At 44.8% G+C, this 557,613-nt stretch overlaps 9 protein-coding genes across 15 annotated transcripts; 6 read left to right on the forward strand and 3 right to left on the reverse strand.

Moving 5' to 3' along the window:
• The first annotated feature begins 334 nt into the window (after positions 1 to 334).
• cfd (complement factor D (adipsin)) lies at positions 335 to 3,187 on the forward strand. Its single transcript, XM_076747963.1, has 5 exons — positions 335 to 438; positions 665 to 821; positions 1,218 to 1,359; positions 1,488 to 1,778; positions 2,734 to 3,187. Exons 1-5 carry the CDS (start codon positions 375 to 377, stop codon positions 2,911 to 2,913), a joined length of 834 nt encoding a protein of 277 aa, XP_076604078.1. The 5' UTR covers positions 335 to 374; the 3' UTR covers positions 2,914 to 3,187.
• An 82-nt stretch (positions 3,188 to 3,269) lies between these two features.
• Positions 3,270 to 6,297, reverse strand: LOC143331267 (GTPase IMAP family member 8-like). 2 transcript variants are annotated; one of them, XM_076747960.1, is made up of 3 exons: positions 6,187 to 6,297; positions 5,105 to 5,944; positions 3,270 to 4,633 (listed from the first exon to the last, which is right to left on the reverse strand). In XM_076747960.1, exons 1-3 carry the CDS (start codon positions 6,194 to 6,196, stop codon positions 3,921 to 3,923), a joined length of 1,563 nt encoding a protein of 520 aa, XP_076604075.1. In that variant the 5' UTR covers positions 6,197 to 6,297; the 3' UTR covers positions 3,270 to 3,920. The 2 variants fall into 2 exon arrangements, with proteins under 2 accessions (XP_076604075.1, XP_076604076.1); XM_076747961.1 differs by lacking the exon at positions 6,187 to 6,297 and adding an exon at positions 6,071 to 6,108.
• Positions 6,298 to 7,262: 965 nt separating this feature from the next.
• dnaaf9 (dynein axonemal assembly factor 9) lies at positions 7,263 to 30,377 on the forward strand. 2 transcript variants are annotated; one of them, XM_076749601.1, is made up of 37 exons: positions 7,263 to 7,447; positions 8,155 to 8,234; positions 8,382 to 8,507; positions 8,603 to 8,727; positions 9,277 to 9,373; positions 9,573 to 9,679; positions 9,778 to 9,855; positions 10,184 to 10,285; positions 10,835 to 10,890; positions 10,994 to 11,129; positions 11,569 to 11,650; positions 12,324 to 12,360; positions 12,462 to 12,546; positions 12,639 to 12,715; positions 12,826 to 12,870; positions 13,003 to 13,048; positions 13,145 to 13,256; positions 13,511 to 13,581; positions 13,736 to 13,783; positions 13,884 to 13,974; positions 14,133 to 14,236; positions 14,348 to 14,491; positions 14,853 to 14,938; positions 15,322 to 15,423; positions 16,121 to 16,238; positions 16,400 to 16,488; positions 16,612 to 16,740; positions 17,084 to 17,209; positions 19,720 to 19,757; positions 20,873 to 21,008; positions 21,362 to 21,448; positions 22,185 to 22,291; positions 22,582 to 22,656; positions 23,447 to 23,634; positions 24,421 to 24,486; positions 24,861 to 24,954; positions 25,286 to 30,377. In XM_076749601.1, the coding sequence occupies exons 1-37, from the start codon at positions 7,392 to 7,394 to the stop codon at positions 25,390 to 25,392; spliced, it is 3,453 nt and encodes a 1,150-aa protein (XP_076605716.1). In that variant the 5' UTR covers positions 7,263 to 7,391; the 3' UTR covers positions 25,393 to 30,377. The 2 variants fall into 2 exon arrangements, with proteins under 2 accessions (XP_076605716.1, XP_076605715.1); XM_076749600.1 differs by having other exon boundaries at positions 7,281 to 7,447; positions 13,881 to 13,974.
• A 2,363-nt stretch (positions 30,378 to 32,740) lies between these two features.
• On the reverse strand, positions 32,741 to 37,247 carry ky (kyphoscoliosis peptidase). Its single transcript, XM_076749037.1, has 6 exons — positions 36,669 to 37,247; positions 36,030 to 36,144; positions 35,812 to 35,929; positions 34,578 to 34,769; positions 34,251 to 34,441; positions 32,741 to 34,068 (listed from the first exon to the last, which is right to left on the reverse strand). Exons 1-6 carry the CDS (start codon positions 37,245 to 37,247, stop codon positions 32,741 to 32,743), a joined length of 2,523 nt encoding a protein of 840 aa, XP_076605152.1.
• A 5,127-nt stretch (positions 37,248 to 42,374) lies between these two features.
• Positions 42,375 to 137,300, forward strand: slc4a11 (solute carrier family 4 member 11). 5 transcript variants are annotated; one of them, XM_076748456.1, is made up of 21 exons: positions 42,375 to 42,541; positions 83,147 to 83,197; positions 86,727 to 86,843; positions 96,213 to 96,256; positions 100,519 to 100,747; positions 104,528 to 104,560; positions 108,403 to 108,484; positions 109,426 to 109,549; positions 113,973 to 114,182; positions 117,207 to 117,291; positions 118,243 to 118,368; positions 118,980 to 119,093; positions 121,997 to 122,129; positions 122,733 to 122,806; positions 125,312 to 125,540; positions 125,951 to 126,057; positions 128,313 to 128,478; positions 130,496 to 130,669; positions 131,856 to 132,051; positions 133,628 to 133,797; positions 135,625 to 137,300. In XM_076748456.1, the coding sequence occupies exons 1-21, from the start codon at positions 42,481 to 42,483 to the stop codon at positions 135,689 to 135,691; spliced, it is 2,592 nt and encodes an 863-aa protein (XP_076604571.1). In that variant the 5' UTR covers positions 42,375 to 42,480; the 3' UTR covers positions 135,692 to 137,300. The 5 variants fall into 5 exon arrangements, with proteins under 5 accessions (XP_076604571.1, XP_076604573.1, XP_076604575.1 ...); XM_076748460.1 differs by having other exon boundaries at positions 42,421 to 42,541; positions 86,732 to 86,843; XM_076748457.1 differs by lacking the exon at positions 42,375 to 42,541 and adding an exon at positions 58,893 to 59,066.
• A 2,194-nt stretch (positions 137,301 to 139,494) lies between these two features.
• rpia (ribose 5-phosphate isomerase A (ribose 5-phosphate epimerase)) lies at positions 139,495 to 146,354 on the forward strand. Its single transcript, XM_076748060.1, has 9 exons — positions 139,495 to 139,828; positions 140,641 to 140,701; positions 141,156 to 141,211; positions 141,466 to 141,525; positions 141,794 to 141,858; positions 141,943 to 142,011; positions 142,574 to 142,715; positions 143,841 to 143,940; positions 144,031 to 146,354. The coding sequence occupies exons 1-9, from the start codon at positions 139,643 to 139,645 to the stop codon at positions 144,126 to 144,128; spliced, it is 837 nt and encodes a 278-aa protein (XP_076604175.1). The 5' UTR covers positions 139,495 to 139,642; the 3' UTR covers positions 144,129 to 146,354.
• Positions 146,355 to 147,681: 1,327 nt separating this feature from the next.
• eif2ak3 (eukaryotic translation initiation factor 2-alpha kinase 3) lies at positions 147,682 to 179,521 on the forward strand. Its single transcript, XM_076748059.1, has 18 exons — positions 147,682 to 148,191; positions 158,521 to 158,650; positions 165,921 to 166,115; positions 166,254 to 166,384; positions 167,110 to 167,371; positions 167,536 to 167,701; positions 167,817 to 167,942; positions 168,269 to 168,391; positions 168,499 to 168,728; positions 169,415 to 169,527; positions 171,143 to 171,265; positions 172,073 to 172,222; positions 172,601 to 173,159; positions 173,369 to 173,542; positions 174,552 to 174,725; positions 174,859 to 174,960; positions 175,669 to 175,731; positions 176,564 to 179,521. Exons 1-18 carry the CDS (start codon positions 147,884 to 147,886, stop codon positions 176,750 to 176,752), a joined length of 3,318 nt encoding a protein of 1,105 aa, XP_076604174.1. The 5' UTR covers positions 147,682 to 147,883; the 3' UTR covers positions 176,753 to 179,521.
• Positions 179,522 to 181,502: 1,981 nt separating this feature from the next.
• On the forward strand, positions 181,503 to 296,127 carry atrn (attractin). Its single transcript, XM_076748178.1, has 29 exons — positions 181,503 to 181,990; positions 193,246 to 193,329; positions 195,604 to 195,717; positions 195,886 to 196,014; positions 198,855 to 199,051; positions 201,740 to 201,908; positions 203,392 to 203,482; positions 205,146 to 205,395; positions 206,020 to 206,203; positions 206,460 to 206,614; positions 210,216 to 210,300; positions 214,359 to 214,588; positions 215,852 to 215,973; positions 216,938 to 217,076; positions 217,852 to 218,033; positions 220,142 to 220,361; positions 220,938 to 221,123; positions 223,029 to 223,274; positions 224,503 to 224,640; positions 226,049 to 226,142; positions 227,272 to 227,324; positions 229,697 to 229,791; positions 231,013 to 231,091; positions 231,756 to 231,913; positions 238,659 to 238,720; positions 255,172 to 255,250; positions 280,622 to 280,729; positions 291,424 to 291,538; positions 294,467 to 296,127. Exons 1-29 carry the CDS (start codon positions 181,752 to 181,754, stop codon positions 294,589 to 294,591), a joined length of 4,128 nt encoding a protein of 1,375 aa, XP_076604293.1. The 5' UTR covers positions 181,503 to 181,751; the 3' UTR covers positions 294,592 to 296,127.
• A 14,686-nt stretch (positions 296,128 to 310,813) lies between these two features.
• gfra4a (GDNF family receptor alpha 4a) lies at positions 310,814 to 438,196 on the reverse strand. Its single transcript, XM_076749534.1, has 8 exons — positions 437,721 to 438,196; positions 346,352 to 346,633; positions 344,700 to 344,780; positions 336,945 to 337,284; positions 333,526 to 333,635; positions 331,777 to 331,911; positions 317,843 to 318,012; positions 310,814 to 311,429 (listed from the first exon to the last, which is right to left on the reverse strand). Exons 1-8 carry the CDS (start codon positions 437,776 to 437,778, stop codon positions 311,283 to 311,285), a joined length of 1,323 nt encoding a protein of 440 aa, XP_076605649.1. The 5' UTR covers positions 437,779 to 438,196; the 3' UTR covers positions 310,814 to 311,282.
• Between the last annotated feature and the right edge of the window lie 119,417 nt (positions 438,197 to 557,613).

Genomic DNA, 557,613 nt, shown 5'->3' on the forward strand with positions numbered 1-557,613 from the left:
ATTTCTGTCTGTTTTTTTGTTTTGTTTTGTTTTTTTTTGGAGACTGTGACTATTTGTACTTCTGTTCAGATGCTAAACTGCATCTCATTGTCTCCGTGTTGCACTCTGACGATGATAATAAAGCTGAATCTGATCTAATCTAATCTATAGATGTAACAGAGCTTTCCAAGAAGAAAGCATCTGTCTCAGTAAGAGTTATCAGCGAACATGTTGTTTGCTTTCCTGTTTTTCATTCCAGGAAACAGGGAACAGAAGGATCCTCAGACTCCCACTTGTGTCTTGCACCATATCTGCTTGATTTATGCTTCCTCTCTTTCGACTGGGAGCCTTTAAAACACCACAGTCGCTGGTTTTGGTTCAGTTCAACCGACATCATGGTGTCAGAGAAAGACGTTGTGGTGGCTGCTGCTGTTTTTGTCTTTGCCCTCGTTTCACACAGTGAGTCTTTGATTCATCTGTTTGGTTTTGCTTCATGTCATTCACGTCCATTGGTTTGGATTTTCAGTGTTTTATTGTGTCACCAGTGGCCTTTTTTCTGCAAATCTATACTTGTATTATTCCAAAGATTTTACCTTATGCTTAATTATTTGCTCATTATGCTGACTTTGTACCTCCCCATGAAATGCTATATATTACTCCATTCAATGTGCTTTGGTCGTTTCAGGTGAGGGTATAATCGGTGGAAGGGAGGCAGCGCCACACTCTCGCCCCTACATGGCCTCCATCCAGGTGCCAGAGGGAGAGAGTATGAAGCACGAGTGTGGAGGGTTTGTGATTGCAGATCAGTGGGTGATGACTGCAGTGCACTGCCTGCCAACAGGGTGAGGCAACCTTCTCCTAACCATCAGCAGTGTAGCTTGTTATGTGAGAAACACAAAGTACAAGATAATGAATGATGGAGGATGTTTGGTCCGGAGCAAGTTTTCATAAAATATTTACATCAGCTGAGATTCTCCATGTTTTCTGTGTGAGAGCTGATGTAGCTCAGCTCTTTTCTTTGAGGGTTTTTTGGGGAAATATTATCGTATTTATTTATTTGGTTTTCATGATTTCATTCAGTAACTGAAAATCATTTTCTAAGAGTTTATGTAAGTTTTTGTCATGTATAGTCTGGGAGAAAACATGCAGTTTTATCTTTATTTTCCAGTCTATGTCTGCATTTTGTGATTATAATATTTATTTAATAGAATCTGCTATTACTGCGATTGTTTTCACAGGCCGAATGGGAGGAAAGTGGTGCTGGGCGTTCATTCTCTGAGTGAACCTGAAGAGACAAAGCAGACGTTTGATATTTTGGAACTTTACAACCACCCAGACTTCAGCATGTCAAACTATGATAATGACATCGCTTTAATTAAGGTGAGTGTATATTTTGTTATGTTGCTCTATTTCCGGGAGCAAGTCAACCACAGAATTCTTAGAGACGGAGCTTCATAAAAAGAAAAACAAAATGGATTTTGGAACATTTCTCTGTGTGATTTTTGCAGTTGGATCGTCCGTTTAACGCCTCTGAAGCCATTAAAGCTGTGGAATACCTGCGAGCAGGCGGCACGAACCCCGACACGGACGCAGAGGTTGAAACAGCTGGCTGGGGGTCCCTGGATAACCTGGGGTCCAGACCAGACAAGCTCAAAGAGGTGGTCATGGACGTGATGAGCTCGGCTCGGTGCAGACGCAGCGACTACTTTGGCAGAAAGTTCACCAAGAACATGATATGTGCACATAGAGTGTGTCCGGACCCCTGCGACCAACCATACAAGAAAGAAGACAGCTGTGATGTAAGTTTCACCTCCTTCTCCTCTACTAAACATGGCTGTCGACAAACGGGATAGACCACATGACCATCAGCCAGGTCACGTGTATTTGTCTGAATTAAAAGTACTTCTTAAATTTAGACCATCGTGGTTTTATTTTCACTCTTGAAAACAGATGAGCTCTTCTTTCCTCTGTGAGTGACACTGCACAGACTTTATGGCAAAACAGCTGATGTTGCTCACATAAACTACATGTTCTTTGCCAAAGCTAATGTTATTGTCCAGCTATGAATAAGAACTGAAGCATCACAGTTAGAGTGATCCTTAAACTGAAATTCTGATGTCACATATGATCGATTCCACAGAAGAAACAGAACAACACTTAAAGGACCAGTTCGTCAGATTTAAGGGGATCTGCAGGGAGAATATCAAAGAAATAGCATGTGATGTTCAGAAGTATGTTTTCATCAGTGTATAATCACCTGAAAACTAGAATATTTCTGTTTTCATTACGTTAAAATGAGCTCTTTATATCTACAGAGGAAGTGGGCGCTCTTCCACAGAGTCCGCCGTGTTGCACCACTATAGTGGCCCTGGAGGGACAAACCAAACACTGGCCTTTCATGTGTTTCCCAAGTTTCACAGCCACCATAGGTTCTCGTACATGCTTTGAAAAGGAAGGGTGAAGTTAGAGGAATTCAGTTGGTTGCAGTCTGCAACTTCACCACAAGAGGCCACTAAATTGTGCACACTGGACCTTTAACAGCTAAAAACATGCTGCCTCCCCAAAAGCAGATATCAGACACTCTGCCCAGAGAAACCTGGAGGTGTCAGGCTTACATATGTGAACAGACGTTACATGTTAGCATGTCAGTGCTTCCTGCCAACTGAAGTCAGCACTCACACTGTCAGATGTAGGTTTAAATACTGTAACTTCCTGTTTTAGACCTGTTCTTCTTGTGCGTTTGTCGCCTTTCAGGGTGACTCTGGAGGCCCTCTGCTCTACAATGGCGTTGCAGTGGGCATCACTTCCAACGGAGGAAAGAAGTGTGGCCAAGTTAAAAAGCCTGGAATTTACACTGTCATCTCCCACTACACCGAGTGGATTGACAGCACCATGGGCCTGCAGCCTGCTGCCACTCAGGACCCGAGCAGCTAAAGAAAGGACGGCGAGCGTTACAGTTATTAGTTATCAACCATGTTTCTGCCACAATCATGCTTCTACCGAGTCAATGATTACTCTACTTTGATATTAAGCTAATGTGTTATAATATGCGATATGTTGGACGTTTGTATCTAATGCATGGCTCCAGAGATGGATCTCCAGCATGGTGAACGTACTACCACCACCTGTACAAACAGATTAACCAGAATACATTCCACATCGTTTTATCAAATCGCTTTATGAAGGAATCAATAAAAAAAACTGTGGATCACATTCAGATGTCTTGTGTGTCTTGAGTTGTTTAGTATCTTGTACAAAAGGCAGCAGATGCAGTAATGGTGCAGTGATGGTGTGAGTACAAAAGATCAGCTAACTGCAAATAATAAGATCATTAATGTGTAAAATTACAAGACATCAGAACTGCTATGATTAAATCGGGACATTTGTTTTTATGCAGTTGTATCTGCTGTATCATGTGCAGGATGGTGTTTGAGGATGTAAGTTAGGCAATCAAAATATCAACAGATAAATCTCAGAAACTTGTCAGATAAGGCTTCATATCAATTTCCAAAAGTAAATAAAACCTGCAGCTGTACTTCTTTTCCTCCCCTCTCTGCTTTATACAGATAAGCATGGACATGAATAATTCCTGGCATGTTCTGCTCTGGAAAATCCCCACACCACAAGGAATTTATTTTTATTCACAATGCAAAATTTATTAATCGCTCTGATTTAATGAGACTGATACTTAACTGTCTGTGTGGAGTCTGTGTTTTCTAAAAGCTGAACATATATCTCATCTACATAAGGCCCTTTAACTGCAATGGTCGGAGATTTTGTGAAATTCACCCACATAGAGCGCCCCCAGTGGCAACTCTCTGCAAGAAAATCATTAAAAATATACAATTTAAAAGCAGTGGAATTCAATCCAATGCAAAATCCTGCATGCATGTTGTACTGGATGATCACACAGTACAGGTTACAGGCTCTGAGTACAGACATCAAGCGTCTCTTAATAAGTAGTTGACTTCTAAAGCCCCCTCCTTCCTCTCCTCAATCACTTTCTTCCTCTCCTGCAGCTCCTGCTCAGAGAATCTCCTCACCGCGCAGGAGCGGCCTCCATGTGAAGCCACCAGCTTGTTCATTCCCGAGAGCAGGTCATTCACCTGAGGATAGCTCAGGGCATTGTGGGACGTTGTAACATTCAGCTCATAATAGCGGCTCCCGCACTTCCTGATGAGACCCTGGAGGGCTGCATGGGCTCCAGCCACGTAATCGTTGATCCTCTGAGGCCTGTGCTGGTTGCCATCAGAGCGAATGAAGAGGACGATGGCGTGCTCTGTGAAGTCTCGCCCAAAGATCCTCTGCAGGTGCGCCAGCATCTCGGACTCGCCCTGGGTGAAGCGCCCCATTTGGAGCACCAGCAGGAAGACATGGGGCCCAGGTAAGGACAAAGCCAAGCAGTCCTTGACCAGCTCCACATTTTCCACCTCATCCTCGTCCCACAGCTCGGGGGTGTCCACCAGGATGAGTTGCCTCCCTGCTGCGAAAACTTCTTTTCTCTCACAGGACGAGGTGGGCTGAGGGGGTTCCTGACTCGACCCATGAACTGAGTATCGATTACCTGCTCTCTCCAGAATTAGATTCAGGGCAGAAGACTTCCCGCTGCCGGAGAGACCCAACAGGATGACTGCCAGCTTCTTTGTGTCATCATCTTAAAGCAGAAAAAGAAAAAGAAACTTGCTGTCAGAAAGAAGGAAAAGGTAGAAAGTAAGAATACCGCCGACTTGTAAACCCACAACTGGACATTTCTGAGGCATTTTTATTGAATTCATAACCATTAATGTATCACTCGCTGTGTTGGATGAATATTCTTTCTGAATTTTATTAGATACTCTGTACTGTAGATGGAAAGTGATGAATGGCCCTGATCCATGTGTAACTCTATCACCCCCTAGTGGGCAAAGTTTCTGCATCGAATGTCGGTGGAGCAGTAAGACGTTCTTAAAGGTTTTCTGCTGTTTACTAAATCAAATCTTTTTCTAAATGTTCCCCCATGAAATAAAAATTCATTTAGAAAATCAGATGGTCCTGTTGCAGTAACTGTACTGCATTACTGGAGTACAGGAAATAGACGGATCTGTGCTTTTCTTTATGTTCTGATGTAAAACTCTTGAAGACTTACCATCGGTGGCACTCATCTGGAGCTGCAGCATGGCTCTGTGGCTTGTCACAGCCTCCTCCAGGCTCTCTCTTTTTGTCTCATATTGCCCTTTTTCAGCAGCCTCCTTCTTTCTTTCCTCGGCATGTTTCGCCTTCAGCGCCTCCATCTCTTTCGCTCTCCTCTCCTCCTGTTGTTTAACCAGCTGCTTGAAGGCCTGCTCCTTCTCCTGGGCCTCTTGCACCTTCTGTTTCAGCATCTTCATCGCTGAGTCTTCGCTGCTGCTTTTCTTCGCCTCAGTCAGCATGGTGTCCGTGTAGCCAGTCACACCGTTTTCAGTCAGCATGTAGTGGACCATCTCCAGTAGAGCGCGCAGTTTGTCTCTGGCTGCAGATGATGTCATTCGGCAGTATCTTCCATCACACATGTTGATCAGCTCCAGGAGGGCGTCGTCCAGTGTGTCAGCCACCTCTCCGTCTTCCAAAGAGAGGACAACCAGGTATCTTAAAGCTTCAGCTCCAAAATGCGCCTGCAGTATCTCTATCATTCGTCTCTCCCTCTTTGCATAATGTCCACCTTGGATCAGGAGCAGAAATGTACTGATCCCACCTGTGCAGGACTTAAAGCAGCCATGTATAGCCTGGCTGATGCCCTCCTCTGTCATGTCTTGTTTTAAGTCTGCATAGTGGAAGCTGACCGAGCGACCGTCCACCGTCAAGGCGCAGGTTTGATTTGATCCCACAGAGCTACAGGTTAACTGGAGATGTTTACCCCCAGAGCTGTCCTGCAGCAGGGACTTGAAAGAGGACCATTGCTCCACGGTGGATATGACCACCATCATCGGACTTGTGTTCATTATGCCGTCTGCCAAACAACACAGGAATGACTTGTCAGTGACCTGTAATCACTTTTGATGCACACACCAAGTAATCATATCTCATTTTTAACACTAACTTTCACATTTTTTCTAATAAACTGAGTGAAACCCACTTGCTTGTTGCTTTTTCAGGCCTAGCGATGGTTAACAGCCCCTGTACAGTGAATTAACTTGATTAGTCATTCGTAGCTCTGAATATGTCTGCACATTTTAGAAAAGAAATACTTACTGTGCGACATGTCTCTTGCAGGTGCTCTCACAGGTCTGAGATCCTTGTCAGCTCAAGATAACACCTGAAACTGGATTCTCTGGCTCTGACACAAGCAAGAAGAGGATGCTTCCTCATTACAACATTTCACCCGCACTTTTGTTGTCAAGGAAGTCATTCCACGGCACAACCTGGAGCGACCGAGCTACTGGTCCAGTGCATCTTTTATGCTTCAGGTCACGCTTGAGTTCTATGAAAGATCTCGGTTCCTCCCCACATGAGCATTGTTGAACTCACAAGAAGCAGCACTTCCTGCTAATACCTTTGTGCACTTGTTAAGGTGAACATTTTAAACCGAATCAAATCACTGTGGGAATTTACAAAGCCCTAATCAGTTGGCCTGGTTCAGCTTCCTCTTCCTACCTGACTATCAAGTTGCTGCAGTCTGCACAATGAAGGCAGCCTGGGAGGCATCCTGTCATTGTTTCTTGTTTGCATTAGAGCTGCATCACTCTCACTGCAGACATTCAGCCACAACAGGAGAAGCAGTGCCATGACATGCAGGAGACAATGTGGCCCAACTTCCCTGTGAACATGCTCCTTGACACCGATGACTCAAAGGACATTTCTGATTGACAGAGCTCCTACATTGCTTTCTTTAATTTCTTGATGAAGTCATGAATGTCCTTAAAAATACCTCAAAGGAAAAACATGGAATTATCATTGATAGCAACTACATGTAATGTAATACTGGCACAGAAGTAGCTGTATTATATGGAGGAGTTCCCCTTCATGGGCCACACAACAGCTGAGATTACTAAGGGATTGCACCATCTTCCTGTGCTGCTGCGCGCTGCTGCCTGTCGCTGTCAAACGGCCCAAAACAAGGCAGTACTACAGCGTAAAATGGGGTGACCCATCCAGCAAAGTCAGATACATTCCTATTTGTTAACCGCTTTGTTTGGTTAAAAGGAACTATGCTGCTATATATGTGTGTGTAACGTCTCAGAAATTATAGTAATCAGTGGTATATATTGTCATTATTTTTCCAAAGCATCATAGTTATATTTTCGACGCCCCTCAATATCAAATGGTTCGCTCCGTTGCTACGCTATCTTGTGTAGACATTCTCCAGGGTGATGGAGAAGATGTAGTTGTTCGGCCTGAAAATACACAACGTTATTCGGTTTAAAACGTAAATCACGTGAGCCGTGACAACAATTACAATGGCCGGTATAAGGAGAGTAAACGGAAAACTATCGGGGATCAACCCAGCTGTCAGGTAGCGTTAATACCGAATTGTGTTTATAGACAACAGCGAGCCTGTCAAGCTAACACGGCTAACGTTAGCGCGAGCCGCTGTCCGTTATTTGTCGCCGTTCTAAGAGCAGTTATCGTTAATTAACGGTACCGTTAACAGTAATGCTAATATTAGCGAGGTGTCTGGCCAGTTTTAGGTTACACCGCCAGTGTTAATTCACCGGCCGAGCGACATAATTATATGTCTTATAACGTTAACACCCACTCCAAGAAAGTCCCCGCACCTCAGTCAATATTGTTTTTGTGGCCGTTACTGAAGCTAATGTTAGCTAATGCTTAATGAATAATGAAGGATGTGTGGAAAGTACTGCATTCCCAAAAGCAAACAAAATTAAAATTGCAGCACTACTGAAGGACTGAGATTGAGTTTATACTTATATGCCTAATTATCTTATAATTTACTGACTATCTTGAATTGCTGGTACAATGTCATTGTGTATAATTGCATGTATTATGAGAAAAACTGTGTGGTCGAAACGTGTTGCGGTCATAACATGTTTAGCGTGTTTAGATATCTCATTACTGTGAGTGACCTTTAGGACAATGATCTCAGCTGTCATGTTTTTCTCAGACAGTTTTCTAAATATGTTTTGGTGGATTCACTCCCACTGCTGAACTTTTAAAGATCATGCCTGTGTAGTATGTACTTTTTCTTGTTGGATTTTTCAGTTGCTGTCGCCTGCGTCAGGTTCAGTCTCTGCTCTGTGAGGGTGGTGCTGCCACTCCTGATGGCATCCTGTGCTCTCTTGGTATGTTAAGTTGAAAAGTTTGTTATCTTTAAGCTTTCATTTCATTTTATGGCCTAGTTTACCACACTTCCCTGCACTGTTTACTAAGGCTAAGGGAAGTTATTGAAACAGACAACAGATATTAATGTCATTTTATGCATATTTCAGGAATTGACAGCAGATATAATGAGGGGTGCACCGAGCTGGCGAAATACCTTTTCTATGGACTATATGGACGAAATCAGCTGAATCTGGAACATGTCCTTGAGGAGTTTCCAGAAGAAATGCTGGATGGTGAGTTTGTTGTGTTGTTCACGTGATTTTTAATCATATTTTCATGCGTGCTTTAGTTTTTATCTATTCTGACACACTACTTGTCTGCTTTACAGATGTAATCCTGCTGATCAAGGCGGAGTGTGTTCATCTGTACTGCAACCCGATGAACTACAGCTACCTCTTGCCTTATGTGTCCCACTGGAGGAACCTGCATCTCTACTGCATGACAGAGGCAGAGGTTAAAAAGCTTACTTCCTCCCCCACAGGCCTATCGTTCCCGTTAATTACTGTTCCTGTATGCTTACGATAAACGTAGGAACCTTATCAAGAATCTTTAGACGTATTGACTTTCCACCTGGCTGCAGTTTTCACCCTTGCAGGTAACTGTTAAACACTTTCAGACAAGACAGGTTTATTTGTGTTGCACCTTTCAAAAACAAGGAAATTCAAGTGTAAGTGCTGTACATTAGACAGAAGGTCATTTGTTTGGTAGATAGTGTGTTTAAATGCACCCCGTCTACAGTGGCTGTGCAGTGAAAGCAGCACATTAATTTAAATCAGTGTGTTCTGGTTTTTATCAGCATACCTGCAGTCTGTGCACAGGTGGCTGGGCCTCTTAATAACTGCTAGTTGTCTCACATTGCTTCGAAAACTCAGATATCAAACTGATGATTGGCCGGTTTCGATGCTGAAAATTGTGAATGTGACCCTTTGTGGCTGTGTTTGTAATTGTGATCGTCCTTTTCTAAATTGTTAACCCTTGTTATTTTCCCACCTCCACTCACAGTATGAAGATGAGGAAGCAGCGGAGGAATTCAAAATCTCCAGTTTTGTCACGATGGTGCAGGACTGCTATCGCATCGGAGTACCTTACAGCTCGCAGGGTACGTATCACCACATCTTAATCTCCACATTCGTTCACTACACATGTTAAAGAGATAGAGAAAAGTGTTCACACACTAATACGACGTTCCATCTCAGTAAGCCAGAATAAAATGTACTTTTGCTACTTGACAGCATGTACTTACTGTATAATTACACCAACAACACAAGTAATTATACCTGCAATACTGTTACTTTTAGGACACATCCAGAGGTTTGATATGTTTATGGTGGAAAAGTGGCCCCTAATTCAAGCATTTGCCCTGGAAGGCATCGGTGGAGGAAGCTTTTTTACCATGAAATACAAGGTACCTTTACCCCTCCCCAAAAGAAGAAGAAAGAAGTGAAATACAGTTCTCATAACAGTACGCGTAGCACTACATTGTACTTGTCCATTGTTTTCCAGCTGATGGACATGAGTGAGAAGCTGTGGCAGGTTTACAACAGGCTTGACCCAGTGTCCCTGGATAGTGTCTTCACAGAGGTGAAATACTGAGTTTCTTCTCTGCAAAGCTTACCTGTGACACCTGGACCTTTGTCTAAAATGTCCATGTCCAGAATATGCATAGTACTTATTAAGAATAATCAGTATTTTTTTTTTAATCAAATAAAATCTTGCAATTTTATCACCATTTTTCATAAAAGTTACTTTATCTAAAAATGTCCACGTTTTTAAAGTCATTCAGTTGATGTATACTCAGTTGATTTTGATAATCAGCTGTGTTTTTGGCTCAAAGTCCTATTTAGTATGTGAACATGACCAGTCAGTGCGATTTGTACTCTAACCTTGGCGTTGTTTGTTGGTCCTTTAGGACTTGGTTAACTTTGAGAAACAGTGGAGTGGCTTTTTCTCCAGCATGGACCTGGAGAGCCATCTCTCCATCTTGGAGCTGTCTGAAGCGCAGGCAGGAGAGGTGTGTTTATTCCACATATTCCTCCGAAAAATAAAACAATCTCTGGAGAGCAATTTACTGCCTTTCAACAGAACCTATTGTTTTTCATATTTTCCCTTTTTTAGGTCAAAGTTCTCTATAGATTTTGTCATTTGGTTTAAAACAACAGTGAAAATACAGTGCAGTGTGAGAAGAGTGCAGGACAGGATTGTGTGTAAAGTAGGATCAAGAATAGTATTAAAAGAACTGCGTGATCATGCTTGAATTAGCCTCCTGCTTCCTCTTTCCTCCTGCACTTCAGTTATTAGTCGAGGGGTGTAAGTCAGCATGGATGCGCCATCATTAGAGAGTTTTATCGTCGACTTCCTCTTCCTCCAAATTGAACATGGTCTTGCAAACAGAGATGGAGTGTAGGGGGCAAAGGCAGGAAGGAGATCAAGTCAGCGTCTGTTTAAACGACCACTTGTGCATCTGTGGTGAACTTTATGTAGTTTACAGGAAGTGGAGAGTGTTTTCAGAGGGCGTCTTCAGCTGAGTGTCCTCATGAAGTGTGTTCTCATTAATCCACAGGCCTTCCGCACGTATTACTCTCATGGACTGATCTCAAGCAACATCACAGATAAAAGGTTTTCTTCATATTCAGCAGTGTTTGAATACTGAAATTATCTTAACCTGTAGTCTTGTATGGAAACACATACTATCGCCTGATCGAATGTTTGTTTATTTCAGTAAAAGTCAGCAGCCCTTTGTGCTCTTTGGGAAGCATTCCTCCTCAGAGGATTTGGAGAGTTATTCCTTCAACTTTCCCTCAGAGAGTCATCAGGTCCGCAACACAGGCCCTCGAGGATCTGCAGCCAAACACATGGTGAGAAATCTGACATAAAAATAACAGTGTGATGTGAAAAGAAGACTTAGCTGAACGACTTACAGCACTGTAGGCTCTCTGTGAATGACTGGGACCTACCACTGTGAAAGCTCTGCAGCGTTTCATGTGGCATTAATGTCATTTTTCCATTGTGTGTACTTAATATTTCATAAATCACACTGCCCAAGTTTAAGAGCAGAACAGGCCTGCAGCACCACCTGGTGAAGGAATGCGGTATAACCAGTGATGTGCAGAGCAGCTTTGCCATAAATCATCTTTGACATTTTGTACCAGGAAGCTTGACGGCTGATTCAGTGTCTCCTGTAAATATGAGATTCAGGTCATTTCGCACCACTTTTGTCTGTGTCCTTTGTGAAGTGGGAACACGCCATGAATGCAATTTTCAAAAGAAACACTTTTTTTTTTTTTTGTCCTTTAGATTCTGCAGTGTGTGGCTCCCAAAGGACCTCTAGCCTGCTCTCGAACCTATTTTTTTGGGACCACCCACACTCCATACCTTGGTGAGGTTTTACTCCATCACTTCTGCTTCATATTTATGCAGTTATGAAGGTTTTTAATGTATTTTACCTTATTGTCCTCAGCATCATGTTTCAGTGGAAACCCAGCTGCAGAGCATAGTTTGTTAACCCAGGGGTTAAAGTAGTACTGACTAACCCTCCATCAGAGGTGCTAGTGTGACGTGTTGCTATAAATGGACGGGCCGGGGAGGGATTAGCTGAACTGGGTTTAAGTGTAATATAAGAAGCCCCTATTTGTACTGGGGTTGTGTGGTTTGAAGGTATATACTGGGCGATGGTAGAAATGAGTCCACTGGTGGAGATTTGGCAATACTGTTTCCACCACAGGAGCTTTTCCTTAAGCTGTGTTTACATTCTCAGTGTATGCACTGTTATCCTGTTACATGGCCAACGAGTGGCCATGATGATGACGCTGTAGGGAGCACAGCTGCTTAGGACTCTTTATAGTTTTCTACTCTTTTGATGACATTGCCAATACGTCCAAATACATGTATTATTGATAACGATGCGAAAATTATGCATGAGTCCGTGTTACTGTACCGTGATGTGTGTGTTACACGTGATATAAAATGACGTATCCTGTGATGGAAGATTTTGGCCTTTATTTGTACTGTCAGTGGATGATTTGTTTACACTCGCTGTGTTTCACCCACAGGGAATCAAAACACCGAGCAGAAGAAAACAGAAGTCTTGTAAGTGATTTAATTTTGGATTTCATGATTAATATGTTCCCTCTAAGCTAATGGCTGTTGTTAAATGTTAAAGAATGTCTGTTTTTCTGTTTGTTTTTCAGACTTTTGTCACAGATTTATTCCGCTGCTGTTCAAGCAGTCCTTTCAGGAATTAAATGCTACTCCTGCACCACCAGCGCTACCAAGGCAAGAAGAAAAATAGCACCTATTTTAACATTTATATCGCAGCGTGTACTGTGCATGTATAGGTGGTCATTAATACATGCTTGTTGTTGCAGGCTAAGGATGTGGCAGAGAACACCTTTCTAGTGGCTTTGGACTCAGTGAATTTAAGTCAGTACCGCAGCTCTCTCAGGTACGGATTGATTTTGGTTTTTTTCCACTGTTGTCCACTGAGTCTTTCAGCCAAGCATGAAATGAAATGGATTCTTAGAACTGGGTTGATTCTGTGTTTTCTCTCCTCAGGTCCAAATGTGAATTCAACATCCAGGCAGTAAACAAGCAAGGAAGGTGATCATTAACTCGTCCTAGTTGGTCATTTTCTCCACAGCTCCTTGAAATTTTCATTGTTATTTGAAAAATACACTCAGGTGGTGTTTCCTTAAACCTTTCAGACCTAAAGAGGCTGTTTTTCATTTTCAGGATCATTCCTCTGACTGATGAAGAAAGCCGTTACGTCGTAAAAACAGTACGTCAGAGAAGAATGTTACTTTTTTGATTGACCAAAGGGTGCGATGAAATCTACCTTTTTTTCCATCTTGACTGATTGTGCTTTTTTTCTAAGGCCTCAATGACTGTCCATGATATCCCAGACCTGCAGTGGGACGGAGGAGACCTGGGCTCGGTGGTCTTCTCTGAATCCTTCTTGGAGTCCAGCATCAACATTCAACAGAAAGGTAGAGTATTGATTAGATTAGGTCTAATGAGAATAGATTGCTGATTGATTCCATGAAGGAAATTAGATTTACATAATGATCAGGACAGAGCCACAGGTCACCGTTAACAGAAAAGTAATTCTGAAACAACAGAGCGCTCGTCTCCTCGTTTCCTGCCCTGCCAATCATATTTGTGATTCATCTTGTCGTGTTTGTCTTTCTCTGTCTTACTTGTCATTGCTTCATTTCAAAGAAAGCCTGTTTTTCTCCTGCAGATGGCGCTGTGTCCTCAGACAGCTGCTACACGATCCTGACTACAACTGTGCCTCGCTACGCCTGCTGGCTGGTATGTGCAGGCCTCAAGTTAGTTATTTAGTCTGGATTTCTTTTGCAGTTAAAGTTTAGTAAAACATGAATATTCAGAAAAAAACATCATTTTAAGTTTAAAGACTGAACTGTTATTTTATAAAACAAAGTTTTATGGTCTTGTTGTTTTTTAGATGGAATCTGATGTCAAGCAATCTGAGCAAGCTCAGCTTCTCGCTAAGGTAACTTCAGAGGCTTCATGGATGCACTGCAGTGAATGAATACATGATTATGAATGTGTGAGCATGTGGCCTCATCACTGACAGCGTGTGTCTTCAGCAGAAAGAGGAAGGCACGTGTTTGGGGACTGCTCTGACTGCAGCAGATGCTGCGTATGTGTCCTCCAGCAGCCAGCTCTCCACACATGAAGAAGGTGACACCAATATTAACTTTTCCATCATGCAGTCGATATTCAGTAACTTACAGTTAGTGTGACTGCACTTAGATTTCTGACTTAGCCTACAGCCTAACTTCAACTTCATCTGCTGTATTCGCCATCATTTCTAATATTTCTTCAAATGTTTATCTTAGGGAAAATAATTTTCTTCTCTGAGGGACTCCTGTTCATCCACTCTCAGTATGGAAGCATCACCCTGTCCAAGGATCACATCAGCACCGTCAAGTTCTATGATCCAGTATGTACATGTGATATGACACTATGCTTACTACAGTAAAACAAACGAATCCATGCGCAGTTGAATTTCCAGTACCGACTTGCGTGTGACGTGTCTGTCTGTTTTTCCCAGAACTCCAGCGCTGTGGCGTCTCTCTTTGTGGAGTATGAGAGCAGCCTGCTCCCACACCTTCCGTTCCCTCTCCACAGCCCCGACCAGTGCCTGGTCTTCGCTCTTCAGCCCAGGTCTAAGAGCCACAGGGCCTTCTATTCCAAGGTAAGAGCAGGGCCTGCTGGCAGGGTTTGAGACTGAAGGTTCACGTGGACCCTCTGAGTGTGGCTGATTCACACTATTCACACTCATCATGATTATATAACACAAATCTTAAAGATTTATTTATAGCTGTGTTAAACATAGTTAATAGTATAATGATTATTGCAGCATCATCACTATGTATATTAGTACATATTTAGATATTAGTTAGTACATATTAGTTATTTCCCAAAAATATATCTTGTAGGACTCAATATGTTCGGTTTGGAGGATTTTTGTGTTGGTTCATGGATAAAATGTCTTAAACCTACGTCTTCTTTATCTTATTGAAGATATGCATGAACCTTTTTTCTCTTGGTTTCAGGTTTTGTCAGTGTGGCAAAACTCTGAATCTGGACTCCCTCTGCAGTTGGTGGACCACGAGCACCTGACCTCAAACCAGAAAACCATGTAAGATCACTTCATCTCCTCTACAGACGAAGATCGGCTGTCTCTGTGCAGGATTCAGCTTCGATTTTTTGGCCTTTGAAGTATCAAAGACACTTTCATTGAATGTTTGTGATCTTATTTGATCAAATAAGATCAGTTAAAAGCACGAGAAGCCAAATATGCACAAGAGTTTGATAAATGGGGGCACAATTCTGCCACTTGAGAACTCATTTGAATATGTTTTAGCAGTCCCCTCTCTCACCATGTCCACAGATTTATTATAAGCTATCTGACACATAATACCACCGTTCTTAACGTCGTGTAATTCTGTTAAATAACGCTTCAGTCTTTTAGATGTTATATAAGGTTGGTAATTAAGGTTAGCTCTGACTTTTCCCTCTCAGGCACAGCAGACTCCAGAAGCTGCACGACAGTCAGGAGCCACCAGTGGCCAAACGCAGAGGCAGCCTGAAGACTTCATACTCCCAGCTGCCAGAGCAGGACATGTTAGTACACACTCAGGTCACTCAGAGTGCTGCGTAATTGGACCAAACGAGTAATAAAAACTGATGCTAGGTATTGCTTAATCGTGGTATGACTTCCCAGAATAGCATTTAGGCCTGTGTTTCATGGCAGAGTGTATTCATCAGTGGTGACCATCCACACTTGGACGGTCTTTTCTCCTGAGAGAAAGTCTTTAAGATAATGTAGCTTCAAGATAAACAGTGCACACATGTTTTCTTTCCTGCCATTGTACCTGAAACAGAGAGGAGCACATGCAAGAGTAACTCAGCACCTTTTGGCAGCTTCTTGGTCTTCTCGAATCTGCCCTAAAACTGTCACCTGGTTAGGTGTGATGAGCCTTGTACCCAGATTAAACCATTATACTGTACAGCGCTCATTAAAATGAGTTGCTCTCTTTCGCACAGTTGCAGTATCAGTATCAGTGAAATTTTGTGCTTTTGTATAAATGTCTACTGCAAAAAAATGGAGCAAATGCAAGCAACAACAATTCAAGGTGTAGCTGGTGGAAAGATATTAAACTCTTGGCTATAAAATTGTTGCACCTTGTAAAATTATGGCACTCCTGCACTTTTGTCCATCGCCTTATATTCTTAGTGCCAAAACGCTTTTTTATCTGTCATTCCAGTGAGTTGTGACCACATTTCTGCTTGCTGATTGTTGTGTTCTGGTCTATGCCAGGTTTCTTCAGCACTTTGCTCTGAGCAGTATTGGTCAGGAGCCCATTCTGTATGACCACCTGGGGGTGCTCTTCCCCTCTGCAGAGCTGAGGAATCCAGCCAGCAGTCAGGGAGACAAGGTGAGCGTATTGACCGAAGTGCGGTGGACAGTCCTCCTTTGAAAACTGTAGACAAGAACAAAAAAAATCTGGTTTCTTCAAGGAATTCTGTCATCTCTGTCGTCCTGAAGTAGCTGATACTCTTTTAATCTGATGTGGGCTTTTTTTTAATGTGTCGAAAGGTCGTCATTACCATCATCAGTGGATTACCAGGAAGCCATAAGAAGAGACTCTGCAACTTCCTGGTCCAGTTGAACAAAGAGCGTGAAAGGTGAGAGATTTCATTGTTCTGCAGTTTGTTTTTGTTAGTTTTTTTAATCCTCCACATGCTGCAGTTATTTAATAATAATTATGAACACAGACAAAAATAATACGATTTTTGCTTCATCCGTAGGTGGGTGGTATACAACCCTGACAGCTGTGACGGCTTCTCAGCTTCTCACCTGCAGCTGTATTTGTCCAACTTCCTGGAGAGCCAGAGAGGCCCAGGAGGCAAACCCCGTCTGTTGGTGCTCTCTCCTGGGTAAGACAGCCCACTGATCAGTTCGATGCAGATGGGAACTGAGAAGTCAGGACTGATCCAGCAGAGGAGAGCCGAGCTAAATGGAAGCATTTCATTCCAAAAATACAACGCTGTGAAAATAATGTTATCTGATGTTCATCGTTGGTGCCACGAATGCTAATAATTTCATCGGAGTGCATAAAACAGACCTTGGCCTCTGTGCCTTCACAGCATGATGGTCTATTCAAACCTAACAATAACAGACAGTATTTGAAGAAACCAGAGAAAGAAGAGACTGAATTAATTCACTGTTCTCTTTCAGTATAATGACTTATTCACTTGTAAATGTTCCTTCCTTGTACAGATACACAGATGTTCTGGATGTGGTCCAGGCTGTGCTTTTCCACCCTGACCCAGTTGTCCAAGCGTGTTTCACCATCGGCGCTGTAACCGCTTGTGTGGATCCTCTCGCCTCCTGTATGGAGCACAGGTGATATTTCTTGCTCCAGTAAATCAGCTCTCAGCTCTGCTGCTGTTAAAAGGAAACGAACCAAACAAGCTTTGGCTGCAGTAACGAAATGTACATTAGATCCATTCATGTCCGTAAATACCAATCTACTCCTGAGAGTTGCCCTTGAACAAACCCGGCAGTGTCTCGCTGAAGTAGACTGATCGCATTTCCAAACAGACTAGAAAATATTGTTTTCATACACTAGAAACTCAGAGAAGAGTGACAGATGGAGAGCTAACAAAGACGTCAGCGTGCAGTCCAAGGTGTCTCACACTGTACGTGCAGCAGAAAAGGTTCCAAGATGTGGTTTGCTTGGTTAAAACAAAAGCAGCTAAAATCAAATCACTCTCAAGAGACGTATTCTGAACTTCAGTGTAAGATGATGACAGTATACTCACTGAAAAGATGAGTAATTAGATCCTGTTCTGATCCAAAGACCAATTTAGTGTCTCACCTAAGCAGCACCTGTTGTGCCGGTGTTTTTATCAGATTCCCAGTGACTGGACGTTAGACGCTGTATGTATAAAGTTTGTATTACACGCGTCTGACAGAACACTTCACCAAAAATCTGTCCAATGAGTTGAAAAAACTCAGAAAAGTTTGCAGCTTTCTCCAGAGAGCGGCAGCTCAGTCAACCAGGATTCACAGCAGTTACAATGGATTTGGTGACCCAGTTTCACAACCACAGACTACTCAAATCACTCCTGCAGCACAATCTGCTTTGCTGCTATCTGTCTGCATGCTCAGGATGTTCCAAAAACATACATTTTTACCAAATAGCTTCTGTTTTTTCCGAGCGCAGGTGGCTGCTTTTTTGGTTTGTCTTCATTGTCAATAAATGTAGTCGCATGCAACAAAGGTAAGCAGCTAGCATTAAATGTTAGCTATTGATTTAGCCATATTTAAGTTAAATAAGCTAAAACAAACCAAAGACGTAACCTGAAATTCAAGTTGGGGGTTTCATGCAGTTATATTCTCAAGTAACATATGGACAGACCAGACGATGACAGACGGGGCCGAATGTTGATAAATTGCTGAAGCAGTGGAGGTTTCCAGGACGAGGTCGAGTCAGGGTCCCTTTTACAGAGAGGATCAGTCCTACATTTAATCTCACTCTCCTTTTGTTACAGGCTTTAGATGTAGCTTACGGAGCTTGTCACTGTCGGAGATTGACTGAGCTGCTCCACACAATATGACATACCACTCCGGTTAATAGGCTGTTTTCCACTGCACAGCCGAGCTGGGATGGCCTCTGATTCCTACATACAGATGAAGTCAGTCAAGAGGGTCCAGTTTTTACAACAGCCATTGCTGCCGTCTTTCTTCATCAGAAATTGAGTTGAACTGAATTGAATGATGTTATAACTAATGTCCTGATAACTCACTGAAGTAGAATAATCATAATAATGTGATTCTGCACAGTAAAATTCCAAAATACCGGAGCATATATACAGGATTAGGAAACTCCCACAGTCCTTTAGAAAAGATGAATTGTTTAGTGAGCTGAACTTTGATAATGAATCTTAAATGTGTTTTGGATCCTTTGCTGTTGTGATGACTCTCCAGTAAAACTCTGGCAAGCCCCACTTGGCTCAGCAGTGGAAAAATGTGTAATAAAGAGGTTTAGTTAGCAATGTGGTTAGCACTGACTTTTCCATTTGAGGCATCTCCAACAAGCCCCCTATCACTGTCTGTTGCCATAGATTGTGTGGAGGTCTGTGGAGCTCCACTATGGTGCTAATTGGGTGTGGTTAGCCCAGCTTAGGCCTGACCTGCCTGTCAACCCACTCAGCATAGCCCTCTAATCCCCCAGGTCCACATGGGCGAGCAGCACACCCTCCTCAGTGAAGCTCATCAGTCAGTCATGATCCATTCTTTGTGATGAATGTAGACAGTTCATTACATCAGAACAGGAAAGATAAATGCCTTTCAAATTGCTGATGCCTCGGCCTGCAGGCTCCCTGAGAGCTGTAGGGGAGGGCTCGTGGTGGCTGGAGGGGGACTTGGCTCGGAACAGTTACTCAGAAAGTGGCGGATAACACTGATCGATTTGAAAACTCAGGATAAATTATGTTAAGATTAAATGAGATTACAGAAAGCTTTTACATTGGTCGCTTGCCAGTCATAGTCATGATGTCACCCTATGAAAAAAGCCTCAAGATTGATAACCGGGGTGCTAGCCAAGGGCTGTAACATGGAATTAGCCTGTTTATTGCTGTAGAACTTTGGCAAGCGCCCATTAGTTATAAATAGAGTTATTGTTAGTGATGATATCGTGGAGCAAGACATGGCTTAAAATAAAGAGCACTGTCAACTAAATAGATTAAACCACAGCTCTTGTATTTGTGTCTCTCAGGTACAGACATCCTGTTTTCAGTGTATCTCTCCAAAGTGCAGCAGTGACCCTCTCAGTCAAACTACATTTGCATTTGACTGATGTCTCAGCGTGTTTACTGTAGATTTAACATTTCTCTTGTCTGTTGCTTTAGGTTTGCTTTCCCCAAGCTGTTGGAGCAGTGCAGCCAAGGTAAGTGCTGTCTGTTGCACTGTTCTACCCCCCAGTTTCCCAACAAAATACATCAAGGATAAACTTTCTCTGTGGAATACTGAGAAACACCTTATTGATATTCATTGATATTGATTTTCAGAAGTGGAATGCTGCTTTGGAAGCCGTTCAGCATAGCCATTCTGAGCATATGTCATGCTGTCAGGTTGTACAATACAACCATTAAAGGTCAAAAAATGTATGATGTTTGTCAGAGTAAGTCGGCGGAGAAGTGCGATGCAGTAAAAATAATAGTCATGTTCAGTTCAGCTCATAACAGTCGAGTGAAGTAGTGCTTTTTTGAATCACCCACCAGCAGAACCGTCCTCCATCTTTGAAAACTCAGAACTTATTACCAACAAATTGAACAGTCATTTATGGGACACATTAGGAACATGTGAAAGAACGGCGGGGGAGGATCTTAGCGATCTGGATGGAAGGAAAGTCTCTGATGTAGGGAGCAGCATGGTCACTTAAAGTAAAAGAATCAGTTCGGAAAGGCACAGCGAGCCAGTGCGAGGGAATTACAATATTCAGCTGGTAAGAAAAGTGTGAGGGACTTGAACAGCGTCTTTAAAGCAGCTCCGTTTGTGTTGTTGGAGGTTTTAGATGGAGTCTACAGGGCCAGCCCACGATAGCTTCAGCACCACATCGTTACAAGCATCAGCTCAAGTTGAGAGCGCACAGTTCAAATTCCGTCTTGTATTGTGAAGATTTTATGAGAGTTCACTGCCATCATCCGTGACATCTTTGTTAGTGGAACCAGAAAAATCCCAATCTGGTTAGCGGGGAGGAAGTGTGGCTGGGTGGAGCTGAGATGGAATGAGCAAGGGGCAAGCGCCACAGTTTAATCTGTCACAGAATGACTTTTCATGCCTTTTAAATCTTACCAATCGTTTTGAAGGAATCAGAATGTCAATTTCCACAAAAGCTCAGCCTGCAGGCAGAGCACAGCAGCCGCGATGCCGGTAAATCAAACCCAGTGTAAAATATGGTATTTCTGCAGCGGCCTCACACATGTGCTTTTGTATTTTCAGGAAAGTGAGCCAGTTTTTCCTGGAATTCATATTCCTTTTCTGCGTCTGGTTTTATGTCAGGTATTGTGAGTACAGTGGTGTTCACCGGGCTGACAGCAGAGCAGAAGCACCCTCTCATGCAGCATGTTCAGCAGTTGGTACGCTCTGCCAACCCCACTGCAGCCTTCATACTGGCGGAGAGAGGAGCTGTCACCAGGTAGGCGCCCACAGAATTGTGATCAATGCTGCAAACAGTCATTTAACTGCTTTTATCTTTGCCTAAAATATCCACTCCAGGCTGCATTTTATTCAGCTTTTCGAGTCTGTGTCTGATTCTGGTGGGTCAGAGCGCCGCTCGGTTAGCACAGTGATGTGTCACGAACGTTTCCCAAAGCATTCTGTACTTAAAGCATATTTACATTTTGTAATTAAAAGTTCGTTATGGATAAAGGACATTTTCATCAGTAGTTGTGTGGGTTTTTTCATGTCACATTTGCACGTGTTTAATACGCACATTTATATCATTTAGATGTTACGCATTCATTTTTTTTCTTGCTTTTTATTAATCAGGAATGAGGACGTGAATCTGATATTTTCTGAATGCAGCTTCAATGAGCCACAGATGCTGAGAGCACGTTATATCCTCTACCCCGGATGGTAAGACCCTCATCCTGTGTTTCACTGTTTACTGGATGGGATGTGACCCCCGTGTGTCCTTCTGTGTCCACACTCAACCTTTTGGCCACTGAGTGACAGATTGGCATTGATTCCTGCCTCGGTGTTCCTCTGTCCTGCCTCGCCTCCCTCCCTGCGGTTTAATTGCCACTCGTCTGCAGTGGTGGGGGTATCGGCCGCTGATTGCTGTAAAGCCCCTCAGGCCATCTTGTGTCCTATCACCAGCTGCCTCCTGGCAGCACAGTAACAAGCTGTTGGCCATGCAGTTTCCATGTCCACAGAGGGGTTCTCCTTCCCTTTGGACCGGGTCCAGTCAGCCTTCATGCCACAGTGGTCAGCCTAATATGAACCTCTGCTAAACCCCCCCGTCAGATCATACGCTGGATATCTGGCCAGAGTCTGGCCCTTTTGATTTACTCATCATCAAGCTTTGCTTTGTGTGTGTACGTTAGTGTGTTTGAGATGCTTCTTACACGTCCTTCACTCTTCGACCAAGAGAGGATTCTTTGTCACCTGCTGATAGGAGCGTCTGCATGTACAGATTTATCATCCACTTCCACGGTGCGACCAGCCAATCACAGGCGCTGGCCTCTCTCCGTGGGCAGCTGCTAGAGTAAACAAGTTTCCAGCCAAAGACAAAATGTAGCACAAACATTTGGCTTGCTCTAGACTCAACTTTCTCACCATTTGTGTAATGTGCACGTGTTCTGTTTTTCAGGTGCAAAGGGCGCTTCTTGTCTGGTTCTGGGTCTGTGGTCCTTGCCCAGCACCACGTGGCTTTCAGCCGCCCCCTAGAGAGGCCTCTGTTTGTCACCCGCTGTAAAGGTGAGATGGAAAGGATTTCTCCCCCCTTTTTGACTGTTACACGTGACAGAAGCTCCAGATATGAGCTGGCAGGGGTTGAGGATGATTACATAAGATGCCTTTCCCTCCAAATATGGAGACAACTGAAGTCTCAGAGTAATTGTTTGCTGCTGCTGCTGTGAAATAATCTGTATTCCCACAGGATGACATCCCTCCAACAACGTTGCTTTTCAGGAAAATGTATATTATTGTTAAGTCCTACATTTTGTTTCTCAACGCTAACTGCTAAAACTCTCATCATTTTTCTGTAGCATTCAAGTCATCACTGAGGCCGAGCCCCTGCCGAGGAAACGTGTACAACGTTTGGGGAAAAGTGCGATTTTCTGGTAGGAATTGCACGTTTTATTTTTTTCTTCAGATCAGATTTTGAATTCCAGAGAACTTGCCTTTGTTAAGCATTACTAAACAAATGTGACTTCTTTCCTTGGTAAATATTTGACCTGCATTTGCATTTCCCAGTGTTGGGAATTATTAGAGAAAAGGTTACCCTCAAGGCAGGCAAGAAGCTCCTGACGGTAGGAATACTGCTCGGTTGTTGCTCTGGTGTCTGGTGCTTAGAATTCAGCTCATAGTCCACCGGTTTGGTTTCCTCCACATAGTTTTCTCACTCTTTTTTCATTTGAAGATGGGTGTAGAGTTGTTGCATGAGGAGAGAGTGCAGGTGCCTGTGAGGGAATGTGCAGAGAGCGTGCAGATATTTGTAGAGAGCTGGGAGGATACAGAAGTGTGGAGCGAGTGTGGAGACTGTACTGTATGATCCTTATCCTAAAACTCACTTCCCCCTAGTGTCAAGTGTGTATCTCAGTCACTGTCTTCAGGGCAGTTTATCATTCACATCACTTTATATTTAGTCATTTTATTTATTTGTATTTAGTGTGTATTTTACATCGAGTTAGGATGTATTTGACATGTTTGTCTTGTTTTTACCACACATGAGTGCTGAGAACCAGTGAGTGAGCCATTTTGGGAACAGAGAGGTTGTATGGATGTTAAAACATTAACACCCCACCAACACCATGTGTTGTTACCATATGCAGCCGCTGTAGCAGGTGTTACACAAGGTGTGAACTGTATGTGCGACTTGGGTGTGAGCGCCTTCATCTCTGGAATTTCCAGACTCAGACCAACTGATGGAGGTGAGCTACAACACTGTGAGCGGGAGCCTGAGCATCGTGCCAGACCAGAGCACTGACCCTCTGACCCCGGGCCCCAGAGAGACCAGCACGTCCTGCTTCCTGATCTTCGATGGTGTTGGCCTCACTGAGGATGGACTGAAGGACTGGCTCAGACTGTGCGCCAAGCAGGTAGACATTTAAACATCCCTGCAGCACACCCTGACTCCACTGTTTGAAGGATCTGCAGCACGTGGCGCGTTTAGGGCGTGTCCAGCTCCAATCCTGCTGGTTAAGCAGTGCATAATCTTTGTGCAAAGTGAGGGGCAAGGTGCAAAGGGGTTGTATTTAGCCTCTCAAGTAATCATAGGTTTGTGTTGGGCACAACATGAATTAAACCAATCACTGTCACCTCCCCTTGCCTTAAAAAGCCAGGTGCACATGCACCTGGTGCAATGCTATTTAAATGGAGGATTCAGCAAGTTAAAGAAGTGAAAGAAATTTTTTGCTGAGGAAATGGATCTGCTCGTGTGCTTTCACTTCACGCACGAGCAGATCATCTACAGGAGCAGCAGGAATTCACCAAAGCTCCCTGATGTGAAGCAGGCGTGGGAGGATCTTACTATCTGAATAATGTGTCCTTTAAATAGCAGGAAAATACTGTGCATTGACTTTACACCAGGACGTAATCACTTTCTGCTGCTCCAAGATAACAATGCGCCAACAATGCACCTGACTACGCCTCATTTTAAGGCAGTACGCCCTTGGGTGCACAGAAGGGCGCAAGTACTTTTGCTACTTACACAACATGGGTGCCGGGCACGAAAAGGACGACTGCGTCACTTGCGCTGTGCTGTGCACCACTTTGTGCCGAGTGTACGATGGAGCCCTGAGAGTGAAGTATATCTGCTGCGATGGGTAGCATCAGATAAGAACTACATGAGGAAATAAACTGCTGTTTCTGTTTGGTGTTTACAGAGGCAGACAAAGAAGCCGAGGAAGACTAAAAATACTCTAACATCACAAGAAATCAAACACATACATGTGAGTGTGTTCATCATTATATAAGATGTCATTTTAAATTTACCACTGGTGAAACTTTGTGCTGACAGAAGTGCATTAAAGCTTCTCAGACGTCGACTAGGAGCAGTGTTTTTATGAGCTCGGACCTGCTTTGGTTGTATTGAATTACGAGCATGCACGCAGTGCTCACATGTACTTCCTGGCTGATGGTTTCGTGCTTGATGGCTTTAAGATATTTAGCAGTGACGAAGAAAACCTCGAGCTGATGAAATGATACTGGTTTCAAAATATTTCCTTGCATTGTTCGGCCGCAGGGTTTTATGCTTTGTGACTAACAGTGAATGTGAGCATACCTTAAAACTGATGTCAGCGCGTGATCGTATGTTTCTGTTCAGATCACCAGGCACTTGGATCCACTACCACCAGGCTACTTCTACAACGGTTACCAGTATGTTGACATCTTTGGAGAGAAAAGGAACCTCCATCCCAGTATCCTTTTCATAGTGGTTCCTCTCTATCGCAGAACCTCGACCGTATCTCAGTTTTTTCTCAGGTTTGTAAAGCTGTGCTGAGAGTTTTCATGTTCATATTAAGAAAACAAACTGGGACACTTAAATCAGCTGTTTAACGTAAATGTACCTGCTACATACAGCTGATGTGAGTCAGTTTTAAAGAACTGTATGAGATGATGTGTTGTGTTTAATTCACAGCTGCAGATATGATCTTTTTGACCCGCACAGAGCGGTGGTGCAGCTCTGCTCGCGTCTGTGTTGTCGTGTGGTGATTGTGCTGCTGTTTCCTTACATCGCTGTTCCTGCAGACATGGAGGAGTTTATTAAAGAGTACATCAGCGAGGCCAACAAAGAGATCGAGCTGTTCAACCGTCAGCTGGAGCTGCAGGGACAGCCTGACCTGTTTGATCCGTGATAGAATCTGTACGTCTGCTGCCTCCATCCGTCTTCTTTGACTCTAAGGAAAGCGCTGTGGGAGGGACAGGGAGGGAACAGGGTTTATGTACTGCACACTGCACAATAATGGTCAGTGTGTGTTCACACCACATGCACCTGCAGAAACCGCTGCTATCCGTTTGTTATTTCTGTACTATGTCACTTTGTTTGCTGGTTTGGTGGCGTAAAAAGATGGAGTGCAGGTGAGCATTTGAACAGTGACAGCACCCATCAGAAGCCCGTTATGTCACGGCATGGCTGTCTCCTCACGTCCGCTAACTGTACAGTTAGCACTCGGGCAAGTTAGGTATCATATTGATCGAGTGAAAGTGGCAAACTGATGGGGCCACTCGTGTTAATTCAAATTACCGTAGACGAGAGATGAGATTAGCTCACAACTGCGGACAAATCTGAAACATAACGCAACACAAGACTCCATCTTTAAACCGATGTGATTACGCCGCTAAGCCTGCGAGCTCTGAGACTTTCACAATTGAAGGGAATTTCCAACCACACAGTCCTACAGCTTGTGCGTTTCTGTTTATCACAGTTGGCAAATTAATGCCTCTATTTCTGGACAGGCATGGATAGCCGTGTGATTCTGGTGGGCTCCCTGGTGGGGTTTCTCAAGAATCGCTCCTCCTCTGTTGTCACCCAATCCGTGGCCCACCTGTTATCTTGTCTGCGTGCCACGCTGCAGCAGAGGGAGCGCTTGGCCATAGAGCTGTAAACATTGGACAGCCTGTTGGCTGAAGACAACTGATGAATGATGCCATTAATCACATAGCTAAACGCCTTCCCAGTGCTTTATTTTAAGACTCCTAAAGTGAATCTAATGAAAGTGCAATAAAGCAGACTTCAGTCCCTGCAGCAAAGCATTATAAAACAGCTGAGGCCGTCCAGAACACGTTGAATCACTGAGGTTACGTGTCCACCACAAACGTCCTGGTAACACACTCTCCTGTGTTTATTGTAACGCTGCTAATTAACAGTGAGAGAGCAGGTGGACACAGGAAACGAAGCTCAGCCTCACTGCAGCCAGGTGTGGATCACTCACTGCACCATTTTGGCCAAAGTGTTCATTTGTAGCAGTTGTTTAAGTGTGAACATTCCCACCATTTGTTTTGTTTTTATATATTTATTTTGGGTCAGTGCTTGTGGGTTTGGACAAGGGGGAAGAAATAATCTGGGAAAACCTCAATTCAGTCAAGTGTTTGGTAGGTCTGGGTGCTCACGAGTAGAGCCTTTAGTGAGAGGCTGGAGGCTTCGTGTCGGTGGTGTGATGTTGCAGAGAATCAGACTTTATGTCCTGTTTAAATGGGTAGTTCTGCTACTGTTTGCTCTGCGATCGTGTGTCACACTGATGTTCTATGCATGTCTTCCTCTTATCGGGGTTCCTACACGGCTTTTGAATTTCTCGAACTTAAAAGAAAACGCGTCTGATGAGCTGTGAGTCATTTTTGTGGAAATGACCGTTTTTGCTGTCATTTGTACAGCTGCTTATTTGGGTAGTTTGACACCCACTCATATTATAATCAACCAAACCAGCATTTCAAAGTAAAAGCGTCCTAAATAAGAAGAATTCAGAAGTTGAAATGTGTAGGAACCCCTCCACAATCTCTGGAGATTTAGTGGCTTTCACTCATTATGGGGTCAGCAGTGTACAATGAGGACTAATTAACAGTCTTTGGCTCAAGGTTTGTCTTCAATGAACTGTTTCTGACAAAGGAACATTTAAACGCACATAGAAGTGTGCACATGCTGCTGCTGCAATGGTACGATACATGACATCAGCCTTTGTACAGTGTCCCAAAAACAGAGCCTGTGCTCGAGGAGAAGTGTGAGATTTTTACCATGTCAGATAAGAGAGGCGTTTCTGCTGAGAGCGTCCTTTAAATTCATCGTCTAATTCCTTAGCAGAGGGGGGAAATGCTTGCAATCATTCCCAATTATTCAAACATTCACTGATATCAGATTCAGATATTTTTAGATCAGCGCCATGTCCGTCTGTCCGGGCTGTCAACAGCCAGTTACAATGAAGGAATCAATGATTTTGTCTTCAGCTGGCAGACAAACAGAGAGCGATAACTCCTCGATAGCAAGTTATGTTCCCTCAGATGACCCATGGGTATCTGTGCAGATTCAAATCGAGCTCAGCCTGACACTGCTGGCCCCATCCGTCCACTCAGCAGAGTCCACTTTGATCTGAACAAGCCATACCATCCAATGCTAGATGTGCCACTGTCTTCTAGAAGAATAACACAATGCATAGAATAGCACATAACTTAGCAGTGAAGTATGAACATGTATAACCCTGGCATGTTCACGCGGAGAGGAGGAGCTCGCCCCGAGTTTCTCCTTCCATTAACTCCTCTCTTACAGTCCTTTTTACTCTGTGAAAGAAGTGCAATTGTAGCCTGCCTTGTGTTTTCTATACTCTACTTACAGTACCCTCAAATAGCTCTTTAAGGACGGAGCCGAGGAAACGAACGAGCTGCTAAATTCTCCGTCTCTCACAGCTGATATTCCTGTGCTGTGCTGCATTCTGCCTTTGACACAGCACCATCAAGAGTCTTAAAAACAAGCCAAGGGTTTTGTTACAAAATGAGATGCCACTAAAAAAAAAAGCATTACCGCCACTTAAGATGGCGGATAGAGCGAAATGCAAACAGATTATAGTGGTTTTTTAAAGAGGAACACAATGGTATGTAACATAAATCCTTTGTTGACAAAATGATAACTCTGGTTGGAGCCGGATCCTCCGTTTGGCGTTTCAGAGATGCTCTCTCAAAGCCGTCTGGTTTGAACAACAGTTGCTGTCATTCTCTGGTTACGTAATACTGCAGAGAGTTACCTTGATTGACGGTGGAATAGTCTGAGGCTGATGTACGGGAGGCTGAAGGTGCCACAACTTTGGAACCTGCTGCACATGTCAAAGAGCAGAGGAGCTCAAACCCTAATTGGCCAAGAGATCAGAAGTAGTCCTTAAAGAGCTGAGGGTTATGTAAGATGTTTGTGATATTCAAATCAGATTGCCACTAACACATATACACACACATATATACACGACTACTACTACTAAGTATGTCTACACTAATCTGCATGTGTTGAGATGTCATGTGAATCTGATACCACATATATTGTGACAAAATTGCCTTTCACCAAACTGGTACAACAAAGAGAAAATAACCACATTTATTTTACATATCTGCTAAGAATTTGAATTACCTCGAAACAGCAAATAGTATTTTTGTAAGACAGTGAATTGAACACTCTAGATGCAAGCGAAACGTCTCCTCTCGCACAAGCTACAAAAAAAGCAAAAGCAGATGCAATTTTTTTTTGTAGAAGACAAAACCTGGAAGAGAATCTGATCGGCTGCGAGATGTCAGGTTTCTCTGATCCAGCAGTGCCTTGGCTTCGGCTAAGAAAAGCAGAGATTAAAGCTGCATTCAGAGCTCCATCCCGCTCCCCGTCGCAGGGGGAGGAGGTGTTGTCAGGCGAGGATCTGTCCTTCAACAGTGTTGGTGAAAGGAATCCGTGGAGTCGTTCTTTAAAGCAATGTGTTTTTACCAAGCCAGAGGGTTCAGTAGGCGAGGTCGCACAGGGGTGACCGCTGGAGGGCTCGGGACGATTCAGGTGTTCATGCAAACTAACCAAAAAGATGTCAGAGAACGGGCCGGGCACGGCAGCAGGCAGTGCGGCTCTGATGCTTTCCGTTTGTTTACGCTGTGTCTGGTATGTTATTTATGGTACATTTCTCGCCTTATTTTGACTTATTGCATCAGCAGCAGATCCGATTCAGTTGATTTCCTCAGTGAAAATGTACACACGCTCGGAGGAAAGCTGCATTTTTTCCTTTAAAGTCAATAAGAAAATAAGGGGAAATAGAAATGTTTATTTTTTCACGGCCCGCCCGAGTATGAAGAGAAATAAAAGAGCATTGAGTTTGTGACTAAAGCTGGGTGACCCCTACTTATTGCACACTGGGGGCCCAAAGAGCCCTCCACGAGCCTCTGGCTGTGACTGCTACCAGCTCTCTGGCAGACGAGCACCCCGGTGTCTTCATCCTGTTTGTGCAGGCTAGCCGTTTTGTAGCTGAAGTTATAGGACAAAAACAAAGTTTGGTGTTAATTGGTTTTCTATAAACGGGGGAAACGTGATGCTCTCGCGCCGCAGTGTGACGACGCAGCGTGCGAGGTTTTTGTTCTGTTCTAGTTCTGAAGATTGGCTCCGACGCCGAAAAGGGCCAGCGGTGTGGAACGTGCACACCTGCTGAAGAAGTGGATGTTTGATGGTGTTTTTGTGCTTATTGGAGACAGACGGCTCAGAAATGGATTTTTAACTGTCCAGATATTACTCAGGCCTCAGGGGACTGTTGATGCTAATTGTTTGGGCCGCTCTGTCCTATCGAGGTTAAAAGGGAATCACAGGCTCTTCACCCCGCAGTCCTCACAGACGGCGAGAGGAATTTGCTCAGGTGTGCTTATTATTTCCATACCTGAGATTACATATTTATCCTATCAAACCCGAGTGTTATACAAGAAGATGGGAGTGAAATTGTGGTGACTATCTTCTGTCTGTGGTCACATATCGGCTATTATTCATGTCAAGGAACAGTAGCGATTGAAGTTTGGAGGTTTTTGATGTCACGATGGCAGAATTAGATCCGGGGGGGAGCTAAGGGCTCATTTCTTCTCGCCTGTCTACAGGCCGTCCAAAGCAGAAGGAGAAAAAATAACTTATTGTCTCTATTGTGACGAGAAGCAAAAAAAAAGAAGGAATTTCAGAAGTGCCAAACTGACTTCCACACGTCCCTTTGAGGGTGTTCGCAGCACGTGAGCTAAACTGAACTGCATTTGCACAAAACTACTGTAACTTGTGTTTTTTTCCTGTGACCGATGCTTTTATAATCTAAATGTTGTTTTTATGGCTCCACGTAATCCATTAAATATTTATATGGTTGATCAGTCTTTCTTCTTTTATCACTTAATGCAACATTTAATCTTTTGTAAAGGTGTGCATCCTGTGCTTTGATTGGGCGAAAGCCGTTTTGCTCCGGGATGTCGGCGGCGACACGTTCAGCCGCTTCAGCATAGCGGTGGATTTGTCACTCGCTGAGACGACATGGATTCGCTGTGTGCATCCAAACCCTGCATCAGCACCGACCGAGGCGGTGAGCCCTCTGATATTGGGATTGGGAGAGCCAGACTAAACACAAACTGTCTGCAGAGAGAGTGTGTGTGTGTGTGTGTGTTTTGTGGTATTAACGCACTTCGTTAAAGAGAAATGGCAGCTGAAACAGTGCTGAGAGAATGTGAGGAATCCTGCCCCACATAACACAGTTTTAGCACTCCATTTCCTCACGCTGTGTGTGTGCGTGTGTGTGTGTTTCAAAGAAAGGAAGGTAGAGTCTGTGTGTGTGTGTCCTTGTATTGTTGCCAGGCAGATACAGTCCTCCACATGGCTAACCTCTGACATCAGCCTTTCCTCGCCTCTCTCCTGCCACCACTGCGCCGCCGGTTTCTCCCCAGCGACTCAAGGCAAGACATCCCCCCCCCCCCACCCCACACACACACACACACACACACACACACACACACACACACACACACACTCAGCACACTTAAAACACACTCTTACCATATCGCTTCCACCGTTAACCGCCCTTTTTTCTCTTCCCCGCCCCACTATTGTTGTATTTTTACTGAGGCTATTTGTGGCCTATTATGACAGCCACATGTAAACACTCATCACTCTCGCTGGCGTCTGCCAAAGCCTGCTGAGCGGACCCAGGTCGCTGCAGCAACAGTGCGCTGTGCGGTGCTGGGTTTCTTCACTTTTACCAAGATGGATTGTTGGACTTGTTTTCCTTCCAAACAGAGGCTAATAAGCTGATATGCCGCACGTTTTGGTGGGATGGAAGTGAAGGTGCCACCAGCCTTGACCCCAGCTTAAAGTGTCCCCTGGGTCTGATCACTTCCTGCTGCGTCGGACAATGAGCTTGAATTCATGTTGTGAACCACGACACACACTCCGCTGCCAGTTTATTATGTTCACCTAACAGAGAGTGATGCAGCCTAACACCAACAGGCCTGCAATAAACCCAGCATTCACGAAGGTTATCACAGCAGTTTTTATTAGAATTGTTTTAGAGAGGTGTTGATTTAACTACGGCCATTTTAAAGGCTGTAGTTTGTGGTGCTGTTAAATTTTATTGCATTATACTGACAGGTGTTTCAATTATTTTGCTCAGTCCATTTATATCAGCGATGGGAGGCTAACAGAAATACCTCTCTGTATAATGGAATACAGTTCAGCAGCACCACAGGCTCCATCCTCCACAGTCCAAACATTACGTAACCCTCATGATGGTGGAATTTACTGCTGGACTGTTGGACTGCATTACTTGAAATGCCTTTTCAATCAGAGTTTATTTCCAAAGCATTGATCAAATACTAATTATCTTTTAAGATGTTTCCTAATACTGTGCTGCTACACAGTAATACTGGAAAAGTGCTGTGAGTAATAAACACTTTTATCACGTAACACAATGTACAAAGGAAATGGAGGAGCTTCGTATAGCTGCAAGAAGTTATTATTCTATTATTTATTAAACTCATTAAAGTTGTAGACGCTGACGCGACAGCTCCATAAAGATCTCCCTGAACTTAGCATGAAGTGTTAAAAGTTAGCTTTAAGTGGATTACCAACATTTTAGCAATGTCTAAGTTATACTTGGAACCAAGCAGATGTTTAAGGATCACCGATCGGCCTCCATCACATCATAAATGCTATAAGTGTCCAAACTCAAACTGCAGTGTTGTTGCTCATCCGTGACTGAGGAAAAGTCATCCAGATATTTTCACAGTATTTTTATTTCATGCCTTTTGACAACCATCATTTCATAATGCAGATTTACTTCTTATAACATAACAGTAATGCACAAATGCACTCCGGATCAGTATGAGCACCATAGCTGAGCACCATTGTCACTCTTGCATTGAATACTACCTGGATCAAAGAAGAGCTTTCAAAAAATTGCCAGGTAAGTTTCGCATTCCGTCACTTCATTGCTACAGTGTTTACGCATTCACAGCATCATATTTCAAATTCAATTTTATACACCTTATTATGGCTGGCAATAACCCGGCTCCGTCTGTGTTGTGTTGATGCAGTTAAACCTGAAGGATTATGGCTCACAGTTTGAATTGTTTGCAAATATTTTCAACCCCACTCTGATTTGCATCAGTCCATGTCAACGTCATTCGGTAGTTAACAGCTACATTCAGAGAACTATCCATCTAGTCTTCGCCAGCCTTTTGATTTCACGCTTCTCTGTCCAGCTGCTTGATGTCAAAGGTCATCAAAACAGCCATGTCACTGGACTCCCCCGAGGCGGCGGCCAGCTTCAGCTGCTGGAGACCGTTTCCACTGGAAACGTCTCCCTCCCAGACTCTGCTCTTGTTCAGTTTCAGATCAGTCCTCGTCTCTCCCACCACGCTCACCCTCTGGGCCCCGGGGACCCTCACCCTGAAGCGGACCCATGAGAGGGGCTCCAGCAGGCCCACACGAGGCTCAAAGAGCACGCAGCCTTTTCTCCAGGCTGAGTAGACACAGGGGAACGGAGGCCCCGGCTGATCACAGCTGTTCCTCAGAACAAAGTCACACATGGGGTTGAAATCTCCACCGGGGGTGAGCCGAGCGTACAGGCCCAGCCGGTACACCCCAGGGTCAGGGAGGCTGACGCTCACTGTCACCTTGCTGTCTGTGTACGTGCAGAAGAGGTGGCGGGAAAGCGGGATGGCTGCTGTTTTGCTCTCTTCTCTGCTGAGCACAGTGTGAAGCTCCAGGTCCCGCTGGTTGTGGAAGGTGATGTTACACTTGCCTTGCTGGGTACTCACCAGCGCTGCGGTGTGGCTGAATTTGGACAGCCCCGCCTCTGATGTGCGGGTACCTGGCCCGCACACCGAGCCCAGGTTAGGTGGGAAGAGCTCGTCCGGACTGATCACCTTCCCCTTGCAGTGCAACAGGAAGTTTGCAGCATTCTGGAACTTGACTTCTGTTTTCTCATAGTCCCGCACAAACACTGACAGCCGGTAGAATCCATGCAAAGGACACAGGACGTGGCAGGTCAGGACATTCGGTTGAATCTGAGTAGCCAGGCACCGCTTGGCTACAGCAGCTTCAAGCTCAGGGTGCACCAGTTCACACAGCACCATCAGAGGCCTGGACGTCTTCAACGCCAACTCAAAGACGCCTTCCTCCACCTCAGCGACCTCGCTGCCCTGGCTGCTGCCTGCGACGCCCAGAGATCCTGCAACAGGCTGCAGACCCCAAGACAGGAACGGGTTCTCTGGGATCTCCTCCATGGCCCTGGGGGTCGGACACTCGACTGTAAAGGAGCAGACCCAAATCAGAGGTGCTGTGGTTGATTCAGGTCTGGCAAACACCTTCACGTCATATACACCGCTTGCAGGCGGCAGGAGCTGTAGCCTCATGCCACGATGGGAGACCGTTAGGAGGCCATAGGAGGAGTTGCTGGACTCTTTCTGCTCTGAAGCTCCACAATGGAGAAGGTCCTGGTGTTGTGTGATCTCGTAGGTAAAAGTTGTTGGCCTGGAGAAGCCGAGGGACACGTTTGCCTCGCCGTCATCTTAAGAGGAAATCAGAAATTAATTTTTTAAAGAATTTTAAGACGTTTTCTCTTTCTTGGACAAAAATAAATATGCAAATAGTACAATTTCTTAAAAGACTTTTTGAGTGCAAAAAACTGTATAAAACCAGGAGGATCGATATATGAGCACTCCCTTGTGAAAGAGAAGGCCGAGGGCGGACCTGTGACAATGTGTGAGTGATGAGGCTGAATCAGCCTGAGGCCCATGGTGAAGAAGGCTGAGGTCTTGAAGACCCTCCTTCCAAACTCCTCCACAGTGATAGGCGTGTCCAGGAGCTGCCATTTCTCCTCATCAGGGAAGTGTGAATCTATAAACTCCTCTGGGTCCGTTAGGAAATAGAAATCATCAAACCTTGGAGGCAAGAGATGGAGACAGCAGACTGGTTTGAGACTCGACTCGCTGCTGGTGTATGAAAATAAACAACTACATCACCAATGAATGGTGGATGTAGCAGAATCAGTCTTTATTCCCTCTTCCCTTTTCAAACCTTTTGACGAAGCTTTCGTGTTCCATATCTACTCGTCCTGCTCCCCAACAGGCGTCCAATAGGAACCACTGTCCTCCCAGAAGCACAGCGTTCCACAGGTGATCAGATTTCACATTCCTGAGGCTCTGGCCCTGGCGGTACCCAATGCCCTTACTGTGGCCTGGCACTTCTTGGCACTCAATGCCCACCTCTCTGCAAACACAAACAAAACAGAACACGCTCGCCGCTGTTCATTTTACATCCCGTGTCCTCAAACCCAAGTTCAAGGTGGTTGTTTGCGCTGTCGGTCTTGAATTCAGTACACAAGATATATACTCGGAATTTCAAGCTTGAACTGAGGGGTCAAGGGTGCGCAGTGCAGCACAATACTGAATGACTGGATGCAATAATGGAAATGGAAAGGGCACTTGTGTTTGAGTGTATACCGACATCTGAATGAATGAGCAACTGTGCTGCAGTATGGAATCATTTTGTGCGATATGTCTTTATACAGTAGGTTCATGTAATTGTATTTTTAGTCCTTCAACATGTTCTTCTTAATTTTTTTGAAATATGAAAATCTCAATGAGGCATAAGAGGCATAACAGCAGATTCAATTGAGTTTCACTTTTGGAAGCATTGTGAATTTTTTTTTTTTCAGTTGGTTTCAGTTTGTTTTTCTGAGCCATATGAACAATGAGAGCTGCTCTGTTCAGTAGTTTTATGTTAACAATGGATCCAATAGCTATGTGTAATGTAAAAGGGGTCACTCGAAGTGACGAGGGCATAATTATCACCGAGTTGTTTTGGATTTCTTGCCCACAAACTCATCAACCTTATTTCTACCTGCAAGCACCAACCAGTAGACAGACAAAGGAACTTCCTGTGAACATAATGTTGCACTTTACTGGAGCATTCAGCAGCTTTAGAGCCAGATGTTTCCCTCAACAGTTGGTTGGAGATAAAAGTGAACATCACACTTATATTTGTAACTGTTTGTGGCCAGTGGTTCACTTCGTGTCTATCGGATTTATTAAAAAAAAGCTAACACGTTAGCCATCACAACTGAATGAGGTGATGTGTCATTGTTGTCTTTATAGTTTGACCTGCTGCCCTCAAGTGGCCTCAAAACATTCATGCAGCTTTAATTGACGTGAAACATCAATGCAAATTAAAAACATCCTGCTGGTTGAAATATAACAGCCTGGAAGGTAGTAACAGCACAGTTCACTTGGTTTTAGCTGGTGGTGTTTACCTGCACATCTCTGTGCAGAGGTTGGAGTAGCCACAGCACACACCCCGACCGGCCGCTATCACGTCCTCAGGGGAGCTCAGCTTCTCTGAGTGGCCGAGATATCCACTCACATCATACTCTGTGAAGACAGATATCCTAAAATCCATCATGTGATATACTGTATTACAGGATTGCTAGGATTTCTATGCAAGTATGTACAGTTAAAGTAAAATACCCACCGATGTTGTGGCACAGCCAGACCCAGATGGCACGAAGCCTCTCCAGCTCATTTCGGGTTCCTTTTGTGATGCTCTGTACTATTGCCTTTACATCATACACACACTTTTCCTTCAGCTGCACAACACACACACAGAAGATATTCACCATTAGACAAAAGAGGTTTTTATGTAATTTTTTTCTTAGAGAGAATGAGTCATTTTTTTTTCTTCAAGCCAGCATCAAAAACATCCATGTAAACCATTGCCACAGTTAGTTTCTATCCACGGCATCATTCTATTTATCAGCATCTTTCAGTGTCATTCATTGTGTTGAGCAAACCAGGCTACCATCCATGCTCAAGGATGTGAGTGCTGCCTGAGAGCTGTGGTATTTATTAGGGTTTTATTGCAGTAGATGAGGGGATGTTATCATTCTTCAGTGTTCTTCCTTTAGAGCTCAGGAACCCAAAGAGCCATCTCTGCTGTTTTTATTGTTTTTAGTTAGCCTTGGTTCTGTTTGGTCCTCCCTCTGTGTAGCTTAAACAAGGACTAATGTTAGTACTGCTGAGGTCATAAGTTCAGTTTATACCAGTAAACCAGTAAATGTAAAAGCACTTCCTGCGTTGTGTTGTAGTAATAGTGCTGTAGAAGTGTCGTCACCTCTGCTCCCGCCCTGATGACATGTGAATCGACCCTGTGGAAGACATCAGAGTTGGTGAAGAGGTCCTTTCGACGACTCCTCTGCCCTGCCGCCACAGCGCATGGTGACGCCCTCTGCCCCAGGTGTGCTTTCGGTTTCAGGTGCCTCTGTTCCTCAGCCTCCTTCCTCACTGCGCTCCTCTTCACCACAGTGATGGTCCTGGCTGCGCTCTCAGACGACAGCTGTCTCTTCGCTGCGGGACGCTGATCTTCACTTTCAACCGTCAGTTTCTCAGAAATGTTCTGCCGGGGGAGCACAGCACTCTGCGAAGCTTTGGCACAGACCAGGACCTGGGCAGGTGCCACGTCTCCCCCAGGAGGAGGCTTTGGACCTTCCTGGCCCTGGTTCTCATTATGCACCAGAGCTCCTATAACTGCAACAGGGCTCTGTTTGCTTAAGATGGGATTCTCCTGAAGCTCATGAAGCGCCAGGGCCTTCACCTGTATGCATCCCGTCTGGGTCACCTCATCTTGCTGACAAAGGCGTGCGGCACAGGAGAAGGGGAAGGAGAACTTCTGAGTTGCAACTTTAGCTGACATTATGCTGGAAGCATGTCGTCCTAATCAGAAAGAAAGTAGACACTGTTCAAAAGACAGCAGTCATTGTCGTGGATCTATTTGTAGCTCATGTTCCTGTGAATAGGTAGGCCTTCGGTGCCTTGTGACACACCTGGCTATTGTGGGAACCTTCACAGAAGATCTACAACACTGTTGCACATGCTGTACTGTGAAGCTGAAGGTATATTCTATACAGTCCATTCTGTGTGAGACAGTGATGAATTGGCAATTATATCATGTCTATTCATGACCAGAAATTAACACAAAGGTTGGAATCATTAGTCACTGTCACAGCTAACAGCGCTAAGAAAGTCAAAGCCTTCACCAGATGCGTATGACCTTATAACTTCGTATATGTGATGAACCTGCAGATTGATGGTCATATTCAACATGTGTGAACACGTAGGTGAACACATTTTGACTGAAATTTAGAAATCTGTTGCTATTTCTTTCAAAGGGACAGCAGGTTGGCACAGTGGAGACACTGACGTCCTTCAACCAGATGACCCGAGCTGAAGCCCCACGTTGGCAAGTATGTGCCCAGCTCAAGTGTCCTTCAGCAGGCCACTAAGTCCTATCAGCTCTGTGGGCACTGTGCTGCAGCTGACCCTGACCTCTGACCTTCCTGAAGTGCCACTAAAGTGAAGGTCCCAAAGGATATCATGAGGTATCAGCAGTCGTGCTGGAGAAGGTCCGAACCCAATGACATCATGACTTTTTTCAGAATAGTTTCCCCAAACTAATCCTTCAGCATTTCAGTATCCTGATACTTCCTTCAGCGTGCATGATAACTTTTGAAAACGTCAGATTTATGTCAGTCACAAAAGTAGTGGTGCATAAGCCCAGTCTAGGTAAGTTTAACATCCCTAAAAGTCGTGGAGGCTTTTACTCACCCTGAGAGGATTTAAAATGCCTGCTGGATGTTTGCTGGAGTGCCGGGCAGAGATGTTTCCACTGTGTGTTCTCAGTGGTCCCCGGTTGCAGGGGGAGGCTTATATACTCTGCCGGTGGCCTGCCAGGACAGGCCCCAGAATAACAGGCCTAAAAATACTACAAAGCAGTTAAGACCAGCCAATGGAGTAAGCCCCAACTCAGGAGTGTGACGTCTGTGTGTGTGTATCTGTGGGTGTGTGTGTGTGTGCGTGGCTTACAGTTGTATGTTCTGATGTGCTTTTGTGTTCTCCGTACATGCATTTTGCTAATCAGTGCACGCACTCTGCAGCATATCTGACCACACGAGTGAGTGTGAATGTGTGTGTGCGTCACGCTGTGTGTGTCAGCATGTGTGCGTACGGATTGTGAACGTGAGCGCGGCGTTGATGGGCGGGCGGGAAGGTTGGCGTTTGCACGTGTTGGTGCGACGGAGGGGTCGGACCCAACAAAGAGTTGGTCGTTCAAAGAAGGGACAGAAGGCTTCATGAAGGGCCTGGCATACGATAACGACCACACCAACATCAAACACACACGCGGTCACCCTGTTTCTGTCACACACACACGCAGAAGGACACAATTTAATCCCTCTCGGTTGCATTTTGGAAGGCACCAGTTTGAATCTATGCCGATCACGTTTATTAGATTAGAGAGTAATAAAGGAGATTTATGAAATAAGTGGTGGGTTATCCAAACAGAACGTCAAATCCCGCGTGGATTGAAGATTGACAACGGATAAACGAAAGAAACGACAACTTGGGAAACGAGCTGTTCACACAACACGGATATATTATTACTCTATAAAGTTGATACGGTGGAGATATCTGGAGCAATTTTAGCATTAATTTCCAGCCGCCTGGCGGATGTCGTTCTCCTTTTAGCTCAGTTTTGGTCCCTACCACCTTCTGAGCTCTTAAAGGGGAGCTCGTCTGTTCTGTGTCTCCAGAGGAAGATGTCCAAAGTCAGTTGGGCCTGAAGACTGTCAGGGTTGTGGTTCCTCCTCATCTCTACTTGAGGCTAGCGGTTCATGGCTACATTAACTCTCCAATCAAATGGTTGTCACGTTAGTGGCATTGTGGGTAATGTGAGCTTCAGCAGGTTTTGACAAGGAAGAAGAATGTGTGGAGCAAAGAAAGTGATATCTCTGGTTCTGCAGTGAAGATTTGATGTCCACTGTGAGTCTGACAACGTTATCGGAGTGCAATGCTAAATCGGTCGAGTGCTCGTTTAAGCTGCTAATGTTCACCAGCTAGTTGCTAACTTTGAATACTGTGAAGTGCTGTGCAGGTAGTGTGCAGCTGATTTATCAGCACTTCAATCTCTAAAAACAGCAGCCTGCTGCAGTCAAAAACCACACTATGAGACCATGACAGTTAACCACAACAGTAAATTTGGTCAGGAAGGTGAAAACGTTGAGCTGAAACAATACCCAAGAAAAAAAAAACCCTGCAGAAAGAAAAGCAGCCCGGCTTTCGTCAAACTGAACCGCCACGAAAATGAAGAGAAAGAAGGAGAACTTGTCAGGTGAGCGGCGTAACATATCACCCCACAGATAGAGTATTACATAACGCTGCCATATGTCGGTGTTGATGTTGACGCATGGGCACGGCGGAGGGACAGCCACCTCCGTCGGTGGTGGATCCTGAGCCAGCTGACTGTGAAACCGTGGAGTAATAATGCCATCTGGAACAGCTGCCAGCCAAGGAATCTCGCTCTGGCTTATTAGGGAGAGCAGAGGAGCGCCGGTGGGAGGGGGGGATCCTCTCCAACTCAAAGAGAGGTGAAACACATGGAGGGGAGATGTGAAGCATCGATATGGATGAGAAATGAAAAGGAAATCACTGTGGGCTGAAAAAGAGGCCTGTTAATCTGCTTCCAGGCACTTGTGAATTTCTTATAGTGAGAAAATCTGGATTTCAGTCCCATCTGGGTTTGTGAGCTTTAGATGTCCGAATTTTGTTGTTTTTTTCAGAAGTCTCCCCCTGGTTTATCCCAAAATTCAGCAGCTACTCACATTATTTAACCATCAGACAAAGATGATTTACCTGCTCAGGTGGCGTCTATCATTTAAACTAATAGACTGTGTGAGTTTTCAGTACACTTGTCATTACAGACACAACCAAAACTTTGGTCATAGATCAAAAATAGACAGTTTAATTTGAATTAGAAATGGTTTTATACATACTGAGCACACAATATAAAAAACTATGTAATTTATGAGAAATAAACATCACTCAAAGTCCTCTTAATGGTCACATCTTAAGGTCTTCTGCAGCAGAGACAGGAGGTTTGATCTCCACCCTGTAGTCACATGACCAAAGTTCTACAGGTCACATGATGACAGCTGACTCCACCTGCAGAGGAAGACCATGAGATGTGGTTGAAAATACAGAAAAAGCAAGCAAGTGGACCTTGAGGTAAGGTCAGCAATGAACTTCCACACTGAACTTAGCCATTTAGCTTCAAGCTAATTTGAGCCGCAGTCCCAAAGTGGTTTAGAAGAATCAACACAGAAGTAAATCAAATGTAGGTGCAGCAGAGGAAATGAAGGAGAAGTGTGGGAAAATAAGAAATTTGGACCTGAAAGTGGCTGAAGTGGAAGTGCATCATCAGGTGGTCTTGGGCGTCTACAGCACAGTCTCTAAGTGCATCTTTACCATGTTTGCTTACGACTGGAGGCACACTGCACACAGTTTCCTCGAGATCTGAGGGACCAGCGAGGTTTGTATTCCTCAAACATACCAGAAACGTGTTTTGGCCTTCGGCTGTTATGTGATTTAAAGCAGCAGAAGCACTTTGAAATCTACTCTATAACTAACTTGGAGCTGCTGTAATGTGCTCTGTTTTACTCGTTATTGTAGCAGCACCAGTCAAAATTTGCCGCAGCTGTCTTTTCAGGAAGATCAAGAACAAAAGCACATCGCACCCCGCCGGAGATGAAGGCGCGAATCAGCTTCTCTAAGGCTCGCACGGACATGAGACCCCTGAATCTGCTATTTTTACATGATAAAAAGATGATTTTGTCATTACTGTGGCGGTGCTGAGGCGATGCAGCAGCTAACGCTACGATTTGAGTCCATTAAAACAAAGATGTCTAAGCTCAGTTTTTACAGCAAAGGTAAGACAGAACGAGAAAGTTGCAGCATGAGGCACGATCAAAGCTTTGACTCCCACCTACAGACACAAATAAAAGCCTTATAAGATTTCACATGAGCTCTATAGTGCCTGGGATAGAGCCCTTTGCAGCGTTCTGAAGGTGTGCTGTACAAAGCACATCTACCTGAGGGTGCTCGGCATGAAATAATTAACAGCCGAGAACTCCCAGAACTCAGCTGATAGCGGTTCTCCCCCCTTTTAACAGCTGGCGAATGTGGCTAAAAAACAGCAGGATCTGGACAGCTTGCCTCTAAAAATAAAACTGAATAATGAATGGGTTTGTGCATTGTAATTTAGATATTCTAAAAAACACCGATGGTAAACACACCCTGCTGTGATAACACCACAGAAGCTGCAGGCGGCTGCTCGCAGTACAAGCTTCATACAGATACCAGAATTTAATACTTTATATTGAATATATGTATTACTCTTACATTGCATGTTGCCTCTGCAGCGGTTGTTCTCAAACTGGATTGTTAAACTTCTTAATTTATCAGACTTTCTCTGATCTTTTTTTTTTTTTGTCAAACAACTTTCTGATTTTTTTTAATTTATTTATTTTTTTATATTTAAAACATTAGCATGAACAATTTTCCGTAAAGTTTTCTCATATAAATACTGAACCAACTGACTCTCTGATTAAATAACAAAACAGTGACACAGGCTGGAAAAGGTCTGTTTTCCCAGGTGTGCCAGGTGTGCAAACATGATTAAAAAAAACTTTAGCAGCAGAAAACATGAAGTTTCATTCATTATTTTCTTTATTTCGTTTACATTCTCAGCAGATTCAGACCTTTTCTTATGTTTCTCATGTATTTGTATTGGGACCGCAGCTGCCCATCATTAAGCTCCGGGCAGCGCGAGCCCTGTACCTGCCACCCTGACTCTTTGCGGCGGTCTCGTGCGTGCCGCGCGCGGTGGGCGGGGTCGCTGGCTCAGGCACTCTGGCGGGCGCGTGCTGTCATCAGCACCTGGCGATGGCAGTTGATTACTGAGTGATACTTACGGTACTTTTTTATCAAATGTAAAGAAAAGGAAGTGAACACCTGCGTTTCCACTCGTCCGGACCAACAAGGAAAAGGCGGCGGGAGAAGATCATCTCGACGCTTTGCGGGGAAGCGGGGACGTTATGAAAACTGTCAAAGACGATGGAGAGGTGACGGGGGTGTCGGTGAACCGGTTTACCAGAGGTAAGACGCCTTTTAGTCCCCCAACTCCTCTTTTCACGCACGGAATGTGTGTTGTTATAGTGAGAAATGTATTTTTTCCTTAAACTCTGTCGAAAAATTCAGTGTTGTAAAACTACTGTAGAGCTAACTGTCAAAGCTAATGACAGGTAAGTTAGCCAAACTGCATCCTGTGTGTGTGTGTGTGTGTGTGTGTGTGTGTGTGTGTGTGTGTGTGTGAGGAAGAGAGGGAGGTAAGGACAGAGAGAGAGAGAGAGAGAGAGAGAGTCCTTTAATTAAACACAAACTGCAGCAGAGGAGGAGAAATTGGCTGTGTGGAAACGGGACTTCATCCATGACAAACAGCCTCCATGAAGTTCCACTTGATTAGCAGACTTTCATTTTTCTCAGTTGTTACAGTCATTTGGCACAAAGTGCTGCAGGAAAGCTGCAAACTGAGAATCCAGCTTGTTGCAGGAGAGAATGTGCTGCAGTGTGTCAGACAATGAGCGCTCAAAAAGCTAAAAACATGCTCTGATAAGAGAGAGAAAAGGTCTTTACAGCCCACAGTCAGTTCACATGCATCTTAAGAGCATCGACATCTTCACAGATCCGCCATGCGGCGTCGGGGGACGTGAGGAATCCAGCAGAACTCTTACAGGGATCGAGGACACGTTGAACACACAGGCACAGTAAACAGTGACACGGTGCCAAAACACATGTCAACAAGCAGCTTTAAGTCGGACAAACAGTGAAATGTGGCAGCTTGTTTTCCGCCGTTTGCCAGCGTGTGCAGCCTCGCGTCTGCAGCGAAAAGCCTCTAAAAATATATACTGAGATTCACACAAAAACAGTGACCAGAGTTACAGATGAGGTGACCGAAAGGAAGATAGAGTTAAAAAAAGGACATCTATCAATATGTTTATCTGTAAATCTATAAAATACAATGCATTGATTATGTGGCTGACCAACTGATTCTGTGACATCTTATTATAAGTTTAATGTGGAGTAATCTAATAAGCACGCAGGGTAGAAATCAGTGGGGAAATGATTTGTCACTTAATCAATTACTGGCTCACCAGAGAAGTGATCAGCAGCAGTTTTCATAAGCAATTAATGACTCAAATTATTTCCCGAGCAAATGAGCTAAACGTAAATATAACTGAGGTCTCGTAGACGCCATAGAAAATGATATTTGATATATAAAAGAGTCAGAAGGAGTTTTTTTTTCTTCGTTCTGTCGACACGCAGTAAGTTTTTCTTCATGAAAATGAAGTCGAGGTGCTTGTATTTGGGACACTTCACAGAGACACACGATTAGCCTGTAAACCGTCCTTTGCTTTGTCTCACACGCTTAATTGCTTGTAAAACAGAGGCTTTATCGTCCTGAATCCTTGCAAAGTTCAAAGCCCTGTCTGAAAAAAATCCATGTTCCTGTGACCTTGAACAAGCACTTTTTTTTTACACATCATCCACTGTGTATTGTGTAACTGTCTTAACCAGGATTACCTCTTTTTTTTTTTTTTTTTTTATGCCATTTGGCTGGCACTTTCATCCTGAGCTCCTTACGGACTTCAGAGTGCATACATGTCGTTTTGATCCGGTGGGAGCCCGGCTTCTATCTCTGACGTTGTTAACACTGTGTTCGACATGTTGACCTACTCGGGAGAGAAGACCCTTGACCCTCTTAGTACTGTGCAGTACACGTGAAGAAAAAACAGGGTACAGATCAAAGCGTGGGGACTCGTAATGGTTTCAGTTTGACAGATATTACAACATAGCCTGAACATCACGTTCACTTTCCGTTGTTTGTCGCTCTGCTGTTGCACCTGGTGTGCAGATGCTCTGACTTCTAGATGCGGGAAAATTAAAAAAAGGGGGAAATATTTGCATCTTTAACGTCATGAAGATCGTGTAAGACAAAGCGAGTGTGACGGCGGTGATGATGATACAACCTCAGAGTGCACAAAGACATCTGATTTGACAAATGCACACGAGTGCCACACCACGCACCCGCCACCAGTGAAGTGAGTGAATTCATGACTTTCTCTGGGCGGGCGCAGCCTGCAGTATCAAACAAACTGTTGAATTATTGTCTCTCTGCTGTAATACAGCACGTCTTCGCACGTGCAAACATAACATAAGTGTGAGTTCCACCTTGAAAGCTTTGGCGCTTTGGCACAGTAGCTGTCCGCGAGTTCAACCACGCTTGATGGTTTAACCCCTGAGCTTATATAGCAAGTGCATGGAACGCTTTACTGTACAACTTAAAACATGCGTGGATCAGCCCTGATACTGATCGACTTTAATTTAAAGACATCATCTTAGGCAGTGGAAAATAGTGAGATTTGGGACATTTTTCACTACTTTCTGAGGTTTTATTGACCAAACAGTTCGTCTGTTAATCAAGAAAATCATCAGCAAATGAACTGATCTTTAAAATGTTCATTAGCTGCAGCCATGCAGTCAGTATTTAATTATTTCTTTTAACGAATGGACAGTTTGACCCAGTGTGCTGCAGCGTAGCCGAGCTCTTAAACCAGGCATTTTGAACATTTACTCTTTTTGGGTTTTCCAATCTGAGATAATCAAGTTTCACAAAGTGCACCCTGGAATAAAGTATTTTCTATCCGAAAGTATTTATCTGTCCCAAAAATCTAAATTGGACATTAGCCAGTAGCGAACTGAAGGATCTTCAAAGTACTCAGAATTTAATACTGCGTTTGATATAAAGCAGGAGTTCAGCGCACCTCCTCTGCCTCCTCTGTCTGTCTTAAATAACGGTGCCGGTGGTGTGTTCATGGACACGTGGGAATGTGGTTCACGGTGTTAATTGTTTGTTAAGTGTCATTCATTAACTGCTGTCTGGCGGGACTGCAGCAGAACCGAGTAGCTCCTGGTGAGGACATTAATCAATCAGCGACTCACTTAGCGTCCGGCTCCCACAGTCCCACTTAATTCACCAAGTTAAATAAATACCTCATCGCGTCTGTGGTTAAACTGGTCTGAGCTGACGAAAACACAGTGTGTGAAGATGCAAAGGATGTCGATGTCATGGAAAATGGTCCGAGAGGAAGAGAAGTACTTGAAGTAATTGATATATAAAATCTTCAAAATGTCTCAAATCAGAAGCTGGAGCCATGTTTAGCTTTAGCCTTGTTTGTCTGAGCGCTTCTCCAGAATAATGAAGCGCTTCAGTTCAGCTGCAGACAAATCAGAGAAGAGTCACCTGATGACTGCAGGTCCAGGATTCAGTCTCCTTTTAACCCTGTTTTGGTCTCCACCAACAGCTGAGAAAAGATTTGGTTCTGTAGTTTACTAGACAGTCAACTTTCGTGCTAGCACAGTTTTAAATTAGGGACGAATGAGCAGTGTGACTCAACCGCGCAGTCGATGTGCGACTAACGTCTGCACTCTGTCCACGACACGTCCAACGGAGCCGATCGCTGTCGTTCTAGACGATGTTGGGCGCGTTCCGTCTCTCCGTTCTGCTCCGTGGAGAATCTGCACAGAGCAGATGGAGCCAAACAGGAAGTCAGACACAGCAACGGTGTAGAGGATCCAGTGAATTTTCAAAATAAAACACCCTGTGCAGACTTCCAGTCGTACATCACCAATAAACATGATGGTAGAAGCACAAACATCAAGGAAAATCAACAAGTCAACAAAACGAGGCGAAACGCTCTTCTTCTGAAATGGTGCTGCTGCAGCCGCGTGGAGGACGGAGCAGAGACACGTCGCAGATGGTGGAGCCTCTGCACATAGCTGTGGAGTTATTAGTATTAATTATCATTAGTTACTCGAGTCATTAACTCGCTGGGTTCAGTACAGTTTTACATTAAATAGTCATTTGATATCATTCACATTCACGCAGCTTTGATTACTGTTTGTTTGCTGGCAGATTCAAACTTGACATAGTTGTTAGTATCCTGAGCATACCATAAGAACCAGTGCTCAGTGAAATGATCTAAAATTGTTCTTTCAAGCCAGTAAATGTTCAGAATCAGAGCAGCTGATTCCCACAATGCAGTGCGAGTATTAGTATTGGTTGACGTGCTGCTATGTCAGCTCACACAGCGCACGTTGTTGGACTGATAACATACAGAGGAAACACACAGCTGATGGGACACATTGAGCCATTGTCACGTTGACCCAGGAAGCATTGAGTTGGATATTTACAGGTGAAAAGACCCTCAGACATGGAGGTTTAAATCAGGCTGATTTTAGTTAAAAAGCGTCGTGTCCATGTCAGTCTTCAGCCAAATATTTGCTGCTTCCGGCTTCACAAATACGAGGATTTAGTTTAGCACTGTCGCCTCACAGCGAGAAGGTTCTGGGTTCGAACCCGCCGGCCGGCCGAGTTCACACGTTCTCCCCGTTTCTGCGTGGGTTTCCTCCAGGTGCTCCGGCTTCCTCCCGCTGTCCAAAGACGTGCTGGTGAGGTTAATTGGCGAGTCTAAATTGCCTGTGGGTGTGGCGTCCCCGTGTGTCTGCCCCGTGATGAACTGATGACCTGTCCAGGTGTAACCCACCTCTCATCCAGTGTCAGCTGGGCCAGCCTCAGCCCCCCCCCGCAGCACCCCAGAGGATAAGAGGCTATGATAATAACTGATCGACGGGTATTGATTTAGAATACTGGCACGCTGATGAATCATTGGGGCCCAGTTTCAGCGTGCGAGTGGGAGCGTGCGTTGGGTTTGTTCATGTGTGGTTTCATGACAGACGCGTTTTGTTATTCTGCTCGGCAAGCGGCACTCGGCCAGCATCTGAAAACGGACAATGCAAGGCAGGAGCCAGTTAGGAGGAGAGGAAATCCCACCCAGTGTTTGTCCACTAACTGTGTCTTTGCTGTCTTCCTGCTCGGAGCACAATACAACAAGGTGCCCTTTGCAGTTTATTGCAGCGTTTTTAATGCGCTCTGTCGCTGCACAGAATTTTAAAGCTTGCTGCAGAGTGACTTTTTTTTTTTTTTTTCAGAAGCAGTCTCTACAAGCAGAGGGAAGGGCTTCTTTTCAAAATGAGGCAGCTTAATCTATTTTGATAATAGTGACATGCACTCTTGCAAATATATTAATAGCACAAAGTAGGAGCCCGTGTCCCCGGCTGATAAAATGAAACACTTCTGCAGACTGGATCCTGAATGATGAACATCAGGAAATTATAATTTTCTCCAGAAGAGATGGGTAGAGATTTCTAAATTAATTCCTTAACCACTCATCAGATAGAGTAGCAAAATTATTGGACTTACCATGACTATTAATCTACAATAATTATGATATAGTGTTAACGAGAGAGTGAAATATAACCTTCTCTACGACTAATAAATGGCCACAGTGTTTATTACAGAATTCTGTTCAAAATCAACTCAATAAGTGCAGTTTTTGACAAATATTTTGCCTTAAGATCACTCTTCTAAGTATAAATTGAATAATGCTGACCGAGCAGGTCACAGCCATGAGGTGCTCGTGTAGTATTTTGGTCAGGCCCTCTTGTAAGAGCGAGTGATTTACGGCGAGGGCGGCGGAGGCAGGATGGTGCATGTTGCTGATGTGACCGTTTCACTTGAAAGTTAAAAGTGTCTGTGTCAGCATTGCTTCCCCATCAGGGCTTTTGGAAATGTAGAGACAACAAACATTTCCTGTGGAGTGGTGGCTGTGTGTGTGTGTGTGGGGGGGGGGGTCACTCTGAAGAGGGGAAACACGCAGGGGAAGCCGGGGGTCACAGGACACGGCTGCTGTCTTCAGTGCTGCTTCTACACGCAGTCGGCGCATTTCTGGATCTGACCAATCCGAGATGAGACGAGCCTCGTCGAGGCGCGCACTGTTTCTGTAAGCAGTAGGAACAGTAGCCTTTGACTGCGTAAACATAGATGGAGACCGAAGACTTCCACTCATTGTGGACAGATTTTGACAAAGCTACAGTCATGAAGCTGCTCTGAGCCTCTGCAGCCTCCAGCAGAGGGCAGTGTGTATGTGTCTCTGTCTCTCTGGACAGCACAGTTCATCCCGTCGACTGTGCTTGTGATGATGTTCAATATCTTATGCTTAGAAATCCTTAGTCACCGGCTTGATTTGGTCCTCATTTGCATTGCTGTTTGTGGGTTGCTCACATCCTGATGCATAAGTATTTATGTAAACCTCCAGAGCCTCAGACTTACTGCGCTTTGTCTGCACTGGACTGGACTTATTGATCACGTCTGCACATCTGGAGGCTGTGTATCAGCCCGACCAGTGATCCAACTCGAGCAATTAGAGAGAAACCTCACAGTCGCATCAAAGAGACATTCATCCCATAATGCCATTTTTTATTCATCATTTCCTTTTTCTGTGCTGCCCACTTTGTTTCCCCTTGGGGAATAATTAAGTCCATCCTTATCTCGTTCTTATTTGGACATTGTCAGATATACCGATGGGGGCAGTCGGAGCTGAGAGGGTTGAGATGCGTGTTTGTGACCAGACAGTTGCTGTTTCGAATCTGAGAAAGTGAACCAGTAACATGCCCTTGAGCAAGCAGGACTGTTGCATGGGGGTAGCTTTTTGCATGTGAATGAATGAGCGCTGTGAAAAATGAGCGCGCTCAGTCAGCCTTCCCCATTTAGGTGTGGGCTGAAACGTCCCCGCTGCGCTCGCTGCACTGGAATTCTCATTTTCCGTCTCAGGCAGTTATGTGATGCAGGTTTCCAGGACAGCTTACTCTAAGTGAGCAGGTGGGATTTACCGTGTGGCGTCTCGCCCGGGCACGTGGTTGTTACTGGACACACGTGAGGATTGATTCTGTCAAACTCAAGGCCGCCCTGGCATCCGTCATTTTGATGGCAAACAAGAAGTTAACCACGACGAACAGCCTATCAGCCCACCCGCCAGAATACAGTGTTGGTGTTTGACGTTTCTGCAAACCGTGGATATTATTATTATTAAATTGACATGTTTGATATGATTCATATCAGTGTTTCTACACCAGAGTGACGTCGATCAGATCATTATGTTTATATGAGCTGAGCTTTTCTGATCAGGAGGAGGAGGGGACGACCGCCAAGCTGAAGACCACTGTCCAACCGCCAAGCAGAAGACCACTGTCCAACCACCAAGCAGAAGACCACTGTCCAACCACCAAGCAGAAGACCACTGTCCAACCACTAAGCAGAAGACCACTGTCCACCCGCCAAGCTGAAGACCACTGTCCAACCGCCAAGCAGAAGACCACTGTCCACCCGCCAAGCAGAAGACCACTGTCCAACCACTAAGCAGAAGACCACTGTCCACCCGCCAAGCAGAAGACCACTGTCCAACCACTAAGCTGAAGACCACTGTCCACCCGCCAAGCAGAAGACCACTGTCCACCCGCCAAGCTGAAGACCACTGTCCACCCGCCAAGCAGAAGACCACTGTCCAACCACCAAGCAGAAGACCACTGTCCAACCACTAAGCTGAAGACCACTGTCCACCCGCCAAGCTGAAGACCACTGTCCAACCACCAAGCAGAAGACCACTGTTCAAGCCGTGTTTGTGGCTACAAAAACATTTTAACGAGACGTCTGGACGTTTTCCGGCTGTGATTGTGGCGATGAAACCGGGTATTTTACCCCAAAACGTGATCTTTTCTTAACCCTAACCAAGTGGTTCTTGTGCCTGAGTCTAACCAGACTTTAACCGCTGCACTGTCACAACGTGAAGTTGAAAAGAAAGGTAAAATGTGAATGTAAACAACACAAGTGAAGTTTCAACATATCCATGTTTGCAGACACGTATATCGGGTCGAGCCCACAGAAGGTGGATGCAGCATAGGAAGAGTTAAATAATAATCCTGAAATTCTCCTCTGTCTTTCTTTTTTTGTTGAGGATGATGAGGCAGGATATGCAGACGTGAATCAGCTTTCAGACGTGTACATGCCTTCAGAACATGCTTCTCCATCTGTGTTTCTACTGCAGTTTGGACACACGGCCTCTCGCCTGTTTACGGTCACCTCTGTGCGTTGCCAAGCCAACAGTTTGCGAGGCTGGGGTAGAGACATTTCTCATTTTCACGAGCCACGCGAACAGCTTAGCAGGAGTGTTTTTCCGGCATTGTAGCGTTAAGATGGTTGTGTTGTCTGTCTGTCGGGTTGATTTGTGCTTCGCTGCGGCTCAAAGCAGGCTGATGGGAAGTCACCAGTAATGATTCTGTGTTGGACCCAATTGTTTGTAGAAATGAGCTGCTGTGTGAGCATGTTTCCTGTTGTCTCAGTGTGCTGAAGCAGCCGGGTTGTGCCCGCGGTGTGACATTGAGAGCGTATCACCGTGTTGAAATTCACAGTGTAGTATTTTCCCTAAAAGGTCGGAACATCCTCTAAGGTAATTCTTCATGAGGTTCAGATCAAATCCAACAGCCGCTGAAAGAAAATGGCTTTACCTTCCAAAATTCTGCTGCTTTTTTTGTAGTAAATGATTGTGCTGTCAAAGCAAATTTAGGGTGACGACGAACTATGAGAAATTCGTTAAAATCCGTGTATTAGAAACACCGAATGGTCACCATCAAACTGAGCTCCTGATCAAACTCCATGTTCAGACTGATAGTTTTGTTTTGTGAAGAGATTTGTCAGATGTGGAAAAATGGAAAACCATTCATTTCATTGAATTTCAAGTAAATTTTTCGTACGATGTTTCGTGTCATGCTAGTATGCTAATCAAGGATAAAGCTAAGGCTAGCAGGTCTGTAACCCAGTGTGTCTCCCTGTGTGCTGCATTCAATGTGAAAACTTACCTAAACTTCCCTGAGTGGATGCTAGCGCTCATATCTGAGAGGTGTGAGTGGTTCCTGCCGTTCGTGGCGAGATCTCAGCTCCGTCGGTCCGCTCGACCAGCCCGCTCTTGGATGTGGGCGTTCACTTTAAAATCTGTATACATGCAGTTCATGCTGGTATGCGAGACACCGTTTTGTCCTTGACGTGTTGCTTTTGGCATCTTCATGGCGTGTCCCAAAACCAGAGCCACCACCTCCCAGGTGTGATGTCACACGGCCGTGCTACCTGCAGCCTAAACCCCGCCCGCTTAAAAAGAAAAATGCTAAAACTTTATCCCGTTTTGCGTAACAGCACAATTATTAATATTAGAATTTTCAATCAATCCCAGTCGTGCAGTCGATTTGATGTCCGCAGGAAACATGGACAGCCACATGAGCACGAGCGACAGGAGCATGACCGCCCATATGTGCTGCAGAGATATAAAAACAAACGCTCCTCATTCACTTTCCCCCTGGGACAAAAATACCTCGTGGCATCAAGTTGACCTTGAATCTTATCTCCTCCTCATGTGTCAATGAAGCATTTTATCGCTTGTTTTTTCTTGCCAGCGATGGAAGAATGTGACGAATCGTGCTATCATGACACGAGCGTACCTGTACCCGTGTTTGGACGGCGGCGTTTAGACACACGGGACCGCAGAGCCTCTAAAGCTAATGTCAGACAGGTGGACTGGTGTATGAATTTTGGTTCACACCTGGGTGTCATATGGTAATATGTGTTAATATAATCAAATAGGCTGCTTCAATACCCCACATGCACGTATGTTGAGTCGTGTGTGGCTGTGCTGATGTGTGTGTGTGTGTGTGTGTGTGTGTGTGTGTGTGTGTGTGTGTGTGCGTGTGTGTGTGTTCACCTGTGTCATCTCAGTTACATTTCCTGAGTCGTTTTTGCCTGAGAGAACATAATCAAGTTGTTCTTCTCCAAATTAAATCTGTAGCTAGTTTGTGACCTGAAATATGCCCTCATCCCCTTGGCAATACTTACAGCTCCATGCTGAACGCTGCTCCACACACACACACACACACACACACACACACACACACACACACACACCCATACTCATACAGAGGGAATTGCGGGAGGCTATATTCTGATAGCTCCTGCAGTGATGTGTGGGGGCAGCAGAGTAACTAGAACCAGCTGCTCCCCTCATCCTCCTTCTCTTCCTCCTCTTCATCATCTTCGTCCTCCTCCTCCGTTTTCCTTCATCTCCCTTTGCTCCTCTATTCCTCAGCGTTATTATGATTATCACTGTGCCTCTCTCTCTCTTCCTGTGCCAGAGTACAGCATAAACAACAACAACAACAAAGACGATGCTGAAGGAGAAAAAAAAAAAAAAGACTTTTCCTAATGCATGCGCACACACACACACACACACACACACACACACACACACACACACGTGTACACACATGTACACAAGAACTGACTGGCACACAAGCTTATAGACACACACACAAACAGAGAGACAAAACAGGCGCCTACACACAGACAGAAAGACAAGATAGACGCCCACACATGCAGACACCAGGGTGTACTTAAAACACACACACACACACACATACAGTACACACACACACACACACACACACACACAGTCGGCTGCTAATGAAGGTTGTTCCCAGTCAAAAGGAGCGAGCAGGATTCCCTCACTGATTGATGACTCATTGAGGCAAGAGCTGTTGCTGTTTGTGCATCATTACTTGCTATGCTGTATTACCATTAATACTACACAACTGCAGCTACCTAAGGAGCCCCACGGCTTCTCCAAACAGGGTCGGCAGGCTGTTAAACCACCCAGTGAAAAGTCTGGCGCAGAGGCATGTCGGCATCCAAATGGGTTGCGCACCACATCCTGACATCTGGCACAAGGACAAAAGGACACCACATACTGTACGCTGCAGCAGCACGGCCCTGCACAATACTGGACTACAAATCAGTGAAATCACATAATTACCTCAGGCTCACGCACAATATGGCTGCATGCTGCGTATTAGAATAGCCGGCAAAATGGCAACTTGCGGTTCTTTCAGTTGTTTTTTAATTTGACATAGACTGCTGAGGACAATTACGGAGCCTGGGAGGAGGAGGCTGAAAAAAGCCGACTGATTTATGTGCACAACAATAAGAACTCGACTTGTTTAAGATGTGTGAAAGGTTACCTTACCGCTGTCGCAGCGTTATGTACTTAACGTTAGCTAAAGCTAACCCGTATCCATGAAACGATGTCTAATGTAGATAGACGACAAATACCTGCAGCTATTTTGCGAATTGATTAATCACATAAGTAATTTTTCAAGCACAAATACCAAAGATTCGATGGTTCCAGGCTCTCAAATGTTCGAACTTGCTGCCTCTCTTACCTCATAATAAGTTAAATATGTTTGGGTTTTGGACTGTTGGTCAAACAAAACAAAACATCAGATTGCGTTGCTTGGGCTGTAGCTTGCTGTGATTTTCTTTTTTTACTGTTTTCTGTTGTTTTATAGATCAAACGATTGATTGAGAAAATAACCAGCCAGTGAATGAAAATAGTTGCAGCTGTGTTTCATATATATATTTTTGTGTGTCTGTTTCGATTAAATCAATAAAGGAGGAAGGAAATAAATATATAATGATAATATAAAAATAATGTACAGCATGAATCATTCAGTCCTCTTTACTCCAGCCTGCGCTTTATTTGCACTGTGGGACTCGCTGTGAAACCAGGAGACTCTCAGCTTTACCCCTAAATTCCACCGGGCGCGTGAAGTCCACGCTCCGTCCACAAGGCGTATGACGGAGCTGATCGCCGCCATTATAGAGAATGCATGCAATTCCGCCGGGCGTGTAGCTTCAGCGTTTCAGATGCACCCCAGAGGCGGCTCCCCGCTCTGCTACACGGAGAATACCCGCTGAGTCTATTTTTGAGGGATGAAGCAGCAATTTGCACAGAGTAGATCGAGCGAGACAGGAAGTCAGACACAGGGACGGTGTAGAGAATCTGGTAGATTTTCAAAATAAAACACCCTGTGCAGACTCCTGATCGTACATCAACAATAAACACAATAAAAACAGACAAAAAACATTAAACTACAAAGCCTACTCACCCACCGCAGTGGTGCAAACATCCAGGGAAAATGAACAAATCAGCAAAATCTGAGCAAGGCAGGCAAGACGCACCTGGTAGGTTTGCTGCAGAGTGGAGGACGAAGCAAACGGAGACGGTCGGTGGAGTCACGGGGTTAAGCTCCGACTGTTGTTTAGAAAAGGTGTGCGCCACAGGTACGTGGTCCATCTTAGGTTAGAGCTCATCAAGGTGTCTTAAAGTACCAAGAACTTCCCAGGTGAGAACCTGGAGGAATATTTGTACCTTTTCAATGTCTGCTCTTTGCTGTATTTTATCTTCTTGTGGTTAATCTTGTTTAATGTGTTGCCATGTTGTGATTGATGATTGATTAGTTCGGTCTACACGAAACTCAGCTTGTTCTCTTTAAGTTTCATTGAGGCCTGCTTTACTGATGAAAGATGACTTACCTCAGTCTCCTGAACGCAGGATGAACCTTTTATGTGCAGCCCCCCCGTTGTCCTTATGAGTGTCGCGCCCTATCACATATAAACCCTTACTTTATCTTTTTGTGGCTTTTTATCGAAGCAGCAGGAGTGCTGAGACAGAGAGACACATACAGTACGCAGTATAGATGCTTCTGGCAGGATTCAATCCCAAGACTCAATTTGTCGCTTCAAATCTGTTGTTGATGTTCGGCCTTGTTTTTTAAGTCACGTTTCGTAAAAATATGAGATTTCGTCTGTTGGAATCTGCACTGATTTGTTCATAAAACTTAAGTCATTCCCTGCCAAACTCTGCCTCTGATTGGCTGGTACTCGTTGCCTTTGTTGGTTCGGTTGATGAGGTGTAGGCATGAGGAGTGGGATTGGTTTGGGTGAGGGTAAGAATATCACAGTAAGCCAATCAGAGGTAGAGTATTGCAGCTCAAGCCTTCACCATCCAGTGTTATAAACTCAACAACGTTCAAATGGAAATGTTGAGTTCACTGTTCACCAACTGCACGGTCGGTGGGCACGAACACGTGCATGTGCATGAACGGCTGACGGAAATTAGGAAGGAACAGTATCATTTTAAGGGAAATTTAAAAGCAAGTCCAGCTTTCTTGGTTTCTGGAGTTTGCATTTAGATTTTCTCCATTTCCAGTCTGTTGACCTCAGTTATCATGTTAATAAGATTTGACTTGTCTGGCCCCCCTGTAAGTGACAAAGAAGGAAACAAGTGTAAATCCAACCTCAAGGCTTCAACGCATCATTTCAAGCACCTATAGGTGACAGACAGCACGGCCATGTTTTTCTCCAGGTTGTCAACTTACTGGCATTTACCCAGACATAGGTTGTAATGTAGCCACGCTGTTTGGTGTTAAGCTCGAGCGCACCCATCGTGTCACCTGGGCTGCAGGTTCGCGGTGGGTGAGAACACTTGAATTATCCTCCGGGGAGAATGCGCCCTGGCTCACCGAGTGATGCATTTGCCCTCACAGTGTGTAACACTTCTTATGCAAAGCAGACCCACTGGCCATACCACACACAGTGATGTTATATATGCTGGCTTATGCAAATGACTGACCTTTCACAGAGCATTTACATCAGGGTGGGAAATTAACTTTTTGATCCAGTCGCCTGTGTGTCTGGCAGATTTAAACATTCATCCAAACTGCTCATTATTGCATGAAAAAGAGCTGCTCAAGTCAAAGTATGAGCTATGAAAAGGCAAAATGTTGTGAAGTTGAGACATTTTTGAAATAAAAATGCAAATTTGAGGCAATTTCCTGAAGCCACGTTATTGATGAATCATCTGTAACCAAATGAATGATTTAAGTAATTGACGTGGGTCACTTGGGCAGAACAGCTGTACATAGTGTTTAGTTTTAGTCTTATTTGATCATCAGTACATTCCTTGAATAGTGAGCGTGTCAGGTAAAAATGGCTGCTCATGCTTGCCTGTTTTTCTTGTTGTTATTTAACAGATGTTCCTCCAAAATGAAGAAGTTTATGCAGCGTAGTTCTGTGCAGCTCACCAGCTTCATGCTAACCCCTTTCATTCAAGCCTACAGCAGCAGCCGCCTCATGGAGGAAAAATAGCAGATTCAACCTCCTAACAGCAGTGATTTTTATTTTGGATGTTAGCACATCTGCAGCTTTTAAACACTGCATTGCCTGACATTACACTGCATTATACTCGTTGATGTAATGCAAAGCGACACAGAGATAACAGATATTGCCGTAATCATCTGTTCATAAATCCAAAGTAACTGCTCCACTGCTGTCAGTCGGCTTCATCCTCAGCTCCAGAATGATCTTTTATTGAACATCCTCTGCATATTTTGTCAGTGTGATAACAGTTTTGCAGATCAAGCCGTGTGCCAGTTCGCCGAATCCATCACCACGCACAGTTTCAAACTATCTGATGTCCTGGCACATAACTTATGCTCGCTGGGTTGAGCCCTCTTTGCCCTCCTGTTGCGATGGTTTGAGAGATGTTCTTGCAGAAATGTCTGTCAAATGGTGCAAAGCCTGAGCTCCTGCAGCCATCAAGTGACCATGTGCCTAGCTTGCGGCTATCAAAAGCTAACACTGTTGGGCACTTTTTACAGGCAGCAAGCTAACAACATTACTCTCACGCTGTCTGGTAAAAGCTAATTTCTTCCAAAGGTGGCCTTCGACAATGTATTGCTCACAATTTTTAGCCAGCAGCCATCAGTTACGGCCCATTGTTTGGCTGGATGTGAAGTTAGGGGTCAAAGGGTGTGTTAGGCTTGCACAACATGAAAAATCCATGCAGCTGATTAGGCTTGATAATTAGCAGATTTAGGTGTTAAAATTGGTTTCATTTCTGATTTCCCCAGAATTAAAAACAGCTGCGCGCTGAAGTGAAGACTGTGACAGAGCTCAAGAGTTGCAGTTAGGAGGCAAACAAATTGTTTGTTGTTTCACGAGCCAACATGAGTCAGCTGATGTGAAAGCATGTGACATTGCCTCTTTGGTGTTAGCGCATATGATCAGAAGACTTGTTGTTCTGCAGGGTTATGACCATTCATGTCAAGTTAAAGCTAAATTCATCTTTCGATTACCTGATAGGGCTCAAAGGAAAGCTAAAAATGCATACCTGCGTGTATTAGATGGTACGGTAAGTATCTCTTTTTGGCATCACTTCATAGATGATCAGATATTTAGTGCTTTTGCTACCAAGACAAAACTCGGCTCACCACTCACACAGCGCTATCCTCTGCTGGCGGGAGCGACTGGGTGGGTGTGCGGTCGACTTTATAGACCTTCTTCTTCTGTGCGTCTCAAATAAAACGTGAGATTCTGATCGCGTTTGCAGTTCGTGTTCCTCGGTTGATTCGATTTGTGCATCTGGCTCGTGCGAGTTCACAGTGACTGCAATTAAACCAGAACGCTCTCAGCAGCCGCTTGTTTTTTTGGACAGGGTTGAGCTTACCTGTCATCGTGCACGACTGGAGATTTGGCAACTGCATGCGGAGGTGTCAAGACAAATCTGATCCGGGTCCCTGTCACTTCAGCTGGGCATGATGGGCTCGTTTGCGCTCTTTGCCATGAATTACGCTCCTTGGTGTCAGTTAAGAACATGTACGTTTGCTAAAATTAGCTCTGATTGTGGCTTCCTCTTCAATTATTTTGTTCTGCTTTGTTCCTGCACATCAAGCTAAAGCTATAAGTCAGTTTTGATCAGGGAGTACGGAAGCATTCAGGAAACATGCGGCAAGAGAGAGGTATGACATGCAACAAGGCTCGACGTGTCCTCCAGAAGGCCCCACTAACAACTGTTTTAATTAGAGATGTATCTCTCACCTTTTTTTCCATTAATCAACTCTAATTGTTTCTAAAAATGTCTTAAAGTGGTGAAAAATGACAGCTGAAAATGAAATAAAACTGAGAAAAGCAGCTGAGCATTTGAGAAGCTGGAATCAGAGCGAAGTCTGAACAACAGACCAACATCTGTGTATTTTTATGAGAGAGAGATAAAGAAAGAGGGATTTCAGGCTTTTTGAGCTGGGCTGAAAAGGTTAATCGGAATTGGATTAGATTTATCTTGATTGAATTATGATGCACGATATTTTGCAGACAAAGACAAAGCAGCTCCTCTTAAATGGACCCATTAAGACACGTCACGCTCTGGCTCTAGCACGGATCCGTTCGTGGTTTGACGCTGTCCAAACACAAGCCAGTAGCCGGAGTGTACAAGTGCAGACATATGTGAGTGAGATCCTGGAGAGAGATAAGCACACAATCATGGGGAAACTAGTTTGGTCAGTTTAGCACAAAGAAATGGCGACCAGGTGAGCTGATGTGGCTGACAGCAAGATGCCATGTTGCATGTCGGTTTTGCTGTGTTGAGAGAAGTGTGTAGGGGAGGTGTGTCTTGACGTGCGGCTCGCCTCGCTGCATGCCGGCCCGCCATAGGCTGCTGACTGGTGAGCCGGGATCGTGGAGGGAAGGGGGAAGGCGGAAGGCACTAGGACCCAGCGGCGAGGCAGCGAATCGGCAGGCAGAGCGGGGCTGAGTCACTGCATGTGTCTGAGAGGCAGTCAGAAACAGAGCAGAGCAGGGGAGCAGAGGTGATCTCACTCATCAGCACAGGATAACACAACCATGATGGGTTGACTTGGGGGGGAGGCGGTTGGAGAGAGAGGAAGTGTGCATTCGCCACCACTTGCTCAGCTATGGAGACCAACAAAGTTCTTCATTTTGTGCCTTCGGGTAAGTGGATCAAAGCTCTGAGAGCGGCTCCTCAGCTGAGCACGACACGGCGTTCACTGGGAGAACCTTGGGGTTCCCTACCTAGTGAAACCTGAGAACCCCCCTGTGAAAAACATGTGCAGCCCACCTCCACTTCCACTCTGACGGACGACAGATGTTTGGGTGTGCATGTGTTCTGCTGTGCCGCGGTGTTTTTTCTCTTTGCTGCCTCTGTGTACTTGTTCTGCTCTTGTTGTGACAGAAATCAGTTTTTTTCAGGGGAGGTGTGGTTGTTGAAGCCTGTTGTGCTTCACAAATGCAGATGTTTTTTTTTTCACTCATATGCGTTTACTGTTTTTTTTTTTTCCCTTGTTTATTTCTGGTATGCGGCACGAGAGGTTCCTGCTTGGTATTTCTTCAGTTGAGGAACTGAACCTCGAGACGTGTTTGCATTGCAAACCCACCCAGAGGAAAAAACCAGTATACCTGTCGAGCAGGGACAGCTGGAATGCAGAGAAAGCCCGGGCTCATAATGCACTTTCTCATGTGTTGCACTGGCGGGGCTCGTGCGAGGGTGCTCGCTAGACGGAGATGGAGGGGGATCGACTCGGCGCGAGGAGCGTTGTGTGTGTGCGTGTGAACGTGCACATGTATCTGTGTGTACTGTACGTGTTTGCGTTCGTCTGCTTCTGTGCAGAGAAACTGAGAGAGAAAAGATGTGCACGCTCGCATATCAGCGCCTGTGTGTGCGCGTGTGGCTGTTTGAAACGTGCACGTGTGTGTGTGTGTGTGTGTGATAGAGGAAGACAGACTGATTAGTGTTGGTGACAGCCACAGGAGAGCAGCGAGTTCTCCCCTCGCTGAAAGTCCTCCGAGAGACCGGAGCCCATTTGGAGGTGTGATGCGGCTGCCTCCTCACTTTCATTTTGTCTGGGAAGGCAGAGCGGGATACTGCGTCTCAGCGTGTGTGTGTGAGTGTGAGTGTGATGAGGATGTTGTGTGGGATAATACAAGTGCGGGAATATTATCTGAGCGTGCGCGTGTGCAGTGTGTTCATGTGGCTGACGACCCTTTGTGCGCGGCGTCATGTGTGGGAATATATCTGTGTTTGTCAGAGTTCAGTCGTGCTCTCGTGAGATGTGTAAAAGCGTGTGTGCGTGCGTGTGTGTGTTTGTGCGTGAGCGTCATGCGCTGTGCACACTAACTACATCTCAGAGTGTATTTCAGGGCGTGATGGACACTGCTGTGTCTCGTCCTCTGAAGAGTCATTTGCATTCATTTGCTTAGTGCTGATTAGAGGGCAGGTTTGATCCTTGCAGCAGAACAATTTGGCTGTGCGAGCGGAGAGGTATTCAGGAGGTTCGTCACCAATCAGAGGAGAGCTGGAGATGTGAGAAGGGTCTGAAACGTCTGATCCCGTAACGTCTTATCAAATGTCTCACCCATTCACATTACAGTCATTTTCAACTGTCTGTATCATGTGCTTTAACCTTGGCTGTAATGCGCATATTAACGCTCGGCTGCCCAGCAGAACAAAATGATGAAAACGTCTCTGCAGGAATGTGATGGAGTTATTGATCACCGCCGGTGACTCAACAATTACTTTGCCAGAGGATTAGATTTCTTGCTTTCCAAACTCACTTTACTGCTCTCCGGATGTTTGGGTGAAGCCGAGCGAGCTCTCCTGCGCACCGCCTTTCAGCATGCATAACAGGAACATGCTGTCCGTCACAACGTTGAGCCCAAGCTGCCCATACAGATTACACAGAGTGTTGTTGTTGGCGCTGTCATCTATGATGAGCATTAGCGAACCTTATTGCAGCATATTGCGAGCAGTCCTCCAGATCGTGTCATTATCAGTGGCAACCTGCTGACAGGTGAAGGAGCAGCTGGCGCTGTGGGAGGGGGTCAGGAGGGACGGGGTTCACTTTATGGAGCTGTAAATTACCACAGAGCTTCACCGTGCGATTACACAGTGTAGTAATGCTGCAGTGATCGAGCACCGAGGTGTGTTTCATTTGCCTCTCCGAATGGACAACAACCCGTGACTGCAGGTCGTTTCAATGCAGCAGGGGAGCGTGTGACACCATGTCACCGACGACGAGCGGCTCCTTTCCCCTCAGCGTTATCCGTGATTTATCACCAGAATCCAACATGGACGATAATTTGGCCTCACAGTTTCTAGACTTTCAGTAGAGTCATATTTGACCACATTGTTGCACAGAATTCTGTTATTTGTATTGATTAATCACAGTAAACTGTAGTTTGTAAATTGCAGCTCTTGCTGTTCATGTGTCACTAGTTTGGTCTGATGGAAGGCATAAGAGTGGAGCACTGATCTGATCATCATATACAGCCACATAGAAAAACTATTTAATATTTCTATTTAATTAAAATTACATAACGGAAAAAAGCATTTTTGTGTTTCAGATGTGTCGTTGTTTGAGGCCGTGCTGGTGATTGTCATTATTGATCGATCAGCCGGTGATTTTTCCTCATGGATCAGTTAATTGTTCAGTCAATAAAACGTCAGACAGTTATGAAAAATGGCCTCCACGGTCTCCTGAAGCTCAAGGTGACTTAATGACAATTCAGGACAACGCAGAAAATTCTTTCATTTGAGAAGCTGCAATTAGGGAATATTTTTAAAATATTTCAGATGTTTGAAATGTCCATCGACTCCTCCATTAGATCGTTTTTCAAAAACCCATTTTAGGTAGAAAAGATCCAACGCGGTGAAAAATGAAATTAGAATAATTGTAAATCTGGTCTCTCTCGCCAAATCCGCAATTTTTTTTTTTTTTTTTTTTTGCATTTTTGTCTCTTTTGGACATTTTGTGGATGCTGAGAGGAAGACAGGAAATGAGGGCAGGGAGACGAAGGCAGGGGATGGAATCGAACCTGCGATGCCGCCGTCACATGGGTCGCACAGTGACAATTCATCCACCGAGCCGCATCAAATCCACGTTTTTTTAAAGAGTTCTGATTGAACGTCATAATCACAACATAAAGCTGAAGCGTCCCGGCGTCGTGCTGGCAGGGCGTCCGTGCTCAGGTGTGACGGACAGCCTGGTAATCAGCGCTGCAGCCGTGACCCGCGGAGCCACAGACCATCAGCATGGAGGACACATAGTACCTGTGTAAATTAGCAGTTCGACCATGTGGAAGTGGAGGTGTGTGCGAGTGAAGATGGATGACGTGTGCCTGTGTGTGCGCACGCGTGTGTGTGTGTGTGTGTGTGTGTGTGTGTGTGTGTGTGTGTGTGTGTGTGTGTGTGTGTGTCCTGTAGATGTGACAGTGATCTCTGATCAGTATTCACCGCTGGCAACAGATCTCAGAAGCTCCAGCCTCTGAGCACAGCCATCTGGGCAGAGGAGAAACACACATCGACACACACATACAAATGATTATACAGTGCTGCACGCACACACACACACACACACACACACACAAACACAAATACACACCAGCACTGAAATATCACAAAAACACGTCCATGCAAGACACGACAAGACGGCCACACACGCACGATGTATTCACGCAAGCTTTTTCTGATAATTCACACACACGCGCGCACACACACACACACACACACACACACACGCAACTGTGTCTCAGATATTGTCCACACACTCTGCACGTAATTATATACACAATTCATTGTATCTACATAATTTGTTGGTTTACACACACAAAACAATTATGTAGATGTGTCAACACAGACACTCGTCATGCACAGTTCAAGGAACACGGAACCAAGAAGACCACACATTCACTGCAACACACGCACACACACACACACACACACACACACACACACACACATCCTCTTGTTTGTCTTCATACTGTATCCTTTATATCTGTCTTACTCCATTTTCTTTGTTTTTTGTTTTCATTCTTCTTCTCCCACGCACACATTTACATGCATACACACTCCTTTATCTGGGTATTTGAATACATAAAACACACACACACACACACACACACACACACACACACACACACACACACACAGCCGTACCATGGACAGCTGTGTATTTAGGGAGAAATGGTAAAACAGGCCAGAGATGGTGCTTTTGAAGTAAAGCAGAGTTGTTTTTTTACAGGCCTGCAGAGCTGGAAGCGTGATGAGAGCACTTCCTGTCATTTAGGCGGCCAGCGTCGAGTCGGACTGAAGCTGGTCTGTGCGATGTGTTCATCTTCATCGTAATCTGTTTAATCGCCTACTGTGGCAGAACTATGGAGCAGTGAGTGAAGGTGGTTCGTTTCTGACAGTTTACAGGCAGATGTTCTTACATCTGTGTCTGAATGTGAAGACTCTGGTTGGTGCTGCGGATCGTATCACTTAGTATTTCAATGGTAAAGGATTTTCTCACTCTGACATCAATAAGGTGCAATTACCACAACAACCACTGCTGCTACTAATGGTAATGTAAATGATGATAATAGGATTTCACCCGTAACAACATGATTAATTCCTCTGTACTGTTTTCGGTATTGGAAAACCACAGTAACGTCGTCTGCGCTGCTCCTCGAGTGAGACCGTCAGGATGGCAGAAATATCACTGTGGGCTCTGTTCTGAGCAGGTAAACAGCTCAAACTGCAGCTCTGCACGAGCAAAGCTGCGTTTTCTCGAGCTCCTCGCCGTCATGCAGCTGTTTGGTATTGAGGTGTCTCATCGTACGCGGCGCTCTGTCTCCGTCCCTTTAGTAGACGGAGGTCCACTGCTGCGATTCGCAATTTCTTGTCTGCACGTCCTTGATGAGAATTTTAATTTCCCCTTCCAGAAAGGGTGGTCTGGCCTCTGGTCACAACATCGAAATGAACCCATGTAATTGGTCACGATTGACACCGGCTCCCAACACACTCCCATACACTTTATTAGAGCAGATTTTCCCTCGTCTCACCAAGTCTCTAAGTTGCTCCTTGCGCCTCTGGACATGAACGTGCCACATCGATGGTGCCACATGACGCTCTTCAGTCTGCTTCCTGCTGAGAAGTTCAGACTTTCAGTGCATTGTCTCTCACAAACCTGAGATTTATTTCTGTTGACGTCCTGCAGCCCTCTTCCTGTGCAGTTTGTGACGTGGAGTGATGCACACACTGCTAATACAGACAGGGCCGAATCACTGTCGCATAAACGTTTGCTGGTTCCACTTTCATGACATGAAGTTATGATACTTTTCTTGGTCATGCATAATAACAATAATAACAATAATAATAATACTAATGTAGACAAAACAAGACATTGCAAGATGTCACACTCAGCTGTGGGAAATTAAAAGGGTCAATTTTTCACTATTTTCTGACATTTTAGCCCAAAAGTGAATAATACTGTGCAGATAAATCGACCGTGAGAATAGTTTTGCATCTCTGAGTCATGACCGCGGTGTAGCTAAATTTGAGATTGAAGGCTTGAGGTTAAAGTCGTTTCCTCCTCTATGTGTTATTAGAAATAAGTTCCAGGTTCTTGAGTTTTACCACATTTCACAACAAATACTCATATTTTTTTAATGGAGCAGGCTGAAACTGAACCGTTATGTTTCAAAAAGATGCTAATCAGCACAGTTTACATTGAACACAGCTTTAAGTAACAGAGAGTGATAAAAAAAAAAAGTGCTTCTTTGTATCAATAATTTTTATGAATTAAACCCTGAAGACTGTCTGAATCTTTTTTTATAATGCAATAAAAACTGAAATATAAACATAATTATAAGCAACAACTGACTGAATAACTGTGTTGTTTTACTAATTCAAATGACAAGAGTATAGCTGAATTTGTTCGCCTGATGATCTTATCTCAGTTCAAAAGGGAAGTTAAGACCAAGAAGTAATTCCTATTCAAGGACCAGACTAACTTACACCTCAAACTGATGGATTTCTGAATAAATAATCAATGCCAGATGTATTAGCACAAGCTCCATCAAGGTCCAAAGGAAATCAATCTCACACTTTAGCACCGTCAAAAAGGACCCAAACATCAGTTCACCCAGTTTATATGTGACTGCACTGACGTGAAGAAGCCCAGTTTTAAAGTCAGGCACTCAGATGCTGCTGTGAAGCCCAAACTGAAACGTATGAGCAAACCAAATGGTGATTATTGTCAACAGTACGGTCGCATCGCTCCGCGGTACCTCGGCTGTATTTTGGTCTTCACAGTAGGAAGAACATGCATCATGAAGGCTTTGGGCATCGCTAAGATCTGTTCTGAAATTACACCCTAATGTGGAATTTACAAGCTATTTAAGCAGCCCATCCCGATCAGCAGCATGCCCAAAAATGTCCTCCAACGTGGTGTTTAGCGTGTTACTTCTGCAAGCCTTTTAATTCCACATGTCTCCATTGCTTTATAGCAACAGTATAAAAAGCATCTATTATTATGAGGATGAAAGAAAAACTGCTTTGTCCTCTTAATCACCGGCCAAATAAAATGGGGTCTAAATACTAGTGTGCTGCATCCCAGGAGAGCAACCAGTGATCATAAATCAAGTTCCACCAGTTACACCAGTACAGTTATTTTTAACTGTGATTATAAATACAGTGGCTGCCATTGACAATGACTGTGGAGACGCTGGACGTATAGCTCTTTGTTTGCTCTCGTGTGCTTTGTTTTTAGCAGCTGATTGCATGTTGGAGTTTCTGAGTGTTCGGGCGGTTTTCAGTGGGTGAAAGTAGAAGATGAGGAACTGATGTTCGGGGCCCTTCAGTGCAGATCTCATCCCCTTTAATTTGACTGCACAGAGAGGTCACGTCTTAATCTCCCCGCTCGCTTTTAACTCAGAAATAAAGCAGATTGTCAGCTGCCATTGTCTCTGGATTTAAAGCAGAGGATGAGTCGAGCAGAAGCATGAATTAATGCACGCAGACGTGACGCGAACATGCACATAATCTCCTGCATGCGCTCCAAAGAAGTTACGCATAAATGCTGGTGTTTAGAGAAATCAAAAAGCATGCACAGTGTTGGTGGTCCTCTCTCTGGTCATGACAGCTGCTCGGGCTCGCTGACGTGTAATTAGGCCACAGTTTACCACCACCCTCTAGCATGCACACACCCATTCACTGCAGATTAAAGATTACTCTACAGGTTACAGCGCGGAAAGCAGCGCCGTGAGCAGGCGAGGTGTGTGTTTCAGTTCCCGTTTCATATTGCTCTCGTTCGCTCTGCGAAGGCTGCACGGCGTTTCCAGCACAGAACAATTTGTACTGTGCAGAGTACTTTCTCCTTTGCAGTGAATTTAATTTAAAACCAACAAACAGAACACAACAGAGTGGTAGACATGGCGCTCTGCTGCTCCCCTCCTCTCGATATGTACCCCCCCTCCCCATCATCGTAATTATTCCAAGATGTCTGAGGATGCCCGTGTCGATGAATTCCCAAAGCTTGATTGTAAAGCCTCTCTTTCCATGTGACTGAGCAGAAATATCAGTGTGCTAAATAGAGTGTGGCAGCATGTATAGCAGGTATAAAACAGGGTGTTAACACGCACTCTGTATTACAATCTCACGGACACGCGTGCACGAGCACGCACACACACACACACACATTATGTATGACCCACGCAATTCAAAGAAGATGCGTTTTGAACTGCAGAAACAAGTTGCATCATGTCGTACGATGAGTCCTGCGGACATTTTCTCCTTCCCGCTCACACTGAGGTTATTTATACCCGGCTGCTGGTTCCACACAGCTGTTCAGTGCTGGGTTCGCATATATGGCACGTATGTTTTTTGTCCATAAGAAGTGTCCTTTTGTCCTTGTCACTTGTCGTGATGGTGTAATTTACGGTGCAGCATCAAAACTGAACCCAGGTGCCGACATAATTCTAGTATCTGCAGTTAAGGTTTGTCTGCACTGTACGATAAATGTAAAGAAGTGTGACTTTATTGGTGGCTCTGGTGCAGAGAGACATCAGCAGAGCAGCACGGTTCACGCTGAGTGACGTGCAAGGGCAGAAAGACCTCACCTCACACTGTAGAGACAAGGCTGAAGACACAAAATGGACAGATGACTACACAAACCGCTCTGCCCCCACTGTCAGGCGGAGGATTAAACGAGGGAGACACACTGTAGGACGATAAGCTGGAGAGCAGTCGGTAGCCAAGGTTTCTTCACTTAAAGGCTGTCAGGGTGGAGCGGGGGACAGCTAAACTAAGCGAAGGGACAGCTGCTGAGCAGGGCAGGGCACCGACACTGCTGAGGTTAGTGGTTTGATTCTCACTGGGGCCCCGCGTGCTACAAGGTACCAGTACTGTAAACTGTGTATTTCATCTCATCTGTATGCTGCAGCTGAAACATTAGGATCCAAAGCCGCATTTTACCCCGAGTACACGTACAAGGACCTCACATAAGGTGGAAACAGGCAGCCTGACGGATACACAGTCGACTAGACCTCGCCGGCATTTTCTCTCCCGCTGTCTCACATCAATTCAGACGAAACTGTGTGTGTGTGTGTGTGTGTAGTTCTGTGGGGGGACACCACAAATGGAAAGCAGTGAGATATGCCGTCGGATGGCGGGCGGGCTGGAGCGGCGTACAGTAGAGCGCCGTGTGGAGAACAGCAGACTTGAAAGGGAGATGGTGGCCTGGCTTTAATCGAGCCAGAGGAAGAGGGGAATGTGCAAGCAATTAGCAGGAATCCCCGAGCACTGGCTTTTTTTCTACCCCCCCTTCTATGAAAATCGAGGCAGCCAATTTCTTCAGCGAGCGCTTGGCTGATGTGTGTGTGTGTGTGTGTGTGTGTGTGTGTGTGCACACAGTGGAACAACACCCTCAGTCACTCACCCCTCAGCTCACACACACACCAACACACAGCAGAGCATCCCTGCTGCAGCACCTGAGCGTAATCCCGTACCTGTGTGTGACAGATGGAGAGAGGACAGAGAAGCAGGGGAGAAAAGGAAAATTATGCAAAACGGAGAGTGAGACATACAGATAGATGGAGGGAGGACAAACAAGGAAAATGGGGGTGAGAAAATGAAGCGCCGGGGGTGGAGGGCTTTAAATTGGAGCATGCTCCTGCGCTCCCCTCAGTCACGAAGCCTCGTCTCGCCGCGCCGCAGACAGGCCCGGATTCATCTGTGAACTCGCAGTAGCCAGCTCGCTATAACTATCAATCCCTCTCAGGTGAAAGGACCAGAGGATTACTGCAGAGCCTTTCAGTCCACAGACCCGACGCCAAGAGACAAGTCTAACATTGACGAAAAACACGGAGACGCTGCAGGACCGGATTTTAGCACAGATGCACGTCCTCAATTAGAAAATGAATCAAAATGAATCACGTTGAGGGCGAACCCGCGGTGGTCATTGCTGCTCTCTGGCTGACGCCTGTTGCGTCGCCCTGTGTTGCTTTGACCGGCTCGGTCAGGCTTGCCTGTGGCCACGGCCCTGCTGCACCTCAGCCTGAAGCAGCTCTGCATGAACTATCCCTTTAAAACTCTTACAGATAAACTATACACACGGATGTGCGATAGATGGAAACACACTCCCACGCACACACATCAGCAGCATACGGCTGAGTGCACACACTCGCGCTGCTGTCCAGCATCAGCCCAGCCAGAGTCCACCTGCTTGCCAGACAGCTCGCTCGTAGCCAGCCTCGTGGCCAAGGCTGTGACATCATCAACGTCAGACGCCAGCCCGGGGACACAGCTGTCTGCGGCAGAGCCAGCGGCCCGTCAGACACTCGCAGTCATGTTTTCATTTCTTCATTTTGATTTTTCTAACGTTTAGAAAGAAGCTGGAGCAGCGTCTCCTGCGTCACGGATTAAACAGCCAGGGATGAGGTCTAGTGCGAGCAGGATGGTGCTCCCCCAATTTAATGACCATCTATTGACATTAAGTGTTGTAATTAGTGTCAGTGTGAAGTTACAAACTTTGATTTCTCTCCATGTTAACAGCGTCAGCACCGCTGGCTGAAGACTTGCTGGAGAGCTCGCTGCAAACATGCGCTTCATTATACCCTTGAGTTTGAATGAGGATTTCTACCAATCTGCTTCAAGGAGAGGTTTTTTTTTTTCCATCGAAGTGACTCATTGTACTTCAAGGTTCTTCGGATAAAAGCATGCATCAAATAATGTGGTGTTTACCTCGGATGTCTGGCTGGAGGACGGCACAGGCTTGTTTGGCTGAGTGGAATCTTTTAAGGACTTCATTGGCTAAACGTATTGATAACCTGCAGATGACACTGATGAGCACTCAGATACATGTGGCCAGACACCACGTGCAAGACAAAGAGGAAGTGTTTTTGGTGGTTTTTGGTGAAAACCAAAAAATAACTGGCATAATTCAAAAGCTTGTTATTAAATCCCTTGAAAACAGTGTATAATAAGGACTGATGATAATGGTTAGCTTCAGTTCATCCTCTCCACTGATTATTCATTCAACCTGAAAACTGGTCATAAAATACTGGAAAGTGGCCGCCACAGATAACTGAAGCCCAAGGTGAAGTCTTCACATGCCTTTTTTTGACAGTCCAGAATCAGTTTAATATCACGAAAACCAGGGAAATTTACACTGTTCAGCAAATTTGACGAAAAAATTCAAATTAATTGATTCCCTGATTGATTTTCTGTCAATGAACCAATCAACCAATTGTTCAGGAAAGTGTTTTTTTGCCGGTCGCTGTGTTTCACTGTCTGTTTTTCCTTAGTGGTTGTATAACGTCTACTCCGGTTTGAAGTATTGATTAAAAATGCAGCTTCACGTCTACAGTAAATGCGTCACCTCTGGAAAGGTGAGATTTTATTGACTGCCGGCTTCTGAAATCTATATCTCATTTTTTCGCTGCTGTAGTTTAAGATTCAGAGTGAGTTAACATCGCAGGGTATGGATGAGCCGAACTGCGGGAAGGCTGACAAATGAGTGTGAAAGCGTGAGACTGTGAATGTGATGAGAGACCAGCAGAGACCTGTCCAGATGGAGCCGGGACGAACGTGGCCGTGACCTTGTGGCGTTGAGATTCGTTTAAGAATCAAACCAAATCTTGTTTCCTCCTCATATTACATCATGCAAACCTGCTTTGGTTTGAAACTACCCCTCGCTGAAGCTCTGTGGTTACAGTATTGCAGAAACGCGCCGGGGTGGCTTCCCACCTGAGCAATCAGTCCATCCAGTTTTGACTGCTTATCTGGAACACGATGACAGAGGAGTCCCCCCCCCCCCACCAGCTCCTCCAGACGCTTTCCCAGGCCGGCGTGATGTGGATTTGCCCCCACCTGGTGATGGGAAGGATAAGATCTCAAACACAAGCGGTCGCGCTCCTTCATGAGGAGTCCGTGGGTCCCCTCAGAGATAGGATAATGATTGGAGATGTTCGGGAGGAGCTTGGCGGAGAGCAGCTGTCACCCAGGAAGTTAATGTGGATATATCTCTCCTCTTGAGGGTTTAATAAAGGGCTGCAAGTTATGATCTGATCATTTTTCCTTTAGCTGATCTTTGGGTCTTGGTGTGGAGAATATCATCAGTTTTTTTTTCCAAATGGAAGTTGCCATGTCTCTTTCTAATAAACACAGAAGTCGACGAGTAATGACGAGTTTGATCTGCTGTGAGCGTGAACCTGCAGCACGGCGCTGAGTGTTTCCTGCTCGGTTAATCCACGGGACAATAAAAGCTTCGCGTCCTTCTTCACAACCTTTGCTCTTCTTCATATCTTAAGGGTCACATCCAACATCTGTTCTGATTTTCTTTTCATACCTTTCTCTCGTCTTTTCATCTAAACTGGCACAGTAAGAACTTTCCTCCATCTCGCCCGTCGCGGTTTCCACTTCCTGCCCTCCGCCTGAATTTAATGTCACATGACCGCAAACAACCTATTCATGAAAAACAGAAATGCATCAGAGTAAATGTTTTCAGGATGGTTCAGACAAAATGCACAGCCATGCCCTCTCACCTAACTCCAGGCTGTGCCCCCACACCTCTTGGGAAACACCGCGCGAACTGTAAACTGCCATTTACAACGTGTGTGGAATTAGCGTGCCGACTGAAGTTCTTTAAAAATCCTGCAGAGTAAAAAGATGAGTGAAGGCCAAATGTGGGCCTGCTGTTTAAAACGTGTATACGAGCAAACAGAGCAGCTCAGAGCGGAGCGACGGGAGGAATTCCCTCTCCGCCTGGGCTCCCTCAACGACCGCGGCTCCAGAGAGGACGGGTGCCAAGACGGCCTGTGGGCACAATTAGCCAACAAAAGGCCCAGCCCCCTCCTCGGTGCCGGCCCAGCCCTCGTAGATTCCCCTACAAACGCAGCAGGGGCACCTTTTAATCTCTTGCCCTCTTCACTTCTCAGCCTCACTTCTCCCTTAAATTCCAGGGTTTGGCCCTCCTGGGGCTTCTGGCATCTGTTTTGCATGTACCTGCAGCACACTGCCCTGCATAGATCAGCCTGCGAGGGGAGGGAGGTTGGCTCAGAATGGCTGCTTTATAGACGCACCGAGGGTCATATCAGTTGACTTTGTGCTGGCATGGAACATTTAAATGCACATCAAAATGCTATTTTTTAAAGCAGAGTCTGTACTGAGTTGGAGTAATGAGTGAATCTTAGCAATAAAGTCATCCACAACTGCTTGTAGAGTGTATAAGGTCCTTCCCTTTCAGTTGATTAAAATACCTTGAGCCATCAAACGGCAGCCCGAATGTGCATTACATCTGCAGTCTTCAAGAAACACACTGTGTAATTAAATGAAGGTCAAACAGCGTGGGTACCTTCCTTTAGAAATGCACCCTTTTATTGATTTATCTTGGCGATAAGTAGCTCGGTTTTGGCCGTCAGTTTGTGGCTTTTCTCACTGCGTTTGCGATGTAATGTCACTGCTCTGCTCACCAAAATCATTTTTAATCTCAAGCAAACAATGTAGGCAACAGATAGCAGTGATGGAAACACATTTGAGTGTTTTACAAGCTTGTTAGTTGCAGCTTAAGCACACTGATATCTTTGTTTTATAACACTTCAAGAGGAGAGGAATGTATGTCCTGAAATGTAAATTCAACCTACGAAGCTCATTTTTATTCCTCCATTAGTACTTGGTGATGAATATTTGTTTCTTGCTCCTCTCTAAACTCCTAAACCGCCTGCTGCTTTTAACAGGGATTAGAGGTGATGGCCATTATTTAAGCTCCCAACCCCGCTGATACTGTACTTCAGCTAAAAATACATCCATCCTGCTTCTTCTCCATTAAAATTAGGAGAAGGAGTTCCATTCACGAGACTTGTGATTGCACTCGCGCCCAGTTTCAGCAAATTACAGTGTGAAGTGTATGCTTCTAATCTTTCTCTGGTGCCATTGTCTTCTTTTAATGAGTGAAGAGCATTTATGGGCGTTTATGGAGAATCCTCTCTTGGCTTTGTTTGCTGAAACAAGCTGCCTGGAAATAGTTTGGTTGTCTCTGTGAGTGCGTCGGGCCAGGTGGGGAAGGCCTGGGCTTCCTGCAGTGTTTAGCTGTAATGGTGCTCTGCGACTTGATAAGAGAGGTGGTAAATCAGATTAAATGTGGGCACGGCACACTCCACACCGCGTGGGCTTCGTCTCAATCTTTGCCTGGGGCATCCAAATCACTAAAACTATCCCTGAATGCATCGTGCAGATGTGTTTTTTTTTTTCTTAAGGACTGTGGGAAGTCGTGTTGCCTTCACTTTCTTTCTCTTTTGAGAACACGAGGATCAAAAAGGGGATTGGGGAGCAGAGGGAAGGGTCGGCCGGTGTCTGAGTTACAGCCCACAGAGGCATTCGTGGTCCCAGAGACAGAACGTCTCAGGTAACATTTCCTCTGCCGAGCTGCTCCGTCTGTCTTTGTCAAACAGCTGTTGCTTACTTGCTAGTCGTCAAACTGATGCAAAAACCGCAATCGCTGCAAAGGCAACAAGCGGCTGCCTGCCATCTTTTTTGCAGATAACTGGTATCAGACGAAGGTTTGGGTTTATCAGGAAGAAAGGGTTTGTCATGTGGCGTACGCTGACACTGCGTGAAGTGACGAGCAGAGCAGACGCTCTTGCTTGTGGGTTTGTGACATGTAAACTCGGCTGACTGACAGATATTTCCCTCATGTATATGTTGGGCAATGATGAAAGGCCTGACTTTAAGTACGAGACTCACAAACATGCATACGCATCAGCGAAAGTGATGAGACGCCTGTGAGGCTCTGTTCTAACCAGCCCTGACTTCCTGCCTGCGAGTCGACAGCTTCCTCTTTTCTGCAGATGGTTGCATGCGTCTTTTTTTTTGCATGACCTGATCTTCTAAGGCGTCTTCGTGGAGGAGCTGTCTCGCCAGTCACTTCTTTTTAACCGCTGTTTGTCCTTCCTTCATCGCCGTGTGAGCGACGACTCTGTAATTGATTGTGAAGGATAAATAAGCTCAAGTGGCTCTTAATACCTCACAAGTAAATTAAGTGCGACCCAATCTGGAATGTGCAGGCAAACTTTCCTTTCTCATTTGTAGATGTGAGATACTGTGAGGGTGCACTATAATAGCCACGAGGAAGTTAGTTTTGTTCCTCCACGTTATTCTGGTTTGTTCTAAATCCGTTATCGTATTAAAGGAAAAACTCTGTTTGTTAGTCATGATCACAGACCGTGGGCCAGATCTGAGACTCTTTATGGGCTCGTAGCTGTGATCAGGGGTCAGTTAGTCAGGTGAGCACCGGGAGGTGGTGTTTGATTCATGGTGTGGTTTTAATGAATCCTTCTTCCTCACTCTCCCTCTCTTCATCTTCCTGCATCGTCGGTGATGAAGTTGCACCTCCCAGTCTGTGGTTGAGCCTGAGGCAGCTGAAAAGCCCGGCGTGTAACAGTCTGGATTGCTTCTGTTTGGTATTTGGACCGAGTCACACTCACTCGCTGTAAGCGTCCGTTCTGTCACAGTGGCGTCTGTCAGGTCGCAGGATGGTTTTTGTGACGTCCTCGATCCGTCAAAGAGCAGCCCCCAAAAACTCAGAGGACAGCGACTTTGCTCTTAACTCTCCTCTGACAGATGTGCGGTGGTCTGCATGTTCCCCCTCCCATCAGGATGCACCTGAAACGTTCAGCCCACAGCTGCTGTGATAAAGCAGCATCCTCAGCAGGAGGAGCTTTGAAATGCTGGGAGGAGAACTTCACACAGAGCTGGCTGTTGTTTTTAAATCAAGCGACTGGACTTTCCAGCCTGACCGGCTTGTTTGTTAGCATTAGCCACATGTGAGCCTGGTTTATCTGCCGCATGCGGACATGAACGTCAGATCTTGCACCACATTTCGGCACGTTCATCGTTAGCTTCAAGCTGCGTCTTCAAGCCACGTCTCAGAGAAAATTCTCCTCTTCGCATTCAGTGAAATGTTTCTTTGCAGGTGGTTGAAGAGCCTCTTAATGTCCGTTGCTTTGTGGACATCTCATCATCGGTTAGTTCATTTCAGTGACACCGGCTGCCCTCTTCTTCTTTTCCTGTTCACCACGCTGTTTGTTCTGTAACTCAGACCCGATTCAGTTGCACAAAGCAGGTTTTGAAACCAACTGTTACACATCTCTTATTTCCGTACTGCATGCATGTGCACCTAAAGGCAGCATATAGACAGAAATATGCACCTGTACACTGATACAGCCGTCCTCAGTTAGCATAAAGAGATTCAGACTTTACTGTCTGCACATCAGTACCTACACCTGCTCAAACTCTTTCAGTGAAAGTACAGGAAAATTAACTATTTCACAAATTGCGTTGCATCAGCAAGGTTTTCCAACATGGCCATGCATCATTATGCACCCTCCTGCCCTCGGTGTGCATGTCGGTGCACAGCTACGCAGCGAGCTGAACACATTTACAACAGCAGAACACGGCAGTCGGCCTTTGAAGTTCTGACTGGAGGCAAACATGAAACTGAGGACATAGTTCATTAAATGATGTTTAATTTGACAGTAAAAAGGGGCTCCATGAAGGATCTGCGATATCTTCAGTAAATACGTCAAATTAAAAGAAGAAGAAGCATGTGCACGGCGCTGAAGTTTTGGAGACAGCCGGTAGGAATCACATCAGCGCCATCGTCGCGTTGGCTCACTGAGGCTGTGATCTGACGCAGGTGTTGCAGGAGAGTCGAGTCGAGTCAGGGCCGGAGTTTATTCACAGAACGGACGATGCTGAAGCACAGTGCGTTACTTTAATCTGCTGATCCGACTCCTGTTTCTCAAAACGTGGCGTCGCTTCGAAATGCAGCGAGGACAAGATCAGCACGCAAACGCTTTGTTGATGCACATTATTTAATCTGCTGTCTGTCATTGCTTGGTTTCAATGCTGAAATGTTGTTTTATTTATCTACTTTCTTATTGAGCCTTTCAGTATTTAGATGTTTTTTAGGCTTGTTAAACTTACAAATGAAAATAGTTTGAGATACTTTCACATTTTATTCCGCTGCAGAAAAGCACTGAAGCTTGTGAATGTGATTTGGATCTCAGTCTCTGACCTGATAAAGCTTTAACTCTGCATGCACCCTTCAGGTCACCTGCACAGGAGAGCTGCATAAAGCACTGAAGGGAGCTTTCTGAATTCAGACTGTCCCTTTCCCTCGCAGGGCCAGGTGTCCTTGAACCTTTAATGTTCAGTGACTCTTCGGGTTGTCAGTCTGTCTCAATTTAAACAAATCCACGTCTGATTTCACAACAGAATAGCCTTCATGACTGCTAATGAGCCCGTCTCTGAAGGACCATCAGAGCGTGAACTATGTAAAGGTCCTTAATCAGCTCTGTCTGACAATTATCTGCATGTGTGTGCAGGCCTTTACGGCAGACAGAGACGGTGGATTAACTCATAACAGAAACAAATAAGGCCGTCTGAACCACAGCTCATTTCACTTCTCTCTGTCCGAACTGAAGAGGAAAATTCTACCTAATTCAGGAGTTTATGGTCTGCAAAAACATTTTTTTAGTTACTCACCTGCACAAAATAAAAGTTTTATTTATTTGACCTGACTTAATGTTCCTTATTTGGGTGCTTAAATTCAGAACAAAGCTCTTTATTTGATCGTAAAGTGAAGCTTTATATCAGAACAGAGAGTCCGTCTACACTGCAAACACTCAGCTCTCAAACACATGGACAAAAGCAGCAAAAGCACAATAAACACGATTAAAACGTACGAAAAACAAGAAACCATTTAACTACGATGCCTAGTTGTCCGTAATAGAAGCACAAGTATCAAGGAAAAATGACCAAATCAGCAAAATCTGAGCAAGTTAACAAAATCAGGCGATATGACGGAGACGCCCGTCGAACTATTCCCTTAAATCTGTTTGTATTCAACGGGGAAAATTTGGCTTGCAGACACAATTTATGGTGGAAATATTGCTTAGAATAAGCAACCTTATCTGGCAACAGAACAGGAAGTTTGTGTCACTTTGTCTCACTAACAAGTTGTAATATCTTAAGTTCATTGAGGACAGAAGCTCCAACAGAGAACCTGCCTGGGAAGACGATGCATCCGGCAGCGCATGCAGCCCATTTAGCCTTGATTTGAGCGACTTCATGTCACTTTGGCAGCGTACGTCTCTCTCTGCATCTGTCAGGCTGAACAGCTCGATGCGGACGGAGCACATGAATGTTTATGATCACAGCGCCGAGGCTGAGACGCAGTTCAGAGGAGCGCAGCGTCCACAGGAAGCCGCCGTCATGTGCCGCATGAATAAATGAGCAGGCCGATGGACGGCGGAGAGACGGCCGCTTTGTTTCAGACGGCTGCGTGTGCACGACCATCGACTCTCTGAACATTGTTTTATTGATGGGATTATTATTTTGGCCACTTTTTGACAGTCTGGTGTTTTATTTTAACTGTTCCTGGTAAATAGTAATGATAGTTAGTATGAATTATGAAGCCATGGCTGTTTGCCCTTCAGATAAACAGGCCTTTATGCAAATCTGCACAGTACTCAGACATTACAGGATGCTTAGAGAAGTCAATGAATTGATTGATAATTAGTTAATCAGCAGCTATTTGGATAATTCAGACGTTTCCCAGGAAGAAATGCCAAACATTTGATGGCTGCAGCTCCTCACATCTGCAGCCTGTCCTTGTCTTTGCGTTAGTGTAGCTGAACTGTTTTGGACTTCTTGGACGAAACGTGACGTCGCCTTCGAGCTCGAGCAAACTGCAGACAGATTGAAAACAACTGGCAGATTAATTGATAATAAAACAAGTTTCATCTATGATGTTTTGGTGTGGGACAGGAAGCGGCGATGGCTGTTCTCTCAGGCTGCGTCGGGCGTCTCCAGTGACTCTCCCGATAAATGTTTTCACAAACCTCATTATTTATTAGATAGAGAATCCTGTGGCCTACTTTACGACGCCCGAGGAGGCCTGAAGTTGTGACTCTAATTCCTGTTTGCTCACATGCCATCAAGTGTTTCGCTGGATACTTCTAATTTGAAAATATCAACAGGAAGTGCAGGTCTGATCACTTTTAGAGCAGAAGCGAATTGTTTTAACAGAAAATTTTGCATTTTTCAACCAAAAGTATCAAAAAAGTTGCCTCTTCCCTCTCAAATATTCAGATTTGCTATTTCGTTGACAGTATTTTGGCATCTCTTGGACTGAATTAATAGAGAAACTAAAGTCATGAATCAGATGCAGCCCTATTTGTCATTGAGGTTATACATCTTTATTTTTTGTCTACCACTTCCTCCACGCTGCAAGGAGGAAAAGTTTCTGTAAAACTGCCTCGCTCAGTGCTTTGTGGTGTTTTCGACTGACGCCTCAGAGATCATGACTGAGTGATACGGTTATTGCAGGACTCCTAATAAGGCGGAACAGGACGCGCATATAATGTCTCGGCTTATTTAACCTGCAGCCTTTACGTTAGTGTTAAAAGTCGTCTGCTTATTTAGAGGACGTGAAATTGACATTGCATTCACGAAAATGGGTGCATCTCCCTAGTAATCATACTAACAACAATAATAATATTACTACCTTATTATAGCTGAGAGAGGTGTGTGTGTGTGTGTGTGTGTGTGACAAGCACAGGAAAAGGCTTCGAGAGTAAGAAAATAGATTTCGTTGGTGAAAATAACTGAAAATACTGTATATTTGTGTACATCCATGGCGCAGACGGTGTAGCTGAGCACTCTTTAAGGTACATTTGATGCCGTAGCTGCAGGTGAGGCAGACTTCACGACGGCGATGCCATCGACCCGTGCTGCCGATGCAGGAAGGTGAAGGGAAAATGTGTGTTTATGTGACTGACATCACAATCAAACACAGGCGGTAATAAACAAGCAGCAGCGGATGTCGCAGAAACGCTCCCACAGGTTTACGGTAAGAGCGTAACCCAGATGAGGGCAGATGATTTCTGCTGCTTTTGTTCTGAAAACACTGAGAACTGTCGTTGGACTAGCTTCCTCCTGCTGACAGTTTCCATAAATCCAAAAAAAAGCCCTGTTTTCATTGTTAGAATTCCCCATGAAAAGCAGCCTCAGACAGCTCACCTGGCGGCGTTGGCCCCGTGGCTTCAGCGAGGAGCAGTCCTTCTGTAAACCAGCCGTCTCGCAGAAATAATGTCAGCCGAGGTATTTTTCACAGCCAAGTGTCAAAGAGTTACCGGCCAGAATTAAGAAGGTAGGCTCACACAGTAAAGGTCTGTGACATTTAAAACTCTTTTCCATTAGTAACCAGTCAGACAGATGGTCCTGAAGGTCGCTGCATTGGGCCAATAAATCAGTTTGTTCCATTACATCTCATTTGGAGGCAGCGACGAGGCGTTTCTCTCTTCTCAGGAGGACGCTGAGATGAGCCCGACAAGGAACAAAAGTGGAATCAGCAAAGCTTTCCTTTGCTCTTGAATAAAGAGTAAGATCATGTAATTCCATGTAAGAGAATCAGTTGTTTCATTTTCGTTTGCTTCCTTTTCCTTCAAAGAAATACAGCAGTTTGATGTTTTTGGAATTGGGATTATTATCTTTCTTATCAAGAGTCAGGCGAGAAGATGACCACTGTGATACAGGATCCGTCTGTTAAAGATGAAGCTGGAGCGCTAGGCGGTTAGCCTAGCTTAGCATAAAGACTGGAAACTAGCCAGGCTCTGTCCAAAGGTAAAAAAGATCTACAAAGATAAGATAAAGTAAGAAGACTCCATCTCAGAAGAGCCCCACAGGTGTATCTCCGCTCTGCTCCATGGCGAGTTTGACAGACATGGCGTCAATCTGCACAGAGCAGATCGAGCCAGACAGGAAGTCAGACACAGGAACAGTGGAGAGAATCCAGTCAGTTTTCAAAATAAAACACCCTGCGCAGACTTGTACATCAACGATAAACACAATTAAAAAAAGAACAAGTCAACAAAATCAGGCGAAGCGCTCTGCTTCTGAAACACACCCGGTGGGGTTTGCAGCGGCGTGTAGGAGGGAACAAAACCGCCTCGCCGCCATGACGCCGCAGAGACACGCCCGGTGGAACACTCGGGGCGACTCTCTGCGAGAAAGCAAATAAGCATATTTCCCAAAATGTCAAACTGTTAAATGTGTTTGTATTCCACAGAGAAGGTCTGCACACATGATTTAAAAATACATGAAATGAGTCAAAGTGCCAGAGAGGGAAAAAAAAAAACAACATGCAAATATCTATTACAGACCCGAGAGGCCACATGATTACCTGTGCTGATTAAAAAAACTAATTGTTTGGGGGATAAATGAATCCCTGCTTCTTTTACTCCTGAGCTGTTTTTGCTCTCTGCGCTAAATTAAAACTGTGTACTGCGTTTGGATGCTCGTCTGTCACATCAAAGAGTCCTCTCAGGGGGAGAGATGGCGCTCGTCCTGACGTCCCTCCTCTAAATCACACATTCACATGGTTTCAGAGGACAGTGTTTGTCAGCTACCTGAGTGATGGGTGCCTCCCCCCCCCACACCTCTTTGTCTGCGATGGCTTTGATTTTAGCAGTCAGGGAAACACCCCAAGACGTGCTGTTGATCTTTGGTTATAGGATGAATATGTAAACATATTGGCTTAATGCTGAAGAGAAGCCTCACAGAAGTCGCTCTCAGTCCCCCCCCCCCGCCCCCCCAGCCCACAATGCCTCAGTAACCTTCAAAGTCCCCCCCCCCTTCCGTGCCATCCTCATGCTGCATGCGTCCACAGGGCCGCGTGACAAACACTCTGAAATTCCCTCTGTGTGTGTATTGGTGCTGGAGCTCTTCACCAGATTAAGTTTAATTCCAAAATGAGATATCCACCATTTTAAAAACGCTGCGCCCGACCGTTACCAAATGATTTCTTGGCTGGAAGCAAAACTCACTGTGGATTATCGCTGAATGTGCGAGCGAAGTCGAGACCTTTGCTCATGAAAAGAGTGTGTATTGCATATGATCGCCGCCTGTTAACATTTCTTTCACCTAATGAATGTGTGCGGATGAAGCCTTTGCGTTTGGCTGATAAGAATTCCCCCTGAAGGGAATTCTTCTTCTTCTTCACCTCCTGGATGAACTGCAGGCTCGCCCAGCTTGTGCTCACTCTTGCTCAGAGAGTCTTTGACAGCTGCGGCCCCGTCAGGAGGGAAGGTTTCCCCAAACAACACGGGCGAATTTTCACTGTTTACCAGCTTTTTTTTTCTCTGCTGCTGAATTTACACAAATCTGATCAGGCTGAGACGAGTCAGACGGTTTTTCCCTTTTAGGTTGTTTGAACTGTTTTTGCAAAGTTCAAGTCAATCAGAGCAACAGTTTGAACAACGTGCTCAAATGTCTCAGCAGCAGCAAGTTTGGTGCTCCATTAGTCATTTCAATCATGTTTGTTCAGAGGCGTTTAAAATGCACACAGAATTTAGTTTATCACCACATTCAGGGTCAGGGGCAGTAACGCGTTGCTGTAATTAATCTATTGCAGTCACGATCACTGAAATTTAAATGGGCTCGTCACTTTTGTCTTGACGACTGCAGACAAATGCAGCCTCAGGTCAGGTGACCTCATGGTGGCGCAAGACTTCCTCTTCATCGTGGTCGATTTAAGTGTTTCTAATATAAATGGAAGAAACTTCATCAAATCCAATCATTCATTAACCACTGCAGCAAAGTTTGGTCAGTCCAGCATCCTGTGGTTGTTTTCTACCAAATCCAACTGTCCAATCAGGACAGTACAGGTGTGGTTCGCAGGTAGGAACTCAAGTTGTTGCTGCCCTCTGCTGGTCAGGAGTCTTAATAACTCCAGTCACCGCAGTGATAATGTGAACAATGAGAGATAAAATTGTTGTCCCACGCTGAGCCACAGCAACACCACAATAATAGAACTGCATGTACGTTAATGAGAGAGTCGACGTGGACTTTTAAATGAAACTCAGCGGTTACTTTGCCAAGTAAGTAATTACTTTTATATTCAGCAATTGGTAAAATAATTCAGTTACTTTTAGGAGAAGTAACTAGTGAGTCCAAGTATTTACTGATTTTCAGTAACTTGAACAATACCTCCAACTTTACTTAGTGCAGTACCGCTGAACTTACGGTGAGAGGATCAAAAGTGCAGCGTGACCTTTCCCTCACCTCAGCCAAGTCACTCTGTACCCAACGTTAACCAAATGTAAACCACAGGAAATGCTTTGTGATGGTTCTGGAAGGCGGAACAAAAACCAAAAAACCAATGCTGTTGTTTGGAGAAACAGCATTCATCTTAACAACGACTGTGAGATAACCAACTGGCTGCTGTCGTTGCTAACAGCTCGCTATTCAGGACACGGCTATTTGGCAGTTTGGGATCAGGCTATTTCCAGGAACAAAAGCGCTCAATCCAAAAGTTATATCACTGATATTTGAAATGTTACTAAACATCACATTAAGATTTTTTTTTTTTTCACGTTTGCAAGTTCCTGAACAGCACAACCAAACTCATTTCCCCATTTATAAAATGTCACCCCACAAGGTAACAAGGCGTCATGTGGTGTCGCTGTTATGTGACGTCACTGCATCGGTCGCCTCTCTCCAGCTCCTGTTTGTCCCGTCACACGCAGAGTGTCTTTCTCAGAGGCCTTCATTAGAGCTGTTTGTTTGGCTGCGTGCTTGTAGTTGATGCCTTCATGCGGGATCCGCTCACTGTTTGACTGTCTGCTATGATGCCATCTGACGTGCAAACCTTTCACCCTGTCGGTTTGTAGAAATCCAAACCAGTTCCACGGTCGAACTCTTTTTAGGGACCAACTCCCCCGTGTTGACGTCCATGCCGTTAGGTCGGCACATAAAAAGGGGGAAGGGAAGAAACACAAGGCAGGACCTGCTGTTTTCCTTCACTGGTTTATTAGTGTGTCTCTGGGGAAGGCATGAAACAGACCAGCATCCAGGGTGATTCAAGATTTGCTGAAAACAGCCGAACCACAGAGACCTTTTAATCGTTCATGGTCTGAAAGCCTCATTTCGCACACTTCTGCTGGAGTTTAGCCAAACAAAACGGCAAACTTAGAAGACTTTGCTGGAATCTAACATGTCTCTGTCTCATTTGTTCTTGAATGTCCCGTCACGAGGGACCGAGGGCGAGCTGTACCCAGCATGCCGTTCGGCCGTGTGATAAACACACCCTGTACATCCCACTTCATTTTCATATAGAGCAGGTCTGCAACATCCTCTTTAATTTACAAAGATCGGGCAATTCCCTCATGAGCAAACACTTGGCGACGGCGGCGAGGAAGAACTTTTAACAGGCAGAAGGAAACAGACGCCGGCTCTAGGTGGGCGGCCATCTGCCTCAGCTGGGTGGGTTCAGAGAGAGAGACGGAGAGAGATGCACAGCAACAACAATAGAAAATCTCAAGAGCTCCCACTCGACACTTCGCTTCCTCAGGTCCTCAGAAATACACCCACCGAGTGCGAAGTGGATCGGACGAACAGCTGTCCAGACGATGGACAGACAGACAGACAGACTTACGAGTTACTTCCTGAATCGTGACATGTTTGACATTTGAATGCACAGGTCTTTCCCTCCTGAACCTCAGCACTAAATGACCAACGGAGGTCGGATAATGGCTCGTGTCTGAATTTGCAATCATCTCCCATCCCAGCAATTTCTGTGTAAAAATAATAACAGAAAGTCTGATTCCAGGATGAAAAAGGCTCCCTGCAGCCTGTTACTGTTGCCCAGTTTCACCTCAGTGATTACTGTCTTTCTCTGTTTTGCTCTCTTCTGCAGAGGCGCCTCCCTCTGGGATGTCCAAGAATGGATACTTCTTTCAAGAAATGGGTGAGTCTGAGCCTCCACCAGGACGTATGGATGCGCATTACATTTTCAGCTTGAGCCAGTTGTCAGAGATGGAAAACAAAGCAGCCAATAATAAGAGATTGATGAGCTGTGAGTGTGTGATCCTCTCATCATGATGGCAGAAGAAGTAGAGGGATTTTTTTTATTGAATGTTTCAAATAACGTGCGATGTACAGTATGAAAGATGTGAATTAACGGCTGGAGCTGCAGGACAGACACAGGAAGCTCTCCCAGCTCTCACACTTCACTGCATTTGGATATAAATAATGAACTTTGCTCCGGCTGTTATGATAACGGCAGTTTCATTACCTTCAAGCCAAGGAGAGGCGCCCAATTAGTATGTGCAGCACAAGCAGTCGGGACAGAATATGCTTGCATTGGATCTCCCTGCCTCCCGCAGCCAATTATTCCCCTCCTGCAACACACCGATTCACTCAGCAGATTCACAGAGGGCCCCCTGCTGCAGATGAACACAGCCGTGTTTATTAGGCAACCCTTCATCTGGATATAAACGCTATTACATTATTGTTGGCACGTAAGCATTATCCACCACCGTCATCTCAGAGGCTCGTCACTGAAGGGTGGTCTGGAAATCGAACGCTCTTCAAAATCTGGTTGTCCAGGTGCCTTCTTGTGTTCTCCATCAGTAGATAAGTCACCAACATATATCAGCTGGTAGTCTGCTTGGCAAGCAGCTGTGAGTGACTGAATCTGATTATGGCTGCACATTTTTGGGTGAAATCACACAAAAAAAACCACAATGGAAAACATGCAATGTGTGCAGAGCGGGGAAATATTGGATTTCAGGGCTTAATTCAGGGAGGGAATCATTGAGCAGAGGTGGTAAGCCACGCGGACCCTGACCCGTCTTATGGTGGGATCTTTTTAAGTCGTATATAATCAAACAGCCGCGCTCAATATTTGGAAATATGACCTCAGCTCTCAGGATAAAATGATGAAGTGATGACATTTGATATCCAAAAGCTCAAAGGTCAGCTTCACCGTGACATGTGACATAAACACTTTTCAGGCTTTGTTCAGCGCCGTCACTCCGGAGCAGAAGGCAGATTGTGACCATAATTCACATTTGCTCCGATTCTGATACTTGGTGGCTCTAATCTTGGACGATGTGTGTGAAGCGTCCACGTTTGAGACTCTGCAGCTTGTTTGCAGCATCCGTATTTGAAGCGTTGTCGTCCACCGCGAGCTGATTGGTTGAGCTGATGTTGATCTTCGGGGGATTGTCGTGGTATCATGTGATGAATCTCGATCAGTCCTCTCAGAACACAAAGCATGAAAGTTTCAAACGTCTCTAATGATGCAAACATGGCGTGGTGCTTCTGTGCGTCGCAGCTCCGAACACGTCTCCGAGGCTGCTGCAGAAGGCTGCACACCGTTTGAAGGAAACACATCAATCATTCAGTGCTTTCGTATCAAACAGCCCTCGTTCCTTCTGCATGTTGCATGTTTGTATTGACGGGTCACAGATGCTGAGCTTGGCTTCACGTGCAGCTCGTCTCAATGCAAATGCTGCAGAATTGACTCAATTTATTGTCCGATTGACATTGTGAAAAGAATCCAGATTGTGACTTTCAGTACAGCCGGCCCCAGTTCTGAATGGTGAATTGCATATTTGGAGTTTAATAGCAAACATAAACAGATTAACGTCAGTAAGTAATGAGCATTTAAAAACTTTTCCCAGAATTGATAGCGGTGCTTCTTGGCGTAAAGCCGTCGATCTGCTCCTCCTGCTCTGCAGCCGCTGTTCCCTGCCAAGGTGATTTGAAAGTCAGAGCCCAGCCGGTGAGTCTGAGGCACAGAGGGATGCAGGCAAGGCGACGACACAGCGAGGTTCAAATAATGTCAAGTGCTGAGGGATGATCCTGATGCAAGACAAACTGAATGAACTGAAATTGGGGCCCCCTCACAGATAAGGTCAGCAGATAAAGAGCACGAGCACGAGATATTGTTCCCGTCGCATCAAGCCGATCGCTGGGTGATATTTGGGAGCCCACTAGTTACTGTAGGATGGGATTTAAGGGGCTGCTGTGTCAGGGGGAGAGGATGGGATGAGTCATACAAACAGGCTCCAGGCTGGGTCCTGTGATGCTTTCCACCAGACAAAATCCTGTTCATTACACTCCAAGAAAACCTGCAAGAACCTGTCTACCTGCTGATTCATGGAATACGTCATGTCAAAACAACCACTGACCGGCCTGATTCCTGCCATTTTCTTTTAGCCGTTTCACGTTGTAGGTTTTTAGATCTCCTCTGCTCACAGATATCCATGCATTATGCATTATGTGTAGAGATATATACACGCGTTAGCATCTTAAATATACACTAAAAACACGTCTTACAGAATACAGAACACAACATGGTGGATAGTTGTACAGTAAACATCCACCAGTAAATAACACAGTGACAGTGTAAGACACAGCAGCTGTAATCCACAGTAAATAACAGAATGATCAAGCATATCTTTCATTTTGTTTTCTGCAGGCTGCTCCTGTTATTGCGCTCTCTTGCTCTTTTACTGACACATTTAATCGCACGTAGATCTCTGCGAACATGCTTTTATTAGTTTCTGACACTGATACCAGATCAAAATCTGACCTATTATCAGGCATAAAGAGCTGAGAAATGATGAAACCACTCAGCTCTCATATATGTGACGATTTCATGGTTTTCTCCCGTGAAACTGAAGATCTCTGGCTTTTCGACTGCTGGTCAGACAAACAGGCTCTGGTAGCTTGTGATGGGCATTTCTGCTATTTGCTCACCTTTAATAGACCAAATGATTAACTGATGAATTGAGAAGTAAGTAGATCAACAGACCTGGTTTTGACTTTACGTACAATACACTGCTGGTAGGAGAAGGAAGCTGCAGTGAAATCTGAGTCTGTGTTTGACAAGCGAGCCTCCTCGCGACATCCTTCAGGTGACACTAAGACAATATTTGCATTTAATTCTGAGGCTTTTTTGTTTTAAGCACCAGATGTTTGTGACGGTGTCAGGACGGTTCGCCGACTGTCAGATAAGCTGTCACGGAAAAGCATAATTTCTTGTAATAATCTTTTGTGCCTGTCTTAACTTTTGGTAAGCACTGTTCTGACAGGATGTTACTAAAAGTGTCGAGTAAAGGGAGTTTTTATTTCTCTGTTGTCTTTGTGTTTATTTAAGAATACGGTTAAAATCCCCTTCTCATAAAACTTCACTCTTTATTAATTGAATTTTTATTGTTTTGTTGAAAATTACTTTTAGCCACCCAGAAAACACTGAAGTGTACCTACTTTATTTACTTTGACATGTAGAAAAGCATCATTTCGTTGTCTTTTGTCCTAAAAGTCGAGCTGACTGGTAAAAAAACAGACAGTAAGTGAAGTGACCTGTTGAATTCCCGAACTTGCCGGCTGCCACGGCTGATGATGATAATAATAAAAGTGAGTTTGCTGCCCTGCCTGGTAGCCGGTGAGGTCCAGGAGGTGACCCTGTGCTGTTGTGTCCCCAGAGCAGCGGGAGGTGGAGCAGGAGGAGGGCAGCGAGGGCCGAGAGGAGGGACAAGACTCGCCGATCGCCTGCGGAGATGACATCCACCTCTATGACAACCAGATCAGCCCTGGGCCAGGTCAGTACACTGAGAGAGAGAGGGCAGCGGGGTTAGAGTGTGTGGTGGAGATAAAGGAGGAAGAGGAGGAGAACAGCTGGAGAAAGAGACTGAAGACAGGGAGGAGAAGCAAGTGATGAGATAAAGGACGATGATGAAGAGGCTGAGACATGTTATGGTTTCTGTCTGAGTAAACTTGTGACTCAATAAAAGTTAGCACCAACGGGGCCTTGTGTATGTTTAAAGTGGTGTATTCAAAACAGAGTGTTAAGTTGCAGTTTAAGGCGCCTATAATCACTATTTTTATATTCAAAATGGACCAAATAACTCCTTACATGAGAAAATCTACTTCCCAGGAGCTGGTGGAGACCAAAAACAGAGCTGAAAACGCCCAGTAACTCATCAGATTCCAGGTCTTGCTGCGTGAATATCTTGTACCATGTGCTTCCACTCGTTTCTTACCCAGCTCAGTCATCTGTCTCTTAATCAGAGAGAATCAAGCCTGTTCCCGGCGTTTTCCATCCAAACGATTCCTTCATGAGCAGATAAAAAACCACAGCTCCCATTAAAACGCTCAAGCACGGCAGCATGGGTTCTTATTTCACCGTCCGTATCCATAAAATTCACCAAAAGTGCTCCTGTAAAGTCATTTTTTCTAATCTCTCACTCGTAATCTCCGCTGTCTGAAAGCTTGTACGTGCAGACAGACTGTCCTTTTGTGAAGCTTTGATGTTTTATTTGAAATGTTGTCCATTGAAATATTAATTAAACAAAAAACGTCCTTATCTGAAAACATTAAGTGAGCGGCACGGCTTGCTGTTGAGTAAGGTTCAGGTCCACGGCTGGAGCTTTAGTTTTTACCGTTGTTACGATGTCAGTGGGACTCTGAATGAGGTTTTCTTATTTCTGGAGCAGAAGCAGGAAGTTCCAGCTGCACTTCAGCTCTGCAGACAGAAATCCCTCATGTTCATTAGCCAGTATCACGCTGCATGTTGAGGGGTGCGACCTCTGACTGGTTCTCGCTTTAATGGACCAGTGTGTGGGATTCAGTGGGATCTATGGGAAGAAACGGAATACAATATTCATAAGTCTGTTGTCATTAGTGTGTAACACCAGCTCCAAAACAGCTGGGAGGCTGTTTAAAACTTCATGTCTACACACAGCCTTTGGTGTTTTTACGTTGAAGTCGAGGCCACTGTGGCTTCTCCTGCACTCTTTGAAGGGGGTGAGGGGGGTATTCAGCTGGTTGCAGTCTGCTGCCTCACCACTAGATCCCACTAATTCCTTCACACTGGTCCTTCAAGTGGAAATGATGTGTCACAAGATAAAAAAAAAAAAACTGGCTCGCTGCCTCTCTGGGAACACGCTTCTTCCAGTCAATAACCTCATCTGCAACTGTGTGATCAATATCTTTTTTTTTTTTTTTTTTCTTTTTTTTGGACGTTTCACATCATAACATGAGGCAAATTCTTCAAAGGCAGCGTGCATCTCTTCAAGGCTCCTTCAGGAGGAAATCAAAAGAAAAACGTGCAGAAAATCCTCAAACTTTGAAGTCGTTCCTGTGGAATCCAGCGGTCTGGTGGGGTCTGCGTCCATCCACCGCCGGATGGCAGGTGTTGACTTGACAGACAGCTCCTCAGCTGCAGGTGCAGATGATTTTGACCCCATCACCAGGAACCCCACGAGTCAACAGGTTACCGTTGCCACGGTAACAGTCCCAGGTGCACCACGGGGATAGAGGGAAAGGGAGAGAGATGTGACAGGTGACCATGTCGCTCGGGCTGATCCTCCATACATAGTAACACTCAAGGCATCTGACAAGAGGGCTGCAAGCTGGGAACAAGTTAGAGGAAGGACACAGCAGAGAAAAGTCCGTCTCTCGAGTTGGACAGGTGAGCGTCAGGAGAGCGTAAAACACGAGAGTGACACAGTGTAAACCGTCATCGCAGGACAGTCAACTAACTGTGGATTTGTGTAACGGGGATGAGGACACACTCACTGTGTTTGGACTGCACCGTGTTTGAGGTCTTTGGACCAACAATATAGGAATTTAACTCTTTAGTCAAGTTTGTGCGTCCCCTCTCAGGGTTTCCAGACCTGCTGGAGTCCCCGAACTGTTTGGTTACAGCTGAGTTTAATCACTGTACAGACAGACTCGTAATGCTGCTGGATCACAAGATCTAAACTTTTCTAAGATTACTGAACTTTTCTTCAGCTTTGTTTCAAATCATCTCCACCATCGACAAACCAAACATGTTGTCAGAGCTGCAGAGGTGGAGCCTTCCCAACGCGATCATGCACAGTCTTTAGCTTTGGCAGAGGTGTATTGATCTAATCATTGCTTAAAGAAGTAAAACTGATCAACTTTCTCTGGCTTTGGCAATTTGTACTGTCGCTACTACTTCTGTTAGTGCTTGTACTGCTGCTAATGTCACTGCTACTACAACTCCAAGCAGTACTGCTTCTGAGAGAGACGAGTTCAGGCTAATGTTAGTCAGCACAATGCACTTTATTCATTTTTGTTCAGATGTTAATGGACTTCACTGTAATATCACAACATGGAGTGAAATAATTCTCATTCTGGAATAATTAGTCCGACATACTTTTCTTGTCTTGTAGGAGCCCGTGCGCATGTTTATTTTAGTGAATATGCATGCAGTTAAAACATTAAATAGGACAAAATTTGAATCCTGGAAAAGAAGAAACATCGATGCAAAAAAGCATTTAACCACCCAAAAAAACAGCCAGAAATATTAGAAGGGTATTAACTGTTCAGCAAAAACTCTGACGGTAGATGAATTAGATCATCTCGTGCTATATAATCACATATCACTCTCCCCTAATCGTAAGCCACTGATTCACACCCCTGGCGTTAGCTTGAGCCGAGCCCCTAAACCTGGCAGTGTTTTACTCCGCTCGTCTCCCTCTGTGCAGCTGTAATATGTTCAATTCTCACTGCTGTCATCCGGCAGAATTCTCACCCGCAGGTGCAGAGCGTTTGTCATGCCCAGCAGTGTCTGTTCCCAGATTTTCAGTGCATTATTCATTGACAGTGCAGCTGAATGTTGATTAGAGTGGTTTGTTTTTATTCCTGCTTCCTCCCCCTGAGTCCACTTGTCACATACATTTGATCCCGGTGTCGTTAGCTGTTTGCGTGCCTGCTTCTGCTTTTAATTTATGTCACTAATTATTAGGTTATTTTATTATTCCACATCAGCAGGCCGCTGTGGAAGATGTCCTCCATATCAAATCAATGTAAGACTCTGAACAGGACTTTTAATCACATCCTGTCTGGCTACATAAGCAGCAGTTGGAAAAAGCAAATAGCGTAGTGATTACATCAGACCCAGAGACAGCAGCTCCTACCTAAATCTAATTTCAAAAACATCTCTCTGATATAATTAATGAATTTCTCTCCGTATATTTAACAGTGGCTGCTTTCATGAGAAAACGGCCATGCTTTGGATGCTTTTACCATTCTGCTCTATAATACTGTCCCTGGTTTCTGGGACAGTATTCAGTCTTGACCTTTACGATATTGTGCCTGTTGGATATTTGCACCATACTAAAGATATGTTTTATAATGGCTTCCAACCTTTGAGTTATTTAAAGAGCATTTTTTAATTTAATGTCCCAAATATGAGCAAATAAGTGCTGCAGTAATCTTGTTTTTACCACAGCGTCGTCATCATCCGGAGGAAAAATCCATCTTCGAAGCACAGTCCCTCCTTGTGTGCTCCTCTGTCTTAGTTCACATAGATAAAGAGAACATTTTTCACTCATGTCTTCTGTGCAGTCCATGTTAAAAATATTAGTCTATTCCTTGAATCGTCAGAACTTCTAATGATAAAGTGGATCACAGCAGCTACGAGTTTGTCTCTGAGAAACAACGGCAACACACAGAAGATGAGGCGATGTTTGTCACCACTGTCAGAATAAAGGAGAAATGGTGACAGCTTCAATAAGTTAAGACAGAAAATATGATTTGTAACTTCAGTAGTAAATGATCCATTCCCAGTAAAACACTTTGGAGCAGCTATTGGCAACGTGTCATGCATCCCCAGGTTCATTTTGATTGTTTGTTTTTTCTCTGGTTTTGTTTTTTAGTGCAGCTGAAACGCTCAAAAAAATCTCTCTAAAAGTGCTGAATGACAAGTTTTGGTGGCAGGACCATTTAGAAAAAGGTTGTCTCCAGACTGAAACTGTTTGTCTTGCTGACTTTCAGCCATAATTCAAGCAGAGATCCATTATGAACAGGAAAATGTCCAGCAGATCCACAGTAAAGCAGTGGAGCCACAACATGGACATGGGCAATGTTGAGGGCTGGACACTTAATTGAGATCCAAATTTGCAATATGGCCAAGTGCAACGTGAAATATATCACAACACATCCTGAGAACTGCAGCTTTGTGCTGCAGAGATGCTCTGGTCTTACTGGGTAATGATGGATTTTGCTCTTTCTTGACATGCACAGACACCATCGTCATGTGAGGCTGAAGAGCCAGTAACACATTCTGCTCAGACCTGGTGTATATGTGGAATCAGAGATCAAACTAAGTGATTGATGGCAGTTATTCAAACGAGTGCAGAAGATTAGAAACTGAAGAGCTTGCTGGAAATGTTGTCAGCTGGTAAGGAGGTCGTCTTTTTTTGTTTTTTTATCATTGTGACATGATCCCGTCTAATCTTCTCTCCAGAGAACTTTGCTGTAAAGTTGTCAAACGCTCTCCATAAAAAGAATTGATTTCATGATTATATTTCTGTCAGTGCTGGGCTCAGTTCCATTTCTGTTCAGTCATTTTGGCTGAATACTGAAGAGGAAAAGGCATGAGGAAGGTCAGGCGTCTTTCACACTGGAGACATGGGATCAAGGCTTTGACCAAGGTCGTTACTTGACCTTTATGTCCCTACGAAGCGGTCTTCATTAAATACAGTTTACTCAGAGAACTCGAAGTAAAACTAACAATAAAAAAGGTTTTAAAAGTTGTATTTAATTTTTTACCATTGAAGGATTTCATGATTTGAGGTCATGAAATCTGTAGTAAATGAAATATGGAGCTATCAGCATCTCCAGATCCTTCAACCTTGGATTGTTGGGTTTTCTTGGCTGAGAAACCTCTTCAATGGTGCATGGAGGTCAGTGACAGTGCCTGTGGAGTTGCAGGTCATGGATGGTGGTTCCCATTTTTGAGAAGCGGGGACCAGAGTTCATGCTCCATTTACTGGGGTATCACGGTGCTCAGCCTCGTTGGGAATGCCTACCCCAGGGTGCTGGGTGCAGGAAAGGAGGCTGTAATCAGTCGGTGAACCTCAGATTCAGGAGGAGCCAGGCCAATTCCGTGCTGGTCGTAGAACAGTGGTAAAGCTCTTTATTGGAGGTGGTCAGTGAGATTGGCCATCCAGTTTACATGTGTTTGGTGTTCTTGGAAAAAGCTTATGATGGTGCTCCCAGTGAGTCTCGTGGGGTTGTACAGAGGGCTGCTATGAGCCGTTTATAACCAGACGAGGGGGTTCAGTTTGGGGACCTCAACTACTTTGCAGATGATATGATTCTGTTGGCTTCATCAGATTTTCATCATGACAGCTTGACCTTCAGCATGTCAGGATGAGCACCCTCAAGTTGGAAGCCATGGTTCATGGAGTTTGCGAGTGAGTTGTGAGATGAGTGAGATTAAAGTGGAGCATGAGAGTGACAGGTGGTTTGGTTGTGGTGTCAACAGTAAAGCAGGCTTTGTATGCGTCCTTTGTGGTGAAGAGGGAGCTAAGCCAGAAGGTAAAAGGAAAGGACCTCACCTGTGAGGTTTGGGTGATGACCACAAGAATGAGATCATGGATCCAAGCAGCCGAAATGAGTTTCCTCCGGAGGATGGCTGGGCACACCGTAGAGATAAGGTGAAGAGCTGCTGCGTCTTCATGGTGAGAGGATCCAGATGAGGTGGTTCAAGCATCTGATCAGGATACCTCATGGGGGCCTTCCTTTGTTGGTTTTCTGGGCATGTCCAACTGGTAGGAGACACTGGGGCAGGCCCAGAAGACACTGGAGAGATTATAAATCCCATCTGGATGGGGAAATCCTCGGGAGCTGGAAAACACTGCGGGGGAGAGGGACGTCTGGACTGCCTTCCTTTGCCTGCTGCCACCGTGACCCAGCCCCAGACAAGTGCCAGGAAATGGATGGATGGAGTCCTGGAAAAGGGTCGGTGCCTTTGCTTGAGACAACTCTGTATTGGTCTGATCCTAAGGGGTTTATACACCCAGTGATAATTCAGTGTTTCTTAACCACATGAAGGTAAGGTAAGATAATGATAAGCAGATCTGTTGATTTAAAAACAAGGGTAGGCATAGAACATCAAAGTGTATTTTCATACAAAATACTGTGTGGTGGTGATAAACAGCCTGAGAGTAACAGCTGCCCGAGAGGCCGATTTCTAAAATATGAATATATTTGCAAGGACATGTGTTTGCTGAGGACAAGTTTTTTCACCAGGGCTTGTAACAGTGCCTCTGAAATGAATTAGTTTGTACCAGCAAATTTGGAAGACTTATTTTTTTTCCCCCATTCTTTCTTAAATAGACATTGGTCAAATTTTTATTTTAATGATTGTGAGTTTTCATGAGGGCCTGCAGTCAATGTGTTGGTTTTACACTTCATACAGCTCTTCACTGACCTCGACTCTGCCTGGGTGTGATTTAACCTTGATGAGGAATGTTACAGGATAAAAGTACTGTGGAACTGTTGTTCATAGACAGGTGCACTGGCTTATAGGGCTGCATCAATTACAGTATTCTCTCCCAGTACCGATTCTGATACCTCAGCTCACCGATTTTTAATCCGACACCAGTGCACTCTTTTTCCCAAATCTGCAGCATGTACAACGCGCGGTGTAGAACTCCTGATCCCATATTTTAATGCAGGGTAACATGAGGCCACGGATTAATGTGGTGGTGGAGTCGACAGTGCACCATGACAATGACTGTACAGTGACTGAGAGCACAAACATTGACTGTTATGACAATGACAAGAAAATGCATTTAACCCCTCAGTGATCCCACCCAGAGAGGAACAATGGGAATGAATTTATTAACAGACAGTAGAGTCCATCAAAGGTACATGTGCATCTCTAGCAAACGCGAAAATACCTGATACAATAAAACTAAACCTTTCGCCATCTGCAGAGATGTTTGTCCATTAATGTGAAACAAAATTCACGTCTATAATTTAATTTCCTTCCTAAAAACCTTAGATATTCAACATTTTACATACAACATATAAATGAACATGGGCTGGATTCACCTCTGGAAGATGAAATTCCCTTAAAACGGTCAATATCAGCCCAATATCGGCCTGATTGGTGCATCCCTGCTGCTTATGCTGACTGCACCAAATGAAATGACCTGGGAGATAGTTGGTAAATATATTCTTAGTATTCAGATTGGTGTTTTGATACCAATTAAAATGAGCATTTCTTGACACTACGAAACCAATTTCTTTTTATCAAACACATATTTGAAATGCATGTACTGTTTCAAACACACTGCCCAGCCTCGGCCCAAGGACAATGGAGCCTGCTCGCATGCGAGATTTCTCCCATCACACAGTAATTCAGCCATTCTCAGTCACCACCTTGCAGCCCTTAATGACTAAAATAATACAACACTCCACTCTGAAATTACTCAACACTTGTGGCTGGCTGACTATAATCAAAGGTTGTAGTGCCACATTGATCAAATAAGGAACCAAGTAGGGATACAAGCCCGTGTCACATTTTAACACTTCCTCTCCCTAATCCCTAAACCCTGAAATTCTGCTGGATTACTTTAATCCACCCACTATATTGAGACATACAGAGGCCATTAGAAGGAGGTGATCATTGGGGAAGAGGTAATCTTATATGAATATGTGAATATCTCCTTATGGCTGCAGCCTGACAGCAATTAGAGCTGCAGCTCCCTCTTCCCTCTGGGAGCAGATAAGCCCAGCCGTGTGCTTTTTGATTGTGAGGCTTTGATGAACCAAATCCACTGCACACGACACGTGCCCCCCGCCATAGTCTCATCACAGAGGTAGGGGCTGGGGCGCTCTTTCTTCCTCCACTGCCTGCAGGGTTTTATGATGGCAAGGTGTTTGGTGTGGCAATCAAAGCCCCCCTCCCCCCCCTCGTCCTGCAGACTGACACTCAAACACCTTCACTTGTGGCTGGATTATTGATATTATGATATGCTGGCGCTTTCCTGAGGCTTATTGGCTTGTTAACGGGGGGTTTTCTTGCTTTTCCGTTGCTGGAGGGAGGAGTTAAGCACTGATTGATTTCCAGACGGAGCCGACACAGTGCATCACATGGAGCAGAGGAGGAAAGCCCATGGTAACCTAATAACGTCCTCCCCACAGTAAACGGCGATAACTGCGTTATGTAACGCGGTGGCGGACTGTTTTATGAGAGTCAGCAGGGTACTGACAGTCTGCTAGTTAAGGGACTGAAGTGCGTTGAAAACCTCGTTCCCTCGGTTCGTCCCCGTATTGTTTTCTAACATAAAAGGTTTTTCCTCCTTTCCCGACTCTGGGAAAATCCGGACCTTTGTGCTTTATCTGAGCGCTCGCCTCAGCTCCACAGACGTGTGTATTAAAGCCTTATCAGCAGAGAACTTCCAATCCTTGTTCAATGAGAGCATTTAGAGACTTGCCTCTTGACATTTTCATCACTACTAGAAAAAAAGGGTCTCAGGCTTCTTTTCTTTACTGGCTGAGTGGTTGTTACTTGTGATCTTTATTTCAGAATTCAGTAGCGCGTCCTCCGTTGCTTTTACATGCAAATACAGAACATTATAATTTCCGTGTCACTACAGATTTGCATTAAAACATTGAGCATTTTCACTTGTAATATTCCGATTCAACCAAAGCTGAGGACACAGGGAGTCCTTGTGGTGCAGGGTCTCGAGGTGCTGACTGTGAACTGCAAGTCATGTCATTCCCAGCTCACCTGTGTTAACCTCAGCTCACCATTAAAGGCCTGAAACACCTTAAAAATGGTTGTCACACCAAAGCGTACAGGGCTGGACAGTCATTTTTAGATTTGGTTACCAGGATGGCAACCAGGTATTAGACCCATCCGAAAATCAATGCTGTGCACTACTCAATATGTCTACTGTTGTCATTGTACTATTGATGTATATCATGCCAAGCGACGTTACATTTTTGTTGTACTTGTGCTTAAATTGAAGCAGAGACCTTCGAGCTGTGCGGCAACAGTGTTGCCACTGAACCACCGTGCCACCAATGATCTGGGTTCAGTACCTCGTACACTATGTTGTTATGTGACACGACATTGACATGACACATGTTTTATTGTGGTCCACTCTGAATGTCTAATTGTACCTCTTGTTCTTCCTCAGATGCTGACGACTCTGGCTGTGTGTTACTGAACACATCAAGACGGGTAGGCATAAATATTCATTCATTAAATGTAACGCAGTATTAAAGTGAATTCTGGCAGTCAAAGACCTTGGCACATCACTCGATCGTGTCTGCAGACGTCAATACAGTTCAGCTCAATTCACAATCACTCAAAAATGGAAATTCGCTCATTCGTTTCATTCAGCATTTATTTAAATCTTGATCATCAAGGGTTTGCCCGTAATGTTTTAATGTATGTTGTAAAGTCTTCCAAGTTTGCGCAGCACGAAAACTAAAAGCAGATTCGTAAAATTCAGTGTTAGCGTCGGGATTGGAGCTTTAGCCGACCGTTTGAACGGGTCAAATAATGAGCAGTTTAATAAGGAAGTGATGAATGACGGCATGTTACCATTAAGGGCTTTTTAAATCAATAGATTTAGGCTTCAGATACAAAACTCTACATCTCAAATCTGAGAGGATAGATCACACAAAGAGGCTGCAAAAGAAATGTTTTCATCACAGCAGCAAAACAGCTCAAACATTGACTTTCACTCATTTTTACTTTCATTCACCCGACACTAGTTTTCCCACAGATGGCTGCTGCCTTCTTATACGTTTATTGTACGTGAAAACACAGAAATGATTTTTGGTGGAAGTGGAAGTGATTAAGACTAGAAACCGGAAAGATTTTTTTTGTCCTCAGCAGTAGCTTATTCTTAGCTTCATTACATCTCAGGATGTCCTAATCAAGATTGTTCTGTCTGTCTGTGTAATCCCATACCGAGTCCTAGTCTACGACTTCTATTTCCATACATAGTGTAATAGCCCACAGCTGCATGTGCACTGTTGAAGTACACTGATGTTCGTAAAACCAATCCAATTTATGTAAGATATGCTTGACAGCTGAATAGCTCTGCTGTCACAGTGAATATCTGCTGTGAAGCTGCTGTCTGCTGCTGTTCATCTCCTCATGCCGCTTCGCCGTTGGCTCGCTCATTCTGCTCCATGTTACGAGTTGGTTCTCGTGTTTCAGCAGAGGCGTCGTGTTGATACCTATACAACAGCTGGTGCACCCAGACTGTGCTGAGTTAAGGCAGAGCACCGCAATTTGATCAGCCTTAATGAATCTGTTAAAATATGCCTGAAACATGCTGATATGGATCTCACAGAAAGGCTCAGGAACTCCCAGTGGTATCAGTATTGTTTGCTGATGCAGGGCATTTTAGGATAATTTGGCAAAACGTGTCTGATAGCATTGCCTGTCTGATGGTCGTATGGGTTTGTTATCTTAAATCTGTGCGGATGAACACTCTGCATTGTGGGGAAAAAGTCTTGATTCAGATTTGCAGATTTCCATTACAAACAAACATCAAAGCAGCTGAATTCGATTGATTGTCCATCCAGAAGAGGGGCCACTCACGCAACTCGAGCCATCATTTTATGCTTTATTGTATCGCACACACTGAATTACAGACATATAAAGTGATGAAACAATAAAATAAAATGAAATGAAGGTCAAATAAATCCCAAACACGATAAAAGCTACAGAAGAATAATTAAATGGATCACTTAGAGTCAATGTGAATTAACTGTCTGCGACTTCTTAGCTAAAAAGCTATAATTTACAGTTTCATTTAAAACTGTTTGCAGAGCTCCTCACATCCTCTCACTGACTGCCAAAGCAAGAGTCTGAAAGAGGCCGAACATCATCAGAGGAAAATATCAAAGTAACATATCAGACACTCGAGCCTCAATCAGTAAGTTGAGTGATTCAAAAACCAATAGTGGTATTTCTAAAGTCTGATCTCAGTGACAGGACTTCTAAACAGGTGTAACGTCCTCTGCCTCTGGACTTGACCGGCACACCTGCTGCTGCATTTGAGAGCATCTGCATTTCAAGGCTTTCCAGGGCAGATCAGACAAGAGAGAATTACAGTAATCAAGGCTGCGAGTGAAGGAGCGCAGACGTCTGCCTGACAGAGAAACCAATATCGTATTCAAATCCAGAAACTTCAAACTCAAGTCTGCGTCTGTCTGCGGGCGCCGTCTTCTCTCTCAGCCGCAGCACGTCCCGAGGAACCCGTGAGATGACGTGATCCATGCGCTGAACCGATTCATCAATAGGACTAATACGAGTGTGTCACATGGAGCTGCAGCTGTCTATTATCTGCATAGTGTAGCTTTGTAAATCAATGCCGGGGTCCCTGAGTATGTTTCCCGGTGGGAGCATATAAAGGCTGAACAACACGAGTGAGCATGAAAGCCAGACAAGATGAGATGTTGTAGTGTGCAGTTGGAATATAAATCGCCTCGAACGTTACTGCTAAAGGAAATCATTCGCATTTTGAAAAAAATGGCCAGAAAAGCCAAACATGACCAAAGCTCTTAAAAACTCCTGCTTTGATGCCAGCGAGCACTTTGTAGGTTCACGTTTCTAAAAGCAGGGGGAGCATTAACGGACTCCCGTGTGTACGCCGAGCCGTCTCTCGCGCTGGAGATAAATGGATGTTTCTCGACCTCCACAGTTCAAGGAGTTTAAAGCAGCGCCCAGAGGGCATGAGTTCAGACTGGTGGCCAGGGCTGTCAGGAGTTAGACTTCCTCGGTACAGGCCTGTCAGAGATTTCGGTTTGTTGTGCCTCGTCCCTGCCAACAGCTTGCCTGCTTCTTTCCACTAATCTCCCCATTCTGTATTACATTTCTATTTGTTTGCGCTCTCCTTCTGTTTTTTCTTTAAATCAATTTCACATGGTCACATCCTCACTTCCCCTGCCAAGAACTTTGTAGTGCATCTGTTTGTTTGCGCTGGTCCATAAATAGAATTCATTTTGATATGGTTGTGTTTCTGCTTCAGCTGCACACTTTTTTTTTTTTTTATGAACAATTCATCAAATTCAGTTCAAAGGACGAAAACAGATGAATTCGGTTTATTCTTAACCTTTTAATCTCTTAACCCGAGGTGAAAGAAGACCTAAGTCCTGACTTATTCACGCAAACAAAACAAAATCAAAGTTATTTATAGAGGTTTCTACACAAATAACTCCAAAGACTCGAGACGTGGACTTTCTGCTCGGTGCTTGTTTTATTTTGAAAAGAACAGCAGGGAGCCCATTCATCTTCACAATGTCTGTCAATCACATGATCGATGAAATCGAGGACTGGTGGGAGTCTGGGCTCTTAATCGAGCTGTGTTCGTCTTTCGGTCCATTTGTGTGTCTCTCAGGTGATTCTCAGACACCGCTGGTCCAATTTTGATGAACTTTCGAGAGGTGAAGTCTCTGCAGAGTCCTGCTTTTTGAAACACCTCACTGTTGGGCTCAGAGGGGAGGGCGTGGAGCCTTACCTTAAGGTCAAACTCTAGGACGCTTGTGGTGTAGGCCAATCTGTGAGGGGCTCACTTACAAGTGTGAAATCCAAATGCTTTTTTTGGTTCTCATGGATCTAAGATTCACTTCCAATCAACCTACTGAACAACACTAAGGAACCTAAAATCTAGCACTGGTCATTTTGACAGCCTGGTTCCAGACCCCTGACTCTGCAGCCACATCTCCAGTTCCGGTTCAGCAGTTCATGTGGGGCTGGAGTCGTGCCAACTGACACCTGCTCCTTCTGTTTTGAGAAACAATTGAGCCATCACAGCTTTGTAGCCGTGACTGGGAAGGTTGACATCTTCCTGCTTAGCTTGTGACAGAAGCTACACACCTACATCGATACAGTAGAATAGTCATGACAGCGGTGACAAAGGTCTCAGCTGCCAGTTGACTGAGCAGACTGTATGTTTTTATTACTTTACTTATTATTACTTATAGCTACAGCATGTAAAATACCGCTCCAGTTGTATTAACAAGGTCACAGAGTATCAAAGCTCAAACTGCAAGACAACCAACCACAACTTCTGACCTCGAGATGCATCCAGTCGTCTAACAGCCAGATCCTTGACTGAATTAATCAAGTATTGAGATTCCCCTCAAACTACAATCAAATGATCTTTTATCCAGGTCATGGTACCCTCTAAGTGCTTTCCTCAGGCAACCGGACTTGCTTGTGGTTCTAGAAGATGTTTCACCTCTCATCCAGGCGTCTGTAGTTCTAACGGACTGGTGGGAAGTCCAGGGCATTTATCCTTGAAACTACAACCAAGTCCAGCTGCCTTTGGAAAGCACTCAGAAGAAACATATGGAGCCTTTAGGTTCTGCAGAACCGAGGGTAGATGCATTTATTCCAGTCTTTATCACATTGATTGGCCTGATCAACACAAAATGTTCAGTAATATTCAGAAATTTGAAAGGATTCGATATTTTCCACAGTATGTGAAGCTGATGAACTTCGAGGAGGAAGTTCGGGCACACCGGGACCTGGATGGCTTTCTGGCGAGGGCCACTATCCTGCTGGACGAGACGGCTGCCTCCCTGGACGACGTCCTGAAGAGAATGCTGCACCACGTGGGCCAGGACAGCCACTCCTCCGAGCCCCACTGCAACTTCGAGGAGGTGATGAGCATGCTTTTCACAGACGCTGGAGCTCAGGAGGTCAACGGTAAGCGGAGAACCGCCTGTGTGAAAACACAGTCACAAACGCACAAAACACAGTAAGACTGAGGACTCGTACCACCCCAAAACATACGACACCTGACCCAAAAACATCTGTTGTCTGCACATGTCAACACCTACCTGAAAAAGCGCTTCACCCCAGGCTCAGGAGCAGGATTGTCAGATAGACTCGAGAATGGTTCAAGAAGCTTTTAAGACCCAAAGCAAAGTTTGTGATGTTTGACTCGAGTCTGTTCATTTGCCCCACGGCTTTTTTAAGTGGACACAAATAGAGCTCAGCGCGCTGAATCCTGTTGGCAGCCATTTACATGTGCAGACATCAAACGTTTCCCAGGAAAATTGCCAAGTGGTTATCGTACACATTGATGCACAAGCATAAGATGCACATATCCTTTTCATTGACCACAGTCACGGAGAGTAAAATCTGTGTTTCTTCCATTCGTGGTCAAGCAGTAGTTCAGTGTCTTTGAGATGATTGAAAAGGTTTGAGGTTCGTTTTATTTTCACATTTCAGGAGTAAAAAGTGGTCTTGCCAGCACACACACGCACCTGAAAAGCTTGGCTTTATTGTACCCAAAAGTGTAAGATATGCATAAAGTTTTCTGCCCACCTCACTCTCCTCTAATGCATAAATTCATGTCTGAAACGTACCGTAGTTTCCAGGGGTTTGGTGCCCATTTGTCGGCTTACAGATCCCTGTCACATTAGTTCAGTCCCTCCAGCACAGGTCCTTTTGGCTGAGTAGCAAAGCCTCTTGGTTAAGGCGAATCTCCTCAGCCCATTAGAGCAGGAGAAATCCGCCTTCTTACATAACAGTATGTAGCCATTGTTGAAGCCTCACTGTGCTGCGAGCTGCACCGAACACCGCCGTCACAAAAGTAATTATTCAGCAAATCAAACGATGTCACCAAGAATTGAAGAAAAGCTCTATTTTTTTTTTCAGTACATTAATTTCGCCTGGCTGTAAAATGTTTGTGGAAGGATTAATGATGCTGTGAAGACGCAGGACAAACATGAGGGGCTTTCTTCCCACTGTAAGAGCATGTGGAGGTAATGGTAGTGTTAGGGCTGCCTGTCATGTACTCCGTGTCCAGTGTTTTCCCGTCTGGCTGGGCTGGTGTCCGCCGTTGTTGATGGTTAGTCAGAGGTGGGTGGTGTGTGACGCTCACCCTGCACAGCCGCCTCTGACAGATCTGCGAGGTGATAATTGACTTCTGTCATCGATCACTCACTTAGCTTTTCAAATGGCTCTCTGAGACTCTCAAGCTGTGGTGGCTGCTGCTACTTGACTGTGTCTCTCTCAGAATACCCCACAAAGAGGCAAAGGCTGCCATCTTAACAAAAAGGCTTCCTGCGCAGGTCTGAGCTCTCTGAAAATCAATTTGAGCTTTCAGGGGTTTAACAGAAGTTTGAAATTGCATAAAGCAACACAGAAAAATAAGGAAAATATTCAGTGATTATGTAAAAGAATCTACAGCCATAGTTAGAGTTGGTAACAAAACCAATGTCTGCACAAAATACCATGTCGCCTGTGTGCATTTTTCACATAGAAATGTCTTAAATATTAGCATAAATCTGCTGATGTGAAAGCAGTCAGTCAAGTGTGCATTTTTATATTTTTGTTTTGTTCTGAAACACAGGTCATCACTCATGGCTGCAGCGGAGGGAATAAACTAAGGATGATGAGGATTGGCTGATTGCACAGAGGATGATGTAACTGTGTACTGTAGCTATTAGCATACAGAGCTACAGAATGAGCAGAAAACATATGAAGAAACCAGTTCAGACCTTCAAATGTGCATTCAGAGCACGAGAAACGGTCTGTTTTTCCGGCAGTCTGCGCATTTCACTTACCTGTGACTCTTCAATTTCAATTTGGTACTCTTAATTATTTCATAAGAATATGCACCACTTCAAAAGGTCGATTTCTCATTTTGAAATCCTTCTCGTCAGTATCTTGTTTTGCAATGAGTCATAGTTCACTCAGAGTAAGAATCCCCACGTCGCATGTAGGACTGCTAAATTAAAATGACGAACATTCGCGCACGAAACGCTCACGTCGCTGCTGTGGGGGAAAAAATATCTCCGAGGGAGGAACAAAGGCTCTTCCAGGGGGAATACATTCATATTGCACCTAAGTATGTTATCAACGGGACATATCTCTTCAGGTATTAATTTCTGCCATATCTACGTTCAGCGTGCCGCGGCGGGGTGATACGGCTGGCGAGCGGACCAGCTCATTTGGAGTGTAATACTGTACAGCTGTGAGATAAAGAGAACAGGGTGAGATTATAACAGGCACAGAAAGAACAGAGAATTACAGAAATGAAAAAGATGAAAGCCCACAGAGATAATTAGTCCTGCTCCAACTTGTACAGCCGAGTTGATTTTTAGAGGCCAACTTGTGCTGTTGTGTTTTTTTTCTCGCTCGCTTCCCTCTCGGGATTCGGCGATGGAGCACAATGCACAACGAACAGCAGTGCTGATGACGCAACGCATTGATAATTAGATCTCCTCAGCCACGACTCCAAACACCAAACCTGCCTCCGCTGATTAAAAATAACACTTCATCCTTTAAGATTGTCCCTTAATGATTATAGGATGCTGAATGTGACGGCAGCGCTTACAATAGTGATGAGCGCCTGTCTCAGAATGACTAATTGTCAATATTTTGAGTAATGATGTATTGTATAATTGTATTTTCCTCTGCGATGCTGCTCGCAGCCACTGTGCTCGGTGCGCTGTGCGCCGCTGATTGTGTGCCCTATTTGTGATGACTGTACCATCATTTCTCCCTAAATTGCTGTCACCTTTGATCGATCTCGCCGGCTCTCCACTTCGCCTGGATTTGCATAATCCTCCTGTGTCATTCTTTTTATTTTTATTATTTTTTTCATTCGCCAGCTCAAATCAAACCAAGGGAAAAAACGGTCACGTAGTCATGATTTTCGAGCTGCAGAGGTGAAGCTGGGATGCACATGTCGTAAGAAAACATGCACACAGGCTTTTCTGCAGCCCGTGAGTCTCATGAAATCCCCTACAACATGTTCGATGAGTTCAGAAATGCATTAAAGCAGGATAATCATGACTTATATGTGTTTCTACCTCGTGCACATACGTGTTTATTTCCTGCATGCACTGTAAATACTGAAGATAGAATTTCCTCTGCTCAACAGGAAAGGTGCTTTGTATTTTTGAATCAGCCGACTCTGCGTCTGTGTTATAATAATATGTCTCTCCAGGCCGGCGGCGTGACTTTTCACTGTGAAAATCCCTCTAACAGTCTGCAGCAATGATCAGAATACTAAATTGGGACCATTAATTCAAGCTCTTCACATGAAAAATGGTGGCCGCACATGTCATTTTTCTCACCGTGATCTCTTCATTGACGTCTTTGGGTTTCTTTGCACTTGCTGCAGACATAACCGCTATCAGTGATAAAATCCAATTTTTGGTAATAGCCAGTAGACGGTAATCAAGATAAGATCTCTCTGTGCCCAACAAAGAGGAGACATTGAGGGATTTTCTCTGGAAAATGATATTTAATATGCATGAGGTAAAGGAGGGCAGGAAATGAAGCTTCTGTTCAGCAGAGATATTTATGTGCGTGCCTGTTCTCCACAAAGTGTGTCTGTAAGTGTGCGTGCGGAGTGTTATTGTCGGTATGTTGGTGTAAAATCTAAGAAACTGCTCGCCTGTTGATCAGAAAAGGTGACTGAACTGTCTCTCCTCTCGGTTTTTCTCCCTCCTCCTTCTCTCGTTGCAGACAAGTCTCAAAGTTTCGTTTTCTTTGATGACGGTAAGCTATGCTAATTGGATGAAAATGTCAGCATCAGCCGCCACGAGGCTGCAATCAGTGGTTTGCTTCTGTACCAATCACCATCAGTATGCCGTCTGTGTTCCTCTCCACGCTCGGGACTGGGTCGATCCATTGAGTCATCAAATGATTACAGACACCAGCAATCCCTCCCGTGTCACAGTTATCGATGCCTCTTCAGCTGCGCCTCGAATCAACGCCCTCTCCGTCCAGTGGACTCATTGTCCAATAATGTTATTAGTTCTTTTTGTCGAGACCTGTGAAAAAAACATTGATAAATCCATTTGATTGAGACTGAAGGGGTAAAATTCACATAATGTAATCAGCGGTTTTGCCATTGGAGTTATGCCCTTGGTGGGGAAAAAAAAATTATATTCAGGTAATTTGTTTTTCCACCTGATTATATAATTGGAATTTACCTGCTCTGATAGCCAGACTTGACTTTAATGCCGCATCCACGCAGGCCGTGGGATTACTCGCCATTAATGTGATTTGTTTTCATGCGAGCGAGCAGAAGATTAGAATTGACAACCTCTCTGGATAACAAGGTTTCACCATTGACCCAGTCCTAGTGGCCATCTCATCACCACGTGACGTCATAGCATCTGTGTCCTGCATGGTGATTGGCTGTGATGGATACCTGATGTACAGTAATTGTTTCATCTGCCGCCGCTGTATGGAGTCCTCCTGTGTTTTAATCACTTCCTTCAGAGTGCCCTCCACAAGCCACACTTTGAAGGAAACAAATCATTTCCCTGTGTGTGTGTGTGTGTGTGTGTGTGTGTGTGTGTGTGTGTGTGTGTATGTGTGTGTGTGTGTGTTCGCCGGCAGGTCTACCCATGGCTGAGGCCACAGTTAATCTTGAAGGCAGCATAAGATCAGGAGGTTTTATTGAGGTCACCTCTGAGCATAATGTAAAGAGTCTCCTTGCCAAAAGGACTCGTGGCCTTTCACACACGTGCAGAGAAACCGTGAACGTCTGCGCTTTGAAGCTGCGCACTTCCTGCTGCTGATTTCAGAAACATTAGCATCACTGTTTTTTAACCGGTTTGGCATATTTATTGATTCGTCTCTCCCTTGTTTGTGACAGGCTGCATTATCCTCTTGTGATTTACAGAAATTGCAATCTGTTTCTCGCCCCTCCAACCAAACCGTGTGGATAATGCAGTTAAAGAATTCACCAAGAATCCCCAGAGATCAAAGGGGGCAATCCAGCCATCCAGTCTTGCCTTCCTCATATTTTTTCATCACTTTCCATTGAAGTTTGTCACATTTGATATGCTGCGTGTGAGCATCTGTGTGTGGAAACAGTGGTGTTTGCATACCAAAAGCTGATGAAACCCAGCAGAAATCCTCACATAACTGACAAATATCAAAGGTGCATGTCTTAATTAGTCTCCCACTTGATCACATCAGCGACCTTACTCTCACACTTCCTCTCCTCTCACGTCCAAGTCAGGTTTGTTCACCTCAGCAGGCGACGTGCTCCAGTGTCCCACACGTGGTTATTTACGAAGGAGGGTGGTGGAAGCAACCATGTTGGCACATCACTAAAAACTGAGCTCTCCATTAGCTTAAACTTATCTTAAAAATGTGCTCGTCCTCACCAGAGAAAGGGCTGTGCAGTTCGACTGCAAGAAGGTCTTTACAGCCCATATTTACGTTTATTGTTAGGCAACCTCTAGTGGCCGTAGTGATTATGATGGGAGCAAAGGAGGAAGACAGTCTGGATATGGAGGAGGTGGGGTGGACCAAAAAACTCATTGTTCGTGTCCAGTGTGAAACTGAAACTAAGCTTTTGCTAATTGTAACTTACGTACCGTGAAGCTAAATCACGTACGTCGCATTTTAGCTCAAATCAGGATCTTTTCCCAAAGCTAACCAAGAGTAAGCTGGAAGAGTTTCACATGAACAGCATAAAGATGAAGGTCCAGTCGTGGGCCAGTGTTTATTTACAGCCATGATGGGGACACTTGGATCCTCCAGTGCTCATAGACTGATGATGGAGACATGTTGCGTTCGGTCGTTGAGTCAAAATTTGCATATTCATAGCAAAATACTTGAACTTTTTTGTGCATCAGAGGTAATGGAGGAGATTTATGACTAGAAGCTTCTATCTTGTGACCGCTAGTGGTGTTAGCCGTTAGCTTCTCTCGGCTGGTCTGACGCTGACCACCTCCTCTGCTGGCTGGAAGACCACGGGCGTCCCCTCCACTGGCCTCGTCTCCCTCCCTCTTCCTGTCTTCCTCGTCTTCGGCCGGCTCTCCCGTAACCCCTGTCTGCGTCTTTTTCATCCCCTTCCCGTCCTCTCTTTATCTTTTAATCTCTCTTTTGTTCTGTTTGCGTCTCTCCCTCGTCCCGTCTCTCCCCTCTTCTCCTCCCTGACGTCAATGAGAAATTGGATGGTTTTTGATTATTACATGGCTGTCAGGCTTACTGCTATTAATTGAATTGAATCCCAGTCCACCTCCTTCACTCCTGCGTCCCTTCCTCCCTCTCACTCCTCTTTTCATCTCGTCTCACTCTCGTTTTCCTTCTGGTTTGTCACGTTCTTTGCTTTCTCTGTGTGTTTTTTTTCATTCCCTTGGCCCTTCTTTGCCCCTGTTTCTCTTGCCTACATCTTTTCCTCTCTCTGCATGTCTCCTCCTTCTTGCTCTCTCTCCGTGTCTCCCTTGTTTCTCCGCTTCCTCCTGTCTCTCCTCCACCCCACGTGCTGGTGTTTTTTCCTCCCTCCTCGTCGTTCTCTTCCTCTACAGGCTTCTTTTCATCCTTTCTTCCCCTCTTACTCTTTATCTACATGCTCTCTCACTCTCTCTGTCTCTCTTGTCCCCCCCCCCATCCTCCCTTCCTGACTCTCACTCCTTGAGCACTGTGATACTGTTGTCATGGTGACGCCCATCATTTTCTGGCATGAATGGAGGATACTTTATTGATGAGACGGCATGGCGGAGGGAGCGAGAAAGGGAGAGTGATGGAGAGAAAGACAAAGACAGACAGACAGAGAGGGAGAAACCACTGGCAGGGAAAATCAGGATGATATGGAAATGATCGTCCCCGCTGCTCGCGATACAAAACATTTCCACCCTGCGATTTGCACAGTGCTGATGAGTCGAAGAGGACGTTCAAGCCAAAGCACGCTGAATCTTCTTGAGGGGTTTGGGAGAGTCGGGGCTGCTGAAGAATATCCCCCAAAACACTGTTATTCATCACTCTCAGCGTGAGAAGTCGGAGGGAGATTCCTCCTGTTAGGAGGCAGCGAGCTGGTTTCAGCTGTGCCCCCAGTCGCCCGTTTTTAATGATTTGCAGCGTGTAAACAAGGCAGCATAATGAAACCTGTTTTTTCTTCTTTTTTTTTTTATCTGCCAACATGAGCGTTGGTGTTTTCCGGGGTCGGGTGGACATCGTTATTAGCGTGTCGTGGGGTGGTGTTTGCACACAGTGCAGACTGGCATCGCCGCCTAAAGCAGAAGGCGAGCTTGTTAAACACTTCTGATGTAGACATCATATTGAGAGGCTTGGCACAGCAGATGAGGCTCTAGATTTCTATCGAACATTTCAGGCTTTTGGCTGACACCATTAGCCCTGATGAAGAAACGAGAGCCAGGTTTTATTTTTAAATACGTCAGATTGAAACGTTGGAGGCCCTGATGAACGCGCTGATGAGTCCACGTCAGGATGGGGGGGACGACATGCGTTGCAGGCGCTTTTAAGGCCCACGCAGAAAAGACGGCACTGTAGCAGAGAGCAGGAGTGTGTGAGGATCAAACTGGACTCCAGGTCGATCTCGGTTAACTTGTGTTTCACCTCTGGCCTTTCCCCCACAGTCCACCTGCTGTCAGAGACGATCCAGGGGGTGACAGCCACCGCCACCGGGGTCCAGTACCAGCAGTCCTGGCTCTGCATCCTGTAAGCCTCAGTGTGTGTGTGTGTGGGTGGGTGTGTGTGAGGTTTACAGCTGAAACAATTCATCCTAAACCTAAAGGCATCATACTGGATATTTCATAGACTAAACAGTCAATGGATGAATGAAAAAGAATAATCAATTGATTGGTATATAATACATACATGTACTGTCGTGTATGTTGCATTGAAAATAAAGACAAACAACAACAATAATAACGCATAAAATGACAAAATCCTCAATCAAATCATCCCAGTATTGACGAGCAGCATCATCACGAATGCATGTACAACTAAAATGATTTATTGCCACTGTCCTGTTGAAACCACGTATCTCCAGCATCAACTTTTCATGAGCCAGATTTGTGAAGAAACTGATAATCCAGTGTTTTTTATATATGGTAAGTAAGTGTTTTAAGGAGACAAAGCCCTGTAGAGGCAATCAGGCGATGTTGTTAACGAGCAGAAACGAGGTCGAGGTGGATGGATGTGTCACGAAAACACTGGACTTAAACACTGCCACTTGTTTACTGGTTCTTACCAACAGTCATTATTGTGTTTTTTAAAGTGCAACCACAATCGGTGCACATTTATGATTGTAGTCCAGATGACAAAGATCCTCAAACCTCAACCAAGATGTCAACTCATTTTCTTAACCCAGAAAGCAATCAGAAGAACAAATCAGATGCATGGTTTTGACAGCTACAATAGTTTTTCAAGCTAACAAGCTGATGAAACTGCAGGAATTGAAGCATCTCTGCAGCATACGTGTGTTTGAACACATGCATCCACATGTGTGTGGGCGTGTGAGTGTGTGTGACATCTGAATAGCGTCTACCTGTTGCTGCAGAGACAGAGAGAGGTCAATCTATGGAAATGAAGGGCGCTGCCGCTGAGGTGAGGCGCTGACATTTATAAAACCTCCTCCTTCTCCCTCTCTGCTCCAGCTGCAACGTGAAGTATCTCCAGAGGCGTCACGTGTGCATCTCCCGCCTGGAGAGGCCGCAAAACTGGGGGGAGAACTGCTGCGAGGTCCGCTATGTCATCCTGATACTGGCCCCGCTCAAAATGGTAACCGCCGCCCCCAGAGGGAGGAAATGATATGTGGGATTTATCTGACTTTGGTGGATTACTGAGGCGTTTGTAGACCCTCTTGTTTCTGTTTCATTCAATAATGTTATGTTTTCCTCTATTCTTTACATCACTTGCTGTGTTTTTGCTCCCTTGTAGCTGCCTGTTAACTTGCTTCTGTTCTCATTCACTCATTATTTCATTCCTTCAGTCATTCGCTGATAATGTTGCTGTGAAGAGATTCTTCTTGGATCTCCGCTGCCAGTCGTTTTGCTTTTTTGCCACTCATCATGTCTGAAATTAAGTGCTAGCTGTCGGCTTCGATCGCCATATGATCAATGTCAGCATCCTGCTGCTATAGCACAAGTAATTGATCATTTGCATCCCCTCCTGCTCAGCTTTCAGCTACTGTACTTAGAAGGAAATGCATATTCAACAGTTAAAACTTTATTAATTAGTCTGCTCTTTCAAATTCAGTTACAGTCAGCCATCTGTCACAAGGCCAATTAAGCTTGGTTTTCTTAAAAGCCAGCTCAGTTCTGGATGAAACTCTAGATCTTCATAACAGTAATTCATTTCTCACTGTGAGAAGGAACTGAAGAGCACATGTTACAGTAAAATCAAGATCCCAGTGTGTGACGATAGCAGCTCAGAAGCTGTTTTTGCAATTTAAAGTAAAAGGACGAATGAGGAGAAAACACACAAATGAGCTGCTGATTATGTGCATCCATCATTAAAATAATAAGAAATACATAAACAGTTAAACTGCATAATATGAGAGCTGCAAACGGTGGTTTCAAAATGTGATTTCCACTCTGATATTTACATTACTTTTATTATTACATTGAAAGTTCAAAACCAAACCTCCTGGGACTTCGAGTCTTTGAGTTCTTTCCTCACTCTTGGTCTTGAATTTCATTTTCAAGGTCATTTGCTACCAAATTTCCTTGGATTTTGCGTTTTAATTCACTGACATGTTACCGATATAACTGCAAAGCTGCCAAGTGTCTGTTGAACTGAGTTTAATCCGAGGGCCTCTCAGTCTCTCGCGTGGGCCCGAGTGTCCTGTTGGCAGAACCTTTCGGGTCACTGTTGTGTGCCGGATTGCTGTTTTCTTCAGCTCTGAAGAGCTTGCTGTAGCCGATGGAGAGTGCCACATATCCTGTAATACCCTTCCCTCCCATCAAAACATGAACTCTCTCTGCTTCCCATCAAACCACTCAACCCTCGGCTGCTTCATCCCGAGCTTTCTCACACACACACACACACACACACACACACACACGCACACACACGCACACACACGTCTCCTCTCCTGTCTTCAGATGGCTCTGATTGTTGCCTCACTCCAGATGGAAAGCCCCTCAAACCCTCAACCTCTTTTCTGCTGACACAAAAGAGGGATTTCTTCATGCTGGCCCCACTTTTAGCATGGCACCCCCCCCCCCCCAAGCACGCCATGTTCACCGCCCTACCATGAAACTGTGGAACCACCGACCCCGGCAATCAGCGACGCCTCAGCTAGCTGCATCATGTTTTCTGTTTGTTTGTTTGGTTTCTATCTCTTTTCCCATAAACCCTCCTTTGTGTTTGCGCCCTCCGAAACGCTTCCAGCGCCCTCCTTGCCAGTCTTCCAGGCTGCAATCACAACCACTAATGGCATTCTCAGAGACATTTATCTAAGCCCCAAGTAAACATAAAGCACTATTATGTCTCAATTATCCTTGATGCTGACTGCTTCTGCAAGAAAACGTCTTTGGAGGGGCACGATGATGAGGATAATAGGAATTCCTTTGGTTGGCAAATGTATGTAATCTGGCATGTGTAAGGGTGGACCATTTCCATCACCCGCCATTTAGAGAGATTTACAGCATTTGTGGCTTTTTTTTTCTTTACCCAGGGTGAATGTGCTGAACAGACACGACCTTTCTTCAAAAATGCTCTGTTTCTCATTCACTCAGTTAAACACACAACCCGAAAGCGTCTGTCAACACCTTTGTGTGCCGCTGCCCTCAGAGAAGCTCCTCTAGCTCTTTTGCTAGTCAGGCAAGCGGCCATCGGTCTTTGGTGTGGACGGCACGTCGTTACTCACTTTCTACACCCACGTTTTCCCAGTCAGCCTGCTTAATCAAACAGGCGACCTTCAGAACTTAAATGAATCTAACAGCGAGAAGCTGTCCTTTGAGTAGGAGATACTTGAACGGTGCCTCCAAAACGTGGAGGATGGCAGCTGTAGCTCCCTTCACAGCAATGAAAAACATACCTAAACAGCTTCTGCAGCGTAATTCATTCCTCCGATATTTAGTCATATTTCTTTTGAATATTTTCAACATGACTTCTGTGCTATCACCTCCTCATAACACAAAAACTCCAGAGCATGGCTCTATGGATGGATGAAATGCCTCAGTGGGATTCGATGTCGTCATCATTATCATGTTCCTAAGGGTCGCCAGCGGGCCAAACTCCGTGAAATGTCTCAACATTGAATTGATGGATGGACATTAATGGTTCTTAGTGGGTGAATCCTAACGACCCCTGACTTTCCCTCCAGTGCCACTAACACGTTAATATTTGTGCTTTTGAGTGAAATTTTTCAACAAATATTTGATGGATTACCATGAAATTTAGAAAACTCATTTATTTTCCACTCAAGATCAATCATAATTGCTTTGGCTTTTCATCTAGCGCCACCATCAGATGAAAATTCTTATTTTTTCCACACCAGCATGTTAGAATCTGCTTTTTTTGGCCAAGCATGTGTGCACATACAAGGAATTTGACTTTGGTTTAAACATTGCACTCAAGGTACTTGAGCAGGGGAAAAATATATACAGCTCAACAAGGACAAAAAAGACAAAAAAAAAAAGACTGAGCAATAAGTTAAGTGGTACAAAAATCTAAAATAAACAATATATACATAAAATGATGAGGCAGTAAATAATATTCGCAGTGAAGTTTACAATGTGCAGGTATTTATGTTAGCTGTGACAGTGAGTGATGTTAGCATGCTAAAGTTAGCATGTAGCACAGAGGCTGACAGAGCTGCTAGCATGGCTGCAAACTGGTCCTGTTTTGGGTCCTACAAACTGAACAGACGGTGAGATGTGTGACTGAAGGGTATCCTGTGCCTTCAGACCAATCAGGAGCCATTCTCTCTCAGCTCTCTCAGCTCTGGTTGAAACTCACTTACCAGTGTGAAAAAGCTCGAAGGCTTCAGTCATTCTGTTTGAGCAGGGCTGTGGTGGTATCATCACCACCTGGCTAACAAGGCTTCCCTGGCACCGCGCTGTCTCAGAGCCTGCCAGCACATTACTACCATCACTCTGTGACTTGTGACAGCATTATTTCTAACACATGTGGGATTATTGACAAAAGCCCCCCAAAACACCAGCTCCAGACCTGCCACCTACCCAGCCCACCTCTGTGGTCGTCAGGTTTAGACGTACCAGTCCTACACTTACATCTGTCGCACTGTTTGACAGCGACGCATGAGGTTTTGTGTGGACCTTCCTGTAAGATCTTTCAGGTGTCCCACAGGGGCAGATCTCTTGGTCTGTGCTGCACCGCTAACAGCAGAGTATCTGTAAGAAAAAGAATAAAGAAAATGTTAAGAAATTAGCTCACAGCCTAATCCTTTTTATCTGTTGGAGGCAGCTCGTGGTAGCTTATTTAAATGTGCCCCCACACAGCACAACTTATTATTATTATTATTTCATTATCATTATGTCATATTTATGTATTTATTTCTCTCTCTGGGTTGATAATATAGTCAAGATAATTAAAGTAAAAAAGAAGTTTGGTTTTTTTTTAACTGGATGTTTTTTTTTAATTCACATGAAAAATGGAAAAACAAAATTATCTATTTGTTCATCCTGTTAACAAACAAGTTGAACAGACTGTGTGTGTGTGTGTGTGTGTGTGTGTGTGTGTGTGTGTCAGTATATTGTGATATTTTTGACTGAGTGTTTGCTGTAATCAGCATTTCTATATTAACACTGGATGAGATGAGACACACAGAACGTTTTAACTCTGCAGTTCATCGTTTGTGCTCTTCTGCCCCACAACTCTCACTGCTCTCATCAACAGCTTTCCCACCGCAGTAGGAAGCCGTTTCCTCTGAAAACACACCTGCACCAGAGACAAAATTAGAGGTTGACTGGTGAAGAAAGTGGGACATTTAGCAGCTAAACAACAAGATATTACCCTCAGGCTGCACGGAGGGTGGATGTTAATCAGCTGGACACAAACACAGCTCCAGTGAATGCTAATGCTGCTCCGCGTCCGCTCCATGTGTAAAAATGAACTGTTTGCTAACAAGCCGTGAGGCGACAGAACGCTGCACGCACACAGCTTGTTTCCAGTGCTTTAACAGAGGTTCAGCAAAGCAAACCAGTCATAACCGCCTCCATACGCTCCTCCACAGAAAAGCACCAAGACGGCGATGGAGCTGGGCCGGACGTTCGCCACCCTCTTCTCTGACATCTCCTTCAGGCAGAAGCTGCTGGAGACCAAGACGCAGGAGGAGTTTAAGGAGGCGCTGGTGTTCCAGAGGCACCAGCTGACGGCGACCAACCAGCAGCCCACCGCTCTGGGGAAGGAGGAGACCGACCCCCGCAGTCACAAACCCCTCAAGGTGGGAAACGGCATTTGTGTGTGAGCAGCATATCCGGTGTGCGCCACCTGAGGCCATTAGGCACGTTTCCACACATTTTGGAGGATTCATGCCATGGCATAATGAGTCATCCCCGGCACCCCGATGATGAGGCGTGTGATTGGCTAATACTCCTCTGCTTGTCAGAGGCGAGGTTTGCTCCTCATCCCGTCGCCCTCCCTCACTTTCCTCCTACTTTCCGTCCTCTGGCTTCTTTACCGAGCTCTGCAGAGGAATCAAACTCTGCACATTCATTTACACATTTCACATTTTTTATATTTTCGCTCTCTTCCATTTCCGTCCTCCACCCCCCCACCCCCCCCCCCACCTCCTCCTCTTTCTCCTCTTCGCTCGGCTGCCTCGACTCTTCCATCTTTTCTCTCCCCCTAATCAATCAGCATCAACTCCTGCCAGGCCTCCTCAGTGGGTAAATGACCTTACATCTCTCACAGTCCTGTCAGAGCTGCCCACCCTTTAGCTACACATGCATGTACGCACACACACACACATTAACACACACCTCCAGAGGGGCTCTGCTCAATGCCACGGACCAACATCTCCTCCTAATGTTGCGGTTGACAGGCCAGGGCTCCCAGACATTTCCCCTTGTGTTTTTTTTTTTTTATAGCGGAGGATTTTGTTAGGTGTTTATCCCAGGGCTTGAAAGGCTCAGTGCCACTCAGTGAAAGAGGGATATATAGAGAAAGACAGATGGAGAGAAAGGGTGGAAGAAGGGATGGCAGAGGCGGAGGGAGTGCAGGTGAACTCAAGAGGAAACAGAAAATGATGAAATGAGAGAGAAAAGAAGAGAGACCACCCGCCTCCTCCGCCTCCTTCCACATCTGAAATTGACATCGGACCACCCGCGAGAACGCGCCGCGCTCCTATACTCGAAGAAACCAGGCCGGTTTGTTGTTGTGTTTTTATGTTTTTCCTTCCCGTTGCTTCACTCCGCCGAATGGCAAACAGGTGGACAGTAATTCCTCTCTGAGACTTTTGTTTAGAGAACCTCAGCCAAGAGCCGGTGATCAGGCCCCACACACACACGCACACACACTCCTTGTAATAATAAATGATTCCATGATGTATAGGGATTTAATGGATGAGCGGTCCTCGTCGAGCGAGCGTGTGTGGCATCATAAACGCTGATGCTGTTGTTGGTTTTCAGGTTGTTTACGTCGAGGGAAACGGCTTCGTTCTGCCAACGAACGTCACAACTTCTTCGGATGATAAATGAGGCAGGGATGGTTTTCCCAGGGGCTTTTCCTGCTCACCCACCCACCCGTTCCATTTAATTATGTAATGCTATGTTCAACAAGAAAATGAAACATTGGGTAATTGGATAATTTACTTAATAAGCTCAGTCAGGACTGCACATTTGCTCCCTATCTGCTGTAACCTGAGAGCTCATCTTTTTAAGAAGCGCTCCATGGCTCCTCCGGATCACGTGGCTCTTTCCCTTCCGTCCTCTCAGATTCTCTAAAAATACACTAAATCTTCTATCCCTCGCCGTCGCTGTCACTCTTGATCGTTCTGGGGACGCGGGGATCTTTATTAAATCTAAATGCAGCCCCGCTGATCTGCTTACTTTGTTTTGGATTACGCAATTGAAGCTTTTCGAGGACTATCTCGTTAAATTTGATGATTCAGATCAGCTTTCGGAGAGCCTCCTGTGGAATCACCAGTGTCTTAGCTGAATCACCAAATGGGCAATTTTTAATCTAAGTGTGTCATCGTCCGCGGCGCAGTGCAGGATGAGCCACGACGTACGAGTTGGATGCAGCCTCAGGCTTTACGTGCCGTGGCTTTATTGGGAGGACATCATGGATACGACGAGCTGAAACGCCTACGAGCAAAACGTTCAGTTTTCAAAAACATACAGAAATATGAAATACGAAAACTCAAGTTTGCAAAGTGGCTTTCAAAGTTGTTCTGCAAATATCAACCTGCGCCTCCTGCAGGCAAGGAAGGTAACACCAGCAGCTGCAGCCGTAGAGGTGTTGATGTTGCCACCTGCAGGCAAAGACAGTAACGACACCTGCAATTTAACTACCGTTACAACTACTTATTAGTTTTCCAATTTCAGATTAATAATACAAAATATAATCAAGAAATACATTATGATGTATTGTCACACCTTAACACTTTTCACAAGCCATCCAGGAGTATATAATGTAATTAAAATATATCCATCAGTAACTAGGATCCAGTAATCTAATTAGGCCATTCTGCATAATAAGTACTTTCCCTTTTGGTGCTTTAAGTGTGTTTTGATGCTCGTGCTTTTGTACTTGAATGCAGGACTTTTTCTTGTGTTTCTTGTGTTTTAAAAATCCTGCATTCGTCCTCCTCGCTCCTATTGTTTCAGGCCGATTTTCCTCCTGAACTTACTGTCCAGACACCACAGTCCAGACGAGAGACGAGTGCAGTTGATAAAAATGTCAATACACTCTTCTGAGCCTCCTTGAGTTATTACCATGCACTTGAGCAATGAGCTTAACGAGCAGTAGCGAGTTGAGTGTTTGCGGACTTTTCTTGCCCTGGGATTTGCCTGTCAGGCTGCATACCCACCTCACTGGTGAATACCTGCAGTGTCAACATGGAGGTACTATCAGCTTCATGATTGTACAAGTGCTAGAATCACAATCAGCTTTAACGTTCAGATATTCAGACCCAAAGACAGAATTTAGTCAACTCGTCCTTTTATCCTTGGCCTCTGCATGCCAACCCTTCTGCTACTAAGCAGATAAAATCAGTTAAAGACCACCTGGACAGCCTTCAGAGCAAAAACTGTACTTTTCCCCGTATTCAGCAGAATATACTCCAGTGAAAAGAGTCCTTACATTTATCAGGCTCCAACCATAAAATCTAAAATGTCAAACACAAGCAGCATCTATAAGAGAAAAGCTCGCCTGTAGGTGGCGCACTCCGGCACGTCTGCGCCTGCGAGCTGCTGTCAGGCACGTGTCCTCGTTGGAAATCTAACCTCCTCCCTTCTGTCCACAGTGTAAAGACTTCTTCAAAGCCGGCCGGGGGATTTATGAGGACTTGTGCCGCAGGCTGCCTTTCTACCCCTCTGACTTCACAGATGGTAGGCTGGACCTGGACTCGTAGTGAAAGTGAATCATCTTCCTTATTATGCCACACTGGGGTGCCTCTGGCAGCTCCTCATTTGTCTCTCACCTTTTGCCTCAGATACATCTGTGCTGCATCTGTGTCACATCGAGGCCCATCTCAGACGTCTTACCGCTCTCATATGTTCCCGTATGGCCAGTGTTATTGTAATTTCCCGAGCCATCAGCCAGGACATTGCTGTGTACATGCTCCATTGCAGCCTCAGCAGACTTGTGGTTTTATTGGCTCATCAAATCATTCTCTTTGTCCACAAACGTGTGAAAGGGTTTCTGTCCCCGGTCAGAAAATGTCCACATGCTACCTGAGAAAATGTGTTTTAGTTACTGGCAGAGATGCTTTGAATTTCAGGAAATGACTGATTGTTTTAAAGGGAACTGCTCAGTTAAAGCAGATGAAATGACTCAGTTGACCTTGACGGTAAAAAAAAAGACTGAGGACGGTGGAGTGAAGTACATTTGAGGTGAACAGTCTTCATGCTGGCTGCTCTTTCCCAGCACATCCATTGGCCTGTAACAAAATGAAGACATTTCTGTCTTGTGAGTGTCATCAGATAATGATCATCTGATGAAAGTCACAGGACCAAAATCGTTGTGATCACATTAGAGCCCAATTAAAGTGTTTTATTCCAAAATGAGTTATCCATCATTTGGATAAAAGCGATAACTGTTCTTCCAGAGTGATGGATGGCAAGAAACCAAAGCAGATGACGTGTGTTTTGCAGAGGGCAGTAAGCAGCGAAGGCCCTGGTGGAACAGCTTCACTGTACATGCTGGATGGTCCGTACTGTGGAGGCACTGAATGATGAACTCTCTTAATGTTTTTGTCATTTTGAAATTAAAGTGTTGAACCTCCTCCGCTCCATTAGGACTTGAATATGACTCATATGTTTGTGTTTGTCTCCCCTCAGGTATAGTTGGCAGTAATAAAACCCTGCTGAAGTACATGACCACAGCCATCTTCCTCTACATCGCCATCCTCCTCCCCGCCATCGCTTTCGGCTCCCTCAACGACGAGAGCACGCGTGGCGAGATAGGTACGACCCCGAATGTAGACGCGTTAACTCTTTTCTCAGAGATTTAGTGAGTGTTGTAGATGGGATAAACTTGCCTAGCTAACATCCATCAGAAGCAGACACAGGTGAGAAAAACACCTGGCTGTTTAGCCTCAAGAACTCCGAGGTTTTCCATCAGTTAGCCTGTCGCTAACAGAAACATGGTTGATGAGATTACAGAGAATGCTTGTAGGAAAGCTTTCAAAACCAGGACAGAGGGAGATATAAGAGACAGAGAAGTCACTAAAACAAGGAGAAATAAGTGTATAATCCTCAAAATAAGTGATATAAAATCAAGAAAAAGAAAACAAATGGGTTTTAAGATGCTTTTGCAGATGCACTGATTTGTCTTATCTGAGATCAGCGGAAGGAAAAGAAAGAGCAAGTAGTCGAGATGTTTCTAGAAATATTGATGAGTGGAGCTTTAAGGTTGGTGTAAAATAAAAGCGCGTTACATCATATGAACATTGTTTGAAAAATTAATTGGAAATTTACTTCTGCCTCAGTTCAGACCAACCTAGCAGACGTGCACATTAATGAGCACACGTCAGTCCTCCCCCTGAGTTTTCTCTGTGTGCGTCCTCCCTGTCCAGATGTTCGGAAGACCATCATCGGCCAAAGCATCGGCGGGGTCATCTACTCGTTGTTCGCCGGCTCTCCTCTGGTCATCCCTCTAACCACAGCCCCCCTCGCCATCTTCATCAGCGGTAGGTTCCCCCTCTTTCATTCAGCTCAGCTCAGCCAACGTGCACTTATCTTTAGAGTTTCTGCCGACGGCAGATTTGAAAAGGAGGCTGGGGGTGGGTGGAGTGCTAAGAAGATTACGTCAAAAATCAAGAGAAGGAGGCACCCAACCGTGTACAACAGCAGCTAGAAACTCCTGCGTCCTCATCTGCTCTCTCTTTTACCAGAAAACACCACTGTTGGAGTAATTTGGCTGTTTGTTCACACATATGCCCCAGATGAGTGTTCCCGGTGCAGTCAAGCAAAAAGCACATCCCTCCGAAAACTTGTGTTTTTCAGGAATGAAGAAAATAACTTTTTTTCCTGGCTGATGTTACATAATGGTTGGTTTCAGGGGAAACTCGCTCACCGCATACACGAACATGTAAACTTTTATTCAGCTGCGAGAGAAAACAGCGTGTAAACTGTCGTACGGTTCCTCCCATCAGCAGCGTTTTGTTGGTTGGAGTTTAAACGATGGTGACGGCTGGACGCCGCAGAACGGGTCACCGATGAGGAGCAGCAGCAGCTCCGGTGCCAAGATGCAGTTCTAATATCAAAGCTGTTTGTTGGGTGTGTGGCGCGATGATCTTTGAAGTAAATGGGTTAGAACTGTGCTAAGCACATTCTCTTGGGCATAATTATTCAACATTTCCAGCAGCCCGTCTGAGCAGAACAATGGCTTGTTTGTAAAGTTGTAACTCATCTGTGCACAAATCTGCTCGAGATTACAACCGAATTGTTACGGTTTTAACAAACCCGTAACAATTCCTTTGTCCTTTTCATGTTTGAATGGAGTGTGTTCGTTTTTCCCCTTTTGTTTGTGTGTGTGTGTGTGTGTGTGTGTGTGTGTGTGTGTGTGCGTGTGTGTGTGTGCGTGTGTGCGTGTGTGTGTGTAAAATCAGCTCCAGTAAAGCTCTTCCTCAGTTATTCTTTAATATCAGTTGCAAAAATACTGTTATTCTTATTGTTTTTAAAGCATCTGAGTCCAAAAACATGACAACACTGCTGCTCATGAGCCCTTCATAACAAACACTCTAGATCTACACGCCATTCAAAAATGGCTGCAGGGCTGATCGTGAGGCCATCTTGCTATGGCCAAAGTATGTCAATAAAACTACTCTGCGCTCAAGTGAGAGGTCAGTAAATTGTCTGGCCAATCAGAGGCCATCCTGCGGTCTGCATCACATGACTCAGTCTGGAGCAGGTTCCAGGACACCACAGTGGACGTCACCAGTGACACCAGTGGATCCGTTGATACTGTGGTGCGTTTAATGTGTGAAACAACAGAAGCAAATGTACCCAAAACTACAGTTCAGTCACTCTGCAACCAGAAACCATTCCAGAACCATCCAGGAGGCCATAAACAGACTCACTGCAGCCTACAACTCACAGCTGCAGTCTGCAGACATCGCCAATTATAAAGCAGCAGCCCAAGAAGAGCAGTAAGGGAGGCAGAGAGGGAGTGCGAGAAGAAAGTGGAGCTGCAGTTCCAGGAGGGCAATCCCAGAAGCATCTGGTGAAGTCTGAGAGCTATGACAGATTACAAGCCCACCCCCACCCCCTTGTCAAACGCTGATGAGCCTCCAGCAAGTGAGCTAAACAACCTTTGTGTTTGTTCTGAGACCACCAGCAACCAGCAGGACCTGAGCAAGACCAGCCTGTCGCCCAGCAGCACTCACCTCTGATGAAATGCTCAATTAAATTATTCTCAATCACAACAGGTTCATTGGTAATAGGTTACAGTACCATGATTGGTCCTTGACACCTCAGCCGCCCTGAGCTGCGTTTTCAGCCCCTTGCTTTACTCCATGTACACAAACGACTGCGTAGCCGCGTTTGATCCAACTCCATCATCACGTTTGCTGATGACACAGCTGTGTGGGTCCGATCACAGACATTGAAAAGGCCTCCTGAAGGAAGTAGAGGACCTGACCAGCTGCTGTCAGGACAAAACCCTACTTCTGAACATCAGCAAGACTAAGGAGCTCACCGTGGACTTTGGGAGGAAGCAGGGAAGGAACCACGCCCCCTCTTAGTATCAACGGTTCCTTGGTGGAGAAGGCGTCCACATCGCTGACGGACTGACCTGGACGATGCACGCTGACTCTGGTGAGTTAGAATTTCTACTCCTGCACCATCGAGAGCATCCTGACCGGAACATCCCTGCCTGGTGAACAGCACTGAACAGGTGGTTTGTTTGGCTGAACGTTCAGTGAGCAGTGCTCTACCAAAGGACCAAAGGATATTTACACCACGCACTGCAAGAATAAGGCTAATAGAATCATCAGGGATCCCAACCGCATGGATAACAGCCGTTTCTCCCGGCTGCGGCCATGAAGAAGGTACCAGAAACACCAGGACAACACCGAGAGGCTCAGCAGGAGCTTCTGCCCTCAGACCACATGGATCCAAATGAGGTCATTTACAACTCAACAGGAACTAACAGGATTACATCCCACCATGATTGAACCTGATATGATTACATGTGACAAATAAACCTGATTGATCATTTGCTTTTTTTATTTCATTGATCAAATCAGCATCCATCAGTCTCCGTCTATTGGCTCATTTGTTTTTTTGTTTGTTTGTTTGGCACATGTAATTTCTGACGGCCAGCTGATTAAATTTGATAAAACATGAAAAAAATAAGTTATTTCTTTTCCTCGTTTCTGTGCTGTAAAAACACAGTCTGTGCACTTTAAAACCAAGGTGACACAGTGTTCACTCTGCGGGGGGGCGACGTGTTTACCGCTGCCTCGTTTGCATCAGCAAAACAAGCGAAGAATCTGTCAATCATCGAGGTTTGAGCAGTGATTGGAGCATGCTGGTAATAAGGATGGCTAATGTCTCAGATGTTTTCTGATCTTTTCCCGCGACCTCGCAGTGATCCGAGGAATCTGTGACGACTACAACCTGGACTTCCCGGCTTTCTACGCCTGCATCGGTCTGTGGAACTGCCTCTTCCTCATCCTGGGAGGCATCTTCAATGTCAGCCTTCTCATGAAGCTCTTCAAAAGGTATTTCTCACACAGTCACACTTTTCAGCTGAACTCCCTTTAATTGTTTTCATGTCGGTAAAATCCAATTTATTGAAGCAATGCTTACATTTGCTTTTATCTGTCGGTGCGCTCCCTTCTCTGTCGAGCAGAAAAATGTTTTAAATTGGGTGGTCACGCCAGCGTCTGCAGCAAAATCACTGGCACTCAACAGAAAAGTCTGTCTGTTTTGTACAACAGACAGTTTTTATAGAAAGCAGAGTCCATTCTGTGCAACAGCTCCCCTCGCTGAGGTCCAGAGTCTTAGATCTCTCCTTCTGCTTCCCTTTTTAGCCAAAACCAACAGATCTTTAGTTCTCTTTCATCCTCTCTGCCCTCTCCCAAACAAACCAAAAGGCAACAGGAGCAAAAACACCCAATCAGTTTCTAAATTCTTCTGGTTTCTGCCTCTTTTTTTACTCACTTTTCCTTTTTAATCATATAAGTAGTCTTTATGTGCTTTCTGCTTCACTGCTTTACATTATTATTTTTCCATAAGATAAGTTATGTAAGACCTTATTTCTTTATGCACTGCACTACAGCAGCCTTGACTGTGCCTTCTGTCATGTTCCCGTGTTTCTCCAGGTCGACAGAGGAGGTCATCGCCCTCTTCATTTCCATTGCGTTTGTGGTAGACGCGGTGAAAGGCACGGTGAAAAGTGAGTTCCTGACATACGTGGCAGATGCCTCTTCTTCGCATCGCAGTCTCTCATTGCTTTCACTGAGGCCTCTTCCTGCCACTTTGCTGTCATCGTGGCTGTGCGAATCCAGAGCTCGTAGTCGGCTCTGACTAATCAGACGCAATGCTAACGCTAGCGTCACACCTGCTGTCAGATCCACCACCAGTCCTGTCTTTGCACAGTGCCAACCTCAAACTCACGTCTGGTTTTTAAACAGCCAATTACACGCAGACAAGACGTCTTCAAGTCCCCAAAAGAATCTGAATTGACGCTGTATTATTGCTGTGTTTTAGATTATAATTTAAGTGTGCAGCTCACTAATTAATAGGCCGTCCTCCACTGTGGAGTCCTTTGTTGGCTGATTGTCATAAGATCCCTTCAGCTCGTCATTTAGTCCATTAAATTAAAAACTGTCAAATAGTTGTTCCCAGTATTATTGTCCCTCTGCAGATGAATGCAGTCACACAGGAGCATCACTTGAAAACTAGCTTATTAAAGAACAAACCAGATTTTTTAATGTTACTGTGGTAACAGATGGAATTTTCCAGTATTTAGTAACAACTTATATTAAGTTTCCTGGAAAGAAAAAGGCCAAGAGGAAGGAAGAGAGCCTTGAGATAGTTTAGAGGTGGGAAGACAGACAAAAGGGCATTAGCTCTGTCTGTCCCTCTGGTGGGTCAGCAGACTGAGAGGCTGAGCGAGATACCGTGTACTAAATTAATCAGTCCAGATTTCGAGCCCAGCCTGCAGCCATATTACACCACCCCTGCCTTTACCGCACCCCGTCTTAGTATATCATAAATATTCTACACAATTTAATTTCCAAAAAATGAGATGACGATAGCAGAATGTAATTTATTTTGAATGCGATGTTGTCCTGTTTTGGAGATTGCCAGTGCAGTAGTTCAATTTTCAGAAACCATTTGTAAAATACGCTCCGAGCTCATATGCCATTAGCATAACATTAACCTATGCCATTCTGTCGACACTTTTCATCCACAATATTTCGCAGTAACATGAATGAATGCATTTCTGGGAGTGTATCCAGTCTCCTGTACAACTTTGCTTGCTGCATAACTTTGTCCTGGTTTGGTGAGAAGGCCTGCAGAGGGAGCAGCGTCACATTCCTCAGTGAAACTGTTTCTACCCTCAGAGGCGAGGTTGTGTCGTTCTTCTTATTAAAGTAGCTGTAAAAGCATCGCTCTTCAGATATTTACACTCCAGCCTTCAACATGATGCCTGCTAAAGGTGCAGGCACACATCATGAGTGCTGGGTTGCTTCTTCTGTAGATCTGATTCAGGTGTCAAACTCAGTCTGTCTGGTGCTGCCAGTGCAGAGATAAAATCATTCAGCGTGTTGTGTTTAAGGACCTTTGATCCTGACTTGCCCGTCGTTCTCATTAAGTTGATTTTAAAGATGTTTACTGTGTGTGAGCCAAAAATATTAAGCAAACTGGTGCTGTGTACCATGAGTGATTTTTATTTTACGATCCAGTTGATCAGATTTCAGAGGCACAGCTCAGATGAGGTTTCACTTTTATGAGGTTCTCCCTCCTTCAGCTCTCCCTGCAGACTTTACAGTCCTTGTCACCCATGTTTCTTCAACCCATATTTTACCCAAATTTAGCGTTTTATCTGAGTTTGGGTGCTGATTGCAGCATAAACAACACAAACTGTTTTTAGGGCTGTTTGTTTGTGCGTGTTGCAGAGACACATGCAGGATTTTGGGGTTAATCAAACAAGGCCGACTATGGTTCAGTGTGCTGTCGTTTAGTATGTGCCCTTCTGCAAAGAATCAGCTCTAAAATACAAGAAAAAAATAATAAAGTAAAAGCAAATTAAGATAAACAAAATATCTGCCAACAGAAGAGGAAAATCCTACTGACCATCATAAAACAAGTAAAAATATCAAGTCTCACATTACCCACAGTTATCTTTAGAGTTATGCAGCCACACTAAAAAACAAATACAGTCCTCCGGATACAGAGAAATTCAGACTTTGACAAAGCAGATTTGTACTCAGTGTTGACGAACCAGCTTTGTAATTGTGGAAATTCTAGTTTAGAGCATCAAGTTACCCAAAACCAGCAATAAAATCTCAGTAAACAAGTTGTCTTATGGAGATAATTAAGGAAAAAAAGCATGAAACAAGTGAAATGCTTTGAGCTAATTGCTAACATCAGCATGCTAGCATTCTGACAGTGATGATGCTGACATGCTGATGTTTATCAGGTATAATGTTCACTGTTTTACCTTGCCATGTTAGCATGCTAACATTGCTAATTAGCTTGAATGAAAATGATGGATATGTAGGTATTTGGTAACTAGACTGGCCACCAAACTCACTAGGATTCATCCTCTGGGCACCATGAATCTGCAACACTAGAACCAACTGGCTAACATGGCTAACAACCTGCACATGTGTGGGGTCTCTGCTGGTCTCAGTCATCCTCAGGCTAACTAAACACGGCGATGTGATTTCAGTCTTTCACAGGTACTACCACGCCCCGACGATGGCTAACAGCAGCATAGGGGACTTCCCTCGGGGGAGAGACCTGCAGGGGGGGAACAGGAGCGAGGTGGCGGCTGGGTTGGTGCTCAACGCCCTCCCCGAATCCTTAATCCAGTGCACTCGAGAGAGGCCCGTCCTCTGCCTCCTGCTCATGCTCGGGACGTTATGGATGGGCTACACCCTCTACCAGTTCAAACGGAGGTATGTGCAGCACTGCAGCGCTGCAGCACTCTTAAGATAAATCACCGGAGAAGTTGAAATTGTGTTTGGGTGGGAGCACCGCCGGCAGGACGAATACTGCTGAGTTGGCCCTTGACTCTACAGATTGTCAGGAGTGACAGAGCTTGCAGGAACTTTCCAGACGGGCTCTTAGGGAGCTCCCTTTTCTGTCGAAGCTTCTGTTCCAGCCTGTGATTTAATAAGCATTAATATTCTACTTCTGATTGCTCCCAGTAATCAAATCAACCTCAAAGCTGGATTCAATTGTGTAAGCAAAAGGCGGACCAAGGTACTTAAGCAGTGTCAGGATTGCAGCCATTGTCCTTGTCTTGTCCACAGTAATTGTATTCCTTTATTATTTGTCTCTCCTTCTCCCTCTCCCTCTCTTTCAGTCCGTTCCTGCATGCCAAAGTGAGGGAGGTGCTGTCGGACTGCGCTCTGCCGATCTCAGTGTTGTTGTTCTCCTTCATCGGCTCCTACCTTTTCAGTGACATTGAGCGTCAGTATCATTTGTTGCTTCGTGAGATTCTGGAGAGCTCGTTTTTCATGCCATATGAAACTATGCAGTCCAGTCATTGTGTGTCTGTGACCTGAAACAAACGCAGCACGGGGTCTTCTTCTGTTTCCACCGTAGATGGAAATGAATCGAAGAGTCTTCACTCTTAACTGCGACCTAAATGTCAAGGCAGCTAGGTCCTTCGTCATCCTAGAATTACAACAGGCCTCTCTGAAATGTGTTCATAGCTGCTTTTTAGTGCTAAAATAATCTTTAATGAGCAACTTGTGTTTGACCAGAGTTGCACTGAGGTCATTGGTGAACCTGTTCGTGCATTAAGCTTTTATTTGGATATTTCGGATCTGATTTTAATACATTATAAAAGGCTAAAAGCGTAGATATTTTGCCATAATGTAAAAGGTAAAGTAGTGTTTAACATAAACTCAGTAAAATGTTAACAGTGAGAGTGTATCAGACTAAATGACTAATGACTGTCTGCATGACCTTCATATTCCATAGAGTTACAAACCAGGCAGAGATGGGAGGTGCAGATGTGTTCCTCCAACCCTGAATCACCATTTCAGAGTTTTCTTTTTATGATATCCTCAATATTTCAACATAGAAGCACAAGTCTTGAATAATTTAATGATGCTGTAGATTTATGTCATTGACATTAGCTTTAATTATCACTGCTGTTAATGAGAAATCATGTTTTTTCTTTGGTGTGATGGATCTCGTGGAGTTTAGTCAGAGGAGCGAATCAGAGCTCCAGCAAATTAAAAATGCTTTGTTGTCACAGTTTGGAACAAAATGCCACATCATAGTTGACAAATTCACCCCAAACTGAATTGATTAAAGCTGCACTGTAGTACTTGTAGTGTATTCTAACAGCAGATCATCTTTGGAGAGTTTCATGCAAACATTAGAAAAGCTCCAACCCCCCGTCGCCGTCGTTGTTTATGCCTGAACGTACAGAACATTCATTTCAGGAACCCTGGACGCCCGAAACGCCTCCTCCCACATGCTAACTCCACACCACATGCACGGGCATGTTTGTTTCCTCACAGCTTTTTAATGAATGATGAAGTGATTAGCAGTTGTGGCTCCGTGCTGTTAACGAGGGCAAAAGAATAGTTAAAAATTCAAACAGCCTACTTTGAGTCTGACCGCGGCGTTTGTTGGCTGAGGTTTCATAACGTTGCATTAAATATGAAACATGAGGGGACGACATTGTAAAACAGCGGTTAATTGCTGCTCGTCAGATGTCTTTTTGTGACTGTTTGGGGTTTGTTTAGTGTTTTGGACTCTGCTGAAGGGCTCAGACTTATAGCCTGTTTCCCCCTGACTGCGAGGCCTCCCTTATTTGGTGCCTTTATTGTTGTTTTATGTTCCTTAATCAAGACACAGGCCAAAACACATTGGAGAGAGTCCGTTTTTATCCTCTATTGTTTAGCATCATTTTGAATCTCCATTCATTGTTGCCAAGGCAGCAGCTGTTCTCCAGGGGTCGACACAGAAACACAGAGACGAGCGCCAAACCCTCAAGTGAATTTAAATTTAAGTGCCTGGCCAATTTTCTGTTCCTTTACCTCCAGGGACAATAAGTCATAAGATAATAGACCCATTATTGTATTGTCATTTCTTCCTAAATTTAACCAGCTGCACTTAATTCTGCAGCATTTGAGGGGATACAGTCCTAAATGAGATATGGAAAGAAAAAAAAGCAGCCTCTTATAAACAATCGGTGGTGTGAAAACGTGAGTCATCATAACAGTTTGAGAGACAGTTATGTCTGTGAGGATGGAATATGATGAGGCTTTCGAGCACTGATGGTGAATTCTGGAGAGAATTCTTTCCACAGTCGTATCGTTTAGAGTCCATGACGGAGAGGGCTGTTTAGAACTGAGCCGTTACGGAGATGTAAGCAGGTGGGTCGCGTCCCGAGCTCCCGTTATCCAACAAAGGAAGAACGCTGAGTAAAGACAGTAAAACCTCTGTGAAGCTGTTATTTGGGCTGCAGCCGGGGATTGTTTCCACCATCGATTCATCTGCAGGTGCTTTTCTCAACTGATCGATGTATTGCTTTCTCCATGAAATGTCAGAAAATGGCCAAAAAGTGACGTCATCATGTGGCTGTTTTGTCCAGAGACATTAAATTTATTATCAAATAAGACAAAGAGCAAATTTTTCAGAAGCAGGACTTTTTGTAGAAGTTGGTTGAATAATTAATTTAACTTTTCTTCCTCTTCGTCGGACAGTTCCAGTATTCAAAGTTCACGACCGGCCCGTCTTCAACGTGGCTCCGTTTGAGCGGCTGTCGGCCATGAACGTCGTCAGCGCCATGGGCCTCGGCTTCCTCCTGGCCCTCCTCATCTTCATCGACCAGAACATCGTTGTCTCGCTGACCAACGCACCAGAGAACAGGTAGAGTCTGACGAAGCACCCGTCCCATGACTTCCATCTGATACGTGACTCTGAAATAATACCAGTGAGAGTGAAAGCAGGGACGCGTCTGGTGCATTAACCGCCTTAAACTCTCTCTGTGACCCATCCAAAAGCCACGCGGTCCTTTGGGGATCCTCTGACCCCACTTTGGGATCTGCTGAAACCAGATATTTGCCGGTCTGTGAGGGAGGGAAGATTAACTGAGCCAGAAACTTGACATCTGAGTCAAATTGTCACAGTCAGGGAGCTCTGAAGAAGCCTCAGAGCCAGAACACGATGTTGAGCTTTCACCCTGTTCCTCTGAATTTGCATCGGAGCGTCAGCCATCGACCAGCCCTGCAGGGAAAATCTATAATGATGGAATTTCAACCCTTATCATCTGCATTTGTTGGGCAGAAATTAATTGGATCTAAATGTCACTGGAAGGCAAAACCGGCTGCTATAGTGTAAGAAAAGTGACCTGTTCAACTTGGTGTTGTTTCATGGTTTACGCTGTATTTACTTCACACAGACACAGTCTTCACCACGTCCCTCATGTGTCACCAAATAAAAGACAGAAGCAGGAAGACGTCGTTTCTATTTCTGTTCCCGCTTTTCTTTCATCTGATGCTCTCCTTTATTTCCTTCACATCTATTTTTTCTCTATAAAGAAGATGTTTGTTGAACCGTTTGGACTTCTTCTCCACCTGCGCTGGTCTTTTATTGCATCTGTCTTTGTCTTCTGACGTGATTTATTTATTTCTAATATCTGTCCTCGTTATGCAAACGAACACACGCTGAAAGTCTTTAATAATTGACTCTGAGCGTTAGCATCATTTGTAGCTTCATGAGCTTTATAAAACTATACAGTCTGATCTCTGTGCGTCTGTCGACTCTGGAGTTTTTTCTCTTTACTGAACTGTGACCTAAAAGACAGCTGGGTCCTTCACCATCCTACAATTAGAACAGTAAAACCTGAGACGTGTTCACGGCTGCATTTAATGATAAAATCATTTTTAATGAGAAAGATGTTTTGGACCTGAGTCAGTGAGCTTATTAGTGACCCTTTGCTTGCATTTAGCTTTGATTTTGAAATTTTAGATGTGTTCATTTTAAATCTACAGTTTGTTGTAGATATTTAAGTAGTGCTAAACACAAACTCAATAAAATGTCAGTAAGAGTAATGATAAAAGTGTGTCTGCTGACCTGCAGCAGACCGTAATATTGGATCAACATGCAGAACTCTGGAGTCTTCACTCTTTAATTAACTGCGACCTAATAAGACAGTTACATCCTTCACCATCCTAGAATCACAACAGTAAAAACTGCCCTTGTTGAAATGTGTTCATGGCTGCATTTTCATCGTTTTTAAAGATCAAGATGTTGCAGTTATTTTACCTGTAAACCTGTTTGTGCATTAAGATTTGATTTGGATGTTTTAGATTTGTTGATTTTAACACATCATAAAAATCTAATGCATCTTGGCTAAAAGAAAATAAAGCTTGATAACCAGTTAGTTAAACTTAAACTTCATGCGTCCAAGTTCTTATCCAGAGTGACTGACAGTGTGTGGTTTCACTGTCCTGCTCAAGGGCACATCAGCAGGACACACGTCAGGTGATCAGCCTTTACAGAACATTAGCTGTAGACTTCAGTTTTAGGTGAATCTGCCCCAAAAGACACACACACACACACACACACACACACACACACACACACACACACTGAGCCACATGCAGTAAAGACATAATGTGTGTATTCATATTATGAACACACACATGCATGAAGGTACATGTGTTCACTCAGGTTGCGTTGAAGGGCGCCGCTGACCGTAGGAGAGCGATGGCCTTTGTGTTTGTGTGTACGAGTGTGTGGGTCGACTGCTGTCACATGTGCTCACTTCTAAATATTACTGTATGCAGATTTTCTTTGTGCGTCTGTGCGTGTGTGTGTGTGTGTGTGCGTGTGTGTGTGTGTGTTGTTGTCGACTGAGCCTCACAGTCGTGTCGCCCCTCAGGTTGCTGAAGGGCACGGCGTATCACTGGGACCTGATGCTCTCTGGGCTCATTAACATACTGATGTCGGTGCTGGGGTTGCCCTGGATGCACGCCGCCTTCCCCCACTCCACCCTCCATGTGCGCCAGCTGGCTTTCGTGGAGCAGCGCGTGGAGGGGGGGCACCTCTATGAGACGTGAGTTATCCGCCCTCTCCTCGCCGCCGTTAATCAGGCGCTCAATTAAAGGTCGTCTTCAGAGCGTGCGGTGACTGTAATTTTATGTTGCGGCCTACTGTATCCTGCTATCCCCTGATTGCATGATTACTACGTAACTAAGCATTTTCTCTCCGAGAGGAAGAGGTGAGGGGGTTTTTAAGAGATGAGAGGATTAAGTTCATCATTCCGGCCACACAGAAAGTTGTAGTTAGCATATATTCAGGATTTGTTAAGTAGTCAAGTGTGATAAGTGGGGCACGGAGGCCAATCTTCTAAGACTCTAATTGGAGATATTGGTCGCAGAAAAGTACGCAGTTCAGGGCTCTTCAAAGTATGTAAATGTCTGGAAATTAATATTCCAGATTTCCAAACCTGATTGTCTCTGAAATTTAGCTAAAGTGGTTATTTAAAGCAGTGGTTCCCAACCTTTTTTAAAAAGTAAGTAAGAGCAGAGCCTCATAAAGTGCTTCAGACTGAAAGGTAAAAATTCAGAAAGACCCAAAATTCAGATTTTAAGAGGAGTGAAAACACCACACATATGAAGGATTTCAGTGGCAGCTCTCAACAGGTGGATTTTGAGCTGCTTAATGAGGAGGTCCACGGAGTCTGCAGGTCTTAAGTCAAAAGGTTTAGGAGCCTCAACCTCAAAAGTAGTCTGTCCTTCAGTTTTAATCCTGAAAGGAGAAGCAGCGTCTTCAAACATGAACCCTTCGATCAGCTCAGACGCCTCTGTCCACCACAAGAGGCCATTTTAAGGCCAGCCGACGCAGCAAAAGGAGGCTAAAACAGACAAATGCGTGTATTTATTCATGGAAAGTGTATGAATGCAAAGAACAGGAGGAGCCACAACAGTCCACTCTGAGGACGCGAGAGGCGCTTCTCAGTGCGTTCTCTGTGTAGTCAGTGAGGTTAAACCTGTTCAACACTGTTTGTACTAAACTCAGGATGTAACATGACTGAGTTCACCAAGGTTTCCCTCAAACTCTGGAAATTTGCCTGGAAAACTGAGAATTTCTTAAATGGAAAATGTGCAGCAACGCTGATAAGAAAATCCTAGAGAAACTGTTGTCTGTTGCATTGTATGAACCGATTGTGTGCTTTCCAGTCAGCTCTCATTTGTGTGTGTCGCCGTGTGTGCGCGTGCACGCCGTGCGTGTGTCCTCAGTATCGTCCAGGTGAAGGAGACCCGGCTGACGTCTCTGACTGCCAACATCTTCATCGGCGTGTCGGTGCTGCTGCTGCCCCTCCCGCTGCAGTGGATCCCCAAACCCGTCCTGTACGGCCTCTTCCTCTACATCGCCCTCACCTCCATCGACGGAAACCAGATGTGCGACCGCATGGCTCTCCTCCTCAAGGAGCAGGTGAGGGAGTGTGAATGTGTGTGTGTGTGTGTGTGTGTGTGTGTGTGTGTTTGTGTTTGTGTGTGTGAGAGACCATATGTCGATTGCAGGACTCTGCAGATCAAAAGGTTGACTGGGTGCCCGCCGCTGGAGGATCACACCTGAGTCCAGCATATTTGCAAATATAATGACATTATTATCAACATTAACATTAATATTATTATTAAAGGTGCTTTCTACCAGCCATCGTTAATTCAGGTCGCATGTTTGAAGCATCCTTTTCCCAGAAAAACAAATCTACAATCTCTTTTTTTTTGTGTGTCTCCTCTCTGTGTGTCCGATTTAACCTTCCTACTGGAAGCAGGACTTGCCATTTTCCTCCTAACTGTACTTGCTAGTGACACACACTAGCGCCTCCACATGGCAGCGAGAGGTAACTGCTAAGAAAAACAAACATGAGTTTTACCGGTTGTTAAAAAACAGTTGGATGTTTGAGCTTCACTGTGCAGATTGAAGCAGAAAAAGACTGTTTTCACGTGCTGAAGGAGGAAGGTTAGACGTGGTGAGTCAGTCGTGGTCAGAGGAGCAGCTCACGTTCGTCTCATGTCTCTTTTTCAGCGTGTTAGTAAGCATGTTTGAAACTGTCCACGGTTCAAGCTTCAGGTGGTTTATCAGGATGTCCTGTTTCACACAGCTCCACTGTGTCTTCTCACTAAACAGCAGGAGATTCAACACGAAGCTCAACGTCAGTCCAACAAAAGCTGATTCCAAAAACACTGGAACTCAACGTCAATAAAACCAGAATCGATCATTTCCAATCAAACTGTTTACTGACAACAGTTTCCTGAAGTGTTCCTGAGTCCATGTAGTGACAATCATGATGCTCTCACCTGTTACCAGTCAACCTGTTTACCTGTGGAATGTTCCAAACAGGTGTTTTCACATCTTTCTCAGTCTTTAGTTGCTCCTGTTGCTCCCAACATGTTTGAAATGTGTTGCTGCATCAAATTCAGAATAAGCATATTTACAAAAATCAATGAAGCTGATGAGATCAGACATTAAATATATTGACTTTGTGCTGTTTTTAATCAAGTTTATGTCGAAAAGGATTAGCTAATGATCACGTTCTGGTTTATTTAGCGTCCCAGCTTTTTTCGGAATCACAGTTGTATTCTCACATGAGATCACATGATCACAACCTCAGCCTTAAAAAGAGGCTTCCGTTATTTATTAGATTTACATCCAGGTAACTGTAAACACCTGCAGGTAGTGATGAAGATGTGATGTAGTCAGTTATTGTTGGAAAGGTTCGTAGCTGACGCCGGATCAGTCGGGGTCTGTTTTTGTTGCAGCTCCACGTAGACGAGAAAGGCACATTTTCATAGAAACATCTCCGAACACCCTCAACAAGAAAGCATCCAGCTGGAGCTCAAAGTTATTTCTGATGTCGAACCTGCAGTGCTCTTCTCAGAGGCGTGTGGGCCGTCCACCTCCCTGAGTCATTCCTCTAAGACTGCAGGAGACCTGAGGACAGGGAGGAAAAGAACCTCGGGGCAGATTGTATTTTAATCTGTCCTGATCCTCTCACCTCCTGCAGACGTCTTACCCGCCTACCCACTACATCCGCAAAGTGCCCCAGAGAAAGATCCACTACTTCACCTTCCTGCAGATGATGCAGCTGCTGGTGCTGTGTACGTTTGGCATGTACCCGATACCGTACATGAAGATGATCTTCCCTCTGCTCATGATCCTGCTAATTCCAATCAGGTACGGCTGCAGCAGTTTTGTCTCAGAAAATGATTTTCCTCCAGTGCTTTAAACCGCGATGACATTCAGCAGCGCGCAGGTAACGAGAGCTGCGTCTGACCTGAATCTGCCTCAGGGTGGAATCACTGAAGTCTGCGGACGCGTTGTCTTCAAAACCACAAATCTCTCTAAACAGCAACCTGCTGGGGAATAAAGTCGGCAGACCTTAATTACATTTTTAATTCTTTAATGGAATAATATGTTTATCATATAATGTGTTTCAGCTGGAAACGTCTGGCAGGTCAGCTGAGATGCAAACAGGCTGCGGCGCTGACAGCAGATGGCTGCGCTGCTTTATGTGTGATTTTAATAGTTTCCGTGCAGCCTCTCTGCATCAGACTAGTGGAATATCCTCAGTTAAATAATATGATTTACCCCTGAAAACTTTAAATAAAGTAAGCAAACTTTTTGTTTTTCCAAGCGTTAGTATTCTCTTATCCCTGTGACTGCGTGCTTTGACCTCTGCATGTGTATGAGGCACATTTGCATGTTTGTTTTTCAGAGAACCACAACAAAGTTTACTGAGACGAACTGTTTGGGGTTCATTACCATAAGAGAACCGACATTAATGATCCATTACTTTCATTCAGTTGCAGCCATGCCGGCCGCACGCCTCCATTACACACCATGTTTAAATATCACATCCCGCAGAGCACAAACCTGATTAACATCCTGAATTCTAAGACGCACCTGAGAGCTCACCTCAGCTCATCTCCATAACGCCTCACCTTTAACACTCGTTAAAGGGTAATTCCACTATTTTTAAACCTGGGGCCTGTGCTTACATATTTTGGGGTCTAAATGACCAATAGGTAGAAAAGTTTCGGAGCTGGTCCAGCAGATCGCCTCGAGCAGCAGCTGACCTGAACAAGGTGAACTCTCAGTGTTTGTCAGCGGCTTTTAACACAGCAACACGGCAGCTGTTTGTGGATAAACCGAAAGGATTTTACTGTCTCTGAAGACATCTTTTCCATAATGTTGACACTTAGAGTGACAGTCTGAGCCTTTCAGTGGCACAAACAAACACTTTTAGCGGACGTACTTTGACGGGCGCAGTCGCCCCCGAGGATTACGCTGCAGCCTGTTTCCTCACTGCTGGACCGATTCCAAAACTTCATTTAGACGGCTAAACATTTAAAAACAGGGCCCAGGTTTACAAGCTTGGGGCGAACATTGTGCTATTTTTTAAAATTGAAACCAGCATTAATTGATGTTTTTGTGGCACTTGGGGGCAGCCTAAAGATGTCAGCCAGCGTCGGAGGTAAATATCTGGTTCATCGTCTGTGCGTCGGCCTCTGTGCAGTGGTATACCAGGCTTTTCAAAGCATGAACCAAACCAGACGAAAAACCAAAACAACAAGCTGGAGGACGTTAAAACGCTGTGAAGGGAACCACAGAACACCTCTCACATGCACTCATTTCATCTCTGTCAATATAGAAACAGAGCAGCTTTAATGCAGGAGGGTGCAGTTTGATTTCACTGCATTAGAAAGAGAAATCATTTAGTGTCAGCTTTTTGAGTGCAGAGAGAGGTTCTGTTGTTGATGTGCAGCATATGCAGCATTTTCCCACCCAGCTCTCTGGTGCCATTATGCACACTCATACACTCGTACATCAGCCACCACTGTATCACTGATTTGCTCTCTTGTTCACTCGTTCTGCTGAGAAGGAAGTGATAAATCACGTCTGATAAGATCTGACGTTTTGATGGTGGTTTTTTTTCTTCTTCTTATGTTTTCTCTCTCAACAAGTACCAGCTGACATAAATTCTGTCTGCTCTGTGTTCAGGAACAACGTGCTTCCTCATATCATTGAGGCCAAATACTTGGACATAATGGACGCCCAACACATGTAGCTACAGATGGAGACGAGTTCTGGATCCACACAAGAGACGTCTAGAGTTTAAAAAAAAAAAAGAAAGAAATGAGGATTTAAAAAAAAAAAAAAAAAAACAACACCAACATATTTTTCAATGCAAAACTGTACGGAAGCAAAAAAGGAAGGAGGAAATACCGACTGTTTTGATTTTTGTATCCGATGAGAACATTCTTACAGGTGAAGCACTGGAAATGTGGGAAGCGGCGCGAGGAGGAGAGATGAGAGCCAGGAAATGTTTTCCAAACGTGGACCGACAGCATCTCTCTGGGGGAAAAGTTCTACCGGACCGCCCAGAACTCCCTGTTTCACCTCCGTTTGACCCCCTCAGATCAGTCAGTGCCATACGCCTCCATGTCCCCTCTCACACCTCCACACTCTCCCCTCACCGCAGTGTGTCCATCTGTGTGTTAAGCTGTGGGTAAGTGCTTCTAGTACTCACGAATACTGTGTGAGGACTTAAAACGCTGCCAGTGTGCATTGTAGAGTACGTCGAAAGATGTAATGGCACAATGTTAGTATGAACAATATCCTTTTTGACTCTTTGCACTCACATTGTGTTTTTACACTGTCATTGGGGTAACTTTTGCGTACTTACACCGTGTTGATAAGTACTTCAGCGAGTGAATTAACTGAGGCGAACGCTGCGTTTAGGCCACTGTGTTGCTGTCGTCGTGCAGTGATAAAACCTTTACATTCCTGCACCTTTTAGCTGTGATTCCCCCTTTTTCTACGAAGGAGACGTCTGCTCATACATGTTAAGTTTCTGAGTCATTCCAGCAGATCTAAGTGTTCATTAAGGAGAAGAAAAGGGAGCACGTGTGTGTGTGTGCGTGTGTGTGTGTGTGTGTGTGTGTGTCTCATCTGGCCTCCTGACAGCTCTTCAGAAAACCTCACGTTTAAGGTGGAATTTAAGTCCTCAGCCGGATAAAAGCGTACATTCCACAGGTATATATTATATGTAATTATTTAGAACAACAGCACAAACCAAAACATATAGTGAAATCTTTATCAAATTAAGAATATATTAGAATATATTATGGCAATATACAAAAAGTATTTTAGGTTAAAGTCAGAATATTTATTTATCATGATGACAGTTTATGTTTGAAGTAAAAACGGTGAATTCTCTGTTTGATCCTTTACATTCCACAGTTACTGGTTCTTGTATTTTGAGTGTGTCGACTGACGTCAGGCGTCCGCCGCAGTGTTTACATATCAGAGTCCCTCCCAGCTCCATGTCAAAGTCCAACACAGTTCTGGTGCATTGCTCGTCTAGATGGAAGTCAGGCAAAGGTGAAAAATAAAGTAAAAAAAAAAACAGAAACATTCGTGGGCTTTGGATTCGACATAATGCATCCCTGTTTTCTTTTTCTTTTTGTGAACAAGTGTTCAAAGATGAGTTTTAGAATAATCTGGTCTTGTTTTCTATTTAGATGTTATGATTAGATCAATGCTTGCAAACGTTGTCATGTAATAATCCAGACGTCTGGACAGATTATCTTGTTATCTACAGTACAAAAAGAAAAAAAAAAAAAAAGAACATTTCTAGGCACCGGTTTGCGTAAAGCATGACTCATCTGGGTTTTTGATACAATGTGATGCCAATGGTCATGTATCCTACACGAGAAAAAAAAGTAGCAAGTCAAACAGTAACTTCTCAGTAAACCGAATGCAATGCTCAATATTCAGCAATACTGTGTATAAAAACAGCTTCACTGGTCAGATTCGGGTTCCCCGGCGACCCGGCGGTGAAGCCAAGACAGGCCAGCTGCGTTTTTAAGACAGCAACTTTTCAGTCCATCCTCACGGCACAAAGCTGCTCCGTGCTGATTCAATTATTGCGCTCATCAAGGAGATTTTAAAAAAAAAGAAAAAAGCCTGCCTGTCAACGAGGCGTTCACAGTCGGGTTTTATCACGCTTTAGTTGCTTTCCCGATATCCAAATGGCAGCTCCCTCATGCAGTTCTGTTCAACTTTGTCTTACAGATGTGAGAAAGATGTCCAATTTAAGCAGATGTCTCACGCCGAGATAGCAAGGCATGAAAGGAAGGCTCGGAAGCATTTACATAATCCTCGGACTAAAGCTTAAGGCAGCACGAGTGAGCGCAGAGAGAGATCGTGAGGTATGAAGTAATATGTACAGTTTGCAATGCAAAGTTTAGTTTCTATCAACTATCCATTGTAATCCATGGCGAGGTATTAGTTTCTAACTCTGGACCGAGTGCGGAGGTTTAACCATTCTTCTTCTTATGTGACAGTATTGTTGTTGTTCCTTGATATCTTCTCTGTACTGATGATTTTGGAATAGCAGCAAATTTCTCTCAGATGACTTAACATTGGATTCAGAGTGACAGAATAATACTCTGTTTGTGAAACCTTGACTCCCCTCCTCCTAATTGGATTTGTTTGAAATTGCGTACTGTGGTGTTTTTTCCTTTTTCTTTTCTTTTCCTGATTTCATATAGCCTACTTTTTCTAATCATGAATGTAAGATGTGTGGATTTTTATATAGCATACTAATTTAGGTGTCAAACACAATCTGTAATTTTGTCAAAAAGATCAGCTATATTTGTAAGCTGTAATATGTAAAAATGAGAAAAAAATGGTTATCAAACAGAATGTGTTGGTTTATTATAGTATATATATACTGTACACTGAAAAAGAGAGACTATCTCAAGCTGTTTGCCAAATAAAAAGTAGTAGTGATGTAAATATTTGTGTGTTTGTGTTCACTGGACCGCAGAAATATGTGTATTTATGACCTTTGGAGGAGGATTCATCGTGATGTTACTGACCCTCGTCTCACCCCGTCTCACTCTTTGCTACGTCATAAAAAGGTCAGATTAGAAGTGCTAAATGGGCTCATAATCACATGCACATATTTTACAGAGTGATTAACTCCAGAAATAACTGGCACTGCGTATCAAACCTCAAAACACAGCAGAAGCAAAACCTGTCACACACTGAAAGATGTCAGCTCGGATTTCTGATGTTGTTTCTGAAGCTTTTGATCACAAAGAGCCTGATTTGATCCAACTTTGGCTTTTTTTTAAACTGTATTTTTACACACTTCAACAAACTTAACGTTTAACTAAATACATTTACTCATGTACTAAACTTAAGTACAAATTCAAGGTATTTGTTCTTTACTTGTAGTAGTTACACTGTATGCAGCTTTATGCTTGTATTTGACGTCATTTGTCTGACAGCTTTAGTTACCTGTCAGAGTTCATTCTCCTCATGTCCAGTAAAAACTGTGTAGCTCCAGATTTGTTGACTTCTGATTCCTTTACGGGTTTTCCTTCTTCTGACACACTCTGCACTGTTTTACTGAACGAGTACTTTTACCTTTGGTTCTTTAATTAGATGTTTCTGATAATACTTTTGATTAAGAGAACTGTCTGAAATGAACCCTTTTTATATTGTGGCCACTTTCCTCTTGCACCACCCTCAGGTTTGCACACAGGAAATGTCATCATGTGACAGAAGTGTGATGAAAATTACTGAGAACCATCACGTTCCCAAGAGGATGAACCTTTGATTTGATGGAGCGCATGGCTGTTCCTCTGGCGCCACCTGCAGGACAAACGTCAGACCTGCAGCCTCACTGAAGGTGCAAACCCTCGTCGTGTGTCAGGGTGTGCGGTGGATTGTAAAGGACATTTTTCATTCATATTATTAGATATTACACATAAACAATCACTGGAAAAGTTATTTTTAACGCCAGCAATCAATCAGGTGAACCTACGCGCTCTGTGTTGCGCATGCGCAGATAACCGCAGATCTCCAAGTCATATGAGAAGAGACGGGACAGGCGATCAGCTGTCAGGCAGCCTTGTAAAGCGCTGTCTGTCTCTCTGAGGATCCGTTTGTCTCTCCGTGGGTCTGTCTCTGAGTGGGCCGGTCTCTGCGTCTTGTGGGCCGGGTCATGAGAGTCCAGGGGTGGGTCTCCTTCGGTAACCTCGCAGCTGGATTCCTCTCTTCAGCATCCAGGAGTAGGCAGGCTGCTCTGGGTAGACAGAAACACGTGTGTTGGTCCAGTCAGTCCGGAGCGATCATGGCAGAGGAGGCGAAGAAACTGGCCGCTTACGCCGCAGTGGACAACCACGTCCAGGTACTGTGGACTGCTCAGTGTCGCTGTTAGCTGACGTGTTCACATCCTGCTAGCTTGTTGTTTACACCAGCTTGCTTAAAATACAGTTATTTCTCTATTTAGCCACATGCTTAGATGCTACATGCTAGCAAAGTTAGCTAACACCGATAGAAAGTAGTGTAGCCTAGCTTGCTAACTTATTACTGTTATCTAACTTGGACGGTTTTGGAGGGAATTAGCTCAGTGTTATGTATGCTTGTCCTGGGATAGTGGGCTAACTTTGTGCGGTATTAAGGACTAAATATACTAAGCGTTAGTTACAGCATGTGTTAGCTGCTAGCAAGACGCTTTTAACTGACGGACAGGCAGAAATAGACAAGCTAACATGTTATGAATGATGTAAACTAGCAGCCTGGAGCTGAAAGAGCTTCACACTGCTGCAGTTTGTCTGCGGTGAACATGAGACACAGCAGGACTTCAGGTGTTTGAATGAGACATTTAACCTCCCACATCCTCACAGTTCGCCCACAGTTAGCTCATGAAATGTCAGGAACCAGAAGACATGAACATCTTCAAGCATCGACCAGGAAAAAGACCAGACATGCTTCCTTACAGTTCCGTTTTTGCTGAGTGTTTTAATAAATAAATAAATAAATGGTGCATTAAATATTAAAGTGCTTTGTCCTTTCCTGTAGAAGAACGTGAGGACACAAAACACCATAAAAACAACCAATTTAATGGCCATTAACCACAGTTCATGATGTGTCCATCGCTGGTGTTCATGACATTATGTCCATCGATGTCCATCAGTTTGACTTTTCTGTCTCTCGCAGAACAACCAGGTGGTCGGAGTGGGCAGCGGATCGACCATCGTCTATGCTGTGGACAGATTAGGTGAGCGAAGCCAACCAATGATTAATATTGTGGATTGATCTGTCCACTTTTTAGTTGTTTGGTCTTTAAAATGATGAAAATAATTTTTTCCAGTCCAAGACACCCTCAAATATCTTGCTTTATCAGCAGCCCAAATATGTTTAGTTTACTGTCACAGAGAAGTGAATACACCAGAAAATGCTCACATTTAAGAAGCTGCAATCAGAGAATTTCACTTTTTGCCTTAAGAAATGACTCAAACTGATTAATCGATCATTAAAATAGTTGACGATTCATTTGATAGTTGACAGCTGAATGAATCATTGCAGCTCTGAGACATTAAACCCATCGTGCATGTGTTTGTGCTCCGTCATTAGATGTGAAGTGTTTGTTAAACCCAGCAGAGCAGCTTGGTTTAGACGTCCCGTGCCTGAGGCCGCGCTCACTGTCTGTCTCTGTACGTTGTGTCTTCCAGCTGAGAGAGTTCGTCAGGAGAAACTCAACATCGTGTGTGTGCCCACCTCCTTCCAGGTCGGTTTGAGACGTTTCTTCCAGACAAACGTGGCTCCTGGTTGTATCGTCTTGGTGGCTTTAATGCTGCAGACACAGTATTTGGCAACACTGCGGCTTTGAATGCAATCACACACCATCCTGTTCACAATGACGTGCAAGAAAGGATTCGTTCAGCGTTGATAATTGTTGTTGTGTATTCACAAATCTCTGCAGCTTTCCTTCAGCTTTTTGTCTCGTTTCCGCCGCCGTCATGTTTTCTCGTCCTCCCACAGGCTCGTCAGCTGATTCTGCAGCACGGCCTCACGCTGTCGGATCTGGACAGGCACCCAGAGGTATGATGAGCGCTTTGCAAATCGAACTGAAAGCCCTGGAAATGAGGAAGGGCCACAATATGCTGCTGCTCAAACCCTGTCAGCTCGAATTGGAGCGCTGCGAATATTACGGCCGTGCAGCTGCAAAAAAAAAAAAAAGAAAAGAAAAAGAAGAAGAAAAACATGAATGGTGGAGCTGACAGCCATCTTTAAATGGCTGGACCGTCTCATTGGTTGGACCCTTTGTTTTCTGCTCATGTAAGACGTGGCTCCTCTTCCTCCCACACAGCTGGACGTGGCGATTGACGGAGCGGACGAGGTGGACACAGATCTCACACTGATTAAAGGTGGAGGGTGAGTACAGGTGGATGCAGGCAGCAGAAGTCAAACGGTGTCTCCCCTGATGTCTGTCTCACGCTCGTCCTGTTTGTCTCGCAGCGGCTGCCTGACTCAGGAGAAGATCGTAGCCGGCTGTGCTAAACACTTCGTCGTCATCGCCGACTACAGGTTTGTGTTTCCTCAAGAAATACACACGGTTACTCTAAATGAATGTATCAGCTGGTCGAGAGGCTGCTGTTTTCTGATTGGTCGATGGCACAAGAACCTTTAATTGCCTCTTTGTGTTAAACTGCTTTAGCAAAGCACCAAAAAAGCAAGTCCAAGTCCTTTGTGTTTGTGTGTTTTAGCTCTTCAGAAGCAGCAGCTGGCAGTGAAAGTGTCTGTATGATCAGATAGTCAACAGCTGTCCTCAGAGACACAGGAAGTAAACTGGACTTCAGGAGACTTATTCAGTGTTTTAAACTGTTTTCACACAGCTTTAATCAGGAAGTCACAGCCAGTTTGAGACCCAAGTGAAGAGAACTTTTGTCTGAACATGTTTACTGAATTCTGTCGCAGCAGATCAGTCAGACGAGCTCCAATAAAATATCAGCAGTTTGTTCTGCATCTCTGTGCTCTGCAGAAAACCTGGTGTGTGTGTGTGTGTGTGTGTGTGTGTGTGTGTGTGTGTGTCTGTGTCTGTGTCTGTGTCTGTGTCTGGATTTGATTCTCGCTCTGTTCCTCCTCTCAGGAAGGACTCCAAGGCTCTGGGCCAGCAGTGGAAGAAGGGAGTTCCTATTGAGGTGATCCCCATGGCGTACGTCCCCGTCTGCAGGACCATAGCCAGGCGCTTCGGAGGGGAGGCCCACTTACGGATGGCTGTCAGCAAAGCGGTGAGCAGCCGCTTTCACTCCGAGCTTTGCTTCGCGTTGGGGTGCTCGTGGGCGTTCTGATGGATCGCTCAGGTTCTCCCTCCGGGAGCTCGTCGTGGTCCGGAGGTCCAGGTGGAAAGTGATGAGCGGGGAATCCTTTAATGCTGACAAACTCAGAAAGAATCAGAGCAGCAAAACCACTTAGGAACCATTTAGTTTATGAAAACATTCAATAAGCATTACATCATTTTTATGTGCTGTTCATGCACAATCTGACTCATGATATATTTTGCAGGACATTTTCTTTTATGTGGCAATAATGAAGTCAAAGTTGGCACCAAATGTAACTCCATTATTCTGGACCTGTGTGAGCTTTGAAGTAGCCTGTGGAGATTTTGAGGGGGGTTCTTGTTTTATGTGAGTCGTGCACACGCTGGTGGTGACATCATTCGCAGAGGTAAGATGCTGCAGTGCGACAGCGAAGGCTGGGAGGAAGAAGAGTAGACACAAGACATTTGTGAAAAATGGACTTTGAAAATGTTTTCTGAGTTTTGTTTGTTCACAAGAAAACTCCACAGAACGCCTTTAAGGAAAGAGCCGAGACAACAAACCCAGCAAAGTTTACGCTGCAACCAGAGGACGAGAGCGACACCTGCACACGTGCTGCACCTGCTGCTCTTTAACAATCTGTAGAGCTGAACTTTAGCCATTTTCCTCCCACTTTGTTTTCAAATGAACAAGAGACACAGATGTTTGTTTGTTTGCCTTTGAAACAGTTTGTCTGTTAATGAGAGGACAGGAGCTGGTCTGTTAACCCAGAAAGCCTTGATGATCACAGACAGGCTGTCAGTTAACAATTCAGAGATATTCAGTGAATAGCTGCAGAGGTCAGGACGCGCTGAAGACAAGTTTCAGACAGGTTAAACTCAGCAGGTGAGTCCTGATGAGCTGCTGTCGTTGCTCAGTGAAGACAAAGAAAAGTGACTTCAGAAGATAACTAATAACGTCTCCTTTCATTCCACTCATTCATTCTTCTCCTGAGCCTCAGAGCACTGGGAAAAAAGCCTGTGATGTTTGCGTGTCCCTCTTTGGATGAAGAGTGTGAGTGACTTTGGCTGAAGTCTGCGCTGTCCGTCTTCCTCTCAGGGTCCTGTGGTCACCGACAACAGCAACTTCATCCTGGACTGGAAGTTTGAGGGCGCTCACAAGTGGAAGGACGTCAACACGGCCATCAAGATGATTCCAGGTGAGCATCGGAGCGAGCGAGGGAGGGTCTCGCTGATGAAGGCGTGCAGGTCAGGTGTGGTGACGCCGTCTCTGTGTGTGTCCTCCTCAGGTGTGGTGGAGACGGGGCTTTTCGTCGGCATGGCCGAACGAGCTTACTTCGGGATGGAGGACGGAAGCGTGCAGGTTCGGGATCCTCCAATCAACTGAGGAGCTCGCCGCAATCGCCGTCTCTCACCTCCTCTTGAAACGACCTCACCCTCTCCCGCAAGTGCCGTGTTGACGATTCCCGCCGGCCTCAGAGTGCGTGCCGCCTCTCGAACTGGACAAAACCATCGCAGGGAAGTTTTCACTCGTACCAGATACCGCTTGATTTTTCTCATCCTGCGGGTGGTGCTTCTGATTCAGCGAGCTTTAAAGTGCCTGATGAGGAAAATCAAGTGCGTCTCATACACGTACTTTTCTTTTTCCAGTCTGCTTGGCTGTCTGGTCTCACTGGGAATGTTGGCTCGTCCTGTAATTGGCGGCTTTGACTGAATGCATCAAAGGTGTGCCTTGAGATTATATTTTAAATCCTATAAAAAGAAACGCCGCTCTTAAAGTTACATGTAAAACGCTCATAATCATACATGAAATGTTGTTGTCTGCCAGGCTGCTGCTGAAAGGCCGCGAGTGGAGACACTGTGCTGATATGCCTTCAAGTCTTTTTGTTTAATTAGATCACAGAAGGGGGAGTAATCTGAACCGTCTACTACAACATAAGGATTTTTTTTTTGTAAGAAATTAACTTCTCTAATTAATATGCTAATTTAAACCGCAAAAAAAGCTCCAAAAATTAATGAGATCGTTGACAGTTTAGGGGAACCCTGTGGTGCAGGTATGGAGCTGTGATATGAAACTGCAGCACAGAGGCAACCTGAGGAATCTGGTGTGGATCCAGCTGGTGTTTAAACAGACGTGGCAACATGTGCTGTAGTGTCACTGTGCAGAAAAAAGGCTGAGAACCATCAGACCAAAGGACGAGGTGACGTCGTGCACTTCCTCTTCCTGTCGCTGACACGTTCACCTTTTCCCCTGCTGTCACCTCGTGCGTCCTGCAGCAGCTCTTCATCTCCTGTTATCTTGTGTTAACACGGCAATACATCATCTCAACCGTTCAGCCGCTCGTGCCGGCAAATTTACATCCTCTTCAGCAGGAACCACACCTGTTGAGCTGTTCTGGATGACTGCGGGGGGGGGGGGGGGGGGGGGGGGGGTGACTCCATTCTGTCAGGCGAGGGTCCTTAAAGTCACAGTTAGCGGAGCTGGGATACGTAGCTGCGATGTGGAAGATGTAACCTAGTTCTCCCTGCTGGTGAATTTAAACATATCAATTATAGCCACCGTGCTCTGGTTTCCTGCTCCGACTGACGACACTGGAAACGTTTCCTCTCAGCTTCAGCAGCAGCCAGTCAGGAGGGTTAAAGTCCACGTCCTCTCGCCGTTTGACTAAAACAAACTGCTGAATTTGCTCTTTCATGCATGAACCTCGTCTTTTTTTTGTGCCTGTAAGTAACGTGCATGATGGTTTCTTTTTGTCTTACACAAGCCGTGTGCTCACAGGAAGTCTTGTGCCATAAAGTTCATGTTAGACACACCGAAAGAAAGACGAAGAAGAAGAAGTAGTCGGGTAACGGTGAACTGATGCAGCTTGAATCTGAAACAGCAGCACTACAAGCACATTTCTGTGCCTTGGTACGCCAAAGCAGTCGAACACCGTCTTCATTTTAGATGTAGCAAAATTAATTGATTATGTAGCTGCCAGTCAGCATCACTGCTGCAGGTCGAAGGCGTTATAAACGACTTCATGCTCAGCGTGTAGCAGCTTTCACTCAGATAATGTGTCTCAAGTCTGCAGCGAAGTCGAATAATCTACGAATTCTTTAATGATTGAACTTTCTTCATACAAAGAACAAGTGACTTCACTGTCCATCGTAACGGTTCGTCATTGTTTTCTGTGTGACTGATGTTTCCTTTTGGACAGCAGCTTTTCGCTCCGCTCTTGGCTCACGAGGCCTTACACTGTGGTTTTCTTTTTGTACGTTTGTGTTTTTCTATGTTCAACTCAGAGAGACTCAGGAGAACATCATGGCTGGGAAATTTAATACAATCGAGCAAATGCAGCTAACTGACACGTTTGTCTACAAGCCACTGTCGTTAGGTACGGCCAATCAGATTCTCTTCTAATTCTGCTCATAAATCACATGGCGGTGGGATGTATCAGAGGTGTGTAGACAAAGTGAAAGCTGTACATGTGGCCCAGTTTGGGTCCAGTTCGAATCTGTTGGATAATTTTTGCACCAGCATTTCTTTCATACCTTTCTTTACCAGCTGACTGTGATGATGACTTTGCTGTGAAGGTACTTTTCTCAATACAGGACCAAGATGATAACGGTGTGCTTCTGTGTTTGATTTCTGATGATTCTGTGAAATTTTTGCTCTGTCGCAACTCCAAACGAGATCCTCAAGCAGGAACAGCTAATCAATGATTTAATCAGTCGATATTTGTGAACATTTGCTGGTTCTCTTTGACATCTGTGGTAGTAAAGTCAGTATCTTTGAGTTTTGGACTGTTAGACAAAACATGCAATTTGTCAACTTGGGCTCTGGAAAATTGTGATATTTTACTATTTTCCAAGCCATTAATCAACAAAATAATCACCATATTCATTGATAAAGACAATGGTTGTTAGCTGTAGCCCTTGTAGACATCAGTAGAGGTCAAAACATATATGTATTACTTTGTAAATACTGAATATTCTTACGTTTTTCTGTCAAAGACGCCAAGCTGCTTTCCAACCAATAAGACTGAAAGGGAGCCTTGTCGGTGCCATTCTCCTTTATGGCCACTTGGGGGCGCTAGAAATGCAAGCAGTCCGATTCTGCTGCAAGGTGTGTTCGCAGTGACCTTATATAGCACCAAAAAGCACTCTAAAAGCTCCATCCTACAGGCACTGAGCAGCTGTGTATGCCGCTCCAAATGCTTGATGTGATGCGTTTGAAGGGACAGTCAGGTAAAACTCATTTATGAAAACATGAAAGCTTCGTGGCTGGCGTGCAGTTTCACAGCAGCTTCCTTTTTAAAAACTAAAGTCCTGCTAACGCTTTCAGGGCCTGTGACAGCCGTTAAGTCACAGCGCCCTGTTTGTTTACACGAAGATGAGGAAGCATAACTCGTGATCAGGAACAGGAAATGCACCTTTTCTACAGCGAAGCCACGTTGATGCTTCACATCGGCTGTCTTGACAACTACACATGACTGACAGCTGAACTATCGAATCAGTGCGTACTCACAGTGAACGGTGGTAGACATCGACCAATAGCGTTGCTGCTTCTCGGCATTGTCTCTCTTATTGGACGGACGACGACACATACCACCAATCACATGTCCGCCACAGGAAACGCCATCGGGGACTTTTTTGCGTCACCTTTTGCTCCTGTTGTGTCTCAGCCGCCAATGCGCCTGCGTCGTTCTGACAGACCGTGGATAAGCCAATGAGGTGCACTGTTTGGGGGGCTGGAACGTCCTGAGCCCGCCTTCTTGAATGACAGCGAACTGATGCAATCGTATTGTGCGAAGTATGCATGTATGCATGATTGGCAGTGAACGGCGCAATGAAGAGCGGCTACATGTATTTTTGATGAACGTAGGGATTTTACTGTCCAATCCTAGTGTAGAAACAAGGCGGGACGTAGCGTTACCAAGGCAAGTCTTGAGTCAGGTATAAAGGGAATAACATGGTGTCCCAGTGGCTGTTTATGTTTACTTAAAGAACAGATTTGAAAGGGCGTTTTGGAAGACACAACCCGGTTTTCTTTGTAGTTGCCCTGTTTTTCTTATTGCACTTTTTGCAGTTTTTTATGTTAAGATTTACAAGGCCAGTGGCATGTAAATCTCATATTTCACTAATGTGCCAGTCTTACAAATGGAAAGGGGGCTTCACTTTGGAAACGTGAGCATTTCCCTGGTGCTCCTGCTGGTTCTGAAAGCGCTCATCGGATTCGGGACTTCGCAAACTCAGGGCTCCGCCATCGGGAGGGAGCTGCAGTCCGTCGCCCGGGATTCAGGTTCGACCTCGGAGGAAAATGGTGCAGAAGTCACGGAGCGGGGCTTGGAGAACGTAGGCGCCCCGATGATTGTAGCAGACGTTACCGTGGAGGACGACGATAACGGGTCGGCGGGGGAAGCCGACGACTCATATGGAGAAAGTAAAGGAAACGTCCGACCAACAAGGTATTTTTTAGTTAAGTGTAACGGGCAGCTAGCAGCTACACACCCGTTATCGGACACTCTCAGTGTGGCACGTATTTGTAGTACCTGTGAAACGTAGACGACTTCAAATAAACTAAAAGAAAGCTCGAAAAACAAAATGTCTGTTTAATGTAGCTAGCATGTAGGCTAAAACGTCGCTTTCAGCGGCTGTTTAGCCTAACGGACGGTCTCGTGCGGCGAACGCACGTTGAGTATCGCTCCGCCTCGGCGCTGCGCTGGAAACTTGTGGATGTGGTTTCTGGTGTTCCTCGGACTCTTAAACCCTGTTTTAACGGGTATTATCGCAGCTCTTCTCCTTATAATATTAATAAACGGACGTGGAAGAAATGTGAAACGGTACCAGCGAACTGTCAGAGCACAAAACGTGGAAAAACGGTGTCGACGAGCCGGTTTGACTCAATATGATGTCGACTAAAGTTTGGGTGGAAATCGCCCGAAGAGTAGATTTAAGAAAAGCGCTGTTCATAGGCAGATACGGTTTAGTAGACCCCAACGGATTTTTCGTCAGTGTTTGAGGTTATTTTACACACAAGTCACCGTTTGCTGCTTAAGGTGAAAGTTTCCAGTCGCAGGCTGTGGCATGTCCGGGCGTAACGCGCTGCCGTTGATCGACCACAAACTTTGTGAAGGACCGCGGTCAGTGTCCCTCCGCCGGCTGACAGCGGCTGTTTCCTGAGTTTCCACCCTGAGGCTGGGACACGCCAGTGATGGACGTGCCCTGGTTGTTATTTGGGCTTGTTGGAAGTTGTGTTAAAACCGTTTGTGCAGTAGCTCGCTGGAAATGCAGGTAACGTTAGAATCCACATCCACGGTCCTGCAGAGTCCGCAGATCCGAGCAGCTGAAAACTGCAGCTGCTTCAGCTCATGTGTTCAGTCATCAAGTCGGATGGATTTTAACAGCAGTGTGATGAGATGACAGGAGCCCGCTTTGCTCTCCGAGGCTTGCACTGTTGAGTTAATTTGCTTTCCAGTTATAATCATGCAAAAATCACATTGCACGACAGAAAGGCTCCTAATCGCTTGACAGCAGAGACACCAGCCTCTCGTGATCCGCCGCTTGTCTCCTCCCGTCTGCAGATAGGCTGCCTGCTAGCTGAGAAAAGTTGAAAGGAAGTAGGAGTCTGTTTGTTTGAGTAACCACAGTTAAGTGGGAGTTCGGTAGAACAAGCCAGTGATAGTGTTTGCATGTAAAGATGTGATAGAGTGACTCTGCAGCACAGATTGATGGAGGGTCTAAGGTGACCTCACATGTCGAGATCCTGCCTGAGTGCTGGGATCTGGTCTTATAACAAAACAGAAGCTGCAAGTGCTTCAGATGCTTATTATTGTCCTAGTAATGGGATTTATCTTGGACATGAACGGTTTTCAGTTCACATCCCAAAAATACAAATCGAACAAGACAAGTGGATGTTTTTATTTCACATGTTATCGTGCACACACGTGTCCCTCAGCTGAGAATATCCCCAGAAACCTGCCAGGCAAAAGTTTAGGGCTTCACGCCGTCCACAGGTTTAGAGGACCCTGTTAGACCTGCTGCTGCTGCCCAAAGTGAGAGGCAGCTCTTGGCGCAGTGGGTAGGGCATTGATTTTGTCTTCCTTGGTAAACAGTAGGTTTGACGCCCACCTTAGATGTTTGGCGCAGTGTGTTCTTCATGATGCTGCTTCTCCTCTGCCATGTTATTCTTTTTTTTTTTTTTTTATCAAGACCTTCACACACACTTTTGACTGTTATTCAGCTTATGGATTCATTCTTGTTTCAGTGCACGTTCTTTGTGGAAGCATAGGTCCTTCACTAAATTATTCCCTGTGTAGTTTTAGAAATGTGCTGTCTGCTTTTCAGAGGAAAGTTGGATCGAAGTCGGTCATAAAATTGAAAACCTTGTCAGACTCAGAGCTTTTGAAGGCTTTTGGACCTCTTTCTTACCTTAACACTAAAACTTGCTGCTGCTGTATCCGCTTGTTAGTAGAAATGCAGCATGGTTTCCTTACGCCGTCAGCCTTTTTCATTTTGAGGCTCACTTTAAAGCTTTCTGACAACCCCCAAAGCATCCAATATTAGTTCTTGTTATTTGGGATGCCAGCTTTGTCCCAACAGGGTGCTGCTGAGCACACTGTGCAGTCAGCTCCGTGAAGCTCAAGTCGAGAGGAATAGACGTTGTCGTACGTGATATTTTGAAAATTATGTAAGGCAGATAAGGCCAGTGCATGGCGATGGACCCGAAGACGATGAGGCTTGTGTCTCGTCATCTGCGGTACAGTACCAAGAGCAAATGGAAAGTAATTAGAGCGGTTTGCTCTGAAAGAAGCAGGTTATTCCCCTGCCAGGCACCTCAGCTGCTGCAGGAAACTCCTCCGAGTGTCACCGTGCTGCTGGTCACACCCTGCCGCCGCTCGCTCTCACTCCTGCATCTATTCCCATACACTATCCCTGCCTGCGTCTGTCACTCTCTGCTGGTCCTTTATCACTCTGTCCCAGCTCACATCTCGCTTCATGTATTATCTCTCTCGTGATCTTTCTCCCATGTTGACTGTTTGCCACCTCTCATTGGCTTTGAGTCACCTCATATCAGTGGGTAAAATGTTTAGAATACCTCGTCCATAGTATTAAAAGTTTAAGGAATTCCTTCAACGTTTGTTCCCTCATTGTGTATTTGATCTAAGTTTTATTTGTGCCAGCTGTTGATAATGTGCCAGCGAGGGTGTGAATTTACATACTCACAATAACAAACACTGATACGTGGAAGTCAAGAAGATAAAGAATTAACAAAGTAAGTTGTGAGGCAGACACAGCGCGAATGAACAGGTGAATTATTCAGTAAAAAGCCTGTCGGTGAAACAACAGCAACATGTAGAACATGACAGATTTCGCTGATATGAGAAAATAATGAACGAGTGGAAGGTTTTCTGTTTTTCAAGTGTCAGAGCTCAGGATCACACCCTGTCCGTCTCTGTCTCTGTGTCTTTGTTGACGTCCGTCTCCGTCGCATTCGTTCTCTTTGTCTCTCATGTTCTCTCTCTCTCATCTTCCTCTTGCTCCTTCCCCTAATGCTCTCCCTTACCTTCACACGTACACATTGCTTTTTTAATGTCACCCCTTGAGTATATACTCTCTCCACGCTCTGTTTCCATCCATCTGTCAGGAGAATTGCTGCTGAACTTTAGAAATGTCACAAGAAATCAAACCTGATTTAGGTGTGTTTCCCTTCAGATGGGCCAATTAAGCAAAAAGGACAGAAACACAACAGAAGGAAGAATGTTTCAGGAATCAGCTCAGCTCTGTAAACAGAGAGCACAGAATGGTTTGTGTTGATAATAGATTTTCAACGCTGAAAGTAGCGACAGCGAACGTGGACTCGAAATAGATCAGAGAGGAAACTCGGCTGTGAGTAAGTGTGAAACAGTAAAAGTGAACACTTTGGGAAGGAGTCGTCCAGCTTTAATTAGGTCAGCCCTTTGAAAACATATCAGCACTTCCTTCTGTGACCTTTCAAGGCTTCACCTGCTGTTTGTCCAAGTTAAACAGACCAGTGTAGTGATATGTGCCGCCCTGTGTAACACCCTAATAATGCTAACACTAATGCTAACACATTTTGGCCAGAGACAAACTTCACAGACATGTGAATGCAGTCACTGTGTCTTAAAAAAGGAAAAAATCACGACCTTGTTCATGGCACCAAATTCAACCCCATGAACCACTTATTCCACTTTGGGAGGATTGTGGTAGTTTTAGTGCTTTGTTGACAATATTCTACCTCTCCCAGGCTGATCTCTTTGTGCTTTTAAGAGAATGGACCTCCAGTGAAGCCCTTTTATTTTCTTCCAAATTGGATTTTGAAGTGCAGCGCTTCAAACGCAGACTCTTGAAAACATTTCAGGCGGACGGCTTGAAAAACAGTCTCCGCTCAGGTGTCAACATTTTTAAGTTTCTGTCAGTTGCTTCTTTATTCCCGCTCCCTCCTGCGCCTCCGTATCCTGTAATCTATAAATATTCTAGATGTTCGCTTTGATCCGGCCTTCAGCGTGTGACGAGCGCTGCCGTCGTGCCGGCTGACACCTGTCACCTCACCCGTAACGCTGCCATCTATAGGTTACAATCTCCACTCGGGAGACCTGGTGTTTACATCTGTCTCAGTGCATGTACTGTATGCATCTGTGTGCGTGTGTGTGTGTACACTGTGTGTTTGAAGGCTCCTGTGTGTGCGTGTGAATCATGCATGTGACGGCACTGCCAGGTTTGATGCCCCCGCCGGGGCCTCCGGCTCCTCAGGGAGCACTTGGAGGTGAGAGGAGAGAGGACAGCAGCTTTGTTTGAACTTGCTACCCCCACCGACACCCACCCCCCCACCCCGTGTACCCCCCGCCACCCCCACACCCTCAGGGCCCTGTAGCGGCAACAGCTCTTCTGGGCCGCCGCGCTCGCCGGCTGGCTCCCACCAGCCTACTGCTTAGCAACAGCCAATCGGCCAAGCCGGCGACTTGTCGGCCAATTGCGTCGGAGAGACGGGCTAGTGCTCAGAATTTGAGTTGGCCGCATGGGTCTGGCTATAGTTAGGTAAAGGAGGAGGAGGAGGAGAGTTTTTTTTTTTCTTTTTTTGGGAGGGGAGAGTTCATTTCCTTGTTTTTTTTCTCTCGTACTTTGTTTCAGTCGTCTGCTCTCTGTAACCAGGGAGATGTTGTGGGTTTTATTAATAGAAACTGTCCCCAAAATAACAGGTCAAGATGAAGATGATTGAACTCCCTCTGGGAAGTGTTAACCGAGCACTTTAAGCTCTCTTCTCCAAACTCGGCCCGGGTGCAGCGGTTGTTCTACGTTGGAGAGGTCTGGATGTGAAACTCCAGCTGCTAAACTCGGTGTCACTTCAAACGAGCTTATATAATGTCTTTAACCCGTTTCGTCCTCACTGTCTCCTCCTTATGTAACCGTGTTTTTATTCGTCTGGTTCTCCTTCTTATCGAACTGTTTCTATATTTCTGCTCTTTGTGAAAATGTTATCAGAAAGTTATCATTTAGTGTGCAGAAGTTAAAAATTGGCCTGCTGATGTTGGGGTGTGATGACCTTGAGTGTCACTGACTTCCTTACTTCCTCTGCGCTCGGTGAACGGCGTCTGGGTTACAGACGCGTCTGTGATTCATTTTGTCAGGTTGTTTCATAACCGCGTGTAGTGACAGAAATAGTAACCGCTTCTTCATACATGTGATTACTAAACAGCACTAGTTTTAATATGATTATGAAAAGGAGTGGATTTATTAGGTCAGTGGCTATTTTGGTAAGTCGGCAGGACCCATCCTGCAGCACTGCAGTATGGGTGGGGCAGAGGCAAAAAGGTGGGATACTCAGAGAGGGAGGGAGGGAGGGAGGGAGGATGAAAACAAGGAGTTAGCTGGTAGAGTTAGTAAGACCACGCTGTCTTGTTTTCACTCGCGATGGCTCCTCACTGCTTAGCAACAACGAATCAGATCCTCGGATCAGAGCTGCGGGCCAGCCAATCAGCCGGCAGGAGCGTGGCGCCATAGAGTTTGGATTTTACCACGTGTGAGATGATCCGAGTTGGAGAGGGGAGCGCACCCGTGCAGGAGGAGAGAGAGGGTGATGGCAACGCTTTCAGATGGTGTGTGTGTTTTCTGTGCTGGTGCTAGAAGTTTTTTTTAAAACCACACCCTTCGCTCTCTGCTGCGGTGGTCTGCTGCAGAGACCCCGACGGATGCGAGGTCGATTTTTTTTTTTTTTTTTTTTATTTCAGCAGACTGCACATCGCAGGTCTGTCACTGTCAGGCTTCAGCTGCTCTGACAAAGACATGAAAAAGATTGTTTATTTAACAGCTTGAGAGGACAGTTATATAAACCTCCGAGCATTAAGCTGAGTTAAAGTGCTGCTGTTATGTCATCTGTGATCGTTAATGTCTCTTTAAGCTCAGTGACACATTACTTCCATGTCAGTCACCTTTGTGACACCCGACAGGTGGAGTTTTTTCTTTTTCCAGCTTAGACTTTTAAGCCTGTCTTACTGTAAGTGTTTATTTATGTTAGCTGTTGTTAGGCATATTGGAGCATTTTTGTGTTTGCCAAAAAAAAAGAGCAGTCCTGGTTTTGTGTTCACTGCCTGCAGGTCCCTAAACCTTAAAATATCCTGCATTGAATCATGGGATTAAAGATGGAAAGATTTTAAAACTTAGCCTTCGAGCCTGCAGGTATTTACTCTCTCAGTTACTGATACTGTTCTTTTTATTTGTAGAAGATTCATTCAGGTTCTGAATAGATCATCTCAAAAGAAGCGTTTGGACCCTCTTTGGCTCATTTCTCTGTCCAGAGTTTGGAGGAACGCGCTCGAGCCTCGTCTCCTCTGCTGCAGCTGGCGGTGCTGGGTGCGGCCGGCTCAGAGCTGCATCCATAACTTTCTCCCCACGTGCTCCCCATGCTCTCGTATTTTTGTTCTGCCTCTCGGTGGCTGCGCGGCAGCAGAACTCCACGCTCCGGCGTGCGTTCGGGCTGCTCGCTGTTGCATGGTTACAGGCAGCTCTGCCCTGCCATTCGCTCAGAGCCTGCAGAGCCGCCCGCGCATTGGCTGAGCGAGTAGAAAAAAACAGCTTCCATTGGCTGCTGGGAAGTGTGAGGCTGCCGGGATTGGTCCGGCTCGACGGCTCCAGCTCCTTGGAGACTCGGCCTGTGTAAACATCCTGGTTGTTTCTTTCAATGGAGCGTGTTTACCAGCAGCCCTGTTTCGCCGCTGCGTGCAGACTGAGGCTGAGAGTCTCTGAGGAGCAGAGAGTCTGCTGAGAATGAGGCTAATTGGCTCCCTGCTCCACCGTACGCCTCGTGATTGAAGAAGCACTCTGCACTATTATGACACTTTGACAGCATTACAGGCGAGGACACTAACAACCCTCAGTCTGCTGGCAGCCTCAGCGCTCTCCCTCTTTCTCCTCTTCATTCTCAGTTCCAACGTCTTCTTCGGCGTCTCTGCCGCCTGCAGCTGTCACAGCGGCGGCAGCAGCCCCACAGGCTACGTGTTATCCCTTTGGTGAGGAGCAGAGCGGCGGCGTCTCGGGGCTCAGATGTGGAAAATAAATTGCCCCGAGTTGTAAATGATACAGTAGGGCTGTTTGTTTTGTTTGAGTTGTTTTTATTGTTCAGTTTAGCTCTATTTTTGTACCCCACTCCTCCGCTGCTCGTTTCCTCCATCACCATGATACCTAAGTTGTAGAGTTAAGTGCCGCCCCCAACCCGACCCCCCCCTTTACTCCTCTTTTCCTTTATCTGGAGTACAAAGAGTCCACAAAAGCCTTTGATCTCCCTCTCAGAACCAAATTCTTCTATCTCTCGCTCACCCTCTTTCCAGCTGTGAAGTTGAACTCGATGCTCTCAGTGACTTCGTCCTCACTTCTACATTCACAGCATGACTTGGAGGAGGCGGAGCCGGCTGAGCGAAGGCCGCCAAAGCCTCCACCCTCTCACAGAGTCGACTGCTTAGCAACAACCAATCAGCCTAATATTTTTGGCTGAGTTTCGCAGCCAATCGAGAGAGTGAGAGCAGGCTTTAGCGCTCTGTTTTTATTGGTGGCTGAGTGGAAAAACAATGTTTTTCTTAGTACTCTACACTTCAGTGCTAGTGGCGAGGCTGATAATGCTGAGAGCAGATTTGGGGAGATAATCTTGGCTTTGATGGGGCTGAAAGACACATGGCTCATTACTGTTAAGTGATCCTATTTGCATTTTTATGCAAACTTGCAACTCCATTCGAACTGAAACAACGAGCTCTTCCAGAGCTGCACGGCACCTCTCTGTTAATGTGTCCGAGACTACAGTGAAAGTTTCCTCCAATTGATCTGCACCCTCTGAAACAATCCATTTCTTTGTCGTCCTCAGGCTTGAACATGCTCCTTCCCCTTCATGACTGAACAGTGGTCGATAATAAGGGATCACTAAGGGATTATAGCTCCTCAATAGCAATTCACCTGCTCAGTCTAAATGATGGATAGCACAGGTGATGCCCACATTAAATACACACAGCCTCGTCACATGAATAAAGAGACATGTTGACGAGTTCACTTTCTCTGTTTTTCCTCGTTTCTTTCAGTCTGAGCTGGGAAAGTGAACAAGTGTAACACTGTCTCCTCCCTCTACAACTGCTGTCTAGTTGTCCTCGAGGGAGGCACTTAAAACCCCATATGCCCCAGCGGCCAACAGAGGGAAACTGGTTGGGTCCCAGCTGTGTGGATGTGAGGCAGCAGGCGCTCAGAGACGGCATGCGCGCTCAGCCGACCCGCGCTGGTTAAATAAAGCTAAAAGCCCCGCTGACAGCGTCTCCTCTCGACAGATACAAATCAATAGTCAGGAGGTGGCCCCTGCCAGAGCTCGGGACGGGATTGACAAGCAATGCGGCAGAACCCTGAAAGAGCGAGGCGAAGGGTGGGGTTGGATGTCTCGATTAATTCACGTCAGTTAGACCGTTCTTAGCCTGGAGTTGCTGGACCAAACTGTGAACGAGTCTTGCTGCATAGGCACATAAAGAGGAATAAAACTCATTTGGAGAATTTATACTATACTACTAATGGAGGAAAACACTTCACCGGGTTTACTTTTTGGCAGAGCTACTGCAACTTAATTGGGAGGGTGGGGGCAAAAATGTTAAAATCCATCACTACAATGATTTAAAAAAGAATAAATTCTCAGAGGTGAGGCGCTCCGGCGCTGTGAGAAATCTTTCGGCCATACATCATCGGAGGGAAAACACTTTCACCCCCTGCATCTTTTTTCCTCCCGCATCTTTTTTTAGCTGCTCAGTGTGTCTCTGCCAAGAATGCCTCCACATGAAATGTGTGGAAACCCATCCACGATATTTTGCAATAACAGTATTCAGTATTTGCGTATTTTTTCTTTTAGTATCCTGAAAATCAGTTTTTGCAAGTGATGACATCATGACATGTGACAGGCTTCAGACGGACACTCGTCCATGTTGAGCTTAAAATCCCAGAGTTCTGTGAAAGTGAAGTCGTAGCAGCGTCTGAAGGCTTCGCTTGTTGTCTTAACAGCACTGATATGGTGCTTCTCTGAGCTGTCATCGTGGCCATTCAAGCCAGTGTTTGTGAACACTCGTTTTCTGCCAACGTTGGAGAGCCCAGAAGAAAGCTGAGACTAATCAGAAATGTCACTGAGCAAATCCATCGACTGGGAATAAAAGACGCTCTTTGTCGACACGTAAAACATTTATTTGAGGTTTTGCATGTAAATGAAGCTAATTTTATGGCAGTAATAACGGTTTTAAGCCTGAGAAAAGTAACCATGTCAAATCCCCTGTGTACTCTTAACATTAAGTCGCTGCTACCATCTGCTCCAGAGCATCATGTGTGTTCTTCCCGTACCTGACGTGCAGCTGACTCGCATGTGTTTCCTGAGGTAAAGAGGAGAACTCTGTTTAGAAAATGAGGAACTAAGAAGAGCAAATCACTTTCAGGACTCGTAGAGAGGAAATCAATCAGGTCCGCCTGCCAGCTTTGTGTCTTTGTTTTGATTTTGATACTGATTTTAGATCTGGTCCCAGGTGGTTTCAGTGTGCAGACTCTGAGAGAAGTGACTGTAAAAAGGGTTGAAAAACAGCGTGATGTGCTGTCAGTAATGGACTGTAATTTGTTAGTTCAAGTTCGCTCACCTTCATCTGTTCAGCAGAGTTTACAGTCCCTGTCGTCCACCTCTCTTCATCCTGCATTTCAGCCCTTTGATTGTTTTTCACCTGCCTTTGCTGTGCAGGTTATAACATAAATGAACAAGCTGCCTTTTTGAAGGATACCTGTTTTGGTTCATTAACAACGTAGAAGTCATGGTCTCACACAGTCCTATGGCATTTTTTATGGAAATAAGTCGCAATGTGTGAGATGTCTGGTCAGGTTTTAATAATCCTCAGACCCGTCTTTAATCAACACACCACCCAAACGAGCTGACATGATGGGGTTTGTCACGGCACAGGTGTGCTGTTGGCTGCAGTTGAAGGTCACCCTGATTGCTAAACAAGGGTGAGGACGAGAGAGAGGAAGACAACATCTGCACCACCGCTGAACAATTCTTCATCCTTTCGCCTGTGATGGCATTAAACTTAAGATCCCGCTGGGAAAATGGTATTAAAGGACAACACTTGTGTAAACAAAAAAAAAAAAAAAAAAAAAAACCAAGGTCAGGACAGTCTGGTCTACTTTGTGTCCCTGGACTGAAAAGCTTTGGCAGTACGTAAAGCTGCAGTAACCGTCCACAGATCCTCACTGGAGAGTGTGTTGAAGTGTTTGCGTTCTGTCCACAGGTCTCTTGTGATCATCAGCACCCTGGATGGGCGAATCTCAGCTCTGGATCCTCACAACCAGGGCAGGAAGCAGTGGGACCTAGATGTTGGCTCAGGGTGCCTGGTGTCCTCCAGCCTCAGCAAACCTGAGGTAGACCAACACCTGTGTTTATTATTCATTTTAATGGGTGGGGAATGAGGAAAACTGTGTAATATTAAACAGGATTGAAGAATGTTAATGCAACACAAAATTAGATTTATTGATTTATTTTTGTCTACGATAACAAATAAAGATGTCAGCGCATGTATAATAATTGCGATGTACAGTCAGCCACAGCCACTTAAGCAGGTTAAATAGATATTGCTCAGCTAAATAAGATCTACCGGGAGAGATAAAACTCTGTTTCCACAGTCTTGACATGTCAGTGTGAGGTTAAGATGGAGTCTCATCTGAGTCTTTGCCTCAAAACAAACGCCGTCCCTCCTGGCTCTCTTTCTGTAGACCAGTAATTGAACTCAGTGCACTTTGAACAGTCAACCAAGGGTTGATGTTGCTTACATTCATTTCTTGTACACACATACACAACACACACCAGACATACCGTACACCCCCACAGAAATCTGAGAGTAGCTGTTTCGCCTGGAGGATTAGCCTCTTTGTTGACTGCGGTGGTTTACACATACAAGCACAGCAAGACTCTGGTCTGTACATGTATACAGAGGCTTAAACCGCCCACACCGACATGCTGAAAGTGAAGTGTAGCCCAGAGCGAGACCAGAGCGCCGCTCTCTGAGATCCATCCCAGAGACGTGCTCCTGGTTCACTTTGATGTGGACTCGCTCAGTGTCTGAGAGTTTCGCCTCAGGGAAAAAGCCTCTGATACTAACAAGGGTCCGGGTGGCTGCTGAGATCAGTGTAATGTTGGTCTTCTGGTGCTGGTAAGGCATGTTTGAGTGTAATGAACTCTGTGAGTCCTATGAATACACTTCTGCTTTATTAGAGCAATCTAGAACCAGTTCAGTAGATTTAACACCTTTCGACCGGTGGGTTTTTTCCACAAAAAGCTCAGAGGTTGTAATAAGGCTGAACAGCTGATTGAAATATTATGGCATTATGGCCAAGTGCTGTATTGAAATGGCAGAAGCCGCTGCCACAGCGTGCCATTATAATGAAGCACTGTGGTGCTACAGACATGCCCCGACCTACAAATCACATTCTCCACATGTAAGAGAGCATGTTTGTTTGGTGCAGCCCTCAGCAGAAATCACATCATCCTCATTTTCTGTCATACGTGTTCATACATACATACACACACATTCAGTCAGAATGAAACGCAAAAATTTACATTCCCACTGAAATCTGACTCACATCGCGATAAAGGGACAAAATAATCCCAGTGTGTTTGGGTTTTTTTTGTTTTTTTTGCCCCCATATCATTCAGACCAAGGTTGTAATTGATCTTTTGTTTCCCACACAAGTCGATCGATTGATTGGAACCAGTCTGTGCTGATTGACAGGTCACCTCTGAGAAGTACAAATGAGATGAGCAATGAAATTAATATGTGTGTAAAATGAAAGCTCAAAATAAGCTGCTTCAGCCGATCTTCAGTCGTCCAAATATAGAAACTTCAGGATGTTTCTCACCTTACAAGAATCTCGTTGAAGTGTTTAAGTGTTTAACCTCCCATATTAGTGGGTGAAGTGGTTCCCAGTGTGTGCCATTCAGCCCGTGAAGTCTGAACATCAGTGAAACCTGCAATTACGAGGAGGGAGCTAATCACTGAAATCAGCAGCTGAACTGCGGCTCTGGCGTTAAAAAAACCTTCTAACTGGTGTTTCTTGAACTCGCGTGGTTGAGAAGTGCTGTGTTTGAGAAAAGCAGAATTCATTTCTGTTCGAGGGTCCTCGGAGGTTATGATCCCCTAAAGGTTCCTCGAAGCTCCTCAGGTTTAAACAGCGCACAGCCTGTGTCAGTGCACGAGTGCAGCTTCTCCGCTGGATGCATTAGAATAGTAATTTGACCTTGAATATGAAGTTGCACGCTGCCGCACTGGAATAGAAGATCTCACACTGGTTATATGGGAGCTGCAGTTTTGGTGATTTTCATGGCTTCAGCTGAAGGATGACATGATTCTCTGTGGTCTGATGAAAGCTTCAACTTGTTTATGAAGCACTTTAAAAACTCTTTAATAGCCAGAAACTAGTTTCTACTTCTGACTTCTCACAGGTTCAAAGTGTGTTTTCCTATGCTATTATCCTATCCTATTTACCTTATAGCAGACAGTGGTGTCAAATGTCACACTTATCTTTCTGGACGATGAATCCATGAAAAGTGAAAATCAAACCGGATGATGCCACCGAACAAAGTCTTTGTTGTTTTTATGTAAGTGTCCCTAAAAACAAACGTTGTGTCAAAAGTAAAATCATTTTGTACATAATGCAAACAAAGCACTTCTACATTTGCTCAGAAATATTTTCTCTCTAAAATAGAGGTTAAACTTAAACTCACGTGTCAGGAAGAAATGAATTCAAATGATCTGCATCTGTAGATCGTAATGAACGAAAACCTTATGAATGAGAAGCGAAGCAGGCAGAGTGAAAGTAGCAGAACAAGGTAACAAAGTATTTTTATGTCCCTGCTTTTCACCGTGCTCTGTGTGTGTGTGTGTGTGTCTGTCTGTCTGTCTGTCTGTCTGTCTGTCTGAGGACATTTTCATCTCAGTGTGTGAGACTTCACAAGAAGTGTCAGGAAATTCATAGACAGACTGACACACAAGTAACATCCTCCAGCATGTTCATGTTGTGACAGACGATGCTGACCTGTGTGTGTGTGTGTGTGTGTGTGTGTGTGTGTGTGTGTGTGTGTGTGTGTGTGTGTGTGTGTGTGTGTGTTGGACTCCCTCTGTCTGTGTCTTTGTGTCTTTTCACCTGTTGGCTTTCATTTGGCTGACGGAGCGGAACGAGGAGAGATGCCCGTCAGCTCTGAACCCGGTGACTTGCTGTGACGTCATTTATTATGATCCACAGTGAGTGTGTGTGTGCGTGTGTGTGTGTGTGTGTGTGTGTGTGTGTGTGTGTGTGTTTTTATACCCATTATACTTTATGTAAGTTTAAATCTAGCCTTGTCCTCTCTGCCATCAGTAACCTGGGATGCCTTTTCTGCTTTGTGTGTGTGTGTGTGTGTGTGTGTGTGTGTGTGTGTGTGTGTGTGTGTGTGTGTTTTGGTGGTTGTGTGTGGGGGGGGGACTGCCGCTGCCCCCCCCCCACCCCCACCATAACGCCTCCTGAGCGCTTAGCAACGGTTTCATTGGTGCTTGCCGGGTCCCTGAGACACCAGTCTGCTCGGTGATTAGAGGCTGGGGGGGGGTCTGCTGCTGTGCCATTGGCTGGCCTCGACACGCCGGGGAGGAAACAGCCAGTCACCTGCTGCATCCTGTGAAGTGTGTATGTGTGTGTGTGTTTTTTTTGGGTGAAATGAGGGACAGCAGAGCCACAAACAGCATTGTCTGCAGAAAAAGAAGCCATCACTTCAAAAAGCCAGGAGTCGCCCGTGGGTGTTAGAGGGGGTGAAGGGCGGGCATGTGTGGAGTGGGGGGGCTACACGCAGGGAGTGGGTGCCAGCGTGGAGTGAGTCATGCCGGGGGAGGCGGGCTTAAAGTGACGAAGAGGAGGGGGGAGGCAGGACGATCAGGGAGGTGAGGTAATGCCACAGAGCAGAGATGATGTCATCACAGAACAGACAATACACACACTTGCATACCTCTGCCGGCGTGCGGCGTGAATGAATGAGCGATGAGAGAGTTTGATGGATCGCTACACAATGACCAGCGATTGATCGCCTCGCTGTGACTAATGTGACAAGCAGTAATTCTTCCAGCGTGGCGAAGGAAATGAAAACGGCCAGACGGGCGATATTTTTGGCAGAAAGTCGATCTTTCTTCCAGCCGCTCTGATTTTGTTGTGATATTTTTTTTGTGTGTGTGTGTGTTTTGTGTTGTTCTGCTCAGACCAGCAGCACTGCTCGGGCTCATGCCGTCTGCCGCCTGTAAGTGGAGCAGTAGCCTTGTGGGCCAACAGTGGCACATTAGCGGCTGGCGAGAGCTGACTCTGTTTGACAAGATCGCTGGAGCGTTGGCTGCAACACACACACACACACACACACACACACAAACACAAGCACACATTCCCCCACCCCATTCCCACTGAACCTGCACCCCCACCCCCACATTCCCCAAGGGTGGAATACAGTGACATAATTAGTATTATCAAATAGTCATCCAGTGCTCCAGCTCATCTGAAGACAGAATATTTTTGAATCAACTTTAATAAAAATCTGCTCATAAATATGAACAGTTATCGTCACAATGTCGTACACATGTAGCTTTAATTAATCTGTCAAACTACAATCTGACCTCACGAAGTGAAGAGGGACACTGGATGCTCCCTGCAGCCGACAGATGCACGCCTCTTTTTATTCTTCTCTCTTTAAGAAAAATACGGAGGTGAAACTTGAATGAATTCAAAGATTTACAGGAAATTCACAGAAAAAGAGGCACAAGGAGATGGAAGAGGTTTGTGCTGAGAGGTCAGGTTTTTCTCAGGATGTCTTTTAAGTGAAAGGCTCCTTTGACTCATTTTATTACTGTCCAAAAGTTAAAAATGCTAAATGTTTTTGTTTGGACAAAAATATGAAATCTAACAGAAGAAAGACCTTTTCAGAACGAAGACCATTTTATACAAACAGAAAAGACAAAGACGTAAGAAAAGGAGTGGGGGTGGGTTCATCAAAGGATACCTTTAATTTGTGTTGATGGGGGTTTTTCCATAGAGCTGCCGTATCTTAGTATATAAAAATACATCCTCTCCTTCACATCCTGTTTGTTTCTCCAGTGCTATGCAGCCACACATGCTAACATTTGTTTATAGCTGTTCGGAAAGCAGCATTTTTCCATTTTAATGCATTTTCTTAGCAATACTTAGCAAGATTTGTGTAAGCACTGATAGATTTTTTATTTACCTAAAGACGTTTATCAGGATCGAGCAGGAAAGTAATAACATCTCAGTTAATGTTCAGCAGGTCTGCTGCCAGAAGTCATAAAGTCAAGTCAAAGCGATGGAAGACGCAAGATGGAGTTTTCCCTCATCTAAACCACACTTCAACAAAGGGGTTAGCCTTAGATCTGTGTTATGCAACATGAAGTCGATGTAAAACATGTAATTGAGTAGAAGGTCATGTTTTTAAAAAGAGGGTCATTAGGGAACGTCCGCTGAGCTGTAAATAACGTCAGAGGTCATCTCAGGCTCATCCTGTCTCGGCTGTAATCACTAAACATTAGCGTCTTCCTTGATGACTTCCATATAGACAGACTGCTTTGTGATTCAAGAGCTGTCAAAATATGTCAAAGCGAATCATCCGACATGCCACAATAACCTCTATGGCCTCTTTCCAACCGAGCTGTGCTGAGATATTATGCTCGTCGAGGCCCAGTTAACTTGATTGTTAACTGATTAAGAAAATAAAAACGTAACACCCGCTCAGACTGCGGTGAACATTGTTAAATTATTGAACGGTCAGTTAATGTAAACACTTATCTTTTATTATCGGAGCTGAGTGTTGGCATTGTCATCAGGGCTGGAGTGAGCTGGAGTGATTTTTGCTTGCTTTTCCTCAGTTTCACATCTTGCTGATCCAGAGTTTTGTTGGTCGTAGTGGATCAGTCAGTGCAGAAGTCAGTGGAGTGGGACTGTGAGTGTCTCTGTGGAGGACGTGGAGGTGACGAACAGGCTGAGAGGAGCGATCCCGGGTAGCTGGTGCACGAACGCCGGGCCGGATCACAGACGTGGATTAAGGCATCAGGAGCTGGATGACTCATCCTCAGCTCAGAGAAGTCCCCCTCTGCTGTAAAGCTCTCAGCCACAGCAGCACAGTGTGATGTGATGGTCAGATTGTCCACCCCTCCTCCTTTCACTTGCTAAATTTATCCTCGTCTTGTCTCTGACCCCCCCACCCCTCCTCTAAAAAGATGACATCACCTCTGCTCCCGGCTCTGCTCTGTGGTAAATCATTCTGCCACACTTTTCTCCCTCCTGGCATCTTTTAATCCACCACAGAGCGACTGCACCGACAGCGTCTCCAGACCAGGGCGATTGACAGGTCGCAGCCTGGACCCCAGCAGCACCTGATGTGTCCATTAACAAGACCAGGAATCTCTAATTGGCACAGAACTGTTGTTATGTCACTGAGCAGTTTGAGAAGAGTGAGTCACAGCCTGCTGGACGTCCAGATACGCCGTCCATGTCTTTGTGTAACAATGACTGAGGCGCTCGAAGAAAACAGTTTTCCTCACACCCCCCGACGCGCTAAAGCTGTGGAGGTTAAATCAGGATTAGGCTCAGGTTTTTGCAATGATGTCATGCTTGCCGCCCCCCTACAGCGAGCACCTAATAGCACACACACACACACACACACACACACACACACATTATCCATAGCTGCACACTTTTGTAAAGATCCAGGTTAATTACTTAGGCTCTTAGTTGTGTAATGGTCCCGAGCCTGTGGATTGAGTCCAAGTGTGCGGGGGCTGAAGCTGCTGCTGCTGTGTGGGTGGATGTGTGTCGGCCAGTGTTGTCTGTGTGGGCAAGTGTTTTTGTGTTTGAGCGATTGTCTGTCTGAGCTGAAAACCACTTTTCAGACTGGAACAGATATTCCAGGAGGTTTGGTGTGTGTTTAAGCGATTGCATCAGACGGAAGTAATAAAATTTGTTATCGTTTCTTTTGTTTGGTGACACTGGAGCCGAGTGTCATGATGATGTAATGCAGTTTCTTCAGCAATGGCAACAGCACAGGGGGGTCCAGCCGTTTCACAGCGTCGTCTGCATTGCAGTGTTCGGTCCACTAGTTTGCAAATATCTGCGAACATTAATGGACGACAGGCTAAAGGTAAATCAAGATAAACTCAAGCATGACATAACTTTGAACAGCTAAGCTACTGGCAAATCGAGATAAGATACCACGGCACAAAGTTAACAAAACATCAACAACGATAGGAAGGTGTTAGCATGCCAATTAAAGCTGTCAAAATAAGTGTGATAAACATCTCCGCAGTCTGATAACAGTGTTTATGGAGCAGAAGATTCACAGCAACAAGTTATGCTCTTTGTAAAAAGAAGCTTTGCCTCTTCAAATTAGGAAGGATCAAGACTTTTCAAAATCTAAAGAGAGCATCTGTAACTGAGAGCACTGAAACCAAAGTTAGCTGACCTCTACACTGCCACAGTCAGTATGGGTGCAACCGTGGAGGGTCTGTGGGTTGCCCCCTCCGTGCACGTGCCCACGCTGTGGAGTAACCAAGATACAAGGTCTCATTAGCATCAGCTTGTCTCTGACACGTCTGCACCGACCTGTGTGTCTCTGCAGGTGTTTGGCAATAAGATGGTCATCCCTTCGCTGGACGGTGCCTTGTTTCAGTGGAACCGGGACAGGGAGAGTATGGAGGCAGTGCCTTTCAGTGTGGAGTCCCTGCTGGAGTCGTCCTACCGGATCGGAGAGGACACTGTCCTGGTCGGGGGCAAATCCCTGACTACCTATGGCCTGGGGGCCTACAGTGGCAAGGTGAGTGGAATCACTTCAGAGGAAGCTGAAAGAATGAAGTGATATTTTGTTCTCTTTTTTTACCCAGAGGGTGACTTAAAGTAATCATACCAGTAGAATAACCCTGTTTGTGATGTCCGCTCATGTCCTTTGCCCCAGCTGAGATACATCTGCTCGGCGGTGGGCTGCAGTCGCTGGGGGGAGGAAGAGCTGGAGACCGAAGACATGCTCCTGCTGCAGAGGACCCAGAAGACCGTGCGAGCCATCAGGCCCCGATCAGGGATGGAGAAGTAGGTTTTATTGAATCAGTCGATCAGTCTGTCATTGTCAGTCATCGTGAGTCGTGAAGCAGCTCCTGTTTCTTGGCTGATGTTTCAGAAAGCGTCACAAGCGCTCGATTGACTTTCTGTCAGCCCTGATTCTAAAACAGTTGTGATGCTGCGTGAAACACAAATAAAACAGAATGTGATCATTTGCTAATCCTTTTTGACATAAACTCAACTGAAAACAGCACAAAGTCAATAATTTTAATGTCTGAGCTCATCAGCTTCATTGATTTCTGTAAATATCTGCTTATTGTGAATCTGATGCAGCAACACGTTTCAAAGATTGGGAAAGATGTGGAACGCTAATATTTATGTATTTTATTATTTTATTGTATTTTGTATTTATGTATTTTAAACAGCAGCTTTTTGGAGTCAGGGTTGTGAATGAAGTCATTTAACTTTTCAGCCACTAGGAGTCGACATTAATATGTGTTCTGTTTTACCTGCTGCACTCATCACACTGATCAGACTTGCTGCCTGAACATGTTTGTCACTGACCTGCCATCTGTAACTGTATGAAGCAGGCCATGTTAAATAAATATTGCTGTTGTTTACATTGGGACTGAGCATATTTAAAATGCAGTAAGTAATCAATAATTCATTGATTAAACAAAATAATCATGAAGGCTTCAGGTTTAGTTCAGTTTTTCAGGAGTTTTTCAGTCTTGTATTTCCGCTCTTGTTACCAGGTGGAACTTCAGCGTTGGAAACTTTGAGCTGAAGCTCGTTCCTGAGATGCAGCCTGGAATGAACTTCCTGGAGGGGGAAGTGGGCGACGCCTGGAGGGAGAGCCAGCGGGTCATCGCTGATGAACCAAAGGACCGAGAGCAGACACAGAACCAACAAAGTCAGAACCAGAACCTGGACCTCGTCATCAAAGTGTCTGTTCCTGATTGGAAGGTGATGGCCTTCAGTACGGAGCCCGATGGGCAGCTGGTCTGGGAGCGTCAGGTGAGATTTATGAGCAGTAACCTGCTGTCATGTACACTGAGCGTGTTTGCAGTGGTTCGTTTGAACTCTGGCACTTTGCTGCTCGAGCTCAGCTGAGTTCACGACCTTCACTGTGGAGATCAAATCAGTACATCGGCTCATTCTGTGTGGCCTGTGTTGTGTAGTTCTGCACACCCATCGCTTCGGCCTGGCTGGTGGGCGGGGGTAAAGTCACGCCAATCGCCCTGTTTGACGACAACGCCTACAGCAACCAGTCGGAAACTGAAGAGGAGGATGATGACGACGAACCGACGAAGGCCAGGGGAGCCGCAGAGTCCAGCGTTTACCTCGGTGAATTCACACACGCAGAGATCCTCACGCTGCACGCTCGTGTTCAGGTCTAATGTTCAGCTGCAGTGTCTCAGTGAATCCAGGCCATGTGTAACCTCTGTCCTCGGTTCATCAGGGATGTACCAGGGACAGCTCTACCTCCAGTCCTCTGTGAGGATCACTGAAAAGTTCCCTTCCAAAGCTATCGGATCAGAAAAGGACATCATTCCACTGCCCACGGTCAAATGGAAGCCTCTCATCCGTAAGTCCACATCTCGTCAGTTGTGAGGGAAAGCTTTGGGCTGAGCGATGACCAAAGACACAAAGTGATGCTGCATCTTGTTTTCACGAAACACTCCAACATCACACTGAGATTATGTTGACAGATGCTGTAATACGAGTCACTGTTAAAGTGGGAATTATAAATTCATTTTCACTGAAAAAATCTAAAAAGTGTTGATGATGATGATGTGACATTTCTGTACCAAACAAGCAGGCCAGGGCATCCCTGTAGCACCACAGTATGATTTGACAGTTTTCCTTTATCAAACATTTGCAGCTATGAATTGTTTGCCCCGCTTGACACAGATTCCCCATCTCGGACGCCAGCCCTGGTCGGCTCTGACGAGTTCGACAAGTGTCTGAACAATGACAAGTTCTCTCATGAAGAATACAGCAATGGAGCCCTGTCCATCCTTCAGTATCCTTACGGTAAGAAGCCGATTCTGGACATCGGCTGCAATAAAGTGTGCAGACCGCTCAGCAGAGAGAAGTGAATTGGTTGCGAGGGACACATTTGATGCTTTTCCTCTCTGCAGACAACGGCTACTACTTCCCCTTCAACAAGCGCTACAGGGAGAGACGTGACAGCGCCGTCAGCCTGATAAAGGGAAACGGGGCGGGAGGTGAGAGCCGCAGGAGGAAGGACCCCGTGCTGCTGCTGCCCTGGTGGAAGGAGATCCTCGGCACCATCGTCTTCTGCATCGTCGCCACCACCTACGTCGTCCGCAAGTTCTTCCACCCCCCCGCCCCTGTGGCCTATGTGAGGGTAAGACCGCAGACACAGCTGCAAGAATACCACAGAGCCAGTGACTGCTGCTGGTTATTCCTGTCACACAGCGTCAATTTAAACACTGCATGCAACAGCTGCAGGCTGAAAAACAGCTTGATTCTGTTTGGGGTTCAGAATGTATTGATTGTCTCAGCACTTCTTTATCACACAGACATTTATGACCCCGTCAGCAAAGATCTCCTCATGTCCATCTTGTCATTTGGTTATAAAAAGTTAATGTCAAACTAGGGTTTGACTGTAAATTCTGTATTTTTAAAGACATGAAGGTGGTTTTTCCAAATCCTTTTAACATACACAAATCCTTGAAGGTCTTTAAACTTTGGAAAACTTTTATTTTTAACTTTTGTCATCATGAATACGTTTGAATGCAAATTTACTCCTTGAAACATGCTTGATTTTCAGCACAGTCACTCATGTTATCCAAAGACATAGAGTCAAAGTCAGTGTGAGCAGCTGGTAAAATGACATGTGGCTGTGGGTGTAACATTATTCTGTAAACTTTATTTTTCACAATCATTTATTGCAACATTTTAGGATGATAAAGGCTTTGAGAGTTTGGATTTTTTTCCTTTAGGTACCTTGAAAGTGCTTGAATTTCTCTTAAAAAACGTGTTTCTGATTTCCTCAATGTCTCTTCGCTGTCCTCCTCCTGTCCCTCAAAGCAAAGGAAAGAGTCGGAGACGCAGTGCCAGACGGACTCCAAGTTTGACCTTGAGGTTGTGGAGTCCAAAGAGCCGGTTGCCATGGAGACCCGTTCCAGCGAATACGTGTCCAGGTACGTCCTGAACCCGCCGTGTGAGTGACTCCTGCCATGACTCAGGAGGACTTCGCTGCGCTGGGACTCGTTACCGTCAGTCTCACTCTGTCAAGGTGTAGCTACAGATTCGACACTGTTACCATGGTGACCACCGGTCTTCCAGCCTGCCTCGATAGGACAAGGAGGAGACGGGAGATGGGAGTCGTAGCGGTGCATGATTGGTTAGCTCAGCTGTTTTCCGTCAAATGAAAATGACCTCGTCCCCCGCAGACCCCGCCCCGCCCAGCAGCATCTGCCGCGGGGTTGGAGTGTCGCTTTACGTCGCGGTCAGCACGTTGTCGCGAGTTCTTCGTCTTATTTTCAACAACCCAAACATGATCAGTCGGATTCATTTATGGGCTGCCGCTGCCCTCCTGCAGTCTGATGGATGGAGGCTGCATGTTAGCGGTCGTTGCCTGAATAATGCCCCTCTGAATCTGATTAAACTGCACATTCTTTCTCTCCTCTTGTCACCACTTGCACATTCTCCTGTTTGATCCACCCTAAAGTGACAAACACCCCACCCGCCCGTTTCCCTCAAAGCTGCTGCTGCGATCCAAGCGCATTGCTTTAGCCGAAGGAGTTTCCCTAAATAAAGCTGGTGGCTGTCGCAGCAGCTGAGGCGGGCGTGAGTCGGGATCATTAGGAGGGAGGTTGAGATCAGGAGGCAAGGCCTGAGTCACATGTGCCTAATGTGACACTCGCTGAGAGCAGAACAGGTGCTCTTCTTTAATTTCCTCCATTAAATTAGCTTATATTTAAGGCTCACAGGGACCAGCAAACAGTGGGCCCCTCTGACGTGAAGAGAGAAAACACACCCTGCAGGTCTGACTTCACTGACAGGCAGTACTTTCCAAACAGGCAGTTTCTTGTCTTGTTCTCATGCAGCGATGACGGAGCCAGATCACACGTGTGTTGCTGGGAGCGGATCAGACGAGGCTGAATATCCGTCCATTAACCCGTCAGCCGAGCAGCGTTCAGCTCGGAGTCAGTCCTGTCAGACCGTGCTGAGGGCTGAGACGCACCAGCATTTCCTGAGCTCCCTTTGCCATGTCAGAGCTTTCCATCGCTCCACCTGCTTTTGGGAGCCACAGCTGTAGAAGAGATTAAATGGAGGCAAAATAATGATTTGATTTATTTTAATCTATGTAGAATAATAGAGAATTTCCAAATGCTGGTTTATGAAGCTCGACAAGATGGCGGATACCATGTGATACGTGATACGGATACGTGATACCTGACAGATGCTGTGTGATTGAAATACTTGCTCGAGAGCTGTGCTTGAAGTTTTGCCACAAATTAATACTACGTAAGCTTTGAAACAGGCCATGTTCATCCTGAAATCATCTCCCCAGATATGTTAAGTTACAATAAATAAAATGAAAGGTTTTTTCCAGCCTTGACAGATTTGACTCTTCCCCCGATAATCACCTTTCACCACTTTGAAAGCTTCCCTGGCCTCAGCGTGTCGTATGATCCCTGTTCTTTGAAACTGTCAGGCACGCAGGTGATAACACACAGCTCCTCTCCGCCGCTGAGTGTGTGAAGTGTAATTCTTCTTTGCATAATGACAACCAAAGTGTCTTCTCCCCAGGTACCTGACTGACTTTGAGCCAGTGCAGTGCCTCGGCCGCGGGGGGTTCGGCGTTGTGTTTGAAGCCCGCAACAAAGTGGACGACTGCAACTACGCCATCAAAAGAATCCGTCTGCCCAACAGGTAGCGCCTCTCGCTGGTCACACCACACACTTCCTCGCCGGAGGCTATTAGCTCTTCCTTCATCTCTGTTTTCTTTAAAGCTGTTGAACTGAGTTACATAAGCGGCAGCCTACTTGTCTAAACACAGAAAACCACGTAGAGGCATAACTGACATTTTGGCATAAATATCACGCACCAGAGTGGAAAGTAAGAGTTAAGCAGCAGCAGCAGCAGCAGCTCTGCATGCATTATCATTTCAGCCCTGCTGTTGACAAGTGCATCACGCAGTACATAACAAACAAGTCTGTTAATTATTTTCATACCCAGAGTTTTTGTTGAAGCACTTATTGAGCCCTTGGTGTATTAAGACTGGGCCGGTGTGAATGTCATTACAGTCAGTTAGCGTGATGGAAAACAGCCTGATTCCAGATTTTGGTCATGGAGCAGTTACACCTGCACTCAGGCAGCAAGGAAGCGAGTGAACGACCAGGAATACTAAACACAAAAAAGTCAGATAACACTTTATCTTAAGGTACACATGTTCACCATTAACGAGTTGTTTATTAGCATGTGTATTAGCAGATATTGGCTCTTTATTAGTCACTTTAAAGCATTTATTTATGCCCTAGTCTGGACATTAGGGTTACTAAAGGTTTAATATGATATAATGTGTTACTGAAAGGCTAATAAACAGCAAAATCTTCATTGAGATTGTGTCTTTAGATCCTCAACATTTGGGATTCAGCTTCTAGAAAAATAAGAGTCAGAGTGGAAGCGGCTGTCCTGAATGTGGATTCAGCTGTAACGCCCAGTCTTTCCGTCATTCAGAGAGCTGGCCCGTGAGAAGGTGATGCGAGAGGTGAAGGCCCTGGCCAAGCTGGAGCACCCGGGGATAATCCGCTACTTCAACGCCTGGCAGGAGAGCCCCCCCGAGGGCTGGCAGGAGGAGATGGACCAGAGGTGGCTGAAAGACACCAGGTGAGCCGGGGCTTGTAAACCTGTTATCCTGCACAGCTCAGCGGGCCGAGCGTGCCACGGACACCAGCAGGGGTCTGTAGTCAAGAGATGGCATCCGCACAAAGACGTTTAACCCTCCCCTCAGGAGAACGTGTGACCTTTATGTACAGCACAGACCTCAGATCATGTGCCTCACAGATTTTTCAAAGGAAAAGAATAATGCTTTTAGTTAATTTTTGTCCTAACTATTTTATTGCACATTGGCACAGTTCTGTTGAATAATCGCTGGTTAAATTTACACAGTAGCTTTTTGATCGTTTCAAGTTCCATGTCCTTTATTTGTCACATGCACAGCGATTACAGTGAACACGTACAAACAAACCCTCCTTTCTCTTTCAGTACCACCGACTGGCCAATGAGCTTCCTTGACCACATGGAGGCGCTGTCAGTCAAAGTTCCGGTGTCCAGCTCGACGTCCCCCGGCTCTGGGCCTGAGGGAGACGCTCTGGAGGCCTCTGTTGATGCGCGGGCCCTGCTCTCCAGCAGTGCCGGCGGTGCCTCGGGTTTCAGCGTTGACATCGGAGACCTGTCCTTCCACCCGCTGCTGGGCCACGACAGCCTGATGTCTGAGAGGGACAGCCAGGCCGACCCCGACGCCTCAGACACCCCCCACTCCTTCGAGCTCTGTCCTCCGCGTGGTCCCAGCGACTGCACCTCTTCCTCCTTTGACATTGTGTTCGAGGACTCGGGCTGCGACCGGGACGCCGACGCAGACACGGACTCGGCTTCCAGTGCGGCCAGTCCAGGCACGCTGACTGAGAAGAACAGCTCGTCTTCCTCGCACACCAGAAGACAGGAGACCGTCCCCGCTTCGTCTTCCACTCCTCCCCGGCCAACCTCGCTCACCCTGGCTCTCCCCACAACTCCTCCAACCCAGCGAGTCCAGCCGTCTCCCAAGGTCAGTCCATCATTCACTCGACAATCAGCTGTATTAACTGGTGTTCCGGTCTTTTTGTCTTCTTCAGCTCGAGTAAAATGTGTTTTCCAAGTTTAAAGGTACAGTTGATACCAGCTGGTGTGGACGTCTGTTAAAAGCTGCAGATGTTAATGAGAAATAAAGCCAGAGCCATTTCTAGTTTGTATTGAACCTCCTCCTCCTGCCTCCAGGTGTATCTGTACATACAGATGCAGCTCTGTCGGAAAGAGAACCTGAAGGACTGGATGGCTCAGCGCTGCCTCCCGGAGCAGAGGGAGCACAACCAGTGTCTGGACATCTTCCTCCAGATTGCAGAGGCCGTGGATTTCTTGCACAGCAAGGGACTCATGCACAGGGACCTCAAGGTGAGCAGACACGCTGCACACTGTCCACTGCACAGGCAACAGTGGACTGTATGTATTTTAGCAGGAAGCTAAGTTTTCCTTCCTGTTTATTTTCCATTAAGTTTCAAATGTGAAACAAAAGGAGAACCTGATGCTTCTGTTTTGACTGCAGCTCCAGTTGGAGATCTTAACCAGGCTCAGTTCTCTGTAACATCTTCTTTCCATTTCCTGGAATGGAAAATTAGCATTAAAGCTTTAAGACTCGGCAAATGCTCCTCCCTTTTAATCTGAAATCTCTCACTGAGACAACAGAAAGCAAGTGGCTGGTGTAAACAGTCAGCTAAGTCTGCTCTAAAACACATCCAGTCTCCTAAAGAAATATCCCTCCCAAAGTGCGAGTCTGCCTGGTTTTTGTTTGACAGCTGCAAATGTTGTGATTTGTGTTTGTGAAGTGGAATATGAGCTGATGGCATCCACATGTCCATGCGTTAGTAAAGCTCTCCGACTGATAGTGGTTAATGTTTGCGACATGTTACCAGCAGTAGACATGAATGCTCTCATGCAGGTGAACATCAGCTCTCATGCCGGCATGGCTGGTGCAACTGGCAATTCAGGCCCAGCCATGAGCGTATGAAGGAGTTTTAGGAATAAATCAGCACAGATTCCTGTGGAAAAAAAAAAATCTCACATTTTTATGCAAATTGTGCCCGCTGGGAACTTCAACCACATCTGCAACGAATTTGAAACGACACATCGAGTTGAAGCATCTGACCAGTCTTTGGAAATATCTGAGAGTGAATGATGATCACAAGAAATGATGAAGGGGAAGACCACAGGCCCGCAGCCACAGAGCTCCTCACTCAGTCAAACTCACAGCATTTTGGAAAGGAGCTGCCTTCTTTTACCAGCAAGCAGGCAGACTTGTACTTGCAGCGCATTTAAATGCAGCACGTCACATAACCTGTCCCTGTCCTTGTCCCTGTCCCCGTCCCTGTCCCCGTCCCTGTCCCCGTCCCCTTCGGCCCCCCAGCCCTCCAACATCTTCTTCACTATGGACGACGTGGTGAAGGTGGGAGACTTCGGCCTGGTGACGGCCATGGACCAGGAGGAGGACGAGGACGTGCCGAGCGCCCTGACGCCCGCCCCGCTCCTGACCCGGCACACGGGCCAGGTCGGCACCAAGCTCTACATGAGCCCAGAGCAGGTGAGCACGGGCGAGGACGTCTGCACAGATGATTTCCAGCTGAGCAATCAACAGAAACTGAAACCAGAAAAAGAAAGTGACTGAATCAGCCCCTCGTTTCTCACGTTCCATCCTCTCCTTTTTGTCCTGACAGCTCTCCGGAAACTCGTACTCTCACAAAGTGGACATTTACTCTCTGGGTCTGATCCTGTTTGAGCTGCTGTATCCTTTCAGGACCCAGATGGAGAGAGTGAGGGTGAGTCAGCAAACACGTGAGCGCATGATCCGTCTGAAGTTCGCTTCATTTCCCTCTCCTATTATTTCATTCCCAAAAGGATTGTTAAACAGCAACAAATTAGCCTGTGGCTCAGCATTCAGAGCTGCCAAGCACTTTGGTAGTCGTCAGTGTTTGTATTTTCCTGTTTGTAACACACAGTGTTTGCAGGAAGTCAGTCAAAACAAAATCAGTAAAGACAACAGAACATGAAGTAAACACGAAAGCAAGATTACACGAGAGCATTTTGAGAATTATTCATTTTGTTAGCCGTATTTATCGACCCGAACTGCTAAAAAGTCTGAAGCAATTAAAATTTTCAGATCGTTTCCAAAGCCGACGGGTCACCTCTGATTATTAAAATGGAAATGATGTGATCTCATTTTTGGCTTCAGTCTGAATCCCTGCTGCTTAAAGTTATTTAACATGGAGAAGAGAGACGTTGTGATGAGGCCTTTTATCTCTCTGTCTGCCCTTTCATTCACTTACATTTTGTCTGTTTAAAAAACAGTTTTGTGAAACTGTAATGAATAATGGCTGTTGTCATTTGGAGAATCATTATTGTCAGTTTAAACGTGAGATTTTCTTTGCCCTTGTGTGCGATCGACCGACGTCTTTGTCTCGCTAACAAAGGGCCTGATTAGCCATTAGCACAGCTCCACTCACAGGTGTTTACATCCTTTCTTCCAGACACTGACAGAGGTGAGAGCGCTGCGCTTCCCAGAGGTTTTCTCCAAAAACAACGTTCAGGAGGTGAGTGGCCCTCTGCTGCCACCTAGTGGCCGTGAACTCAAACTACGTCTGAACCCAAGAAAACTGTCCTCGTTTATCCTGAGAGCAAAGCGCTGTGAAATGAACACAGTGAGACAGATCCAGAGCTGTGAGAGTTTGTTCTCATTATGTAGTCTGTCACAGATTGAAATGACCCGTCCACACCTAATCCAGTCACACCTGCAGAGCTAATCCAAGTTTAAGGTGGAGTTAAATCAACAGAAAATACAAGTTAAATATGCAAATATCATCACTTTCTGCACTGAAAGGGAAGTTAACGTAGAACAGCAGCATTTATCTCTCAGATAGTAAAAATAACACAGTTTATACTTTTAGAAAATCATTTGCATCCATAATCCCATCAGAATCAAATTATCAATCTGTTCAGATTATCCACAAAATATTGTTCTTGAGTCCCGCAGCAGACACCAGCGTAGTGTTCAGTGTGGGCTTGGTTACGCTCCCTTGTTTACCTGTTTACTTTGTAATGAGATTAGCATAATCCCATAGCATAATCTGTGATTCTCCAACACTGGAAATACCCTCACCCTGTTATCCCACTTTACTACTTGTGTACTGTTCTGCTTTAAGATGTCCTGTCTGTGTGTGTGTGTGTGTGTGTGTGTGTGTGTGTGTGTGTGGCTGAATGTGTTTATGTCGTATTTCATGATATGAGTTGGTTTGTTCAGGCTCTGCTGAGTCACATGAGCGTTCAGAAAAGTTGGGTGAATGGATGCCATCGTTAGCGGAGGAGTTACTGTAGCTCCACGCTGCTCTGACTGACATCGCTGTGCCGTGTTCTGTCTCTGTGCAGCTGAGCATGGTGCACAGCATGCTGTCCTGGAGCCCCAGCGAGCGTCCTGAGGCGGCTGAGATCATAGGAACTCCCCTCTTCCAGGAGCTGGAGCTGGAGCTGCCCTGCCGACTGGCTGTGAGGCAGCGCTCCCGCACCTACAGCGCCTCGTCCATGGGCCGGCCCGCGCGCCAAACATCGACTACCTGAAGATCCTGTGACGCAACACACAACCCCCCACCCCTTCCCCTTTCAGCCCCTGCTGGTCTGCCGCCCAAGAGAAACACCTCAGCCCCACGCCATCACACACTGCCTCAGACGAGAACGAAACGCCAAGCACGACAAACATGCAGGAATTCGTCTCGGTGTCTCAGAGCAGCGAGACCAAGTCCTGCACAGTTACCCTCCTTGGCAAATCCACGTGCCGTTACATATTTGCACTCCATTATGCTGTCCACGTTCCCAATTTCAATCACACTTACAAGTGAAGGAATCTTTTAAGAGCGACAGCCGCTCTGTAATGTTCACGACCAGACTTGGCTCAAGTGCTCCTTGCAAATAATTCTTAGTGGTTATTTCAAATGGCTCCGAGCACCAGATGGGCAGTGTTTACTGCCGCCCGTCAGCTCAGCGCCGACGATGCAGTTATCCACGGAACATTAGCACGAATTGATCCTGAAATGTTTACCTGTGATTGTCTTAAGTGATGAACTCAATCATCTGCTACTCTGAGCTCATTGACAGACTGCTAAGAGCTGTTTGGGACGTGATTTGATCCCGGTCTGGTCACAACACGCTGCTTGCTCCCCACATTCAGCCAGTGTTCACTCACCCTCACCACACCTCAGGTATCAAAACCAAGAGGACACTCCAAAGGGGCCTTTGATGCTTGATCATCCTATCTACTAGTGACCAGTACTGATCACTGGTACGAGCACTAACTGGTGTTCTGACACCTGATATGCCTGATTTGGGAGACCAAAAAATACCATCTTTTTTCCGATGTGTTTTTTTTAATGAGAGAAGGTGATGTATTGCGTAGAGAAGAGTTTATGAATCCAGTTCATCAGATATGGTTTGCCTTTAGAAATGGGCCCGGGGCCCCCTCTGAATGAATGCTGAGCCTCCGGCTGCTGTCGTTTCTGCATGTACCTGATAGGAAAGTGAAGGGGTGAGTGTGAACTTGTTATCTTAAAGCCAGTACTTGGAAGCAGTTTTTCTGTGTGTACATTTACACAATGACTCTGAGGTGCTCAATCATTTTCAAACACCTCCTCTTTGCTCTGTGTACATACCTGACGGGAAAAATCTGTTTATATCTTTTTCTTTACTTCAGAAGATACGTTTGATCAACCCTGTACATATTGTAAGGCGCCATTGCTTGTAAATGGCTTTTTCATAAGGCGACTGTAAGATAGTGTGATATACTGTGGGAGGGGGTACGAAGAGGAGACCATCTCTGCCATTAATGGATAGCTGAATGTTACAGTGTGACCTCCGGAGACAGACGGTGGCGGTCACCTCTTCTAGCTGTTTGAAATGATTCCCAGTGTTTGTTTTCACATGTTTGTACCAAGTGGAAGGGGTTCGCCCTGCTGGGAGCACCAGAAGAGACCCCGCAGGACCAGAGTGCCATTTGAAAGTCAGTCAAAGTGTACTTTCCCGCAACTGATAACTCACCTCACGTTTTTGGAAGTGCTGCCGTGCTCTAACCCCGTCCAGCTGGTGTTTCCCATGAAGCACAAATACTGAGGTCTGCAGCTCTCCCGTGATGCAGGAAACATAGCATTTAGCCGAGAAGATGATGCCGTTTTATCCCCTCTGCAGTGTCTACTGGGGACCTGGACCTGATGTTGGTCATGTGATCCACATTTGCATTGTTTAATGTACATAAGAAGTGCTGGGAGAGTCACATGACCTGTTTGTAACTACACACACACAAACTGCTAATTGTAATGTGCTTTGAATGATTGTACTTTTCTAAGAATCTTCTCTTTTTTTTTTAAGCAAGCGCAGTTTTTTGATTATTCTGCAGGGTTTTTTGATTACTGTTAAGTCTTGACTGTCTGATGCAGGAAGTCAAACTGATGTTCGTTCATCCATCCACTCAGCCCACTGAAGATGAGTCACTCCTGATGTAAAATGATCAATTCTCTCTTCAGAGTTTAAAACAGACTGTCCTCCCACCACGATCAGGGTGGAAACCGCAGAGTTTCGTTCCGTAATGACATCTCCTCGAGTCAGGAGCAAAATGTGAAAACAAATTGAGCATAAGTTGCTTTGTGAACGACAGTATGTAGGCACAGTTACTTCAGATGTAACACGTTTTGTGGATTCGATGTTTGATATTTCAAAGGAAGTCAGTAAGTGAATCCTTCGCTCCCACAAAACTAGCTGAAAGGATTTGGGAACCTTTCAGTCATTTCCTGAGTGAGCTGTGATGTAAAGGCTTGTTTGTGGACGATTAACAGCCAATAAGAAGGAAACTTTCACAACTAAAATCACCCACAGTAGTAAAATAAATAGCTCCTCAGCTTTTACCATTAACACTGAAACAGCATTACTGACGATAGTGTATTATTAAAGGTTCTACAGATTTTCTTCTTTCACTCAAACCGAGAAAATGTGATTGTTCAGTAGGTTTTTCATGCTTCGTTGAATCCTCCACTCTGTCCTGCCGTCCAGGTAGCTTCTCCAGAGCATAGTTCATCTGAAAAATCAGCCCCCACCCCATCCCCCGCCCTCGATCTCTGACGCCTCTGTCTGGAGACGTAGTTGCGTGTTCTTGTGCACAAACCCCATTTCTCTGTCCATGTTGAATTGTAAATATGTTTATTTGCTTTATTTATGTTTTGATGACGTGATCAATCCTTTTTGGGTTGGTGTTATTATGAATGCGCTTCATGTGATGGAGCGCGTTGGAATATGATGACTTCTTACAAGTCTAAATTTAATAAACTGTTCTATACCGTTTGTACAGTTTGGTGTCGTTGGTGTGCAGTCTGTGGGTTGGTGCTGGGCAGTTGGATCATGCTGATATTCATCACCTGAACATTAGAGAAACACCAAAATTAAGACTCATAAAATCACCAGGGTTTGTGCTACTTAAATTTGCTGTATGTCATATAGTTATGTCAACCTGTGTTTGTCCAGCACAAGTACACAGGCCACTGTTTTTGCATATTTCACAAACACCCAAATAACACATTTACAATGCTGACAGTGAAAATGAACTGCAGTAATAAACCTGAGATTAGATTCTAATATCACCATAAAGCTGCTGCAGTAGAGCAGCACCACAAGATCCCAACATCATATTACGTGATAGTACGAACTACTACAAAAATACCACAACCAACGCAGAGGCTTCTACACAGATGAGCAGTTAACATCCAGTCGTGCTCTGTGGCATGTTTAACGATGCTGAGCAGGCTCAGCTGAGTCTGTATTATGATGGAAAGAGGAAAAGGGACTGAAAGAGGGTTCAGCTTCGGTCACAGAGACTGCTCAGCCGGCTCGTGTTTCAGTCGAAACAGTGACTTCTGCATTTAGATCTATGAGAAACACGTCGGTGAATAGATTTGATGACGGTGATGCTCGTGTATGGAGCACCTCCTCCTCAGCTGACTGACAATGTCGATGCAGGAGTTCCACAGAGGGATATTATGACAGGGTTGCAGTGCTTAAACCCCTCATTACCAAGATGAATGCACATTTGAGAGTTCAGTGGTGCACAAACCAGATCCACTGGTCTACAGAGATGTGGGAAAAAGTGATCTGGTCAGATGAGTCATCCTTCACCATATTCTCCATGAGTGCATGAGTGGTGGACGTCAAGAGAACGGCGGTCCGGTGGCTTGTTGCATGGTTTGGATCCACTTGCTCCCTCAGAGTCCCTGTGAATCAACACAATCATAATGTCCCACATCCAGAGGACACGAGGTGTCACTGAATGGTTTGGTGAGTATGAAAGTGATGTGAATCACATGCCGCGGCCTTCACAGTCACCAGATCTCCACCCAGGTAAATACCTGTGTTAATTTGTGGACGAACCTGTTTGACAGCGTTCTCCACCTCCATCATCAAAACACCAAATGAGTCCGAGACACGTGTAGAATCGATGCTAAGGCGCACTGAAACCCCTCTGGTGGTCCATCACCTCAGCAAGACACTTTATATTGGTGTTCCCTTTGTCACCCGTATGTGTGTTTATGGGAATTATGTGAGTTACCACTCTCCATGTTAATCAAGCACACACCTACACAGTCCTGAGAAGAGGTCTAACTACAGAAAATAATGAAAATCATCTGGGTGTTCATCAGCATACAGAGCCTTTGACATGTAAACTATCACAATGTGCGTTTTGGGCCAAAATACTTGCCGTCTCTCTTCATCTTAACATAAAATTTGCTGACAAGCTTAAGCTTTCAAGCACGTCTCATGGTCTTCATGCAGTTTGCACCATTGTCATTAAACTGACATCTTATCCATGAAAGTAGCTCACTTGTTGTGTTGGCTGTTGAAGACCATGAGAAGACGCATTTGAAAGAAAAAGTGTAAGGGGCCATTGAGTTACGATTATTTAGTGAAACTACTAAGTTTAAGATCAAGAAATCATTTTATCTCAGCAGTCATTTTGTTAGCATTAACCAACAGCCTCCCTCCCAAAGCATCATGGGAGATTAGCATTTAAACATGGGAGAGTTTAAATGCTAATATAATAATCATTTTATCTTAAATATAAAATATAGAAAGTCTAGATAGTAGACAGTTATTTTTTCTTTGAGTGGATATAGACACAAACCCCAGTATCATGTTTAGTATTTGTGCAATAACCGACGAAAGTAAAAAATACTGCGTAAAGAAGCTAACATGCTAGCTCACGAAGGGGCGGGGCTTGTTCTCTGTTTTCAAAATAAGAGTTTAAAGCCCTCCCGCTTCGACCCCCTCCGGTTGCGCATTTCCGTTGCCATAACGTCACTTCTGGATGTCAATATGCGGCTTGGTGCGGCGCTGGGAAACGGAATCACAGGAAAGATGTAAACCAAGCGACCAGCGAAGAGCAGCCTAAACGAAGACACTAAACCTTACTCCCAGGGAAAGCGTGACTTAGGCTCGATAAACGGAACCACGCCGACGGGCAGCTCGTTGAGTCCATATCCCCGAAGCAGCGGAGCGTCCGCCACAAGCAGCCATCTTTTGTGAGAGAATGTACGGGGCGACACGGCGGGCCTGCTCGGGCTCCGGCCGGGGCCGTAGCCTGCTCATGCTGACAACCGCGCTCCTGCTCTCGGTTCTCGGGCTGCTCTCCGGGCTGCCCGGCCTCACCGAGGCGAAGGAATGCGACAAACCGTGTATGAACGGCCAGTGCAACACGGCGACGGGCAACTGTGTGTGCTTCCCCGGCTGGGTTGGGGACCAATGCCAGCACTGCGGAGGGCGCTTCAGGTACGGAGAAAACGGCAGAATAAAGCTGCTCCTATCACTGACACAGGCTGTGTGTGGACTGTACGTCTGCTGTGCTTTGGGTCAAATGTTTGCTAATTCAGAGCCTCGACGGCTAATCAAGAGATGCTAAGAGTGCACACCTGAGGCGTTTGAAGCCCGGTCTGCTAACGTTACTACTACTACTACTACTACTACTACTACTGCTGCTGCTAACGTTACCATTAGGACGCAGTTTTCCTGGTTAAAATGCAGTATATGTTTGTAAAGATACTGACTGGTCTGAGTACTTCATTTGGATTATTATGATAAGATGCATGTGGTGGATAATACTGACTCTCAGAGCTTTTAATCCACACTAGTCTCACTGTTTTTGTTATTTAGATCTGTTGCATTGTGACCAAACTAAGTGACATCCCCCCATTTTTGTACACATCACATCACCAGGTGCTGACTGTGCTCACCTGTCAACAAGGGTTACTCTAGGATCTATTGTAATCACAGCCGGGCTGAAACTGTCTCTGCTCTTCTTCTTTCTCATCTTTTAGTCAGTGTTTTGGTGATAAAATGTCAGGAAGTGTGAGGAATGCCCAGCGCAGTTTCCCAGAGGACTAGAAGATGTTGTCTTGTTCTGTCTTGAACCCAAAAGTGTTCAGTTTAAGATGACAGAGAAAGGCAGCTTTGTAAAAGCTGTAACCAGAGGCTGTTTGGTGTCTTTCCACCAAAAAAAAAAAAAAGCTTAACGATGAAATGATTATCACATAGGTCGTAGTAATTGATTAATCGGCTCATCAGTTTGGCATTAATCCACATTCACGCGCTCTATCCTTAAATTTGACTGTCTGTGCTTTCATACAACCGTCGCCAGGTATTTACTTCCAGCTGGCTCGTGGTGACAGTCGTCCCTGTCTTTGTACTTGTGAGGACGATGACTTGGCAGCGTCCCCTCTCGTGAACAGATCTCAGCAGGGAGCGAAGACGAGGGTGCAGTCAAAAACAGGGCTTTTTTTGTTGCTTCACCAGGCCTGTCAGTGAGACTGTTTGTGTTGTCCAGCCTTACTGGACTCTGACATCCAGCAGCTGTCAGGGTGGCTCTGAACCAAAGGGCTGGGTGGTGTTCAGATATCTGTTATCCACTAACAACAGTAACTAGGGGTCAAAGTGTGGGAAATATGCATGCACACATGCTGAAAGCAGCCTGCGTTTTTACAGCTGAGCCTTCTGGGTGAGAGCTGTTGGTCAAACTCGTGGAAACATCTGAGAGGTGGGAGGAAGGTGACCACGCTCGCCCCCTTCCTGAGCGCGTCTCTGTTAGCGCTCTGTGTAGGCTAGTGACACTGAGCGCTGTGTAACGGCAAATGCAGCATGCAGTCGAGAAGTGTCAATCGTCATTTAATGAGAATATCCGGATAATCAGTGCTGCTCGTCTCGCTTTCTGTGCCCATTAAAGTGTCACTTAACATTACGGGAGTTTGTATTCGGGATGTTCTGCTGAGGGGAAAATGGTCCTGCACCTGCAGCACTTGGTGACAGCTTCATTTATTTAAAATGGATGATGATTGAATTGAAATTGCGCAGTTTGTACGATTGTGACCTCCTTCTGCACATCCTGCCAAGATGACATAAGTAAGCATTTAACTAGAAAAAACAAAAAGTCATTTCCTGGGTTGAACTGTAATGTCATACTTCTGCTTGTCCTCTTTTTTGGTTGTTAGTAAGCTGATCTCGTTCCAAAATTGTGATGAGCTAGCATGTCAGTGCAGCTAAAATGTGGCGTCAGGTTGTGCCTCATTGCCAGGCCTTGGCTAAATGCTTGTTTTTAGGAGATCCAGGGCATTTTTCCTCCTTTTTGTAACTTGATAATCTCCGTCGTGCTGTCTCAGCGTAGCGTCGTCCTGCTAGGTCGTAAAGCAGAGCTGGACGCAGGCCTGCAGTGTTATGCATCCTCTGATATTTGGCCGTGGTCAGGGACAGGGAAGCTGGAACTGTACGCACGTTAGCCCAGACGAGAGCATATCTGGACAGGTGAAATGGAGGCTGAATGGCTGCTCAGCTTCTGATGTTTCAGAAGGGATGGGCTGGAATCGCTCGTCTTGGTTGTGGTTAAAACCTGGGAGCCCGTTGGACTCGGGTATTAACTGAAACAGTCTGTCACTGTGGGAAATCCTGACTGGCCACTGGCTGCATGACAGTCTGGGTTGGAGTGGGCAGCTGTCAAGGATCATCTTCATCACTGATTCATTTAAAGATTAGTTTCACCTATCAGTTATTGAGTATATTAATAGTTAGAAAACAAGCACTGTTGCCCCTCACAGGTTCCCAGAGCCCAAGGTGTCATCTTCTAGCTGCTTCTTTAGCCTAAAACGGTTGTAAAACCTGAAGAATAACAGATGAAGAAAAGCTGTAGGTGTCCTCACTGGACAAGCTGGAAAGTGCAGATGTTTGTTATTTTAAACAATCACTGGATTGTTGGTGACGCCTCGCTGTAGCTCTGATGGAGAGCTGGGTGGACTGCAGAGCGGTCCGGCCATTAATCGTAGGGTTGGCGGTTTTATTCTGGCCTCTGCTGTTCGAAGTGTCCTTGAGCAAGAGGCTGAACCGCTGATCTCTGCCACTGTGTGTGTGTGTGAGTGTGTGTGGAGAGAAATCTAAGTAGGTTAGTGCTAAAGTCCACCTATTGACTTCAGTGTACTGTAAAGTGGACAGATGTTGGACAGAACAAACAGAAGAAGCCTGCGAGCTTCTGGATTTGTTGATTGAGAGAAAACATTCAGCGGATTCGATGATGGATTAATAAATGTGAGGATTTGTTGCTTTTATTTCGCTGTAAATTGCTCTGTGTGGACATAAAAATGCCAGTGAAACATGGGAATGGGCACGCTTCACTGTTTTTGGACTTAATTTATTGCTTATTCTAAAAAAAACCCAATCGGTTGATCATGAAAACAGTCGTCAGTCGCAGCCGTCTTTGCGTGGCTCTGCACGCTGCAGTTCCCTGAGCATATGCATATGAGGCATTAATGATACTCCAGCTGTTGCACTCGCTGGCCCTTAAAGCTCCAGTTAGCTCCTGGACGCCGCTGTAACGCTGACCACGGGTCCAGATGCAGAGGCGGAACGTCCCTGTGGAGATTATTAAAGCTGAGTTTTTTTTTTCTGTGGCTGCAAACTTTGTCTTCGCTTCCAAACTTGTTTTAAAAGAAGCACGCCGGCGTTTAATTGTCCGTTTATATTCGAAAGCTGTATTGTGTAGAAAAATGGAGGCCGGTGCCATCAGAGAGGCTGCGGTTTCTGCCCGTCTGCCAGACGAGTGAGTTTGACCCTGGACTTCAATAATAACAGCAGGCCACTGACCTACACTGTAATGTCTGTCAGCTCAAACTTCAGCAGGACGCAGCATTATCACTGATTTTGGAGCTACGTCACCCCTTCAGGCTAATTGTCATTAAGTGGAATGGCAAACCTTCAGCGTGTGATCCGGCACTCAGGAATCAAGGCCGTGCTGTTTTGTTAACGTGGTCAAAGGGCCGATAGTTTTTCGGGGAGAGCCCGCGGTGGTCTGAGGCCGTGTTTAGCATACAGACAATGCTACCATACAAGGCCGGCTTAATGCCGGTAAAAGCAGCTTTCTGTGGCAGGGTCGTGCCAAGATGGAGCCCCGGCTAACCGCGAGGGCCAAAATCAACACGAAGGAGGGGGCACAGAGACAGACGAGTGTGTTTTGTTGTTTTATAGCATCAGAAAGAGGTTTTCTGTTTCATCTGAGGATGTTTTGAACTCGTGGTTCCATGAGATGAGATGGGCTGGACATTATGGTGAAATTAATATTGCAATATTTAAACAAACAGCAGCTTAAGAGATGAATGCAGATGTTTGCTTCTGGTGGTGTTCAGCCTCAGACATGGATGCCCGTGTGTCTGAGATGTATGCCTCCATCCTGGTGGAACTGAGTGGCGCTCACAGCATTGGAAAACAGCAGCGTCTCTCTTTAGAGACGGTGTGTCCGTTACTCTGGACAGTCCAGCTCTTACAGGGACTGTTTCTTTGGTAAAAAGTAGCTCAGAGGCAACAGAGCTGCTGCTGCTGATGATGATTTTTTTCACATGCAGTTGTTCTTTTGTTGTTGTTTCTGCTATTTTTTGGGCTTTTTATGCCTTTTGTTAGAGCGCTGACAGCGGAGAGATGACAGAAGACGAGGACAGAGAGAGAGAGAGAGAGAGAGAGAGAGAGAGAGAGAGAGAGAGAGAGAGAGACGTGGATGTCTCTGGCTGGATTCGAGCAGAGCACATGGCAGCTCGTGGTTGGCGCCTTAGACCCCCAGGCCGCCGGGGATCCCCTCAATATAAACTTTCAATGCTTTGATACTCATAAATGAAAGTTTGTTCACCCCATTAAACTGAGATGGAAGCAGAAACATCAAAGATTTAGTTCCGTCCCATTAGAGGACCTTTTAAAGTCTTATTGGACAGCTGAAGTCCAGCCCCTGCATCAGTCACACCTGCGCTGTGAGGTCGTTAATGGTCCGTCAGTCCGGGGAAAATCATCCGTGTTGTTGTTGATTCAGACTTGTTGGTCGGCTCGCTTTTGTTGTTGATCCTCAGAAGCTAAAAACAGTAAAACAGCATCTGAAAAGCTTCTTTTATCAGGTTCACCGCAGCTTAACCATTAACTGTTGCTCGTAATTTTGACGAATGTCGTGTGAGGGGAAATGAAGTGTTTTTTCCTTATGACCATGTTGTTGATATGATCCTTCTGATGCTCACATGCTTTTAATTTAGAAATAGAAACGCACGTGTCTAACAGTGTTAAAGCTGATGGATGAGTTGAAGAAGGCTTGTTGTGGGTTGTAGCTTGGAGGAGGTTGATGCCTCTGCCTGTCTGCATGTGTTCTGAGCTTGTTCATATCTACAACAATGAGCACACATGTGTCGGGACGGGAATCGAGAACCATCACAACCGTGTGACTCCAAGCTCACTTCCTTTTATCGACGCTGATGTGATTCTGACAGTGTCTTATTGCAGAACAATGAATTCAAAGTCATGCGTCTACGCTGCTGGAGGCTTGCAACAGGGAGTCACGGCGGTCCAAAGAGAGCCGTGCTCGTTATGATGTCTGTAAAATGACGATTTCAAGTCAGGCTGCAAACACTGGCTGCAGTACGATTGTGCACAACACGCGCTGCAGCTCCAGGAAAGCCGTGGATTTGACGCTACGCACGAGTGCCTCCGCTACCCAGCCGAGCATCACGTCCATCAGCGAGGGAGAAATCATACGTGATGATAACATTAGCACCAGGCAAGCAGACGTGGCTGATTTCAGCAGGAGTTTAAGGAGCTATCTCAGAGAGCTGAGGAGAAGCTGCCTCTCCTCAGTCACATCGGCGAATACCGATCATGACGAGTGGACAGGTACGACCCCGATTCCAAAAAAGTCTCAAAAAAAACTTCAGTAATACCAGAATCAGTCATTTCTAATCACACTGTGACAGCAGTTTTCTGAAGTCTTCATGTGTTCACCTAGAGGTGACCCTCGCTCCATCCTCGCTGTGAACGACTGAGCCTTTCCAGGATGCCCCTTTCATACCCAATCATGATCTTCTCACCTGTGACCAGTGAGCCTGTTTACCTGTGGAATGATCCAAACAGGTGTTTTTTGGAGCGTTCCACATCTTCCCCAGTCTGTGAAACGTGTTGTTGCATCAGATTCAGAATAAGCAGATATTTACAAAAATCAATGAAGCTGATGAGCTCAGACATTCAACATATTGACTCTGTGCTGTTTTGAATTAAGTAGATGTCAAAAAGGAAGTTCTCTCACTCTGTTTTATTTATGTTTTACTCAGCGTCCCTTTTTTAGAGTCGGGCTGGAACTGAAATGACTGACTGTATTTTTGGATACGCTCAAACCAAACCAGGGTGCAGACTGACTTTTAGTTTCCGTGACAGTCGCCAAAAAGGCTGAACTGTATCTAACGTTCATGCTGATCAGATTACTGCTACAAAAGCAGCTTTAGTCTTTTTGCCACAAAGAGTCGCAAAGACACGCGACAGCGCTGTTTCTTATCAGTGTGAGATGGAGCTCTTGCTTGGATCAATTTGCTTTTTTAGTCGTCGTGGAGATCTGTGGGACGGGGCGGTGAATGAATGCCTTGTTCACATCAAGCCTCCGTCGCGCCTGTCCTGACACCAACTCTGCCTCCCTTAGTTTCTAATGCAGCTAATGTGCAGCTCTGAACCAGCTCATGAAGTGACAGCATCCGGCCAACGTGGATGTTCTCAGTGCGTTGTTGTATTTCTCAACCTGTCACCGCCTCTGTCATTCAGTGCTGAAGTGTGAAGCGGTGGCTGGATCGTGTTTCGGCGTTTCTGCGGCGCACCTTTAATCCTCTAACTGTTTCAGCCTCAGTTTGAATCTTGAATCTCCATCAGCGACGCCTCATCCACCGGTGCACGGCGGATTCGTTCGTCCCGGCCTGAGAGCGACGTCGGTTTCGGTGTTTTCAGTTTCGCAGTTTCACCGCTCGCTGTGTTGCCGTCTCCTGTTTGGAGGCTGACCTCGCTTCACTGAAGGCCCCGCTGAGCGAGCAGCCTGCCTGCCCTCTGCAGACACTAATGGTCCCCACTGCTGCACTACTGATGTGTTCTTTTCCAGCTTACTGATGCAGAAGCAGAGAAATTTGTCCCACCGCTCTCCACAGCCACCCCACAGTTTAGGAAGCTTTAGAGGATGGAAGTGCGTACGACTGTGCAGAAAGGCCACGGCGGCTGAAAAACTCTGAATGCCAGTGCAGAGCTCCTGAAAGGTGGCATCAGTAAACCTCACTCAGCATGTCTGTGATGCTGGATATCAGCTGCTATCATTTGGTCTGTGCAGACGCACGAGTCTGCAGGCACTTTAAGGCTGGCCAAAGGGTCATTTTGTACATTTAAGAAAAGCTCTCATCAGAGTGCAACTCTAACTCGAGCAAAACACCGAGGTGTGAAAGCACAGGAGCTTGGAAGACAGCCACTGCTAAAAATTTCTCAAATATTTATTACACAATATAACTGCCTTGTAGCTTCATGAGCATGTTTTGGGTACGCAGCCTTTGTGGATTCACGGCTCTCCTCCTCCTCCTCCTCCTCCGCGGCTGCTGCTGAGCGACTTTATATCATCTTCTGTCATCTTATGTATCTCTTAAATGTTTTGGCTCAGCCGCATTAACGAGGGAGGACGGCAGATTTATTGTTGATTACAGCATCTGGTGGTTTTTCAGTGCTTGTTTTGTGTGTTGCTGTAGACCCTAAATCCTGATTGGTGATGCTTCATGGTGTCCCTCAGAAATAGTTTTAAAATTAAGTCTCTTTCTGCGAACATGAGCAAAATCATGTCTGTAATTTTCCCCTAATTGATTTAAAGTCTCACATCAGCAGCTTTTGGACGTCCGCTCGGGCAGTCGGAGCTCTTTACGCCTCCAGTCTGTGCCACCGAACCAGACTGTTGTCGCCTTTTGAACCAGAAATCCTGGTTTCTGCGCTCTCGTGCTGCGCCGCTTCGCCGTTTGCAGACCGTTGGGCGAATGCAAGGCTCTGCTGCGTCTAACGACAGGAAGGACGGGCCGGCTCGTTCTTTGTCCCAGGACGTTTCTGACCTCTTCTCTTTAATGAACATCGTTTCTGCTTTGGATTTCTGTGTCCGTGCTGCGTTTACATGTGTCAGCTCGTTAAGCAGAACTCCACGCTACCGTTGATCCTCCCAACGTGTTCAGAGTTATCGGCCGCCTTCCAGGAAGAATGTGGTTCCCGCTAATTTTACTGTTTTAAAGTTGTTCCGACGGGCCACGCTGGAAGCCGCTCAGCCAGATGGCAGCTTGAATATTCTCTGTGATGAATTAGCTGCCATTTGTTTAACAACAGGTGGAGCGGGAGCTGCAGCAGCAGTTTTGAGTAACACAGTGATTTAATTTTACATGTGATAATGAAGTAAATCATCATCACATTTCATTTGCAATTCAAAAACACATCTGTATATCAGGAAAAAACATGCTTTCTAAACTTGAAGTATTAATAGATAAATTGAAGACGGCATGTTTCTCACCGGACGTGATTCACAAAGTCTGCTCCACATGTGTTAAATGAGTCTGGACAGCCATGTGGTTGGTGGAGGCGAACAACAGAAAGGTGGTAATTCAGGTTTTAACAAGAGTGTTGGTCTAGCTCAGCTCCTGTTTCGGTCCCAGATGTGTTCCTGGCACAGACCGCTGTCCTTTAAGGGCCCTTTATGTGCTCCACCATAATAAACCCATGAAGGGTGAAGTCGACCATGTTTTTGTACTTTCTCGCTCTTGTAAATGACCATAAAACTTCTCCCAGTGGCTTATTATAACACCGTGTCACCAGGTGCTGAGGGCTGTGCTTTTAAAAACTCACTTTATGGAATGTTTTTTCATTAAAAAAAGGTTTATATAAGTCAGCAGCAGCTCGTCTTTTCTCGGGAAATACGTCCACAGACCTCAGACTCACACGTTGTTTCTGGAAAGACAGACATCGCTGAGTCGTTGTTCAGATGTCATGTTTCAACACTTTAAGCACCACAAAGGAAATTCCATTAACCTCCACCGTACTTGGACGGCAGCAAAAGTTTCAGGTGGCGATTTAAACCGTCTGCCCGCTGAGATACGACCAGACGAGGAACGTTTGTCTGAAACTCTGTCCCTGTTTGCATCCACAGCCAGTGTTTGTTTAGCACTAAGTGAATGTAGCTGTTCTGTCAGTGGTCACTCTCTTGTCGTCTCAGAGCTCTGGTTGTAGCAGTGTTGACGGCGGTGCTGTGTTGTGCTGTGTTGGCTTCAGGTGAGTCTGGAGCCTCTGATCCTCTGAGGGAGCTCTGTTTTTCTGCTAGCTGGGAGAGCTGAGAGTCCCCGCAGACCTGTGCTGTATTAGCACTGAGAGATCTGTAATTACATCGTTAGTGTACTCGTTAGCTAACCGCTGAGACCTCACCACGTTAAAAGGCCTGGGTGAAACTGCTCTCTTTAAACACTTAGAGTACAAAGAGAGAGCCAGCAGCGTTCAGCAGAGCGCTGCAGAGAGGGATTCGCTATCTGTTTGGTGGTAAAACACTTCATTGGCTGATACGCTGACTCTAAGTCATCTGAGCTAAAGAACGAGTCCTTCCAGTGCGGAGATAGCAGAGGAGCGTTATTGCAGTATGGAGTCATGTGTTTGGCCTCTGCCGCCGTCATGAAAATCTCAACACCCTTGGCCTTGGACCTTGAGCCGCCCAGCCCACGCAGCTGGGGCTGCTGGCCCGCGCCGCAGCCGCTATGGTTTCAGGCTAAAGTTTGCAATAACAAGAAGTTTTAGGACGCTTGTTGCCTAGATGCAAAGAAGAATACACAGCAGGGATTTCCCCACAAGTTCAGCGTATGATTTCTATCAACATCGAATCATATTTCATCATTAGTGAGCTGAATTGTGAAAGAGCAGCTTCCTGTTTTTGTGGTGGAGTTAGAAACCTAAAAGTGAATTCACATGTCCAGCATTGAGCTCTTATCGACGCGTCTTCAGGCTGGTATTTTCATGGCGGTGCAGGGGAGGAGTGTTTCCTCTGCTGCTCTCTCTGTAGACTTCACTCTGAAACTGTTTTGGAACAGCGCTGTGACTGGGTGTGTTCGCAGAGTCATCGCACCCAGAGACCTACATCAGTAATCATACAATGTCTGACAGCATCTAAGTGTCCCCTGTGTGATTCAGCTCCTCTGTGCTGCTGTGTCATCAAGCTGGAATTGATCAGGCAATTACAGAGGCCGGGCGCCGTACTGTGCCATTACAGCGTTTGCGGCCGCCTGTCGCGGCGTCCGCCTCGGATAATAATTTGCTGCGAGGTTTAATCATTCTCAGCCCTTCAGCTGTCCCGTTCGCTGCTCGCTCAACCGCCAAAGCTGCACCAAACGTAGAAGTGAAGTGGCAGAAGTTAGTGTTTACCTGCGCCGTCTCCGCTCGGCCCGCTGCCTCTTGTGTAACAGTGTTGTGCGTGCGTAATGGTTTCTGTGGCGTCACTGCAGAACGTTAGAAAATGCAACCTGAATATTTGAACATGTGCCGCACAGCCTTTGATTATGACCTGAAGCCTGTTTTTTGGTTTACTGAGCTGACCTTGACCAGTATTCTGGAGCTGATAAGAGATAAATGACACTTAGGGCTGCTGATCGAATTATTCATTAAACCAGCAGGTAGTGCGCGTGCCTCACAGCAAGAAGGTCGCCAGTTCGATCCCCGGGTCGGGCAGGGCCTTTCTGTGTGAGCGTTTGCATGTTCTTCCCGTGCATGCGTGGGTTCTCTCTTCCTCCCACAGACCAAAAACATGCTCATTCGGTTAATTGGTGACTAAATTGTCCTTAGGTGTGAGTGTGACTGGTTGTCTGTCTCTATATGTTGCCCTGCAATCGACTGGCGGTCGAGGGTTCATGGTGTACCCCGCCTCTCGCCTGTTGACAGCTGGGAAAGGCTCCATCCCCCCCGCAACCCCGAAAGGGACAGGCGGTATAGAAGATGGATGGATGGATTAGTTTTGAGTATGAAGTGAGAAATGCTGACGTCACAGTGGCATAAAAACAGCAGGCCTCACATCTGAGACGCTGGAAACAGAGAGCTTTTTGTTTAACGAATAACTGATTCCTATTCTGCCAAATCGATTTCTCAGTTTAATAGTTTGTCAGATAACAAGACTTAAGAGTCCACAGCCATGCTAGCGGCTCTGTGACGCTTCCATTAGGCACAGCGGTGCTTTGAACTAAATGCTAATGCTAACACGAGCGCCTGCGAGCATGACTCAGGAGCTGAAACTTGTGGGGATGTCAGCAGCTTTGCAGGCGTTTGGTATTAAACTATAAGACCTAATGATGCCAATGGAAGAACAATCAGGAATATTCACCCTGAACCAGATTTCACGACAATCAGTTCTGCAGCTGTTCACATATTTCAGCCTGGACCAAAGAGCCCCTGCAGGCGCTCTGCTAATGTGGCTAAAAAATACCAAATATTTGCTTGTTACAGCTTCTAATTCTTCTATTTCATATCACTGAGGTTGAATAACATTGGGGTTTTTTTGCATGGAATCTGCAATTCTCTTGCTGATCTTTGCTGGGATTGTGGGAGATTCAGGTCTCAGTCCATACCTGCCGCATCACGTCGCACCCAGACCGGCAGCAGAGGACGCAGTCTCCAGGATTTCAGCCTGTCTAGACTAAAACTGTCCCGTCCTTTCTGTCTTCCAGGTTGACGGGGCCCTCGGGTTATCTGACTGACGGTCCAGGAAACTATAAGTACAAGACCAAGTGCACCTGGCTGATCGAGGGACAGTAAGTAGAGCGCAGATCCAGCACCGGGGGGGACGTCCCAGATCAGGACAGGACAACATGATCCTGACAACTGCTCACAATGTTGGATTTTCTGTCCAGACGGTTTAAACATGTTGCGATCCAAAAGTAACAGAAATAGATTTTTCAGATGATCTTTCGGGGTGGTTAAACGTCTTTGCTGCGTGTATCATCCTGAGCCAAAAACCCTTCACATCTGCTCTGCTAAGAAGCCAAAACAAAGACCGTAGACACACTACATGGAGGCGATAGGCTTTTATTGGCTCCATGGAGAGAAAAGGCTGAGGACGGATTCCTGAAACCTTGAGACAGTTGATGTGAAAAGCAAGGCTGCGGTGAAATCTTTGCTCATGATGAGGCTCTTCGACGAGAGCCGACCAGCATCGGGAGTTTACAGTACAGATGATGGATGGAAATGAGCGGCTGAGTAACCGTGAGAAAGTCTGTGCTCCTCCTCCGTTGTTTCAGTCAGCATAAACACGCCACAGAGCATCGATTAAGAGCGATGACTCTCCATTTTTTTTGGCCGTCAGCTCATCTGAACCATAAACTCTTTGATTACATTTCCATTTCAGGCATTTCGCCAACGCTCTCGTTCAGGGGGATTAACCGCCGCCGGCTCGGTCGGGGCTCGGCAGGTCACGCTCGCGTTCTCCTCGACAGGACGTGTAGATGTTACGGGGTCTTGAACTCCTGACCTCCTCGTTCCTGGACGGCTGAGACACCCTGTCGTCCAGCGTTTTCGTTACACGCTGATGTCAGGTTTACGTGCTGCCTGGAGCCCATTCTGAGCGACACGTGCGCTGTATGCATCAAAATGACGAGGACGCGTAGGAGGGCTCTCATAAGCCTCGGACACACGGTCACTCCACGCTTCCTCTCCAGCTCAGTGTGTTGAATCCGTCCACGCTGGCCTGGAGTGACTTCACCGACTGAGGAGCAAGATGTGGCCGTGTCATGTGCTCCGGCGCCGCGCTCAGACGTCAGTGACACATCTCTCCAGTCCTCCCTTTTGATTCTCAATTTATTGGTCACATGTCCCCTCTTTTAATTGAACCTCGGGGCTGCTGCCATCCCTCCGTTTACATCTCTGCAAGGGGAGGGAGGAAATATCGGGGATAAATGAAATTGTGAGGAGAAAAATGTGACTATTCATAACATTTTGTGGATATTTTGTGCCCTCGCTGTCAGTGCCCTAAATGGGCCTTTGTGTTCTTTCCTCCCCTTTTGAATGATTTCCTTTCGGGATATTAACTGAATTTGGAGACTTAAGAATCTCATGAACGTCTTCAATGAAGAAATGATTAAATGAGCCTGTTTTTTGTCCTGTTGTGCAGCCTTGGACGCAGCGTATGTTTGTGACATGATGCAATACAATATGCTTTATTGCCCTTAACAGCTGGACTTCATAGCTGGTTACATTTGATTTAAGTTCTTTGGATTTATTAAATTGAATATCAGACTATTAGACTTCTATTAATTTTCCATGATTTGCTCTGTGGTTTCATGCAGAACTGGCACCAGGGGGACGTTTCCAGCACGACGCTGCTGCTCTTGTTTTGCTGCAGGTGGTGAATGTTTCCACCATATCACCTGGTTAATTACTGACCTTTTATTCTGCTCATGTGGGCATTTCGTTCTGCAGTCGCCCTGTTTAGTTAGTGAAACTAACTTTGTGTGCAGCTCAGGTGAGCGTGAACGAGCATGAAGTTGTGTGTTTTTTCTTCAAATATTGACACTTCGTATTTAACAAGTGATGTAAATTAGTTGTTAAGGTGGAATTCAAAGCAGGAAAGTCACCAGATCTCCTCATTTTCACACAGTTAGTGCTCCGTCTTGTAAATACAGTTTATCAGTTTGAAGTTAAGAAGTGGTTCTTGTCTTGGAAAGAATTTAAGGCCAACAAATAGAAAATAAGCTGCTGCATTGTTCGTGTTCCCCGGGCTCGTCTGCTCCTTCAGAGTTGGACCTGCTGTGTTTAAAAAAAACGCACCGCTTGACCACAAACATTAAATAAAAGGTTTTGGGTGGTTGGATCTGTCAAAGCTACAAAAGTCCGCTTGTTGGACCAACATGCAATCAAACCAACTGTGTCACAAGCTCTGTGTTTGCGCTCCTTTAGAAAAACACTGGTTTCGGTGCATCAGTGCATCCAGTTCTTGATTCTTGAGCTTATTCTGATGCAAAGACAGACTTCTAATGGCCGACGCATGCAGAGGTTCCCATAGTTTTCCTGTGCTTGTGCGTGTTTTCCAGGCCGAACACCGTGCTCCGATTACGGTTCAACCACTTTGCCACAGAGTGCAGCTGGGACCACCTTTACGTGTACGACGGAGACTCCATTTACGCCCCCCTCCTCGCTGCTTTCAGGTACGTCGACTGGTGCTTTGACTGGAGAGAAGTGGACCAACAGGATTTACAACAGTTACTAAACCCTCCAATTTTTCTGGCTGCCTAATGCATCTCAACGCTGGAGTGAAATGTGTCTAAATGGTTAAAAAAATTCTGTTGAATGTCACGTTTGTGTTGTTGTTTCAGCGGTCTGATCGTTCCTGAGCGTTATGGGAACGAGACAGTCCCGGAGGTGGTGTCTCAGTCAGGCTACGCCCTCCTGCACTTCTTCAGTGACGCTGCCTACAACCTGACCGGCTTCAACATCTCCTACAGGTGAGAGCAGCACATCCAGAAAAGGATTTCTTCTCCTGCTTTCTTCATTTAGAATATAATCAAGGCTTCTTCTAAAAGACTTGCCGTTAGCTTAAGTTTGTCCTCCAAATCAAAGGAAGTAGAAACTAAATGTGCTCATTTGTCTTAGAAGGTTTTCTCAGGCCTTTCCTGGATTGTGGAATCGTCGCCGGTATGGCGGCTTCCACGTATCAGATGGCTCATAATCCTCTCCAGCTGAGCGCGGCGCTGGCAGGCCTCGGGGTTTGCATCTCTCAGGGTCCAGGCATGCATTCACGATAGTGTCAGTCGGTGGATAAAAGTATCTGCTAAACGACATATACTCCGACGCTGAGCCCCTCAGTACAAATCATCTGTGTTTTACTGGCCGTGGAGCTTTATCTAGGTGAAGGGCCCACTTCGCACCCTTCTTTGGGACGTGATGACGCATACAAAGCTATCACTTTCTGCATGATTCAGCCCGAGCGCTGGCTCGGCTGGTCGACAGCGTTCAGAGGATCACGTCAGGCTGCTCGAGTCCGCTGGCTGCAGTGTGTTTTAGTCGCATCGATACACCGTCGCCTACCTGTCAGGCACAGTGTGGTGTGTGGAGACAAAGAAAGGCCGTAAGAGGGGACCTTATTGAACATTTTCCATTGGGAAACACAATCACTGCTACATCCTTAATGTTGAAATTTACCAATGAACTGAAATATGGATTTTACTTCCCATGTGTTTCCAACATTTGTTTGGGTTGAATTAAACTGTTCAATACTCAATAAAATGTAGTCCAGCTCCTCAAATCCTCATGATCATTTTCACATCTAAACACTAAGTCATGAACACTGGTTGAATTTCACATGACTTATGAAATAGATGATAAAATGTGAATTGTTATGGCCTTTCTTTGCTTCCGTACGTTATAATTACTCAAGCTATGAACGAGTGTTTTTCTGCAGTAGGCATTACAGACATGTTTACATCTGCAGAGGACACAATGGACCCCTGCTCTTTCCCTTTGCTCGTTGCCACTGTCGTCATTGCGATGGGCTTGAAGATGGGCTGAGAAACACAGAGTTGGATGAAAGCGAAGTGCTCCCCTGGTCTTCGGTGCGTCTGGGAGGGGCGGAGGAGCCACAACATCAAACCGCCCGGCTGCCCAAGGAACATGAAAGGACGACGAGGACTCTTTGTGTCGTCTGTCTCGCTCTCTAACGTGTTTGTCTTCAGTCTCTCGCTTTGATGGGCAGCGATGTTCTGGAAACAAAGCACAACTTTTGACACTGACTCGCTCAGGTTGTTCTAAAAAACATCAGGAACATCTTCGAGTCAGTGAACTGATCTACTAACGAGTTTGTCTGAGTGCTGAACGAGTCGCACTGTTGCGTCATTAGCTTCAACGTGGATGCTGTTTATGTATCCTACTACAATGAGCTGCTTCACTAAATGCGCACTAGAGCCCAGATATATCTTAGTCCAGTTGGATCTGTCCATTTACCTGCAGCTGCTTTCATTCTCAGACACTTCAGAGCGCGTGTCTTTGCTGATGGTGCAGCCGGCAGCGAGGTGGACGGCAGCTCCGTCGATAACAACAGTTGGACTCTCATATAAGCAGACGTTATTGTCGGATAAGTGAGGGGACACAGAAATGCCGCCGTTAATGCTGCTATAATGTCTTTGTGTCCGTTCTGTCTTCTCTATGTGAAGCACTCTTGGTGCTTCTGCTTATTGCAGAATCGATTTGTGAAGCACTTTGAGCTGCAGTTCCTGTATGAAAGGTGCTGTGAATGTCACCGTTCTGTGGATTTAACGGCCATGTTGATGGGACGTTCTCTGACCCCATGTTGTGCTGATGGTGCTCTTCTCCGGTTTTAATTTGGCATAATTATATTCTGACTTTTGGCGCCACAGTTCATCATGTTTTGGGTGACGGCAGCAAACAGGCAGGATAAATCCTCCATGGAGGCAGCAGCCGTGTCCCAGTTCCAGGCTACATGCTACGTGTGTACTCCTGTACTATACACTGCTTGTCATCGCATGCTGTTTTTGAATTTAGTATTGAATGAAAAATCAATGAGCTTTTCCCTTTTGCGCTAACAGGAAAGGAGCAGTATGTGTGTCAGTGGCCATCAGGCGCAGATTGACATTGAAAAGCTGCTGTCAGTTAAACGTGACAAAGCTGCTGTGAGTGGAGCTCCACGTGAAGATCGTCTTTTTTAATGGTCCTCAGCAGATTTCTGCACGTTTGTCTGCAGCAGACGTGAGATGTGCTGCCACTGGAAGGAGTGCTGCTCTCATTCCAGCAGCGCTACCTTTATGCATCCTGGTTTGACTGCGGTGGGTCTCCAAGAAGAGGAGCTTCGGCTGCTGGCACAAAAAGTGTCAAGTGGGTGCTAACAGAAGAGCTAAATGTGCAACATAAAGGACCTGTCGAGAGACACGGAGAGCGTCAGTAGTGCTGTTTTACTGCAGATTGGCCGTGTTTACCATCTGCTCTGCTGTGCCTGTTGTGACTTTATGTCTGCTGGTTGCCGCAGCCTCTAGCTCGATGCTGTTCCGGTGCAGGAGGCCCTCCGAGACGAGTGACAAGCCTCCAGGCGGACGCTTGACCGCTTAATGAGGGAGGACGATGCCGACAACAACACCTTATGCTGTGTGAAGGGGAATTGTTGCATATTTTATCTTAAAGCCTGGAGACAGCCGAGGCGTTGCTTGCACCAAAGCAGATGTAACTCAGTTGATGAAAGGTGTTGCTGATGTTTTATTCAGGGTCTATATTTCAGGCAGAATTTGAGTCTTACTCTATACTCTCCCTCTCTGTTTCCTCCCTCCCTCCCTCTCAGGGTGAACACATGTCCCAACAACTGCTCCGGCCGCGGCGAGTGTCGCGTGGGGAACTCCACTGGCTCGGTGTACTGCGAATGCGAGGTCAGCTGGAAGGGGCCGGCCTGTGACGTCCCGTACTGCCTGGGTGACTGTGGCTCCCCCGACAGAGGCCTCTGCAAGGGCAAGACGTGCGTCTGCAAGAGCGGATGGCAAGGTGGGCCGGCACTGCGGCAGCGTCGCTTCGGCTGCCAGCGAGCGCATTGTCTCGTACGCTGAGCTGGTTTGAATTACCACAGTGTCGTCAACAGGCCCACACACGCCAAACCCTCCTCAGTGCCTTCAATAAGCTTTTCACCTGGTCTACGTATTATTAAAGGCTAGTGTCTGGTTTTTAAACCTGGACCCTATTTTTACGTATCTTTAGAGGCAAAATGCTTTGGAATAGGTCTGCTAGAAGTGCTTCCTTTTGCTGCTGACAAATAAAACAGTGTGCCTCCTTCCCGTGTCAGCACTGCTTTATGGATGCAGGTATGGTGCTTTAACTAGTAAACAAAATGACGACTAGATGCAACATCTCCGCTTAAGCCTTGATTCCTGTTTGATGCAGAGCTGTTGGATCACAGGATGAAGCAGATCTGAGAACAGTGGAAGGCTGCAGACCACATGTGACGAGCCTGCCTCCAGACTCCTGCATCGCGCCCACATGTGACTTGTTAATTGATTCGTATCGAATGAAAGAAGAGAAACGAAACGTAAATTCAGTATGATTGTCGTATAACTGAGGTTGTCAAATAGTGTAATTGTGTGCTCGATGGGACGCCCACTTAATGTCTGAAAGTGCAGTGGGACACAGCTCATATAATTAGGTAAAAGACGTGTAACTGAGAGCCAGAAAAACTATGTTTAGGCTTTAATGAAGGAGTGCTGCCTGATGAGCCTCCGGGGGACGGGGACGGTCTCCAAGTCGAAAACAACGTGTTATAGTGGAATCTGTTGAAAAGTCCTTATTTCAGGGCCAGGTTTAATGCCTCTGTGTGAATCCTTCCCTCAGTGTACAAAAAAAAGGAGCTTTAGAGCCATTTTCTTCTAAAACACACCCAAAAACAAATGAAAACAAACCTTCCCAGTAAATATCCAGTGCAGCTGAGCGCTAAGCGGCTCCAGTGAAGCGGGTGGAGGTTTAGCAAAGAGCGTTACTGACTTGATCCGTCCAGATTTTGCCTGTTTATCTGGTGATTCAACCCAGCGCCTCTTCAGCTTTAAGCCTCCACCACTGTTACTGAGGCTCCCGCTGCCCCCACATCATCCATCTGCTGTAACCTGATGGACTTGACGCGAACTTTCTGCGGGATCAGCTTCCTCGTCCTGTTGGTTGACTCATGAATATGGAGTCTTTTTATTCGGAGATGACCTGACACTACGGTATCCTTTCTGAATCGGGCCATATGGGCGTTTTAACCGCTCTATTAGTTCTTAAACGGCTCCACTGTGCCAGTCTGCACAAGCAGAGACAACGGCTTAATTTAACTGCAGTTATATCAGCAGCTCAGTGTGCTCACGATCTAATTACCAAAGCTGAGGGAGTTGAGAAGCAGACTGGCGTTTTCTTTAGCTTTTATTACCCTGTCATGGTGTGTTAGCCGAGGAATAGCACACTTAGTGTACTCTGTGCTGCCAGCTTCCAAATGAACTCATTTTCTGCGCCAACCAGTGCAAAAGCAGAGACAGATGCCTGTTTAGTCAAGCCAGCCTTGCATTTAATCTCTCTTTCACAGATGCGTAGCCTTCAACAAATTACATCTTTGAGGGAGGCTGAGGCCAAGTTTGTCTTATTTATGGAAATGCCACTGAGGTGCAAAGGTGGTTTTGTTTGCCTCGCCATCCTGGAGGCTTATTGAAGAATATTAGCCACCGGGGATTTTTTTTTTCCGCCGCTGAGCAAAACAAAAAAGCAGAATGGGCAAAGTGACCTTGATTGCTGCAGTGAATCACAACACTTCCTGTCCTGTCACGTGGCCACTTCAGCATTGTTTTGATAACGATCAATAAGGAACTCCCCCAGCTGTTAACATCCTGTCTCTGCTGCGAGATGGAGCGATAGCGCTAATCGGTTGGTAAATGTTAGATTCCAGGCAGGCTTTGGTCTCTGTCTTTCGTCAGGTGGGACGGGCAGACTGCAGATGAACCAGATGAACAAACCTGCACCGTTCGACGCGGCGCGGGCCGATCTTTCTATTTCTGACTCTGCAGCTGTTTGCCAAAAAACATCTCCGAATCTTTTCCCTTCATTCAGAGGCGATTCCGGTTTATGCCGCTGTTATTGTTCTCGTCCAGTAACGGGAAGGCAGCTCAGGCCGGGGTCGTCTGTCCTCAAACCGGTCATTCCACCGACATCCATAAGCCCTTAGTTAAATCTCTGCAAACATCAAAAGCAGCTTCCTCGCATCTCAAAAACTACGTCCTCATGCTGAATTACTCCACACCTGCATAATCAGTCTATTATCTGAAGGCTTAAATGCTTCTTTAACCTCTCTGCCCTTTCTTTCACATCTCGCTTTCATAATTCAGGAGATGAAATCAATAATGGATCTTCCTTTTTTCCCCACCTGCACGCTCGGTTCGTGGAAAGCAGACGGCCCCGCTCTTGCACGCTCTGCTGAACTGCAGCACATTAAAGTGAACTGATGAAGCCCGTGAAAGTTTAATCCTCCATTAACGCCAGAACTTTCTCGCCGACCAGAAAGCTAGTTTGTTTTTGCGCTGATTCATTTTGTTTGTGTTTCTGTCTCTCTTAAGGCAGCCTGTGTTTATCATATACAAGTGCAAAATAATAAATGAAGTGAGCCTCGTGCATCACTTAGCCTCCCGTGGAGCCCTGACTCTGGCTTCCTTCCCTCCTCAGGTCCAGACTGCTCCGTCTCAGTGCCTGCCAACTCGTCTTTCTGGAGCCGGGAGGAGTACGCCGAGGCCGGGCTGGCCAGGGCTTCCCACAAGGCCGTGGTGGACCAGGGTATCATGTGGGTCATTGGAGGCTACGTCTTCAACGCCTCCGACTATCACATGGTCAAAGCGTAAGTCCTCTCCCCTGTGAGCATCTACCCTCGGATTGTGAGCGTTCGGCTGCTCTCCTCATCCAAGAGTGCTGCGAGACACGAGTCCTGCTGTTGCCATGCGACTGCAGGGGATGCGCTTTTGAAACACTGCTGCAAAAATTTAAATATTTTTAACTCGCATGCTTGTTATACCGAAAGTAATACTTGGCTGTCAGCGCTGTCAGGAAGAAGCCGCAGGACTTCCTGTCTGTTGGAAATCGGCAAGAAAAAGCACAGCTGGGCACAGACTGAAGGATGTAATTAAAACCAGAAGATTACAGGATAGGCTGACTCTCCTCACCCCGAGCTCCACCCAGGAAGGTCACACTTATTCCCTCGGCTCATATTTTGGATTTATGGGTTTCAGGCAGGCCCTTTTTTATCTGCTCAGGGTATCATATGAGGCTGTAAAGGAGAATTCTGCCAACTTTCTGTGTTTTTCACCTTGACATCGTTTGATTGGACGGTAGCGTAAATCTCCTGTTCAGCTGTTCAGCTCGTTTCAGTTTTACAGCAGTGCTTTCCTTCAGTTTGTCAAACAGAACCATACAGCCAACCTAAACATAAGAAACCCATTTTGGCCCTTTCCCGTCTCTTTCTGAGGAGGTCGGTTGGTTTAGGGTCCAGGTGTTTGAAGTTGTTCGACTTTGGAGCCTTGATAGCGGCACGTGTTGTTTATTGCCATCGCTGCAGTTTATAAATTTCAAGATAAGCGCAACCCATAAAAAATCATTAAAGTTGCACCATCAGGTCCCATGTGTGCAGCTCCAAATGGCAAAAACAACGAAGGAAATAGTTCAGTTTGGAAAATACATTAGATCGATCAGCTGTTAGCTTAGCTTTAGCATTAAGACTAAAATCACTGGGAAAAAGCGAGCTGGATGGGCTCAGGAGTCTCACCTGATGTTTGGACTCCTCCTTTAGATACTCACTCATGTTTTACAGTGTCAGTAAACTAAACACAGCACACGCACGCAGCCTTGTTTTTTTATGCAGAGGTTTTACCAGCCGGAGTGTTTTCTCGCTGCTTTTTAAGAGACGATTTGGATTTTCTGTTTGAAGTTTTATTTTGAATTCCTTAGCAGTGCTTTGAGCTGCTCTGTGCAGACGCTTGTATCCTCAGAGCACAGTAATTCATCCTCCAGGCCACATGTGATGTCTGTTCTGAGGTGGGTTGTTATGCGATTGTTCCTCTGCATCTTACTAACTTTAAAAGGGAGGAAGTTATGAGTCAAGATTTCCATTTCTAGCAATGTTCCCCACAGGCTGCGTCTCTGTCTGGCTGAACTGGGTTCATCTCGTCTCGTCACATTCAAGTGATCCAGAAAGTCTTGACTGAACGGTTTTTAAAATGTAAACCGAATGAGGTGAAAAGCGAAGTCGGGATGTGCTCGCTTGCAAAAAAGAGTTTCTCAAAGCCGTTCTGTCAGGAGCGTCACGCCTTTCTGTTCTCTCTCTGCAGGTACAACCTCAGCAGCAAGAGCTGGCTGACCCTCGACCCCTCCGTCAACACCGTCACGCCGCGATACGGCCACTCACTGGCTCTGCATGAGGTACGTGGAGGGAGGGAGAAATCCATATCTGTTCTGATGTACAGCAGGACGTACGCTAAGACAACAGGATGTGACTCTGCTGTACATCTCACTGTTACTGTAGTACGTTTTACATGCGTTTGCAGTTTCTGGCAAATCAATGTGATATGAAAAGGGGTTCAAAAGAGGCTGAGAACAGACCAGATGACTGAACCAAATGGAAGCACCAGCAGAAATCCTCTAAACTCCTGGTGCTTTTATTTGTGCTCTCAGTTGCGTCTGTGTGTTGTCTGGAGCTAATATATAAATCTATGGGCTTTGATATGCTGCAGTGAAGTGGTGAGGCAGTTTCTCCTCAGCCAGAAAGACTGTTAGGAGCCACTGATGGAATAATAAATGAGAGCGAGGAGGATTCAGAGGAAGACGCAGGCTGTCTGCTCTGTGGTTTGAGAGAACCGAGTTTCGTGCATTACAAACACTCTGCAGCTCAAATTGCATCACGGCGGAGGAATGCGCCTCGCGAGTCGACGCGTGCTTGCAAGACAAATCTGAAATCAAATCAGTTTTGATACGTAACAGATAGAGCTGATGTCTCTCGGAACAGATAATGTGGGGGTTCGGGCTCTCAAGTGCACATCCCCTCAGCGGTTTATAAAGAGCTGAAGCCGAGCCACGACGCCTGGAAATGAATAATCCAAGCGTTTGTGAAACTGAGCCGTTTTCTGTTGCTTTCACAGCTTCAGAAAAAGCTGCTTTCACTCAGATGATATGAAGAAAAGGTCTGAGAAATACAGCGTGTTGCATGATTAGTTTTGTTAGTCTACCTTCACAGAAAACAGAGGCTTGTCCTTGGTGGAGAATCAGCCACACGTGCAAAGAAATGAGGTCCAAAACCAAACAAATCAAATGTGAAGCTCACAAACTGTTCAGAGTAACAACAACACGAGTGTCCAACCTCGAGGAGATCTCCGTCCAATCCTGTCGCAGCTCCTTTTATCGAGAGCACGAGGAACATTTTCCCATTTACTTCAGAGTGAAATCAAGAAAGGGGCTCTTAACATGGAGAGACGTTTCTCTGTGCGGCCTCCGCGCTGTCTTCAGCTCTTTTGGTGGAATGATAATAAACTGGTGTTTTTATCCAGACCTCAAGGACAGATGGAAGGTCGCGAGCGCTCTGATTTTCATTTCTCACAGAACCCTTTGGTTTTGTTTTGTTTTTTGCTGCGTTTAAGTTTCATTTCGCGATTTCGTTGGAGTGATGCTTCATGATCACCTGAGGGGTAACTGCACCGCGCTCTGCTTCGGCGGTAATGAGCCCGAGTGCATCACGGCTCTGGATGAGCCTCCTACATACTGATGGTTAGAGCAGCGTGTGGACAAATCAGCACTTCAGACTTTTAAGCCTGTTTCTATCAGGTTTGGTTGGAACAATGAGTATTTTGCAAAGGAAAGCATTAATATTTTAAATAGTTACTCATGTTTTATGTCTCCTCCAACAGATGATCATCATTATGCACATTCATTTTTTCCACCTTTGCCTGAATGAAATGATCATAAGTCTGAACATTTCATTTAATAAAATACATAACAAAAACCTTTTAATTTTAACTTTCCATGCTATATCCGGACACTTTTTAAAGGGACTTCCTCATTCGTGTCCTCTGCTCGTCTTTGTATCCTCCAGGGGAAGATCTACATGTACGGAGGAAAGATCGACTCCACGGGGAATGTGTCCAGTCAGCTGTGGGTTTTCCACATCCAGAACCAGACCTGGGTCCTCCTGAGTCCGCGGGCCAAGGACCAGTACGCCGTGGTGGGACACTCGGCCCACATCGTTCCCCCCGTCCAGGAGGGGGCCAGTCCCATAATGCTGGTTCTGTTTGGACACTGTCCTCTGTACGGTTACATCAGCCAGGTGCAGGAGTACAACATCGGTGAGTTGTGCTGACGGGGACGAGCAGAAAGCTGCAGCGCCGTGTAGAGACAGACAGACCGTCCCACGTAGCTAATAACCCGGCCTGGGTGTTGGTGCCTGAATATATCAGTTTATAACAACAGGAAATTAACACTGCCCGCTAAGACGACGCTAACGAGTTTCAGACTCGGGTGGTGAGCTCATCAAATCGGCCAACCTCATTGGCAGGCAGCCAGCCTTAATTCAGAGGTCTCATTGTCTCCTAAAAGCCAGCCTGTTTGAGAAAATGGGATGAATTAACCTGCCGCTGTGGCCGATGGACAAGAGTGCATCTGCCATCATCTGGAGAATGACAGTGATTTGGTTAATAACCTTTGCTGAACGATCACCAATAAAATCTGATGCTGCTTTTATACTTGTTTGCATTTTAGGGGCAATAAAACAAAGATCATATTGGCTTATCTCTCCTTCACTGATAAACTGCTCGTGTAAACCGAGTTAAGCAATGCAATTACCTCCACTCCTTCCCCGCTGGGACCGAAGACTGAATCCTCCGTCTCAGCCTGGCTGTGGCGTCCCTTCTCTTTCTCAGTCATATTTCGTTATGTTATGATAACTAAAAGATGTGTTTGTGACCCTCCAGCCAAGAACACATGGAGCATGGTGTCCACGGACGGCGCGCTGGTCCAGGGCGGCTACGGCCACAGCAGTGTTTTCGACCCCGGCACCAGGGCCATCTACATCCACGGAGGCTACAAGGCCTTCAGCGCCAACAAGTACGGCCTGGCTGGAGACCTGTACAAGCTCGACGTGGACAAGAGGAAGTGGTGAGGTTTCCTTTTTGGTGCTGCTGCAGGAATGTTGCACAGTTTTTATGAAGTATGTAAATGTATCAAATGAGGTAAGAAATCACACAGGTGTGTTTCACTGAAATTGATAAGAACCACTTCATCGTTAACAAAAATGAGTTTTGACATCTCTTTATATATCCAGCTACCAGCAGCCTGTGTGGTTTGATGAGGCTCGTCTTTAAGCGGCCTTGTGTGACAGCTGTATAACAGCCGTCGCTGTGTGTTTGTGCAGGACCGTCCTGAGAGACAGCGGCTTCTTCCGGTACCTCCACACCGCCGTGATCGTGAGCGGGACGATGCTGGTGTTTGGAGGAAACACGCACAACGACACGTCCATGAGCCACGGCGCCAAGTGCTTCTCCTCCGACTTCCTGGCCTACAGTCTGGGTCAGTAACAGCAGCCTCGGCAGTCTTCCTCCTGGGCGGCGCTCTGGCTGTTTCTGCTAAGCATGCGTGATCTTTTCGCGTCCCTGCTCCGAGCTGCTCTGCATTCACACAGTCGCACAGACACACACCTGGGAGCTGCTCAGTACAACTGCAGTGTTTTGTTGTTGGACGCTGAGCTGCTCTGCTGGAGCAGGCGAAGGTCAGATGTCGCAACTCGATGTACACGAGCTGCAAACCGCTGCCACTTTTCATACATAATACTCAGAATAATGCTGCCTTAAATTCTCCAGCAGTGCAGTGGTTTTGCATGTTCACACTAATATTTGTGGCATTTCCACACAGAGTGTTTTAAAGCGCGTTGGAAGCTTCTTGTTTTTGTTTCCATGGATTATTCATGCACACATTAATCTTGTACTTTGCTGAAAGGGCCGGTTGCCCTCGTTGTCTGGAGAGCTGAATCCAACTTATTGGACTGGAGTTTGGAATCAAGACGCTTTGCTGTTGAGGGCGATTCTGTCACCCTCACACACACACACACACACACACAGAGCATGGTCAGAAGTATGTGGACACCCCTGTCTGGTCTGGATTAGCTCCCTTCTTAATGCTGCAGCATAGCATGATATTTTAGTCAATAGTTTATTTCCAGCTTCGTGGCAACAGATTGTTTTTGACCCTTTCCCGTCGCCCCCGTTTCAAGCCGGCTCCATAATGAAATGGTTTTCCCTGTTCGGTGCTGAAGGACTTGATTGTTCTGTGCAGAGCGTCAACCTCAACCCCGTCCAACACCTCTTGATTTAAACTGGAACACCACCCGTGAGCCAGGCCTTATTGCCAAACATCAGTAGCCGACCAGACTGATGCTCTCGAGGCTGAATGGGAGCAAACCCCTGCAGCCGGCTTCCAAATATGCTGGAAAGTCTGAAACCAGAGGAGTGGAGGCTTTTCAAACTAGCAGGTTAATGCCCAGGCTCCTGGCATTAGATGCTCAGGTGGTCATATTTTATGTTCATGTTCAGTAGACGGTCTGATTTCTTTTATTAGAGTGCCGGCGTCTGTTTTATTCATATTAGTACTGTAAAGGAAAGTCATGTCTTTAGGTGAAAACTGGCAGATTTTATAGAAAATCCCGTCGAGCTGCAGCTCACACTTGACTTCTTGAGGATCTCTGGGTGAAGGTAAATGCAAAGCAACACAGCTTCATAATGCAGTCGTTTTCTTTGGGACACAAACTCAAGTCTCTAATGTTTATACTTCTGTTTGTTCGTGTGCTCTCCTCTTTTTACTGCTAAGGGGTCCTTAATCAAGATGCTTAACCCTCAGTTTATACAACACAGCTGTTCCGCAGCAGACAGAGTGGCACAGAATGGCTCCTCCATATGAGTCTGCATGAGGAAGGGGCAGAGCCCGGGATAGAAAACTCTTTTTGCCTCTATTTATTACTTAAATATGACGAGCAGTTGATTGATGGCGTTCTTTTTTGCTTTCTAATTATAATCCCATTTAAAGTTCTCTGATGTGTCCTAATGGAAGTTAGTGCAGCTTTGTCAGAAACCATATTGGCATCCTCATTTTGTTAACTGCCTGCAAACGTTGTTGTAAATTGAGCCGGCCTCCTTCCGCAGTGCTGTCATAAGCTGCTCATTAATGGGAGGCTTCAGTCTGTCTGGATGGGAGGCAGAATTCCCCGCAGGCCGCCAGACGGCCCCAGGACGTTCTGTTTTTCTGTGTCATTACGACGATGATTGACAGGAGGCGAAATTACAATCTCAGGGGACACAAGCACCCCCCCCCACCTCTCCCCTCCCCGTTGGGACTGAACCATCCGCAACAAATGTCCCCCTTTAATTTCTGCCCATCGGGCCGGTGTGAGGAGCAGACGATGGCCGCGGCAGCACGTGTGGAGGCATCACATCAGTTTAAATCTCGACATACTGTCCCAGTTATACATCTATGTTTTCACACGTCTGCGCTTGATTGGCATAATGGGACTAACTCATCTCACACTAGTCACCGCTGGAAACAAATTGTTTTCATGATTTCCCCGGAGAGTTCGCATTCGAGCGGAACTTAAGAATTAAAAACTTCAGGTATTTGTTTTCCCCTCCCTCGGCTCTGACCCCTCTCCCTCTCCTTCCTGCCACTCCTCATCCTCTGTATGATTTTGTGATTGGACAGAAAGGACTAGTAGACTATTTTCCTCTCCCCCACCAGACAGCTGCAGGGTCGGTGTCAGCAGCAGCTGCTCTGTAATTGTCTGGTAATTACAGTCGAGATGGGCTGTGCATCGAGGACTAATCGCCCCGCCTTAACAAGCTGAACTCAATTAGAGCGCAGAATTTAAGGGCCGTCCGCTGTCCTGATATTGGTGGATGGTGTCATAATAAATCCCCCACATCGAGGGCCAATGCCCCACAACACCTGCAGTACCGCTGTGTGGCAGCAGAGGGCAGCGTCTACCTGCGAACGTGGCGCTCTCGCAGATGTCAGTCTCTCCTCTGGGAGGCCGTGATGACTTGCACTGCATTGTACTGACTGAAGGTGATGCAGTGCAGACGCTGCTCTGTTTTCCTGCAGCTTTGACTTTCAGGCCGTCGCTCTTTGTTGTTTGTGTTGTTTCAGTGGTTTGCACAGACTCACGATGAGGTCACACACTGCTGGAGCTTCGTTTAAAAACAACCCGAAAGGAATCCAGGACCACATCTGATCATCTCTTTACCCAGTGAGCGTTGACTTGATGGTTTAGATGACAGGAGATCTGGAAATCTGGGTTCAAACTGGGCTATATGTTGTCAAATGAACATTTTCTGACATCTCGCTAACACGTCACGGTTGTTTCAACAGCAGTAGTGATTAAATGAATGTTGAACCAGTCGTCATGTCGTAGACATCCAAACCAGTGGTTCCCAGCCTGGAGGTCAGAGTACAAAACAACACTTTTCTCTTCAAGTATGACACTTAAAGCTTTGTTTCTCCTTTGAAGCGTCACAAAGCAAAGCAGTCGGGCACTGCAGGTCTAAACAACTTAAACCAAGCCTGATTGTACCTACACGTTAAGGTATCATTTGACTTGCAGATCACTACATCAGTGCTTATGATGCACGTACGTACTTCAGCTCAGGGCTGTCTTATACCTGGTGGGTCCATCAGCGTTGGGAGGGAGGTCAGATCAGACACATTTTATCATTTAATCTTCTGATCCAGTACTGAATCTGCTCGTCGACGCATCCTTTGAAATCCCTCATCGAGTCTCATTACGTTTAGTTTTTAACATTTGCGGGTCACCAACGTTAGACATGAAGCTCCAGCAGAGGAGTTTGTCCACGAGCTGCTGGCTCTGAAAACCGGAGGCCTCGTGTGAAACCGTGTTTTATGAGCGTGTTTCCTCTCACATGCCAGAGACACGCATGCCCGGCTGCCTTTCCTCGGTCAAGGACGCTCTCTGGCTGGCCCGATGATTGACACGAGGTTATGAGCTGTTAAAGGTCTCGCTAACCGCCCGTGGCATGTCAGCCGAGGTTCCACCTGCTGAAGACTGTATGATTTAATATGTGAGAGCAGGTCAACAGTTTGACCTCCGTGTGTCTTCTTTTCATTCCAGCGTGCGATGAGTGGACGGTGCTGCCTCGACCGGACCTCTACCACGACGTCAATCGCTTCGGACACTCGGCGGTCTTCAGTGACAGGTGAGCATTTATGCAGCACTTAGCTGGAAGCAGAGTGCTTCACTTCAAGGCCTTATGGGTAATATGGACAATATGGATTTCCTTAAGTGGCTAAAATACTAAACACAATGAAAAACAAATTAAAAAAAAGGATAAGTTTGTAATCTTGTCATGATTTCGACATATTCATAATGTTAAGATAATATAAGGTGACACGTTGTTAATCGCCCGTAGGGGAAATTAGGGTGTGACAGGCGGCAGCAATAGTAGGAGGAATATAAAAGAAGACACAGAAGGGAATAGAAAATACACACAGCACAGAGCGCACAGGGACGCCATAGAGGATCCTGTCGTTTTTCAAAATAAAACACCCCGTGCATACGCGTGATCAGATATCAGCTTTAAAACAGACAAGAAGGAAGCATTTGAACTGCGTAGCCTGCTTACCCGCCGTAGGAGGAAAAGGAAAAATGACCAAATCTGCAAAAAGTTCCACCTCTGAAACGCTTCCCTGCAGAGAACCAGCCAAAATGTGACGGCGTGCCGGTGGAGTCTCTGAAAACGCGCCGCTGTGGGGTGGAGAGTGAATCGGTTTCTGCAGTGCGTGGACACGTGTGCAGGTTTCCTGTCGACAGGCCGCGTATCCGCCGAGGCCCTGGCGTGTTTAATTATGCACCCGTCTTATTTAAAGGCACGTCGAAGCGGAATGTGTTATATAAACAAACGTGCTCACTACGTATCTGCATCAGATGTAAATAAGTTTTACATTAAGGGAGGTTTTCTAGAGGGAAATTACAGTTTCCTTCGTTCCTTTTGGTTCTTTTATTCATGATCACATCTCCGACACGAGCGTACGGTAGGAACAAGCTGCACGCGCTCAGGAGACGCTGTTTGAGGGGGAAAAAGGGAAATATGTATTAAACTACAGTGAGATATCAGCTGTTTGCTGAGAAAATGATTAAAGCTGATCGCTCATTACGGGCTCTGAAGTCATGAATTGAAACCTTGGCTGGAACAGAGGTGTTGAATTTCACACAGAAAGTTCAAGGATCTCAAAATGAACACGTTGCCGACTTCAAATCCTGACTGTTTCCATCTGCATACTGAGATCATGACGATCAATTCGACTGGTCAGGTTTCCAGTGTGCAGGTGGAAAACTGGATATGTGGTCGGACTGAAAATGCCTAATTCTTGATTCTTATTTACTCACAAAAACAAAGTGGGAATTGTTGCACGGTGTGTTTTTTTCCAGTCTTCTAACTCTGAAATCCACACGTGGACTTCACAAAGGAAAATATTGCTTTCAAGCCAACGTACTATAAAGTCTACGGCAGCGTCGGGGAAAAGGCAAACACTTGGAAGCAAGGACAAGTGACAGAGACAGAATCGCTGAAAGAAACCTTGTTACCTCAGAAAATAATCCTCTGTGCGTTCATACATGACATTTCATTATTAGTCTGAGATATGAATAGATTGTGATGGTGCTGGTGCTGCGGCCAGAAGGGATGACTCATCTGTAAGTATTATCTGCACTGCCAGCAGAGCGAGACACAGCCATCCATATTAAATTCTGCATCCTGTTGTAGAGAAACACATCAAATATAAACATGAATCACCGGCCCGGCAGGAGTCGGGCCTCGCCGACGACTCCTGTTCCTCTGGAGCAATTAAGAGTGAAGAGTGCGTCCGTTCACTGGTTCGTCCAGATTCGCACAGCGAAGGCAGAGTTCAGAGCAGAGAGCGTTTATCTGAGCGTTTTTGATGAGGAGAGGTCAAAAACACCTTACAGTACAGCTTTAAAACCACACGATGGAGTAGGGCGAGGAGGAGAGTGCAGTCCGGAGGAAGATGGCCACAGTTCATTTCAAGATGGCGCCGCACGAGTGGCGGCTCGTCACAGCAGCTCCGACCTCTTCTCTTTGTTTCTGTGTGTTTTTCGGCTCTCTGTGTGTTTCTTTGGTCACTGGTGGGTGTGCAGCTGCCTTTTCCTCTAAAACCACAGTCCTCACGTCCAAGTCAGACTCCTCCGCTGTGAAGCCGAGCCGTCCTTCTCCAGGCAGCGTCACCTTGATGCTCTGTTTGTGTACAATGTGCATCTGTATAGTTGATTTTTCCTTTTTTATTGTCCCCATCTCCATTTTTATTTTTGCTTTTGTAACAACAAGATTTCCCCGGTGCAGCATCAGTAAAGTTTTGTCTTATCTTTTCTTATGAACCCTCTGAGCTGCGTTCCAGTGGTTTTTTTTTTTGCTCCTGTTGCGTTTTTGCTGAGCGTGGCCTCGTCCTCGCCTTCACCTCCGTGGAAATGGAACAATCACAGCTAGAAGTGGGGAGAGCTCAGAAATGTCTTTTGTGCCATTTAATGCAGTTAGAATGCCACAAAAGAAGAAAAATCGCATGTTGAATTTCTTTAATAATAATGTTGGAAAGGCAATCTGTACGTCTCTGTGCAACACACGTGCCCGCATGCGTTAACGTTACTGGAAAACACACCTGCGCTTCAGCCCATCTTCACTGAATTCTTTCTTGTTTCGCGCCTCACATGGACGATAAAGTGAAAGTATTCTCAACATTGAACTCTCAGAAATTCTTCCAAGTTAAGTTTCAGTTTGCATGTTTGTTGAAGGGCAAATACTCAAGATGCAAGAGAATACGGAGGAAACCTTCGTCGCTCGCTCATTAATAAGTCAGACAAACAGTGACGTCAGCCACAGCGCTGCAGCCCCCGTTTACAGCCTCTTTGCATTGACCTCCAGTCGAATTTGGAATCGATTTTTAAGGTTTTACTCTACTTTTAAAGCACTCCAAGGTCTGGCTCCAACATACATTTGCGAGCTGTCTTTGCCCACATGTACCTACGCTCGACTTCCAACCTCAGATCTGCTGCAGAGCTCTGCCAGCTATCCCCTGGTGTGGACTTAAAGCTAAAGGAGAGAGCGAGGAGTGCTTTCGCCGTCAAGGCCCCGAACGGTCCGAAACAGGCTTCCTTTAAACTCGTCTTACCTCCTCAGTGACTTCCTGCACATCTCTAAGAGAAACTCCTTTTGAGAAAACTGCATTTCTGCATGCGGGGGTCTTTCTGCGCGTCGCTTTCTGCTTATCTGGATTGTCCCGCTCATGTTTTTATCACGTGTTATCATTTGTGTTAGTCATTTTGTTGTTTGTTTCTGCTTTCTTTGAGGGTTATGGCTTTAATTGACACAGTACATCCTGTCATCCATTCATTCATCAGAATCAGGCTCTTTTTAAGCCTTTTGCAGTCTTAAAGCTTCTGTTCAGACCTCATCAGCAACCGTTTTAGAGCCTTAACGTGTCTCTATTTTCGGGCCACGTTCTCTTAAAGCATTCGGTTCGGTTCCTCATTGTAACAGAAATGGGCCTAAATATCAGCTCGTTCCTGTCTGTTGATTTAAGTCACTCCGAGTCCTGACTGATTTTTTTTTTTTTTGTCTGTGAAAACAAAGATTTCGGTTAAGTTTACATATTTTCTGATTGCATTTAAGTCTTGCAGTTTTGCGCGTTGTCTAGTCGCAGTTAGAGATCAGTGATCAAGTTTTCCTTAACTAAATTAACTCTAATGAGAAAATGTGTTCGGTAATTTGGGTGAGCCGACCCGTCTTCACACATCCTTTCGCTGTCTGGCTCGTCCTTTGCGCCTCTTTCATGTGGTCCCGCGCTCTCCTCCTCCCGATCCGTGAGCTCAGCGGGACGTCCATAACCAACAGTTTGATGTGTGCCCTCCGCCATCCGAAGGGACGAATGATCAGACTGGTGCAAATTACCCATCCGCCTGGCCCAGCTGCCGCCACCAGCGCACACACACGCGCACACACACACTCCCGTCGCACACTAATCCCAGCAGCTGAACAGAGGCCAGCGGAGGAAGATGTTCAGAAGCAGGGGGGTTTAGAAGATGGGTTGAAGCCCACAGAGGAGGAAGAGCGCTCGCACTAAGCTTCTCTGGCTCTTACTGCACACAAAAGGTCGAAGCTGGTGAAGATTGCAGGCTCGCTTCACTTCCTGAACCCCTTCCCACCCTGCAGCCCTCTAACCTGCTCTCTGCTCTGTTGTCTTACAGCGTGATGTACGTGTTCGGCGGCTTCAACAGCCTGCTGCTCAGCGACGTCCTCATGTACACCTCGCCCAGCTGCTCGGCCTTCTCCGGCGCGGCGTCCTGCGTCCAGGCCTGGCCGGGGATCCAGTGCGTCTGGAACAGCACTCAGGGGACCTGCCTGCCCTGGGAGAGCAACGCCGTCGCATCCGAGCAGCAGCAGCCGCAGCTGCCGCCGTCCTGCAGCACACGATCGTGTAGGTGACGCCGCCATCGCTTTGAAATCCCGCACTGGAGCAGGTCGGCCACGTGGAGCCGATCCGAGATGATTTTAGACTCTTGCCGTCTTTTCTTGAGTGTCTGCAGAGCTCATCTGCATTCACCACACTGAGGCCTGATGGCATGCGTAGACGGGTCTGTCGAGGACTGCCAGCGCAGCCATGCAAAGCACAGCCAGAGAGTGTGTGTGTGTGTGTGTGTGTGTGTGTGTGTGTGTGTGTGTGTGTGTGTGTGTGTGTGTGTGTGTGTGCGTGCGTGCGTGCGTGCGTGCGTGCGTGCGTGCGTGCGTGCGTGCGTGCGTGTGTGAGGCTTGCTGTTTTCTGATCATGTTTCTGTGTCGTTCAAGCCAAAATGACAACATATTTGATATCTGAACTGTTGGTCACCATCTTGGCATATTTCAAGATTTTCTGTCGTTCAACAGTAGAAATAAGCAGCAGATGAATCACTGATGAAAACAGTTGCGGCCCTGAAATGAGTCCAAAAAGGCCCCTAAAGAAAACGACCCATTTCCTGTGCTGATGTCATTGATTTATCCGTGTTTGTGTCCAAAAACACGTTCATAATGATCATTGATTGTTAGATGCTGCCTTGCTAAGTGTGTGTGCGTACGTATGTGTGTTTTGGCCTCTAAACACATTTCACAAGTGAGTACTTTTTCTTCAAAATGACAGCGTGTCCCAGTTCTCAGGTTCTACTGCCCTCTGTGTGTGTGTGTGTGTGTGTGTGTGTGTGTGTGTGTGTGTGTGTGGTAATCATCTGGGACAGTTCAGCCAGGTCTTTCCGCTTCCTGCTGAGAATTCTCCTCTGTTTGCTGCCATTTGTCACAAACATTCCTCGCTCTCTCCGTCGCAGCCGGCTCATTTTCCGGTGTCGGCGTCTCCAGAAGCGCCGGCAGATGGAAACTGCGCCCCGGAATATCTTTAAGGCACATTTAATACCAGGGAGGCCTTTGTGCTCTGCTGCTGTCTGGCGGTCGGCCTGCCCCAGTTTCCCCAGAAGAAGCGTCCTGATCAGGAAGTGTTGACTGATCTGTGCGCAGCAGAATCCGAATGACTTAAAACTACCAAAGAAGAAGAAATGAGAAGGAACTCAATAAACTCCCTGTGCCTTCGTAGATTAACACTAAACACTTAAGTTCCAGCTAATGATTTAAAATGGGAACAAGAAATAAGAAGAGGAGAAAGTGGGCGAACTCTCACATCTGTCACACTCACTGTTCTTAACTCCACGCTTCGCAGATGCTGATAACGAGAGGTGTGACCAGTACACAGACTGCTACAGCTGCACTGCCAACACCAACGGCTGCCAGTGGTGCTCAGTCCAGTGTGTGTCTCTGGGAAGCAACTGCACCTCCGCCTCGGTAAGAAAACCGACCGCGCCGCCGACGCTAACCCTGCTAACTCCAACCACAGCTAACTGCGTGTCCACCAGCAGCAGTTTAAGCTTTAGAAGCTGTCCTTCAGCTACCAGCTATAGCACGTAAATCAGTTTGAAGAGGGAGAATTGAACTTACCGCCTGTGTTTAGCAGCTTTCTGGGGAAACCCTGATCGATTGGTTATTTTGAACCTTATCACCTCCTTCATGCTGCAGTGCTTTCAAACCTGACATTAGGATGATCTTGTCCTCGTTTCACCTTCAGATGTTTGGCTCATGGAAAACAGTTCTGTAATAAAAGACACCAGTATATAACTTTATCTTGCCACGCAGGCTGAAATGTCACTTTAAGATTTCTTTATTTATCATGATTGATCAAGATCTTTGAAGAACAGATTGATGACCGCTCGGCTCCCTGTGGGGTCATTACACCTTATGAACTGGGACATGTCAGATTTGAGCAATGATTAGATCACATTAGAAGCACTGACGATGCACACGCGTGATTCGTCCCTCGCTTATTTACAGTCAATACGACACCCAGAGACAGTTCATGTGTCTCCTCCAGGAGTCTTATCTGTGCTTGTTTCTAAAGTATTTGATTAATAAGGGTCAGTCTGTCTGACTGCAGCTATTTGGAAATCTAATTCATGTGATAATCCGGCTTTCTCCTCAAACAGCTGCATTGTAAGACAAAAAAAAAAAAACTCTTTTCATTTTGGACATAATAAGATTCTTTCTCATTATGTCCTCAAAGACTTCCATCTTTTTCAATGAAAGTCTCATGAATCTGGAAAGAGCTGCGTCCTCCTCATGAAATTCTGTTCAGGATGAAATAATGCTTCATTTTTTCTTCATATGAACGGTGTCATTTATGCAGCGTGAAGTGTAAAGAGCTGCTCTGACTCCTGAGAGTTGACGCCTGTTATTTCCCGCTTCCTCCCCCCAGGGGGCCATCGGGGAGTACGAAGTTTGCCCCAAGGACAACCCCTCATACGTGTGCAACAAGAAAACCAGCTGCAAGAGCTGCGCCGTGGACCAGAACTGCCAGTGGGAACTTCGGAACCAGGAGTGCATCTCGCTGCCAGGTACGTGTCACCTGTGCATGCGTTTATTTGGAAAACGAGCTGCATCACATCACCTGCTCGAACCTGGCTGTTATTTCCGTAGATTTGTCCATATATCAGACAGCTCCCGCACCAGCCTCACGTCTGCGATCTCGGGGTGATCTGATGATAAGATCAGATATGTGGCCGAGCGTGTTGCTTGCTCTTGCTCAGTACTAAAAGAATGGCCAAACGTACAAAAAAACCCCTCCTGATTATCCTAAAAATCAGTTTGCAGAGACACAGATGCTCGTTTTTATTCCAGACCTCACAGAACAGCACCGTGTTGCCGGTTAGGCTGTAGGGTGACATTGATATAGTTAACCCTCTTATATTTTACAGTCACACTGAGCCTTCTGGGCAGTGACTCTGAGCCTCTGGGTCTCATATAACAAGAGGCTGGAAGATTAAAGTGGTGATAGAGAAGAGAAAACATTTCAGAATTGTCTCAAATTTCTTGTGAAATACTGGATTGTTTTTCCCCTTCAGACGTTTGAAATCTATGAAATTCAGGGTCGAGGCCTGAGCTGCTCACTCATCACAACTCCTGTGAGACAATGGAAGTAGGCACTGCTTGTTTTAAGGGCTGTGAGTTTAAAGCGCTCGTGGTGATGAAAAAGTATTGACAGATGTGCAGATAATGACGGAGGATAACCAAAAAAGACAGATCTGAGTTCGGCTCATTGACCTGCTGCCAGTTTACGACCTGCAGCGTCTGCAGCACCAACCAGCTCCTCGTCTCTTCCCTCCCTTCCAGAAAACGTCTGCGGCGAGAGCTGGCATCTGGTGGGAAACTCGTGTCTGAAGTTCATCACGGCGAAGGACTCGTACGACAACGCCAAGCTGGCCTGCCGGAGCCACAACGCCGTCCTGGCCTCGCTGACCACGCAGAAGAAGGTGGACTTTGTCCTGAAGGAGCTGCAGATCATGAGCGTGGTGGTAAGAAGGGGGGGGGGGTGTTAATTATCAGATGAGAGAAAGTTGAACGTTCTCTGTGGGGAAATTGGGTCGTCACACCGGCGGCGAATGAGATGTCGATAACAGCTGAGCTGCACAAAGAGTGGTGGAGCTGAACTGGATCATTCCTGCAAGAAGATCACATCAGCATCACCGCAGCTAAATGAGTGACGCTGTGCTGCTCATAGAGGCTCCTCTCCGACACATTTACGATCGTGTTGAAGCAGAGGTTCATGAGTACAGAGCAAAGAGACGAAGAGCTGAGACAAACTGCACACGTGCACAAAGAAAGCATCTTCATTTAAGGCATTATCTCTGATTAATGACCAAACCTTGACTGTGCACCGCTTTCATTGTTGCGCTCTGATGTCTTTGTGGTAGTTTCCCTCCTTTGAAAGCTCTTTTCATCCGCAGGTGAGCTCCGCTTCGACTCTTTTGTCTGTAATTTTTGCATCAGTGACCATGAAACAAATCTTCCATTAACAGGTTATTTCCTCGGAGCTCAGACGTCTCTTAGTCGCTCCGTTAGAGCAAACGTGCAGAAATCTATCCCAGCAATCGACTGACCATCGCAGGTCGCTGCGTATGTCGCCGCACGCTGCTCCCACGGCCGCGCTTACATGTGTGCGATGGGGGCGTGCGGTGCTAGCCTTAATGTCTGCATCAAGTCTGTACACATGCATAACACACAGAGAGAGCAGCTTTGCACAAGTCGACTGGTTGTGAGAGAAGCAGTGCACATGCTTGACTGAAGAAATCCTGAGCGTGCTTGTCTTTGAAGATGTGTGTTTAGCCTTGTAGCTTTGATCCCGCTCCCTTTTTTTTCCTGGCGGCTTGTGATGTTGACAATCAAGAAATCCAGCATAAGCTTCTACATGCAATATATTCACTGTACGCTGGATTGAGTGAGAGTGTTGGTTCGAGGTTTAAGTGAAAACTCTCAGCTGCACTGAGTCGAGCAGCCTGATTAAACTTGATTCGATTTCCAAATGTTAATTCACGATGACGACAAACCAACCGCTTCTTTGACGGGAGGATTATCTGCTTTTCTTTCTAAATCATCGTAAAATGAATATTTGTATTGTTCAGGTTTCAGACCACACCTCACTCTGGCCTCGGCTTTTTTCACCCTAGATGATTAATCAATCAGTTGATTACTCACAAAAAAAGGTGCAGAGTAAACTAGAATAAAAATAATTGCTAATTGCAGCCCTGAAATGTCCAGAAAGGCCTCGACAGAAAGGCCTCTGCTAAAATGGAGCTCAAACTATCACATCTTCTGAATTAATAGGCACTTTTTTTATGGTGAGGGGCTCATTATTGGCCTGATCACAGCTGAATTCGTCCATCCATGCTGATGAAATCATTTAGATTTCCCATGCTGGTCTAAATTCACGTGTTGGTCAGTGTGTGTGTAAAGATGGAGAATTAAACCGAACTTCTCTGGATTAGCGCTGGTGTTCAAGCTGTCCAGTCCGACAGTAAGAGTAGACTCTGAAACACGCTTCGCTGGCCTTATATCGACACTGTTTGTGCTCTTTAGCAGTTCCTACTATTTCCAGACAGGATCCATCAATCCAAGAAAAGCAATTAAATCCCGATGGAACAGTAATTCGACCCACGTCTGAGAGAGATCGAGCTCTCTTTGTTTACTACGACTGCAACAGCGCGGCCATTGATTAGAGATGGGATGGATAACAGAGCCTCCCAAGTCAAGTGAAGTAAAGCAGCTTTTATTGCAGCTCAGTCAGGCCGGGGGATTTATGTCAGCACTCTGAAATATTGCTCCTTTTTGTTGCTCGTGATCAGGCCAAAGTTTTGATTTCTGACTAAAAGAAAAACTTCTAAATCTGTTTTGGATTTTCATCAGATGTCCCATTAGTGAGTAATCAGCACTTAATTTGTAGCTCTCAACCTTTTTTATAAAGCTTTAAAGTGAAAAGATGAGCGAACAAACACTCGATTAGAAAGGTTTTCTTTGTTATGATCAGGGATGGTTGATAGGTCACAGCTTTGAGGAGCGATGAATTTTTAAAGAGGACTGTGTGAAAGCCTCCCCCCGACCTCAGCACGCTGTTGTGTGTTTGCAGTACAAAGCCACAGTGACGCCCTGGGTGGGCCTCAGGAAGATCAACGTGTCGTACTGGTGCTGGGAGGACATGTCGCCCTTCACCAACACCACCCTGCAGTGGCTGCCCGGCGAGCCGAGCGACGCCGGCTTCTGTGGCTACCTGGCCGAGCCGGCGTCCAGCGGACTGAAGGCGCAAACCTGCATCAACCCGGTGAACGGCAGCCTGTGTGAGCGGCCAGGTGAGCTCAAACATCAACATACATTCATATTATATAAACATCTAATGCTGGATTTTGAGACGTTCACTGTCAAATGAGGTAAACTTAAGTTCCTGCCGTGAGTTGGTTGAGACAAATGTCAGACTACGCTTTGAACACTGACCAATCGTAGCTCGCGGCCTTTCATGACATGCTAAGCTAACATGGCAGATGGGGACAAAGACATGAAGGACTGAAAATGGTAAAATGTCAACATCTTGAAGCCAAAAGTTCTGACGCGCTTGTTTTTCTGTCCCGGCCTTGTGAGACAGCGTAGACCCAGAACTGACTGATTTCAGCAGGGACGGATCATCATGTCTGTCTGTGTCACAGCATCAGGCTGAGACTGTGTGCTCTGATCACAGCGTTAGCATTCTACGTTAGCTGCAGCTAACAGATCCAGATTCTGAACGTTTGAGCCACCAGGAAGTATTTGAAGATCGGCTTCACAACCTTGTATTTTTTTTTGCCTCAGTTATGTCCAGTAGAGTTCAGCAGGAGGACATTACCAGAGGAGCTTTGAAACTAAACTAAAACTTGTTGAAAAACGTTCCTCAGCCAACCACAGCGCCAAGCAGTGTCGGACGCCGTGCGCCATGAGGACCACCTGCAGCGAGTGCACCAGCAGCAGCTCCGAGTGCATGTGGTGCAGCAACATGAAGCAGTGCGTGGACTCCAACGCCTACGTGGCCTCCTTCCCCTTCGGACAGTGCATGGAGTGGTACACCATGAACAGCTGTCCACGTAAGGCATCTTTCATATCAACTCACATGCTTAAATTCGACGATCTTTGTGATTCTTTTATTTTGTCAAACCACACCAGAAGTCTGAAAATCATTTCCCGTGATTACATCATGACATGTAATACAGAAAAATGTAATTTATTCCGTTCAGTCTCTTTCATAACAGAGTAAAAACCTCCGAGACATTTATTAGAATGCAGAAGTGATCTCAGAAGAAGTTATTTAAAAACCCTGTGGCGAGACATTGTCCTTCTGCCGTTGCTATTTCGGGCATTGAGTGCATCCGTGTTAGCAGTAGAGGTGTGGGGTGTTCCTTTATAAATGACATGAGGAGTTCAGAGTTTATTGAGGCACTCCAAGCACAAATTACTTATTGTTTATTACAGAGGAGTTTCCTCCTCCGGCGTCTTCTCTTCTTCCTTATGGAACACCAGCAGCGTGCATTGCTAATTACTCATGGTAGAGTTGCATGAGAATAGTTCTTCAGGTGGCCCACATGCAGAAGCGCTGAGGAACCTGCAGGTGAAACGCTCCAGGTTTCAAAGAACTGGTCCAAACAAGCTACGCGTGAACGCAGTCTTAATCAGTGCAGCTGAACTAAAAAAGTGTCTACATGCAGGCACGTCTTCATGTACGGTGGATTGAGTTTCCAGTAATATCTGAATATTTACTTGTTGAATGGAAGCTTTTCTTTTAAGGATGTTCCTGTTTTCCTTGATTAGAACCAAATCGCTCACTGGTTTTCAGGAGCCTTCTCTGGAAATGGAGGATTGATTTCATCGTACCTCAGTGCACAGACCTCTCTGCGGTGTTTGCTTTCGCAGCCTTGGCATTAACCGAGTCGAACCCCATCGATGATAGAAACTGTTTACTTTTAAACATGCACAGATCTCTCCATGCATTTCCAACAAATCGCCATCGCTAGCATGAAAGAAACGCTAGTACACTGCAGCGCGCTATTTAAACCTCCGATTAAGTTGCAGCGCCTGCACGCGTAACCTCCACCCCCCCAGACAGGATTCACGAGCTACAATCTACGAAAGGAAAAAAAAAATAAAAGTAAAGGCGTAAATCTGAAGTCTGCTCACGTAAAGCTCCAGTTGAAGCTAATGTTCTTAACCACTTGAGCATGTGTAGCGATCTTCATCAGACCTCATCAAAAGTCCCTAAAAGGCGACGTGTTCAATACGTGTGGCTCTCTGGAGCAGAGCATCTTTAGACGTTTGTGTTTTTGACCTTCGTTTAGCCCAGCACATTACACTGTGGCCTCTCCTGCAGATGAGCTGGGGATTAATAATCTGCTTTAGTAGTTTGATAACTTGGTCTCCGGCTGGTGCTTTGTTTTTGTGCGGCGCAGCAGAAAACAGTTTCATTTATTTAACCTGGCAGGGCAATTAAGTACCAACTGTTGCTTACAGCCATAGGCAGAGAAACCCCCGGGGGGGCTGAGAGCTAGGAATTCAAATGTAGGCAAATATCTATGGAGAGCAGGTGGAGAGAAGCAGTGGCTGAGCTGAATTAGCTGTTGAGCCTTGTGCAGCAGCAGTTGTGTCGCTAATTAAAACTTTTCAAAAGGCTGGACCCTTAACACCCAATAACAAACCTACTCTTATCCCTTTATTGATGGGGCTGTGCTGCCGCTGCCACCTTAGTTTCAAAGGACTCTAATTGATTGATTAGTAGTTACCTGAGCAAGCGCAACATGGTTTAGCTGTATTATAGAGCCCAACATGTTGAAAACAGGGACTGGGAAGCACAAGTTAGCCGAACAGCCTGACTCTGGAAGCACTGACGGCTCTGTTTTTATGAGCCAGGTGGGTTTTAAAAAGACAAAGTATTGGCTTTCAACAGCAATAATGATATCAGACTTGACAGTAATTAATACCCTGCGTGTTTTTTGCTGCAGCGGAGAACTGCTCCGGGTACAGAACATGTGGCCAGTGTCTGGACCAGCCGGGCTGCGGTTGGTGCACCGACCCCAGCAACACGGGCAAAGGTCAGTGCATCGAGGGCTCGTATCGCGGGCCCTTCCAGACCTCCGTGCCGGCCCCATCTACCCTCCCCGGCCTGCCCGCCAACCCCCAGCCTGCCCTCAACGCCAGCATGTGCCCCGGCGAGGCCAAATACAACTGGTCCTTCATCCACTGCCCAGGTAGGGAAGAATTCATCTGAGATGGTGCTAATTTGAAAATAATGGTTTCTTTTAATATGTCTGTAAATGTATTTAAACTCAAAGACTTTCACCAGTTTTCCACATGGAGGTCCGTGTACGTGCCATGAGAAGAACAGAGGTGATTTTTTTAATAGCTCTGAAGGGGCTTCGCTTCCAAAATAAATGTCATTTTCAAAGAGCAGTTAAGTATTTCACTTTCAGAAAGATCAGAAACTCACAAGAGACACTGGAAAAAGGTCAGAATCGAAGCAGCAGATGGTGGGATATCATGGTTCAAACTCCAGATACACCGAATCCTACACTTCCTGTGACGCGCCCCGATGTCCAGTTTCTCATGTAGGTTTAAAAAAACAAATCCAAAGCCCAGGCTGAGTTAACCCATCAGCGTTGTTTTTTTTAATTTTGAAAGCCTCCTGTCAGAGCCAAAGAAAGCACCGTACAGCTGTTTTCTCAGGCTCAACGGCTCTCCTCATGACGCGCGAACAGATCCTCGTGTGAAATCGTTGAAGTGCCCCCGTAAAGCCGGGCTCAGACTGCAGGAGTTTTAAAATCCTCACCAATTCTGAAGTGGGGTTGCATGAGGAGAAACGTCACCGATGTTCTTCCCTCAAATCTCAAACATGCACACACACAAGATTTGAATAACGGCGCATCGCACTCGACAGGATGTTAAGATTATCAAGCCGCGGGGAGCAGTGCGCCGTGTCAGCTGATCTTTCCCACGTGACCTCATGGAGACGCAGATGTAGGCAAAATGGAGACGGTGGTGCAACAGCTTGCTGTAGTGAAGCTTTGCAGGGAGAGTAAACAGGCAGAAGAGTAAAGGAGAACATGTTGAGGAGACGCCGTCAGCACAGGTTCTCTCTTCTTCACGGTCCTGCTTCATTGTCTAACAGTCTGAAAAGTTTTCCCACTCACAGATTAAACAGGAACAGTTTCCAGCGAGCCGCTGTGGTTCCTCTTACCTCTCTCGGTTTAATAGATCTGTGTAGTAAATCTCGACAGATAACCCCGACAGGCGTAGACCGTATCAGAGTAACGCCGTTTGTCACGAGGACCTCACATGCCGCTCCAGCGGACGGTCCAGACCTCATCCAGATCCCAGACTGCTCGTCACTGCCCGTGCTTGAAAATTAACAAACAGATTCATTAACGTTTGGGCCTGAGGCTGTTTATCCAAGCCTTTTTTCTCTTTGTTCTTTGGCAGCTTGTCAGTGTAACGGTCACAGCCAGTGCGTCAACGAGAGCGTGTGCGAGAAGTGCGAGGACCTGACGACCGGCCGGCACTGCGAGAGCTGCATCTCCGGCTTCTACGGCGATCCGACCAACGGGGGCAGCTGCCAGCGTGAGTACCCGCCGCTAAATCAGCCAGTCAGCCTCTCCATACACGGCTTCATTTAACTTGTCAGTGTTTTACAATTCAGTTTTATGTCGGCCATTTTCCCGATTCCTGGGTGCACAGTAAAGCGGTCCCGTGGGATATTGAAGATTTACTCTGCTCCACAGTCAGTCAATCGGGCAAGAAATCAGGCGTCCATTCCTTCGACAGCTTAATCTAGCAGATATCTTACAGCCACGGTGTATGCTTCGTGATTCCTTTTTCTTTTTTTTGAGCTCTAATTCCTGGTATCCTCCACAATATATGTTTACTTGGTTCTGCATCAGTGACAGCTGATCAATAAAGCAGCCTCTCTGCATATCTTCACCCTGCCAGCGTTATGCATTCGTTGTTTATTTTTCTCTTAAAGCAAAGTCTCCTCAAGAGGCTCGTTTGACTTCACAGCTAATCATGACATTCCTTAGATCAGTTTGACTCTGGAGGAGCTGCCGGCGGAGGCAAAAAGAACAAATAATTAAGGTAAATCACGTGTAGGTACTGATGAAATCATGGAATGGCCTGTTGTCCAAACAGCCGTCCTCAGAATCACCAAACCTAATGGACATTCAGCCTCTGCTCAGGGCCACAGCGCTGACCGCTGGGATGTGGAGTCACCTCTGGCGTGGAAGGAGCTGGAGCTCTTCTTTCACCTCTCTGCACAGAATCGGCTCTGAACTAAACTTCTGGGGATGCTTTTTTTTCCCTTCTTGTCCTTCCCCTGGAGACTGAGACAGCTCCCTCTGTGCAGCTCCACACAGGCTTCACTGCTGTTTGTGCCCGTGTGGCCGACAGCGTTTCAGAGTCTCTGGGTGCCGCTCTGAAAAAGATGGCTCCGGGGGACTCCTGAGGGAACCTGAGCACGCTTTGTCATCGGACTTTGGCTGTGTGTCCCGACCTCGCTGAAGAAAGGAGTGTGATCCGGCGGTGTAGAAAAAACCAGTAAAACCAGATGTTTAGTGAGGATGAACTGGGAACATCTGACTGCATCCTGGCACACAGGGAACATTCAGGGAAGCAGAGCTGCCATCAAACCCGCCGCAACTGTGTCAAAGTGCATTCATTTAGTTTATTTAGTTAAAACTTCTCGACTGTTGTCGTCCTTGGGGTGAATGTTGAACCAGATTTACTCGGTTTACAGCGTAGTAAAATATTTGGTTTATTATTTATGTTTTATGCTCACTGAACTTCACTGAAAACAGCACATTAGCAGTTTGTAGTCGACGATATTCTAGAGCTCACATTCGCGTTACATAACCTGTCAGGCTCGACATAAAACCACACATTCAGCGCTCTGCGGCAGCCATTAAATGTGATGTGAACCTGCTTCGGCGTTTTGATTTTTAACCGTTTCTCATGCTTCTTGTCTTTTGTTCAGCCTGTAAGTGTAACGGCCACGCCAGCATGTGCAACCCCAACAACGGCAAGTGCTTCTGCACCACTAAAGGCATCAAAGGAGATCGCTGCCACCTGTGAGTCTCACCTTTCCTCTCTCCTCCACTTGGTCTGCAATTGTAGGAAACCCTTTAAACTGTCATATCTGAGCGTTAAATTCTGGGTGGGAGGATGTGGTTTAGCCTTTATTTTTGTCCACGTGCCCATCAAATGCAGCGTCTGTGACACCGCATGCTCGGCCTACAGAGGGCCATCCTTCTCCACTGCTGGACTTTTTCCAGGAACGTTTTTTATGAACTCTGAAACCTTAATTCTACATCTGACTTCTGGGAATCTGGGGGTCGGACTATCTGATGGCCCAAGAACATATCAGCTGAGATGTGTGGATGTCAATCACGGGTCTCCAGTAGTATCAGTATTAGGAGTAAAATATGATCATCTTACATATTAAAACACAAGATAATGTGCAAATTTATTTATTTGTTTCATTAGTAGTAGTAGCAGTATTAGTAAGCAGCAGATCATCGCTGCTGTGGAGAAAGTAGCTGTTAGCCCCTGTTCATCATAGACACGTAAAACTTGATGTGAATCTGTATTTGCATGTTTTCAAAAGAACTTTTTTAATGTGCGAAAATCACTTGAAATTCTCTCTCTATATATATATACACACACACACACACACACACACACACACATATATATATATACACACATATTTTTTTAAGAAACATAATTCACAAAAGACCTGCAAGGCCGCATGCTAATATGTTGAGATTGTAAGAGAAGACTTAATACCCTGCGTTTCTTTCTTTTTTTATTGGCACGCTGTAGCTGCAGCTGTTCATTAGCGCTAGCAGCAATAATCTTAACCCTGGCCTTCATTACCATAGAGCTCCCGAAACCCATTAAAAACTGGAGATACAGTTTCAGAAGTGAGTGGTCATCAGTATGAAAATTAGGCTTTTTTTTGTCTTATGAAATAGGAAGTTTTTGTAGTCTGAAGGTGTCTGTTGGTGAGTTTTTCCCTCCTCTGCTGTCTGTCCGTCCGTCCGTCTGTCTGTTAGCTCAAATCAGCTGATTATTTCCCTCCGCTTTGTTTTTTACCAGCATTTAACTCGTCCTAACTCACCCTCTTCCCTCTCTGTCTTCATGTCTCCCCCTCTCGCTGTCTTTTCCCGATGCCTCATTTCCACTCGTCTCCCTCAGGTGTGAAGTCGAGAACCGCTACCAAGGCAACCCCCTCAAAGGAACATGCTACTGTAAGTGGAAATCCAATTAGCAGCTTCAATGGAGGCGTGTGGGTGGGGGGGTGTGGGGGCGGGGGCGTTCACATTAAGGAACCAGCGAGGCCTTCTCACCTGTCCAGGTCAATGCCGAGACAGTTACACTGCTCTTAAATCAAAGTGGATCTCGAGTAGTTCGATGTTTAAAGAAATAACAGCCAGAGGAGAAACAGCTTTTTTAAAAATACAAGCCGCAGGTGGAAGAATGGAAGGCAGATGAAAGTGAATGTCAGAAGAATGTGTTGGAGCCTCTCGAAGGCCGTCGTCCTCTCACACACTGGACCACACTGCACATTCGCCTCTTGTCATTATTATTCTTGCCAGCTGTGATAACTTAGACTATAACCGTGTGGATATGAAATTTGTACATCTGTCAGAGTTTAGCCGACCTTGTCCCCGAGCACTCCTTCCTCATTATTTTCTGATCCGATAAGAAGAAGCACAGAAAGAGCTGTAAACGATGGTGGAGTCGACAGACTGGCTCCATCTTTAAGCTTAACGCAGCTCCCGTCAGCGTGGAACCACACGAGTCCACTCCTGCCGTCCAGCGTGCTTTCGTAGCCTTGCTGAGCAGGTCTTTCTTCTAACGGTGTTAATTAAACGTTGTCAGTGCTGAAACGCTTTGTGAACTGCTCAGTCAAGGGTCAACAAGTCCTGGATTGTTCCAGCAGGTGTGAAGATTTGCTGCGTTCTTCTGTTTAATATTATTGGAAATTGAGCCTTTTGGTGACGTCGCCTTTGGATCTGATCATTTACAAACTAACCAATAATGAAAGCAGTCGTCATTTGCAAGTGACTGATTTAATGGTGTTTGACAGGCTCCCAGAACAGTCTAAAAACAGACAGATAGCCTTCAACGTGCATGAGCGGGTCGAACTGATCCACAGTTGGATTTTAAGCTGTGACAGTGGTTCAACTGCATGCTCATTAGAGGTAGACCTGCATTATATGTGTGAAACGAGTATTATCAACCCAAAGGATTAAATGTTTCCTGCACCCCGTTTACGCCTGCTGTTAAAATGGGATCTGGATAAGTTATCCGGATGACGAGCGCCCCGCTCCGTGCTTTGTTTTTAGACCCGGTGTGTTTAACGCGCTCTCATTATCCTCGCTGACATCAGATCTCTGCTCTCCAGAGCCAAACCTGCGAGTGAGTCATTCGAGGCGGCTGCGGATTGGCTGCAAACCGCCTGAAAAAGTTTTGTTGTGTGAGTCTTCGAGTTAGGGGAAACTCAGTGAAACGCCGTCTACGGCAAATTCATTATCTGCTCTCGCTTGTAAATTTGGCAAATGTTCCTTTCTTTGTCTAAAAAATATGATGTCGGTTTCCCGGTGTGTTGCAGCACCGGCGTGTAGGCTACTCCCTGTCTTGTTAACAGCAGATCAGCTGCACAGATGAGTGCACACTGTTGTAAACGCAGTGATTTCCCACTGCATGTTATTCATTTTCCGCCCGCGTTGCTTTCATTTTTCACACAGGGTCTCTTTTGGCGCTTTCAATGCACAGAATAGACGCTGAATAGAAGTATAATCAGTAATTAGAGGCCTGTCTCTCTCAGCTCGCTCGCTCTCTAAAAACTTTGTTTGCTAAAAACAAATATCTGCATCACTGTTATGTTTGTGTGGATGCCAGCGTATTAGGCAGCGTTTACACCGGCGGTCTGAACACGATGCGAGCCAGGCTTCCAGCAGATGATCACATTAGATCGTGATGCATTTACATCTTTCAGAAACGTTTCTCCTTACCTGGATGACGTGTCCGGATCACGTTTTAAGACCTGGTGTAAATGGGGTTTTCTTTGCACGTGTTATTGTCCCACAATGACTTGAATCAGCGTGAGAAGGGATCACAAAATGTTGGACTTTAGTAGCCAGAAAATTCATTTTTCTGTTCAGGTCGATAAAGTCTGCAGGAGGAGGGAAAGGAAAATGGATTTTAAGAGAAAGGAAAGTGGACAGAAAAGAAGCTTCATGCTGGTTCATGTATGACTCTGATTGTAAACCCAGTGACTTTCTATCCTGTGTTATCATGGCCCAGCGACCTTAATCTCCAGCTGTAGTCTAAGGCGAGCTTGCACAAGGCCATATAACTCAGCCTCTATCATGACCTTCATCACAGACTCAGACAGCTGAAATCTTCAGGCCCATCCGAGAAAGCCACTGGAGTTTTGAAAGCGAGAAAGAAAGGGGATCTGGGTAATATCCCGCCCCGAGCGCTGTGTGCAAACAGGCTCTTGTGTGACTTTCAAACCAGACTGATCGAGCTGTTCCTCTTCTTCGTCTTCTTCTTTTGTAATCCCCACCACGCTCCTCCACACCCACCCCGCCGGCTCGATCGCTTCCAACAGACACGCTCCTCATCGACTACCAGTTCACCTTCAGCCTGTCGCAGGAGGACGACCGCTACTACACCGCCATCAACTTCGTGGCCACACCTGAGGAGGTATGCCTCTGACTGCGAACACCCCGCTGCCACAGCAGCTGTCACTTTTATTAGGATGAAGGCTGTCTGGTCTGCAGCAGACGATGACGATGATGATGATGATTGTTTCCCACCCCCCTCCTCTGTTATTGTCAAAGTTGCTTCCAAAGACACAATTGTGTGTTTCCCGTTTTGCTAATAACAGTGATTTATAAGAAAGTTCGTCAATGAGAACAAATGTGTCGCTGTGCTATGAAAATCATGGATCTCCAAAATGGCAGCTTCTCCAGAAACAGCCTGTTTTCAGCATGGTGACGACGCGTTTACAGCTAACACACAGGGCTTTTTAATGGTTGTTTAGCTTAAAATGAATTTTCCAAACATGCGAAGGAGCATTTCATCCTTCAGTTTATCTGGAAAATTCACCAACTTTGGAGATAAGTGCTTTTCATAGGACGGACACGAGCACAGGCAAACACAGAAACCTCTCTCCATCTTCTCTCAGGGGTCAAAGGCCACTCGCGTTGATTTTCAACATTTTTCTTCTTCTACTCTGTTTATTCCAGCCCAGTATAACGTAGCTTATACCGCCAACTTGTGGTGAAACCACGCTTTGTGCAGCCCAGTTTATTCACTCTGAACCAGTTTATGGAAACGCGCCTCATTTACATTATATACTGCAAAATAGATGAAAAAAGATGGCCGCCCCCCCGACAAAGCTTACACCAATCGGGAACAAATGCAGAACTACGATCTGTTTGTCAGCCGAAGGTGCACGAAAACAAAACTTTGATAATTAATTAAGAAAATATTTCAAATGTTTCTAATTGAGCCTCTTTAAACTATTCATCTCCATTAAAGCTGTTTAAACGATTATTAGCAAACACGGTGAGTAAAGATTAATTAGGCTTCATTTCCATCTACGTGATGCTATCAGGGCTGACGCCACTTCACAGCCGCACTTTCACTATTTTCATACATCTCACCGTCACCATTGACTCCTCAAACATTTATTTAGCTCGTTCAGCTTCCATTAGTTGTGCAAATTTGCTGTAGTCTGCAGCGCAGCGACTGTTTGTACAGCTGCAAACTGGTTTGAGGCGGTGAAAGAAACAAATCTGTGCTCTGCGTTTACAGTAAAGCAGCTCCGGTTCATGTGTCTGTGATGAGTGGGCTTAGAAAGGTGATGATGATGATGATGATGATGGTGATGGTGACTGCGTGTTTTCTCTCCCTCCTCAGCCAAACCGGGATCTAGACATGTTCATAAACGCCTCAAAGAACTTCAACCTGAACATAACCTGGGCCACGAGCTTCACCGGTACGTCTCACAAACACCCGCTGCTGCTGAAGCAGTCAGACGATAACAGATAGTTCTGATCATCGGAGATGATTCATTCAGCAGGACTTCAAAGACGCCCCGGCTCGGCCTCTTGGATGCCTTTTCTTTGTGTTGTGTCACTTTGATTTGAGCATCTTTTAAATTTTCATCGTTACTCAGACAAAAAAAAAAAGCAGTCTGAAGAGACTCTTTTTTGATTTCTATCGACGTTATTGATAATGAAAATAAGCAGTAGTTGCAGCTTCAAGCGTAGTTCAGTGAAACAGAAGGTGGCAGCAGGTGGCAGCTCTCACCTGTCGTCTGTCCTCGGACACCCGGGTGTCTTCACAGGCCTTTGTTAGAGCAGATCCTGTGTTATGTCAAATGTAGGAGGGATGCAACAGGTAACAGCCTGCGAATGTCTCTGCCTTAAGCTGCCGTGTTTGAAACAGAAGCTGATGGTTCCTGTTTTAAGTTTGTCTTCTCTGAGTTTGTGTGGTAAAAAGATAAATCATGCTGTTAATGTTTAAGTGTATAAACAAGTACAGAATTAGTCTGACTTTCTTGTTTTGTCTTTGCATTGTTGCCACACTACATGTCCTCCTTCCTCCGTCTCTCTTCTCCGTCTCTGTCCCTCGTCCCTGCCGTCCTTCCTGTCGTTCAGCAGGCACCCAGACTGGGGAGGAGATCCCAATCGTCTCCCGGAGCAACATCAAGGAGTTCAAGGACAGCTTCTCCAACGAGAACTTCGACTTCCGGAACAGCCCAAACATCACGTTCTTCGTCTATGTCAGCAACTTCACGTGGCCCATTAAGATTCAGGTAAGCTTCAGTCCATTTCAGCACAAATACATGAAGTAAGACGTCGTTTGTGCTGCGGAACAGTTTGACGTTTAGTCAAGCTGCGCTCGGTGTGAGTGGCACATATTGCTGCACTTTAATCAATGATTGCACGCTTCACTGGCGTGTACGCACACTTAACGTGTTGAGGTAAAGGACGGCTGAGAGCGCACACACACTGCAGACCGCTGCAAAGCTTTCAGACCTCATCCTGCTGAAACGAGGATCGTTATCATCTCATTTTCATAATTAACAGTCGAACATTTCAGTTAGCACCTTAAGCTGCGCTGTGGGAAATGTGTTTATTTTAAAATGAAATCACGTTCTCCCTGAGCGGCTCACTCTCGGTCTCTGGCCAAATTCAGTTCTGAGAACGACGCGCTGGTCTGAGGATCAGCATCCGCCGGCTGAGGAGCTGACCAGAGGAAAGAAAGCTGACCGGTTCGATACGAAGCTAGAAATCCATAAATGAGAGACAGCACAGGGGAGCAGAAATGATGATGATGCCTGCTGGTTGAAATGACCGTTTCTGGAACAAAAAGGGAGAAATTTGAGATAAATTATCGTCCGTGTTGCACTCGAACAGACGTGTGTCGCACCATAAGAGGCTGCTGCTGACCCGGTGCAGCCATGTTGCTTTTTCATGAACATCTCAGCTGAACAAGAGCACAGAATATGATAAAGACATGATTTACTGGAGTAGAACAAACTCAAACAGGCCAAGATGTGCTGAATATCCACTGACTGTCGCAGCACTGCTTAAGCTGAAAACGTATTCCTGCACTTTGAACAGAAGCATCTGCTAAACACCGCGTGTCAGCTCTCCTCATGCGCTCTCGTGTGCACAGTCATCCCGTATTCAGCTCGTGTGTTTGTGTGCAAATAAATAAACGCTATGTATTTTGGATTAAAGTGCAGCAAGACTGTGTCAGTTTTCACTGTAACTGCTCAGCTTGTCTGATGAAAAGCCACTTTTCTACTCTGTTAAAGCAGAAAGTTGGCCGGTGAAAACGTGAACGCTGGCAGTCACCGCTTGAACGTGGTCGGTTGGGGGGAGGGAAGCTTCCTGCGTTTGGTGCAGGGGAGCTTTTCTCCAGTGTTGATGTGGCTGCCCGGCAGTCGTCGTGAATGGGGCTCTGTGTCGGTGTGTGTTTATGCCGCCGAGCTACAGCCGCTGCTGCGCTTGGTGAACCGCCGTCATGTGGACACAGAACTGTCCCTCTGTTGTTCGTCAGCGGTGAAGTTGTGTGAACGGCGTGTCGGAGTTTAATGCCTGTGGGAAGAAATAGTAAAAATGTTCTGTGATGTGGCTCTGGACTCACCCTGTTGCCAGTTTATTAGGTACAGGGTTGGATTTATTGCATGGCTGTTGTCTTAGACTGCATTAGTCTGAGGTGAACCTAATAAACCAGCGGCTTTGTGCACGTCGGTGCGTTGCGATCTTCCACAGGGTCAGATTTTACATGCAGCTTTTAAATTGACCACAAACATCCCATGAAATGAAGTATTTTCTTTTGAGACAGGATGCTGTGACAGAGCATCAGACAGGAGGAAATCAATGGCTGCCGCTCTGGAAACAAAAGCAGTTTGATTTGATAGGATGCTTATTTTGGAGGATCCTAAAATAATATTTGATGCTGTTTTAAATGCAGTTCCTCTTCTTGCCAGGGTTTAAACATGATTATACGCTCTGTAGTGCCCTGATACAGACAATGACGGGCTCAGCGGAGGACCTGTGTGTCAGGATAAGGACCACAAGAGATGATAGTGTCCTTTTCAAGCAGGTCTGACTAAAGAAATGTGACTCTAACCAGTGCTTCAGAGGTAGATTAGAATAGAAAATCCACTATATAGTTCATCTATCTACATTCTCACACGTCTGTAGCTGTCATTAAAACCGTTCAGTGGCTGATTTTCTGAAAATTTTTGGACTTTTGATCACACCTCGTCCATGGGGCACGGCTTGGCTGGCGCAGGTTTGGGAGCGCCGGCTGCTCTGGGCCTGGCTTTGTGCTCTCTGAGCAGCCTGCCTGCCTGTTTGCCTCACAAATCAGCTCTGAACGCAATTTAACTGGTTGTTCCGTGCAAGCTCCTTCCCCCTGCCCTCCTCCTGAAGGAGAGATCCTGCCTCCATCCTCCATGTCCTGCCTTGTGAGGGCTTTTAGTTCTCGAGCTCCAGAACTCCAGCCGCTGCCAGCCAGCCTGAGGAGGTCTCCGGTGAGAGCCACCCCCCTCACAGCCCCCTCTGGTCCACCACACCTTCGGTCTTGGTGGGTGGGATCATGTAGAAGATCGCCCCTGTTCTTGAAACTAGCAGCTAGCCTGTCACTTTTCTTCCTCGCGCTCATGGAGCTTTACTTCCGTCAGCGAGGTAAAATTTTCCGCTTGTTCCTCTTTCTTTTTCAGCTGCTGCTCCTAATCTCAAAATCTTTTTTTTTTTTTTTTTTTTACTCTTTCCTCACAATAACAACCCTTCATTTTTCTTTCATGCCTTTTCTTACTCTCCTTGCCTTCAGTGGTCTGCTGCAGTGTGGCATCGGGGTGTGTGTGTGTGCGTAACTGTAGGCGGTTGGTCCTCCAGTGTTGGCAGGCAGAGATCGTCATGTTGGAAAACGGCTCGTAAAGAGCAGCCGAGGAAAGAGAAAGGGCAAAGAGGAATGTTAAGTTGAAACACATGCTGCATTCAGAGCGCGCTGCGTGCACGCTAAGCCCTCTCTCGCAGCTTTAGCATGCAGCCGTACGGAGCGCCGACGCACCACCTCAAGGTTTGCTTTCACGTGGTCGGAGCAAGTTTGTTTTTGTCCATTTGCATCGACTCCACTTGTTGCATTCACGGCCCAGCAGCACACATTGTTTTACCTCCACAACGGAACAGTTCCTGCACCAGTTCTTCACAGATATACGAATACAGAAAACAATTCCCACCTGAAGCTCACTGGATGAAATGCACAAACCTGAAAAGATGTCGCAGCGCAGGAAAAAACATCCCGGCCGCCTGAAAATGACGTCTTTTACAACAGCGAAAGTGAAACCTGTGATGACTTCATCACCGTTGAGCCGCTCGGATCATCAAAGCAAAATCAATTGCGCTGAGATTAGTCAGCAAGGAGTTCTCCCACCCTCTTTTTTCCCCTTTCCTGATGAAGAATAGATCTGAATTTAATGATGTTTGTAATGAAACGCAAATCCCAGACTAATTACATTAAAGAGCTGTGATCTCCTGTTCTGTGCCTTAGTGAACATGTCATGATATGGTGGAGATTAGAACAGCCTCCAATTTAATACCCCGCTGTGGAGCAGCAGCAGCTGTAGCTATCAGCTGGCTGGGCTGCTCTGCGTATCTGTGTGGACTCGTGTCGTGTTTATCTGGGCCATGCATGGCTGCCTGATGGGTGCGTCTTGATACTGATCACAGAGAGGTTAGCAAACATAAACGGAGCTGTTTTGCCAGCTTGCGACTGTGGCGGGTGCGACATAAAATCAGCCAGCTGCTTGCAGTATTATTTAAACAGTGAGCTGAATTTTCTGCAAGCAAATTAAAAAATAGAAATGATACTTTGCATATTAATAAATGTAGACAGTATATAAAGAGATTTACCTTAAACATGTGAAATGCAAAGTAATGAAATTAATATGATCTAAAAAAGATTAAAAATGTAAACAAAAGTCAGCTGTGTTCCACCATGGTGGCGGCATAGTAAACAAAAAGTCAGTCACTGCGTTGAGCTAAATGCTAACATCACTGTGCTAACACGCTCACAGTACCATCAGCTGTAACATGCTGGTGTTTAGAAGTTATGCTCACCTTCTTAGTTAGCATGCTAACATTTGCTAATTAGCCCTAAACGCTGATGGAAGAATCTTTCGCTTTGCAGATTTTTGGTCATAATCTAAAGTACTGGACAAACTGAAAAGAAACGTCTGGCGCACCATGAATGTCTGCACCAAACTTTCATGGTAATCAAATTATTTTTGCACTAAGAAACAAAAATGTGCACCTCATGGTGGCACCAGGAGGATGCGTCATCTGGGAACCATGAATGTCTGTAGTTGTCGTGTGATCAGGCTCTCTGGCACATGACGAACCTCACGCATGGAAGCATCTCACACACGTCTGAAATTCAGCCTCCTCCGTCCCGTCCTCCTCCGTGGCACCTGTTGAGCAGCCCTCCCTCGCACAGATAACGACGCGTTCCTTCAAAACTCCAATATAGTTCAAGCTGCTGTCAGAAGCCATTAAAGGCAGCATATTTCCAGACTTAATGCCTGGCGGCAGGCTGACAGGCCCCGCTGTGAGATCCTTTGCGGCCCCTAAAGAGTCACCCTCTGCTGGGCACATAACGAGAGCGTCACCCGGGCCTCCCGCCGCCGCCATCAGCCTGCCTCTTGGTGACAAAACGCCGCACACGACTGACACTCGAGATTAGCTACACTAACCGTTATCGCACATCTCCTCAGCAAGACGGCCTGCTTGTGCTTCTCAAAACGGAGTTATGCAGCGGTGTCACGACGCCGAAGCCGCTATCATTTCTTCTTTTTCTCGCGTTGAGGAAGTTAGCAGTGTTCTTGAAGGAGGCGATTGTGTCATTAGAAGAGAGCATTATGTGTCTCTGATCAGCCACAGAAGTAAATGGCTTTGTGAAGCTGCTGTCACAAAGCGAACCAGGTTTCAGAACACCAGCCGACGAGGCGTCTTTGATAATTCCAGGCTTTGCTCTTAAAAGAATCCCCGACACTCACAGTTTCATAAAATCTCCACTACTGTTTCTTCAGTCCTTTCATTTTTTTTTGACTTGCCATTCACATTCATGAGCACAGGAAGTAAGATGTTCCCTGCAAATGATTTCTCTTAATGGAAAGTACCTGCTAAGATCACACCTTTTTAATCTCAGCTCTGCCGCTGCCGTGTTTCCTGCGCCCTACAGTTAGGAACAGTGCTAAAGACATGAGTAGATTAATTGATTAGTTTCACTATTTTGATAATCACTGAGTGACTTTCACTAATTTACTGAGCCAAATCGCTGGCGTTTGCTGATTCCAGCCTTGCAAATGTGAGGATTTTCTGCTTTCCTCTTCTTAATATCACTAGAAATTATATATATATATAATTAGAATTATTGGATATAACAAGCAATATTAAGATAACGACTTGGCCTCAGGGAACTTTTATTGGTCATTCTTCATGAAGCTGACAGTTTTTTAACCTTTATTTAACCAGGAAACCCTAATCGAGGTCAGAAACCAGCAATAATAATGAGTTACAGACATGCAGGTGTAAAATCATGAGTAACAGTTCTCGTACAGTCAAGATTTCATCCTAAAAACAACCTAAATGGCACCTTAAAACAACTCAAGAACTGTCAAAACCACACAAATAACTAATAATGTCTTAATATGTACATTATCCATATTAAAACATATTAAAAAATATTGAAATATTTGTATATTTGTGCCCAGCTTGACGTGAAGCTCTGGTGTCGGTGTCGGTTACCTCCAGAGACGAACGCTGCTGACATTTTCTAAAAGTTTTCTCTGGGCGTATTGGCGCCCTGAACTTCTCTTCAGTGCTCAACAGTCTGGAGGAAAATTATCACACTGAGGATTCTGTAATCAACAGCAACACATTAGCGAGCCAGATGGTGCTGACTACACAAGTAAATTAGACCCCGGGCCGCTCACGAAGCGCGCACACACCCCCCTGTCATCTCACCACAGAGGCCGGCGCCGCTGGCCCCGTGTTGTTCTTCTGTAAAGTCACCATAGGTTTATCCACGTTCTCGCCCATCAACTTTTTCTGCGCATGCATTGTAATTCTTGATCACCTATTAAGTATTCATGGACTAATCTGACACGCACACAGCTGGGTTTTCCGGCTTTTGTCTTTTTTTTTTTTTTCTTCCTCCTGCTCCGCTTTTTTCTCCTGCTGGAATTGTATGCAAATCCCTGCTTTGCAGAGGAATAATAAGCAGGGGCGGTGATAAGTTCTGGTCCAAGGTGTCACCTCGGAGAGAAGGTGTGAGGGGAAATCTGCTGCCGGCGGGAGGCGCAGTGCCCCGGTGCTCCCAGAGAGAGGCAGTGTTGGGTTGTTACAGGAGTGCGGTCATTGTCAGGCATTTTTGGTGGCGGGGGGTGGGGTGGGGGGGGGGTGGCTGGTTGGTTAGTTGGTACGACACTGCCAATGTCACCCCTGGCAACCTTGATTAGGACAGGATGCCGATTAGTACGATTGCTCTTGTGATGATTACAAAGTGAACATTTCTGCCCACATGTGCAGGAATGATGTTTCTCGCGCAGGCTGTGGGCGTCTGAGAGGCCCGACTGCTGGCGTGTTGTCGCTTTGACAGGCGTGCAGTCTGGAGCGCAGATAAGCAGACAGACTGGGAACCTCCCAGTAGTGGTGGTGAATAAGGAGTTGGGAGCACCTTAAGGGAGTTAAAGCCCGTATGGTGCTCCCATGGTGCAGTACAGTTGATGCATGTGAAGCCACAGGCTGACGACGTAGTGCCGCAAGCATATATGACAACACATACACATACGCGTGCACTGCCTGCCTCTGTGAGCAGAGGCAGCCTTATCTCTCCTCCTCATTTGTGTGCCTTTTGTCAGATCTACAAGGTCGACTCTAAAGCTTGCATGTTTATGAGTGTATAATGCTGACCTCTTCTTTTCAAATCGCCCTTATTAAAGCAGATTTCTCACCGTGTTGTCCTTTCTCTCCCTCTCATAGATCGCCTTCTCCCAGCACAGTAACTTCATGGACCTGGTGCAGTTCTTCGTCACGTTCTTCAGGTGAGCACTTACTCCAAACCGCAGACATGTTGGTGATAACGTGGCAGCGGTCGCCTTCCGCGTGTGTGTCCTGCAGTGTGAACCACAGTGATGCAGCTCGCTGGCTTACAGGAGCTGGTTAGCGGTCAAATGCATGCACATGAAACTGATTTTATTCGCCCTCATCATGCACACACGAGCACAGATGTGTACTTAATGGCGTCTCTGCGGTCCACAAAGTAAACAGGGAAACCAGAGGTCCACGAATAATCAAACTGCTCTGAAATATGTGTTAATTTAGCTCAGTATCCCTTGGAAATTTAATGCAACAGCACATGATTTATTAACAACCTTTCAGAGGCGAAACGGGAAGCAGCGTGTCCTTTAGGTAGCATGTAGGCATTAGTTTTCTAACCTTGGCCGTGATGTTTTTCACTGAACTTAAAGCTGCATGTTGTTTTCAGCCAGTAGGGAGCTGAAGACTCTGCAACAAGCTGCAAAAACACACTGCGTAAAGCATTATGAGGCTGTCGAGGCTGGTGTTCAGAGCGAAAAGAGCCTAAATTGCACCATAGAAATGTTGACACTGACAGTATTATTGATAATTATCAAATATTAATGTCTGATCTTGAGACTGAACCTGGACTTGAAAATAAAGACAATGCCTGAAACCACAGAATGGACTGAGAGTGCACAGAATGCCAAAAATCAAGGAAAAGACAGCAGTTTAACAGGAGGCAGCGGTGCATAAGCCAAGGCAAACCACAGAAGTTCAGGGCTGCATCAGGATGATGGATGTGGTCGGATGAGGTCAGAAGTGTGTGGGGTCTGTAACTACACCCAGCGCCCTGTGCTACACTCCCGCATCACATCGCATCTCAGGACCAGTGGCTCAGGTTTCCATGGGTGACAGCTTCACGTGTGCTGTATATTCTGTCTGAGCGGTGAGTCAAACCCTCGAACCCGTGACCCCGTGTGATGGAGAGGAGATGGAAATATATTTGTCTTGCGTATTACTTTGCACACATTTCCCCGTGATTCAGCCTGACGCGCAGCTCCCGGTGTCTTTAGAAACCTTCGGATCGTGATGAGAATTTAAAATACATTTCTCAAGGCGTCTCGGCAGAGGGACGGGCTGCTCTGTGCTGATGGAGACACTGGTTCTGCCGGCAGGACAGAAGCCACGTGCCTGCTCGGAGCGGCCATGAATCCCCGGGCCCGCATCACTTCCTCAGGAACCGCTGTAATGCGTTATCGATTTCAAAAATGAGAGGGAGCGAAAATTGGGTGGAATAAGCGCGTTCTGTGCATGCTTGACTGCTCGTGTGTGCTCGCCTCTCCTGTGCGAGTGTGTTTGTGTGCGCTCGTACGACCCAGGGGACAATCGTAGGGCTCTTTCACGTCTGCGTGCCCTCCGCAGTGCCCCGAAAAAATTGCCGACTATTCCACGTCATGCTGCTTTTATTGATCCTGCAGCGGGCGGAGAGACTTGATGGGGCTGATTTGAAAGATTCTCTGTACTTTTCCCTCCGATGCAGTGACGTTCAGTAGCCTCAGTTTGGGCCCGGGCTGGACGAGTCGCCCTCCACGCTCCGGTTTATTTGGACGGTGTTGAAAGCTGCAGGACCACCGGTGTTCACCCTCCCCTTGCATACAGATGCCGAGCCTGCAGTTGCTCGCTCGTGATGCTCGTGTCGTTCATACACATGCGTCAGCGTTTGGCTGTTTGCATGTCAGCATCTGAAGCATGCGACCTCCTCCTCCTCCTCCTGCTGCGTGCAGGGAGCAGGCGTCGCAGCGATCCTCCTCTCTTACCTCCCTGTGTCGCTCGCTCCATCTTTCTCTTCACCTTCTCCCTCTTTTTTATCACCTTCTTTCTTTCCTTTTCTTCCCCTCTCCCTTCTGTTCTCCTTTCCTCTCCCCTGTAATCTCCTCTCCTCTCCTGGTCCTCTTCCCTCTCCCTTTCTCATCCCGATCCCTGCTTCTCCTCCTCTCGTTCTCCTTTTATCTCCCCCTTCTGTTCTGTTTTCCTCCTCTATTTCTCCCTGTGCCTCCTCTCTTCTGTCCCTTGCTTGCCTCCATCTATCTCCCTCTCTCCTCCTCCCTCCCCCCTCTGTTTTCCTTCCTCCCAGCCTCCCACCACTCCCTCTGACTTGCTCTTAATCCCACAGCTCAGTCTTTTTTTTGATGTGTATTCTGCCTGCCACTGATTCAGCACAGATGAGCAGAGACCTAAAGTTAGCGAGCTCACAGCCTCGTCCCTGTTTGCTTCTGCTTCTTTGGGCGCCGCATTGTTTGTGTTGCGGGGGAGGAGAGGGATGCTAATTAACGTGGAAATTGTTTGCTCTTCTCCACTCCGACTCTCTCTGTCTTAATCTCGCTCTCTCTGGCTCCCGGTTCTTTCTCTCTCCCTGTGCCATGTTCCCTCTGGGGACAGATGAAGGTGGTGCCATCCCCGTTATCTGCAGCGCCAGTAAAGATGCCCCCACCCGCGTTCTCCAGCCACAAAACAGAGGCAGTAAACACCAGCTTTAACAACAACGAGATGCAGTCGCACATTCACGTCCAGCAGCGTCTCACCGTCCGCTCGTTAGGATGTTAAAAGTGGATTAACATGATTTTTTTTCTTGGTTTAAAATCAACATTTATGGAAATCTTTTTCATGAATGTTCTACAAATTGAACGTTGTCTCTAGTTGTGCAAGTGTAATGTTCTCTTCCAGGCCTGGAAAAACCCTGGAGAATGTCAAAATTTCCAAAACATTTTTGGAAATGCAATGAAAATGCATTCTTGAGCTTTTTTTTTTTTTTTTATTTCTCCCCCCACTCAAGCTGTCGTGTTTTTAATTTAAAACTTGGCTGCTGCTAAAGCAAACGCCCTTTGAAGTAATAGTGACCTGAATGACAAATTTCTTGGCTACATAAGTCCGAACTGCTGGATGGCGGAAGCTAAAAGAGCTATCATGAAATGCAACTTTTTGAAGAGTGCGCGCCGGGACGTATTTGTCATGGAAATATTACTGCAGTTGTGGTTATTTTTGAAGTCTGACTTAATACATCTTGTAGCCTACATTTCTCTCTCAACCAACCAGATACGAGCTGCTTCAGAATGGAAAAAAAAGTTTGTTTATGTGAATCTGTGATGGAGTCGTTGGTCCTGTTTATGAAGCCAGTGCTCAGCAGCGGTGCATATGAAATTGAACCTACAGAGGTTACGTCTGCGTGCGTCTTGGAGAATTAATGGTACTCGAATATATAATGAACACAGTTGCATGAGAACATTTTAATGTCTTATTCAGCCAAGTGTTCATATTTCAGCGTAGCAGCAGCTTCTGCAGAGTAAACCAGTTTACAGCAGTGTGGGCAAAACAAGAGGGACCTAATGTTTTGATGCAGCTATAATCCTGGACAGAGAACAAGGTCAGGGCGGTGAGATAGAGCTGTCAGGTTTTTCAGATAACATGCAACTTAGTCTAACCTGCAGCGGGATCCCAGTTCTTTGCTGGGGGACCTGTGTTTGGTTTTATTTGTGATGGATACATCAAAGTAAGGGAGGCAGAGGAGTTTCTGAACTGCTGTTCTAGAACACTGACCACCCGTTGGCCCGCCGTGGTGTTTACTTCTTAAAAAACTTGGCTCTAATTGTCAGCGTGGCTCCGATGCCCGATGTCCCAGAAAATTCGGCTTCCCCTGAGAGTGTACCTCCCCTGCACATCGTTTCTGCTCAGCAGCTAATATTAAAATAAATCATGCGTTCCAGACGGCTCCTCCATCCAACGTGAGAGCTTACAGATCATTTTAGTACATGGCTGGTCCCAGCAGGGATTGAAGCCCTGATGCTGGCAGTGCTGTGTGCCTGAAAGTGTCACTAGTCAAAGAGACTTGAGTTTGTTTCTTGGGACACTTAAAGAAAAGCTTCTGTTTCAAGTCTGTTTTCAGACTCATGTGCCATCTGTACGTTGAAAGAGTCGCGGGACGATGCAGTCGTCCCTGAGGGGAGTGACGAAGAAGATCCACAAACATGCACTTTCAGAGTTCACCTGAAACTAATATCAGGCCTCAGTGCACCGATTGACTTTTAATACAGTGCTAATATTATAAAAACAGACTTTATCAGGTGCGGCGAGCTTACCTTTGTGGTGCAGATTAGCAGTGAGTGAGCATATTAACCAGACAGCAGCTGAGGGTTTCATTCCCCTTGTTTCAACAAATCACACTATTACTTGGCTGCAGCCGTAAATTTGCCAACAACAGTCAGAAGCAGTGAATCCACAGCCCTGTTCAGTCATGTTCGTATTTGTTGCGGACTCTGAGATTGCCCTTAACGAATGCAAGATTAGTGGTCTGTGGTGGACCCGGGGAAACCGTTCAATAACAGCTTTCATGCCTCATTAGATTCATATGTCTTATTTGTGGAAAATCTTCCCAATCAGCCAAAGTGTGAGTGCTCCCTTTGTTTAAAACCCCCACTGAAGCATCCATGAGCACCATTAGAGTATCAAGCCAGGTGAGATTCTCCATTATTCTTATTGTCAACCAGAAGCATGAATTAACTGATCCTAAGTGTTCCCTGTGTATCCAAAGCCTCATACGTCTTCTACAAACTATTAAAAACACATCAATGAGCCACACAGCAGTGACAAGTTCATTCATAACAATGAGCATGGATGCAGTTTACTCCCTGAAGCACCGAGTGTGTATTAATACGCAGCTGAAAACGCACAATTTAATTCAGTTTGCTCAAAACTGCAGTGTGCAGGAAAGTACCCAGAGAGCAGTACTGAAAGCATTGAGAGACGGTCAAACACGTTTGTTCATAGCAAGAAAAATCAAAGATAATGTCAGCTTTGTCCGTGACAAGGACGCCGCAAAAGTCTTTTTCTCTGCCGTGACGGCGATGACCGCAGACCCACACGGAGCTCACATGAATCAGCACCAAGAAGCCTCGACACCTCGTTGAAAAATGTCACCCTCGTCGAGATTAATTATTAAAATCTGAAACACATTCAGAAATGATAATTCACCTCACTTTGCAGCATGTTATCACGGTTGTGCGTTTAAAATGATTAGTGATTTATGCTGCGCTGCCTGCTGTTTGAACACTGGGGAGAGGAGGCACTGAAAGAAGGGGGACCAGCAGGCTGCCCGCCCTGGGCCACGTCTGGGCGGGGGTGTGGGCGGCTGGGATTTGATGATATGAATGAATCACCCTGCTGCCATCCAGGAGATTTAAAGTCTTTTATGAGAGACAGACAAGTTTGACTCAAACGTACGTCGGCTCTTTGCGCGTTTGTTACCGTGAGGATCTGAGCGGTATCGTCCAAACCTGCCCAGCGATGGCTCCTCACCGCCACCCCGAGCCTGAGCCCCGCCGTCAGCACGCAGCAGCAGAGAGCAGGCAGCGGCGTCATTCCACTCGCTGACCCCGTTCTGAACCTTTTATCTCGGGAAAGCACAGAGGTGATTAGCGTCGTCACTCACGGGTCTCTTGAGTCAGCGCGCCGGCCATGTCTGTCGCTCTCCTCCGCCCTGCGCCTCCCACCGTCAGCTCGCCCTCCTCTCCTCCTCCCATCCACCCCGGCAGGCCTTTAACCCCTCACGCTGAGGGGGCACAGGTGCTGAAATGATTCTTTTAAAACAGCGCTGTTGCTCTGTTCTTCAAAGCAGATACAAAGAAGTGGAAACTGACCAAATCATGAATACAGAGCAATTAAACATCATTTACATAATCAATGAAAAACTTACCCCAGATCAGTTTCTTAAAGGGATCAGCTTTGATCTGCCTCCATCCTACTAATTACAATGGAGGCAACGCTTTCTATTAAGATACACATATTGACCATTAACTAGCTGCCTATTAGCATGCATGCTGGAAGCCTATTGGCTCCAGTCAGTAACAGATTACTCTCCATGATCCAGAGGCCACGTCCTCTGGTATTTGGGTGAACTGGCCCTTTAAACTGACACCGACTCACAGCACAGAGACGGACTTTGCTGCTTGGTCATTCAAGAACTAAAATCAAGAGAAGGACGGGACTCGAGATAAATTATTTATTGATGACTCGATGATTGGAGGGCTGCACTTGGCTTGATTTTGGCAGCACCCGTTCACACGTAAGACACGGCAGTGTTGATTTATTATTGTATTCATGAAGACACAAAGAAATGAAAGCTTGACCATCCGCTCTCAAAAACAGCCCCCCCAACACACGCACACACACACACACACACACACACACACACACACACACGCACATGCACACACACACACACACGCACATGCACACACACACTGGGGCTCTGTGTTGGTCTCTGGACGTAGTGGCCTCTCATGCATATTTTGGCAGCTGGAAGTCGTCTGCACCAGAACATCAATGATTCTGTTGTTGTGATCATCATCTCAGCTCAGCCTCTCAAACACATCTGCAGGTTTAGACACTGGCACAGAAATCCTGTCAAATGCGCGGCCTCAGTCTTTTGTACACACACACACACACACACACACACACACACACACACACACACACAGGCTCGCACACACACACCCGGACACACATGCATGCACTCGAAAACACTCTTTATTCAAACATAGGAGGCAGCTGGCCACTCAGTGGTGCTGTGTGCCCTCTGAGCTGTGTGATTGTCCTTCACACACGTACACACACGTACACACACACACACACACACACACACACACACACACACAGGCCTTTTCTCTACTGTATCTTTAAAGCTCTGGACTGCAGTCTGCACGAGCGCGCTCGTTGGGGTCGGCTCAATACAGTCAATTCCAAATGTCGATTTAAATTGCGACCTGTTTACCAGCGACAGATCATTCCCAATTATTCCCCCGTGGTATTTGTTCTCAGTGGCTTCATTATCGAGCGGAGAGCTCTTCTGTCTTCAAATTCGGAAAGAGATCCGTCACTGTGATTGATTGAAAGGAAAGCGACGTTGACCCCGGCCGTGACGCGCGGCGCGGAGCGTGCGGACTCGCCGTTTCCTCCCGCACGCGTTTGTGTTTGTACACAAACGTCAGCCCGCATCAGCGTCACCGGCAGCGGTGACAGCGCGAGTGATGGGTGATTGACAGCAGGACGGAGCGCGGAGGACAACATGAACCAGAGCTGCGGTTTCATCCAGCTGTCAAGCGAACGCTGTTCAAACTTTTGAAGCGCTTCGTTCTAGAAACGGATTTTTCGTTTTTTAAAGTTCGTTTGTATCGTTGTTCTTAATTTTCAGCCATCCTTGGCCACGTTTCATACTTAACAAAGACACGTGTTGGTTTTCATTGTCTGCAGCTGCCAATTAGTCAACAGTTATTTGATTGACAGATAGTGAATCAGTCATTTTAATGAAACCATTTCTGGTTTCAGATCCTCCATTTTTTATCCTTGTAAATTTGGAAATTTTGGGGATTTGGACCTCTGTGTTGACGCCGCACGACGCCTCAGGCTCAGTTCAGTTATCCTAAATTTTGACAGATCAAAGATTAAACCGCCATTTCCCAACATGGAGGCCAGGCCGTCTTCAAAGGGTCGCGAGGCGGTTAACAGAGAAAGAAGGAAGAATAGATGTGCATTGTGGGAGGAGGTGGGTTTTATTTGCGTCTCAGCCGGTGAAAATCTCCTCCTTCGCCTGCTCCCTCTTTTCAGGCCACTCGAATGTGAAAGTAGACGTGTGCATGCTGCTTTCTGGCGTGTAACACACACGCTGTTTGCACGGTCTCTTTCAAACACACACCGACACGTGCGCTCTCTCCGTGTGGTGTTTGCCCTCAGCTTGCTCCTTGTGGAGTTGATTGACAGCAGACGCTCTCTCTCTCTTTCCCTCTCTCTCCCCCCCAAGACACCTGAGAAAGAGAGGGAGAAGCGGGGGGGTGGGGGGGTGGGGGGGGGTAAAGACACTCAACATACATTCAAACCCTGCCTGCCAGTCCTAAGGGGCCTCCCCGGGCACTCAGCAGGGGCCGCTGCCGGTGCTGTGCGCTCTCTCTCTATGAGTCTCTGCCTCCTCTTACTCCCTCCATCTTGATCTGAACCTTTGCTGCTGCCTCACCAGCTGTCCGTTTACCTCCCTGCCTTCGTGTGTCTTCTTCTTTTTTTCCTTCTGGCTCTCTTTGCTCCCCTCTTGCTCGCTTTTCCTTCATTCCGCCGTCTGCCTTTCGTATTCCTTCCACATTCCCAACCTTCGCTTCATCTTCCTCCCCTGTCTGCCTTCACACCTTCCCTCCACCTCCTGGCCCATCTCCTTTTTTCTCCTCTTGCATTCTTTAAAACTCTCTCTTTGTATCTGACCTCATTGTCAGGTCATCAGCGAGGAGCCTGAGAGATACAAGTGGAAGATGGAGCAGATAGAGAGAGCGAGAAGCGCCTCGCGGCTAACCCCCCCCCATAGGTCCACGAGGAGCGCAGAGGCGCTCTGCGTCTGATTAATAATAAATGAATCACATCAGTCAGTTTGACTCAGAGCCTCCACTCTCTGCTCCTCCTCCTCCTCTTCCTCACCTGTAATGAGCAGGGAGGAGAGCAACAGGAACGTGGACTGGGCTGTAGAGCACTCCGGGGGAGTCCCGAGAGGGAGTCAAAGTCTTTTCTTCCCATCCCATCAGCCCCGTGTCCGCTCCCTCCCTCCGCGCCTCCTTCCTGCGTGTAAAGAGCCGCAGCGCTCTTGCTGTGGAAATGAGTTTCGGCAGGTTTGCACGCGCAAAAACAGATGAGGAAGAGCGTCGTCTCCGGACTCCTGAGCCCTCATTGCAGGATGGTGTGAGTTATAAATTAGCTCGTGGAAAGCGCTTGTTTTTCCCTCCGTTGTTTTCGGTCTGATCTCTTTACCTGCTCAGAGTCAGAGGTGCACAGATTCGGCTTGCTGAGGATTTTTCCAAGGATTCTGCTTCTTTATTCAACAATCATTTTGTAAATTCTCATTTTATTTCCTCATAACTTCTCGGACCGGCAGCGTACTCCCAGCCTTGAATAGCTTCCTTTAGGTAGATATGAGCACACTCACTGCAGCTCCAGTTGCCAGAGTAGAAAAATGTGTATTAGTGCAAAATTATTCTGTGCTTTTACTGAAATTTCAATTTTGGAAAAGGACACTTTTCAAACCGAAAGAGCTGTAGTTTTAATTAGCTGCAGCCTGTCGTCTTAACAGGTTTTAAGAGGTGAAGCGATAACTGTCTGTGGCAAATTTAATTATCTGTAACTAATTAACATCCACGGTTTGGCACTGGAGGAAGTGAACAAGGCTGTGTTTAAAAAAAAAAATGAACAAGTTCAGCCAGGCAACCTGTGCACACTGCAGCAGCATGCTTCCTTTATGGTCGCAAACCTGCCATATTGGCTTTAAGAACATGCCAAATTCAAATCTGCTTTTTCTCTCACCACCAAACATAAAGGAGAGAATCTAGTCACTTTTCCCGGCTCCCATTGTGCTCGGAGCGAGTAAACAAACAATGCAAACCTGAGGAGATTATACAGAAATTTGTATTCCGCGACACACTGAGCCCTGCTTCTATTTCAGGTGGGTTAGACTTCTTGGAAGTGTCCCACCACCCGCGGTGCTGCAGGGTTTAGTGTGACGACAAGTGCGGGGCAGAATGGGACCTCTGAGCAGGAGCTGGTTAGTGTGTGGTTCAGTAGACTTATCAGCCGCGGTGAAAATGAAATGGCGTTTGGCTGGCGAGCAGGTTTAATTTCCCACCCCGGAGTAAAAACCAGCAGCAGCAGCAGGCGGACGGTCAGGCTGCTGGATTAGTATTCAGCTGGCTGTGGACAACAGAGCCGGTCTGTTGGTGTTTGCCCTGTGGCTGTTGTCTTACTGTCAGGTTAGCCAACGACATGTCAGAGCTCACCTCTCCGGCTCCTGCAGCTCGTGGCTATAATACACTCGCTCTCCGGCCCTCTTTACACACTCCAGTCTCGGCTGAAACGGGCAGCTTTCATCATTTTCTGGCCTGTTTTAGTCAAAGCTTTGCTTGACACACATGCAGTTTTTCCCAGTTTTCTCCTGCCGTCAGTCACAAAGTCACACTTGAGACCTATTTTTCCAGTGCTGACCATCGAACAGCTAAAGAAACTCGAAGTTGAAGATAACAATAGCATCATCCTCTGATTTATGAGACACCACTTTCCTTCCTGTCATCTGTCTTTCATTTCCTCAGACTTGGCATGCAGCTGACAAACATATCAAAGGTGTTCTATCGAATTAAAGAGTGCATACGGGCAGAAAAGCTGCGTGGTTAGCATGGATAGCAAAATACTACTGCAAAGTATGTACTACCTCTGTCGTTAAGTCATGTTATCATGGCGAGAAACCAGATGATGAAAACATTAAAGCTGTTTTTTGACTATTCATCTATGGAGTAAATGAAGTGGCTTCAACATAGCAGGTGAAACTGCCTGTAAGCAAACAGCATTTCAGGACAAAATGTTGATCAGTGCCTGATTTTGAGCTGCAGTTTGTGTTTCTAGGACTTCACTGTTTAGCTCCCAGAGAGAAAACAGTATGTTCTGCGTATTAGTTGTTGCCTGTCTTCTGGAGTCTTTGGCCCTCAGAGTCACCTCAAAGCAAACACTTGATAAGCAGATCCACACACCGCTTGCGTCGTGTGGTCTACCGGCCGACGCGCAGCACGAAGGTGTGGCTGACATTTCTGCAGACTGCAGAGGGAGAAACAGTTGGTGGCAGCAGTGTTGCAATAAAAAGAGCAGAAGACCACCAGCCAACGCTCACACAGCAGGCTTCAAAACGCTCCGCGAAAGGCCTTGGGGATGTAGACAATAGGATGTGGTGAGAAACATCAGATGCAAACAAAACTGATTGTTTACAGTGAAAGCTCTGCAGGACGCCGTCAGTTAAAGAAAATCAGGCTTAGCTCCTTCATGGAGCAGGTAGAAAGTGGCTGTTTTCACAGGTAATACTTTCCATTAAAGAAGAAATCAGTGTGAATAAAGACGGCGTGGCCTCCTAAAGCACTCCTCTCACATTAGGAGCCGTGTGCTGCTTTGTCTCGTCAGTCCTTGGCGCTTGGATATTAGTTCTTGTTTATTTATAGCCGATGCATCAGATCACACAGTCTGACACGCTCCCTTCAACCTTCGCACAGGGCCAAGACTTAAAACCGCTGCATCATAAGCAGGCTGCCTTTGTCTCTTGAAGGCTTTAGGGAGCTGGAACTGAAAAACAAATCACACTGGTTGAATTTACAGCTGCCCGTCGCATAGTTTTACTTCCATGTTGTACAAAAATAAGTGGAGAAGCAGAATTTAATTGCTGCACGAAGACCAGGAAGTCTTATAGGAAAATAAAAAACGTATTCATTTACGATGTTTCAGTCCTCAAAATTCAACAGGATTCAGGAAGTCAGTTTGGTTAAAATGCAAGAAATGAGTTCACTGAAGTCGTTGCAGTAAAGACATTAAGACAAACGTTAGGAGTAAATCCTTAAAGGGTCTGCAGCAAGAAGAGAGAAGCTCTCTTCAGGAGTGCAGTCGGTTGTTTTGAAGTGAGGTGAGATCAGTCTGGACTTCCAGTATTTGTGGATTTTGATTCCGTCACGTTTCATGACGGGTTATCTGACATCTGAGCCGAGGGGGGAAGAAACAGAGCGGACTTCAAAGTGTTTTTTAATTTTCCCCCCTCAGCGTTGGAGCTGTAGATGCTGCCTCACCTGGACGTGCCGTCAGAGTGCTGTCGGTCTAACTCGCTCGGGCAGGTTACAGCAGCATCAAGTGCCACAGTGTGCTCAATTACAAGGCGGTTTAATGGAGACGGAGCTCTTTGCAGTGGGTGTCGGGTGGTGTTGCCCTTCAGGCTGCGCGAAGCTGCTCCTGTGTGGGTATCTGCTCCAGAATCGTTGTTGGACCAGAACGCCACGGTAAATATGGATTTATATTTATCTTCTGAGGCCAGTTTGTCAACCAGCTTGGAAGGATTGAGCTCATGACGTGAGCTCTTTGATGCCTCTGCATGTGTTCAGCACTCATTTCATGTCCATCAGCGGCTCTGTCAGACTCAGCTGCTCTGTCTGTTTAAATCATCGTCCTTCTTCTAACCGCTGCACCTTTAACTCGAGCATCACCTTTAAAACGTGCAGCGGCATCAAACTTGTGGAGTTTTGGCGGCAGTGGCGCTTCGGAGGCGGAGGTGCAGGTGGTTCTGGTGAGGCAGCATCTGCCGGTGGATGCTCATTTGGATTCCCAGTGAGCGTGGGAGCTGGAGGTGTGATGGAGCTGAAGCCTGACTAACTTGGCCAGCTTCCCTTGTGGAAGTGGAGATCAAATGAAGCGCGCGGCTCTGTCTGTTTCCATCTGTGTCTTCCTCCCTTTGTGTCCGTCCCTCCGTTGCTCCCTTCTATACGTTTCTCCTTCAGTCTTTGTCTTTTGGTCTCCGTTTGTGGAAGTGTATCGACGACAGACTACTCGAGAGGGCACAAAACAGATTTGAGCGCAACTCGGTCTGCACTTTGAGAGCAGATTTGTAAGAGCAGAATTAGATTTGTGCGTGAGGGAGGACAGAGTCATGAGCGTAAGAGATGATTTGAGCATGCAAGAGGCGTTTGAGGCGGCAGTCGGGATTCTCGTGCTTGCGATAATCAAAGCTGCTCGCTCTCATTTTTGGCATCCCCAACACAATGAGCGCAAACCATAGAGGTATTATAAGAGCTGGACCCAAAGATGGCACCTATCCAGTCCAATAAGACCTGCTCACCTGGCCCATACGCCCAAAAGATTCACCGCTGTCTGAACCAATCCCAAGACACGACACAAGCAGGCATGTTCACCGTCATTCAGAACAGACGGACTTTTTTTGGGCTTTAAAAAAGTTTTAAACCACCATCACTTAGAAATATGTAATACAAGGAGTCCTAATTCTAATATCTAATTATAATAACTGGAATATATTGTCTGGTCTATGGGGAAAATGGGATTTTCTTATTTCTTTTTCTGGTTTCATGACTAATTTTAAAAGAACATCTATAAGATAAAGACAATAATATGAGGTGTCTGGGTTCACTGTGATCTGATCCAACTAGTTCAGACTACTAATATTATTATAGGTTTTATGGGCTGTGGCTTCATTCACAGTGAGTGTATTTCTGAACAAGCTCAGATCTGAATAAAGGCAGCTACGCTAACAGGATCAGTTGGATCACCAGAACTTGGCTGAAGTTCACTTTTTGGCTTGTGCTGACTTAAACTTTGAAAAACGCCCGGACGTCCACGTGTGTTTTTGTCCTGTTGGAGACGTTTCTGTCTTTTTACCGTCCTCCATTGTTCTAACTTCAGCTGTGTGCGTCTCTTATCCGCCGTCATCTCCCCATCTCTCACCGTTTACTGTCCATTTCCCTCTGTCCCTTTGTCTTTGCTTCTCCTCCTCCTCCTCCCGTCCTTTATCGCTCTCTCCTTTTCCCTCCCACCCCGCTGAGCAGGGAGGCCTTTGATGCGGGGCTGATATCTATTCACGCGGGTCATTCATCAGAGCCGTGTCGCTCTTTAAGCAGCGAGCAGGAAGCCAGATCAATAAGATGGCTGAACGGATGGATCGCTCAAGAGTCCTCTACAGCCTGGAGAGATAAGGGGATTTTTTGAATGGGTGGCACTTTAAAGAGCCACACAGGGTGGGCAGGGGGATGAATTAAGATCTGAATGCATCACAGGCGGCATTAAAACGTGCAAAGGCATTTAGATTGAAAAGGTGCTGAAAGTTTGAGAAAAATCGGCGAGGGACCCGAAGGTCTTTCCACCAGCCTCTGGCTTCTTCTTTTTCCTCCCGCTTTCTTTTCCCTCTGTCTTTTTTTTCTTGTTGCTTTGGTTCATTATTGCTCCGTCAACAGGGAGAGTTTGTTGAGATGTGCAGGAGGTACAGTACACACAGCAGTGAGCAGCCTTCCTCTTCCAAGGCAAAGAATTTCTGAAAGTCATCAGTTTGCAGCCTCGTGTGCTTAAATGCACACAGACGTCAGTCAGAGACCCCGCTGATCAATCCAGGTCATGTTGCGTTAATCACAGCTGCAGCCAGAGAGCCGGCGGACTCTGGAGAGCAGCAAGGTGGAGAAGTGACTCCTCATTCTCATTAAAAATGTCCTCCAGCTTCAATACACCAAAAAATGTGTTGTGCTTTGACTTCTAGCCAATTAGAAGTGCATGACATCGTATCGACTGGTGAGCATTTACATCCAGGAAACATGTTGGAAAATCACAGCGTGTGTGTATAACATGCAGTGCAGCATTCCAGTGAACTGCGGGCTCCCTCATGAGCAGGTCGAAGCAGGAAACACTCAGCTGTAAATATTAAATGCCTCAGCATCATCTGGATTTGCACAGATGTCCTTCCGGAGCGAAGGAAGCGCTGAATGTCAGCTGCACTCGGCTTTCTGCACTGACCTGATTTCTTAAAAATCATGGAAATGTGAAACCGGGCGTCAGAGCGGCAATTGGAGGAATTTTCCAGCTGGATTTCTCTGGAGAAAACTGATTTCTTACCCGTTTATCCAGTTGACAGAGCCTCTAATCAGAATTTTACAAGTAAGCGTGTGCAGTTTTTAGACAGCTGTCAAACAGAACGTGATTAACATCATTTAGACTGTCAGCTGCTTTCTTCTCTTACATTCAGCATGTGAACACATTGCACTGGAAAAAAAAAAGGTTAATGATGGTTAATCGACAGTGATCGCAGACTGTAAACAGAGTTTGTATAATAGACACAAAACACACACAGCACATGTCAACACAGTGAAAGTGTCCTCTGCAGATATTAGATGAGTCTGGACACACGTTTGACTTGGTTGGTTGGTGGAGGCGAACAACCACGAAGCGCTAATTCGAGTTATTACAGTAAACTGTAGCTCATTAGTCTGTGAAACCATAAATAAGCACATCCGAAGCTCAGTGTAAACATTCATTTATTGTGACTTTTAATTCAGTGTTCCTCTGCTCAGTTTTTAGGTTTTGGGAAAGACTTTGTTTTTCGTGCGGATCTCTTATTTTCTAGTGGACTTTTTTTTTTTTTTTTTTCCTGGAGGATGTTTGGATCGCAGGCGTTCAGGCTGTTTGCCATCGTGCTGCTGATACTTCGCTCATCAGCAGTCAGCTGCCAACTCTGACGTGAGCTGAAATATAGGAAGTCCAGGCCAGAGAGCCGCAGGAACGCTGACAGGAAATCAGCGAAAGGCTCGACAGTCAGGAAATGAAGTTCAGATTGTAGATGTTGTCTCTGATGTATTTGTGCCTCACACACACACACACACACACACACACACACACACACACACACACACTCCGTCTTTGTCTTTTTTTTTTTTGGCAGTTTTCTTCCCTCTGCTTCACAGCCTCCTAAGTGCAGGTGTGAAAGCAGCCGGGGGAAGTGGAAGACACACACACACACACACACACACACACACACACACACACACACACACACACACACACACACACAGATGTGACACCCCTGCCTTCATCACCTCGAGGCGATTTTGGTGTAGAGTGCAAAGAACACTCCGGGTTTTTAGTCTGTGTATATTTTATTTGCACAAATGTGGAAAATACTGGAAAATGGAGTCGCGGAAAAAAAAAGTGCTTAAGCAGAAATAAATAAATAATAATAAAAAAAAAATCCCCAAATCCGATTCAGCCAAAGAGGAGATTTCAGAAAAAAACAAAGATGCTTCTTAACGTCAAAACCCAGAGGAGGAGAATCGTCCACAGGACAGTCTCCATGCGAGTGATGATAAACTCACAGCTGAAGTCAGAGTGTGTTGGTGCGTGGAGGTGTGTGTGTGTGTGTGTGTGTGTGTGTGTGTGTGTGTGTGTGTGTGTGTGTGTGTGTGTGTGTGTGTGCACGAACGAGAAGGTGTTGACACGGGAAACGGTCACATGTGTCTGACTGACCCACGATGGCGCCCTGACAAACCTTTCGACAGTCTCATGAAAGCGTAGTCGGCCTTTTTGTCCCTCGCTGCTTCCTCTGTTTGACACCACGAGTGACGCCATCCTCAGGTGTTTCATGTGCTGTAACCTCACCTGGTTGCATTTTGTATGGCGAGCAAGCCGGCGTCCTCATGCACATAAGACCTTCTCTCCTGTAGAAGGAGATTTGGGGAACTTGATCAGTCGCTGATATTTTCTTCTTATAACATGTTGGTGAGAAAACTGCTGTCAGCCCATAACTTTGTTGTCAGGACGGCTCGTCCACAAGCGTCAGACCTGCAGCTCGTTAAAAATAATGCAGATCAATGTGGACTGTAATCGCCGTCAGTCAGACCAAAACACTCATGAATATGCATGAGCTCGGAGGAGAAAATCAGCACTCGATGATTAATTTATGTATGACTGAAACTCGTGCACGTACGCTCATGCAGGCCTCGTTCACTTCTTAACCACAAATAACCTCAAATGTTGCCGAAGCTCCCAGCGTTTGTCGCTTTGCCTCGTCATTAATCGTTTTCCCCTTCCTCTTCCTGTCCGTCCACAGCTGTTTCCTGTCCCTGCTGCTGGTGGCCGCCGTGGTTTGGAAGATCAAACAAAGCTGCTGGGCGTCGCGGCGGCGAGAGGTAAGACTGACTGATTTTTGGGTAAATTAGCAGCCACCAAAACTGTGTCCAGTGTGCTCATTTTGGGCGCGATGACGCTGCTGCAGAAGGATGAAGGTTTGGTGAAAGTTGCTTGAAAAAAAAAAAAAAGGAAAAGTTTGGGCTGTAAACGGTAAAAGGATCACAGAGCGCTGAAACGTGCGTGTCTGCAGTACAAGCTGCACTGTGGAGTTACACGTGGTGCTACAAGCTGAATGACTTTGATGGGTTTTGCTCTCCAGAGTTGAATTGAAACATATGAGCTTAAATTACCACGGCCTCTTATCAGAGAACATTTTTTATTGAGGAGAACAGGAAAAGTCTGTCTCGGCTCTGCTCTGTCAAATAGGATTTTTTTTACTTTCTTCAATCTCAAGATGCCCTGTTTTTTCTTTTTTTTTCTTTTTTCTTTGAACTTCTACCTTTCAAACTTCCGTGAATCGCTTTTCTTTCTCAGGAAACAACAAGTACGCCGTAAGCTCCAATCACTCGTTTGCACCACAACACCTGTTCTGTTTAGTTTTGTGTTCAGTCAAGAGATGAGTGCATGGAATTACTGTTATGATATGAGCAACTGTGTTATTTCCTGAAAATAATAATCCAAGCTGCTGCATCAGGAAATTGTGTCAGTGTATTTTCTGGCTGCAGCTGTGCAAAAATTAGCTAAAAAGTAAACTCATCTGTTCTGCCCGGATAGTGTGAAGCCTGCAGGGCGCGCCAACGCTACGGCTATTCAGACAATACTACGGCTTCAAGTACTGTCACAGCTTATTATCACTTCTTCATGAAGCCGATTCAGAGTACTTTTTATTTTTTTGCGACTGGATGCTACCTTGTTAATTTCCTGCTAAATTCTTAGCAGCGCTTGCTCGTCTGTTAGCACGTTAGCTAGCTAGCTAGTGACCCGGCTGGAACGGACGAGGTCCGACTGGCGTGAAGTCCAGATCATATTCATAATCTGCTTACGTGCATCTTCTCTTCCGGTGCTGACAAGTGACACATACCAGCTAAAAAATGTCGTCCTATTGAAAATCTCACTTTGGAGCAAAATCAATGAAAAACTGCACTTATTTTGAAAGCTTTGACCTGCTGTACTTTAGAAATGTGTTGTAAATAGCCTGTGAATACACACTGATGAATTCCAGCTGTAAGCTCTTGTTTGCCCCTGTTTCCAGTCTTTATGCTAAGCTAAGCTAACCGGCTGCCGGCTGTAGCCTTACTCTGGGCGCTCAGTGTGAGATTGGTTCCATACTTCTTGTCTAATTACTATCTGTGTTGATTTCTGAATCAATATCTATCTATCAGCTCATATTGATCAGTAGCTCAGTACAGCAGTTGCATGAGTTTGTGGTTGTTGCACAAATATAAAAAACGAAACACTGCAGCAAAGACGAGTTTAGAATCAAACATCAAGCCTCAATCTGTTTACGTTTGTCCTTTATGGCTTCATTTCAAGTATAGACAGTTTTCGGACCAGCTGGTGTAAGAGCCTAATAGCTGCTTTCAGCAGGCTTGGTGGCTGTGATGTTTTTGCAAGACTGCCCAAAGAAAACCTTTTATTGTATGACACAGATCATTAAACACACAGCAGTACGAATTCTGACCAGGACAGAAGCTCACATTCACCCCGTTTAAAGTCCCCTTATTGTCTGTCTAATCATAATCTAATCTAGTCAAGAATTTGGTGTTGGCTTTGCTGCATCGTTCAGTTTTGCACCTTAATGCACAAGTTAGACGTCTGCAGGTGTCACATTTAAATAAAACAAGATGTAATGATAAATATCCTAACTATCCACAGAGGCATAAGTGATATGTAAATGAAGGGAAAAGCTGCAGATGTGTGCGTTCTCCAAAGTTCACGAACATCTATGAAACCACGGGGTTTCTAACACATATTCAGAATTTCATTTCAGAGAAAAGAGCATTTGATTTGAAGCTGTCAGTCCCTGAAAGTACATTACTGAAGTGCAGTGACCATAATTAATTGGTCCTATGGCACAGCTGAAAAACCTCACAAGTCAATAATGTTTTGAAAGGACTGAACAGAGAATGCCAAAGCAATCTGCCAAACGCAGAGGAGCTCTTCAGGGTCCACAAAGGATTGAAAATGACAGACAATTTTCAGCTCTTTCAACAATGCTGCAAAGTCAAAATCAGTTCAAAAATATTAATTCATCCACCGATTGGTTGGAACGGTCTCATGTTGTCTGTATCGTACCTGCGGATCACAAAACAAGCTTGTAAAATACATTGTGATGCACTGCAGATTTTAAGCTTCAGTGACGTTAACCCACTTTTTCAAGAACACACCCGAATGTGCACGCACGCACACACACACACGCACACGCACACGCACACACACACACACACACACACACACACTCACACTCACAGTGCTGACAGACAGAAAGCAGGCCTCCTGACAAAGCTCCCGTGTGATTGGTTTATGCCTCCTGAGATGACAGCAGCCACAATAGATTTGCTCAGTTTATGACTTTATTTCTTAGTCATTGTCAGAGTAACTGCGGTGGCATTTTATTTTGTCCAGGAAATAGGACGAGCTCGCAGTTAGCTCACCGTCTGACAGACTGAGGCTGACACTGTGTCAGGACGAGCTGCTTGGCCACATGAACAGACCAGACGGATACCTGTTGCTAACCAGCTAACTAGCAGACCGTCTGTTTGAGCTGATTATAGCAGGGGTAGCATGTTGCAGCTGGTTAGCTAACCACAGTGATGCAGAGGCTCTGAAAAGCCACTGTGAGTGCAGTTTTTGCATATTGAATGCTCACTTCCTGGGATGACATAATTCATTTTCATAATGTGTTTCCAGAGGGGTTTGAACCACCTTTCTGAACGAGTGGCTGAAAGGTTGTGTGCTTGTGGGAGTGTGTCTCTCTGCGTGTGTCTGAGGGCATACGAGCTAATGTCGTGCTTAATGTGAACTTTCCGTTTGCGCTTTTCGCACTCGGCCTGCCAGCTGAAGTGCCTTTCGGCTGCGACCTCGCCCAAGAGTGCTGTCATCACCCTCACCTCTGCATACCACTTAACATCCCCCCTTCACCTGCTCCCACTGCGCCCTCTCTCCATCACGCAGCCGCTGTTGTCCAGCCGGGCCCTCTGCAGGCTAACCTTTAGACAAAATTAACACTGGACCTTTGTTAAGAGGAGTCGGGGCTACAGGAAACTGTGGGGTCAATATTAAACTCCCCGAAAGCTTTTGGAGGACAGCAGGGTTTGATAAAACGCTTTTCCTGGAATCAGCTTTGTCTCCCATGAGGTGATTCTGAAAATAATCACCTCATTTGGTGAAAGCAGACGATAAAGACTTTAAATTCTACTTTCCTATTGCTGCGAGGAAACATGGAAATTGTGAGTGCTAACATCCCATGATGCACTTCTTTCGTGATGACATCAGTGACTTCCAATACTGTATCGTCTGTAAGTTATGTAGTTTGCACTCGCAGGTGTCAATAATGTTGCTTTAGGTAAAGCTGTGATTGATATTCTAATGAAGAGCTTTTGGTGTTCACACTGATGGAGGAGCCTTATGATTGGTGTAAATCGCCATGTGGTGTGGGACGACAGCGCCCAACAACCGGCCATTGCTGATATATTCGTGCAGCTGTGTGTTCATTCAGTGGCCCGACCCAATCCCCAACCTGTCCATCATGTCCTCTCCAGATTCACCAAGATTTACAACTTGGTTAAACCTCAAACCTTCACACAGCAGTTTAACACTGCGTCACATCAGTTGTGAATGAGATGATGCGAGTTTCGTGTTCTCCGAAGACAAAACGTTATGCTAAGACGCGTACAGAAGAACTCCAGCTTTTGAGACCAAACTGAGTTGTTGCGCCACAGAGACAGTCACGACGGCGCCCTGACTCATACGCCTTTCCACCACGGCGTGTACTTTCTGTGAAGAATCCGAAGCTTAGCACAAGCCAGTGGGATATAGATGCGGGAAGGTCTGCCAATCAGAATTGCAGATGCTGCAGTGACACCGTCGCTGCTGCAGGCTTTCCAGTCCATTTTTGAGAATCCTTTCCGTGTTGCATTTTCACGCCGCTATCGTCTGTAACACAGAGGTGAAGATCAATTTCACACGAAGTAGGTGTGTTGGCATCATCGTTTTAGTCGACGTGCAAACCAGCCGATTCATCGAGCACGGCCACATTTAAGCACACCTGCGGTTAAAACAGCAGGTGGAAACCGTAATGACCTACCTTTCCTGTTAGGATTAGTGTTTCCTTCTGAGAGGGGGTTCACGGTTTTCTGAAACTCCCACCAGCCGAGAGCGGCCGTCTCTGAGGGGAGTCCTGATAATGATGCTCTCCGTGACATCCGCGTCCTTCACAGTGATCGCCGTAGCGCTTTAATCTGACCTCATTCTGGAAGTCAACATGATTTTTCAGGTTGGATGCTTTGGCCTGAGGAAACGAGCCTCCAAAATCAGGTTCAAAATCAATACTAATTCCATTTGCATTTCTTCTTTCATCGCAAAGTAATGATTTTGGGAGCTTCGAGAGGACTGAGGATGAGTGTAGTTCTCTGTGCAAACCCACAAACACGGGAAAAGTAGCCCTGCGCTTCAGACTTGTGAAAAGGGGTGTGGGCGGGTGGGAGACAGCAGATACAGTGTTCGTTATACAGTGAGCACCTCCCATCGTAGATGTCGAGTTGAATTAGGGCTGTGACTCCTTTAGAAATACTCTGCAGCAGGTTTTGGCATCCCATGTCCGCCTCCCTCCACACCCACTCTGAACAGTCTTCTGTATGCATAATGTATTGTTTGGCCATTTTTCACAGTCCATTCACCGCTGCAGCATTTCCTCACTGCTTCAGGTGTTGGAAAGTATTGTTTAACTGCTCCAAAATGCGTACAATTGCACTTTTCCTGTGATTTCAGACCCTCGCTACGTCTCACACATGTCAGTTTTTGCAACTGAGAGTGATGCGATATGAGGTTCTGTCGGTAGAGCAAACACAACACCAGCCAAACAATATTACAAATGAAGAAATGGCCTGGAAAAGGCTCGAATTTTGTCTCTGAAAGTGTGTAGGAACCTCATTTCTAGTTTCAGATTGAACTATAATTACCTTGTCCCACTCATGCAGAAATGCACACAGCTCCTCACAGCAGACCTGCCTTCATGCATACACATGTACTGCGCTAAAGCGGTGTGACACATAATTTCCAGCAAACAGAAAGCTAATCATGTTTCTCCATGAGGTCGACTCTCTCGTTACAGCCGTCTGCTTCTTTGACATCGGGACCGTTCTGTTCTTTTCACCGCCGTCCCCTCAGGCCTCGTTCCCACATTCATCCCTGATTCCTCCATGTTACTCGGTGCTTGCATCAGCCCGTACAGTGACACACATTTGCGACTAATTATGCCCACGTTCACCTCGCTTATGCCCGCTGCAGCGGGGAACGGCGGCCGTTGCGTTTTGAGTGGTCGTCGCAGGGTCACGGGAACCCAAGGCCCTGAGCCTCGTACGACTTGCCCCGGGCTGCTTGTCATCTGACTCTGAGGGCTTTAAGCTTATTGTGCTGTCACAGTCATTGTAAGTCGCTCTGGATAACAGTGTTAGCTTAAGCCCTAAAATGTAAATGTCACTGTGAGCTCTTTATGAGAAAGGCAGTAGAAACCAGGCTTGAAATCAACTTTTTGGAACTTTCTTTTTCGCAGCCACTCGCCAAAACCGTTTTCTTGAAATCAAGCGGTTTGCATTGCATTTATTCCAACGTATTAATTTTGGAAAAAAAATAAATACAACATCGTTACACTGATGTTCCTAAAGAACAGAGTCAGTAACGACAGATCTGAATGGTTTGTGGATTATAGTGTTTGAAAATTAAACCGCTCAGGATCAGTTTTTAATAAACGTCACTGTGAACTTGTCATATATGTATCACGTGTTTATGTGTAAACCTACCACAAGCTGTCTGATTGATACTTACTTTCGTGCACGGCGTACAGCACATGTGACCGCACTGCAAAGGCCCTCATGCTCGAGCTCTGCGAGTTCGATTTCGCTCGTTTGCACCTTGTGTTAGAAATTAGATTGGGCCCGTCAGTTTGGCAGGTGACCTGATGATGCTGTCTGCCACAATTCATTTTCACTCTCGCGTACTGGCTGGTTTTAGGGTGTACATTTGAAGCGCTGAGGAGTTAATTTTAGGACTGTGTTTGAGGCTCTTTTGGCTGCCGTACCGGGCGCCTGCTTAGACTGGTGAGGGTTTTTGGAACGGCCCAGAAACCACCTGTTGTGGTCTGTGTGCTTGTTTGCATGCCTTTCAAAGCGCTCAGGTGCATGCTTTTCCTCATGTGTGTGTTTGCTGTGCATCTGTTTGCATAGATGTGCTTGATGTGTGTATATGTGTGTGTATTTCTGTACTGTCTGAGCCTTCATCAAAGCCTTCCTTTGAGACCTGACAGTTCCTTTGAAGGAGCTGGAGCTGCCAGATGGCAACAGACAGACCCAACGACTGCAGACATTTTGTGCCGTGGAAGGCTCTGGCCTTTTAGTCCGAATGAGCCCCGCTGCAACTCGAGCGAGCCGCTGTCGATGCCGGTTGATTATTCCTGCAAGAATATTTGAGGACAGATGGCCTTAGGTGGCCGCCGCTGTGAGCGGAAATAATTCTGGCTTTTCACACGTTCTTTTAGGACGACTTCTGCTTTGACCTAGAATGTAGTTAATCTTTAAAGACAGACGAGAAACAGACAACAATTACAGCGACAGGTTTCAGGCGCAGCTTACGGAGGCCTGCAACAGACACAAATGATAAGGAGATTTTCTTAATAGAGATGAGCCAGCCTGCTAATTAGCACCGAAATCCAGCAGGAGCATCCAGCGGCAGGGTAATATCTCATGACGCAAAATACTGTAATAATGGCACTTTCTTTGCCTTAAGACAGAAAGTCTCGTTTCACTGGATTGTGGCGAGTTTCGAAAGGCTCACTTTCAGCACCTGGGCACGTAAGAGTTGAGTCATATTGCGGATTGATTCATAAAGAGGCGGTAAAAATCCTACTGCCCCTTTGAATGACTTTGTGGTGCACCATACAGTAAGTCTTTGATGTTCATTGTCAGTTTTCACAGTGTTCTTTTATTTCTTCTTCTTCTTCGCGGCCGCCTCATACTGTTATTTCCCCTTGATGTCCTTCCTTCCTCGCCGTACCCCCACACAAATACCCTCATGATGACAGCATGTGTATTTAGCAGACATCCATCGTTGCCCTAACACTGATATAAATCACCCATAACTTGACGTGTATTAGACACATATTGCTCCCTGAGGTATTGACAGAAATGCAGAATGTGATAACGTCGCTGATCGTTGGCGCCGCGTCTCACATGATTAACTGTGTTGTAGATTCTTTACACTACACCAGAAGCAGACAGCCGGGAGGAGGGAGGGAGAGGAGGTGGCATAAACGTCTCCAGATACCCTCACATATTTATTACCCCATTAAGCTGCCCTCCTTGCCCCCCCCCCTCAGCGACACCTCACCACCACCTTCCCTCAGCTATAAATATGAATGTCAGCCTCGGCGTTGAGGCCTCCGTTAGCGATACCTGCTATTATGTCATAAAATGAGTGGAAAGCTGCTCAATGGCCTGTGATGTGTAAAGGTTTTTTTTTTTTTTTTCTTTTTTCTGATCAAAAGTGATACAGCTCAGGTTGCTGGATGCTAATGAAGTGATGTGCAGCAGCACAGCCCCCTGTTAAGTCCTCTCTCCAAACACACACACACACACACACACACACACACACACACACACACACACACACACACACACTCCCCCGCCGGGAACGAACTGCCACCGTTTCACTTCTGCCTTTGATGATCCTGTGATGGAAAGTATACGGTCCGCACATAAAAGTTCCTAAAGAATGGGAGCAGATCAGAGGAGAGATCTGAGGCCTTAACAAGGCGGGCTGCTGTGAGACCACTCCACCCTCTGAAGTTAGATTTTTCACCGGCTTTATTTAAGTGTATTAACCTGCGAGCTCACCTGTAATAAAAAAAAAAGCACCTGGTGTACTGTTGCCATCTTGATTGCCAGCGGTTCACGATGTACAGGGAGGTATGAAAACGATGTATGTACTACTGCAGTAGTTTGGATAATAATGAACGCCACATTTCCAGAAGTTTGTGTTTCTGCCTGAGATGAGGTGTTTTGTAGCATTCCAGTACAGTTATTATATTTGGGCCTTAAGCTTCAGGTAATTATGCCCTTATGCATTTATGCATGTGAGCATTTCATTACATCAGTGAACTACTAACAAAACCCCGCTGATTAATACCCAGTTAGCAACACTCCAATAAAGCTCCAAAAGTATTACAATGCTTGAAGCTTATATCTCAGATATTTCTCTAATGCACTTTTACAGTAATATATGCAAGAATATAACAAGATTTGTGTGTCGTACTGCATTTCTACCTCCCCACATGATGTGTATGCCTGGTTTTCACTAAAGCAGAGCAGAATTTGTATAAATGACGTCGAGAAAAGAGTCCAGATATCTAAACCACCCACAATCCTCTGCTGGATCGTCTGTTTTGGGGCTCCGCACTAACACTTGGGAACATAATAGAGTGAAAGTTGTGAATTCCTTAAAGATCCAGCTGGATGAACACACCTGAGGTAGTTTTTTTTTTGTCTTCCTTGAAACGCTGACATGTTATTTTGTGTTGCACACTCACAGTGTTCCTTCGCCGGCTGATACACAGGCAGATCAGCTTGTTCACGAGCGGCTAAATTAGAGCGCAGCTCCTCCAGGACCTCTTCTTGCCTTCTGATTCAGAGGGTGAGGATGCATCAGACCTGGTGATGAAGTTGTTAAATGGTTCCGCCGCTGCGTCCTTGTGTTCGTGCCCCTGCCACCTTGAACCGGGTGACCCTTGTTTTTTCGTTTTTCGTTTTTTTTTTTTTTGGCCGGATGGTTGCTGCGTCGCAGAGCCTCCCCGTCTCGTGCCGTCCTCTCCTCGCCTGTCCGCCCTGTCCATTCCTGCCGCCCTCCGATCTTGACCCACGCCATCGCCGACCCTTTCCGCGGCTTTCAGCGATCCAGACTGCTCCTGCTGCTCGCTAGCACGTGCACATAAACACGTGCACGCTCCTCTTCCTCTTCTTCATACACACACAAAATCCTTCAATATAATTCAGCCAAGAACGTCCCTCTGAGATTCAAAGTCGCTTTCATGGCAGCACACGGTTACAAAACACATAACATCAAACAGATTCATCAATAATATGATTGAATCAGGGGATAATGTAACAGCAGCCAGTGTACTGCTGTGCTGCCTGAAGAAGTAATACTCCAAACTGTATGTTTGATCCCAATTTTATCATTTCTGAATCCACTAATTCAAATCTAAGTAACTCAAATTACAAACACCTAAAGATTCTTTTAATATCTATAATAAAAATCTTTTATTCAGTTGATGCCAGTAGCTCAAATCAAACACAGCTCACAAAGAAAAGTGGATGTTTTGACGCGTGATAACTGATAAGAGATAGAATATAACTTTAATTGATCCCACGCTGGGGAAATGACATTGTTGGAGGCGGCGGCGATAAACAACTATGTATGTACGCTATCTACAAAAAGAAAAGAATGGCTCACTTTCTAAAAGAATTGCATTGCACATTGTAGGATATGATTCATTAAAAAAATGGCTTTTGTACTATTGCACATTAGAAAATATACATAAGCACAATTAAAACGTGTAATATTGCACAGGATATTCGCACAGACGTAGTGGATATTAGCAAATGTTCAACATAAATCACAGTAGTGCAAAACTGGTAACACACCTTCAGCTGATCAGATGAACTATTGATATAAAACACTTAAAGTGTTATTGGGGGTTTTGATGGTTGAGTGGTGCTGCTTTCTAGTGATCTTTGGCTGAGTGCACACTTCAAGCGAAGTTTCCTTTTGGTCCGTGGACATGATGCTTGCATGAGGTGACGGTCAGTGTCGGCGAAAGTGAGAGTGCTGCTACCTGAATGCTCAGTGCGTCGCTCTCGGCTGACAAAGGAGAGCGAGGAGGGATAGAAAATTCAATAGAAGATTTGTCAGCTCGGAGCTTAGCGAATCTGGGTATTCTCCCAACCTAAAACCAGGTATTGGAACCCAACCCGCCTTTCACAAAGGAAACAGTGATGGGAGCGGGCAGGCATGGAGCAGACACATATTCATAAATGACATCTTCATAATCATCCTCAGAAGCATTCGCAGCATCTCCTCACAAACTCACAAACCTGACGCACATTAAAACACTCACCAGCTTCCCTCGCTCTCTCCTCTGGCCTCATGCACGAGGTCTGCGGCAGATGGTTCAGTGTGAAAGCGCAGCGGAGTGGGAGAGATTGGCAGTGCCGTCCTCTGAATAAGCAGAGTCCTGAAACACAATGAAGATGTCACTGAGCACGTAGAGCTCCACATCAAATTAGTCTCCAGAATCATCCATAATAAGGAAGATCCTCTCACCAGTGTGTCTGCTGCTGCCCCGCACACTCCAGTCCCAGCAGCAGATGGCTGGAAGTGAATGCAGTTCACACATGAGCAGGGAAGGAAGGAAAAAACAATCTTTCCACCTTTACTTTGCAGCTGTTACCCCCTTACCGAGCCTGTGATGCTCTGTAGTATGTTAAAATTTTAGGGATGCGTGTCATGCAACACAATCCAGAGGCTGGGTGTGTGAATGCGTCCCCTGATAGCCGTTTAATACACTTGATATGGACAAAAAGATGACCAAGATATCCAGACTGAACTCAGCAGAGTGGCAAAGCCCAGTCACGACAACCTAATTACAAGCAGGAGGAATGGAGAATATCTGACAGCGACAGTATCTCTCAGCGGCTGAAAAGAATTAAAGAAGTGTCGACAAACTGCTGCCAACAGAGCTGCAAAGGTCGAAATTGCCTGAAATCGAACCTAAATAAAATCCACTGTCAGCACCACCGCAGTCAATGCAACTTTTAAACTTCACTCTTCTAGCCGTGCAAGCCAAGACTGAGTGGACTTTGTCTTCTTAACATGCTAAACATGCTCAATACGCGGTGCCAGCTGCACAACATACAGCAGCTTTGATTGTGTAGGAACTCTCGTGCAAAGGTGCAGAAGTGCTTCACAAAACAGGATTAAAACCAAACACGAAAATAACCAATAACGATGGATAAAAAGTTGGATAGCAGTACAGAAGGCTGCCTCAAAGGAGTCCTGGTGGGAAACATTAGGGAGATCTGAAAGAGGCAGTGGGAGACCTTTGAGATCAGGCAGACCTCTAACATGTCGCGCAGTAGATGATGATCACAGTATGCTCCGGCCCCTGGGCCGTGGTCAGGTTTCTGTTAACCTGTCCTGCTGACTGTGCGTCGGCTGCACAGTGCTGGCGCGAGGAGGCGCCTTTGGATGATCTGTTGACAGTGAACCGCAGCGTTTTTTTGAGTGCTGTCATACACGACTCTTCAAAGTGAAGCCAGGATACTTTAAATGTTCGAATCTGTCAGAGGAGTCTGTTTTTCACTTTGAACTCCTTGACTTGTCTGAGACAGAACAGGCTCTGCTGGGCTTTTTTCAATGATGTGATCCAAGTCAATATTCCATCAGAGTGTGTAGCAAGACATGTAAATGAGTCTGTGTGGTTATGCATTCACCTGAGATGTAGATGAGAGTTCTGGGTGGAGCGTGGTGTCATCAGTGAGCTCCTGAGCAGGAGGTTACTGTAACTGCCCGGGCCGCCTGCTCCATGGGACCGTGCCCTTTGTTACTGGACGGGAGCCTTTTTAAGGTTCAGAGCTACGATATGCAGGAGCTGACGTTCGTGTCCGTGAGTGTAGCGCTTGATAGGGTTTATGGTAATGAAGGCTGAGCTGAAATCAGTCATGTGTCAGACTTCTCCATGTGTTTGAGTGCATGGTGAGGGCTGATGGCTTCCTCAGCAAGAAGGATCTGATGCGAGTCGCCTGCACAGATTCTTTATAGTTAATTTGACTTATGTACGACACTGTTTCCAAAGAAACAGAAGAAATAGAAGTCATCTGCAGACGAACTGTGTTTACCGACAGTTTTGTGTTCCTGAGTTCATGTATTAATCTCCTTCATCCGATCATGTGCTCACAAAGTGGTGAACCTCGCTCCGTCCTTGCTCTTGAACGGCCCCTTTTCATTCGGCATTGTGGAGCGTTTAACAGCTCTCCCAGTCTTTAGTTGCTCCTGTTCCAACTTGTTTGAGATGTGTTGAAGCTATTGAGGAAAAACATTAATTTTATCGTCTTTGTGCTGTTTTCAGTTGAGTTTATGTCAAAGAGGAAGTCATCGCACTTTGTTTTATTAAGGTTTTTCACAGCGGAAACAGGTTTGCAATATGTACCAAACTACAAATAATAATTGGAATAATATGCAAATGCTCCCAAGGTGTGACAACAGAGCCTTTTCCTGTTCTTCACAGTCTGGAGACATGATTAGATTTCAGCAGAACACCGAGCGCAGCAGAGTTTGATCCAGCTGAACCTCATCTTTAGCCTCAGTTGCTTTGGACTAACACAGCCTGGGGACATCCAGTGATTTATAATCGCTGGCTCGGTCTTCATCATCGGCCCAGACACTCAGTCAAAAATAGAACAGTGGACAAAGTGGGCAACAAATGAGAAAGAGCCAGTGTTTTGAAATCCAACAAACTTCTTCTGTTCAGGTATTCTGATGATGTTGTCGGAGGATTTCTGTTTTTCAGCAGACAGGAACGGATACCAGAGGTGAGCTGGAGGGATTCATGGTGTAGTGGATGGTTACAGTCTAAAAGAGCTTTGCACAGAGCCTGTCCATCACATCCCTCAGACAGACACATCTGCTTCACCCCTCTAATCTCATTTGCCTGGTCGATAATTTTATTACAGGCATGTCTGTGCGCGAGTGTCAGAATCTGCATGTACTCCGGTGCAGGCTGCCCACAGTGTTTTGGTACAAGCCAAGATGAAACAAATCCAGATTTCAGCTGCAGTTGGTGTTTCGGTTTGTAGATTTGGATTCGTCTTGTCATCCAAATGCAGCTTTTCAGAGGTTCTCTTTTTGTCAAAGTGGGTGGCGACACATGAAACACAAGAAAAAGAAGTAAAGCAGTTGATTCTAGGTCACAAATTCATCAAATTTTAGTAACGGTGCTATTAACGTCCCCCAGTAGCAAATGCAGCCTGTTGTTGATGTGAAGCCGACGCTCTCTCAGTGGCAGTTAGTCTGTGGAACAGCAAAGGCCCACCGAAGCTTTCTGCTCATTGAAGGTCACTGGATAAAACAGCATAAGCCACAGTACGTGCCGAAACTGTGAAAGATCTGTATTCTTGAACTCCGGGAAAAAAATGTGTAATGTTGTTTGAAGATAGAGGTGGATCAGTGTTACCGTTCTGTACCCTTGGAAATGGACTCGACCATGCCCGCGCTCCGTAAGAATAATTGCACCCTTGAAGGCAGGCTGTTGAGCCGACGGTCGTCCTTATGACTCGCCGGTCCCGTGCCGGGACTGAAGTGCAGCATTGCTTTATGAGATCGAAAGAAGTCGGGACACAGCGCTCTGTTGGAGGCATCCCCGGCACTTTATAAACCACTTTGTAAGTGTCACTTTCGGCTTAAAAATCCCTGCAGTGTGAAGACATTGCAGAAATAGTTTCCCCTGCAGAGACTTTTTTTTACAGACTTTTCTTAACGATTGACAGTGCAGCAGAACGCCACGTGAGGACTGCGGTGACCTCGAAGTGTTAAGAAATATGCAGGTGATGAATTTACTTCCATTCAGGAGCTTATTCTTCTGGAAAAGTTGATCTTTTGTCTCCAAAAAAAAAGAAGAGAAGAAAAGAATCAAAAGCTGATTTTCCACCTTCACCCAAAACAAAACACCGACTGTATCTCAGCCGAGTTGAGGCTAAGAAACAAACAAAGCGTCACCCCGTCGTCTTTTTTACGACATGAAAGCTCATTTGAGGTGCGCCGTTCGACAGACTCTTTTCAGACGGGTTCATTGTTTGTCTCAGCTGTCAGGACGTCTCCTCTCCCACCAATCCAGCTGTGGCTGCATCTGAACCGGAGGAGATGGGAGAGGGAGAGCCTCACCTTATTTCACCCCCAGCAGAATGCTATTAAGTGGGAGGAAACCGGTTCTCTGTCTCTCCCCCTCGCTCCTGCGGCCTCCCTCCCCGACGGATCGGTCAAGGTGACCGCGTCGGTGCGGCGTCCGCTCGGCCCGCCCACCCTCATGGCGCCGTTCCTGACACTCGTTCTGTTCTGTCGCGCCGCCGGTCCCCAGGCGGAGGCCTTCAGAGCCGCCTTCAGCTGCTTCTTCACCACGTTCCCCCTGCAGCTTTCTGCAGTGAGGCCCGGCGTGCCTGAGATCTCACAGCACGCTCCGTTAAATAGGTAAGCTGAGCAAGTAAAACATGCTAATATAGTCAATTACCAGCTAATACAATAACATCTCCAGACATATTACGAGCATCGGAAAACTCATCATCCCTTTAATGCAGTGATATATTACAGTACACGATCAGGAAATATATATCAAAGGATCAGGCTTTATTACATTTTCTCTCATTTAGAGCGACGTTTTATTAAATCCTGCATTTCATTTGCTCATAACTCTAAAAGCTGTCCATTATGGCCAGTCCTGCACTAATTCTCTGCAGTTCTCTGAAACGGCATTTAGCCGTGTAAAATGCTTAAACTATCCTTTGAAAGCAAAACTAATGAAACCCTGTGCGCGAGCATTGAGATAATCGAACAGTAAAACTCTCCCCTGAAACCAGTGCTAATGAAATTCCAACCATGTGAGCCATAAACTCTTCACTAAAACAAGTTTTAATGAAAGTGGCTGAAGCAGCTTTTAAATGATGCAACACACAAACTGTGACTGAAGTTAGGCTTTTCAGGGACTTCAGCAGATAAAATATTGTAATAGCAATTAATTTTTATTGGTGAGCTGTCCGTTAATCCGACCAGGGTCACACACGATGGCTTTGCCAACAAGGAAGTCATTTGACATTGTCTTAGCTTACCAGATTATGATGCAAATGAACCACGGAAGGCAGACATGAATGGAAAGTGTGTTTCCTGTGTTCTTTAAAGCGCCGTAAAGCCCCCGTAGATTAACTAGAGCAATGCTTAAAGATTCAGTGAGCGCCGCCTTCCATTTCCTCCTCTCTCCTGAGGTCAGCGTCCGCTGCACCGCCGCACAGAACAAAAGACCTACTTCTGGGGTGATCAATCCTGAACTGAGAGGTAAAGAGAGGGGAGTTAAGGTGACGAGAGGAAGAGAGGGAAGAGGGGCGGCGCTGAAGGTCACTCACACAGGAAGCCGAGCAACTTGAAAACATGCATCGTCCGTAAATGGAAGGCCTTGTTAGCGGTGTTCCTCCGCATAGTCGAGCTAACAAGAGTCTCCTCGGACCTGACAGGATGCAGATTCATCAAAACGTGATGAAAAAGAATCGGGAGCCGCTGCAGCACTGGCAGCCGGCTGCCTCTGCAACAGAAGACGAGCTTTGCACTCGTGCCTTCGTCGGCTCATCGGCAAATATTAGCTGTGCTTTTAAAAGCAAATAACCAGCATGCAAATAACAGACCGCTAACGCATGCACGCGCACAAGTGAGACAACACTGAGAATACAGGTGTGTGTTTGTACGGCTCGTCTGGGAGCGTTCTCCGTGTCTGTGCACAAACACACGCAGCATCAGAGGGCGAGTGAATGAACGCTGCTCTGTGAATGCAGGCGGGAGGCTGGATTGTGTTCGAGCTGCTTCCCACATACATTTTCAGTGCGGCGTTTGTGCTGGTGTCATTTCACGTTTTCACTCTGTGTGTGCGTGTGTGTGTGTGAGAACTCGTGGTTTCTTTGTCTCAGAGTTCCCAAGACACTTCTAAACCCTGCTAATCTTAATTCCGCAGAGATGGTGCGTATAATTAGAGTTTGGATGAGAGCCAGTGTCTTATCGCTCACAGTGTACAGGCCGGCCTCTGAATCCAACCCCGCTGCACTGTGGGTGACCCCCATTTGGCCCAGTAACATGCGGCCCTCCACACCACCACCCATCCATCAAGGTGCTGGTGCAGGGCTTATCATAAGCCCAGAACCGCTGTCAAACCCAGGCTCCTGTACTTCTGGATTCTGTTTCATCTCAGGCTGTCTTCACTTTCTTTAACTTTTGTTCAATTCTTCTTATCTCCTCCATCTTTGTTCTAACCTCCAAACCACCTCCCTTCACGTAGTCTGTCACTCTGAAGTCAAACAGCGTAGATGCCTCCAACCTAGGCTCACGATTCTAGATTTGTTCATTTCAGTTGTTGTTTTCAGGATTTTCACGTGAACCCAAAGAGCTCGGTCTCTCATTGGACCAGCATGGAGGGTTTGGGGGACCTGCAGGCAGAATATGGAATATAATATTCCTAACTATATTTTCATTAGTGCTCTGCAGAGCACCTTCCATGTTTCTCATGGTCACTGTAGGGGTTTTCAGTTGGTTGCAGTCTGCAACCTCACCACTAGATGCCACTAAATCCAACACACTGGTCCTTTAAGGTTTACAGTCGTGTACACGCTGCAGTTTTCCCCTTTTAAGATGCTAATTCTTCAGCATCACGCACCATTGGCTTATGGTGTCCATCAAACCACAGTCACATTTCCATGCCTGCATGTCTCACTGTCGGCTTTACCACCTTCTCTTCAGCGTGTCTGGTGTGTTGCATGTGTGTCGGATGACGTGCGACAATGCGGTGTGACGGGTCACGACGCGGCGTGAAGCCGCGCAGCACAGCCGGTGCGTCGCCCTGAAGAGTTTTACCTGCTTCGTCAGGAACACAAACAGTGAGGGTGATGCAGAAAAGCTCTTTTAGTTCTCAGTCTTTGATGTTTTTGGTGGCTGTTGCTGCTGCTGAGATTATGAAAGTGGAACGCTGGAGAGCATATTAGATGGTAGATATATGTCTGGGTCTCATCCCTGCACCCTTACCGTCAGCTTTAAAGCTCTGAAAGTCACAGAAAGGTTATTGCTTCTGATGATGATAATGAAGTAAACTCAAGCTCGTTGTTTTTTATTAATGGACAAAACCATCGCGACTGAATGTCATGAAACATCAGATGTTCTGAGCATCTCTTCCTTTCTTAAACTGTAGCTTCCAAGTGGAAGAGCGCTGAACACCATGTGATGCAGTCGAACGCTGGCGGACATGTTCCTTCTGTCAGTTATACTTTCATTACTCGCGCTTTAACCGACAGCGCGGCTCATGTGAGAGGATTTCTGATCATTCAGCTTCTCTCATTTCTTAATTAAACATAAACTCCTTCCACTTCTTCCAGTGCTGTAACTTCATGTCCTTTAATATCTTCAGCTTCATCTCTTACTGCCATGCACAGACATGTTAAAGCTCCAGCTCTATAATAAGAAAACAGCTTTTCTTCTAGTTTCCATATGCAGTACGCCGTAATCATGTTTAACCTTTATGTTCAGTCCGGATCAGGAGATGTACAGCAGCGCTGTTTGCAAACAACAAAAAACACAGTAAATGTCAGACTAACACACAGTGTCAGTCACAGAGCAGAGTGTTAAATAAAGCATGATACAGCAGTCAGGAGTGGCACAAAAACAGGCCATAATTATGCAAAGAGCGAACTGGGCTGCATTGATTTGCTTGTTTACATATTAGATCTGACCAGCAGACAGAAGAGAGACTGACTGGAGCCGGGCCAGGTGTTATTCAGCCGTCAGTGACAGGAGTATCAGAGGACTGACAGCCAGCCAAACATTTTCAGCATCACCAAACTTCATTTCTGAGGCTGCCGACCGTCGTTTGCACGTTACGTCTCTTGACACGGACGCTTTGCGTGGCTTTGGTCCACTTCTGTGTCCTTCTGCTCTCAGTCTCTACCACAGTTCACTCAAGACTCACGTTTTTCAGACATCTTTGGTCTGTCCAGATGATCCGTTTGAAGATCCCACCTCGGAGCGAGAGCTGAAATGAGCCGCTTTAAACGGAGGCGCTGTCCATTCGGTAAACGCTCTTTCGGCGAATCTTCCCAGCGGTTGCTTTATTTGAGGGTTTCCACTGTTTTTAACCTCCTTCTCTTCATCTTTCCAGTTTATCTCATCACAAGCTTCCTGAAGTTTCTTGACTTTTCATTGCTTCGTTTCTCCTTTTCTTCTGCTCGCTCCTCTTCGGTGGAGTGTTGTTTACTGTTGTGGACGAGGAGGTGTAGTTACTGGAAGTCTACAGTATGTACAGGAGAGAGATGCACAGATATAGAGGGGGAGGGAGGGGGAGACGGATGGAGAGGTGCACGGCACGGACAGCGGGAGGCCATCGGCGAGGAGGAGGAGGGAGAGCAGGGGAGCGACGGAGGTAGAAAAGAGGAGGAGAGACAAAAAGAGGAAGAGGGATCAAAGCCGTCTCCCTTGTCAGTATGCACAGTGTGTGTCCTCTACACCCACCTCACCGCTGGAGAGATGGGAAGATGAAGCGAGAGAGGAGCAGCTAACGTTGCTTCACAGACAAAGATTTCCTCCCTCCCTGCCTCCCCCCCCGCCTCCCTGCCTCCCTCCACGCCTCCCGCTCTGCAGTTTTCCTTCAGTGATGCTGAAGGATGATTGAGAGCTCTCCCACCGACAGCATTTTTAAACAGAAGCATCAATAAATAAACGCCTTGATGTAGTGCAGAGTGTGTGTACTGCGTGTGTGTGTGCGTGTCCGTCCACGTGCATGCAGCATGTGTGTGTGTGTGTGTGTGTGTGTGTGTGTGCACGTGTTCTCCACGTCCAGGCGATCTGGCACTCCATCCCCTCTTCCCAGGGGCAAACTCTTTGAACGCCTTTGTCTTTCTTTCTGCTCCCGTTTCTTTCTCTTTGCTCTCCCAAGCTTTTTTTTCCTTCCTGCCGTCACTCGTTCCTCTCCAGCATCTTCCCGTATTCCTCTTTAGTCTCATTTCCCTCCTCTTCTGTTTCTCCCCTGCATCTTTTTCTCCTCCTCCCTCCCTTCTGCGTGCTCTGCTGACGCACTCAATCTCTTTTGCACACCACTGCTCACTTTGAGAATGCTCAAACACACTTCCCCCATGCTTCTGTGTGTGTGTGCGTGCGTGCGTGCGTGCGTGCGTGTGTGTGTGCATTATTTAGCAATCTATGGACTCTGTTTTGATCAGTTTGGCAGATGTTTAACAACGAATCACTCGACAGCGCACATTTGAAAGGTGACGCTCGTCGTGACAAACCAGACACAGAATCAGCTGAATCTGCGCCTCCCTTCATGCCGTCTGAGCGTTTTAGCATCTTTCAGCTCATTGTTTTGGTTTTACGGTTTGATTTCTGCTCGGCAGCCTGATGCTGTTATCATTAAAAAAAGCTCTGATAAACTCACTGTTCACCACAGAACCTGATGTCCGACAAACAAAGACTTGCTGGTGACACAGTGGAGCAGGTGTTTCCCTCTGACCAAAATAAGGCTAATTATGATGATAATCTTGTGTTTCAAGTTTACTTTGCTGACCCCCAACTGCCCAAAAAAATCAACTACTGTGCTTTTAAGTAACTGTTTGTTTAAGCTGTAAAATGATTAGTTCTGACTAACAGTCTCCAATCCTTCAACACTGAATTTAAAATAATATAAAACAGAGAAAAGTGACAAGTTACATGTATGAAGCTGAAAGGTGTAAAGGTGTTGAGTGTGTTCACACTCATTCTAGAGCTTATCATGCTGTTCATGTATTTATGTCTCTACATATGTGCATTTAATTTAACTTACATTTTTACCTGCAGCCACGTTTGTGTATGCGCCCTCCTGTAATTCCATCGGTAGAATTCATTATTATTTTTGAAAATACACACACACACACACACACGCACACACACGTCCGTGATTATTCGTGTGCAGGTGACTCCAAACTACCTGCTCCTCCTTGCATGTGTGTGTCTACCTCTGTGCACACGTCTCATTACCAGGTTTATACGGTATATGCACAGTTCGCTCTGCTGCAGTCAGATATTTGCTCTCATAGACACACACACACACACACACACACACACACACACACACACACACACCCTGCAGAAAACTAAGAGCCAATTTAAGAAGTAGGCGACCTGCACTGTAACTCCTCTGGCTTCTGGTTATCTTTGGAGTGCTGACTGTTTGCTGCACAGCTGCTGCCTACTCGCAGCATGGTGTAATGAGATTTGGGCAAATTGTATGTTCTGCAGGACGCCGTCCAAGACGGTTGAGCGGAGAACTCTCACGCCTCCTTAACCTGACGGTGCAGTCCAGACGTTGGAGAGGAGGGCTGAAGATTGAGAGGAGCTGGTTTGAAACCTTTGGACCAACAGTGAAGTCACTGGAAGATGCTGTAGATTGTAGGTTGGAAGATTTCATAAGAAAACCACATCAGCTCTGTAGCTCAATTTGATGCCAATTATAGGAAAACGCACCCCTCCCTCCTCCAGTGCTGGACTTATTTCTGCAGTTTTTGGCCAGCGCTGCTGTCGGCCGCAGTAACAGTTTAATCACCAGCCTCAGTTCAATTGTGGGGAAGCAGCAACATGTTTGTTTACTACGTGTTTTATCGTCTGACTGCTTGTGTTTGTTGCCCTGTTGGACTCTATTGTAGTGGTGTGGCCACGTTCCCAGATCTCCGAAGGTGGTTTTGCTGGTAAAATGTTATCATAGACTATAGGAATGAGGGCCAGGGGTTTGCAAATAAGAAAAATAGCGATTTTCTTTGAAACAACAATACAGAGAAAAGGTGAAAACAGCTTGTTCTGGCTCTGTGTTTGTGTTGGCGACCTCTGAAGCTCGGTTCAGTCTCTCTGCCTCGAGCAGCAGATTACAGGTAGACACAGTTAGCGACTAGCTGGTTATCGTAGTGGAGCGTTTAGCAGCACAAAAGATGTTTCCCTCAGAAGTTTGTGGAGGACCAAAACAAAGCTCAAAGGAGAGCGATGATTGGACGTCCAGGTGGACAGAAACACCAGTCTAAAGAAACGCTAATGCTGCTGCTTGTCTGTAACAATTAGCTGTTAGCTGACACATTCAGTTCAATCTTAGGTTGAAAGCTCGTTCTGCTGCCTCCGAGTCCCCAAAAAAATCCAATTAAGGCAGCTGCAACTTAAGAAAACTTATGTTTCAAAAGAGGAATTGGTGACAGCAATGCATCTGTCAGAAACAGAGATGCATGCAGCATACTCTGCGCTGCATTCGCTCTTATACTTTATTGCTAACAGAAATGTTTCCAATCTAAGTTGATGAAACTTGCGGAGCTCTGATTGCCCTTCAGCATGAAAACTTTTATCCCTGCCCTCTCGCTGACATCCATACACAAACTTCTCCACTGGACCGGCTGATTGTTCCGCGGCTCAAGCTATTGATTGTGGACAGGTCCGAGTTGTACGGCAGAAATAGTTAATTGTGAACATGGGAAAAAGGAGAATGTGGGTTCAGCCACATGTCAGCGTTTAAGCAAAGGTTTCCTGTGTGTTAGACAAAGACCAGGCTGTTTGCAGAGAGGCTGGAGGAGGTGGACTGAGTCTGTGAGGTTTGTTTACGGCAGCATTCATATGCTCCTCCATCTGCTTTTTATCCAGTAAATCAATTCTGTTGCTTTGTGCCGTTGAAGGAGCTCCACTTATGAAAAAGGATGTTGTCTGCATGCAGATTCTTGTGCACCAGCGTCTGCAGAGCCAGACTGATGTCGCTGCCCGGCTCGACCTGCTCCGTCGTTATGAACGAGGCCGATTGTGCCTGAACTTCTTTAAGTTCATAATGAGTTTAAGCTCGTTATCTCCGCTCAGACTCAGTTTGGAGTTTGGGATTTGCTTGGCTGGTTAAAAAGTCACAGATTTGATTAGTGCTGAACAGGAGCTGCTGCTAATAGATTGATATTTGAGTCAAGGACTAAGGAAAGCAGACTCCAGAGCAAGATGGCGGCGTGCTCAGCGTGCAGTCATCACTCTCACAAAGGCTTCGTGTTTTGGCTCTCGGACGCTTCACGCAGCGGGGTTTCTAATCATGACAAATCGAGACTCGGCACGATTAGCTGCTCATTTGCGTTTTCGTTTGTTTCGTGTGTCGACTGCTGTGGCGGCAGCAGAGAATGTGCAACATCAGAGCGTCAGAGCGGCCATGCCTCAGCCTGTTTGTGTTTCTGCATGTGCTAATGAGGCAACGCTCTGCCATTGTGTTTGGATTCATTCATACTTCATGGGTGTTATTCTTCTGCTGTTTCTATTTATAGTTTCTGCTTAGTATGACTGATTTGGTTTGATTTGACAGCTTTTTATAAAACCTCTCTTTGTATCTGCTCGGCAATAAGCACCGGCTTTATTAACGACTTAGCAAATTTGCTCATGAGCGTCCTTGTGCAAAAAAATCCGAAGAGTTCAGTTAAGCCTTTTGGAAAAGGGCTTCGGAAAGCTCGTCACGCCAGCGCTGGCGCCGTGAAGTCTGAATGGCCTTCCCATTAATGAGCAAATTGGAGTGAGAAGGAAAATTGAATGATGAGTGATTCATCCAGGCAGAGTCCAGGTAAATCACCATCACTTCCTATCAGATGACATTAAACTGGCCACAGTCGGTTCACAGAGTGCTTTCAAAATTGGTCTCGTTCTCAGCAGCTGCTGTGTGAATAGATAGCGTGTGTGCGCTGCTTATTATAGGTCACCCAATTAAAGTGTGGAATGTTAACCTTAATAGTTTGTAAGAACGGGTACAAGCTGTGAGTGGTTCGAGGCTATTTTTATTACGGATTAATCTCCCGATCTTTTTTTTTTTGGGGGATGGATTAACGTGTCCTTCAGCATGTGAAGAATCAAGAATAATGACAAACTCCCATCTCAGTTACGAAGAGAAGTTATGTCGCAAAAATTGCTCATTTTCTCTTGCAGACTTTCAAAGAAACCCAATTTCAAGGAAAAGAATGCTGATTGATCAATGACTTATGTGATATTCAGGATATGTTGTACCCTGAGTACTGGCTGAGAAGTGGATAAGATGGAGCCAGGAGGCGGTTAGCGTAGCTTAGCATAAAGACTGAACACAGGGGGAACACCTAGCCTGGAGTTGTGGTTTCAGGGGGGATCTTTGATTTCTGGGAGCTGTGACTTCCTGGAGTCTCTGCTGGTTGCTGGTAACAATGACAAGACGCCGTGTTTTTTTTTGTTTTTTTTGGTAGCACTTATCGTGTTACTTTGACACAGAGCCAGGCTAACTGTTTCCTCCTATTTCTAGTCTTTATTTCTAAGTTAAGCTAACTGGCTACTGGCTATAGCTTCGTATTATTAGAAATAGGAATGGTATCGATCTCAGCTGTTCTGCAGAAGGAGAGCGAATAAGAACATTCCCTAAAATATTGAAGAGTTCCCTTAAAGGTCCTTGAAAATAAAGGTTCAGCTCGTCTTAGCCCGAGTTCAGGGAATTTGGATAAAGGCACACTTCCACAGGCACATGCAGGAATATAATGACTTGACCTGCTCCACAAAGACAATCACAGGCATTAAATTCAGACCTTTTTCCCCCCCGTCAGACTCAGCTGCAGAGAGAGACACTTTCTCTCGAGCTATTTTCGTGACTCTTAATAAGGATCTAATTATAAGGCTTGACATTTAGAGAGAAAGTGCTAACATGTCAATAACCACAATTGACAGCCTCTCAGGGGGGACGAAAACGCTCTGCAGATTAATTGCAAGCTGTTGAGGAGTCGACCGGGAGGCCGTCGACCTCTCGCGTAAGCCTTGACCCCCGCGTGAACGTGCATCGACACACAAGTGCCACCTGTGATTTCTAACGCGTGCTCTCAGGCTGAATGCTCTTATCCTCCGCTAACGGCTCGCGCTGGGAGGCGGCGGTCAGTGTCAGAATTCTTTCCATGTGTTCGTTACTCCACACACACAAACCGCATCCTGCTCCGTCGCCGCCGTTCCGCTCCTGTTATGAGCCGAGGCGCTCGGACGAACCATCAATTAGACGTTTTTCCAGCGCGTTTGACTCCTTCCTCCCCTCCCTCCTGAGTCTTCCTCGGCAGTGATCTTCCTGCTCCTGTTGCAGGTGTTTTTGTTGGGTTTCCAGGGACTCGCTGCTGGTTTTCAGGTCTTGGTGTCTTGACAGTCGATTTCTCTTTTCGTGGCTGCTTTGACAGTCGACGACGCAGGAGCATCGCCTTGTTTACTGAGGTCTCCAGCTCCCCCCATCCTGCCACTCCTCTTTTGCTCCCATCGTCGCCTCCCTCCCTCTGCTCCTCACACTCTGCATCTTTCACACCACTGCCATCCTCATCTTCCTCTTTCCCCTTTCATTCTTCTTCTAATTCTCCTCATTTTCTTGCCCATTCAGCTTCTGTCCCTCCTCCTCTCCCCCCTCCTTCCCTCGTCATCGCCTCCCTCCTCCTCCTCCCCCTCCACCGGCCAAGGTCTATGTGATAAATCAGACCAAACTGACTGTGTCTCTGCCTTGCAGTGATGGAAAGTTACATTTAAAGTACATTTACTCCAGTACAGTTTAAAGGCTAGTTGCCGATATGTGGGTGAATCGAATTCTGCATCAGTTCGTTTTAGAGGGAAGTGAAGAAAAGCTTTTCACTCATCTGACAACTGCAAAAGATTTTACATACAAAACATGCAATGTGCTAATAAACTGTGATTGTTGCAGTCCTTTACAGTCACTCAGGTGTTGGGCACCACTTTCTAATAAGGCAGTTTATAAACTGTAATTCTCGACTTATTTAATTGTTATTGAAGCATTATGAAAGCATTAACAGCACCAACCTGCATAATGAGAACTTCAATGTTTGAGACTTAAAGCTGCTCTGATTCATATAGAAATGACTGCTCATGCTGATGAAGCTCTGCAGCTCAGAGGAGCCTTTTAGCCTCTCTCAGCTCTTGTTTCGGCTTTGCAGCCTCCAGCTTTATCGTTCGGTCTCACCGCTCTCATCAGCCTCATTTCCAGCCACAGCTCATAAACCCGCTCTGTGCTACCTGTCTCACAGCAGACCGTGGACAGTTTAGCAGCTGAGGAGCAACATATTTCCCTCAGGAGGTGGTGGAGAACAAAAACAGCTCAAAGATCCATAAATTGGATCATATCTACTTCAGAAACTGACATCAGTTTGCTGCCATCAGTGGTTTAAGTACATTTTCTTAACACGTTGTGTACTTGTACTTGTTTTGAATACTTGCTCGTGTTTTAATGAATCCTATCCAGTGACTGCAGATCAGACACTCTGGGGTAATGCTGGGCAATTGATCAGAGAATAGACAACAAGCCAATCACTGACCTTCACTCTCCTCTTCTTCCTCCTTCTCTTCAGCAACTGCTCAGAGAGATGCAGCAGATGGCCAGCCGGCCTTTCGCCACCATCAACGTCGCCTTGGAGACGGACGAGGAGCCGCCTGACCTGATAGGAGGAAACGTCAAGGTGAGTGCAGCCGCTTCTTAAAGCCATCGCCACCTGTCGTCTAACGGCAAGCAGGGACGCTCCATCCGTCATCGGGCCCTTCGCTCATCCTCCCTGGCGTGGGAGCTCAGTCTCGCGGCCGTCGAGCGCCGTTTGCGGTCACAGTCGCACCGCGGTGATACATGTTCCTCACGCCATCTGTTCAACGTCACCGCCGAGTGCGAACCCTTCAAGATGATTGCATTAGTTTTCAGCAAGCCGAGGAGGTTAAATCGAGCTCACTCAGGAAGAAGAGCGCGGAGTGTGGTGCAGGTCTAGTCCGCCTAATGAGGGTCAATGCAGTGTGTTTTGCCAGGACAGCGTGAAGGCCGGATGATGATCAAAGTGGCCTGCTGATGAGTTACACTGCACATTATACCAGTTACAGCCAGTTATTGTGGATAGGCTGCGCATGCTAATGAGCGTGAATTCAGTTAACCCCGGAGTTAAATACATGCAGATGAGAGTAACGTATTGCAGATTAAGACTATACTTAGAAAGGAGATAAGAGATTTGCTCCAGCGTGTTCTTCATCGGGAAAAAAAATAAATCAACGCCCACTTGCGGGAAATGTTTGCTGGCATGGAAATAAAGACCATTAGGGGACACTATTAAAGTTATGCTTCATCTTACAAAACAGCCTTGTTTTGGTGCAGCGAGCCATCTGTGTTTTTGAAATACTGACGAGGAATCGAAGGTAGCAACTTCTGTCCATATGGACACACAGCTTTTTGGAACAAAGCAGAGTGAGAGACAGCCAGTTTTAAGCTGCGGCTCTAAATTTAGGATGAATCACTGCTGCTGGAGCCGCAGTTCCATCAGACCAGGTCTCAGGGTCCGGTTCAGGGTCTCAGTGCAGGGCCCGAAGTGAAGCCCAGACACGACCTCTTGCTGTTGTTTTAGCGCAGCGACACAAACTGAACGTTAAATATTAATTTAAGACAAAGTTTTCAGCCTCGTTAAATCAAAGTAACCCAAAAACTGGTCTGAGGAAATCAAACCCAGACACGCAGCGTGTGTGGCTTTGGATGAAAACTTGACTTTATGGCACTTTGCATTCATTGCTTTTGGTTGCTGTTCTTGTTGTTCGGTTTGAGATAATACATCTTGTTTTTCTGCACTTAAAAAAATGATTTTCCATTCGGCCAAATCACAAAAAACACATTTTCTCGCTAATAACGAGACGCAGCCATGCCGAGGTTTGGAGATATGTTTCTGTGAAGCTCGTGTCGACTTTTTGTTCGTGCTGCTGAAAAAGTCTTTACAGAAACAGTCCAAGTCAGTCTGGATAACACAAACACTTTTTAGAAGGACTACTTCTTCAGAAGCGTCGAATGAAGAAATCTCCGCTCCGTCTGACACGACAGCGTTATCTCGGCTGAGAGCGTAAATATTCTGAACCTTGTGATGAAGGAACGAGACATCAGATTTGTACTGTGGAGCAAACAAGACACACTTCCATGTAAAGAGGAAATATCTGTCTGATAATAACGGGATTAGTGGAGTCACAGTCAGACGAGGGGCTTCAGGAGAGCTGCGAGGTCTTCTAAACAACAACAACAGACCAAATGAAGAGATTAAGCATTAACAAAGCATTTGTCACAGCACGTTTCCACCACAGGTACAAAGCGCTTCCACTGAGCTTTCGTCTGCTCTCCAGTTTTTAAAATGAACTTTTTCAGTATTTTGAGCACAACAAACCAAACTCAGAGTGCGGAGGCGGAAATCTCAGATGAGAGTATCTCGAGTCATTAAAATGAGCTGCGCCGCTGCACACCTCTCAAGACGAGCGGGTGGTTTGTGTGTCCGCGCATCGCCGCAGGCTCGCCGTTCATCTGCGGCTTCGCGAAGAGCAGCGTTTAAACAGCGGCAGTGCGTCTGCAGCAGCTGTGCAGCAGGGGGCGCTGTGGGCAGCTGCTGGTGTTGTCGTGCTTCTCCAGCTCAGACAAGCATGCTGAGGGTTTAGACCAATCAGGTCACAGCTCATTGGAGGACCAGCAGGTTGGTTCCACCTATATTAGTTAACCCTTTTCTGACCAGAATCGATTATTGATCATCGGCTTAATGATAAAGTAAATACTATGACTACTGAAGTGCAGCTGTGGTGAACGTTCTAGCAGCTGCTCACGTAGCCTCGGCCGCTAGCCTTAAGTAGAGACGCAGGTCCGGTAAGACGCCCCCAGACACGTCTCGTTTTCAAAGCTGCAGCTCTCAGATGCAGTTAAAGCGTTTATCGGCCTCTCTTTTATCAGGATGAGGGCAGAATCTTTGACCAGACTCAGTTTTGGGAAATTATGGAGTCGATTTTAATGAAGAGTTGGAGCACAGTGTGAGGCAGAGCGGCGTCGTAGCAGATTTAAGCACAAAGAAGAATCAGCAGGGCAAATTAAAAGTAGCTCGAGCCCGATGAAGAAGTGAAGAGTAGATTTAAACGTTAAGATCGAGCCCAGGCGGAGGCGGTGCGTAAGAGGACTTTATTGCAGAGAGGAGCCGGATGCGGTGGCGGTGGCGGCGGCGGTGGCGGCGCTGAAGGAACCGAGAGCAGATTTACATGCAGATATTGAGCAGAGAGGCAGCAGCAGAGAACATTTAAAAGCAGGAGTTGTCGAGTTCTAGACTCTGCAGCGGATCGCTCGGCGGGCGCGGAGCCGCGGGCAGGCTCACCTGTGACTGAGCGCCTCGTGATGGACGACCTCCGAATGCAGATGCGGTGCAGAATTATGGGGCCGTTTCGGGAGGGTGACTCGGGGGCCCCTCGGCTCTGACAGGGGCCATGCATCTCAAGGGGCTCGGCTCCCGAGCGCAAGGTTACTCCCGGCGAAGGCTGCAGGGCCCCCGGAGGAGCAGACGCCATCCCGCCCCTTCACTCCTCCTCCGTCCTCACGTCTTTTCTCCTCCTCTCCTCCTCTTCTGTCCTCTTTTTCTTTGCGCTTCTTCTTTCATGTTTTTTTAGTTCCTCTCTGTTCTGTTTCCTGGATTTATCATATTTTCATCTCTTTCTCTCCTTCTGAACTTCTCTTATCTTCTCTCCTGTTTTTACCTCAGTTGATCTTGGATTCTTCTCTTCTGTTCTTCTCGTTTTTATCGTCCCTTTTCTTTCCTGTTTCTCCTTTTTTTTCTCCACTCTTCCATCTTCTCTCTTTTCTTCTCTTCCCTTTTTTTAAATCCTTTCGTCTTCTTCTTCTCTAGTTTTGCTCCACTCTCATTCCTTTTACTTTTCTCTTCCTTTCATCTGTCTTCTTTCAGTTCATCACTTTTTTCTATTCGTCTTTCTCTCGTCTCTCCTTCTTCTCTGTTCGCTGTCTTGTTCCATTCACTTTATTCATGTTCTCTTTTTTTTCAAATTTCATTCAGTTTTTTCCCTTTTCTCACTTGCACTTTTCTTCTTCTCTTCTTTTGTCTTCTCTTTGTGTTTTCTTCTCCCCTCTCTCGTCTCCTGTCTCACATCCTAACTTTCCTCTAGTGTTCTCCTCTAATTTACACGCCCGTCACTGATCCTATCAGCTGTCTGGGCTTTTCTGCATCCTTATCTGCTGCCTCTGTTTGTGCGACTGTGTGCGTTTTTGTGTACTTCTGCATGTTTGTGTGGGCTGAAAGGAAAGATGCAGCTCGCTGTGGAAGTCAGCCGCCCTCCACCCCCTCCTCCTCCTCCTCCTCCTCCTCCATCGCTTTACCTTTTCTTCCACTCCTCTTCTTCCATTCTTCCTGGCCTGCTCTCCTCCTCTCCATCAGGGCAGGAGCAGCCCAGGAGCAGAGATCCAATTTAGATCTTCCTCCTCAGCTTTCTCCGCCTTCACAGGCTCAAACAGTGAGCACACGCTGTCCTATCTCCTCCCGGCTCAGATTGAGCGACTCGGGGCAGGTTCTTCCCCTTGTTTCCGTGCTGCTTTATCAGGATGCTGCTGTAGTGTATTAAGACCTGCGATGGGAGCGTACGGGAGGCCGGGCGCCGCACAGCAGGCTGAAGATCATTAAAGTTATTTATAGCCTCTGTGGGAAGTCCAAACTTGCTCCGCAGATGAGATATATTCACTCTGCTTCAGCCAAATGGAGCTCGCGGCCCCGGCATCACGGGCAGATGATTACCTTTGTGACGCCTCCTGCTCTGCTTTTATTTATAGATACCGCGAGACAAGAGAAAATGGCGACACGTCATGCAACAAAAAAAAAACAAAAAAACATTTTGGTTTATCTGACTTGACTGTGGTGCACCGTTAGCTTCTCCTCCACCTGTTGTAATAATGCGTTCCATTAGATGCATTTAGCTGATTTTCATATCACCTGCGAACGTGTGATAACCTTATTTTTCAGGATTGCAGGTGAGAAACGAAAGGTCAAAGGTCAAAACCCCAGACGAATGCTCAGTTATGACCATGTCTGATAGATCGGTGTGTGATAAAGATTTGGGTTTTGGGTTTTTAGACATTTTCCACGTGATGGTGTGAAGAGACGAGTCGGGTCAACCTCCAGCGTCTGAAGGTTTATTCACGTCCAGCTGGAAGCTGTTTGCCTCGTTATTTTTAGCATCTCTGTATTTCTGTGGCACCTGAAAAGAGGAAAGTCCAGAAGTGTTCTGGGAAGCAGAAATGTTTGCAGTTACTGTCGCAGGGAGCCGCCGCCGGCGCTTTTCATGAATAATTTTCACCGACAGCACAAACAGAAAGGAGGCGAGAGAAAGACGAGGCGGCGCTAAAGACAAAAGGTGTTTTCATTTGTTTCAGACTTTCGGCTTCTCACCTGCTCGAGCACAACGTTTCTTAACACGCTGAGTCCGTGTTTTCTGCTCCCGCGCTCTGCTGTTGTTGGATGTGACCGCTGCTAACCTGCTCTTCATCAGTTTGCAGAGCGTCACATGATTAAAACTTCATTTCTCAGATTGAGATTTGTCCAAATTCAGACACCAAATTCCTCTCAAACTTCTTGTTTGTCTTCATTTTCCCGCCGTGTTTAGTTGAAATACATTGCAGCATGGCGTTGTTATTACAGGCTGACAAAACATTTCCTGGGTAAACAGAAGCCAACTGAATAAAAACTCATCAAAGTTGGCTCCGTGGAAGTGGCTGTACCTGGTGAGTCACAGCGACGGGGAGTTTGACTCGCGCTCGGCGCTGGCGGGGGGAAACTCATCCCCAGCTGCTGCTAAAGTAGAGATGAATGCAGCGGATGAAAGCGGAGCAGCATGCAGCCGCAGCGTATGCCCACATCAGTGAGAGTGTGTGTGGGCTCAGCAGTGATCCTACGTGCTGAGCTAATTACTGGAGGTAATTTAACAAAACCTTTCGCCGCTCTGCCTGGCCAGTCTAGATAACTCTCGGAGTGGTGCTGGTGGGGGAGGCTGGGCAGGGGGGAGTCGAAGGGAGGGCTCCAGCGCTATAAAACAAAGGCATCTGCTGGGGGATGTTATTAACACGCCGCCTCTGAAGAAGACCACGGGAAAAGACACTACCTTTGGCAAACATCTTAGGGAAAAAAATCACATGCACAAAGAGTTTAAAAGGAAGGATAATTGAATTTTCCAAGGTGTTTTGTTTTGTTTTCCCCTTTATTTTAAACTCAGGACGAAATAAAGTGGACATGTGTGTTGAAGGAGATAAATTTTGTTTTTTTCGAGGGCGCTCTGTTTTGTTTTTGCCAAAAACAGGAAGTGGAGAACCTGGCTTGTACCCTCAGGTTGAAATTGAGGTTGTGCTTCGGGTACGGCAGTCGAACCGACGGGCGCTCGATGCAATCGATCAGCAAAGAGGACCGTTGAAATCGAAATGATCCCGCTGTCACATCCCACATCACATCAGCCTGACAGCACGTCTCTTTCAGCGTGTGCCGACTCGCACTGCGGTCTGAATATGAGACGCCGGCGTTAGAAAATGAGAGACGAGTGCGTAAACAAGCGAGAACCTGAGAGCAGCTCGCAGCTGCTGCAGTGGAAATTGGACTTGGCAGACAAGTCTTACAACAGCCCTGAGGTGTAAAATTAAAAGCTGCCAGTCTTCGTCTTCTCTTATTTATTTATTTTTTACACGTAGAGTACAGATGTGTTCAGGTTATCGCTGGCAACCTTCATTTTTCCAATTGTAAACACACTGGATGAGAAATACATTTCGCCTCAGGCAAAGCAGACCTGTGGACTGGAGCAAACCAGGCCTGGCTGGATGGCTCCTGGCAAGGCCAAAATAATTGTTTCATCTTTTCTTGTACCAAGGGATCGAGGAGCGAAATTAGCCAAGTGTGATATTGCACCACCTAATGTTGTATTGGAGCTCTTGTCGGTATTTTTATTCTGTTTCTCAGCAGTCCATGTAAGCTGCGTGTGATGACAGCTGAAAATGGAAAGAAATGATCCTCACACCGAGTGCCAGCCTGTCTTATCTGGTCATTGAGTCATCATTCATTTATCACATGAAGCTGTGAGTGACATTAATGTCTCATTGTCCTGTGGGACGGCCTTGTCTTTTACTGCAATCAAATGGAAAACAAAACTGCAGTTTGCTCTGCGTCAGTGTTTAATTAGGATGTTTTCGTCTGCTTCACTCCTACCATCTCTCGTGAGTTTTTGAGGAAGCGTCTGTGAAGTTCTTCACGAGCGGGACAGAAGACGCTTTGACGGTGTCCCACACTGTCCTCAGCCAAACTCGTGCGACTCTAAATTTACTGTTATTGTAGTTTTTCCATCGTTAAACAAATTCAAGAAACAAGAAAAAACACTTCCTAATTAGAGCGTCTCGTCTCTGCCGCTGCTTTCTAACCACACCTCTGTCGTGACACGTCTGACAATTAGGAAATAAAACCAGAGGAGTCTGTGGCCCCTCACCGCGGCTCTCTGATGACCTTCGCTCTGGAACGCAACAGGTGCAGACAAATAGCTGCTTATTAAAGTTTAGATTACCAGTTTCATTACGTGAGACCAAATATTTAATGAACAGCTTATTTCCAGCCGTTCAGATGTGCTGTTTGCACTCTGGGATTGATCTCTATGGAGGACTTTAGTATTAGTTTGCACTGAAGTCAAAGGAAAGACGCAGCGGTGAGCATGCACACATTTCACGTAAAGGACGACAGCGTCATCGTTTTGGATGGCACGGCTCGTTTCTTTGGTCTCATCCATTAAAACTTGAGTGTAGCTGATTTGAGCTGCATTTCTTACATGAACACAAATAAAGCTTTTTATCATTTATCGCCGTTACCTCGACCAGGACTGAAATCTTAACCTTTAAGCATCTGTCATGTAACGTTAAGCTTCCTAAAAGAAGACCTGTTGGTGGCCCACTTTGTGGTGCTCGTTCAAGCAGTTCACGTAAGACAAACCTTTGTCATTTAAATGCATGCGTGTGACGTGATGGGTGAAGCGTTTATGAAGAAAAATGTCCGTCACATTACTTCTGATAGCTTCATATTGTTTCGTCTCACCACAGGTAAGATGATTTATAGCTTCTCTTTCACACCGGTGGAGTTGTTCTCGTGTTTCTCATAATTAAAAGCACTTTTTTTGTTTCATAAAACCCGTCTGTAACGTTCCTCCTCCCTCCTCCCTCGCCCTGTTATCCTCCTGTATGTTTTTCTTTTTCCTTTGCTAAACAGGATAAATACATCAGTGCAGCTGATTATTAGATGCTGTCAGTCTTCTCAGCAACGGTCTTGCTTGTTTATGCTAATTATTATCATTATATTTTGCATATATAATTAAAATCCATTAACATTTCTTTTAAAATTAATGTTGACGTCTCCAAAAGACTGCACAAATGAAAGGAATGAGGGAAGACGAAAGAGAGGAAAGAAGGAAGTGAAAGTTTGTCTGAGGGCGTCGTGCTGTGCAGATTGTAAAGCCCTTCGGGGCAAACGTCTTAATTTTGGCCTTTTTTGAATAAACTTGTCTTGACGAGAGATGGGCAGATGATCAGGGAGAGGGAGCTGAAGATGGAGAGGACATAAAACAAAGCAGTGACCCTTCTTTTCCTCCTCTGGACTCGTTTGTTTGCGTTAATCAGGCTTATTTCTCAAAGTCGGAGCGCGGCGTTGATGATTTATTGTTAAACTTCCAGCGTGTCACAGTCGAGCTGCCGTCCGTAGTTCTGGTATCCAAACATGTGTCTGAGTATTTGTTATTTTCTCCGTGCTGTTGATGCTGCCGCTGCCGGGTCGACCGCGGTGTCTCCAGCAGGCGAGTCCGTCCCACCACGAACCCATTTGTCTGCATCTGAACTATTCCCCCCGTCAGTTCCTCAGGGGGCTGTAACGCTGCATGTGTGTGAGCGCAGGATCGACACAGCTGAAAATTGCTGCCAGCTCAGAGGAATGCACGCAAAGCACACACACACACACACACACACACACACACACACACGCAACCCCCTAATAACCTCCTCTATCCAAAGATGCATCGACGTAGCAGTTCTCGGTTCTCGGCTGCAGAGAGAAATCACACACCCCCTCAGACGTGCAGCCGTATTGCAATTACAGTAACATACTTCCAGACGTGGTGTCTGTAGAGCTGCTGGCTTTATTTATCTGTTAAAATAAAGACTTTCTGGCTCAATAACATGAGCATCTTTGCACAAATGTCTCTTAACAGCCTATTTAAAGATGGCAGTGCTGTTACAGATAGCGCTGCTAGCCCCTGCTGTACAACTCTGATCATCATCGTAGATTCACTAATAATTTTCTCATCACTTATCTGATGGAATATGAAATCCAGCGCCTGGTTGAATTCAGTCCACAGCGTCCAGACGATTCTCTGTTCTTATTGGCTCACATGCTGCATGTAAAGCGTCACGCTGGGTGTTCGCACTGTAAGCAGCTGCCGTCAATGAAAGGTCATACAATTTACACGTGTACAAGAAGTTTTGTTGCCTTAGAAATAGTTTCTGGATGTGGAAGTGAAGTTTGTGCACGAATATTTTGAACAGCGAGGTTTCCCTCAGTCGGAGAGGCGGGCGCTCAAATTTCCCATCTGCGTATGTGACCCTGAAGTATACAAACTACAAGCTGCAACCACGAATTTTGACCCTGTTTTACGCCTGAGCTGACACGCCAATTAGCACGTTGCCCGCTGATTAACCAATCAGTATTTCCCGCTGACCGTCCAATCAGAGGAAGCCAAACTGTTCGCTCAGGGACCGAAAGTTTACAGTGGGTTCATTCAGGTTACGTTTTCCTTCCGGAGAGTCGACACAAACCTGCATGACGATGATGATGATGATGATGATGATGATGATGATGATGATGATGATGATGATGATGATGATGAGTTTTTGGAGCTGTGTGCGTCGGCTCCTCTGCGACCTACTGTTACCCATAACGCCCTTCACTGTACAGACCCCCACAGATGTTTCCGTGTGTCTCGGAGCTGTGAGTCCAGCCTTTGAACGCACCGCAGGGTTTGAAGAGCCTCGAGACTTACAGTAAACTGACGTGGGGTCTTATTCATCTACCAACATGAAAAATGAGTGTGTGTCTGACAGGATGCGTTAACACACACGCGGTGCAGACGGAGAATAAAACGCCCTTCTCTGTCAGATCTGCGCAGACACACGTGTGAAAACAGGCAGACACACATCTGCAGGCACATAAACAAATACAGAATCCCCCTCTGTTACAACATCAGCACCACTGTATCCACACACACACACACACACACACACACGGGCATCCAGGTCTTTGTGCCACCTCCCCAGCTACCTGTGTGACAGCCTGTGTATCCTGCCGGTATGAAAGGTAAGCCTCTGAGAGATGGAGCACAGAATAATTGTGTAAAATGGGTCAGAGCCTGAATATCATTACTGCCCGGCTCCCCGTGTGTGCGCGCGCTGTGTGTGTTTATGTGTGAAACACCGACAAGTGTGTGTATACACAGTTGGATGCGAGTGTGCAAACTGTGTGTGTCACACTCCAGCAGCATATCCACTCGGGGCGTTAAGCTCAACTCTCCAGAGTATAAAGCCTGCTGTAGGAAGGGATTGAACTCTGTGTGTGTGTGCGCGCGTGCGTGCGTGCGTGTGTGTGCGTGTGTGTGTGTGTAAGTAAATTGAGATGCAGCATCAGGGGTGTGTGAAACCATGCCATGGCCCAGTTTCCTGTCCGGCTCAGGAATTTGAAGAATAGAGCAAGAGAGATGGCGAGGGAGAGATAGGACGCCATCTGTATGCGGGTGAGGCGGCGGCGTTCTCCATATCCGTATCCTCCGTCAAGGTAAACCCATGAATATTGTACGAGGCGAGCGGCAGCAGATCTGGCCAGTGTTTACAGGCGGGAAAGTCATCCTCACATATGGATGAGTTGCTGATAAACAGGAGATATTGGTATCAGGGAGTCGTGCGTGTGAGGCAGCCTGCGGCGACAGGAGAGCGCCACCGACACAAATCTCTGCTCCCGGCGCCGCCACTCCATATCCAGCCGCGGCCGGCGCTGCACGCAGGCGGCGTTGTCGTGAAATTGTGCACAGTGGGGGCTTTTGGGCGGGGTGGGGTGGGATCAATTTGCGCCCGCCGATCAGTATGAGCATCTCAGCGGGGGGGCGGGAGGGTTTTTTCCTCGGCGCATGTTGCTGACACAAACAAGAACAGTACCAGCAAAGCCTCTGTTATCCCAGTCTTTGAAAAGGCCGCGTGTTCGCCGGGATTTGGGAGGCTTGTGATGTGTAATACTGTTTTTTTTTTCTTCTCTGTTTCCTTTTCTTTCCACAGTCCGTCCCAAAGCCCATCGCCCTCGAGCCTTGCTTTGGCAACAAAGCCGCCGTGCTGTCCATCTTTGTGCGGTTACCCAGAGGCACCGGCGGCATCCCTCCTCCAGGACAGTCCGGTAAGACCCGTCGCTCATTTTCCTCATCCGCCTTTGATGATTGCTTCACATCCTCGCGTTGATCCACCTTCCTTCCTCTGTCTTCTGAAGCTTTAGCGCAGGAAGGCCGGCTCACAGCCTCGCTCGGCTCCCCTCACATGTTTCACCTCTTTTGTTCTGTATTTGTCTGCTCTTCAGAATTGGACACAGTCAAGTGGAGAAAACACTCATTTCATTTTCAAAAAGTTCTCAGTCGCCACTGAAACAACACTCGGCATCTGACGAGGACTCGGGGACGGCCGGCCGGATGCTCTCTGCGAGTGAAACCGGTTTCATCCTGATTAAACGTAGCTGAACACAGTTTAGTGGTTCTGATTCACACCATGATTTATCGCTTCCTGTTTGACAAACAGCTGTAAATATAAGTCAGAGTGGTGTGATTGTGCCTCATAAATGCTGCCTCTTAAGCACGTAAACAGTCATTTGTGCAGCAGTCCACCAATCACATCTCTTCTGTGCTCGTCTGATGGCACAAACATAAACACATATCAGTACCTGTGTTATTATCAGCACCTGTGTTTTGGCATTAACAATGAGGGAGCGCAGACCAAAGGAAAACTGCAGCCCGGCTGAAATGTGAGGGCAGCGTCTCCAGCTTCATCCACTTCGGAGAGCTGTTGAGGAAAAATAATGCTGTTTTGAGGACTGAAAAAAAAAAGAGAGGATCAAAGGCCAAGACGTAACAGAAAGATGAGTTTTCTGTCTCCAAACTTCAGTCCAGTGATTCAGCATCAACACGCTGGATTACTGCTTCCCTCTGAGACGTGTCTTCATCGAAGCCACGTTGTGCTCATGTTATGAATATTCCTGAAGGGTTTTAAATCAAATTTCCTCTAACTAACCTGGTCCAGGTGGACTGGCTGGTCTCCTGCAGTCTGCTGAATGGGAACCATTGAGTCCAGACGTGCAGGAGCTGTGGAGGTCGGAGGGGCTCGGGGCAGCGTTAGCCCTGCAGCTAATCCAGCCACGCTCGCAGCGTGGACGTGCTCTTAGACGTTAAATCTGAGAATAATCACTGCTCTCTGTCAGCCTCGGCGCTGTTTATTACGCTTTGACGCGAAGATTCATTTTGTTTCTGCGTCATCGTTTGACACGCGTGTCCTTCTGGAACGTTTCTTCTCACGCTGCGGTGAAATCCTCGTCGATAAACGGGGAGAAACAGCACCTCGGACTGACGACGCAGGAGGACAATCAGGGATTATGGGTGGAGAGACAACAACAAACTCCTCCTGACCGCCGTCCCATTTGTTTGCAGTAATTACTGGGTGGCGGCGGCGTTAATGTGACAGGGATGCATCGGTTTTTAAAGATGCTGCGGCGCCTCGTCTCCCCTTCTTCCTGGAGGCTGCAGCCCGTTTGTTGCCCTCCGCCTCATCCCGGTTTCCCCCCTTCGTCGTCTTTCTGCCGGCGTGTTGTCGCCTGTCGGCGCTGAGAGGCTCGCTGCAGCTCTTCTCTTCGCCGCTCTGTTATTTCTCATCTGGATTTCTCTTTTCCTTCGCGTCTGTGAGGTCTGGGTTTAAAGTGCAGTCTGGTGTCTTTTTATTGCGTTTCCCTGCGCTCTCCCTCTTCGCTCTTTGTTTCCCGGACCGTCTGATAGCGCCGAGAATTGAGCCCATTACGTCCTTTCATCGTCTGCTCTGTCACTTGCTCTCTTTACAGTCCCATCCGTCCTTCATCTGTTTTCCTTATCTTTCTCTTTAAGACAGTCTGAGAGGCACTTGCCTTTTTTTTTTCTTTTTAAATTTTCTGTTTTCTCCTTCAAGGACTCAAACAAGAACTTTATTTCTTCTCGTTCTGTATTTCTTCTGTCTCACAGCCTCCCACAGTAGCAGTCCCCAGACCATCAGAGCGCCCCAGGCCCTGATTAATTACCACGTAGTCCTTTTGTCATGACAAAACCGCCCCGGCTCTCGGCAGAGCTTTCCCGCGGGCGGCTTTTGTTGAGACCATGTTAGCTACCGTCTCCTGCCCGCGAGGGCCTCCTGTCGTCGTGCTTTTTACTCCTCTCCCATCCGGCCGTCGCGTTTCGAATCCTCGGGCTGCCGCCGGCGTCACATCTGTTTACAGTTCAGCTCGTTCCAAAATGGCCACCCTCGTCGCCGTCCAATCAGCCGAGAGGAGGTCAGCCCTGTAGATTATCCCCGACCTGTATCTGAGCCTCGTTCGGCTGCTTTGAAGCGTCCTGCACCCGCTTCCAGATCAAGAAACGAGCTAATAGCTGCAGCCTGTTGAGCTGAAGAGGATCGGGCAGACGAAGCGATCCCAGCCACCTTTCCTCCCGCTGGAGTTTGTATTTTGCCTCTGGCGATGTGTACTTGATCGGGGTAAATGCATCCATCACTGGAAATAAATGGAGTTTATTGGAATTTCATGGCTCAAGGAGTATTAATACACTCTAATGAAGTGTGGTGTAAGCTAATGATCGGTGTGTGTGTGTGTGTGTGTGTGTGTGTGTGTGTGTGTGTGTGTGTGTGTGTGATTCTTTGGGCTTTGTGCATGTTGTGTGTTTGTAGTGGAAATGTTGACGGAGTTGATGGATGTTATTGACCCATGATGCTTTGCAAAAAAAGGAGTAGGAGGAAGAAACGCAGTGAAAAACACAGAAAATCAATCAGGTTGATCAAAGAGGAAAAGTTGGACGCGTTGAATAATTGATACTTTTTCATGAAGGTGCAGATTGTTGTAATGCATCAGAATTTCTATGACGATCACTGTCTGAGTACATAATGTGTACCTTTACTTTATTGATACTGTTTTTGTTTCTCTTCACCTAACTGTAATCTGTGTGTGTGTGTTTCTGTGTGTGTGTGTGTGTGTGTGTGTGTGTGTGTGTGTTTCTGTGTGTGTGTGTGTGTGTGTGTGTGTGTGTGTGTGTGTGTGTGTGTGCAGGTCTGGCAGTGGCCAGCGCGCTGGTGGACGTCTCCCAGCAGATGTGTGTGGGCTACAAAGAGAAGTCCGGAGGCCTGAGGAACCGCAAACAGCAGCCCACCGCACAGCCATCCACCTGTATCTGACCACGCCCCCCCCCGCCCCCCGCCCCCCCATCCTCCTCCACCACCCCACCACCCAGTTCTCTCCCATCAGCCCCCGCCTCGGCCCCCTCCTTCAGAGACTTCCGCCAGCTCCGCTCCGGCGGGGAGAGGTGCACACTGGGACGCAGAACTGGAACTTTTGGGCGCGGGGCCGAGTCGCCCGGTGGTCTGGAGCCTCGGCGGGCTTCCCCTCCCTCTCCTCCTACGGGGATGGACAGAACCTGGACACAAAGAGGGGGAGCAGGGGAGGGAGGGAGGGACAGAGCGGGTGCCGACTTCACCCCTTCCCCCCCCAGAAAAAAACATTTTACATTTGTCGACACCGCCTCGTTCGAGTCGAGGCGGCCACGGCTTGCTGCTAGAAGAGATCCTCGTCTCGTAGTTTTTGAAAAATCCAGAGACTTTGCAACCCTCTATATCCTCCTTTTCCTTAAGTTATTGTTGTTCTTTGTTTTGTATTGTTTTATTTTGAAGGCAGGAACAAACTGGACATGTTGAGCTGCGCGTGCACGCACACACACACACACACACACACACACACACACACACACACACACACACACACACACACACACACACACTTCCAAGTACCGACTTTCCGGGCCCTTGTACCCATTTGTAGCCCATTGTCGCCTGCTGTCGTGTTCACGGCTCGGCGCTGAGGCCGGAGTGAGCGGAGTCCTGCGCGGTGCAGCCTCAGAGCAGGCTAACAGCGTGTTCAGTCTTCCTTTAATGAGGATCCGCCGCAGGAAGCTGGCCGTGCAGCCAAAGCCCATCTGAAGAGTCTGTGACATTTCTAATCGGCTCTGTGTCTTCTGCCGCTGTCTTCTCTGTGGCCAGCTTTGTCTCCGCCCGTCTCGGTGGCCATCTGGCCGCCGAGCCAAACGCCCCTCCGGCCTCTGTGGCTGCGTGGCCGAGTACAAAACGAGACCGCCGCGACGTCCCATCCACGCTGGCTGGCTGGACCGTGAGCCAGCGCCAATTGAAACTTTTCCAGCTAATTACTCCTCCAGTTGCAAAGCGGCTGCGCGCACACACACGCGGCGAAACAGCTGGTGGCGAGAAAACCCTCCAGTGTTTAACGATTGTCCCTTTGGCAGCGCTGCGCCTTGAGCTCGTGTGAAACAGCCTTCCTATAGATCGCCTGACTCACTGATTGACTGAAGTGATTAGGCTGATGTGTGCGAGGGGAGCCGGGGCAGCGGTGCAACATCCTCTGTGATCGTTGCCTAAGAAATCCATGGCCTCTAATTGCCGCTCGTCCCCAAATGTAAACCCCCCTCCTCCCCGCCGTTCGATGGCGATTGTTCCGTGTCCCTGAGCTATCTACAGCTGCTCAGTTAGCCCCTGCAGCTGTGACGTCTGTGTTCATATTGATGCTACGGTACCGAGCAGGCGAGTCTGAACGTGAAGCACACATGAGCCACGATGCAGGAGTCAGCGCGCCTTTTGTTAAATGGGACTTCTGAATTGACTACGTCTCAAAAGGAAGGAGGCAGAGTTCGGGTATTGATTAGAAAAAAAAAAAAAAACCTTGCTTTTTCTTAAAATTGCCTGAAATTATCTCGCTGCCTGCTCTCTTGGGCTTTGTGCTCCACGCGTGAGGCTGCTCCACCTGCTCCACCTGCTCCACCTGCTCCTCCCACTGTCCTTATCTGAAATCACTGGTCCATTTTTAAAACGCGTTACTTCCTTTTGTCAAAGGGGGAAAATGAGAATGAAAAACAGGAAGGCGAACAGAAGACACACGAGAGGAGAAGGAAAAGTCAGCTGCAGGTCCCAAACAGAGCTGTTGTGTTTTGGGCGCCACATCTTCGTTTCTTGCCTTTTCTCCTTCAGCGCTCGTCATCGTCGCAGCTCTTTGACTGAAGGCCGACGCACGCACAGATATGGAAAACACACCTCCCGCCTCTCAGAGTTATTAACTTCCCGCCTCCTACAGTAACAGAACGGTTTAATAACTCCCGTTTTGCCCTGAAGGAGGCGTCGTGTTTCGTTCCAGGCCCTCACATGTGGTCAGCGCACACGAGCCGCTCACCGTCTGGTTAAAGGGCACACTTTTAGCACCGGGAAAAGGTCAGAGCAGAAAGCATGAACAAAGTTGACATTCAGTAATTACAGAGAGCGGGATGTGCTCGCAGCTCCACCGGCTGACCCCAGCGAGCGTCACGCCATTAAGGAGTCAGCTCTGTTCGTGCTCGCGCCGAGGAATCAAAGCACTTCACTCTTTTTTTTTTATATCAGTTGTTTGTTTCCCTTTCCTGCGCTGCAGCCGCCGCTTTTAGCCGTCACGCTCGCTTTAGCTTCGCGTTTATTCTGTGGCTTCTGCAGAGGCTCGGTGGTGCAAAACGACGTTTGTGCACCTGATTACAAGCTGCATGAAAAGCCTCCTCGTCTGAGTTGCGTAAAACTTTTAATCCAACACTGTTCAGTCCATCTGAAGCAGAGCGAGGAGCCCCGGCCGCCTCTGCTTCCTCTCAGGTTTGCAGGTTTGACTTTGTGTTCGTGCGCACTGCTCGTCTGTTTGGCAGGTAACCCACCATCATACGGAGGTGCTGTCCACTCACTCAGAGATCTCACTGGGTGGGAAAATGCTGACGGTTGAAGGGAAACTTAGGCGACAATATTCTTCAGCCTTGGCAGAAACGGTACCACTTCCACTGATTTCAGTAAAATCTTCTTTTTTTTTTAGAATTAAACCTGCTGGGCTTCATTCATGGGACACTCATGTTTAGTTAACACTCATCTCCAAGCAGCTTAAATCACTTATTTTTGACCCTGAGTCGATGGAGACGAGAGCGAGGCGAGCGATCGTGACCCGCCATCAGATGGGCGACGCGGTCCCGACGCTGTGGCGTCCATGCACACCTGCAGCAGCAGCAGCAGCTCTGAGATCAGACAGCGTCTGCTTTATTTGGTCTGCAGCGGGTGAAATGTTTGATTCCACGACGCTTAAAAAAGGAAACACTACCTGTCCGTGACGCTCGCTGTTAGAGAATCACTTCATTTCATTCTGCGGTAACGATATTCACTGACAAAATGTATAAGCGCAGAGTTTGATTTTGCTTCCCACAAAGCAGAGATCTCATTTTACAGAGAAGCTCTTCACACACGAATCTGTTCACGGCTGATTCAGATGTACTGTAGTAATAATTTCACAAAGAATGAAGATTGTGTTATTTTTTTTTTTCCTTTGTAAATGAATGTAAAATGAAAAACCACCTGCGCAGCCACGCTGAGTCTGTAGACCGGAGCTCCGGCAGCCCGCCGCCGTCAGATCCTCTCTGGCCGGGGGTGACGGGGCGGTTCATTGGCTAACGGGGACGGCGCAGGTCACGGGTCAGACCACGCAAGAGCTGGTTTGTCATGTTGAAGATGTATCGAGAAAGACACTGGACTTGTAAAGAAGATGTCAGGCCTGCCCAGAGCCTCGCAAACCGTTTCCGCTCGACCGCTCAGACAAGCAGATCCTGGGTCTGATAGCGTCTACGGGTCCATCTGAGAGGTTTGTTTTTCGCCTCTATCATCGGATTCATTTGACGCTTCTTTGACAAACTGTTCACTTCGTCGGCCCGTGTGGCCGAGCTGACTCATTTCAAAGAGGCAGAGCGATGAAGACCAAACTCTATTATCTGTAAATGCTGTTTGACCCAGATCTGCTGTCAGCAGACTCACACTGGGTTCCTACACAGACTCAAGGCATCAAACGTCATTAGGAACACGTGATTAGGAGACATCCCCCCCCCCCGTCCACCCACACAGGAGTTTTCATTTGTTTTTGGCTGATCAGACGTCTTTTCAGGCGTGTGGGCGTCGGATTGACGTCTCCCTCGGTCCTTTTTGGTTGGACCTCCTAACGATGGGGCTGAACAGTCTGACTCCTCTTGTGCTGATTGGTTGTTTGAACCACCAGTCAAACGTCATCAGCTGTTTGTAATATAATTATATGAGACTTTAAGAATTAATTGACAGGTGAAAAGAGGGAATTCGGTGTCAGATTCATAAAGTCAGTATCAGCACATCCTGTGAAGAAGCCTGATCAGCCTCGTTAATCAGTTTTTCCACAGTCCACTTCAGCTGTGGACTCGGTTTTAACTGAACCTCTGGAGTTTCCTTTCACTCCTGCGTTCCTGTTGGTGCTTGTGCTGCAGCTGTGTTAAAGGTGACGCCTGGAGTTCAGCGTTTCTCACCTCCAGGTCCAACAGGTGTGTTTCCTTCCTCGAGAAAAATTAGCCAAACCTTCTGTTTATATATTTTAAATCCAGCTTTGTCTAAATCTCTGTTTCCCTGCCAGCAGTCTGTGTTTCTTGGCACGATTCCACCACCTGTGGATCAGTGAAATCATTGGCAGGAATCTGTCGACCAACCATAAAAACATGATCTGCAGCACTGCTAGTGGTCAGAAACTCCACAGGGTCCCTTAAAGTTACTGCTCAAACAAACCAAACAAACGTTTTCCACCTGCAAACCAGTGGGAGGCTTTTATTTTGAAGGAGCTGCAGTAAAGGCAGTGCTTTTGCCACAGAGTTAGCGGAGCTTCGTTTAGCAGTCCTGTTCTTCGCCATCAGTTTGGCTTCAAGCGGTCGTGGTTGCTCTCAGTTCAGCACATGCGTGCATCAGCAGCATCACTGAAAAGTCCTGTGTGGGGGTGGATGCTTTTTAAAATGACCGTTTCCTGTAAAGATGCACCTTTGCGTCAGTAGAGAGGAGAGTCCCAGCCTTCTGACCTGAGAAGCAGCAAATCAAAACTTAAGAGCACAATCCAAACCTTGGCTCTGTCCATTGAAGGCTGGAGGTCAAACCTGTCGAGTTTCTCCCCTCGCTCTGACGCACCAAAGCCCAACCCTGCTGGTAAACGTGAACTTTATTGCGCTCGCTGTGCTGATGTGGCGTTCCGGGATTCTCGGGTCCTAAAAGTTCAGATTTTCCACATAATTACATCCCGGCAGCATTTGGAGCCGCCCGAGTGCGAAGTGGCCCCGAGCGGCTCCAAATATCCGAGGGGAGGTTATCAGAGGGAGCGTGTAGGAACCCCGTCTGCCGTCGTGCCACCGCACCTGTGAAACGCCTCTCAGACTCCACTCAGAGACGAGCGGCGCCCTCCATCTCGTCCCGCTTTCCAAGCCTCAAACTTTATCGGGTAACACTTCAGCTTTACGGTGGCCTTATTTCGGCTGATTAATCTCTGTATTAACTCATAGAGACGTACAGCAAAGACATATTTATGAAGTGTGATGAGCTACTGGAAGTCTCCCTAATATTCGCCACGCAAGTAGAGATTCCTCAAACACTGGCAGCATTAATATGTGTTGAAAATGCTTTGATACGCAGGTTGAAGCTCAGAATAAGGTCGCTGTAAACTCAGACGTTCCCCCTCTTCTTTCTTTGTCTCTTTGTATAGCGGCATTATATATACTGAGGAAGTAGTTTGTTAATATGTATAATTTAGCGGTCGCTGTTCTTTTGTAAATAATGAGAAAGTATTGTGAATGACATTTGTTGAATGGTTTTAAAAATCATTTATGGCAAACCTCTCCAGGCTTTTATAAATGTGACTGCAATACATAGCATATTTTGTATGTAAGACAGCCGTGTAAAGACGAACAAGCATTACTAGAAGCTGATGAAACTACGTGTAAAACTTGAGGATGATACTTACTGAACTTGTAATTACTGATGTACATAAAAGAATGACAGAACATTTTTGTCTATTATTAAATGTGAAAATCCATCCGTCGCTGTTTGTCTTGATGACTGCGTCTCACCGGCTTTCCAGCTTCTCCTGTGGAGCTTGTTTGTGCCTGGAGAGCCAGAGGGGCGGAGCACCCTCTGGTAAGACGTCTTTCAAGTAAGTACAGTGAAATTTAAAAGATTTTCTTTGATGGTGTAACTGCAGAAACGAACCCCTTCAGCTGCACCTCGAGGCTGCAGTGTTCACCGCACCAAGCGCCGCGCTGGCTGGAGTTCAGGGAGGGTTTCAGATTGAAAGTATTAATAATCCAAGGAGCAAAAAAAGTCCTCGTGTGCGTCCCTCAGGGAGTAAGACCGACGTCAGTCCGGTCGCTGCATTTTTCAGATGGCTTGTGCAGAAGTGGACATTTTGGTCTGATGGTGGCGCTACAGGAAAAGGTCGAGCTGGGTCACCAAACACAAACCGTCCTCTGAGGAGCATCAGTGTCTGCAGACAGTTAGTTTCATTTACGCTGTTGGCTGAAAGCCTTCCGCCGCCATGATGTGTGTAGAAGTTCTTCAGCTGCATATCGAACGTATTCAATCAATCACATTCGATTTGTGCAGCACCTTTCATGCAGTTTCTTACACTTCAAAGAGCTTCACAGATGACAAGACAGAACGAGTGTAGACCATTAAAGAAATAAAAACTAGACTTAAAAACTGGATGAAATGATAAAAATGAAATATAATAACAAAAAAAAGGTAGTTAAAGGATAGACTAAAAGAAGATTAAAAAGACAAAACGAAGGATCACATGGATAAAAAATCTAATATTCAGGATAAAATGGAATTAAATGTCACACATGAAATAAGCAAATACCATTTTAATCAAACCAGCCTGAAGAGGGACGGCTGGCGTTTAAAGATTTCACGATGATGTAAAAATAAAGAATTTTAAAATCAACACAGAAACTGAGGGACCACCAGCTGAAGCACAGGTGTGATCTCCGGTCGAGCTCTAAAAGGTTTTGTGATCTAAAATACATTAATTAAAGGGATCGTTAGGCCTTTTGTCATCAGGACACACAGCCACTCAAAGTTGGACATCGTCAACATGACTGTGGAAAAAAGATGCTGGGCCTCCCGACGACAGCGCCGATTAAAAACAAGTGGCCCTGAAATCGATCCCTGGGGAACCCCGCAGGTTATTTCAGAGGTTTTGGAGAGATTCTTATTAATTAGAAGACGGAGATCAGAGGAAAACCCGTCAAAACAGCTCGATGTGTCTTCAGCTCGAGTAGCACCGACACTGAAGGTTTACTGGCATCTAGATGGATCCTGACTTCACTGATTGGTGCTACATTTAACCAGAAAACCAGACTGGAACACTGAAGGTTTTCCAAGATTTTCCTTAAAATGGAAGCTTCTCTGTGGCTGCTGGGTCTCGATGCAGTGATTGAACTCTGTGAAGACTTCTCCTCAGACACCACATTAAACACTGTTCAGTGACGGAGGTTTGGTTGGATCATGGTGTCTGTGGACGACACCGTCCAGCACACCTCCACCCGGTGTGCTTCTCTCTGAAGCAGTCTGCAGATTCATCTCACTAAGCAGCAGTAAAGTAGCTGCTACGGGCTTTAACGGGAGGTTAATGAGGTGACTGATGGCGCTAGAAACTATCCGGGGCTGCTTAAGTTAGAATTTATCAGCTTAGAGAATTAAAATGGCCTCGAGGTCCGAACTGCTTTCTTATAAATTCTTATTTTTGCTGATAAAATCTATTTATGTAGCAGTAACCTAGTTTTGCTCCACCTGCCACCTGACAGTCCCTCGTTCATTTAGCGCGTTCTTCCACGTTATGATCCTCTTTGTAATTGTTTTTTTTTTTTCTTCTAATTTTAAGTGGCGCGGCAGCATCAAGGGCTTCAAATCTGTTGTTAAAAGCATCAAGAAGACTGTGAGGGAGGAGGGAGGAGATCTAACCTGGTGTGAGGCGACATGAGAAGAAGTTTGAGGTCACTTCAGGAGCAAGAGGAGTTTTTCAGAAGCTGGCAGCGGACAATGAACAGTGTCGGTGTGAGAGAGCAGAGTCAGCTCAGAGGAGGCGCGAGTGTCCGAGGGATCCATAAAAGAGTCACTTCATCTGTCGGGGAGCCGCGCGAAGGTGAGCAGCAGGTGTGGGGCTCGCGCACATACGTCACATCATCACATTCAGAGATCATCCTCAGGGGATCACTGACACCTGCACCAACCGCGTGCTCGTTTAGACGTCGCGAGGTCTCACTCCGGATTAAAAGTGAGAGACGAAAAGTTGGGCCGTGACGCGCCGAGCACGCGGAGGTTTCCTGTGCGTGAACGCGCGTTTCCTCGGGCCTGTTTCCAGATGATCGCTGCTATTTTTGCCGCCGCCGTTGATGTTTCCGAGCCCCGCGGCTGAGCGGCGGCGGGCTGCTGTGTTCTCACACCCGGTATTCATCAGCAGTCATCCCGCATCTCTCCCCCATTCTTTCTCTCCCTTTAATCTCTCCGTCTCCCACCTCTCCCTCCCGCCTTCTCCTCCACTCCGCGTGTCTTTTTGTTTCTCTCTCCCACTCTCCTCCATTCAGGCCTGATCTTCCTCTCCTGCCTCTGAGCTCTTTTCCTCCCTCTCTCTCGTTCCCTTTTTCCTCACACTTTCACTTTTCTCCTCTGTCTGTCACCTTTTTCTCCCCTTCCTTCCCTCTTTCCTCCCCTGTTGTTGCCTCCTGCTTTCTCCTCCTGTCCCACTCACTCATCCTTCTTCTTATTCTCTTCTTCCCCCGTCTCCTCTCCCTCCACCAATAACCTTTCTTCTCCTCTTCCTCCCTCCTTTTCCTTACTTTTTTCACACTTTCTCCTCCTCTCTTGTTCTCTTTCTCTTCATCACCCACATCTCCCCTCTTTAACTCTTCCCTCATCTTCACTTCTTTCCTTCCTTCATCTTTTCCTTCTCCAACTCTTTCACTGTCTCTCCATCATCACTCCATCATCTCTCTTTCCCTCTTCCTCCACCCCCTTGCCTGTTTCTTCTTCTCCTATTTTCCTCCTCCTCTTCCTCTTCTGGCTTCTGTCCCTCCTTCCCTTCTTCTTTTCCCCCACTCTCTCCTCTCCCCTCTGCTCCCTCCATCTTTCTTTTTGTCCTCTATTACTGCTCACTTCTTGCCTTCCTTCCTCCATCCATCCTTCTACTGCTCATTTCCTTCCCTGTTTCCTTTCCTATCTCCACCTCCTTTCCTATCTCCACCTCCCACCTCTCCTCTTTTTCTCCTCTTCCTCCCACTTTTTCCTTTCTTGCTGTTCCAACCTTTCTCTTTTCTCCTCTTTCTACCCAGTCCTTCCCTCCTATCACTCCTTCCTCCTTCCTCTATTTTGCCTTTGTCCCTTTCTCCCAATTTTCTCCTCTTGTCTCCTTTATTTGGTTATTCTGTCTATTCTTTCTCCCCTTTCATCAGCATCATTTTCTCTCCTCCTCTCCCCTCTCTTCCTTTCTCCTCTCATTTTTTCTTCCTTCCCTTCTTTCTTTCTTTCTCTATCATTACCTTTCTTTTTTCCTTCCTCCTTTTCTTCCCTTTCTTTCTTTCTTTCTTTCTTTTTCTTTCTTTCTCTATCGCTACCTTTCTTCCTTCCTTCCTCCTTCTCTCTTCCCTTCCTTCCTTCCTCCTTTCCTTCCTCCTTTTCCCTCCCCTTCCCTTTCTTTCTTTATTTCTTCCTTCCTTCCTTTCTTCCTTCCTCCTTTTCAGTTCCTTTTCTTCTCTTCCCTCAGTTTCTTCCTTCCTTCCTTCCTTCCTTCCTTCCTTCCTTCCTCCTTTTCCCTCCCCTCCCCTTTCTTTCTTTATTTCTTCCTTCCTTCCTCCTCTTCCCTTCCTTTTCTTTCTTTCTTCCTCTTATGAATCCTCTTCTCCTGTTTTTCGTACACTTCTCTTGTTCTCGGCTCTCCTTCTCCTTCTTTTCTCACCCACGCTCTCCTTTCTTTACTGATCCCTCCAGCTCCTTTCCTTTTCTCCCTCCTCTCTTCTTCTGCCTTCTCTCCACTCTTTCTTTCATCCCACCTCTGCAACTCCACACCTCCCTTCCTCTCTCCATCATTTTCTCTCCTTTTTCTCCTCCCGTCGCCACCTCCACCCTCTCCTTCTCCTCCTGTCTCCACCACCTTCCCTGTTTTCCCTCCCTCCCTGCCTCAGGAGCTCCTGTACGGTGTAAACAGATGATTAGGTGCTGCCCTTTGATTCCAAGTCTTTGACTAAATCCATCCTGATCATTTTGACAGCCTGCACACTGCTGCTCTGTAGCAGTTGGCTGATAATGAGGTTCTTATTTTTTCCTTTTTTCTCCCTCCTTCACATTATGGCGAGGCTGTTTATGAAGCCATCCTTCCCTCCTCCTCCTCCTCCTCCTCCTCATCCTCCTCATCCTCCTCACAGTCTAATTCTGAGTAAGCAGAAAATGTTTGCAGACTTTACATGCGTCTGCCCGTTTTCAGGTCATCCAGTCTTTATTGCTTTCACCAAACAGTCTAATATAATTATCTCTCCTCTCCTCCTCAGCTTGGATTCGGCCTGTTTTTCAGCAGAGCTGTCAGGGGCAATAACGTCGGTAAAAAAAATTTCCCCTGTCGTATTTCTAATTTGCTGAACAAAGGTTACACGGTGAAATGTAATTCTCAGAAATGCTGCATTTGTGTTTTGCTGTCACAGACTTTTTCTTTGCCTCTCTCTCTTCTCGCTGACAGCGTTAGACACATTATCACAATTAGTAAACATTTCTCAGAGGAGTTGCTCCGATCTATCCGCCCCCGCTTCATCCTCTATACCGAGCTGTCACATTCTGCCTTATGATGTTTTCCCCTCGGTGTGTGGCGCTCTGAAGGGTTTCACTCATAAATATTCGCACTGAATCCATATTGGCGAAGAAAACCTGTTTGCTGATGTGCAGTAGATACAGAACAGGTGTCTTCTGGAATCACAGGTATCATCCGAGATCTTTTGAAAGAGGCTGCTCTCATACAGCAGATGGAGTTTGTCCAGGTATCACTTAGCATTAAAGATTCGCTCTTTCTCCAAACACTTTAAGGATTTCTCATCCATGTGGGCTTAAAGATTCAGATCACAAGTGAATTTTCATCAATAGCTGTTGATAAAAAAAAAAAAAAAAAAAAAAAAACAATCTCAGCACAAAGTCCATTTAGTTTCTTGCTGTTTTTGGCCGTTTGGACTAAACTCCCCCTGCTAAGGAAGACCGTGCAGTATGACCAAAAGCTGGATTAAAAAGTTGGACCTGGTGGTGAAATCCAGCAGCTCTTTCTAACGTCTTGTTCTCTGTTTTGGTGCAGAAAGTCGGGTCTCGGCTGGAGTCTTTGCTAGCTTTGATTCAGGACTGTTGAGCATCACGGGCGGCTCGTACTGGAGATGACTCACTGTGCTGGTTGACATGCAGCCTGTTGGACAGTCGACAGAAAATGAATAACGCCCAGAAGCTCTTTAAATACCTTTCTTGATATCTTGAGTTGCCAGTTGAGGAGACTAAGAGCCAGCCTCCTGTTTATCACCGCTGATATAAATAGTTTGAGACGCCTTCTTTATCTCTGCTGAGATTAATAAATTGGTGTCTGAGTGCATTATGTAACTCCAGTGTCAATAGTAATTCTGATCCTGCTTAACACTCGAGATTAGTCCAGTGTTTCGGTTTGATACTGGCCTTTAATTAAAACTCTCCATCTAATCATTTGGCTTTATTGTAGCAGAAGTAAAAGTTCCCTCCAGACTGCAGCTTAAAAAAAGAAAAAAAAATGCTATTAGTATTTTTTCCAGATTGCTGCTCAGAGAAATTAGCCCATTGTGGTGCCTGAATAATGAACTAAATGAATTTCAGTGACACACACGCCGCCTTAAAGGAGCAGGCCGTCAAATTCTGCTCATTTTCCACTTTAAGTGATGTCAGAATTTGTAGAAGCACTGAACACAAATCAGCTGATCTGGACATGCAAAATTCTGCTAATATTTCTCCTTTTTAAGCCGTTAATAAGCCGTTCATACGCTCTGTGTTCGTGTTTTCCACATCAGCAGTTTGGTCAACTGATCAGTGCTTTTATGATTTTTTTAGCTTTTCTCTGCAGCTCAGCTCTCGGCTTCTTCCTCCTCTGTGACTTAGTGTGATGCTGAAGTTTTAAATGCTGTTTCACCCATGTTCTCCCTCTGTTAGCATTAAAGAGCTCCACAATGCTAACATGACGATGAGGAAGCTGCTCTCACTCGCCAGCTAGCGCTTCCTTCTGTTCACCTGTGACACTCGGTGAGTGTTTGAGTATTTCACCCACATTTCTGTGACACTGTCGCTGTGTAGTCGCGGCTCTTGTGTTTCCTGACGTTGCTTTTGCAGCAGATCAGATCATACGCGGCTTCAGCTCATCTTCCTCAGAGCAGTTGGTAGGAAATTGGTGTTGTTGTTGCACAGCTTGTGCAGCCTTACCTCCACTGAGTGCTTTTTCATCATCTTTTCAGACTGTTTCCCTTCCTGCCAAGAACAGAAATGTGTAATAATAAGAGAAGCTAACAACACAAAAAACAGTGTAACAGACTGTGTAAACAGATGATTAAGCAGCAAGCTGCTCGCATCAGTCATGCTCTTGTTTGTTTGTGTAATGATATCTTTACCTTGAATGTAATGCAGTGAAAGGTGGAGGAGGCCGTAAAGGACGCCGCAGTTAGTCGACCGCGGATCGGCACCGTGGTGCTCAGACGAGGATGAAACGCTCAGGTGGGATTTTTTAAGTCTTCACTTCCTGTAATGAAAAGTTTGCTTCTCTCGATGTCGCCTGATTAGTTTTAGAGGCCCCGTCATAGATTCATTTCATACTTTTACTCCTGCGTTTACTCTGATGTAAACAAACCATCAACGGCACAGAAACACGGTAAAGGTCTAAATTCATAACTGTCAAACGTAGGCGTTGTTTCAGCGTTAGAAGACAGGACAGAGCTGCGGAGAATTTCTTCCACTTTGAGTTTTCTTGGACATGTTTTTGATGAAATAAAGAGCAGAAAAGAAGCGTCTTCAGTATGTATATAGTTCATTTGGAGCCCCTCTGTGCTGGCGAAGCTCGATCAATCTTTAATTGATGGAGAGAAGAATTTGGAGACCTAAAAATGTCACATGTTGAGGAAAGTTTCAGATCTCAGACTCACTCAGCGTCCTGTTGGTGGTCAGATTTGCAGCCTTTTATCAGCGGCGGCAGCACCACGAGTCCAGCAGCTCCAGTATGTGGGACAGCAGGAGGTTTGTCCCACATAGCTGCTGACCCAAAACATGGAGACTGGGACCAATTACAGCTGCCATGTAGAAGCCCAGGTGGCTCGCTGACAGCTGGAGTCTCGCTCTGTGAAGGGATGAGTGCCTGAGCCTAAAGAAGCGGCGTGGGAGCGGCGATGGCGCACTGATTTTTAAATGACGTCAGGTTAGTGCGATGTTGATGTTTTTACCTGAAACTGTGACGACGGCGACGTCTTACAGGATATTTGTGGCTCATGGATCTCATTGTGCTCCACAGGTTTCACAGCTGGGAGGTGCTCGACCTCCGCTGCCTCACTAATGCTCCACAGCCTTCAGGTAAACAGAAGAAACACAAATCTGCTCTTGGTTTGTTTACACCAGGGGTCTCATTTATTAAAGTTTCTGATGCTCAAAGTTGTGCTTTGTAAACTTTTGATGTCAGAATCAGCCTCTCAGTGATTTTCTCCATCTGACATATCAAAAGCAAAACTTTGGATAAAATCCTTTTTATTATTACTCAAGGTATGAATGTTATAGACATCATATATGTGGTATACACTGTGAAGTATATACACTATAACATCTTTACAAATCACACCCTGCGAGTGATGAAAAATGGATTTTTAACTGAATGCCGGGGGTGCTGCTCGAGGGCGAGTGCTTCCTCTGAAGCACAGAGCGGTGACGCTGAGCTCTGATGAATCTGGATGAGGGTCAGGGGTCACGTTTCGTCAGGAGACCAAAGAATATGCAGACAGGTGAAAGAAGCACCTCATCAGAATTCACCTCCGTTTACAGAGTGGGCTTTATTTGCAGGAAGTGACACGTCACATCGGAGATTGTGCCGGCGCTGACTCTGAATCACGGGACGAATCAGAAGGAGGCGACGGAGCTCGGCCAGAGTCACATCGCGATGAGAGACAGAGGAAAGCAGAGGTGTCCCTCTGCACACTCACTGCCAGGACGCCACATAGCTGCACTGTCTGATTTCAAAGTTAAAGGATCAGTTCACCACGAACCAACACGTATTCCTCACTGAGATCTGCTCAGCCGTGCAGAGAGCTTAGACTTTACGTGCCCGGGTTTGGAGCTATCTGCTTTTTTAAGCTTCTGCTGCCATCCTCACCATGAAGAAGTGTTTCCATTAGTCCCAGTTAGTCTGGATGATCCCCAGTGCAGACTGTGGACTGTTTATTAAACGTAATGAAGGGAGTGAGACTTTTCAGACAAATCGTCAAATATACAATTTTAAAGTTGCGCTAATCACCATTTTTAAAGACAGAATGGGTCGGAAAGCTGTTGCAGTGCACTCATCAGTGCCTTTTCCCAGCTGCTGTGTGCAGCTGTGCCCAACAGCAAATGGCTGAAAAAGTTGGCGACTGGCTGATGAACATAGAGGAGCATCTAACTGATAAAGTGATATTTCCCTCAAGAGTTGGTGGAGACCAAAACAGAGTCAAAGGGGGGCGAAAACTGGCCGAATGAAAGCTAATGCTGCTCCTTTTCCAGACTGGACACTGGCCTTATAAGGTGATTACTGTGTCAGTGTTGAGGCCAAACAAACTTGATAACACACCTGCTCCTGACGTGGAGTTTAGATGGACTGTAACACAAAACCCGACTGTAGAGAAAATGACGTCATCAGTCAAGTGATGCTCTCAAAGCCATAAAAGCCTCATGTGGCTTCAGTGGAAACGGCCATACATATTTAAGAGACGCCTCGGAGCTTTGCTATCAGAAGCAACATCACTGGAACGTCGTTCAAAGGAAATTTGACTCGTCTTTATTGTGTTTGGATGACAGCAGCAGAGAACAGTATCTCAAAACCTGGGCAAAAAATGTCTACATGACTACAAGTGAACCGTCCCTTTAAGACGGACGTCCATGTGATGAACCCTGATTCCAAAAGAGTCAGGACGCGAAGTAAAATATAAATAAAACCAAATGTGATAATTTGCTAATCCTTTTGGACATATTCTCAACTGAAAACAGCACAAAGACGATATATTTAATGTTTGAGCTGATCAGCTTCATTGACTTTGTAAATATTCCACAGGTAAACAGGTGATAGTATCATGTTTGAGTATGAAACCCTCCGAGGCTCATTCGTTCACAAGCGAGGATGGAGCGAGGTTCACCACTTTGTGAACACACGACTGGATAAAAGATGTTACTACATGAGCTCAGAGACACTTTTTATTTATGTTTTACGCAGCTTTTTGGAATCAGGGTCGTAAAACCTCGTTCAAACTCACACGGGCATCAATGACGAAGAACAAACAGGTTTTTCCTTCCTGTCGGCGAAAGTTATGCAGTGAAACAAATGGGCGTTTCTACAGAGAACTGACACACGACCACCTTCGGCCTCTCGGCTCAACACTTTTTGTGGATGCTTTCGCCGCTTGTGTTGTCAATCCTCCGGCGTCCCGCGTCGAGTGAAGAGTCCCAGCAGGAAGCGGGGCCAACACGGGTCGCCATCCCCGTCTCTCCTGATGCGCCCGTTCATGCGTCAAACCTCGCTCCGTCCGTGTTTTCCAGCAGTCCACCAAGCATGATTGGTCACAAACTCGTCTATAGATATCTGTTTTCTCTGCGGCAAAGTCCACATACATTTAAAAAATAGAAACTCGTGTCCATCTCTTGTTGCTTCACCAAAACCACGTGATGATTTTTATACATTTCTGAAGAGGAACGAACTCAAATGGCTCTCACACTTAAAACTGAACGAATGAAGAGTCCCCCTCCAAAGTGACGTCTACTCATACAAACTGATTCATAGATTTCAAATGAAAACAAATTACAACATGTTAAAGGCTTATGAGTACCGTAGGTCCTTCTAGAGCAAAATAAAACACTTTCACAGACTTTGCGAACTCTTCTCGAGCTCGTCCAAACATTAAATTTCATCAACAGCTTCAGTTTTTCTTTATTTGGAAACAAACTCTTCATCCCGCCGCTGAAAACACAACAACAAAGAATCCCATTGCGATTGGACTCGGTTATAACATGTGCGTCCATCTAACACACGCATAATTGTGGCGAATTAAAATAACAGTGTGGCATCAACGTAACGAGCGAAGCTGAAGGATCGGAGCGCCGCATGTGGACAAACACACACTTCCACCTTAAATCTCGTGGTAACACTTCGTCACAGTTCATCTGAGAGAAAAGTCTTTAACATTTAATATTTTTCTTTTACACCAAGGAATGTTCAGGGACAAAAAAATTCATTTTTTTTCTTTTTTTTTATATTTTTCAGTTTTCCAGCACTGCCTCTCCAGTGTCTCTTCGCTGTACACCTTCTGAACCCAGCGGCTCTTTTCAGCTCGGACGTTATTTTCAGATGAGTGTGTGTAACAGTTGGTGTTCGGGCAGGTGTGAAGCAAGAAATGAGGTGTGTACTTCCTGGTTCCCTCCCTCCCTCCCTCCCTCCCCCCCACCCCCCCGCCCCTTCCCCCTATGGTGCAGTGATGGCGCCCTCTCTGGTGGTCTTTCTCAAGGACGTGGGCTGCACAACACATCTGCTCTGAGTCATGATTCACAAAAAGAGATTAGGTGTGGTTTCTGTGACAGAGAGGGAGAGGGGAGCGGGGCAGGACGGAGTCAACCCTCCCCCCCCACCGTCATTTGACACGTAGAAATGGCTCTTTCTCTCACGCCCGCCCTCCCCTCCCCCGGGTCCGGAGGTTTGTCCGTGGAGGCCAGGCGAGCGAGGGCTCTTATTGGTCGGACAGCAGCAGCGAGAGCAGCCAGCCGAGGCCCAGCAGCAGGGAGAGGCGGAGGGGCTCGGCCACGCCGTCCGACAGGCCCGGAGAGGGAAGAGTGGAGTCGCCCTCGTCGCCCCACAATCTGTCGTTCTCGTTTACCTAAAGGAAAGTAAACGTGTTGCGATTAGACGTCCATTTTATTTTTTCCTAGTTGAAAAATAAAAAAAGATTATCTGCTTCCGGAATCAACATCAGGACACCTTTCAGCACAAGCAGTGAAGAAAAAAAAACCTGATCCAGGAGGAGAAATTTCATGAGCAGCTATGTGGATGTAACGGCCAAATTTTCCACATCCACAGTCGGGAAATAAGACAAGTGACGGCGAGGACATTGGCACTTATCAGACAGACGCAATTTCACAGCGAGAGATGCTTTTCACTGCGAACAAACTCTTCAATCAGTCGAGCTCCATCTCCCCGTAATTCCCTTCCTCTCTCTCCATCGTCCATCAGATGTCGATTTGATGCTTACATGCATGCACACGTACATACATACCCACATATGTATGTAGGTATGTATGTTCGTGTGTGTATGTATGTGTGTGCACATATGTGCATATGTGTACATATGTGTAAATGTATGCATATATGTATATATGTACATATCTGCAAATGTGTATGTCAGTATGTGTGTACATATGTATGTGTATACATGCATGTATGTGTATACATGCATGTATGTATGTACATGCAAACATATGTATGTACATATATGTATGTATGTGTGTCTGTACATGTGTTCATGTACACACATATGTATGTACATATATGTATGTATGTGTGTCTGTACATGTGTTCATGTACACACATATGTATGTATGTACATATCTGTACATGCAAATGTAAGTATGTAGGTGTATATATGTGTACATATTTATGTATGTATGTATGTGTGCGTGTGCACATATGTATGTGTGTACATATGTGCATGTATGTGTGTACATATGTATGCACATGTGTGTATGAATATATGTGTGTGTACGTATGTACATATGTGTGTATATGTGTCTACATGTGTATTTGTGTGCATATGTAGACATGTTTGTATGTGTGTACACATGTGTGCATGTATACACATATGTATGTACATATGTGTATGTGTGTACATATGTGTACATATGTCTAAGTATGTATGTACATATGTGTACATGTCTGCATTAATGCATGTATGTATATGTGTACATGTGTATGTATGTGTGTATATATGTACATGTGTACATGTATGCACATATGTATGTATGAATATATGTACATATCTGTACATGTGTATGTATGTGTGTACATACGTACACATTTGTATGTGTGTACATTTGTGTACATGTCTGCACACATACATGTATGTATGTATGTATGTATGTATGAATGTATGTATGTGCATGTGTTCACATACATATGTGTTTATGTGTGTACATACATGCACATATGTATGTATGTACATATCTTCATGCACATGTGTTTATATATGTCCATGTGTGTATGTATGTGTACATATGTGTGTGTGCATATGTGTATGTATGTACATATGTGTACATGTATGCCAATATGTATATATGCACATATCTGTACATGTATGTATGTATGTATGTATGTATGTATGTATGTATGTATGTACATGTGTTCATATGTATGTGTACATATGTGTACATGTATGCCAATATGAATATATGTACATATCTGTACATGTGTATGTATGTGTGTACATTTGTGTACATGTCTGCACACATACATGTATGTATGTATGTATATATGTATGTATGTATGTGCATGTGTTCACATACATATGTGTTTATGTGTGTACATACATGCACATATGTATGCATGTACATATCTTCATGCACGTGTTTATATCTGTACACGTATGTATGTATGTATGTATGTATGTATGTATGTATGTACATGTGTTCATATGTATGTGTACATATGTGTACATGTATGCCAATATGTATATATGTACATATCTGTACACGTATATATGTAGGTATGTATATACATATGTGTTCATATGTATGTGTGTACAGATGTGTACATGTATGCACATATGTATGTATGCACATATGTATGTGTATCTGTGTCTACATATATATGTATGTGTGTGCGTATGCACATATGTACATATGTTTATGTATGTGCGTACGTATGTATGTGTGCATATGTAGGCATATGTTTGTATATGTGTTTAAGTATGTGTGTGTATATATGTGTAAGTATGTATGTATGTGCGTGTGTACACATACATATGTATTTGTGTATGTGCATGTATGCACGTATGTATGTATGTACATATCTTCATGCGCATGTGTGTATATATTTGTATGTGTGTGTGTGTGTACATACGTATGTATGTATGTATGTATGTATGTATGTATGTATGTACACATACATATGTATTTGTGTATGTGCATGTATGCATATGTGTATGTATGTACATGTATGTACATATGTGTCCGTGTATGCGTGTATGTATGTGTGTATGTGTGTATGTATGTATGTATGTATGTGTGTGTACATACGCATGTGTGTATGTATGTGTATATGTGTACATATGTATGTATGTATGTGCGTGTGTACATACATACGTATTTGTGTATGTGCATGTATGCACATATGTATGTATGTATCTTCATGCGCATGTGTGTATATATGTGTATGTATGTGTGTGTACATGCGTATGCACATGTATATGTATGTATGTACGCATGTGTATGTATGTGTGCATATGTGTATGTATGTACATATATGTACATGTATGCACATATGTATATATGTACATATCTGTACATGTATGTATGTATGTATGTATGTATGTATGTATGTATGTGTGTGTGTGTGTACATATGTAAGAATGTATATATGTATGTGTGCATGTATGCACATATGTATGTGTGAATGTGTGTATGTATGTGTCTACATATATATGTATGTGTGTACGTATGTATGTACATATGTTCACGTATGTGTGTATATGTAGGCATATGTTTGTATATGTGTATATATGTTTAAGTATGTATGTGTGTATGAATGTACATATGTGTCCATGTATGCATGTATGTATGTATGTGCGTATGTACACGTACATATGTATTTGTGTATGTGCATATCTGTACACATATGCACATATGTATATATGTACATATCTGTTCATGCGTATGTGTGTATATATGTGTATGTTCCCTGGTGGTCTAGTGGTCAGGATTCGGTGCTCTCACCACCGCGGCTCGGGTTCAATTCCTGGTCAGGGAACGATGTTAGGTGGCACGGTGGAACAGTGGCAACACTGTCACAGCTAGAAGGTCCAAGGTTCAATTCCCCCTGTGGGTGCCGGGGGCGTCCTCCACCATGCTTTCGGTGCCTGCTCGAGGAAAGGCCCTTTCTGTGTGGAGTTTGCATGTTCTCCCCGTGTTCACCTGGGGTGTCCTCCATAAAAAACCCCCACTAAAAACATGCAGAAGATCACCACCTGACCAATGGTGACGAAAGGAACTGGGTCCACCGCTCCTGGTCTGCCGCGGAGGAAGGACTTTCCAGGATGGGTCAAATGCGGAGAAAATAATTTCACTAAAGCATGGTGTGTGTGCAGTCTCCCCCCGTAGCATGTGTGTGCTGTGATTAATAAAGTATATCTTAAATCTTAAGTATGTGTGTGTCTACGTATGTATGTATGTACATACGTACATGTGTATGTATGTATGTATGTATGTATGTATGTATGTGTGTATGTGTGTATATATGTATGTATGTGTACAGGTATGCACATACGTATGTACATATCTGTACATGCGTATGTGTACAAATGTGCATGTATGTGTGTACATATGTACGGATGCATGTACATATGTGTACATGTATGTATGTATGTATGTATGTATGTATGTATGTACGTACGTGTTGGTGTGTACAAATGTACATACATTTATGTGTACACACACACACACAAATGTATGTACATATGTACACACCTACACACATATGTATGTACATATGCATCCATATATACAAAAATTTATGTAGACATATACAAACACACACGTGTATACATACGTATTTATGTGCACATACATGCATACGTGCATAGCCGAGCCGAGTCAGGTAATGATGGAAATGGTGTTATATTAGATGTGTTTTAAATATGTGGAGATGGATTTAAAATAGCAGCTACAAACAACATGACTAACACTTAAAGTGGTGTTAACAAATTCATGTAAGACAGGTGAACAGAAAAAACGTACCCTATCTTTTTTTTCGCAACGATCCAAGTCTTTGGCGGTGTTTCACCAGACCTTTGTGAGTGTTTAACTTGGCAAACAACCGGAATGTTCACCGTAATTTTCAACATTCAGCACGGCAGCGCTGACAGTCTGTTGCCTGGTTAATCCACTGGACAATAAAAGCTACGCTAACAAGAAAGTTGTACACCCCATACTTTTGTACGCTTTCATTTGTTTTCCTGAGTAGAACAACGTCTCAATGAGCAGGTAGTTGATTACATCTGCTGCCTCAGTAGCAGCAAGACTTTCAGTTCAGTTGAAAAATCAATCCTCTTCGTAACTTAAGCTGTTTGTACCTTTCTCTCATAATGTCATCTAAACTAGCACATTACGAATTTTCCTCCATCTCGTCCAATGCGTTTTTCACTTCCTGCCCTCCGTCTGAATTTAACGCCACGTGACTGCAAACAACCTATTAGCAACTAGTTACAACAGCGAGGAGTTGACTGTAAACTGTGGAAAACGGCGGCTTCTTTCAGAAAAGAGGAATAACCTTTTTTTTCAGCTAAGTGTCACTTCCTGTTTCAGTTTATCTCCGTCACACTGAGCCTCCTGCAGTCAGAGGATGATGCAGACTGTTGAAACAATCGCTGTGTGGGACGAGGGGCTTCAGAGGACCGCAGGCGAGAATACGTAATTTGGGCTTTTGGCCCTTTTTTAAGCTTTCCCTCTGGAAATAAGTAAGTGGCCTAGTTCTCCATTTAACTTGTGAAGTTTATTTATATCTGTTGGCGGATTATCAATTATGTTATCTACAGACTTTTTCCCATTAAGAGCCAAATGCATGGAACAAATTTCCTTAGCCTGCAGTGAATTATATTATTTATAATTTCCCCCTCATTATTAAAATCAGACTCACTGTGTGTATGTTTAATGCAAAACTGGCTGTCCACATTAAAATTTATGTTCAACAATTTAATAGTTGTTTCCTTTACTGCTTCGTTGTATGGCCTACATTAATGGTGTTTACAGAAAGTGTTTATACTGTTGATGAAACGGTTATGAATTATGTTCACATTTAGAGGTCTGTGATGCCAACTAAAGCTTTCAGAACACCCTGAGACCGCTGACATATATACAGTGTGTTTATATAGAGCATATTTACATGTAGCATAGTGCTTATTCTAAGTTAAGTCTGTGTTCACATTTGCAATCATGGTGCAAATAACATTATATGTGTCTTCCACAGGTTTATCTATCATCTGCGCTCATCCTGTATGTTTTTTCTGTAAGTGTTTAAACTATCAATACCATGAGCTTATGTAACACACATTTGTTTGATTGTTGTTCGCAGCTTGCTTTAATTGTCTTAACTGTTTTATTCTCATTATGTTGTTTGTTTTATGCTCCACTTTGTGTGCTGAATCCTTTCACTGCCGCAGAGATCTAACGATCCCTCAGGGATCAATAAAGTTCCATCCAATCTTAAAGCTTCAAAGCGTCTTTCATTCACTCACTTCAGCTCTTTACGTGACGAACACTCGGCGGGTTTGTCTTTAGCGAGCAGCAGAGCCCGACCGACGCGTTGACTTTATCACTGACTGCCAGCCTGTCACAGAGCGTATCACAGACATGTTTTACTCTAATTAATTCACCTTAATTTGACTCATCATGGCCAAATCTGCAGTTTTTATTGAGTGTTTGTGTCCAAAAATATAATTGGGTATCAGAGCTATTTTTAAAATGTGTGAATTCATTTAGGTGGTTTTACTCTTTGTGTTTTGTGATGTGTTTAGTTTTTATCACTTTTAATTCATTTTTTCTTGTTCTGTTTTAAATATGTTCTTTGTTTTTATTATTAAGCACTTTGTAACTGTGTCTGGAACAGTGCTGCCTAAATAAAGTTTGTTATTATTATTCTTGAACTCACAAATCCAATATCAGTCGATCTCTGTTGGGGTTCTGATTGATCTCCTGTGGCTTGGATTGTCGCATGCAAACATCTCACACCCAGAAACTGGACACTAATAAGCTGCTGGAAAGTGAATTTTGTGCATATGATAGCAAACGACACGGCTTCAGTTCCCTCCATCTCAGTCCTTGTGTGCCTGACTCTGCACCTGACGCCGCCTGAATTATGCAGATAATGTAAATCCCACCCGTCTGCTGCTCCCTGCAGGATAAAACAAACACACCCCCAGTTATCCGCAGTACCGCGACCCAATTCTGAGTGAGTCCGTCTCCATTAGCGGCTCTCTGTGTTGGAAAAGGCTGTAAATCACATTTTCAGCCGTCCGTCTCGTCTCACCTGAGTGGGTATCTGTGCTCTCAGAATGTTCTGCTCTGTTTCCATGGAGACGCCCGGGGTGGTGGTGGCCAGGTGCGGGCTCTGGTTGTCCGTCACCGGACCGGGCATCCCGGGCTGGCTGGCGCCCGTTTTCACATCCGATCCGTTCCCGAAGGCCAGGATGGCATTTTCTAGGAGAGAAGAGCAGCAGAGGTTCAGCGTTCAGAGGGACATGAGGGGCAGTTTAATGGATCAGCGCCGTCCTCGTCATCCGAAGGCGAAATGGAAAAACTTCACAATCAGCTTTCACATCACCTCCAGCTTCCTATTGCTTTTTACTGCCGCATGGCTCTTTGTAACGTGATTGGTCACTTTATAATTATGCACCGGGGGATTGCAATTACAGCTTGGTCATGACACGCGAGGACAACTCAACCTTTCAGAGTGAGTCATCGGCCACTGAACGAGTGACTGCACTCTCTAAAACATGAATTTCAAACTGCACTGGGCAAGACTTTTTCAATAAAAACACATCTACTGTTAGCCGGTATCACTGAGTGGTGCTGAAACAAACAAGAGGCCTTCGTGATTTGATTCATTCATTCAGCAAAAATGAGCATTTGAGTGTGTTCACTTTCCTGGTCACAGGAAGTGAGGCGTCCACAAACATCAAAAACTCAAACTCTTAAATGCCACAATCACAAAAACATCAAAACTGCTGTCACAAATGAACCTTTCAGTCTGAATCGGCTACCTGGCGGTTACCGCTCACATCGCTAACCGTATCCAACCACCTCATCCCTCATTCACATGTAAGGAAACACCCAACATTAACATCATGAATGTAAACAATGAACACAGCACTTACAGCTGTCAAGCTAGCATGTTAGCATTGGGAAGCATTGACTGCACTTTCTCTTCTAATAGCTAATAGCTCACTATCGCTTTAGCAACATGTCTGCCAAGCCTTCATGTTCAATAAGTGTACAGGCAGAGTTCCTCACAGGTAGGCAGGTAAGCAGGTAGACAGGCGGGTCAGGCATCCAGTCATTTCATTCGACGCGCTCCACAAATACTGGATATTTATCTTTGGCTTTTGGTCAGAGCATTTGATTTTTTGATTGCTGTTGGGATTATAAAGAGAATTTCGACAAATATAACAAAAAGTGCATCCAAAAATACTCTGGTTTACAAGAGAAAAACAATAACTGTCCCTGAAACAGCAGCGAGTGCTCATCCAACCACAGGAAGCAGATTTCTGAATAATGGAAGCTCCGATTTTTCAAATTTATACGTGTTGTTGGCTTTCTGGGCCACCAGTGTACGAAACTGCCTAAAATGAGTAACATGTTATTCATGCCTGGGAGTTAAGATGAAATATGTTATTCCTAAGGCAGGAAATGCTGCAGTCAACGGCGGTGAACGCCGTCTGCTGTCACATGAGAGAGAAAAGAGTGTTGTGTGAGCAGTCATTCACTTTCTTATACACAAAATGTCAAAGGATGATGGGAAAGCCTTTTTGGCCAAACAGAAGAAAGCCTCAGTCAGTGGCACATTGAAGCTTTGGTTTTAATTACAGAAATCTGCTGCAAGAGCTGCTGCAAGTCAGACATAACGCAACTTGACTTCATGGCAAATTTGAAAGGCAAAAGCAGAACTCTGGTCAAAATATAAAATAATGAACAATAATGAATAATGAACAACACCAAGTTAGTTTTTGGAGTCCATTTCTATTCAGCAGGCTGGCTGACTGGCTTACCTAAATAGCTGTGGGGTGGCAGACTTGAACAATTCCCAGACACTGAGTCAGTTTGACTCACTTCTGACCTTCCTGCTGGTTTTCAACACAAAGCCTTGATCAAAATTCAGCCTCCCATTCTCACTTATGTATAGAGAATTATATGTAAATCGAACAGTGTGCTGTTGTGAAAATAATGTAAGAAAGTTTTATAAGTCAGAAGTTACACTCACAAACACCATTATTACCCCTTTCAACAGCTAATGTGAGGCAGAAGTCGTGTGAAAGAGAAGTAATAAAGTGTTGTTAGAGCGACGTGGTGCGTGTAAGTGAGACTGACAGTATGTCGACCAAACAGATTATCTGTGTGCAGAGAGTCGTAGTACAAATGATAACAATGCAGAATGTGAAACAGTGACAGAACGAGAGTCGACTGAAGGTGTTTGCCTCCCGATGAGGCGTAAATCTCATCTTTGTGTAAAGCCCCAATGGGCTCGTGACTGCCCCCTGCAGCCGGAGGGCAGAAGACACCCACGCCGGTGAGAAGCACAGGAACAGCAGCTGTTCTTTCTCTGATAAAGTTCGAGAGTTATCTCGTGGGCCCCTGGTTCCTGAAGTAAAAGCCCCATCGGGAGCGCCTCTACGGCTTTGACTGGCGTGAAACTCTCCTGGTCGAATCATCAGTGTAAAAGATTAACAACTGTGTTAGAAAAAAATCTTTGATCAAAAGTCAAAAGAACATGAAAACTTTTATTTTTAAAGTTAACTACGACTCCCAAGATGCATTTCAGCCCGAAGCATCCAATCAACAAGCTTGTGAATTCTGCTAAGCTAAAGTTTATGGTGTTTAGACAACTGTAAAAATCTGAAGCTTAAATCAACTGATTGTAAATTCGGAGTCAACGACGGACGCAGCGACAAAGTGCTTTGAATTCACTGCTGCTCTGATTTGCACCTCAGTGTGTGTTGGACCGAACACACAAAGGTGAAACTGTGTGTTTGGTTTCACGAGTGAAGGTTTAAACGAAGAGGACGATGACGTTTTCCTTTACTTTTCTACTTAAAGCGCTGCGGTGGAGACAGTCCCAAACATGTAATAAACAGACTAATGAGAGAGTGATTGTGAGCGGAAGGGAGTGTAGCTGTGTGGATGTGTGGGAGCGCACAGGTGAGCCTGTGCTAATTAAGCTGTGTAGGTTAAGGAATAACAAAGCATTTTGTTAAATGCAATCAGACCCTGCTAGGCGCTTAATTTGATCAACAGGAATGTGGGTGTGTGTGAGCTGACATTTTTGAGAGAAAATTGAGAAAATGTTATTCAACTACAGATTGCAATAATTTTTCTTGCTGTTTATGTTGTATTTAAACCACCTGCACCACTTAAGGAATTGTCAGCCCTTGATTAGTGTTCTTTAATGTGCCTCTTTCCTCACACAAACACACACTGCTGCTGCATCCCACAATAACAACCCCTTCAATCAACCCCATTGATCAGCTGAGTCAAGCTAACAGGACAGTCAGACAGCAAGTCCAGAATCCTTTGGGGCTTCATTAGTTCAAGACACCTGTACCTCCTGACGGATGCAGCTGTAGAACTGAAGGTCCTGATGATTCAGATGAGAATTATACATACAGTGTTTGATTCTATGCACACTGATCAATTTTAGAGTAACGTTTATTTCATTTTAATTCTATGAATTATGCTGCATAGTTTTCATATTTCCATTGCTTTCATTCACTGAGTAGAAAACCAAGGACATACACTCTCAGACCCTCTCAACCTGGCAGGATTCTCTCTTTAGTAAAATATGAGCACCTCACATAAGGTCACGGGCAGTGTAGCCTCAACGCACACAAACCATAGATATCTGCTAAAAGTCCTCAACTACAGTAATAGAAGCAACACACTGAAATGAATCATATCATTATGAAATACTAATTCATCATTAGAAATGAGTGAGTGCACTAGAGGCTAGAATTTTACAAAAAAAACTGCAAAACTTTTTTATAAGGACACATCTATTATGTGACTTACACAATGAAGTTATGAAAGAAATTGCCCTCTTTGATGCCCTATGGTAGATAAAACACGATAAAGTGCCTGTTACGGTGGCCCAATATGCAAAAACTAGTTCCCTTCTAGTGGAGAAAATAAGATAAAGTGTCCTTTACGGTAGCCTTATGTGAAAGAAAGCATGATGAAGTGCCCCCTATGATTCCCCTCCAGTGGAGAAAACATCATGAAGTTCCCCCTATGGATCCCTTCCAGTGGAGAAAACGTCATAAAGTGCCCACTATGGATCCCTTCCAGTGGAGAAAACGTCATAAAGTGCCCCCTATGATTCCCCTCCAGTGGAGAAAATGGCATAAAGTGCCCACTATGGATCCCCTCCAGTGGAGAAAACATCATGAAGTTCCCCCTATGGATCCCTTCCAGTGGAGAAAACGTCATAAAGTGCCCACTATGGATCCCTTCCAGTGGAGAAAACGTCATAAAGTGCCCCCTATGATTCCCCTCCAGTGGAGAAAATGGCATAAAGTGCCCACTATGGATCCCCTCCAGTGGGGAAAACATCATAAAGTGCCCACTATGGATCCCCTCCAGTGGGGAAAGCATCATAAAGTGCCCACTATGGATCCCTTCCAGTGGGGAAAACATCATGAAGTTCCCCCTATGATTCCCCTCCAGTGGAGAAAACATCATAAAGTGCCCACTATGGATCCCTTCCAGTGGAGAAAACATCATAAAGTGCCCACTATGGATCCCCTCCAGTGGGGAAAACATCATAAAGTGCCCACTATGGATCCCTTCCAGTGGGGAAAACATCATGAAGTTCCCCCTATGATTCCCCTCCAGTGGAGAAAACATCATAAAGTGCCCACTATGGATCCCTTCCAGTGGAGAAAACATCATAAAGTGCCCACTATGGATCCCTTCCAGGGGAGAAAACATCATGAAGTTCCCCCTATGGATCCCTTCCAGTGGAGAAAACAACATAAAGTGCTCTCTATGGTTCCCTTCTAATGGAGAAAATAAGATAAAGTGCCCTTTATTGTGGCCCAATGTGCAAGAAAACATGATGAAGTGCTTCCTGTGGTTCCCTTCCAGTGGACAAATCGTACCCTATAGGCTTTCTTACATGCTAGAAAATGAAATAGCCTCTAAGAACCAGTAAACGGTAAAAAACTAACTCGTTCCCTGTGTGTTTTTTCGACGGTGCGCAGTTTCTCTATTATTGACAGCATGAAAAAGAAACGCATGCATCAGTGATACTTGGGAATAAAGTTGATTCAACGTCCACTGAACATGGCCGACATCATTGGTCATGGGTGGTAAACATCGAGTCCAGCCCAGAGGAAAAGAGACTGAACGCATAAACACTGATGGCTACAGCAGTACAACAGCTGAGTCATAACATCCAATCACCAAAGAATGGCGATGTAAAATAGATTTTGATTTGCCACCCAGCAACAGCAGCGAACAATTACGCTCAACAAAAGCACCAAAATTAAAGTTCTGTCATCTGTCTCTGCCGCTACCAGCAACATTTTGTGAAATCACGGCCCATCTCTCTGCTGTCAGTTCAAAGCACTTTGCAGAGCTAATTTAATTCCACCATGTTCCACCATGTTATAGTTTAAAACTTTTGGAGCATATTTGACGGATGCTGACGTGAAGATGGTGGAAAGGCTCAAAGGCAATGCAAATGCTACGGTACGGCAGGCGGGATCCACCATCCATCTTCATCACTCATGTTTATATTGTATGCACAAAAAATATGTCATCGCTAAAAAGAAAGCGCCTGACAAGTTTCCACGTTGTTCCTCCGAGAAAGTGTCTCATTTTATGACTTTATATTTCTACTCCACTTCGATTTAGAGGAAAATATATTACACATTTTACTCTGCTGCTCTTAAGTGACGACTGCAGTTTCACAGATACAAACTAAACATGATGAGTATAAACTATGACACACTGTTCAAGATTAAACTGAATGAAATGCACTTAAAGTTCGTTCCACTGCAACAGCAACACTGTCGAGCTTCTGCTTACATTTATTACAAAACTCAGTAACAGTAATTAAAAAAATGGAACATTTCATAATAATTTAACAATGAAAATGGCCGGTCTGCTGCTGCATGTTTAACATTTCAGGGCTCGTGTAGTGAATCGTCTCATGAATCTGCTCTTTAAATTCATGCAGTAACTGATGTTTTGGCTCATTGAGGGCAACGGAACGAAGCTGTGAACACAACATTAGCATATTATCACTTAATATGAGAAATTTGCTAACAGTCACCTCTTAACACAACCTGCCGATACAAAGCAATATTAGAGTTCACTGTTTAGCACGTTAGCTGCTAAATGCTGAACTGTGTTGTTCACCAGCTAACTGCTAATTGCTAACATTGTGTTTTTTGTTTTTTAACCTTTTTTCATTGAGGAGTTTCACTGTGAGCACATTCACACAGTTACACGTTCACACCTGGAAGCTGCTGAGTACGACCAGTCTGATCTGCAGCCACTCAGCAGCTCCACTGGAGCCAATGGGGCTAAGGGCCTTGCTCAAGGGCACCCCAGTGGTGGTAATAATGGAAGGTCAAGTGCTGCCTTTTCACTTTCCCCACCCAAATTTAACCTTAAAGACACTGATTGTTTATCAGCTGGGCTTCTGGCAGCAGCAGGCAGCTGATAAACCTGCTGTTCCCTACCTGCCCAGCACCAAACAGACAAAGTTAGAGGCTAATCTTCACAGTTTATACCGCATACTTGTTCTAGCTAGCATGTGTATTTACACAAACTACTGTAGTTACTGCAGGTGTTGCATCATTTACGATGATGACTGGAGGAAGGTGACTCTTCAGAGATCTTCCCTCCTCTTTCACAGGCGTTAAAGGAACAGATGGTCAAGTTTGGATGCGATTCGATTAAATAAACAGATGCTTTGGATGTTTCAGGGTTGAATCCTCACCTGACTGAAACAGACAATGGTTCACGCCTTCGATGTCAGTGCTGAAAACAAAGCACAGCCAGCCTCAGCTCTCTGGATGGCCAAATACTGTTTTCCACCTTTTTCTTCTACTTTTTTAGCATCAACAATTTCCAAAAAAGAAAAGTGACATTGGGCTTTAACTTAGTTCCCGAAAAGTAGATTCAAAATATCAGTTAGCCTTTCAGTTCTTCATCTCTCTGCTGTCTGTAATGGTGTGATATAACGATCATGGTGAATATTTAAAGGGTCCACTTACAGTAAGTAGACTCTGACTGGGAGCAATATTACAGTATGTGCATTCTGGACTATGTATAATTTACAGTCTGGTGGCGGATTTATATGGTTTCATATACCCCAAAGGACACGCATTACATCAAGTTCTTGGATTTACCACAACCAGAATGACATATAACCACATGATGAATTAATATTCTAGCAGCATTCATTTTCATTCGGCTAATGGGGTACTCGGCAGCAATTACGTTTGCATGAAAGTCACTTCAATTAAAATATGCTCAAATGAAGACATGAAATGAGAGATTCATCAATTAATATCCCTAGCTCATACTGTATGATGGATGTGAGCGCTCAGGAATGAAAATCACACCATTATTCCATCTGTTCCCAGCAAAAATCCTCCCATTCCAGAAACAACTCACTGGTTATTAGTGATGGGATTTCAGAGCCTTCAGTGGAGTGTCAGGGTGTGTCGCACAAACACTGATTTCTCACAGGATCATAAAAAATGGATTCATCCTCCTGAGGTAGGATACCTGTGCAAGCACAATCCTGCAGCAATCAATGTGGAGCCTTGACTCGACCTCTCCGCCGCTGCGACACCGAGCATCACCTACTAGACAGAGACGGAGGTGGTGGATGGTTAGCCGGCGCTCTCGGCTCCAGCTCTGCAGCTAATTAGGGAATTTGCAAGTTGCAACACCACAGCGACGAGTCGATAGTGGAGGAAACAGATTGAGCGCTGCTGAATGTGTGTATACATCAGCACCTCGCAGGAAAGACTGCGGACCTGCTAATGGAGCTGTGGGTCATTAGCGTCCGTAGGACAGGTGGGGAAGTGTGCCACGGCGCTCAAAGTGTGCAGTTAGCGCTCGGCGCCGTGCGGCGATCCCCTGGCAGGCTGACGGATGAGAGAGGCGAGGGCCGCAACTCTGCCTGCTCGCCGCCGAGCCTCCTCGCCACCCGCCGTCACGCAGAGATGAAGTGCCAATTGATATCTTCAGCGGTAAGCTGTTGTGACAGTTCCTTTGTAAATGTTTGGACACGGCTGTTTAAGCACCGCCATCTCGCATCTCTTTGACTTTTAAGTTTCTCCCTGAGGGCTTTTTCTTTTTTTTCTTTTTTTACTGACTTCATAGATTCCCTAAAGCCACACTGCAGCCCCTTCCTGTCCCCAACCTCCACAACATATTTCTGGATACCCCCACTTTTTCTGTTACACTACCAATTTAACTTCCAGAAAAAATAAAATAATTGCAGAAATAAATGAGCTTCACCTCCATCTGTCCTCTCATTTTTTTTCCCTGACACACTCAGCTTTCAGAGAACGAAGAAGTCCAGGGCTGCTGTTCTGCATAGCGATGTGGTTATTATGGCTGTGATGAGGAGGTAAGGTAGGGCGACAGCTGTTTTTAAAACCTGAGCGCACTCACTCCAGAGAGCACATTTTTTTCAGCACTTTTCCCCTTTTCCCTCTCTGCAAACGAAGGTATTCTTCCCTGCCACCTCCTCTCTGTCCACCTCATTAGTTCGGAGGCAGGAAACCAAATTACGTTCAATTACAAAGTCATCAAAGGCCATCTGAAGTCCTGTCTCAGCAAGCCGGCCCCAGCACAACAGCACAGGGGTGCCCTGCCTGCAAAATAATGCTGAATTCAGTCGCAACAAGATGTAAGCACCAAAAGAGGCCAGGAGGATCTATTTAATTGACGATCATGCTGTCCACTTGTGAAACCGAACCATTACCGAAGGAGAGGAGAGTCTTTTGGCTGCAGTCAAAATGAGTAACGTTTCTTCTCTGTACACTGTGATTACATGAGGAACATGGGGGAAAGAAAAGCATTCAGACGCTCTCCCAGGGCGGATTCATTTTCCCAATTATTGGCTCGAATCCAAACTCTCGTTGCCAAATCATTACACACACTTTCTCCCCAAAATAGAACAGTGGCCTGCCTGCGCCTGGCAAACGAGACTGAACTCCAATTGAGATGAGAGCTGGACATGCACCGCTGGTCCATGAATCAGCTTCCCCATTAGAAACTTGTTCATCCTTATTATCACGTACTGTATGCGCTGTTTGGCTTCAGCCATTTGCTCAGGCAGGAGGAGAGGACTGTTTATTTCTTTCTTTCTTTCTTTTTTTTGCTCAGATGGAGGGAAATGAGGCCAGTCAGTCTGAGGTTTGTTTTTCTGGGTCTCTAAGGAGCTTACAGTAAACAGCACACAGGAGCTGCCTTGGCAAGTCTGAGTCCTGGCTGCAGGATGCACATGAGGAGTTTCATTGAAAAACAAGACATCAATCAAGCAGCTGAAAAACATATGTGACTTCGCTGGGAGGTTTAACTCACTCCAGGATAATGTACATTTTATTGCTAGCCAGATTTGGCTAATTAGAAGAACAGAGGCATTTTAACAAATGTCATTATCTGACTGAGCGATGCATGTCAGGTGGCAACTATTCTGTCAAAATAGATGCAGCACGTTGTGATTGCTCTGAAAATAGCTTAAACGCTCTTTGTCCCCAGATAAAACTGTAATTTGCTCTATTAGGTTTCTCAATGTGCTTGTTTTTCCTGCTGCTTTAAGGTCTTTGCTGCGCTTCGTTTTCGTGGAGTTTTTTTTTTTGTTTTGAGACATTTTACGTATTAGTGTATTAACGTCTGCTTGCTTTCTAAAGGCTGCTTCATGGCAGGTGTCTTCTGAAGGGACAGTGAAGGGTTTGGTATGCTTGAAATGGACTTGGTTGCATGACGGGTCATCCGAAAGCATGTGCACGCAGAAGGGTTTATAGCGGTTACAAACGGCCACCCTCGAAGGCCGAGCGGAACGCCTGCTGCCAGAGCCTCCTTCAGGCTCCATCACATCTGCCGTCCTGATCCCTGGCTGAGGATTCTGCAGCTTCTGCACGTCTTCATAGTCTCGACTCAATGGATTTGACAAATGGGGACGACGGCGAAGGCTTTCAGTCTCCCCTCGAAAGCATTCTTGGTGGTACACGGGAAAAGTGACAGAAGTCGGTGAAGAAAAGTTCACGCCTTCACCTGCTGTCACACCTTCGCACACCCGGCCAATCACTGCATTAAGGAGGCATGATAGTCGACCGGTCTGTTCTGGAAAGTTACAAAAACTGTCAAACGCAGCATCAACGATCCCGACATCATCTGTGAGGTTTAAGACAACGTCAGACGACCTGACGACAGCTCACTTTGAATCACGTGGATGCCTGAAGTGAAGCGATGAGAAGAGACTGAGACTTCAACATGTTGATCCATGAGAAATAACTGCTGCATGTGACTTCTCACAAAATGTACCTACATTCAGAGCAGGACACAGAAATCTGTCTGCTCTTCCAAAAATCAACATTTTTATCCTTCAATCAGCATCCAAAGTGACTCCTTTCATTAAGGTCAGGGGACCTTCATGGTCATGGTTTCAACAATAAACCCTTCATGATTCGAGACCTACCGTCGTCCTGCTTCGAGAAACAACACCGGCTGTCGCTTGGAAACAAGTAGCAGTCTCCCCTGTTAAAATCATTCGTTTTGTTGACCAATCCATCAACGCTGACCTCCTACCTCTGCAGACTTTGTGGCTCTATAATAGCATCACATGACTTCATTAATTGCTCCAGACGTACACAAGTCACATGCTGTTTTTCTGGGGAGGAAAGTCTCCTAAAAACACAGTATTAGGTACTTCTAGGTATTAGTCATATTCCACCATTAGTCATATTCCATTATGACCTCTTCTGTGCTGCTGGGTGATCTCCTTAACGTACTCCTAACAGCACTGACCTGCCCACCAGGAACAGCAGCTGCTGGGCTTTAAATCAAGCTTTCTGACAAACCCGGAGGTTTGTTGCTCTGTTGACTGAGAATCTGCAGCTGCAGGTTTAAATCACAGACTAACTCATTAGAACTCATTACAGCACGTCAAGTAGTGATCCCTTTGTGGAGCACAATTAATACAAGTGATTTACTGTACAGAGAGTTTTGTTTCTGGATTAGCAGATAATGCTTTGAATGAGTAAAACTGAAATTTTAGATGATTGTCCCTCAGAATCTTATTTTCTCCTTTCAGTCGTCTCTCTTATTGGCAGTTCTCCTCCAGATGGTTGTTTTTGTGCTTTTGTCTGAGGAGTTGCTGCTTCTTACTGCATTATTATGCTTATTACTGGATTACCACCAAGCTGGTAAATGTTAGCTGCATTTTTTTTCTGCTTCCATACACAGAAATGTTTTGTCTGAGAAACGCTGCACCTGTTCGCTGTGGAGTTTACGGTTTTTAAGCAGCCGCATTGTTTCGGGTTGTTTGTGAGACATTAAATTCTCTTTGCTTCTCATTCATGATGGAAGTGGTAACGCTTTATTCAGCTGCTTTTATTACCTAATGCCAGCGTCTATTTTGTATCTGTGTGTCCAGAATAAAACATATTAGTGGAAGCAAGACCATCACATTCAGTCTCATGATTGTTAAATATTAACACAAGCACACGTGAACTTGGGTCAGCTTTAGATTATTGTCTGCAAATTAGGATTTGGAATTATTTAGCAGTTTAATCAAGGATATCAAGAGAATACTTAGTGAAAACCTGTAATGGGGAAAACATGCAAGCACAAAGGAAGAAGAGGAAGAGGAAAGGTTAGGGAAGGAGTAAGAGACTCATACATGTTTTAATGAGCGAGGGCCTGTTTACATGTTTGAAATCAGAGGGTGTAGACATTTTGTCACTTTGTAATAAGACAGAAAGTGCTGATATTGCAATTAAATTACTTATGGTGCCATTTATCTAAAAAAAATATGATACTTAAATGTGATATTGGCGATATTAGTTTGGAAAATTACGAAGTCTTTAAAAATGGAGTACTGGTTATTTAATATGGTGTTCATTATTGTTGCCCGGGGACAAAACATTAGGCTGAACTTTGGTAGAAGGGAGAGCTTACATAGCTGTAGATGTAAAGTGTGTGTGTTTTAAAATGATGGTGAAATATTGAGGGACAGGAATGTAGTTTTGGGGTCCAATGCAGGATTCATACGACCATCAAAGCTGATGTTGGAGAGGAACCTAGACCAGCTTTAAGGCCCTGAACGTTACATCAGTCAGAAACTGTATTGTGGTCTATGGGACAACAGTGTGGCTGTCATGAGTTGTGTCATTTGTGGGCTGCATTCTCGCTAAAAATGTTTAGTGAAGTTCACACTTGAGATGCGAGTTGGTCTGGCTAAAACAGTGGAAAGGCAGCAGCGATGGCAGCGGCAGCGGGTCGTTTGTCGGAGCCAGAACACAATGCGGCCGCGTCCGAAGAACGCGAAGAAAAGGATTCATACTTTTGTTTTTGCCATAATTGAACTAAGACATAGCCTTGAATAAACTCGCCGAACGCTGACATTCTGTTTTGTCACTACACGACAGCCGCCGCACTTAGCTTTGTACTGTCACTGGTGTCATTGGTCTGTCACTGGTGTTGTTACTCACCCCGACAGCTCTGTAAGAACTTGTCCTCTTGTGTTGTTAGAAAAAAAAATAATAACCCAAAATAAACTCCGGAGTCTGCGGTGGCACCAGCAGCTACAGTTTGTATTACTTTGTCACTGGTGTCACTCTAATGTCACTGGCGCTATCACTCATTCAGAGGGATGATCTCCTATCATCATAGCTGTTTTGCTGTTGTTGTTGTTGTCGGATGAATAAAAGCTACAACAAAAGATAAAGGCGACAGAGGATTGGTGGATAATCCTTATGTAACATCGTGCTGCCAATCAAAAAGACTTTCTTGTAAACAGTTTCTTTTCTGCTTTGATAAATTTCCCGGCATAATCAAGACACACAGATATTATATGTGGTAACCCATTACTGTGTGCCACCGGCTGTAGGGCTTCATTAATGTCACTGGTCCGTCCCTGCTGCCATCACTCAGGGGGTTGTTCGTCTGCAGTCTTATGTGTGCAAAGATATAAATGAATATCGACTGAAGCAAACACATGGAGGGGGAGCGCCTGTGCAGTCTTTACGGTGTCACTGATGTGTCATGAATGCAGGGATGGTGAAAAATGAAACAAAGACATGGCCTACAGATGATCAGGTGGCCTACGTGGGCAGAACTTTGTCGCCTCTCTTCGTGATTAGCAGTAGCTAGCATTTGATGTTGAGGCTACGAGTCCAAACACTGTTTAAACTGTCTGCTGAAATGAAATGTATTTATTCAGTCCAAGGTTAAACTAGAATTACCGCCTGGTGGTTGTTTGCTTCCAACAGTCAGTCACGTTGCATTTACATCCACGTCTGTGCAGACTCATTTAATATCTACAGTGAAGACTTTGAAGAAATCCAGTAAAAGGTATAAAATGTATTTTATGGAGACAGAGGACGGATAGAGAGCTTCATCACAAGGTGCAGCAACAATCGTCTGAAGCTCAACATCAGCAGAGCCAATCAGCCTGTGGAGGACTACAATGCCTCAAACACGGACGCTGCTGGAAAGAAGCTGCAGATTGTGAAACGTGGAGGCTTCACACACATGTTCAACCCGGCAGCACAGACAATCTACACAATCAGCACGGTTTCAAGGTGGAAGCCCAAGATTAGAGCCGCTGCTGTATGAATGTACGTACGGCTGAACGGACCACCTGAGAACACGATGCTAGCTAAGACCGTTAGGTGACTCATATTTACAGCACAGATGTGAGAGCGGTACAGATCTTCTCATCAGACTCTCTGCAAAAAAAACATGAGAGTAAAATGTTGAATACTCTTCAAGAGGTTTCTGCACATGTCTCTGTAAGCTTTTGTTCATATGTGCACAAAATGAACCGCAAAACAGAGCTACAGACGGAGCTGTGGAAGTGGCGAATGTGCTTCATCAGCATCAATTACTCTGTTCGCCAGTGCAGACGCTAACGATTCTCGCACTTGTCCCGGCCCTTTGTCGAGCTTGTTACTGTGACTGTGTTGCCAGAGGTCTCTCTCTGCAGCTGTTACTCACTCAGGCAGACGTTGTCGTGGAAAAAAGTGAGGAAGTCATTGCATTGCTCCCTGTGGTTGCCGCTCGCCGCGCAGGAGCACCAGGGTCCCACGTTGGATGTGGAGTTGTCAAGGTAGTTGGGAGTTATTGTGCTTCCTGTAGAGGCGAGGAGAGAGGGGAACAACACAGTGCTGTATGTTTACAGGCATGCTGAAGTAAAATAGGCTTACACTGAATCTGAACACGAGGTCACATGAATAAGAAGAAGCTGGACTCATGCATCGCTGCCCTGCGCCACTTGGAGCTACGATTTTTTTATAAACACCTCACAGGCAAAAAACTGTGAGTGAGGAGTTTAATGCCCCAACAAATTGAATGTTTGAGCAAAATTCTGGCTGATTTAATCTCATTATTCTTAGCCTGATTATGACCTTACCCTGATTATCATAATCAAATGAAGGCGTGTACATGGCAATTTCTAGCATCACAACACTGCCTAATCAGGTTAAGACTGGGTTATCAGTGTGCACGTGAATGTGTTCACTGAGAGGATCAGAGAAAGAGGAGAGGAGATGAAAGTGGAGTGAGAGGAGACAGAGCTGACAGGGCTTGACATTACTGAGCCATTAAAGTTGTACTGTACGTGTATTTCAAAGGAACGGGTACTGAAAACTAGCTAACATTTGCTAAAAGTACTCTGATCTTTCATGACAGGCAATTATTTTGAAATGTGACTTTCTTTGTTGATGCATTTATCCCATAACTGCATGAAAAAGTGACAGAGCTGATTGCTTTAACAGCGTCGTCTTCTTGATCTCAACGAGTCTCATTTGATGCTGAAACAGAACAAGTCCAGCAGCCGTTGTTCAGCTTTTCTAGGTTGCTGGGTTTCTCACGTGCACGTGCACCGGAGCAGGCAGCTTGCCGGACTTTGATTTGTGCAGTGACCTGCAGCGCAAAGTCCATCGCAGGCACCGGCCTCTCAGATGTATGTTCTTGTTTTATTCTCGTCTGCCGTTGGAGCTTTTCAGCAGGAAATGACTGGGAAGTCATTCTCTGGGAAGGGTAATATAGCCTTGTAGCTTGTATTTTTAAAAGAGATAGAATTTAAAAGAAATAGAATTGCTGCACTTTGAGGCAGTGTGGCGAAAAGTTCTGATTTACCTCCATCGATTTTCTGGGTCCCAGACTCCCAAACAACAACACCTCAGCGTCTCACTTCTACTTCAGTTGTCTAGAACGGCCAATCACTGCTGCACAGCTTTCTGTCTCTGTCTTCCTTAATCTGTCTCCTTCAGTCCCTCACAAACTAAACAACTTCTCTTTTTTTTTCTGCTCTTTTTGCAGCACTTCAGTGTGGTATTGTTGTCCCATAATGACATGTTTAGACTGAGCGGTTTTTAACAACCTTTTGTGCATTATGCCATCTTTTGTTAAGTTTTTATCTAAAGTACAATAAGCCGTGTTGCACGCCTCTGCCCGCTCCCACTCATTGTCACGTCAGGGATAATTCTCAAAAAACAGCTGTCGATAGTTGTAATTGCACTACTTATAATGCCAACGACTTGGCCGGGCATGCTGCAGCCACATTAATCAGCGCCCCATCGATCCTCGAACCACGCTTCTCATCACAATCCTTGATTCATTCTTTTGAGGCCCGTTCGGTGCGCTCGTCTGCTCTCCGCCTTCCTCCCTCTATAACCTTTTTGTTCCTGATCCATCACAGAAGGTGGGTGAGCCGGAGCTGGCACAGAAAGATTTAGCTCTTACCCATCAGGCCGGTGTAAGCAAGTAGACATGCCCCGTAGTTCTCCTGCTTGCAGCCACTGGCGCTCTGCTCGGAAGGTTGGCAATCATACTGGAACTGTGCCCAGCGAGACCTGTGGGAGCAATAACATGCCATCCATCATTTACTCGTGCTTGGCTGCTGCACACGTCGTGTCACCGCGGGCTGGCCGGCACCGGTGCTTTTCTCTCAACGACAAGATGTGGAACTGAAACCTACAATGCTCATCTGTGCCTACACTCCTACATCAACTCCCCCCACCCTTCAAGCTCTCCCTCTCTGCAGCACTTCGACCTCGACTCCGCTCACCCCTGGTGACAGTCATCCCTCTTTTTCTTCCCCCAGCGAGCTGTCTTATGGAAGGCTGCCAGGCTGTAAAGAGTCAATGAGGGGCAAAGATAGGCCTTGGCTCTGCTCTCTAAATACCGTGGGCAGTGTCTGGCAGGCCTGGCCGCGAGGAGATTAGACAAATATGGATCTTCCATATAAATACTTCTCCCACAGCCGCTCAGCCTTCCCTCCTTCACCTTTCCTGCCAGCCGCTCAGACATCTAGCCTCATCATCATCATTGTACAAGGCTATCGCAGCCATCATGTCGCATCATCGGCCCCCGTCGACTGGCATTTGCAACGGGATCCCCTCAGGGCACCGCAACTCCCCGCTCGCCCCTCGTTTGTCATGTCATTATAATGATGTGCGTAAAACTCTTAGGCCGTGCGCTAAGCGAAGGCATCCTCTGCAGGCTGCTGCTTAATGCCAGCTGACTGGTGTGGGATTGGTGGGCTGCGCAGGGGCCTTGAGATACTCCATCCATCGGGGCGGCGGTGGGGAATAATGCCTGATCGATAGCCGTGACAGATGAAGCCCTTTGTCTTCCTGACATTTGAAGAGGAACTAGATTAAACGCTGGCGACTATTTGCTGTCAGAGAGAGGAGGATGACTGGATGGGTATGAGAACTCCATGTTTTCAGCCTCCAGTGATAGAAAGAAAGACACCCTCTGAATTATAATGGCTTCATCAGACGTTATGACTGATTGGACGTTTACAATCAATTTAAATCTTTGTTTTTATCAGTGTCTCACACACAGGGGTTTTACGCAGAATTAAAACACTTATTCAGATAACTGATCTGGTGCTGAGGGTCAGTTTTCAGACCCCGGCTGCTTACTGATCCTGCTGATGTCTCGGCCGCTCATTGATAAATATTTTCTGAGCACTTTGGCAGGAAAGTCATGTGTGAATCCCAAATGATTATGGCCGCTCTAATAACGACTATTTCACATGGCTGCTTGTTGCCTGGCTGCTTCGCTCAGAAAATGAATGCAGAATTTAATTGAACTAATTAAACACAGTTAATGAGTATAACAATTGAATTAATTAAACACAGCTGACTAATTAAATCTAAATGAACATATCATACCAGCCAGACCCATCATCCAAGATACACAAAGCCATTTATTGTCCTGAGGGAGTCAGTGTGTGCAAGGCCACCGCATCAACAAAGCACTTCATACTGAACACAACAGCGCTGACGACAGCGCCGCATTAATCAGATTTACTCAAAGCAAACTGTTTTCAGCGTGAAAGAACATGCAGTTTGCAGTATTTGTGGCAGGTGCGTTCATGCTCTGTGGTAAATTGCAACATACGATACTTCTTGTGCATATCTTTGTGAGATGATGCTCGGAGCTTGGTGACATTGCGACTAAGGCAAGTAGCTGGCAAGCTAACTGCTAACATGCTAGTTAGCTGGGAATGTGCTAGCCCAAGGGCACTAACATAGCTCTCACAGCTAGCTAGCTTGTTAGCAGTTAGTCTGCCAGATACAGTAATTCACCAACTTGTACTGGTGAAGTAATTCATCAGCAGCTTGCTAACTGTCAGTTAGCAAGCTAACAGGTCAATAAGCTTCCACTGTTTATTACAGAGACGTGTTCGATCGACTCTCGTCTCCACACTGCCTATGAACAATGTCTCTTTTGTGGAGCAGTTTACACTCTGACAAAGGAGGTCAAATCAAAATGTACAGACAGCTACGCCACAACAGCTTCCTCTCCTTTCCCTCAAAGGTCAGCACTGTCAACATGTTGGTCAGCAGCGTCAGAGTTTATCCATGAAAATGATTTGAGCTAATCCACAAAACATGAGCTTTGATTGACATGAACTGAGTTTGCAATTTGACATCTTTGTGTGACTTAGCCGTAGGCTGCAGAGCATATACACCTTAATAAAGCTACGTGCATGAATCAATACTCTCATATATTACCAATGAATATGAGCGTGTGTAATGTCAAAGTGGTCGCTTATACAGACGTTATTTTCCAGATCTATGGCTTAACAGAGCTCTTTAGGCTCTTCAGGCTCACTGCTTTGGCTTTATGGTAGTTTGGATTGTTTTGGTTCAGTCTTGGTTGCTCCCATCAACCAAAAGCAGCAGGAGGTTTCTGTTTTCAGCCAGAAAAGCTAAAATAAAGTGACTGTGCACTACCTGCCCAGATTCAAGGAAAGTTAGCGACCAGCTGGTGAAGAAAAGATGCTGAATGTGTAAGCAGCCAACAATTTGCTAACAAGTTACCCATTACTACATTTGTTTGTCTGTCAGCTAATGGCCAAAAATCAATTAATGCAGCTTTAGTGTAAGAACCCAGCCAAGTTAGAGTTTGATAATTCAACATTTCCTGTGAGGTGTGTGTTTGTTATATTGGTGTTCCAGTCAGCACAGTCGAGTTGCTCTTGTTGTTACAGAGTACTCCTCAAGCTTGCACAGGTCAGTTGTAGTATATGTGTCCAGTTTGAAGCAGCAGAGAGCCAAAGTAAACAAGTGGCTGGTGAAGCTGGTCAAACATCTAACAAGAAAAAGAGACCTTGATCATTTTCTCAGCAGGTGGCAGATCAAACGAGATGCTGGATGTGTGAGTAACCTCAGGCGTTGCTAACAAGTTACACATAGAAAGTCGGTAAGCAGATACAGTTTATCAAAGCTTGTTTCTCCACCTATGTGAGAGTCTAATTTCAACCTGCACATGAACACGCCAGGGCTTTCCAAATCAATCAGCACTTGCTTTCATGGATTTCCTATTGCATTATCTTACCCACCTATTTGAGCGTCACACTGACTTCTATTTTCTGACTGTACAAACACAAAACAAGAGCACAAGACAACGTCTAACCAACACAGTGTCTAATAACATTGGTGTGCTTTGGAAAAGGTTCAGCATTGATGTAATGTGTACAAGATCTGCAATAACTGAGCCAAAAACACGTAAAAACACCTTTGTGATCCTTTAGCAGAAGCCACGGTTGCTACAAATGATCAGTTCAGTGAGTCGAACGTTGCCAACTCAGAAAACTAAGTGTAAAATGTTCTTGGCAGCAGTTAGACAACATTTGTAATTTGTACCTGCACACGTAGTCGGCTTTGCAGATCCGCAGCTGAGCCAGGCAGTTGGGCTTGTCTTTGTCTTCATAGGAGCAGGACGGCACGATGGTTTGCCGGCGGCGCTCTGCGCAGGCCGTGTCGGTGCAGGGACAGAACAGCAGCTCATGGGTGTAGTCGGGGGGAACACGGTCAAAGAACTTCCTCAGCGCCTTGTTGCACTTCGGTCGGTTACATGGCCCCGAGCGGGCTGACGGCTGGATGCAGGCCGACACGTACTCTGTGCGAAGCTTCTGACACGTCTCATCTATGTTGCACGCCTTGGCAGCATCCAGGCAGCGGTTCACCGTCGTTACTTCAGACTCTGGAAGGAGAATAAGACACGAATATGAGGCAGAAAGCATTTTATCCTTCTGTGTGGTTTGAGAAAATCAAATCCCAGGCAATGTTTACCAATGATTTCAAGGCCTAATTGGAGTTGGTATTGACTTGCCACTCTCACCTCTGGTCTCAGATGCAGTGTTGCATTTACAGATGAAATAAAAAAAGAGTGTGTACGTGTGTCTTGAAGTACAAACTAAACCAAAATGATGATTATATGTAATAGGCCCCCTTGTAATGAATAGAACATGAATAGTGTTTAAATGTTGCATGAGCCCGGGCACTGGATGTGTTTCAGCCGAGGCCTAATGGCTGAATATTTCATTCTGCTGGGTTAATGCAGAGTGGCGGTGCTGAAAAAGCAGCTCCTCCATCTCTTCAACCACACAACAAGGCCTGTAATTACTGCTACTTCCCCTTCATCCATCTATCCATCTTTCTAACACTCCCTTCCTCCATCTGGGCCCGTCCCTCCCTCACCTGACTCCCTCCTTCCCTCGCCATCTTCCTCCCTCGCTGTGTGCCTGTCACTCGCAGTGCTACCATCACCCCCGACTCCATCCGTCTGTCTCTCCCCTTCCTCCGTTCAGCTCGCTCTCCCCTCACCTTCATCCATTCTTCCTCAACTTTGTCCACGTCTGCCTCCCTCAGTGCCCGTGCTGCTCCTGACTCCTGCAGTAATGAGCCACCTCTGTGGAGGCAGTGGAGAGCCCCTTTCATAAGCATCTTTTTTTGGCCACATTATTTCCCAATCCATCACCATGCGTGTTTTTTCCCCAAGCGACCTACCAGTCAATACGGCCATGATGACGCTCAGCTCCTCTGGCAGATAGCGCTGCTCATTAGTTTGTAAACTGCCTGTAGTTGTGTCTCCTGGTGAGTTCGCCTCTCACCAAGCTGTCATATAAAATATGAATGGCCTTGGAGAGCAAGCTAACAACCCATCACAAAGCACAGGTTATTCCCAACTTAACTGCTAAGCAGACAATGGGGGAGGCGGGGGAGGATGGGAGGACCTGGTGAAACCGCAGGGTGGGATGACAAATTGCATTCAGGGGCCACATGCGTGGGAAACGGAATCTGCCCATATGTTTTCATGTTGTCATTGTGTTTTCTTAAGCCATTATTTATTCAGAGGAGACTTGCTGAGCATGCACGCTCGTATCCAGGAACATCCTGCTTCACATTCAAGCCTTTCACACATTTACACCTCAGAGCCGCCCGGTGCAACCACACCGCTGAACCGTTCCTCTCAGACCCACCGCAGGACGAACGCTCTTTCCAGCAACAGCCCAAAGAAAATCAGGATGCAGCTCTGGAACAAACCACCTATAGATATTCACTTTTCCAAAGAAAGCTAAAGACTTATCTCTTCACTTTAGCCTTTAACCAGGTGCAAAAAAAATGCTAAGAATGTTGTATTTTACTTGATTTTCTGATTCTATCTAATCTTTTTAAACTATATATTGTACTATTTTATGCTGTGATGTGATGCTTTATCCTTCTGATCATTATCAGGGTTTCATTCTCCATCTTTTTTTACATTCATTTTTTTATCTGGTCTAATGTCCATTCTGTCTTTTCTATGTGAAGCTCTCACTTGGTGCATGTGATTTCTTTCTTGTTAAGCAAGAGCTAATTTGAGCTAATTCCTGTATGAAAGGTGTTTTACAAATAAAGATCATTATGATTATTGTTATTCAGACACATCGGTGCCTCAGGTTGAAGTGCTGACTAGAAGCTTTAAAGGAAACTTTGGTATCTGCCAACCTGGAACTTGATTTAATATTCTTGAACATGACGAACAGTAGTGATGACATTTTTTGTTGCATGTGCTAATTTGAATGCTGACTTGTCATCATCCAGCTGGGTTCTCAAAATCCCGCTGTTCATAAAAAAAGAATACTTCACTGGAAATCTACTTTTTGTGCATCTGATATTCACCACCTGTAGGCTTCAAGCGCGGCTCTGGAAAGTTTGCAGTGTGCTCCTCTGTGAAGGACGACGGCTCTACTCAGCTTCTTAAACCACTCCTATAATCCACTTCTCCACCATACAGAATATATACAGAGATACACATTCTGTGGTACCCTAAAGTCTCCCAGCATGCACCTGGGCAACACTTTCATGGACATTAATCTCTGTCTCTGCAGCGTTAGAGGCACTGTGTTTAATATTTTGCTCTATAGAGTTCCTGCTGTTCCTACAGTTCATGTGTGCTTATTTCAGTCAGTATTAATATGGTTAAACTGAGTATTTGCGGTTAGCCTGATGCTCAGCCCTGAACCTTAAGAAGCTCCTTGTTCCTCACTGCAATATGCATATCATGGTCCAAAAACCCAGTTTCACACAACAGCTAAATATACTACCTCAAAGTTTGCGATCTCCTTTCATAGGTCCAATGACTGAGCCAAAACACGCTCCAGACCACTGATGGAAGGCATGTACGTCACAATTTACTGACAATCTGGTGAAAATGATGCAACTGTTACGTTAAAGAACACCTTGAGGCTACAACGGCATTAAATGTCAATCCGACAGCACCAGTCGAGCATCATCACTGACGTCCAAACGCAACTGTAACGTCTAAAATTGCATTTCCACAGACAGATTTTGATTATCAGTTATAAATATACGACAGCCTTCCTCTGTGTAGCCTCGCTAGAATTAACCAGAAAAGAGTCTCAGACAAACACAAATAACCAACAACAAATAAAGAGCTGGGGACACAAACAATATCAGGCTCCAGAAATGAAATAACTGCCGCTTTAGCAGCAGAATAAAACACCACCAAAGGAGACAGCACAGAGATGAACAAACAGTACGAACTCTGCAGCAGCTGCAGCCACAGACGCACATATTAAAGCAAACAGAGCTGCACTGCTCTCCCACGAGATGCTGCGGTGCTCGGCAGCAGTGGCTGTTGTTGTCGTCTGTGGCGAGTTGTTTGAGTGTCGTGCACCACAAAATCCACCACGACCTGCTCTCCATTCAACATGCCAACGTCCCAGTATAACCAGTCCAGCTCTCTGTCGAGCTGAAAGAGGCTCTGCTGTGACTGAAACAGTCAAAAACATTTTGATTAAAAAAATTCTTCAGTTTAACTTTCCTTAGAGCGGGCGTCCTCCTTCCTCCTCACTCCCTTTTCAAATCCACGCTGAAAAAGCTTCACATTAGTGACGACCGGCTGTCTCTGATGGAGACTCGGATTGCTGGAATTGCTGTGAAATTCCATTTGGCACAAACGCGGCATGCAGAGCTCGAAGGTCAAAGTGGAAGAGTCCATTAAATGTGAAATGTGGGTGATAAAAATACAGATATTTAATTGGACAGCCCCATATTTACATAGACAGATTTATTTCTTTTTAACTACAGAATGTTATTCGTCTGAAGTGACGAGAAAGGAGAAATGTCTAAAAAATGAGAAAAATAAAATCAAGTTCACAAGGCCCTTTAGCAGCCGAGGCCCCAGACTTTTTTCTACCTGTGAATACCTTTAATTTTTGACATTGGATTGTTGTTTTATTTCAACTTCTACAGTTTCACCTTTAATGGAGAAGCGAGCTACAAAACTCTCAGAGCCGCTTTTCAAACCCACACAGGGTCAAAAAGACGGACTTTCAGTGAAGCCACGTTCATGTTGGATGAACAATGAACTGAAATTCTGGACAGTGACGGGGCCACAGCTGCTACACTGCTCACCTAATCTGGATTTAAACAGCCTCAAATTAAAGCTGTGCACGCTACCCTCAGCCACTGCATCGTTTCCCATTCAGAGGGCTGATTTTCTTATTGCTTTACAAAGCTTGTGTCCAACCTGTTGCATTAGAGGTCCAAAGAAAAACAGACCAAACTGCATGAAGCAGAAAATCCCAGAGAGGAAAAACTATTTCTACCACTTCTTGGTGTTGGTGATGCATCGAAAAGCTTCTTTCTTGTTGCAGAACATCTGATGTGTTTCTTAATGTCACTGATTTCACTTTAGTTAACTGAAAAACTGGTAAAGGGTGAAGTTTGAATACTCCCCAAAATATGATGAACTGTGGCTCCGGCTTGTGTCTTTGAAGAGGGTCATTACTCTGTTTGAGGGAGAGATGCCATAAGGGCGGAAAAACATCCATTAATCACCTCTTTGTTGTTCTGGCAGTGGACTTATCGAGATGCATGGCATGGACGTCAACTCTGACCTCCCGCGGAGTCGCTGCAGTGAAATTTACGAGGCGGCTGCACAGTGCAGGTCTGCTGCTGCTGTAATTCAAAGCAGCCTAAAGCGAGTGCTGTCATTTTAATAAGCAGCTTATGTACGAGGTCACAAAAACGTATGATCAAGCACGTTAAAGGCGACGTCCACTAAATCTGAACTAGACGCATTTTCATTTACACATACTGTCTCCCACAAACAGTTTATCCCATTTTCCTCATCTGCCATTTCACTTAATTATGCAAAACAAGCCCAAAGAAAACTAGAATTTGATTTTTCAGAGGAAAATAAGTGACTGCTGCGAGCAGCGGCTGCTCAAAGACTGAATATACTGAACAAGTTGGAAGTAGAAGCATGTTTCTGGCTGCATGTGGGAGCATGCTGCAATGTATTTACTGTAGCGCCCCCTAGGGTTATGTACAGATAGATGGATCAGTACAGATTTACCCAAATTTAGCGACAACTGGGTGATGCATACAAGCGTTTGAGCTGTTTCTATGTATTTGGCCCTGCCTACAAAGTTAGAGAGGGTAAAGGGTAGACGACGTCCAACTATCCAATCCAACAACTGTATGTGTCCGTTGTCTTTGAGGTCGTCCAAACATGGTATGTGTGAGGTGTCTCGATCCAACAAATCAACAAAACAAAGATTTATTCTTTAATACCTCACGATTCACAAGATATTAAGGTCAAGTGCTTGACAACTGAGCACATGGGGTGCGACTGATATCGAGCACTTGACCATGAGGCACATGTGTATCAAGGATTATTTAGTATTTGAGATATTAACAAACTCCTGTAGGCAACCTTTCAAAATACATAATGGCAATATATTAAATTATTGAAAGCAGACCTCGAGGTTAAACAACAGCTCGTGTGTGATTGTCTGGCTGCTCGCGCTTCTTTCTCCGTCAGACTTCATTTTCAACACGCCGCTGATCTCAGTAATTACTCTGGTGAGAGCAACATTGTCCAAACGACGGTTAAATCAGATCTACGTCGTAATAAGCAGAATCATTCTTTAACTGGCTCGTGTGCACTCGCAGTCGTACAGTCCTGTGGGTAAATATAACGAACGCTTCCCATGCTCTTAGTTCAAGCTCAGTGGACTCCGTTGGTAAGCTGTGTGGAGCAGAGCGCTGATCTCTGCAACCATCGTGGCAGAATTATATAACTCACTAAATTTACATGCACACTAATTTTCCACTATTATTCCGAAAATGACAATATTGAGGATTTGATTTGGTCGTGTAAACAGCACATTCTGTTTGGAGATTCACAACACGGCCTTCTTTTGAATGCTGCATCTTGAAGTTTTTGGCCTCTTTACGTTGCCTCACCAACAGTTTGAAAGGCTGGAACAAAGACGAGTGCACAAAAGAAAAGCCCACATTTCTGGTCGGAAGGAGAATCACACCTACTTTAAACATTATGAAAGACTTGAATATCAGCAGCTTTTTAAACATGCACACACGCTGCAGCGCTACTGCACGTCACTGCTGCACAACCTGAGGATAACCTGAATTTACCTATACGGCCATTTTGCAAACACTGTTAAATCATTTGCCTTTTTGTCTCCCTGTGGTCCAAAAAAAGCCCGAGCAGTTTGCTGATGTCACCGTGCATTACGTCGCTTTGAAATCATGAAATTTGTATTTGACACTGATCCCTCGTTGCCATCAGGAGCCTCTGCTGCTGCTGTGCTTTTTGTCTCCGGGGCTGCAGATGATCGGCTCCGGATAGGGGACACACCTGGGCCTGGTGTGTCCCCCATCCGGAGCAGCAGCCAGTCCTGGAGCAGGGCCGGCCTGCACACAGCTCCACGTTAAGACTTTTACAACCAAACATCCACGCAGCACATCTTCACTCACCTTCTTCATAAACCACTGACTGCACAGCTTCCTCCCGACTGTTTGTTCCTGTTTGGTTTGATTAGTTTGTTGTAAATAAATTGACTTTGTCTCCTGTTTTGTTCCAGTCCACAAGCGGAGCTGCAGCACTGCCAACATACGAAACCACCCAGTGCTGCTTTAATATGACGAGGACGCCAGTGATCCCAGGATAGCCATAATAAACATCACTGCTTATCTAGTCCTGAAAACATAAGCAGAGTGAGGCTCTCAGCAGCTCAGTGTTAAATATCGAGATAACACCACTTATCACAGACAGGTCGAAATCTATTTCTCACGGAAAGGGAAACGCAAACGTGCAATCGATCATCCAGCAGAATGAAGCTACAGATGTCTCCAGTACTGGTATCTTACGTCCTTATACGACATGTTTATAGTGAAAGTGCCATTTTTTAAACAAACTGCTGCTTTCTCATGAAGCTTTCGGCCTCTTCAGCTCATCCTCTCAAACGCCGCCTGAGCTGCTTTCTCCATATAACCACACTGTATTTAAATGTTTAAGTTGAACGTCGTCCTCCCGTTGAGTCGTCATTATCCACTTTTTTGTGTGCGTTTAGGACATTTATCATTACACTGTATGGCATGCGTGAATGCCTCCCATACTAATCACTTCATTTAAGTCGTTATTTATGTTTCACAGACTCTCCATCTCAGCTTCACTAATCCAGAGTATAATTGCCGTCGGAGAAAACAAAACACTTGACTTCATGTCCTCTCCGGTGAAAAAAATGGAAGTCCTCATTTGTGTGCAGCCCGTCTCTTTTCCAAACCTCCGACAAAGAAAAAAATAGTGTTGTTTGAGTAAACAAACCAGCTCTGTCTGTCTTCCATTTTCTTTTTTCCTCGCTTCTCTTTCTCCCTCTCTCCTCTGACTTATTTCTTTCTTTCTGTCCCCCCCCCACCCCCCCAGTTTTGCTGCTTCCAGCTGAATTAAAGTAAATAGGTAATTAATCTGTGCCTCAGGGGCTAACAGCAGCACACACCAGCCCTGCGGCTTGCCCACAGGCTCAGAGGCAAGACAGAAGTAAAGTGTGGGTTGTTACTCATCAAACACTTTTCAAACCAACCTGCACATCCACCCGTCTACTCCGTCAAAATGATGCATAACAACATCTCGATTTGCTCTCTTTGACACATGGCTGGGACCCGCTCAGATGTTTTGTGAAAAATAGATGCTTTTGATTATCTAAACAACTTTTTTTTGTTTTCCCCTTCCCTCCGCTCAGCTCTGGTGAGGGAAGGCAGAAGCAGACAAACACTCGTAGCAGTGGCAGCTCGCCCAGTCACCTGCAGCGATGGAGGCCAGACGAACGTAGTCGGAGCCTCTCTCCTCCGGTTCGTACGGGTAGCTCTCCACCAGGCTGAGTCCTGCCAACGCAGAGGACACAGGTCACTTTCCGTCGTCATGACAACCCAAAACACTGATACAAACACTCAGTACATATCAGAACAGTTGCAGGCAAAGTCTCAGTGCATTGAGGATTAGCTGACAAGAGACCGACCAGTGATATGGAAATGAGCTGTACCAAAACAACGAATGGCAGCGTGTCGTCCTGAAAACATACAGTGAAAAATGTCTAAATGAAAGGCTGCTTGTATGCTGCTACTTGCACTACTTGCATTGTACTTAACTGGTGCTAATTCCCCAAAAAATCAGCCAATCAGTGTCGATGACTTTTGGTCCACTTTGGGGGATTCTGGGGGTTCTGGGACACCGGGGCAGTTCCCCGCTTGTTAATCTCTCCTTAACTTAATTGAAAAGAAGTTAAAGTCTGAAAGGAAATTAACTACAAACACAGAAACAGAAGCAGGTCACACGAGGTGGAAAACCAATTAGCTGCCTTTTAAGTTCTCAAGAGGTTCTGGCAGAGTCTACTTTAATATGTGGGTTCTGGAAGCAGCATGAGGTCGCTGAAGAGGCCACGCCGTCTCTGTCCAGCTGCAGCGTGCATGAGCTAATAAACGCTGCAACAGCCAGGTGAACGCTCTGGAGAACTGTGTCAAAATATAAAACGCACTGTGCAAAGCACAATTTAAAGATTTGTGAGTCTAGCATTAGTTTTTGGATGTTTGGGCAACTTAAACAAACAAAGAAACAAACCAAAAAATGTTGCAAGACCATTTTAGTAACGAGATAATGAGCAGCAGGTCGTGTCTACACGGCCGAAACACTAGAAACGTTTAATTCTGTCGCCAAATGCAAATCACCAAATCAGTGTTTGGAGGAGCAGCTGCCACAGCCCACCAAAACGACCATGACAGGTGGTTAGGTGGCTGAATAATTCTACTAAACAGTCCACCAGTTAACTCAATCCATCTTAACGGCGTGTTTGCTTCAGCTGATTCACACTCTTTTAATGAAACGGTTACATTATGCAGTCTAGCCTGCGTGTGCATGCAGCAGCTCATGAATGTCTCCAGCCTGGAAACCATGACGGCTGATGGGTGAAACTCAGGCAGCTGAGCTCTGCTGTTGGTTTTATTAGTTGCTTATCTCTAAGTCATATCTGCACACATTCGCACTTGACTTGCGGGATTTCCTCCTTGTTCTGCTGCTGCACTCGCTTTCAGTTGTTTTGAAAATGAATGTTTATGCAAAGTGCCTCCATTTGAATGGAAATGTAGCACAAATAATGGGATGCAGCACAGGAAGTGACAACGGTAGCGCAAAGCGTTTGAAATAAGCACAAAAGTGATCAAATACAATGCGTGTGGGTGGAACAAAAGGAATCAGAGCCTCAGTTTTAACTATTTTTGACACAATAATCACTCTTTTCATTCACGCCTGGAATTTACCGTTGAGCTGTCTGGAGGCGGAAGTCTAATTCATGTGTAATGGGCGGCACACACTCGATAATCCCAACAAAATAGTGTACATGCTCCTGCCCACCTCCTGGGAACCCAACCATCGGATCCTGTGCGTGTCTGTGCCGTCTTACCGTGCAGCACAGACTGGTGCAGACTCCAGTAGATACTCAGGCAGTTCTTCTCCTTCTTCATGCCTCGTTTACATTGGCAGCCGTGCAGAGGAGTGGACAGCAGCGCCGTCATGGCATTCTCACACTGGTTTCGCGCCCCGGGCCCCAGCTTCACGCTGCCGTCCCCCGCCACGCACTGCCTGAGGGTGCGCAGTCGCGGGCTGCAGGTGTCGTCGCTGGAGCAGGTGTCTCCGGCACGCAGGCAGTCCCTCCCGCCCGCAGAGAGGGCCATGCGCGGGACTCCTGCAGGACAAGGCGGACAGAGGACAGGTTAGCGGCGTGTTGCGGTCCCCCGTGAGGAGCTCTGAGCAGGAGGTGGTTTTCTGTACACAGTGAAGCTTTCAGAGGCTGTTTGGATGTATAAATAACATCATTCATCGAGCGTTAATCCAGAAAATAAAGCAAACTCTCAGGCTGCAAGTCAACGAACAGGCAGGACGCAACGACACAACGGAAACTAATGAAAAGATATGACCATGAACCATGATTAGCCACATTTGAGACAGACTAATGGAAGCTTGTACAAACAGCTAATCTATCCTGCTAACAATGTGTTGATTTTCACTTCACAGGGATTTTCTAAGAACTAAATAATTCAAAAGACCTGGAATTTCTCTGAAGAAGTGTGATGGGAAATAACAGATATTTGATTAAAATAAATATAAATAATTATAATAATTACAAGCTGTTGAGTGAAGTTAGTCTCAAGACGTGACTAATGGCTTATAATTGTTAAAGAAATCTGAACAGATAAAGTGACACATATCTTCAAGAAGCACAGCTGGAAAAAACACAGATATTATTCTCAAAAGCACAAATTATAGAAGACTCAACGTGGCAACATCAGAACAGAGCTGCAAATAAACCCATCAGCAGGGCAGCAGGAAGGATGGAGAGAACGGGAATTCATTTTCCAACTTTGTTGCTGTTAATATTTAATGTTACAAATCTCTTGCTGATAAAAATTTAAGTGTTTTTTTCCCCTAAAAGATATCGATGCCGTACATTTGAGTAAAACGCATCATACAACATAGAGATTAAGGTTTTGGTTAATATGTACTGCTCATTTGCATCCTTTGTCAGACGTTTCCTGGTAATGAGGTAGCACTGATGACATCACTATGACCTCATTAGGGTTATTTTGTCAGACTTGATGAAGCCCTTCAGACCCAAAGAAGACATTACACAACTGTCTGAGTTTTACTCCTCACAGCAAACACACTGACACTGATATGTGAAATCAGCAGATTGATCCTTTAAAAAGCAAACTGGTGAGTGAATGTGAGACACTGGATCACTGCTAAAATAGTGTAAATTGAGTTGAATTTAATAATTGAATTACATTTCTACAGTCCTTGTCAGCAGCGATCAAACTGGGTCAACGATGCTTCTGTATTCCAGCATTTTAAAGTTACATTCATGAGCCCTGAGGGGGTGCCATATTATTCATGGATTCATACAGTCGTCACACAGAATACATCTGACACCACTGACTGGATTTTGATGAAACTGGGGGGTTAGATGCATCTCACATTACATCCCGACATGTTAAAAACTACAGTGAAGTGTTTCAGCTCCAGTCAAAACAAAGCGCCATATTTGTTGCAGATTGGCCCAGACAGGTGCTGCATCATTTGGGGGGGGGACTGTTGTCTTGCTTCATGTGGTAGTAAAGACATGCAGGCTTTATTCCCCTGAGGACAGAAAATGCTGTCTCAGAGCTCTTTGACTCTGGAGGAGGACAACACGCTCACAATGCTAACATACTTAGCCTGTACAATGTTTACCATGTTCACCATCTGATCTTATTCTGTTAGCATGCTACATTTGCTAATTACGCCTGAGGCTGATGGGAATGTCTTTAGTTTTACAGGTATTTGGTCACAAAACAAAGTATTTGACAAATTATGTGAAATTATATGAAATTTATCCTCAATGTCTGAAGCACATTTCATGGCAGTGAATCCAATTGCCGTTGAGACGTTTCACTCAAAGCCACAACCCGCTAGAGGGGAAAGGTCGGGGATCACAAAAATCATTAGGATTCATTGTCTGGGTACCATGGATATATGAGCCGCATTTCATGACAATCCACCAAAAAGTTGCTGAAATATTTCAATCTGGACCAAAGCGGCGGATCGACCGCTGACCCACTGACGAAGCCTCCCTCTCAGCCTTGCCGCTAGCTTGGCTAAAAAGCTCACAAACTTCATGGTGGGTCAGCCAGTTCAGTCATACTGCGCAGCCAAACTTTAATCAAACACACACAACTTTATTTTCTACTCGAGAAGAAACCCCAGAGTTCCCAAATAGCAAATATGTCAGGCTGAATTATGGTGAAATGCGTATAAAATGGTGCACAACTACAGAGACGTGTACAATATTTCCATTTGAGGGAATACTGCAGCCTTAATAACATGGACTCTTGGGTTTGAATATTTCACCCAGTGTAAACATCAAATAGCTCCGATAAAATGCTGGACAAGCTGCGAGAGGATGGGTGTGAAATACTGTCAGACAGGCTGGAATCCTGGAAAACTGTATGTTAAATATCCTTTATAACAGTGCAGCTGCATCAAGGGCACCAAAAATCACTACTCAAAGCATTTAAACAGTCTACAGTGACAGTGATTAGTTAAACAAGAGGTAAGATTTGGTTATCAAGTGCGTGACAGAGTCTAAGAAATCACATCCAAAAGCATTTCTGTGTCACTGCCGACCGCAGTGAGATTTCTGTGCAGCGAGCTGGTTCAGAACATCAAATGTGACTCGATCACGGCTCAATCAGGCGATAAGAAGTGAAAGCAGGATCCGAACGAACGCGGAAGCTCGCTAATTTTCCCCCGGCAGACTGACGCGGCTGTGAGAATTCACCGTTTTTTGTTCGTTCAAACTCTCTGCGGGTGACGTGACTCCAGAGATGATCAGATACAGCAGAAAAGGGTTGAGCGTGTCTGAAGCCTGCCGAAGCCGTGGAGAAAAGGGGCTAACCGCCACGCGCCCAGCAGGAGACTCCTCAACCTTTCCGAGGACTCGGCTAATCTGGCGGTAAGCTGTCAATAAAAGTCTAGACAGACAGTGAGGCTTGTTGCTATGGGTTTGGGATGTTTGTGGAGCCTGTTGAGAGAAAGCATCTGCCACTCAAGTGAAGAGCTCGTCTTCGCTGAGGTCTTGACAGGCGGCACTTAGTGTGCCAAAAAAAATATAAAATCCCCCTCAACAAGTCATTTATTCCACTATAGAGTCTTAAAAACTGAATCGCTTTATGTAAAGGAAAGGGAGAGAAACGGCGGGGTGAGATAATGTCATTCGTTTTCGATGCAAATCAGCTCCACTCACAAGCTTTCTTGGATCAAGTGGTGGTACCTTGAAAAAAGCGGAGGAATCGGTGTTATGCCAAGATACTTCACTCGCTCTGAGAAAACTCTTCAAATGCACATTTGCATTGAAAATACATGATATTATCTCACCCCCGTGGCCGTTTCTCCGCGCTTGGTTTAAGGGAAACAATATTTGAATGTGTCTAAAGTGAGTTCTTTTGCTTCTCTTGTGCAAGCATGTGGAGCTGTGGGTGGGAGCGGATGTGTGGGTGGTGTGTGTGGGTGTTCTGATGTGGAAGGTGGAGCGCAGAAGAACCTTAAAGCCAGGTTTGACTTCCATAAGCTTCAAGGCAAAAAAAAAAAAAAACCTGGTGAGCAGCAACACGGCAAATCTTCTAAAATTGCAGCTAATCCAGTGTGGAGAGGTTTGATATTCGTCTGAGAAATTAAGCAGCAGATCGTAGCAGATAGCAGTTTGCCTGGAAACAGAGCCGCGGCACGCCGGCAGTTCAAAGAGCCACAGTCAAAACCAATTAGGAGAAATCAGCTGCCTTGTCATTCAAATTCGTTCCATCCCTGTTTACCCCACTGAGGTAAATAATCTCCCTCTCTGCTTTTTTTCCTCTTCTCCTCTTTGTTTCTGTTTCTCCTCGATTTCCTCTCTGCTCGCGTCATCCTTTCCACTTATCTCTCCTCTCAGCTTTTTTTCCCCTCATCCGTCGCTCGCACGCAAACACACCTGCCACGGTTCAGGAAGCGGATTCTGAAGTTTGAGAATTTTCTTCAAGGGAACGGGAAACCCCGAAAACACCCTGAATACACACAAGACGAATCGGAGACGAAGCGCGCGACTGTCCAAATAAGCAAAGATGTGTAACAGTGTAAAGTGCATTCTTTGCACTGGCCAGCAGGGGGCGACTCCACTGGCTGCTAAAGGAGAAATAACCCTGCTTCTCCCTTAATGTATGACACCACTAAACAGTTTATGGTCCCGATCGCTACTTTCAAGTGTTCTTCAACACAGTGTGATCTTATTTTGTAAATTATGGTCCCATCAGAGCAATACAGATGATAAAGCACAGTACACTTTAGCGCATGGCTAGTCGCTAACACAGGGTGTCCTCGGGTTCTCAGTGCACATCCTTCTCAGTTCAACCCTCTCAGCCTTGGTCACTTCTGGCTCCAAAAAACCAAGATGGCAACGGCCAGAATGCCAAACTTAATGGCCACAAACCAGCGGCCGACATCATGGTGGCTTTAACTTAAAGCATAATCCTGCAAACAAACACGTAGCTTTACAGCTTTACCTGCTAACAGTTAGCTTACTGGACAACAGAGGGTGAGATGAAGAAGACCTCACCACAAACACACAATAAACACTTTTCTATCCTCCTCGCAGTTGCCGCTCAGCTCTCCACTCCAAGGAAACAGGTGTGTGAGTGGCGAGGGACCCCGAGCCCCCCTCGCCTCACGTCTCTCTGCCTCCCACCTAAACCCCAGACTCCTCTGCAGCTACCGGGCATCAGTCACTGCCATCAGCCGCCAGCTATCAGCCAAACCAGGGAACGCTTCCTTGAAACTCTCGGCGAGCTGCTCCACGGGCGGCGCCGTGTTCTCGCGACAGAGAAGAAGCTCAATGAGATTTAACTGTCGATAAGCGAACGATGGCGCTAAAACTGGGACGAGAACAGCGATACTGATGACAATGACAAAATGAATTACGTGTTTGTGTACAGTAAGCATGACTCAGCGTTATCCGTGAGTCAACATCCCAGAAAACAAACGTCTCTAAGAAGAGAATCAAAGTGTGTGTGTGTGTGTGTGTGTGTGTGTGTGTGTGTGTGTGTGTGTATGTGTGTGTGTTGGAAACCTCTCGTGTCCTTCATTTCTATGAATTCTTGTAACTTTCTGATCATTATTTGCAAATGTCATTTTACTCAGACAAAGATGGCTGACTGTCTGGTGTGTGTGTGTGTGTGTGGTTTAATTGCCCTCCAAGGTTATCCCAATTTCACTTTTTATTTCCTTTTGTTCTACCTCTGTGAGGTTTTTGACTTTTATTTTCCTCCTAGAAAGCCTGAGCTGGATTTCTGCTTTGGCCTGAAATAATTACACTCAGCGGCCACTTTATTAGGTACACCTGTAAGATCTTATGTAATCCATCACAGCAGCTCATTTGTTTGACACTGTCAGAGGGAATGTATGATTTTAATTGAGGCTGTGGTTTGCAGTGGTGACGAGCTGGACTGCAGTAAACTGAGATGTGTTTCTAATGTTTTTACCTGCCTCACCTGCACAGCATCTGTCAAACTGGCCTTTGTTAAGGTCGAATATGTGGTAGAGCTGTTCTACTGGATCGCATTAGATTGTAAAGGCCTGCCTAAATAAAGTGGCCAGGGAGTGTACCTGACCTTGATAATTGATTGAAGTAATAACAACATTGACTGACTCCACTCTTTGCTTTTCTCCATTCAATATTACTGTACATTGAATATTTGGATTTTCTCTTTGAAAGCTGTGTGCGATGCTGAGCTAAACAAATAAACTCGACCTGCGATTCACAAAAAGAAGGTCGTGGAACAACTTAGACGGCCAAAGTCAATGCAGCATTCAACAGTCGAAGTCCGCGTCTCTGCAGCAACTTTAAACTTTAAGCTCCAAGTTTCAGCTCCAAGTTCAAAACACAGCCCGAACTAAGATCTGAGCTCCGAAGCACCGAGTTCTCTCCATCGGAGCTGTGCATGCCGCTGTCTGCAGCTAATCTTTGTATCTATGTTTTCCTCCCTGGATCTTTCTCTTCATCAGCTGCTGTATGGCTGAGTGACTTGCTACAGACAGTGTGATGAGTCCTATTAGCGATAACAGACTCTTGGATTGTTTAGCAAATCTTTGACAGTGCTACCAAGGGACCGCGCTTTTGTTACTGTATATTGTAGTTCCTTATTAGCCCACTGTGCCTCCCCGAACGCGTCTTAACTGAGATGACTCACCGTGTCTGCTGGGGCTTCTTCTGCTACGCTGTCTCTGTTTCCACAGCTTCTAATAAAGCCCTCTCCTCCTCGCCAGCGGAGCCAAAACAAAAACAAAAAAGGCAATAATCTTCTGATGAACACATGCACACAAACACGCGTCAAAGTGAAGCAACAATGCGTTTGTGTGAATCCATTCATACACACCGGCTCAAAATAGCAAAAACTATTTAGACGCCTTTGGATAAATTTGCAGCATTTATTCGGACAACAATTTGTCCTCAGAATCTGCTGTGATAGGGTCCTTCTGCTCTGTATCATTGATTCAGCAAAACATGATGAAATTTAGAGGGGAACCAAGAGACCACTCTGCTCGTGATGCAGAATACTAATTTCCCTCCCGGATTCCTCAGTGACTAATCCATCCCCAAGAAAGTCAATATCATTCCACAGCTGTTCCAGAACGACCACGCCGCCGCAATGTGGCCCTTTTTCTTTGTCTTCTTGGAATTGAAAGTGTGTGTGGGCATGTTTGTGAGACCTGAAAGCTTGATGAAAAACTATTTTTACAATTTCAAAAACTCGTTTTGCCAGCGAGAAAATGATTTTACTCTTCTGAAGTCGAGATCATGATTTGTGCAGGCACATTTCTGTTGTGCGAGATAATAATAATAAATTGATTTTAGACTGAGCTCCGATGTGATGGGGGATGAAATGATTACTGCACTGAAGATGGATTACTAGATCAGTATTTGAAAAGAAATAAAAGATAAGGGCTCAACTTCAATCAGGAGCTCTAAAAGGTCTAAATTGGATATTATGATAATGAAAACTTTTTATGTGAATATAAATTTGAGGTACTGCGAGAGATGAGAGTGATATGTAACAGAGGTACAATTGGCCTTTAGCTGGACAGCCCTCAGTATTTGGAGGTAGAAAGCATCCAGAGACGTGTACTTCAGTGCTGTACTGGAGTACATATTTGAGATACTGGTACTTTACTTATCCTGCTTTTCCTTTTCCATTTTAGAGTAAAATGTTTCACTTTTGTTAGATTTGAAGTTTGTATTTACGTATGTATTTAAAGATCTCTTTGTTGTAGTTTCCACACTGTAGTCTTCCTCAGCATCTGATTGGTTACACGTGCTGAGCTTTAGCCTATCAGCACTGAGGGCTGCTGAGCCACACAACGCACGTGCAGACTGGAGTTGTGTTTCCAAGCTACGGCAGCAGACATGGCTGGAGCTGCAGAAACACCACAATCTTACGGTCTGTCGAAGGTTGATTTAGAGTTTGAAGTCGATGTTATGAATGAAGCTTCAAAGCCTAAATCTGCTCCAGTCTCAACTCAATGACACGGTGACTTCTACACTAAATTTATGCAGCTTTCTGTTCTTTGCCTCTTTTGATCTTCATCGTCTCGCTGCTTTTTTCTTTGTTTTGTTCCTTTTGTCCTTCCTCAGATTTTCTTCCTTCCCTTTTGTTCCTCTCTTATTTCAGCTGATCTGAGATCCTCAAAATAGGAATAACATGAGCAGAACTAGACTGTACTCATAGTACTCCTGATACATTAGTGTATCATACTGACAACTTCTTTAGTCTTACAATAAAAATCCAAATGCAGGACATTTTACTTGTATTGGAATACATCTCCATAGAGCTGCTGCTATTGTGCAGCTGCTTTCATTTAAATAAAGGTATATGAGCACTCACGGCTGTGCATTAACGTGAAAGTAAACTTCACTCTATGAAGGTTTTTTACCTCCTCCTTCTCTCCTGGCACTGAACAAACAGCTCGTGAAAATAAAAAAGATGAGAAGCATCTGGCACTGAACTGGATGTAATAAGCTGCTAAAGCAGAAGAAGAACGAGAGGAAGAACGGTGAGTGGTTAAGTTATTTTACAGCCACCTGTCGGCTTTCTTTCTGGAGAGGCACCTTAAACAGAGGGTGATTCTGAACAGAGGTGAGAGGTTACGCTGAAGCGAGGAGAACCGAGTCTGTGAGGAATCCAACAATGAATCCACCCTCAAGCAGAATGAGGTCCTTGGGGGCCAGCAAAGAACTCCTCTTCCTCTTTTGGTGCACAGTCATTCAAAGCGTTCAGATGCATGGCTGCCCAGTGTGGGTCGCTTCCTTCTGTTGAGCAGAAAAAGAGACTCCTCAGGCTACTGGAAGTTTGTTCTGCACGAGTTGGTCGACCACCGGAGAGGTGAAGGCTTTTCTTCATGAGATTTCTGGGAGATGAGAGTCTGGTGAAAAACATGAAGCCGGATCCTTCCCATGTGCATCACAATGACCAGCTAATATCATCAGGGAGGAGGTTTAACCTCTTAAACTGAAAGACGAACACATTCAAGAACGCTCTTGTTCCCAGTCCTTTGAGAATGTAAATTAGCCTTAGACTTCTGGATGAAGTTCAGACTAAGCACAAATGTTTCATCAGCGCAGGAAACTTAGGAAATGCAGCAATTTTAGTCCAAAGATAAAAGCATAACCCTAACCCTAACCCTAACCCTAACCCTAAGATGAACCCTAAGGTTTTTCAATGAATCGATAAAATGACTGTTTCTGTAAATGGAGTCTGGTGACTTGATCGAGAGTGTTAGAGCAGCTGTTTCTGGTTCAAGAAAGAGGATCTTGCTCTATCAAAAATGTGGATCGTTTCCAAAAAGCTGTCGGACACTTCGAATAACGATCCGGGCCTGTCAAAACAAACACCTTCAGTGGACGCACACTGACGGTGCACACACGCCTGAGAAGATCGCATTGCAACCCAATTCTTGTCTGCCAGCAGCAGTGCTCTCGTCCATTACGGGACCAGTTTCCAGGATTGTTGTCTCCATCAGTCACTTACACACAACAAACACGGGAAAACAGAGTCCATAAAGACTCATAATTGACCCGAAATCCTCCTGTTTGTCGGGGACATTGAAATCTTCCAGGACACTAACTTTGACTGTTTTCTGAGTGTTTTCTTACTTTTAGACTAGTCGAAGTTAAACTTAGATTATTCTTTAGAAACCAACACTGCGAGCCTGAAGAAAAACTTTGTTTCCGAGGAGAGAAACTGTAAAGCTTGTATGATGGTGTGCTGAGGGATTAATCAAGGCTCTTTCACATAAATGAGATCCACCTGGCCCTGAACAAGTCATCTGTCCTGAAGCATGGTCACACGGCCCAGCAGAGGGCACAGCTGTCAGCATACTGAACCACCTCCACCCTGCCAGCTGCACCCATGCTGCGCCACGCCAACGGTCGAAAGGAGGGTGTCGAACAAGATGACAATGATCCTGACCGCAGAACAACTGGTTGTCAACAAGACATCCTATTATCCCTGCTCTCGTCATGTTACTCCCGTCTTTAGTTGTATTAATGCGGTGCTCAAGTGCACAAAGCAGAACAGGTGTTTACATCTCTTATTTGTCAATGCTGAGATGAACTGGGACAAAAAGGAGCCTTAATAACTGCGGTAGACCACAACGTGGGAAGAAAAATATACTTGAAATGTCATCAGCTTGTGAGTAAAGCCCTCTGTAGAGAGGAGGGAGAGGATGTTTTCCTCAATCTGATATATGTATTTTTTTTTATTGTGGATCTAAATCCAGGGACTCGATTAGACAGTCCAGTGTCGGTCGAGATGTAATTGTTGCCAATTTTCTCAGTTAAAGAACAATCGGGGGAAACAAGGCTATTTGTTTCATCTGCTGTCTGGATGCTGTCGCTCTGACCTTTAAAATCCTGACTCTTGTTTAAGCACAGTGGATTTGACACTTGCAGTCTTTACTGCTGATTGCCTGTAATGTCTGGGATGTTGGATCTGAGCATTATTCCCTCTGCATGCCTGTGGATAAGAGCGCCAGCTAAGACGTAAAATACAGAAAACACTACAGGGACTGAAGTAAATAGTGAGCTGACATTTACTTTAGATTGTTTAAGTGAATACTCTTCAAGAGTAATTATTATCTCTGCAAGGCGTGAGCCTGGAGGGGATCATGCTTCTGGTTGTGTGTGTGTGTGTGTGTGTGTGTGTGTGAGTGAGCGTGTGTGTGTGTGTGTGTGTGTGTGTGTGTGTGTGTGTGTGTGTGTGTGTGTGTGGACTGGATCTATCAGCATTATATTTCTTGTGTACTCTCATATCTGTATGATCAAGCATCTCTTGTAGTTGTGGTGGTTCACAGTTTTTTGAAAATGTATTTTATTGACTGCCACTGACTGCCGACTCCTGACTCCCTTTAACCGGTCAGCAGGGGGCGAAAGTGAGCAGCAACTTCTTTGGTTTGCCCCCAGACACACCTGCCAGGTGTGCTGCGCAGACCAGCTGATGTCATCCAAATCCACATGTACGCATAAATCATCCACCCGCCACAAACCCGAACCTATCATTTTCTCTGCTGTGGAGCTCGGCGCCCACGTGGACACTTCAAGGACTTTGAATTGTATTTTAAATTACGTCGGGCAGACGGAGCTTTCCAGGTGATTTCTTTGTAGTGCTTTGTATTGACACTGCGCGTAGAAGAAGGCAGAACATTAACGAACATGAGATCCTGACTGTCGGCGCGTCAGAGATTTAAATAATCAATGAAGGTGCGCTGCAGTGCCTCGTGTGTGAATGCACACAGCGTCTCTCAATGGGGAGACGCTCTTATCGTCTCCGCTGTGGGGGATCGCTGCAGGTAATGTAATAAATGTTTTCCACATTAATGATATATGTTTGTATTTCACCCACCCTCAATCCATCCACTATTAATCAGAAGGTTAATTGTTATGACCCGGCCTGCCTGCGGATGTGACTGCGATCACTCTGGTGATCTACTGAGTTCACTCTTCTAGTGACATTAATTCTGTTTTTTCAGTCTAAAAAACTGCAGGAAGAGTCAAAGAGTAGTGGACCGCCAACACATGCAACCATCCATCTGTCCGGCCTGGGATGTGATAGCAGCAAGGCAAACTGGGCAGCTTGGACATCTTTTTTTTTTTTTCCAGTAACATGCTGCAGCTTGTGGGACCACAAAGCACTCTTGGGCCTGCTGGGACCTGTAATCACACCATGGGTTCTGGGTCTTCCCAGTGGTCCCGTCACAGTGGGCCATGACTGGAGCACTGAGGAAGCCCAGGCCACATCCTTTCCTAGTATTCAGTGTGGTGGAGCGGCGGGTCGATTCTGAACTCTTCCTGAATTTGCTGAACTCGTCACTTAAATAAAACAGCAGCCACCTTGCAGACACATCTCATCTCGATATCATGTAGCTGTGATCCCACTTTTATGGCTTCAAAGCTTGTGACAGAGGTGTCAGAACTGTGATTGACGAGTAAATTGAGAGCCGTGCTTTCCGACTCACGGCTCCCTTCACCAGCCGGTGCAAAGCCAACATCGGCGCAGTCGGTACCTCCAAACAGTGCTCAGCCTCCCACTCCCCCACTCAACAGCAAACCAGTACACACTGACGATTGTAATGTGATTAAACCAAATTACACAAACATCATCATCTGCAAATACGCCCTCAAACTGCGCACTCACGTGTGCAGGCCTCACGTGTGCTTTATGTCTTCTTGATATCTTAATATGAGGGGAGGACAGAGTCACTCTAGTGCCATCCTTACACGCAAATACAGCGATCAGAACAAACTGCTTGCAGGATACAGTCCATTCAACATCCTTTATTCATACAGCATCAGCAGGATACTTTGGTGAACATGTTGAGAAAGTTTTCAGACCCGAAAACGAACAGTGGAGTAACAAATTCCAAAGAAATTGGGACAATCTAACAATCGAGTGTCTGGTCCCGTGTTCCATAACCAGGACAACATCTGCGTCCTGCTCCCTAACCACTGTGAATCTTCATGACCTGGAACAAAACTTCCACTCCCACTTTGTGGAAATGGCTGCTTTCACGCCTTTATGCCAGTCCATGGGTATACTTCCCAAACTCAATGTGACAATGAAGAGCCGCCACTCTGCACACTGAGGAGCTTTGTGGCAATAAAGAGATGATGGCTCGCCCCTAAATTCTTCCATTTCTGACCCTTTATCGCGGATTGTGTGAATTGGGTAAGAGTCCCTCCACCTTTCAGCAATTCATTCCAATTTTCAGGACCTGTCCATATGGAAAATGCCTGAATTTCCTGCCTCATGAGTCACACAATCTTCAACTGTACCTCAATGGCCTCTCTGGACTCGAGCCAGGCCACACTCACATTTTCCACTCTGCAACATTTACCTCTGATTCCTGAAAAGTTTGGATATTACTGTTGATATTTGCTCTACTTTTTTGACATACGCTCTACTGAAAACAGCACGAAGACAATATTTTTAATGTTTTTCCTCACCAGCGTCATTGATTTTTGTAAATATCTGCTTATCCTGAATTTGATGCAGCAACACGTTTCAAACAAGTTGAGACAGGAACAACTAAGGACTGGGAAAGTTATACAGGTAGGTAAAGTCCGGTAAACAGGCTCATTGGTAACAGGTGATAGGGTCATGATTGGGTATGAAAGTGGCATCCTGGATAGGCTCAGTGGTTCAAAAGCGAGTCTAAACTAGACTTAGAAAACATCCGTCTGCAGCTGGACAGCCTCCGTCACTGCTGCCGTTCACCACTAAGTCCTTTGGTTCCCAGCATGCCACCCTCCAAACGCCTCCTGGCCACAGTAGCAGTAATGACAGGGGTTTGAAACACGCTTGTCTGACAACATCTCCCCACCTCTGGAACAAAACAAACAAACCAAACAGACCACCTCTCCAGTCTGAATCTGTGTGGGAGTTCATAGGCAGAGGTCTCCACCCTGCTGGTGTTTTCTGACTTGCCTCTTCCTCTCCATATTTCCCCACTGCAACAACTGTTACTACTGACATTTGGCACATTTCCCCGGCGTGTATTGTTGCTTTCTGGCAGAGAGTTTTGCAGTATAATTCCAATGATATTTTTATTTTGTTGCATCATTCTTTCCTCACTGTCCTCTGGAGACAAAGCGCCATAAAACCTGATTGGAGCACAGTTGGAGGCTCTATCAAAAAAAATTTGGGCATTTAAGCTCCTTATTTCTCTCTGTGTCTCACTAAATACAAATGCTAAAATAGCTACACTCCCTCTCTCCCTCCTGCATCATCTCCTATCTCCCCTTCTTTCTCTCATAAGAACACACTGATGAATGCACCAGAAATGAGCACAGCTACAGTTTCTCCACTTGCAAATGGCTCTATGTGGGTACACACATGTACAGTGTCTCCTTTCTCAAACATCCACACAGTCGTGTTCTCAAATGACTTTTCCGTCTCTGCCGCATGCACAAAAAGTCTGAATATCAGCACCAAGATGCACAAAAAGCCTCACTCTCTCCTCTCACCTGCCCGACCAGGCTCTCCGGTGAAGCCTCACCTCCTCACTGCACCTCCCCGGGGTATTTCTCACACGCTGTGTTTGTGTGTCCCTGTGTGTGTGGCTGGGAAAGAGCAGCGTGTACCTGGATGTGCGAGTTCCTACCTGTCTGTGTTTACTAGTGTTGGCTGCTAAATTACATTCTTTAAGCGTAAAAGTCAGCGTCTTCCTGTCAGCATCCTCCTCGTGTCTGTCTGTTTACAGCACTTGTGAGGTCACACGCTTACACAAATATTTGTGTACACACATTTTTCGGAGGGTGGAAGTAATCCTTTTGTTTGAATTAATCCCAAGTAGGCAGTGCTACAGAAACAAAGCTGCTCTGAATGTTTGCAAACAGAAAACTTGACAGCGAGGGAACTTCTCCCTCATCACTGCCTTAATATGTATTATCTTGTGAGGTCAGGCCAGGTTAGCTAACAAAGCTCCATGCTAATGTGATGAAAGTACAACTATATTAAGTATCTGACCCAAATAATTTCATAAGGCTAGAATTCATTTTGCCAGCATCCGGAGCTTCTTCCTCCATTAGCTTTCCCTTCTTTTCGTGTGCACTCAGGTTAATGTTGCTTTGCCAGAAAAGCTGTCTCCACGCAGGTGCTGCATCAGTATGGAGTCACAGCAGACTCAACATTAATTAACGCGCACAGACGGATTCACAAATGTGTTTGGGGACTTCACATGTATATTTTTCAACACGCACAGACATAGTTATCATTGTATATAAATGTCACACAAATCCACGTTAAAAAAAGGTTCCTGAATGGATTTCCGATGCTCGCTCAAACATTTCTTGCTTTAAATAAAGTGACTATTTACATGGAGAGAGTCATTTATATACAAATCCTGAAATATATTTGTGAATTCCGCACATTCATTAATGCACAGACTGATCTGACTCCACAGACCTGATATACACACTTGCCACTTATGACAAATTAGAGGAAAAACCAGAATAAATGAGTAGAGCAACATAAACAGGGCACAGAGGAGTCACTGAACGGTCCAATGAGTATGAAAATGAAGTGAATCATATTCTCCAGCCTTCACCAGATCTCAGCCTAACTGAAACCATGTGAGATGTTTGATAACACTCTGCAGCACCACCACCTTCTACACTTCACCTGTTGGGTGGATGGTGTTCAGCCCTCCAGCAGAGTTCTTACAGAATCTATGTTGAAGCAGATTTGGAGGCTTGCGATGTCCCAACCCCTCACTGAGACACGTCATGTTGGTTAATCTTTAACTGCTCAGAGACTCCAACAGGTCTGGTGTTGAGCTCATGTGACAGCTGCTTTAACTTGTATGTGATATTATGCACCAATTAGAGGTCAGTAGGCGGGATGAAGAATGACATCATCGTCCCCACATAGCCGCCATAGCTAGCCGGTGAGGGGGTTAAAGGTGAAGACGTTGATTTGCATGCCGTCCGTCTCTCCACTCATTTCTTGTCATCTCTCTGCAGCTGATTATCGAGGCATAGAGAGTCTTTGTAAAGCGAGCGAGTTGGCAAGCATGAACGAAATGATCTTCATTGTGCAAATTGTTGTAAGTCCACAGATAACAAGTCTTAAATGTCTCTGTTCAGTGTGAAATACATTCAGTTAACGACTGAAAACAACAAAACAGAATTCTCCTGTTCTATTGTCCAGTGAATAAAAGCATCTCTGATGGGAGTGAATGTGCTGCGGTAACAAGAACGTCCTTTTAGTTTGAAGGTGGAATTAAATCATGGCAGTATTTCAAACACTATTTTCAAATGTCAGCGGCACAGTCTGAGGCCCTGCTGGAAATGTTACTCCCACACCTCAGGAGGAAGCGTAGTAAATATCATGACCCAATAAACCCTGAGCAACACTTTCCAGAGTGCTTAAGGTGCATTTTGATCCAATGTGTTACTTATCAGCACACGGGAGCAGCAGCGATGTGGACTGAAGGCTCACTGTGAGGCTGACGAGGGTCTGAGCGATGTCACTCCATGTGTTCATGTGTTTTACAGTGTTTTCTGCACCTCAGTGTGTGTGTGTGCGTGTGTGTGTGTGTGTGAGTGTGCGTGCGTGTGTGTTTTACCTGCCTGCTAGACAAACTCCCCCTCAGGGACGATAAAGTTGAAGCTCTCTGTGCATCTCTGTTTACAGACTAGCAGCTGCTTTGCACTGAAAACAATGCAGTCAGACTGAAACTAACATGAAGCTCCATCACAGAAAAATGACCACATTGATTATTGACTATTGATTACTGAAGAAGAAGAAGAGTTCAGGGCCTGCTCCTTCCTCCGTGCTCTGTCCATGGTGCTGAAAGTGCAGCCGACTGAAACTCTCCCCACAAATTATTGGTACACTATGAGATCGGACATACAAACAGTGTTGGGCAAGCAAATGGAAAATGTGATGAATTACTTATTAGCCATTAAAAACGTGATTACTTTACTTTATTAATAACTCATCAACAAAAGTAATTAGCTACATTATTCAACAAAATGCTTTCCGTTGCTCAGTCCAGCTCCATCTAAGTTCCTCCACAGCTACGTGCTCCACATCCTCTGTGTTTAACTCATTTGCAAACGGTAAGTGGATTGCACTTATAGAACTAAACCTTGGTGTGAAGTGCGTTACGATTTGTCCCTCATTCACCCGTTCTCACACCGACACGCTGATGGCAAGCATGAACAAATTCAGTATACAGTAGGGACAGCTTAACGAGGAGGCAGGCTGCGCTTTAAAGGTATTCACTCCATCAACGGCTAGCTTAGCCTCCTGACCGCACGCAGTGGCACAGGTTCACACAGCCTCCAGCTCTGCACAAACCCAGGCTGAATGCAGAGCTGCCAGAGGCCAACGTCAGCAAGAACAGCAAATAAGACAACTCCGAATCCGACCCCCAAAATGTCAAAGTAATGGAGCGGTGTTCGGATTAGTGATGGTTATATAATTAATTAGCTTCCCTTATTCCCTTACACTGCTGAATAATACATCACTGTGATGCATTACTAACTAATGTGTTGCTGCTGCTGGATCTCAAGTGTGTCTGGAGGATTTTATCGTTGAGGTCTTTTTTTTTGTGCCTCACCAAACCTCTGCATTAGTGCGAAACATCCCATTAAACACCAGGAAATAAACTTTAAACTTCTGAATGTTCTTCCCTGCTGTGAAACTGCTGTACTGCTCCAACCCACTGCAGTATGTACATTAAAATGAGTGAGCACAGACGGAGTATCTGTCACCGGAGTGCGTCCACGTCACTGCTTGGCTTCTGTCTGGTTTGTAAAGTGTGCGCCTGCCTCTGCTCGTACATGTGCCGGGTCAGATAAGGCGGCAGGACGAGGACACGCTGATTGCAAGCCTGGGATGTGAATGCATCACTGACCCCCAATTATAACTTTCACAAAGAGCTCTCCAAATGTATGTTTTAACCTGGAGGGCACAGGTCAGCACACAATTATATTGGGGGGAAAAAACTTTTCAATGAGAGCGGAAAAACTAACCTTGAAACTGACAAATGGATCTCTTTGTTCGCCGAGACGGTTTCGGGCCTTCGTGACAGCAGCGCCATTACCGAGTTATGTTATCGTTTTTGTTCCCCGCTGCAGATGCCCTCACTGGCCAAGAATCTGCTCTGCATTAATTACTGATTGTGGATGCATGCTAATTAAAGGCGTCGCTCCAAAATGATGAAAATAGACGGGCTTTGATGTTAGCGCTTGGCAAAGCTCTGTGGTCGCAAACTCCTTGGGAGATGACCCGTGATGAGCAAGGAGGTGAGTTGATGTTTCATTATGTAAGGCAGCAGATTAGAAGACGCACCACTGCTCTTCAGCGTCCCCTTATCTAAGTTAGGGGAGCATTACGCTCCATATGAGATCAGGATGAAATGATAATGTGTATTGACAGATTCGCTCCTGTCTCGCTCTACCTCCCTCTCCAGCTACCTCATGCTCTGTCACGCTTTCACAGCGATATCATTCTGCATGAGCACATTATCATTTTGGATCTCTTGGCTACATCCAGTGGAATAAGTTTGTGCTTTGGCTGGGTTTCATGTCGACGTGCAGGAGCGACTTTGAAATTGAATTTGGGCCATTTTCTACTCTATTCTTTGGCCCCTGCTGGTGCTGTTTATATCAGCATCCTCCTGCTAATATGGCCTAGTGAGCAGAGGGCATCACAGTATTAATATGGTCCTTGTCACTTCGAGGAGAGCTTTCTCAGTTTAGCTCTCTGGTCATGAGTTTGGAGCCAGAGGCATCTTTTTAATGAGGAAGAGGGCCACTGTGACAGGGGCGAGCTGACCTGATACTAGCCAGGACCGAGCCAGTACTCCATCCTAGTGCTCTGTGTGCACACACTCAATGACACATAGACAGTGAAACCCACAGACACGAGTAATACACGAGCCCTGCAGAGGCAGATCAAGTCAGACGTAAATGACTAGCTCGGCTCTCTTTGTGTCAGAAGCAATTTGAAGTGCCCGCTGTGGACTGCCAACACACAGAGGAGCTTCTCCATGTTCACTGGTACGAACATGCCGAGAGCCTCCATCTGCACCAGCGTTTCGCCCACAAATCGCTTGTTGTTGCCGGGCGGGAAAAGACCTTGAAATGGCATTTTAGACCAGTGGAGATGAGAAAAGAGCTAATAGAGCTTTATGAAACAACAGAGCGTGTGAAGTATATGAGACTAAATCCCTGGAAGACAAACAACGCACATGCACCTGCTACTGGAAAATATTCAGCACTGCTGAACTGACTGACTGATGGAGCTTCTGATGACTGATTATCATTAAGTCATAAATCAAGGAAAAGGGCCAAACTTCTGTTTTCTATGTGTCATAAATAAATATTGACTGTGGGAAGGATAAAACAAGTAGTTTGAAGATTCTGGGAATCTGTGATGGGAGTTTTTCACTGCTCTGTCAGATTTTATAGATTAAACAAATCGCAGAAATCAGACTTGTCAGATGAAGTGAGATTTGAGGTAATCGTCATTGACAGCCCTTCCCTGCAGGACGCGTTCGGAGGTGTGCTCACGTTTGACGGACGTCATTCAAACATTGCAGCGCTTGCTCCTTTGCTCTCAGCGCTTCACGTAACATAGAAACCAGTGATGAAATAAAACTGGTTCGAGCACATTTACTCAAGTATCGTACGCAAGTACAACTTTGAGGTACTTCATCTGAGTATTTCCATTTGATGACACTTCACATATCTACTACATTTCAGAGGGAAATATTGCATTTTTTACTCCTTTGTGTTCAGGAGACATCTGCAGTTACTAGTTACAGATTAAGATCTAACATTGAAAACATGATGTGCTGCTTAGACATCACTTATAATAATGTTTTGTATAATAACACTCGCAGGGGTCAGTTTTCTGCACTCAGTAAAACAGTGAAAGTACTCTTTAAGGATCTAAGATCTGCTGACCTCAGACCAGTTCAGCCGTTCATGATTATATCAAATAAAAGACAAAGTCTTTGATTTTGAGGGCCAGAACCTGAATAAGTCTCAATGAAATCCTGACTGAGCTGGTTAAAAATGGAAATTTGAATGTTAAGAGGACTAACCTGAGAGCGTCTGTCATTGAATATGTGACGCAGAGTCTTTTCACAGTCAGGTATTATATCGAGATGTCTGGTTTGTTCCAGCCTTTCATGAACCATCAGGAGCGAGACTTTAATCTCAATCCAAATGCAGACAGTGAGTTTCGTGGGCGGGAAGAACGACAACCAGCGGTTGGCGACTACTGCAACAGTGACTTTGTTCTTATGCTGCTAACTGGTGTTAGCAATCATGAAAGAAGCAGATTTATTTTGAAATCCTTGCCCCCAAAATATCAAACCCGCCGGGACGACAGGTTGCCAGCATGACTTCAGATGACTTGTAACAAAGTCGGTTTTTCCCTCCACGCTGAAAACGGTGCGGTTCGAAAGAATTCAGATTGAAGGTGTGACGACAACTTAAATCTGTTGCCACAACAAACAAAAATCTGTGAAGCAGCTGTGAAACTATGTGACAGTGAAACCTTCGACTGAAAGCGGCGCTAACAATATTCACAGACGCAGCATCTGCTGAGGCTGCCGTGACAAAAAACTGTGTTTTTGCAGTAATGATGAGCCGGGGTGTCAGCTGAGACGCCAGCTCCTCCGGACTGAGCGGCGTACTCTCACCGTTCGCTAGCGGGAGAGCAAGCCGTCCTCGGTCTACTCGACATGCGGCGCGGGAGAGGAGCTGGAAGTGAATCCTGTTGGCGTGGATGTGTGTGCGTAGGCGGTGCAGAGCTGCTGAAGGCAGGCAGGGCAGAGCACGCTGTGCCACCTTACTGCTACTGCGAGAGTGAGAGGAGCTCTGCTTCCAGATCAAATATGTACTCTTGGAAGGAAAGACGGAGAAAGTTACAGCAAAGTGCTTTTAATTAACTGCCAGAAGCAAACCTTATTAAAGCTGCACTTTACAAGCAGGAAAGTTGAGTGGTTTGTGGATGTTAGCCTCTGTTTTCCCCAAAGTCAGCAAAGTGTATCACAGTTTAAAGCAGCTCTGTTATCAGCAGAGATGTCAAGAACTGTGGCCTGTTGCATGTTACATTAGCTCATATGTAAAGTCCTCTCACCCTCCTGCCGTGCTTGAACATGTCTGTTGTACTGTGGATTCACAACCTTCATCACCTGCTGCCTTCCAAAAGCTGTTAGTTAGGTTTAATAAAATTCAAAGCAAAACATGTTTTCAAGTCAAATTACTTTCAAATTTCCAATATTTCTGGAAAGAATGAAAATCATGATGAGACTGTTTATTGTGATATTTTTGGGCACATATTCAGTTGTTATTTTAGCAATTTAAAAACAGGCAGAGATTGGATATGAAAATTCTTTCATACAAAAATGTGGGTGAGAGTGGGAATATACGAATTAGCAAATGCGGCGCATATAATCACCAGCCTCGATCTGCAACCCGATTCCAAAAATGAGAGGCAGAAACCTCGCAGAGCGCTTCAGATAAAACTGCTGTATAACTGCAGCCAAACATGGCATTTAAGTTCTACCTGGCGGTACTAATGTGAACACAGCTCTGTTGTTGATGTGGGGTCACAAAATGAGGTCGGGAGAGAAATCTGTTTTCTGTGAACTTGTGCAACATTTTTACACGATGCTTTCTCAAATACGAGCCGTCATTTGAGTTCACGACAAAAAGCATTTTCTGCATTTAAAAGAACTACGTTGAATGAGAATAAATGGTGTGAGCATAAATGGTCTCAGTGTAACTGACACAGCCCGCCTCTTCCAGCTCAAGTGTGTTTTCAAACGCCGCTGAAGTTCAGTGTTTACCAGGATCCGGTTTGAGTCATCGATCCACTTGATGTAAAGTGTAAAGTGGTTCACCTCAGAAGCACTTTTAATCAAGTGATTCCCACCTGGCCTTTGATTACATAGGCTCCCCTCTTTTACATCTGTGCTTTTACTTAAAAACCCGCAGAAACGCTCGTGTTTTCGAGTTGTGGCTGATTAGACGTCTGTTTGGGTGAAAGTTTGATTATATAATGTCACTAAACTCCACGGACCCAGAACGGTCGCGCTCATTATGCACGATGGAGAGCTCGGGCTCCACATACTGCAGACAGCTCGACGTTAGTCACTGAGTGAAGCTGCAGAGGTACCTGATGGAGGCAGAACACAGGCTCCACAACAAGCAGAGGGAACAGCGAGAGGCACGCAGCCTGGACTCATGACGACAATAATCACTGGACCGCTGGTTCCTAAGCCAACAAGTCCAATCCAAGTCCTAAACTTTCGTCATTATGAGCTCTCTGCACGTTGCTGGACATGTTTCCTGAACATAATCTGAGAAATGACCTCATGTGCATCAGCCAGTGTGCGCTGCCAAACAGGTCCCCTGTGTGTATATTCACTGATTCCCATCTTTGGGCTGGGGAGGATTTCAGGTCATTACAAACCAAATGAGTGAATTCCAAGTGGAGTCACATGTGAGTGGTGTTTAAAGCCTGCAGTCCACACCCCTGAAGGCTAACTGAACACCTGTGTGTACGGCGAACCCTATTTTCCTTTTCAGACGAGGTTCCACTTTCAGTGAGAGGGATTAAAAATGGATGCACAGCCGTCCTTTAGCACAGCTAACAGGAGCATATACTGGACTCACTGGAGCTTTTGCAGGAGTTTTGGTGGAGGTGATCAGAGTCCTCTCACCAAAACACTGTCAACGTCCAGCACAGACTGGGAGCAATTGGACAAAAAGTAAATGAAACCTGTTATTTGTTGCTGGAAAAGATGAAACAACCAGGAGAACGAGGTCTGATTTGGACAAGTGCAGAAGGACAAACCACATGGAATCTGACTTTTTTAATTTGCAACCCAAATCTGACGCAAAGCCCTCAGTTGTGAAAAGCCTCGTAGAGTCAGATTTCCTCGTGTTTGAACAGCGACGATAGCCGTCTGTGTGCCACAAAGAGATAAAAGTTTGATTATCTTTTCCATTGTGGATGCAGCTTTAGTTTATGTATGCAGATGCCTCGTGGAAACCAATTCATGAGCTTGGAATTATGAGGTCCCATCTGCATGTAGAGTAGTTTTGCCATTAACAAGAGAGAGGGGGAAAAAAAGTTTTGCATGTTCATGTTTTAATCATAACTGGATATTTTCAACCTGGACCCTTTTTTGCTTGTGTTTTGCCAACAGACACAGAAGGCCACAGCTCAACCCAAAAATAAAATATACTCTAGCTTTTCAAATCTTTATTTCAATCAGCGAAGGCAAAAACTAGGAAAATTAGACCCAGATTGGAAATAATAAACGAAAAAAAACCAAAAAAACCCCCACTTCAGACGCCTGTGAAAGCTTGTTTTTGGAGCCATATCATATCGAGTAACCAACTTTGACTGAAATGTCAGCTGGAGCCTTATAATACCAAAGATCCTGTGGGAACCACAGATTGAGTCAAGCACCAGTTGTGAGATGAAGCGAGAAAATTGAACCCCGGTCACCCTCTCCTACACTGACTGCTGTACCGTGTGTCAGCGGAGGGAAGGGGCTGCAGGCCATTATCAAATCCCACAGATCCGAAGCTGTGATTGTGTTAATCTGATTCAACAAGGTCAGCTATGAAAACGGCCCTAAACACGGCACAAGAGCAAACATAATGCAAAGACACGGTCTGTTTGTTTATGTGCAGAAATATCTGCATGTCCGTCTTCTTCATGCACTTTGAAAATGAGTCCTTTACACAAAGGCCTCATTATTGGATCCTGAGCTACAAACTACAGTAACTGAGTCCTGATATAACATTTTGTTTCCATTTTGTTTGCAGAATCTGCATCATGGACAGTAAAGCTGCAGCTCTCTGCAGCTCCTGTCGGCACTTTAACTACAGATTATAACACGACAGTCACCTGCAACACGTTTGATACTGAAGACAAAGTCTGAGTCTGATGACTACGAGACAAGAGGAACGCCGTTTTATATGATTTCTAAAGGATTAATGGGTGTTTATGGTCGACATCAGACGTTCTGACATCACTGAAAAAAGTGAGCTCTGCTGATTCGCTAAAATTCAACGTGCATCATCCGTTCATATCCGAACATCCCTAATACACACATCATACAAAGATAAGGCTCAAGTGTTGCTGTAGAAGAATCTGGTTTTGTCTGACGAAAAGGAAAATAAGACTTGACTATATTGGACTGTTCACTGTGACAAATGATCTCCATTTATTGCAGAAAACGTACGAAGAACAGCAGCTCTTCATGAGAGTTTATCTTTGAGGCTGGCAAAACATTTTCTGCGATAATAGAGGCACACTTTCTGAAAAAACAAAAAAAAAGGAGACAAAAGGCTTTGCGCCTGCACATAATGCCTTTTTCCCCTTACTAAGGATATTACAACCTTTGCACTTTTAGCTCCAAAAGAAAATAAGTGATTTAATGCACTCAATTTAGAAGAGTTAGTAGGAAAGTCTGATAAAATGCTCCCAAAAGACTTTACAGAAATAAGCTCTTAAATGCGCTCTGTGCTTATTTATTTATTTATTTCCCCCCCAGCCAAAAAATAAAAGGATGTTGTGTGCTGCTGACCCGGATAAAGCTGAAAGTTAATATTTTTACTATGAGGCCTTGCCATGGGCTTACTCAAAAGAGTCCCATGGGCAGGAATGAGGGTTATATAATTCAGGGATATGTAACTTTGATGTAAGTGGGCAGAAGAAAACTTTGTGGTCAGATAGAGCTCAGCAGCACTGTGTGTGTGTGTGTGTGTGTGTGTGTGTGTGTGTGTGCGTGCACACGCAGCCTTAAGGTGACATAAGCATTAAACTCAAACAGACTTATATATGATGTAATGTGGCTGTAATAAGGCCGGCCTGTGCGGCGGTGGCATTCTGTAAGGTTAGTTGAGATAATTATGAATCAGGTGCTGAAATATTGACGAGGTTGGGGAGTTTCAGCGAGGTTCGCGTCTCGGTGTGTCTGTCATGGAGGCTGCCATTCCAGATGACTGGACTTGGTTGCTCTCGGCCGCCGGGGACTCTCCGTCAGAACGGTTCTGTTTGCATGTAAATGTCTGTGCAATTTGTAATAGAGAAGAGCATTTTATGAAATTAACTTTGAGGGTTTTTTGAAGGAAAAGTGGAACAGGATGTTCTAGATTCACGCCTTATTCCTTCAAATTATCCTCAAGACTCTCAAACACCTGAGGTAACGTTTAGTGTTCAGTGACATGCAATTAGTGACAGACAGAGTGAGTGCATTGTTTTCACCCTCCGCTCTGCTGACAAAGGACGACTTTGTGCTTTCAATTCATTTCTTGAATTGATTTACTTGAATGAACTGTGTTATTTACAACAACTGCTACTGTATCACTACTGCTACCACTTTATTTATTTGCATTTGGCTACTCGGGGGCAGCAGAAGACTGAATCACAACACTGACATATTCTCCCCTTATTAAGTTGATATGGCTAGCGTGTGACGCACAGAGCGACATTAAAATTCATTTGGATTCATATATCTGCTGACTTCATGAATTGAAGTCCAACATCAGCTCTCCTTTTAGCTCTGCTTTGGCCTCCACCAACTGTTGATGCAACAGTTTAGCTGCTAAACGTTCTGCTGTGTTCACCAGCTAGCGGCTAACTTTGTCTGTTTGCCATTTGGTGCTGGGCAGACGGCGTGCAGTGAGGTTTTCAGAGCTTTCCTGCTGAAAACAGCTGTCTGCTGCAGCTGGACGCCAGCTTAACGAGAGCGCTGAGACTGAACCCTAACAGTGAACTCAGGGGCTGTGAAACTAAGGCAAAGCGCTGAAGGACGCCACGTCTGCAGAGCTGGGGGGGGCGGCAGAGTTAGCTGGTACTCCTCAACGACTCATCACGGTGAGGAACACCTTCATCACACAACTGACCCATCGTTGATGAACATATTGATTACTGCAGCTTTAGGATTTTGACATCTAAGTTTAAGTTCAGGTGTGCAGCATCAAAGCAACAATAAAACGATCCAGACAACAGAAACAGGCCGAACTGTCACGGACGACACAAGACAGCAGAGACATTGTGTCAGCACAGTAAGAACACATGAAGGTATTCAAACTCAAACTCTACTCAAATCATTTAAAAAACAAAGAACTTGGTTCACTGATAGTTTCAGTTCTGTCTCCAAGGTAATCTGCAGAAGTAATTTAAGAGCTAAATACCCTAAAAATACTCCACTGGCATCAACATAGAACTGAAGCGCTTCAGTCCCCCGTGACAGCCGCAGTTATTAAACAAAAACAGAGGCTTGAAGAAGAGTCTTCATTACTGTCACGTACAATCATAATTCAGCGCAGTGAAGTTTGTTCTCTGCATTAAGCCATCCCAGCGGAGCAGTGGGCGGCTGCCGAGCGCCTTGGTCAAGGACGCTGACAGGAGAATGCACCTGTGACTGGAGCCCCTGGAGGAAACCCACGCCAGCACCGGATCGTGCAAACTGTGTACAGAAAGGCCCTGCCGGGGATCGAACCCGAGACAGCGCTAACCGCCGAGCCACCGGGCTGCTAAAAACACAAAAACATGAAGAAGAGAAAGAGGCGGCGGCTCTCAAAGCTGCCCGGTCAGAGACACGCTAATGAAAACAGGCAGGTTGTGTATTTCTATCACTGCGCCCGGTTAGCAGCAACTTAGAATGTAGAATATGATTCAATTCTGACATGATCAAGGTTTCTATCAGCCAGCAGTTAGCAGCCTTGACAATACAGCTGCAAGCATAGAAAGATTATACACCAAAAGAAGAGCTGGGCAAAGAACTCAGAATGGGAGCCATGGATTTATTTTCAAGGCAAAGACAAATGCGAGCAGGGCAGCCTGCTCGGCTTACACCGTGATTTCAAAGACCTGACAGTTCACAAACTTAAATCTTCTTTGTCTTTTTGCAAATTTCAGGGGGGAAAAAACTGAAGCAAGCCCCCTGAATTTGTATGAGCACAGCACAGCTAACAATACGCAGCGAAGTGCATCCAGAAAATGTGATCGGTTTCACCCCTGTGGGTTTTTAGGAAGGCTCAAAATAAATGTGATGCAGGGAGATTCCATTGACCATAGCCTGCAGCCAAACAGGCTTTTACAGCGAGCAGGAAGTCAGCTGGCATCACTTTCTGTGCCTGAAATAGCTGGAATAAAACTGCCCCATTTAGAATGCACGGATGTTCAATATCAACAATCATCCTGCCGTTTAAAATCCTTTTCCTATACGGGCTCGTAAATACCGATCTTGTCACCCCCCTCCGTTCTGTCTGTGACACAAAACAATATCGACCGTGAGCTATCGACCCCGGCTGGTCCCAAATCTGAGCAGGAGACAGACTTGTGCCCCTGCCAAAGCAATTAAAACCCCGGCGAGACCTTCGATGGCTTGTCTTTACAGGGAGGGGTATCAATACAAACAGCAGAAAAAGAAAAGTTCATTAAAAAGATGCAGTGAGACAGTGAGAGTAAAGGGGCTAAATCACACTGACATGCCTCTTAAGTCGTCTTCTTCTTTTAACTATCTGTTCTGGAGAACACGCCAAGCTTTTGCTGGAGGGCACTTCAGCGTAAAGGCCCGCGCTCAGGCGCTGTACTGCGCCGTTCATATCCACCGGTTCACAGCATGTCTGTCGACTCCTGAGACACCGAATCTCAATCTCTGCTTCAACTTTTGACTGTTTCAAGGTGCTTACAGTGCGTCTGAGCTGATGTAATAACACACAGAACTATTGTCTGAACGTTTCAATCACCTGACATCTCCTACAAACCCACGGCGGCCGTGATCAGGAGCCAGCTTTCATTGCGTATTGATCTGCCTTGTCCCTGTGAGAGGGACTCATGGGAGCCTGGGGCTCATTAATCAAGCTGACACTCAGAGTGACACACGGGGGCTGAGGCAGCAGCATCGCAGCACTGGGACGCCACTATGAACACCTTTTCTTCTTCTTCTGGCCCCGTCTTCATCCTCCCAGTCTGCCTGCAAGAATGACGAGGCTGTAAGTGGGTGATGTCAGCATATAATGTGCTCCTCCTGCGCCGCTCGCTCTCTCGTTTCACCGCTGCTCAGTCCCCAAAGTCCCTCTACTCTTTCATTTTCTTCACAGGCATTTCACAGAACCCTGATATCCACAGTTTTAAGCTTTGCCTTGGACCATGAGCTCTTGACAAGACTCGAAAAACACACAGCAGTTTAAAGAGACAAATATGCGAGTCTGCGTATCAATTTCTTTCACAACATTTCACACTTTGAATGATTGGGGGTTTATCTGGACCGGGCAGCGTTTCCAGCGAGCGTGAGAGCTGCTGTCGAGCTCGGAAGCCGTTGAGAAAGTGGACACCTTAAATTTCTGGTCTTCATGCTGCAGTGCACCATTCCCCTGGAGTCTCAGCGAATGGGAGGGCAGGCCAGTCTGCAGACTGGAGGTCTGTTTTAACGTGTCACACTAGATTAATCTGTCATTATGCAGCAGTACAAGCAGCGTGTGTCAGTATAACACATTATTAGGAAAACACATTCGTGGGCCAAAAGTATGAACCAACAACACATCTTAAAGTTTAGCTTATTTTCAACTCAACAAGGAACGACCTTTGTTTGAAGGTGCTACACTACCGGCTGAAGCTGGGCTCAGTCACTTCAGAGGGTCCACAGAAACAAAGTTTCTTGTTGATGGGCGATTGGGAGTCTGCGTAAGTTGTTTTATTTTGAAAATTTATGGGATTCTTCACATGGTTCCTGTGTCTGACTTCCTGTCTGGCTCGATCTGCTCTGCGCAGAATGACCGAATGAATGGTGGCGATCGGCTCCAAAGGCACAAATGCACCGGCCTTTACTGAGTTTAGGAGTTACCAAGACTTCTTATGACTGGAAAGTTACTGGTTTTATTTACCCAGACTAATGAAATCAGGAAGCAGTGAATGGATTTTTACTCTTTCTGTAAATTTCTAAAGCTGTTATTTTTCCAATAAAGGAGCAGCCTTTCATGATAAATTGTTAGAAATATGTTTTGTCTAACTTCCATGAAGCTTCTGTTGGCTGAGATGAAGGTGATGAAGACATTTTCATGCTGGTGCGCGGTGTAACGTATCACAGTTCATGGTTTGTTTGCATTAAACTGTGAAGGAGCTGCACGTGAGGCTGAAGACGAACTGTCCTCAAAGATGGAGACAGTTGTGGTTGCTAGGAGATTTGTGATGAAATCCCTCTGCATGCACCATACTAACGTTCCCTCACACTTTTTTCACACACACACACCCACACACACACATATAGAAGAGCTGTTGCTGGCTGATGTCACCACGCTCCACCCTGACTCTCCCATCATCCTTTTTGTGATGCACTCGTTCTCTTCCTTGTCATTTCTCCCCCCTGTGATGCACTTTGTGACAAACCGGGCTGTTAAAAGCACTTTATAAATAAACTTGACTCAGTGAGGAAGTCACCAACACGCAGGAACATTGTTGGCTGTCACCACCGAAGGCAGCCAGAGTCTCGAAACCAGCCGCGTACTTTGTGTAACTATCTAAAGCCTGAGAGGCAGCAACAAAACAATGTCAAGTGTGGTGCTGCTGAAATCCCTGCAGAGTCCAGGGTCACGGCGGCGAGAGGAAAACAAGCAAAGATCCAGGACTGAAGAGGCCGTCACGCACACACTGATGAATAAATCATGAATGTTAATGGTCTTCTCGTGGCTATTTCTCTTAGCTCAGTGATAACCGATGAAGGAGTTAAGTGTAAATAAAGAATCGTTAAGTGAAATAGATAGACATTAAGCACAAAGGCACGGGTCTTTACTGAGAACGGGCCAACAAACTGTTGAACCGTACCAAGATAATTAGTGATGGAAAATTCACAGCAAAAGGCATGGAGTTTCATGCTGTGCTAATTATGTTTATCTTGCTGGTATAATTACTTTTAATACCTCTTGGTTTATAAAAAAAAACACAGGCATATCCAATTCCCCAGCAGAAAAGGCTTCTCTTAACATAGCACCACAGCGAGTGTCTCCGTTCATAATCTCCTGAGAGAAAAGTCATTATGAAGAACCGTGGACCTGCGTGTTTATTTCTACCATCCGCAGCACAATGGAGTCCTGCAATGCAGAGATCATGCAGAGACACGAGAAAGCAGGACTAAAATAGGCTGTTTTGTGCTTACTGATGCCTTGTCATGTTTCATTCCCTTTTCCCATCTGTTTACAATATGACAATAAGAAGATTGTGTTCTGCCACGGTATCCGGCACACTGCGTTCCCCTGAATCACAATCCACGAGAATCAGACAAAAAAAAAAAAAAAGCCCAAATCTTACCCTCCAGAAACATACAGATTTAATGCATCACAAGACACAGCAGAGGATTTCTGTGAGTCAGGCTGGAATAGTATTGTTCCTGGTCTGAGACAGTGCACACCACAAATCCAGCCATACAGCAGGCTGCTAGCTGCGCACAGGTAACTGGTAATACTGACGAAATGATGATCTGTGGCCTTTTAAGAGCTCTAGTCAAAGTGACTGGCTGGGTGGGTGTTTTAGAGGTAAATCCGTATGTCATCTGTTTATGTTTTTTCTTCACTTATGTTCACCTCTGTGTGTTTATTCGCTCATAACTGCTTCAGCATGTTGTTACGATGGAGCTTTGGACCACCGGGGCAGTAGTCACATGTTTCAAAGCTGGAATCTGTTTTCTTCACATTAAAGGATAAATGTGGTATCTAAAAATATCAGTGAGGCACGACGTCGCGCTGGCTGACATGTTCCTTCATTTCCATAAACACACATGCTGCAGTTCATTTTGACTCACGCTCACCGTCACACTGCTGTAAAGACTCACTGGAGCACAAACTTTCAATGCGCAGCTGAAAAAAGTCTCCAATAACACTGAGAAACGCTAACGTTAGCCGTGTTTCCATCATGTGCCTTTTCAAAAGCTTGATGGAAGAAAACATCCTCAACTCGAGGTGGTTCGTTTCCTTTCTTGCGCTCATTGGAAGCTGGAGTCTTCCTGGATATTCTCATAACGCTCTTCATCGTCATAATCTTCCTCTCCAGACGGAGTGAAACATGGCCGACACTCGCTGACATGAAAGGACAAGGACAGCCCAAACAAACAAATTCCTGCAGACTTCTCTCCATTTTCCTCTCAGGTGTTTAAGGCGACTCGTGTTCTTTCACGTTTTTCTTCTTCTACTCTGTTTATTACAGCCATGCGTGGCGTAGCTTACAGCTCCAACGTCTGATGAAGGTCGGCTTTGCATAACCTAGTTCATCCTTTACAAAGCAGTTTATGAAAATATTTTTTGTTTTGTTTTCGTTGTTGTGACATTTCAAAATTTTGCTTAAAGTTTGCTTGAGAATAAGATAAGATAAGATAAGATAAGATAAGATATGATAAGATATTGTCGTTACATAGCTGCTACACAGAAAGGTCAAAACGAGTAACTTTAAAGGCCTCGTCAGTATATTTTCAGCACAGAGCTCTGAGCTACACTCATCCCACACGTTACAGAAGAGTCTGAGTTACAGCATTAAATTAGCCTTTATGTGTGCCAACTCAACTGTTGTCTAACACTTTCCAGCACCACAAAACATCAGAACACTTGAGTAACTGGTGCCTTTGTGCATCACCCGTCAGGGCGAACGATGGCAGCTTCCTCTATGGTATTTTGATTTGTTAGTTTTCCATCTGTTTGCTTTACATTTGGATCATAAATCCCTTTAAAGATGAAAAAGATACTTCCCACACAGCGCGCGGTGGAGGTGAGGCGCGCTGCCAAATATCTTAAAATAATGTAACGCTTCTTACAAAACAGTTTAAACCCAGGTGTCTACTTATCAAATCCTCTTTGACAGGACAGAAAATTTGTCTCTTTCTGTTTCTCTGCCAGCGAAACGTTGGCTTCTCCGCCAGCTGCCAGAATAAAATACTGTACAGACTAAGAGGATGCTGCTGTGCCCAGTGCAAAGACAAACTCCTTTTTGTGTCCACCGTCCAAAAGCAAACTATTACATAACTGCTCCTGCACATTCCATCAATCTATAACTTCAGCTATTGTTCGGTCTTCTGCTAATGAAAAACAGCCGTTTGCTTTGTCGGGCTGCGTTCGCTCACGTTGACGCTGGCGGTTTACATGAGACACACCAGACACTCCATCATCTTTGCAGAAACGTGTCGTGAGTTAAACGTTTTCAGCTCTAAATGTCAAATGCACAAAAATACAATTATTGATGCTGCCAGCTCTGAAAGAAATGATTTTCCTTATTTTGCGGTAATTAATATAGTGCTGTGCTGCGGCTTGAAAAGCATGAATTCATCTCAGGTACGGCCATGAGCCATACTGACTCACGGTAAAGAATTAGAATTTTGCCCGAGGAAATCTTTGACCTTTCAGCAATGTGACAGCCTCTCTGATCTACTGGCCGTCATTTAAGCTCACCGTTTTAGACGAGAGCATCCGGGTGATTTTTGAAGAGGCAGCACTTTGTTTTTGGGAGTTGCAAGCAAAAAAGTTTCTCCTCACAGGAACTCCTCGGGAAGTCTTTCCCATGGGCCCCAAACAAACACGGGGCCCTCCCACAGCAAGTCTGCAGAGTCCTGATGAATAATGCAAATGCAGAAAGCCTCTGCGTCACACCACCTTTTCTTAGAATACTAATCATTCTGACAGGCAGATATTAGATCCTCCTGTAGCTCATGTGAACTCTTATCTTAACCCCAGCACAGCACACGGCTGTAAACATGAACTCGCTGCTTGTGTGAATTTCACATCACCCTTAGCGTTCTGAAAACGCCACTCTGGGGGGCCCCCGATGCCAACTTGCCAAGGCGCCTGGGGTCCCTGATGCCTTCCATTACGTTTCAGGACAAACCCTTATCAGTCCAGCACAAACAGTTCTGTAGAGTAAACATGTTTACAAAGTTATGATCTCTGATGAAATATGCCCTCCTGATTTCCCACCACTGGTAAACATGTTTTCTCACCTAAGAAACTGTAAACACCCTGTACGCAAACACGTCCGGTTCATTTTTCGGCGAGTGAAGATTTATTCGCCACCGACCCCCAATCGCCTGATACTTGCCTGCCAGCGTGGCCACGATGCTACATCAACAGATGTCAGATAGCGTAGGCATCATAGTTAGGGTGGGAGAAAAGCACACTCTGCTCTCTTCAGAACGGGGAGCGCCGCACTTGACCTTGTCCATTCCAATTACAGCAGCCCCGCAGCCGCCGTCATACAGTGTGTCCATTGTCATCGGCTTGATAAGACCGTAATGTGCACAGCGGATACCTGCAGCTGCACTGCAGGGAGGGCAGGAGTATGGAATAAATACAGCACCAGCGTACTCTCATCTGATAGAAGCACTGAAAGTCACAACTCAGACTAAACCTGACACTTCAGGCTCTTAAATTCAGTGGATTGCAGTTGATTAATTGCTTTAAATTAAATTAGTTAGGGCTATTCATGATGAAACACATTAGGATTTGGAATGAGCTATTTTGCACTTAAAAATCTAACCTTTTTTATCCATTGATGCGTAAAAAAAATATTGCATAAGGCTGGAAATATTCAGTTTTTGCCACTGTCAATGAAAAGACCAAAGTCAACGATGTGTTTGGTCGTGTCGCAGCATTTCTCAGACTTCCCTTTCAAATCAAGAAGGCAGACGTCTGGGTCACAAATACATCATTTCATCTTTAAAAAGGGCTCGGCCATTTCTAAAAACAGCTGTAGCTTTTAGCAAACATCACTCAAACAGCAGAAAGTAGCGTATTTGTAGGGAATTATTTCCAGCAGCAGGATAGTGTATGTGGAAAATAAATGACTGTGTTGTCAAGGTAATGAAGGAACACGTCATCCAGAGCAGCAGAGCGGCTCATTAATGTGTTTGTGGACAACGATGGAGCTCCTGTGAACACACACACACTTGTTAGAAGGATCAATCTGTTAGTCTGAAGTCTTTCATTGGATTTGAGAGAAGAGAGCTAAGTGACGATGGCCATAATGATGACTTACTCCACTTCAAAGCGTTCAAACCTCCTCTCACCACCCTGATGAGCACAGTATATCAGAGGAGAGCAATGCCGCTCAAGCTCACGATGTAGTGAGCATGCAGGAACTGTGGAGCTGCATCTGGTTCCACGTGGTGGCCTGGAGGTTTAACACTGACCACGTAATCGCAAGATTCACAGTTCAAGTCCAGCTGCTGATCTTTGTTGGATGTCAACCCTCATCTCTCTCACCATCCATTTCCTGTCAGCTCTCCACTGTCTCCAGAAGCCCCCAGATGCTGCAAAATACAGCAGAATCCAAACACTTCTGCCGAATTTCATACAGACAACCTGAAGGAAATAAAGAGCGGAGGCTGCGGAAAATCTCTCTGCGGTCTGTCACACTATCTATCTCACTATCACGGCGGCAATCAAGAGCTGAGGCAGGCCACAGGAAATGGCAGTAATGACGGACAAAGCCCCAAGCTGGGTTAGACTGCAGAAAGTCCGGGTTAATAGCCTTTTTTATGGTCTGAGGTGCTCCGTTCCCATGGGGACATTTTATCAGAGAACTCATAGTTCTCAGCAACACCTCCGTACAATCTGATTAAGAGCAGAGAGACACGTGGAGCAGCTAATAATCATCTACACGTTACTCTCCAGCGGCACACTGCTTTATCTTTCATGATTTTAATTATCCTGGAAGCAGCCGTCCTCAGCCCCACGTGCAGGCTTTACAGAATAATATGATATTTTACATTTTTCATTATAGTCAATTAGAGAACATTTCAAATATTCTGTAGGTCTTATGCATGTAGCAGCAGGGCTGATGGATCCGTGTTTAAACGACCATGAGCTGAAATAATTAGCAGCATAGATATTATACTGTTCTTAACCTGTGGACACCTTCAAACGAAATCTGAGGACACATCGTTAACGTCACTTTCTCCTGAAGCGTCTTTTACCTGATGGCTGTTTTATCGTCTGATCCTGCTGTTTTAATTCTATGTTATGTTTGTATTGTTTTTATTATTTGCTTTTATGTGAAGCGCTTCGTGTTGCATTGAATGCATGAATTGTGCTAAATAAACAAAGTTCATTATTCTTCATCTTATTATTATTAAGCTACGTGGAGTTAGAAAGGGGTCGTGCAGCGTCTAAACGGCACCTATGTTTCCCTCAGGAGGTGGTGAAGACCAAAACCGAGCAAAGAGGAGAGTCTCTGTTGGATGTAGAGCTGCACACTAACACCACCCAAAATGAGGCCTGGATCTGCTGGATAAGTACCAGGTCATGTGAGCCCTATCAGCTTTGTAAGGTGATCAAATGTCAAAGTTGTGATTACAGCTTGTTGTCGTGGCCCCATGTGACCAATAAATACATCAAAAAATCATTCCTATAAGTTCTTGTTTGTGTTTCCTTACAGTACTACGTTATGACAGAAAAAAACAAGCCAAGTGATGAAAAGTTACGCACTTCTTATGAAAACGACAAATCCCTGCTTTGCTGCTTTGCACTAACCTCAAAAAGCTTCTCGGCTCAGTCGTATTTTTGGTAACTAACCTCTCAGATTTGAGTTCACATTAAATCAGAGCCCCTGATAACTATCTGTTCACGCTGCTGCTTTCCTACCGGCCCAGCCAAGTAAAACAGCAGCGACTGCTCATTTCCTAAACGCAGCATTGGCCACATTTAATCGGCCTTTCCTTTCAGGGGAATACATCACCCAAACGAGAGAAGTCTTTTGGCCTTGGAGGATGAATATTAATTAAGGTGCATGAGGAAACTCATAAAAGGTCATCACTCGCTCTCATCTAATCACACGCCTTTCAGACTCTTTCAAAAGGTGAAAACATTCCTCCCATCCTGACAAACTCACTTTCTCAAATCTGCATTTCAATTAAATGTCTGCGGTTCAGTGGAAAATGCATGTTATTAATTAGGCTTGAACAAATACAAACGCAATATTTAATAGTCTAACTCATAATTAACTGTAGAGATGAAATATCTCAGCGACACCTTCCTTATCGGGCCCAGAGAGGAGATGATACCATCGACACGACTTCTTGTCCGGGATTCCCGCAAGTATCGAAAGCTCATTTTAATCTGTTTAAGCCAAAATCTGCCAGAGTGTTTTTTAACCTTTATTCATCCAGGGAAAGTTTGCTGGGCACATATTCTCTTTTTCATCAACAACCTGCTTTATATTCATACAGTTAGTAGCCATAAATTCATAACAGGGAGCTGCAAGAGGCTTTAACTCTTGGCTACCGAGCTGTGCCGGCTCACAGGCGCCACGAAAATAGTTGCTGAAGGACAGGAAGGCATTAATTATTTAAACCAGCCAGAATTTTATATCTTCTAAAATACTGTTGACCATTTAAAAACAGGTATTTTCAGAATCAAACAAAGCTCCATGTTCCAAGGAACTAGGAAGAACTAAGCAGTGCAGATTTGTGAAGGATACCTCTGCGGTTTATTGCTCGGCCTCAGTTTTCAAACTTGAGGTGAGTGAGTCTGTTTGGCCCTGAGATGAGAAGCATCTGGATGTCAAATCTGTTATCAGGCCGCACTGAGCTTGCAGCGGCCTGAGAGAAGTGACGGCTCAATCGGCGGCGAGCTCCGACGCGATCGGCCTCATCAAAGATCTCGGTGTGTATTGTCAAGAGTTAAGATAAAAGGGAGGAATGATTCGGGGATGCATTTGGCTCCGACTGACATAAAAGAGAGGAATTGTGGATAAACCCAACATTTCTCACCAAAGTCTGGACAGTTTGGTTGGATTTACGGCTGCAGCTCAAACATATAACCCCCATCTAGTAGGCAGAGAGAGCTTTACATGTGCATTTGACAAATAAAATATGCCCTCTCTGCTCAAGTCTAATGCAGCTCTACGGCACCATCTGATCTGATTTATAGTAATACATCTCTGGTCGCTTCTTCATCCACCCTGCGATGCAATCATTCAGCGCCAGATGTATCCAAAGAGCAGAGGGATATAAAACACAATTACAATGGATTTTCGACACCTCGAGTGGACTCAGGGCCGCGGATTCGCGTAGATCTCTGCGTTAGCCTGACAATTACCAAGATATTCCACCGCGTGAGGTGTCGTGTCGAAAAAACGCACCGAAAATTTCCAGTCGATGCCGGTGCTCAGCCTAGAGGGGGCCGGCGAGGAGTAAAGTACGCAGGATTGCAGGGAAAAACACAAAGAATCCAAGGAGACAGGCACTCCATTACAAGCTAAAATGACAGCAACTCTCTCCTCACGGCCAAGGAACAAAAAGCTGGTTGGGTGCAGCTGTCTGTCGCTTTGTTGCTGCAGTCGGAGAGCTCATCCCTCACAGACACAGACGGAAGGACAGGCTGACTCCTCGCAGCTGAGTGGAATTCAATTGTGGACTTTGGTTGGACTGAAACTCATTGTTAAAAGTTCCTCCTCTTCACTCTGCCTCTGAGCTCGTCAGCCTAAAAATCGAGCGCTGCGAGGAGCTCAGGCTCCGAGGCCTCTCATCTTCCTTCGATGGGCAGACACATTTTTCAATTATGCACACGAGGGAAGGGAATTAGAGGCCTAATCCCGACCTAATCCCCAAACAAACAGATCTATGGCCTCCATTTCCAGCGGAGCCACCCCGGCAGCCCCCCCCACCCCCTCCTCCGTCTCCTCCTGTTAAATCTCTGCCCCTCTACTCCACCGGTCAGGGATGGAAGTCCTTTCGCCTCTGATAGTTCCTTAAATTGAGCTCTGCGCGCATTAGCCTTGTTTGAATGGTACTTAGGATCCGTTCAAACTACCACTTGCGCCTGGTCTTAGCTTTACACTCGTCATTAAAAATGAAAAAACTGAGATTGTACTTTCATAGAGTAAGTCACCCACTCACAGGCACTAACTCTATTCCAAGAGAGGCACAATTCAATAGCTTTGCCCTCTCCAGTCAAGACCACAGTTTATCTTAGCAGGCATGTCGGTTTATGTTATGTTTATTTCATTCAAGAAGGGACAATGCACATTAATTAACATGAGCATCTGGGTCCATCTCGTAAATATGCCAGATTTAGCCATAAGGGCTAATGTTCATATGCAGTCCCTTGGCAGGCTGATGGTATATAAAGAACATTAAAAGAAAATATACAAATGCACATCAGCACTTCAGCAAACAGTAAAACAGTGACATAACTATGTGGCACGCACAAAACAATAAAGAACACACATGCACAGTTAATAAAACGATGACATAAGCACTCCTCCAGACGATGGCAGCATGTTTGAAGTCGTCGCTGGTTTAGAGAGAGACTTGAGGGATGTGATGTTTCAGCTCTGAGAGTGAAGTCTAAAAGGCTGACAGCCCAAAGGTGCTTTTCCTATCTGCTGCTGCACAGTCCTGCCTGGAAGCAGCTCTGGCAGATGACTTTTGATTTCATTTGCCTAATGAATTAATTGAGTGGAGGGAGCGCCGGACCATGAAAAATTCTACACTTAAGAAAAATATCTGCAAATTTGATCATGTTTTCCCACTTTGAGAAATCACATTCAGTTAAAATTGTACGATGATGATGTGAATTAGACTTTTTAGTCTTTCTACTGATTGCATTCTGTGTCCAGCTGGTGAGACAGCAGCTCATGTGTGAGAGAATCACGGCACTGAGGTACAACTCTGAGGCCTCGGTAGTATTCCTCATGTGTCTATCACACGAGAATCATCGAATAACAAGAGATCTTTTGAAGCTCTTCCATGGAGCTGTTTGCTGCTCAATGGATGTCCATCCACAATAATTATCAAGCCTGTGAACAACATGAGTTGCAATACATATATATATAATAGGAGCATTTAACACGAAGTCCTTCAGCTGTATTGAATCAATAGTTCCAGTGACTTTTTAACTGTGTAACCTTGATGGACATGATGTTACTCCCTGAGTAAGCGCAGACTGAAAGGCAGCAAAAGCTAACGAAACAATTATGATGTGATACTGTTCTGAGGAGAGAACATGGAGAGGTTGTTCTAAGCCATTCACCTTTCATCAGTGCTTGAGGGCCAAGTTTTTACAAAGCCAACAGTTCCAACCAGCAACAAACTAAACTTAGAATCCAAGACTGAGCTGAAGGCAGGAGGAGACGTCGTCAGTCCTACGATAATGACAAAAGATGCTTTACGACAAAATATATTCGTCTTTGTCTTCTGAAATGAGATTTTTAGAAAAATCCAACACTGACTGACTGTCTCTGGTGTCACAAAGCATTCCTCCCCAAGAGGTCCTGAGGTGCTGCGTCAGCATCACATTACTTCCATCTTTGCTTCTAAGAGAGGATAGTCATAATTCACACAACCAAGAGGTCACAACACAAACGATTTTTAGATGATTTTGCTGTAGTCAACAAATTACCAGCATCAGGGCCAATTCTGGATGGCAATCAGGCATCTATTCCCCTGCAGTGTGACATGCTCAACAACCTGTTGTCAGTGCAGTCAGGCAACAAACATGGCGAGGAGGAGGAGGGATGCTGAGGTTGTTGCTGCCATTTCTTCTTTCTTTTCATTTTTCTTCACTACACAAGTCGGCCAGCATCACACTCAGAGCTTCTGTGGCCATGATTGACAGTAGCTTCACCTGCCTCCCCTCAGAACTTGTGCGTGATCATGACATACGACGTGATTGGTCGAGGTCGAGGCTAGTCATCCGATCAAGACACATGGCAGTTTCTGGCAGTGTGATCGTTGGATCTGACACGGTGACCATCGTCAGAGACTAAACCGCCATGCAGTCTGATCCTGGCGTCACATGTTTGATGTTTTCCTGGTGAGGACAGTCTTGACAGTCAGACGCAGTGACTTCAGTTCAACTTATGGTCACATCTGAAGCATCTTCCCCAACAAGAGAAAGGTGTGGTGGGAACGAGGTTGACCACTCAGCAAACACTTTGGCTGAAGTGATGTCACATCTTTAATGTCACGGCATTAGAAATGGTGATGCAGCGTTGACTGATGTGAGCCTGATGGTGACGTGAATGCTTAAAAATGAACAGCCTGAAATGAATCAGCAAAGTGCTGTATAATTATCACCTGTAGAAAATAAAAACAAGTACAACATATGAGAAGAAGGTATTTGATGCTAAAACAAATACTCTGTAAACACATTAAAAGGCCATATCTAACCATCACCACCCGCACATAAACCTGCTCCACCATCAATCAATCAACCAATCACACACTCTGGCCATAAGCTCTCTCCCTTGTTATGATTCTGCCCGTGAGTGATTCCAGCCAATCCAGGGGTGGTCAGATCTCTCTCATTTCCCTCAACTTGTACAAGCAATCGATTCCACTCAAAGACGAAGGCCACAGCTCATTCCCCCTGCCAGGCTGCTCCCAACTTCACTCGCCACATCTCTCCATCACCTTCTGAATGCAGATGGGTTTGGGGGTTGTTAGAAGTGAAAAGAGCAAGACAAAATGTTTTATCTGTAAAGGCTCCAGCAACGCACATCAGTGTAAGAGCCCCTGAGAAGATTTGTCTCCCATTAAGGAACAAGCTGCAGTCGATGTCACCTTGCAAGTGAAGAGTTCTGTTAGATCCGTCCATTTGAGTTGTACATCACCAAGAGGAGTTAGTGCACCATAAACACATTATAGCCCAAACTGTTGGCTGCACGTTTGAGTCCATTAACGGCACATCATGCACATCTTACATTAATGCTGACCTCTAGTGTTTAGCCTCCCCTGCTGTGCGGTAATGCAGTTCAAGCTGCGATTGTTTTGGATACTCTGCTGGTTTTGTTGTCGGCGTGTTCAAGGACACTCGGACCTTTGAAACTTAACATGCACTGCTCTACAACAACCTTTCTACAGCGAGAAACAACCAAAGTCGTGTTATCCTTTTCACGAAATCCTTTTGTCTTATGGATTTAATTTTTGGAGACAGAGCTCGTGAACATAATGCTTACTGGCACCTTACAGTCGATATTCAGATGTCAGAGCATTGTTGAATGCACCGCCAAGGACAGTTCCTGCTCACAACTGCAGCACCACATGATAATAACATAACTTTGAAAATAAATAGAGTTAACATGTCTACCTGCAATAAAATGTTGCAAAAATATGAGTTTTTTGACTGCAGAAAGTTTGTTTATATCTGCCTCCAGGTGAATGTTAACCGCTCCCTTCAAAGTTTCTACTTTGTGACATTAGAAATTGGCACTTACTTTAGCACTGGCTCTTCATCAGGTAAACAGGAATCAAAACACTCTCTGAACCTGACAAAGAGACAATTTGGACTTGAAACGCTGAACTAATTACATCGGAAAAGGTGCAGCATTTTGAGAAAAGGGTCTGGGTTCCTCTGTACCTAAACAAGAGCCAGTTTGGGTTCAAAATATTGCACTTCATCAAACGTAATTAACTAGAAATTTTAAAGAGCGTCAAACAGTTTTGCATGTTGTGAAATGGCCACCCATCATGTCAGTTAACTCCATTTGTAGTGCAGGGAGTTAAACATGCAGATTGCTAAGTTTTTTAAAGGCTTTTGGTTTTAGAGTTGTTTTAATATGATACATCTTCCTAAAACTGTTAATATTTACAATCCAGTCCCATTTTACATCTCTGTACTCAGAGAAGTTCTTATATCTGGACATGGATTCAGGTGCTTTTCAGGAAAAAAAAACACATTTAGCTATTTTTTAATGCTTTTTTCTCTCAAAATGATATCATTTGGAAACAAATTGACCATGTGGGAGAGAACTCTTTGGCACAGAACATGATTCTCAGGATTTTATGCACCCAGCAGTACTTTTACTGCCAAAGTGTCGAGTTGACGCAGTACTCCAAGAAGATATAACTATTTCTTTTTCATATAGATAATACCGTGGGGACAGATATATCAAAGGAGCTTAAGATACATGAATTTTTCATCAGATTAAATACAGTGTGGGGCCTATAAGTTCAGATTTGACACCATGGGCTCAGATCTCATTGGGAAGTAATGTTAGTGAGTAACAAATCAGCTGCTGCAATACTTGAAAAGCATTTGTTTCACATTGCTAATAAAGCCTTCATTACTCCTAAATCTGCAACACAATCAGCCTCATCACAGTGTGGAGTGTGTGTGTTGTGGAACTTTAGATAAAAGACGGAGATCACTCCCGACTTTGCCGATAAACCCAACATTCCTCATAAATCTTCAGCGCTTGGCTGGATTTATGACCGCATTTCAAGCAAATTACTTCCACCCAGTAGTCGGTGAGACCTTTACATGCCTTTGAATTTGGTAGAAGGGTAAATGAAGTTGGGGGCTATGGGGTCAGCGTTCAGTGGGTAGTATATGTCATCACTGCCGGGTGATAACCTTGAATCTCAGTAATGTCAGCTTTTCAAAAGAAGAGCTTTGCTTTCAGGTTGACCACCGTGCAATTCTGAGTTTATCCAGTGTGAAATGGATTTTGATAACCTCAAGATGGGGTAGGCTTTTCTTAAATGCTAAAAGATGTCATTCTTCAATCACCAAAAATATATTTGTATGCACATTTTGAAGTATTCCACTGGAGAAGTTTAACAGAAATGGCAAAATTCCAAAAAACTTCCTCAATTTTGCAAAAAAGGTTTCTCTAGAGATGTTTTTTGCCTTTGCTGAAAAAGAGCTGATGCAGAGATGGAAACAGCTTTTCTAAGAAAGCTCTGACGTAGTGAACATTTACCTCACATGACGGGGCAGCTGTGGCTCAGGAGGTAGAGCGGTCGGCCACCTATCAGGAGGTCGGTGGTTCGATTCCTAGCCTCGGCAGTGTACATGCCGAAGTATCCTTGGGCAAGATACTGAACCCCGATGCTGTGCCATCAGTGTGTGAATTCATATGTATGACGCTTTGAATAAAAGCATCTGCCAAATGACTGATTGTAACATGACTGATCAGCTGTTTAAACTCTGAAAAAGAAGCCTTTTACTGAAGACCTCCCTCCATTTTCCCTCCCTTCTTCTTCCTCAAAGTTTATTGCACTTTGGCAAACAATTGGTTTTGTGTCTAGTTTGTGACCCCTACTCCTTCTACTGTTTATTACAGCCATGCATAACATATCCTAAATGTTGCATGAAGCTATGCATAGCCGAGTTTATTTGCTCCAAACAGTTGATGGAAATGCACCTAATTCATATTTTCTTTCTTCCTTTCCTGCAACATTTAAGGAAAATCTGCTTCACATTTGCTTGACAATGAGATGGAAAAACTCTTCCACTGCAACTTGGAGCCACTAAAATCCCTCAAAGCCTTTAAAAAACACTGACACTGCATTGGGCTCTTCAATACCCAGGCTGCTAAAAGAGACTACCTGATACCTGAAAATCTCAACGGCGAAGGCAGATTTACGTTTAATTTGTTTCAAAGGGACTAATAAGAGATGAGTCTGCAATGAGCTTGGGCTTCTAGACATTGGAGGTGGCTGGCATTAAATAATCTACCGCTGTGTCCTCGGGGGCAGCGTTGCACCAATGTATACAGTACAGTGAGAGAAAGAAAGAAAGAAAGACAGACAGACAGACAGACAGAACAAGAGCCATTTCATGCCTTGGCTTTATGTGAACCATAATTACTGCCTGAGGTTCTCATCGCCTCGTCGCTGCTGACACAGGATTTTCATGTGGGAATGGCGCAGATGAAAGGATGTGTGCTGTGAAAAAGATGGATTTTTGTATAAGGAGTTGTGCTGTTATTGTATGATATCTACTGTCAAGATGCTGCGGCTACAATCTGTAGCGTCGGCTGTTTATAATGCTGTTAATCTAAGAACTGAGGCTTAGTCTCACTGATGCTCACTGTAAGCTGCTTTCCATTGATGGGGAAGTTTAACGTCCATTAAAAAACAAGTTCCTCAACCCAATTTTCCAATGCCCTTGCAAAATGGCACTCTATATATAAAATCTGACTCTCCGTTTGAGCTATTGAACAATTTCTTTGATATCACTCCGACAGCGGACTTAAGCACCTTGGAAATGGCCACTTCATTTCACATTCATGCAGACTGAGGCCATCCACAGCTGTGACTTCACATGGAATGCACGCATGTAGATGAGATACAGCAGCTTCTATAGTGCATGTGGGAAAGTATCTAAAAGTATATCTTGGTGATATAAATGTACAAGTGTAAATGAGCAATATCCATGTTCTAATTACATTCCCCTGAACATGCACAACTGTGTGTGGAATGAGAAATCATTCCGTCGTTTCATTTCAACTGTTGCCTCCATATTAGTTCTAGTTAATATCCCCCAAGGTCATAACATTTGATAGATCATAATGTCAGCAGGGCCGGTCATAAACCTCCACCACCCCCACCTCTCTGGCAGCTGCAGTCTGCTCACATCACACCTTAATTGACGGGGAGAGAGGCAGACGGCACGGTCAGGCCAAGGCAATCGATTGTGACAAACAAATTAGAGACGAGTTTGAATGATTAAGTTATGTATTGATTTTGATTTAAACATTAACGCTCATGTACTCGGTGGGATTAGATGGAAAGCAAAATGTAATCAATGCTTCCTTGTACACATCAATGGGATTTAGCATATGAAGAGTCGGGTCAATGGGGATAATAAAGGGCCGCGCAGGCTGAATGTGGTGCTTTCACATTGTGGTTGGTGGGTAATGAATTATGTGCAATGGGCAGGATTACATGTAATATGATTACAAACTTTTCAATTTGATGAACTGGGTTATTTTTATCAGTTAGTCGATCGCAGCCGATGTTGTTTATGCCATTTCCCTCTTGGTTTAATTCCAACTGCTCCTTCAGTTGCAACGCATGATGCATTTTTATGATGGCCGACCTCACAGAGGATATGATCTTAAAGAGCAAATCAAGGTTTAATTTACTTGTACTGTACTGCAAAATGACTACAGTTTGTCTGAAAGCAGCTAATCATAACTGACTCATTCACCCGTTGCTGTCGGGCACCAACAGTTCTGGCCAGTTCTCTGCTTTGAAGCAACACACACACAGAAAAAATGAGGTGTAACACAGGCAATCTCACTGGGCATGTTGGAAGTAAAAATCAGGCCTGTCTAATTGCAATCCCGAAATTTATCCACTTCTCAAACCTGCATGGCCACTGAGAGTTCTCCATTCTGATTGGCTAGCAGGTGCGGATTCACTTCTAGTAAGCCTGCCTGTGCCAGTGAGGACAGCAACAGCGAGGCTTAGTTACAGAGCCTGCAGCTACTCTTATTTGTTTAACCAATAAAAACATGTAAAGAAAAATGTTTCTCAGTGAAGAACCATGCAAATTTGATTTCAAATATGTTTGATTTTTCTGGACGTCAAAAACAGTAAGAGGAGGACAGAGAGGACTTTTCAACATCAGCATTAGCTGTGGTGGCTGCAGGCATGAACAAGACAAGAGAAAATGTGCCCAAAACTGCACATAAAGTCTCAGCACTAACGTGTGTGTGCGTGTGTGTGTGTGTGTGTGTGTGTGTGTGTGTGTGTGTGTGTGTGTGTGTGTGCGTGTGTGGGAGGGAGAGAGAGAGAGAGAGAGAGAGAGAGGCAGCCTGGATGAGAGAGAGCTCTACCGTGGCCAGGATAACACACATCCTGACAGATCTACGACTCAACCAGCCTCTGGAGCTTCTTTCATCAGTTTATCTGGAAAAATACTCAAAGATAATTGAGTATTTCATGTTAAATAAGTAGCCTCGCATAAACTGTGAGCGTACAAAGAAACCCATGAAGAATGGCCGGGGGCTACCGAAAGCTCCGTATGTGTGATATCAAATACCACCAGTGTGCTTATCTCACGTCATTTTTCCAACTTTTCATTTCTGCTGCACAAAACGCCGACGATGTCAGGCCCTCGCTTTGCTGCCGTCATGTCTGAACACATATTCAACTTGCCCACAGCAATGATTAATTCACGATGGCCTGGGGTTTAGGGGAGTTGAATAAAAGCTATTTATACTTCTGTGAGTCCCACTTTACTGTTACTGTTCCAACTCAAAACAATACAGGATGTAATGAGCAAAACGCTGACGCTGAAGCGTTTTGCTCATTACATCCTGTATTGTTTTCACAGCTGCTTCGAGTAAAACCTTCAGAGTCTAACCCCTGTGTTCAACCTTCATTGTGAAAGTGTTTAGCTCGCTGCATGGATTCGCACCTACACACATAGTGAAGGCAAAAATTACCGCGGAGCTAACACCCTCACACCGAGGGCTAATTCACAGTTTCCTGTGCACCTGACCTACATGTCTTTGGAAAGTGGGAGGAAACTGGAGCACCAGGAGAGAAAGCATGCAGACCAAAGGAGAGGATGCAAACTCCATGCAGAAAAGTCAAATTCAACAGCAGAGGAATTACACAAAGCACGGTCGAAAACTAGACTGTTGAGCGAATCTCAACACGCCACATGCAGCCCCCCGTGCCTCAATGACAAGCCCCTGAACGTCCACACTGCAGGGGAATACAGAGCCGGATAACGTGAGCTGACACATCACAGAGAAATGTACCGGAGTCACACGATCTGACGCCAGCTGACGGTCACTCTTTCATTCATATGAATCACACATAAAGTTCCTCTTCTTCATGTCTAAGCAACAAGTTCCATCACGTCCCAAATGAAAAAGCACCAAATGCAGAAACATGTTGGATTTTTTTTTTTTTTTTTTTTTACAAATTGGTAACTATTTCTAACATCTTTGGCCATCATCTGTTTGACTTTATATTCCAGATCTGGAAAACCTGGATTACAGTCTGGGCGACTACAGATCCGTCCGATAAGTAATCACCAACAGATGGTTTATAATCGATTATGTTTTGAGAGCAGGCCACAAACATCCTGCTTTGAAGTGATGATAAAGGAATCCTTCTGTTGCTTTTCAGATATGACAGCTGGTACTCAGCACTACTACCACAGATTTGGGTCCAATAAAGTGTTTGTCCTGCACTAAAAATAGGTGCTCGACGAATTCCCACTAAAATAGACTCAACCCAACTCCGTGTATATGTAAGCGTGTTCCATGGAGAATTCAGTGGCCTGGTTTCCATGAAACATCTTGACGCCATCTTAGTCCATCAGCTCGCAATGAAAGTTGGCTTGCATGAAGACTCTTTTGAGGGAATGGACTGAGGGAGGCTGAGAAAGCACAGCGGAGGCGGTAAGGGCAATGAAACCCAAGAGCCAAGCATGAAAACAAAATGACAGCATGTGCACCGACTGTTCTTTCTAATTGCGGGTATTTTCTGCTTTTACATCAGACAGAAAAGGTTCTTCCTGGATTGAACAACAGCCTCTGGATTAGTGATTGACCCTACTGACTCTCATTTTCTAAACCGTGAACATCAGCATCAAAACAACCTACTGTTAATTGTAGGTGAGGCCATTTCCATACCAACAAGACTAAAACAAAGAGTGTACAGGCATGCTGGAGGCTTTGAGGCTGCACTTAGCTGCAGAAGCTGCACGTCCTGTGTGCAAATATTCTCCACCTTACATTACTTTGCAAGGGCAAAGTCACAGCATCCTGGGCTTTGCCCCACCCAAGAGGATTGTGATTGGTTTAAAGAAATGCAAAGAAACCAGAGTTTTTTTCTCCCACACTGTACCAGAATGATAATGGGTGCAGCCAGACCTTCCTCTATCTGGCTATGCAAGACTAGAACATGTTAGTCTGTACCAATATGGCAGACTGTCTGACTGAACAGCATTCACAACACTAAAAAAGATTCTGTTCCCTCTGGTCTCACCTTTCTATTAAAAAACAGAAAATATCCAATCTCTCTTACAGCTAGCAGAGAACATGTATCATCACTCGGCCGATGCTGTCTTGAGGATCCAAAGTTTGCAGAACATGTCAGTGATGCACAGCAAACTCTCCAGTTTTGAGTGAGGAAAGAACTTAGACCTGACAGGTGTTGATTGGACAGTTGTTTGTCCACTCAGAGGACTGATATAGCTCTGAGGCAAATGTTCAAAACTATCCAAAAATTGACTCTGATGGGTGTGAATCCATCACTCATATGCAATGTGAGGTGTTGATTGTTGCTTTCTCTGAGGGCCATAAATTAACAATGTTATTTTGATGCCGAGTCGTATCTTTTGCCTGCAAATGAGAACCAACATGTCAAAGTTTTTTATCTTGACGATTAATACCACACATGGACTAACTACGGAGGCGGTAGTCAAACGAGAAAAGACTGTAGATTTGTGCCGAGCAGGTGAGGAGGATTACAACACTGACAAGAGCGATTCCAGTGGAGTAATTAAAGCTAGTTACTCCCCACTTCTCCTGGACACTGACAGCAGGAGGTCAGGCTAGAAGCAGCCTGGAGGTCTGCGATGGGGAGCGGGCTGAGGAAAAGTGGCGAGCTGTCGGTCCAGAGGAGGTGATGAGGAGTGACATGGTGTGCCAGCAGCAGCAGGCCTGCGAGACGACTCAGTGCTGATGCAGGATTTAGATTCATCACACAGCGAAGTGGCCCTGTCATGGACTGCAATGATGACAACGACACAGTCGGTGGGTCTGTCAGCTGTGGCTGTGGAGTGACGGCGTGTGCGTGTGTGTGTGTGTGTGCGTGTGTGTGTGTGTGTGTGTGTGTGTGTACAGTAGTTAATGAGTGTGGACAAGTGAAATATTCATGGGAGGAAATATGTGTTCTGCGTATTTTTGAGTAAGTACTGAAGTAGTGAAAGTGCTGAAATACAACATTCGGTGCTCTTATATGATGGTTATTGATTGTGGTTACATTAGAAATTCAGATTTTGCTCTCAACATGAGATGAACTCATCAGAGATCGTCTTCGCTCTTTCTCCATCCTCCAGTCCTTCGTTCCTTCGTACTCCTTTTCTTCACTTTGTATTCACTGCCTCCTTCCATTATTCCTCCCTCCCTCCCTCCCTTTCAGTTTCCATTGCTGTCTTATTTTCTGCCTGTTCTTTCCTTTTTTTTTGTTTGTTTTCATTCCTCAGAAGATGTGAAAGCATCAAAATCCCACAAACTAGTAGTTTAGAATATACAGATATTAGTGAAGAATGCACATCATAATTTCCCTAAAGCTCAAACTGACGTCCTCAAATGGCTTTTCTTGTCCAAGTATTCAGAAAACCAAAGGTATTCAACTTAGAGTTGACTCTCAATTGATAGATGTTCGTTACTTTTACTTTTACTTTTACGTAGAGTATGTCAAAACACCTGCAGCATCTTTTGTACTTGCATGTTAAGGCCTGTGAAACTTGTGTGGCAAACAGTGCATGTATGAGTATTTGTAGGTACACACAGTATACTGTGTGCAGAGGAGTCACATCAGTGCATGTGTGACGGTGCACATGCAGACACTGTCATTCAGAGAGTCGCATTAAACTGCACGACGAAGAATTCAGAGAGTTGGCTTTCACCAGCTCATAAGTACAGGCAGCTTAAACGGGGTAATACCTCATAAATGATGGCTTGTAAGGCCAGTGTAATGATGAGGAATAAGAAATACCCACAGGCATGTATCACCATAAACATCAACCAGCTCGAGTGGCTGTGATAAATTATCCTGCAGGTCAGGACCGACTTATCAGATCTTGATTTGGGGGGAGGACGTGTCTCGTAAACAATGATAAATGACATCATGCGTCTTCATGCATTATCCTCAGTTTCTGTCTAAAACTGGGTGAGCCATTTATTTTCCAAAATTTTCAATCTCTGTGTTTTCTTCTAGGGTGAGTTTGATGAGCGCGCTCATTTGAAACAAGAGCCGGCTTCGTATTCACGCAGCTGCACCAGCTGAGGCCTCAGGATCCGCCGAGCACAATCACAACTCGAGCAACTGTGAGTTAAACGCTGCTCAAAGGCACGTTGATGGGAGCTCTGCAGTGAAGGGCTGACGCATTTCTTATTCATTTGCCACAAGTAGATTATCTGAGCATGTCTACGCTTTCCATCCAGTTCATAATTTAGTAGCATTTCATTGTTTGCAGAGCGTCTACAGGGCTGCGGGATGTAATTGAAAAATATAAGCATTAGCTTCTGTATTACAAACCGTCAACTTCATTCTGTAAAGCAGCATTACTCGATTTTGTTTTGGCCACTCGGGGGCTGGAAAACAGGCTGTAGACACAGTGCTGATGTATTATCACCTTACACAGTTCTGTGAATGTGTTAGCAAACAATTGGCTGTTGGTATTGTGTTTTTGGCCACCTGGAGAAAGCAACTCAATATTCATCACCGTTTGCTCTGATTTGGTCTCCACCAGCACCTAGCACCACCTTATTAAACTCTTTAGCTGCTCCACCACGTTCACCACCTAATTGCTAACGTTGTCAGTCTGTTGTTTGATGCTGGGCAGGCAGAGTGAGTTTATCCACATGTCCTGGATGAGAGCAGTGAGAGTGAACCAGAACGGAAAGTTTTTGGGTATAAAATCAGTCTACAGATGCTAAAATGCTGATTACCTGATTTTGTTTACTCGAGGGCAGACGACTCCACAACAACCTAAAAGTAAACACACACCTGTCTTATCATTGCTAGCTAATGTTGCAGCAAAAAGACTGCACGTTTACTTACACATTTCACAGGCATGAAGCAACATTATCTTTCATTTAGAGTTAGTTTTAGCTCTGGATTGGTCTCTGCCAACTCTGCAGAACGACAGCTGGTGCTTTAGCATGCTAGGTGTTTGACAATCAGCGACTAGTGCAGAGCCTGAGCGTTTCTGCGAATCATCGTAGACTTGGACGTGAGATCATGTCTGAAATCAGGCTCACCTGAGTGGGAGTGAAATTAGTGTCAGCAGGCAGTGCTGGGTCTGTTTCAGTTTGTTGGTAGTACTATAGTTGTTGCAAATCAATAATGTCCTTGCAAGCCAGGCCTCAGAGTGCTGAAGTGTATTAGACTTCAGTCGTCTGGACCCAAAATGATGCAAACAGCACAGCAAGTCCACAAACGGACATTAATGGGACCCCACACTCAAAAGGTTGCAGAAAGTCATAGACTGAGCGAGACAAAATCATTTGAATTGCAAAGCGGATGTAATTACAAATCCAAATGTTTCAGCATTCAAGCCATTTCCAGTCAGTGTCACTGTCACTTCTTATTTATAATTCCTTCCTCTTTGCAATTCAAATCCCTCCCCACACGATATTCAACATTTAGTATTCTTTGGTTGAAATGATCATATTTTTCTGCGAGAACGCTGAAGAGGGGGAGTGAGTGGAGGCAGTTTAACACATGCCATCTGGACACATGTAGTGCATATGCATTGATGAATGCATACATTAAAGATTAAAGGCGCCTCATATGTCACTCACAGAGATTGCTGACACTCAGTGTTAGCGAGATGTAACTGCCAGTTTCTATTAATACTTCACAGAAGTACACAGTTGATTCTGATACTAACATGTCAGAACTGAGAGTAGGGGTTATATTTTGAGTGTTTACAGCAAAAAAAAAGACATATTTGCACAAGATATTTATTGTTAGAGGTGGAAAAGCTTCTGTAACAGCAGCAAAGGACACAAATCTCCATTAAAATGATTTCAAATTACAGTCGAAGCAACTCCTGAAGGCAGAATGACCTGCCTTACCTTCAGTATTTAATGGTAGAGAAAACTCTGGAATACATTACTGCAGCTTGATTAAGAATTAATTTAAACTAATCTTAATTGAACAATTAATCACTGGAGAAAATGAACAGTAACTGTGACTGTTTTTTAATGCGATAATCAATTTTTTTGTTGGATGACATGTCTGGCGACTATCCAATTATCTGTCCAATCAGCAGATCTAATCCTATGTGACAGCGCATGTTAGCACTTTATGTCTATATGTGTGTGTGTGTGTGTGTACGTGATGCAAAGGAACAAGGCTCTGAGGAAGAAGTTGAGATTTGTCTCACTGATATTCTGAAAATGTGTGGTCCAGTGAGCAGAGTCTGCACTCTGTCTCGTCCCTGCCTCACTGTGCCTCTGAGTCCATCAGCACTGACAGAACTGTCTGAATGTGACTCCATAGAAAATGTGCCACGTTTTCAAACACTTAGGTTCAATGTTCAAGCACATCAGTCACGGCCGGTGATTTATTGACTAAAGCTCCGGCTCTGCATTCACATCAGAATCGTAGCCGCTGCCCTCGTCTCCCAGAGGGCCGCGCTGCAGCAGGATATCCTGGCCCAGGGCGAGCGCCTGGAGGCTCGTGGCCTCGCTGCTGGGAGGAATATGGAGGGAGGAAATACTTATTAATAAGACGCTCTGCACATCTTTGCTGCTTGCTCACTGTACAACTCATCTGGTCTCATGACTAGTTCCTTCATTCACTTACTCACTTGCTCGCTCACTACCTGACTGCAGGCATACTGTGGAGTTGTGACGTAGAAGAAGCGCATGTTCGGCTTCAAATGGTCTGCTGACTTTTTGTTTCATTTGCCCAAATTGTGAAAAACCTGCCAGAAGCCCAAAATGAGAGGTGAGTGAAGAAAGTAAGTGATGACGCTGGAAACCTCGTTGTTGACCAGAAACAGTGCCTGATTGATGGAGATAACTCCTGATCTACCTTCCAGGTTTCACTGGGATGGCAGGGACGTGCTGTCGTCCCAACAGGATAGTTTGACCACGTCTGTCTGTCAGGGTCACTTCACTTTGGGATCATATCAAGTTTGCATGCACACATCTGCTGCTCGCACAAATCTGGACTCAAAACAGCTTTTATGCTCGAGAAATGTTCAAAATCCAATCTCTAATACGCGCTTAAACATGATCTGCTCTCTTCTCTGTTATTAAATATATACAGTACACTGACAGAGTATTTGCAGTATTTAGTATTTTGCATGCAAGAGTTCTGTGTTTTCTTCTGCCAGGTTTTTGTTTTCTCCTGCGATTAAAATGGAGTCACAGAAAATCGATACCTGTCTGTACTCCCGCACACACAACAAGATGAATATTAATACACAACACGGACTGTTTTTGTCGTCCTGTGTCGTGGCAGTGAAAATAAAAGCTGGAAGTCAGTGGCAGGATCCTCACAGGAAAGGTTGTTTTCAGCACACTATCTGCCTGCACGATCTCAGCCCTTCACAAGGGGAAACTCCACCGCGTCAAGGGCACTCCACGCAGTTTGGGAACCGCTCACGCTCGCCTTTATTGGGTCCTGGTTGCACATGGACATATCATGATGTTTCTAAGCAAACTGTGCTCATTAGTACTCTGAGCTGCCTGCAGCCAATCCGCGGGGATGTGGCCACTTGTTCTGTATTCACCTCCACAGTGATGCAGAGATTTATAGGGACCAAAAGATGTGGAAACAGCATGAACAGAAGGCCAGGTCAAGTGTGTGTGTGTGTTCTCTGCTGGGCTGGCTTCTCTCGTGGGGGTACAGTTTCATTTGTGGCTGTGAATAATGCAGCCCGGCCCCCTTGTTCTTCCAGGGGTCCATCGATGGGGCAAGCCTTGAGATAGGGTCTACAGATATTTACATTCAAAGCGCCGTCTGCTTTCTGTACGTGACCAGACGCGCTGGAAGAGGATAAGAATGACAAAGACATGAAGACTGGAAATGTCCTGGTGGCCTCTAAGCGCTGTTATCTTATGTATAACCATCTGTGGAAAAACACTCAACTTTCCTTTTCAATTTCAAAGCAAAAAGGACAACATGCCTTTGAAGCTGAACCACATTCAGCCGTTATTTACATCTGTGACATCTCTGTGAGGAAGGCTAAGGAAGTGATGCTTGTCCTTGTCTCTGTTGTGATTAATTACAGAATTCTGGCTCATTGCTACGAACATCCTGCTTAAATCTGTCAGTTGGGTAAAACTCTTAGTCATCAGTTTGTGCCACCACGGAAAAAGCTTAAAACAGAAAATGTCCTGTAACGACAACCTCTCCATCAAACTGTTCCCTCAAAGTCAAGGACAGGAAGAACACTGTGAGCAAGCTTCTACACAATAAAAGCATATACAACCTTCTATCACTGAGATATTAGCTGGACGTCTTTTTGCTGTTGGTCAGTGGGGAAATTAAGAGCATTTACTGAATGCAAATGATTTTCCAGCCTCGCTGAAGCAGCTGAGCGCTGACCAACAGTTGATGCTAGCAGATATCAAACAGCAGCTGGAATCCCTCACGCACACTTTAACGTATATGACATTAACATTTTAATCACCTTAAATCTTCTGGACTTTCAGTTTGTCCTGTCAAAGTCGAACTGTAGCTACGTTAGCTCAGCTGCTAACGTAGCTAACGAGAGCGCTGGACGAAGTTTGCTACCATCAGTTTAACCACGATATTCAGTTCCAGTTCCAAACTGGTGTTTTTGGAGCATTCCACATCTGTCCCAGTCTTTTGTTGCTCTCGTCCAAACTTGTTTTAAAAGTGTTGCTGCATCAAATTCAGAGTAAGCAGATATTTACAAAAATCAGTGAAGCTGATGAGGTCAAACATTAAATATTTTTTAGGATTGGCAAATGATTCCATTTTTTGTTTAATTCATGTTTCACACAGCATGCCAACTTTCTTGGCATCAGGGTTGCACTGAGGGGCCGATTTGACCACCATCCAGAGATGTCTGGCTCGAGCGCTGCAGTATGCAGAGTGATAAAAACAAGCTCCCCTCATGTCCTACAGCCTCTCCTCGCACTTTATGTCCTGATATCTCTGTGTCACTTTTCCTCATGTTGCCATAGGAGCTGTAATTGGAAAATTCAACATGTCAAATATAATAAAAACAGTGCTGCATGAGTAAGACAATAACGTGGCTAGGCACTTACGTAACTTCATAAATCACACGGCTCTTTATAATCTTGTGATTATAGCAGGTTCAGTCTTTATGAGGCACCTCTGAAAGAATGACAACATCTCAGTCATCAGCGACACATTCACAACTTCATCTCGCTCACAGGGATGTGACGAATGTGTCTAGATGTTCTTATTGGTCCCCGCTAATGTGACTATAATTGGAGTGTTTAATGCATTGACTCCACAAGATCAGCTGTTTAAGAAGTGGGGAAACTGTGTTTGACACGACTTGATTGGACATCAAATTAGCTTTAAGAGTTTTGATGTCTTTTTAGACTTTAGACTTCCTTCAGCTGTACTCACATTACCGTCCTCATTTCATGACACTAGACCCAGACTGGTCATCAGGAGCACTGGGAGGGTTCCCGGATGCCTGGCAAGCTGATAGAGTTTCAGACCAGTTTGAAAAATGAAATGCGTAAATCAAAGAGAAAACAACACAGGGCAGCTTCAGCTCTTTGAACTGTAGACCGTCAGATGATGTTTCAAGCCTAAATCTGGTCCCATATCATGCGATCCTTATCTAATCTTTGAAATCTAATCGAATTGGCAAGTGTAACGGAGGTCTGCCTCTCAGTGACAGCGAGGAACAGTCAGGTAAGGAATGGGACGGTCGGAGCCCCGGAGGAGGCAGGCTGGGAGAACGTTTTATCTGAAAAGATTACTGAAGGCAGCCATGCCCTCTCTCCTCGGCTGCCAGGGCGCCCTCACTTTGATCCTAACTCCCTCTGAATAGTAATCACCTGGGAAAAGGTCCCAATTATCTCCCTGAAACTCTCAGAGTTACAGTGTCCCTGTCGGTCTCCCACAGCCTCAGATTAGACACAGACACACAGATACAGACAGGTACAGAGGCACCTACGCGTACACACAAGCACTAACACACATACTTTAATGGTGGCAGTCCAGGGACTTGGTGTGTTCAGCGGGGAGACTGGTCCAAGGTGTGTTTGGCCTAGCTTAGCACAAACACTGCAAACAGGGGGAGACAGTTAGCGTCCAACAAGGAAAGAAAAATATGCTTTCATTCAGCTTTAAAATGTGTTTTTTTACATGTTGTAGCTTGTTAGCTTATGAGCTAGCCAACAGCACATCCAAGAATCACAGGTTTTGTTCAGAGATTTGGAAATTCAAAGGCTTTTGACATGCTAACTGCTGACATCGACTCATTAAACAACAATGTGTCATTCTTTATTTGTGCATGTGTTAAATACACAAGATACAAAACAAAACTGTGGCAGCTTGGGAGTTTCTGAGGGCTCGTGTGACGGAGCAGGGCTAGCTCCATGTCCCTGCTTTAATGTATGTGCTGTGCTAAGCTAACTACACCACAGAGCGACTTACAACTCTGATTCTAAACAGCTGGGACGCTCTGTAAAACATAAGTAAACATAGCAGCACAAAGACAATGTTTTTAATGTCTGACCTCATCAGCTTGATTGATTTTTGTAAATATCTGCTTATTCTGAATTTGATGCAGCAACACTGTTGACACATGTTGGGACAGGAGCAACTAAAGACTGGGAAAGATGTTAGTTTAAACTAACTCCAAATCCTTATCACCAACCAAAGACGTTATTACCACAAACTCGCTCTGCAAGCATGGCCTAACTGGGAAGGTCTAAGACAGACCTGTGCTCATGAGGAAAGAGAGAGAAGAAATCACTCATACATACACACACAGTGAACTGACCTCAAACCCACTAAATCTAACATCTCAGCAAGTCAGAGAAGCGGCGAGAAAACCAAGCAGGCACTTATTTTACACATGAACTGTGTCTTCTCACTTTGCAAAGTATCTTGAACTGGACTGCCGAGCCATGCAGTGATTACCCTGAAGGCTCAAAGACAAAATGCGCAAGTACTCACTCAGCAGGTCGCCGTGAAACATCTTCCGCCTTGACTAACCAGGAAATTACATGTTGTTTTCAAATAGAGGTATCTTGCCTCATCAAACCACTGCGGCTGAAAGCGAAGGTGCGACCGATCTGACGGGTCTGAGTGTGGGTCGGCGGATGGCTGCGTCGGCGGGGGATGAAAATATTAAGGATCTAATTTTATGCAGGAGGTCCGGAGATGATAGTGGTGATAGTGAAGTGGAGAATGGTTGATTGAGATAAAAGACTCTGCCTTGCCTTTGAGGGCTGGCTGATTATGACTGGGCAGCAGATCAGAGGAGCGAGAGAGAGTAAAATGGATAGATGGATAGATGGGTAGATAAATGGGCATGGCTGGGTAGGTGTGTGGAACCCAGATGGATGGTGTGTGGGCACGGATATATTTGAGCGGCTGCACTTTACATAACAGAGGCTTTTCACTGCAGGATCTCAGGAAGAGATAAAAACACAATTCCAGCGGGCAAGGAGATGTGTGATCAGCCGGGTGTTTCGCTGTCGATAAACGGTTTTCCCGACAAAACATTACAAATCTCTACACAGCCAAAGGCCTCAGAAATATTCACAGAGTTCCGCCTGGTACATCGGGGACATGGCTTTTCCCTGAGTCACTTCTCATAATGTGATTTTCGCCCTTGAAAATGTAATCACACCCTTAAAATAAGGCTCGCAGTGCACTAATCCCCTCCAGTGTGCCTAAGTGCTGTGGTGAGATAAAAAAAGCATTGAATCACTCATCCTTTTTTTTCATGACCGTATTAATTGTCCTTGCAGTATCATGATAATCCCAAATAAGCTGGAATGCATCATCACAGGAAAAAAAGAACTATCTTAGAAACTGGGACTTATGCTTTACTCGACTACTCTTCCCTCAGCAGAGACCAGATGCTCGGCCCTAACTTACACAGGCTAAAATCTCATAATTGATTTTTTCAAATTGGGGAATCTTTTCGTTAACTTTTGCACCTTGGAGTGGGTCCGTAATTTCTTACAGTTGATTAAATTGGGACAGAAATGAACCTCCACTTTCCATCAGTGTACAGTACAGTACAGTGTTTCTACAGAAAAAAACCACGGTGTTACTTCTCACTTAGCCCTTAAAGGGATTCATGGAAATTACACCTCCAGGAGTCTCCACTATGTATGATGCAAATCTAGAGAAACCCACTGAAATATATAAATATAACTTGAGTTTGTTGTTTTCACTGGGAGCCTACAGCCATGCTAGCAGCTCTGTGAGCCCATACTTGGACACGGTGGTGCTAAAGGCTAACGCCTGCATGCTAACAAGCTCACAATGACAACGGTAAACAGGCTGTATTCACAGAGTGCTTTTCCAGTCCTAACGACCACTCAGAACGCTTTCACCCATTCACTCACACACTCATGCAGTGGAGGCTAGGTGCCACCTGCTCATTAAAGGCAGTAACCATTCACACTCACACACCGATGGCACAACATCAGGAGCAATGTGGGGTTCAGTATCTTGCTCAAGGATACTTTCACAGTTTCCCCTCCAGGGGCCACAGATCGAACACCGACCGCCTGATAAGGGGACGGCCGCTCCACCTCTTGAGCCACAGCCGCCCCCAGTGCTAAGATGCTGATGCTAAGCTAATCATGTTCACCATCTTCAAGTTAAAGATGAAGTCAGGGCGCCTGAAAAGGTGATTACAATTCATCCTGAGAGGGACACGAGTGGTGAACCAAAATCCATCCAATAATAGCAAACTGTGGCTTCCTGACAACACGAGAGCTACAATCTCACCAAATAAATGAATAAATGTTCCCACATATGAACAGAACTGTGCAGTGTTTTTGTGATTTCATTCCAAGCTGTCCGTGTACTGTATACGGATGCACTGCCAGATGTTGGTTAGCATGTACTGCTGCCTGAATGATTGTTAATGCCGTCAACCCTAATTGACAAGCATATGCTCTTCTTGAGGAAGTTGGCAGTCTATTTCTGGCACGTTAAGTTGATTGTGTTTTCTCTTTTTCTCCCAGCTTGTCAGTCAAAGCTCTCTAGTGTTCTATACTTGTGAGCCCCCCCGTCTGAAACACATGCCTGCTTGCAGCAGTGCTTTCAAAGTACAGCAGAGCCCAACATTTCTCGACAAGAAAAAAAACCCTGCTGGGTGACCTTCAGGATGTGAACGTAAGCAAAGGCAGCTCTTTAACATTACGCCAGCAAAGTAGAGAAGAGTACACTTCACACGACCTGCGAACTCAAAGCTATGAGAGAAATAATAAAGTTAGAAAGTCGTTAATATCGCAACAGCGGATAAGAGCTAATCCCATGAAGTGTATTGATGAATGGCGATGCCTTGTCAGGGCTGTGTTTAGGTCAAGGATCGAGAGCAGAACTCCCTGCTCATGCCTCATTATCTATAGCATAAAAGCTAATATAGACATACAGTGTCATTTTCCACAGAATACAACACTGTTTCGTCTTCTGCAGCGCTCCGTGAAAACAGTACCTTATGCAAGGCTTCCCAAAAAACATCAAAAATGAAGGTGCCCATCTGACTGTAGGTGGTCTGATGAGAGAGAAGAGATTTCAGCCTCCAGTCAGATTAGTCGAGGCTGAATTTCACTATTCACTGTTATAGTGAATATATGAGATGCATGACATGATATATAAATATATCTATCATGAGGGGGACAATCATGGAATGGAAATCAATCCTATGGTTGTTCAGATATATTACTCTGACCCAAAGAGGACTGATCCACTGTGATCCCTTGAGTGAACATGGGTGAAAATCCATCAATCTATCAATCCTTTATGTGTCCATTAAAAAAAAGAGTTCAAAATTTGATGATGCAAAAGAAAGAAATGGATGCAAGATTTCTGATCAATTTAGCATTCGCAGCTTTACAGTTAGATCTCCGTTTGTGCACTTAAACTGTTCCCTTTGAAAGAAAATCCTGATCTTTTTCAGCAAAAATAATTCAAAGCAACATATAAAGAGGCTTGCGTATGCAAAAGATAAATCCGTGCGTATAGCCACGCTGCAGTCATTGTACCATCTAATTCCCTGTTGTTGGCATTGCACTGAATCCTGAACCACAAGTGCCAGAGAGAGTACAGGTGTGGGAGATACGCAGACATCTGTCACCGATATAATGGACTGTCAGTTTGCTTTAAACATTCTGCAGTTGTTGTCTTATGATGGGGGTGGTTTCCCTGCGGAGGCGGCGCGATGCTGCACATTCTATGGAGCTGGCAGAGCTGGCCTTGTTAGCTATACCTGATGCCTCAGCTCCTCCACTGCAATTCCCGCTGCCCTCAGATCAGCTCATCTCGCCTGTGATTACGCAGAGGGCAAATAGGAATCCTTGGATTCTTGCTTGAACACTCATGATAATGAAACACACGCCAAATACAATATTCATGAAGACACACATCATTATTTCTTCATGTGATCACACAATCATGCGCACAGCATGCAGAGGATCTCATATGCTGCAGAATTATACGCCTGCATGCACACAGACATACCCATACAGTGCAGTGCGCATCCACACACACTGGTGACACACACACAAAATGGCCCACATTCATACATGCGCACTCAGAAATATTGTATTCTGTTCTCATTATTTCCATCTTGTGCTCAGGACGACTGCTGGATACTCTTTTGTTTCGATTACAGTATTGATTTTTAAGTGTTGCAAAACTGTGGGCAGTCACACTTTCAGGTCCCTGTGTTCTTTGCTCTGCACCAAACAGATACACGTTTAAAGAGAACCAGGTTGCTGTTCTGTTGAGCCTCTTGGCTTAACCCAGCAGTCTGACAGCAAGGCACCCCGCCAGAGCACACCTGCTCTCTGAACCCCCGGACAGCGAGGCTAGCACCAATCACAGTCCCTCAGTGCATCATTAGTAAATAGACTGACCTTTATATCAAAACACAAACAACAACATATTCAGGTCAAGTCCCCTTAAAGGCGTCCGAATTAAAAGCAGTGACAGGATGATGGATAATCCACACGCGCGAGCTGGCCCAGACTCAGCTCACTAACCAGTGCTCCTCGCCTCTGGGCAGAGGTAGACTGTCGGCACAGAGACGCCCCATTTCTGCAGGAAATATGGAGGAAGGAGCGGGAGCAGAAGCAAAAAGGGAAGCCCTGAATGCGATCACCTTGATAAGAGAGGGGGCTCTGAACAGGGCGTATTAAAGAGAACAGTAGTCTCCGGGTTTAACAGAGATTTACCACCCTAGCAGAGCACCTGAGCCCCTCCAACGGCCCCAAATGAGCCCCTCTAATTGGACTCATTTGGCTGACCAGTGCAGCCTCTGCCAGCATGCAGCCCTGGAGGAATGAGAAGAAAGGCAGCAAGGAAGAAAAGGGAGGAGGAGGTGGAGAATACAGAGGGAGGGAGGAGCAGGAGATGCTGTCTGGCTGCAGATGAGCTCTAGTTACAAGAGCTGTTAGCCACCCTGTTAAACTGCTCTTCTTATCTTAACACCAGGAAATGGATCACTAAACTCCTTTGTTTAAATCGGATTGTGGAGGAAGAAATCGTTACATGAGAAATGTGTCTCAAGAGTGCTGCTGCTTCAGCTTTAAGTCCTAACGTGGCATGGAACTTATCTCCAAAGAGGACTGTTTTCAGCCTGTGAAACGGCATTGATGCTTGGGGAGAGAAGAATCTGATTTTAACTCTGCAGTGCAGCATGCAGAGCATTTGATTTTCCTGTTTAGCAAAGGTGAAAGATCATATTGTGCTGACAAAGTGTTAAAATGCTAATTTTCTGCTGCAGCTTGTTTCACAACAATGTTAAGCCAATGACTGTGAGAGCCTGCGAGCAGAAGTGTGTGTGTGTGTCTCAGACAAAACCAGTTCTTAAGCAATAAAGAGCTCAGTGATGTTGCAGTAAATGTGTTTTCAGACAGTTTCAGTGGTTTTTGTACAGAGCAGTGAGTTTGAATAGTCTGATACTTTTTCCTGATGTTTAGTCGAAGCACATTTTATATTTTTATTAGTCAGTCGTGATGGTAGCCATGTGTTTGGTGTCTCTGCTGCCAACAGACTGTAAAATGATAAGAGTGAAAAAGGGCAAAGCTGACAGGCATCAGCAGACACTGGTGGGATTGTTATTCAGAGGCCCACACGTATCTGGATGAGCCTTATAAGACTAAAGATTGACTGCTTTACCCTGAAACTGCCTAAACTGACAGCAGGCGGCCCGTAAACCACAAATATCTGTCATTTACACAACATCAAGGCTTTAATAATTGTAAGAAAATACAGTAATTAAACCATTTTTACTGGGTGACCCCTGCACCCCCTGCAGTGGGGCTCACTGCCTTCATGAAGCATGCTAATATCAGAACCAGACTTACAGACTCTAAGATGGCGACAGTGATAGGCTGCTATCACTCTGAATGGGACATGGCAATGCAGACATGCTCAGTGCAACACACCCACGGATCTACAGGCTGGAGACTGTCTACTTCTTTGTATCTGTATGCGTAAACACAGTATCAGAGTCTATACGCTAGCAGCTCTATGAAGGCTGTACTTCGGCACAGTGGAGCTTTGAGATCATTTAGGACTGCAGAATGCTAACACAGTCACAATGATGATGCTAATATGCTGATTTTTAGTAGCTAATGTTTACAGTGTTCACCATATTAGTGTGCTTACATGCTAACATAGGATTTTAGCATGTTAGCATGCTAATATTTTCTAGCAGTAATCAGTCAGGGAATCTCAAAAGTGAGGGGAGCACACATGGCGATGGAACATTTCATGAGAAGCCATCCAATAGTTGTGAGCCTCATGGTGGCATGACTAACGAGACATGATGGCACGTCAGACCCGATGGGAGACACTGACACGAATGAGGTGAGACGCAAAGACCAATTTTCACTGGAACGGTCTCATTTTCTGGGGTTAAACCAGCGAGGAATCCTGTTTGTTTTAAATCCCACCATCGAACCTGAATATCCTCACGGTGAAAAGTCATCTTGAGCGATCTGTAGCTCACATAATGCACAGAAAAAAGGGGATTTGTGTGATTACAGGAAACTTAAATACAAAGGAGAAGAAAAGGACTCGAAGTGATTTAAAAAAAACAGCGAGGGTTGCAAATGACAAATGTCTCTGGAAGAGACACATTTGTTAAAACGGAGCCTTATCTGTTCCACGAGACAGAGGACTAACAAAGCTTCAGACAACAATGTCAGCGTGGGTTGGCCTTGAGGTTGTAAAACTTCCATCTGACTTCCATCTTTATCAGGCGCCACAATGCGACAGTGTCAACAAATCACAATGGGAAAGTTTCCCCTCTGTTTGTCTTCCTAAAGATTGAGCTGTGAAGTTTTCTGCTGCTGTTTTAAATGGGAGGACTCTTTATTTCACGGTGCACAGGCTGCGGAGGATACAGCTGGCAGCACTGAAGACATCCACTTGTAAAGAAACTTGAAACTTCCACAGTCTTGACATAGCATTAGTGGGATGTTTTGTTTGTGTTTGTTTACTTTAGAGGGTCATTTTTGTTGTTTTGATACCAGACATGTCAGCGCTGACATTGTTTGCCTTGGCTGTCAACAGACTGCACAGTAAAATTCTTAAAACTAGCTGACAGGCAGCACCAGAGACTGGTAGCAATGCCCACAGGTTCCTGGATGGGCCGCGTGTTTCTGCAAAAACACCCCCAAAAACTTCCACGAGCTACGCCTGGAACTTGTACCCATCAGCCGGGAAACCGCCGAGCGCTGTCTTGTATTCATTAGTGGGCCATTTTGTGCAGTCTCTGGCTGGTGGCTGGGCTGGGCTGCACGGATGTTGAGTGACAGGTTGGTGACAATGCCTTCATCACCATTCTTCAGTCTTCATCATGGGCGCAGGAAGCCCGCGTTGCAGCACGTCCCAATCCACTCGGTGTGTGTTGCGCAGCCCAAATCTGTCCCAGCCGTCTCACCGCTTCTCAGCTGTGACTGGGTAGTGAATCCGGCGCCAGACGTGATAAATATTCCATCTGCTGAGAGGCCGTTTCCCTCCCCTGATCCCCTGCAGAATGAGCCATGAAAAGACCAGCTTGTCTGCTGTCTGTCTGTGTGTGTGTGTGTGTGTGCGCGTGCGTGTGTGCGTGCTTCCTCAGAGCCTTGTCACTGTCTCTGTCTTTAAGTCTGTCAATCTATCTCTTCTGTCTGCTCCTCTGGCCACTGTCTGTCCTTCCCTCTGTCTGCACGTCTATCTCCTCCTCTGTCTGCAAACCTGTCTACCTGTTTGTTTTCATTTTCTGCCCCAAGACATATCAGCCTGTCTCCATGTCTGTCTGAGTCCACGATGAGCATGGATCACACGCATTTGTCCTGCCTCATTGTTATGGAAATCTGAATCACTCATATGTTATCTGAATATCTGCCTTCCTCTGTGCCGTGAAGGAAAAAGGTCTCTGTCTTGTAATTTCACCCTCACTTCTCTCCGATGTTATTATGCAGCACATTTGGAGGGAAATGTGAATTTTTATTACGTCTCTATTCTCTGCACTGCTGCTCTGACCCTTGAGGTCCTTCCTTTAGATGGTTTGTCATGTTGTTGATCGAGGAACTTAAGCAGATTTGGCTGAGAAATGCTCACTGAAAGTCACCGTGGATAGAATTGTCTCTGACGTGTCCTCTGTGTGACTTCTTACCATTTCCCCGCTTGTCGACCTGTTCGCATGCCTAGTCAGTCCACACAACGTCCAGCGTGTTTCTCATTCGTCTTATTCACTCAATCCCCTGCACGACATGGCTGCCATTGGTATTTTTGGAAAAGGGCCCAGGCAGCCAGCGGTGAAATCTGCAGGGGGGACTAAAAGACAAAGCAGGTTCCCCCCAGAGAATCAGCTGCACCTCATGCACATCTTATCATTTCGCAGTAACAACACAAAGCAGGGTATGCAGCAGCCCAGGGAGACCAGGACGCAGCCTCCGGGCGGGTGACCTTCAGTGCTCTCACTGTAAATCCTTACATTCATCTGGTGCGAGCACTATCTCAATGTGACAGAGAGCCTGAGCTTTGATAGCGACTTCTATTCAAAGTTTAATGATTTTCAGGGCTCAGGCTAAGTCTTCGGATGGAGCCGTGGCCCTAACCTGTCCTCACACTCCTGATCTTGATGTACTGGGGACTCAAGGAGGAAATGTACCACAAAAGTGGCACTTTGAGAGGAAGATCTGACTCAGTGAGCTGTGGGGGGTCACTAAAGTTGATCCAGCAGCCCAGGCTGAACAGATTAGGTGTTTCCACAATCTCTGGAGTTAACTGGGTTTCACTTGACCAGTTTTATTGCTAAAGGAGATCCCTGCCGTTTATAAAATGTGGCGCCAAGTCATTTTAAAGGAGCAATGGGTGGTACTGTTACTGTCTCATAGACCAGAATGTCTATATTATATCTTCAGGGGGTTAATAAGGTTGGTGGTGATGCAGCAGGGTGCTGTGTTGGTTCAAAAGCGTGTGTGGAGGAGGAATTCTATCAGCGCTCTCGTTAGCATGATAGAACTGCAGAAAGCATAGCATATTTCAATGCCCCGGAGTAAATGCCTGGGTTTGTTGGGCAAACCATGACTGAGAGCTGACGTTTTTTGTACATACACCCACTCCTCCATTTCCAGAGAGAAATGACCTGTGTGTGTCCCAAACCATCAACAGGCAGCATGGATTGATGGCAAAGAACCCCCCCCCCCCCCCCCCCCCCCCCCCCCCCCCCCCCACACACACACACACACACACACACACACACACACACACACAAGCAACGCTAGCATGAAAAATTACCATTAGCATGTCCAAAAGTCCTGCTGTTTAGTTAAGTAAAAAGCAGAAGCTCCAGCAGCGGATTCATCATCTGTGTGTCGTTATCTGGTCACATGGTGAATTTTCACCCCACCTTTGATCGTGGCCATTCGGAACGGGTACAAACACTTCTGTCTTCAGTCATCTCTGGATTACGCTTCATGCAAACTAGCTTGTTTAAAGCCTTTAGCAAAATACCTTTACAGACACGAGATGAAAAACAACAACAAGACGCTTTCACCTCATTTGTGTCTTGCAGACTTCTTCCCAAACACTTCTTAATTTTATTTCAGGTAAGTGGTGTTCTTTTTCTTTACTCCATAAGACGACACATCCAATTCTGCATAAAGACATCAGCATGCATGAGTGACTCAATTTCAGCAGTGGGAGAGTGATTGCTTAATGCACTCGGTGCCGTTGTGGGAGGTCTGGTGGCTTAGATTGCCTCAGAGTCAGTTACAAGACAACAAAAGGTTTTTTCTAACACGAGTGTGACTTTAATTATTCAAAAATGACAAATAAGTACTCTTTGGTGCCCACCGTCCCTGCATCCACCACAAAAGACATCAGGGAGATGTCATGAAACTTTAAAATCTCAGTGACGTTTCCCTCGTGCTGTGACGGGCGCTGGAAACCCTTTCATCATATCAGTGTCTCTGTTTCTATCCGAGTGTCTGTTAGCCTCCATTTAACAGGGAAACCAGGGATCCTGCTGGTTGGTAGTGGAGGACGAGAGGGAAATGGGCTTGTATCTGTGTGTTGTTCCCTGTCAGCTGTCAAACAGTAAAGCCACTTTTAACTCTGTTTTAATGCGACACAAAGTGCGATTATGGCCGAGCACCAAAGAGGCCTCTTGAGATGATCGTGTTTGGAGTAATATCCAAGAATGTTGGTCGCACAAACGGCTTTACGATGAAACTTCGTTATCAATAAAGAGCTTCACTTTGATATCAATGAGTACATATTTCAAAGGGACGGCCATATTTTAATCCTACTCGTCTCGTTTGACAGGAGGCCTTGTTGCATTGTTTTCCTGTGGGAAGAAAAACACGCCGCAAAGTTTGCTTTGACGAGTCGTGTTTAAACCCCCAGACTGCTAAAAAATGTCCCAAACCAAACCGAGGTAGAGGTACTGTGCATCATATCGCCAACATTTTGGTTTGGCTCCAGTAGTTTCATGCTGCATTGCTCTTGGTATCCAAAACATCCCTTTATTTAACACTTTAACGGACTTAATAACCTCCATGAGCTGTGAACCACAGCTACTGCCGAGCCTTGCATGGGGACGCCTCGCAGCTTGACAACCTCTGCCCAAAAAACACAATACAGTTTTTTAGTATTCTTCTGCCTTTATTCGAGATTTGAGAGTATAACTGAGGAAAATTAGTCGAAATCTTCACGTTACACCGCGTTTTATCACTTTGAGCTGAGTATTGTGTGAAAATGTCAAAATATGTGTTTCAGCATTGAAAGCAAATTTACAGTATTGATCGTACCAGCAGAGGGATAGTATAAAGTGTCAGATTACAACAGCCCTGCGGTACACCTGTATGACTATGATTGGATAATAGTAGACAGCCGGCAGCCAAGCAGCTGATGGAACATGACTTCATTGCTTTTTTGCTTCATTTAACAAAATATATCAAACTCCTCAGTGTGTCTGTGCTTACTGTCACTGCTGCAGACAGTTTGTGATAAAAAGTACTCAAGTTTAATGCTATTTATAGTTAACTTTAATCTCTAGATACCAGTACCGGTATCAGGCGTAATGATGGAACTTTTCTCCGCAGGCCTGCGTGCCCCTGCAGTAAATCAGATGGCCTTCTTCAGTAAGACTTTCAATATAATAATGAAAGAAGATAACACCCACTCTTAAAAATGGCTGTTCGTGAGCAACTAAAACAAATTATGTTCCTTTCCCCCCTTACACCACAAGATAACATGCTTTGGAACAATTTCCAAAATGCATATCTGGCACTTTGAAAATGAACTCTTCAAGCAGAATATTGTGCATCGGAGGCGAGTAGGCAGCTGAGTTGCGTCTGTGTTTTCATACTGAAGAATAAGCAGGAAGAGGGTGGAAGACTTCAAAGCAGCTTTTTCGTGCCACCAGAGTATTCCATGGATAATAGACTTAAGGGGAAGATTTATCAAACAGCACACTTGAGGACTCTAATATGAGATGTGAATGTGAGCGAGAGAGAGTTTGAGTGTGGCGGAGATGTGTGTCGGTGTGCACACAGCGTCTGTGTTTAGGAGCCGTCAGGAGTGTGTTCCTTTTGACAGGCATGTGTGCTTTTCGCTTGTGCTTTCTAGGTGCGATTGAGACTGAAGGCAGGTTCACGGGTGCCGTCTAAATTTGTGAAGCGAATATGCTAATGAGCGGCCTGAACGCCCACGCAAACGCACACCATCTCCCTCACAAGCCGTCCACCTACAAACAGGCTCAGAGCAGGCGCCGGGGGCCGCGGGGGGCAGCTTATTTATGCAAACTTCTCCTGTTGATCTCTGCCAACTTTGATGCGCGTTGAATAATTTCCATCAGCACACAGTCATCGTCCAATCCAGAGCCCTATCAGTCACAGTGAAGTGAAGAAGCGTTCGGGGTGCACCCATGCTCCATCATCGAGCTTCAAACGTAAACATTTGAAGCGACTTGCTGATGGAGCATGGCCGACTGTGTGCACTTGGTAGAATAATGGCATAATACTTATCAATATTAAGCAGGGGTCTTTCCTATTACAGCCTCACAGCGAAGTCATTAATTGTGCAGCCTTCATGAAAAATATGCAAATATTCCACTGACATTCTGATATGTAAATGATGTCAGTTTTTTTAATAATGAAGGGTGGAGATTATACACTTGCTTATAGATGGAGCTACACAAGAGTTGTGCTAATTCCAGAATTTTAATACAAACTCATTATTGGTTTATTGTATTTTTTCATTAAAGTTTCCAATTTAAGACGAGAGAACAAAAGTTCAAACGAGCCAAAACCATTTCACACCATCCAGTTCTTCCCTTTAATCTGCTCCTTGCACAGATTTAAGGGCACAACAAATGTATTATTTCAATACCTTTTCATGCCACACCTGCAGCTGCAGTCAGCCTCGTCACCAGACAACACGCCGCTGATGCCTGAGCACACACAGACACGGTCTGAGAAACTCACCGCTCATCTCAAGACAAACACAAATTGTGACAAACTGTGCAGACAGTGTCAGAGTATCGGGTGAAGGTTGTGAAGCTTGCAGGCAGGTGATGACGGCAGGTGAGGTCAGAGGGACCTCGCCATGCTCCTGCGATGACACTGACCACTGAGACGGAGATACAGAGTGGACAGTAGGTAGAGCTTTAAAACGTCTGCTGCAGCAGCACTGCGTGGATGTGGTTCAATCAAACCTGACTGACATTGACAATTTGTTATCGGAGCTTTTAGTCACATTCAGCGACAGTCGTCGAAGGTGCTCGATGAATTGTTCAGTGAGCAACTTTTGGACAGTGATGAGTGGCTGAAAGCTCATCACTGAGAGTAAGACGCTGTGGAAATTGGCTTTCAGGACCATCAAAAACACTGGGGGAGATTTACTAGCTTAAATCCTTTGAGTGGACAGAAAAACGCTAAACCTTGGGGGTCCTACAGGTGGAGGGGAAGAACAACAACTATTGTCTGATCCCATTACTCAATACAGTCAATTAGAAACAGCACAAAGACAATATATTTAATGTCTGAGCTCATCAGCTTCATTGATTTCTGTAAATATCTGCTTATTGTGAACCTGATGCAGCAACACGTTTCAAAGACTGGGAAAGATGTGGAACGCTCCAAAAACACCTGTTTGGAACATTCCACAGGTAAACAGGCTGATTGGTAACAGGTGAGAGGATCATGATTGGGTATGAAAGGGGCATCCTGAAAAGGCTCAGTCGTTCACCAGCGAGGATGGAGCGAGGTTCACCTCTTTGTGAACACATGATTGGATGAAGGATGTTACTGCATGGACTCAGGAACACTTTGTAGAGCCACTGTCTGTAAACAGGTCCAGCTTTTTTGGAATCAACGATGTGGTTTCTGTGGCTTTGACAGCTTCAGTTTTGGTTTTATACATTTTACTGTGTTAACTCAAGAGGTGCAATCATGGCAAATTTGTGCTTTTGACTCATCGTCGTCTGAATCCTACACGTTTCCATACAATGTAGCACAACCCTTTTCTGGAACTCGCACGATGTTTTATCAGGACTTGCTTTTGTTGTTCTTCCAAAGCTTTTTCTCTTTTATCTTTAATCTCTCCTTTACATATGTTAGATTTGTTTCTGCATGTTCTGTCTGAGCTCAATTTGTCATGTGATCTTGCCATTTGTTTGAAATTTGAAGCATCTGGTGTGATGTGACAGATCTCCCTGCGGCTGCAGAAATATAAACCTCAGACCACACAGAGGTAGAAATCAGGACTAAATACACTCCTATGATCTGAATACCTTCTCAGTGGCTGGTCAGAGTAATCATGACATTAAAGAGAATCTCCTGCCAGTGACCAATGCCTCAATTTCATCTGAGCAAACAGGAGCAGTCAGCATCTCTGCTGCAGCATCCAGCCTGTGGTTTCGCCTGATAAGACCTTCAAATCTTGTATTTGTGCATAAATACAAATCTAGAGGATTTGGTAGACACAAGGGGGGGTGGGTGGGGGTGGGTGGGGGTGATATGACAGGCAAAAAGAAAACTGGATAAGGGCAAACAGAGAGAAAGGTCATTGAATGTGAGAGAGTGTGAGAGCGATATAATGACGTATGAGGTGGAGGAGAGTAAAGGTGAGAAGAGGAATGATAGCGCCAAGGCTTAATTACAGGTCTGTCCCCTGTTCTCCAGGTCAGGCCATGATTCACAGCCAATGGACAAGCAGTCGTGTCTGTGTGTGTGAGTGTGTGCGTGCATGTGTCTGCTTGTGGTTTTAGGAGGGGTGGGCAAGCAGCCACCAGAAAGTCCATAACCTTATCACTGCTAGGAGGGTCAAAGATATGGACTCAAACTACTGTAAATAATACGCTCATTGTGAGGGGACAGAGGGACAGACGGGGTGAAAAAAAAAGGGGGATGAAAATAGATGGACAGAGAGGGCAAGTGACAGAAAGGGCAGGGAAAATGTGACAGGTGACAAGTAAAGGTAACTGCACACCTGTGGAAAGCAGAGAGGGAGAAAACACAGAATTCCAGAGGGCATTGCTGTGAGTGAAGACATTTCTCGACATTTAGATTCAAAGTTATTCAGATACATAGATGGATATAGATACAATGTTTTCACATAGACGGACTTTTCTGACTTGGGGTCGTTCAGCACAAATTAATTATTTCAGTGGAGACGCACAACAAGCGCACTCAGAGCCAAAAACAGCACCGTCACAGCACACATTTGTTCTTCAGACGTGTCGGCGACCCACCGCGGTGGAAACATTCAATCTTGGTTGAATGCAGCAATCACCCCGCCGGCCATGTGACAAGGATTAACCAATCAGCTCTTCCTTTCGCCAAAGGATGTCACAACTTCCGAAGATGGAAGAGAGCCTTAGTGTACTTGTTACTGGTTACCAGCAGCTGTACGACCTGTCAGGTTCTTATGACTGACACTTACAGAGAGAACAACACCTGCAGACACATCAGCTCAGCACGATGACGTGCTGTTTTTACGTTAACAGTTGCTAACTGTCGGCAATGCTAATTGGTTTGGTTGCTTGGTAACGGCAGGTGCAACAGTAGCTCGTTGGATGAAAGGCTGAGAGCAGCACGGCTGAGACACAACATCTGAACGGCTCCTGAAACAACAGGTAAGAAACCTGATTTCCCCACAGAGTTCACATAGCCGGCTTTCTGCAGCAGCGTCTTCTATCACGACAACAAAGCCGGCGTTACCTGGACTTTCTGAGTAACCTGGCTCCTTCAGTGCATGTAACCGTATTGGTTGTGGATTCACTCTTCTTTTCCATCGTTACTATCAGGGTTGTTCTGTGATTTCAGGTTCCACCTTTTGAGCTCCTGATTGATTGAAATTGGCTTATAAAAAGAGCTGAAGAGCCGTGTGTGACATGTGCTTATCTTAATACAGTTCAAGCCTCAAACACATCGGATAGGTGAGCAACAGCTTTTAGAGTCCTGTCCACAAATACAACTCAAGCTGTTTCCACATCACATTAATCAGGTTCAAGGCCTTTCAACCCACTCGTCTTCCTTCCTTAAACCTCGAAATAAAGTGCTTTTCTGCACAGTTACACCTCAAGAGAGGCTGAGAGAAGGTGCTTCTTCTGTTTTTTGGTAGTTTCAAGCCAAAAGGGCTGAGCAGCCACATTTAACTCTGCTGCAAACTAGGGCAGAAACATTTTGGGGGCAAAATAACGGTTGACAGAGAGACCGTGCTGATATCCTGTACCTTTGTATGGGGGGGGGGGTGCATATAAACTGAGAGAAAAAGATAATGAGTATGAGACAGAGAGGGGGGAGAGCGAGATAATGTAACTTCAGGGAGAGAGCGATAGAGGGACACAGCGTAATGTAACAGAGGAGAGAGCTTATACAACCTCAGGGACCAAGATAGGAGGATGAGTACACTCCATATAACCTCAGACATGTCGAGAGCTCCCACAGAAGACGGCAGATACAGACAGTGAATAAAACCTTGACAGAACATAAGTACACTCTGTATGCAGTGGCTTCATATTTACTGCTGTGGCTTTAAACTCCGGGATGAGTAGATGAGATAGATGCAAGCACAGAGATGCTGCGTGGTGAGAGACATAAGAACAGAGATGGAGGAAGCAATACAACTTTTACAACAAGACGCACTACAGGAAGTTTGTGGAGTGAGATGAAAGGAAATCCTGCAGCGAGCAGAGAAGGAGGGACGCAGGTTACTTTCTCTTGCATCCAAGACGTACAAATGTTGAATTCTGTATGATCACTTGGACGATACAAACATGGTGCAGGTGGCGCTTTGGGCTGCAAACCAAACAATCAATCAGTTAATGGAGAAAATACTCAGCAGGTTAATCCATAATGAAAACAATGGAGCTCCAACTCACTCAACCATCACAGGAAATCCTGCTTTTACACTGAGTGATAATAACTGAATGATTATCACAGTGTCACAGTCACAGGGGACAATCTGCATTGAATATTTTTACTTTTAATACATTTTCCTGATCATACGTACATTCTTTTACTTCAATAACATTTTCAATGCAGGACTTTTACCTGTAACTGAGCATTTTACAGTCCTACAAATCACTCCTCTTTTGCTTCATCCCATTGGTCGACACAGAACGGGTCGTAAAACAAATCTTTTTGTCAGGATGTTTTGAGGCTGCGTCGTGAAATACTGCACGGGATAAAAGGAGCGCGGCTCAGGCCGCTGGGAGGAGGATACTGTGCGATCTCATTCCAGCATCAATCAGTTTGAAAACGTCGTACTTCTAAATCAGATATCAGTGTTTGTTCAAATGATTCTGAGGGTGAGAACAAGGGAAAGAACAAAGGCTGTTGTGTCTGCACGTTGTATTCGCTGTGTTCTACTTCATGCATAATATAGAATGTGCACAGGGGATGAAAGGTGAATGTATTTCTGGGAGTTGCATTCAGAATGCATCCATATTAAATCTGGTCATGGTTGAGCCCTTTGGCTCTCTCTCTCATGGCACGGCCGTCACTCGGTAATGCCGTGAGAAATGATTTCCCATTTTCTTAAAATCTGAATTTTAATCATCAGAATTCATCATTCAGTCAATCACTTCTCTCCTTCACCTAAATGTCAGTCTATTCTAATAAACACAATCAGGTAAATTCAACAAATTATCCTCATACACATGCTGATGGCTCTAATTCAAGAACATGCTTTGTTAATTCATGAGCGGATTCAATGTTCGCACAAATTATTAAATTATACTTGCTAAACAATGAAAGAAAGATACAAATCAACCGGAACAAGGATGCAGACTGTTTCATGTCGACTTAAATTAATCAGAATGAGGGCATTAAATCCACTCCATGTGGAAGCGATGACATCTTGTGCCTTCTGCAGAATAAATCAGGCCTAAAAATAAATTCGAGCATCTCCTGGTAGCATCCAGGATCTGCACTAACTGTATAACTCAAATCAAAACATGAGTAAACTGAGTTTATGTGGGTTTGCCCCCCACTGTCTCTGCTCATAGCTCCAACCACCTACAGCTGTTTCAGTTCACAAAAAAACAAAAACATCATCCCATTAAAATGCTCTTCCACAGGAGCAGAAACGCTTGTTTTCCTTCTCAACAGCTGAGCATCAGGGAACTTATAACGAAGATGCTGAACGGACCTCACAGGTCTCACACCACCATGACGTACTCCACCATGGACACAGGACTATGTACGCTCGCAGCACGAGGAGGCCTGATAATCACCACGGCTGCACCTGTTTGACTTTTCTGCCGTGAAACCGGCACCGCAGCTTTGTCATCTGTATCCAAGCAAAACGCTTCTCTGAAATAAACACATTATGTCAGGATGCCAGACAAAGCCTTCCTTTCTGGACAAAAGAAACTCATAACTCACTGAACAAATGAATCTCAAACTTTCCATTCATGTGACAAAAAGACAAACACCAAATTTGCAGGTTCTGGCCCGGCAGTGAACATTATGCACGACGGCGTCTGTCCTACTTAGTCTTGGATATGAATACAGAGAGCGCGATGCTTCTGCAGGGTGTAAATGAAAAGCCATTTTGTTGCCAGTGTCACACCATTACTCTGTTTGGCAGCCATTTAAAAGTGTGTGTATCTCTGTGCCTGTGATTTGTAGAGCACACTGCATGCATTCATACACGTGCCTATTGTGTGTGTGGGTCTAAGTGTGCGACCGTCAATGTGTGTGTTCCTGTACCTTTGGGGGTATGTCCACATGCGTGTTTGCTTGCTGAAAAGACCTTTACACTCTCATGTCAGTGTCCAAACACACCCGTGTGTGACCAAGCACATGCAGCATGATGTAAGCAATAAAACAACCAATTCTGAAACTGGAAACTTGGCGTATATGTTCGGCTGCAAATGTCACAGCTGCAGGGGGAGAAACCTTTTTTGCATTTAAATTATGAGTGGTCGCGTTTTTGTTGATGCTCAGCAATTTCCTGTATCAAACATGGCCTCAGCACACGAGAAGTGCTTTCACAAGGCAAACAGTTCACTGCTGCCACCTTTTCAACGAGAAGCAAATAATAGAGAAGTAGGCCTGCAACGTGCAGAAAAGACGGGAGGAAATGAATTATTTAACACTAAGTTGTAGCTTGAGAGCCAGCAGAACAGATCTGGTCATTAACGATTTGTTTCATCAGTGTCAGCTGTAAGCTTACAACCAGCTGAAAAACTGAAAAAATACGAGACACAACTTAAAGCTAACTTAGCATCTTTTCTAATCTTCCATAGCCACGTTGCTAGCTTGATAATGAAGAACTCTCAGATGTACCCGAACAAACAGGTCATGAACTTTTCTTTCCTGTGTCCATTTCAGGATATTGGCCTTTAAAAACCGGTCAACCTCGAGGAGATTTCCTTGATGGCTAGCAGCCTCGATCACCCACAATGCAGCACGGTCCCAGGATGTGTTGTGACTGTACGGGTGGAACTCTGACTTTTCTCAGCTGGAGAAAGTTGCTCTGCGCTTGCTGAAAGCGTTAACGCCATCATCATCGCTCCCTAACTGCACATGCAACCATCAGCTGGAGGCAGCAAGTCCAAACGAGCTTGCTGGAGGATGCTGAAAGGCATTGTGGGAAAAGCAGTAAATTACCAACTAAAATGGTGGAAGACGAGTCAGATTGAGAGAAAAGTGGATGCAAGATTTCAAGAAATTATTTGTCAGGCAGTAATTCCATCATCCGCTTAGAAAAACAGATGATTTTTCACAGTGTGGAAGTGTCTGAGGGGTAATTTCCCTGTAAGTGCTTTGATTAAGGGCACCTTGACAGCCCTTAAGGGAAGCAGAGAGTTCCTGATTTATGCTCCACCTCCAGAAATGCCCAACCTGCAAACTTAAAATCTCTGAAATCCTGCATCTGTAACGCGCTGCTGCTGCATTTCATGAATTCCATTTTTGAAGCAGACGCTCTTTTCTTTCCCCTTGAAAGCCATTAAAGGATATAATGGAAAGTGAAAAACACTGGGCACAATGACACAGAGCTCCAATTAAGGTCTTTACATTCTGTTAAATGGAATTGAGAGGGAAATCAATTATGTGAAATTAGCACTTATTGCTAACTGCCCTCGCTCGCTGTCGGGAACGCATGTGAGAGCTGAGCAGTGGGGAGATGCCTTTTAAAGTGTCAGGAAGGCTTTGTCATAGCGGGATCAACCCTCGCGCGATTTCAAGTGAGCCGCCGTGCGGGGGGGTGGGGGGTGAAGGAAGATGTAAAAGATCAAACGGTGCTGCTGTAAATATCAGGGAAGGTAAGATTAACACCCAGAGGTGCTGTTGCCATTGTGTTTGATGATGCTGACAGACATAATAGAGTTCTACAAATGTTTAAAAAGCCTCAGCGGAGCCACGGCTGCTCTGAATGAAAAACATAAAAGGCGGGGGGGGGGGGTAACCACTCGCCAAAATATTCCCGGGGAACAAAATGTTAGAGAAAGTGCAGCGGGAAAGCATTCGAGCTGTATTCTGTCCACCAGGGAAGGAAAACAGACAAGGGTTCACTCCCCTCATCTGAGACTTCCTGCTGTTTCAGCTCGGCTTCACTCTCCTCTCCGTGATCCTCCTCCCTCCTGGAGCAGCGAGGGCGGGAAGAAAAGAAAAAGAGACGGGAGTCGAAAGCCGAAGCGAGGAGGTGAGGAGGTGAGGACGAGGTCCGGTCCTCCCTCAGAACTGAGATCTCACCTTGAAAAGGCATCGGCCTCCTTGATCAATCTTTCATCGCCGTCTCCCGGCAGCCGGCCTCTCACCCCCACACTCCCACTCCCTCCCTCCCTCCCCGGCTCCGCGGCTCTTTGGCATTACAGACCTGGAGAAATGCCTGCTGCACTGAATCACTCAGACGCTGTGTTTACAGACCCACCTGCCATTTCGCTATCTGCCGCTCTCTATAACAGCTCAGCAACAGATAGCGCCGCCGCAACAATCAAGAAAAGCAGGAGAGCAAACAGCGGCCGGCGTGCACAGCCCTCTGCACGTACATATATTTATATATTTCATATGACAGCGAGTCTAAAAGCAGAGCTCATGAAGTATTCAGTTTAAGTCAGTGAGTGCTTCAGTGTAGCTGACAGCCGCTTTAATAGGATCTGTTGTTGGAAATAAGTTAATTAATCTTGTCTACTTTCTCTCAACCCTCTCTTTCTTCATCTCGCAGTTGCTCGGCCTCTGGTTCACCCCCAGCGTCACCTTTTAATCCCCCTCACAATCAACTCTCTGGTTTCATCCCTTCTCCTCCGATGCTGAACTCTCCCTCCGAGTGTCCCCTCTCTTCTATTTCTGTCTCTCCGTATTTCTCAGAGACAAGAGCATTAAGAACGAGGGCCAGCAGGGATATTACTCAAGGGGCCCTGAGACAGGAACGCAGCTCGGTGCTTACAAAGCTTCACACTTTTTTTTCCCTGAGCTTTTCTGCATCCTTCACAGTTGCCCGCACAGCATACTCTGTGTTTCCAAACAGTCGCTGGAGTTATGGCAGGAGTCTTTACGCCGCGTATTTTCAGACCAGGTGGGGATGGAGGGAGCACTTTCCATTTTGGGAGAGCACTGGGAGGCGAGGTAATGAACACAGAGGCTGCCGCCGTGTTCGCAAACATTACTCGCTGTTAATGAAAGTCACTGAGCAAAGAGACGGACCAAACTGTGCCAGCTACAGGTAACGTCTCTTTGATGAGGTGTGCAGTGGACAGAGGCGACGCAATCACACACATGGGTTGTTATAAATAAACGTCCAGATGGGTTTATCAAAGAGAGAGCAGATAAAAGTTAAAAAGAGAAGCTCATGAATAAATCAACAAACAACAAACTAAATACTTTGAGGAATAATCGTGTTTCTCCTTTTTTTTTGTTGTTAAGGCTCATTAAAAGTCACATGTGCAGAGCATGCTTCACATGTACTGGCCTTACACTCATATCAAATGGGAATCCTCCATTAGTAATTAATGGTGTTGATCTTAGAAAGATTTCCCAGCGGGTCGGGCTCTTCTTCACCACCTCGGGAAGATTGTTTCTCGGCTGTTTTGTCTGGTAAACATCACTGACAAAACTGATTCCATGAGGGGTAATTACAGCAACCGCCGGAAACAGATCAGCGTAGCCAGCAGTGAAATGTACTGATTTAACAGACCAGGATATTAAAGCCAGCAGACCTGGATGCAATAAAGTGGTACTAGAGGACAGTGGGAGATTATAGGGCTGAGAAACGGTACCAGTTCATTGCTTTTACTGAGCAGTGTAGACATAGACCATTACTTTGGGGTCATTACACAAAATGATTCAGATGCAATCCAATATTGTAAATGAAACCGACTAAGCATCTGTCTGCATGTTGAAGTCAGCTTTTAAATTCAAAATCCAGCCTCAAAAATGCCGATTTATTGATCTATTTTAGGTTGATAGCAGCTCAGCTATTGCTAACAGAGTCAGTAATGAATGTATCCACGGTTTGAGGGAGATGTCGGGCTTTCAGCCACTTGTCGGTCAGCTGTGTAAAGCCCTAGTTCGTTAATACCTCTCCACCTTTGCACAGGTTTATGGCCACGGATCAGCAGGCTCAGTAACAAGGCTGACAGAGGCTTCTAACAAGTCAGGAGACAGGCAAACAGATGAACCTGGCAGCTCCTGTCTCCAAAGAGAGCGACGAGGGAGGGAGGGTTGAGGATAAATGGGAATCATCCAGTCAAGCGTAGCTGAACATGCTAGCCGTTCTCAATGGGGCCTAATGACTGGGCTGGGGATCAGTGTGACATGACTCTGGTCGGAGGATTTAGCAGGCAGGTAGTTGGAATTTCAGCAGTGCTGTTCAGGACGCGTGGCAGCAGGGCAGCGGGAGCGTAGAGGAACGCCGAGCCGGATGACTCGGCCGACCGCTTCGAAACTTAAATGTCAGACATAAACAAGGAAATATTCAATCGTGCGTGTGCTCGCCACACGTACATGCACCAACGCCACGGAAACCATAACGGGGCCTGAATGAAGTAGAGCTCCATCAGTGAGAACACTAAAGACAGTTCATCTGAATAAATTCGGGGATTTTGCTATCGCCGACTGGCAGAACATTTAAGTGATTCGGAGTCGATGAAAGCGTTTCCATTTGCTGTTTGAAACAGCCTGCGTCAAGCAGCTGTTTCCTGCCATCTGTCAAAATTAGTTTCTCCTAAAAATTAGTTTCCCCTGGTGAAAGAGCCTCTGCCTCGATTCGATTCCGGGCCAGAAAATAACATCATTTGAGTCCATGTGGACTGTTTTCATCACTAAACCATTTCATGCAGCAGACGGGGTGGTTAGCGCAGACGGCCACTGCAGAAACGGGAAGAGCAGGAGGTCTGAATCTGTTCAGGGACCTTCGCTGCATGTCATTCCCCCATGATCCCTGCTCCCCTCTGCCGTCCTCAACAATAAAGACCAGATAATGACAGGTGATCATGGGAAACGCTGTGCCAGCGATGGAAAGGTGACACTTTCTACTTCTACTCCACTAGATCTCACGAGGAAATGTAACACGTTTTACTTTTTACTAGTTATTTTCCAAATGAAAAGACTACATTAAAAAAACAAACACAGACACGCTTAGAAAATACATAATTCAAGCCGTCACCAGTGGTTGGCAAACTCTCTGACTTGTCATGTCATTAATCAAACAGTAATTTCTCCTCTAAACTTCTCAGATTGTTTTATGTAAATAACAGTTCCAGGCCTATAGAGGTTTACGTATCCAATATTTTACAGATAAACAAAGATTCCAAAAAAAAAAATCCACAAAAACTCAGTACAAATGTGTGTAGCTGTACTGTGTTTTTTCTTCTTTCCTACCCCATTAATCTTCTCACAATCCCTAAGATTCATCTTGTGACCCTCTGGAGAGGCCCCACTGCAGTTTGGGAACCAAAAGGTAGTTTAAACTCAAACTTAACAAAAAATAAACTGTAAAATGTTGCTTATGCACTCATGCATTGACATTAACTCAGTGTATACTAATGTTATATGTACATACGACAGGCACAGGGGCCAACAATACTTCTCAACAGTGGAATCATCTTGGTTGGAAACCCCATCACCATCAAATGCCATTACAACTGAATTAAACATGTTATCTGGTTGGAGGATGACATTTTCACCACAACAATGACAATTAAGACTTCAGGGAGGGAGGAAAAGCTGATTAAAGCATGACTGGACAATTGTATCTGTCTGCATTGTAATCTTCACATAACAGATGAGGCAGAATGAATAGAAACTGTGGAATCCTCTGAGGTGTTACTGTATGCTGTAATACAGACCACACCATAACGACGTGCATTCTGCCATGAAATGATCAAAACACTGCAGGGTTGATATCACAATGACTGAAGAAAAACCTGGATCACTGGATGCAAATATCATCAAAACGTGAGTAGCAGGAGGGCGGCTTTAACATTTAGCTAATCGAGGGGTCCAGCGGAGAACTGCTACAGCCAAGATGCGTGTTCACATATTTCCATATGCTTTCTTCCATCGGCAAGTGTAAAAGACTTCCAGGGAGCCAAGAAAGGTTGTAAATATTCTCAGCACAGTCATGTTGATTAGCCGCCATCCTTTTTTTGTCCAAGTGTTGCATAACTCACAGTTTAACAGCCAAGTTTGCAAATTGATAGTGGAAGAAATTGAACCAACATTATTGCTGTACGTGAATAAGTAATAACAAAAATGGGACCGGAGGGTGACAGTGCCCACAGATGCCAAGGATCTCATTCATTCTGGTTGTCACGACAAGCCACGCTACAGCCTCAATAAAACCTTTCGCCGCGCCTCGTCATCTATCATGGCTGTGGCCCTGGCAGATTCTTGGCTCGCTGTCTGAGGCCAGCCTCTCGGTCCTGTAATGCGCTTTGGGCTCTTAGCACTCCCTCCACTCAGGAGTGTAGTACAACACAGCGCACAACGCCGGAGTGCGGCAACACTGTGTAAGTCTTTAAACGGCATTGATGGGGGCTGAAACCTCGTGAACCCCATGAAGACCAGAGTACACCAAGGAGCGTTCTTCTGTGGCTCCATGGCTTTCATCCAATCTAGCGGTTATCAAGGTCGGACGTCGTCTTGTTCCACGGTGTGAACATGTAACCCTGGGTTTGTTCAGGCTGCTGATCAGACAAGAGGTCACAGCAGCTGACGGGGGGAAGGGGCTTTCAGTTCATCTGCTGCCCTGTAGGATGGGACAATGAAAGCCAATCTGCTGCAGTGGCATTCAAGCTCTACTTCACCCCCTCTCCAGTCTTAAGGAAAGCGTGTCCATTACCTCACTCAGATACCATCTAGTAGTATCAGAGTAAGTCAAGTGGCTCTGACCTTCGAGGCTATCTGCTCATAATCCTCCATCTCCACGACAGCAGCGATATTAAAGAACAGCGAAAAAGCCTCATAAAAGCACCGGAGCTTTGATAGCGTGTAAAGCCGAGAAAACCCCAAAAGCTGCGTTTGATGTAGCGACTGGAGCGCTGGTGAAAAATTTAATACCTGACCATCTGGAGGAGAGATGATGCAGCGGATTATCAAATAATTGAAATCTGTGAAAGGTCACTGGTGTGATGGTGAGTGACCTTAAATCAATGGCAGTGGGTAGGGTCACACTTCAGCAGCAAGGCCTGGAGCCACGGAGGCCAGGATCACACGGAAGAGGGGGGTGGGGTTAAAAGCAGCAAATTAAAGCCGAAGATGAGACGTGCAGTGACCGAGGGGATCGAGGCCAGCCAGCAGTCATGTGGAAAAGACGTCCAATATTTTCCTTGACTCCTTCTTTGGTTTTCCTCTCCTCAAGCTCTCAGTTCCTGTTTCTGTCGTTTGATCTCGCCATGGCCCAAAGTCACTCGGCAGACGGCTTTTATATCTCATATTCACTGTTCCACATGACGGAGCGTGTCTTAAAAGAAAAGTCTTCTCAAAATAAATGAGGCTCTCTGACGGCAGACGATGGCGGGGAACGTGCTGACACTGGCCATCGCAACAGACATCAGTAATTTGATTTGAGGAAAATATCCAAGCGTGTGTGCGTTTGTGGTTTGAGGTGGCAGCGGTGTCTAACTGCAGTCTTATCTTTCTCCTCTGTTCCGAAGGCCCGATCGGATTAAGACAGGTGTAGGTGTTGACTGTCCTCCTCCACTCCGGTATTGGCTTTTGCTGCTGCTCCCTTTTGTCACCTCCACGCTGCTTACAAGTGTTACTAAAAAAGAAATGCGAGCGCTTGGCAGACTGTAATACCACAACGATCTGTAACGGATAACACCAGGGGAAAATATTTTCAATTTTCAAAAGAGATGAAAATCAGTTGAGCAGTGGATGCCAGTGTTAATTGGCTGGAGAAGCTGCGACAGCACAAAGGGCTGCGTGAGTGTTATCAATATTTTCAAGAAAGCCTCCGAGTGATGAACGCTGTGTGGTTAGAGGCTGCCGGTTTCTAAATGAACCGACAGTCCTACCCAACAAGCATATAAAGAAAAAATCAATATCTCTGTTAACTGTCTATTGTTCCAAATAAGAGGCGCCGAAAGGGCTGGAGTCGATATATTGCCACTGTCATCATCTTTAAAACACAGGCTTTGACTGTGATTGACTGGCACACCAACATACACCCACCACCTAATTGGAATTTACTCAGAGGAAGACAAAGAGAGGCAGCTCTCTTTGTCACTGACAGGATGCCATGAGGCCTGGGGAAATTGAATTCACATCGAGAGGGATTTAATTAGACCACTTTGTACCTTTCATTGCCGCTGAATCCTATTTACATTCATTCTTGTGTTACTAAGCTTCCTTACCTTAGTTTTATTGCCTCGACTAATCTTCAGGTCTGTCTTAAAAAAAAAATAAATAAAAAAAAATAGAGCAATGAGATCAGGGTTTCATCTATTTAATCGCTCAGTTTTGGAGGAGAGTTTTATTTAATCCTTAACTACATGCATCGAATAGAGAGGAGCAGGCTGGTTGACCACATGGTTAACACGTTCAAACCAGCAGACATCTGATGTGTCCGTCCATGTGTCCGTGAGAGATACTGCAACGCAAATCCCTGGCGAAAGGCAAACATGTACCAGATGAAACGGCAAAGAAAAACTAATTCCTTATTACATTGTGTGCAGAGCGTCAATCACTAAAATCCCCTTTGAAATAAATCTAAAAAGAAAAAAAGAACTGTATTTAGATGTGTTGGAAGAAGACCTTGAAGGCAGGATTTATCAGCTCAGCTGAGGGGAGATGATCCACTGGGTGGAGATAGGAAGGGGTTGCCCTGTCTTACTCTGAGCTTAACTGGAGACCCTCAAAAAGCTGTACATGGAATCCATCCCAAGGCCTGTACAACATAAATGTATTGATGGTTAAAAACATGCATTTAACCTGATGAAATCAATACTAAACCCGCTCTCACCAGCTCCCTCCCTGCTGTCTGTCAGGTTTCTCTATCAGGATCCTCTCCTATTTAAAACTTCAACGTGCAACAACGCTGGGTCAAATGAGTCGAACGTGACCTCTGCAGCGAAAGGACAACACAAGCTATCTCAGTCCGGCTTCAACCTGAGTCGCGATTGACATCTCTTCTGGAGTTTTAATGTACAGACTTTTTTGTACTTGATTTTTCCCTCATTGCAGTTTCTGATTATTTGTCCTGGTGATTCAACCGACTGCCGTCACCAGTCACACTGTCTGTTTAGAAAGAACAGGACTTCATATGTGGAAACACGGATTCCCTGAGGTAACGCCTCCCAATCCGCTGCTCCATATGTCCCAAACATCACTGAGAGGCTGTTTTCAGCAGTACGCTGTGATTTGGTGGAGTAGACTGGAGGTCGCAGAAAAACCCAAACTGATATTGAAGAGCATATGGTCTATAGCTACTGCCAGTAAACTGTTTTTTGCGTCTTGTATCTTTATGAAATCTTGAACATCGCCCAGTTTTTGATTTTGTGTTGTCCCTGTTCGTCCATCTGCTTGGTCGGTGACGTGAAACATGCAAGACAAAAAGATGAAACCGGCTGATCGGCCCACAACAGACCATGTAAGAGCGTTGAGCCGCACACGCTTTCATTAGCCCTCATAAATGTTATCTGGCACATATCTGAGACAGGCTGGGTGGATCGCCTGCTGCGATTTGGCCCGTTCTACACATCCCCATCCTCCTCCACCTCCCGTTGGCTTAGTCAGTTGACAGCCTGGCACTGAACCTGATTCCCGAGTCCCGATTTCACACTCATCCTCTATTTCTATCTCAACAGGCTGAGCGGAACGCCACAGCAGAAACTGCAGCTCTGATTAGAAACCAATTAGCTCCCCAGATCCCGGGGCCCCTGCAGAAGAGGCTGCAAGATGTCATCTCGATTCGGCTCCTGCTCCAGACGGGATCTCTGCTCCCCCTCTGCCTCCTGCTGGTCTGCTCTTATTTGCTGGGGGTTCTCGGGGAAGAGAAAGACGGCGAGTGGAGGAGCTACTCTTTTAATATCGCCCTAACCTAAATACGAGCTGTGACAGGCGGAGACGGATACGCCTCGGCTCCAGTTTGTGTCTCTCATGTAATTATCTTTTTTTATCTCTTCGGCTTTTTGCATTGATGATTACCTTTGAGTCAATGAAATAAGCCACTCTGAGAAAGCACAGAACACATCCATAATCCTTAAAGACGACCGTGCTGCTGCAGCGATGATCCGTCTGCATCCAGTCAAACACATGTTTCAACCTGTTTGACGAGGTGATTCTGAGCCCAAACGAAAACTGCTACTGGAGCTCTGGAGCAGTGGATTAAGCTATTTGGTCAATTTCACAGCTCTCAACTGAACTTTCTCTTTCTCAGTCACCTACTCGGCGGCCTTTCCGTCAAATTGTAAGAAGCAGTTTGTTGCAGGTCAACAGAAAAACTCCCAGACAGATTTCTATCTCCTCTTGACAGACTTCATCATTTTCCAACATAAGATGTCACGACACTGTATTTCTTGGCTAACTAACGGATGATTCTGTCCAGCCAATGTCTGCAATGAAGAAGGCGAGAGAAGCTTCCCTTGTTATCAATTCACGTCCTCCATGCCAACAAAACAAGTAACATGAGCCGGCAGAAAACTGATGGTAGGTTAAACTGGCCTGACTGGACATTTTAAGGGTGACTAGCTTCAGCAGACACGCTGCTGACAGGTAGAATAAGAAACACTTGCTAACAATCAATATTAAAATGTACTACAAGACTCTTCAACAGGCTCATTCTGAATCATTAAACTGCCTGCTGTGAAAAAACATACATTAATCGTTGATCCAGAGCCCACTTTCTCAAACATTACTGCAACAGAAAACAACATGGTCTTAATAATAATAATAATGTGGTCAAAACAGTCACTACACAGACAGACTGTCCCACAATGCAACGCAAAAAAAGGGGACGGAGGAGCCGCTCACAGTTGTAAAAAGGTAATCGTGTCTGGTGGTGAGACATCTCCTGAACTCATCAGATTTTTTTTAATTTAATTTAATTTTTTTTTTTTTGAGAAACGTTTTGCTGTCGTGTGAAGTGGCAGCAGCGCTCTAATCTGCCCGTCTGATTGAGACACGCCAATAAATGTACAATTTCCTGTCAAGTATGTTGATTTCTTACTGTGTACGATTAGCATGGAGGATTGATCGGTACACAGCTACGGAGTCACACCTTGTAACACGCTTCGCTGTGAACCCGTGGGAATGTCGCCATGAAAGTCTTTGAGGATTACGGACATTTCCCTACAAGCACATGAAGGTTAGGATGGTGGGAACGTGAGCATGCAGCTGTGTGTGACTAATACACAGGATCATGTACATGGAAGCAGAGGCCTCGTGGTTATCAGCGATATTTTAATGTCTGCTTCATCGACGCAAAATGAGAATATGATTGTCACCTCCGGCAGCCCTCTCAATAAAATGGCGGAGCAGTAAGAGGCTTCCCTGTACACATCTGGATAACGGTTTTGAGCCAGTTGCAATGAGATGCTGATTCGTTGTACTTAAAAATGCACAGACAGACACACTTACAGGCTTTAAGTGCTGCGAACACTTGACGAAGGGCCTTGAAGCCTCGCTAGCTTCTTTCATTACCACTTGCCTTTCCCTCTGCCAAGCCAACTCTGTACTACCTTTTCCCCCTACTCACAAAACTTTCTCTTCTGATTAATTGCAGCCTTTTAGGCTTTCTCACAATCAGCCTGGACCATTTTGCAGCCTTTTCATTACAAAGTTAAATGTCTGGCTTTGGAATACAGTGGCAGTAAATGCCATATCCTTTTAGCACGGCAAGGGCAGGGTAATTGTCTCTGTGGCATAATCGTCCCTCAACAAAAGCCAGTGGAAATGACAGGGTTTTAATATAATAAGGAGCACTGTCACTTTGGTTTCACCCCACAAAATCCTCCCTACAAGCATCAGTACAGTTTGATTCCCTCTATTCCAGAGAATGTTTATCTCCATCTCAGAGCTTCCATCTTGCTCTTTTCTTCGCAGCCGATGGCCTGTAATTGCTTCCATCTGCTCTTTATACATACAGTATTACTTGTCCCGGCAGAAAAAACACAAAGCTGTGAGAAAAGTCAGTAAGACAGCGAAGAACAACCGGCTATAAATGTCAACGAGTCACCAATGCAACTCACCAGCAGCTATCTGACTTTATGTCTCAAATCTTTTGTTGAGTCATAACAGTTAGAAAGCCAGCATCCCTAAAAACTGATGCCAGAGCATTATCGCAGTGAGGAGACAGTGACAAATGAAATCAATGAATCCATCAGACGAGGACGGATCGAGTGTCAAAAATGATATCTGCTAATGTGAAGAGCCTGGGTGCAGGCTGGGCCGAGCCATCTCCACCATCTCTGCTTCTGGGACGTGGAGCAACAGGTGCCGCATCCACAACGATGGGGACAGCCTGAATGAAAGTCAGAGGGGCAGCACGCGAAATTTAAAGCTCCAAACTGAGCCGACACTCCGGGGATCTAAAGTGCAACTTGGCTCTGGTGAGACGCGCTACAGAGGGTACACATCTCCTTCTCTGTTAGATGCCCAACGACAGCTCCAGCCTCATGGAAAAATAAATCCCCTCTCTTCCTGTCACACACGGCTTATTTGCATTCACATCCTCCTCTTCCTGCTATGTTTGCTCCTGTAATTCTCCGACACTATTCTCTCGCTTCTCTCTGTCAGAGGAACTTGAAGGCATGGAGAAGTATCCACTGTAAGAGAAATCAAGAAGTTTGTGCAACGCTGCACCAGCTATGAGGATCCGGTGAGAGAGGAGGGTGAGCATGAATTATACATGTGTGAGGGGGTGGCGGTGAGGGGGTGGGCTTCAGATTTGTCAGAATAAATGCATAAAGCGCATACTTGCTAAAACCCATAATATTATCTGTCACAATTCAAGGTTACCAAACATGCAAGGAGCAAATTATTCATTCTCATACGAAGCATAGTGATGAGGATGAATAACTGCTGAGAGCGACAGCAGGAGTTTGGTTTGGATATGCAGGAGGCCGCTCTATGTGTGTGAGCTCGCATGTGTGTGAGCTCGTATGTGTGGTTGTTAATTAGGAAGCAATTTATGTGGAGCTAAACGTTCATCTTATGACCCGTAGAGTGGCCGTCGCTGCCCCTCTGCACGGCTATATCTGCCCTGTGAAACTCAAATCCACATGGTTATTTCCCAGGCCACACTTGAAATTTACTATACTTTAAAGACACATTAGTAAACTCTCATTAACATCGACTCAATTGACGACGTGAGTTCACAGTGTCAAAAACAGCCACTGCTGCATTTTCCACTGAACTTTTCAACCTCTTTCAGCTCATTATCGTTGTTTTAGGCCACATTTACTGCAGAGCTCAGGCTCGGGTCTCTGATAGAGCCTGGTTTCTGCAGCAGGATGCAGAGTCAGAGTTTGAGTCAGAGCTCGAGGCAGAGCTCTTTAGCAGAGGTTGGTCTGAGTGCATATGCACGGTTTGCTAACATGCTAGCCTAACTCATTTACCAGGTATGTGTCAGGGTTGTGGTTCCTCGAGCTTGTTTGGAGTTTTTCTGCCCCCCTGTGGCCAAAAAATCCATTAATACAGCTCAAAGACTTTTAAACCACAGAAAAATACCACAGCTTTCATTTTGGTTTGGTTGGCTTTAATATTTTACAATTATCAAAACCACCACCAGGACACACACTGATCAAACTTGATACCTACATTTAAAGTCTGCACACCTCGCTGCATGGAACTCATTTCTCTGGTTCTGAAAACGTCTGTGGCTCAAAGAACGTTTCTGAATTTCATAAGAACGAAGACACTGTATTTAATCAGTCAGGTCATGTCCGATACCCGCTCTGCTAAAAAAAGGTCAGTATTGGCACAAGTGTCAGGGCGAATCCCTGCCATCAACAGTGTTAGCCCCCCCCCCCCATCAGAGCGACGCTTTCATTGTTAAGTCCAGACCCACCATCTGGCACTCACATTTAATAACCACACAGACAGAAATCCATCTCGGAGGAGGCAGCCACAGCGACAGTGGTGACAATGAAGCCACGTGCTCGACTTCAAGAACTTTATCTCAAATGGAAAATCCTTAATTGCCATAAGTCGTCCCAACTGCTTTCAAAGCTCACATCCGAACGCAACAAAGCCGTGCGGACGTCAACCCTGGAGAAAAAAATATAAGGGACTACACATCACTGGCTGCAGAGAAAGCAGGTTGAGGAGAATGTGGACAAACCAAGCAAAAAGGAAATCAGTGAACATTAAACTTTATTTTTCTTCTGAAGGTGAGATCAGTGCACTGCAGTGAACAAAGAAGCCAAGTACAGACAAACTGCTTCAAAAATCTATTCAGCTGGACTCAAAGTTAATCAGTAAATAATTACCTGGTGAGGAATGGTAATCAGCAATCGGCTTACTCTCAGTGCTGTGGCCTCAACACTCTAATTACTTTTGGGTAACTTTGCTCCAGAGCCCCAAAAACCAAAATCAAAATGGCTCCTGATTTCCAATCAGCGATTTGAAACTTTTCTGACATTTTCAACAGCCAAACCATGATTAGCTACAGTGTGAAATAACTGATGGCACAAACACAGATAAATTATTTTTGGTTTCTATAATCAGATGAGTACTTTTAAACGGTTGTGAAGTAATTATTAAGATTCTGGTATCACATGTGACCTTTAGTTTTTAGGCTCTGCCTTGTTTGTTTTGCTTTTTAGAATCCGTCGTGACTTGTGGAAAAACTGATGACATCCAATAATTTTACACTCAAAATGAAGTGTTTCACGTCCCAATTCAACAAGTAATTACGTAATTGTAGCATCTGCAGTTCGATCATCATGTTGCATTTTCCCTGTGAATGTGACTGATGACAGCTAACATTTTGAAACAGATTGCAGATAATCAGCTGTGTGCCGAAACAGGCTGATACCAAATCAGCAGCGGATGCCCTTTTCAGTCCGCCGGGCCTCTTTACAGGACATGATACCGGCCCCCCACCCTGATCAGTCTAATCCACAGCCACACCGGTTTGCCTCTGTGAAGAGAGCCTGCAGTTTAATGCTTCCTCAAACAGTTCACACCTTGCCTCCATGTCTGCTACCCCTGTGAGGAGCAAATCACCACTAACTCACGCTGGGAAAAACATACAAACCAACCTCAAGCAGTGAGTCGTTTATGTTTATGATTATTACTTCTTTCCAGCCAATTACTGCCATGCACATAACAGCAATCACCACATGTAAAACAGTCCAAAGCCTGTGCCACGTAGCAAACGGTGAGGTACGCTATGTTCATTCACTACCTGCTACTTAGAGAGGAATAATATGCAGATGAACCTGGTCAACTAATTACAGTAATGATTGCAAAATGTTCAGAGCCGTGCAGGCAGATAATCACTGAAGCATCACAAGACTGAGCAGTAAATATGCTAATTTAAGTCTGACGTAAATGGAGGCTTGCTTTTTTTATCACTTCTTTTTCCACAGCACGAGTTTACCCCTGCAAGTTAACACCATGCAAAAAGCACAGCATGCTTACCACACACACATCCACATCACACTCCTCAGAAAGCCACACAGATTGGACAGATATTCTGTCTACACCACAGGCATTTCAAAGCCTTGTTTGGCCAGGCGAGATGTACAGGAGCAGCTTTTCACCTGCAGCAGGAGCTCAGCGAAGAGAGGTGCATGCAAACACACACACACACACACACACACACACACACACACACACACACACACACACACACACACACACACACACACGTAGCAGCCAGTACATCCTCTTAAACTGAAAGGTCCTCATAAGGAGAGCAGGGTGTCAAGTATTGGTCCCCAGAAGTATAGCTATGCACACACAACATCCTTGGAGCGAGTGCTGTTGGTGAGCGTACTCAAGGACACTTCGGCAGAAGTTGCTGAAGGAACTGATGCTGCCTTCGAGTGCTCCGTGAAAGCTCCGATTTCAGCCGTAAATACAACTTTTCGTACATTTGAGTGCTTTTAATTGGACAAAGCAACGCAGCCCATTAATCAAAGTGCGGCTTTTTATGGTGTTTGATGTTTCACTTAAAATTCAAGTGGTGCCGTGCTAGTTTGCATGACAAATGAGACGACACAGAGAGTGCGTCACAAAAACAAATACAGCAATATACAGTCACAAATATTTACACTAAATGCCAAACACAGACATAAATAATAAGTCGCATCAGTCTTACGCGGATGAACCTGCCACACAAGCCGTCCTGCGCCTCATCGTCACACCTCGGTACCTCAGATTTAGCAGCAAATTCCAAACTTTCCATTTGTATTTCCCATTCTTCCCAGGTACCGTCCAGGTGCAAGACTCATGTGCTCCTCCTACTTTGATCCCCACCCCCCCGTGGATTCAAGCCACAACCTTCCTCTTCCCCTCTCAACCTTCAGGCTAAAGCTACTTCAGCTTCTTTGATGCCCTCCCCCTTCGCTCTGCGCCTGCCTCCCTGTGTGGCTGATGGACAGGATCAGGAGGCCTTGGGTGAGAAATCTCTTCCGTTTTGACACATCTATTTGACAAGGTGAGAATATCTGCGGAGAAAAGACTGGGACTGACTGACCCCCCTTCTCACATCCTGCTTTCACTTACCCACCCGGCTCATGTCTTGAGTGACAGCACAGCACACTGACACATGTTTTACATATGATGTGAAAAGTGAGGGAAGACAGGGGGACATAATAGCATCACTCTCTTAAAGTGTGGTGGACAGGAGTGAGTGAGTGTGAGTGTGTGTGTGTGTGTGTGTGTGTGTGTGTGTGTGTGTGTGTGTGTTCAGGGTTTGAGGTGGTGGAACATCTTGTCTGGGAGCCCCAGAATTTCCAGCCTACTCTGGCTGAAATCACAGCTGCAGCAAAGGGAAATGGAGTCTGAGACGTCGAGCTGTCATGATGGATGCCATAAAGGCACAAATATAAAATCCTTCCATCCGTACGTCCTGTTTTCAGCCCGCATTCGCTCTGCAGGAAGGGTTTTTTCTCTCCATTGTGGGGGAATTTTTGCAGAACAGAGTGCACCAGAATCAGGAAAAAGTCAGAGTTTGTACCACAGAAGAATTTGAAATCAGAGGAGCTAAACACAGCACTGACAAAATGACTGGCACCAGCTGGCACAATGAGGCTGCACAGGTAACATGATTTGGGTAGAGAAAAAGCTGTGTGTGCGTGTGCGTGTATGCAGTGCTGGTGGTCTTGACACGAACTGTTTGTTCTGCTCCTGCACATCACTTGTTTGGGCAGCTTTATGCTCCTTACACAAAAGCGCACGCACAAACGCGCGCGCGCTCACACACGCACCGCACACACCGGCTACCGCCCCTCTCTCCCCCCCGCCCCAGCTTACACACGCACAGCCATCACAATGCACCTGCAAAGGCAGGTGCACGCACGCACGCGCACGCGCACAGCTAGCCACACGGGTGGGCGCGCACGCGCACAAACAAACACTTTGACACACACTTGTCCGCATTGGTGTTTTCGCAGCAGCGGCGGCGGCTTTGGTGGCGAAAACGTTTATTAGGCTTTTCTGTCCCTTCCTGATCTATCCTCACATCATGTGAACGCACGGGAAACACACGCACGGCTGCTGCTGACGGCTGACACAAAATTTGCTCTGGCAGGATGAGAAAAGAGCATCTTTGGACTGGAGAGAATCCGGCGAGTCCCGCCGCTTCATTACTGTCAGTCAGCCATCAGATAATATTTTGCGGTCTTACTGTGTGGTCCATTAAAAAAACAGAATCCCTGCTCTGCCCGGGACCCCAGAGTGCATCCCTTCCCGTGAACACAAGCGGCTGATCTTGCAGAAAAACAAATATATCATCATGCAACTTTGACAAAAATCAAGCGAATCAGGGCTCGTCGGACTTGCACTAATGAGCGTGAAGCTGAGCCTGAAAACAGACCTAACAGGCTCCGAGCTGCAGCGAAAATCCGCAGAACAATATTCATTTTGCACAAGTTCAACTACACTGAATCACATTCCAAGTGTTGTTCAACTTACCAATAAGAGCCAGCTGCAAGAAGTACAGTCCGAGGAAGTCCATTATGGAGTGCGACATTAATTCAAACGGATGCAATCCTGGGCGAGTGAAGATGTGCGAGAATAAAAGCCCTCTGTTTGTTGAAATTGGCACCGAAATTAAGACCGAAAGAATCGCAGCTATTTCTCAAGTGATGACTGGACACTCACGCTGACGCCGGAATCCACAGCATTGCATGAAAAAACAGGAGCGGAGCAGAGCATCATTTTTTAACAGTCAAACTTTTGTCATGGAGGAAAAAATGGGTTACAGCTGCGCCAAATCAAGCCGCTGGTTCCAAATCAAGGCAGCAGCGAGGGGGAGAGAGAAAAAAACTGCCTGTTCCTTAGGAGGAATAAACGTTAGGAGCGTTGGACATCCCTGGCCGTTTCATCCGTCCGTCCTGAGCGGCTGCCTCCTCTCCTCTTCGCCTCCACCTGCGCACCGTCTGGAAACTGCGGATGAATCACAGGGGCGCGTTGCTTTGCGCACTCCGACCTGCGAGTCACACAGCCCCCGTGATCCTCTGCTCCCTGGCGGGTCGGCCGGAGACGCCCAGCCCAAGTCGTTTAAAAATCCAATCTTGGCCAAAGTTGAAATAGGACGAGTTAAATCGATAGCCTATTTCTTACTGCCATAAAGTGGAAACAATAAACCAGCGTAAAATGGTGCATAGTCTGCACGGGTGGGTAGACCATATCCACACTTCTCTGAAAGTAGGTTATTCCCCCCCAAGAACACAGAAACTACCACAGTCAGCTTGCATGCAATCACTGGTTTGGAGGCAGTTGAGAGAAGCTTCTCGGGGCCCTACAGCAGCGGCGGCGGCAGACAGAGCCAGGCTGACTCACAGTGTCTCTGCCTCTTAATGGTAAAAACGAGGAGACCATCTTGCAGCCAGCATGGGCTGTTTGAGGCTACCTGCTGTCTAATGTGCTCATGCTGGTCTCCTTTCAAAACAGAACAAAGAATAATCTATTTTGATCTGGGTTTTGGGGACTGTGGGCCTGATTGACGCTCCAGACTGTGGCACTCTGTGATTTTCAGACAGCCTACTTTTTATCGACAAGAAATTTGTTTGCCAGAATTATTTGATTAAGCCTGAAGTAGCATGGAGAATATTTAAACTCTTCATATTCTTCATACTGACAGCTGTTATGGATGCTTTTTTTTGGTCAAAGTCTGAATTATTTTCAAGCCGCTAAACTCACACTCCGGATGAGAAATTAATTTTTGAGCAGCTTCTCTGTTGGGAGTTGTTTTGCCTCCTCGAGCTTATTTTTGGAATTTTTACAGCATCTCGGGGACACTTTCATCCAAAACCTTGTTTGTGCAGTATGTAAAAAAGGCTGACACACACGGAAACGTGGGAAGGATCGTACTCCCTTTCTAAAGAATAAGCTGCACAACCTTAGATGCTTAGAAACTTCTGTGGAGCGCTTCGTTTTTTCTGAGGAGAGTGGGCAGTCTGCTCCTCTCAGGACTTGCTTAAACGGAGGATGTGGGAAGGTTTGGAGGAAAGATGCTGCAGGTGAAGAGATGATTCTGGAAAGATTTGCTCTTCAAGGCCGGCAGCATGAGCAGCCGAGAGGCCGCTGCAGCTCCTCTCCTGCCTGTGGCCTGAAGTCCCCTTTAATTACTCACTGATCACAGCGCATGCACTCTGTCACTATCACAACTCCGAGCCCGTATTGTCGTAAAAGAGAAACTGACACTGCGCAGATCGTACTCCACATCATTTCACTGTGAGCTGTTTTTGTAGGGAAATGATGCTAATTTATTTTGTTGAACATAAACAGCTACTTTTTTTATTAATACATCATAATGATATGCACGTTTTTGCTAGCAAGACACAAAAAACAACCTATTTTCAGTGACTGACGCCTCAATTCTGTACATTCTTTTAAAAATGATGGTAACCATTGTTTTATTAATGTGAAAATTAATTGCTTTAATTAATAATACTGACTGTAGTCCGGTGAAGTTAACGTACAGCAAAGTCCTCGGGCTGCATTCACAAAACATCCTAAGGCTAAAAGTAGCTGCTAATTGGCGGAGTTGGGAGAAACTTTTGAAAATAAGGATCCTGAATTTAAAGTCCTCAGTTTTGGTCTGAAAGTAATTCACAAAGCGTTCTAACAGTCCTGAAGAGCAGCTTTCACTCAGTACGGTGCTGCAGCTAAGCTAAAGTCTCTCATCACAAATAGATTAATAATGATTTTTGAATCCATGTTTTGATGGTGCCCATTTAATAAGGACTCAATCAGCTCGCCAACAAATCCAAACAATCCAGTAACACCAGAGATGACGGCCTGCACACGCTCTGTTTCTTGGACGGCGGTGAAATAGAGTTCGCAGCGCTGATGATGTGAGGCCGAGCCGTCTGACAGAGTTATTCATCAAAGCAGAAATGCACTCTTCAGACCCCAATTTGTTTGACACTTCATTAAACGTGCATCACATAATCACCAGCTGCAATACACACGTCAATAAAGGTCACTTCATTCCTTTGCTGGATTATCCAGTAAAATGGGTTCGTGTTTTCCGTCTTTGGTGGTGATTTGATAAGATCTGGGGTCTCTTTACTCACAGAAACTGACATGGCCCTGTGATGGGGGCCCCACCAGTATCTGAACTTGATTTGAACTAAAACACCTTAATTTGTTCTTAATCACACTCACTGGGTGTAATTTCAGCCTGTACTGACGCACACATTATGGTATTTCATTTACTTGCTACTGAGGGAACTTTTGTTTTTCTTTGTCTGACTGATGTGGGGGTGGGAGGCTTTGACCTGCACTCAGAGAGCTTCCTGGTTGTGTTTCTTTGCATAGAAATGAAAAAGAAAAATAGAATTTGGCTTTAAAAGAGCTTTTGGAAGCAGCAACTTTTCAGCATTTGAGCAGTAACTTTAAAATAAAATCCTGCAGCAGTGTAATGTAATGCCAGTCGTCTGCACACAGCATGCTCACGAGGGCTTACTGTGTACCGAAGGCCAACACAGTACAAAGATCTGTGGTCGGTCACATAGTTTTTCTCAGAACAGGGTGTTCTTTCGCAGCGGTTAGATGACAGTTTGGATTCCAGTATTAAATTCAACTCATCACTTCCTAACGTGATTATACCAAACAGCAGAGCTTCATCTGGGATGGATGGATGAGATGTCTTTACTTTGGGATGCAACGCTTTTGTCTGGCGCTGCCTCATTTTGTGTTGAAACAAGTATTCATAACACTCTTGGCAAGTGCAGGTTTAAAGAAAGAACACCAAAGAAAATGCTTGTTCTTTTTTCCACAGTGGCACCAGAGGGGGAGCAAAGTCTGGGGTTTGGATTTGTACCCTGGCGGTGGTCCAGCAGCGCTTCAGTGAGCAGCTCCACAGCAGCAGCTGGTAGTCAACTGCCTTGCTCAAGGGCAAACTGGCTGCAGTAGCTGTGGGGAGGTAGATCAATGCCTATTCAGGTCTCCCCAAACAGGTTTTCCCAGAAGGTTATGAAAGCACAACCTAGCCCTACCCGTCTCCCAGAGCCCCTGAATTACAGTGTGAGCCAAAAAAGATGGCATATTGATTCCCGCCTCCGTCCTTTGAATAAAACGTGCCCCTGCCTGCTTTGGATCGAATCCTCCACACATTTCGCTCCTGCGTCCCCGCCTCCACTCCCACTCTGCATCCCGCTCAGTAACTCAAAAATCTGCCTTGCCCTTAAAACATTTGCAATGTTGATGTCATAAACCAGGAGAGGATGTGGGACAGGCTCCCGCTGGGCTGGTCGTGAAACGCTACGAAAACCTTACCATGGGCTGATTAAGAGGTGTTAATGCATTCAAATTAATGCCAGCTCCTGAGTTGTTGTTTTTTCTGCGTGTCTGCCTGCTGATACATCGTCTCGCTGAGACACATGGCGAGAGAAATTAGAGGGGGAGGCAGAGAAGAAAAGAGGGAGAGAAGGAGAAAAAAATGACCAGTAATGGAGCTGAATCAGACGCTGGAGCAGCAGCTCTCAAGGCCGCAGCACATAGAGACACGGCCGACAATGACGGTACAGTTACATGATAATGTCACAAGGCTAGCTGCAGTACAACACTCTGCACTCTGTTCTGACATCTCTAAACCGTCTGCCTCACACCCACCTTCACTCGCATTTGTCTCGTCTCAGCCATTGTTGGGCAATTATGTAAAATGTTTTTTCTTACCTACACATACTTTTGCATTTAGAATACGTAACATTACTGATGCTTTTCTATTGTTGCACATTATTCTTTGCCCAGTTACACAACAGTCTGCAGACTGCATATTACACCTGAGTGCCTTTGATCAGCAGCCATGTGAAAACCTGAGATTTTCACTCACTCCATAGCCATACTTTAGTTATAAAATACTACTGCACGACAGACCACCTCTCAGCTGAACTGATGATCGTACTGCAGCAGCAGAGGAGTGAAGCTCGACCCAACAATGAATAAATAAACAACTTAAATTACTAATTAATAATAACAACTATTTATATAGTACCTTTTTTAAAAACAGTTACAAAGTGGGCAACACTAAAAACATAGTAAAAGCAAATAAAATCAAGATATGAACTAGATAAAAGTTTCTAAGTAATTACCAAAGATTTGGGAAACATTAGTAGAGTCCTGCCCGAGGATCTCAAGCAGCGATGAGGCTCAGAGGGATTTAGCAGATCACAGACACTGTAGGCATCAGACTGAGCATTCAAGGCTTCAAAATCAAGGGGTGAAATCTCAAAATCAATTCTAAAACTCAAAGGTAGAAAGGCAGCAAGGATTGGTGTAATGTGGTGTTAAAAGTTAAGTTAAAAGCCTGGCTGCAGAGTTTTATCATCACCTGCAGTCTTGGGATGTTAGGCTTGCTAATACCCGACTGAAGTGCACTCCAATAGTCAAGTCAGGAAGATATAAAAGCAGGGATGACCTTTTCTAAGTCTGCAGAGGACAGGAATGACCTGGTCTTGGTCAGTGTTCTCAGATGAGCAAAGTGGGACTGAACCACTTTAGTCACCTGACAATCAAAAGACAATTCAAAGTGACACCTGTGTTGACACCTTTTTTTGAACATTATTAGACAAGGTACCCTGACGAGAGGAGAGGTCATTAATGCTGCTGATTCTGGGGCCAGGCGGTAGTTAACATTACATTTGATTTGGAGTCATTTAATTGAGGACATTTTTGGACATCCAATTTTTAATTTCAACAAGGCAGGACATGATACAGGATGCATCAGTGGTACCTGCTTTATCTGGAGATATAATTGAGTGTCATCTGTATAACAGTGGAAATCAGCGAAATAGCATGTATTCTAAATAAGAGGGGACCTAAAATAGATCCCTGGGGAACCCCACAATCTAGAGGAGAAATGTCCAAGCATTAGAGAAGGACCTGCTCGACAGGTAGGAGATTAACCAACCCTGAGCCACATCACTGATGACAACACACTTCTTCCAATGTCTGAGTAAGACATTATGGTCCACGGTGTCAAAGGCTGAGCTCAGGTCAAGGAGAATTAAAATGATACAGGCCTGTGTCAGCTACCAGCTGTGGGTCACTGGTGACCGTGACCACAGGGCTGTGTAGAGACTGGAAACCAGAATGAAATTCATCAAAGATTTGGCTGTTTGGCTATTTTCTCAGAAGAGAAATCAGTTGAATGGAGAGATTTTTTTTTTTTTAGAAATCTTTGATAAAAATGGCAGCTTGGAGATGGGTGTAAAATAACTGGAAAGGATCTAGAGAGGACTTTTTTAATAGAAAAAAAGCTAAAGAGTGGTGTGTCTAATATACTGCAGAGAGAGGGCCGATAATAACGGCTGAAATATCTGCACCAACCGTCTGGAATGCAGCCTTTAACAGCCAAGTGAGAATAAGTCTGAACGGCGGGCGGATGATCTCGAAAGTGCAACAGTGAGTTTTTCACTGAAGTGGGTTAATGCTGGAAGTGCGCAGGAGTCGAATCGAGTTCAGTGTTAAACTGCTGCTGAACATCCACTGTTTCATTAGAAAAGTAATTAAGGAACTCTTAGCATCCCTCTGGGTGAATTCATCTGGCTGCCTAGGCAGGGGACCAATCAGAGGATTTATGGTGAAAATCATCACAATAATCTTAATTTTCTGACAGCTAATTGTTTTAGCGCTACTGTATGGTACATAATGATGCTCAAGTGTCTGATTAGTAGAAAGTCTTTGTACAGCAGTTTGAAGTTAAAGACTTTCGTAGAGATGCAGCTCTGTAGATCCTGAAGACGTGCATGGTTTACTGAATCCTGCATATTTTGGTCTTGACAACACTAAATTTGTCTTCACTTAATCTTGAACCCCCTTTAGAGCCGACTGTCACTTGAACTGTTCATTTGCATTTCATGATGGTGGTGTTGAACAGCAGCTGCGGTCACAAGCCAGCCGTTTTTCAACGTATGCTTTTTAATGGCTCATTGCGGCGCTCTGTTAAGTTCATAAGACTTAACGCCCCCTCGCCCTCAGCAGAATTATATCTGAAATAGAAGCCTGTGGAGCGACGACTGAAGGTCTGGACTGATGGCAGTTTCCTGGCCGTCACACTGATTTTGTCCCATTTGCAAATTCTGTCCCCGCTGTGTGTAATATTACCAAGCCACACTGCTACAAAACACTCCCTGTGTAGCATAGCCTCTAAAGGCTGGGGAAGCATCGCTTGTGAGCAGTGATATGAGATCTGAGTAGAATGAAACTCAGCGTGTCTCATTTGATGTCCACGCTTTGTGTTTTTAGGTGTGAGAGTCTCAGCTGATCGAACTCCATGCAAAACGTAAACAATATGCTGACTGACTATTAATAGTCGCTGCACTGCATCTTTAACTTTTTGCATCAAAAACTCATATAGAGAGATGAGAAGTAAAAAACTTTTCTTAAAGTCGTGAGCTTAGGTACATTTCGGAGGTACTTGTACCTGAGTAGGCGGCACTGACTCCACAGCTCCAGCTGGAAGTTGCTCAGCATCTTCCCACATTCATATTCTTCATATATTTTTGCAATGTCTTACTGTCATTCAGCTTCTCCGTATTGTAATTTTACTTTCATTATCTCTGTCCACTGTGTAAACTCAACATCTGTTGCGTGCCGGTCCAAACAGGAAGAGGAATCCCACTTAAGGTGTCTGTTTTTTTTTAAGGGGTGTAGGGGGGAGTCATATTTCTGCAAATGATAGAAAACTATTGCATCGTTTAAAAAGGTAAACAAAATGGAAACAAAACAGCACCAGCATTAAATAAAATTCATCATGAAAGGTTCAGTAAATAACCAAAAAACAATAAAAACATAGTTAATAGAGTCAAATGTTACTGACCGCCTGCACATAATAACACATGGTAAGCTCATAAAGTATAATACACTGCTTCAGTTAATTAGCTAAAATCATATTTGTATTTGTAGTATTCTCAGGCTAATCCCAGTATTTCCTCAATAAATGTATTTAAATGTGACTACTTTCAGAGAAATAAAGGCTTTGTGAAGACAGGACTTTGACAGCATTAAAGTACACTAATTGAAAAGTTAATTAAGTACATACAATACAGACATGCAAATGACAGAAAATAATGAGGTGGTGGGTTGTGTGGTGAGACCACTGGGAGGACTTGGTCTCATGACCTCAGTGTTGCTAAAATCCTGGTAAAGGTCCTGGTGTGGACGGAAAGCCGGGTCGATGAGCTGTGACTCGTGAAGCTGCCTGGGAAGGTGCAGCTGCGCTCTCCATTGAAAATAATGGCCAGTGGCCTTGTGCGCAGCGCTGCCCTGGGTTTGGCCTGAAAGCAGGGTTAGCTTTAGCAGCAGCTGCACAGCTACGACATTAACAAATGAAGGAATAACTGGCTTCGTGCTCTGAAAGGGACATTCTTCATGACAAATTTGAACTTTAAGCACATTTTGTTGCTGTAGTTTTGCTTGTGCACACTGTGAATTCAGGACTTTTGCCTGTGATAGCCTGGTTTTGCATTGTCATTTATTTCACACAGCTTGTATCTCACTTGAGAAACTGCCTCTGCTCTGAGTTCGGATGGTGTGTAAAGCTGTAAAGCTCCCGACCGCTAGCTACAACAGTGATTAGAGATCACAACAGGCAGCATATTTCTGCTTCGCCCATGTAGCACGGGGCATGTCATCACACTGCCAACTTGTCACTAGCCTTTCCAACAACAAAGAGAAGCCTTTGAAAATGAAGCTGAATATGAGAAGCCTTCCCTGCAGTGGTACCAGTGTACTGCATCATCACTTTCTGCTCTCATTGCAGGATCGAGCTGTAACCAGAAACTGGCGTAAAAAAAAGCAGAAGACGGGCTGCCAAACGAGGCTGTAGCGTGCTCGGGCTGTTCGAGGCAGGCCTGTGGTGTAATTATAATCAAATCTGGCCGTCGCAGTGGGCAGGTGATGAGACGGATGTGTCCAGAAAGGAGGGCGAGGCATAAAAGCTAAAAGACCCATATGCCCTTGGCAATTCAGGGCTGTTTTCATGATGTGTTTGCAGCGGCATATTTCAGATACGCAGCAAGGATGCGTGGAAATGGATAAATCAATGAGGCCATCTGGGGAGAGGAAGTCAAGATGAGAAATGGTTTAATGCTGACGTTCATTCGACAGTAGCCTTGCAGACCTAATTATTCCCGTCATTACCGAGATCCAACAACAGAGAGAACAAGCCTTGTTATTTTCAGGACAAATCAAATGATCTTCCTTTTTTATTTGCCTTTAAGGAAGTTAAAGGTCAAGGAATATGTAGGGTTTTTAAAAAAAAAAACAAAACAAAAACAAAAACAAAGGTGCAATTTAACACTGAATATATGTGCACTTTGCTTCAAATCAGGGTTTTGAACAGAAACTGTTCATTGAGGACTTTTCAAATAAAAAATGGGAAAGGTTAAGAAAGGATAAATCTGCCAAATGTACAAAAAATGAAAGTATAGACTGACAGCATGTGAAACGAAATAGCCTCATGCTTGGTAACTGCAGCATGTCTAAATTAAGGCCCCGGTTGCCATGAGTATTACTGAATATCATCATTGTCATTGTCTGCCCTCTCCAGCTGAGTCAGTCATCACACACACACACACACACGCACACACACACACACACACACACAATGGCAACACTCATTCCTACTGTCTCTCTCTCACACACAAACACACACACACACACACACACACCGTATTATACATGTATTTGATCTGGTTCTATTGATCATGTTACACAGATTAGATTCGCAAAAAAATGATTGATTCCATAATTTCATCATGTGATCAAACATGGAGGATGACTTTCTTTTCCAAGTTTAAGGACAGATTATGAGGCTGTGTATGAGGGAACAACAAAGCCAGCGCAGAGGACAATCAGGTTATACATCGACTGTTTTTGGATTATTAACACCGGCGAGCAGCGTGTAATTGACCACGGAGGGGACGGGAAATCGGGGGTGAGTCACAGGCTCATACTGTGAAGCTTAATGTGGACAATATTCACAAAATGGCCAAATAAACTAAGCTTCAACATTCAAACTGAGTCACATGCCTCATTCAGTTAAATGTATTATATTTTATTTCCATTAGGAAAATATTAGCTCCATATTTCAGCCTATGTTTCATGGAATCAGACTGTCTGTTTGTCTCACAGGCTGCTGGGCGCACAGTGTTCAACATAACCCAAACACTACACTGGAGCCATTAAGTTCCACACAAAAACAGCATTATACTCAATGCACGTCGATGACTTAAAATCAAATCAAATAATCTCAAAGCAACACCAGATGATTCTTCCTCTGCTTTGATATTGAAAATGTTTGTGCCGATGACTGACTCCTAAATGAGCGGCTGCCTAGCTTCAGCGTGGAGGAATGAGTGCAAATGTCACAGTAACATTTAAGCTTCACCTCACCGTAATTTGCTGCAAAGGGCAGAAATTGTTAAGATTGCTGCGGCGCACTGCCGAAACACTGGGTGGCTTTTTTTTGTGAGGGAGTCAAAGGAAACGCAAACTGCGTGTCTATCTTCCCATGACTGTCCATCCAAAACACAAGACAACAGTCCCAGCGAGGTAACCAACAGCACAGTAACTGTGAGCTGCATAGCTCTGCGTGTCGCACCTGTACCGATACTCTGATACCGTTAAAAACGTGGTGAGAGGACTCGCTGACGCGCAGACGCAGGTTAGCTGCACTGGCTAACGAGCAGCTCACAGTTTACTTGTTATCTGTGCAGACAAACAACCGGCTGTAAAGAAAAACAGTGAGGCTGGTCTCTGGATGCAACACAGTGTTTTCCTGCACGCCTCCAAAAGGTTTAATGTCAGGCAGCCAATCAGCAGCTTCATCAGATCTTGGTATTATTGGCTCACTGACGCTGATGAGATTTACTCCTTAGGTCTAGAGATCTGAAACCAAATGACAAGGTATGTTTTAATAGGCGATAGCTTGGGGGAGTTTGGTTGGTGCCATAGAAGTTTAAAGCTCCACGTTTGTGTGGAGAGCTACTCGCAGCCTGTGCAGCACGACGTCAGGTCCTGGTTGCAATAACTGACTGGCTTCTTTATTAGTTTGTTTGGCTGAGCTGTAAACACACACGCCAGCTGCTCTTCTGCTGTATTTCTGAGGAAAAAATACAATGGCTGAAAGAGTGTTTGCTGCCCCATGAATTCTGGGAAATGTAGTGTTAAACCACGCTTGCTGGTAGCACAGCAAGCAACAGACATAATGTTACATTCAGCCATGACATAGTCACCGCGCTGCCTCTACAGGTGAAACATGGACTTCCTGCAAAGAAACCTTTCACTACACTGATAAACGTCTCCTTCTACAACATTTACTGCTTTTATCACATTTCTTCCACCTCCCATTTTCTTCTCCAGGACAGGCTCGAAAATTATCACTCTCTATGTTTGTGTGTGACGGTGTGACTGACACGCCGCTGAAGGTCACATGTCCACCATCACTTCCAAAGGCAAGTCATACAGATACTGCAGTCATGTGAGTATTCCTCTCTGCTACAGGTGACTGTGAACTTGTTACACACACACACACACACACACACACACACACACACTTCTAGAAAGTAACAAGCAACACTAAAAGAGTAGGTGTCGATACTTTCACAGTATCTACTGCAGGAACACGCTAGCACATCAAACCACAAAGCAGCTGCCGTATCAGAGCCTATCAGAGCTTTCTTCTCCTGCTCCAGAGATCAATAATTACTAACTGGCAACATTACCCCGAAAACTGGAAAAGCAAGAGATGCAGCTGGCTTTCCATCAACTTGTTTGTTTGATACGAGCTCAAGTTTTTACGCGGTAACTTGAAGAGAACTGTCCCCAAAGAGGACAAACGCACCCGGAGGAGACAAACGTCCCAGGAGGAGACAAAAGTGCTGATAATCTGATTTTTCCTCATAATTGAATTAGTGCTTTGTGTTTGTTCCTCTGGGTGTCCATGGTAACACGTTTTTACCCTTTGTTTCATGGAAAGACATATCATCTTATCTGTTACAAGCACGTCCTTCATTCAAAATACTCAGCAGAAGTACAGATGTACTAGCAGCAAAATGTACTAAGAGTATAAAAGCACTCACTCTGCAGAAAGATGGCCTGTGATGATCATAGACGGCATTAGGAGCTTGTTAGAACTGATACATCAGTGTGAAGGTAGCCTTTTCTCAGAGGCAGCTGGTTGAGGTGGAGCCACTTGTAACCCTTTTATACAGTGAGATAATTTAGTCCAGTGGTTCTCAATCCAGCTCGGGCCCTGCTGAGGGTCACCAGATAAACCTGAGCGTGTTGAGATGAGTAATGTGACAGGTAAGAAAAAAAAGAGTCCTGACACACAAATGCTTTTTCATTTTTCAGACTTTTCTTTCTTTTCTGATCTTTGCTTGACAGTTTTGCCTCTTCGGGCCTCTGGCAGGTTTGTTCTGGTTTAATCAGTCACACTGTGTCGTATTTCATTCGCTTGTTGTGTGTTTGTTGATACAGTCGTAACGTGAACAGTAACAGGTAACTATAGCTGCCAGACAGAGCACATGTAGTGGAGTAAAAAGCACAAGCCTCTGAAAGATAGTGTGATAAAATGATATCTTTATTACATCTTTAGTATTTGAAGCAGTGGGCAGCCACTGGGCTGCGCTCGGGGACCACCGCCAGTTCTACACCAGAGCTTTGGTCCGGGACAGGAGAGCTAACCTGACATACTTAACTTTTTTTCTTACCTGTAGAGCCATTTATCCATCTAGGTTGTTTTGTGCGAGCTGCAGGGTTCTACAGATATCGGCTGCAGACGTGTACTTTCTCACCAATATAATGGAACGAGATGGCGCTCAGCTTATGTCGCTCAAAGTGCACCAGAGAAACTCAACAGCAATGTCTCTTTGCAGAGATCATGACCAGGGGCCTCATTTATAAAACTTGCTTACGCACAAAACGGGGCTTGAAAGTTGCTTACGCAACTTCCTACGCAAAGGTTGTGATTTATAAAAATAAATTTAGCGTGAGAATGTGCGCACCGGTACGCCAACTTTGATGCTTGCGTACGAACATTTTGGAGACGGGGAAACTGGCGGTGCAGATGGTGAGGTGGTGAATTGAAGCCAGATTGATCTCATACATTTAATGTCATCACATATCAGACTTATAGACCCGCGTAATCATAAACACCCAAGTCTGCAGTGTTATAGATGTGTTCCTTTAATGAGCCATTAGGCCTACTACTGTATGCACAATGTTCATATATCATACTTCCATCTTCAAATGATACAGAGCGGTGGATGGCACTGATGGATTAGTAGTAATTCTGACAAGGTGTGTAACAATCATTCAATTTGCTGAGTAAGCATATAAATAGTGCGGTGACACTCGTGCGTAATGCTGCACAATGGATGCGCTGGCACTGCTGGAAGATCACGCAAATGGTAGGATCAGGATGGAGAGAAATTTTAGGGACCACGGAGATTCCCTGGCCCATGATGATGACTGGCTAATAAGCCGATTTAGATTCCCTAGAGCGGTGCTGTTGGATCTATGTGCTGAACTGGGCCCAGTGTTAGATAGACCCACCCGCCGGAACCGCGCCATCCCGGCGCATATCCAGGTGCTGACCACTCTGGGGTTTCTGGCGACTGGCTCCTTTCAGTGGGAATTAGCCGACAGGCAAGTGTTTGATATGGTTAATATTATATAATGTTACATTGTCTGTCTAAAGCCCCTTTTGGGTATGATATAATTCAGTTAAATTGTGTCCTTAGGTCTGGGATATTTGCAGCAATGTCCGGTTTCCCAAATATATTGCTATAAGGGCTCAGAGTGAAAATGAATTTGCTTATGTGAATCGAAAAAATGTGCATTCACTCAATGTACAAATTATTTGTACCTCGGACATGATCTTGACGAATGTAGTGGCACGGTGGCCTGGGTCAACACATGACACATTCATCCTGACGCAACTATTCACTGCGGTGACGACGTGCCGCCACTCAATTTTTTTTTTTTTTTTTATTGTATTCGTGACGCCACTACTGTGACCACCAAACAAAATATCCTTTCTGGCCTCCACCTCACCCACAAGTACCTCGATTTCAGTCTCCGTAAAATTTCTTTTTCTTTTCTCTGCCATGATCGAACGTAAAATGCCATTGATCAGCAGGCGTATTTATATGCAAAGCCATTCATGAGGTACTTTGCATTGACCATTCATGGTAAAATGTGGGTGTGTCGGAGGCGGGATGTGAGGTGAATCCACCTGCGCAATCTTCCAGGTGGAGTGTGATTTATAAAGGGAAAATTGCGTGCAGGTGTGAGTACGCACGTTTTATAAATCCGAATATTTTTTGGCGTACGCCATTTTCAGCTTTTGGGCGTACGCACACTTTTAGTATGGATTCTACGCAATGTTTTATAAATGAGGCCCCAGGTTACTCAACATAATCCGCAGAGCTTGTTGTGAGCACTTTCCTGTAGGAGGTATTTTCTTTCTGCAGAACTACACCCCCCAGCTGTGACACTGCACAGGAGGAAGCCTGCATTTACTCCCCTCACCCTCGTCTTGTCTTGTTGAGATTATGTTACAGCTAACCTGTGCTGCTAGCTAACACAACAGCACAGCCGAGGAGGTGATACGGTTGGCGGGTGAGAGGAAGAAAATAGTTCCTACATTCTGGGCATATAAGAGAGAACGCAGACATCTCTACGGTCGATATCTCCAGACTAAAACAACCGAGATGGATAAATAAACATGTAAGTGGAAAAGAATTTGGATTTCGGGGTGAACTGTCCCTTTAAGTTTAATATAAATGTAATCAAAGCCAACATAAAGCCACTGACCTTAATTTCCCTTCAAATTCAATTTTAGAATTCATTTATTCAACAAAGACAGTTTTTTTTTTTTTTTTAAATTAACAGCTTAATATGAGGGTGACAAATTCAAATTTATGCAACACAAATACAATCTCTGCTGCCGCTAATCTCTTTCCATATTATTTATCCAGGGAAAGTTGATTGAGCATGCACGCTGTGCTCCCGCAGCTCCCTCACATGCACACAATCACATTCACAGCTGGGAGCTCTCCAGTACCACCACAGTGTCATACTGGTCACCACTAGCAGCTGCACTGGAGCAGTGTGGGGTTGAGGGCACGTCACCGCTCGTTGTTGAATTACTCATTAACTTTCCTCCCGTATGTGTGAACTCCCTACGGATCAAACGCTTTCTGAAATTGGACTTTCTGGTCACGATCGTGTTTTTCTGACCTGCAGTCCTCTGCCTCAGCTGTCATCCTGAATATTTTTGATTCTCACATGATTTCTCATTCTCGTTATAAACATCAGTAGCTCCTAATCATAACCCCTGATTGATTAATCAACCTGGATAACTGCTGGCCTTTAGGCACGGTGTGTGTGTTAGCTCAGATGTGCCCTCTTCCAGTGTAAATACGACATTTTGTAGGTATGAAATGAAACACAGCCCTGCCTCTGCGGTCTGTAACAGCATGTGAGTGCACAATTATGTATCTGAGGTTGTTTCTAACAAGTTTTAGGGATTAGCGCAGTTGAGTGCATTCTGTAGCACCAGATGAAAACGGCTCACAGAACAGTCTTAAAACATTCATAATGTTTGACACATTCATAATGTTTTGAGGGCCTACGCAGCCATTGGGAAAATATTCTCCCAATGAAAATTTGCCTTGGGATGTATTTTAATCATTGATTTGTAGACAAAACATCTTTCATCAAAAGAATGTGAGGTGAGCTTAATTCGCTGAACATCTCCACGTTATTCAAGACTAACAGCAAGCAAAGGAGTTCATTCCACAGAGCTGGATGAAGTATTTAGATCCTTCACTTTGGATAAAAGTACTGATACCACACCACAAGTAAAAGTCCTGCATTCAAAACCTTAAGTAAACGCATGTGTTCTAAGCAAAATGTACCTTAAGTATGCAAAGTAAAAGTACTGATGTTGCAGTAAAATGTTCTGCTGTTTGTGGATTAATATTCCTGCTGCATTAATATGTATTTGCATTTTACTGCTGTAGATGTTTAAGGTTGAGCTCATTTGAACTACTTTATATACTGCTGGCTACTAGAGCAATGCATCATATTCTATAAGATCATCATATGTTTGCAGCGTGTCCGTCCTGTGAGAACCACGTATCAAGTTTCAAGAGCTCAGAAAAACAGCCTGTTTCCAGCTTTGTGACGATGCATTTTCCAGCTGATCCGAGAGGCTTTTTAAAGAGTTCATTTAGCTGAAAGAGGAGGAGACGTTTCTCAAGCCATAAAGGAACACTTCATCCTTCAATCTGTCAGAAAACTTCAAATTCAGAATCACCAAATTTGGAGATACGTGGTTTCCACCGGACAGGAAGGGTGTGAAAAATCGTAATGTGAAAAGTAACTACTCACTAAAGCTGTCAGAGAAATGGAAGAGAGTAAAAGGTACAAGAATCCCCTCTGAGATGTCGTGGAATAGAGGTATAAAGATGTATAAAAGTACTTCAAATCTGTACTTGAGTACTTGAGTAAATGTATGTACTTGCATTCATGTGAAGGGTGCATGTGCAGAGCAGAAATAACCAGAAACCACGACACACTGGATTTAAAACGAAGTAATGAGTGAAGGTTAACGGTGGTACTGTCACTGCTGAAGTGCAGGATATTTAGAGGCGTTCACGTGTACTGGGTGAGCAGACTCATGGGATTTTTTTTTATATGGACACTGCAGCAGTGCAACGATCCTAAACATACAGACGAGGCAGCCAAGGTGTTATTCAGGGCAAACTAGTTCTCGACAGACCTGCAGTTACGGGCTAGAAAACGCAGCATTAAATTTTATTCTCTGACAAACTTCACTGCGGTGAATTTTTGATTTCCTTGCAAGTGATAAATCAGCTCATTTCAATGGCAGTCCTGTATTGACATATAAACAGTGGAGCAGGGCAGGGCGATGCGGTGGTGAAGAAAGCTGATTTTTGTGATAAACCGAACCGTGTGTCATTCACAGCAAACCTCCCGTGTGAACACAGCTGCTGTGAGTGCGGCGCCAAAGCTTCGGGTCTGTCCTGTCGTCTTTAGAGCCGCCGCTATTTCAGACCAAATGTTTTGAGCCTATCCACGAATATTTCTGGTCCTCAGAACTGGTATTTTACTGTAAGAGAGCAGAACTTAGCGTGAGCCTCAGAGGATATGGTGCTGCACACAGGACGATGCAGTACGGTTCTCTTAAACCATTCCTTAATTGACAAAACAATGTTTACTTGCAAAACGAAATATATACACAGGTGCAACAGCTCATCACAGAATATGAAAGAACATACTCTTCAATGGTTACCCAAATTCATCCAAAAATGTCCCTGAAAGCAGCAGAAATGTTCAGTTTGATGCTCTTCTAGTTTCCTCTGGTGAGGGTCTGGTTCTTGGCAACGTCAGTTACGTGGACACAATCCAGCTTCACTTTTCTGAAGACCAGAGTGAAGGCAAAATGTTCTCAAACAAGACAGAAGCAAGGATGGCTGCAGTTCTGGCCTGGCAGAGCGTCAGCAACGAAGACACCAGGTGTTTGCTGAGGTCAGGGACTTCAGTTTAGAGTTACTGGCTTCAATGGATTTTGCGACCACATATCAAATATAAGGATTCAGGCATTGCTCTTCTATTCAAACTGAGGAACTACACATTAGAAATGTTCAACTGATTTGGATGTAAATGCCTTCAAATTAAAGCTGAATGCAGGAATAAAGAGCCAAAGAAGTACACGATGCATCACCACATACTTTCTGCCTACACTGCTTAACCCTGCTTTAAAAGTATGGAATGACTAGAAAAAGCTTGGTGCTTTCTGGATCAAAGTTCACGTGTATTTACCTGAAGCAGGAGGAACAAATGACTCTGACATTGCAGAGGACTTAAGGCCACCTTAAAGTTATAGCTGAGCTACAGCCATAAAGCTATAAAGAGCGATCACACAGTAAGCAGGACAAATATCAGAGTGTAAAACTGCCTGGAAGGCTGTGGATCAAAGGCTAATTACTTGAAAAATCCAAAAATATTTCCAAAAATATCAACAGCAGCATCTCTGAATCTGACCCAATTAATCAAAGACTGCAGATGTCATTATCCCTTTGAATAACCCCCTCCCCCGCCTCACGTTTCACAACAAAACAAAGCAATAAAGAGTCTGAGAGCTACTTAAAGAAGAGTGGGCCATGAGAGTTGAGTTTGATCGGAGCACTGGAGTGTGAAGTGTGCAGGAGAATGCAGCGCGATGCAAACCAAGAAAGTAGGCAAAAAAGGAAGAATAGGGAAAAAAAAAATACTAAATAATAAATATGTTGTATAGCAGTGGTGTGCAGTTTTCAGCAGCACACTAATGAGCCCGTCGGGGGTGAAGAAGTGTGGATGAGAAATGGTTTGGTGCTGACGTTCATTCGACAGCAGCCTCACTGAGATGATTATTCCATTCATTATGAAGATGAGGAAAAGAACCTTGTTATCAGCGTTGCCACATTGATCTCACCTATTTGTTTTTATAATGAACTTTTGACCATAATCATAGTGAATTACGTCCAGAGGCGTGCTCGCAGGAGTGAAACCTTATGATAATCTGTCACAAATCGCAGTACACAAATGAAAACGGGTTTATTTTCATTAGGTGTGCTGCTGCGCAGGTCAACGGCGTTCAGGCACGAAGGCTGCAATTGTCACACCAAGCAGCAGCTTCAGGTTAAAGCCTGCAGGAAAACTCATTGAGATGCCGTTTGTCTAAAGGTCCAGTCCAGCATCCAGAGGAATCACAAGCACACTGGACGTTTCTGTACGTCACTGTTGATGTCCAGCGCCAACATTTGATTGCTGATGCAGGATGTAGTGTGGCGTGTACAGTATTTAGTCAAAGCCAAGTCACAGTATTTGAGGCAGTTCGTTAAAAGAAATGTGTCGCAGGACAATCTGGGGTTGACAGGCCTCAAACAAACTCCAACAGACTCAGCCGTGCTTTGACTTTAAACATCACTAAAAAGACAGACAGGTTTCCAGAGAAGTGCAGCGTGTTTCACTTGTCTTGGTCGACCGCTGCTTCAGCCTATCACGACCAGCCGTGGTGCCTCAACCCACCAAACAGATATGAATCCTGCTCTCTGCAACTCAAACGAACCATGAGGGACCTGATCGCGCTCTTCGCCATAATTCACCCTCTCTGGGCTTAAATCACTAAAATCTGCCAGAGTTTGCTTTAAATTCTAGCAGATATCCTGTGGTTTCAAGGGATCCAAATATGTCAGACTGAATCCAGCAGAATGTGCATAACATTATCCACAAGTCACCTAAAATATTTCAGTATGATATAAAGCTGCTGCCATAGAAGCAGTGTCTTGGGTGCGAATGGGTAACTCACTGTCAGCGTTATATACTGCGGCTTCGATTAAGTGCTGTAACAAGCAGATATAGAATATATGAGATACTGTTGACACTTTGGAAATGTTTTTCTGTTTTGGTAAACATCTCTTTTCTCAATTTAAGGAAGCAGAGGGCGATTTCAGAGGAAATCGTGAGTTTAAGAGGTTAAGAAGACATGTAGGAACAGTTGAAGTGGAGCATCCCTCCTGACTGCCTTCCGTTTCCTTTGTTCTCTGCAGGATCTGCTTACTATGATATCAACATGTGTCCTCTAATACCCATAAAGCTGAGTGCATTTTGGCATCGTTTCCTGCTGCTGGTTTGTATTACATTGCCAGAGCTCATGACCCGCGCTGTTAGAACAGCATTCTTCTCACCTGTCCAACCGACGCAGACTGAAGCAGGAAAAATACCAGCCTGTGAATAAACCATCCAAACATGCCTGAAGTGAATGTGGACTGCCTGGATTCTTCTACCGCCGATGCTTCAACCAAATGGCAATTTAACAGTATTTGGTCATAGTCAGACTGTTGGAAAATCACTCCTGTGCAGTTTAGGCATTTTGCGGTTCAAGTGTCATTGCTGCATATAATGGAGTGGGACCACTTACAGAGCCATGAAGACGAAGGCTTTTTCTGTCAATGTCAAAGTACATCTCAAGGCAGCAAAGTGGCAGCGTATAATATCAAGTCCACTCTGCTAATATGAGACTCCCCTCTCCTCCCCCCGATGTGCATGGACCATTTCATTTGTAATGAAGCCCGTGCCTCCCACACCTAAATGGATTATGGATTTGTGAACCGTGAACAGCACAAGGAGTGAAAGGCGGCGGGGTAGCCTCGCGCTCACAGAGACGCCCCTGTTATTAGCAGATCACAGGTTAGACCCCCCGAAGGGGCATGCAACAGAAAGTGTCCTTGAGAAACACTCCAAACTGCTAAATCACTCAAAGTCATTCTGGTTAAGAGCCCGAGCTAAACGCCTCAAATGCAGGACACACTTCAGCAGGGAGTGTCTGCTTGTCATCCAGAATACCAAGTTTTCTTAAATGTTAGAGGAAAAGATGCCACGCTCAAGGGGGCGCCACATATCACTGGTGTGCACATGCCTCTGTCTGTTCTGAAGTCGTCAAAATTAGGTTTGAATACGTTAACTGAAATCACAAACTTTCTGGATGAGATACAAAAGTCTGTATATACAAAAGATCCTTCTTTTGTCCTCCATCAAACATAGCTGGCTGCTTCGTCAGCCACACCTCTGCAACCCGTTAACTAGCTCATCCTCGTTTTCCTGCAGTCAGAGTAACACTAAGACTGAAACAAGATGTCTGAGAAATGTACAAGTGCCGATGACTCATCGGTGTCAAAAAAACAAAGTAAGGCTTTATCTCGAGAGTTAACAGGACCCGGACTGAATCCATCGGGAGTTTGGGAGACTCTGTTATGCTTGTTTGCTTCACAAGCATCGACTGGTAGAATGTGCACACGAGGCAAAACACTTTCTGAGATCTCGTCTATTAAGTCTTAATCGTATTAAAGGAAGAGGACAGTTTGGAGACCTGTGATGTGTCTATTTTCATCCTTAGTCTTATTTGTTATTATTGTTATCAAGTAGGTTTTATGCTCCATCGTATTTTTCATTAATTTTCGACCCGTTTTCATGTTCATTCATTTTTTATGTGAAGCACTTTGGCCTCTTTGCAGTAAAGCACTTCGGGCTGCAATTCATGCATGAAAGGTGCTACAAAAATAAAGTTTTATTATTATTATTAGCATCATTATTAATACCCTAACTTTAGTTCTATTGAAGGACAGGACAGGTTTCAGCCAGAACATGATGATCAAGCCAAGCAAAGTGAAACAACACCAGGAGACTGTTGGTAAAGCTCAGGAAATTTCATGTATGACTCTTCAGCAAGAGTCATATGACATCATATGATTCATTCGTCTGATTGGTTGAAGGTAGCATGTGAAAGACAGATGGTTCATCCAATCACCTGCCAGGTATTTTTTCAAAGTTCCTGCCCTTTTCCAAACTGTTTCCAAGGACGACTTCCCAGATGGTTCTGTGTAACAAAGCATCTGGTGCACCAGGATCTGGCTACAAGGATCACACCTGACGTCCCTGGTGAGAGGCTTTCAAGCCCAAGGAGGCCATTACTTTATGAAGAAACTGACACGGAATAAAACGTGTGACTGTTGTTGTTTCTGTTAGAGCCAAATTAACACGTAGCTTATAGCCGTGTCAAAACCAGTGTTCACATGATGTGCAACAAACTGCTGCTGTTTCAGTTAATTGGTCTGAGTGAGATCTAGAACAGAGCTGCAGTATATGTACACCTGCTGATTAATGACTTATTCATTAAGATGATTATGAATCATTAGAATTGTTTTAGTAGGGATGTATGTATATAGGCTTAATCTGTTAGGCTGTTAAAAGTATGGTGATGCTGCTCTGTCATATAGGCGAGATGCCACACACAGGCAAAAGATGCCATCACAATAATTTATTTTCCCATAAAGCAACCTCAAAAATAATGCTGTTCTTTTAAAGTCTGACAACGGCATGAGATCGACATGTTTAGAAAGTCAATTTAAAGAAAGCCTGAACACTCACGTTTTGACCAACGGTGCAGTAATTCTGTGGTCAGATTTCTAGTTTAGTGCTCAAACAAAGGAAACTGCACGAGTGGAATTACCATACCAATATATACTTTTTTTTTTTTTTTTTTTTTTTATGTTTTAAAGGTTATCCATCTACTTATTAGCTTTTTAGCAACAGGTGGATATCTAGCTAGCTGCTTCTTGCTATCTAGCTATCTTCAATGAGCCTGATAATCAGACCTAAGTTCCATATTTGGTTCAGATAATTGATCGTGTTCACGTTAGAGGATTTGTTGGTGGGAGGAGGTTTAGGATTTTGTTCTGTTTTTTCCTAATGAGGGTGGGATGTATCCATTCTATCCTATTCTATGATCACCCAGTTGTTTCTCTGATTCATCACATGGTGCAACAACAATCACCTGAAGCTTGATAGCAGCAGAACCAATCAGCTTGTGGTGGACTACAATGCTTCAAATATGGATGCTGCTGCAAAGAAGCTACAGAGTCTTAAACATGGACGCTTCACACACATGTTCAACCCGGCAGCCGGAAGATTTATACAATGAGCACAGTTTCAAGGTGGACGTCCAAGATTAGAGCCACCAATTCAGTAACTGACACAATGTGAAATATGGTCACAATGTACCTTCTGTTTCTGAGTTATGAGGTTGAATAATGGACAGAAAAGTGCTTCTGCACAACATTATGATGTCACAGAAGCTGACCTTTGACCTTTCGGATATACGATGTCACCACAGTTTTGGTATAATTAATACATAAATTCTTGAGTTATGGCCAAATGTGTCATATGGTCACAGTAGTCTTTGACCTCCAAAATCAAATCAGTTCATCCTTGAATCCAAGTGAACATTTGAGCTAAATTTGAAGAAATTTCCTCAAGGAGCTCCTGAGATATCGTGACCACGAGAATGGGACACCCGAAAACATAATGCTTCCAGACACGACGGCGCCGAGGCATAGACGCGATTTATTTCTCTCTTTGACGTCTGTTTATACAGGCATAGGTGAATGTGAGTGCGTCCTCATTAGGAAAATACACTCCCCAGCTTTACCACCTCTTCCCACCCCACCTGAACCCCCTCCCGCCCTCCACAGACACCCTTGAGAAGATGAGGCGGTCAGTTTCCTGTTTCATTTGCCTCCAGTCATGCAAGGCTGCGTCAGTGTCTCTGGCCGTCTCCCTGCACTAAATCAAAGACGGAGCCGAGCGCCCAGCCGTGGCGGTGACTCCTTTTATGATATTCTATAGGATCTCAGTCACTGCGAGGAATGAAATGTATGGCCCCTTAGACTTACAGATCCACGCAGGGGTCACAAGAGCCGGCTCGCCCTGTGAATCACATTCTGCCAGCCGCTTCTTTCCATCTCACTGAATTGTGTCATTGAAAACCTCATTAAGCAGCAACATTAGAGAGCTTAGTGTTTACTCTGCTCGAGCTCCTCGAGGTTTGTTATCAAGCTGTGACACTTTCCATTTGCAGGTGTTAGATACTGTTTCTGCTTCCGCTCGTCTCTTCCTCCCTTCTGCCTTCCTCTCTTCCTCATTGCAAACATGACAGAGAACATCACCAGCCGCTGATCTGCAATTTCGTGCAACCAAAGCAAATGGCTGGCGCTTAAAAGAGCTCGATGGTTTGAACTGCACTGCAGCATAATCATTTTAGGAAGTGCCCTAAACCACAAAAGAGACAGTCATGTGGGAGAGTTTCAGCTTCTGCATGAATGCCATTCCAGATTCTTAAAATGACATCAGGAAGACTTGAATGCAAATCTGAGGCGCTGTCAGGTCACTCGGTGGTCATGTATACCTCAATGGGCAAAGCGGAACACAAACGCTTTCCACGGGCAGAAAACTAAGTTCTCTGCGCAGCTCAGCAGGCAGGAGGGGAAAGAGTCCAACCCTGTATTGACACTGCAAGTAAAACAATCAGCAAGTCAGGGAAAGACTCATTTATGGAGATGAACAAAACAGGAAATTCAGCCAGTGACTAGATTCTCAACAAGCCTGTTAACACAGAAAGTCTGAGGCAGTAGAACCTTTCAGTCACCAAACGTCAAGAGCGTATTAAACTTCCACCTCCACTGAACACACCCAGTTCTGACTGCTATGTGCAAAAGGCATGAGGACATTACAACCATTTATTATCCCAAATTTTCTATGATTTATCAAAGCAACTAGACTCACAAGAAGCAAGCGACACCACCTCCCGCACTTTCCGCTACTCCGTGTGCTCATGTCCACACTCGTGAGCTGCTGTTCCGAGCAGCGCTCTCTCTCATTGGCAAACACTGAGTGAAAAAACAAGCGAGTTCAGCTGACTTCATGTCAAGCAGCACTTCGCTTTTGTTGCGTCGGTAATCTTGAACGAAAGGACCCTCATTTGCAGAAGTTAACAACCCTGATTCCAAAAAAGCTGGGACGCTGAGTAAAGCTAATAAAAACGTAAGCAATGACTTGGAGATGCTTTTCGACCTGTATTTGAACTCAACACAGTACAAAGACAATATATTTAATGCTCAAACTGATAAACCTTTTTTTCTTTGGAAATAGGCATTCATTCTGAATTTGATGCCTGCAACACATTGGGACAAGCGGTTGTTTACCACTGAGTTACATCACCTTTTCTTTGAGCAACACTCAGTAAGTGTTTGGGGACTGAGGACACAAACTGTTGGAGTTTGGAAACTGAAATTTTTCCCCATTCTTGCTTGAAATACGCACACATTTTCAATGGAAGACAGGTCTGGATGGCAGGCAGGCCAGTCTAGTATCACGCTCTTAACACGGAGCCACACTGCTGTAACATGCAGGATGTGGCTTTGCATCGTCTTACAGCAATGAGCAGTCCCTGTTTATTGCTGTAAGACGATGCAGATCCCTGAAAAAGTGGTATCTGTCTCTGTGTGTGTACATTTCATCCTTAATGGGGCCTCCACAGATGTGCAGGTTGGCCATGCCACTGGCACTAACACACCCTCATACCATCACAGATGCTGGCTGTTGAACTTTGTGCTGGGAACAATCTGGATGCTCTTTTCCTCTTTGGCCCTGAGGACAGGACGTCCATTATTTCCAAAAACAGTCTGAAATGTGGACTCATCACACCCCAGCACACGTTTCCACTTTGTGTCAGTCCATCTCAGCTGAGCTCGGGCCCAGAGAAGTCAGAGGCCTATCTGGATATGCAATTCCGCTTTGCATGGGAGAGTCTTAACGTGAGCTTTTTCAGGTGTTTCTTTTGGATTGATGCTCCCTAATTATCGCTTGCTGAATAGTAGGTGCTGTTTGGATGCTAATCATAGCAGTGAAAGAGTATGAAAAGCAACAGAAAACACAGGATTCGCCTGTTCGAAACTGTGTCCTCTTCCACGGTGTACAGTTGCTTAGCACCGGCCGACTCAGCAAAGCTGCTCATAGCATGAATGTGGTGTCACGCTGCCAGAGGTTGGGGTCATTTAACCGCCGAAAAAATCTATAAACTCATGTTACAGTAAAGTGCTTTTGTTAAAGGTATGTTATGAGGACCACACACACACACCCTCAGACACACCTGTGGGGAAATGGCAGGCTGTGGTTTGTGTGTGTGTCTACAGTCGTCACCCTCACTGTTTGGGGTCATAAATATTCATTTGGCATCTATCAGCCTATAGGGATTAATCCCAGTATGGATAAAATACAGAACACAAAGCTACACGGCCGGCATGTTAAGTCCATTATACACTGTAAAGTAGCAGGTATTGCCCACAGGAGACTAATGGCTTTTTATCAAGGATCCCTGGAGGGCTGCAGCCCTCCACCTCCAACAGCACAGCTTCCATTAACGCAAGGCAGGTTTAGTTCAAGAGCACATTTTCCAAAATGCACCTGCTTTAAAAGTAAAATGAGTGACATTAGTGAGACAAACAACCCACGCTCTTGCTCTTTTATTTTTGCAGAGAGCCACCTTTAAGACTGTGGCTCTGCTTGTAATGAAAGACTTCTCTCTGCCGCGGCTCTAATTGACATCGTTGACACAGTTATTTCTTGTGTCTTGACAAGAAAGCTGTTAAATGTCACACAGCTGCACGAGTGAGATTTTTAAGGATCTGAAAAATGTGTTGAAATGCAAAGATCCAAACTTGTTTAAAAGGGAAATTATGTCCAACAGCATCTGGGCTCTGGATTCCAACATCCCGCCTCGATAAAAGGTCATTTCATTCAACGTCCTTGTTAAAGCAGAAGTACAAACAGACTCATCATTAAACAGCTGCTTTCAAGTGACTCGCATTTACATTTCAATCTAGTTCGTTAAGCACAGACACTATAATCCACATCGTGTTTTAACAGTAACGGATCTGTATTAACTGTACCCCGCACGCTTTAAAATAACACGTTTAGTGTTTACACTTGCTGCAAAAGGAAAGTCACCACACAACACTGCTGCAGTCAGGCCACGACTGCGGGAAGACACCTTGAACAATAAAGAAGAGAAAAACTTCTTTTGACAGCAGTAGAAAAAAAGACTACATGTGGTGTACTGCAGCAGGACTGAATCACAGCACCGTCACATAAGCGGAGGCAGGTTCACTGGGATCTCCACGGCGTTTTTATTTCAGCCATAATTACACTGAACGCTGTGTATCTCAAACTCTGACAAACAGAGCGGTTCATTCATTCCACGTCTGACTCAAAAACATGCTTTCATGCTTTTTCACAGCTTCCATCTTTAGATTTTTTTTGCTCGAGCCTTTATAATAATCTGCAGAGGGAACGGATACTTCACATTTGTCTGTCTGTTGTAGTATTGTCTTGTCTGCTGTAGTACTATTTTGTCTCGTGTAGTTTTGCCTGTTGAAATCCTGTTTTATCTGTTGTAATCATCTTTTTTGTCTGCTGTAGTACTGTTTTTTGTCTGTCGTAAGATCGTTTTTTATCTGTTGTAGTACTGTTGTGTCTGCTGTAGTACTGTGTTTGTGTTTTTCAGTGCTGTTCGTCTGCGTCTCTGACCTTGATGGCTTTTATGAAAATGAAAAAGAGTGAAGCCACGCTGTGATTTGAAAAACCTCTGTTACCTCCGTGTTATGATCCACATTAAACGGCAGCAGCACAAGTCAGAAAACAGCACTCCCTCCTCTCCTCACAAGCACCGTTTTTCCCCAGCCACCATTATTGAGAGGGACCTCTATTTTGTTCTCAGCAGTGTGAGCTCGGCCCCAGCAGTGTCCAATCTATCCTCCACTTTACCTCCTACCTCTGTCAGCACCTCTCTGCCTTCATTGTGCTGGCTGTGGTCTGCCAATTAAGCCCCAATTTAACAAACAACCAAAACAATAGAGGAGGCGGATGATGAAGAAAGCGTCTGACTTCGTCAATGACCTGACTCTCAAAAACTCCCCCATGTGGGATCTGTTGAGCCATAAGGAATCATGAGTGTGATCATATTATTTCAGTCTTTTTAAATAATACAGGTGACCACATACTCTAATTCTTGCAGTTAAAAGCGACTCTCTGCAGTCTGATTAGTAGTTTTACAGAGCAGGAACGAGCAAGAAGTCCATATCTCAAGTTAAAAAGAAACTCTTAATTCGACTGTCAACCTTTCTGTCAGAACAGCATGAGTCGGCGTTATCTTTATAAATGCCACCGCTAACCAGCCCAAATCACATTTTCCTCCCGCTCTCGTGCAGACGATAACAAATTTGAGCAATTTTTAAGAAGTTCTATTTTTGAGTGCTTCCTCACATTTAAGACGAAACGTCAAGCCACAGGGTCCATCATTTAACACCTGAAAAGACAAATTATTCACTTTTTAAAAGCATTTTGTCAGGCAAGGTCATCAGTTACCTGCTACCTCATAAAATGCTCAGTAATTTGTCCTAATTTCCTGCCATCAGTCATTTTGTGGGAAAGTGTTTCAATTTCCAAACAGTGGGCACCATCTTGAAAGGCACAGCAGCTGAACGTGGGTTCTTACCCTTCACAGACAGACCAACGGCAGCAGAAGGGGACATGATAGTATTTGCTCTTGTCCACCTGTTTCTTGCCACTGACTCTCAGGAGATGACTGAGTCTTTAGCTGCGTTCGGGGGTCGATCTTTTCTTATGCGTGCATCTGCGATCTAACCAAGTGGAAAGGTGTCCCTGAAGGATGTCACCCGAGTGTAATTATTTTCCTCACTAATTAGCAGAGCAACAGAATTACAACCAGCGGAATAAACCTTTGTACTGCTGCAGTGACGGCGACCGCTCTGAATACATCACAGCTGCATCGAAAGCCTTTCGTGGAAACACACACACACACACACAAACATACACGCCTGGTTTTCTATCTTAAATGCATGTCTGTACTTTGTAAATTTTATGCATCTTTCCCTGAAAAAAACACCTCGCTGGTGGCTGAGGTTTAGGCAACGAAACCACTTGTTAGGTTTAAGAAGGACCATGGGTTAAAATAAGTTTTAGGGATGTTCACAACGACTACTTTCCCTGACTATGACATGGAGATTTAACTCAGACTACTCTGAAAGTAAGAAAACTGTCAAAGTTGAGTACAATTTAATCTAGAAGGTTCTAAACATTTTCCAAAAACATACTGTGTATATTATGTGTTCTAAACCGATAATCACATTCTTCACTGAACAAATCGCATTTTAAACGCTGCTGAAATGAAGTGAAGTGCTTTGTGAGTTTTTGTTCCACGTGTCCTGGAAGACTTCAATGTCCTGGACAAACAGGAAAAAAATTCCAGTTTTTACCTTGTGACCCTATTTTCCCATGTTTCAAGTGACGAATGGAGACAACAATTTAGTCCAGTATTGAACACGAGCGCTGCAGCCGGGAGCTGCAAAATGCACCGCAAAGTAATCCCTCTGGGCACTTGGCGCCGTCAGTGTGCATCCACTGAAAGGGTTTGTTCTTGTCACTGACAGCCTCAGATGTGTCTGAACACATTATGGAAAATATTCCTACAGAGATAAGACTTTTTGTTAATCAGTAAGACCCGTTCTGAACGCCTGGGACTCCCCACCAATCAGTCAGAACTGGAGAAGCCTTTTAGAGCCCCAAGCAAGTCCAGCTGCCTTTGTAAAGCACTTTGAAGAAGCACGACCTGGATGAATGAGGATCGTCACAGACACACTGTCCCAGCAGAGTTTCAATGATTAGATTTAAACACGTTGTTTGTAAATGTGTCATGTGAGAGTAGATGAAATGCTGTTGAAATAATTAACATCTAGATGCCTTCTGACCTGCAGATCAGCAGAAAAAGCTTACTAGAATGTTTTAAACTTAGTGGTTTAAAAAAATAATGAAATGGTTTTAAAACCAGTTTGTATAATTCATGCAACCTTCAGAGTCTACAGCAACGCTCGTGGCTCTGTGAGGCCCTGCTCAGGCACAGCGGTGCTTTCAGCTAAATGCGGAAATGAATGCTAACATGCTCAGAGCGGCAATGCTAAAATGATAATGCATAGCAGAGTATGTTTACCCTTCACAAACTCGGTTTAGCATGTTGATATTTGCCTATAAGCACTAAACGTAAAGCTGAGGCTGATGGGAACGTCATTGCTTAGAGGTATTTGGTTACAAACCAAAGTGTTGAGCAAATTTCAATGATGAAAACTTCATGGTGGTGCTAGAGGAACAGTCAGGGGATCGCCAAAGGATTCATTGTGTGGGAAAAATCTGTGCTAAATGTCATACAAATCCATCCAATAGTTGTCAAAACATCTGGATCAAGATTGTCATTGTCATGCCTGGAGAAGCTAACATTGCTAAAGCTTTGGAGATAGATGGTTTCCATTGGACAGGGTGCTACGGTAGGTCGACTCGTGCTGTGAAAAATTCACTTCTGAGTACTGTAACTTCCTTGTTACAGCCGTTGAATTATGAGAGCGCTGCATACAGTAATGAATAAGCATTTTATTATTTCTCTAAGAACGTTAATAGCTATTGACAAAAGCTGTGGTTAGCTCACTCTGTGCTCAGCCAACAATTACCAAACAAATGAGACTCTGTGTTTCCGAGCAGCACAGATGTTTGTTGTCTATTAAAAGCACAGATGACTCTTATTGGGAAAATGTCGCTGAAATTGAGGGAAAGCCTCATTATCAGGTTGGTTTATTTGTTTTCAGCTTGTTCCCATTATGTGAAACACCATTTTAGATGAGCCAAGGACTCTGCCATGGTCCTGTGGTCGGCAGAACGGTGTCCTTGGTATTGTCATGGGAAGCGGCGTATTTGGCCTTCATGCTCTGTGAAGCTCCCTCCCCGCCCCGCCTGCATGAAACTTTCCTCTCCGAACTCGCTAATGAGGCCGAGCCAGGAGTCAATCAGCTGTGAGGGCTGAAATGTGCTTCTGAAGGGTTGCAGGCGAACCTGTGAAGCCTGCTGGTTCGACATTCGCACTTCTTTGTGCACCTATCAGCTTCTCTATTCACCTCATTCAGGCTAAGGCAACCCGAGGTGGTGGGCATGTCCGTCAAGTTCTGGCTGGCGCCGCCTGAAAGAGCGCTGGGAGCGGAGCTTTCACAGGTGGCTCTCGCGCCCTAAAAGTAACTCCTTGACATCTTAAAGAATCCGCTCACCTCCTTTGAAAGTAAAACCACACAGCAATTAAATGACAATGTGCGACTGTAACACAAAGAGCAGCTGAACTCTCTGAATAGTCAGAATTCCTTAGCTTGAACTCACCGCTCCTCTCACAGCGCTCTCATTTAGTATTCTTTTACAACATGTGACTAACTAAGTTTCCTGCCCACATTAATGCAGTGCTTTGAAGGGAGCCAGGGGCTTTATGGTCACTACTGTATGCCGCTGACTCTCCTGTTTCAATGCTTCACGATTCTACCTATAAACTGAGCTCCATTAAGTCCAATAAACGAAATACTTTACGATCCATCATCACCCGCCGTCTATTTTTGGCCTCTGCAGCCAAATATCTCTGAGCATCATTCCAATAAAATTGTGCGAGTGAATCAGCAAGCAGAGCAGCAGCTAATGTCGCTGCTTAATGTATGGGGGGGGGGGGGGGGGGGGTCACAGAGGACTCGGAAATGTCGAGGTGTTGATAGTAGTGTGGGGGAGAGAAAGGTGGCAGAGTTGCCAGAGCTTCATATCAGAGGAATAATTCATGCGGAGGAGAAAAAAATAACAATCTGTGACATCTGCCTCTGGTCGTGATTATTGTAGATATTTTCACCGCTGCCACTTCCACTGAGCAGAGCGCCGTCTGACTCAAAACACCCCTCAACATGACAATAACCGCTTTTGATTGATATTCTGGGTGTGGTGGTGCTTAGTGCCAAAATTGCAAGTCTAAACAAAAATGCGGCCCATTGAAATTCTGATTCAGGCTTGGCCTAGTTTTTCCCTCATATACATTTATATTGTTTGGGGCGGGGCTTGAGGACGGGGACTTATCGTAAAAGATATTATCTCATAAACAGGTGCGTGCCAGGCAGGTACTCTCTCTGTTCTTTGGTGCTATGATATCTGTGGATGCTAAGAGAGACAGCCAATCCAGATAATTCTGCCCTGTAATCAGCTTTTTGTTTGCACTGCTGACAGCGGCGTCACTGCCGAAGAAGTTCCACGACACGGCGAAGATAAACTGATATGTTTTCTGCAGAAACCTGCGACGGGAGAATCTGTGTGATCATGCAGAGAAAATGACACTGTAGGTAATTCTCTGCGCTGGATTCATTTTCAGGGAAATTGTGGTGTTATCATGGAGGAAGCGGAGGCCGGCTCGACGCCGTGTTCACTACTTTAACTGCATATCTGCTCACATTTAATTTTAGTGATGTGATTTCACAAAAGATGCCAAAATTAATTGAAGCGCTCGGCGGGTGGCGGTGCATAACAGGCTTATGACTTCATGTCTTGAGATTGAATGTGACTCATGATGTGTAGTGGAGACATTATGGAGATGAGATACTGAGAAAATATTACTCCATTTGCTTTTTTGGGGCTACAAAAATGTTTTCAAATGCTGGTTACTGATTCACCACAGACCATCGCTGGATAGCTGTCCTGATATTCTCCCAGGCCTTTATTCTAAACCGCTCACGCAGTTAGCATCAAATCTGTGCTGAACCATCCCAGCTCAACCTGGTTTGGACATCCACTAAAAGCCAATCAACAGCACGGCTCTCTCCTGAAGGCAGCAATATACTAGAAATGAAATTGAGCTTGCACAAAATTAAACTGCTGTTGAACTGGTTTCAAACACAGCGCTGCAAGCAAATATCTGTATACTCACTGCGACTTGACGTCTGTTCATTATGTGACTCTCCACAGGTCCTTGCCAGATGGGGCTGCTTACGAACTGCAACTATGAGATGGCAGGAGAGAGAGATTAGAGATTAGAGTGAAGCAAATAACAGAGAAAGATCAGGATGAAGGAGAGCTATGAAACACAAGCTCAACTTCAGGCTGAGATGATGAGCACAGGTAACAAGCCAACAAGTTAGAAGATATTTGCAGTTGAAATGAACTACAAATCGTGACACCACACAAGTAAAATGATGCACATATGGAGAAAAAACTACACAAACTCCTGAACAGCTACTGTATGGAGCATGTTCTATTTCCAATATCTTTCCAACACGTACACGGTTGACGGGCTACAGGTGATGCATTCAGGGACAAAGCTTGTGCAGGTAACGTAGCTAACGAAGCTAGCATGATGCGAAGTCAAAGCCAGGCCGACACTTTGTCCTGGTTGACAGACAATTTCGCTCATTCTGTCCTCGTCGTTGCTTTTAGTTTTCCATTTCACACTTTAACTCTTAAATTCCTTAAAAGGACAAGCGTGTAGGATTTTGTGGCAGATTATTTTCAGGATTAACCGATGAATCATTTAGTCTGTAAAATGTTAAGAAAATGTGAAAAATATTCATCACAATTGGACAACAGTACAAAACCCAAACCCAAATCCTCAAATTTAAGAAGTTGAAACCAGCAAACGTTCAACACTTTCACTTGAGAAATAACTGAAGCAATTAATCGACAATCAAAAGAGTTTGCAATTACTTTTCTTTCGAATGATTACTCAACTAATCTAAACTCTCAACATTTGGCACGTTACACATGCTGTTTGGGACGCAGATCAGCCAAAGCTGTTACGATCTTTCTGTCACAGAACAGCTGTGACTGTGGTGATATCTAAATCAATATGTCTGAATTAAAATCTGTCTTGTAGATGGAGACATGCAGCTATGAGTGCTATTATACAAACATCTTTTGAGACTTTTCTTTCCTATTTCACATTCAGCCTGGCTGACTCATAAAGGTGTGCTCCTGGTGTCAAGCACGTATCGCACTGCATGTGTTTTTTGAGTTTTGTAATCACTAATATGTGCAATTTATACATCTGGCCCCTGGTGGAGTAATAACTGAGTAAATGGTATCTATGAATAACCTGATCAAACCCCCACTGACACAGTATGAGAATTTGTGTTACAGGCATTAAGTGAAACTGAAAAGAACAAATTAAATGTGATTCAGCGAGCATGAAGGTCATTAAAACAGCACAGATTTCAGACATTTATCCCTCAGTGTTTGAGTCCCTTTAAGAGCACAGAAAGAGTCAAACCCTGACAGGCGCGCTGACAGCTGGACCGCTTTCTGCAGATATTCACCCCACCTAAAATTCCCTTCCATTCAAATGCAACAGATAAATTTCAAAGGAATGCATTTCCATTTCACTAAGTCCAGCAGATTTGCAGGTCAAGGATCACCTTTGCTGAAATCTGACCTGTGAAAACATATTCTACAATGTGCAGCCGATATGAGAGGAAGGGTAGGACTGAAAGGGTCTTCAGGAAACACTGATCTGAAGTGTGTTCTGAGAAGCAGCAGCGTGGGAGGGATCCTGCACGGCTACAACAGGGATAGAAGGTAACAACAATGAAGCCTTTGAATGCATAGATCCTGTCTGGAGCTTGTGTTGGCAGCCCTGCACATTCAAACACTATCCCTCGACAACTGACGGTTTGCCAAACCCCTCCCCCTTTCAGCGATTGTCCAATAGTAGGTTAGCATCTGTAGCTAGGCACGGCAAGCCTGTCAAGCTTTGGATGTCTGAACATACTGAAGAGATGTGCATGCAGGTCTAAAAAGAGCAACTGTCTATATTCAAACGCTTGGAGAGCACTGTATTCTTTAGACTTTACAAACTAAATTAATTCATTATTAATTTGGAGTGAACCTGCCACTGCTGGACACTGAATGGACATCTCAGCATCATTACATTAGCAGAGCAGCATTAATAACAGAAGGTGGGCCTTAGCAAATTGGCCAATTGCGTCTCAGCTGGAGCAGAGCAGTCACACCTGCAGTTGTCTAAGAGGAAGGCAGACAGAGCAATCAGCTGAGAGGAGCAGAGCGGCACACAGGTGGAGAGATAATTCGAAAACAATCGTCTTCCATACAGAGACAAAACAAACATCTCTGTCTGCCTCAGCCATTAAGGTGTCAGATACGTTTAGCAGTGAAGGTCATGCTGAGGCATGCCTGGACGCTCCGGCTTGACCCAATGATGCAGGCAGATTCAATTGAAACGCCACGAAATGAAACCCCTCATGAGCTGCCTCTTGTCGGCCGTCTCTCGCCATTTCATCCTGCTCAAAGGTGTGTGGCTGAAACTCAGCAAATTGGTGATGTCGAGCAAAAAAAAAAAAAAAAAAGCATCTACAAAAAGTGTGCTTTTCAAAGAACGCTCATTTTTCCATTGGCACCTGCTGTAGGAACCATAATTGACATTACCCAATAGAGTTTATAACAGGTCCCTGAGCCAAAAAACCTCAGTTCACACTTCATCTGCTGTATAATAACTGCTACATGGTTGTTTTTACGACAGCAGGTTCAAAAAAGCTCACCAACTAACCAACCCTCCAAACCATTACTCTGAAGAAACGAGACAGGGATACACTGCACAGAGGAGTGCAAACCATGTAAAGCCTAATAAATCAATGTATCGTTGCCTAACTTCAGAGCTCACGTCACTACCTTGGCTCAGTGCAGATCACTCAGGGGTATAACCTAGATGTTTCAGGGACGCCGGCGAAGAGGGAATTCAAACACACACCAGTGGCTTAGCATTAAAAATAGCAGACGTGTCTTAGCTTCAATGAATATATGAATAATGAAACAACCTCTAAAAAGGTGTGATTACTGAAAAGATAACTGAAATACAATACTTCAGGCTTGGATGATGAAATGAAAGCTAATCCATCCATCCATCCATCCATCCATCCGTCTGTCTGTCCATGTATCCATCCATTCAAGCAGTTCACTGCCGTCACGCTGCTTGTAGCCACATCACTCTGCTACTGTCCACAGGCTACTTTGAGACAGATGATTGCTAGTTGTGGCACCACTGGAGCCGCAGTGATTGCCGGGACAACTAGCAACATCGCTACATGACTGGCAGCTGATAGAGCTGGCAGCAGATAGGTGATGTATGTATCTGAAAGACGGAGCAAGATACAGAGGAGGACCTGGGTCTGAGGTCCACTTTTGTCCAGTTCCCCCTGTGATTGGATGTGTCAAGGCAAGTGATGTCAGAGCCAATGTGACCCTAAACACCCTTCCAGGATGCCCCTTCCATACCCAATCATGATACTATCACCTGTTACCAATCAACCTGTTCACCTGTGGAATGTTCCAAACAGGTGCATCAATGCTTGTAAAGTATATCCATGGATATCTTTCCATCGCTACCGTTGACGTAAACACCCTATAATTAACTTCCAAAAGATCTTGTGTCCTATAAAATGTACGTGTAAGATAATCCAAGACAGCTGGAGAACAAAGGACAACGTGACCATGTAAACGATGCTGAGAGCAGTTAGCAATCCTCAAACACACATCTGCCACTGAATTTTCATGCTTTTCAGAGTGAAATAAGAGCATTTACAAGCTTTTGTTGAACATCTTGAGCTGAGAATTGAAAGGTTGTCAAGCAAAAGTGAGACACTTATGTACTTTACTGTGCCTGCTAATGTTTTAGCACGTTGCTAAGGTTACACAGCATACAAATTTAGAGCGGTAACTAAATTTAAAGGATAATACACAGCAAGGTATACAGTTCAGGTTGGATTATAAGGCCTTTACCACGACCACCTGGCTGCAGTCAAAACACAACTGTAATGTCAATGGAAAGTAAACATCAGAATCATTTTTGTCAACCTGCTGTTGTATGATTTTAACAATTAGCAGAGCCCAAAGCTACATGTACCACCTTACAATTACTGTGCACAGAAAATGTACTCCCTGTCCAATCACACTATTATATGAACTTATAAACTAAAAGTTTTCTCCATGGTCGTGGTTAAAAAGAGAAAAAAAACAGTTTTAATGGACATCGTCCAGACAACCAAGAAAAAGGATTCACCCTGACCCTGATACAACAGAGAATGAATTATTTAGTCGAGAGTCTGGGTTGGTAGCAGACCGCCTGTGCTGGCCAGCCGCCAGCTTTCAATGAGTGCAGGGCAGGATTTTGCAAAACTTCACTGCCTTTAAAAGAAACATCTGACCTTGAGCATTCTCACATTGTTAGATCTGTGATGTTCAGTGCCTTCTGGGAGGTGCTGGTTTTGTGATGAAGTGTTGTAGTCAAGTCTTGTGGTGCACCCTGTGTCCTTCAACCTGCCTCGCCTGCTTCAGTCCTCTAGAGAATGGATGTGAGCTTGTTTCACTCCACTGTGGGTTGTGTACGGAGGCGGAGAAAGCGATAGCAATGGAGAGAAATTGAAAGCGAGAAATTGTCTCACATTTCTTGTGGCTGCGTTGCATCATGGTTTGCTGGGGAGCAGAAATTGGTCTCTGTGCTGCTTCGACAATGGGTCTCTATAATTATTGAACATCTTCAAACTGGTGGCTCTTGAAAGAAGCAATTGATAATTCTTGGTCTGGTCCAGTCTCACCAAATGAATAACACACCAATGTCTTCACTCACTTTGTGTGTTATCACAACACATTTTTTGCTTTGTGCGAGACATTTAATGGCGTCCATAATAAGCCTTTTATGTGTAACAAAGTCCACGTATGGAGGCGGTTGTGGTTGATGGATGGGTCAAAAAACCGGAACAGTGTTCACGCCCCACAGTGAAATTCATCCGTTCATCATGAAATAGTGACCTTCGCAGGACAACTAACTAAACTATCAAACCATTCTGGGGACAAATAAAAGGCAATGCGTTAACAGTTTGTTAAAGAGGCCGATGTTTACTGCAGACTGTCCAAAAACCAGGTCTGTTTTGTGGATCTGTTTACACTCAGAGGATGTTAAAGAGCACAGAGCGAATAAGTCACATGAATGTTAACTTCCTCCTTTTTGGGCTCTCTGTCATGGCAACCCTACCCCCGCCCACTGATCACAGAGGTCCCATAGAAAAGAATGGCCTGCTGTCTGGGGTGCCGTATCGGCAGCAGATCCAGTATTTTGAGTTGCTGTGAGAGATTTAAACCAAAGTCTGACATGTATTCTAGATTTATTGAAGAGTTGTGCTGGAAATATTCTGATGTGACATACTGTTATCAACTTTGGGCACCGGAAAAAAACAAAAACGATGCGCTTTCAATGTCATGACTTTGAATGCAACTCAACTGTCGTGCCTCTCATACCTCTTTTCCTGTTTTGTCTCTAAACACCATCTTATGAAGCAGAAATGACATAAAAAATGTCTTAAAAACAGAAAGAGCAGTATTCCCTGGGACTCTCTTCAAGGGCTGAGTGAAACGTCACCCAAATGAAGAATGGCAGTGATATCCAGCCAGAGGACAGCTTCCTCACTCTCCCTGTTTTTCAGAGCTAGATAAATCAGCTCAAGGTTCCTCAGTGATCCTCTGTGTGGCAGTGGAGGGGGATTTATCATTCTCAGATAAAGGCTCGGTCCTCGTCAACGTTCGCTTTCACCCTCGGCTGGGAATTTATGAGAACTGGTGGCATTGTGTGTGCAGCCTACCTAGTTACACAACAGAGTGCAAAGGGCTGCACAACAAGACAATCCATTGTGTTCACGCTATCAATTTTTACCCTGAGGATGTCGTTCACACTCATGACAAATGGCGTTTCACGCAGTCATTTGCAACAGTGCAAGTGCAGCAAAGGCACAACTGGTGTCAGTGCGGTGTGCAACAGTTCGCTCACTTCCTCAGCAGTGCAATTCATAAAGTTTACATATTTCAAAGAACAGCAGAGTTGAAATCAGTTTTCCAGGAACATGCAAGGAACGGTTCCTAAATAAATAAGTAAATAAATAAAAGCAATGTAGCTGTAAGTGGTTTCACATCCAGACCTCTGCAACACTACTAAGCACATGAATCATTACGACTATTACAACTCCGAACGGTGTGACCTTGTCTTTCAAGCTCCACCTCATCTGCAGGTACCTGTTTCCTGTAGTATGAATAAATGCACAACTGTGTCTATGTAATTGCCTAATTACAGCTGGCAGACCAACAGAATTAACCTCTGCTAATGCTATTAGAGCTGTACAGTCGAATACATAAAGAGGGAATTTCATTTAGAGGAACCGGGCTGAATGTAAACAAAGACCGCCGCATTTATAAAGAAACACTTTTCTGTCTTTTGTTCAGGCTTATGAACTGAAATAAGACAAGCTGGTTGGAGGAACGCGTGAAAAAGAGTCATGTGAGAATCAAGGCTCTCTTATTCTGTGATTCTGAAGTGAGTCACAACCCCGACCACTTCTTCTTCGTGTGTAATGCTGTCGTTTCTCCTTGATATCTGAGAGGCAGATGAATATCTAAAAGCTGATCTTCAAACATTTAGACTCAGGTCCTGGAGTTTGAGGCACAAACCTAAAGAGGGATTTACTGATGTTATTAAACAATATGAACCATGTCTGGCAGGTACGATAACTGCTTGTGCTGCAGTTTTGTTTGTTGATTAAAGAAAAAGACACCTGGTTAATATCTGATACATTTCTCATCCCATGAAAAGACCAAAACTAGCAGTGAGCTGATGCTGTATTGTCTGTGCAGCCAAAGCCTGATATATCTTATTCCTCTGTGCTGTGGAGCTCCACTGTTGTCCAAAAACCATTAAACCAGCATCAATGAGCTACGCTGCTGCACCGGGTGACACGTTCATTCATTATAATAAACAAGGGAACTGTAGTTTATTTTGAGGTCAGTCCCACATTCAGTCCTGCTGCCATAAATACTAACTAGAGCACTTAATGTGTATTAATCTGCAGCCAAAAACAGTCCCAAACAGATTCACTCCTTACACATGTTTGAGTAATGTTGGTTAAAAATCTACAAACCCAGCTGTTTTCACAAATTACTGAGCCTTTCTAAAAATGAAACTATATATCTGTAAGCAGTTTTTAGAGGTTTATGAAGTAAGAAGCGATGGCCTCGGGGCTGAGTGCCACACACTGGGTAGGGAAGTTAAAAGTACTGAGAGGCAGACTAACAACTTGTTGGTTTTGGTCTTTTCATGGATTTTTTGACGGTACTAAAAATGAAGAATAACAGCAGCCTCATCGTTTCAACTGATGCAACCGCAGTCGATTTGTGACCCCAAGAATCTAAATCAAAGGCTTTAAATGTTTGTTGCTTGTGCTGTCGTCACTGCGCTGAAAAAAGTGATGCTATTACAGAGTTTAAATCCCAAAGAGATGAGACAAGCATCCCTCACCTGCAGTGTGTTCATTACTGGCATGTTGGTGAAGCACATCAGGCATTACTCAAGCTTCAGAAGCTTCTTTTGATAACAGACCCTCCGGGGCTCTTTGAGGTAATGATTGATGATTTTTAGGAAACCAAACATTCCCAAAATACATCCTGGACTTGTGGCATGAAACCCCTCATTTACAGAGTTATTAGTTTCCTTCCTGTTGTTTTTTCTTGTCTGATAATGAGGGATCATTTGCCTCAGACCATCAACCGTACGCTCCTACGGCCTCGGCGTCACATCATGTGCTCTTGGATTCTTGAAACGAAAGACATTCCCCGCTCATTAGCTGATATCCTGAGGCACAGCTGTCTCTATTTTTGCTTGTGAAGCTTTTGTTGTTGACCTCCGAGTGCTTTAGCAGCCTCCCTCCCTCTCTCTTTACTCTCCTCTTCCTCAGTTCATCCTTCGATTCCCTTCGATCGCCTCTGGGCAGACGGTGGATCTTTTTGTATCTGTTGTAAATGTCTGTTACGGTGCTGCATATTAATGTTTGAAACTGTATCCTTATCAGGTAATGCTGGTGATGGGGAGCGTGCATCAACCATCCCCAGGTTTGATGTATCTGGCCAACATGTTACAGAGCCGATAATGTTTCTCTGTAAGCCCAAAGGGGTAATAAGCCCCTAAATAAATCCAATCTCCCGGGAGCGCCGAGCGTTTCATCCTGCACGTGTGATGGCTGCTGTCCTCGCTGTCTCTCCTCTGGGTCGGTCAGCTGAAACACTTCGTTTTCCGTCCCGCTCTTATTGTTATGACAGCGGGGTTTTTGTTTTCAGCTGACTCAGGTTACTCTCTGCCTCACTGAGTCATATCTGCTGAGTCACAGGAGGGCCGGAGGACCCTGCACCACGTCTCCTGATCAAAGGGTCTTGACCATCAGCAAAACTCCAGCCGGCTGACGTGAGGCGGGCGAGATCAATTTAAACTCACGCTGACGCCCCTGTGAGCGAGGATACAGTAGGTGAGCTGCGTGCATAAAATGGGACTCGCTCTTTGATTTCACTGCTTTTGCGGCGCTCTGAGCTTTTGCTCTTTCTCTTGATTAGCTTTAGTTTTAATACTACATGACAGACCAGTCAAATTTCAACCCGAGTCTGATGCGAAGTCTCGAGGGTAAAATAAAAACTGCTTGCTCAACAGGTGGAGCAACACAAGAACGTCCATGCATCTCTATCAGGACATGACGGCAGGCTTGTTCAAGGCCTCACCCACACTCGTAACTGATGCATCAGATGCTAAAATTATCACGGTGACAGTTGATCTCAGGTTATAAATTATACTTGATCTGGAAAAAAAGGTAATAATCTCTAATGTCATCAAACTACAGTATACTGTACCCCCGTTTCCTAAATACAAACCTAAACGACCCAAATCTTTTTCCAGATCTGTGCAGGAGGTTACTGCTCATGCTCAGTTTCTGTTGATAGATGTGTCTATTTAACCTTCCCAAGGATTTGAACCAGCAACCATCCAGCAAAAAGCCCACTGTTCTCACCTCCAGGTCACTTGTGGCCTCGTTTAATGACCCAGTGCTATTTGTAGCTCTGCTCATACCCACTGTCAGCCACAGTAAATGGGAATATATCGGTGTGGGGATGATGAGGGCATATAAACGGGTAGTGCAGAGGAGTGTGGGGGGTTGTGGGGAGGGCAGGCCTGACTCAGCTGAATGGACCGTCGGTGACACAGACTCCTGGAAGTGGGTCAAGAACACACACCTCCACCCTGAACCATGCAGACAGCCAGAGCCTATTAACTCAAACCTGTGAATGAGCAAAGCACCACATGACTGCCAAATTATCATAATATGTAAATTGAAATCAAGTAATTATGGTAGGCTGTAGAGGTACAGCATTTTAAGCCAGTTTTGCCTTAAGTATCGACATTAGCTCAGTGCGGTGTGCCCCAGCACATGATAATAATGATGATAAATAATTCTACCCCTGGTAGAGCCGAAAATACTCCTCCTACGGCAATTCTAAAACAGGTAACAGACTCAGCTGTTAATCCTTTAAATGTGAGGAAGAGATGCTTATACATATTCATGCATATTAATGCACTGCTGCAACCCAACCTGACAGGGGAGCTTATTAAATTCTGGTTCTTTAAAACCACCATGACATTCAGGAGTCTAAATCCTGTCCTATCCTTGTTAGCTTGTGTAAATAACAACGATGTGGGGGAATCGAAACACTGCGCCCCTCGACACAACCAGCCAAATTAAGATGTGTTTTGGCGTTTTCACCCGGGACTATCAGTCAAAACACAACTGGGAGGGTGCACTTGAAAATCAGCCAGAAACCGCTAATAATAAAAGCACTGCTGGCTCCTCTCAGCGAGCAGCAAACGCAACAATGGTGATCTAACAGTAATGTTGTGATAATAATCCAAATTAATATTAGAAATCAGAATGCAACAGGCACAAAGAGAAGAATTCAGCAAAATCAAACTGAGAGTGCAGATGAAAGCGGCTTCAAACTGGACTTCTGCCTTCCAGAACCGCCTCCTCCTGAAGCAGAGGTGAGCGAGTTCTCTCTGCAATTTAAGTTTCAAGGACCTGCATGAGTCACAGATGCTGACACTCAAAGAGGACATTAAAGAGCAGTGTCCCATCAGTTGGTTACGTGTACACTATGTTATCAGGCAGTGCACACAAAGGCCGCGATTCTGAACCTAATAAAGTATAATAACACGCCTTGTAATGAGAAGGCGCTTCCTGAGGGCAAATCATAAATTATGCAAATCTGCAGGCGAATAAAGGGCCCAAGCTTAATTGAGACAGTGTGAGGTCGTGAGCAACCAGGGAACACTGTGGCCCCCTTTTCACTTTCATCCCCGGAGAGCACAGTGGAGCTTTTTTATGCGTCTCCAAAGCAAATAATGGTGAAGAAACCACAGTTAAAACTGCACTCATTTTTACTCCAAGTGTTTGCTTTGTGACAAGTCGTTTGTTTATTCGCTAATTTATGGCTTGAAGTTGGGTCAGCAGGTTGAAAAAAGTGCAAAGACGGCTAATGGCACATGCTGAGGTGAGTCAAATGAAGAGCCCTTTACACAAATAAATCTCTGTGTGCCAGGCCGGAGTGAGCGCTCAGAGCTAAATAATAAACACATACGTCAAGACTTCTGCCTCATTCCTCTGCTCCACAAGGTCAAAAGGCTTTGCGGCGCCTGTAGGGGATCTTCAGATTGCAATTGTATGTCGATTACGTCCATCGGGGGCTCTGACATCCAAACAGAGTCAATGAGCACTTGAGGGTCCCTCACAAGTAGAAAGTGCAAACAACCTTTTATTGTTCCCTGCACTTCACACAGCAAAATGGCTTTGAGGAACTCTTCCATAGAGTCGAGCTAAATCAAATATATTCGAGACAAATTATGCAACTCAAAATGCTATGAGATAAACATGAAATCCTGAGGGGATAACAGAGTATTAGAGAGTTCAAATCAGAGGTCTTCGAATTAGACTTCCCAGGAATGGAGACACGAAGCACGGTGCTGTGGCAGAAGTGCATCACATACGAGTCTGTTGTCATTTTAAAAACACATTTTATTTTTTAATGGCAGATTAAAGCTGAGCCTCTGCATCTTGAAAGCAGTAATTAACTGATCTGCAGTTATCTGAGCCACAGTTGTGAAGCTTCAAAGGTTGACAGAGTCAAACTGAAAGATGAGACTCTGCACAGAGACAAAAAGGTTAAGAAAAGCCGGATGAGGAAGGTGACACTGTGTCTTTGCAACAGTCAAGAAATGCCATGAAACAACCAAAACCACCAATGTGTGAGTTCATCTTACAAGTTTCCATTGACCTTTATCAGGCTTTGGATACAGAGACATGTTAGCAGCATCAATTCTTCATTGGTTTTGGTCTTTTCACAGGATTTATTCACCTTTTATTCTCTAAAAATGTACAGAATACCAGACTTAACCTTTAAAAGCATATTCAGTGGCACTGTCGGCATAAGTGCCACAAATCTCTTTGAGTTGTTCTTGCTATTATAATCCTGCAGGATCCTTTTCATAACGGCTTCATAAACTCACTGAACCTCCATGAACCTCGCACATACAAAGGTTTGTCTCTGCACCTTTTATTCCTTCCCGTGAGGCGTCCTCAGGCGTTTGCTTGCTATCTTAGATTAATACAAAAACAAACAAAGAAAAAAAAATCTCCTGATAAACCTTTCACTTTGAAAATGTCAAATCAAGACGTATCTGCAATGATGTTATCTCCAAATGAAATACGATAATTGTCCCACTGGCTCCAGAATCATTACAGGGGTTTAACTGTACATAATTCACACACTATAATTGCATTTTGCAGGGGGGCTTTGCTTTCATTACTCCTGTTAGAGCCACATTCGACATGCCTGTGGAACAGAAAGGGATTTGTAGAACTTCACAATGAAAAGGATATTAACTATTCAGTGGATTTGATGGCTATTAGGCTGTAATGAGCCCAGTTTTAGTGGGTAAATTGACAGCAGAAGCGTTACATCCGTCCAAGCCAGCGTAATTCATACCGATGGTTCTCTGGACACTTGTTATATAATGTGACACCTTGTTGAGCAGTGAATCTCACGACAAGCATCAGCGATCCTATTAAGGTATTCAGTGACACGGACTCACATTTTGGTCGCAAGAAATAATCAGTTTATTTATTGAGACTTATAAACAGATAAACCAAAACGTGCTGTTGTAGCGCCCAGGAAGCCAAAGCGTCCCTACCTTCAGGGCCCACTTCAAGTCAGCCTAATAGCGGTTTAGATCAAAGCTAATCTAAGCAACAGCCTGTCTCTGACAACCAACCAGAGCAGCGGCCTCTCAGCAAAAATCTGCACTGCTGAGTGAAAAACGCTGACTTACAGTACACTGAACTGTTATTTAGCACGGCAACTGGACTAAGAACACAGGCTAATTTACTGCATTATGGCCTGGAGGAAAAACACTCTCTCTCTCTCTCTCTCTCTCTCTCTCTCTCTCCTATTAGCCATCCAGCAATTATTGGGAGAGGGAGGATTTTTGTGCTTTCCTGGTTGTAGACTTTGCAGGTAGAGTTTAAAGAGGGAGGACCAGAAGAGAGTTTTTGTTCAAACTCAAGCAACTGTTCAGAGAGAGTTTTTTAAAGACAGACTTTTGTAGTAAGAGAAAATACCACAGAAAGTGATAATCAATAACCCATCAAGGTTGTTCAACCTGGTCTCGTCCTACTTGGTTCAAATTGGTCACAATGAGGAACCGGAGGAAAGCACACACTTAAACTGGACACGTGGTTTGAAGACAGATACCACAGACAGGAGTGAACAAGCATCCTGAAGAAGGCAAAACAACTGCTGAATTCAAAAATGATAATAATGAAAAAAAAGAGTGCATTGAACTTATGAGTGTGTGGTGTTAAAATCCTTCATCCTTTCCTCCACCGAAACCCCGAAAAAGCAGAAATTCTGGCTGGTTTGGTGACGTAATGTTAGCACTGGAAGTACGGTTCATAGAGCAGATGCTACGTCTGCTCTATGCACCGTACTACCAGTCATGCTAACAAGCAGTTAGCATTCCTTAGCTTTGTTACATTTAGTCTGAAGCTGCGCTGTGTCTATTGGAGTTTTTGGAGTATATGGAGCAAAGCGTGCTCTAATGCGGATGGATGAAGTGCTATTTTATGTATGCTTTCTATTGACTAGATTCATTATGTTTCATGTTGATTGTGAGCCAAAGTGGTGGACTGACCAACACAACACTGGCATCCCTTGAACCACAGTGGTAGCATATCTAAAAATGTTTGATTTTATTGTCTTTTGGTGTATACCTGCTTCGGCAAATCAACCAACCCCACTGCAGCTCACACCTCTGTTCAAACCAGCATCAACCCTGTTTGTCTCTTTGAGGCTCCGGTAGTCTGACAGACTGATATATTGTAGGACAGGTGTATTCTTCTTTTTACTGAAACCGTGTGGTTGGATTAAAAAAAAAAAGTCCATAAAAATGACCAGTAAAGTTGGGCAGATAACAAGTAAACTCCGAACAGCCCTGCAGATCCCTGCAGTGCAACTCAGGCAAGCACAGCCAAGGTCCTCTAATGAAATAAGAGCTTTTACTGGGAGCTGAGACCGTTTTCATCCATATATTTCCTTCCTTTGTGCTACATTGTATAAATTGTGGAGCAAAGTGATAGCTAAGTGTTTGAAAATGTATGCCTGGGGGTATTACCACCTACTGTACCCTGAGAATAAAAGAAAATGGTCATATATTGTCAAAAAGCATGTTCGTATTAAACGCTTTTTCTCTCACTTTATGTTGAGTTGATATATAAAGTGAAAGGCTTCTCTCTGGCTCTACATACTGTAGATGAGGTTTGATTTCCAACAGTGTTATACACACAAAAAGATGTACATATGCAGTATTATTGTGATTTAACAGACTGTCGTTCCCATGTTCAGTCTATAATTACTCTGTCTATTTAGACTTTTGGCCGGATTTCGTGGTGAACCTGACATGGCAGCGTGTCAGAAAATGTTCTTTATCCCAGCCTTCAGTCTTATGTATAAATGCTCTGCCGTGCAATCGAACATCCCAGAAGCTTAACTTGGCTATTTGCAACATCTTCCAATACTTCTTGTGCGTCGGAGACAAAGATTCATGAAAATATTGTGGCGGCAAACTACAAAGCTTGACTGTTCTCAGATACATTAGACACCTCATTAGGCACAAACAGCTGTGGGTCGCTTCAGCTTCACAATGCTGCTGAGGCAAATTCACACATTTATAACAGTAAACAAGGACCTTTCAGCAAAGCTATTGTTCGAGAAAAATATTGTTATTGAATTAAACGTGTTGCTTCTTCATCACAGCGGCAACCAGGCCAGCACTTAACACTTTCAGCAGGCTGATGTTGAAACTTCTCACATATATGAGAGCTCAGGACCTTGAAGTAGGCAAGCTTCAGATGTTAAGGCAGACTGGTGAAAGAGATTAAAGGGGTATTTTACAGATGTTACACATCAAGATCAGTTTGTGAGTGAAGAGCAGTGCTACTTAGTCTGTGAAAACAGTTGTTTAACGGCACCTGTGGCTCTAGAGGAGCTTTCTAAGGTCTGAGTAAATAAGCAAGAGTGACGATGAGGGTTATCTCAGCTACAAATTCCCAACAGGAAGCCAGCGTTACAAACTTTTGAGGTTGGAAAAGACCTGGATATTTATCAGTTTTAAACAAAGAAAAGCAAGTTAGTTACAATATTCCCCCAAAGTGCATGGTGTGAATCAAGACTGAGACTTTCTTCCAAACAAGGACAGGGTAAGTCATTTGAGCAAGTGTCCCAACACCACATACGATTACACTGAAGTGGAATTCAGGTGACAGAATAATAGAGACAAAGTCCATAAAGAGACAATGTCTGGGTGGATGGATGGGTCAACAAAACATCAGACTAGAACACGAGAGACCACAGCTGAGTGTTTCTGATTGACATTAACATAGGTAGTCCTAAACCACGAGGTTCCCCAAACCGAACCAAGTCGTTTTTGTGCCTAAACCTCACCAGATCTTAACCAAATGTCAAACATAGGTGTATTTTTCAACAGTGACTGTCATTTAACTCGGAGGGCTTGTGATTGTTGTTCTCCCAGTCTTGTGAAGCTCCGAGTGTTTTCACTCTATTTTGCTTTTCTGTGTGAACAAAGCATTAACTGTCCTAATGAGGTAAAATCCCCCATCCTGGCTCTCCAATCCAGTCTAAAATCACCACAAACTATTTGGACCTGCCTTCACCCCGGTCTGTTACTCCATAGAAAATTGTAACCCCTGCTGCCTGCTTTGAATCTGTCTCCTTTGTTGTGTGTAGAGAAAGATGATAGCCCAGATTTAGTGTTACACGGTCCGCCAGCCTATCAAGAAGCCTGATAAGCACCTCAGCGGCACTCCTTCAAGCTGTGCACTGCTCTCAGATGAAATCCTTGCTTCTTTAAAAAGTCTACTTTTAGGAATTTTGCAGAGGAGTCTTTTAGATGACATTTTCATAAAGTTATAGAACAGGTCATGACTCTCTCTCACCCTATAAATAGCTAAATAAAGCTGCACTTTCTCTGCACACGAAAATTCCCAGGACTGAAGTTTTGAGGTTTTCACTTCAAAACAGCAGCAGGGTTCTCGTCAAAAAGCAGCGCTGCTTTTGTCACAGCTAGGCCCCGGCCTCTGTTAGGATGCCACATCAAGACAGCAGTGTCGTAGTTGTTGGGCAAGGCAGAGCCAATGAAAATGAATAAATCACCCGGGTGTCACGAACATCAGTGGAACACCCAGGCATGCACCCAGAAGCCATCAGCTGCATTTCCACACAGTACGTTAGCTGCTGAGAATCAACAGAAAGGAGGCGATAGTATAAGATGATTGTCAGATTTCACCAACCTTGTTTTCTAATTGATTATTGATGCTCAGATTTCCATTCCCCCCAGCCCTTTAAAAGACTTCATGTCCATGTTGGCCTTTAAGTTCAAAACTAAAGAACAGCGCGTGGAATCTGTGGTGAGACCTTTTTGTCAACTACTTTTTCCAAGGTGAAGGATGAGTTTGTAATCTCTATTTTTAACCCAACATGGATGAGAAGTTCATCGAGACAAATGGAAACAGAAACCATCTCCAATATCAGGACCAGGCAAACACCATAAGCTCCTGTGAAATGATGAAAAGCTCCAGAACAGCTACTAAATGGAGCTTGTGTTGCACTGATTGTTTTCTGAGGTTTTCTTCTAACTTTAATTTTGATTGTTTGTGTAGTCGCAAACAACATTTTAAAAGATGTCCAAAAAATTTGAGGTTTTCATGTTGTAATTTTGGCCATGAAAACAGATAAAGTTGTGGTTTATCTGGCATTGTTGCTGTTATTTTATGTGTACAAGAAGCTGGTGTTCTTCTACGACCTCTAGTTAACTGCTCTGCTTCTTTGAGACACGTCCTCTAGTACATGTGGCTAGATGTGAATGTTAAATGCATCGTTTTCTCATACGTTTGGTTTAGAAAACATCTCTCAGGATTTGTACCCACGCCACACATTCAGAAGATCTCGTCTCTCTTTGTGCAGCCGTTGGTGAACAAACCATCATTACCAGGCAGCGTGTTTGTGCTTGTTCTGCTTCCTCGTAGATATTCGAAAACAAATGATCACCTACAGCGTCATAACCGTGAGCGCAGACTCTGATCTGGCTTGCTCGAGGCTCTTGAAGGACCGGCCATCATTTAGCAGAATTGCTCTGACCTAGAGTAGCTGTCTGATTTGGGGTATTTTCAGGCTCTAAATCCACATAATTATGTTTTCTGCTCTTCACAAAGAGCTGCTCTGTTTACATAGCGCACATCATGCATCTTTAATATTTCAGTACTGTTCTGTCTGGGCAGCTGGGAAGGCATAGTAGAGAGCTGCACACGCACAAGTCCTCTTCCTTCTGTGCTTACTGTGTTTTCAACGAATAGGTGAAATGGTAAGTGTGTGAATGCAGAGTGCCAGAGCGATCTGTAAGAATAACTTCAGCATCCTAAATCCCACAGTTCCTCTCTACTCCAACAGAAATAATTTGCGCAACTCAGCAGCCATTTCACAACAATCTATAAACACAAGCTTAAAACTGAACATCACTTTGGCTCTTATGCCACCATACACAAAGCCTGGAACCTGGAACTTCACAGCAGTCGGCAACCGCAGTGATGTCAAATCTAAAAATGAAAACTGTTGACGTGCAGGATGCCACCAGATGTGATGTGGATGTAAGATCACAGCTGTGAAATCGTTAAATTAGAATCAAAGATCGCCATATGGTGGGTTTCATGTACACTACAAAAAGGCTCATGTCACTAATGTAGGAAGATGGGAACTTATTGCTTTGACATGGCAGCTGTTTTTCTGTAGAAGTGGAAATTTGGTCGTCAAAACATTGGGGTTCATCCTGTGGGTAACATTAAATTCCAAAAGAAATTTGGAAATCTGACCATAAGCATTAGTCAATAGGACATTTTGAGCTGACCATGGTGCTGTAGATCTGCAGTTCCCAAATCAACCTTTCAGTTAAATGTTAAGGTAACTTCCTGCCTTGTGCTTCAAGTAACGATTTTATCAATATTTAGGCCTATCCAAGAGACCTTGATCTTTCTCCAACCTTAACCTAATGCTTTCAGTGCCTAAACATGTTAACAATGGTTTAGATGAGTGTGCATATAGTTGGGAAAATGTTGTAATTTTGTGACTTGGACAACGAGTTTATTTAAAGTGTTTCTTTGTTATGTTGGTGAAAATGTAACTTAAGTGGAATGAGGTTCCTATGAGTTTCCTATGAGTTTCCTATGAGCAGTATATCATTATGAATACACAGTATACAAGTACATTTAATGTCTGAGAGAAAGTGGTTGTGCCCTTTTAGCTTCTAGGATCTTTTCACTATTGCAAATAGCTGGCTAACATGAGCAAAAAACAAAAAAACAAGACATTTTCTTTGGATGAGGTGGGGAGAAAAGTACTATAACAATCCAAACCTTTGACGTCAACACCAGAACCAAACAGGTGTGAAATCCCCAAAACTAACACTACTCCAAACTCTCCCTCAGTCGATTCACAACAACACTGACACAATACAAATGATCTGAGGTGTAAAAAAGGTTGTAAACCCCTGCTACAGACGACAGGTTAGACTGTCACCAAAGCTATTAAAAAAAACATAGAAAGGGAAAGCAGCAACTAAAAATACTTCCTGTCTTGGAAGAAGCCATTTGGTTTGCATCTGTAGTTCAAGATATTTGCTTTGGATCAAAGTGTTGGAGAGACATCTTCAGGCCAACCGCCAGCAGGAAGGAAACTTCACAAATATTAACCTAAATGAAGCAGTCAGCTAAAGAGAAGGATAAAGTGATTCCAACCTGGTGGTGACATACCTGACTCTACTTGGCAGACCAGGGAGGCATGAACATTAAGTTGAACCATAAATATTTCACTCTTAATGTTTCAGTGCGCTCAGAGTCTGAGATTCAGAGGCTTTGCCCTGCTGGACTCTCACAGGAAAGTTAAGTAAAAGTCTACTTTTCAGTGCATGACAGCTTGACTGATTCCATCTGATTTGTCTTGATGCAGTGACCCACACCCACCTGGGACCAAAAGATTACAGGAAATGTTAAAAATGGTTTGTCACAACCCGGGCTTCATGCTCGCATGTACTTTTCTGGATCTGTTTTTCCTTCTACTCCAATAAACTCTGAGACACATCAGGACACAGCTCCTTCTATATCAACAACATCCTAAAAATAGCATTGATTTCCACCAAACATTTACTCACCGTATGTGTGAATAATCTATGGAACTGCTCCGGGTGATAGTTGGAGATATAGAGGCAATTACACAGTAATAGATTCAATCTCAGGGCCAAGAGAAACATAATTGGAGAGGGAGCTCTCGCCTACGGGCCAGAATATTGTATATTGTCACTGTGATTATAGACACAGTGTGGTGCTGTTAGCAATTTAAAATCAGCACATGAATGGCTGACATTAAATAGAACCCTTTAGATCATCGCTTTGATTGTGCTGTAATGTTTGTCTGTGTCAATTTGAAAAAAAACCCATTTGTTTTCTTGCCTGGCCAGTTGACTGTGATCAAAAGGAAATAGCAATCCACACTACAGTGTTATGTTTGTACCAAATGCAAATATGATAGACGGAGTGGATACCCAAAAGAAAATGAGGTGTTCAAAGGAAACAGTGAGTGTGTTGCTGCTTTTTAAATTGACAGGCCAAGAGTTTAACTGATGCTGTTGTCCAGAGGCCGTTAAACGATTCAGTTGTAAAATCGTTAATATTACAAACAATGAAGAGAAGAAAAGGAGTCAATGCGAAGATAACAGGTCTTGCCTCTGGAGAGGTTTTATACAAGAGAGCAGCAAGATCAGGAGCACGAGAAGCAGACATGTCCAGTGAAAGTGAGGGGGACAGGATATGTAGGGACTAACAAGAGCAGACCGAGGTCAGAGGGTCGCTGTTTCACTGGAGGTTGGGTGTCAGGAGGGGAAGAGGTCAAGGCACGGTGGAGTAATGAGCATGAATCCACAGGGAAGGGAGGACGAAAGTGCACAATGCACTGCCGCCGTATGACACATATCAAGACACTCATGCTTGTTATTTTCTACATGAAATCTGACACCAGCAGTCTCAGTGTTCGTACCGCTTGTGGATTCTTTCCTCCTTCGTGTACTCATATTCCTTGTCGGTACCGGACGGGTAGCGTAAACTGCATGTCAGCAGCAGTCCTCGTTCATGCACGCTGGCTCTGTTCAGCCACAGTGCTGCTGTGCATTAAGAAGCATTTTGATGGAGCGCTATGTGCCACTTCTATTGTTAAGCAAAGAAGTGAGAAAAACATGAAGCCTAAAAAACCAACTTCAGGCGCATTCTCGCATGTTAAGCCACTAATGCAGACAGCTGGCTAAAACATGCAATGTGGACTGAGAGTTAAGGAGCCTGCAGTCTAGCTAGCCTTCAACAGCAATCAACCAAGATTAAACTAACCTTTTTCACGAGGCATCAGCTACCAGGGTTTATTACATGACTGCAATACCATCGATTATTAGCTATGATACCATTGTACTCGCCAAAGTAATTGCTGGGATCTTGGAACGTGGGAACTTTCCTGAGTGCTTGTTCATAACCTGTACAAGTGCCTGATCACTCTTGATGTCCTGTTAGACCTATCACTAGTGATACAGCCACGCTTCAAGATCTCAACAATTACTGTGGAGAGCACAATGTCAATCAGAACTGATGGCCAGAGCTGCGAAAAATAAACCCAAGTTGTAATAAACTGTAGCTTTCCTCTGCAGCGAGCACATGCTAACAGATTGGAGTGGTTCCAGATGGGTTCCAGTCAAACAGTCACACCTTTCGTTGAAAGTAGACTAGTCTGAATATTTGAAACCAGACTGGTTTATAATGGTGACAGGCAGTTGACAAAAATGTTTGCACAAGGAGTTCTAGGATAAAACGGTATGTCAGTGTAGCATTCAGGCATTTCAGTAACGCTCAGTGATTCTTTAAGGAGTCACTATTAAACGTCTATTAAAAGACAAAAAACAACCCGGGGTTAAAACCGTGTTGGTGGACGTGTGTTGTTTAAGGTACTGGCAAGACAATGCAGACACCAATGGGATGGTTCAGGAAGTCCATTTTATTGGGAGGTAAACAGTTGAGATTCACAGCAGCACCTTGCCAGGTGACATCATGCTGAGTTGCAACAAAATCTGAGCCTGAGTTGCGACCTTGCGTTGTTTAGCTGGAGCCTCCCTGTTGGCACAAACACTGGCCTCATTTGAATGAATGTTTTCACTGAATGTGGCCTAAGGTTCAGACAGTACAAGGTGACTGACTGTAAGGAACCTAAAACTTGTCACCTGCTCTACCTCAGCTCCACTGATGTAGACAGGTGTGTGTGTCTTTGCATCCATTTTTCTAAAATCAACAATCAGCCACTTGGTGTTGCTGATGTTGAGCAGGCGATTGTTCTCTGCGCACCAACCAGCAAGATCGTTGATTTCCTCCTGATATGAACTTTCATCGTTGTTGTGAAATCCGCCTGATGTTGGTGCCAACCCTAAACTTCACAGCAGAGTTCTCCATGTCGGAGATTGCAGTCATGATTGTTGGTGTGAACAGGAGGGGCCTGAGCATGCAGCCCAGGGGGCTGCGGTGTTGAGCACTTGAGTGGAGGAAGTGTGACCACCAAGCTGAACTGTCAGGGGTTTGTTTGTGAGGAAGTCCAATAAGCAGTTGCAGAGTGTGGTTCTCTAGCTCAGGAGTTTCATGTAGGAGATCGTGTTGAATGTTGAGCTGAAATCAGCAAAAAGCATTCTGATGTAGGTGTTGTTATTTTCAAGGTGTGTGAAGACTGAGTGGAGGGTAACAGGGAGGGCATCCTGCACTGGGTCTGAATGCAAACTAACGACTACATGTAGGACAACTACAAAATCTAAAAAAAAAAAAAAAAAAAAAAATGGCCGTCTACTGCTCTCCTTCCTTCTTCAAATAACAGAGAACCCCAGATGTCATCCTTTTATAAACACACTCTGAGATAACAAGGTGCACCACAGCATAAGATAACACTGGACATATTCTTCTACAAAAAAAAAAATCAAAGTAAATCACATACTTTCATGCTATGATTTTTCAGCAATGAAAAGAGCCGGCGGGCCGCACAGTGTGCAACATCACATATTGTGAGAAAGCAGCAGTGTGACAATCAGCGAGCAGTGTGCAGGCAGCGTTGCCACAGGAGCAGCATATACAGCACACAGCTGCAGGACACTTGCTTCCCAGAGTTCACGGCGGCGTGCGGCACAGAGGCGACAGACTTGACTGACTGCAGAGGAGGAGAGTGACAACAGACGGATGGTTGACTTTCCTCGCGGCTATGCAGCATATTCAGAACATGCAAACTCACATAAGTTTGGAGTGTAAGAAGGTGTCATTAACTTAATTACAATGTTTCTTTTCTGAGAAGTGATTGACCAGCAGCAGAACAGCTGGTCAACATCACAACAACCTGCTGAGAGTCTCAATGGAACACTAACACTAAACATGTGTTCAGGTGAACTGTTGACATTAAAGCCACTCTGCTCTACCGTCGAGTGGCGCTGAAGCCAGCAGCGGCGCAACGCTAATAAACAAACAAACAAAACACACATTAATCGCTGTTCTTGTCAATCTGTCTTTTGTTCATGTTTGCAGGCCTCGACATCGCTCAGAAATTGTGTGTGTGGGTGGTTCTGAAACGGTGGGGGGGCTGCAGTTTATGCAGTTTACTTGATTGGTATTTGCAGAGCGCCAGAAGACTGTTGTGAGAAAGAAGATTCCGTAGTGAGAAAATTGCAGCCTTATGGCAGGCTCAAAGAGGTAAATATTACACTTTTGATACTTACTCTTTATAGATTTATGGTTTATTTATGCAGCCTTGATTTCAGCATTGTGATTCAGAGGAGTTACATTAGCAACAAAACATGAGGCCAATGCTGCAATAAATACCGACCAAAGCGAGTCAGGAAACCTAATGCTCCGTCTTGAAATCAAATTTTCCCTTTAGCGGTTGTTGGCAGCACATCACGACAAGAATAACCCAGAAATGTCATTTTTAGGTGTTAATTGTGTTAAATGGTCTATCAGTCACGTTCCCCATTTATTTTTCAATCACACTGCTCATTTATTTTCCCCATAGACAAGAGGAAGAAGAACTACTTTATTAATCGCCTTGGGGAAATTCACTCACTCCGTTGTCATTTTCTTTTCATTGGTGCACACATAGACCAAAAACACACACACGTACATTGGGAGTGTAACGGTACACGACGTTCATCGTTCGGTATGTTGGGGTCACAGTTCTGTACGTTTCTGTACAAAATGTACTTCATTTACTTTGCATCACGTCGTCGTACTGATCACAACGTCAATAACAACTGCAGCTTGTGCTCCTTCAAACAGACTTTTTTCATCCTCAGATTACATTGAACATTTCACTCAATCTCATCCAGCCTTAACTTTTGATGTCATATCAAATCGAGTTTATTTTGACGGAAGAACACGGCAGTTTTATGTCAAAGTCCTTTCCAGTTTCTTTGTTGAAGTCACAGTTAAAAGTACTCAAATGGGAATTTCCAGGAGAGAAGATGCTTCCAGAAGCAGTGGCTCTTGTCCACTCTCTGTCCTATTCATAGCTTCCAGTAAAGGTGAATAAGTGCCATTGATCAAAGTGCAGCTTTCTGTGGCCGGGGCAGCCGGTCACTCCGGTTGAGTTTGTTAGGACAAATCAGCTATTTTGAAACACTTTAATTTCCCTGGTATCAAACTTAAATTAGTTATACCAAGAAGACACTAGAATGTAACTTTGGTGTATTTTATTTTTCCAGTGATGTGACTTGTATGTTAAGGGCATTCTTGGAAAACAGACTTGTTGTGGAAACAATTGAAATGCTCCAGCAAACCAGCGGTTACAATTTCCGCAATGTTAAAACAAAATTAGACAAAACAACTCAAGTCCATATCAAACAGCTTTTTCAGATGAATGTGTAGTGGAGCTATTTCCATGCAGGATGCTGCCTGGAGGGGTCATCTGTCTGTCTAGATGGAGATAAATGCATAGTGTTGCCCAGAGAGAGGCGGGCTGCTGACTGATAAAGGCTGTGTTTGGGATGAAGCTCAGCTGTTAATGTTTACTTTAATTGTCCTGTAATCACCAGGTTTCCAGTGGAAGGAGATGTTTCCCGCTGAGCTGCACCTGGACCCTGTTCCAGGCCGATTATACCGGAGATGGAGGAGATTCCCAATATCCCGAACACATTCCCGTCAAAGCACACAAGGAAATCAGTTAGCCAAAGAGGACTGCGACAGAGGACAGTGGTAGAAAGTTCAGTGTATAGAGTACACTGACAGTGCAGATGTGCAGAGTGTGTGTTTGTGAGAGGAAAAGAACTGCAGAGAATACTTGCAACCAAGCCATGAGAGAAAAGCATAAATGTGTAATGTATGTGGCAACAAACAAGCAGAGAAGCCATAAAAAAATAAATCGACGGCATAATCGGAGGTGCTACATGTACCAATTTAACATCAATAAATCATTACAAGAATAATTGAGGTGTCATTATAATTACAGTAAACAAACAGGTCCATCATGAGGAGAATTAGCCGCCTCCAACAGCCTCGGCTTTACCTCGTGTGCACCACGGTTAGGTTTGACAGGAAACGTGATGGATTGTTTTATAAGCAAAGAAATGGTGGGAGGGTGCCGTTCACAGCGCAGACACGGCTTCACACCTCTGATCAAAAGAATTCTTTTCACTGAAGGCAGGACGGAAATCTTTGGCTGTCATGAAACGGAATCTGTTGAAACACGTTTGTAACCCGCGTGCATTATGTTTGGTTTGTGGTTCAAGTTGTAACACTTTTGTTTGACTGACAGGCTGTCATTTTCAAAGATGAATGATTTGGTGGTTTCTTTATGTTCATGCTAGGAACAAGGAAAACCGCATTAAAAAGATCACTTCCAGCGGCCCTGCCATTTGTTAGCCATGCTAACAGTGTGGATCTGAGGATGGTGATGCTCGTCAGTGGATGCACCGTTTAGGTCCAGACTGGAAAATCTCAACAAATATTGGAAAAACTATATATACATGCATGACTGTGCAAACATTAAATCTGAGTCTGAAACCATGCTGCTGGCTGTAACAGTGGTGCTTTAAATTTACAGCTAACATATCTTCTTTTAGCATGTTAGCATTCTGACAGTTGCTAGTTAACACAATGTACAGCTGAGGATGGTGGTAATTGATCATAAACTGAAGGAAAGGTAAGACAATAGCCAGAGTCAGTATGCTTTCACCTGTGGGTGCCAAAGTTTCATTGTAATTCATCTGATATATTTCACTATGGACCAAAAGTGGTAGACCAACCGACCGACCTGTAACGACAGACACTGGTACCCCTGGATACTGTGCCACTAGTAGGGCTAAAAATGCAAATATGAAGCATTTGTTGAATCTGGAATACAGGCTGAATCAGTGTTGTTAATTCAGTTTCTCATAGAGGAGAAAATGTGAAAATGTCACAGATTATTAGTTTAACAAATTCACTGAGAGACAGAAATGGTGAGACAGAGAGAGACGAGATTGGAAGAGAGATCAGCGGAGAGCGTTATGTTACACAGTCCGTAACAGAGAAGGATGGGGAGGACAGAGAAATTGAAAAACCAACAGAGAGCAGGTGTTTAGAGATAAAAAATGGAGTGTGGCGGAAGAGATGGGCAGTGCAAATAGACTGAGCGTTATGAGCCGGCAGTAGAGGAAGAGGACGGAATATGGCAAATTAAAAAAATGGACAGAGAGAAAATGAAGCTGTAAAAAGACCTTTGATTAGTTAAAATATCACTGAAACCCAAACAGACTGAACACTGCACACGTGTCTGGATAGCCAGCACGTACATGCAAGGAAAACACACTGAACTACAGGTAGATATGAGTCTTGTCACTGGGCATGACACTGTTATGTCACTGCCCCTAGCATGGCTAGAATGGAACTGGACAGACTACCATGAAATTAGGTATTCCACATCAATGTCCCCAGACGATGTATCCTACTGACTGTGGAGATCTGACTTTTCTCTAGCAAAGATTTAGTTATGCTGAGCAAAATCTTAACATCTAATTGATGGATTGGAACTCTGTGTTTGGTGCTAATTAACAAATGGTAGCATTCTAACACACTCAATTAGGATCATTAACGTGCTAGACATCATGCCTGTGAGTAAATCTCAGGAAGCTAGCTTTATCATTGTGAGCACGTTAGCATTAAGCTAAAAGCATTGCTGTTTACATGGATTTACACGGTTGTTAAAACCAAAACCAACAGGCTGCTCTCAGAATTGCCTCTGATGTGACGGATGAGGTTGTCAATCCTAAAATTCATGGCTGGAAATATTAGAGTCTGGTGTGGTGTGGGAGCGGCCATTAATCTGCAAACACTCTCCACCTCAGTCCTCTGGTTAAATTCAGACCATCACATGATTCCAGTGCTTCTGTTACATCACACCATCGAAGAAACAACATGAAACCTGATGCTAATTACCTCTGATGGCACCGTTCTGACAGTGCCTGTCCTCCTAAAACTGAAGAAGCAGCGTGATCCGTGACATCCACTAAGCCTGTGGAAGGTTTATGTAATTGTGCTTCACTCAGTAGTGCACCCAAGAGACGCACTCCGTAGGGTCCTTCAGAGGGGGCCAAGAGGTACTGAATGAGGAAGCAGAGCTGCCTTAAAGCCGCAAAAGGAGCAGCAAAGAAGGAACTGTGGGATTGCTAATGAGAAGAAAGAGCTTTAGCAAGACCAAGACCAAGAGAAGAGGTAATCAGAAGATAAAGGAAGAGACAGAGAGTGAGAAAGAACATGAGAATCAAAGAGAAACTGAATAGAGTATTGCGCACCAATCATTTCAGAATGCACAGGAAGTCTGACTTAATGTTGACAATTACAGAGGGATATGTTTATCACAGGTCCTGTACTGGTCCTCTGCACAGTATGTGAGCTCCCTCTGCAGTCATTTATGTCACTCAGTTCATCTAATTAGGTTCCACTCGATATCTTGCAAGCGTGAACCGAAGACACCGACTCTGTAAGGTCCTTTGGAGCGGGCCAAGAGGTATGAGGAGCAAAGAGGAGGTGCGCAGCAGGAGGGCCAATAAAGATGAGGAGGGAAAAACTGCTTCTAGAGGAAAGAAACAGGACGAGAAGGCAGAGAAATACAGAGCAGAAAGAAGGCTTTCATCCACCTGTTTTGATGCACTTTTTAAAATATGTGGATTAAAACAAAGCCCTGGATCTCAGATATCTTAAAACGCTTTCATGCCTGGCTGAGGTGGTATCTCCTCTGCATTCACAGTTACTTAGGGAGCTACTAGTAGTTAGGTATACTTGATACAACCATTGTCTGTTTACTCTGCTTTACTATTATACTGTTTACTTATCATTTCTTGACTTTTTTTCCACTGATACTTCTTGGTACTGTGCTACCCACTTTGCTGTTCTAACACTGCAAATTTCCCCACTCTGGGATTAAGGAAGGATTATCTTATCTTAAAGTCAGGAAGAATTGGAAAATTGGAAATGACTGAAGTCAAGTTTACTGTCACAAATACAGTACACACTCTAAATTATTGGGGCAGTTGGCAGCTATTGTGTGCAAACACATGGAGAACATGCAAACTCCACAGAAAGGCCCTTCATTAGCCAGGACTGAATCCAGTACCTTGTGGCTGTGAGGCGACATGCTAACCACTCACTGTGCTGCTGAAAAATGATTATATTGGGATACGATTCTCAAATGAACCTGCCAATCTAAGCTCCCATCCTCAACTATAGTCATGAGCTTTGGGTAATGACCAAAACACTGAGACGATGGATAAAAGGGACTGAAATGATTTTCCTTCACAGGATGGCTGGCTTTGGGGACAGAGTTAGGGGCTCGGAAATCCAGAAGGAGCTCAGAAAAGAACAGACGAAGGACCACATGGAAAGGAGCTTGTGGAGGCAATCGAGCCTCTCATTAGGCGGATTCCTGGAGGAATTCCAGGTCGACTGGGAGGAGACCCCAGGACAGACCCAGAACACTCAAGAGGGATTACATATTCAATCTGGCCTGGGAATGTCTCAGGATCTCCCAGGAGGAGCTGGAGAAAGTGGCGAGGGAGAAGGGCATGATTGTTACTTTGCTTACTCTGCTGAAACCACAACCCAGAGCCAAAGCAGCAGAAGAGGGAGCGATGGATGAACGGATGGTGAGAAATTACCTTCAGATTCAAATTTCTATGAAAGGTGCTGCACATTTCCTTTGCTCCTGATGAGATCAGACCTCATTTGTTTTTGTCACCACAGCCATCTAATTAGGTTCCATTCGATATCTTGCAAACGTGACCTGAAAACATGGACTCTAAGGTCCTTTGGAAGGGGGCCAAGAGGTATGACAATGAAGGAAGTGGATGTGTTGAACATGGAGGCAAATAAAAAGAAAAGAATGACACCACATGTTCAGAATGACTAATTATTGACATCTTGGTCACATACTGAACAACAGCCTTGCACTCCACTGTGGACTGTATGTGAGGACACACTGCATTTGCTTCTTATAATTGTGCTCGCCTCTGATTCATGCAAGGGGGCACTCAGGAGAGCAACTCCTAAGGGTCCCTCAGAGAGAACCAGGAGGTTCTGAGCAAGGCAGAGAGTGAAACTGCTTTGGTGGAGGAAGGGACGGGTTACTGCTCAAAGCAAAGAGCTTTAGCGAAGAGCTGCAAAGCATATAATTGGCCAGACAGAAAGATAAAGAGGAAGAGGAGGATGTGGGTGTGGGTGTGAGGAAGCCCAGAAAAGACGGAGTTTGCATGGTCATTTGGCACATGGAATTGACTGGTTTTGATTTGGAGAGTGATATGTCATTAATATGTTTTCTCTATGTCCCTTTGTGCTGCATGTGAGGCCCCTCTGCATTTGTTGGTGTCACAAGATTCATCTAATTAAGTTCCACTCGATATTTCCCACAAACAACGTACTCCACTGGGTCCTTGGAGGAGGCCAAGTGGGATAACGGGGGAGAGGGGGGTACTTGCTTCCGAAAAGGAAAGGCTTTTAGTTAGAAGCTGGGAAGCATATAATTGCCTTGGCCAGACACAGAGACAGAAAAAGGAGAGTTAGGAGAGTAAAGGAGAAGGGGAGATAAAGAAGAAGAGGCAAAGAAAGAAATTAAAGAAAGAGATCAAGTGTATTTATTGAACACGGAGGACAAAGTGATTCTGATCACCAGAGAAAAGAGAGACAAGAGGAGGAAGATAGAGATACAGGTGGGAAGACAAGGGTAAAGAAGACGGAGAGAGGCCAGAAAAGAGGCAAGTCAAAGACAATAGCAGCCAGATGAAAGCCAGCGAGCCAGTTCCATTACCAGGTCCTCTCCAACGGGAGGGGAGGCCAGCCTGGAACAAATGGACTGTAATTGCACACAATCTGTCTTCAGAGCTCAATCACTTTGCCCTGCGGGGACCATTGGTGAAACACTTCTCTCACACTAATCTAATAACCTTCTCCCTCACCTTCCTCCCAAAGGAGACGTTACCTTTCACCTTCAACACAGACCTCACTCCGACGCAGAAGTGAGACATTAACGCGAACGCTGGTCGTCATTAACCGGCCGCATAATGAACCTCGCATATATTTGCATGTGGTATCAATCACAGCGTGTTGGAACTGCAAAGTCGAGACGTTTGCTGAATTCACCTCTTCTACGCTATTATTCCAGACAGACTTTTCAAGCAACCTTGTGACTATTGTTTCATCATTAAATTGATGAATGATGAACAAATATTTATACAGAATTTATCAATCAAACCTGCACAGGGGAGTTGTTTTGGTGTCTGGAAATCATCTTCTACTGCATGTTCTTTCACAGACATTCATATATTTTTGCTTTTCAGATGTCCTGTGTTGTGTTTTTATTATGTATCTTATTGCTTTTTCATTTATTAATGTTTTTTTTTTTTGTTGTTGTAGTTGTTGTTTTTTTGCAAGGCACTTTATGACCCTTTAAGTTTAATGTCAGTTTCATTATTATTGTCTGGCTGCTGATAAAAATTTCTGGAGAATGAGATAACACCCTGTTTGGAAATAATGACACTGCAGCGATTGCTCACTTGAAATGGAAACTCATTATGGAAAAACTTATTTGAAGTTACAATGCATTTCAAGACTTTTCCTCCACAGCTGATGACATTTTTGAGGGCAGCAATAAATTCTGGTCTTATGTGTGGATGTATTTTACGCAAGTCGCTTGAAGATGTGAAAAATCATTTTTTTCCCGAAACATCATCTTTGAATTTGAAATACCATAACACAGAAACCTGAATTTCATTAGTTTCTACTTAATAGAAGAAGTCTTCCTTAAAATTGTGCCTTTTTTGGGAAGCGAGAGCTGTATTTAGCTAATAAATTCACTGTATCTCATTTTGGAATTAGTTTTTCATATATTCATGAATTAGCTTTGCAGTGCACCCTACTGTGCAAAAAAACCCAGTCTCAACAAGGCAATTAGCATTTTACTGAATCCTAAAAATGTCTTATTAAGACCTGTGTTTTGCAGTTTGTCGAATATATTGAGATTTTAACTGAATAATAACAAAACAACATGCATCAATATTAAAAACCTGTGTAAACATATTGCCAAAATACGAGGAAACGGGATCCGCGGCCTTTTATAGCTGTTACCTGCAACATCATTTTGCAAAATTGTAACCTCATTATCTTTTTGATTTCCATTTAATTTCCTGAGCTGTGCAATTTGTAAAGTGTACTATTATCGGCATTTTGTTTTGCTGGCGCTGAACTTGGCCGCCTGCAGTGCATCACTGTCTGTCAAGTGCTTGCTGGGTGAGGGCTGATATGTGTGTGTATATCCGTCTGTCCCTCCCTGACCGTCTCTGAGCATGCATGCGAATATGATTTGCATTTGCCCGTCTGAGCCTGCATCTATGTGTGTGTGTGTGTGTTTGTGAGTAAACCTGCTTTTATGCATGCATGCTGGTATGAAGCATGTACCCATTAATCCCTGGGCTCATGTGTCCGTCTGGCTTCATGTGCACGTGTGCGTGCATGTGTGAGAGACATCCACAGTATAATGTGTCTGTACGTCTGTCTGCTGTCTGTTTTCCCATTCATTTCATTTCCCACCGTCTGCCAGGGGGAAAGGTCTGAGGAGCGTCTCCTTGCACGGAGTCCAGGTTCTGGGGATATTAGAAGCAGTGAACCAGCGAGTGCCACTCATGCGTGCTGACTACAGAGACAAACATACATAGCGCTCCAATAACAATGCTAGTTCCTCTGATCCAGTGAAAATCCCTTGATGTTGTTTTCTTTGAGGGGCTGAACAGAGCTGTCTCTTTGGTTAAGGACCAAACTGGGCTCTCTGCATCAAATATGCACAGTTTCAGTGCTTGCACTGGGAGATTGTGTGCTAATGTTCAGTGCAGACTGAAAATATTTGGGCAGTGAGATATTTTTTGTTTATTTGCTTGTTTACTCCAACACGTTGGATTTGAAATGACGCAGTTACAATGAGACTGAAGTGTTGACTTTCATTTTTAATTTGAGGGTATTTACATGTACATCTACAGGCAGGGGCAGTTTTTTTTTTTTTTTTTCCCTTAATGGGGCAATTTAAAAAAAAGACTAATCATGGACCTGCAGCATTTACAAGTGACTTTTAAGCATATACCTGGTGAATGCTGACCTGCTGAATATCTGCTGAATAATCATGTGCAGAATAAGAGAAACTACATTTTACATGTCGACAAACAAGCACGACTGACAGTGATTGTAGGAAATGACTACAGAAGGCTGCTTCAGTCAGGAGTCGTCCTCATACCAGCTCTGAATAAAGCTCCTTGGCTGGTTGTGGAGTACTTGTGGGGGGTACTTTGGGCACCAGCTGGCTAACACCACTAACAACACTGCAAGGAGTGAGTAAAACCAAAAGAAGTACTGTAGCAAGTCACAGGTGGTCTCCCCCTGCTGTCCCAAATCTCTGGACACTTCCACTTTCTCATTTTTTTGTTCAGTGTCTGGAAACTTTTGACGAGGTTGATTCATGCTGAAACAATGTGTTTGTATCACCAGAGCAAACTCGACAAAATCTGAAATACATCTCGTGCGACGTCAGCGATGTGATCCAGGTGATTCCAGTGCATGTGGCAACATGACTGGACTGGATCAACCAGAAACTGGGAGAAACCACAGCTGAATAAAGGACATCAGACAGGATTTCGTGTGTTACGCAACTGATTACTTCCTGGTGAAGCTACAGTGGAGCTACTGTAACTCTCAGTGGGGATACAGTCCTACCGAGCCTCAGAGGATGGGGTGTCCAACACATTTTAGGGGGCCAAAAGATATTGGAAATGGGAGCATAAACAAATTTTCTCCTCATATTTAATATTCAGTGTAAACTGCAGACTCTGACAGCTGGGATGCTCCCTGGTGATACTCTGCGAGGCCTGTACTGCATTACTTCTTGCCTATTTTAGGAACTTTCTGCCAAAAGTCTTCTCCAGCAAGTGAAACACATGATCAGTTGGATTCCAGTCATGTGGCTCAGACCAATATGTTTGTGAACACTCTCAAAAGCACTAAATAATATAAACACAGTGTCTCTAATGAGTAAACAAACACTTTTTGGTCTTTTGTGAAAAGCTCACTCTGGAGACTCTGGAGTGATTTTTCCATCCAAAGCTAATGACGTCTTTCTTGAAACCACAGGACTGTGTGTGATGTGTTGCTGCTCTGCTTTCATCGTTTTCATCATGTTATAGCCTGCGCTGTAGCTGAGACTCATAACACTGTATGTAAATTTTTGCTTGAGTGCTTATTAATGTTTTACTATTTTTCCACTGTGCTATAGATTCCTTTTCAGCAATATTCATGAGGCTAACCCCCAACCACAACCACAAACACAAACACAAACACAAACACCCGCGCTACATAGACAAAACTCTCGTTGCATCTGTGAATATGCACTAATTACTGGGAGAGCTGACTTCTTTCCATCTCCAAGTGTTTTCACATCAATTTGAGAAATTTCACGTCTCTTTTCCTCACTGAAGGTGGGTGTGTGGATGAATCACGGTTGCAGCGCACGTCTCAGATGGAATGCTGATTAGAGACACTTATCTGCAATAAGGAATATTCATGCATCTGTGTAAGTGATCGGAGGAGCGCGGCAGAGCTGCTGTTGTAGGTACAAATGAACAGTGAGACAGCCATTGTTTCTGCTGCTACTGGTAGAAGTATACTCATTAGGATTCAGCGAGTTGCCGAGTACAGATGCCTGAGCACGCTGTGCGGAGATTGAAGACTCCTGACTGTCAAATTAAGTCCTGCTAAATACTGTTTGGGTTATTGCTTTGCAGGCGTACAAGTATTTTTAAATAGTCATGCATTGCTGTTGCTTTCCCATTAGAAACAAGCTAAGCAGGCAGAATGATTTTAGCTCCAAGCAAAGTGCACTGGGACTTATTTTATGTTGCTGAAGAGTAGCTTTTTGTCAATAAATTTTGTGTATTAACAGTGTTTTAGGAAGCGATTATCCACATTCCTCCAACAGAAACACACTACAGCACACACACTTGATGTAGACTGGAGTTCAGTAAGCTTTACTGTAAACTAAACTGCAAGTAGGCAACAGAAAGGAAGACAGAAAAAAAAGGAGGAGGATTAAGTTGGAGAGGGACAGACAGGAAGATGAAGAGGAAGAGGTCAAATGATGTTGCCTCCAGACAGTGAGAGCCTTAAAGTTCACCCGGCTTCCTGCTCCCATCTGTCCCAGGACGGCCCCTCTCCTGTTGTGTCCAGGGCTATCTACCAGTCATGTAGTGCGCACAGGCAAGTGGAGCTTAACAAACCTTTTCCATTACGGTAATGACCTTCATGACTGAACACCTCAGGAATGGGAGTCGGTACAGGACCGATTCCACAGCATGGCCATTAACTCTCTCCCCATGGGTCCCCTAAGATCAGATCAGCGAGAGAAGAGGCTAAAGCGGCAACATGGGCTCGCCATCGATCACGGCACCAGTACAACAACGAGGAATCCAATGCAGTCGTTTCCATTCAAGTGAAATTGGGTGCTCCAAAGACCAGCACAGTCATGGTGACAGTTTAATGATTTAAAGTTTCATTACATTTCTGTCATCATTTTGTCAGTTTTCTACTGTTGCTGATGTAAACATCCAGGGTCTGGTTGGCTTTTTAAGGGGAAAAAAATTGGATTGGAAAAGATTGGATTGCACCAGCTGTTCAGAAATCAGTTTCTAAGTAAAGTCTTTAGTACAACTTGAGGGTAACAGTCAGCTCAATCCTGCATCGCTTTGATCAAATTAAAAGAAAAAAATAGGCGCTGCAGAGACGCCACATTTAGCACTGATCACACAAGAACTCCTATAGATCCACAAAGCTGCTGTGGTTTTATGTTTTATGTCAATTTGTGTTCTCGAGTCAAGACGACACAGAATGTGAAGCATGCTCTCTGTAAGATCTGGAAGATTGTGACACATTTCTATTCTGGTTTTGTAATCCAGGAAGGGTTTGCTGAGCACGCATTCTGCTTTCAGAGAAACCCTGCCTCAAAATGATAAGCTGCAGCACATCATACCTGCTAGCTGCCAGCAAAACCACAACCTGCTGCTTTACCAGCGTCAACAGAAAACATTGGCACAGGAGCGACCGTTTGTCAGGAATTTTTAGCAAACCGTCAAGCCACAATAACCACAGCTATCAGAGCTAAAAGCATACCGAAAATCTGAGTCAAGTGAGTGAGCTTTCATTCTGTTGGACCATTTGTAAGGTCTGTAAGAGGTCATGGGTCAGATTTTGTCCTTATTGATAATATGTGATCCCACGATACTTCAGCTGAGACCCCGAGCAGCAGAACGTAGATACTGAGCCTTTCTAAGTGTCTCATAACATTGGTTCTCATTAGTCAGATATCCTGGGGGTTGGGTGGCTAAATATAGATTTATAAAATTAGACTTTCTGTCCAACTGTCTCACTCCCATGAGACAAGTCTCAGGGCTCTGATGACTGGACATTTTCCAGCAGCCCTGTGTCGACAAGTTATACAAAGGCTGTTTATAGAACCTCAGCGTGCAGTAACTTAAAAACATAACCTTAGCTATCTACTCTTTTCTACTCCCTTGAAACACAAATTCACAAGTTCCTTTTGCAGGCAATACTCACAACCCATGTGACTGTTGAAAGAGTTATTGATCGCTCATTTCTCCTCTTCGTGCTGGTTGTGAAGCGATCCCTTCTACCATGACTGTGCTGTGAAAGACGGAGGACCGAATCCACAGAAATAAATCAATCAATTCTTAAGATCACTTACAGGTTACAGCACTTCCTCTCTGACTCTCACCTGCATCTACGTGAATCACATGTTACAAATAGACAAGCAACACCCAATAGGAAGCAGGAAGAGGGACAGCGTAGCCAATGTGTTGCATTAAACTGAGTCCAGCTGAGCAAGGAATCGCTGTGTGGAAACACAAAGACAGACTTCCAAACTATTCTTACCTCTGACTGCTCATGTCCACTGAACACTGCAGTAAATTTTTGCACAGAACCCAGATCCCGTATAACACAATATTTACAGGAAGGGATCACTTTGCAGGCAGTAAGGAGAGGAGGTATGTTGTGTTGTATTAAAACAGACTTGAGCGCATTTTAACAAATAAACTCACCAAAAGGCCAACGACATCACAGCGAAACAGTTCCTCAGAGCAGACTTATGAATCAGGACAATCTGTTTGTCTCGTGGCAGGGCCACATGTTAGGTAACAGCATGTAACTCACCAGCAGAGATAGTAATTATTTGATGAGCCGCAGTTATCTAACAACAACTGGCCTACTTTACAAATCACTGTCGCTGTCTGCCGACATCGTCATCCTCTTGTATCAGTATTCTTCATACGTCTTTACAATACATCATTTTGTAATCCGGATTTTTTACTATGTTGACTTAATTCCTGTATGTACAACACCTCCTGCATGTCTGTCCCTCCTGGACGACGGATCCCTCCTCTGCAGCTCTTCCTGAGGGTTCTTCCGTGTGTTTTTGGGAGAGTTGTTCCTGATCCAAATGGAGGGTCTAAGGACAAAGAGTGCCAGATGCTGTACAGACTGTAAAGTCCATTGAGAGAAATTTGTGATTTATGATACTGGGCTGTACTATAAATAAAACTTGACTGTAGTGGCTGAATTGTTGCATTGCCAAATGATTTCCTGCCTGCTTCATGCCCCACTTTATGGATCTCTTGCCAAATGTCAGCACAACCTACCAGATAACACCTTGTAATTTGCACCTTTTCTGGGAACTTGGACAACTAAAGCAGTACATTACATAAAGCTTTGGTGTGAGCAAGCAGCCTCCGCCTCCAGAGCCTCTCAGACTGCTCTCAGAGCCCCGGCCTGCTGGCCAAACTCTGCCGGTTAGGTTGTGTTGAATCAAACGTCAGTCTTTGCAGAAGGCATCGCAGCCAAGAAGCTGCTCTGCACGCTCCCCTGTGGAGCCTGATGTGCTGCACTGAGATGCTCTCTGAGAGATGTCTTCTTCCTCTGCTGCTTCCTCACGTACCATTTCCCTCTGGCTGCCTCAACCCCTCCTCTGCCTCCTCCTCCCACTTCATTTCAATCACTTTCCTCTCCTCCCTTAATCTTTCTCTCTCTTTGCCTCTCTGGCTCTCTCCACCACTCTCACCCTCTTGTCTGTCTCCCCCCCTCTTGTCTTTCTCCCCCCATGACTTTTCTCTCCTCTACTCTCTTTCTTCCTGCCTCCATCTCATTCCTCCAACTCTCCAGAACACTTACATTGCAATACACTCGCCGTCTCACACACTCCAAGGGGAGGTGTTCAACTGGTACATTATGTCTCTTGAGTATTTCTCAGACTAATGGAAAACACTCAAAATGCCTTAGCAGTCCATCATTCTACTGGTAAAAGAGAAACTCAGTCCACATATTGCCTCCGTAAGGGAAAGTTTCTACCAACAAGCTGCAGCCGACAGTAGTTTTTCAGGAGGACTGTGGACACTTTTCGAGTTTATTTTCTCTTTTTGTTCTGTGGGCCTTTCACATACTGTTTGGAGCAGATCATCAGGTCGAAATCATTCTCACGCTGATATTAAGACATCTGGACACAAATAAGTGGACATGGATTATGTTAGAGCTTTAAAACAAATGAGACTGCTTTACATCACAGTTTTCCCCTCGCTTTACTCGGTGATTTAGCTGTTCAAAATATCATTCACCACAAACTGCCCATGTACTGACTGCACAAATGTTAGCCGTTAGCTAGCAAGCAATTTATTTTTGCTAACTGAAAATTTATTCTTTATTTCATACATATATTATTATGTTATATCATGTCTTTGCCTCAGTTCGGCCAACAACTTTCCATTAACTTCATCCATAATCACGCTGCAGTCACGCTGAACCTGAAGAATGCACGATGACGACCTACTTCTCAGAACCGAGAGAGACAGCGCCCTCTTGTGCTCACACTGTCTCATTGGACAACAGGACTTTATTTTAGTCCAGTTAATGCGGGCTGTTTCCTCACCTGTGAGTCATGGTACCATAATGCAATTTTCTTTTTGTTAAAGTGGATATTATGAAATTGGTATAAGCAGCGCTCAGGAATCCATATCAAAGTCAAGGTATCGTACTGGTGTTAAATTGTATTTCACTTTGATGACTTTGAGCTCATCTCATTTTCTGGATTTAAACAATTAAGCTTAAGATCAAACAGACCACGGCGCCACCATTGGGTCAAACTTTTTTTTCTCCCCACTGAGGGTAAGAATCTAAGACCATCAAAGTTGCCTCTAAATTTTTCATGACCCATTAAATTGTCCTCTTTCCTTGTGTGTAACCGTGCTTAAGCGGTAATGCACTCTGGCTTGTGCAGTAGTAGCTGTTACTTGACTTTGTGTATACATGGCTTTCACATTACTGTATGTTGACTCCACACATACACAACAGGGACAGGTGGAGCAGATGTTACACACAGTTCAACGAGGACATGCAGACACATACAAGGCAGGGATGGAGGATGTAAGTGCCCGGTTAACCCACCAGGATACTGTATCCCCCTGCTGCTATCATTTCTTATTCTAATTATGCTTTAATGCAGCACCACAGCTACTGTATATAGGACAGTATTTTGCTACTTCCCTATGGGGATCATTAGAGTAAATGTATACATGTATCAATATTTTATATGCAGATGATATTCAAAAATGAAGGGAGTACCAGAGCAAAGATTTATTTCTTTGAATTAAACATACATGAAAAATTAGGTTAAGATGTTTTTACATTTTTCACAAAATGTCATCTCTTCCTCGATGCATTTCACTACCTTAGCGGTAAGGTAACTGCAGATTTTTGGATGAGTAAGAATTTACATGGGACAAAGGTCCTGTTCCACATTCAGATAATAAGGCGATCCTGGATGCACGGCCTCTATCTGAGCCACAAGGACGCTCCAGTGCATCCCTTTGAAGATTACATTCAGCTTGGAGACCATTTCTACAGGGGAAAATGGAAGCTGTTTACCAGAGAGATAAATGCGATGCAGTGATTATTTAGATAAATGAAATACGCGTCAGTGTTGTGAAGATTAGGCGTGTTCACAGATGTGGTTTTTGTGTTTGTATCGGTGTTGGGGGAAATTTGTCTTGATTTGTGTTTGGATAAACTGGAGGTGAGTGTGCTTGCTGTCAACAACACTTCTATGAATACCTTCCTGTTGGGATATTGACGTATTGCACTTGTTATTGTACAGTCATCTGTCATAATTATTATGGAGAACAATGTTACACACAGCACCATTTTCATCCAAGGAGCTGTCAAATTCACATCATCCATTTCATGACATCCATGATTACCAGCTGCGACACTGTGGCTGCTAGTGTTTTCACTTTCACTTTCACTGGGTGTGTGTGTGTGTGTGTGTGTGTGTGTGTGTGTGTGTGTGTGTGTGTGTGTGTGTGTGTGTGTGTGTGTTTGTGTTATCACGGCAAAATGTGGTCCTGGAGAAGCCTATTGTAGTGGGAACTACCACAGAAGCAACTTGAAGTACTTTGCCAGGTGTTAATGTCTGTTAGCAGATTTGATCCACGCTGTAGTATCATAACTATGCAAGACAGTCATGAAGGAGGAGTTTGAAGATCGGTGTGGTCCGACCTGTGAGTACCAAGTATGTAATACTCATGTAATAATGTAGTAATGACTGCTGAGTACTGAGTATATGACTTTATATAACTGTATGGCGAAATAATATCAACTGCACCAGTTTATTCTTAAACTCTTCTCTCATAGCATAGAGGTGCAGCAGCGGATCTTACCCAGCTTCACCCTCTACTAAATATGGTCCCTTCATCCAAAACCAACATGGGGACACCATAATGACGAGCTCAAGGCCTCAAAACGGCAGTCCACAAACCAATGGGTGACGTCAGGGCGGCTCCCTTCACTATTTACGACACAGTCTGAGCCTGAAAACCAGGAATGCTTCTTGACTGTCCCGCCTACCAGGTGAAATCTGGTCTGAATGTGTTTTAATCATTCACAGCGCCTCTGCTGTCTCACTTGAGGGACAAGCTAACAAGGCAGTTGCATTTTAAAAAGACAGCCAACAGACAGACAGAGCACTTTAGCAATGGTCAGCTTTTAGGCTTGTTGCTTTAAATGGGTCTTCTTGGTTTTTACATTTACATTCATAGATTATGTTGTACAATCTCACTGGTCCCTTTATTGTTGAGTATAAGACACTGTGTGACAAACTGGTTCAGAAGGGCAACACATTAAAAATCTATTTCGTATATAAATATCTATATGGTAAAACACTGTGTTTGCAATTTTTTCTGTCCTGATAATGAGGCCCATTCTACACAATACATACACACACGCTCTCATGGTGATTGTGCTTACATAAGCTTTCAGTTTCACCAGGTGACTCCTCCAAAATATTAATGCATCTAAAGAAGCTGAGGACAGGCAGAGAATCAGGCCAGTGCACATTACTGCTAATGATCTCGCTCAGCAAAAACACAGAGACAGGCATACACACTTACACGGAGAAACGAACACCAAGACACCCACGTAAGCTCGGCCAAGACAAGGCCGAGCGTTTGAACCCAGAACAACTGTGCAAAAGCTTGCATGTGTCCTGGTGAAAACACACACGCACATAACGCTGATTAGAAGTACACAATACTTCCGTGTCACCACTCAGTGCATTAGCGTATCGGTCCATGGCAGGGACGCAGCGGCAGTGTGGAGTCTGGATGTTAATGAAGGAGGGACTGGGTCTATGATTCAAACCCAGCAGAGCTGGCTCATCACAGTCCTCTTTAATAAAGAGAATGCCCAACTGTGGCAGAGCTCATTTATAATGTTGGCCTGTCACAAAATGTTTTCACAGCAGCTTCCAGCGGACAAGCCACAGCGAGAGAGGGGGGAGTAAATATTGAGTAGATATAAAACTATGGCCGGACGACGTGCACCGCGAGACAATCATTTCTTTTTGTCTTGTTCTATACCACTTTAACTATGAGAGCAATCGCTTTCATATGGCTGATGACACTGTGTTGGACCATTTTAGACATGTTGAAAATCAATAATCTGTTTAAGTATGCTGTATGTGATTTTTGCACCAATGACATGAAATTGATTTGTAAGGCATTTAATGCACAGCAGATGAAGATGCATATCAACATTATCACTTCTTCCCTCCTCACAACAAGTAGGGCCCTATGATTTCCAAAATACAGAAACAACAGAAGGAATCAGAGGACTTGACCATAAAAACGTAATCAATTGTAAACACGTGGAAATGTGGGTGTGAGTCTGAAGCGACAATGATGGCGACTACTATTTAGTTGACGTTTGGTGGAGAAATCAGCACCAGTATTGAAAATTGCCTAACGATACCCAGTCCTACCTAAGACACACTTAAACTGGCTGAGACATGCAGTACGCTGATACCTGACGACCAGCGGTGTGCGGAGCAGTTTCAAACAGTAACTTGGCAAAGATGCAATAAAAAGCAAACTAAAACAAACTGAGAGCAAACTGCAGTCAGGACTGATAAATGAATATGAACACAAGAGAAATAAAATTACAGCAAACCATGCAGAAGGGTCCGTCATGCTACAGGGGGTGGAATGAAATTTGTTTCGACCATCCTGCCACTGCCTCTGTAATCTCCATATGAGTTTCTTTAGGAGCCTTAGTTCACTTGGAGCCTGCTAAAAGAGAAAAAAACTACTCTTTCTACTATGGTTTGAAAAATGTAAACTGTACGTGCGATCGAAGCTACATAGCCACAATCAATATCAGGCAATAAGACAAGATGCACCTCTAATTAAAGCAGACTGTTAGCACCAGCAAAACGGGACTTGAGCAAATAATGAACGAGCAAAAGAGGAAAGGTTGGCAATCAGAAGGCGTACTTCCAGGCTTTCATGAGACAACAGCTGTGATCAACACATAAATGAGCCGTATAGGCACCCGAATCAGAACAATAGCTGCAATCAAGTCCATCAGCCAGCAAGATGCATCACGACAAGCAGAACATGTACGGCGGCCTGAAAGCTGAGGCGACAGCCATGCAGCGTCTGTCTGACAGCCGCGCTCAGAAAGACACTGACGCTGACGGTGTCTAAAGAGTTTCAAACAGTTTCATACGTGGAGAAACTGGACAGATTTCAAGTTAGTGATCATCATGAGAATATCAGCCATCTGCTGCAAACACAGGAGTAAAGCAGAGCTGGGGACGGGGCCATCTTGATGGGAGGATTGTGACACTTTTGCATCAAAAATGATGAGCTTTGGACATTTTACTCAGTATGGACACATCTAACGGCCTATCACAAAGCAGGAATAAACGTGACAATCAAAAGTGATGTGCAGAATATCAGTCGGCGCCAACAAAGATGGAAAACACAACAAATCTTTTCCATCACTTGAAAAGGTATCATCCAGCAACCGGACCATTATTTTAATAAGCTACAAGGAAAGCGGGTTTTGACTGTTTTGTTAAAGCAGATGAAGCCATTTGCACACAAATTTACATTTAGATGTTAGTCATTACATTCTTTTATCATAAAATACCTTCTAAACAAAGCTGTGTTTGCACAGTTAAATGTTCATATCATAACAAATTAGAAATAAACTATAAACTAATGACCCCTCTGCATTTTTCAAGCTTCAGTCATTATCAGGATGCTCTTCAAACTGGCAGCATTATCAAATCATATATCATGATAAATATTGATTAACACGGAAAAAATGATCATGATAATACTTTTCGCTGGATCGCTGAGGCCTGATATAAAACATTTTCACTTCTGACAGATCAAAACTCTTGTCGTATAAACAACTTCCAGCTTGCCTCTGACAAACTGTCATTTATACTAAGAGTGCTGCTTGAGTTCTGACCTATTCAGGCTTTTCCCTTCTCCATGCACCCGTGAAGAAGGTGAAGTTATGACAGAAATCCCTACTCTGCCTCAACAGTTCTGTTTTTAATCACAGATGGATGAAGAATGCCTTTGTAGCACAGCTACATTCAAGTTTTAAATGAGCAATATTTTATAATGAAGTACGTTTACACCACAGTAGTTTCTCATGACTCACATTTCAGCACAGTGAGAGTGTTTCTACTTGACTGGAAGATTTTAATACTCTCCACAAATATCTTTCTCAGTCAACAGATAAATATTAATAATACATGCATATTTATTTTGCCACTACAACTATGACCCACATTAGCAGCTAAAAAACAAGATATGAATGGAGAGAATCTATTTGCCAAAGCCCCACATTGGTTAGACACGAGTAAAAGCCTGGAAGCAGATTTTAAATAACTGTTGTAAATAGAGAGCATGCAATGTCCGTGCCAACAATAAACCAGACCTGATGTGTTTTAGTAAGCATGTGCCCAGAGAGGAGGGAACAAAGACCCCCGGAACCCTTCAGACAGACTGCTGGAGTTAAATGGTGAGAGGTCAGCCGCAGGTGGCCAACGATAAACAGGTAAACATTCACTGAACTGTGTTTCATTTAAAGTGTCCTTCATCAGAGTGGGTGTGCAGCTCAAGTGCTGCTGCAGCTGGAATCAGAGAGGGAGCACGACCTCGGTACATATGCTTGGAGAACTTAGTGAAAGGCACACTGTACTTGCCCGTATATAAACACAAGCAAAAGAGGACAAGGCTGTGTTCCATCAATACCATAACAAAAGTAAAGCACATGCAACCTGGGACAGCTGCATAGTGGAAAACTACCTAAGACAAGTTCTGCATTATTTCCTAATCTAGTGAACAAACGGGGGGGGGGGGGCGCTCATTGTGCTCACATGGTGCATATTCCTAAATAACGTTGTGTATAATAATAACATGTTTTTTAATACTCAGAAAGGGGACAGATATAGTTGCAGTATAGGTAAATAGTAAATGCCTCTCATTCACACACACACACACACACACACACACACACACACACACACACACACACACACACCAGTGGCAGCTAACTACCATACAGGGTGCTGGCCTGACCGCTGGGAGCAATTTGGGGTTCAAGGACACTTCAACACATGGGACCAAACCGCCTCTCTATGATCAGGGATCAACCAGTTCTACTTCCTGAACTACAGCCACCCCAGTCATACGAGCACTGGTTGGCCCTGAGGCGTATGATGAAGCTGACATTTACTGCGTGCACGGGTCAGAGGGGGCCGACACCCAATGTTTTGCCCCAGGGCCCCCAACATGTTAATCAAGCCATGAGTATACACTATTGTACATGATAATGTGACAAACAGATGCCAAACAGGGACTTCAGAGCACAATCTGACTGATATTATATCACTATGGTGCAACAGACAGTGACTTTTAAGACCTGCAAGCCTTCCTTAGATTTGAGCCTCTTATTGCATAAAGTTTGGTGGGACTACACAAAATTTCAACTTCATCCAAATAACATGAGGTTGGTTGAATTTCCGTTGTTGTGACTGCATGTGCACCAGCTCCCGGAGAGCATTAACAGTGCCCGATGAATGATGGAGCAGGAGAATAAAACATGGCTAACATTTTACAGAGCATTTAATATCAGGGTTTACGTTAGCCGGAGTATGCCAGATTAATGAATTGATTCATTAATAGCATATTAAATAGCTTAACATTGTGTGACCTATAAGATGTGCTCCCAACACAACTTCAGTATCAACATATTATGTAAAACATGGGTTTTGCCTTCACTGTTAATACACTGAGATTCAAAGTTGCAAACTCCAGCAACAGCCCTGCACTTTGGCTCAACAGCGATTAACATGACACGACTCCAAAATGAAAGCAGCCATCCCTGGGCCAGTTTGAAAAAAAAAAATAATAATAATAAGTGATGGTGCAAAAAGTACTCTGGTGAGGACATGAAAAGGTGGACAGAACAGACAAAATGTTCTGCACCATTTGTGAGAGGGCAGGTGGGCCAAACGGCTATCAAACTGAAGTCCTCTGCACTTAGAGAACACAGTCAGTCCTCCAAACACACATCAAGTGTTCATTCAATACAACTGCAAAACGCCATGAACTGTGATCACACAACCAAGTCGAGAAAAGACGTGCTCATCTCGCAGCTGAAAGTCCTTTACCACATGAGAGGCCATGCCATCAGTTTGCTGGGTCAACACCGATTGAAATCCCTGAAAAATCCTGATTTTAAAACCACCCAAAGTTTATACAGACATTACAGATGCTGTTCAAAACTTATGTCTAGTATTTGTTCTATTTGGCTGGAAATCTGGAATATCAATGTTCATACTGGTCATGAAGTCTGATTTAACACCCAAGCTGCAGAACCATCAGCATGCTTGTGGGTTCCAACTAGAGCTGAAAAGATTAACCAGGTAATCCATTAGTTGATCCACAGAAAATTATCACTGTACAGTGAACAGAAATCTTCTGATTTTAGACTGTTGGCCAGTTAAAGGAACAGAAAATCATTAAATGAATGATCTGTGACATTTTATAGACCAAAAGGAATATGGTTGGTTGATTAATCAGTGTCAGTAATCAGTAGTTGCAGCCCTAGTTCCAAAAATCACAACTGACTGAAGCAGGTGAGGAATTGCAAACTACTGCACAAATCTGGTGGAAATGGCATAAACCTCAATGGAACAAAAAAAAAAAAAAAAGTGATTTTACTATGTGTGCATGCTGGAAATTTCAAATTACTTTTTTGTATTTTGTCCAGTGTAAACACCCAAGATGCTGTTATATCATTACAGTATGGGAGTGGAACTCTTCACCTACACACCCACACAGATAAGAACAGTTTTCCTCTGCACTCTAAACTGAATAGATTTCTAATCCGGGGGCCAGGTCAGAAGATTACAACATCACCATTACAAAGGCCAGGTCAATATGTACAATATGAAGCGCTCTCTCTCTCTCTCTCTCTCTCTCTCTCTCTCTCTCTCTCTCTCTCTCTCTCTCTCTCTCTCTCTCTCTCTCTCTCTCTCTCTCTCTCTCTCTCTCTCTCTCTCTCTCTCTCTCTCTCTCACACACACACACACTTCCTCTATGTCTTTCTCGTCGTTGCCAGCCTCGGGCGTCCTGTGTTCACCGCTTTGCACAGACACCTCAGCAGCCATACACCATTAGGGAAGAGCCCACAGCAGCAATACTCATAAATATTGACTCGGTTTCAACATATCCCTCAGGAAGTGTTTGAAACAGCAGGTACTGCATTAGCACACCAACAGCAAACACAACCCACGGTCAATACTGACGAGCCGCTGCGGCTAAACTCTCTCAGCCTTCGGTCTACCAGAAGGAAGACAATGCGCTGCAGCAGGCCTGCGGGATGCCAAGGTGTTTTCATGGAAAATATTAGCAGCTGCAATAAATGACTCCCCGCTCATAGGACTCGTGGAATTCTTAAGAGGAGCAGCATTTTTGTCTTTACACACAAGCAGGAAATGAATTGCTCTGACACCCGGAGAAATTGGGCTTTCAGAATCAAGCCTGCTTCTCTGGAGGTGGAGTGTACGCTATCAAATGAAACACAACAGCACCTGAACACAGTCGTTTCAGTGGATCGCATTCTCTTCTGCCCCCGTAGGTATGGTTAATTAAAAGTGTTTCCTCGCCGACTGCGCAGAGATTACATGAGGCCCTGTTTTAATCTGTCAGGGAAGTCTCTTGGTTTAGGCTCGTTAATCAATCTTAGTCGGGTGTTAACTAATTACATTCTCCCATTTCAGAAGATCGGGAAGAGTGAATTATTCGAGGCAAAGCTGATTTCCTGAAGGTTGGGAGAGCAGTCAGGTGGAAGAATTAAGTCATTTACTAATGAGAGAAAATGTGATTTGTTACTTCCATTGTGGTTCATCAGCTCCTGCTGAGTGGTGAGGAGGGTCGACTTGGAAGAGTCCATGCCAGGACTGCAGTGTGGGGGGGTCGCCTCTGAGCCAGCAGCAGTGGAAATACTTGTTTTGGTGTGTGTAAACAATCCTTTACCAACCAATGATCTCTTTATGTGAGCATACTTGCTATGTGCTAATGACCCACTCAACTTAGCCATCGCTAGCCTTGACAGAAGAGTGACAGCTCCTTTCACTTTAACAAACAAACACTCGTCATTCAGCCTTGTCTGTAAGAAAATACATGTACATACTACTGATTTGTTTTGTAAAATACATTCTGACCTGAATTTAATTGCTGAATAGATCGTGTTCACTGACAACATGTTTTCAAGTGAAGGAAGTGTTATTCTGCAGTGGCGGACAGAAATCGTAAGGAGGTGGTCAGGGACAGTGGGCATGCAAAGCACAGGGCTGACTTAAACACTGAGGTAGAGATCATGGTTTTGGTATTCAAACAGTAAACCTGTACTATCTCTCCACTCAAGGCAGTCTTCATTTAAAAAATAATTACACTAACAATAACACATGTATTTATTATCCAGATTGGCAACACTATTTTCTTTATAAACTGTACATATTGTACACGTACATAGACTCCTGAAATTCAATATTCTTTCTATGAAACAGTATTTCTCAAGTGCAATACGACATTGGTCATTTTTCTCATAAGAAAATTGGCGATAGTATTTTATGGGTAGTAGTATTTTAATGTCATTTAGTATTTTTATAATCTGTATATAAACGTAGTTGATTTTTTATTTTATATCCTGTATACTTTTTATCTTGACCCATCTGTTTTTGCTTTTTTAATACTTGCTGTCTGCAACGACTTCATTTCCCCGGTGTGGGATCAATAAAGTCTTATCTTATCTCATCTTATAGAAAAAGTGACCACAGCCTAGTCTTTCAAATTCAGATTGCAGTCATTCGATATGAGACGGTGATTTTAACGACTTCCACAGATACTGTGCAGCACAACATTTTACAGAGCCTTGCTTGAAATAAAGATCACCTCCGTTAATGTCAGGATAAATGAATACCGCTGGAATAAAACATGTCAAATTAATAGTGATCACAACAGCTGCAGGGACAGCTTGCACATGCTCACCACAGTTTCTGTGTCCTATCTCTAACCGCCATGTTCAGATCAGATCAACAGCCTTTTAAATTAAATCACAGGCACGCTTTATATTAAGTTACAACCCAGAATGTTGCTGATTAATCATGTTCTCTTACCGTTTTGACAGATTCAAGTCAAAAGCGTTTTTACAGCAGAGGACCTTAATGCTGCCCTTCACCTGCCCATCACCACAATGCATCACTCATTATTTGCAAAAAGGTGAACTCAGCTAAACTTTCAAGTGTTGCCAAGTCAATGATCTCTCTCCACCAGCTGCCACTTCACACTCTGTCACTCCTTGAATCCCTGCACTCATATGAAATTAATAAGTGCCTGTCGCTTTGTCTCATGATGTCACTGCTGGTAAGAGCACACAGTTTGACTGATCAGCACCACGGGCCTCTGTGTGTTGGTTAAAGGATTGAAAATACTTCTCCCTTCAAACTGTACTCAGCTGAAGTATTTCAGTACATTTATTTACTGTAAACTTGTGTTGTCACATTAAACTGCAGTTCATGATTCATATTCCTCTGAACAGAGACTCAGTCCTGCTCTTAGCTCTGCTAAGCTTTTTTAGCTGTGTTAGCTTCAAGCTATTAGCTCTGATAGCCATTAGCTCCATTGGCTTCATTACCTGCGCTAGCTGTTAGCTCCAGTAGGCTAACTAACACACCAAAGGACTGTGCTGCCCACCTGCTGCTAACAGCTACCAGCTAAGTAGCTCTCCTCCTGCCAATTTCAACACAAGTTTATTGTTCAAAATTTACCCCACGGGTACACTTAAGTGGACCGCACGTTCATGTTCACGCACAGGTCTGAGCTTATACATACACCATAGGCATTTTCAATGAGGCTGGGGGACAATTATTTCAGTGCTTGGCACACCTACCGAGCAAGCCTTAAAGACCGTTGACACTATGAATGCAGTATTTTGTTGCTGGGTACTAAAGAAGTTAGCCTCCTGGATCATCATGGATTGATCATGACAGCTAACCATTAGCATGCTGACAGGTTCTGTCACAAAGAGTGCAAGCTTCAAACCCAATGACGCTTGTGTATGACTCACTGGCTAGCAACAGCTTTGACAAGGACACACTGATTGACGCAGAAACAACACTATAATTATTTCGTTAATATGGTGAAAACTGGCACACTTAGGTAGTGAATATTGAAAGCCAGAAAATCTTAGTGTTTGATAGATACTTGTCAGGAGTCAGCACGCATAGCTTGAAACCGGTACAATCCCAGATGAACCGGGACATCTGGTCACCACCATTGGTCTCGAGCCCTGGAACAGTTAGACTGAGCTCCAGAGATCTGTCGTGTACGATGTGTCAAAGCTACAGAGGCAGGGAGAAAATGTGAAGCTGTTCGTGTGGCCAGCGAAAGCAGACTGCTTGATGTGTCATAACAAACGTAAATACATAAAACAAAAATCAACATCTTTACCAGTCGGGATCTTGGGGTGTTGTGGGATCCAGATTTTGACAAGTTAATTAAATCCCCGCCATTGACCACTGGAAAAGTATCACACACTGAGCCACATCATAAATTCTGGACTGGTCGGCAACTGAAAGCAGCCACCAGGAATGACGTCAAACTGACTGTTTAGCTATTAGCGTTTGTTCCATCCAGATGATTTGGGTGATATGCAGCAAGCTGGGCATTTCTTCCCACTGTAAGTCACATCTTAATGGCTTCTTGATGATGGATCACAAAAAGATTTTTAAAAACTTCATGTGTTGACAAGAAACAACTCACTTGAACAGCGCCTGATTAAGAGAGGATGAATCCCCCCGTTTGGAGTTAATAAAAGTGAATTTTAATTACGTTTCTGATTGTGTTGGAGCGCAATGGCACTCACAAAAGCGGTGACAGCTGCAATCTACAACGCAAGCAGTTACGCTGCACTGATGTAGGAATGAATTGAAATAACAAGAAGTACAATTTATTGATTGTTTTATTTTTCATTTTATTTATTATTCAGGAATCATCTGACATCAGCGCGTTATCAGTCTTGCAGCAACAGCAGGCTTTGTGTATTTTGTACATTCGCTCATTAATAAGTGATCCAAACCGCAGTTGAGTACTGCCTATTAAACACTTGCCTCCTCTCTGTGGTGATATTCTAAGCACATACCACATGGCGCAGAGAGAAGCTTAGGGCCTTCAAGGATTCCCACCCCTTCAGAAGACAGTAAATAATACATCTTATTGGATTTGAGGGAAGAGCAGCACATTCTGCACAGGAAAATATCATAATTCAGATATATGTGATGCAACAGGCCATGGCAGGGACACAAAGGAATAAAATAAATGCTAAAAACTGGTATCAGTGGAGTTTCGTGTTGTCATTACCAGCAGAGATAACCGTGCTGTCCTCTCGAGCCTAATATATAACGTCGTTCTTCCGACTCTTCCTCTGCTGAGCAGTTTCAGTTGCTGCATAATTGAATGTGAAAACAGTGTATTATTCTGTCTGCGGGGAGGGAATTGAAAAACATCAGAAAGCTGGGAGATGGAATAACACTGTGGGTCAGGCCGGGTTACTTTTATTTTATTTTATTTTTTTGTTGAGTCTGACCACATCACTGAGCAAATGTAACCCTCAGATCCAGAGTGCCGACTGCTGAAGCATGACGACGTCCTCCGCTGTCTCTCCTATCCCAACAACCCTCCTGATTTACTGTCATTCCACCGGATACGAGGATTCAAAGATGGGGATACGCTTCTCACCCTCCGAGTGGGAGGTGAAGGGGAGGCGACAGTATTGTTTGTGTCTCTGACTCCAAATGAGGCCAAGAGAAACTCACTTGCGTCAGTTGGAAGTTATGTCATTATTCAATTGATTTTAGAAGTGAAGAGTGGGGGAAAGAAGCGGGGGGGGTGGGGGTGGGGGGTGGGATGGAGACGAGCCCTAAACTCGCTGAACTCCTCTAAGTATTTCGATTGGACGGGCTGCCGTGGTCGTCCCCAGTGCTTCGGCTGCAGTCGTTGTGTGTTTCATTTAATATGTAAGCCACAGTGCGTGAAAGGCCTGCAGCCTCGTGGACAACGTCGTGTTTACTGAATCCACGCAGCTCATTTTAGTGGACAGCAGCCTTAATAAACTGCTGCAGTTTGGTAAGTTTACCATGTATTTTGGATGTAATTGCACTCAGTAAAAATGCAGGGGGTCTAAAATAGTTTTTCAAATGTCCCAAACCACTAGACAGACACATATTAGATTGCATGCTGCCATCTGAGTGTGTTTAGTGTGCTTAGAAATAAATTCTTAGTTTTTTCCTACTTTCCATTTTCTCTGGGAAGCTGGAGAAAACTCGTGGACCTCGGTTTGAGATCCGCAGAGGACTGTAGAAGTCCTCCCCTCAGCCACCAGTGGTTAAACATTTCTGAGCCAGATGGTCATGCATTTTTTAGTCTTCTCCTGGCAAAGATTTGTTTCTGACTCTATTTCTTAGCATGGGAACACTCACATTAGGTGTTTATATAACAGCATGTCGCCAAAAACTTACAAATAAAATAAGCCTAAAATATATATCTGCTGTATTTTTTTTAACTTTTTTTACTTTGCTGGCTCATTTCGATGTGAATTCAATTAATTTCACTAAGCAATATTTTTGTAAACAGACTGGAATGTAAGACAATATTTGTTGAAGTCTGAATGTCTTCAGTAGAAATCTATGTAGCGGCAGTTGATCCAACAGAAATAAGACAGTCAGACAGAAACAGCCCTCGTCCCTGCTCTTGTCGAAGCATTTCTGGGTTGAGTTTAAGGATTTATTTTCAAACTTGCCTGTTTTTACAACCAAAACAAATAAAACTGATTGCCCAAACCCAATTCCAAAAAAGTTTGGGCACAAAGACTGTTTACAGACAACAGTTTTCTGAAGAGTTCCTGAAGCCATGTATTAATGTCCTTCATGCAATCATGTGTTCACAAAGTGGTCAACCTCGCTTCATCCTCGCTCGTGATCGACTGAGCCCTTCCAGGATGCCCCTTTCATACCCAATCATGATACAGAATAAGCAGATATTTACAAAAATCACTGAAGCTGATGAGGTCAAACATTAAATATATTGTCTCTGTGCTGTTTTCAGTTGAGTTTATGTCGAAAACAATTAGTTATCACATTTGGTTTTATTTACATCTTCTGACGTGCACTTTCTTTGTGTATTTTCTGCATGTTCAGACAGCTGTTTTTGGGCTGAGCACCCAAAGAAAAGGATTTGTAACGCCATCGTCATTTTCCTGAGGTACGTCTTTATTGAACAGTCTGCATGTAAACTCTTTAATACCACTCTCGGCGGAGCTGTTCCTTCTTAAAACAGCCGAACACGGTGCTAACAAGCCTTTAAAAGAACATTATGAATTATAATTTGAGAACATTATGTGCTAATTTCTCCAGGGGCACCTCCTCTAGCCTGATTGTGCCGGGCTCCGTGTGAGGCCCTTTTCATTGCCTCCCCTCTACACACACAAAGTCACAACAGAGTGAAACCTTAACATTTCTCACTGTGCTGCTGCAGCCTATATTTTCATGCTGCGGTGAGTGGGAGCCCAGTGGACCATGCTGGCAAGTCTGAATCATTCCAGTCGTTTTTAGTCTTAAGCATTATTCCAACAAGGAAGACAGTTACTACCACAGTCGGGCGGTTTCTACTCAGTCAGATCCCCTGACACATTATTCCATGAATGAGGCTTTGAAGCTTTGAACTCACGTCGACGAAGCATATGCACAACCAATGACTGTGGGCGGGACACAGGGTACACATGCATGCATAAACACACATGATCCACACAAACACTCAACGACACACAAACGCTCATAAACACACAACATGGGCACCGCCATTACAAAGCTGTCCCCACCGCTGCAAGCCTCACACAGCTTGCCACAGGAGGGACATGTATGTATTCACCACCTTTAGAATGAGTCAGTCACAGAGAAGCACTGCACTAAGCGTAGAGGCAGTAAAGATAAATGATTTCAGATGGTGTTGTTTTCACACCGCTGACTCTTATAGTTACTCCACATTTGCTCGACAGGTTTTTCTCAAGTGGATTTAAAGACCTGAAGCTGCATGAAGTGATGTCAGACAGCTGGACCTCCAAAACATCTTCATCATTACCTGCTTTTCAGGTTTTACCAGTCTTCACCAAAACTGGATTTAGCTGGATTCTATGAAAGACAAAGTGGTTTGCACTCATTGTAATGACCCCTGCAGTCAAAATGTGTCATGCGCTCTGCTGTTCTTTTATCAAAGGAGCAGCTCAGGGGGTGTTTCCACGGACGGTCAACAGACAAGTGTGGAGGACTCTAACGAGCAGCCCATTATCTGCAATAATCAAAGTAATTTCAAAAACCTCACCAGTGCAACTACAGTGTGTGTGCTGCAGAGCTGCAACTTTCTCTATTAATTGATTTGTCTATTAGCATCAGAAAACTGAAAAAAGGCCACTATAATGTGACCTGTTCAAAAGTCCTGTTTGTCCAACTCTGTTTGTCCAAGAAAGGCCTCAAATCCTCTTCTTTGAGAAGATGGAACCAGTACATGTTTTAAAAAAAATGACTAAAATGATTATTCAATCCTAAAAATAGATGCCAATCAATTTTCTGGTGATCGACTTACACATTTTGGGAAATAGGTTACAAAACATTGCTACCTGTTGAATGCATGTCTAATATTCAGTGATGCTTCACAGCCCTGTTTTGGTCGTCTATTATCTTTTAATAAAAACATTTCAGGTTGCTGGAGTCGGCAGGATTGGCATCTGTGAGCTTGTTAGCAGCTACCCACAATTTCATGAGGGGGTTTAATGGGAGACTAAGGGTACTCAATCAAACAAGCCTAACAAAACAACAATAATGAGCTGAAAATAGCTGGAAACTGCATTAAGCTACAAGCTGAGTGTTGATTCTCACAGGGATTAGCTGCACTAGCATCTCTTTAAAGAGTTGACAGCTCTCATTACACACTGCTGAGGCTATTCATAGACCCACACTGTTAATTCACCACATGCACCTGTAAACCATCGCTGTGGTGATTTCTCAATCAACATTATCAAATGTCTGGATGATCAATATTCCATTTATAGCGCTTATATTGAAACAGGCTTCACAATTCAGGATGAAATGAAAAGACGGTTGACACGGCGAACTGACGGCTTGAATGTAAATGAAGAGAATGAGAAAATCCATCACTCATACATAATTTGAAATTAAGTTGAAGAATGCACCTTGTTTTGATACAGAACACAGTGCAGACTGCAAAAATGATGACACAACCAGTGAAATCATCAAATAACCCAGAAAAACTATTTTATTACAAGGTTACATCTTTAAACTTCTATTTCACGTCCACGTCACCTCACCTGCAGCTATCGCTTGAAAACAACGTGCACACCTGGTCTGAGGCGCATGCATTCTCATTGTTCTGTCATAAATACCAGTGTATGTGCAGGAAATGCCTCTGTATGAATGGCTCTTGTGAATATGTATTATTCATGTATATGAAAAAGAAAAATCAGTGAATGCAAATTAAACTGAGTAGTTGTCTGTTCTGTAGCTGTTTTTCACAGATATTGCAGAAATATTTCAAAGAAGTTGTCATTATTCAACTGACTGAAGAAAAACCACATGAAAAGCTGTTAACACAACATTTGCTCAAAGGAAGACATGAAAGCATTTTCCAAGAATCAGCTCACCAAGATTCCTTTATTTAGCCCTTTAAGATAATATTTGACTGTGATAACCAATACGTTTGCAATAACGGCGATCTGCTCCAAAGCAAACTCGAACGCCCTGCTGGTCCTGCTGAGAGCGTTGATTTAAATGCGACTGATCGGGGAACTCAATTCTAGATGCTGTCTGCTAAAACAATGAAAGTTTTTTTTCCCAAGAAATAAAGAAACTTTTTGTCTGAACAGGAGAAGCTGCACAGTTTGCGCCGACAGATAATGCAGTTTAAAGCACACGGCTTTGGACTGATGATTGCTTGTCGGTCCGCGGGATATCTGATCCTATTATTATTCTGAAACATACATCCCATAACGTACTTTAAACATTGAGCAACATTGGTTCATCTTACAGCTTTTTATGGTGTAGAGCTGAGACGCCGCCCAGTCCTCCATTTTCTCGTCACAAAACACATTAATTTTTCTCTCCTGATCTTTTGCTGCTACTCATCAAACCCTACAACAGGAATAAAACAAAAAAAAAAATCTCAAATAAAGTTCTGATCCCATTTTTTTCCTCTTTTTCCTTGTTAAATCATTTCCATATCAAGGCTTTTTTGACAATGCCCGTGGGTTCCATTTTAACAGAGCCACTAAAGTGTGAGTTAAGGATTAGAATATAATCTCCGACTCCTTGCTACTTCTGTGCAGTGCTATCATTTCCAGCCGCACAGGAAAGGGTTTTTTCTGTTGGTGGCGGGCCAAATCCATTGCGTTTCCATTTTTCAACCTCTCCTGCTGCCCTTATCCAATTCAGGGCTTATGATTGTAATACTAAAACAGAGCGAGTTGTCAGACCAGAAACAGCAATGATGAATGCCCCGCTGCTCTGTGTGCTTGTTTGTTTTGGGGTGTCGTGGGGGGGGGGGGGGGGGGGGGGCAGAATTGAATTTTATGTTTACTTGTTGAGGTGCATTTTCTTGACCACGGCTGCTCTGCTGTACTCTAGCAGGCAGCATTGATTAAATGGAATAGTTCTGTTATCTGGATAAAAAGGGGAGAAACATGAGGACGATAGTGGGCAAGGGAAAATAATGAGTTCTTTCATCTTGGCAGTGAGGGCGTCTGCGTCTTTCAGACTTCCCAGGGAGATGTACACAGCTTAAGGAAACGTTTAATTAGAAAATGTCAACCTTGTGTCTGCGTGCTATGTGTGCAGAATAATAACGTTTACGATGTGAATATGACAGCACATTTCCTTTCTGCTGCTTTCAGACGGCCTCAAAGACATGCAATCAATTGATTCTGAAGAGGGAGAGAAAATAATTAGCCGCCTACGTTACTGCCACCGCTCTGAAGAGGACGAGGAGCACGGACGGCACTGGATTTTTAACATATTTTGTCTCAACAGACGAAGCGATAGCCTCATCCTGCACCAATACTCTGCCCGTCCATATGTGTGTGGGTGAGACAGGTACCTGGTGTGAAAGTTGGAGAAAATAAACAAAACCGGTCAGAAGCCATTAGTCATAATGACTCATGGGGCTGATTTTGGAAAAACTGTGGTCCAAAACAACATACGTTTGAGAAAAATGGTGATCATCCCACATGGGGATTATCACGAAACCAAAAGCTCCTCGTAAAAACTTCCCTCGATTGAGAAAAAAATAAATAAGGATTTAAAAAAATTCATATGGAACAGTAAATAGCAAGGACCCCTGCCCCCCAGCGCTCCCCCTCATTAAGACTCGAGTGGTTCAGTCTGCACCTGCGCTATGGTTTGATCACAACCTAACGTGGCTAATTGTGCTGACTGCTGGCAAGCTAGATGCTTTTTCCTCAACATCAAAGCTAAATCTGGATCCCCAAAAAAGCCCAAATGAAAGGAAAGGGGAAAAAATGAGGGATAACAACTCGTGACATATTTGTGTCAGGAGAAAGGTGAGCTTGCTAATGTTTTAAGACTGCTATGAGCTAATACAGCTGTTTGTGTGGGGTAGTTGTACGGTTATGTATCCTGCAGTCCTGAGCAGCTTAGCCTTCAGATGCATTAGTGTACTTACATAACAGAACAGCACAGGGAGTAACTGTAAATGATCAGTCTGTCTGCTTGGACTGAAGAGTGGAGAGGGCAGATCAAGTGACACGAGGTGTGAGGTGTCACTTTAATTCCAAGTTAACGGAGTTTGAATTACACAGTGGTGCTCATTGTCAATCTATTCAAAAGATTTTTAAATCCGAGCAGACCTGCCCACCTTTGACGGTTCATCAAATCACAAAAACACCACTTCCTAGCAGAAAGCCCCGAAGGAAAACTTCTCCCATGTTCCACATGCACTTGAACTATCTTGCTAACACAATACTAGCACCTTATGAGAACAACCTTTATCAGGACATGCTTTCTTTTCGAACAACCACCAAAGTAACGCTTTCCATCTGAGTCATTGTAATGAATGGAGCCATCATCGAATTCAGCAGCTGAACTATCTGGCAAACTTGTTTTGAGTAATGTTTCTTAATAGACCCAAGCCACAGAAAACATGTCAGCTTTTGACATGACATGACATGACATCACGTAACTTGGCGGGCTAACGCTGGCTAACGGTAGCTAGCACACTGCAGATTTGTTGGACACAGTTGAAGCACAAGAAAAATAAACTTGTCAGCTGACCGACATGTTGGATCGTATTCACTGAGTCCCCAGGATAAATGGATCATACTGTATCAACGTATGTTTTGTGGCAGTATCCATCTGCTCGTGTACAACTTTAAAAACAATGATCTGTTAAATGGATACTGATACATCATATGGACGTGTTAGCAGATCAAAAAACTTCATTTCCACAGTATTTAAAAGATCGAGAAGAGCTCACAAAAAGGCCAGAATTTTGTACAATGACATGATATTGGAAAGGCTTTTTTCCGCTCTTTCTTGCCATCTGGTTGTGTCCCTTCAGTGTGGTAGCTATTTGCCTTTCAGATCCACGAGGGCTTTCAGATGGTCACATCGGTAAATGCTGCTTCCTTCATCTGCCGTGTTAATCCTTGCTAAAACACACATAGATCACAATTAATGGGAGTCGCCTCTGATCTCTCCGAATCCCTTTTCATCCACTTAGCTGTGGTGACTCCATAAGAACCTGTCCCTCTCAAACAGTCTTTAAGTTTGTTTTAGCCAGGCTTAATCTAGTCTCTTACAAGTCAAAGGCCTTCGAGGAACCTTTCGGGGTTCTTCAGAGGGCAACCACATTGGGACCTCAGAAAGTTACCTGAAGATTTCCTTCATTAATGATTCATGAAACCTCCAACGTGTGGAGGGACTCAAAGAAGCACCTTCTTTTGTAAGGTTGGGACACTTGAGAAGCAGATTTTTGAAACTCACATTTGAAAAAGGGGTCTCACATGTCAACACCGGCTGTTTTAGTGACTTTTATGTCATTGTAGACTGTTATGCACAGAAAGATATTTTGAAGATGTCTTCTTGGGTGCAGGGAAAATATGCAGGGATATTTTTCACCATTTAATAGAAGAAATTACCAATTAATGAATTGATTGCAAAGATAATTGCCGGTTGCAACCCAACTTGCAAATGAGCTGGGGCAGTAGTTTCCCAACACAGACAGACGGAAATGCAATTTAATTTCACTTCATTCATTCAGTCTGTTTTCTGTTTAGGAGGAGCAGTTGCTATTTGTCATAGACGTAGATAGATAGCTGACTAGCTATGTAGAAAGGTAAAGAAGCTCTGGTTTATTGTGTCTTGTGTCTCAAACCGAGGTACTGATCAATGAGCTCAATGATCCTCTGTAAGGATCAGAGCTCTGGATCCAGTCTAGCGCTTCCTCTGCTTACACTCATTATGCTAATCGCTACTAAAACAAGTGTAATGTTTACATTTCTGTTTAATTAAATCAAACGTATAAATAAGATCATTTTAGAAGTGTTACAAGGCTACTTTCCATTTCTGCCAAAGCTAGGCTAGCAGTTTCTCCTCTTCCAGCCTTTTAGTAAGCTAGGCTAAACACAGTCCAGACATGTCCCTTGACTGGATGCAAAGAGATCAAGTATCGATCTTCTCTAACTCTGGGCAAACATATCAAACAGCTGTATGTCTGTCTTTTAGGGTCTCCACAGCTCTCTGAAGATCTCTGATGACCCCCGCCGATAAACCACAGTTTTGTAAAGTGTGATGTTGCCAGACACAGCCTGCTCCACCGGCCTTTAAAACCAAGTTAAACATGGAGACAGTGTGAGGTTATTTATTGCCTCCATAAAAGCTGGTGAGTGCGAAAGGGAAGAAGGGTGGAAGATGGAGGACAGGGTGAGAGACGGAGCAGCTGCAGGCTCGGCGTTCTGAGAGGCTGTAGTTTGTTATCAGAACAGAATCGAGCATCACACAAATCAAAGCAGGAAGCTACACAGCAGGGATAAATTCACCGACACACACATGGAGCACAAAACACACAAATGTAAGTGAAGAGTAAGAGGTGGTCGCCTAAAAGGTTTTACTTGCAGAGGAGCACAAATAGTCAGACACACACCTACAGACAAGCATGTCGCAGACACACATACACAGTCGGCCTGTGAGTCATACTGTACTAAGAATTTCACACTTCCTCATTATGCTCCAGCCACAAGCACATGCACACAAACACACATTCATACATGATGGCACAGTCAAACAGACAAGCACAGATAACCACAAAAAAAACACACACACACAAACACAATCGCAACTCCCCCTTTCAGACAAACAGTTTCCCACTTACCCACTCTGTCTCAGCCAATTTTGTGGACAGAAAAAAAAGTCCCTGTTCAGTAGCTGATAGTGAGAGCATCAAGGCTTCCAACAGCCTGAAGATGACAAAGTTCAGCTGAGGTTATTGGATTAGTCCCTCTTCTCTTTGTAGTGTTGTGTCCTTAACTTACAGGGCGCAGTGCTGGATGGATCAGACTCACCATAAAGGGTGTCAGGTTAGCTTCAAAGTAGGGTTTAGCTTGTTATTTTCTGAATGCTGCTCCTGGTTCATCTGGCAGGAGCACAAAGGTTTTGTCATTTCGGTAGGAGCCGCATGGCGGCTGATATTACATAGTACTCAGTTCAGTGCGTAATAAGGCTCCATTCAGAAGACCATTTGCACTTTGAAATAAATGAGAAGGCTGCGGTTTTTGGCAATGAGAGCTCTATGTTGGCTCAGCAGGGGGGCCCCAATAGAGGGAACCAAAAAAGCAGGGTCATCGAGCAACAACATTGAACCAGGAGCAATGAAATGCATCATCCTGTAAAGCTCATCACATACATGCAACCATTGGATGTATTCAAGAAGAAATTGAAATTGCTCACCCACTACTTAAGCCTCATCCACCCACCTCATAGACTTGTCACTGGGATGATTTCACACATAAAAGTGTTTTTTTTATTAACCATGGAAAAGTTTTGCAAATGTAAAGCCTTCATGGTTTAAAAATCCATAATACAAAGAGTAGTAATTTACCTTGTTTGCAGTTGGAGGTGTTTGATCAGACAGAGGTTTGTTTTAATGGCAGTGTGTGTGTGTGTGTGTGTGTGTGTGTGTGTGTGTGTGTGTGTGTGTGCGGCTTTTTGTGCTACAGGAGATTTTGCTGTTGCAGTACCACAGTTACCCACGGTTTGGTGAATTAGCGGTAAACGGTAAAGGGTATATGATGAACAGCACACAGCACACACGTGAGAGGTGTCAGGTGGGCGATTATATTGTATGCACTTTCAGCAGCGAAATGTTCTTTTTCATAACTCATTTCAATGAAATGTTTCACACACTGTATATTTGCGTTTGTGATGTGAGCAGGAAAAAAAGGCTTCACATCACCACAGCTTTTCTTCTGCTATACAGCAAAGAAAAATGAAGGAATGTATTCATTGTGTTTCACATATTCACGCATATGGTGGAGTATCAGAAAACAACACGTTTGTATGCTCATGTATCAAAAGTCAGCAATGGGATCCCAGCAGCATCACACTTCACTAGCTGGTTAATTTCCCAGGTTGATCAAACAGACAACATGCAGCCTTCCCCTGTGCTGTAGTCTCAACATCAGATGGAAAGGGTGTTAATGAGAAATATGACACACTTGCGAAAATCACACCTATAAGAAGCGAATCACAAGTTTTATTTTGAGATCAAAAGCCAAAAATCAACAAGTGTTTATAATAAACTTAATAGAACCTACAGCTTAATGGTGACCTTGTGTTAAAGCCATTATCTGTCTTGTTCCAGTAAGTGAACAGACCCATGCTTTGCACAATCTGCAGGCGGAGTTTTATCACATATAATGCAGAGAGAGAGCTCCAACAGACAAAACTAAATAGCTGTTGTCAGGTAAATCCCATGCAGAACGAAATAAAAGTTGCCTACTGCAAGGAGTCCACACCCACGCCCCGGCTGTCTGACTTTTAACTTGACAATTTGTCACAGCTCATAACAGTTTTCAGTGTGGAGCAACAGTTCAAAATCAAACAAGAAGAGCACTGAGGGAAGCACTGCAGTGATTGGTGTGCTAATGATGTGCCTCTTGTTTACCACATGATGGCCTCACGCTCAAGTGTGCACACACACATACAACTTGGAGATGCACAAGCGCACACACCCTTTGATGTTCCCACAGAGATCCCTCTGTCACACATCGGGCTCGTTTCATTTTTAATGCAGGAGATGTCTGGCTGGAGTTTTTAACACTGTGGCAGCATTCATGTCACTCTGACAGCCGCACTGTCAGCTGATAAACAGCAGCACGTTACAAACACAACAGTGAAACCTTCCATATCTAAAACACAACACAACTGACGAGGACTAAAAGTGATCACTCATTCACTTTCCCCTATATAACAATAGGCACTCAGTAATTTACTCTATAATGAGCAGGGAAATGAGACTGTGGATTCTTATTAATCATTATCACTGACGTTTTGAGAGCCGTCGTGATGCACCGCACTGAGGGACTGTCAGCATGTAATGTGCACGCCACGGACACACTAGCTCTTTTGTTCCACTGTGGGAATCTCTGAGGGCCCTATGTATTGAATAAATTTCACACTCAGACACTCAGATACAATGGTTCACACTAAATACAGTGTGTGGTCTAAGTAGAGAGCGATGTCAGACACAGCCTATGTTTCAATCATAAAGAGAACTCAAAATCCTACTTTTTACATTTGTGCCTTTTTCCATTTGCACCTGTACCCCTGCACAGGAAATCATGCAGCTCAAATAGATGATGGAGGGGAAAAAAGGAAAAAAAACGAGGGTTCCACAACTACTTTTGAACTCTGATACCGCCAAAAGCTAGTAAGAAAAATCAGTAATCATTTCTATGACAAACAAACTCTATGGAGTCAGTGTTTTCTTAAATCTTTTACTTGGTACCAGGGGCGCCACCAAGGGGGAGTCACAAGCCATGACCACCTGGATACAATAACTGGACCCCTACAGGGAGCCACCAAAGACTGTCCCACCTGTCCTAAAGAAAAAATAAAAACTACAGACTCAAAGTAAAGGCAGCTTTGAGAACAAACAGCATCCTGTTTAATTATAATTATTGACCATTTTTTGAAGAAATCTGTGTTGCGCTGGATCAATACCACAAGCTGTATGTGAACTATAACCCTGTTCAGTGTAATTAGAGCAGTCATTACAAAAACCCCTTCAGCAGGGCTCAAGATTAATGCCGTCGCAGCAGATGTCCCAGAGATGATAGAAAATGTGATTTGGACGATCATAGATCTTCCAAAAGACGCCTCCAGGATGAGAGGGATTATTGGATGCATGTTTGTAGAACTATCGTTTAGCAGATGACAAACTGAACCGAGCACTGGCTGCATCTTATTACTATCACATATTACTGTGGTCTTTCTTGTCGGTCTAATTAATTCCATGATCCTTTTTTTTGCAGTGATGTTGCTGGGTGAGGCATCATGACACTGACAAGTAAAGAAATAACATTTGGTTTTGGGGCGCTTAAAATGATTTTTTTTGGACGTGGTGGAGAAAGTCTGGATCTCTGCCTCTCAATCCTCTAAAATTTCATTTATAATAAGAACTAAGCAGCCCTTCCAGAGGTTCATTCATGCCCTAAAGTGCAATGTTGTGGTACATGAAGAAAAGTTATCGGCTTTTAATTATTTAGTTTTTTTTTTTTTTTTTTTTAAATGAGTCATGGACTCCCAGGCAGCTGTCACACTGCGAACATCGTCTCACCCCGGGCTGTGTCTCATTAGCATGGCAGACGCCTCCTTTTAGATACAGGGAGCGAGCCAGCCTAAACCACTTCACAGAGAGCCAATCTCTCGCTCCTGTTTCGCCACAGTAGCCCGTCACCTGCTGCCAAGAACCCTTTCAAGGGGATTTTTCCTGCTCCACTGATGCATGGAAGGAGAACTTCCCCATGGGTTTGCCTGCTCACTTTTATGGCGGAGGACGCCTCCTTTACAGAAGAGCCTACTGCAGAAAGTGGCCGTCTTAATAAGACGACACCTGAGAAGGGAGAGTTTGTTTACGATGCTATGTGTGCATCCGGGGGGAGTTTTTGAAAATCATCTGCCCAGTTTGATAATGTGTTCTTTGTGGGTTTTTGGAAGAAGTATTCAAATCCTTTAGATAAAGGCTCTGAAAACCTATTTTCCCAATTAGCTTCTGACTGTGAGTGATGAGGTTCTGCAGTCGTTTCATTTATTCAGTCAGGGCTCAGTGGGAAAAAGGTGAGGTTACATTCTTCTGAGCACTGGTCTGGATTCAGCAATATTCACATTAAAATGTAATGACAATTGCTTGTTTATCAGATTATGTTGTCGGGCTACTGTCCATTAAATGTGATGAAATGACACCCACACAGTCCTGATGAAGCCGATTAGCTGAGTAACTAAAATAACAGTTTAATAAATAAAAGCCTTAGAACCATTAAAGAATAATGACTAAAATCAAAAGTTTGGCAAAAAATATCTAAGAAAATACTTGGGACTTGAAACCATCAGATAAATAACTAATGATGTATTGATATGTAGTGCATGTTCCACCAATAATGAAACGTTTCATTTATTTATCATTTGGGGATGTTCATGCTTTGAGTTCAGCTGAAGATTACATTATAACATTTTGAATGCAAAAAGCATCTGCAAACTGAGCAACACAAGAAAGACAGTCAACTAAAAAGTATAATATTCCTCTGTCATGTAGAAGAAGGAAAGCAGAAAGTATTCAATTAAAACACAAGTAAATGTACATATAGTAACAGTGATCCACTAATCTATAAATGTGACTGATGCGTAACTACAAAGCATCACACACTAGAGAACTAATAGCACACAGTGATATCATATAAGTGTACCAATGGTTTAACTCCAAACTTAAACTTTTACCCCGAATCAGATTCAGCATTCTCTTATTCGCAAGATCAGTGGTTGTTCAGTAGCTGTAGAGAAAAGTGAAAGGAACTCATGTACAGATGGAAGGAAATCAATGCATGAATTTGTACTTGAGCTTATATTGAATCCCAGAATTTTTAAATGATTTGTTAATTAGTTCATCTTAATTAAATGAATAATAGAATTTGTTCAGGCAAGGTGACTTTGGCCTGGAAAATGAATGGGATTCCCTTGTTTAACTGAAAGTTTTCGGGATTCAGACGAAGCTCCCTGAGCAACACATCTGGGCTTCGGGGACTTTTATTCCCAGCAAGGTAGTGACCTCCTCTTCTGAGGCTGCTGACAGTGTTTGTATAAGCCTTTGTGATAATGTCAAAAAGCAGGCAGTATCCCATATATTTCTATGAGACCTCCATGACACAGCACTCAAGCCATTTTACAAACTGAAGCAAGAATAAATTATTAGAGAACTGCATTATTCGCCATAGACAATGTCCAATACACACATAGAAATGTGTCCTGTGGACAGAATTACATATTTTGAGAGTTACAGCTGTGATGAGTATCACAGTACATCACACACATATGGTCAAGGGATTACAGGATTTAATGAAAGCAGACACTCTTCCAGCAGGGAACATATACATCCCTGCCCACCTGGATTCAGACAGGTGGAGAGACACATGTTAGGAGACAGATCACTGAAGCGTAGAAGCATCAGTGCAAGACTCTAAGCTCCTCACATGTGTGTGTGCATGGTGTGAAATGTATGTGCAGGATCTGTGTGGGTTGTGCGTCGGTGCGTGTTCACGTCTGACTCATTCCAAAGCCAACATGATCAAAGCCGGGACAGACTGAGACGGACAGCCAGTGGAGGACACAGCGAGCCAGAGATGGATGCAGTCCAGTCCTCACATTAGACGCCTGTCTGTCATGCAGGCAAATTATTGGACAAACAGCTGATAAGATGCAAACTCCAGCAGGGTCGAGGTGCATTTAAACAGGACGGCATCTTTGAGCGGCACAGAAACATCTGCTCTGCCATATTTGAAAACAGAAGGCATGCTCTTCCCTCCCTCGCACTCCTTTGAACGCCACACATCTGGGCATGTCTGTGCCCTGTTTGTGCAGGTATGTCGTGGTGTGTCATGTGGCCAGCAGGTTGCCAAGAGGTAAGAAGGCGGAATGATAACCAAAGCTTGTTAATTTCATTCTCAGCGCTACGAGGAGGCTTCATCCAAACTGTAAGCCGTGAGGGTTAGAACTCTTCTCGAGCAGGCGTGTTGAACAAGGCTGACTGGGCCGGCGCCATGTGACTGTGCAGGTTTACACAAAAACGCAGTTAGAAACATGAGCAAAAGAGCGACTTCCTGCGGAGAAACCCCGGCCCCATCAGCTGCCGTGTTCAAGTAATTAGTAAAACTCATATTTCTGTTTTTCTTTCTGATCAACACATTGTGTGAGGCCACTCAGAAGAGGTAAGCTGGAGGAAGAATGAACAAAGAAATAAGATGTCAGCTGAATCAGAGCAGGCCAAAGCAGCTTTGCAGATGTGGTGGATGTGGTGTTGTTAAGCAGAGCAAACAAGGGAGTGAATATTGGACTTCCATTCTTTGTTCGGCAAGAGATATGACTGTAAATGAGCACACAGCAACTTAAGATACGTTAAAGAGGTGATTATATACTAATATCATATTAACAGCTTGTTCTGCTGCCAACAAGTGGCCAAAAGAAATCAGATGGTGCTGCTTTAAAGACCCTGAGACACTTTGTTCTCTTGTAAAACTGTCCCTCCCTGAAAAACTGAATTTTTAATCGTGGCCTCATCTAACATTCATAGGTTTGAACATAAAATCCAACCATAAATTATAAATATACATAAAGTATACATATACATGAAGTCATCACAAAGTTTGGAGAACTCTAGCCCTTCGGCTCCTCTCTCCCCTGAACTGATCTTCACTGTTAACAGTGTAGAATAATCCCTCATGGCGCTCTGACCCGGCCTGACGTGAATTAAGGACACCACATTAAGGAAGCAAATGCCATTTCATAGGGCCTATAAGCTGCAGATAAGCAAGCAGAGGCCGTGTTCCGCCGTGTTTGAGGTGTCAGTTTTAGTGTCAGACATAGTGGCTGTTCGTCAAGGGCTGATTCAGAGAGGTGGCAGACTTGTAGATGAAAAACGCAATATTTGGTTCTGATTTATTGGAGAAAAAAATGACGTAATTCACTGGTGTCCACATGGCATACTGTCAAATTATTATTTCTAATTATTAATTACCTCTGCTGTTCTCCTGCTGCTAATAAAACGGCAGATTAAGATGTTCATGAGTACATTAATCAAATCAAACTTTACTTGTGTGGCATCTTTCATACAGTTTAGTGCATTCAAAGTTCTTTACAGGTGTACAGGTGACTGACTATATGTGTGACTATGTAAAATCAACAAAACAATGGAAAACTATGGCACACAGTGTTTGTACCCTAACATCAGGCCTGTGTGCACATGTAGATGACTGTGTGTGTGTGTGTGTGTGTGTGTGTGTGGGCAGATGGATGGACTATAGGTACAGATCAGCCTCCACAGCATGCTGACTTGCAGACCTCTGTGTTCTTCATCTTTGCCTGCCTCTATGGTGCCTGACAGCAGTACCACAGTGGCCTGAAGAGGGCGCTATGTTCGCTCATTCAGCCTCTGCATAGCAGTCTATGCAGAGGCTGTACAAGTGAACAATTTTCATGTATTTTCCTGTGTTTCCAGTCATATTTCAACATGTCTGCATTTCATATGCAAATGTTGCAGTGGTGGTGGGGTACAGTTATTGAGGCATCATGGTTTACTTCTCATGTTTTACATAGATGCATTTGAATTATTCATGGTTGTTCGATGGTATACTTTTTGTGCGAATAAAAAGGAGATTGAGGTGATTCTTTGACTCAGTTAAGAAGCTTCTGAGTAAGAAATATGCGTGTGAGTGCGACAGAAGGAAAATGAATTGTTGGCACTCACTGGAATAATATGAGTAGGTGAAAGGCAGCGATGTCAACAGATATCAAACTAATGTCATTTCTTCAGTTTAAATATAGCTGCGCAAAAGTAGCCTATAACCACTTCCAGAACAACGCTGCTGTTAAAAAAAAAAAGCTGTTTAAACAAGAACAGCCTTTAAATACCTCATTTAGAAATATGAATCCCAACCAGCATAATATAACCACCCAAACTACAGCACTGCTACAGCACTGTTAGTGCAGGTGAGGCTCTGTGCTCATGTACACGCACATCAAGCTGCTGCCAGCGTTCGTGTTCTCTATCTAGGTTCTCTTCAGGTCAAGCACATTTTGGATCTGTTGTAATTATCCTGTGTCTATTCGGATCAGGTTTGACTGCGCTCGGGTCCCATTCAGATCAGGTCTTTCTTTCTGAAAATAAATCTGCAGGTGAGTTTCAGGTCTGATCTAAGACCTCCCTGCCCTGCCACAGGCAGGAAAGCACTGGAAGAAATGTAATGGAAAACAGCTATGGGAAGTGGTGCCTTGTTCACCAAGGTTAGTGATTAGTAATCCATTGCTCACTCCTGTTTCAATAAATATTTGAGAAGCCTTTAAAACACATTTTGCTTTTTCCGTCTCTCTGTTCTGTGTATCAGATTTAAATGTTGCAGGACAGAAATGGAAGCTAAATTCACTTCTGAACCGGTGAACCAAAGTGTTGCAGGCGACAAGCTCTTATTGCATTTTCCATGCCAGTTGGTGTCATGCCAACATCACAAGTCGTGGGTACGGTACTCAGCATGATGGAAATCTGCTGTAAGTCGACACATGAAAACACATGCATGCCAAGGCTGAATTAAACTGCCTGTTCAGGCAAAAAAAAAAAAAAAAAAAGCCGAGGTAAAAGAGGATTTTCATCGTACGAACTCACAGCTAAAATTTGTGACCATGCCCATTCATGACCTGCATGACTCTATATTGTATGCTTCAATCCTGTTCAAACATCCCTGATAGACTACCCCATTAACTCCATCTGCAGCACTTTGCATTGTTTCATTTGAATGTGCTTTGCATATCGGCACCTCATTGATTGTGATTATGAACGATGTGGTTTGTCTTGCCAGGAGCCCAATTACCATCAGAGACACTGGAGGCTTTAACTCTTAACTCCACAGCAGAGAAACTCTGGTAATCTGTGCGCTTATCTGCTTCAAAACACCTACTAATCTTCTTAAAAACACCTTGGAGTTGGACTGTGCAGTAAACCTCTACATTGCGCTCGTTCAGGCCATTTTTAGCAGACTCAAACCACGGCAGCCGCTCTCATTATCTGCCCTTCACTTTTCTGAAGCACTTTGAGAGAATTTGTGTACGTGTTTGTGTGTCTCGTCCTATCTTCCTGTTGTTCGTGTTGGTGAACGGTAATCTGAATGAATAATTAATTTGGCTGTGAACCAGTTATAAATGAGAGGTTTGGTTTTCCTTTTGCTGAACTACAAATGTGCTTTGATGTTTTTGCACCAAGGCTGACTAAGAGCAAAAGGAATAAAAATAGAAGAGAGCTCCGTTACAGCAGGTTCAATGACTGCGCTCCCTACAGAGGATTTTAGAGAGGGAGAGGATTTCAAGCTAATCCCACCAACAGAGTACAGTATCAATGAGGGCAACGGAGTGATCCCTGCCGCATCTCCGAGAAGTTGCTCAATGACACTGCTGTCAAAAGCTCTTAACTGATCAAACTGGCAAATTGCTATTTAAGGCTAGCAGTATTTATAAGAGCTGTAAGCCTGATACAGATTGATTGAAACAAGCCGGCATCACAATGGACAGAGATTTTTGCAAATCTCCTACAGAAGAAGCATATCCTCTCAAATCACAATGGGAGACAATGCATTTGAATACTGCTTTTGTCAGCTGAAACCCACATAACTCTATAATTCTGCTTAGATATAAAAGGCTGTTTATCGTTCGCTCCCTGAAATGTGGCCAAGGCATCAAAATTCACTCTACAAACCTACAATATCAGTTATTTTCAGCCTTTAACGTCTCCTCGGATCGCACAGATTTCTATGGATTGAAATAATAATAATAAACTCTGTAAGCAAAACATCTTAAATTAAACCACTGTCACATTCAAGGAAATGGAATATTTTGTGTTTCAATAACAGCGATACCTCTGCATGTACAAGCTGATGTGATAACACTTGTTTGCATTTCTCGACATTTTTCAAAAGCTCCTTTGAACAAACAACTGCTTCTCTCCCATATGGACTTCCTCACTAATACAACCCAAGTTTGCTAATGACTGGGACCAGTTGAAAGATAAACCGAAACAGATTGTGAGGGGTAATGACTCATGTTGTGATGGTGACCTAACCTCGCTCCCACTCTTTCCCGTCACGTCCTGATTTTGAACTCTGAACATCTGCTTTTAACGATAAGTCATCTTGGTCTTAATTGCAAATTAAATGAGAGCTGATTAGTTTATGCTCTGGATGTCATAATGTGCCGTCAGACCACTTGCTGAACTTTCTCTGTTTAGGTATCAACCACTATTCAAACAACTTTTTATTTTAACTTAGAAACAAAACCTCCATATATCAACTGTGAATGCACAGATCAAAGCCCAGAACCAGCATCAGACACATGACACACCAAATCTTTTGAGAAAACAATAAATCTGGCAGAAAACATCTCACTACAGGGTCTATTTAGAAGCCAATCTAAGGCTTTCAATCACAGCATGTGATCTTCTTCATCAAATGGAATTAAAGGTTAAAGTTTGTTTGTTTGTTTGGTTTTTTTTTGGAACACTTTAAGGACGTCTCATCCCTGTCGGCTTAAAGGTTGAGGTTTAATATTCACTCTTGGCCTTGGAAACAGCTGTTGAATTAGTTTAAATGGACTTGTTGGTGCAATTGATTAGATTAGATCAGATTAAATTAGGCTTTATTGTGTCCCTCAGGAGGAATCTGTCTTGGGCATTCGAGAGACACAGTCGATGTAGTAGCACACGTGAACAAATGAGACTACAGTTAACTTGCGGTATCACACCCAGCTCTACTGGTTCCTCCACTGCTGTGCCACGGTCACCAATGGGGCTGAAAATGATCAAAAGAAAGAGCACAGCACTAACTGTTTTTCCATTCATAATTAAAGGATAGACTCACAACACTCACATGCCTGCATGCACACTGAAACAGTTTCAGTTTCCTGTCCACAATGCCACATTTATCTCTACTTAAAGCAATGGCAATTCAAGTTATCTGGGGGCAAACTCAGTCCTCGCTCTCTTCAAAAACACACTCTTAAGTAAAGCTGACTTCAGCAGCATGAGTCATTTAAATCAAGTGGGCATCTTGAAAGATTTTTAGCATAAAATTCCCCCTTTGTTTCCTCACAGTGTTTCCCACTGAGCCACAATGGAGGAATACAAAGAGGGAACTAAGTGCAAAAAAAGTCAAACTTTTGATTTGACTAACTCAAACTGCCGAAGCCTCAAATTAGCTTTGACTTAAACTGGAATGTATTTTTGCACAGAATGAGGTCAGTAGTTTTGTCCCTCATCTCTTCCTTTTGAATCACATTACAAGGCGTTCTATTCGCAGACAGGAGGAATAACTGCAGTGACCAAAACCTGTTTCAGTGGTCATAAATGCGAGTACTGCTTGAAGAATAACACGTCAACCTTTCCTTTAAGTGAACAACATTTGGGGACCAAAAATGAGCGAATCTCTATGCCTACATGTCTGAATCTTGCTGCTCTGTTGCTCATCACATTTAGCTTGGGTTTAACATACTTCACTGTGCAGTGTCACTGTTGGCACGAGGTTTTGGCAAAATGTTTATCAAACTCAGTCAAAAAGTGTCTTACATTTTGACACAGTCCTTGTTTACTGTGGAAAAAAAAAGGAGTCAATGAGTATTTTCGTCCGAGTACCTGTTTGATAAAAAAGACACTGGTACTGGGTGCAGACTGTTATTGGAGAGGTTGTGTTTCTGTCATACTCAGCATGTCTGCAAGGGGGACATAAAACTATTATGATGCAGCAGGTCCTGGGTTCAGTTCAGTCTGTTACCGCCAGTGTTGCATCTATCAGCAGCTGTGTGCTCTGTCAAAGTGTCCTTAGGCAAGACGCTAAACTCCCTGCTTGTGTGTCACTCTGGATGAAAGCGTCAAATCCTTGGTTTAATTATAGTGGACACAAAGGAGTATTAAAAATGACACCTCGTCTTTAACAGTGTATAGAGTCCATAGCTAAGCGATGTCTCGCCACAGGGAGAGGCCATGATGAGGACACCATTACTGCTTTGATCCCACACCTCCTTCCTCCCTCTGCTGCTTTAGCCCTTGACACCCATCACCTTGAGTTGCTATCAAAGTCTGACACTGATGATGCGTTCCCTGGGCAGGGGGTCCTGGGAATAGACCTTGTCCATCATCCTGCTCTCCTCCAATAAAAATCCTTTGCCGGAAAACACAACAACACGGGGCACTGGTGAAGAGATTTAACACAAGATTCAAGGATAACTAGTTCTCAGTAATCGCATATGGAGCCATGGGCAGGCTGAAGTCATTAAAGGTCAAAAATCCCTTAAAAAACGAAAAGAGGGAAAACACAAAGCAGACCAACTATTTGGAGATAACTCGGAGCACATAAAGGATACAAACAATCAAGTAACATTGTTGATACTGATCTCCACGGGGCAACTGTCCTCCTCGCTCACACGATACAAAGAGCAAAAAGTTGCAGCAGAACATAGAATCTGTTTCATTCCTCCTGATAAAGGCTGCTCTTATGAAACCCACTGCAGAAATCCAAAGTTTTTACTGCATGCTCGCTGAACTACCACTGCACTTTTGATTAATTCTCAGGAGGAACCTTTCGAATCTTTGGGAAAAACTTGCGAGAGGCCACTTTAGAAAGATATGCAAATTTCTGGGAGGGGGTGAGATGGTAGTTTTGTTTGGAAGTAGATACATTTTGCTCTGCTGTTTTAATAAGAACAAAGGTCTAAAGGTCCACTCGAGGCCTCAAGAGGCTGCAATGCTAATTATATCACTATAGTCAATACAATACAAAAGTGATGTTGGACAAATGGGAAATACTGATGATTCTGCTCTCAGCAGTCTCACCAGCAGTGGTGTTGAAATGTAAGGTTTTTAGCAGGGTAGAGCAGAGAAGAGTGGGGTCACTAAACTCAAAAGTGTTTTTCCTCTAAAAAGCATGAATATTCTCAAGAACTTCCATGTCGAAATGTCATCATGTCATCATCCATCCATCCATTTTCCACAGCTTATTCGAGTCGTGGTGGCAGCCAGACAAGCAAGGTAGCCCATCCTTCCCCCAAGCCAAGTCCTCTAGCTCCTCCTGGAGGATCCCAAGCTGTTCCCTGGCTTGATGGGATATTTAATCCCTCCAGTATGTTCTGGGCCTCTGGAGGAGACCTCAGGACAGAGGGGCCCAAGAACTGGCTTCTTTCAAGGCAAAGAGGAGGGATTCCTCTCAGAGCTCCTTCCTAATGTCTGACCTCCTCACCCTACATATCTCAGCCCACATGAATAAACAGTGTAAAAAATAGAAATGAAGCAACAATTTGTGAAAGAACTGAAATGATTAAATCTCAACTCATGATGAGGTGTTACTTCATTATTCCTAAAAAGCTTTAAATGTATTTACGGTACCATTGTAGTGTCGGTAAAGACTTCGCCTGTTGGGATATTAGTCTTGTTAAGTGTTAAGCTAACAAAATAGGCAAACTAGATTTCCCTGTGCAATTGCTCAGATATGCAGGCATTTGTTTCTTTGTGCTTTCCTTCAGAAACTACACACTTATGCACCACTATGCCATACCATTTTTACAACTCGTACTATTTCCATTCTGCGAGCAGAGGAGCTAAAAATCCAACTGAGCTCTGTTGTGGTCAATTTTCCAAGAAACCAGCTCCCCTAAAAGCAGTCAACCAAGGCCAAAACACTGCGTTACATACATTTTTATTTCAAAATTCTCTTCTTCAAAAGTCTGTACTAATGGTATGATGGCATTTTTCCCAAAAACACATATTATTTTATATTAAGTTAAATGACAGTGGTGTTGTCAACGCTGCCTTTAGCCAGTTTTCCTCTGTTAACTACTGCAACAATAATTAACTTCTCCTCAGTTAACCGACTGCTGCTGCCATGAATCAACACAGTACACAGATATTAACTCATTAATCTTAAACTTTAGTTTAACAAGGCTGCAAATGCGGCCCACCAAACCATCCTATGGTTTAGGTGCGGTTGTGAGCTTGTTATATTACTCAGCACAAAAGTGAAGACTGATCCACTAATTGACAAGTTTTGCCATCCTTTGCGCCCAACCACTAGCAGCGTAAAAAGAACTGTCTGCAGCATAGACACTACACAAGGTAGTCATACTATTCTAGGCTTTTAAACTTTTGCCCATAACTTTGTCCACCCATGACACTAATGAACCCTTTTTTCGAAGCAAAATGTTACTGGAGCTTCTTCAGCACAAATGCACAAACTGTGGAAGTACCAATTTTCAGAGCACAATCTGCCATCTTGGACTCTCCTGAGAGACTTACCGAAATTAGTATTTGTGTTCTCACATGAGACCAAGTTAGAGAATGAGGGCCATCTATGTTTAAAAGAAAATTAGATGCTTTCCGACAGCAGATTGAGAAGTGTGCTGCAATGCATGAGGGGTACTTTCCTCCATTAGATGCCACAAAAGATGTTTGAGAGAATCTTTTAATAATGATAACTGTGCATAATTGAGGAGGCTGGGAGCTAATGGCTCAAGTGTTAACATAGTCTGAGCTGCATTTAAATGATGTTCATGGAATAAGTATCTGAATCCTCAAAGGCAAAAGAAGTGAATGTGCAGGCCATTTCATATAGTTAATCTTTGCAGAGATATTATCACATGCATAAACATCACAGAGAATGAGGAGTGACATGCTGATGTCCTGCTGTGCGATCATGGAAGGATTGCTAAATGGGCCGCCCCTGGTACAGAGTCTGTTTGAGAAGACTCACTTCTCACTGCAAAGTCACTGAAACGACCACAAGGAGATGCAAAACAACTACAAAAACACACAAAAAAAAACAAAGACACAAAACAACTACAGCCACTTTCAGCCCAGGGGTCTTTCTCACATAGAGGAGGGCTAAGGGGCCTTTTATATATGTTCCCAGAGGTCTCATAATCCATCTGATAATCTGTTCCTGTGTGTGATGAACAGCTTTATAGACAGTTAGGCTGGCTCTGTGTAATATGTAATATTTACACTGCAGTTTTTGGCAGCTCATCCTGTAAGCAGTAGAACTGCACACCGGAGGACACAGCGATAGATGCGTAGGAGAAGAAGCTGCTGCAAAATGTCTGCTGAACTCTACAACTACAGCACTGTTATTATGCTTCACCCGGAGACCTTCATCAGGTTGGTTATCGTTAAATGTTTCGGGCATTCATTCAAAGATTAACTCATCAGCCTCAGTAGCATCAGCACTGGAGCTACCAAGGTCACAGCTTCCATAACTAAAATGAGCAGTAATGCTTCATATTTCTCTGACTTCTGAAGAAAAATAGCTGGTAGTACATCAGTTTTAACTTATTTTCACCCAGACTTCATTTCCCCATACAGATCAGATCAGCCAGTGTTCCTCAAAGTAATTAAAAATTAGCAATAAACAGCAAAACTGTGCTGCTTGCAAATAGCAGTTTTTAATCCAATTTCGTCTGAACTTGTAAGTTATTAATTTTTTTCAGCCAATTCTCATCAGTTTCTTATAATTTGAAAATTAAAATAATGAGCTCAAATGATAAAATAAGGAAACAAAGGCCAAGCAGAAGAAGAGCAAAACAAGAAGCATCAGATACGTTAAGAAACCAATTTAAGTGGGGCCAAGGTTTACTTTCCTTTGAAGAGTGAAGAGAAACAGCATCATGTATGAAGGCTATGATGCTATGCCTACAGTGTTCAGTATGTTCTAAAATCCCATTACTTGATTGGAGTCAAATGACATGTTATCATAATGAAAATGAACACTCTAATGGGCCGCTGCCTTCCATAACAGCATCTAGCTCTAAAAAAAGCCCACGATTTGAATGGAGTTCAGTGGCACATTGTCAAGAACCATTCAGCTCTTAAAAAGAACAAGGAAATATGTATTCAGCTGGGGTTTGAGAGCATTTTTATCTGGAAACCCTGTGGCAGCAGGAATCCGTTTCAAAGGATTTTACATAATTATGACTGCTGATGCTGATCGCCAAACTGTTACGTTGCCAATGGACAGGTGTCAGTGATTCCATGAGGGCTGCAATCTGGAGGCCATCCCAAAAGTTTGGATTAATAAGGCTTAATTATAGCAATCCTTTCATCTTCCAATATGAGAGGGGCCCAAAATGTCCCTGTAGTGTTCCTGCATAATGGATTCTGTATTACTGAACGCTATGCTTTAACAGTAAAAAGGTTTTAATCACATGATAATTCCATTTGTCTGTCAGCTCCCATGACAAAAATAACTGAAAGTATGATGCAATCAAATAAAAAAGCTCAAAACTATGGTCTCAAAGATCACCATAAACTTGAATGCACACCTCATCAGCTTTACACAGACACAGACACGTATTTGCTGCAGTTACTGGTGATTATGGTGCCGTGTCTGCTCCATGAAAATCACCCACTTGTGGACAAACAACACTTAAACAAAGATATAAATAAGATAATGAAGTATTTTTCCAATGCACATCTCTCATCAACCTTAAGTCAGTTCACCTTAACTGTGCTGCTATTGAGAATTCATGTTAACATGTAGGCGCACAGGCACAGATATCAAAACAGTTACATAGCTAAAAAATGGTGAAATAAATGGTTGAAACACCCATTTTCTGCTACTCCGACAGTTCAAGTACAAATGCAAACTCGGTAAAACCTGCAGAGGCTGTAGGGGTACGCCAGACAAAAAAAAGACTGGTGGCAACACTTACAACTGCAGAGGCAGTAGTAGTAGTAGTAGTAGCAGTATGGCAACAGTATTAGATGGATTAGGGTCAGTAGTTGTGACAGTGATAGATTTGGTTGTGTGAGCTTCCTTAGATCTTCAACAGGTAAAACTCTACTAATCCCTTTAGGACAAACATGGATATTACTGGTGAAAATAGAAGATTGACATAAGAATTCAAAGCACTAAAGCAGACAGTGTGACAAACGAGTGATAATACATATAAAAATAAAACATATCCGCAGTATGAAAATAACAAGCAGGACTGATCACAACACCATATTGTTCTCACAGAGAGAACTTCTTTCATCACCAAAAGAGCCAAGTTTGTGAAGGAGCAAAGACCAGTCAAGACAGTGCTCACATAGACCAGAATACACCAGTGACACACCAACACATACAGTAAATACCAGCCGCTGCCTGTGCTGCCTGGAAGCCACAATAAAAGGACGGATCAGGATCAAAAGCCTTCTGCACAAGAACTAAAATGTGCCCATGTTTCATGTTTTCAGAGAGGAGGGCATTTCATTTCAGATGGATTCACTGTGGTAAGCTGGAGGTTACAAGAAAAGCCTGAAGTGTAATGGTATTCTAGATCTGGAACTGTTTGGTCATGATGGGCTCTCGCACATTAACGTCTGGGCTTTCCTGCTAACTAGACTCGGGTTGGAATGATTCCTTGAGAAACCTGATTACTGCAAATCAGCAATGCAAATGATTTGCACCAAAGCTTTGTTTAATCCACATCACTATACACAGCACACTGTGTTTGGCATACATGGTTATTACTGTCGCTTTTGGCTACTTAGGATCAAGAATCTGCAAAACAATGACATGTTGATCGCTTTATGAAGCTGATACTGTGAACGTGCTCGTGCTGTAATAGTCTTTTATTTACACATCAAGCAGGCATGAATTTTTTCATTAATTACAGGTCATATTCGCTCTCCTGTCAGCTCCGTTTTTTTTCTCAATGAAGTGCTTATGGTGCTGCTGCTGCACTTTGTTCATCGGCTGGTCGCTAACTCTGTCAGCCTGCTGCTTGGCACTGAGCAGGTAGTGTACGGCGATGTTGGTGAGAGCAGTGAGAGTGAACAAATCTGTAAGTTGTGGCCCGAAAAACCAAAACTAAGTGAATAAAAACTGCCAAAACACTGCACGTGTGTGTGCACGACTGTTCGTGTACTCAACTGGTTTCACATTGCTGTTAAGCTACACCAAGGAATGCTGTGGCTTAAATGTTGGCAACAGGTAAACTGCAAAAATCATATGATTGGTTCATATTTATCAACCTGGCTGGACAATTACAAACCCAAATCAACAAGAGAGGATAGGATGTGATGTTAGAAGAAAGTTTTCACTCACTGCTGCTCAGCAGATGGTTTAAATTTCACTCTCAAGACCTGATTCATTACGTCCTGAGAGAAATGTCTGCATCCAACACAGTTTCATTTGGGCAAAAAGTGTGAATGGGCTCTCAAACGCTAAGAGATGCCACAGACAGACACGCCACTCTCCATCTTTATGCTTTTTACAAAATAGTGTGTTGTGTCTGGCAAACAGTGGTGGTGATGCCCACTTCAGCGGATGCTGCCAGTCAGCAGTGAAAGAGATAGTATTATATTTGTTAAAATGGACCATTTCTTTTCAAACAAACAGTCTGGCCACACAAAATGTTTTTATAGGTGCATTGCTGGTTCACAATTTGGCATTTTAGAAAAGGCTAAAGGCAAAATTAAACATGAATCAGTGTGTTCTCTTCAGCTGGTGTCATAAGAGAAGGCAGAATTACATGAGAAAACGGTCACTCTAGTACAGAGCACATGACATCCAATTTCCCACCTATGATGATAGTCATGCTGTTCTCATGAATGAGTTCTTTCCACTTGTACCATGGTGCTTTTGTTAACTGCCAAAGGAATAGAGGGAGAGATTACATGTAATGCTGGATCACGTGTACCGTCATCTTCCTCACTGCCATCTAAGAATCCAGCTGGATTCAAACTGGAAATGTTGTGGATCGTGTGTTTAAAGAGCATCCTCCGCGGGTTTGAAATACACTGCCTTAAAACTGAGAAGAAAAATGTGTTTACAGATTTAGAAGCATTACAACGTAGCCTGAGACATCACACACACACGCAGACACACACAAAACCTCCACCTTCTTCACTAACAGCCTGCCACTGATGAAAGTCCAGCACCTTCTCTCCACTGTCACACAGTGGATAGATTTAGGCGAGCTGTCACTTCACAGCTTGCCATTTTCCCAGCACCCACTGGACGTCACCTTGCGCTTGAAATTAAAAAGCAACAACAGGCGAGTTTGGCTGTGTGCTATGAGGCCCTCCTGCGACAGCAAGCTGTTTGAGAGGAAGGATGCAGGAAAGATCTGGACAGAAACCTCGTCCTCCACCCTCACTGCTGTGTCTTTCAGGTAAATGACAGAGAGAATTGAGCTTGGTGGCTGAGTTCACTCCGCCATTCTGAATCACTGCTGCGACAGGACACGATGTGCGAGTTTCCTGTTCATAACTCTTCTGGGATGCAACCCACATCTGCTCGCATATTAACTGACAGTGTAAGAAAACACGAGCTAGATAAAACATCTGTTTCTATAGCTACCTGCTTTACCACACACCTGTCTGTTTCACTCTAGTTTTTTTCAAACATACTTGTACATGTTCAGTGTTGACTGAACTGAGCCATTTCCCCCCCGTCAGTCATGCTGACTGCTGGTTTCCTCTGCAGCTTCTTTATGGTGTTTGATGCTAAAGATGATTCAAGCTGCTGTCAGTATCAACATACTTTTGATTGTTTTAACTAAAGTGAGATGAAAGCATGGATATCAATGTCCTGCCTGTGCATCAAGTGCAGACCTGGAGTCAGGATGTTACCCTGGCTTAGCATAAAGACTGTAGACAGGAGAAAACTGTAACCTTTGTCCAAAAATAAAACAAATAGAGCTCCAAACACCCCTATATGTGGTTAATCAACACATGCAGAGATCAAACACAATGTTTTTGTCTTTTGAAATGACTCCTGTGTCAGATTAGGCCACGATGGTCAGAATTTCTTGCTGTGACAGTCATACTCTTTAAAATCTGTAGAGACTTCAATGTGTGCAATTGGTGGAGTTCCACTTTAAGGCTAAGCTAGGCTAACCACATCTGATTCAGTGCTTAATGCACAAACATGAGACTTAAATCAGTCTTCTCATTTCACTCCTCTAAAGAGTTTCCCAAAACATTGAGCTGCTCCTTTAAATAAAAGCACTCCTCCATTCATACTGGTAAGAGAACACAGATCTGTGTCAGTTTAAATTAGGACACCTTTAGGTGCAGTGTGAACGCTGTGTTTGTCTCCATCTCTCCGACTTAGATCAAGAGGAAAACAGAGACACAGGAGAGAAGAAACCAATGAAAAATGAAATCACCAGCTGTGATGATGAAATCTGCAGTGATCAGTGATATATAATATATAAACACTGCTCTGCAGAGATATTCTGCCACTGCTCTCTGTGATGTGGATGCAGTAATTTTTTTTATTTTTTTTTTTTTGGGGGGGGGGGGTTCTATATCGATTTATTGCTGATCGTGACCGACTTCACAGTGCGTGAACTTAAATTGTACAGGAATTCATTATCAAGTTCAGTGAGTCAGATTCTTTTGGGATAGTCTGAAAGTGACAGTTGTTACTGGGATCTTACCTCATAGCATTCATCTCACTGGGACCTGCACTACGGCGACGTGATGTAATACAGAAAGATACCTGGGTAACATGTTGGAAAACCTGTGATAAATCGCAACCGGTTTGGTGCTAAATTGACTCAGACTGGATGAGAGGATGGGATTTCTATCATGGCACATACCTGCGCAAATCATAAGCATCTCCCCTGACATAACTCCCACTTTAAATGTGAGCTCTGTGTTGGGGAAAAGGGTGGGACCATCTTATCATGACGGTCAGAGGCAGAGGGATCCAGAAGAAATCAGGGGCGCTTTCAGTGCAAAATGTGCCACAGTTCCCAACACCGAACATATATTCTCCCAGTTTTCACAGTTTGCTCCAGAAGTCTGAGATGTGTTTGGTTTATAGAACAGGGCTGAAATCTAAAACATTCATCGTGGCCACCCAACACAGCGGTGACATGTGCATCAAACACAGACAGCTTTCACTGTCAGCCGACGATGAGCAGAAGAGGACACACTGACGTGCTGAACTGCTGGTAGAGCAGCAACTCATTACTGTAGTACAAAAACTTTGTATCAGCATGAACAATGCACATGTTTTAGCAGCTGGATATGTCCAGGCTGCCTGCTCTCTGGTGAATACAGAAAGCAACTGAATGACCGAGACAGACATCAGAAATAATGGCAGCCGCTAACTTTAATACAAATGGCTGTCAGAGGACAATTTGACTCCCCAAAAACAGGTGCTACGAATAACATCTATTCACAACACCAGGGCCCTGCTATTTATGGCTAACTGTCACTGCCTACAGAAGCATTTGTTTGTAGGAAGTGGGTATGTGCATATACTGTGTATGTTACTATGTCTGTAGGTTTAATTGATTTAAATGAATCACTACTGGCACATTGAAATGGAAGCGAAGGATAATTACACCTGTGCCTTCCCTGCTATGACAGGTCAACATGTTTGCCTTTAGAGAGAAATTAAAGCTCTCTCGTGGGACATTTCAAGCACTCCTGGGGGGTGCCCTGGTGTCCACGGGGGCCCTTAGCAGGCACTTCGTTAGCTTATGTGTCAGGCTGGCTCTGGTTACTTGCGGTTATTCTTGGTCTTCTGTGATAGTAAACTGAATACCTTTGCATTTTGTACTGTTCATCAGACAAAAACATCTGTCTAAATATATCAGTGAGGTGAAACTGAAAATAAGACCTGAAATCCTTCACAACTGTAATGAAGGCTTACAACAGGCAGTAATTTTACAGTTTCACCTAGAGATCTGTTATCTGACTGCTTGTGCTTCATGTCCAGTATGAATTCTGGCACATTTTCAGATGTCAGCGATGAACTTCTTTTGCACAATATTACAATTACTGAACAGAAATGCTTATCAGTGAAAATAACACCCAACTTGTGGTAAAATGTGGTTGGAAATGTTAGCTGTTACCTTTTTCTTTCATTGCACGTTAGACTGAATATAACTGCCAAATGCCATCAAAACTGGTGTTTTATTCAAAGTGATGCAGCAGTCGGCTTCATAAAGTTTCCATAGTTCCATGTTGAAGAGGCACAAGCGCAGTCATTTTTTTAAATTACTGAACCGTTGAACTTACGCAGTGTGTTGGCTGAATGTAAAAAACATCCATCAGCTCACATTCATCACTTAACTGTCAGGAAAGATCACTTATAGATGAAGCCGCTGCATGCAGCTGTACAGTTACAGTATAGAAATTTTCATACACACTAATGCTAACAAAACTGGGGTATTACGCTCTTCAGCTGTGACGAAACCTAGCACTTCTGTGCATTAGAAAACATCAGAGATAATGAATTCCCTTCTCTTGTTTTTCCCTGTCGAGCAGGGCTGGTCTACGTGCGAGATGGTGGAGTGGCAAGGCTTGCACTATTCTGCATTCATATTTTTTCCTTTTCATGTGGGGAGAAATGCTGTTACGCTTGTGCCTCGCTGACAAATGGAAAATATGAGGTTGATGACTAGTTTTTTATTTGTTTCTCCATGCTTCCCGCTGTGACTTCGAGGCGTCTATCCAGGGACCCTGCACTCGGTACCTGCTCATTATTATTGCTTTCCCACATTCCTGGAAGATTACAGGTTTCTCATGTAAACAAGCCAGTAACACAATACAGACAGGCTGACATGCTAAACGGATGTGTGGCGTTGAGGGGTCGAGGGAGAATGAAAGAAAACCTTAAGTGCTCAGACACACACAGACAGAAACACACTGTCACACTCACACACACACAGTTAATCACAGCAGGTAAGCCACACGTGTGCTCCCAGCTTTGGTCACAGCTTCACCTGTGTAAACGCTGAATCGAGTGCTGCATCATCTCCCCACCGCCGAAAACAAAAACCACTACAGCCTTATTTCGCCTAAAGTGATTTTTCTAATGAGTCTGTCCATGTGTGTATTTGTTTTCCCCTTCCATGCTGCCGTACTCTGGCACAGTGCGGGTGTGTGGTTGTCCGTGTGTGTGTGTCTATGCATGCTTGTGTCTAAGACAAGGCCATCCATCTCAGACAGTCCCATCTGCGAGCAGCAGCCTTGTTTACTTATCCCTGGACCAGAGAGCAGCAGCAGCCTGTCCACAGGTAAGCGAGCAGCCAGCGCTCAGGACGAGTTGGGAGGAGCAGGAGGAGGAGGAGAGGAGTGGGGGGGGTTGGCTTCTGTCTTCATCTGGGGATAAATCATTCTTTACACCGATGCCAAACTTTCACACCTTCCTCTCTCCTCACGCCGTCTACTCGTCGCTCTGAAGTCCTACTTTTCTCCTCTCCATTTTCCAGCATCCTTCACCACTTTCTCACTCCGGTTTAATTTACTCATCTTTCCAAAGCAATCCCTTTCACCTCCCCTCGGTCCTCCTCTTCCCATTCCCTGTCCAAGCCGCCACCTTCTCAAACGGTTTCCCATTTTTCTCTCTCAGACCTAGACCTAGTCTAGTTATCTTCCCAAAGAAATCCTTTCCACTACCTCAATTTTTCTCTTTTCTCAGCTCCCCCATTTCTCGCCATCCGTCCTCCCAAGTTGTCCCTCTCATCTGGTCAAAGCATCCCTCAAAGCCAAGCCCTCCTCCCCTCAATGTGCTTCACTTCCTCCTAAGCCCTGACTCTCATCACACATCATCATCACATTTTCTTTTCCACGTTCTGCCTTTCTGTCTCTATCGCAGGGCAGAGAACAGCCGGCATTGAGCTGATGGGGTGAAATGGCGCCCTGTGATGAATATTCATCCCATGCCGCCAGCCTCTGTCCCCAGTCGCCGTGTCACAGAGGCCTCCAGCCCGCAGATGCCACCATCTATTTGTCACAGGCGAGACAGGACCAACAGGAAGGTTTTTTGAGCCAAGGCTGAGGAGGGAGCAACGGAGTGAGCCCCCCCCCCCCCCCCCCGTGTTAGTCTGAACCAAACTCATACATCTGAGCCACATCAAACAAGCGTTGAGTCACTGAGACAGTGATGACACTGTCCTCGGCTGTTTTCCCCGCTGCCCATCACAGACAGGAGCGCTGCTCAAGGAGCTGAGAGGTAAAACACTGCACAAGTGCAAAGGAAAACTTTGCCCTTTATCCAACAAGCTGGGTCACATGTTCATTCAGCTGTGATGACACTGTACTCATCGCCGCCATTGAGACTGAGCAACAGTCCAATGGGGAAGGAACACAAACGGTACGTCAATCAAACAGCTTGCAAACAAAATTCGAGTGTCATTGGTTAATCATAGTTCTTCACATTTCCAGGATGCCCCTTTCATAGCCAATCATGATGTCACCAATGAACCCGATTACCTGTGGAATGTTCCAAACAGGTGTTTTTGGAGCATTCCACGACTTTTCCAGTCACCCACAGTGGCCACGTCCAGCATTTATTTTTCAGTATGTGGTTCAGACAGTTGCGCCCCCACAGGATGGACTGTAATAACTCGATCCTGACTTGACTTGATCTAGCGCCATCATCAGGTCAGACTTTTTATTTGGTCTATACTGACTTTGGTTTGTGCACAAATACCTGCAAAACTAATAACATTCAAAATAAAACTTGTGTGATCATTTGACGGCTTACGTTTCTTGCCTTGTGGGATTAAATAAAATTAGAATTTTTTAAACTTCAAAAAAAGCTAAATTTTCCTTTGACAGTGGTGCATATTGACAAGAGACTCTACTTCAACACCGCAGATGATTGTCTCTTAAGGCACCCAGAACTGTGTGGAATAGAAATCCTGCTAATGGATAAAAAGAGAGAGGGGTCAGAAGGGGGGAAAGCATCGACATGATTGAGGTTCCTGCCCAATTAACTGGAGATCACTTAAATGGTTGGTGAGCTGAAGAGGTCATTATCCTGAAGAGCTCTGAAGAAGCCCATTAGGGCTTTCCAAAGCTGGACCCATGACTCCTCCACTTCGGTTTTCAGTTTCTCCAATAAAAAGACACATGGCTGATTCTGCTTCACAGACGCAGCCAGCCTGTTTGTTAAACACTTTACCTTCCTCAAAACTGAAAAACATGTGCAGTCATCCATGCATGCGTGTCTCTGAGCTCAATCATCCATACACACCATCATGCATTCACCACGCTGTAAGCTCTCAGTACATCGAATAAGCTATGGAGAAACTTTATCCTTCAACACTGAGCCGAGCCAAAAGAAAAATACCAAAGAACAAATCAATGTTTTCCACAAACTGAGCACTGCACACAACACAAATCCAAGAAATATCGACTTTCACGTTAGCCCTTAAAAAAGGTTTGGTAAACCAAACAATGTACAAATGTTTCCCTGAACAGCCACAGAAACATGAAGTGCAACATCAATATTTACAGATGAAAAGGGACTGGGTGCTGTTCAACAGGACTGCACATGCACGCTGTGTAGGAATCATTCATTCATGCACAGCAGCTCTACATAATCACACCTCTACAGCCGTGCCCATCTTATCAGCATCTCCTACATTAGTCATGCTGCCCCACCAGCATGTTCAAGATGAAGCTGTCTGTCTCTACCTCTTCCTCATCCCCATCATCACTTCACCAGCATCTGCGCTAAATCTACATTTATTTACAAGGGCTTTTTGCAAAATAGTGCCAATAAGAGTGGTTTAAATAACAGAAGGGACATAAATGTAGATAAAAAGACAGATATGCATCACGCACTTTAAATATGAGGCCTGTGCATGAATGTGTGTTAGTGAATATAAGAGCGCTGCTAATTCGTCACTCCACTTACGAAGGAGGGCTCAAAATCCACTGGGATGTTCAGAGACACTGGAGAGTAAAATCGCCTGCACTCATTTCATACTAACTGTGTTTTATGTGAAATACACTTTCAGCTGTCTGGACAGATGGAAAAGAATCACAGCTCAAAATTAAATCACGCATGTTGCCGGGTCATACCAAAAGATGAAACTGGAGGCCGTAGAAAGCGAACCGATTAGTGCTACAACAAACCAAGACCAAGAACTGCTGCCAAAGTTCAATCTTGTACTTGTGCTTTAATTGAATATTTTCATTTTACTTCTACAGTATCCATTTATCTGACTAACTCTTGCCTTCTTACTTTGCAGATCACATTTCAGACACAAACAAAACAAAAAAATGCTCACATAATATGTCCTAATATGATGAATTCTTACCCCTTTAAACAACCCAGCAGCAGATGAAGTAGTTAGGGTTGGCTCCACACATCGAACTACAAGAGTAAAATGCTGCTTACACATTATCGCACTTATAATACTGAATGTACTAATGTAAGATAGAGCTGCAACAATGAGTGAACAGCAGGAAATGATCAATCAAAAGAAAATAATGTGCAACTATTTAGATAACTGATTAATTGTTTACATAATTTTTCAGGCAGTTTTTGACTGTTGGTCAAACTATGAAAATTTTCGGAAACTTTATACACTAAACGATAAATCAGCAGATGAATAAATAATGAAAACATCAGTTTGTTGCAGCCTGAGTATAATGTGTAATAACACTGACATATGCAAGCCTCTTATTTAATGACTTAAGGATTTTACTTTGGATAATCAGTTATATTCTGCTAGCTATACTTCTGCAATGAAGTTTCAAACCTAGGATTTTTACTTTCAACTGTGTATTTTTACACACTACCACCGCTACTTTTACTCACTTCTGTCTTTGCCAAAAAAAAAAAAAGCATACATGATAACCACTTGCTTTTTTCCATCTCCAAACAGTTGATAGTTTCAAGTGGAGAAGAGAAACTACGATTAAATGGCAAATTAATGAAAGACAGATAATGAAACGCGGTTACCATGTTGTGAAAAGTGCAAATATGAAAACATTAGAAAGGAAATTAAATTTCATTAAAATATTACAATAAAAGGATGTCAAGAAGACTTCATATTTGCTCATCTGGGGACTCACTGATGTTGCTTATTTCGGCACCAAAGACCGACTTAATTCACTTATTGCTGGTGCCGTGTGTGTGGCATCATCCTCGGTAGTATTCTCTCCATTGATAATAAAAAAGAGGCCTTTTCAATATGACAACTTAATACTACTAATGAACTGTTCATTTGTAATGAAGGTGCATAATGGTGATGAGCAACAGGAGTTCATAGTTTGCCCACCTTTTTATTCCTAACTACTCTCGCAGCACAGCCCCGGTAGAGACATTGCCATATGACCTAATTATCTCTCATTAGCGGCCTCAGTAATTACAGGCCCTTTTACAGCTCCATCTCCTCTGTCTCGCATAGGAGGGGATTTCAATTAGGCTTGCCTTGCAGCTCTGCCTGCCTTGCTTTCACAGCTAAGCCACGCTGTCACCTGTGTAGCCAAGCATAGCCAAGAGGCAGGCAGCCCAGCACTCAGGGAAAGCTCCCACAAGGGATATACGTGTTTGTGCGGCTGGGTTTTATTTATTCCATATCATGCACCCATCAATGAGACATGACAACAAGACAGCCCGAAGAGGTATCTTCTTTCAGTGAAGAGAAAAATAACCTTTTATGCCATCTTCTGCAAGCAGCACATCATGAAAAATACATAAGAAACAAACTATGTACTGCGGCGCATCTTCCTGTCAGGTAAATAGCATGAGATATGCAAATTCTAAGGCACCTGAGTGGCAGAAAATGCCTCTATCAAGCCAGATTCGTCAAACATAACTAGGAGCGAAAAAAGAAGATTGAATCATCTGCCTCGAGATTATTCAGTTAAAAGCACAGTCCGTTCATAAGAGGAAGAAACGGGGGGGGGGGGGGGGAGCAACAGAGGAGGCTTGAATTGTTGAGTAGCAGCGAGGAATTACTCCACGGCGCTCTCCACTCTCGCTTATCATTTATCTCTCACTCCAACCCCGGTGCCAAATCAGTCACCCTAATTAACAGGCCAGCCAGAAACACCAATCAATACTGCAGAGGGATAATTAACCCCTTGTGTTCTCAATCATCTCTACAAAGGTGAAATTGAAATTGATTGAGATTACCTTTTGTTGGCTAATTGTTGCCCTGAGTCGGGTGAAGGAGGGTCGACTGATGGCATGTGTGCTGTTATCAGGAATCAGTGGGATTGATGTGAGCTGGGGAGGCGCAGCAGTGAGGCTTTGTGACCACTGTGGAATATGCCAGCTGAGGAATGCTTATATATATTGAAGAATTAGTGGAAAACTCGGCACCAAATGACGTCACAAGGTTACTTCAGGCTCCGGCACAAAGGCCACACAGCACACTTATATTCACCTATCAAGCTTCCTGATGTCTGCTTATCCTTTGTCTCACAGGTGTCTTCTGTTCTCATTACACACGTTTATCTGCACAAATGCATTTCAAAACACTCCAGGCAGGAGGACATCACTAAAACCGAGCAGGTGAATGCTTACATTGCATCGCAGTCTAACAACGGAGCCTTTACCTCTGACTTCCTTGGATTGACTGAATTGACAAAGTCGGTCGCCATGTGCACTGAAGAGGCTACTGTCAATGTTTGCATGTACAACGGTATTTACCAAAACTCACACGGTTCCTTACTGTGAGACACCTAATCATTCTGTTGTCAAGCTACTGCAGTTTTATTTACAAAAAGGTGGAGCAAAAAACACTGCCATGCTGGGGAAGTGGTGAGAGGAGAATAGAATCTCCTGTTTGAAACTGGGGAAGCTTCACATTATCAGATGGTCTGCATGGAGGCCTGAACCTCTGCTGAAAATAAAGACTTTTACCAACCATTCAAATGCAGCTGGCTGCCAGTGATAACAGCGACCTGCAGCATATCGGTGTTTTCAGTGTTTCCTGGCCAGCAAGCGTGACTCTGGTAATATTTTGAAGACCACATCCAACAGGTTTCAGGAGCAGAAGCTGACCTTTAGAGAACATGAACTCATGGTGGCCACTGGACACCTTCCTCACACACTGTTTCTAACGCTGATGCTAACAGGAACAAGATGATTCATTCAAGGGTTTAACTGAAGAGTCTGAAATCAGATATGACTCCCTCAAGTCTTTTGTGTTTTTGATCCCCAACTTGGCTTCAGGAAATGCGAGACCTCACCGTTTTGGTAATACAACGACGTGCACCTCTCTTCACAAATATCAGACCCCTTTTTAACTCAACAGAGACTCCACAGTGAGAGAGCAAGAGCGCTTAAAGCAAGAAGGAAAACGCTTGGCAGCACCCGAGTATGACTCGAAATAGTAACGAAAAGCGATCAGGACTGTTACTCCAACATCAACAAGCTGGTTAAAAAGTGTCTCAGCTGCCTTGGAGCAGTGCAGCAGGTAGGAGGGATTCTCACTTTTCAACATCATTAAAACCAAGTTCAGATTTCTAAATACATAAAATAACAGAAAATTGTACTGTTTGTCTGCAGCGAAGGCAACACACTTATTTCTGGAGTCAATCAGTCAGCCATTTTATGTGTCTGTCAACCAATAACTGCTTTTTAAATCATTATTTTAGTCTTTATCTCACATGAATCTCTGGACCTGCTTTGTTTGTTTGTTTATCCTCTTCATAAAACGCACATGAACACAGAGTTGATTAAAAACATATTTGATAACTGATTGATGGAGGTTCAATTTTATTCTGAACGAACAAGATATAGTTTATCCAAATAACACCTAATTCAAATGGACCAGTTGTGTTTTCTATCATTTACCTTTTACTGTATTAAGACGTTAGTCAGCCAGA

The sequence above is a fragment of the Chaetodon auriga genome, chromosome 14, assembly GCF_051107435.1.
Source record: "Chaetodon auriga isolate fChaAug3 chromosome 14, fChaAug3.hap1, whole genome shotgun sequence".
Lineage (NCBI taxonomy): Eukaryota > Metazoa > Chordata > Actinopteri > Chaetodontiformes > Chaetodontidae > Chaetodon > Chaetodon auriga.

Excerpts from the sequence above, each read along its gene's own strand:
- cfd (XM_076747963.1), top strand. The coding sequence starts at position 375 with ATGGTGTCAGAGAAAGACGTTGTGGTGGCTGCTGCTGTTTTTGTCTTT. Across the intron at positions 822-1,217 it reads GTGCACTGCCTGCCAACAGG|GCCGAATGGGAGGAAAGTGG; the intron begins GTGAGGCAACCT and ends TTGTTTTCACAG. Across the intron at positions 1,779-2,733 it reads AGAAAGAAGACAGCTGTGAT|GGTGACTCTGGAGGCCCTCT; the intron begins GTAAGTTTCACC and ends GTCGCCTTTCAG.
- ky (XM_076749037.1), bottom strand. The coding sequence starts at position 37,247 with ATGTCAGCTAAAGTTGCAACTCAGAAGTTCTCCTTCCCCTTCTCCTGT. Across the intron at positions 36,145-36,668 it reads TCATCAGGGCGGGAGCAGAG|CTGAAGGAAAAGTGTGTGTA; the intron begins GTGACGACACTT and ends TGTGTTGTGCAG. Across the intron at positions 34,442-34,577 it reads CACGAAAGCTTCGTCAAAAG|GTTTGATGATTTCTATTTCC; the intron begins GTTTGAAAAGGG and ends CTTGCCTCCAAG.
- slc4a11 (XM_076748456.1), top strand. The coding sequence starts at position 42,481 with ATGAAAACTGTCAAAGACGATGGAGAGGTGACGGGGGTGTCGGTGAAC. Across the intron at positions 109,550-113,972 it reads TACTGGCCCCGCTCAAAATG|AAAAGCACCAAGACGGCGAT; the intron begins GTAACCGCCGCC and ends GCTCCTCCACAG. Across the intron at positions 114,183-117,206 it reads GCAGTCACAAACCCCTCAAG|TGTAAAGACTTCTTCAAAGC; the intron begins GTGGGAAACGGC and ends TTCTGTCCACAG.
- eif2ak3 (XM_076748059.1), top strand. The coding sequence starts at position 147,884 with ATGGAAAGGGGGCTTCACTTTGGAAACGTGAGCATTTCCCTGGTGCTC. Across the intron at positions 166,116-166,253 it reads TGGGGGCCTACAGTGGCAAG|CTGAGATACATCTGCTCGGC; the intron begins GTGAGTGGAATC and ends CCTTTGCCCCAG. Across the intron at positions 167,943-168,268 it reads CAAATGGAAGCCTCTCATCC|ATTCCCCATCTCGGACGCCA; the intron begins GTAAGTCCACAT and ends CGCTTGACACAG.
- gfra4a (XM_076749534.1), bottom strand. The coding sequence starts at position 437,778 with ATGTCGCACTCCATAATGGACTTCCTCGGACTGTACTTCTTGCAGCTG. Across the intron at positions 346,634-437,720 it reads CTTGCAGCTGGCTCTTATTG|GAGTCCCGCGCATGGCCCTC; the intron begins GTAAGTTGAACA and ends CTTGTCCTGCAG. Across the intron at positions 318,013-331,776 it reads CCACGACAACGTCTGCCTGA|AAAATGCCATCCTGGCCTTC; the intron begins GTGAGTAACAGC and ends CTTCTCTCCTAG.
- atrn (XM_076748178.1), top strand. The coding sequence starts at position 181,752 with ATGTACGGGGCGACACGGCGGGCCTGCTCGGGCTCCGGCCGGGGCCGT. Across the intron at positions 206,615-210,215 it reads CTTCCTGGCCTACAGTCTGG|CGTGCGATGAGTGGACGGTG; the intron begins GTCAGTAACAGC and ends TTTTCATTCCAG. Across the intron at positions 215,974-216,937 it reads GCAACTGCACCTCCGCCTCG|GGGGCCATCGGGGAGTACGA; the intron begins GTAAGAAAACCG and ends TCCTCCCCCCAG.
- dnaaf9 (XM_076749600.1), top strand. The coding sequence starts at position 7,392 with ATGGCCGGTATAAGGAGAGTAAACGGAAAACTATCGGGGATCAACCCA. Across the intron at positions 11,130-11,568 it reads GATCTGCAGCCAAACACATG|ATTCTGCAGTGTGTGGCTCC; the intron begins GTGAGAAATCTG and ends TTTGTCCTTTAG. Across the intron at positions 12,716-12,825 it reads CAGTACCGCAGCTCTCTCAG|GTCCAAATGTGAATTCAACA; the intron begins GTACGGATTGAT and ends TTCTCTCCTCAG.
- LOC143331267 (XM_076747960.1), bottom strand. Across the intron at positions 4,634-5,104 it reads CCAGATGAGTGCCACCGATG|ATGATGACACAAAGAAGCTG; the intron begins GTAAGTCTTCAA and ends TTCTGCTTTAAG.
- rpia (XM_076748060.1), top strand. The coding sequence starts at position 139,643 with ATGAGAGTCCAGGGGTGGGTCTCCTTCGGTAACCTCGCAGCTGGATTC. Across the intron at positions 141,859-141,942 it reads ACACTGATTAAAGGTGGAGG|CGGCTGCCTGACTCAGGAGA; the intron begins GTGAGTACAGGT and ends TTTGTCTCGCAG. Across the intron at positions 142,716-143,840 it reads GGATGGCTGTCAGCAAAGCG|GGTCCTGTGGTCACCGACAA; the intron begins GTGAGCAGCCGC and ends TCTTCCTCTCAG.